The 452,684-nt window shown below is 49.8% G+C and overlaps 13 protein-coding genes and 3 long non-coding RNA genes across 38 annotated transcripts; 9 read left to right on the top strand and 7 right to left on the bottom strand.

Annotated features, from left to right (window-relative positions):
* Positions 1-2,897: 2,897 nt before the first annotated feature.
* Positions 2,898-40,085, bottom strand: MGRN1 (mahogunin ring finger 1). Of its 3 annotated transcripts, none has more exons than XM_079121386.1 (17): positions 39,872-40,085; positions 26,020-26,138; positions 24,899-24,987; positions 24,501-24,647; positions 22,226-22,343; positions 18,390-18,456; positions 17,977-18,026; positions 16,341-16,388; positions 14,832-14,900; positions 13,331-13,490; positions 11,415-11,524; positions 9,775-9,840; positions 8,229-8,452; positions 7,458-7,578; positions 7,073-7,115; positions 5,838-5,936; positions 2,898-4,265 (listed from the first exon to the last, which is right to left on the bottom strand). In XM_079121386.1, exons 1-17 carry the CDS (start codon positions 39,957-39,959, stop codon positions 4,144-4,146), a joined length of 1,740 nt encoding a protein of 579 aa, XP_078977512.1. In that variant the 5' UTR covers positions 39,960-40,085; the 3' UTR covers positions 2,898-4,143. The 3 variants fall into 3 exon arrangements, with proteins under 3 accessions (XP_078977512.1, XP_078977514.1, XP_078977513.1); XM_079121388.1 differs by lacking the exon at positions 39,872-40,085 and adding an exon at positions 39,098-39,731; XM_079121387.1 differs by lacking the exon at positions 9,775-9,840.
* Positions 40,086-44,646: 4,561 nt separating this feature from the next.
* On the top strand, positions 44,647-50,533 carry UBALD1 (UBA like domain containing 1). The gene is made up of 3 exons (XM_079121389.1): positions 44,647-45,567; positions 48,925-48,987; positions 49,428-50,533. The coding sequence occupies exons 1-3, from the start codon at positions 45,448-45,450 to the stop codon at positions 49,776-49,778; spliced, it is 534 nt and encodes a 177-aa protein (XP_078977515.1). The 5' UTR covers positions 44,647-45,447; the 3' UTR covers positions 49,779-50,533.
* A 142-nt stretch (positions 50,534-50,675) lies between these two features.
* LOC306649911 (uncharacterized protein C16orf96) lies at positions 50,676-97,727 on the bottom strand. Of its 3 annotated transcripts, XM_079121373.1 has the most exons (17): positions 97,113-97,726; positions 84,887-84,991; positions 83,443-83,523; positions 83,203-83,289; positions 83,050-83,127; positions 81,204-81,363; positions 79,693-79,778; positions 79,258-79,368; positions 70,659-70,733; positions 70,105-70,269; positions 66,096-66,214; positions 65,731-65,793; positions 62,878-62,970; positions 61,958-62,120; positions 61,706-61,808; positions 57,693-57,773; positions 50,676-55,475 (listed from the first exon to the last, which is right to left on the bottom strand). In XM_079121373.1, the coding sequence occupies exons 1-17, from the start codon at positions 97,530-97,532 to the stop codon at positions 55,363-55,365; spliced, it is 2,103 nt and encodes a 700-aa protein (XP_078977499.1). In that variant the 5' UTR covers positions 97,533-97,726; the 3' UTR covers positions 50,676-55,362. The 3 variants fall into 3 exon arrangements, with proteins under 3 accessions (XP_078977499.1, XP_078977498.1, XP_078977500.1); XM_079121372.1 differs by lacking the exon at positions 61,706-61,808 and having other exon boundaries at positions 97,113-97,727; XM_079121374.1 differs by lacking the exons at positions 61,706-61,808; positions 83,050-83,127 and having other exon boundaries at positions 97,113-97,727.
* Positions 97,728-111,342: 13,615 nt separating this feature from the next.
* CDIP1 (cell death inducing p53 target 1) lies at positions 111,343-128,175 on the top strand. Of its 2 annotated transcripts, XM_079121364.1 has the most exons (6): positions 111,352-111,468; positions 125,866-125,944; positions 126,570-126,674; positions 126,816-126,971; positions 127,664-127,937; positions 128,036-128,175. In XM_079121364.1, the coding sequence occupies exons 3-6, from the start codon at positions 126,590-126,592 to the stop codon at positions 128,145-128,147; spliced, it is 627 nt and encodes a 208-aa protein (XP_078977490.1). In that variant the 5' UTR covers positions 111,352-111,468; positions 125,866-125,944; positions 126,570-126,589; the 3' UTR covers positions 128,148-128,175. The 2 variants fall into 2 exon arrangements, with proteins under 2 accessions (XP_078977491.1, XP_078977490.1); XM_079121365.1 differs by lacking the exon at positions 125,866-125,944 and having other exon boundaries at positions 111,343-111,468.
* On the bottom strand, positions 121,584-265,973 carry LOC306649910. The gene is made up of 2 exons (XR_013760738.1): positions 265,793-265,973; positions 121,584-125,522 (listed from the first exon to the last, which is right to left on the bottom strand). It is a non-coding gene; the product is annotated as an uncharacterized lncRNA (long non-coding RNA).
* On the bottom strand, positions 130,407-158,990 carry HMOX2 (heme oxygenase 2). Of its 2 annotated transcripts, XM_079121363.1 has the most exons (7): positions 158,836-158,948; positions 136,650-136,767; positions 135,294-135,415; positions 133,111-133,228; positions 132,257-132,748; positions 131,201-131,327; positions 130,407-131,113 (listed from the first exon to the last, which is right to left on the bottom strand). In XM_079121363.1, exons 3-7 carry the CDS (start codon positions 135,377-135,379, stop codon positions 130,986-130,988), a joined length of 951 nt encoding a protein of 316 aa, XP_078977489.1. In that variant the 5' UTR covers positions 135,380-135,415; positions 136,650-136,767; positions 158,836-158,948; the 3' UTR covers positions 130,407-130,985. The 2 variants fall into 2 exon arrangements, with proteins under 2 accessions (XP_078977489.1, XP_078977488.1); XM_079121362.1 differs by lacking the exon at positions 136,650-136,767 and having other exon boundaries at positions 158,836-158,990.
* Positions 166,516-174,041, top strand: NMRAL1 (NmrA like redox sensor 1). Its single transcript, XM_079122004.1, has 5 exons — positions 166,516-166,704; positions 169,523-169,761; positions 170,971-171,220; positions 172,172-172,362; positions 173,761-174,041. The coding sequence occupies exons 1-5, from the start codon at positions 166,665-166,667 to the stop codon at positions 173,938-173,940; spliced, it is 900 nt and encodes a 299-aa protein (XP_078978130.1). The 5' UTR covers positions 166,516-166,664; the 3' UTR covers positions 173,941-174,041.
* DNAJA3 (DnaJ heat shock protein family (Hsp40) member A3) lies at positions 176,639-204,833 on the bottom strand. 3 transcript variants are annotated; one of them, XM_079121352.1, is made up of 12 exons: positions 204,594-204,832; positions 200,103-200,236; positions 198,580-198,663; positions 196,992-197,192; positions 195,271-195,423; positions 192,630-192,777; positions 192,210-192,274; positions 188,377-188,505; positions 187,382-187,497; positions 186,631-186,728; positions 178,674-178,787; positions 177,925-178,062 (listed from the first exon to the last, which is right to left on the bottom strand). In XM_079121352.1, exons 1-11 carry the CDS (start codon positions 204,802-204,804, stop codon positions 178,687-178,689), a joined length of 1,440 nt encoding a protein of 479 aa, XP_078977478.1. In that variant the 5' UTR covers positions 204,805-204,832; the 3' UTR covers positions 177,925-178,062; positions 178,674-178,686. The 3 variants fall into 3 exon arrangements, with proteins under 3 accessions (XP_078977480.1, XP_078977479.1, XP_078977478.1); XM_079121353.1 differs by lacking the exon at positions 178,674-178,787 and having other exon boundaries at positions 177,897-178,062; XM_079121354.1 differs by lacking the exons at positions 186,631-186,728; positions 187,382-187,497; positions 188,377-188,505 and having other exon boundaries at positions 176,639-178,062; positions 204,594-204,833.
* Positions 213,853-267,417, top strand: CORO7 (coronin 7). Of its 4 annotated transcripts, none has more exons than XM_079121346.1 (28): positions 213,856-214,376; positions 216,765-216,861; positions 218,184-218,258; positions 222,274-222,344; positions 222,777-222,960; positions 226,133-226,209; positions 231,385-231,435; positions 238,168-238,254; positions 238,733-238,815; positions 258,609-258,663; positions 259,082-259,139; positions 259,217-259,362; positions 259,439-259,531; positions 259,643-259,774; positions 260,319-260,445; positions 260,848-261,023; positions 261,522-261,630; positions 261,745-261,831; positions 261,909-262,051; positions 262,125-262,229; positions 262,304-262,389; positions 263,124-263,265; positions 263,353-263,442; positions 264,333-264,449; positions 264,697-264,832; positions 265,206-265,297; positions 265,981-266,067; positions 266,185-267,024. In XM_079121346.1, the coding sequence occupies exons 1-28, from the start codon at positions 214,317-214,319 to the stop codon at positions 266,188-266,190; spliced, it is 2,772 nt and encodes a 923-aa protein (XP_078977472.1). In that variant the 5' UTR covers positions 213,856-214,316; the 3' UTR covers positions 266,191-267,024. The 4 variants fall into 4 exon arrangements, with proteins under 4 accessions (XP_078977474.1, XP_078977472.1, XP_078977473.1 ...); XM_079121347.1 differs by having other exon boundaries at positions 213,857-214,376; positions 260,322-260,445; positions 266,185-267,020; XM_079121348.1 differs by lacking the exon at positions 265,206-265,297 and having other exon boundaries at positions 213,853-214,376; positions 266,185-267,417.
* VASN (vasorin) lies at positions 242,983-254,483 on the bottom strand. 2 transcript variants are annotated; one of them, XM_079121350.1, is made up of 2 exons: positions 253,746-254,483; positions 242,983-245,620 (listed from the first exon to the last, which is right to left on the bottom strand). In XM_079121350.1, the coding sequence occupies exon 2, from the start codon at positions 245,609-245,611 to the stop codon at positions 243,587-243,589; it is 2,025 nt and encodes a 674-aa protein (XP_078977476.1). In that variant the 5' UTR covers positions 245,612-245,620; positions 253,746-254,483; the 3' UTR covers positions 242,983-243,586. The 2 variants fall into 2 exon arrangements, with proteins under 2 accessions (XP_078977476.1, XP_078977477.1); XM_079121351.1 differs by lacking the exon at positions 253,746-254,483 and adding an exon at positions 249,435-252,263.
* Positions 267,418-268,684: 1,267 nt separating the features above from the next.
* On the top strand, positions 268,685-275,557 carry PAM16 (presequence translocase associated motor 16). 4 transcript variants are annotated; one of them, XM_079121367.1, is made up of 6 exons: positions 268,803-268,820; positions 273,281-273,313; positions 273,491-273,575; positions 274,408-274,544; positions 274,903-274,968; positions 275,405-275,557. In XM_079121367.1, exons 1-6 carry the CDS (start codon positions 268,818-268,820, stop codon positions 275,489-275,491), a joined length of 411 nt encoding a protein of 136 aa, XP_078977493.1. In that variant the 5' UTR covers positions 268,803-268,817; the 3' UTR covers positions 275,492-275,557. The 4 variants fall into 4 exon arrangements, with proteins under 4 accessions (XP_078977494.1, XP_078977495.1, XP_078977493.1 ...); XM_079121368.1 differs by lacking the exon at positions 273,281-273,313 and having other exon boundaries at positions 268,685-268,820; XM_079121369.1 differs by lacking the exon at positions 273,281-273,313 and having other exon boundaries at positions 268,707-268,825.
* A 620-nt stretch (positions 275,558-276,177) lies between these two features.
* GLIS2 (GLIS family zinc finger 2) lies at positions 276,178-295,750 on the bottom strand. Of its 2 annotated transcripts, none has more exons than XM_079121355.1 (7): positions 295,613-295,750; positions 282,135-282,377; positions 281,111-281,283; positions 280,458-280,634; positions 280,245-280,378; positions 280,044-280,165; positions 276,178-279,098 (listed from the first exon to the last, which is right to left on the bottom strand). In XM_079121355.1, the coding sequence occupies exons 2-7, from the start codon at positions 282,304-282,306 to the stop codon at positions 278,299-278,301; spliced, it is 1,578 nt and encodes a 525-aa protein (XP_078977481.1). In that variant the 5' UTR covers positions 282,307-282,377; positions 295,613-295,750; the 3' UTR covers positions 276,178-278,298. The 2 variants fall into 2 exon arrangements, with proteins under 2 accessions (XP_078977481.1, XP_078977482.1); XM_079121356.1 differs by having other exon boundaries at positions 280,044-280,162.
* Positions 295,751-296,569: 819 nt separating this feature from the next.
* On the top strand, positions 296,570-335,251 carry TFAP4 (transcription factor AP-4). Of its 5 annotated transcripts, XM_079121358.1 has the most exons (8): positions 296,570-296,707; positions 298,168-298,276; positions 331,334-331,499; positions 331,604-331,702; positions 332,074-332,244; positions 332,903-333,043; positions 333,284-333,439; positions 334,250-335,251. In XM_079121358.1, exons 3-8 carry the CDS (start codon positions 331,425-331,427, stop codon positions 334,442-334,444), a joined length of 837 nt encoding a protein of 278 aa, XP_078977484.1. In that variant the 5' UTR covers positions 296,570-296,707; positions 298,168-298,276; positions 331,334-331,424; the 3' UTR covers positions 334,445-335,251. The 5 variants fall into 5 exon arrangements, with proteins under 5 accessions (XP_078977484.1, XP_078977486.1, XP_078977487.1 ...); XM_079121360.1 differs by lacking the exon at positions 298,168-298,276 and having other exon boundaries at positions 296,582-296,707; XM_079121361.1 differs by lacking the exons at positions 296,570-296,707; positions 298,168-298,276 and adding an exon at positions 319,590-319,614.
* Positions 335,252-337,047: 1,796 nt separating this feature from the next.
* Positions 337,048-343,805, top strand: LOC306649906. Its single transcript, XR_013760735.1, has 2 exons — positions 337,048-341,383; positions 343,001-343,805. It is a non-coding gene; the product is annotated as an uncharacterized lncRNA (long non-coding RNA).
* Positions 343,806-348,331: 4,526 nt separating this feature from the next.
* Positions 348,332-388,700, top strand: SRL (sarcalumenin; the record flags this gene model as incomplete). 3 transcript variants are annotated; one of them, XM_079120024.1, is made up of 7 exons in its annotated part: positions 348,358-348,418; positions 373,085-374,425; positions 376,170-376,271; positions 377,283-377,378; positions 382,960-383,076; positions 383,833-384,066; positions 385,509-388,700. In XM_079120024.1, 7 exons carry the CDS (start codon positions 348,358-348,360, stop codon positions 386,318-386,320), a joined length of 2,763 nt encoding a protein of 920 aa, XP_078976150.1. In that variant the 3' UTR covers positions 386,321-388,700. The 3 variants fall into 3 exon arrangements, with proteins under 3 accessions (XP_078976152.1, XP_078976150.1, XP_078976151.1); XM_079120025.1 differs by lacking the exon at positions 373,085-374,425 and adding an exon at positions 354,322-354,624 and having other exon boundaries at positions 348,374-348,418; XM_079120026.1 differs by lacking the exon at positions 373,085-374,425 and having other exon boundaries at positions 348,332-348,418.
* A 5,345-nt stretch (positions 388,701-394,045) lies between these two features.
* Positions 394,046-435,091, top strand: LOC306650132. Its single transcript, XR_013760811.1, has 3 exons — positions 394,046-394,496; positions 401,530-401,646; positions 432,290-435,091. It is a non-coding gene; the product is annotated as an uncharacterized lncRNA (long non-coding RNA).
* The last annotated feature ends 17,593 nt before the right edge of the window (positions 435,092-452,684 follow it).

Genomic DNA, 452,684 nt, shown 5'->3' with positions numbered 1-452,684 from the left:
AAGCCCGGCTCCGACGTCTTCCTCCCTCAACAGTTCCACACAAGGCAGGGCCCCCAAGCCCCTGCCGCCCTCTGGAACCTCGCCAGGAGATGTAAGACGCTCGGAAGCCTCCCCACAGTGCACGTAACGTGCCAGAGAACACGGTGAATCCAGCCACCACCAGAGTGCACAGGACATCATCCCATCCTGAGCCGGCTCTTCTCCATGCCACGGGGCTGGCTCTGGGAAGGGATACAGGAATGAGTCCCCTAGGTAAGGGCTGTCCCTGCCACAAGGGTCCCGCAACAACTGCACTAACCTCCTTGGAAAGCCAGGTGCTGGTTAGGCCTCCACGGCATATGGTGCAGCTCCCACAGGGGTCTGAGCCTTGGGGTGGGCAGGAACATCCTGAGCTGGAAGGCCAGGCACAGTTTCTTGTAAGCTGGATTCCATGGAACCATGCAGGCTCTTGCCAGAAGGGATGCGGTCAGACAGGGACATTCACCCCAGGCACCTGAGAGGGTGGCTGCCTGCTGGTCCCAGAGAACCAGGAGGAGGGTGCAGCCTCCCTAGGAGACAACTTCCATGGAAGTTCTCGGGCCCATGGACAGATGGGGCGACAGACAGGTGGCACAGGGACCACCTCAGGAGGCAGCTGAGAGCAGGTTCTCCAGGGCGGCCACCTACCCTTCGTGGCTGCAGCCACGGCGTCTGCCTGCTTCTCCGCAGGCGAGGTCAGACAGGAGCTGGTGCCTTGGCAGTGCTCATGAGGGCCTTCTGCCTCGTGGCGAACCGAGGCTGCCCCACCTCAGAGACCTCTCCCCAGAGCGCAAGGACCGAGGGCCCAGCAGAGTGCCCATGCAGCCCTGGGTTCAGTCTCTGGGGCAGAAAATGGCTTAAATTCCTGGGGGTGGGCGGCGGGTTTTGCAGCCCAGTGCCCCACGTTTCCTGCAGGCCAGGACTTTCTAAGGGCACCCTGAAGTTGGTGACAGTTGGAATCCCCCATCTGCCATCCAGTATCCCGCAGGGGCGGAGCTTTAGAACTTACCCTGCGTAGGTGCTGAAGGGAGTCTTGGGGCCTCACGCATCGGGAAAAGTCTCCAAGGGAGTGTCGGTGCCTCCAGAACCCACATGCTGCCCCGCAGTCACCACCAGCAGGGCACTTGGGCCCATGTGCCCTGCCCCAGTGAACATGGGTTTGCGGAGAAGGAACCCCGACTGACACTCTCAGGACGAGTACCCAGGGGACCGGGGCACAGCCAGAAGAGCTGCAGAGTCCAGCCATTACTCGGTGGCCCTGGAAAGGCTACCCTTAGGAGAAGGGGGCAGTTGGCAGGAGCTGATGGGCGACTATTCCCGGTAGTCTTATGGTGGCATCATAAGGGGGAATAAGGGCCCAGGAAGGGAATATCCCCTGCTGTGGATGTCACCTGGTCAGGGATCACACAGGGCAGACAAGTTACAGGGAAGCCCAGATCCAAGTGATGATTAAGAGCACAGGGCAACAAGTGAAGGGTGACCCCTCTATCCCAGGAGGCCCCCTGCAGGCAGCCACCCCACCTGAACTGACAGGACCCTCTACCCACAGGACTATGTGGGCCATGGGCAGGCGTCCCCAGGGCAGTAGTGCGCCGGGAACACCAGGGCTTCTGTACTAGCCAAGGAGCTGTGGGCTGGATGTGGTGAGGTCCCTGAATACCAGATGCCCCTTGTGGAAGGCCACTCCTGGGCAGGGGAGCACAGGCCTCCAGCTCCAAACCCACCTTCTGGGCGGCCACCTGCTGCTCCAATCCGTCAAGTTCACGTAACAGCCACAGGGTTAAAAACCTAATTATTCTCAAAACTGACTACTCCCAGCAGGGTGCAGTGGTGCCCACCTGTGATCCCAGCAACTCAGAAGGCTGAGGCAGGAGCTTGCAGCCTTGGCAATGTAGCAAGGCATGCAACATTCTTACAGAGGGCTGGGGTCAGGGCTGGGGCTGTGGCTCAGTGGTAGAGCGCTCACCTAGCACGCGTGAGGCCTTGGGTTCCATCCTCAGCACCATATAAAAATAAAGGTACTGTGTCCACCCACGACTAAAACAAAAATAACAAAAAGGGGGGGCTGGGGTGTAGGTCAGTGGTAGAGCACCCCTGGATTCAGTTCCCATACCAAACACAACACAGACATAAAAACCCAACCAACAGCAACAAAAAAACACCAAGATGACCCTCTCTGACTGTTCCTTATTTAAAAAAAAAAAAAAAAAAAAAACTCCAACCAGTTGGGCACAGTGGTACACACCTGTAATCCCAGCCACTCGGGAGGCTGAGGCAGGAGGATCACAACCTTGAGGCCAGCTTGGGCAACTTAGTGAGATCCTGTCTCAAAATTTTAAAAGGGGCTGGGGGTGTAGATAGTAGTGCAGCGCCCCTGTGTTCAAACCCCACTACCAAAAAACAAACTCCAGCCACTTTGCAGCGCCTTTGGTGTGTCCCCAGGGGCTGCACCAGGCCTTTACACCTGCTGTGCTGTGGCCTGGAGTACTGTTCCAGGACCAGTTCCTCCTTGTCCTTCAGGACTCAGTTTAAATGTGTCCCGAGAGAAGCCCTCCCTGACTGCCAGGTTAAATTAAGGCCCCATGTGACATCATCCCATCACCCCACCCACTGGCACACAGCAGTGCCCAGTGAGCGTCTGGGGCGTGAATCAGGCAAGGGGACAGGGACTGGAGCAACAGCTCACACAGCTGGGCTGGGGTTCCTTCCCCGTGCAGTTTGCCTTTGCTCCAGCCAGGGCCAGCAATGGCAGGTCAGTGCCCGGGAGCCTGTCACCGCTGCCTCCCATGGAGAAGCAAGGCAGGGCCACAGGCATCAGCAGCCACCAGTGTCCTGTCACGGGCCCACGGTGCTGTGCCCAGAGGAAGGCGAGGACAGGGTATTGCTGCATGATTTTATTACTATAAATAAACAGTAAAAACAAAAAACTATGCCAATCGGTACATCAAATAATAGCACGTTGAGGTCAAGACAGGCCAGTGTGCACCCCATCCTTCAAAGAACTGGCACCAATATCAATGGGCAGAGACCAGGACACCGGCAGGGTCAGGAGTGGGCTGGTGTGCATGCACTCACGTGTGTGCACATGTGCGCAGACAGCAGGCAGGACGAAGCTGGGTGGCAGGAGAGCTCTGCTCACAGGCTCGCTGGAAAGAATGACCAACCACTGCTGGGTCTCCCCCAGGTGTTGGCTGGGCAGAGCCCTGGCTCAAGCACCCGAGCCTCGGTCCCTCCCTTGGGTCAGCGGCAGGGCAGCTCCCTGGGCCAGGAGAGCAGCAAGAGCACTGGCCCCAGGCCCACTGGGCAGCTCTGCTCTGGGCACTGGCACCAGGTGCCCCGTCTGCTGCAAGCTGCTTGCAAGCACAGCGTCACAGCTGGGCCCTTGACGCCCTCCTTCCCCCGGCAGGTCCTGCTACGGAAGTCTTGCAGATGCAAAGGGATATTTAAATTCCTACGGGCAGCCGAGGAAGCAGCTCAGGTCCCTCCCTGGTGGCTGGGTGGGCAGTGCCACTGGCTGAGCAGGAAGGCCCCCATGTGGGGACATCTGAGGGGAGCAAGCCAGGACATGAGAAGGCACAGGGCACAGTGACCAGGGCACCACCCCACGGTGGGGACAGCCCCTGCCTTGCCCATAGCCTCCCAGGCTGCACGCTGGGCAAGGCCCCCAGTGCCAGGGGACCCAGAGTGGGCCCTGCCACAGCAGCAGCAAGAGCCAGGCTGCCACCCGGACACGCGGGTGGGCCGACAGGCGCTGTTCCCTTTGTCAGCCGTGACCGTGCCCCAGAACGTCTGTGAAGACGGCACTTCACCCGCAGACCCGTTCTCTTCTGCTGGTCTGCCAAGTGCTCAGGGACCCTGACTCTGGCATTTGGGGAACTCCCAGGGCCAGTGCCCAGATAGAAAGTCACTGTCCTTCATTTTGTACCATTTACAAACATATTGACCATAGAAAAAGAGGGTTTGAAGAGTGGACAGGTCACTGTGCTCTTTGATCGAGGGTTACCATGGCCCCTCAGAGCCTGGTGGCCATGAGTCATGCCGACAGCAGAGACTGGAATCACGCTGGGGCCAGAGCAGCCCCTAGGCAGAGTCTGAGGGTTCCGTGCTGTCAGTCTGGCCTAACTCTCAGAGTGGGGTCAGGTCAGTGGTCCCAGGGTCAGGACTGGAGCCACCAAGTGGAGGCCACGGGGGACCAGTGGTGCCAAGGCTGCCGAGGCTGCAGGATGTCTCCATGGACGTGGACCATCCTGTGGGCAGGAGCACAGGAAGGTGTGGTCACACTTGGTTGATGCCCCATGTTACCTGCTACCATCAAGTCACCAAAGGACAGGGCCCTCCGTTGTCCCCACTGTAGTCTGGTGGGAACAGTAGAGGCACGCCAAGTGGCCATGTCAGGGACCTGGGGGAACCTTCAGACCCAGCTAGTGGGTGAGGCCTGGCCCCCTTGGGTATCACCTTGAGTGTCTGGCAGTGGAGCTGCTAGCCCCGGGGGGTCTCCCGGCTTTGCCCTGGCCAGCACGTCCCAGATCTGAGTGGACGCTGTCCTGCTGAGCTTTACAACTGGGCTAGGCTAGAATTCAGCCAACCTCAGGGCCAGCAGCAGGGAGCAGCTGTGTCCTGGGCAGTTCGTGAGCAGCTTCCCCAAGGCAAAGCGAGTCCTTGGGAGTCCACCTGCCTTCTGCAGAGGATGCTGTTCATTTCTGGGATGTCACCTCCTCTATGCTACAAGGCACTCTGTCCCTAGACTGGGGTGCCCCAGAGGTGCCTATGACAGGCACAGCCCCCTCATGTGAGAGGGGTGCCTGGACAGGTTGCCTCAGAGCCACTGTCTCCAGGACTTGCAGCTTCCTGCAGGACACAGCCCTGCCATGCAGCCCCAAGCAGTGAACTGCTGTCCCAGGCAGGTCGCCTGAACCAGGGCACCCTACTTCTGCAGGCTGACCTCAGCTGCAACACCCAACCAGCATCTCCCAGTGTTGATGCTGGGATGTGCCTCAGTGGCTAAGCACCCCTGGGTTCAACCCGTGGTACCAAAAAGTAAGAGTAAACAGAAGCAGGGTGGAGATCAGAGGCCCTCTCCAGCCAGAGTGTCACACCCTGGAAGACAGCTGTACAGGTGCTGGGCCAGGAGCGGGCAGACGGGCTTCCCTGCACGTGAGAGGAGCCACATCTTTGAAGGCAACATGACTGTTTATCTTGGCTCCAGAAGCCCAGAAGCTTCAGCGCCCCACTTCCACCCCTGACTCTGGAGGTCTGGTTTGAAGTGGATCCCAGCAGAGCAGGGGCGCTGAGCTGAGGGCCTGGGCCTTGGGAAAGGAGAGGGAGGATCAAGACTCCGCCAGCTCTTTGCCCTGGCTGGGGACATGCTGCGTTGTCTGGGCAGGTAGCCCAGGCAGCCCTGAGGCGGGGGTGGCCTGGCCCTCTGCTTGGACCCCTGCACCCAGCATGGCCTTAGGCCCCTGCATTCTTGCATTCTACTCGCAGCTTGCAGGGCAGAGGTTCTGCCAATGGCTCCCTGGCACCAGGTCCAGGGCCTGTTGTGCCCTTGGGAAGGACTGGTGATGACCACCTGGTCCTCAGCAGAAGGCAAACAGGGAAAGGACTGTGTGCACCCACTTGAGTGCTCTGGAAGGGGCCTCAGGCAGAGGCCTGCTCTAGAGCGCCAAGCTTGCAGGACACCAAGCAGACCTGGGCCTGGCCAGACTCTTGCTTTGGGGACTGCAGGAGGTACCAAAGCAGGGGGTACCAAAGCAGGCTCCGGCCCCCTGGGGACAGAGCCAGGACCCACCCCAGGCCGGGCAGGACCCCAGGGCCAGTACCTGGCAGGTAGATGTCAGCAGGAGGGCCTGGCTGGCTGCAGCCTTGGTGCTCAGGGCTGCTGTCTTGCAGGACGTCCTCAATGGAAGGCACCCGGCTCCCTGCAGAGTGGAGGGCAAGGTCAGGACCACCGCACGGTGGGTCCTGGCACCCCAGGCCTGTGCGACGGCTGACCATCCTGGTCCCCTCACTTTCCCCAGACCCTGAAGGTGGACACTGCCTTTCCTTTTCTGTCCTCCCTCTCCTGCTACATGGGCGCTTGTGTTTGTGTGACACACATCACACACCCATGTTTCAAAAACAAGGTCAGCTGGAAATGAGTGTCAGCTGTCCCTGCTCAACCCTGCTGAAGAGCAGGCGGCCGTAGGGCCATGGCTCCTGCTGCCCAGTGCAGTGAGCTCACAGCCTGGCCCTCACAGGGGAATCTTGAGGCCTGTGGCCACAACAGCCCTCGGTTCCTCAGTCTGGGATCTGCACTTCTCAGGTGGTCAAGTATCCTCTGGCGCAAGAAGGGCTTGCCCCCATGCTGTCTGTCCCAGGACACTCGGTGTCCCACAGCTGAGGTCACACCAGGTGGGATGTGGATGCTAATTATCCACTCAGACCAGCAGCTTCCAAACCAAACACAGAGAGGCAAGGCCCGGAGGGCTGGAGGGGCTGCCAGAACCACAGTGAGCCTCACACGGCGGGCGGGGCTTCCCGGGAGGCGCACGGGTCAGCCCAAGGGTGACTGATTTATTCTGGGGCCTTCACCCTACAATTGGCCACGTCCATGTCCAAGTTCAGTGGCTTCATGCCTCCCTCTTGCCAGCTGAGCCTCACTTTCCTCATCTGTCCAGCAGCAAGGCTGGTGAGGAACAGCCGTACATGGTGGCCTCGGAGCCTCAGCGTGTGTGCAGCCTCCCTGCTCCCCAAGGGGCCGGGGTCTCAGTAGCCCCCCGTGTGCTTAAGACCTCTGCTGAAGGAGGTGAGGATACACTCTGAAGGGCAGAGGGGTGGCAGGCAGCTGATGTGCCCCCAGGACTGCCCGGGTCTTGCCCAGGAGCCCTGCCACATGCTGGCGGCTGGCTGGCCAGAAGACCTAGGCTGGAAACAGTGGCTGTTCCTGGTCTTGTGGGGGGAGGCGGGAAACTGCGCGGCAGGGGCTGGCCGACACCGCAAGGCACAGCTCCGGCACAGCTCCGAGACCTGCCTTCCGGGAGGGCGGGAGCTGGGCTGCGGAGGGAGGCGGGCTCACCTTGCTTCAGCGAGGATGCATCCACCTCCTCTGCTGCGAAGCTCTAGGAGATAAAGGAAAGGCTGCCTGGAACTCGGTGGCAAGGCTGGTGCCAAGAGATGCGGCACGGGATGCCAGGGAGAGTGGGGCAGTGGGGACACTGCAGCTGCTCAGGACCCGAGACGCGGTGGGTGCCGGGGCTCTCGTGTGCCTCTTACCAGCCCTGGTCAAGTCCCCATGCAGCACCCATCCCACAGGCTGGGTCACGGCCTGGCCAGAGCCTGGCAGTGTGGCAATGCCCAGGAGGGCAGGGGCAGTGGCTCAGGCTTGGTGCTGTGACTGGAGGAGGCCAGGCAGGGTCCCGGCTACAGCCTCCTCTCCAGGCTTCCCTGGGAAGGCGCCTCACCTCGGGGGAGCTCTCCCGCAGTGCCAGCTCCGCACCACTGGGTGGGAGAGGAGCATCTGAGTCCTCCGAGAGCTTCTCCTCATCCTCCTCGTGGATCGGGGATGATGGGGACCGCAGGGTGCTAGGGACAGAGGGGAGGGAAGGTGGGTGGATGGGAGGACAGCCGGATGAGGTATGCCCACCAACAAAGCCACACTGGGCCTGCAGATGCCCCAACCTGACACCGACTGGGTGAGGCCAGGAAGTGGGAAAGATGCCCGGGACACACCTACACCAGCAGAGCCCCGTGGCCAGTGTGGAAAGGTCACCAGGGACTCTTGGAGGGATGCAGGCACAGACGGGAGATGAGAACTGACACAGGTAGGAAGCCACAGGAGGGTGTGGGCCTGGCTCTCCACCAGCGCAGCAGGCCTGTAAATCTCCCTGGCCCTCTAAGGAATATGGCTGCCTGGAGGCCCTTTGTGCCTGTGACTGCCAATGCTGTCACAGCCTGGGAAAGGACCATGGCCGCTGGCTCAGCAGCGCTGTGCACCAGTTGCCACCGCTGGCCACTGTGCTGGGATATGCCCAAGTGACCAGCCACAAAGCCCTGGATCCCGGGCAGAACAGGGCACACGCCCTGCAGGCTGCTGAAGGAGAGGGCAGTGCGTGGCGAGGACGACAGACACCGTTCTGCTGGGTCACTAGCCAGATGATACATAGACAAACCTGGTGCTCCTCCTGTGCTACCCACGCACCCTCCTGGAGGGGCAGGCCAGCTGCCTGGCTCACCTGTCTGGAGACTTGCTCCTGGGCTTGGCCTGGTGGCCGCTCTCCAGAATTCGATCCATCCCAGCAAGCGGACAGCTGGCCTGGGAGAGGCCGTCTGAGACACCCGAGTAGGTGATTTCTTCATAAAGTGGGGCTGAAGGGATGGCCGGGGACACAGCACGAAGGCCATTGAGTGCCTCGAGCAGGGAGATGGGCTCGTAGCCAGGTGGGATGCTGTCCGAGCTCTGCAGGGACAAGGACAGGTGAGGAGGGGCCGGCCAGGCACCCCGCCCGCGGCCATGAAGCCCCAGACACCGGGCTTCTCCCAGGGACACTCTACTCCATGCCCTCCTTGCTGACCCTCTCCTGGCTGCTCCACCTTCAGGGACTCGAGGTCCCCTCCCTCACAGCCTTGAAGCTGCCTAGGGCTCCCTCGGCCATCAGCCAGAGCTGGCTCACACCCTGGACACACAGATGCCCATGTCAGCGGCCAGGATGAAGGTGCAGGGCACCCACAAGGGCTCCCCACCCTTGGCTAGCTCGGCCTGGCTTCCTGTTCCCGCCTTGCGGGAGAGTGAAGGGTTAGTGAGGGGAAGGCTGGAGAGCGGGAGGGCGAGCCAGGCCAGGGGCAGAGACCGCTGCACACGCCCCGCCCGGGAGGTCTGGCTCCAGGAGCCCCACCCTGGGCAGTGGGGGCCTGTAGCAAGAGCCACTATCGCCCCCTGTTGGCCGCGGGTGGAACCCACAAGGCCAGGGGCCAGGGAGCAGGTCGGACCACCAGGTTGCTCAGAGGGGAGCAACTCTCCCCCGCTCTCCCAGGACCAGGCGACCCTCCCTCGGGCTTGCCACGCCAGCGGCAGAGAGGAGAGGGCGGCAGGAGGGCTGGGCCTGTGCTGTCCCGGACCTCTGTCCTCCCTGCTCCCACGTGCCTGCGACTTAGAGTAAGGACTGCCCTGCGCTCCTTGCCACTCCAGAAAGGAAGACTCCCTCTGGGCTGCTCCACCCCTCTAAGCCACCCCAGGGTCCATGGGCTTCGACTGGGTCTGCCCAGGTATGGGAAGGCTCTGGGTAGAGGCCTGGTCCAGCTGCCACCCACTACCCAGTCCCCTTGCCTGTTCCCTGGGGTGCAGGGAAAACGCCAGAAAACCAGAGTCCTAGGCCCAAAAAGCCAAAATCCAAGGGGCAGAGAGCAAGGGAATGCAAGACCAAGAAGCATGCGCAGGGAAAACTGTCTGCAAAAAACAGCAGCGACGTTAGTTCCACCTCTGACATCCATTCCACTGCCAGCAAGAAAAAAAGGAAAACGGGGCCTTGGGGAGCCAGAGGCGGGCGAAGCTGGAGGAAGGGCGCGGGCTGGCCGCGTCACCGGGCGGGCAGGCTGGCTTTCTGCCAACAGACCTGGAGCTTCTGCTTGTTCCACAAAACTCCCTTCCTGGCCAGGGTCACGGGACTGGGGAGAGCGACCAGACAGACTGCGTTCATCACACCTGAGCCTGGGTGGGCGACTCCCCACACTGCCGGCTAAAGCGAGGTGCGGGCGGGCGGTCCCAGGACCAAGCACACTTACTGTTTCCCTTTTAGGGTTCTTGCTGACCAGGGAGGCAGGGTGCGACTTTGATTTTTTAAAGGGACACTGTCAAGATAAAAATCATACGTTTTACAACCACCACCCCCTGAACGGCGCTGGGCTGGTGGGCAGGGCCTCTGGTTTGCTGTCCTCCAGGCACCAGGCAACCCTGCGCTTCACAGGACCCTCAGGACCACACGCAGCGCGAGCTCGGATGTGGGCTCTGGGCAGTCTGCCGACTCACTTAGCCACGCAGCTGGCCCTCTCAGAGCAGCAAGGGGTGGGGCCTGCCCGTCCCCAGCACCACCCACCCACAGCCTAGATCGCCCAGGCAGCAGGTCTTGGCCGAGGGGCGTGAGAATGGCTGGGCACTCCACCCCTCAACGATCTCAACTACTCCCTGGAGAAAATGTCAGGCCTGGGCTTCTCAGCATGATATGAAGGGCAGGGGTGAGGAGGTTCTCGTGGGCCCTCACCCCGCACAGGAAGGGCTCCTGGGAGACACGGGGGTGAGAGCTGTCGCCCCAGCAGCCCTGCACTGGGAAGCACCTTGACTCATGAAGGGTAAGAGGGAACAGGAAGGGACCTGCCTGAGCCTAAGCCACCAGGGCAGAATGTTGGGGGCGGGGTGCAAAACCAAGCATCAAGCTGCCACCACTGGGTGTGAGTCAACCCTCTGACACACGAGGCGCCCTCTTCAAAGGGCAGAGGCCTCATCCCCCCACAACCAACCAGGGGTTGGTTGAAGACACCAGCCCTGTGAAGCCCATGCTGGACAAGCTGGAGGCAGAACTGCCAGGCTAGCCCATGGGGGCTGGGTGGCCTTTGGTGACACAGGACTCTCTGGGGCAGCACACTTCTGCAGCAGCTGCCAGAACACATCAGATTTTCAAAAAGAAGCCAAAAATCTGGGGTTTAAGGGAAGTTTCCAAGCTTTTAAATATTAGCCCAATTTTCAGAAATGTGGACAAACACACCTTGCCTCCCGCAGAGAGGTCAGCTAGGCCCAGGCCAAGAGCCTGATGCAAACTAAGGAAGCCTGCAAGGAACTTCCTGGAGCAGAGACTTCATCCTGCGGGTGTGCAGGGCCACTGGGCTTACTGCCCTTTTTTTAAACAAGAGGCAGGGCCTTCAAAGCCACTGGACCCAACAGCCTCAGTAGATAGTCAGGAAAGGGGCTCAAACCAGCAGGGAGCCCAGGGGCGGCTCTGCCTGGCGGCCCTCTCTCCCAGGCTGCCTGTGTTCTCTCCTAAGCCCACCCAGGCCTCTGCATCTCTCCCGTCTGCCGAGGAGTCGCTCTGAATCCACTGCTCTCTCCCCGTCCCTGGCCTCTTTCCTCATGTCCCTCTCCATCTTCTCCTCAGGTCTGAGGCAAGCCCCCTGCGCAGCCCTGTGCAGGGAGCCTGGTGGCCATCTGCCAAGGCCCCTCGGGAGCTGTGCTGCACTGCCTTGTGGAGTCTTGTGAGGCAATGGCACCGTCTGCTCACTGAGAAGCAGACAGAGTGTCGACCTGGGACAGTGTCAGGCACTGGGTGAACCCAGACGAGGTGGTGGCTGCTCACACAGCCTGCCCTGGCCCCCATCAACACTCAGCCTTCTGCAGGGGCCACACAGACAGGAGGGCAGGAAGAGGCACATACCGAGTGCTCGTCGTGGTCCATGCTCTGGGCCAGGACAGGACTGAAGGAGATAGGGGACAGGGCCCCCGGCTTCTTGCGCACCGCCCGGATCTGCAGGAGGGCCCGGAACGCTGTGGCAGAGGGACTCGGGTAAGCAGGTAGCACACCAGCAGCACAGAGACACGGGCACCCCACCCGGTATGCCCCACAGCAGTCCCCATCAGGGCTAAACAGACCCTTAGCAAATGGCCACAGGCAGGGAGATAAAACAAGGCCACAACAGCACTGCCAAGGGGCAAGGGCCAGTGGAGTCTCTGAGTGGTGGGGGCCAAGAGCCATGAAGCGCTGCAGGTCCTACAGCCAGTTGCTGGGACTGCAACTCAGGCTTCCAGGCTGCGGGGAAGGTTCACCAGGTCCCAAGGGGAATCCAGAGGCAAGACTAGCCCCCTGGAGCTGGGAGAGCACACGGGTTCATCCCACGAAATGGCCCAGAGGCCAGAAGAGTGTAGGCCACGAGACCAGGACAGGCAGGTTGCAAAGCAAAAGCAAAGGACGGGACGGAAGGCTTCCTCCTCGGAGACGCAGCCTGGCAACTCGACCACCGGACAAGGTGCATCCAGCAATCCCTTCTCCTCTCCCCCATCTCCTGACCACCCCCAATGGACACAGGCCTCGTGTAGAGAGGAGACCTTCCTTCCATTCACTTTGTGACCCCGTGGCATCCAGGTCTCCTACCTCCCACCTCACCCAAGATTCAGTAGCCCAGGGAATGGGCTCTGAACTGGAAAGGGGTTCACTGAGCTCCATGTGAGGCAGAACTGGCCCCTCAAACCAGGGCCCTGCCCAGCTCACCCAGTGCAGGCTGGCCTGCTCTTGCTTCCTGACCCCAAGCCTCTGGACAATGCTCCGACCCCTAGAAAGCCCCAGGAAGCCCGGACAAGCGAGGGACACCAGCACACAGCTCCAGCTTGAGTCCCACCAGCCACTGGGACTCCTCTCTCTGGCTGAGCCCTGTGGGAACCCTGGGGAAGCCTTGAGCTGCTGGGTGTCCTGGGAAGCCAGATTCTCAGAGGACACAGGGAAGGTGAGCTGACAGGGCTGCTCCAGAAGGGGAAGCCCTCATGGAAGCCTCCTCGGGTGCTGCAGACTACACAGCCACTCACAGGGCAGACTCGGACCCCAACACGTCTGCTTCTGGGCCACAAGGGGCTTGCAGGCAGGCTAGGCTGGCCCCTCATGCTGCCTGCCCAGTCTTAACCAGACCGGACAGAGCTGTGTGCGATCCACCTACAGGCTCCTGGTCTGGGGCGCACCCTGTGCTCTGGAACCCCAAGGCCATGCAGCCTCGCCCCCATAACTATGTGCCCAGACTGTCCCGCAGTCCCAAGGAACCGCTGCCGCACACGCCTGCAGGGGCACCGTCCACGCAGCCTGGCTCCCACGAGGACCCTCACTACAACCAGCACCAGGACACGCTGCTGCTTTCTGGCAGCAGGACCCCCACCACCTGTGTCTCCTCCCCGCTGTGCCCACGGGCAGCTCTCAGAGCCCAAAAGGGCGGCGGGCACCCAGCACACTTTTCCATTTGTAACTCCTTCTAACTCTCTCCAAAATAATTTCTACTTAAGGTTTTTGTTCACTGATCAATTCTGCCCAGGCATGCTTGGCCCTTGGCCCCCACTCTGTCCTGGAGACAGACTGCAGATCTGGGTGGCCCCATGCCAGAAGCTGCAGCATGTCCCAGTGGGCATGAACATCACCTGCTGACAGCCACGACCACGCCCTGCCTGAAGGTCGAGTGCTGCTCTCCTGTCTTAGCAAGGGACAGGCAGCCCACTGACCACCCTGGCCCTGGACTGCTGCAGCGGGGCAGCCTGCTGCGGCGGGGCAGCCTGCATCTCCATGGCCCTCTGGTGTAGATCCTGGGTGGCACTCACGCAGTCGGCAGATGGGACAGTTGTTGGCCTGGTACCGCAGCGTGTCGGCACAGGAGGTGCAGAGGCACAGGTGGCGGCAGGGCAGGATCAGGGTGTCCCGCAGGTCTGACAGGCACACCACACACTCGTTGCTGTTGTCACTGTTCTCATCGTCTGCGGGCTGCAGGGACAAGGGCCTGCAGGTCAGTGACCTCTACAGGCCCTCCTGGGCCACCAGCCATCCTTCACTGCCCTGGGGGCCACCGTGGCCAAGAAAGGCCCAGAGGCAGGAGGCAGCCATGGAGGCCACAGCAGGCACCATGCTCACCATGGGAACGCTGGGGACTCTAGAACTGGTTCTTCCTGCTCTCAGACCCAAAGAGAAAACCCTGAAGAGCTGTGCTGTACAGCATCTGGAAAATGCAACAACCCACTTGGTAAGGACGATCCAACAGTTCGAACTTTTTGGCAATGTTTCAATTAGATCCATAACGGCAGGTTTCAGCAAGAAAAGCGGCACGTGGGCTGAGTCTTCATTAGAGTCCAGCCACGCCCGCCGTCCCGAGTCCACAATGCTGGCGGCTGCCACAGAACCAAGGGCCCATGGGAAGTCATCCAGCCCTGGCGTAAAGGCTGAGCGGTGTGCGCTCAGTGGAGCCGGCCTGGCCAGGCGGCCTGTCCTCCCAGCATGGAGGCCCTGCTGTCCCGGGCCTAGCCGATGCGCCCGTCAGCGAGAATCTGATACCAGGCAGCCACTTCACTCAAGCCACTGTGCCTTTGAGACAATAAAGGGGCCAGGCACAGGGGCCACGCCTGCGACCCCAGCCACTTGGGAGGCTGAGGCAGGAGGATCGTGAGTTCAAAGCCACCCTCAGCAACTTGGCAAGACTCCAAGAAACTTAGTGAGAACCTATCTCAAAATTAAAAATTAAAAAGGGCTGGGGAGGGCTTGGTAGTTAAGTGCCCCTGGGTTCAATCCTCAGTACCCAAAAAAATAATAATAATAAAAGATAAAAACAATAAAAAGGCAACCAGGTCCCAAGTTCACGCTCCTCAGTCCTCCGCTGACCCTCTGGACCTTGCTCAGCAGCCACCAGAGCTGCCTCTACCTCTGGAGGGCATCCACTGGTGTGCAGGATGCACTGTGAGGCATGGGGCTGGCAGCAGAGGACAGCAGGGGGCAGCACTGCTCACCACTGGTGGTGAGGAAAGAGCCCAGAGGCAGCATCTCCATACCCAGGCCGCAGGAGGGGCAGGCCCCTGGATCCCAGGCTGACCCGGAGGACAGGACAGTGACTTACACAAGCCAGCAAACTCGCTGGAAAAAGGACACTACATTCCATAAACCTTAGGAGTGGATGGTCAAAGGGGCTCAGGTCTACCAGGGGAAGGCAGGAAGGACTGGCCCTTTTCTATCAGCCCTCGGCCAGGCCTGGGAGACCCCACAAGTCGTCCCCAGTGAGTGGACTTCTGGCATGGTAGCCAGCATGGAGTCCATGAGCACCCGCCCCTGAGGACACACCTTGGTCTCCTGGTTGTTCTTGTTCTCAATGCCGTAGATCTCCTGCAGCAGGTAGCTGACACGGTCCACCTGGGGGCAGAGAAGGTATGCTGGGCCTCACCAGGCCCCATCCAGAGCCCCCTGTACCCTCTGGGCCCACACTGCCTCCAAGGCTCAGATCCCAGAGGCAGGTGCAGCTGTGGAGCCTGTCCAGCACCTGCCCCTGGGAAGTGGGCCAATGCCAGGAGATGGACAGGAAACTTGCTACATGCCCAGTCCAGCTAGCAGCACAGGGAGGAGGGCTGAGGGCCTGGGGCCACGCTGCCTCCCAACTAACCCACCACCAGAGAAAAGCCACTCTGGATTCACTCATCCATCCACAGCCCGCAAGAGCAACCAGCCTATGTGGCTACTGCTTTCTGAATCTCCTTCCAGAGACATGAAAATGTCTCTGGTCTCTAAGACACCAAACCAACTTCTGTAAGTGGTGCCCTGTCCTGCTGCTCACCAGTGCCAGGGCCCTGCCAGCCAGCTCACCCAAGACAAGGACCCTGACCCCCACTGGGTGTCAGGTTCATGCAACATCTTCAGGGTTGGGATTTGACAAGGGTCACTCTACCTTCTGGAAGCTAATAAACCCCATTTCCACACTGCAACTTAAACAGGCCTTGGTGCCCACACATAGGACAACTGCTAACCACAGCCTCGGCAAGCAGACTCCAGCCACAGTGGCACATGCCTATAATCCCAGCACCTTGGGAGGCTAAGGTAGGATTGGGAATTCAAAGCCAGCCTCAGCAACTTATGTGAGGCCCTAAGCAACTCAGTGAGACCATCTCTTAAATAAAATACAAAAAGGGCTGGGGATGTGGCTCAGTGGCTAAGCACCCCCAGGTTCAATCCCCGGTACCAAAAAAAGTCTGAGTCTCTCCTGCAGCTCCAGTTAGGGAACTCCCCAGCTCCACTAAACCTCACAGTGCTTAAGGATAATTTGACCAGAGAAGGACCATGAAATTAATGACGCTAAAGAGAAGCTGCACTGGTCTACAGCAGTTGTCTGGGATTTTCCATCTTCCTGTCAGAAGCTGAAGGAGTCAATCCAAGTCTTTGCCCAATATGGCCACATTTCTTGCAGTTTGTAAAGCAAGGAGGCTGCAGTCTGTCTGTCTCTGCTTCCCCTCCATCCTTCCATTCAGAACATGCTTACTGAGCACTAACTGCTTTACGGGCACCACCGCTCAAACTCAACGAGACTCAGGGCTCATCAGAGTGGCTATGGGGGTTGGGGTGTGGCTAGAGGCTGAGCCCTTGCCAGGCATACCTGAGGGACTGGGTTTGATCCCCAGCACCACCAAACAAACAAAAGAGTGGCTATGGTAGGCAGTGGGTGTGCACCCCCACCCCCTGGAGACATGCATGAACCTGACGTCCTGAAGCAGAGCCCAGCAGTCCAGGAGGAACAGCCCACAACCCTGGATGGCAGTGTGCATGCCTCTCAAGTCAAAGGGGCGGTGACAGCCTAACACTTACGATTTGCTTCTGCTTCAACGGCTTCACAGAGAAGCTGCCGTCCATGTGCTGCAGGGGAAAGACACAGGTTACCTGGCCAAGCCACCACCATGCTGCCCAGCCAGTTGCAGGCCTCCCTGGCAACCCACACCCACAGCCAAGGACAAGGCAGACATGATGGCCAAGGAGCCAGGCCAAGACCTCTCAACTGCGGCCTTCAGGCCTGGCTTCAAAAGTACCTGGAGAACCTTCTGAAAGACCCCAACTCTCCCCAGGTTGACCTCTCAGCCATGGCCAACATCCAGAAAGCACTCAAGAGAACAAAATCAAGACAGGCTCTTGCTCTCAAAGGGCCTGGTTTAGTCTGGAAGGCAGCGCAGGCACACACACAGAACAGCTGGGAGCCACTAAAAGAACAAAATGGAACAAATGCAACCTGCGGTGTCCAGGGAGACATGCTGTTTAGCTTGGACAAGGTTAATCGAGGCATCAGATCTGAGATCCTGAAACCACAATAATTACACCTGACCTTCCAAGTCAACCAAGACAGCACTCAGTATTGTCTGGTAAGGCTGGTGGTTCTGATGGAAATGTCTACTGTGCAGGACTACAAAATAAGCAGTTTTTACCAGGTTCTAAACCAGTAGCTCAAAATGGAGCACTTGCCCGAGATGGTTCTCTCCTCAGAGAACGCACATGCGTACCACCTCTTCTAAGCAGGCCGAGTTGGGGAGCACAGTTGCCCAGTCCAGTGCAGGAGACAGAGGGGGCCAACCTCTGTCTGGGCATGCACGTGGGCATCCTGCACCCCTGGGCCCAGGACGGCAGACCCAACCTCTCTGCTCGAGGAACAAGTCTAAGGGGTCCCCGGCCCAGCTGTGCAGAGCACTGGGGAACCTCAGAAAGATTCAGGTCACAGGAGCTGGGCTGTGCACTGAAAGCAGCAGGGGCTACAGGTCCACCCAGGGGAAAGGACCCAGCAAGCCACCAGGGCCCTAGGCCAGTGCTGGAACACTCCACAGTTAAGAGTGCTGAGGTTGAAGGGCGGGAGGAGAGCGGGGTCCACTGGGTCATTATCAAACAGGGACATGCCTTCTACCTGCAAGCAAGCCACGCAGGGCTTCATAGGAGGCAGCAGGCCTGGTCCACCCGCATCCTCCAGAGCATCACCACGTGCTGTGCATGGAGCCCAGCCCTGGGCTACACCACGAACCACAGCTCTGACTCAGACACCAATCAGGTAAGGACGGAAGGGCTGCCCGGCCCTGTGGGATCAGGCTAAATGCAAGCCAGGTAGGAAGGGTCAGTGCATCAGGTGGGATGTGACAGGTACCAGGTGACACCTGAGGACGCTGGGCCTGGTGGGAAAGGGTCAGGGCAACAATCTCTCCACATCCTAGTGGGAAGTGAGGGTTGGCCTCAATCTAGAACATTCTCCCTTGCCACTCCAAATCCCTTTGAAAAGTCGGCCAATGGGGATGCTCAGCCTCAGAACAGGTCTCCTGGCAGTTGAGGGAGAGCTGGGCCATCTTCCACCTGCCCCAGCTCTGACCCTTGGCTCCCTGCACCTGACTCCCCAGTCAGGCTTCTGGTTTCAGAAGACCACCCCAGCCCCAGCTCCCAGGTCACTGGGGTCAGCGACTGGGATGGCACTTACCTTTTCAAAGGCAGCCAGAAGTACATGGGCGTGGCCAGTCACTTCCACAACTGAAGCCAGGAGAAGGAAGAGAGAGGAGAGGACAAAGCCGTCAGGGCAAATGCGCCCCACCCGCCCATTATGGTGCCTTCCAACCAGCCCCTCCCCAGGTGTGCCACCTGGAGGCCTGTGCCCACCTCACCCTCCTCTGCCAGGGACTTTGTGCCTCCCCTGGCAGCTCCCGAATCCCAGCCCATCCTATCCTTGGAGCTCCCCCAAGGTCCCGAGCCTTCAGGTAGGGACGTGGACACACTGTCACCTCTGGAAGGGACACCTCTCACTGACTGGGGTAGAAGGGCCTCAGGAAGCAGCTTCCTCCCTGCAGGGCCCACATGCTAGGAGAGGAAGAAGAAAAGCCACCCAACCCCACTCACCATCTCCTTCGTCCACCACAGCCTGGATGACCACTGGAAACACGCCCCGGTCCAGGTCAAAGTTCAGCTGAGGAGGAAAGAAAGCAAGAATGGTCAGGACCATGGCCAGGGAGTCAGAGAAGTCCGGTGAGCAGGGTGATGCGAGACAAAGTTCAGAGGACGTGGGATGGAATGGCATCCAGGACACAGCAGCATCACCCAACCATCACCACTGTCCACTTCCAGAACTTTCTCTTCTCCCCAAACTTCATTTGTAATAGGCAGTGACCCCCCTGCCCCACCCCAGGCACCCACTCATCCACTTGTCTGTGTGGATTGCTTCTGCTAGTTCTGGACGCTTCCTGCACATGGACTTATGGCTTCTGTCCCTGAGCACATGCTTCTAAAGAGCCACATTGTAGTACAAGTCAGTTTCACTTCTTTTTGCGGCTGCACAGTGTTCCCAGGTGTGGAGGGACTGTATTCTGCGTATCCATCCACTGCTGGCAACATGGGCTGCTTCTGCATTGTGGCCATGGTGGGCTCTGCGGCTGTGAGCCCTGCTTCCCGTCCTCTTGGTGTATTTCGTGGACAGAGGTGCTGGGTCATGGTTCACTGTTTAGGTGCTGGAGGAAAGGTGCCTGGCTTGGCCCCCACCCATGATGGGAGGGGAGGGAAGGAGATGTGTGGCCATCTGAGGTCAGGAAACCTCCTCACTGCTCTCAAGGTAAAGCTGTCGCCCCTTAGCCAGCAAGCCCCAGGGACTCAGCTCAGGCCCAGCTCCAAGCTTACACACCACAGCAGCCTCAACCAGAGCAGGCCCCGTTCTTCATGGGCACCTGTGCCCTCTAGCTCTGGGCCCTCACCCTGTACCCTGCTGTCCACCCCAGTCTGGGTCTCAGGAAAGGCTTGCTTGGGCCCCCACAAGTGGGCAGCCCCCCCAGAACACATTCTCAGCTCTTGTCTTCTCTAGTCACTGGAGACCTGTGTATGAGGTCACGGGGTCATCCTCAGTGTCCTCAGGGTACCCAGTGTCCTGCTAGATGGAAGATGCAAAGGATGGGGCTCTGCCTACCAAGTCTCCATGCTGCCCCTCGGTGTCTGGCACAGAGAAGCAGCAGACATGAGCATTTTAATATTTGTCCTCAAAAAAGTTTGACTAAAGGATGGATATTGACTGTACAGTGCTAAATATGCCAAAACCCACTGACCTGAATGTTAGAACAAGCAAACTATGTGGCACGTGAATTACATCACAGTGAAGCTGCGAGAAACGGAAGAAAAAAGGATGGAAACCAGAGCCAACCTCCCTGAGCCAGGACCACCGGGGAGAAGGCACAGGCCTAGAGTCAGCTGCAGCAACCCTGCCCTGCAGGACGTCCCAGGAGAGCTGCTCCTGGCCTGGCACTGTAATCCTGAGACCATGGGAGTCCATGGCTGTGTGAACCCTAAGGTCACTCCCTGTAAACCAGAGACATTCCAGAACAAGCCCTGGCCAAGGAGCACCTGCAGATCCCGGCGCAGGACACGCAGGCCCACATCCCTTGCTGGAGTGCCCTGGTGAAGCGGGCGGTAGGAAATGAAGTGGGGAGCGCTCCCATCCAGTGTCACGGCCACTTTCAGCCCTTCTACCTCTCTGAGCCTCAGTTTCCTGCTCTGTGAAATGGGTCACTGTTTTCCAAACATGCGGTTCAACACCGTGCAAGTGAAGTCCTCCCACGGGACCCACGCTGCAGAGTGGATGTTGATGCTACTCACGAAACAGAGGGAAACGGTTTTTCCTCAAATTCGTTAACACAAAGAGCTTCCTACTGAACATATAGATGAGGAGAAAGAAGGCAGGGAAAGAAAAGCAGTTGGGGTGGGGGACCCAAAGACATCCAGGTAACCAGAATGCCCACCTGCCGTCTGCAGAGGAGGCTGGCTGCCAAGGCTGCCCGGCACGCCGCCCAGTGATGACACCATGTCACCAGGTGGTTTGGCTGCCCCTGCCCAAGGCCAGCAGCCTCCCTCAGCACATGGATAACACTGGGTTCCCAGCATCAGAGGCCGAGCTTCCCCCTGAACTGCCCTGCCCACGTGAGAAGCCTTCGGAAGGCGGCCCTCAGCTGGATAAGCCTGTAACCTGCCAAAGCCCACACAGGCCCAGTCTCCACACTGCTCCCGAGGACAGCCATGGCTCTGGCCAGGTGGGGTTGATGGGACATGGACCAAGGCACTCACAGACAGAGGCGGCCAGTCAGAGACACAGGTGCTGGGGGCAGCAGGGAGGTGGTGAGGCAGCAGGCCCAGGAGCAGCAGGTGCTGGCCCAGGGCCACACTCAGGAGGCTGGGTCCTCACTGCTCACCGTGAGCAAGCCTCAACCCCAGCCTAAGCTCCCCTTCTACAAGGGGACAGAGACCAGGCCTAATGCAGAGGTTGTGACCTCTGGGACCCAGGACAGGAGGCTCACCCGGTGACGGGAGCTGAGTGCCGCCTCTGGTCAGGGCAGCAGGATGGCTTACAGTGGAAAGGAAAAGGAGTGGTGGGTGGCCAAGAGGACGGCACAGGACGAGGCTGGGCAGGGCTCTGCGGAAGCAGCTGCAGGCCAGGAGTGGACGTGATCACACACCCCAGCCCAGCCGGCGGGCAGTTCCTGGGAGTCTAGGCTCAGAGTCGGAGGGAGCTTCCTTCCCAGGCTCCTGCCTTGCTCCAGAGTGACCAGCCATGACACGAGGCTCCTCGGGGAGCCTGCTTCATGCATAGGAGCCACGGTCCCAGAGCTGCCCTGGTGGGAGGCCCTGACAAGGACTTGCCCACGAAAGAGGAGTTCAAGCATGGGCAGCTGTTCCTGTAGGTGGTGGAGCCAGAAAGCAGAGCTTGGTGGACACGGCCCTGCACCTGCCTCTGGGCTGGAATCCAATTGTGTGCTCAGCACCCTGGGGCTAAGGGGCCCTAGGCTCCGTGAAGCCTCCTCACGACCTGCATCATTCTGCAGCCCAAGTGTGGACAGCCGTGCAGGCTGGTGTCAGCTAAAATCCAACCACCGGGGAGGTGTAAGCAGTCGCCTTGGCCCTTCTCCTGCCTCCTGCTGGCCAACTAGAGCTTACAGGCACTGTGCATGCCCTCACAGACCCCTCATGGCCAGACTGGCCACACTGACCCCCCAGACACGCCCACTGCCCAGAGCTTGGCATACAGCTGGGGGTCACCTGCAAGACACTCGAAGCCTAGGACCAGGCACGATGGTGGGAGGACAGCCTGCTGCCATCTCCAAGGGTCTAAGGGAGACATTTAATTTTAACGCAAGAACAAGGGATCTTTCTCAGGGAACGCGGCCACCCAGGGAGGAAAAAGCCCAGGCGGTCGTCCCAGCAGGAATCAGGCTGGAGTTCTCAGGCTCAGCAGCCCTGGAGGGCGCCTCCGGATCCTATCCCACAGAAGCCCCCAGACGAGGGGGTCAGCAGGTCCCAGGCCAGATGGACACCGGGAAATAAGGCAAAGGGTTAGGAGGAAGCCCAAGAGGGGTGAGACAGGGAAACCGGCAGAGAAGCCGCTAGTCACAGCCCACAAAGGCCCTGAAGGAGACAGGAAATGCTGACGGGGAAAGATGTTCACAACATGACTTAGACACAAACACGGCGGAAGGGATACAGCGGTGCCACAGGCGCACTGTTCCAGGGCTGTGCAGGAGGCGCCCCGTCAGGCCTCCAGCCCCTCAGTCCCTGGGTCCCAGGGCGTGTTCCACAGAGAACAGGGCCCCAGCAGCCATTCCCAGTGCTCGCCATGGAGGGGAGGCATCTGAACAGGCCCAGGGCCCTGGCTGCCCAGCGTGGGCGGAGCCAGGAGAAGGGGTGGGGCTCTGCGCGAGGATTACCTCATCGTCCTTCCACTCGGAGAAGTCGATCTTGAAGGAAGGCAGGGAGAAGTGCTGGCTCACCCCTCTCTTGTAGTGGACGGTCTCAGACTGCAGAGGAGGGCTCTTGGGGCTGTACCTGAGCAGCAGAGGGCAGACTGCCAAGGAGCAGGGGCCACACCGCCCCCTCCTCCCACTGCACCCGGGGCCACCCGCTGGACTTCTAGGGCTCCCCCAAAGGCTGCCTGCCTCACTCTGCTCAATTTGCAGCTCTGCCCAGTCACACCTGGTGATAACTTCCAGAGCCCACACCTGCTTGACACCTTTGCCACCTTCCCAGACGCGGGACACCTGCCCACCGGGTTTTGGTTTCCTCACTGTTTTCTGAATGGACAAAGTTCAGAGCGCTCCTCCCCGCCCACCATGCCAACTCCTCCACCCAAAGTGGCCAGCATGTGGCTCTGGAGTCAACACACACTGGGCACACATGGGCACAGGACTCCCCTCAACATCCACCCACACACTGCCACTGTCAGGCACAAGGGGCCGAGTTCCCTGAGCCAGGCCACAGCTCCCCTTGGAGAGGCCGGGACACCAGGTGGTCCCCCGTCTTGCCACTCCCAGCACTGCTTCAAGCACCACCCTCCTGCATGAGGCTCAGCGCCACGTTGGAGGACACGCCAGGCAGACCCCCAGGAGAGCGCTCTGGGCCCCAGGGCACAGGCACTTCCAATCCTGGCACACTGCGGTCTCCCTCCCCTGGGCTCCTCTCTCATGCTCGCTGTCCGGGGTTCTGTGGGTCTCTGAGAAAAAGGACACTCCCGAGGGCTTGGAGGCTGGGGCCAGTGAGGGAGGGCGCTCCGCTGGGAGGTCTACCTGGGATGCAGTAGAGGGACTGCTCAGGTGGACCTGGGCCTTCTCTTTGGACTGTGGGACCCTGATCCCAATCCTTTATCTGAGTCTCGATTTCTTTGTCAGAAGGAGGGCCAGGGGTCAGGGAAGGTGCAGGACGGCCACCTGCCCTGCAACTCAGGACACAGCCGTCTGGCTGGCAGGTCTGTGCCCCCAGGCTTTGTCCTGGGATCTGGCTCTGCCCCCTGGAGCCAGTGTTCCAGGAGGGAAGCATGCCTTGTGCCAGGTCTCAGCAAGGAGGAGGGGGCGTTTCCACTGCCACCTGGCCCCCAGGGACACAGCTCAGGGAAGCTATGCGGTCACACCAGCCAGGCCTGGCTGGTCATCCTCTGCTTCCCCAGCTCTTGTAACAGAAGGACCCTCTCAAGCACGTTCACAGGATGTGACAGCACAGAGCCGGGAGGGTTGGGGAGCGTGGGGAGCTGGCCACTGCCCATACCAGGCCCATCTGACCTCCCCAGGCTCTGGGCTCCTCCACTGTGGTGGCTAAGCCCAGCGACAACTCAGGAGCCACACTTTCCAGGCCATCACAGTGCAGCCCCACACAGGGCACCAGGGCCCCGAGCGCCACGCTGGCTCAGGTTGCAGCAGGTCACCAAGAATGCCCCAGGGCTCATGGGGTGTGAGGAAGGGACAGGGAGCTGGCACTGCCATCCAGATACTCCTGCACCTCCAAATTCCCTGCCTACGCTAAGTATGTCCTCAGACATTTCTGTCACTAAAAAAGTAACCAAGTGTTGGGGTCAAAGTGGAGCCTCAAGGTAAAAGGTCTAGAAAAAGGCACCTCTTCCCCCTGGAGGGTTGCCCAGGGAGGCTACTGGCTGCCCCGGAGCCCAGGCCCCGAGTCCCTGGGGAAGGACGGGCATCCAGGGCCTCAGATGATAGAGTGCTCCCTGCCACCAGCTCACCACAGGCTACTATGGCACCCGTGAGCTACGTGAGCCCCAGCACTTAGTGAGGCCCTAAGCAACCCTGTCTCCAAATAAACCACAGAGAGCTGGGGCTGGGGCTCGGGGGTGTTCAACCCCAGAACGCTCCCCCCTTGGAACCTCCTGTGACACAGGGCCTTGGTTCTAAGGAGGGACTCTGGTGGGCTCCTGGAGGTGGCTGACTAGAAAGAACAAGCCTGACCAGGGCCTGGACCTTCAGTCCCCACTCAAGAACGGAGAGAGACGGACTCCTGTGCTCATTAGTAACCAGTGAGGCCTCTACGCGCCAGACCCAAGGCAGGGCTGGGGCCAAGTGCAGGGGTGCAGCGTGCCTAGCCTGCCAAAGGAAGAGAGAAAGCAAAACAAAACCAAGTGCCGAGAGCACAGGGGCTGCCCGCGGGTTTCCCTGTGGTGGTGACAGAGACGAGGCTCACGGGTGGGAGCCCGGGACTCACAGCGCCGTGCCGTTCAGGAACTCCTCCGCCGCCTGGCAGTAGATGGTGATGGCCACGCGGGCGTCGGCATCGAAGGTGAACTCCAGGCCGTACAGCAGGCGGGGTGTCCCGCCACCCTCGGTGGGGCTGTCGGCGTCCTCTTTGTACCTACCCAAGGGGCAGAGGGAGGGACCGCAGGGTCAGCTGCTTGGACACGTCTGCTCTTGCTGCACATGCGGAGGCTGCCCCCGTTGGGACACCAAGACCCAACAACCAGGCTCTGCTTCCCTTTCTTCCTGCCCCAGAGACAGGGGTGCACCCTCTTGGCTTAGAGATAGCCCAGACACCTGGGGTCCCTGGACCTCGAGCAGTGTCCGGGCCACAGGCCCCAGGTGCCAGCAGGCAGGACAATGGCTTACCTCACCAGCCGGAGGGAGTCTTTGCGTATGTTCACCAGGCTCCTCAGAGTCTTCACTGGCTCATGGGGGGCAGGAGTGACATAGGGAAACTAGGAGGGAAAACCCACAGTAATCCCAGGTGACTCCCTGGGAAAGGCACAGGACAGGAGCGGGGGTCCCAGTGCAGACAGGCAGTCCTGGGCGTGCTACTCATGTCACTCCCGTTTACACTGAAGGAAACCACAGCCACACAGGCAGCACATGGGCTAAGTCGGTAACTCGACCTGGTCAGAGGGATCCCCAGGGGAAGCCGCCACACCTGGGCTCTCAGGCTTCACTCCTGCAGGACACGAAGGCAGCAGACCCACCCACCACCCCTGAGCACGGGTGAGGGCACACAGCCACACAGGAGCACAGGCGAAGCCGGCACACACATGGCTCTGTGCCACCTCTCATAGCTGCAGGAGAATCCACAGTGGTTTCAACCTACAGGAGGCCTGCATGAGCCAGGCCTGGGCAGAGGCCAAGGCTACAGACACACAGAGACAAGGTCCTGTTGTGCCTGCTGGTCCCATAGGTAGGAGGGGCAGCACCCAGCCCAAGTCTTCACCCAAAGGCATCCATGGGTCAAGGTTTCACGTCACCCAGATGCTGTGTCTAAAACAGCCTGGAGAGCCCTGATTGGGAGGAGGCACGCAGGCCCAAGGGATGCCCAGGATGCGGCGGCCTTAGGGTTCAGCATCTTGCCTGGCCTCTCTCCATCATTTAAAAACTAAGACTCAGCTGGGTCCAGTGGTGCACCTGTAATCCCAGCAGCTGGGCAGGCTGGGGAGGCTGAGGTAGGAGGATTGCAAGCTAAAGGTCAGCCTCAGCAATTTTGTAAGGCCCTAAGCAACTTAGCAAGACCCTGTCTCAAAATTAAAAAATAAAATAATAATGTCTGCTGGTCCCTCAGGGACCCACCCGGCTGGCTGTCTGGCCTCCTGGGGCAGTGCAGGGATGCAGCCCATCATCTCTGCCCCACTTCACTCAGATGCAGCCTCACCAGGAACTCTGCCCACTTAGGGTGACTGAGTGCTTTCTCATCCTCACAGCGGGGCTCCCACCCCATGGCCACCCGAGCCAGTCCCAGTGGGACCTACCTGCACTGGGCGGCTGCCCAGGAAGTTCAAATCCATGTTCTCTCCAAAGAGGTAACCCTCAGGATGGGGGGTGTCGAATTTCTCACCTCCCATGAAGAAGTGTGAGGCAAAGTAGTTTCCTGTTTAAAAAAGGAACTAGAGTTGCAGGTTCTGAGGCTCAAGAAACCTGGCCCTCAAGGACAGTCCATCCTAGAGAAGCCGGCCTGTGCCTGGCCCAGAGCTGTCCCTCTGGCCCCACCCCTTCCAAGGTGCCCACCAGCCTCTGACGTGGCCAGTTTCAACACACTGGGGATGTGGGTAAGTGGTAAAGTACCCCTGGGTTCAAGCCCCACTACCAAAAATAAATAAATAACTAAATAAATAGGCTTGCAGTCTCCACCCTGAATCCACTTGGTGAGCACTCTCCCTCCACTCACACCCCAGCTCTGCCCCAGGTTCTGAGGGCCAAGACCCCCAGGGGCTCCAAAGTTAGGGTAGTTTTAGGCTTTCTGCTCTTCAGCAGAACAAATGCTACAAACTCTCATCTCTGGATCAAGAGGCAACAGGCAATTGCTACTTCTTGTTTGCTTTACTCTATTTTGTGAATTTTCTACCTGTAACATACACTACTTGCAACCAACAAATTATTTTTAAAAGATGTAAGACTGGCACAGGAGGTTTGTTGGCAGTAGTTACAATATCACAGAAGCCACAGTCCAGGAGAGAAGGATGAAGATCATCTGAAGGTCAAAGCACAAGACACTGAACTCTACAAAGGTGGACCCAATGCTGCCAGCGCACATGCCATCCTTTCGCCTGGTGCACTGCAGCTGTGGGTACTGATGGGATCTGCTGCTACACATGCCTATGTGCCACAATATAATATAGCCACCATCCCACCCCAGGGGCAGGGTGTAGCTCCATGGTAGAGCACTTGCCTAGCGTGCATGAGGCCCTGGGTTCAATCCTCAACGCCACATAAATAAATAAAATAAATAAAAAAAATAAAATAAAATAGTTGTAGATTGTGTCCATCTACAACTAAAAATTTTTTAAAAAATGACGCCCCAGCACATCCCCCTCCTTGCCACCTCCCCCCGTCCCTTTCCTCTTCTGATTCCCGGTTGATTCTCCTGAGATCCCCACCCCAACCCCTCGTTTCCTTTCTCCTCTCTAGCTTCCACATGAGAGAAAACAGATGAGCCTTGACCTTCTAAGTTCAACTTATTTTTTGAAATACTTTTTAATTGGCAACGGACCTTTATTTATTTATAGGCAGTGCTGAGAATCGAACCCCCCCAGTGACTCCCACGAACTAGGCAAGCGCTCTGCCACAGCCACAGCCACAACCCCAGCCCCCGAGACCCAAGTTCAACTTATACCGCTTAACATGATGGTCTCTAATTCCATCCATTTTCCTGCAAATGACATATTTCATTTTTTCTCTATGGCTGAATAAAACTTCATTGTTTCTGTGCCTGTGTGGATATACAGTTTTTTTGTTTTTTTGTGTACCAGGATTGAAACCAAGGGCACTTAGCCACTGAGCCACATCCCTGGCCCTTTTTATTTTTTGAGACAGGGTCTCATTAGGTTGATTACAGCCTCACTAAATTGTTGAGGCTGGCTTTGAACCTGCGATCCTCCTGCCTCAGCCTCCAGAGCCACTGGGATTACAAGCATGCACCACCACGCCTGGCTATACCACATTCTCTTTATCCATTCACCTACTAATGGACACCTAGGTTGCTTCCGTAGTTTGGCTACTGTGAATTGTGCTGTGATAAACATGGGTGTACCTGTATTACTGTAGTAAGAAGACTTTAATTCTGAGGAGTGTACAGCTGGGTCTTATGGTGGTTCCATGCTTTTTTTTTTTTCTTTTTTGCAGTGCTGGGGATTGAATGGAGGACTTTGAGCAAGTTAGGCAAGTGTCCTACCACTGAGCCATATCCCCAGCCCCTCTCCATGCCAAGTCTCTTTTGAGGTGCCTCCTTATTTCCAAAGTGGTTGTTATGACTTGGATGTGAGGTGTCCCCCAAAAGCTCACGTGTGAGACAGTGCAAGAAGGTTCAGAGAAATTGGGTTCTGAGAGTCTTAAACTAATCAGTGAATTAATCCCTGATGGGATTAACTGAGTGGTAACTGGAGGCAGGTGGGGTGTGGCTGGAGGAGGTTGGAATTGGGGCATGGATTTGGGGTGTACATATTTATATCTGGAGAGTGGAGTCTCTCAGCTTCCTGATCACCTGATGAAAGCTGCTTCCCTCAACACCCTCTCCCACCATGAGGTTCTGCCTCACCTTGAGCCCCGAGGACTGGAGTCGCCTTCTATGGACTAAAATCTCTGAAACCGTGAGCCCTCAAATAAACTTTTCCTCCTTTAAAATTGTTCTGGTCAGATCACTTAGTCACAGCTGCAAAATAGCTGACTAGAACAGCAGTTATACTAGTGAACAGTCCCACCAACAGTGTGAAAGTGTTCCTTTTTCTCCACATCTTCTCCAGCATTTGTTATTTATATTCTTGATGACTGCCATTCTGACTGGTGAGATGAAATCTCAGTAGTTTTGATTTGCGACTGATTATCAAAACCTTGTTCATTCTCATTACTTGTTTATTTATTTATTTATTTATTTATTTTTGCGGTGCTGGGGATCGAACCCAGGGCCTTGTGCATGCAAGGCAAACACTCTACCAACTGATATCTCCCCAGCCCTCATTACTTGTTTATTGGATCAAGGTTTCTTTACATAAAGAATAGTGCTAGCTGGGAACAGTGGCCCATGCCTTTAATCCCAGTTACCTAGGAGGCTGAGGTAGGAAGAAGTCAGCCTGGGCAATTTGGAGAGATTCCTTCTCACCGTGAGAAACAAAAAAGGCTGGGTGCGTAGCTGGGTGGCAGAGCTCCTGCTTTGGCAGTGCGAGGACCTGGCTCAATCCTGGTACAGCAGCAAGAAGAAAAGGAGCTAGAATTGACGCTGAAATGGGTGCTGTCTCAGCATCAGGTCGTGTTTAATTGTCAGAACATGAACGAACTGAATCAACAGGGCGGGGGTGGGTAGCCCAACCACTTCAGAAACATTTTCAACGTATTTTGGTATTTCTGCCTATTATTGGTAAAAACGGTAGCATTTATGTTGATCAGTTGGGAATCTGTCACAGCCATTTAAACTATGTGAAAAATTCTCTCAAAGCATTATAGATATGAATTTTTTCAGGTTCTAATTACAACTTAAGTACATATTTGGGTTGCAGACATGCACAGCATAATCAACGAGACTTTCAAGCATTTAAAAAAAAAAAAAAAAAAAAAAAAGAGCCAAGTCCCGTCCCATCCTCATCAAAAGGGAAGTGCACGGTGGCAGTGGCCGAGCCAGGACTCCGCGTGTCCAGGGCTGGGATGGGACAGCACAGGCCTGCAGCTGCTGACACAGACGGGGAAGGGAACACGCACCACGGGGGTCCTGGAGCTCACATGGGGACACCCGCACGGGGCCCCCAAGGCCAGGAAGGCATGATGGGCGTCAGGGAGATGCCAGCCCTGTTTTTCCTCAAGAGAGGATGAAACAAATGAGCAGTGCTGACCGTGAGTCCCAAGCGAAGGAGTCTGCACTGTTGTGTGTGTGTGTCCTCACTTGCCAGGGCTGGGGGCCACCCAGGACCTCACACTCACTCGGCAGTGCGCCACCACCAGGCGCATCCCAAGCCCTTTCTGAACAGGATCTTGCTATGCTGCTGAGGCTGCCCTCAAGCTTACGATCCTCCCGCCTCAGCCCCTGCGGTCACTGGGGTTACAGGCGTGCACCCGTGCCCAGCTTATATTTCATATACTATTTTTAAATTTCTTTTTAGTTACACATGGCTGTAGAGTATATTTTGACATATCACACACACATGGAGTATAACTTCTCATTCTTGAGATTGTTCACAATGTGGAGTTACACGGGTCGTGTAGCCATATATGAACACAGGAAAGATGTCTGGTTCCTTCTACTGTCTTTCCCACTCCCATCTCCCCTCCTTTCCCCCGTTCCTCCCTGTCTAATTCAGTGAACTTCCCCTTCTGCCCCCTCCATTGTGAGTCAGCATCCGCTTTGATGTTTTGGGATTGGCTTATTTCACTTAGCAAGACAGTCTCCAGTTCCATTCATTTACCAGCAAATGCCATAATTTCATTCTTCTTTATGGCTGAGTAGTATTCCACTGTGTATATGTACCACTGCCCACAGTTTTTTAAAAGAGAATTTCTGAGGAAGGAATGTGTGCACTGGGGAAACTGGTAGCAGTTCCTGGAAGGATCAGTATGTATGTACAAGTATAAACAGGTGCACATGATTGTTGCACCTGCATGTATGGTGTACATGTCTGCATGTGCATTGTGCTTGCATGTGTGTGTGTGTGTCCATGTGCACGCTCATGTTTCAGGGCCAAGAGAAGGAGGCAGAGCTGTCAGGGGGGAGGGAGAAAAAAGAAAAGGAGGTGAGAAACAAGAAGACATGACAGATGCCTAAGGCCACGTGCACTGGCTCCCCAAGCCTGCTGGGGTGGGCGTAAGCCCAGTCTCCCCTGCAGCCACTTCCCACTCAGGAAATTGAGTGCAGAAGTCTGAGCTGGGGCCCAAGCCTGTGCCCTCTGGTAGTGCCACTGCCACTCACAACGGCAGCTGTTCACACACAAAGAGCCACATGAAGGCCTTTCCTATGAGAAGGGCTGAAAACCCTTCCCTGGCCACGTAAGGGGTCCTAGAAAGCCCGCTCCAGGGCAAGCACTCCAGGAGCCTCAGAGCCTGGGACGGTCCTCAAACACCACGCCGGGACAACTCATTCGCTCCGGTCTCCCTCTTCACTGTCACCGGTCAAGCAAGACTCCAGCTCAGATGGTTCATCTCTCTGCCTGAAGATGCAGACTCTGCTCCTATCCACAGGTGACCAGGTGACCTGGACAATGGGGGTAAAGACCAAGCACTCCTTCACACGCGTACCTCAGAAGGGACAATAAAAGTGCCAATCATCTTTACAGATGGCTGTGGGGGCGCAGGCATGGCCAGTGGAGGGGAAGGCACGGTCCCACACAGGCCCAAGGGAGCCAAGCACACCCTGGGGTTCCTGCTGCCCCGCCACTCAGGCATGTCTGCCAGGTACCTGTGTGCACTGATCAGCTTCACAACAGGAAGAGACACTACGGCACTCAGGAACAACCTGCCGAGGGAGGGCCAGGGCAGGAACAGCACAGGGGGTGTGGTGGCCTCCGCCTGCAGTCCCAGCCCCTCAGGCTGACACAGGAGGATAGCTTGAGCCCAAGAGTTTGAGACCAGCTGGGTGACATGATGGACCCATCCCAATTTAAAAAAAAAAAAAAAAAAAAAAAAAAAAGGCCACACTGGACAGCTGAACAGAAGGGTCCACACAAACCTCTGCCAGGGCATCCCGGAGGAGGGCGGGGAGGGGTGGGGAGCATAAAACAGGGCCCACACCTCCCGAGCCCTCCGCACCAACCCTCCACTACCCAGTTTTCATTATATCCACTTCACCAGAGACCAGAGTGTGGGACCCACCAAGTCAGAGGTTCCTGGTCTGGACCCTTGAGGACCATTTGTACCCAAGCCCAGCTGGGACACCCCAACAGCCACAGGGCAGCAGACCCCAAAGGTCCACTACTTCAGAAAGGCCTTCCCTGGCTATGCCCACTACAGACCCAACTGCTCATCTTCCTGAGAGCAAGGCGGCCACTGTGCATCTTGGTGCCAGGATTCACTGGTCCTGAGGCCCAAGAACCACCTACCCAGAATGCAGTTTCCAAGTGTCTGACTCAACTTGGGGCCACATGCTGGCTGTGCCTGCCCCTAAAGGCCAGGTACCCTCTGCCCCCAGTGCTGGTCCCTGCCTCGGGCACTAGCCAGAGCGGCACTCGGCCTCCCCTGCTACTGCTGCCTTAGGACTCCAGGGGAAGCAACCTGACCAGCTGCAGGCCATCTGCACAGTCCCTGTCAAATCCTCCCGCCCTGACCAGCACCTCGCACGGCCTCTCCTTTCCCCGAGTAGTTGTTGGCTACAGTCTGTCCTCCCTCTGTCCGAGACCAGGCACCACTTACAAGTGGCCACAGTCCTGCACCCTGTGACTACCAGGCCCCACCCAGGAAGAGCAGGACACATGTGAGGGAAGGTGGATGACACCATGAATCCTGGGCACAGCAGGGGCAAGTGACCCACTCAGGCCACAGACGAGAGGTGGCATCTTTGCTGGAACTCCCTGTGTTTTCAACCACGCCAGGCAAACCATGTCATTATCAGAGATGCCCAGGGCACCTCCCAAAGAAACACCCTGGGTCAGATGATGCGGCTGGGCTGCCGAGTCAGGCTCCCACATGCGGAAAGAGCAGGACAGGCCAGCAGCTCAGCAGCCCGGGGTTCACTGGCTCCACCTGCTGGAAATTCTTCTCGCTTTCTACTAGGATGGTGTTCCCAGTCACCAGGCGCAGCATCGCCAAGTCGCAGACTCAGCCAGAGCCACCAAACCTAGCTGGGCCTGGACTGTGTGGTCAGAACATCACAGGTCCTGGAAGCGCTGCTCTCAGGAATGTCCCCGCCCACACCAGGCCCACAGCAACCCACAGCCCCAGGCCAGGATGGCAGTCTCCACAGCCTCAGGCCTGGTCAGTAGCCCCACAGCCTCAGGCCAGGACGGCAGCCCCACAGGCTGTGGTGTACCAGGGGTTCTGACCTGGCTTTAGTCACCCCACTTAAGGAACCCCAGGCTGAGTCCACCTGTGTGCACAAGAGCACTCTTCTGCTTGCCACCCTGCCCTCGCCCCACCGCAATCCAGCTGGGTGACTCTGGGCCTGCCATGTAACCTCTCTAGCCTCACTGTCCCTGTCTGCAACAGGGAAGAGAGTCACTGGCAGGAATCAGGGAAGTCAACACTGGCTGGAGCCTTGAACCCCACCTGCAGAGGAGACCCCTGTAGGCCACGGTGCTACCGTGCGAGGAGGAGCACTGCCCTGCCTGAGCTGGGGACAACGTGACCAAGTAAGACTCATTCACACATCTGCATGAGCTGTGGCACCTATTCTGGGGAGCAGAGAGCTGTCCTCCCCAGTCCAGGCAGTGCCTTTCAGCAAACAACTTCCGTCACTCCCACAGGGAGCCCCAAGTGCCAGGGCCAGGAGGCGGCAGAGAGCGGAAGAGCTGGGCAGCCGCAGGGGCAGCTGGCAAGGGGAACAATCCTACAGTCATAGACCCTGCGCTGAGCCAGGCAAGGCAGGGCAGGAGGAGGTGACCAAACACCACCCTCCATTTCACAAAACCACCCAGACAAAAGAAGCTGGAAGGCTGCAATGAACACAGCACAGGAAGCAAGCTGAATGTGACCCTGACAGGGCCAGGCAGGCGGCCACACTTGGTTTGGAGGTTGTACAGGCAGAAGTCACCACCCAGGGTCAACCAGGAAATGCAGGACATTTCCCAGAAAACTTTTGGGCCCCATGAAAAACAAAAGCCAGCTGGGCCAGGGCCAAGCCACACCCTGCTGACTGCCATGGACAGGCACAATCAAACCCAGAAGGGGTCCGGGGAAACAGGTTACCCTGGGCTTTCGTTGGGAAGCTGGGTCTATGGCAAGCAAGTGACTGGCCAAGGTCACAGACAAAGCTTCTGGCTCAGCTGGGACCAAAGTCCAGCCTCAGACCAAAGCCAGGGCTCTCCTCACCACACTGACCAGCTGCTCCAAGGTGTGACATGCAAGTCCCTGAAAGGATTCCAGGCTGATCTCCAGCTCACAGCATCCTGGTGGCAGGGTGTGTTGAAAACAAGGTGGCCCCCAAGCCAGGAAGACAACAAGCTCACTCCCGCACACATCCCGAAACAAAGCCTGCCTCCCTGGCAGGAGGGCCCTCACTGCCAGTTTCCAAGCACAGGACCACTGGCCCATCCGTGTCTGGCTAGCCTCCTCCTGAGGGTTCCAGAGCTCTCACCGCCTGGACTTGGATTCTCCAGAGGGCAGGACGGTGCAGCAAAACTCAGGTACTAGATGGCAGTGGCCACTACTGAGGCCTCCAGCTCAGCTGTGACCAGGCCCAGGAATGCCACTGCAGACCCAGTGCCGGGTCAAGCAGAGCACCTGTGGATAAACTGGGTTTGATAAATGAGGGACACTCACATCTTACTGCAAGCCCAGCACCCTACCTCAAAACAAAAACAAAAGGGGCTAGGGCTGTAGCTCAGAGGTAGAACACTTGCCTCCCACATGTGAGGCACCGGGTTTGATCCCCAGCACCAAATAAAAATAAATAAATAAAAAACAAAGATTTCATTCTCCCCTCCAAAATACATTAAGGCGGGGGGGGGGGGGGATACAGCTTAGTGGTAGAGCATTATGTGCATGAGGCCCTGGGTGGAAACCACAGTACCCTCTCCCCCTCCACCAAAAAAATGACCTCTGAACACAGCTTCGTAGTCTTGACCAGTCCAGCAAGAAAACAGGAGGGGAGAGGAGCCCTCCTGGGAGACAAAAACTGGCTTCCTGGGGCGGGTCTTGCCTTGTTGTGCTTGTCTGGCTCAGGAGACCCCCCGCCTCAGCATCTGGAGAAGCTGGAATTACACGCACGCACCACCACACCTTTACATTTAAACTTTTGTGTGTGTGTGCAGCACTGGGGAGGGAAGCTAGGGCCTTGAGCATGCTACGCAAGCGCTCTGCCACTGAGCTGCAAGCAGCCCACGGGCAAGGATTCCTGCTTTCTGCCTCTGACAGAGGTCCCAGGAGCACAAGGCTGCAGAGAGCCCCAGCCCAGACAAGGACACTGGGAACTGGACACCTAGGCAGAGGGACGCTGGGAACTGGCCTCTCACAAAACAGGGAAAAGAGAAGCCACAGCAAGCTCTCTGGGTGCAGGCAGAAAGTGTGTCCTGGAAACTCCCCGTGTCCACTGACTGATGACAAAGTGCAGGCGACCCTGGTAGCCGAGTATTACTCAACCGTAAAAGGAATGAGCACTGACACACTCCACCCAGGACGGGGGCCGCAGTCTGCACCCCTCTGCCACCACTTCTTTGGGTGAACTGGTTCCAGAGTGGCCTCAAGCAGCAGGCATCGCTCTGCATGCTGGAAGCCCTCATTTCTTTAAGGACTTGGCTGTGTGCCCTCACACCTGCTCTGGACCTTGCTGGGGGACCAGCCCGCTGTGTGATGGAATAGAGGCAGTACCTGCCTATACCTCAGACTCCACGCACCCAACGTGATCCTGGGTCAGCCCTGCAGGGACAACACAGGCCTCCGGGCATAGCCCCCACATGGCAGCTGCTGTTACTGCCATGTCCACCGACTACAGCGCCAGGGCCACGGCCAGAGGGGAATCTGTGTTGAGCCAGGGCCCAGCTCACAAAGACCCACACTTCCCACTCCAACAAGCACAAAAGCCCCAGACTGACGGGCCCCAGGCACGTGCCTGCTCCGCCTCTCTCCCAGGAGGCAGGGCAGTGTGGGCATCTCCAGGGACAAACAAGGACACGCCCCTGCAGGAGGTGCTGGTCCCCTCACCCTGCTCTCTCTGCCCCACAGCAAGAAAGGCAGGAAGGCCCTTCAGCAAGCTGATAAGTCTGCACAAAGTGCCACATCAGACCAAGCCTGCAGAGAGCTGCAGTGACAAGGGTGGTCCCTTGTGGCCACCAGGCCCCTATCAGGCAGGCCAGGGAGGCAAGTGGGCAGAATCAGGCTGGGATCAGGGGCCTACCCTTAAATCTGGTCTTACCATTAACCCACTGTGAGTCACTGTCACCTGAGCCTCGGGGTCCTCACCAACAATCAGAGGCATGTGACACGAACAATGTTCCCCAAGCTGCAAGGACTGTGCATTACTTAAACACATAATTGTACTTAATATTCTAATCAAAATCAATTATTAATTAAAGAAGCGTATGAAAGGGACTTTACATCACCAGAAGACTGGGGAAATGAGTGCTGCTGGCCCTTAAAAAGTTGCCTCAGCGCATCAGTATCTGGAGAGCCCACCTTCTCCCTTGGAGTCACATGACCCTTGCCTTCCTAAATAAATCTCTACTTGTGCCTAAAAAAATAATAAAATAAAATAAAATAATTAAAAAAAAAAAAGTAAAAAACTACCATCGGGAAGTTAGAGATCCAGATAAACACTGATACATCATAAATACAGACACAGGTCATGTTCATGGACGCAGAGTCAGCATGGTAAAGATGGCAATTCTCCTAAGTCAAGCTATACTTTCCATGTGATTGATCCCTATTAAAATTCAGCAGACTGTCTTTGTAGAAATTGACAAGCTACTTGCAAAACATATCCAAGAACGTGAGGGTTTGCGCACACCCTGGACACCACAGAGGAGGTGGCTAGAGGACATGGGCTTCATGTCAACCCACCAGCAAGCTGGGTGGCAGCAGGTGCTGCTGGTGAGGCCAGACCAGGGCTTCCCAGTCACAGCACCGTGCACACCAGGGGCTGTCCTGTGGCCTTTGCCCACCATGCCAACAGCACAGATACCTGTCCCCAGCTGTGATGAAATGTGTGTCTCCAGACATGGTGCAATGCCGAGAGGCAGAGCTGTCCCAGATGAGACACGCTGGGATGGACATGGGCGTCAAAGGGACAGAGTGAAGAGCCAGACACAAGACCTCTCACATTTGTGAGTTTTGACAAAGGTGTGAAGGCGTTCGATGGGAAGATCCTCTTCACAACACATGATACTGAAGAAATTGAGTCCCACACGTGAAAGACGCCCTTGATCATCCCTCAAACCATGGCTTTTTTTTTTTTTTTTTTTGGCAGTACTGGGAACTGAATCCAGGGTCTGGTAAAAGCTAGGTTATGACCTTGGGCAAGGCAAGTATTTCTTAAATAGAACTCTAAAAGCATTATTCATTTAAATGATAAACTGAAGTTCGTCAAAACTTTAGAACATTTGCTCTTCAAACAAAAAACCAAACTGGAGTGAAATACTTGCAAATCATATGGTTGGCAAAGGAACTGTATCCAGAATACCTACAGAATTCTCACAACTCAATAAGAAGAGAATCCAATTTTTAAAAACCAGACAAAAGATTTAAACAGACCTCTTGCTCTCTCTCTCTCTCACACACACACACTATACAAATGGCCTATGACCACATGAAAAGATGTTCTACATCACCAGTTACTAGAGAAATATGAATCACCAGCACAGTGGGGTCTTGCTTCCCATTGACTAGGTTGGCTGAAATCAAAATGGTGGACAAGCAATGGCCAGGAAGGACGAGGACAAACCAGCCGCCTCACACGCTGCTGGTAGGAAAAAAATACACAACAGTACAGCTGCTTTGGAAGTTCCTCAAAAGGTTAAACATATAGCTCCACATTACCCGGCAACTCCACACTTAGGCGTACAGCTAGAAGAAATAAACACACAGGTCCACACAACAATTATACTTGAATGTTCACAACAGCATTGATCCTAACAGCCAAACTAAGGAAACAACCCAAATGTTCACAAATCAGTGAACTGATAAACACGCCATAACCACACAGAGGTATAGATGCATGCTACAAGACAGCTGACCCTCGAAAACATTACGCTAAGTAAAAGAAGCCAGACACACAGAAAGAACCCGTGCATTGCACGATTCCATTCATGTGAAATGTCCAGGAAAGGCAAATTTTAAAGACAGAAAGCAGAGCAGTGATGGGCTGGGGTGGGAGCAAAGGACAGAAACTGGCCACAAGCAAGCACAAACGCCTGGGAGGGAAGGAGCTGTCTGGTGGTGGGTGCAGAACTCCACACACCTACAGCACCGAGTCTACACATCAGTCACAAGCTTGCAGTGGATGAGTTGTAAGGTGCACAAATTATACCCCAAAGCCATTAAGAGTAAAACACAATAAAAACAAACCAAGTGTCATTTGATTCAAGCTAAGAACTATCGCAGAGCACGCTGCAAGTTCCATGACAGAAGAAAATTGGATGGGGTTAGCAAGGATTGAAAAACACACCAGCACCCAATGATTCTCTTGACTCATCCAAACTGACAGACCTGAAAAGACAATTTTCCCAGAACAGGAGTGCCCCCTCTCTAAACCCTCTACAGTCCCCAGTCCACCTTCGGGAAACACTGAAGTATTGGTAAGGCCCCTTCTGTTTTCCAATGACCCTCCCTGACCTTGTAGAGTTCTCAAGAACCTGGGAAGCCAGTGTATCCCCAGACACAGGGCCAGGATCCTAATATCCCCAGGACAGATGAACAATGAAAGAAAATGTGTATAAGGCACCTAGAAGGAGGAGGAACAGAAAGGAAAAACATGTCAGCTGGACAGGACAGCCTTTGGACTGGGCAGGCCCAGAACTCTGCTATTGCTGGCTGCAAGGCCCAGGTGGCCCATGGGTTTCACCTGCAGTGCCAGCACCAATCAATTAGCAGCAGCTGGTGGGGTGTTCTGTGATGGATTCTGAAACGAGCCCAGGCTCAGTGGAAAGGAATGTCACGAATGATTGGCAACATCTGCCACACTGGAATCAGAAAGCAGTGCTGTAAGTGCCACATATTTGTTGTCTTGTCCAATCCCCAAGTGAAGGGACACTAACAGAGGTCAGGTCCCGGGTGACGGGAGGTGCCACAGTAAACGTTCTGACATCTGTCATGCCACCGCTAAGTGACATTAGACTCTAGATCAGTCACCTAGTTTTCTTTTCAGTCAATTATACTACCATTTGCTCAAGATTTCTTATATGCCAGACAAGTCTGAGCACTCTACAAGTTACCAGCCCATTTTACAAGTGAGAAAACAGACATCCAGGGGGTTAAGCAACTTGACCAAGGTCACTCAGCCAAAGAGACAGGAAGAACACAGACAGAGCCTCACAAGGGAAATCACGGGACTGGCAACCCCACATCAGTTGAGGCTGCCCTGCTGCTGTGCTTGGGATACAAGCAGGCAGGGAGTTCTCCCTGCACAGCAGGCAGCTGACTCCATCCCATTGGGTTACCTGGAGGCCAGGTCGGTTCCTGCCCTTGCATTCCCATAGCCCCTGACCCTCACCTTCTTTCAACCAAGGTAGGGAGGGCACTTTCTCAAACTTGAGACACTATCTGACTCACCTAGGGAATGGGCTTAAAAGGCGTGTTCCCTGGTCTCAGTAAGTCTCAAGTACAGCCTCAGATATTGAACAAGCTTCCCTACTTCAGGGAGCAGGTGGTCTCTGACCACACTCGAAGGAAATCTGGCCTGTTGGGGGTCCCAAGACACGCAGAGCCCACATCAGATCGGATGCTCAGAAACCAGCATCTGAGGGCCCCTTTGGATGTCCCATGTGGTCGGGGGTCTCTCCTTTCCACCGCAAACGACCCCACAAGGAGATGGAGAGCCAGGAACTGGAGCTCAAAGTTCTGGGGGCCACGCTCTGGAAACGGGGTTCCTCTGGGAGTGCGACAACTGGTCCTGGTGCCAGCGGTGCCTCCATGCGCTCGAGTCCTTGGGAAAGTCACTTCCACCTGGTGGCTCAGGTCCCTAAGCCGCAAGTCAGGGTGTCCCTGTGTCCTCCACCCACTGCCATCCTGTTGCTCTCCAGCTCGGCCGACGGCCCTGCCCCTCAGCCGCTTCGCCCTCCCGGCCGCGCCGACCCTCGTGGGCCGGCCGGGAGCGAGGCGCCGGTGCCGGGAGGGGCGGAGGGCGGCCGCACCAGGCTCCGCACCAGGCTCCGCACCACGCCTCCAGGACGAGGCCGGGCCGCGGCGGCGCAATCCCACCCAGGCCGCCGGGGAGCGGCGCGCGAGGGCCCGGCCCAAGGTCAGCGGCCGGGAAGCCCGGGGCCGGCGCCCCTCGCGCTCGGCCCGAGCGACGCGAGGCGCGGTCCCCCCGCCGGCGGCGCTCACCGGACTTCGGGGGGTAGCGGTAGGCCGAGTTGGCCTGGATGTCGATGTCCTCCACCCCCGCGATGCGGCGGCTCAGGATGGAGCCCATGGTGCGCGGGCGAGGCGCGCGGCGAGGCGCGCGGGGGGCGGCGGCGTCCTCTCCGGCCGACACGGCGCGGACCAGGCCGCACGGACGCGCGTCCCCGCCGCCGCCTCGCGCCCGCCCCGCCCGGGACGTGCGGCCCCGCGCCTGCGCGCTCGCCACCGGGCCCCGCCCGCCGCGGCCCGGCGCACCGCCCCCGGCCGGCCGGGTGGAGGGTCGCGACCCCGCGGCCTCCCCACGGGAGGCTCCTCTCTCTGCCCCCAATCTCAGCGTCGCCCTGGGCACCCCCTTGCTTGTCTGCACTGCCCAGGTTTCGTGTCTCGCCTACGCCCAGGAAGCGCTGCGGGGCCACCAGGCTTACCTGGGTGGTGCTCACTGGGGAAGCGCCCACCTGCTTGGGCCTTGGCCAGAACTCAAGGCATAACTTCAGAATAATATATATATATATATATATATATATATATATATATATATATATATATATTTTTTTTTTTTTTTTTTTTTTTTTTTTTTGTAAATAGGTCTCCCTATGTTGTCAAGCTTGGACTTGACTCCTGGCCTCCACTGATCCTCCTGCCTCAGCCTCCCAAGTAGCTGGGACTTAAGGGGTGTACCACCCTCCCGGTTTAAAACGACTGCATTGGAGACATAATTTTACAGCCCCCACTGAAGGCAGTGGACCTCTCCATTTTACACTAATGCACCAAGAGCTGCATATATGTTCTGAAAGAAAGTTTCCAAGAATCAGGGTTAAGACTGAAGCCTGGCAGTTTGCAAGATTTTTCCTGGCTTTTGACTCACTCTCACCTCTGAAGGAGGCCAAAGGGAGTTTTGTTTTTACCTATTTTTCACTTGAGGAATTGGGTTCCAAGATAGGTTTCCCAAATCAAGCCTGCTGTGCCAAGAGAACAGCTAGGAAGGCCAGGGGCTGGAAAGGTCCCACACGGTAAACTCACCTCGGTGAATTAAACACGTATATTAAAATACCCTATACCTACATGACCAGTGTAACTCCCCATCATGTACAACCACAAAAATAGTAAGTTATACTCCATGTATATATAATATGTCAAAAGACATTCTACTGGGCTGGGCCTGTAGCTCAGTGGTAGAGCACTTGCCTGCACATGCAAGGCACTAGGTTTGATCCTCAGCACCACATAAAAATAAATACATTGTGTCCATCTACAACTAAAAAATATTTTAAAAGTACATTCTACTGTCATGTATAACTAAAAACGTTAAATTTCTCTTTAAAAATATTCTATACCTTCCCAGGGACCAGAATCCACCACCCAATGATCCTTACTGTCAGTCAATCTTGCAAAATCAAATTAATAAGATGGTTATGAGGAGACTTCGGGTTTTGGGGACTGCCTGATTAAAGCTTCCTACTTACGAACAAAATGCACATTTACTGAGCATTTAATATGTGCCAGGCATTATACTGAGGGCTGTGGGCATATTAGCTCATTTAATTCTCTGATGCAAGTTCTATTTTCTTCCCCTTTTTTTTTTTTTTTTTTTTTTTTTTTTTTTTGGTGGCAGTACTGGAAATTAAACCCACTGAGCTACAAAGTCAGGCCTTTCAAAAAAAATTTTTTAATCTTTTTTTTTTTTTTCTGTACCAGGTATTGAACCCAGGAGTGCTTAACCACTGAGATGCATCCCCAGCCCTTTTTATTTTTTATTTTGAGACAAGGTCTCACTAAATTTCTGAGGTTGGCTTTGAACTTGTGACCCTCCTGCCTCAGCCTCCCAAGCCACTGGATTACAGGCATGTGCCAGCATGACCAGCATAAATTCTATTTTTATTCCAAATTTACAGAACAGGAATGTGAAGCTTGGAGAAGTACCCTTCTCTGGTTGTACAAGTGGAAAGCTGAAATTTGCTCTTACCTTGGCACTCTCCTCTCCCAGAGACAGTAATTCTTCAATGTGCAGATGTCAAACCTCTTGTCCCTGAAGGATGAGCGTGAAGACATTCCCACCCAGGGTGGTCTTTCTTCCCTTATTTTATTTCCATTGAATCACATAACACACTTACATATGCATACATACATATATCAGCTATGCATTCAATTTATTGCCCTACCTGGTCACAGAGAGGGAGGGAGGGAGAATTCGGAAGACCATACTGTTCCCACTGAAAAACAGCTCTAAGAGCACATCCTCCCCACAAAGCCAGCCAGGGTAGATCTTTTGCCAGCTGGATGGCTTTTTTTTTTTTTTTTTTGTACTTGGAATTGAACCCAGGGACACTACACCGAACTACATCCCAGCACTTTTTATTTTTTATTTTGAGACAGGGTTGCACCAAGTTACCCAGGCTGGCCTCAAATTTGCAGTCATCTAGCAAGTTCAAGGACAGCTTCAGCAACTTAGTAAGGCCCTCAGCAAATAAAAAATAAAAAGTGCTGGGGACTTAGCTCAGTGGTAAAGAGTCCCTGGTTCAATTCCCAGTACCAAAAAAAAAAAAAAAAAAAAAAATTGTGATCCTCCTGCCTCAGCCTCTCAAATCACTGGAATTACAGGCATGTGCACCAAGCCCAGCCAGCTGGATTTTCTTAAACATTCTTAGAGCTTTGGACTCAAGATGCCTCAAAACCCCTTCAGCAATTTTTCTGTGCTTACTCACACACAGCAGGCAAACAGGTCCTTCCTGATTTGGTCCAAGCTCCACTATCAACATCTTGGGTGATTCGCTTATTTATTCAACAAATATTTATCATTGCAGCTACTATATGTCAGGCGATCAGCCAGGTGACAGGGATCAAATGGTAGATCATGCTAGACATGGAGCCTGCAGGCTACTGAGGAAACAAACACCTCCATTAACTGGCCATGTGTACTTGTGAATGTTGGCAAGGTCTTCAACCTCCCTGGCTCGCAGGTAAGATAAGGGTGGTGCTGGAATGGCTTCCCTCCTCCTCCCCCCATCTCCTGGCCCCAACTGTCAGGTCCCATCCCAGCCTACTAAGAAATCCAAAGTCCACCCTCCAGCAGGCTAATCCTGGCCGAAAAAAAGGTTGTTTTTTCCTTCTTTGCTACCCCTGGGAAAACAAGCTGACTGAGATGGAGCACAAGTGGCCAACAGGGTGACCTTCACCCTAACTGGCCCCATCAAATCCACCCCTGCAAGAAGGCTGCCCTCGGAGAGCTCCTTCTGGGCAGGGCAAGCCTGACCAGGTACCTAAGTGGTACCTAGATGCCGATGGGGAAGGGGGGGTGTTACTTCCTGCCTCCCTGAGTAAGAGCACCCAGTGGGCCCTGCCAGGATGGTGCCCGTTCTCCTTTGGCAAAAACACACCCTACTGGTCCACTGGGTGCTCACTCTTCTCCCCTGGTTCTGAATACCACAATGTGAGAGGCTAGATTCCAGTTGCAGCTTCCCAATCTACAAAATGGGGCTTGAGCTCCCCACAGTGATCCAGATAGAGATAAAGGAGTGCCAGAACTGGCATACCAGTCAAGTCTTGTGCTGAGCACGCCAGAGGCACAAATCCCCTATAGCAGCAGTGGGAGAGCTCAGAGCTTTACAAAAGAGGAATGAGAAGCCAGAGTAAGCAGGATGCCAGGACTGACATCCAGCTGTCTGGCTCCCTAACCTGCCCACCTTCCATAATGCTCTGTTGCGGTCTCCATGGCAACAAAGGTAGTGGGAATCATACTCAGAACTGCCTCTTACTGTGTGCCTACGCTGTGCTGAGCGCTTTGCCCACATTAATCCATGCATATGTTTCAGAGCTAAAGGGCAACTCTGCAAGAGCAAAAATATCTTGGCACCATTAGGGTTTGCAAAAAACTATGGTCCCCAAGTGATCTCTTCGTGGCAGAAAATATGCCAAACCCCTATTTCCTGTGGACCGATGGTTCTGCCAGGGCTAAGGTGTTTGCACAGGGAAGGGGACACTGAGTGTCCTCTCCCTTCCAATGGGCCAAGCTCCTAGCTCCAGCCCTCAGAAGTTGGACTCACTGCCCTCCCCAGCCCTCTGAGCTATCTTGGTGCACCACCCTCGCCCACTCCCCATTAATCCCTGTCACCTTTCAGGCCCTGTCCACCAGTTCTCCAAGTAGGGCTCCCCAAGAATACTGCAGGCTGCTCCTCCATTTCCTAGAAACCGTCTAAGTGGGACTGAACCTCTCAATCATCTTTGGTCCCCACATTTTCCCGACCACAGTGATCCTAATTCTGAACGAGGGATCAGATCTATTGAAGCCTTTCAGTGGCCTTTAGCCCATACCCAGGGCTTGCCTCCTGAGGGACCCTACATACTAGCAGTGATGCTTTTGTCCTTGGGACCTGGAACACACACTCCCCTCCCGCTAGCCGTCCGCCCGGTTTTGCTTCCTGTACCTCAGGACTCTCAAGGGCCCGGTAAACAGTGGCTCAAAGAAATAAAGTGGGGCCTGGGAGCCCAAGGAACCTGGCCAAGGTCACTTGGAGCGAGATGACGGAGCCAGCCCAGGGCCGCAGCCTCTGACCACCCTCGGCCCTGACAGCCACGAGCCATAGCGGCAGGTTCTCCCACCCCGACGACAACCGGAAGCGCCATGTGCGGGGCTGTAAACACAGCCCGCGACGCCCCACCCCCGCTCCTAGCCCCGCCCCCACGTGACGTACACCGCCCGCCCCCGCCGCCGCCTCATTGGGTGGCCAGCTTTGTTTACCTTATATGGCCAGGTCCTAACACCCCACGGCGGCCTATTGGTGGAGGCGCGGCCTCACTCAGCTGACGTCACCCAGGACGGAAAGATGCAAATAAACCGAGGCATTCTGGGAATAGAAGTCCCAGGCCACCCCGGAACAGGCTCCGCGCGGTCCTGGCGCCTGCCGGTGTGGCACTGAGGATGAGGTTTTGCCCGGGAAAATGTGTGCTGCAGGGATGGGGATCCCGAAGCGCCAGGGGATGGCGCCCTCGTCGGCCTGTGCGGGGCGCCGTCTCTTCCCCAGATGCTCCTCCCTTGTGGCGGGCCGAAAGCCAGGCTGGGGAGGCGGTGAGGGAGTGTGCAGTGAACCCCGGAGGCTTCCTGGAGGCGGTGACTTCGAGCACAGTCTGGGAGGGAAGACCCGCTCCCCGAATATTTGCTGTGTACCAGTTTTCGGGGCCTTGCAGCCTAATGCTGTGAATTTCGGCCAAATTTCTGCCCCTTCCAAGGGCGCGCCCCCCTAACGCGGGCACAGGAGCCACAGCAGGGTGCCCGAGCCCGTGGCCCAGCCCCCCGGCCCCGCACCCCTGCCCCGGGGGGGCTCGGGCGTGCATACCGCAGGCGCTCGGCGTCCGCGCGCCCTCCCCGGCCCGGCGGCCCGATCGGCGGCGGGGGCGGCGCGGACTACAGGTCCCAGCATGCCCCGCCGGCCGCGGGCCGCGAGGCGGTGAGTCAGAGCGCACGGTAAATATTTGTATTAGCCGAGCCGGCTCGCTAATGGTGGACGCGTGAGGCGGAGGCGCGAGCGGCGCAGGGAGGCCGGAGCGGGCAGCGCGGCGGCGCCATGTCCGTGAACATGGACGAGCTCAAGCACCAGGTCATGATCAACCAGTTCGTGCTGACGGCGGGCTGCGCGGCCGACCAGGCGAAGCAGCTGCTGCAGGCGGCCCACTGGCAGTTCGAGGTGCGCGGGGCCGCGGGGCGGCGCGGGCGGCGGACACGTGCCGGAGTGCGCCCGCCGGGCTGCGCCGCGGCTCCCCGATGGTCCGGCCCCGGCCGGGCCTCGCCGCCCGCGCCCGCGACCCGCCCAGGCGGCCGGGGCGGGGACCCCCCCTTTGTCCGGGTAACGGCCGAGGGCGGGGCGCGGGCGGGTGACCGGAAGGAGGACGCCCCGGGCCTGGCGGAGCGGGCCGTAGGGCGGAGCCGTCCGGAGCGAGCGGGCGGCCAGCCGAGGGTCGGTGTGCCCGGTGGGCGGCTTGGCGGCGTGTGCGTACACGTACATGTGCATTTGTGTTTACGCACGCACCGCGCTTGGCGTCAGCGGGATTGTCAGCCGGGCACTTCGAAGGTTGTGGGCATGTGGGCGCCTGTGCCGACGCTCAGCCTGCCGGGGTGCATCTGGTGCCCGATGCGCGTACGTCGTGTTTGTTGTGTGTTCGCTGTGTACGCTTGTGGCTGTTTGCAGACCGTACCCAGTATGGTGTGGCCTGTGTGGCCCAACGCGGTGTGTATCGCCGTGTGCTGGAGTCCCCCACTACTGCATGGGCATGTGTACCTGTGTCCCCCGTTGCAGAGGTGTGCGGGTGGGGGTCCAGATGCCCTCGGTGCTGGCCGGGCAACTCTACCTGTACAGCGGTTCCGGGAGTGGTGTGTATGGTTCCCTGGCTCTCAGGCCAGCTAGGCAGGAGCACCAGTCTGGCTCCCAATCTCCCATTTCCCCAGTGACCTGCAGGGTAGTGGTGCCCCACCCCCACAGCTGTTCGTACTGCCAAGAGGCCTCCTGATCTCCAACCACCCCATGGTGGCATCTAGGATGAGGCCAGAATGCCTGGAGCTGTGTCCTTCAGCCTTCCTAGTAGTCTGCCCAGCTATGGCCCAAGAACCTGTTTTTCTATGGGAGCCATTTGGGGGAAGGTGCTTGAGCTTCCAGGAAGAACCAGGACCCCTAGTCTGAGGCTCAGCTTCTTGCGGTGCAGTAGGAATCAGAATGTCCCCACCTTGGGGCTGTCTAGCAAGGCAGTGGCCCTTCCACCCAGATAAATCCATTCTGTCCTTGCTTACTTCCTTTCTATAAGAGACTTCTGGGCCACTGTCCCTGTGCTAGCCTCAGGGGAGGGGAGGCTGCTCTGGGGGAGCAGTGTGAGTCAGGCTCTAATGCCTGCATGGCCAGATCTGCCCCCTCCTCCTTCTGCCCCTTGGGGACACTCCCTACCTCTCCAGCAACCCTAATCAGCCCTGATGTCTCTAGGGCTGGATGTTGCAAAACTTGCAAAACCACATTCATGGCCGTTTGCTGGAGTCCCATGTCTGCATGCAGGGCTACCTCCTTGTCGGAGCTGGGCAGGCAGGTATCCTGTGTGTACAACACTCAGCATGTGCCTCTGTGCCTGGTACCCAGGCTGCATCCCTCAGGTGGCACAGGGTGGACTGAAAATATAGTTTAGAAGATTGCAGTGTCTGGGGAAGAGGGTCAGGAGCATCCTGCAGAGCAGAGGGGCTGAGGGATAGGAATCCTGTGCCCTGGGCTCCTTGAGACTGTTCCACCATCTGTAAGATGGGGGACACTGGATAAGGTGACTGTGGACCTCGAACCTCAAGCCACTGGCTCCTCATAGTGAGCCCCTCCCCCTCCGTGCCCGCCTCTCACCTGGCTGGCTGCACACAACAGGACCAGGCAGTGTTTCTGGGTCACATTCTCGATTCAGGTGCTAATGGGGGCAGAGGCTGCAGGGGGAGGGGGACTCTGTCTGGGCAGATGTTTCTCAATGGAGGACTCACTGTGGCCTTTGGAGGACAGGGTTGGATATGTCCCCTGAGGGGGGAAGCAGCCTCTACTGCCAGAGGGTCTTGGCACCAGGGGAGGTGCTTAGAGACCCGCTCCCATGCCTGAGTTCCTACACCTGTTTGGGAACCTAGGGTAGAGTGTCTCCAGCAGGAAATTCTTAGAATAATTTAAATTTTCTTTTTTTTTTTTTTTTTTTTTTAAAGCCCCTGAGGCAAGGCCTGGGAGCCAGGTTGGGTTTCTGGATCTCTTGTGCAGAGGGAGGACCAGGAAGTCAAACTGTCATTGGGCAGCTTAGGCTGGGTGGCAGGGGCTTCAGGTCTAGCCTGGGACTTGGCAGGGCTCCTAGGACCCCTCACATGCTTGACAGACCTCCACACCCAGCACTGCAAGAGCAGAAGAGTCCTTGGTTTCCTGCAGGAGCCCAAGGCAGATCACAGTGAACACCAGGACCTCCAGAGTTGCTGAGCTGGTCCATGGAGGGGCTTGCTTCCAGCCGCTTGGCTACCATCCTCCTTGGCCAGTCCCAAGATCTCCACCTGGAGTCTCAGCCCAGGGCCCAAACCCCACCTCTGCTTTTTGCCAGGCACATGACCCTGAACAGGTCACTTAACCTTCAGTTTCCTTGTCTGTAAAATTATTGATTCCAGTCTCAGCCTCAGGAGTTAATCATGATAAGCGCCCCATTTTGATGGACCCCTACTCTGAGGGGCTGTGTTTGGTGTGGTAATGGTGCAAAGGGAGATAGTGAGTCATGTGCCTCCCTATCCCAGGCACCAATAGGTGACTAGGGAGTGGATTTGTCACGGGAGCTGTCTCAGCCCCTTGGTGGATTTAGTGCTAGGGCCATCCTACTGGCCACCTTGAGGACATTTCTTAGGAGGCACAGTGAGTGAGTGTAAAACACATGTTCCTATTTAGTTCCATTGATCTTAGGTAGTCACTGCTGCAGGAGAGGAGTCTAGGTACTAGCTAGTCCAGTCTCCTTGTGATGCAGACGGAGCAACTGAGGCCCAGGTAGGGACAGGGCCATGTGGTCAACCAGAGGTGGAGCTGAGATCGCCACCCTCTGGGCTTCGACTCCTTCCTCAAGATTTCCTTAGTTCTGTGAGAAAATGGGCTCAGAAAAGAATAGGGACTTGCCACCCATAAAGATGGTGACAGAGCCAGGCTAGGATCTTCTGAATCAGATACCGGGGACTGCATGGGCTAGTTAGGGGCATGCAGCCTTTCCCCTGAGACACGGCAAGCCCAGCGACAGTGTCAGGAATGGGTGAGGGGGCTGTGCAAGCCAAAGGCCCTTGGCCGGTGGCAGAGTGTTGTTAGAGGGCACTGACCTGCCCTGGGTTCCATGGCACCTTGGACAATGGAAGGGTTGGTGGTGACAGGCGAACTTCTGGTCCCTAGCCATCTCAACTCACCCTGTCCTAATTGGAGGTCAGGCCAGGGTCACACAAAAGCCCAGAGGACCCTGGGAACAAGGGCAGCCATAGGGCTGGGCAGGGTCCCAGAGGCTAAGCACAGCCTTTCTTTCTGCAGACGGCCCTCAGCGCCTTTTTCCAGGAGACCAACATCCCCTACAGCCACCACCACCACCAGATGGTAAGTGTCCCCTAGAGACCCAAAGGAGGCTGGGCTGGGGACTCAGTTCTGCACAGGGAAGGAGGAGACTGAGCTGGCTGAGTATATGAGTAGCCCCCTTCCGGGGAGCATCCAGTAGAGGAGGGCCGTGCGCATGGCTGGCTCTAGGCAGCCTGGGTTCATTAGGACCTGGGGAGCGGCAGCCCTTGGGAGGTTGGTGCTACTCACCCTGCAACCTCCCAGGGATGGCAGGCCAACCAAGGGGGCTGGGAAGCCATCATGTCCCCTGAGCCAGCAGGCAGGCTCCATGCCTGGAAGTGTGGATCTACCACACAGGCCGGTCAGTGGGTTGGGTCAGGCAGCACCTGGGAGGGGACACAGGAGCTTCTCAACAGGAGCTGGACTGGGCCATGTCTCCTCTCGGGCCCTCACTCCTGCCTCTCTCCTTTCTTCCCCCACAGATGTGCACTCCCGCCAACACCCCTGCCACACCCCCCAACTTCCCTGACGCCCTCACCATGTTCTCCCGCCTCAAGGCTTCTGAGAGCTTCCACGGTGGCAGCAGCGGTAGCCCAATGGCCACGACAGCCACTTCACCCCCGCCACACTTCCCCCATGCCACCACTGGCAGCTTTGCAGCACCCAGCTGGCCAACTACAGCCTCGCCCCCGGGAGGCCCACAGCACCACCAGCCGCAGCCGCCCCTGTGGACTCCGGCACCCCCTTCCCCGCCTTCAGACTGGCCACCCCTGGCCCCCCAACAGGCTGCCTCAGAACCCAGGGCCCATCCTGCCATGGAGGCGGAGAGATAAGGGAGGCCCCTCCCCCCTCCCGGAGGCCAGGACCCCGTGGGGCGGGGGAGAGGACGTCTCCGTGGGCCCCCTTCACTCCTTCTCTGTCTGCACCCCCGTGCCCCAGAGCCCTGGAGGGGAGAGACTGGACTCTAGCCAGGCGGGAACGTGTCTCGTGCCAGCATGCACAGCTGCTCTCACGCCAGTTCACAGCACAGGCACGCAGCCCCCAGCTCGCATGGATTTGGCTCAGTGGCTTGGTGCCTGATGGACAGCACCTTGGAGACCAAACAGCCTTCCCACGAGGACTCACCCACCCTCCCCTGACCCGGCCTGGGGGTGCTCCAGACAGTCACCCAGCAGAGACACAGCTGGTTCCTGACTTGGCACTCTCCAGGGCTGGCAGGCCTAGGTCCCCACACTTGGGAATGCAGAGCCTTCTCCGCATGTGCGTGTGTAGCTGTGTCTGTGTATTTATACGTATGTCGCTCTTTAAAAAGCAACCTAGATTACGGGGCAGCTGGACTTTGCATGTTAGAGTGAGCCCCGAGCCCCTTGCCCACTGTCCCTCCCCCCAGGGCCCTGCCTCTCACCCCACACCCTTGTCAGCCAGCACTGCTGTTCCCTGCAGAGAAAAGGATTATGGGAAACTCCAGGACTCTTCCCACCATCCCCAGCGCCTGCCTGCTGGGCTGCCTGCATGCCTGCCCCAGAGCCCGGGGTACCTGATTCCCATCTCCTTTCCCCATTTTAACAGAAGAAAGAATTCCAAACCACCCCAGGCTTTGTGGTCTTGCCTCATGCCCTAGGCTTTGCTGCCAGCTTACTCTGGAGAAGAATGCCAAGCAGTGTCCAGGCCACTCGTCTCACCCAGCTCCATACTACTGCCTGTCACTGTCTCAATCCACAGCATTTTCTGGAATCTTCCTACCCATCCAAGACTTTACCTGTGAAGTTGGTTTTCAGGCTTGATTCCAGAATCCCCCCCCACTGCTCAGACATGATAGATCTCGACCCCAGTTTTGAGTAAGCAAGGCTAACGACTGCTTCCTTCTTCCTGGGCTTCACATGCACCTTTTCTTGGATCCTCTGAGCCCAGCCTCTAGCAGGTGCCCTCTAGCCAGGTGGGGCAGCCTACTGGCCCATGTCCACCTGGGATGTCTGGGTATGGAGGAGGGAAGGGGAGAGGATCTTTGGCTTCCTGAGTCCACTCCAGTTTTTTCTGCTCTGGGATGGAAGCAAATTCTCAGAACTGCCACAGTACCCCGCAAGTGGTAGGAAAAGACTTTGCAGAGTTAGTTTGTGTCTTGGATCCTCTGCCGTGTGGGTGAGGGCACAGGCCCTCCCCAGGGGCAGACTGCCAAGGTGGTCCTAAGTGTCAGCTGTACGCAAGATGGCACATGGTCTAGATTCTGCACAGTGGGAAGCTGGGTAGCATTTTTTTTTTTAAATGACCAGCAGCCCCTGGGGGACCAAAGTGGGCCCCAGGTTAGTGGCATCACCCAATCCTCAGCCCAGAGCCCCTGGTACCAAATGCAACACTAAAATGTAAGATGTCCTATATCTTTACTAAATGCTGGAACTTGGGGTGTCCCTCCTAGTCCATTTCTGCCCCCAGGGCCACCGTGGGCTGGACCTGGAGGTCTCAGGTGGTTGGGGTACTTGAAGGTAGAAGGGACTTGGAAGTTTCCTGTAGATCTGGCCTTTCCAACTTTGGCACCATTGACATCTGGAATTGGATTATTGTCCCTGCAGTAGGCACTGTCGAGTACATTGTGAGATGTCAGGTAGCATCCCAAAAGCCTAACCTAGAAACAGTAGCACCCCAGTTGTGACAATCAGAAATGTCTACTGACACCTGGGGGAAGTCACCCCAGTGGAGGGCCCCTCTCCAGTCCTGGGGTTTGCAATCCTGGCTGTCTTCCTACATCTGAATTCAGGGAGAGGGCCCCCAGGTGGATAGCTGCAGTCCATCTGCCTACTCTAAATGCCATGTACTTTACACTAGAAAAAGGTGAGCTTTGTGGTGTGCCAATTATGCCAGCAAAGCTGTTACTAAAAATGAAGCCACTCCTGGAGGAATCTGATGCAGCTGCCCCACACATGGTAACAGCCACCAGGCTCCTGCCTTCCAAACCTGCAGACCAGGAAGGCCCCTGAGTGCTTATTAAACATGCTCGAGGCAGCTGCCCTGTAAAGGGTCCCAGACTGAGTTGTAGTAAGTGTCCCAGGCACGTGGAAGCAGTCTGGGGGCTCTGGGCACAGCAGACTGCAGCAGGGGCCTAGGAACCTGGGTGTTTCCAGTGCATGCCAAGGCTGTGCCCGGTGTGCTTTCAAACCCTGGCCTGAGTTTCCTGTAGACAAGGGAGGGGCTGCAAGAGTGGGCCAGGACTTGCAGGGTGGCCCAGACACCACATGTCCCAGAACTCAAGTGTGACAACATGGAACCTCAAGCCTGGAAGCTGAGAAGCAAAACAGACCAGTGACAACTCATGTGTCCAAGAGGAAGATGGCTAAAAAGCAGAGGAGCTCAAGTTTTAGGTCAGACCCAATACTAGACCTCTCTGGGCTGTGCTTCATTAAGCACCAGGAGCTACCTAAGCAACAAGTAAACCATCCTGTTACTTTGAAGACCAGTGCATCTAAGCTGATCATGCACTGTTCACCGTGGACTGGAGCTCCAGATGACTCAAGACCGTCTCCAAACTCCCACTCTAAAAAACACCATGGGGCTGGGTGTGGGGGCACACACTTGTGATCCCAGTACCTCTAGAGGCTGCGGTAAGAGGATCGAAAGTTCCAGGGCAGCCTTAGCAACTTAGCAAGACCCTATCTCAAAAAATAAAAAGGGCTGGGGATGTAGCTCAGTGGGAAAGAGCCTCTGGGTTCAGTCCCTGGCACCAAAAAATTAAAAAAAAAAAAAAAATTAAAACCACCGTTGGCATCCATGAGTTTGCTCCAAAGAACATATTTCAGGCTCTTCTTAATTCCCAGCGGGGACAGAGCAGCACCAGAAGCAAAGCCTGCACGTGGGTGGCGAGTGGTGGCTGCAGCCTTGTGGTCCACTTTGGGTGAGGGCACACATCTTGGGGCTTGCACACCCTCATCCCTCCATGCTGCACACATTTTAAGGACATTTGCCAACTTTAAATCAGGAGGATTTATGTGAAAAACCTTCCTTCTGACTTGTCCTAGAAAACTGGAATATATGACCCAAATTCCCAGGCCACAAGTGGCTGGCATTGACCAGCATGCTGGGGACACAACCTGGCCCACCCCTGCTGGCCAACCCCCTGGCAACATAGAGGTCATTTCCAATTACTGCCTCAGAACCTGCCCAGACTGACAGGGACCTTGCTTTTCACCACAAGCAGCAGCAGAAGTGATGTCCCTGCTCCAAGGGGAAGGGCCTCTGGCGGATGAGCAGGTCACTAAGTTGTTTTCTGCTGTGGGCAGGCTCCTCCTGACAGCCTTAAAGAGAAAAGGGCTTGTGCTGTGAGAGTCATGGACACCGGGCCACACCCAGGTCTTGAGTGTGCCCAGGGTCTCTTCAGTGGCCCAGCCAGGGTTGTCTGAGAACACACAGTAGCCAGCCCAGAGAACCACACTGTCCCACTGACTGCAGCCCTGGAGGGCTCCCAGGGACTCTTTCTGGCACCACTGCCCAGCCAAGGACAGATGAGTCCTTTGAGTTGGATCTACCTTCCCGTGTGGGAGGCCTCCTGGCTTGGCCAAGATGGAGTCTAGATACAAGGCTGTTTATAACTCTTCCAACTGGAAAGGTCTCTGGGTTTGTAGCCACAGCTTATGTTTGGGTAATATATGTATTTCAAATGAGCCTTAAAAGAACTCAGTTCTTTTGGGGTGGGTGAGGCCGAGCCCTTCTGGGGAGGGCAGTGTGGCACTGCTTTTGGACTGCCAAGGCCTGTTGGTGGCACACCACATGGCGCTGGGAGCCTGAGGGTAAAATCCTGCTCCCCCTCAGGAACCATTTCTCACCACTGGGGAATAAGAACACTGCAAACATAGGTGGGGCCATTCCTAGAGACCCCGATCAAGCCACGAGCAAGGGGAGGGAGGGCGAGGAGAAGCGCTCTGGCGTCACACGTCTGGAGTCTGCATAGAGCCCCACATCCATGGGACGTCAAAGGTCAGGCCAGATAGGATGGTGCCACAGGGCCCGCTCAGGATTCCAGTGTCCCGGAAAGGCCCTCGGGCTGGTGCCGGCACCGCTGTCTGCCTGGGCATTGGTGGTGCATTTTTCCAGGGCAGATCTCCTTGCTCAGAACACACATTTGCTGCTGCGGATAGTTTGAACCTCAGGGTCAGTAAGTTTGTGGTCTCTGAAAGGGAGAAATGTCCAGTGGCCTTTCACCGGCTGCGGTGGCTGTGGGGTGGTCACCATGTGGCATCTGCTCCATTCCAGCAGCACTTCCAGGTGGGACCCCTGCTCTGCAAAAAGCTTCTTCCCCACCTCCTGCCTGGCCATCCATGCAACCCCACCAGCGTTCCGCTGCACAAGACCAATTCACCTCAACCTTAAAACTCAAAGTCCTGCAACCCAGAAACTTCTTCACTCCTGAGCAAACCCGGGTGGTTTGTCACCTTATCCCCCGTTCAGCCTGGTCATGCAGCTATGTCCGGGCTGGGCGTTATGGTCTGCCTTGTGGAGGAAGAAACTGGGCCAGGGCCTTCCAAAGTGGAGCTACGCTGCTCCCAAGTGCCTTCTGCTGTTTGTAATGGGGTCAGCTGTGCTCCCACAGCAGCCGCCCGGGGGCCCTTGGGTTGGTACAGCTCCTGGCTCCCAGCCTCCAAATCTGCAGGACCCCCTCCCTGGAGACAGACTATCTTCTTGGATTGCTCTCGGCTAGAGTCCCCACCTCCCAAGGTACCCAGGAGGTCTGTAAGAATGCAGATGGGTCACATGCTGACCTACTGGGCCCCGCTCCTCAGTCTCTGGATGCAGAGACCAGCTCAAGCGCTGACTCCCCAGGATATGCACCTGCAAGATGGGCCCAGAAGGCAGCTTTGAAGGGGCACCATGGGGAGACTATGGTGTGAGAGTGGCTGGTGCCCAGCCCAGGGGACCAGGGAGAGCCCCTGGGTGGCCACATGAGATGTAGCATGGGCACAGCCAGCAGGTCTGCCCCACTGAAGCCGGTACCTCCCCAGCTGACCTGAGTGGGGCAGGCCTCCCCTCGCTGCTGTGGAGAAGGATGAAAGCTGGCCCCACTGCTTCCGACAGTTCCCACCAGGTGTGGCCTCCTGGGCAAGGGCCAGAGAGCTAGGGCCTCACCCTGTGTCCCTGGGCCTGTGGAGATCCCTGGTCCGCCCAACACACAGCTGGGGCAGCTCAGAGCATGTGGTCACTGTAGGAATGTGGCAAAGGATAAAGGTTTGTTGCAAGTCTCTGCTGACACTCAGCCTAGGTGGCTGTGGGCAGGGGCGCTGGGAGGCTGAGCCAGGGTGGCAAGAGGAGGGACCAGTGAGTCCCACTCAGGTAGAGAAGGCAAGGCCACCCTCTGCAGACAGCACCCAGCCAGGCCCCTCATCTATGGTCAGAAAGATGGAAGATTTTATTCTGGGAAGAAGTTGCCAAAAATACTCATCTGTGACAAGGAGGTGGGGCTGGGGCTGTGCGAACCAGTGGACCCCGAAGCAGCCGCGAGGGGTGAACCGCTTGGGTTCGGTGGAGCTTGGCCTCATTTGAACACCGTCCTTGGGGGAAAAAAAGACCAATCAGATCAGGGTGGTCTCAGGTGAGGAGCTGATGAGGGGATGTGGGGACCACTAGGAATGGACAGGCACACTGAGTCCCCAGACACCAGTGGCCTCCCTGGCCAGGGGCTCCCCGTCCACACCACTTTCGGGCAGAGCCTGGAGCCCAGCCCTTGGGCCTCCCAGGGCCCTCCCCTCTCCAGCTCCCTGCTAGATAGGTCTCCCCACCAGCCCCCAAGTCCAGGGATCTAGTGAATGCTGGGGTGGGGTTGAGGTCATGCCCCAAACCTGTGCAGAGAGTTGTTTTCGTCTCTGAAATGGAACAGAGCAGTCAGCAGTGGCAACAGGAAGGACGGCAAAACAGAGGAGTGAGAAAGGCAAGAGGGAGCGAGATGGGAGAGGGGACAGGAGGGTGGGGACCTCCAGAAGGGGGAGGAGCAGGCCAGTGGAGGCAGGGCAGGGGGTATGGGTGAGCCCTGGCTCCGTGTTCTGAGGCTGGTCTCTGAATTGCCAGAGAGAGCTTATGACCTCCTGGTTTGCTTTTCCCTCCAAATGCATGGTCTGTGAGCAAGGGAACCTGCTAGACTCAAAACAGCCGGTAGTGTCCCAGCCCAGAGGGGACAGTGCAGCCCTGGATACCCTAGGAGCATTTCACCCATTTCCTCGGGGACTAGCTAAGAAGTAAAAAGAAACAACCCAATTCATGACAGTAATTACCACCATGAAAGAAAAGGATGCACGCAGTTGAATTTTGTTCCCATGGAAAACTGGTCTCAGTAAAAATAACGGCCCCCAAGCAAGATGTCAAAAGGCAGGAGCTGAAGTGGGAACTGATTCTGATGGCATCATTTCAGCAAAATAAAAAGGAAAGGGATTATTTTAAAACCACTTTAACTGTTGTCTTGAAAATTGGGAGGGCTGAGGTTGTGGCTCAGTGGTAGAATGTTTGTCTCACACGTGTGAGACACTGGGTTTGCTCCTCAGCACTGCGCATCGATAAAAGAATAAAATAGAGGTCCATCAGCAACTCAAATTAAAATCAGTCAAGGAATCCAAGTTTCACTTGCAAGCCATGTTTTTCATGAAGAGATAAGAAAACCGTTGGATTAGAAGATTGGGTTGTTCGTATTTATATGCAGAGTTAAAACAATTAATCAACACGGGGGTCCCCTGTGCAGACCTCTCTGGTATGCCCAGGGGACACGTCCTGGACCGGCTTCAGGGCCCCAGGTCTCATCCAGGGCAGTGGTTGGGGTTGATGACGGTGGGGACACAGGGGAGGGCTCACGGGTTGACGGGCTCCTCCGCAGGCTGCTTGCTGACCCGGGACTCCGGGTGCAGAGACCTCACGTGTTGGGTGGGCTCTGGGGCCTGCCGGGGGTTCCGCAGGGGAGGGAACAGTGGTGGCAGCAGTGGCAGAGGCGGCAGGGATGGTGGCTGAGCCAGCATCACAGAGGGAGGGCCAGAAGCAGCTGAGCGGGCTCCAGTGCAGGGACCCAAGGCTGCAGGGAGTAGGATAGAACCCAAGAAATTCCCGGAAGCCACTGGCCTGATGGGGTCCACCCCACTGGAGGGAAAAGCAGCCCAAGTCGGGAGGTGCTCTGTGAGCCGTGTCAGGGCTGGTGACCGTGGCCTCCCCTGGCCCTGAGCAGCTAACCTTCCTGGGGCAGTGACACAGGTATGGGACTCTGGAACTCTAGTACCACCCCCACCCCCAGCAGAGATAAGGAAGGGAGAAAGTGCTTTATAAGCTGTCAATGTCCCTAGGCTCCTGACGTGTGGTGACACCAGTCAGGGGAGTACAGAGCTCAGCTCCTCCCAGCCTGGTTCCTGGGCTGCAGGCCAAGAGGCCCAGGGCAGTAAGTGGGCTCCTTGTCCCACCCCTGCAGTCAAGTGGACACCTGGGGACAGACACCTGGCCTAGGCTTCTGTGATTCTGCCCAGGCCCAGCAAGCTCCCCTGAGGGTGGGGCAGGAGCCCAGGACAGCTGCAGGCAGCACTTCCCTGGCCAGGGAGCAGAGTGCTGGGTGGGGGCTGCTACAAGGGTCTTTCCAGGCCCACTGAGGTGAGCAGGCTGCCAGGATCCGGACAGAGCAGGTGGGAGATGGACGAGGTGGGACAGAGCAAGCCCTGGGGCTGGGGATGAGGGCAACAGGGTGTGCGTGGGGGGACCAGAGACCTGCCAGAACCCCAGGGGGTACAGGGGGAGGTACTCACGGGGGCAGATGGTACCAAACAAGTCACTGGAGCGCCCGGGAGCATATGGGTTTCGAGGTGGGGGACAAGGAGCCTTGACAGCTGAGGAGAAAGGACCAGAGCAGGCAGGACGTCATCCAGAGTTCCAGCCACGCCTCAGGCCAACCTTCCAGCTCTGCCTCCCAGGCTACCCCTCTGCCCCACCAACCCTCCTGTCCCTGGGGGTGAATGTCCCTCCCTGCCTGCCTGAGTCCAGATCCTCCCGAGGCTAGGACCTAGGACCGGGACAGTAGGCATCCCGAGGCATCTCCAAGCCAGGGCACCTGACAGTTAGCAAAAGCAACGGGCTCAGTGCAGACAAGGACCATATGGTGTAGACCCCTGGCTGTTCTGTTTTACATACAAGTCTATGAGAAATGTGTGCAGGGTCTTTAAAATTTTTTTTTTTTTTTTTTTTTTTTTTTTTTTTTTTTTTTTTTTTTTTTTTAGTTATAGGTGGACCAATACCTTTATTTTATCTATATGTGGTGCTGAGGAGCGAACCCAGGTCCTCCCCCGTACTAAGGGAGCACTCTACCACTGAGCCACAATCCCAGACACACAAGGCAGGGTCTTACTACGTCACCCAGGCTGGTCTCCAATCCCTGGGCTCAAGTGATCCTCTGGCCTCAGACTCTCAGGTAGCTGGGACTACAGGTGTGCACCACTGTCTGTTCTTCAGATATTCCTGATGGGCAGTCAGACACTGTGGCGCACAATTGTAATTCCAGCAACTTAGGAGGCTAAGGTAGGAAGATCCCAAGTTCAAGGACAGCCTCAGAAACTTAGCAAAACCCTGTCTCAAAATAAAAAATCAAAAGGGCTGGGTGTAGCTCCATGGTAGAGAATTTACCTAGCATACCCTGGGCCCTGGGTTCAACCCCCAGAACAGTAACAACGAAAAAATTCCTGCTGGGGTCCAGATCCATAAAGTCCCCACCCCACCTCCCACCTTTTTTTTTAAAGGTAATTTCACACAACATGAAATCATCCCTTTAAAGTGCCCTGTGCACAAATGGTATGCCTTTACGCCATGTACAGAGAAACAACATGTATCCCATTTGTTTACAATAAAAAAAAAAATCTGCAAAAAAAAAAGAGCAATCCATAACACGCCATACAAAATACCAAAAATTTATTGGAAAAATTAAAATTATCCTAAGTCTTTACAAAAAAAATAAAAAATAAAAAATAAAAATAAAGTGCCCTGTGCAGTGGCACGGAGTACGTTCACAGAGCTGCACAGCATCACCTCTACCTCTTTCCAAGACACCTTTGTCACCCAAAAGCAGCCTGCAGCCCATTAAGCAGTCACTACCCACTGCCAAACCAGCTCCTGGCAACCACTGGTTTTCATTCTCTTTACAGATTTGCTTCTTCCAGATGTTTCATGGAAATGGAACCGTGGTGCTCTGTCCTCCACTTCTGAACCCAGAGCCTCCTTTTCCTGTCCAGCTAAGAATCACCATGACTGTGACTGGCTACCATCCTAATCCCTGGAACCCTGAATACAGTACCTTCTGTGGAAACTGGGACTATACTGAGTTGACATTGAGTTGGGACAATTAACCCAGGTTATCCAGGTGGGACCTAAGTGTAATCATGGGGTTCTCGGGGGTCAGAATTAGAGGTGATAACAGAAGCAGAGGCTGGTATGGTGCCCTCTGTGGACGGAGAAGGGGGGTCTCCACCTGGAATAGACAAGGGGTGGTCTTGCCCCTAGAGCTTCCAGAAAGGACCAGCCCTGTTGGTATCTTGATTTTAGCCCAGTGCAACTGATCTCGGACTTCCAGCCTCCAGAACTAAGATGCTGAATCTGCGACACAGGAGAAGCCCAAGCCTGCATGCCTTGGGAGAGGCAACCAGCCATGAGGAGGCCCAGCTGGTGGGGCTCTCCACACAATGCCCTCCCACCTGCCTCTGCAGCCCTGCTCCTTCCACCTGGAGCATCCCTCTGGCCACCTCCTCCTGCACTCCTGTACACAGCCGACCTTCTGTGGACACTCTCTGGAGGCCCCACCAGAGGCACACCTGTCTGCCAGCTGTGGGGAGCACCCTGAGGATCGGGTGCTTCTTTGTGCAGGCCTAGACTGGGGACTGGAGCATCAGCATCAGGAAGGCCATGGGCTGGCCTCTGGAGGCCTTGGGGGACAGACAAAGTCTGGCTGCATAGCAGGTCCAAATAGACAGGGTGATGGATGGGTGAATGCATCTGGGGCCTGGCTGGAGCTGGGAGTACTCAGCCTGGCTAGTTTTAGGTTGAAATATGGAGTCTGTTTGGGATTAGAATGTTCTTTTGTGTGAGCATATGAGTGGATCCTAAGTTCTGGCCATAGACAGGCTTCTAGTGAATTCTCACACTAACTGGGCCTCACCACCCTAAGTGAGGTGAAACACTGGAGGCCATCCAAGTTCAAATTCTGGTGTGCTACATGGGTCTTGAGAATGAACCACCCACTGGGGAGAAGCCCTCAGCCCCCTCTTCAGGGGTAACAGCCTTGAGGAAGGTAGACAGCGTTGGGGACAGGACCAGGCATATCCCACAGTGGATTCCCTCTGTTCGGCCCCTCCACTGAGGCTGCCCTCCTACTAAGTGGATCTCCTCTGCATGCGGATGAGACTCCTCACCAGGTTGCAGTGGGCAAGGGCAGGTGGGGAGAACCTGGCTTATTCAATACTTAAGTCACCCTGCTTGGTGACCCCTGAAGCCCAGCCCAGCCCCCTCCATCAGAGCAGGTGTCTGGAGCAGCTACCCTGCCAAGGAGAGGACAGGGGAAGTGGTGCCAGCCCTCCTGGAAGCAGGGTGGGGTCTGTAGTGGGTTGCATGGGGGTCCCCCAAAAGATGTGTTCCCTGGAACCCAGGTATGTGAGCGTATTTGGAGCCAGGATCTGTGCAGGTGCAATGAAGGAGCCCTAAATCCAAAGACAAGTGTCCTATGGGAGAAGAGGAGGAGACACAGAGGACATGAAGATCAGTCACACGCTGAGTAAGGTGGCCACTCTCAGGAACTTTGGCAGACCTGCACCAGCGCCGCTGGAGGAGCAGAGCCCTGCTCGCACCTGGATTTAGACTTGTGGCCTTCAGGACTGTGAGAATGAGCGTCCGCCCCTTTGCGGCACCTAGCACTGGGAGCTGCTCCTCTGGCAGCCGCCACCTCCTTTCCTGAGTCTGGGGTGGAGGGCACAGGGCAGTCTGGAAGGAAGAATCTCCACGGGCAGCATGGATTCAACCCCCGCCACGCCCACAGGGCAGCGTGTGGCTTCCTCCAAGGGGCGAACTCAGAGCTCTTCTCCCAAAGGGACAATGCCCCAGAGGGATGTGCAGGGAAGGCTCCCCTTTGGGTATCAGAGCCCAGGGATGGACTCCAGTCCTGGTGTTCCAGGTGGAGCTGGCCAGAGCTCAGGCTGTCATGCTGCAAGAGCCACAGTGACCAGTGCCAAATGCCCGTGGGTCTGGGGCTCCTCCTGGCCTGACCCTGCCTTTGAGAGTAGGACAGGCCTCCAGGGGCTGGAACTGATCACTGCCCCACCCCACCTTTGTCTCTGCACTGCGCTTTGGACCGCCCTCCCACTTCCTGCTTGTGCCTGGCTTCTACCCACAGGGCCATCGCACTGCCCTCCACCTGGACTTCTGTCCTCCCTCTCCAGCCCTCACCGAGTGATGCCGCTCAGGGGTGTCAGGCAGCTGTCCAGACCTTCCCGTCCACCAGAGGCCCTTGGTACAAATCCCCCATCTCAGTGCCCCTGAGGTCCGTTTTTATGGTTGTAACCATGGATTCTTGCCGTCCAGATATTCACTTGGGGTCTGTCCCCTGCATAAGTCAACCGCAGGCAATAGCCCACCTTGCTCCCACTGTGGGGACCCCATTTTTGCAAGTGACTGTTAGGCTCCTCAGCCAGGGAAGGTGCTGGCCCTGAGCCCAGCTGTCTCCCCTCAGCTGCCTGGCACAGGGAAACCCGAGGCAGGAGTACCCTGCAGGCCCAGCACCTCTCACCTGCCAGCTCCTTCTCTGCAGTGGCCAAGGGCTGGGTCCCAAACTGGCTGCTCATTCGGCCTTTGTACAGAATCCCATCCACTCCCAGGATGTCCACTTCGGCCTGCCGGATGTTCTGCGTCACTGCCCCAGGCCTCTGCCTGGCTACCCCCCAACGCACGTAAAGGCTCTGAAGTCAGCGCACAGGCTCCCAGAGATGCCTGGGGTCTAGTCCCATGCCTGGGCCTGGGACGCCCTGACGGCCAGACTCACGGTGTCATAGTCCAGCACTTGGGGGTCCCCATAGGGGTAGAGTGTTGCCAGGTCCCCCGGTTTGGACTTGAGGGTGGTGTCATGCCGGGGGCCATCGCCCCAGTCCTGCTGGGAACGCAGAGCCTGCAGGCCGTCCTCCTGGATCTGCAGCCGCTGATGTTCCCTGCACAGGACAGTGGTTATCAGCCATTTGGAGACCCTTCTGCCCACGGGCCTTGGCAGTGTCGAGGGTGCTGGGGGCACAGCGGGCAGGCCTGGGGCCTGGTGGGTGGCACAGATGCACACGGCGGGGGGGAGGGGTGCCCTAGAGCCCTGGCCATCTCAACAAGATCTGCAGCTTGAGGAGTCAGGACAGGAGGCCGGGGAGCCCCAAGTCCCTCCCCTCAAGCAACATTCCCCCAGGGCTGGGTGTCCCTAGGACCCCCAGAGCCTCGGAGGTCGGGGCACAGGTGTGGCGTTGGGACCCAGGGAGCCTGCCGGTCTGTGGCTGCTCTGCCAGTCACTAGCCACAGCCGTCACTAAGTCACTAAGTCACTAAGCTCTCTGTGCCTGTTTCCTCTATTGTGAAACGGATGATCAGGGAATATACTTCAACAAGGCCAGGTGTGCCCGAGCGCCTGCTGGGCCACATCGAGGGCTCCCTGAGGGTCCACCATCACTACTCACCAGAAACAGGTGTGTCCATCCCGGCTCACAAAGGGTTGTGAGATTTAAGGAGACCCCACCCCCCACCATTTGGAAGCACCTCTCAGTCCTTGACCCATGACTGAAGAGCGCTGGCTCCTATCCTCTGCCCAGGCCACCACCACCTCACAGAGGGTCAGCCACACCAGGGGGCAGTCCTTGGTTCTGGCACTGGCAGATACGTCTCTGCAGGTGCAGGGGTCCCAGCCCTGCCCAGGGTGGCGCTGCAGCCTCACCTCATCATTTGCCGCTGCAGGTATTCGTAGCTGTTGGCGCTGGCTGGCCGCAGCTTGGACAGCAGGCGGGCTTTGCGTATGGTGATCAGCTGCCTGTGGAGGACAAAAGCATCGGAGGCGAACTCGGCCAGCAGAGGGCTGCAGGCTCCCCCCTCCACCAGGAGCCTTCCCAGCAGAAGGAAGGAGGTACAGACCCCCACACACCCGCCCCGGGCCACCAAGCAGGGCTCTGAGGAACCCCGACTATCAGGGACACAAACACACAAACAACAATCATCTGGGGCTGGGGGCACAGCTCTGGTCCTAGCATTTGTGAGGGCCGGGCTCCACCCCTGGCATCGCCTAAGCAGGGGAAAAAAAGTTCTGGTCATAAGGGTAAAAGCCAGGCCAGGTAAACCCTGGAACAGCCAAGGATGGGAAGGGGTCGCTGCTCACTGGTGGGCTGGCTGCACGACCTTGCGACAGACCACAAGCCACTCCACCCTTCCCTTCGCAGTGCTGAAGTTATGCCGTGGGTTTGGCCTCAACAAGGAAATAAAAATAAAAAGGCCAGGACAGCCTTCTTGGGGAGCTCTGCAGGCAGAGGTGTTGCAGGGCAGACCTGCTGCCAGGCAGCACCAGGCTCCTACCGTGGTGGCAGGTCACCCCACATTTTCAGGAACACACTGAGCGTTAACATTTCATCAAGCACAGAGATACCGAAGGAAACACAGCTCTGTAGCCGTGTGACACAGACACCAACATGTCCTCCCTGCATTTTCCACGTCTACGTGATTTTAAAATTAAAACGGATAACAATGCATACGGCTTGATATTCTGTCATTTGCCGCAAACATTTTTCAGGTTTACTAAATAATATTCCACAGCTGTGTTATCCAATACAAGAGCCACTGGCCACATGTGGTTATTTTAATATGCATTTAAATTAAGTTTCAATAAAATTTAAAATTCATCTTCTCCATCGCATTAGCCACGCTGCGAGTGTTCCACAGCTACACGTGTCCCGTGGCCTCCGGCTGGACGGCACAGCTACCAGCCATTTCCACAGCACAGAGCGTGGCCCCAGATGGCGTCCTTGCCCCACGTGGTGTATGCCAGCTGATGTCAGTGACCCGTTTACCACGGAGATTGTTTCCGACTCTTTTACTACTATAAATAAGACTGTGATGAGATGTCTGTGATTTGTGATTTGAAAGGGAAATCCTGGTCATGGCTCCACAGCCCCTCCGTGGAGGTGAACTGGCCTGAGGTGGCGGCCAACTCCAGGGGCCCCAGGGCTGGGCTAGCACCACAGGGACCCTGCCAGGTCCTGGTGTCAGGACCAACTGTTGCCTGGAAGCTCCTCAAAAGTTAACTAGAGTTACCATACGAGCCGGCCCTTCCACTTCTAGGCTTGCACCCCAAAGGACTGGAAGATGGTGCTCAAATGAATACACACGCACAGATGTTCACAGCAGTGCTAGTCACAGTAGCTGAAAGGTGGAAACAACCCAGATGTCCATCAAGAGACGAAGGGGTAAGCGAAGGTGCCCATCCACATGACAGAATGTCATTCAGTGATAAAAAGGAGCGAAGCACTGATTCCTGCTGACACCTGTAGGGACCTCATAAACAGTATGCTAAGCGAAGGCGGCCAGCCTCTGAAGGGCCTGTACAGTCTGATTCCATCAATAGGAAGTCCACAGGCAACCCGATAGAGGTACAAAGTGGATTAGTGGCTGCCAGGGGCTCGGGGGAGGTGGCAACGGGAAGTGACTGCTAAATGTGCCAATGGGTCTGGGGGACTAAACAGGGCTCGGAATTGAGGCAAGAGTTGCACTACACTGTGATTGCACCAAATGCCACTGTACGCTTTGCTTTTTTTATTTTTAGAGACAGGGTCTCACTAAGTTGCTGAGGCTGGCCTCAAACTTGCAATCTTCCTGTCTCAGCCTCCCAAAGCAGGCATGTGCCACCACGCCCAGCCACTTGACTTATTTTTAGTTCATTTTTGCAATGCTGGAATTGAACCCAGGACCTCCTTGCAGTGCTGGGCAAATGCTCTGCCACTAAACTACATCCCCAAAACTTTTATTTATTTTATTGGGAGGCAAGGTCTTGCTAAGTTGTCCAGGCTGGCAGTTCCTGCTGCCTCAGCCTTCCAAATAGCTGGGATTAACAGGTGTGTGCCACCAGGTGACCACTGTTCATTTAAAAATGGTTCCTTTTAGGACTGGAGTGGTGCTCAGTGGGAAGGTGCTTGACTAGTACACGTAAAGTCCTGAGTTTGATTCCCAGCATTGCAAAAAATAAAATAAAATAATAAAATAGTTCACATTATGCAAGTATTGGACTTGTATCAAAGTAAGTGACCAGAGAGTAGAACAAAGTTCTGCTCTTTCTGACAACGATTACTTCCATTTTAAAAAATATATATTTTTAGTTGTGGATGGACACAATGCCTTTATTTAGTTATGTGGTGCTGAGGTTCGAACCCAGTGCCGGACCCGCGCTAGGCAAGCGCTCTACCACTGAGCCACGACTCAGCCCCGCCTTCCATTTTTTTTTTTTTTTTTTTTCTTTTTGGGGGGAGATGGGTGGGCCATTGACTCCGACCCTAGGGAGAGAGGCAGCGCCCCTGTCACTCAGAAGTGGGGAGCAAGGTGTCTAGAGAATGTGGGTGACCGGGAGCTCTGCAGGGCGGTGTGAAGGCGGTGCGCGTGGACGCGAACGCACGGGCGGCCCTCGGGCGCACGTGGGTGCGAATGTACTTGACCCGGGCAGAGTGGTGCGCGGGGCTGGTGCGCGGGGCTGGTGCGCGGGGCAGCTCGGCGGCCTCCACCGCCCCGAGGCGCCCCCTGGCGCCGTACTCACGGGCCGGTCATCATCTCCACTGGCCGGTCGCAGGAAATGCACTTCACTCGCTCAAACAGTTTCCTGAAAGACAGGCGGCGCGCTGTCAGGGCCGCCCGGTGCCCCTGCCCTGGCGTCGCAGCCCAGGCTGAGCTGCTGCACCTCCCGCCTAACCCGCCTCCGGTGGCCTGCGTGGTCCCGTCCCTCTCGGAGCCTCAGTGTCCTCGTTTGCAGCAAATGGCATGGAGCTCTCCAGCCAGAGGTGGCAGAGCTGCCCACTCCAGTCCCGCCGTGTCCATGCCCACGATCTGGAATCCGCACCCCCAGAATCCAGGGGTGCCCTAGCCTGGCGGCTGCAGCCTCACCCACAGCACCTCCTCGCTCACCTCCTAAAGCCGGCGGCGCTGTCGGGGTCGTACAACAGGCCCTCCAGCAGCAGCTTCTTGACTACTTCCCAGACCTCTTCCAGGCCGTTCTTCAGCGCGTCCAGATCACTGTGCACTAGCTGTCAGCCCAGGGGGAGAAAAGACACCCTGGTCAATCAGCTCACACCCTGCTCCTCTGACAAGGATCTGCGGTAACCTTCCAACTTACACAGAGAATGAGAAGAAAGGAGGCGATTTCAGCCTCATAAGGCTCATAGCCCTCTTTCGTGCTATTGGTAGAGGGGAACTGCAAAGTGAGCTTCCCAGCGGCCCAGGCAAAAACACCATCAGCTACCACCTCCAAACCTACTGCCCACACTGCTTGTCTGGAGACCCCAGAAACTTTCTCCCTATGGTCCACATGCACCTGAGCTTCACACAGTCCATACACGTTCGTGGAGGGTCTGACTGTGAAATGGATGGTCCAATCACTTTTAGTATTCTCACAAATGACCATCACAATCAATTTTAGAATATTTGCATCATTCCTCAAAGAAGCCCCCTATTTCCCCCAAAACTCCAACCCCTGGCAATCGCTGACCTACTTTCTGTCTTTATTGGATTTGCCTATTCTGGACATTTCACAAAAATATCATACAATATTTGGCCTTTGGTGTCCCGCCTCTTTCATTTAGCAAACTATTTTCAAGATTTGTCCAGGTTGCATCATGTATCAGAATTTCATTCCTTTTTATGGGTGAATAATATTCCACTGTACTGCATTCATGCTACATATTATAAAGCATGGAATAGCATGACCAAATATCATTCCATCATATGGATATACTTCAAAAATTTTTTTAGTTTTAGATGTACACAATACCTTTATTCTTATTTATTTTTATGTGGTACTGAGGATTGAACTCAGTGCAAGTGCTCTACCACTGAGCTACAACCCCAGTCCCTGGATATATTTTTTGTGGGGGGGCAGGTATGAGGGATTGAACCCACAGATGCTTAACCACTGAGCCACATTCCAAGCCCTTTTTATTTTTATCTTTTGAAATAGGGTCTCACCCACTTGCTGAGGCTGGCCTGGAAGTTGCGATCCTCCTGCCTCAGCCTCCCAAGTCACTGGGATTACAGACGTGTACCACCATGTCCAGCATTGGATAGCCTACATTTCATTGATTAATTCCTCTGTTGATAGACACTTGGGTGGGTAGTGTCCACCTCTTGGCTATTATAGCTAATGCTCCTGTGAATATTCACGTGCAAGCTTTGGTGTGGACATATCTCGTTTTTCTTGGGTATAGGAATGAAGTTCTGACCCAGGCTATGACATGAATGCACTTGGTGACGCTAAACCAGAAACGTCAGACACAAGAGTGTGCGTGCCCTGTGGCTCCCTTTATGTGAAACACCCCGGACAGACATGTACACAAGGAGACAGCGTTGCCAGGGGTGTACAGGGAAGGGCGTGGCTGCTAAAGACACCGGGCTTCCTGGTGGGAAGACGCAAACGTCCTAGAACTAGGTCGAGGTGACGTCAGTGCACACTGCGCCTGTGACTGCCGCTGACCCCTTCACTTGCAGATGGTTCATTTTATGTTCTGTGACTTTTACCACAATTCGAAATACAGACAGGAGCTGGGCACGGTGGCACAGGCCTGTCGTCCCTGCTACTCGGCAGGAGGATTCCAGGCTTGAGGCCAGCCTGGGTAACTCAGCAAGATCTTGCCTCAGATTTAAAATAAGTAAATAAAAAAGGGTTGGGCCCAGTGACTCAGGAGGCTAAGGCCAGAAGATTGATGGCAAGTTCAAAGTCAGCCTCAGCAACTTAGCAAGGCCCTAAGTGAAACTTAGTGAAACCCTGTCTCCAAAAATAAAAAGGGCTGGGGATGTGGCTCAGTCACTAAGCACCTGTGGGTTCAATCCCCAGTATCAAATAAAGGGGGGTTTTGGGGTGCAGCTCCGTGGTAGCGCACTCCTGGGTTCAGTCCCTAGAACCCCCTGGAAATAACACAGAAAGGAAGCAATGAGCAAGTAGTGACTTAGAACAGCAGCCACAGAAGCTCCTCATCTGGAAAATCTCAAATACAGAGAAAAGCAGAAAGACTAGAATAGTTGACCATAACTTCTAAATTTATTAACATGTTGCTATATTTGCCTTATTCTTTTTCAGTCCTGGGGATTGAACCCAGGGACACTCTCACACTGAGCTCTATCCCAGCCCTTTTATTTTATTTTATTTATTTATTTATTTGTTTATTTTTTGCGGTGCTGGGGATCGAACCCAGGGCCTTGTGCTTGCAAGGCAAGCACTCTACCGACTGAGCTATCTCCCCAGCCCTAGTTTGTATTTTTTTATAACTAGTTTTTTTGTTTGTTCGTTTCTTGTAGTTGTAGATGGACAGCACGCCTTTATTTTATTTTTATGCAGTGCTAAGGATTGAACCCAGTGCCTCACACATGCTAGGCAAATACTTGGCCATTGAGCTATAGCCTCAGCCCCATTATTTTGTATTTTGAAACAGGATTGCTAAGTGGTTGAGGCTGGTCTCCACCTTGCATTCCTCCTGCCTCAGCCTCCTGAGTCCCTAGGATTACAGACATATGCCACTCTGCCCAGCTTGCCTTATTTTGTGATGCATTATTATTATTTTTTTAGTTACAGAAATCATGACATTTCTCTCATGACTATCTGAGTGTTTCTAAAAGATGGGGGTGCTTTCATTTGTAACCACAATTCCATGATCACCTCTAATACAGTTAGTGATAATTCCTGACGGGTCACATTCTTAGCCTGGTTTCAGAACTGGCTCAGTTGAACCAGGAAACAAGTAACACCTTTTCCTGTGCTGCATTTGGTCATCTGGGCCATTGTAATTTTTAATCTAGAACGATCCCTGTTCTGTACCCACGTCCTACCCCCTGGCATTGAATCACCAGAGAAAGGCAGATGAGCTGTTCTGGAGAGTGCAGTCGCAGTGAGGTGGACTAATCTGGGTCCTTTCTCTGACAAGTATGTGCAATGTGCTTACTGCTTAGCCCCAGTGACAGGCACACGGGGACCCAAGGCACAGAGGAGAAGGCTGAGCCTCAGGGACTCAAATGCAGTGCCTGACCTTCGGGCCACACCCACCCTGCTGTCAGAGCCACGCAGCACTGTCACTGTGGGTCTGCCTGTCCCGGGGCTCTCTCCGTGCACAAGGGGCAGCAGGGGCTGCGGCTCCTCGGGGACGTTCTCCAGGTCTGGCACCTCGGAGGAATCAATCAAGGACCAGCGCGCTTCTCAGCGGGCCCCGCTCGGACCCCACCACATCCCTTGGCTGGCCCTGCCAGGAGAACAGTGGTAGCCAGCCTCTAAGAGGCTTCCCAGCTATACTACGTGGGGTTCACACCACCAAGTAGGCCCCTCTCACTGACTGGTAACCAACTGGGTATTACAGAAACGATGGTGGCTAAGTCACACCAGACTCTGCAGATCCTTGCTTGTTTTGTGGGGTCACTTGTTCTGGGCGAGATCAGGTGCCATGTTACAAGACCACTCAAGAGGCTCTGAGGAGGCCTTGTGATGGGAAACCGAAGATTCTTTTTTTAATTAATTAACTAATTTGTGGAACTGGAGATTGAACCCGGGGGCGCTCTACCCAGCCATACCCCTAGCTCTTTTTATTTTTTGAGACAGGGTCTCAATAAGTTACTCAAGCTGGCCTCAAACTTGTGATCCTCCTGCCTTAGCCTCCTGAGTAGCTGGAATTACAGGCCTGTACCGCTTTGCCTGGCAGGAATGGAAGATTCTTGCCAACTGCCATGTGAGGGCACCATCTTTGAAATGGCTCCTCTAGCCCCAGTCAAGCTTCAGATATAGCCCTGGACGACACCCTACCTACGACATTGTGGGAGACCCTGGGCCACCCAGGTAAACTGCTCCTAAATCCCTGCTCCTCACAACTGTGAGCCTTTGCTGTTGGAGCTGTAAGGTAATCCGCCGGGCAGCAGGTGGCAGCTCGGCCAGGGTGCTCACCTTGGTGCTCAGATCCTTCTTGAGCTGCTCCACAACCTTATTCCAGTGGTCCTGGTGGGTGGTGAGCTTGAAGAGTAGGCTCTGAAATGTCTCGTGCAACTCCACCACGACGGTCTCCAGGTCCCCCCGGCTGGCCTTGTTCACCAGAGCAGTCTTGTCGGCTTTCTAGGGAAAGAGGGGGTGCAGGGAGGAGTGGGGGGGCGGGAGGCCTCCGTCCTCTGGTTGGATTTTTCTAACTTGGGAGCTGATGTCTAGCCCTTGGGATCTATGCTGGGACCCAACTGTGGGGTCTGTGCTGCTCACACACAGCAGAGGGATTTAAGCCAAGGTTTTCCTGGAACAGGGAAGTCGATGCATGATTTTTAAGCTCACATAAGAGTCACTCATCACTAAACACAGGAGCGGTCAGGACCGCGTGCGAGAGGCCTCCCACCTGCCCGTGGGAAGGAAGGCAGGGGGTTCTGGAAGGCTCTGCCTGGGTGACTCCTTTTCCCTGGTGGGGAGCCGGGGCTCGGGGGGGGCAGCGGGAGGCGGAGGTCCCTCTGGCCACTCACTTCTCGAAGCTCCTGCTCCACCATGTTTTTATTCGCCTTGGTCAGGTCCAGGGATTTGATCTGAGCCTGAAGAGTCTAAGCACAGAAGCAAAGGCCTGTCAGCCCCTCCCACAGCCGTGAGGACGCTGTCCACCCTGCGCCTCCGCCCCTGCCACGTGCTCGGAGGGGGACGACAGGCAGGTGGACAGCAGGCCGGTGGGCACATCAGAAGGCGTGACCCAGGGTTCCAGTTGCCTGGAGCTGAAGGGACAGAATGGGCGACAGAACAGCCGTCCCTGGAAGGAGGAGGACACGCCAGGGAGCACAAGCCAGTGTGGCGCCTGGGCCCCAGATGTGCGGGCAGGTTCCCTCAAAGGGTCTGTGGTTGGGGTCTCAGTGGGGAACCCCATCTCTTTATGGCACAAGCTGTGCTCGAGCACCAGGGGGACCCCTACTTCTCACCCCGTGATTCCATGAAGCAGCAACGCCCCCAGGACAGGAGCAAAGGGAACCTGCTCGGGAGTAGCCTCCCCTCTCCCAGAGGCCGGGGACTCTTATTCTACTTCGCCCCCCGTGTCTTGTCTGGCTTTCACCCTCAGGGACTGAGCTCCCAGCTCTTGAGTGTCACGCGGCTGCTCAGAATCAAGACTGCCCTTCTCAAGCCTCCCCACCGAGGGGCCTGCCAGCGGGTGGAAGTGGAGTAGGCGGGTGTCTCTACTCTCTGAATTCCCTGTCCTCTCTGTTGCTGGCTCCAGTGTTGATGACTGGAGTGTCGGCAGCCATCTTGGACCATAGGTGACTTCAAGACTGGAAGTCGCAGAGGAGGAGAAAAACGGAACTGGAGCACCTACCCTCCGTGGGTCCTCCGCCTGGATTTCTCGAATGTAAAAGAGAAATACACTTAGGCCTCATTTGCTAAAGTCAGACCCAATGCTAACAGCTCCGTCACGTCCACCGAGGGCCCAAGGAGGGCTTCCGAGGTGACGCAGAGGAGGAGGGGCGTGGAGCTCCTGCCTCGCCCTCCAGCCCAGCTGCTTCCTCGCAGCCAGCGCTCAGGCCCAGGGCCAGCGCTCGCTGGGCGACTCTCGGTTCTGGATGCTTACTCTCGACTACTGTCACTAAGATTAAACATAAAGAGGCGCGAGTAGGTGGGACTCTCTCTGCCAGGGACACCTGAGTCCTGGGTCGAAGAGTAGCTCCCCAAAAATTCATCACCCAGAACCTGTGAACATGGCCTTATACGGAAACAGGGTCTCTGCAGATGCATTAGTTAGTATAAGTTCACAGTGGAGTAGAATGAGCCCCGAATCCAATAACTGACGTCCTGGAAGAAGGAAGGCCTCAGGAAGCCACCCAGAAGCACAGGGAGAGGCCATGTGTCAGAGAGGCAGATCAGGGCCATGCCCTGACCGGCCGAGGTATACGCAGCCACCAGAAGCCAGAAGGAGCAAGGAGGGGTCTTCCTAGAGCCTCGGAAGGACCAAGGTGAGGCCTGGATTTCAGATTTCCAGCTCCGGAACTGAAAGGGAATAAATATTTATTGTTTTCAGACACTAAGTCTGTGGTACAGCAGCCACAGGAAACTGATGAACCCAGTAAGTGACAGATTTCGGACCCAACCTGGCATATCATCCCAGTATCTATCCAAAGCCGTCCTGTGAACCGCAGCAGCAGGCCGCGCCCCAGGTGCGTGGGCTCTGTTCCCTCCTCTCTTTCTCTTGCGCTCTTCCTTTTTCCTGCAGATTGAACCCAGGCTTGTTCTAGCCACATCCTCAGCCCTTTCTAGTTTTTATTTTGAGACAGGATCTCACTAAGTTGCCCACACTGACCTCGAACCTGCGACCTCCGTCCCAGCCTCCAGAGTAACTGGACTGACTAAGGCTGGGCCACCAGGTCGGCTGCCCTCAACTTCTACATAGCTGTTCTTCTCTAATGATGCAGGAGTACAGCACAGAGTTCCGTCTGCTCCTTCAGGACAGACCAAGTTCTTGCTGGGGCTGGTGGGCTTCTCCCAGCAGGCAGCTTCCTTGTCAGCAGCAGAGCCCAGTGGCAGGGGCAGACGCAAGACTGAACACTGTGGTCCAGTCGGCAGCGTGGTTGGGAGGACTCGAGCCAGTTTTCCAGCTGATGACTTTACCTATTTATTTTTGGTGCTGGGGACTGAACTCAGAGCTGCATTCCCAGCTCCGTGGGAAATCGCTGAGACAGGGTCTTGAGAAGTTGCCCAGGCTGACCTTGAACGTGGGCCTCTCCTGGCCTCCCCACCCCTGGGGTCACAGGGTGCTCCACTGCGCCCGGCTCAGCCTTTCATCGCCGGTGTTGCTCACCAGGCTGTGCTGGTGACTGCCTACTGGCTGTTCAGCTCCAGGGACAGACACAGTCAGCTCGAGCTCCCGAGGGTTCACACGGATGAGCCAGAGCAGGTGGCAGCAGACGGGGTCCACGGCGGCCAGTGAGAGCGCCCAGGGACAAGTCTCTGGCCTGGATTCTTACCCAGGAAAATGCACCCACTGGGGCAGATGGGCTCAAAACGGAGCCAGCTCACCACCATTCAGTGCCCAGAGGACGTCCAAAGCCCTCCTCAAGGACTTGGGGAATCCTGGGGCTCCAGGGTCACCCAGTCCTGTTTTCCATCTCTGCATGTGGATGTTCCTCTCTGTCCTGACATTGGCATCAGCCCACCCAGGGACCGACGCCTTCTCCAGCGCCCCTCACCCACACCAAACACGAATTCAGGAGGCCGTCAGCAGCAGACCTGGACCGGGGAGGACAAGCCTCAAGTCACTCCTAAGCCTGCTGAGTCCGAGGTGCTTGCCGAGGTCGCCCCACCATGCTGCAGCTCCCGGCTCCTGTCCTGAGAAGAGTGCTCTCCTCCTCTCTGTAGGTCGGCAGAGCACTCACAGAAGACGCCCGACGCAGTCCCCTCCGACCAAAGGTGCAGACTCGGTGGAGCCTGGACTTCTGACAAGGTGTACACCAGGCAGCCGCTGTCTGGTCTCGAGCTCCGGAAGTCAGCGTGGCCAGTTCTTGGACTCCACGTGGAATCACATGCCACGTGCTCCCTCATGCCTGGCTCCCCTCACTCAGCAGAACGTCCCTGAGATTCATCCACACGGCTCGTGTGTGTGTAGAGTTTCCAGTGTTCTGATTATTAGGAATGCTGTGGCAATGGTCTGTGTAAAAGTCCCTGAAGTAACTGAAACTTTCACTTATTTAGGGTAAATACCTAGGGAAGGAATTGGTGGGTCAAAGGACAAGTGTACGGTTTACTTCACTTTATAAAAACCACCAAACAGCCAGGCACAGTGGTGCAGGACCGTACACAGCAACTTGGGAGGCAGAGGCAGGCAGGTTGCAGGGTTGAGACCAGCCCATGCAACTGGGCGAGACCCTGTCTCAAAACAGAAAGGGCTGGGGATGCAGCTCACCAGTAAAGTATCCCTGGGTTCAGTCCCCAGTATTATAAAAACAGAAAAAAAGGAAGGAAAGGAAAGTGCAGTCCACAGACTGAGGGAGAATAGTTCCAGCATATCTGACAAAGGACTGGTTCTGTTCACGCACTCATTCATTCATTCATTCATTCATTCATTCATTCAGTGGTAGTGGGAATCAAACCAGTGGGGGTGCTCTACCTCTGAGCTACAATCCCAAACCCTTTCTTTATCTTGAGATAGGGCCTAAGTTACCCAGGCCGGCCTCAAACTTGCTATCCTCCTGCTTCAGCCTCCTGAGTAGCTGGGCCTACAGGGGTGCACACCACGCCCAGCCAAAGGACTGGTTTTAAGACCATTATGAGGCTGGACACAGTGGCACACACCCATGATTTCCTGACTCAGGAGACTGAGGCAGGAGGATCAGAGGTTCAAAGCCAGGTTCAGCAACTTGGTGAGAGACCTCATCCCAAAATAATGAATAATAATGAAATACTGTTCCCAAAAACTGTCCAAAATAAAAGACCAACAATATCAAATGTTGAGGAGGGTGTGGAGTCATTATTGCCTTGGAAACAGTTTGATACTTCTTTTTCTTTTTATGTTTATGGCACTGGGGATTGGACCTATGGGTGCTTACCACTGGCCTACACCCAGTCCTTTTTATTTTGAGATAGAGTCTCACTAAGTTACCTAGGCTGGCCTTGAACTTGTGATCCTCCTGCCTCAGCCTCCCAAATCACTGGGATCCCAGTGGTTTGCAAAGGTCTTTCCTCTGCAAAGATAACCTCTCCAGATACTCCAGTGGAACACAGTCACACATAAGCACACACTGTATAATCCCATTTATGTGAAGTTCAAAAACAGGCAAAACTAAGCTAGGGCAACAAAAAACAGAACAGTTCTACCTCTGGACAATGCATATTGCCCTGGGAAAGAGAACTTTCTAAAACTATGGAGATGCCTCCTTTTTTTCTTTTCTTTTTTTTTTTTTTTAGTACTGGAGATTGAACTCAGGGGCACGCGACCACTGAGCCACATCCCCAGCCCTATTTTGTATTTTATTTAGAGACAGGGTCTCACTGAGTTGTTTAGCACCTCACTTTTGCTGAGGCTGGCTTTGAACTCACGATCCTCCTGCCTCAGCCTCCCAAGCAGCTGGAATGATAGGCCTGTGCCACAGCACCTGGAGAGATGTCTCCATTTTGACCAGACTGTAGATCACGGGTGTATAAATAGGTAAGAATCACCTCAGCTCTTCTATGTAAGGTTTAGGCGTATAAATGGCACTGCAGTTGAAAAGGAATCTTGTCACTGCCCCAGGCACGAACAGAAGGGCCGACTTTGTGGCGTGGACAGCTGTGTCCCCAGCCCCTAGAGCATTCCGGTGCAGAGCGAACACTCAGTAATGTTTGCTGAGCAAACTGACGAATGCCGAGCATGTCAGGAGGTGGTCAGTTAGGAGTCTAAGACACCAGCTTGGAGCATGTCATTTATGAACAGTTCTGCCTCAGTGGAGCCTCAGGGTCTGACCGGACCCCTGCCTGATCTCAGCTGGATGGTCGGTCCTCTTACAACAGGAAGAAGGTGAGACATTCAGGAGAGGACAAAGGCGCGTTTGCCTGGAACAGCCTAACTGCCAAGACATCTTAGGGAAGACATGCAAGAACACAGACCAGGGATCCAAGATGGTGGTCTAGAGGGAGGCTGCGTTCCTTGTCGCTCCCCAACGCCAGATTCAAGCAGAGGATATCTGTTTCTCGGTGAGGCAGTTTTTGCTGCTTCTCAGTCACCTGCTCTTTACCCCATTTGTCTGCTGTGATCACCTGCAATCTGCCAACATATCGACGCCTTTTTTGAGAGCAGATTGCTCACTGTCAGGCGTTTGTCATCCGCCATTTGCCTGCCTCTCGCCTGTCCATTGCCTGCCTTGCCCCTATCCATCACCTCCCGATCGTCAGACAGCTGCCAGCAGATTGACCGCAGACCGCCAGTGGAGAACCAGCTGCCTGCTGCTGCCTGGAAGTTCACTGTGACAGTACCTGCAGGTTTGATTACACGTGGCTGCCGCCATTTTGAGACAACAGCCAGGCCCTGTAGGACCCCTGGCCAGACAGACTGAGTCCCATCTCCAGGATCCCTCAGCCCGACTCATCACTCCCTGCCTTGGGGCCCTTACATCAACTGACTGCTCCCTGCCGCCAGGACCCCCAGACCAACTGACTGTGCCCTATCACCGGGAACCCAGACTGACTGGTTGCACCCAGCCTTCTGGATCCCACAACCACACCAAACACACCCGACCTCCAGGACCCTTGCCGGACCAACTGCATCCTGTCTGCAGTTCCTCCAGCTGACCACGTCCACCCCTGAGCTGCAGCTCCCCATTTCCCAACACATTTGGAAGCCAGAGCAGCCATCTTGGATAATCCTGGAAGCTGTAGCTCGGATCTTCAGGTGGGGAAAATCCCATCTTGCGACACCTGCTGGAGGCTTGAAGCTCATTGTCAGGTACCTCTCATACATTGGGAGGTTTCATTAGTATATGACTATTATACAGTAGATTTTCTTTTTTCTCCTTTTTAAAAAAAATATTTAAGTTTTTATTTCTTTACGTTTCTTGCTTTCTTTTCCTTCTGTTTACCTGTTCCCTCAGAGTCGCTTTCTCCCTTATTTACATGACGTTATTGTCCCCATAGGGGCTATGGGGCTATTTGGTCTAGGATTGCATAGTGTTTGATTTGGGCACTGCTAATATTGATCTCCCCTTAAAGAAAGGGTTTTGGAAACCTATAGGGCCACTATAAGCCTATAGGGGGAAATCTGCAATACCCCAGTCTGCACTGCTAGAGGGGAAGATACATGAACAACATGAAAAAACAAGGGAAGAAAATGATCCAAACAAATCTAGATTCTATAGTAATAGAATCCAATGACAGTATGTCAGAAGAAATGTCAGAAAACGACTTCAGATTATACATGATTAAGATGATTCGCGAAGCAAAGGATGAGATAAGAGAGCAAATGCAGGCAATGAATGATAATACCAATAAGCTGAAAGAGCACCTGCAGGAAGCAAAAGATCATTTCAAAAAAGAGATAGAGATTCTCAAAAACACAGACCAGAGATTCCCAGGCCTAGGAGAGCAGAAGGATCAAGACCAGAGCCCTCCAACCATAAGTTCTACAAAGCCAGTTTCATTTAGGATCTGCCCGCCAGGCCAAGATGGCCAAGAGCTGCCCTCCAGTCGTTAGCTAGGGTAGCCTGTCAATCCCGAGCCAAGGTGACACTTGGGCGGGACTTTCCAACAATCTCCCTCCTTCCCCAATTGTTTTTGTCAGCTTTTCCAGCTGCTGTGACCAAAAGACCTGATAGGAACAATCAGAGGAGGAAAAGTTTATTTGGAGCCCATGGTGTCAGAGGCATCAGTCTGTAGATGGCCACCTCCATTCCCTGGGGCTCCAGCTGAGGCCAAACGTCATGCGGCAGAGTGTGGCAGAGGAACGTGGCCCAGGACATCACATCAGGAAGCAGAGAGAGCTCCCCTCGGACAGAATATAAACCCGAGGGCAGCCCCAGCGACCCGCTCCTGCAGCCATGCCTGCCGCCTCCAGTCAGCACCCAGTTGATCCCTGACAGGAGATCAGGGCACGCTCTGCCCACTGCCCAGCGGTTCATCTCTGAACCCTCTTGCCTTGTCTCACAGGAGAGCTTCTGGGGCACGCCTCCCACCCAAACCATGACCAATGAAAGCTGGGACACCAAGAAATGAGCTGGCGCTCCTCCGAGAGGAGCCGCCCTCTCGCTCGAGGGTGCCGCTCTTCTACTAAAGCTGCTGCACACGAAGCCGGGCATCTTGCCTGAAAGCGTCTCAGGTGAAGACCCAAGAGCCCAGCAAGCAACCAGTGTCCACTAAGACCTTATCTCAGGTAGGACACGTCTCCGCAGTGGAGTCTCTCTAGACACCACGTTTCTGCAGACTCACAGGGGGACAGCAGGGCAGGGGTTCTTCTTCGGGGACACAGGAGCGACCACCCTGGGGCTCTGCTGGGAGGCAGGCCAGCCTGCTATCTCCTGCAGTGAGCTTTCATTCCCGGGCGTTGAGTGCAGGACTGAGGAACTACGAGCTGGACAAGAGCCCTGTTTCAGAGTCCTTCTGGGTGACTTCGTGGGCAATCATACTTGGTGGCGTGAGAGCAGGACAAGGCCTGACGTGTGTGCTCCCCCTGCTCCATGCATGTTTGGCTGGGCCTCCTCTGGCTGCTTCTTGACTGACAGCTGCTTGGAGGCCCCCACTACAACCCCTCCTTCCCCCTGTGCAGGGCCTGGCCTGCTGCAGAAGTGTCCACAGAGGAGGGGCCCCAAGATGTCCCCATGACGTGGCGACCAGGCCCCTCTGAAGATCGGGGACTAAGAGAGCCCAGAGTTGGCAGAGACAACGTGGCTCCTGATCGGTGCTGCTCACAAAGGCCTGAGCACACAGCCCCTCGAAGAGAGAAAACTCTCCCTTCTGCCCCCAGCCTTAGGCAACGCATCGGCGCCTCTGCAAGGACTTCTCCCTTCAGAGTCCCCTGCACGCACCGCAGGTCACGGTCATGCTGTGAGGACCTCGATAGCAATGCCAGGGGTTCGCGTTGCCCTGCCCTTTTGTCTTTATGTCCTGTAAGTTCCACCACCAGCCCTCTGACCCATGCTTAGAAGTCCCCCTGGGCCCAGCCACGGTGGTGCACACCTGTAATCCCAGTGACTCAGGAGGCTGAGGCAGGAGAATCGCAAGTTGAGGCCAGCCTGGCAACTTGGCCATCCTGCTGTTCCAGAAAGACCCTGTGGTCTGAGAGCTCAGGGAAGGGCCTTGTTCCCCTGAAATGGGCTGATTTAGGGCAAATGTCATGAGTGTAATTGTGGGGGCAAGAAATCCTCATCCTGTGGACTCATTCGGCGAATGTCCCAGAGCCCTCACTCTGTCCCAGGGTTGGGTGACACAGAGGCCACAGATGGGCACTGTTCAGGTCCTTTTGTGTATGTGTGTGGGATTTGTTTTTAATTAAAGTGTAGTTACACACAGTAAAACGTCCTCGGCTCCCCAGCCTCCCGGGCACCCCCTTCTGTACAACCTCGTGGAGGGTGTGGAGGCCCCAGGAAGAGCTCTCCCCTGGCCTGCCCTTCCCCGGCCCCCAGGCCTCCAAACCTTGAATTCATCCATGCGAGTCTGGAGCTTTCCCACCAAGCGGTCCAGCACGACATAGTGATTCTTCATTGACTCTATTTGGGTGCCCCAAATTCGCTCAAGTTCTTCTTCCTGAACAAGAAGATACAGACATCAGAGGCCTCTGCTTTAGAGGCTGCCGAGCCTGGAAGAGGCCTGAGGCCTTGAAGAGTGTGCCTGACCTGTGCACTCCAGACAGCACGCCAACAGCCACCTGGGACACGGCCACCCACCGTGGGACCCGCCCTGGCCAAATCGTCCACACTGCACACTGCCTGGTCAACCCCGCTCACTCCACGGCCCTGCAACAGCTCCAGGGCAGATGCTCTACCCAGGAGGGGTGCCGGTGAGGGAGTCAGCCTCCTGCTCACCTCCAACCATCGTCAGCTCAAGAGCTCCTCTCAGAGGGACACTGACCTTCAGCCTGGATTTCTGGAGGTTATTCATCTTTTCCTGCAGTACGTCCACAGCCGTTACAAGCTTGGAGAAGACTTCCGGGTTCACTGAAAGCAAAGGAAGGAAAGGCTGCTGGGTAGGGAGGGAGCTCCAACCACCTGCTCCTTGCAGGCAGCTAAGGCCCAGCTGCCCACAGAAGTGAGCTCAGGCGGGGCCTCAGGGTTTCCCGGCAGTCGCGCTGCTGTGCCTAGTGCACGCCCAAGCGTGTGGTGCTGGGCCTCCACCCAGGGCGCTCTGCTCCAGCATCTACTTTTCATTTTATTTTGAGGCAGGGTTTCACAAAGTTGCTGAAGCAAACTCGCGATCCCTCCCATCTCGCCTCCTCCTGAATCACTGGGGTCAGAGGCATGTAACATGGTACCTGGCTAGCAGCCACATGCTGGGATTAATTTTAATAAAGTGCTTTATTTAACCTAATATATCCCAATAATATCTCTTAAATATGTAATAAATATTTTTTTGGTACTGGGGATTGAAAAAAGTCCTTGCACTCACTGAACATATGCCACCACTGAGCGATACCCCCAGCCCCACTCCCCTAAGTCAATCTTCCCATTTTTGTTTTTGTACCAAGCCTTCAGTACCATGAAGTCCTTCGAAACTACAAAGCACTTTATGTTTTTGCGTGACTGGAGACGGAACCCTGTGCCTCATGCGTGCTAAGCAAGTGCTCTACCACTGAGTCCCACTTCCAGCCCTGCCTGATATGCCATATTCATGAGAGCCCATGAAATGTGTTATCCCAAGATTAAAAGGAGGAATTTAGCAAAAGAAGGGGAGACGGTGAAATTTTTTAAAAGTGGCCTAGATGGAGTATGGACAAGCAGCCGGAGAGGTCATAATGCATGCAAATAACAGGAGTGGGAAATGGCAGCTGGTCAGGAGAGCTTGGGCTGTTACTGCTCATTACCACCATCCTACTCTTAGCCACCCCAGTAGTCACAGACATCAGTGTGGTTCCTCTTAGCTACGTGAAGTTCCACGTTCCCCCTAAGGTCTGTGGAATAGTAGTACCCATCAGCGGTGACAGACAGGGACGTGACTTTGGTGAACTCAGTTCCTGCACGTCTCAGCATGCAGCGCTGGGGATCTAAGTGGGTCAGCGGCAGCATCCGCTGGGAAGGCAGCAGAAGTGCACCCTCGGGCTGGGATGTAGCTCAGCATTGGAGCACTTACCTAGCAGGTGTGAGGCCCTGGGCCCCACGGCTAGTACCACCCACCCACCCACCCACCCAAAAAAAAGAAGAAAGAAATTTCAGGAGCAATTTTCCTCTTTACTTGCCAATTTTAGATCCTAACAGTCCCCCTCTCCCCAGAGAATACCTCACTGTACATTCATGATAAAAGAATCACAAGAAAGAGACTAATGCCTATGCAAAGCGATGAGTGGTTAACAGCTGATCTAGATCTTACTGGGGAGCCCACAGGAAAGAGGCCAGCTGCGGGAAGGCCCAGCCCCGCTGCCCTCCTACCTAGACAGTCCAAGCGCTGCTGCAGGTTGGCTGACAGCTGGGCAAACTCCTCCCTTAGGGAGTCATGTCTGACAGGAACTTGGGCTATGTGGCTCATGGAGTACTTGACAGCCGCCTTCTTGTCCTCAGGGCTCATGGCCTGCTTGGCAACCAGCATGGCCTGTGACAGGATTGTAGTGGGAGGGATGTTGACGGTGGGCAAGTCTTCAGAATCTATCACCGAGTCTTCCAGCTCTTTCTCGGCATCAAAGGTCAATGGTTCAGTGGCCCCGCGGGAAGACCCTGCACCCAGAACATCTGAAAAGATCCCAAAGGGTCCAGAGGCAGCCAGGGTGGTGGCTACAGTAGCCAATTTGGTGGCAGGGGCATCCATGGCCTTGGCAACAGCCTTGGCTGTCTGGGCAGCTGAGTTGGCAGCCGCTGCATAGGATGCAGCAGCTGCGGCAGCAAGGGCAACGGTGTTTTTCATTTCCTGAAGGGGATCCTGGGGACCCTTCAGGTGCGCTGCTGGGGCCCCACCCCTGGGAGCCTGATCCTTGGGGGCTTCACCTCGGGGGCGGCCATCCTGAGGGCCTATCCTGTAATAGGGGTAATATTCATCCCCCTTTTCTTCCACAGTTGGGAGCTCTTGGGCCTCTGGGGTCTTGAAAAGCTGGCGTGGCCACAGTAGATGAGGCCACGATGATCCCCACTCTGTGGCTGGGGGTGGGGCCCTGGAGGGCTGCCGGGGGTCTGATGGACCTGGGCCAGGCTGGAGAAAGTCGAAGAGAGGCCAAGTGCCAGCTCCAGGCCAGCCTCTGGGTCCAGGCCCCACTCCTGGTGGTGAGGGCCACGCTCCTGGGGCAGGTCCAAGTCGAGGTTCAAACACAGGCAAAGGTGTTGGCATGAACCCAGGTGTCACACCAGGCCCCACTGCAGGCATGATTTCAGGCTCCAGCCCTGGCCTCGGCCCAGGAACAGGCCCAGGCCCGGCAACAGAGCCAGGCCCAGGAGCAGGCCCAGGCCCAGGAACAGGCCCTGGCCCAGACCAAGGCCCAGGAGCAGGGCCAGGCCCAGGAGCAGACCCAGGCCCAGACCAAGGTCCAGGAACAGGCCCAGGCCCAGACCAAGGTCCAGGAACAGGCCCAGGAGCAGTCCCAGGCCCAGACCAAGGCCCTGGAGCAGGGCCAGGCCCAGAAGCAGGTCCAGGCCAAGGTCCAGTTCCAGGCCAAAGTCCAGAAGCAGGCCTAGCAGCAGACCCAGGCCAAGGTCCAGTCCCAGGCCAAGGTCCAGTCCCAGGCCAAGGTCCAGTCCCAGGCCAAGGTCCAGTCTCAGGCCAAAGTCCAGTTCCAGGCCAAGGTCCAGGAGCAGGCCAAGGCCCAGGAGCAGAAACAGGAGTAGGCCCAGGAGTAGGCCCAGGAGCAGGAGCAGAAACAGGAGTAGGCTCAGGAACAGGAGCAGGCCCAGGCCCAGGAGTAGGCCCAGGAGCAGGAACAGGCCCAGGCCCAGGAGCAGGCCCAGGCCCAGGAGCAGGAACAGGAGCAGGCCCAGGAGCAGGAACAGGAGCCAGCCCAGGCCTAGGAGCAGGAGCAGGAGCAGGCCCAGGCCCAGGTCTAGGAGCAGGAGCAGGAGCCAGTCCAGGCCTAGGAGCAGGAGCAGGTCCAGGCCTAGGAGCAGGAAAAGGCCCAGGGCCAGACCCAGGTGTGCGAGCCTGAGGTTGGCCTGGCCCCTGGACACTGCTGCGTAGAACTGCCTGGGCAGGCTCTTGGCCTGAGAGGAGCTGGGGGACTGGAGAGTGCCAGGCGGTCTGCTGGAGGCTGGGGTCTTGCATGGGCCCTGAGACAGGGGCGTGAGACAAGGGCTCCACCTGGGCCAGGGCAGCCTCTGGAAGCTGGTCTGTGGTCTGCCCCTGGTTGGACGTCTCCAGTTCCGGGGAAGCGGCTTCCTGTGAAAGAGGGGCTGAAGAGGCTGAGCCGACTTCCCATACCCCCTCCCCTTCTCCTCCTGTCCCTCCACTCACCGGTGTGAACATGGCCTCGTGGAGGCCGCTCCAGAGCACCACTTCCTCAGCTTTGGGGAGAGTGTGAATCTTGTTCTGGAGAGAAGCCTGTGGAGTAGGGTGGGCAGTTCAGGTGTGAGCTGGGGGTCCCAGCCCTCCAGGGGCTCACCAGCCACAGCGCCCTCCTCATTTACAGAGAAACCCTCCCACCTGCTCTGCCCCCGGCCCCCAGGCAGGGAGGACGGGAGCCCCAGCCCTCACCATTTCATGCTGCAGCGTACTCATCTTCCGGCACTGCACTTTCAAGTCCTCAGAGAAGAGGTCCATTTTTTCTGGGCATATCTGTGAAATGAGTTGAGTCTGTGGGCTGGGGGCCAGGTTCTGAGCCCAGTCCCGTTGCTTCCTGCAACGCTAGATGACTAAGAGCTTAAGAAGGATGAAGAGTTCCCAGGGAAGGAAAAGGGGTGCCAGAGGGTCTACTGACAAGTTTAGGAAATGATGGATGAAAAAGCATTCAATAGATTTCTGTACTGTCGGACTTAGCAGAGCCTTGAATGGGCAAAAAAAAGCAAATTAAGAATCTCCAAGAGGCTGGGCATGGTGGCACACACCTATAATCCCAGTGGCTCTGAGGCTGAGGTTGGAGGATTGTGAGTTTAAAGCTAGTCTCAGCAACTTACTGAGGTCCTATGCAACTTAGCAAGACCCTGTCTCAAAATTAAAAAAAAAAAAAAAAAAATCAAAAACATGGGCTGGGGTTAAGCGTCCCTGGGTTCAATCCCCAACACAAAAAAAAAAAAAAAAAAAAAGAAAAGAAAAGAAAAGAAAAAGAAAAAGAAATTCCGAGGAGTGGGCCTCAGCATTGTTTCTCAAACAGTTGGTCCAAGGAGTACTTTTCAGCATCCCATAGCATTGCTTCCTGGCACTGCCCTTCTACTCAGGTAGAATCTACCCCATCCGAGATTGAAGTTCACATGCATACAGCAGCCTATGAATCAGGCGATACACTGAGTCATGTTATCTGGAGCAGGTGGCCTAACCTCAGCCACAGCACTGGCCCGGAGGTGTGGAGACCTGGCTTCTGACTCCACCTAGACCAGGGGAAGCTGCCTCAGGCTTTAGGGATTCCATGTCCTTCCTTGTCATGGTAGGGACTAGAACAGACTTGGACTGATGACTCGGACCTACAGAAGGAGCTAGTATGTGTGCCTGTAGTAGGTTCATTCTGCTTTTCAGTGCAGACAGAGCTTTCAACAGAAGGAAAAGGTGTCCTCTTTCTGCTAGGTTGAGGGAGTGCAGCCTGGAGTTTCTAGGAGTGGGGAGTCCTTGCCTGAAAATGAAGCCAACCCAGAAGCAGGCATCCCTGAGAGATGTCAGCGTTGTTGAGTGCCTACACTGGCCATAGCTGAAGGTATCCCTGGACTTTTTAGTAAATGAGAATAAATTCTATGATTTTTCCCAAGTCAGGATGAATTAGGTGTCTGCCACTTACAACTGATGTCCTAACACAGTGGGGAGAGGAGCACCAAGGGGTCACAGAGAGCTCGGAAGGACAGGCCAAGGGCTGGGCCAGGCAGATTCCCTTCTTCTTCCCTTTTGGCTGCCTTCTTTGACCAAGAACAGGCTTTCTAGGCTTTCCTTCTTGCCTGGACCACCAGACATGTGACCAGCATGGCCAGTGTAGAGGATGCAGGGGAGAAATTACCTTTTCAAACAAATCCTTCATCATGTCCACATCCTTCCTGAGGGTTTCGATGGTGACCTTGAGTGTGTAAAGGTCAGTGAGCAAATCCTGCAGGGTCCCCATGGACTGAAAAGGAAAAGGAGGAGAAACCGTGAAGTTGGGTGGCTGCAGCAGAAGGCAAGTGAAGTATGAAGATTTCTGGTGGCAGCAGGGTCCTGGGGGTCACCCTGGCTCTTCCACAGCCGAGGCTGAAGGTACCCAGAGACCAGCAAGTGATACTCAAGACTACAGTGCTCCAGCCCCAGGCAGCCTGGGCGGGAAAGAGCTGTCTCTGTGTTACCAGAAGCATCTCCTGCCCTTCCCTGTTCAATATTTGTCAGCAGGAAAGCTATCAAAGGAGGAAGCAGGCTGGTTCCTGGGGGAGAGCCCATGGTGAATCAGAGTCAAGGGAGAAATGACTAGATTTACTTTTTAATTTTTTTCTTTAGAAGTGGGGAATAAACCCAGGGGTATTATACCACATAGTCACATCCCCAGCCCTTTTTACTTTTAATTTTGAATCAGGTTCTCACTAATTTGCTTAGGGTCTCGCTAAATTGCTGAGGCTGACTTTGAATTTGAGATCCTCTTGCCTCAGCCTCCCGAGTTTCTGGGATTCCTGGTGTGCACCACCACACCTGGCCTGGATTTACATTTTGAAAAGATCTCTCTGGATGCATGTGGAGATGCTCTGGAGGGCAAGAGGGGACACCAGGGGCTCAGTGTGATGAGACTTCCAGGCTAAACTGACAGTTGCAAGGCAGGGCTCGAAGCTCAGCTGCACAGTTGACTTGGGCTGTCACCATGTCTGTAGGTTTTAGATTCCTCAAGCATAGAATGGATATGGGAGAAAAAGTGATAGGGTGAGGGCTGGGGATAGAGCTCAGTGGGTAGAGTGCTTTGTTTGCAAGCACAGGGCCCTGGGTTCAATCCCCAGCACCACACACACAAAAAAAAAAAGTGTATAAAGAGCCTTGTGCTAGGCATTCAGATAACAAATAGCAAAGTGGCAGAAGTCAGTCCTAATCGATAATTACATTAAGTATAAATGTTTTAAATGTTCAGTTAAAAGGTAGAGACTGGAAGAATGGATGAGAAAACATAGTCCTAGCTGGGTGCAGTGGCACACACCTGTAATCTAAGCAGCTTGGGAGGCTGAGGCAGGAAGATCAAAGTTCAAAGCCAGCCTCAGTAACTTGGTGGGACCCTATCTCAAAATAAAATAAAATAATGGCCGGGGTGTATCTGAGTGGTGGAGTGCCCTGTGTTCAACTGCCAGAACCACCAAAAAAGCAGGAGGAGGAGGAGGAGGAAGAAAAAGGATGAAAGAGAAATAGACAATTTTAAAAAGCACAGTTGGAGGCTACAATACCCCATATCTAATGCAGGACAAAACAACTAGACAGAAGATCAACAAAGAAACAGAAAACTGAACAACACTATAAACCAACCAGACACCAACAGATATCTACAGAACACTCTGACAATGGCAGATACGCATTCTTCCCAGGCACACAAAGAGCACTATCCAGGGCAGATCACGGCAGGAATTTTTAAAGGACTAGAACCAGTGTATGTGTTGACCATAGTGGAATTAAATTAGAAATCAACAAAAGAAACTTGGAAATTCATAGGTGTGTGAAAATGAACACTCTTCTAAATTACAGTGGGCTCTAGAAGAAGCCACTGAAGAAATCAGGAAATACTCTGAGGTGAACTGAAAGCAGGGCACATCACACCAAAACTTACAGGCTGAAGCTAATGCGATGCTCAGAGAGAAATCCATAGTGGTAAGTAGCCACACCATGAAGGAAAACCTCAAATCAACAGGCTCACATTGCAAGACACCAGAACAGAGAAGGCAAATTAAACTCAAATAAACAGAAGAAAGGGAATAATGAAAATACAGTGGGAATTAATGAAATACAAAAGAGAAAAATCAGTAAAACTGACAGACTTTTTAGCTAGATGGACCAAGAAAAAGACAGACTCAAATTATTAGAATCAGAAGTGAAAGAGAAGACATTTCTATTGGCTCGACAGAAATAAAAATGAACACGTTCCTAGGAAGACACAAACTACCAAAATAAACTCAAAAAGAAATATAAAACGTGAACGGACCTATAACAAGTGACAAGACTGAAGTAATATTAAAAAGTAAATACTCGTCAAGGTTCAGACCCAGATGGCCTTACCACTGACTTCCAAAAAACATGTACAGAATTAATACCAATTCTTCACAAATTTTTCCAAAAATCAGAAGGAACACTTCCAAAGTGATTCAATGAGGCCAGCATTACACTGATACCAAATGCAAAGACACAAGAAGAAAAGAAAACTGGAATACAGACACAAAAATTCTCAAGAAAACACTAGCATACTGGGTCCGACAACATATAAAAAGAAATACATACCATGGCCATGGTGGATTAATCCCAGAGATTCCATTAATTCAACATCCAAAAATGAATTAATGTAATATATCACATCAATAAGAAACATGCTACCAATTAAAAAATGCACAATTATCTCAAGTGACACAGAGAAGGCATTTGATAAAATCCAACATACTGACGTGAGAAAAACACAGTAAACTGGGCGTGGTGGTGCAATTCCAGCAACTCAGGAGGCTGAGGCAGAAGGATCGAAAACTGGAGGCTAGCCTTGGCAACTTAGCAAGACCCTGTCTCAAATAATTAAAAGGGATGGGATGTAGCTCAGTGGTGAAGTGCTCCTGGGTTCAGTCTCCAGTAACAAAAAGAAAACAAAACAATAACAACAAAAAAAACAATACTCAGTAAACCAGGACAGAACAGAACTTCCTCCACTGGATAAGGAACATTTACCAAAGACCCAGAGTCCAAGGTCCAAGCGTAGCCCAGCAGCAGAGCCCTTGCCTAACATGTACAAGGCCCTGGGTTCAATCCCCAGTATCTTAGAAAAGAAGAAGAATTCTGTGTGGTACTGGCACAAGGATGGACAAACAGATCAATGGATCAATGGAGTAAAACTGAGCCCAGAAATAAACCCACACATCTATAGTCAACTGATTTTCAACACATGCATCAAGATGATCCAGTGAGGGAGGAAAGAATCATCTGCTGGTCAGAGTGTGGCTCAGTGGCAGAGCATTTGCCTAGAGTGTGTGAGGCACTGGATTCAATCCTTAGCACTGCATAAAAATATACAAATACAATAAAGGCATGCTGTCCAGAGAGAACTACAAAATAAAATTTATGAAAAAGAAAAGAATCATCTGTTGCATAAACAGCACTGGGACAAAGTAGCCGTCACCGTGGCATCTGGTTGTGGTCCCAGGTACCTGGGAGGCTAGGCTAGGAGGACCACTTGAGAGCAGGTGTTCATGGTCAGCCCAGGGACACTAATGTTCACAGCAGGGCTACGCATAATAAACTAATAAGCCCAAATGTCCATTAATCAGTACGCTAAATGTGGCATACCCAGACAGCAGAATATCATTTGATAATAAAATAATAAAGTTTTAAAGTGCCGCGATAGGTGAACCTTAAAAATCTCATGGTAAAATGAAAGATTGGGAGCTCAAAGTGGGCGTGAGCAGGGAGTCACTGCTAGGGTTGAGGGGTTTCCTTTTTTCTGGGTTATTGAAAAATGTCCTAAAATTAGACCATGGTGCAAGCCGCTCGGCTCTGCAATACCCTAGAAATGCGTGAATTTTCTGGTAAGTGAAATATCTCAATAAAGGGGTAAAAACAGCATTTGTGTTTCAGAAACAATGGGGGGAATTTCAACACTGTCTGTGTACAGTTAGGAGTTACTGCTAATTTTGTTGGGAGTGGCAGTGGTATTATGGGATGGGTTTTACAAGTCCTCGTTTGCTTAAGACAGAAAATGTTCCTCAGAAAGACCTACAATGTGGAGACCGCCACAGATCTGCTGGTGCTTCCTCTCTCCTCCAATCTCCCAGGGGTAGCCGCGGGCCAAATATCCTGAGGAGTTACCCCCAACCCACAGATAAGGGCCTGGCAAGGCCCAGAAAATTTAAGAACCCTTCGGGTTGCCCCATGGGAAGAGGGCCCACGAAAAGAGAAAGGCTCTTTTCTTTCTCGGGGCTCTGTTCTCCCGCGTATGCACACCCAGCCCAGACCCTAGCATGCCCACATGCCCTCGGCTCCTGTTCTAGGGAAAAGGACAGCAGGAGAACCCTGGGGGGAAGGGTCAAGGTCTTTTCTCAACCAGAGCCTCTGCCCAGGGACCTCAGGGCTTCAGTGGAGCTGAGAAAGCTGTCCTTCCCGAAGGCGAACTGTGGCATGTGCATGTGGTGCCTGGTGCAGCACTGCAGCCTCGCCTACCTAAACACATTCTCCTTCTTTTTCATCCTCTCTGGCTTTTAGAACGCTGGGCCTGCTGGGCATGCCTGTAATCCCAACAGCTCAGGTGGCTGAGTCAGGAGGATCCCGAGTTCAAAGCCAGCCTCAGCAATTTATCAAGGCATTAAGCAACTCAGCGAGACACTGTCTCTAATAATACCTGTACGCGCGTGCGTACACACACACACACACACACACACACACACACACACACACATAAAGGGCTAGGGGTGTGGCTCAGTGGTTAGGCATCCCTGGGTTCAATCCCCAGTACCAAAATCAAACAAACAAAAATGCTGGTCTTGTTGGGCCCAGTGGAGCACCCCTGTAATCCCAGCAACTCAGGAGGCTGAGGCGGGAAGATAGCAAGTTCAAAGCCAGCCTCAGCAACGTAGCAAGGTCCTAAGCAACTTAGTAAGTCTCTAAGTTGTCTCAAAATAAAATATAAAAAGGGCTGGGGATGTGACTCAGTGGTAACGTGCTTGCCTGGCATGCATGAGGCCCTTGGTTCAAATTCCCCAGTCCAAAAAAAAAAAAGAAGAGAAGCAGGAGAGAACGCTTTTGAAAAAGAGGATTAATATCCAGAATATATAAAGAATTCAAAAAATTTAACACTAAAAACCCAATGGGCAAATGAACAGACATTTCTCAAAAGAAAAAATACAAATGGCCAACAAATACATGAAAAAATGTTCAACATTGTCAGCAATTAGGGAAATGCACACCAGTCAGAATGGCGATCATCAAGAATACAAATAATGATAAGTGCTCGCGAGGATGTGGACAAAAAGGAACACTTTTACACTGTTGGTGGGACTATTAATTAGTATAACCACTATAGAAATCAATATGGAAGCTCCTCAAAAGACTAAGCATGGAACCACTTTGTGACCCAGCTATCCCACTCCTCAGTTTTATCCTAAAGAATTAAAGTCATCATATTACAGTGATGCATGCATACCTATGTTTATAGCAGCACGATGCACAAGAGCCAAACTATGGAACCAAACTTGGTCTCTACTACTAGATGAATGGATAAAGGAAATGTCACACACACACACACACACACACACACACACACACAATGGAGTCTTATTCAGCCATAAAGAAAAAGAAAAATGAAATTATGTCATTTGCAGAAAAATGGAAGGAACTAGAGAACGTCACATTAAGTGAAATAAGCCAAACTCAGCAGACCCAGGTAGGGGAAGCTGGGGAGAAAAAAGAAAAGGAAAGGTGCTGGTGTGTGGGAATGCCATGGAAACCAAAGGGAGGTCAGTAGAGAAAAGGGACCAGGCGGAGGGCAGAGGGAGGGGAAGGAAAAACCAGGAACGACATTGGCCAAATTCTATCACTATATTGTGTGCACGTACAAATAGGTGGGTGTGGGAAGCCATCCTTACCTAGCAGGTTCAGACGGGGTCGAGCCTCGAGACGCAGAGGCCCGACTGCCCGGAACTGACAGACCGGAGAGTCTGTCCCAGATTGCCGGGGGCCTGTGGCGCTGTGGCAGTGGTTCCCTGCCTGCTTCTGAGATATTCCCCCTAAGAAAATGGCTCCCCTAACTCCATCCCACCCTGTCCGTCACAGAAGAAGCCCCTCCTGGTCTTGGTCCCCTTTACTGTGTGACTATAAGATAAAGGAGAGCTGGGCCACTTCATGTTGTTAGAGGCCAGAGCTGGTGTGGCCCGACCTGTCATGCCCCTCTCATTTAAAAAGAGTATTGGCTCTTGTGTGTTTATTGAGTAGATAAGTTTATGGGTAAATGATTGATTTATAGCCACCACCGTCCTCCAGCAGTTAACCCTTTTCTTATCCACGCAGGACGTGCCTGAGACACCTCTACGGGTAACAACAAATCCTACCAATGTATACAACCACAATGCACCAGAAAATATATGTGTGTGTGTGTGTGTGTGTGTGTGTGTGTGTATGCAGAAAGTGGGGCTTGGGATTTAGCTTAGTGGTAAAGTGTCCCTGGGCCCAATCTCCAGTATCCCCCCGCCACAAAAAAATAATAATGCTATCTCAGGCTAGAGCCCAGTACAAAAGCCTTAAGGGGCCCAATAAGGGGGTCCAAAGCAAATACCACCCCAGACAGTCAGCTAGCTAGCCACATCCAGAGCTGTGGGAAATTGGGATGCTAACATCACCTCCCAGGGAGACTTTTTTTCATCACCAGGGATTGAACCCAGGCCACGGCACATGCAGAGTATGTGTTCCGCCACCGAGCCGCATCCCAGTGCCTTCACAGCACCTTGGGAACTTTGGGAAGGTCAACACTATTGCCGAGTGTTCATTTTGTTATGGTTTGGGTGTGAGGTTTCCCCACTTGGAACCACAGAAAGCTCCTGTGTTCCTGCAAGAAGTCAGAGGTGAAAAGAGAGCCGTAACCTCATCCATCCATCCTAGTTTGAATGAACTGACTAGGCAGGTGAGGTGTGGCTGGAGGCACTGGTCACTGGGGACTTGCCCTGGAAGGGTGCATCTTCCCTGTGGCTCCTTCCCCTCTATTTCCTTGCTGCCATTAGGGGAGCAGCTTCCCTCCGCCATGCCCTCCCCCTGTGTTGGGCTGCCTCACCTTGGGCCCAGAGCAATGGAGTTGACCATCTATGGATTGAGCCCTCTGAAATCATGAACCAAAATAAACATTTCCTCCTCTATAGTGTCCTTGGTTATTTTTGGTCACAGGGACGCAAAACTGACTAAAACAATGATTATTAGGCCCTGATTCTCTAAAACTCCAATGTATCTTCAACACATTTAAGCAAGGATATGAAATACTTGACAACCAGTTGAAACGTAAATGCATTTTAATCTGTGTGACACGCAGCAGGTGCCCTGATCGTTGGAGAACAGAACAGGAATGGAGTTCTGAAATAACAGGTGGGACCCACAACTTTACAGAAGCAGGGTTAGACAGAACAGTCTTAATAATAGCGTGCAGCATCCTTCATTTTTCCTGTGATGCTGGCCACCAGGGATTATCATTACAGATGAAAAACCAAGGCCTCAATCAGGCAGGCAGGGGCCTCTCAAGCTGCTTCACCTCCAACGGGTAGGAACCCAGTCAGGGAGGAACCTGGGTATATGCAGTTCTGGAAAGGCTCACTAGGGGGAGCTGGTGCACAGCCACCAAAGGACAAACGGTTTCCTCTGCAACTAGCTGGAGCTTAGAGACCAGACACCAGGCTGAGATGGGAGCCTCCCTTTTTGTTTTTGATCTATTTTTTCCTTGGTCCTTTTTCTTGGATTGAACCCAGGGTGTTCTACCACTAAGTCATGTCCCCAATCTTTGTTATTCTTTCCTTTGAGACAGGGTCTCACTAAATAGCCTGGGCTGGCCTGAACTCATGATCCTCCTACCTCAGGCTCCTGAGTTACTGGGATTACAGACGTGCACCACTTATAATACGGAAGTCTCATCTGGCATTGTCTGGAGGAAACACGGGATGCTGCTGGTGCTGCCCGACATTTTGCAATACACGGGACACAAGCCACAGGGAATTACTCAGCCCAGATGTCAACAATGCTGAGAAGCCTTGCAATCTAATTCTTAATAACGACTTGCACCAAATCTGGTGGTGTCGACCAATGGTGCCCATCCTTGGGCCATGCCTGTGGATCTCCCAGTTCTCTAGCTGCCAAGAGGCCCCTGCCCCTGTGGAGTCTGCCCTTGTTTCTCAGACACTATGTGCTCTGTTTGGGGTGGGTGCTGAGACCAGCAGGCTTCTGATTCCCCATTCTTGGCCTGTGCCTTTTGGGAGTGCCCAGTAAGGGCAGCAGAGGACATTGGCACAATCAGCCCAGAGCAAGGGGGTGCCGAGGTGCAGTCCAGGCAGCCCATGGTACTGACACAGTGTTTGGTTTGCCAACCTCACTGGCTGGTGGGCACAGATACTTAGCTAAGCAGCTTGCTCCATTCTAGAACCAGCTACCATGGCAACCCCCTTCAGTGGGTCACTGTGGTAACCCCAGGCAACACTTTCTCAGGGCAGGGACATTCCTTATCTGTACAAACAGACTCTAAGGGCTACACGGCCAGGTCCAAACACGTTCAGGAGCCCTTCCATGAGCTCAGCAGGTGACCCTGCTCAGTGCTCAGGACATTCAAGGGCTCCAGAAGCTTCATCCATCAAGGCAGGTCAAGGGGCGGGCGGCTTTGCGGGCCTGGCACCTCAGACACTGTGTCCGCCTGCCTGAGAGCCCCTCGGCCGCACTCTGCAGACTTGTCTCTAGGAGCACGTTTTTCTTTTTGAGACGAGTCTCACTATGTTGCCCAGGCTGGTCTTGAATTCACTGGCTCAAGTGCTCCTCCTGCATCGACAGCTGAGTGCAGGGACTCTGGGCCTGAGGACCACACCAGCCAGCGCTGGGCTAGAGCCTGAGTGCCTGATGTTGGTTCAGCCTCACCAGCTCTGCCCCACTCCTGTTTGCGTGGGATATCTGCTTCCATAAAACGTCAACCTCTTAGTGTCTTGGAATCGAGAGCACGTCTCTTATAGACAGCATGTGATTAGATCATGGGGCTTTTAAAGTGAATCCTGCCAATTCGCTTTTCATGTGTGAAAAAAAACACATAACGATATTAAAGTGTGCGACCCAGTGGCACTTGGTACATACAGGAGGTATGTGATCATCACCTCTGCTGCCTAGTTCCAGGACATTTCGTTCCCCTGAAAGGAAATCCTGTCTCCATTAGCAAGCCACTCCCTCTTCCCTTTCCTACAGGACTCACTTCCTGCCTGCGGACTTGCCTCTCCTGGTCATTTCGTGTAACTGGAATCACACAGCTCAGGGCCTCTGTGCTGGCCCCCTCTGCTCAGTGCATGGCCTGTGGTTCCTCCCTGCGCTGTCCTGCCTCTCTTGCCCCATGGCCTGGCCTTGGCCAGACTGGGCTCCTCCTCCCCCCACAAACCCATAGCTCAGGTCCTCATATCCTGCAGGGCTCTGGGGCTGGCTGACTTGCTGAGACTTCAGTCCACTTCTTTCAATCAAATCTCAATAAACAGGCTGGGTCCCCAGAATATGTCGAAATCCCTGCTAACCACTTCCTGGTACTCTCATTTAGTGTGACTTCTTGCTACAACCTGGGAGGAGGAAACCGTTATTGACTATTACCGACCACTACCAGCCCCACCCTCTCTGTCTGGCAAGAGGCTGTGCTGCCCGCTGCTCTCATACTTGCACTGCCTGGGTTTCCACTGGCTTCTCTGTTTTGTAGCACTAACCTCAAGTAGGTTATATAGCCACCCCGTGCCAACATCTTCACATCTGAAAACTAGACTACCTGCCTCCTGGAGTTCCTACAAAACTCAAAGGAGCTATCCCATGCACAGCATTTCGTCCCCTGGCACATGGTGACTGCTCAGCCCTGGGGAGGAAGCAAAGAGAAGGGACGGTGAGGAAGAAAATGAGGGGTATAAAGCCCAAGAATATCAGACTGGGCAGAGATGATGCTGAGGCTCTGGCCAGCTTTTCCCACTTACAAGAAGGGAGCGGTCTCTGTTTTCTCAAACACCTCTACAAACACCTGCACCAGAGTGTCTGCTTTCTGTGAACCCAGGTCAGGCCTGGTGGCCTCTGTGTGGTCTAGGCCTTCAGGGTGCACGTCCAGTCCGGACCCCTCTCCTTCCTTTTCCCCACTGAACTGCAGATATCAAATTCACCCCTGCTGGGCAAGCACTCCACCACTTAACTATACCCCCAGCCCTTTTTAAATTTCATCTTGAGATAGGGCCTTGCTAAGTTGCTGAGACTGGCCTCAAACTTGAGATCCTCCTGCCTCTGTCTCCAGAGCCACTGGGATTACAGGTGTGTGCCACCAGGACTGATTCAGACCCCTTTTCTAAGACTCAGGTGTCCTCCTGTCATTCTGAGACACCACCCTGACTCCACATGTGGATGAGAAGGTCCTTCTCTGAATTTGCTGGGTGAGATGCTCACCTTCCTCTGGACCCAGCTAGGGTTGGGGACAGTTCCCTTCTTGTTGGCCTGGGTCTTTCTAACCAGCGAGGGACCCAGACTATGTGCAAGCGTGGAGGTAGGGGCGCGTTGCTCTGGGAACTGGCTCACGTGGACCCCACGCCATGTTCGGCAGCTCCACAGCGGCAGGAACAGTGGGCGACATCTCCCCATGTGCGAGTCCCCAGCCTGGCGGTGCTCAGTCGGGGCTGGCTGCCCTGGAGAGCCTCCCCTCCCTCTCGGCCCATGAGACACTCCATCCCTGCTGCGAGTGTCCCAGGAATGAGGCGACGTTCCAGGTGCCTCTACCTCATCCACCCACTCGACGGCTCAGGAAGGCAGCCTGACGAGGGTCGCCACTTACAGACAGGAACCCTGGGGTAAAGAGGCCCCAAAAAGGGCAGTGCCGGGAGCTTCCAGAAATGCCCTCCTTCAGGCTGTTTCCACCTTCGACTCTAGCGGAGGCTGCTGCTCTGAAGACCGTGTCCAGCTCAGGTTTGAACAGCTCTTTCAGTCCCAGAGTGGGACTGCTGGGTCACAACGTCCAGCGGCAGCATGTGAGGGCTCATCCCTCTGCCACCCCAGCGATCCTTGGCACCGTCCTACCCCTGTTTGGACCACTGAACGCTAACTGCCTGCCAGGCAGGGTGGCAGGGTACGCAGCAGCCTGAGGTCGGACCTGCAGTCAGAGGACGCACTGAACCCCAGCTCCACCTGCACCGGCTGCCAGACCTTCAGCAAGATGAGGAGCATTTCTGAGCATGAGCTTCTGCACCTGTGCAGTAGGGGTACTGCACCTTCACCAGGAAAGCTCACATAGACTTGTTTTGGGGGGTACCGGGCATTGAACTCAGGGACACTCAACCACTGAGCCACATCCCCAGCTGTTTTGTATTTTATGTAGAGATAGGATCTGGCTGAGTTACTTAGTGCCTCACCATTGCTGAGGCTGGCTTTGAACTCATGATCCTCCTGTCTCAACCTCCAGAGCCACTAGGATTATAAGCATGCACTACCACCCCTGGCCACATAGACTTTTAAAAATTTTTTAAAAAATATTTTGTTTTAGTTGTAGGTAGACACAACACCTTTATTTTGCTTTTATGTGGTGCTGAGGATGGAGCCCAGGGCCTCACAAGTGCTAGCCAAGCGTACTACCGCTGAGCCATGCCCCCGGCCCCCACAGACTTTGTTCACTTGGCTTTGTCTCCCTGACTGGGCCAAGTGCTCCTGCTTGAAGTGACTACCATGGTACCTCCCTCAGGGTAGCGATTTTTTTTTTCTTTTTTTTTTTTTTTGGCAGGGGGCTAAGGTTTGAGAGGAACATAACATTCAATTAGCTATTTTTAAAAAAATTTTTTTAGTTGTTGGTGGACCTTTATTTCATTCATCATTTTTATGTGGTGCTGAGAGTCAAACCCAGTGCCTCACATGTGCTAGGCAAGTGCTCTACCCCTGAGCCACAACCCCAGTCCACAATCAGCTATTTTAAAGTGAGTGATTCGATGGCATTCAGAACTCTGACAATGCTGTACATCCATCTTCTCTATCCAGTTCCAGAATGTTCTCATCCTCCTAAAGGAAACCCACCCACAAAGCAGTCACGCCCCCTCCCCCCTCCCCTAGCCTTGGAAACCACCACTCTGCTTTCTGTGCTGTGTGTTGGCCTATTCTGGATATTTTGTATCAGTGGAATAATGCAACATGTGGCCCTTGCGTCTGGCTCCTTTCCTCAGTACTTGACAGGCTGCCATCCCCGGAGTTTTGATTCTGCTGAACTCCAAGATCTGGCTCTACCCTCTCTCTGTAAAGAGGTGCCCACCATGATGGAACACAGGCCAGATGCCTGGGCGGAGCACACAGGGGCTGGGAGGCCTCTGCATCTGGGGGATTACCTTTTCCATGGCTTCTTCATTGCCCTCCACCATCTTTCGGAGCTTGATGAGATGCCACAGGTCCTGGGCAGGCCGGTTGGTCCCCTGGCTGCCCTCCAGCAGCTGGGCCGTGGAGGGCAGGTCCTGCAGCACGGCCAGCTGACTCTCTAGCTTGTCGATGCGGTTCACCACATGGTCAAAGACGTTGCTGAGCCGCTTCATGGGGTTGATCACGGGCTGGGCATCTCCTTCCCTGGGCGTAAGCACAACCTGCGAGGTCTGGAGGAAGTCCTCATCCCCCGAGAGGACCTTCTTGAGCTCGGCCATTTGAATGTGCTCCAGAATGCCCTGGAGCAGGAGATGCAGGGCCTTGAAGTTCACCACCCCGCACTGTGGTATGGCAATGTCGGTCAGTTCCATGAATGTGAGTGAGAAGCTCATCCTGCTGGGTCAGTGGGGCTGGGGTACTTGGAATCCTGGCGGACGAGTGGTGGCTTTCTGTGGCTCAAAGAGCTGCACAAACAGGTCTTCAGAGATTCAGGGAGGAATGGCCTCCGTCCTGGCCAGAAATCGGGTCAGAGTTTCTGGTTGCTAGGACACCAGAGAACGTGGTGGAGTGGGCATGCTTCCGAGAGCAGGAGCAGGTAGTGCCACTAGAGGAGCCACACCCAAGTAGGTACTCGATTAATATTTAATGACTGCCTGAATAGTGAACAGCAGCCTTTTATCCAGCCCTCTGTGTGTGTAAGGCTGGCGACCCTTTCCAGGAGGCATGCAGGGACGTGATGGAGAGGCAGCATGCATCTCAGAAGTCTGTAGGATCAGAAGACGGATTTCTTGGAGTCAGGAAGGCACGGGTTTTAAGAAAAGAGGACCTAGAGAAAAGAGTCTGAAGAACTCAGCTGGTTTCTGGACAGGACCAAAAGCATGCCCAGGTGCTTCAGTTTCTGGAAGGGGAGAGCAGGGAGGTGAGAGGACGTCATCTGTTCTGTCCTGTCTTGCTGGGTGAAGACATCCTTGCTGAACACTGGTCTGCTCCCCACATGAGCTGGGTCTCACTGAGACCCCAGTTCTGAGATGGGTCTCAGCGCTGCTCTGAGTCTGAAGGCATGGCCAGAAGGCTGCGTAGGGCCCTGCTACTGTCAGGGCCTGCTGGGTCAGCTCTGGGTCACAACAGCAGCCTGCTTTTTCCAGTCTCCTAGGGAAGCCTGCAGGAAGTTCCTCCATTTAATGCCCCACTGCAAATTCACATTCCCCGTGCACAGCACACAAGATGGCCTGCTCAGGATTCCCACTGGCTCAGGGCCAACCTGGCCAGTTTCTGGGCAGAACACTCTGGAAAGCAAAGTTTGACTTCCTGAAACTCTCCCCCAAACCACCTAACGTGGACCGGATCCTGGTAGGTCCTCCTAACACGGTGGACTAGTCGGCGTTCTCCAGAGACAGCAGCAACAGGACACACTCAACAGGACACACAGACGCACGAGAAGCAATGTGTCAGGGGAATGGTGAAGTTGGAGACTGAGAAGTCCCACTGCAGGCGGTGTGCACACTAGAGACCCCGGAACGCTGGTAGCATGGCTCAGGCCAGGTCCACGGGCCTCAGAACCAGGGAAACCAATGGTGTAACTCTCAGGCCAAGGCCAACAGCCTGGGATGGGGCTCACACAGTCTGAAGTCCTCTCTCCTGCCTTTGGGCTCTGGGATGTGCTGGTGTCCAAGGTCAGGAGGGGAAGAGTATGACCAGCTTCTAAGACACAGATGGGCACTTTTGCCTTTTCCTGTTTTTGTTCTCTGTAGGCCCCTGGCTCTTTGGATGGTGCTCACCCACAGTAAGGGCAGGTTTTCCCCACCTAGTTGGCTCAGGCTCACCCATTAGTCTCTGGAAGCACCCTCACAGGCACACCTGGAAGTAATGCCTTTTTGTAGCTACTCTTGTTTCATGTGTTTGTTATTTCCACAATCCCAGAGTGCTGGGACTCGAACCCAGGCCTCCAGCATGAGAGTCAGGAACTCTACGAGATGAGCTAAATGGCCTGCACTGTAGCTACTCTTTAATCCAGGCAAGTTGACCCCTAAAACTGATCATCCATTAACACTTCTAGGATCCCCATTGTGTTATAGGATTTAAAACTTCAAGTGCCACCTTGACATGTTTGGGCCACACAGGGCCCTTGAGTTCCCTTGCTCTTGACAGATATACCTCACCTGGTGGGAAAGGCTCCCACCTGGCTGGCTCCTCCAGCATCCAGACCAGACCCCCTGCTGGCCCTTACCTTGTAGGTGTCGCCTCCCTGCCAGGCCTCAGAAGCATTCAAACCAACCAATCACACCTCCTGCAGGATCCATGGGCACCTAACTCCTTCGTCACTGCAAAGCCCACTTCCCACGGGCCCTGCTGGCTCCCTCTGCTCCCCAGTGGATCCCCACTGGGGCCCTGAAGTGTCCTTCACATGGCTGTAAGTATATGTGACTAATAAACCATGTCAGTCACACCTGTCCAGGGTCCGTGTTGGGTGTCTGGCTATCTTGCACTGTTGAGGGCAGGTGTCCCTCCATCCACAACAGGTAGGTGGAGGTGAACAAAACACTCAGGGTGTTCTTCCTTGATGCAATGAGTCAATAGATGCGAATTTGTCCAACTACAGGTGGGCACCTGGTGGTTGTAGCTGAAGGGGACTGAGATGTGATTAAATTAAGGATCTCGAGATAGGAAAGACCCTGGACTGTCCAGCTGGGCCCAGTGTCACCATAGTGTGTGAGACAGAAAGGAAATGTGAGGGTTCCAGCCCTCCCGCCCACGACCCTGCTACCCCACATCCTCTCAGTAGACTTCTCTTCAGCAGAATTGGCACCTGCTGCATATGATGACAAATTCCAGCTGGTCCCGTGGGAAGGACACACCCGCCTCCGCCTGAGCACAAATGGTGCTGCCCGGAGTCTCCAAGTATCAAGGAGGAGACTGCAGGGGCTCTCCTGAACTTCTGGAGTAGACACAGGGCTCGTTCACAGCCGCCGAGGGCTGGAGGCTTCCCACATTTCCACACATTGTCCTACTTTGCAGTTTTCAGAGATTCTTGGATGTGCAGATTAATGCGTTTTTTTTTTGTTGTTGTTTTGTTTTGTTTTAATAACTTCAGTGGGGCTGGGGCTGTAGCTCAGTTGGTAGAGTGCCTGCCTGAAAGCATAAGGCCTTGGGTTCAGTCCCTGCACTGCAAAGAAAATAACTAAATAAAAAGTAACTTCGGGATGTTTTCAGTCATTATTTCTTTGGATTTTTTTTCTGCACTTGTTTCTCCTTTCTTTTTGGCACTCTCATTATGCATATGTTGGTGCACACAAGGTGTCCTGCTTTTCTCTAAGGATCCGTTCATTTAAATTCATTCTATTTTCTCTCTGTTCTTTGGGTTGCAAAATCCCTATCAGTCTAACTTCAGGCTTGCCAATTTTTTCTTCTACCACTTCACCCTTGCTTTATAGATGAGGAGCTAAAATTTTAAAAATTTAAGCAATTTACTGGGGCTCATATAGTGGAGAAGTGGCAGGGCTAGGACTTGGACCCAAAGTCTCAGCTCTTAGCCCACCAATCATTATCTCAATCATCCTTCATTGCCTAAACATGTACTGGGGGTTGACTATGTGCCAGAAGTTGTTCTGGGGGCTAGAGGAAGTTAGAATCCCTGCTCTCACCAAGGAGAGACACAGCAAATAGGTGAGAAGAGAAATAAGGCCCGCAGATGATTCTCGAGTTTCGCCCACGTCCTGCATGGGTGAGGAAAAGGGTTTCTGTCGACAGATGGGCTGACTGTAAATTAATCACTAAGAAACTTATTTAATAGAAAGAACCACAGGAGACAGTTATCTCTTTTCAATCAGGGGCATGCCGGATTGAGCCATGCTAATCTGGCTCTAATAATGGAAGAGCCCCCCCCACCCCCATCCTTTATTTATAGTTATACAGGTAAAAGGGGGACCAGGAGGACCTCCTTTTGTGAGGAACAGTATGGGGTGGAGTTAAGGAAGCCCTTTGCTCTAGTGGGTTATCCCAGTAGGACCTGCAAATTCCAGGCAAGAGCCCCTGCATGGATACCACAGACTCCAGGAGGTCTGGAACAATCTCTTCATGAGTGCCAGTTCCTGGGAGCCAGATTTCCACGACTGACAGTTCACCACGCCTGATCTTGCTAGTCACAGACGGCTCCCCACAGGTGATGGTAAGTGCTGTGAAGATCACCAAGTGAGCAAGGAGACTGGCTGTGCGGCAATGCTCAGGGAGGCCACTCTGTGGAGGGGACGCCTGGGTTGAGACCCGAAGGGAGAGTGTTCCTGGAGCTCCTTCAGCGCAGAGACCATTCTCTGCTTTCTAGTACTAGAACACAGCCCAGCACACAGTAGGTGCTCAGGAAATATTTACTAACTGGATGATAGCTCCAAAGGAGCTGTCAGTTCTCATGGGCCATATTAATGATAGAACTGTTACTAAATAGATTTCATCATTCATGTTTCTGTCAGAAAATTTTAGCATTTATTTATATTTGAAGATCTGGAAATGCCAAGGATTGGCAAGTATATAAAAAGCAGACTGCTCATATGTTCTGGTGAAGTGTAAACTGGCAGAACTTCTCTGGAAAACTTTTGGGTAGGGCCTACAAAATGGAATAAACACACCCCCTATGGACCCAGCCACTGCACCCCTAGGGGGTTACCCACAGAAATATCCACATATCATGTGCTAGAGTGTTTGCAGCAGACTGCTCCTAACAGCCTCAGATCCTCCCCCAGGAGCACCCAGATGCCTGGGAACAGACAACTGGGGCATTCACATAACGGATTACTAGGCAGCAATGAAAACGCTCATTGACGTGACACGCCACAACAGGGGTGGCCTCCACAGCTATGAAACTGGGCAGAAGCAGCCATATTTGAATGAGTTCTCACGCATGAATCCATTACTGTAAGAAGTACAAAGATGGAGAAAGCTAAGCTTCGGTGTGAGAAGTCAGGAGAGTGGTTGTCCCCAGAAGACCTCGGGCTTGAGAGGGAGAATGAAGCAGAGTTGCTGGGGTATGGTCAGTCTGGAAATTCACCAAGCCACCACCCACACTTCCACTGCTCTTGTGGAGTCTCAGAATCTGCTGCAACTCAGTTGCTGACCCCACGGTGCAGCTTCCCCTGGGGGTTGGTGGTTGCTGATTCGACTCTGGGGGGCTCCTTCCCTGTCCTGCCCTGGGTATGAAAGGAACTGGCCTGAGAGTGACAGGGCCTATGTGCTGCCTCACGCCTGTGCCTGGAGAGCAGCAGGGTGGTGAGGGGCAGGCAAGCCCAGGCGATGGTAGTAATGCTCTGACGTTCTTAACCGGCCCTCTCCAGAGGGTTAGGAGCCAGAGGTACACACTTACACAGGGTCTCTGTTGGCATGAAGAGAGGTGTACGGACCAAGTGCTCGGCTCAGTACTTGGCACAAAGTGCTCAAAATGAGCATTTGATTTGGTTTGAGGCTTTCAAGCTAATGATGCGTCAGCTTGATGGGGGTGGGTAAGGAGGAAGCAGAGAATTCGGGAGGGGAGAGATACCTGCCCAACTGCTCCATCTCTGCTGCAAGGGGCAGAAATGCATTCAAAATGCCTTCAGTCGCCTAGGTTTTTCTATGTCAAAAATTTCACACTGCATGTGGCAATGGACTCCAACTCACAATAGCAGAGGAAGAAAAGAAAAAAAAAAAAAAAAAAAAAAAAAACAGGCAAAACGAAATTTATTCTCAGGAGCTGGGCTAGTGACTCCTGGTGAGTGGAAGAGGAATTAAGGTTCAGCTCTGAGGCATCCCCCAAAAGCTCATGTGTGGGGCAACCCGAGAATGTTTAGAGGTGGCAAGGCTGGGTTAGAAGAGCCTTAACTTAGTGTGCATTCATCCACTGAGAGGGGTTAACTGGTGGTGATGTAGGCAGCTGGGGTGTGGCTGGAGGAGGTGGTCACTGGGGCTGCCTCGATGTTTAGATCTCACATGTGGTGAGTGGAGTCTCTGCTTCCTGATCACCAGGTCCTAAGCTCCTTTCCTCTGTCACCCTTCCACCACAATGTTCTGCCTCACTTGGGCACAGAGCAACGGAATTGGCCATCTATAGACTGAGACCTCTGAAACCGTGAACCCCAAATAAACTTTTCCTCCTCTATGCTGTTCTTGTCACGTCTCTTGGTCACTGTGCTGAGAAAGCTGACCACAACAAGGGGCCACAGAGGAAGGGTGTGGGGTCGGGTGTCAACAGGTTCTGCGTCCTGACCTGGTGCTGCCGCACCAGTGTGCGGGCTTTGTGAGGCTCACCAAACCGACACTGCGCGCACTTTGCCCTGTAGAGTCTCAGTGTAAGACTCAGGCCTGATTTTAACTCTGGACTGAAGGAGTAAACTAAGAAGGTACACATCACCTCTGGGCTGTCATGCGAGGAAAGGCAAGGGAGGGGCCTGTGCAGCCAGCAGATGGCCCTTGTGTGGGAGGACAGGACCCTGCTTCTCCACTGCTAGGCTGCTTCTGCACAACCTAGCAGTAAACAGGCTACAGTGCCTGGGATGGGGGAGGCCCTGCTGAGGTCAAGGGGTGTTTGTCCAATGGCACCAGGATGAGCTTCTGGGGGCAGGGCCACCGAGTGCCAAGGCACCTGTCACTGAAGGTGTACTGGACCCTGGCATCCTGCTGCCCCAGTTTCAGTAACAATCTGGACTAAAAATAAAAGGCAGCTGGCTTTGCAGCACATGTGTGAGGACCGGGGGCAAGCCAGGGTGTTGGGGAGGAGGGCAATGACGTGAGAAGAGCTGGGTTCCAGTGTTTTCCAGGAAAAGGTGAGACAAGGAGATACATTTTGAGGCTGAAACAATCCCTCTGGGACAGTTGTGGACTCCTGACCTCAGGGAGGATTCCAGAGCAAGTGACACAAATAACATGGCCCTGTCTTTGTCAGGAGATGCTGGCCCTTCCTTGGTTATCGCACTGTGACCAGATTCTTCATGAATCGCTTTTGGTGTGGCCCTATTCCCCGCTTTCTGGTACCAGCTGAACTATAACCTAACTCTCATTCCTGTTCACCTGTTTAGAATGTCGAATGGGACATCTTTCAGTGTGTGGAGATATGTGCATCACCATGACCATCAGTTTAAAAAGATTTTATCACCCTAAAATGAAAGCCCGCGCCCCTTAGTCTTACCCATTTCCCCTGAATTCCCTGGCCCTAGGTAACCACTGACCTTTCTGTCTCTATTCTGGACATCTAATACAAATGGAATCAGATAACATATGGGCCTTTCTGACCGGCTTCTTTCACTTGGCATGATGATGTTCTTGAAGGTCATCTGCAGTGTAGCCTGTATTGGCGCTTCGTTCCTTCTTATGGCTGGACAATATTCCATTGTATGGATGGGATACATTTTGTTTAACCATTCATTAGGTGGTGATGGACATTTGGGTTGGTCAAAGAAAAGTAGGACTGCACAATAGTTCAAAAGTAAAAACACTTTACCCAGGAACTATTACAACAGGGAAAAAGTGAAACAGGGTGAACTCTAAATACAAGAACAAGTGATGATTTATAGCCAAGCAATGGGAAGGGGTGTCATTGGCAGACTTGGCCGAGGGAACACTGTTTAGAGGGTAGGCGACTCTAGCTAAACTAACCTCACAGGAATCTGCTGGGGACAGGCCAGGGCACTCAGATATCAGCTGGGGAGGGCAGGGTAAGGAATTTGGCTAGATAGTGAGAGCGGGGTATGGGATTTACTTAGCAGGACTTTATATATATATATATATATATATATATATATATATTTTAGTTGTTGATGGACCTTTATTTTATTCATCTATTTATATGCAGTGCTGAGAATCAAACCTCACACATGCTTGGCAAGCGCTCTACCACTGAGCCACAACCCCAGCCCTTAGCAGAATTCTTACTAAATCTGGTAACACACAGACAGTTGCAGAAGTCCAAAGATTGAGGTCTAGCTGGGAAGAGGATTCAGAGGAGACTGACCAAAGTTTGCTCAAGGAGAGAATCTGTCATTTGCTTCCGCCTTTTGGCTATTATGAATATGATCACTTGTGCTGTGGCCTCTGTCCCCAGGTTTCATTGGATGCATGCTCTTGTTCCTAGGAGTGCAACTGCTGGACAATGTGGTGGCCGATAGCCTATGGAGGAACGCTGGCCTTGACCTGCACACACACTTCAATCACCTCAGGTGCTCCTGGAGTTCCACTAATGGCAGGTTGGAGGCTACAGGTCTGCCTTACAGGTGAGGGAACTGGGGCCCTGAGTACTCACAGGATCACAAATACCAACTACCATTTGTGCTGAGTACTGGCTATGTGCCAGGCTACATGGAAAGTGACTTCCCTGCCTCTGTACTCATAGTAGCCTTATGAAACTGGAGTTGTTTGTGTTCAACATACAGTTAGAAATACAACTTACCAAGACCCCAAGTCAAAGGAAAAAAGGGCTGGGTTGTAGCTCAGGGGTGAGCACCCCAGTACCCTCCACCACACACATTAAACATTTTGAACAGTGCCATAAAGTGGTGGCCCAGTTCCATCTGACTAAATTTTGGGCTCTCACTGGTTCTTCTTCTTTTTATATATAACACTCATTGATCTGCAATGACAAAATCTGCATTATGAAAAGATAGGTAATAAAATTTGAGCTTATATCAAATTTGACAAATTAAGTTCAGTGGTATCTAGAATATTATGATCCCCACCACTGAAAAAAAAATAGAATATTATGTGAGAAATATCAACTGAGAGGGAAACAAAATTATCACATGCTCTTGGCAAAGGGGGAATGATCTGCAGAGGAGGTCCACAGCACACAGCACTCAGGGAAAAAACCCTAGAGAAAATGCTGTTGACTTAATTGGATGAAATGTCGTTCCTTTCAGGGGAGGAAGAGGTGGCCAAAAACAGGAACTTAAAGGAATGTACAGAATGGCTTGTCCATTTCAAGATGGCGATAAAAATACCTAAATCACGCACCAGTGCACCTTTGAAGAAAAGGACACCTTAACCAGAGTAGGCTCGTTGCCTCATCTTTTAGTAATATGTAGAGTTTTTTAAGCAATAAAGCAAACTTACCAAATAATTTAGTTTAAACAGCAGCTGTTTTTCTTCTCGCTCTCTGGGGCTGGCTGTTCCGGCATCACAGGGATCCTTTCCCACACCATCCTCTTATTCTTGAAACACTTCTACAAAGGGATCATCCAGAATTGTCTCCATCCAATCCGTACTGGAACCCTCTTGCAGCTAAATGAAATCTGCTCTTTATAGCTCTTCAGTGCCAGGGCTTGTGAGGGTCTCAATTCCTTTATTTGACGGACAGCAGGCACCAGTATAATCTTCTATGACTTTATAACCAACACTTCTGACTCTCCCATGCTTTCCGTTTCAACTGCTCTGTTGTTAAGCTGTACTGGCGATGACATTCTCTTATTGACCACCCCAATCCATCTTCTTCAGGGACCCCTGACCATGTAAATACCTATTTAAAGTTCTTCCATCTACTTCCATATCATAAGGAAAAACAAAAATTTCATTTAGTGGGTAATACTGAATTCGATCTTTAGCCTTTAGAAATTTTGTTTCTGAGAATTATTTTCGTCTGATAGAAAGCAACACCCCAACCCTTATGGTTGTTCTTGAACCCCCAATACTCAGTGAACTCTGAATGGTCAGTAGATTTTCACAGCATTGTAATGAGACAAGGAAATAATAGGAATTGCTATATTGTGTGTTATGTAGTAATAATAAGTTGTATTTGGTATTTGCCTGGATTTGTAAAACTAAAATCATAAAAGGCGCCTGGTGACAAAATTGCTGTGTGGCAGGATGACACCCCTGAACAATATGGACCTTTATCTACGATTTGAGTGGTGGCTCCTGGTCTAGTCATGTTCTGGTCTTTATCTATGAAGACCACAGCAGGACTGGGCTGAAAATCACTACTTAAACCCTGGACTTTTGAAGCAAACTGTCAGCAGCACCATGACCAGAGGACTCCACGTCGCTCTGTCTCTTGACTGCCCCAGCTACCGTCCACACTATCACTGATTGCTGATCAACCGTTATCACCGTGGCCAGACGACTGACCATCTCTCTCACGACAACGACTGCCACCCAACCTCCAGCTTATCGGACACCCACGGATATCCGAAGACATCCGAGGAGCTGAGAGAGGCTACAGCTAATTCCCTCGGTATCTTGCTGACTGACTTCCTGGTTAAGAGGCGTTTCATTGAGTAAGTCAATGGGGATTGGACTGTAGGTGAATAAGGGAGTGAATCTTCAATGTACCTATGACTTGCTGTTATTAGGAATGTTAGGTTGAGTGTGTATTGCATGAATAAAATCCACTTGTTGGAACCAAACTTGATTCTTCTCTTACATCTTACTGGATGCAACAAGCATCCAGTACAGTAAGTTATGCATGTCCCATTCCACTTGACCTCTACTGCATGGGATGCTCTTGTTACCTGATGGTCCACATGCTTCCTCTGACCCACTTCTTAGTCTCCATGGATCTTTTCTCTGGCTCTGTTTTAAGCGCTTTTCCCTCCCAAGAAGTCTTCCTGCCTCAAATTTTTATCCCCTCCACATTGCCTGAATGGTCTGTCAAAAACTCAAATCTAGTCACATCACTCAGCTCAAAATTCTCAACATTCTCCACTATCTAATATATATGTGTGTGTGTGTGTGTCTGTGTGTGTGTTGTTGTAGATGAACATGATACCTTTATATTATTTATTTACTTATTATTTTTATTTGGTGCTGAGGATCGAACCCAGTGGCTCACACATACTAGGCAAATGCTCTACCACTGAGTCACAACCCCAGCCCCTCATTACTTACTGAATAGGATGAATTCTAAATTCCAGACTGGTTTACAAGATCCTCACCTTTCCTCACCCTCTGCCCTTCCATTTCACACCTTCCCTTCCAGCCACCCAGAGCAGCTTGCACTCTCCTGGATAACCTGTACAATAGCTGTCACTGCCCCCGAGTGCCCTTCACCTCTTCTTAGACCTGGAGAACTTCTACCTGCCCTTTCCCAGCTTAAATGTCCACTGCATCTCTGAAGCCTTCCTTGTCTGAGTACTTCCTCCCCTGAGTTGCCAAGTACTTTGACGTCTTCAACGTAAGCTATTCTATCAGTTTTCCTAGTTGCACTGTGTGCACTTTGGGAAGAAACTATGCTTCTTTCCATTTTGTATATTTCCAGGCCTAAAACAAGACCTCGTTTGGTCAAATAGGTAAATGACCAAACACTCTATATTTGTGTTGTCCAGCATAGTAGCAAACACCATATATTGCCATTGAGCTCTTCAATGTGGCTGGCCTACATTAGGAAATGTTGTAAATATAAAATACACAAAGGATGTCAAAGACAGTGTGGGGAAAAAGTAAAATATATCATTGATAGGTTTATAATGACTTAATATTGAAACATTATTTTGCATATATTGGATTACATTAAACAATAGCGCTCAAATTAATTTCACTTCTCTTTTTATGCTAACATGGTTAGTGGAAAAATTTTAAATTACATACATGCTGGCCTCTCAGCTTCCTAATTGCCACTCATAATCACAGTAGTCAGAAAGATCATTTAAAATGCCACTCGATTCATACTTGGAGTCTCACTGAGGTAGTCATATTCTCTAAAGCTGCCACAGAACTGAAATCAGTGAATATTGAACCACAGCTTCTAGGGTAAACACAGGCTCCTGTGAGCCCCCATTCACAACACTTTTATCAACCAATCAATACATAACCTTGTTTTATGAGTGTCTTTGTTTAAAGACACCTATTAAATATATTTTGTTGAGTCAGTGCAGTCAAAAAATGTGTTAGATGAGCTTTGCAGCACTGTGACCAGAGGACTCCACGTTGCTCTTTCCCCCTCCTCTCTGCTTCTTTGCTGCTAGGAAGGGAGCAGCTTCCCACTGTCAAGCCCTTCCCCCAAGACGTGTTGGGCAATGGAGTGGGCCGACCATGAACTGAAACCTCTGATACCATGAGCTAAAACAAACTTCCTTGTCTATGCTGTTCTTGGGTATTTTGATCACAGCAATACAAGGTTGACTAAAACAACTGCTCTCTTGTGCTTAGGGATACTAGGCAGCATTTCAGCCCTACACTTGGGGGCATTTTAAACAGCAAAATCCGCCATGCTTGGTGTGCACACCTGTAATCCCAGTGGCTGGAGAGGATGAGGCAGGAGGATGGATTCCGAGTTCAAAGCCAGCCTCAGCAAAAGCAAGGCGCTAAGCAACTCAGTGAGACCCTGCCTCTAAATAAAATACAAAACAGGGCTGGGGATGTGGCTCAGTGGTTGAGTGCCCCTGAGTCCAATCCCCGGTACACCCCCCTGCCCAAAAACACAGCAAAATCCCCAAAAAATGGCACAAAAATAAGAAAAACATGGCATTAAATGTACCCCAAAAAGGACACTTGTAGACAGCATACCCTTATTTTTAAAAAATTTTTATTTGTTCTTTTTCAGTACACATGACAGAATGTATTTTGACATATTATACATACCTGGAGAATAACTTCTCATTCTTGTGATTGTACATGATGCGGAGTTACACTGGTTGTGTATTCATATGTGCACATGGGAAAGTTACATCTGATTCATTCTACTGTCTTTTCTATTTCCATTTCCCCCTCTGGAGTGGGTACCCTTATTTGACTTTAGCTGAGAATGAATGAGAAAGCACTACAAAGTATTGCTTTTTAGGGTGAGCAGGGGTATTTGCAAACATCTGTGAATAATGAGGAGTGACTAATTCTACTGCTTACTGCTCTTCAAGTTCTTTAGCTTCTATTTATAAAATCCAAACTCCTTACAATGGCCTATAAAACTATCTTGTCCACAAGCCTGGCTGTGCCAAGTGGTGGGGCACATTCTGGAAAGGGTAAAGAAAGGGCCCAGACACGGCATGGGAGACAGGTGACTGAGGAAAGCTCGTAAGAGAGCTTCGTGACTGTCCCAGGAGAGCTCAGTGGCCAGGCTGACAGCAACCCAGTCCTCACAGTACTTCCTCTCCCTCACAGTTTCGTCCAGGGGCATCTGGCTGGACAAGGGACACGTCCTTTATGTAGTGCCCTCAGTTCTGCCCGCCCATTCAGAAACGGGTTTTATGAGACCGCAGAAGCAGCGACACCTTTGCATTAGCCCAAGGAGCAGGAAAGTGGCTTTCCACTAGTAACACTAACTTGCCCTAGTTCCCTGTGTGCGTACGGGAAAGCGCGTCCTCCAAGGTAAGGCGGATCTGGACACCGTGGCCCAGTCTTGCTCTCGTGCTTCCCTTAAGGTGGCGAGGCCCGGAGCGGAAGGAGACATTCAGGGACACCGTGTTTCGCTGTCCCCTTCGCGTCAGGGACAACTGGACGGCCCAACGCGCCGTGGCTCCTCCGCTCCCTGCGTCCTCACGCGCGGAGCGCAGGGCTCCAGCTTTCTCCTGCAAGCGTGCTCCTCCGCAACGCCCCTGCCCTTCACCTCGTGCCTCCCCTCGCCGCCACCTCCCTGTCTAACCTTCCCGTCCAGGGGCACCACCCGCCAGTCTACTGGCCTCGCACTGTGCGCCCCTCCGCGGTCTCGGCGTTTCGTGACTGACTCGGCTTCGGTCAGAATCGAAGTGCCCTGAGCGCAGGGAGAGCGGCTGTGCACTGGACAAGTGTGCGCGGCACGAGGGCGCCACGCCGGCGGGGCCGGGGACGCGGTCCGCGCCGCTCTCCCGTGCGGGCGGGGCGGCGGTGAGTGCGAGCGGCCAGGAGCCCGGGCTCTCCCGCCTCCTGCTGGGCAAACAAACAGGCCCGGGCGCCCCCACGTGCCCAGTCCCGCGCCACGCCGCGCTCCGCCCTCTGACGTCACCAACGCGCGTCAAGCGCTGCGCGAGGCCCCCCGCCGCGACCCCCCGGGCCCTGAACCCGTCTCCTCCGACGGGGCGCGACAGCCCGCTCTTGAAGCGGCCGTTCCTGCTGCTGCGCTCGCCGCCGCTGAGGGGCCGCGGGGACGGTGAGTCGCCTCTGCGCATCCGGGGATGGCTTCCCGCGAGATCCCCTCCCCGCCGGCGCAGGGGCTGGGCCTGGGGCCTGGTGTGGGGACGGCCTGGGCCGCGGCGCCCCGCCCCCGCCCGCGGCGCCGCGGTGCCTGCCGGGTGCTGTAGGCCCTGCCTCGGGGCGCGTCGCGGGCGCGCGGGCGGACTACAGGTCCCACAGGTCCTCGGCGCGCGTGGGCGGTGTGCGCGCAGAGCCCGCGGGCTGAGGGGCTCCTCTGAGCTCCAGGCCGGACCCCGGCTGTCTCCGCGTCCCGCCCGCCTCAGGCGCCAGGTTTGGGAGGTAAGGCGGCGGGGTGGCGGAGGCGGCGGACGGGAGCTTTTCTCCCTGCGCCGCTGCCGAGACTTGGGCGGCCCGGGCATTTCGGTGTCGTTGCGACCGCGAAGCTGCGGCGACAGCTTCCCGGGGCCGAGAGCCGGGTGTTCCCGGCCCTGCGACTGCTCGCGGGAGCCCTCGTCCCGCCTCCCCACGTTTTCTGTAAGGGAGGGCTGTGCCATTTTCCTGCGGGAGACCGGGAGAGGAGGGCCGGGCGGGCTCGCTGTGTGGCCTCCAGGAACGGGGTCAGGGGAGGGTCCCCGCGCGTGACCTTGGCGGCCCGCGGGAGCCCGCTGCGCTTTTGCTCCCCGCCGGGCAGGTGCGTGCGGGTCGGGTCCTGGCCGTGCGCCTCACTCGCGCAGGCCAGCTGGGGAGGCGGCGGGTTGGCCGGGCCCCGGGCCCTTCAGGACCTCGGTGCAGGTGGGTTCCCAGGGGCCTCTCCACAGGTGTCAAGCAAGAGAGCGGTTGAGAATCCTGTGCTTCAGCACGATCTGCGGCCCTTGTTAAAAGGGCAGGGTCCTGGGGCTCGCCCCATTCCCAGGCTCTGATTCTGTAATTAGGGGGTGCAGTCCAGGAATCTATGTAATGAACTTCCAGATAATTCTCAGGCACGTAGGGCAGAGAATCCAGTCCCAGAGTGGGGACCAAGGACCCCGGGCGGGGTGGGGGTGAATCATAGCGTTTATATCATTTTTATATGAATTCTGGGGGATGTGGTCCAAGGAGTGCCTAGGCATTAGGACCACCGTCTTGATACTTTGCTTCTTACCTTGGGGCTGACAAGAGTTGAGTGGGGAGAGGCCTGCCAGCTCTGATTGCTCTCTGCTCTTAACAGGAAAAAGCAGTCATTTTCATTTCAGAAGACCTGCTAAAACTCCCCTGCATTAGGAAAAATTTAAAACACAGAAAAGTCGAAGGAATTTTACAGTGTATGCCAGTGACCTCCACGTAGAATGTGCAGTTCACATGTTCTACTTTTTCATGAGTCTATCCATCCAACAGTTCCAACTTATGTTTATGCATATTGAAGTTGTAGATCACCAGTGTGATTTCTTTTCAAGTAGTTGAGCATGCATATCATTAACTAGAATCTTAGGTTTCTTGCTTACTGATTTTTAACCAACAGAACCTCCCAACCCTGAGGACCTGAAGAGGTGGTGTAGATTTTTCCTTCAGATGAGGCTGTGGAACCAGGAAAGACCTTCACATATGCTCTTACAGAATTTAAGAACAGCTAACCGTGGTTCTAGACTCATCCTAAGAGCAGAAACATGGAATGTGTGAAGAATACTTCAGGGAAAAAAATTGCTTTGAGAGAAAGAGAATGGAATCTGTTCCAAAGACCAGGTTGCCCCAGCAGATCAATTTGGCAATAACTGAAGTGAGTTGTCAGCCCGTGTGTTCTCTTGGCTCTTCCATACACTGTAAGCTTGCTGTTTAAAGCTGCAGGCTGATGTGTGTTTTCTAAGCTCTAGGGGAACAGAGCTGGGTAACACAGTTGGCAAGCACATGGTGCTGATGAATTAGAGGTCATAGCTTTGAGTTCCTTAGGCCCAGGTACTTGGTTCCATAGCCACAACTACCAGCCCCTCACTCTCTTCAGTTAAGAGGGAGAGAAAAGACAGGCCCCATGAAAATCCCTTTCTGCTTTCAGAAATAAGTATGATGACATATTTTTACTCAGAGAGGACACAGTTCAGGATACGTAGCAGTTGAAGTCATGTTGGTGCCTCTGTTCTGTATGTGGAGGATATGCTGGTGAGAAGGCAGCATGCAGGGAGAGTTCTGCAGAGAACTTTGGCCCTTAGTGGGGAGGACAGCCACACTGCCATGATGATGAGGGGGCTTCTTATCCCACCAGGGGACTTGGAAATAGACTTGCATAAAATGGAAGCATTTCTATTTCTAGGACCCCAGAAAAGGCTTCTGAGTTCACCTCCACCCTGTCAGGTTTTGGAAGCTACATTGTAACAGAGTGCTGCAGAGGAGGGTTGAAGCCAGGCCAGGAGCCTGCTGGAGAGCCCCTGCAGAGGGCCAGGGAGGCATTGGTCTGACTGGCTCCTGGGCCTGTGGGCCCACTAGGTCTGCTTACCACCTCTTCTGCACTCTGAGTCATCAGGCAGTGCTCTGATGACAATGATGGTTCCTGGGACCAGTACTGCCTAGACTCAGTCAGCAAACCACATTGCCAGCCCCCTCCTTGTGACTTTGAAACTTTGTGACAAGCTAGTTGCCTTCCAGAAGCTTTGGGCTCACTACATCTGTGCTAGGTGAAGAGCAACACCCCTCCAGATCTTAATAGTAAGCACTGAAAAGATTAGGATTTCCTGATGTTGACAAAGTAAAAGCAATTCAAAGTCATGCAGTACAGGGTAAAGAGGGCCAACAACACTGGGTGCGGTGGTGCAGGCCTATAATTCCAGTGGTTCAAGAGGCTGAGGCAGGAAGATCACAAGTTCAAAGCCAGTCTCAGCAACTTACATCCTAAGCAACTTAATGAGACCCTGTCTCAAAATTTAAAAAATGAGCTGGGGATGTGGGTCAGTGATTAAGCACCTCTGGGTTAATCCCTAGACCCCCCCCCCCCAAAAAAAAAAAAAGTGGGTCCAACAACATTCTGGTACGTTCCATGAAAGCAGCTGTGATGCATTTTTGCTGATATTAGATCATTTTTCCAGAAAACATTTCTTGCCAACTTTCCAGTGCTTCTGATTTGTGGGTGCTGTGAGCCCCTGCTTGCTCTGTCCATTGGGTGATCCAGCACCATCAGTTCTTACTGCAAGGAAATGTCACAAGGTTTAGTAAAACCTGTGTGTGTGATATATAACGAGTTCAATAAATGTTAATTCATCCTGAATTCAGATCTAGTTACAGTGTCTGGGTTTTTCCTTCAAGAAGAAAAGGAGACCAGAGACTGGGGCTGGGGCTCAGTGGTAGAGCACTTGCCTAGCATGTGTGAGGCACTGGGTTCGATCCTCAGCACCACATAAAAATAAATAAATAAAACAAAGTTATTGTGTCCATCTACAACTTTAAAAATATTAATTAAAAAAAAAGAAAAGGAGGCAAGTGGGCGTAGGTAGAGAAGGGTGCAGGTGGGTGTAGGTAGAGAAGGGTGCAGGGATTGCTTTGGGTGGCATTTAAGAAGAATTTTAACCCTATTCAGGAAAACATGAATAGTTGCAGTTTCAACTGACATTAAGTTCAACAGCCTTATGAGGTAGGGAAACACGGAATGAGATTTCTGTGCAGTGTGGAGCCCTTTGTATGTGTGTTGTTTCTACTTGGCAGGTTCTCACATGTCATCCAGGGAAATAGTCACATAGGCACACCTCTCTCAGCTAAGGAAGCAACCAGAGTTTCTAAGTGACTTGCACTTTGGTTGCCAAATAATTGCAGAGCAGATCTGCACACACAGCTCTCCTGAAACAATAGGCCGAAGGGGAGGGAGGGAGGGAAACATGGACTTTCCCAGCCTTGCTGTGATTACTCCATGGAGTTGATTGTGATTCAAAAAGTGGTATTTTTTCCTGTTTTGATTTTTGACCATAAACAAAGGCATTTTTAGGAGGTAGCCTGTGGGATCCATCTGAGCTCTGGTCCTAGGGCATGGGTACTGGGCATTTAGATTAGGAAAAATCTAGCAAGTCCACTGTGGTCAACCTCACACCTCATGATCTCATTTATTCAGTAAACATACCAATGGTTTAGAGAAGTCCAAAGTACAGTGGAGTGGGGCTGGAGTGGATTGCTGTAGGTCTGGGACATGGGGCTGAGTCCAGACTTTACCGTTTAAATCTTGACCATCTGATGAGATAGTTTAGGTCTGAGTGCTTTTTGAACTATGGACTTAGTAGGACTTGCCAGCTGGTCAGGGTTTAAGGGGAAAATTTTAGAACCCCTTAAGCCAGTTTTGTGGTGAACTGAAATAGGCCTTGAGGCTGAGGAGCCCCTGCTCAACAGTGTTAGCCGGGTGTGCTCCTCCACCTGCTTAACCCATATTTCACGTGCTTCTGGTGCTCTGATACTGTAGAGAAACGGCCCCAAGTGTCGTCCCTGCCCTCTAGGAGCTATGGTCTCGCTGACAAACTGGACCCTTGAGCACAAGTTTCAAGTTCCCCTGATGTGAGCGACTAATGCCTTGGGTCAGGAATTGCCTGAGTGCCTTTCCACAAGGCCCTGAAGCCTCCCCATCCCAGCCCACAGACCTCACAGCTAGACCATCTGCTGGTTTCGTTGAGTATCTTTTGTAAATTTGTAAAAGGGTGGCTGCTTCCTGGGTGGATCTGCAGCTCCCTGAGGGCAGAAACCCCAGAGGTGAATAATCTCACTCTCTAGTGAGGGTCCAGTGACTTGTAGACTGAATTAAGGAGTCAAAAGTCTTAACTCTTTGAATAAGTAGTCACTTAGAAAAAGAGAAAAACAGGGCTAGGATGTAGCTCAGTGGTAGAGTACTCGCTTACATATGGAAAGCCCTGGCATTGACCCTCAGTTCAACAACAAAAAAAAAAGACAAAGAGAGAAAACTTGGGTGGTACTTTCTCTGCTGAATAAAACTGCTTTTGCTCAAAACTGCCCTACTCAGGGGAGAAGGCCTCAAGTGACTACTTCTCAGCCCTTGGAGTCCCCAGGCATTCTCTGTCCCTGAAGGCTCAGGCCTTAGTTTTTAATTCCTCAGTGTGTTCAAGCTCAGGTTCCACAGATAACGGTGTTTACCAGCTTTGCTGGAAAGCAGCCACATTGTGACCCATTACTCTGTGGCCCCAAACAGTCCAGAAAGGAACTGTACCTGCTGGAGGTGATGGCCAAGTACTCTAGGCTTCTCTACCTCTAGCAGGGCTTTGGAGGACCCATGTTAGTATACCAGGCAGTGTGTAGGAAGTGGAGTCTCATGGGATAGCCTGATTTTCAAGCCCTCCAAATCCTCCCAGCTTACTTAAAAAGTGGGGTCCTGCAGTAGCCAGAGGACCTAGCCCAGCCCCTCCCTGACCACCTTCCTGCCTTCAGCTCCCCTGCTCTCAGCACCCACTTTGCTCAGCTGCTACTCCTGGGTCTTTCACTTCTTTTTGCATGTATCTTCTCCCCACACTGCGTACATGGCTCACCTCACCTCCTTCAACCTGGGCTGGAATATTCCCTGCACAGTGAAGCCTTCCCTGTTTAGGATGCAATTCCAAAGCATTCCATTCCCAATTTTTTATTCCTCTATGGCACAACTCGCTGTATGATGTGCTTTATATTCTGTGTTACACAGCCCCTAGCCCCGACCTTGGAACTTAAAGTTTCATTAAGACAGGTGTTCCTCTGTTTTCATTGCCTAAGAAAATGTTGACACCTGGTGAATGGTCATAGTTTATTGGTTGGATAAAGTCATATACTGTGCTTGCCTTTCAGTTGTGTTCCTAATAGCTGTTCAGCTTGGAAGGTCCATGTGCTCTGCCCTTCCCTGGAGTACTGGGCATTCCACTTTGTTGTTGTTTGGTACCAGGGATTGAATCCCTGGTACTAGTGAGCCACTTCCCCAGCCCTTTATACACACACACACACACACACACACACACACACACACACACACAGTTGTTGATGGACCTTTATTTTATTAAAGTTTATTTATATGAGGTGCTAAGACTCAAACCCAGTGCCTCACACATGCCAACAAGTGCTCTACCATTGAGATACAACTTCAGCTTTCCCCAACCCTTTTTTATATTTTATTTAGAGATAGGGTCTTGCTGAGTTGCTTTAGGGCCTTGCTAAGTTGTAAGGCTGGCTTTGAACTTGCAATCCTCCCGCCTCAGTCTCCTGAGCTTCTGGAATTACAGGTGTGTGAGATGCCCTCCAAGGGCATCTCACTTTAAATGCAGAGTTGAGTTCTCATGTGATGGTCATTGGGTTAGGTCCTGAAGTTGCTGGTAGAGCAAAGACCTCATTTGGGCACACTGCCCTTTAAAGTCCTTGAATGGTCTCTGAGCTGTTAAGTGGATGAAAGACTGTGGCCCTGAGGAGACAGCATGATCCATGTTCCATTTCCTTCCTGACCCTGTTCTCACCAGTGGGAAAGGCTGGGGGCCCAGCAGCATTACTTCAGCTTTTTGTTTGAGTGCCATGAAGTCCACATAAACTAAATGCATGGAATGGAATTCCACCGCATGAAGAGAAGTACTTTGTTCCCTAAGACACACATTGGAGAATGTGTGATGAGACAGGGCTGATGGTGTTGGCGTGATCAGGACAGTGGAGGTCCTGTCTCAGATCATTGTCCCTGAACAGCTGGGATAGCCTCGGTCACCCTTAGAGCCTGCTCCCCATTCATTGACACTGCTCACTGCTCATTTTACCTGTTGCCATTCCCAGCACTTCTCATGTGCCTGCCTTAGGTGGGGACTTGATTAATGTGTAACACCTAAACAAATGTCAGCTGAGACATCTGATGTAGTCATCTCTGGTGACTTTTCCAGCCCTGAAAGGTGGTCCCTAGATGTCTGAGTCATAGAGAAATACACATGGCCAAATACAGCACCCCCAACATGCCACTCTCTCACTTCTCCAAGGAGAAAATCCCAGTTTTGTCTGAGCCTGTGTCAGCTTTAAGTTACAGGAATTTAGTGAAACTTGCATGTATTCCATACAACACGAAGCTCTGAGTACATTTGCTTCCCACTCACAGTTCCCCAAGCACTCCCATTCCTACTCCTATGCAACTCCCCTGACATCTGTGTCCCTGGATTCATGACCCCACAGAGCAGGAGGAAGAGGTCTGAGTGTAACAAAAGCAGGATGGCTCTGCTGTACCCCAGGACTGATCACATTCCCAGGTATTCTTATTGGCCCTGCAGCATAGCTGTTTCCTGGTTCTTTAAAGGCACTCTTGAGAAAGCTGTTTACAGCAACATTGAAGAAGTGTCATTTTGAGGTCTGGCCCAGGAGCAATTATACATCTCCATGTCTGCTGTGTTTTGTGTTTTTTTCATTTACCAATTCCACTTGCAGCTTGGGTACTGGTCTCACTAGTGCTGAAAGGTTACTACAGCTCATGTTCTTCACCCAGCAGTTTTCTTCAAAATGATTGAAGGAATGCTGTGACATGAGTGATCTGAGTGTTGTAAAGACAAGGCTTCTGCCTCTGTTCTGAGGAAGAGCTGGGGGCTGGGGGGAGACTATATTCATCTGTATTCAGATGTGGAGGAAGAAAGGAGAGCCCAGCAGTTGCTTTCTCCTACAGCAGGGGGAGATTTGGGCAAGGCCTGACTAGAGGCACAGAATCCCTCCCCCTGTGCTCACAGGGCCAGCAGGCATTTTTGTCCCAGTTAAGACTCTAGGAGCTGGGGCTGTAGCTCAGTGGCAGAGCACTTGCCTAGCATGTATGGCTTACTGGGTTCGATCCTTAGCACCACTAAAAAAAAAAAAAAAAAAAAAGGCATTCTGTCTATCTACAACTACAAAAACAAAACAAAACAAACAAAAAAAAAAACAATTAAAGACTCTTCTACCTGGTGGTTTTAACTGTTGTGACCACTTGGCTTGATGGCATGGACAGACCTGTGCTTTCTGGTAGGTCAGAATGCTATGTTGATGCCACCCAACTGACAACTGGTTCAAATAGTCAACCCAAAAATCATTTTGTGTCAGCTAAGTACAGGCAGAGGTAAGGAACTTCTTCAGGGCCGCACTCTGATTGCTTAAGTGATGGCTCTTTTAGGCTCATGTTTCTAAAATTACTTGACTCTTAGTTACCACCTCCTGCATGTGGGCAGGTGCCAGTGACTTGTTTATTTGCTAGTTGTGGTTTCACTTGTAGCAGTTTTTCCGTCCTTTGTTCATTTCCCTCCTGTCTGTGCTTCCTTCATTTTCTGTACAAGGAGTAGGACACAAACAAGCTTTCCAGCACAGGAGGCAGTGTGAGGCTGTGCTGTGTTCAGCCCATCTCCAGCCTGACCTTTGACAGGCCAGGAACCTCACTGTACTCACTTTTATCAGAGGCCTTTCGGGGATTTGCTCACTGTCCTCTTACCAGGTGGCCTGCAGGCTCTCCAGGCCAGCATTGAGACTAGTGACTTAACAGGTCCAGTAGGACCCTCAGTTTGTCTAGAGCACTGGGAAGTGACCTGGTGGAGAATGCACTCACTACCAAACTGAAGCAAGACCTCCATGCACACCTAGGTACTGACTTCTGAGAGAGGGACCTGTTCAACAGCCAGCCTTGGGCTCACTCCATGAGTATTTTCTCCTCTAGGTGAAACTAGACTGTAATCTGAGGCACCTTTCTGGATTGCAGGGAAATAACATAAATTTAGCATAATTATGAGAATTTTGACGAAGGAAGCATTTGGAGAAGCTGCTCATCACACGTAAGGAAAAGCTTCTGTATTTGTTCTTCTGTATAAACAAATTGCCCAGAATCTCACTACCCAGAGGAAACAGCTAACAAAGAATCACAGATTACCTTTACGTCCCTCCCTCCCTCCCTCTCTCCCTCCCTGCCTCAGCACTATCAGGACTATCTTTCCTTGTTACTACAAGTAGCTCAGAGGGTCATTCAGTAACATTGTAAGATAGACTAGGTGGATCTGATAGTCCCATTGGTGGGGTGTCACACAGTGATGCACTGAACACCTTTGCAGGGGGATCACTGCTCCAGGTCCATCTAACCTCTAGGGTAGCACTCCTGTGGAAGCCATCAAGAAGAATGCAGGCACACAGCTGATGTCCAGGAACGCAGAGCTGCTAGGGGCTGGAGTGCAAAAGTGGCTTGCCAGAGCTTTGCCAGTTGCAAAGTGTAGTAATTGTGTTGTCATGGTTCCTGGAAGTCTTACTACTTTTAAGTTTAGAACCATGAGTCCTGTTGGGTGTGGTGGCTCATGCTGGTAATTCCAGCAACCTGGGAAACTGAGACAGGAGGATCACAAGTTTGAGGCCAGCCTCAGTGAGACCCTGTCTCAAAAAATAAAGACTGGGGATGTAACTTAGTGATAGTGTCCCTGGGTTCAAACCCAGTACCAAAAAAGAGTCTTTCATAATAAAGAAGAGCAGGTTCACTTTATTCAGCGCCCTGTTGCCAGGCCTTGTGCTCCTGCCGTAGGTGTTTTGCGCTATTGTAAGCCTTGCTCCCACCCCAGCAGCTAGGCAGATGAGGGAAACAGGTCACAGCTAGGAGGCAATGGGGTTGGACTTGTGGTTGGTGCAGAGCCACATCTTGACTGCTTGCCTCTTCTACACCTCCCTGCTGCAGCAGCACCTCCCTGGGGTGCAGCCCAGTAGAACAACAGGTGCAGCCTCCTCAGGAGGCATCGCTCTGGGCCCCTCTGGCAGTGAAACCCTAGCCCTGTGTCCAGGCACTTGGTTGCACTCACATTATGGGGTTCTTTCAGCACTGCAGCTCTCAGTGTGAGCTAAATCTCAAGAGCTGTCTGAGACTTCTCAGGGTGGAGGTCAAAACTGTTTTAATGATAATGCAAAAACAGTTACACTGCTTTTTTGTAATGTGCTGGCTGACCCTTCCCATAATCAGTGGGAAAGAAACTGCCAAAGCCTGTGCTGGCCATTGTCATTGTGTTACATTACCTACACACACAAACCAGTGCTAATAAGAAAAGGCAGTAAATGTTAGTTTTATTAGTCAGGTGGGTGGCACATGTCTGTAATCTCAGCAGCCTGGGAGGCTGAGGCAGGAGGATTGCAAGTTCAAGGCCAGCCTAGCAATTTAGGGAGACCCTGTATCAAAATTTTAAAGAGGATTGAGGATGTAGTTCAGTGGTAGTGTAGCCCTGAGTTCAATCTCTAGTATCTACCCTCCCCTACCAAAAAAAAAAAAAAAGCATGGCTACAGGTGTAGCTCCATGATAGAGCACTTGCCTAGCAGGTGAGAGGCCCTAGGTTCCATCCCCAGCACCACCAAAAAAAAAAAAAAAAGAACTGGTTATTCAGCGGACACTTTTTAGACATGAACAAAAGTAAGTCTACTCCTTAAAAAAAAGACAGTGGACTTGTTTTTATGTGTTGACAGCAATAAGTTTATTATTGTTGCCAGTAACAAAATTTGAGATGAAAATCAGATTTTGGAAACTTGTGAGCTTGATAGTTTCATATATCTATTTTATTGCCTTTTTTTTTTTTTTTTTTTTTTGTGCTGGGAATCACTTAGGTCCTTGCACGTGCAGGTCAAACACTGTACCACTGAACTATGTCCCAGCCTACTTCATGATATTTAAAGACGTTTCTGATGATCTTGGTGGTGATACCAACAGTATGATTGATTGGTTGATACTTTATAATTCCTCATTTTTTATTTCCAATGTGGTATTCATAGATAATAGCTCACAAAACAAAAAATCTATTTGAGGTCCTCAGTAATCATTGTAAAGAAGTCCTGAGACCAGAAAATTTGCGAAACACTGCTTGGGCAGGCTGGAATGTCAGAACATCCCTCTGGGCCCTGTTCTTTCCTTCACCTCTGCCTCAGCCCATCCTCAGTCTTCAGGAGAGTACATTTATATGCAGAGCCAGCCAGGCTGACCATTGCAGTGGGGCAGGAGCTTCAAAGTACCTGCCTCTCTCCTGGACTTTGCCTCCAGATGGCTTGGCAGTAAGTCTTCTGATGGTATTCTGTAGGGGACAGATCACAAGTGCATGGCTGGTACCCTCGGTTGCAATGTATAGTACATTTTCAAGTGGAGAACAGAGTTTTCCCTTTAGGTTCTGTATAGTAGCTGTAGCTAGCAGGCCTGTATCCTGCTGCCACCCTCTCAGGGCCCTGCCATGGCCAGCACATTGGCCTGGCTTTGGCCTTGGATCCATTGCAGGGCTCTCTGCAGTGGATAATGAGTTGCTGGGAGTGGAGCAGGATGCCAGAGGCAGTGCCCAGTGCCCTGAGGTCTTGTGCTTGGCTCCTCTGTGGGAGACCCAAAGGAAAGCAGCTAAGCTCAGCACATCAGGAGGGGTTCCCTCCCTTCTCTGACTGTCTCCCAGAGTCAGAGCTGCCCTTTACTGACTTGTCTGGAACCACACTCTATTCAAAATACAGTTACGTGCTACGTAACAATGTGTGTCGACATGGACTGCATACATGCAGATGGTCTCGCTTGGTGGCGTCATAGTCATCTGAGCTTGTGTAAGCATTGTTTCTCAGAATGTAGCGTCATCATTAAGTACAGTTCGGTGCTTTTAATACATTCACATTTGTGTAGCCATCCCCACGATCTAATTCCATGTTTTCTTCCCCTCAACAGGCAGTCCCACTTCCTGTATAGAGTGGTCCACTAGGACCAGGAGACAGGTATCCTAGTTTCAGTTCACAGGAAGGTGGAGGCTCTGACCTGCCCCAGGCCTTGGATTTGAGGTCAGGTGTATCTGGCTCCAGAATGCCATTTCAGTTGCTTCTCACCATTTTCCCATTAACAGGGCCTGACATAGGGTCCATCCTTTCTCCTGTAGGAGTGGGAGAGGGAGATAGGGTCTCAGGTTTTGGTACCATGCTCACTCTATTTTATAAGACTATGTATTTTCTTTTTTAAATATTCTTGGAAGATGAACACAATACCTTTATTTTTTTTTATGTGGTGCTGAGGATCGATTGAACCCAGTGCTTCCCATGTGCTAGGCACCCTCTACCACTGAGCCACAACCCTACCCTCAAGACTCTACTTTCCTTGAAGCTGAGTCACATTCCACATGGCCTGGGATCGGAGTGCAGTGCAGCATTTTTTATTGGTTTCATGGCCTCATAGTGTACCCTATAATCTGCAGGTATCTCAAAATGTCTTTTCCATCCTCACTCCTGGGAAAATCCCCAGCTGGCTGCTCTCTGGAGAAGCAGCAGGAGCCTCTGTGAGTCTGTAAGACCAGGTGCCAGACTGAGTGAAGGTCAAGTGTGCATTCCCTGGCAGACCTGCAAGAGAAGTAAGGCCTGGGCTCCAGGGCTGCAGTACAGAACAGAGGTTTCCATTATGGGATGGACCCTGCACTGAGCAGGCCCAAGGTCCCCTGAGCTGCTCAACCAGCCTCACAGGCAGATGGCATTTAGAATCCAGATGTCCTCAGTACACTGGGGATGTGGGATGTGAGGGTGGCTTTACAAAATCGTGCCTGACCCAGTGTCTGGGAGCAGTGGGAAGGTGGGATGCGGCTGCAGTGGGATAAAGGCACAGGTGGAGGTGGCACTCCCTTTACGCAGATGGCTTTAATAACTTCCTATTGAAAGGAATGGTGGGTGCTAGGCTGTTGGTCATCAGCACAGAGGCCAGTGGGTCCTGGTGGCTGGTTCCATCCCCCACTGGGCCAGGGGCATGTGCAGACCCAACCTCCCTCTCCTGGACACATCACTCCCTTTTCCCCCTGGGACTCCCTTAAGTCTGTTTGCCTCCCCCATACCTCGCCAAATCCCCATTCTAAGGGACTTATTAATGCCCATGTTAAGGATTCTAATGAAGAGCTCAGGGAAGACAGGCTCGTACACCTCTGGGAGTTCCCGCAGTGCCTGCGCTTGTGCCTAGGACTCTCTCCCTTCTTGAGTCTGGAGCCTTCAAACTCAACAGCTGTTTGTGGGCTGGGCTTCTTCCTGAAAATGCCATCTAGGAAACAATGAACTCCTTGGTCAGTTTGATCTGTGAGGTCCCCATGATGGGGACATCCAGTAACCCAGGCCTCCCCCTACACATTTATGAATACTGCTCAGCTTCCACTCATACTTCTTTAGCTTCTGGAAAGCACTTCTGTCCCCTTGAGCCACCTCTCAGGACTTAGCAGTGGGCACATTGCTGAGTGTGGTACTCCCAGCATCCTCAACACTGTGTCTGAAACTGGGTAAAATGGGAATTTAAGGCTCAGAAGAAATCCTTGAGAACACCTGACACTGATTGTGAGGCTGTGTGACCCTGGAGACTTAACTGAGCTTTGTTTGCTTTCTCGATGAAGTGCAGATACTACAGGGCTGTCCTGCAGGCTGCACTGAGGGCAGAGTTAATGCTTGTGTGGGGAATGTCACCAGAATGAGGACATCAGCACTGTTCCTTCTCCAGGGACTTCCTTAAGACTTCTCTTGGGCTTCTGTGGCCTGAGAGCGTGGGAGAGAGAAATGCTCCTGGAGCATGTGCCCTTGCAGGGCTGGCTGTCTCAGGAAGCCTGTCTCATCCTGCACCGGGTATGTGTGGCTACACCTTGCTGGACCCCTTAACAAATGAGCCAGCACCGCTACTCGAGTTCAGTAAGGCATGTTCCTTCTTGTTTCCTGTGCTTTAGCTGAGACCACGTCTGCCCGAGGTCTGTGGGTAGTCCAGTTGTGTGATGAGCTCATGAGCCCTGGGGTCTGAGTTTTAATATGGTTTTATATTGGAAGGCACTTGGGGCATTGGTGTTTGAGTTCAGGAGATCTTCACGCCACTGTCCTGATACTTCTCTCCCTTGTACAAGGGATCTTCTGCTTTATGGTCTCTGCTGCAGTTTGGGAAAGTAGCTGGACAGATATCAACTTCTCTACTTACCATCTTTCTAAATTTTAGCCAACCTTGTGAATATAAAATCATACCTCATTGTAGTTTTGGGGTGTGTGTGTGTGTGTGTGTGTGTGATGCTGGCAGTGGAAGCCAGGACCTTGCATGTCCTAGGCAAGTGTTCTACCACTAAGATACAACCATAGCCTGAAGGAGCTTTTTCATTCTTTGATGTTTGTTTTTGGTCTCAGTGTTGCCAAGGCTGGCCTCCCAATGTCGAGGTCCTCCTTGCTCAGCCTCCCTAGAAGCTGGAACTTCAGGTGCACACCACCCTGCCCATGCCGGGGTTTAGATTTTTATTTCCATTGTAAAAAAATACTCAGCCTGCTGAGAGAGCCATTTGCACTGTTTATGCTGTTGTAGCATACGTTGAGTTTTTTCTAGTTTGTACTGTTACTCATCTACAAAAAGAAAGTCCCATTTCAGAATGCTATTAATGGCTTGTTTGTGATGCTAAGAGTGAAGGTGGGCCTGGGTTGTGGCTCAGTGGTAGAGCACTTGCCTGGCATATGTGAGGCCCAGGATTTGATCTCAGCACTGCATGTAAATAAATAAATAAACGTCTATTGACAACTAAAAATTTAAAAAAAAAAAAAAAAAAAAAAAAAGGCAAAGACCACCTCTGGCTTCCCTGCTTTTCTCCTAATACCTAGCAGTATGTGCTTAGGGAAGCTGATGAAATAAATGAGGCAAAATACTTCTTTTCCTTCTTGGCTCCAAACCAGTCAGGAGACTGGGCAGACCCTATCCTATCAGCCTGACTCCTTTCACACTCCTTGCATGGGAAGTGCATTTGTCAAGGCTGGTGAGAGGGGATAGTATGCAGAGGACCTAGCAGCCCTCCCAGGCTTGAGTGTGCTGCTGCTTCTTCCCTGAACAGCTCCCCAGAGCCCTGTCCGTCTCGCCAGCCACTGAAGGACTTTTATCCACCTCCTTTCTCTGTATATCAGAGGTTTGAGGTAAGAAATCTCCTGGAAACCCTTCCTCTTGTATTTGGCAGCCTCTGGTGGAGGTCAGCCCTTCTGTGGATGCTTCTAGGGAAAGGGAGGACTAAGGGTGAGACTGCTCTCCTGTGGAGCCCTGGGTCACCTTCCCAGGACTGCTCTCCTTGCCCACTGGCTTCTGAAAAAGCACAAATGACTGTAGAGAGGTGCAGAGGATGGCAGCTCTAGGCTGCTGGTCCCCAGGGTAAGGTGGTACATCCCCTGCAATGAGGAGCCCAGTGATTGAGCTCCCCAAAGCACCAATCCCAGCCTACCAACTCTACTGTCAGAGCTCGGAGATGCACATGAAGGGAAAGTGGCAGCTTGGGCACCTGAGCCAAAGGCAGTGGACCCTGTGGAAAGAGGCCCTGTGTAGTGGGCTCAGCTGGATGCTTATTTTTTTTGGGGGGGTGCTGGGGATTGAACCCAGGGCCTTGTGCTTGTGAGGCAGGCACTCTACCAACTGAGCTATACCCCCAGCCCCTCAGCTGGATGCCTCTAAGGACAGTGACACACCTTGTGCACTGGCCCTCACCAGTCCTGAACCTGAGTGGAAAGGAGGTTGACTGGGAGCTGAGTTTGTGTCTGGTTTCTTCTCCAGGTTCAGAAGCAGCAGCAAAGATGTCTAATGAGCCACCCCCTCCTTATCCTGGAGGCCCCACAGCCCCACTTCTGGAGGAGAAGAGTGGAGCCCCACCCACCCCAGGTAGGAATCTCTCCTCCCCCTCCCCAGCTGCAGTTGAGACCTCTGCACCATTTGTGTTCCGGGATCACTGTGTCTCAAAGCAGTGATCTTGGGCCGGGCCTGTTGGCTGAGACCAGCTGAGCCTCCACTTTTTCTATCTAGGCCGAACCTCCCCAGCTGTGATGCAGCCCCCACCAGGCATGCCACTTCCCCCTGCAGACATTGGTCCCCCACCCTACGAGCCACCAGGTCATCCGATACCTCAACCTGGCTTTGTCCCCCCCCACATGAGTGCAGATGGCACCTACATGCCTCCAGGTGAGTTTGGAAGGAGTCTTAAGGACCATTAGACCAGCTGTTGTTTATTCTTTGCTGTATGCAGTTGGGCATGGATCAGACTGTGGGTGTGGGAGTGGGTAGCAGAATACAGCCTCATGTTGGGCTTGTCATGTTGGAAGACAGGTGCTCAGGGAAGGCCCCTCAGTCACAGTGGCTCCTGACAATTGTGTGCTGTAGGACTTTTTCCTGCCAGGGACTTAAGCTTCTAGTAGAGTCTGGATCTCTGCCCACCTGCAGCTCTCCACAGGCCCAAGAAAGGGACTGTGGCTCTTGTGAAGGCTGCCAGGTCAGATGGGATAGTCACCAGCCAGGCCCCGACAGCAGGGAAAGCCCTGTATGCAGGAGAATGGAGAGGCAAGGCGTTAACTCCTGTGGTCAAGGCCCTCATCCCTGCATGCTAGAGGCAGGAGGGCAAAGGGGAGAAAGGGCCATGTTCCTGGCTCTCTTGTCACATTAATCCTGGTCCCATGGGGTGGGGACCAGAAAGGACTAGAATATGATTGCCTTGAGCCAGAGCCCCAGCCACAAGTCTTTTCACTGGTGCTCTGTGGCCCCAGGGTGCAAGAAGCTTTAGACTGCACCCTGTTTGTTGGGGTCCCAGGTTTTGTGCTCATGCCACTGGAGCAGGTGGCCAGCTGGTGACCTCATTGTTGTCTTCTGTGCTACTCCAGGTTTCTACCCTCCTCCAGGCCCTCACCCACCCATGGGCTACTACCCATCTGGACCCTACCCACCAGGGCCCTACCCTGGCCCTGGAGGCCACACAGCCACCGTCCTGGTCCCTTCAGGGGCTGCCACCACAGTGACAGTGCTGCAGGGAGAGATCTTTGAAGGCGCACCAGTGCAGACTGTGTGTCCCCACTGCCAGCAGGCCATCACCACCAAGATCTCCTATGAGATTGGCCTGATGAACTTCGTGCTGGGTTTCTTCTGCTGCTTCATGGGGTAGGTGTAGGGTGCTCGCAGGGTTGGACCTCCAGGGCTCTGCAGACTGCCTCTGCTCTCTTCAGGCATCAGCCTTTTTCTCCCTATCTCTGATTCAGGTGTGATCTGGGCTGCTGCTTGATCCCCTGCCTCATCAATGACTTCAAGGATGTGACACACACGTGCCCCAGCTGCAAAGCCTACATCTACACGTACAAGCGCTTGTGCTAACAGAGCTGAACTCGGACTCCCCAGCCTGTCAGTGGCCCCCTCCCCATGCTTTGCTCCCTGTGCTCAGTGGTTACTTGTCCTCCACTTGGGGTTGGAAGCTGTGCCTTCCTTCCCTGAAGTTCCTGTCCTCTTCTCCTTGCCCTATTCTGAGCATATGACTCTTATAGCAAAAATTCTGTTGGCTTTAAGGCCAAGGGCCAGTGGATGGCAGGGGAGTAGCACTGAGCTTGTGTGTTGCTGGTTTGCTTGTATTTTTGATTCAGGAGATAAGCTGGAAAGGATCTACTACTGGGGTCCTCACTTTTCCAATAAGCTGGAAAGGATCTCCTACTGGGGTCCTCACTTTTCCATTTCCGTCCAAGGTCCAGGCTGTCCTGACTCTCCTGGGGCCATAATCAGCTAAAGCAGGTCCCAGCTTGGGGGGCCTGCAGTGGAGTCTGTGTCTGGAGCCACAGTTGTTTCTGACCTGCTGGGCTAAAAGTAGGGCATCATCTGGACCCAAGCAGAGCAGGGTCATGAGGCCTGGGTTTGTTTCGGGGTATACTGTGCCTCTCGGGTGCCAGAGGTGGGGCATGTCAGAATTAGCGATTGCCAACTCTGGCCCTCAGCACTCAGGTATGGAAACCCAGGACATCTCTCTGTCCAAGTGCCCAAGAGCCCCTGGTGCAAGGTAGGGAGGATGTTGTGTAAGTCATGGCCCTGTTAACCAAGAGGGACTCATCCCCTCCCCACCCTCTTTGAGTTAGTGTGCAGACCCCCTTTCTGGCCACACCTCTGTGAACTCCTACATTTTCTGGGGCCAGTAAGGAATGCCCATGAACCTAGCCTGATCTGTCTCCTCTGTGTCCTCACTGTGTGTGGGTACAACCTCTATCCAATGGCTGCTGTGTCCCAGCTGAAACAGATGGCAGATAAGAGGGGGCCCCTGTATAGAGGCCCTGAGATTTACAGCACCTTCACCCTTGGTTCTCTTCCTGGAAAGCACTAGGCCCTTTGCCTTACCTGACTTGCTGTTGCTGTACCTACTCCCTCGTTGGGACACTTCAACAGAAATAGCTGTGGTACTGGGCTGGGATGAGGAAGGAGGAGTCACAAGTGGTGGAAGTGTCCTAGTGGAAAACTGCCTTGCCCAGGGCCTAGGCCCAAACCTGTCTTTATTACCTAAGTGGTTTGTCTGTAAACTTGTCCACATGGACGCTGTATCCTGCTGCTGTCCCGCTCCTGGTCGCACACTGTCACTGCATGGCCTCCTGTCACTGTGAATCGTGGCCTGGTCTCAGTTTGTAGTTTCTCATTAAATTGGCCCTTTCACTCCCCTGCCCTGGGCCTCTGCTCTCTTGCCTGGCTTCCTTCTTTTCTGAGGGAGAGGGTGGGGCTACAGGTAGTGAGGGAGGGGATTGTGTAGGGGGTTGAACCCAACTGCTTTGGGGATAACCTTGGTATTTAAGGACCTAATAATTATGCCAAACTTGACTCAGATGTAGACCTGCCCTGGGAATCCAGCTGTGACTAGGCCAGGACAGAAACTGCCTTTGACAGTTTGTAAGGTCACCTTTCTTCCTGATACTGGTTCCACACATCTATGCCTTGCCATCCACCCTTGGGACATGCAAATTGGAGGCTCCCCACCCCAAGCTTGGGTTTGATGTCCCCTAACCTGTAGCTCCTTTTCACCTAAGAGCCACTGGGTTGAGACTAATGGTCTGCAGGTTAGTAGAGTACAGTCTAGTCTGAGCACCCAAATTCTGGACCTGCTCTGGCCTTGGCCCACTAACTTAACTGTAAAGGTGGTAAGATTCAGTCTACAGTTTAAAAAGACTCATCACCATATAACCCTTTTTGAATAAAACTTTTACAAGTGATAGATTCCTACTAATAAAAATATTTAACTTCATGTTTCTATTTTAGACAATGAATTGTTTATATGGTTTTTTTTGTTTGTTTTTTTAAGTAGGAAACCTCCAAAGTGAGTTGGAAAAATCACAGGTACAGGTAAACATTAGGATCTCTCTGACAAAAGTGTGATCAAGAGTGACTGTCTTGGAGAAGGAGTACTAGATGATGACCAACAGTGTCAGAGAAGTACATGAGGTCAGGAGAATGCAGGGGGCTTTTAGGACAGGAGTGTCCCGTAACCCACGTGGATAAAATACCCTTGTTTCTAAACACCCTAAATACCCTTGTTTCTAAATACCCTCTTTCCCAGTGGGTTATTAGGGTCTAGGAAGTGGCTTTATTGACCCCATGCCAAAAACAAAGAAGCATACAGAGTCCATTTTATTGAATGCTATAGCATTTACACAGACCAGGGGAGGGGACAGCCCAGGCTTGCACACCTTTGGGAGCTCTTGATTGAGAAAGAGCTCCTAGGGCCTCTCAGGCAGAGAGGGATTCTGGCTTTGGCCCAACCTCACCCCAGGTCCCCAAAGGCGGCCCAGAAGTTGAGCAATATTGTTTGCCCCTCTCATCCCACAGAACTGAGGCATACTGGCTACTAGGGCTTACTCCCAACAGGGCAAGGACATATTTCCTCAGGTACTGTGAACATAGAGAATGAAGGGAATGCACCTAGGGCTCAAGGTGCAGAAGCCATGGAGCAGAGCTTGTTCCAGGCTTGCCCTACCGTGCCAGCTGCTGTGAGGGTGATAGCCCATATGCCTGGTGCCCATCTGGCCTACAGAGAAGATGCTATCAGGCAGAGCTAGCGTCTAGCTTTTATTGGTTGCTTGTTTTCTCAAACCCAGCATTTAAAAAGTCACCTGAGGTGGTAGATTAGTGGGGTAGAGATGGGAGTACAGAGGTCACTTGGGAGGACTCCAGCATGGCATGGCAGGTCCTTCACATGTAGTACCAGGCCAAGAGTCCAGCAGCCAGGGCCACACCAGCAGCCAAAATGAACTGGAGACTGGGCTTCCTCAGCACAGCCATAGCTGTCCGGAAGGGGCAGCTGCTGCCCTCCAGGGCACCTGCATGTAGTGCAACAGGAAACAGGGCATCAATGGGGGCCAGTGACATGCCTGTCCCAGGAGGGGAGTTTGAAATTCACAACCTACCTTTGTCTTCTTGAGCAGCATAGAAGGGGCATTTACGTACATCTCCCTTCCCGTCGTGCACAGGGAGCCCATCCTCCAGGGTCTCTCTGGCCAAGGCAGAGCCAGCCTGGTCCAGTTCATTGAATATCTGAGAAGCACAGATAAACTGAGCCATCCTGGACTGCACAGACTTTGCTTTTGGAGCAGATTCCTCCCCACCCACCCCATGCCATACAGAGGGAGGTGGAACAGGTGCACTTGGCTCAGCAATGCCAACTAGACAGTCAGCAGCCCCAGTGGGTGGCAATGCTATTGCACTTCTCCCTAATGGGAGCTCTGGGAGATGTGGTCACATCTGCTGGTGGCACCCCAAGGCTGCCAATCATGGTGGGTCTTCCCTGGGCACTGACCAGACACATACCCCATGCCAACTGGCCCTGAGGGGACTTGAGCAGTGAGACTACCAGGGCACAGACATGAGGCCGGCCACCAGTACTTTCCCATTTCTAGCTGCTGGTCATATTTTAGCAAGGAACAGAAAAATGGAAATGAGAACAGCCCACAGCAGGGCAGACCCATCCTGGGAATCCACACTGGAGGGCTTCTGGGGACTGTTCAGTCTGGCTGGCAGTGAGGAATGACCTGTGGCAGGGGGCAGAGTTAGTCCCCAAGACCTCAGCCCTAACTGAAAGCTACTTGGAAACAGTTACTCTCCTCCTTGATTCTTCCTTCTTGGTGAATCTGTCTCTAGCTAAATTACCAAGCAAGACTCTTCATGGCAATCCTTGCTAAAAAGGAGGAAATTCTCTATTCCTCAGTTCCAGTACCTTGTGACGAGAAGGAGAAGACAGCCCCATTGTCCCAGTACCCTCTATGTGCTGGGGCCTTGCCCTTCCCAAAACTATCCACAAGAATCTAGCAAGACAGGTCTCGATGCCCACTGGTGACCAATTTGGTTCCCTTGCCTTTCTCTGGGGAAGATACTATAGTCCATCTATCCTCTTTCCACTTATGTCCTCCCAGGAAGCTGTGAATCTGTTTCCACTATCAAAGCATAGCCTAGGCACCCAGCAGTACCTGCATGTTGTACTCAAAGGCCTTGTTGGCCTCCTCCACGATCCTCTCTTTGGTCTTCAGATTCAGATCCAGGGCATTCATCCTGGCCCGGTAAAACTGCTTGAACTGCTGGGCATTGTCCACATGCTCAAACAGGTAGAACTGGGTCCCTTCCCCTGTGCTGGGGAGTTTCAGTGCCCGCTGGGCCACCTTCTTCAGCACCTGGCCTCCTGATAGGTCCCCCATGTAGCGAGTGTATGCATGGGCCACCAGCAGCTCTGGCTCATTCTGCCCTATATAGTGGATCCGTTCCACGTACTTCTGGGCAGCCTCGGAGCACTTCACCAGCTCCTCCCAGTTCTCACCAAAGAAGTACTCCATGTCCTTGGTCAGTGCCTCCTTCCGGTGCAGCTCCATGGGGAAGTATAAAGGGGCAAAGGCTGGGTGGTCCTTGTTGCGGTCCATTTCCTCCTCAAGGGCTGAGTATGTGAAGTAAAGTGCAGTTGTAGCCCGCTGTGGAGGTAACAGGAGACCACAGGAGAAGACTGCAGGCCAGACTGGCACTCCCAAAGCAAGACCCCTTTCAGTCCAAGCCCCAAATGTGAACCATTTTTATATAGTGAATTATTTAACACATCTAGGAAGCTTCAGTGTTTCTTAGAGGAAAAATACAGCAAATTCTTTGAAACACATAATTTTTGCTTCCTTTACATTATTGTTATTCCATTTAAGCCAGGAGAGCCACAGCTTAACATCAACAAAGACTGAATATGGAAAAAGACCTAGGTATTCCCTTAGAGTGGCTCCAAGGGGCACTCCAACCCATCCCCATATGGAAGTTTGGAACACAACTTTATCTGACTGATGGCACAAACCTTAAATATTTCCTTCTTAATGTTGCCTTTCAAGAAGTCCTTGACAAACTGGGTGTTTTCTGCCCGGTCATGTGCTTCCTTGGTCCCTTCTTTGAGGAGTTCAGAGAGGTCAGCCATTCTGCAGAGATGGGATGTGTGTGTGAGAGAGCCCTTCCTAGTTCCCGGGAAAAGACCACAGAACAAAGTCCAGATCCCAGGGCAACCACTCGCTGTACTGGAGGCGGAGGCTGTTCCAACACTTCTGCATGAACAGCAGGGGAGGGGACACAGTGCAAGCAGCTAGTCTTCTCAGGAAACATACAGATGGATAGTGGCCTCCACAAGACTCTAGGTCTAAGTGTCTGGGCTAGGAACCACTGAAAGGAATGGCATTTTGATTCTGTGGCCACATAGTGGCTGAAGAAATATACACCTCTAATCCCACCAGTTATTTGGTGGCTTCTCTAGGAATACCCGGCCCTTGGAAATGTGGATCTCCTGAGGCAGCCCTGCTGCCTTCCTCCCACCATATGTCCAGTCTCTTCAGGACTACATGTGGCTGCACCCAGGCATGGAGGATGAGAAAGAAACAACTGAGAGGCTGAGGCCAAGTACTTGGATTTGTACTGCTTGACAAAATCATACAGGAAAACCAGGCACAGTGGCACATGCCTATAATCCCAGCTGCTTGGGAGGCTGAAGCAAGAGAATCACAAGTCTGAGGCAGCCTGGGCAACTTTGCAAGACCCAGTCAGTCTCAAAATAAAAAAGGGACTGGGGTTATAGCTCAGTTGGTAGAGTGCCTGCCTAGCATGTACAAGACCCTGGGTTTCATCCCCAGTGCCACATATATACATAAATAACAACAAAGGGCTGGGGATATAGTTCAGTGTTACATACTTACCTAGCATGTGATGAGCACCACACACATACAAATTATACATAAGTTGTGCTGATAGATGACAAGGTAGAAAGCATGACCCTAAAGATGATGTCATCTGGTGCTGGGCATGGTGTCACACACCTGTAATCCCAGCTGCTCGGGAGTTTAAAGCCAGCCTCAGCAAAAATGAGGCACTAAGCAACTAAAATACAAAATAGGGCTGGGGATGTGGCTCAGTGGTTGAGTGCCCCTGAGTTCAATCCCCCGTATTAAAAAAAAAAAAAAAAAAAAAAGATGATGGCATCTGGGCAGGGTTCATATATCCATCTATGAAAACCAACTTGGCCTCACAAGTTTAAAGCCAGTCTCAGCAACTTAGCAAGACTTTTTCTCTAAACAAAATATAAAAAGGGCTGGGAATATGGCTTGATGGTTACTGGGTTCAATCCCCAGTACCAAAAACAATGGGGGTAGTGGTATGCTGGGGATGTAGTTCAGTGGTAGGGTGCTTTCCTAGCATGTGTGAGGCCCTGGGTTCTATACCTAATACTGAGAGACGGGCGGAGCCAATGACAAGGCTCATCATGGCTCTAACAAAAGGCTAAGAACAGTACAGAGCAGAGCCCAGTAATTTAAGGCTTGGAGAGAAATTGTCCTAAAAATCCTGCCCTAAAGAGTAATTAAGAGTTCAAGTCCTGGGAGAGGACTAGTTCAGTAGAGTAGGCAAAGGGGACTAGGAAATGGGAAGGCAGAAGAATGAATCTGACATAACTTTCCTAAGTATATATATCAACATACACCACAGAAATCTCACCATTGTGTATATCCACAATTAATTCATTAAAAAAAAACCTGTGGGTACATGGCAGAAAAATTAATAGAGGAAGGGAGTAGGGGATGGGAAGAAGGAAGGGAAAGGAGATGGGCTGGGGAGATAGCTCAGCTGGTAGAGTGCTTGCCTCGCAAGTGCAAGGCCCTGAGTTTGATCCCCAGTACCGCAAAAAAAAAAAGAATTAGAACGAGATATATTCCATGCTTATAGAATTATGCCAAAGTGGATTTTACTGTCATGTATAACTAAAAAGGACCAATGGGGGGGGGGGGGGAGAAGGAAAAAAAGTTCAATCCCTAAATTTTAAGGGATGGAAGACACTGTAAAGGAGCCAGTTCTGCCTAATTACCCTTTCTGAGCCCACATGAAGTGGCTAGGGACTTGGGGCCCTTCAGTGCCAACCAGGCATCCCAAAGCAGAGAACACCAGATGTGAACATGGAAGGTGGTGGGACCACCTGATCTGATGCTGCCAACCTCCAATGCTCACCTGGTATGGTTTTCCTTTTCTGGGGCCACAGAGTTATTTTTCTCAGACTCATCTACTCCCTCAGAGGTCTCCACTTCTGCTGACATCGTTGCTGAGTGGTTCTTGACGCCCTCACTCTAGTCCTGTAGAGAAACAAGGAACCAGTGATTCAGCATCCTTGGCAATCACTTCCCCAAATGCCTGCCTGTTTTGCTTTCTGAGTGAATGTAACCAACCATACACCCCTGCACCCCAGGGTTGTTTTCTTTACAATAAAGCTGTGCCATTACTGAGCCCATATAAGAATATGGACAAATCTGAACACTGAAAGTGGATTAGGTAACAGCACTTTGTTGATGTTGAACTTGTTCTGAGGAAATACAATGAAGCAAGTAAAGGAGCACACTGTCTGCAACTTACTGTCAGAAGTTCCAGAAGAAGAGGGAGTAGCCACTGCATCTATGTTGGAGTTTGTGGGGGATAAGACACATTCCCATGTAAGACAGCAAATTAGGCAGAATGTTGACAGAGAATCTGAGTAAAAGATATACAAGAGTTCTTCGTGCTATTCTTATAATTTTTCTGTATGAAATCAGATCAGAATAAAAAGCTACCAAAAGCATCATAAAGATACATCATAGATTTAAAAAATAAATTAAAAAACTATAGCACTACAATTCTCAGCTGGGCAAGCAACACAAGGCTTCCATGTCACTACAAGTACACCCAAGGTCAGCACATCCTACCTGATGGTAGATGGGTGGCCTAGTGCAGAGAATAGCAGGGACAGGGTGTTAACTGGAATTTAATGAAGTCAGGCTGTGTCCAACAGTTACACTGTATAGAAGAGCAGATGACTAGGCACCCAACAATACTGTATCCGTTCCATTTGAGTCACCTAGAAAGCAGGCTGTCCCCAGCCTACTCAGAACTCTGCTGGGCTGAAGGAAATATTGGTCAATCAATTCCTATCACCTGCTACAGGGGCTGAACTTTCTTCAGCCAGGGAAATATAGTCCCACAACATGACAAGCTCATCCTCCATCCCTGGAGGCTTCAACTCTAAGCACTGTAAAGGGCAGCCCACTAGGGAAACTTTCCAGACTGAACAACAGTAGCGCCAACAACTAAGAAGTCGCTCAAAGACAAAATGATCAACATTGGGGCCATGTCAGGCTTCCTCAGGCCACAATGGGCCAAGCAAAGAAAAAAACCTTAGTTTTCTACCTCAACCAGTTATTTACTAAACATTTTCTACATGATCTACCCAGAATGAGTGTCAAGGGGGCAAAGAAGTATAAGAACTGGTCTTTCAAAAAGGCCAAGAGCATAAAGAAGAAAACTAAGAAGTCTTATCCATAAGTTACTGGTACATACCCTCCCTGAGTTTCCTCCAGACACCTAGTTACATTTTCTTTGTTATCTTTTGAGGTATTACAATACATAATTTGCTCAGCACAATCTTTCAGAATTTTCTCGACTTCAGATTCAGCATCTATACAATGGAATTAATTAAAGAAAATTAAATGAGAACAATAAAGCACAATGCCTGTTATGTGGTAAGCACTCATGAATGTTACTGCTTGTACTTGTCTTTAGTTCTATTTATTGATTCATTTATTTTTGTGGTGCTGGAGAATCAAACCCAGGGCCTCATATATGTGAGGCAAGTAAGCTACATCTTCAACCCTGTATTGAATTTGACTGAAGTTTAGTGATACACAAAAATGCTAAAAAAATTAAATAAATAAATAGCAGAAAACAAAATGAAAGCATCTCTTGAATCCAAAGTAGACATATTCTTCTGCGTAATACTGATGAACTACACAGTGCACAGAGTAGTCCAGAAAAAAGAAAAGGAAGGTTATCAAGTAGAAGGAATGGTATGCAGAAAGGCCTCCTGGAGAAGAACCCTCAACAGTCTGCAGATCGAGGGAATAATATAACACACGCAGAAATGGGAAGATTCACAGATGGAATGAGGTTATTCAGCTGTGTGTCTTTCTATGAAGGGGCTGAAGCAGACTTTGCTAGCTGCAGAATAAGCCCCCCACAAGCCTTCTAAGGACTTGTCCACAATTTATCTTCCTTTATAGACTTCTTTTTCCCCCTGGTGCCAGGGATGGTAGAGTACTAGGGATTGAAACCAGAAGCTCTCTATTGCTGTGTCACGCCCCCAAACCGTTTTGTTTTTAGACAGGGTCTCCTTAAGTTGCTGAGGGTCTCACTAAATTGCCCAGGCTGGCCTCAAACTTGTGATCCTCCTCCCTCCTCAACCTCACTCCCCCTCCTCAGTTGCAGGGATTGCAGGCATGTTTCACTGAGCTCAGCTTGCAATACTAGGGGTTGAACCCACTGAACTACATTCCCAGCCCTTTTATTTTTTATTTTATTTTGAGAGATGTTCTCACTAAGTTGCCCAGGCTGGCGCTGAACTTGGGATCCTCCTCCCTTAGCTTCCTGAGTAGCTGGGATTATAGGTGTGTGCCTGGTGATTTACAGACTTTTAAAAAAAGAACAGCTGTGTCCCACACCCCTGGGGACCCTGAGAGCCAATATGTGCCTCTAGCTGCTCATTACTCAGCAGAGAGGCAAAGTGGGTGGTAGGATGGGAATGGTGGGCTGCCTAGAAGAGGGAGGGACACAAAGGGTCACAGGGCCTCTAGACAGCACTACTATGCTAAGCAAACAGGCACCAAGTACTGCAGACCTCAGCTGCTTATAGTTGAAGCAAAGACAATAACAAGTACACAGATTACCAACTGTGGTAACTTAGGTAAGCTTCCTGCTATGTGCAACTATTATGTCACACAACAGTAACTGTGTACGTGATTAAATCTGATCATTAACTGTGTTTTATTCGATAATAACTGCTTGCGCTCTGGGAGAATGTAGTCTGCTTGAACAAGAAGGTCTTTACTTCTCTTAAAAATACATAGGGAGAGGGGGAGGCTGAGGCAGGAGGATCACAAGTTCAAAGCCAGCCTCAGCAATGGTGAGGCACTAAGAAACTCAGTGAGACCCTATCTTTAAATAAAATACAAAATAGGGCTGGAGATGTAGCTTAGTGGTCAAGTGCCCTGAGTGCAATCCCTGGAGTCCCCACACAAAAAAAAAAAAAAGGGGAGGGGGGGATGGTGGAGAATTCCTGTAGACTTAGCTACTCCGTCTAAAAGCAGGAGGATCGCCAAGTTCAAGGTTATCCTGGGAAACTCTGTCTCAAAAAAATACAAGAGGCTGAGATGTAACTCATTGGTAGAACATCTGCCCAGCATGTGAGAGGCTCTGGGTTCAATCCTCAGTACCCCCAAAAAAGGGAGAGGAATTGGCTTGCACTGGTGCCTATTTTGGCATTTTCTTTTTCTGAGATGCACTTTATTTGTGCCATGTCCCCTCAGGTATACCCCCTACCCTCTTCAATCTCATGTCTAGTTGCCAGCCCCAAATTCTGTCCACCCAGTGGAAAATCTGAAAAATGCTAGGTTCTGATAAATACTTGAGCAAAAAGAGAAAAATCCAAGTTAAAAGAAGAAAAAAAGGAAAAGGAAAGTGGGGAAAGGAGGAAGGAAAAAGTCTCATGCATATCATCAATACATAGGGTTAAAAACAACAGCAAAGGGCTAGGGGTATAGCTCAGTGGTAGAGAACTTGCCTAGCATGCAGGAGGCCCTGGTTTTGATCCTCAGCACTACCAAAAAAAAAAAAAAAAAAAAAAAAAACCCAAGAAGTAATCCGCTCTTCATTGCTGGTTAGCATGTTCAACCTGGGTGATACCAGGGCAGGCAGCCTGTGTCCATGGCCCTGTGGCTGGTCACTTTTTCTCAAAGGAGTTGGCCATGTAATGTGGCACAAAGAGGCTACCTTTCAACATTTATCTGAAAAGAAAAGATAAATGTTCAAACTTAAGTCTGGCTGACTTGAATCCTTTTTGGCCCTGTGGCTGGTCACTTTTTCTCAAAGGAGTTGGCCATGTAATGTGGCACAAAGAGGCTACCTTTCAACATTTATCTGAAAAGAAAAGATAAATGTTCAAACTTAAGTCTGGCTGACTTGAATCCTTTTTTCTTTGTAGAACCACTGAGGGGAAAAAAAAAAGAACCACCGGAATTCTTAGAAAATTATGAGCCAAATTATAAATGTAGGGCCTTTCTACACTTCAATCTCTCTTTTTTTTTTGGGGGGGGGGTAGAGGGTGCACCAGCCTTTTTTATTTTTTATTTTGAATCAGGGTCTTACTAAGTTGCTTAAGTCCCCACTAAGTTGCCGAAACTGGTCTTGAACTTGCAATTCTATTTTAGCCTCCAGAGCTGCTGGAATTACTGGTCTGTGCAGTGGCTTCAATCTCTCTTATCAACAAGAAGTTGCTCACAGGGTTGGGGATATAGCTTAGTTGGTAGAGTGCTTGCTTTGCAAGCACAAGTCCTGGGTTCAAATCCCCTGCACCACCACAACAACAAAAAAAAAGTTACTCACAAACATATTTCAAAAACAAAAGAAAAAATTCCACCCTGGAAAATACACCTCAAGAAATATTCATAGTAATCTGTACCAAAATAGTAACAGTCATATTCTTATGCTAGAAAACAAATCATATGGTCTAATGGCAAAGGCTTGGAATGGTCCAAGGGTAGTAAGCAAGCAATGGAATGCTGGTATACAGCCCTAACCAGTAGACAAGCCAGGAACCAGGTGCATTCACCCAGGGAAAAGTACATATAAACTTATTTTTTTAAAGATCCAAAATACTAATACTGTGTACAAATGTACAATATATAAACCAACAGAGTGGCACACATCTATAATCCTGGCAACTCAGGAGGCTGAGGCAGGAAGATCACAAGTTTGAGGCCAGCCTCAGCAACTTAGAGAGGCCCTAAGCAACTTAGTGAAACCCTATCTCAAATAAAAAATAAAAAGAGCTGGGGATGTAGCTCAGTGGTAGAGCACCTCTGAGTTCAATTTCCAGGGCCACAAGAAAAAAAAGTATATTATGTAAGTATACTGACAAGAACAGGAAGGTAGGGCTGGGGAGATAGCTCAGCTGGTAGAGTGCTTGCCTTGCAAGCACAAGGTCCTGAGTTTGATCCCCAGTACCGCCAAAAAAAAAAAAAAAAAAAAAAAAAAAAAAAAAAAAAAAAAAAAGAAAACAGGAAGGTAATTTGGAAAGCTATTAGGTCTTCTTTCTTTTTGTTGGGCTTCTTAGCCAACAGGCTGCTGCTTTTACATAAAGTAGTCCGATTCTCTTGTAAATAGGGGAAAGGAGGAGTAAGGGGACGTAACTATAGGGAATCAAAGGAAAGAGTCCAGAGAGAGGAATTGTCCAAGCAAACCAGCTAAGATTGGCTCTTTACTAACTAGTCAACAGGAAGTCAACCCTGAACCCTTTTTGCTATTACATATGGCAGAAAGGTCACTTTGCCCTCTTTCCCATTTGCAGAAAACCATGACCCTCTGTAAAATCTACCTCCACTACTTCATAATTCCCATAATCCAAGCCATTTGCTTGATCAGCTACTGATTTTCATTCCAACACCTGTTCTGACCGAAGCAGCAAGTTCCTATCATGGTGACTTCCAACAGAAGAGGTTCCTGTTAGACCAACAGATGCAGAATACTCATATCAAAACTTTTTACTCCTGGTAAGTTGCTATCTCAAGGTACTAAGGCTTTTGAAACCACGTACACTGTTCAAAGACATTCTCCTTCATGGAGACCCAAGTCCAGCAAATTTCACAAGGTCAGGTAGTGCAGGGCACAGCTGATAGGAAGAAATAATCTAAGGAGCACTGATGATTCATTTCCCACCTGGAGATCCAAGAAGAACAATAAAGACTTCTTTTTCTTTGCCCTGGAGAATCTGCAACTGAAGGAAGGGTGCAGGTTGCTGAACTCAGCCAGAACAGAGGGGAAGGGATGGCAGAGTGACTTGCTCTCTGGAGTTAGAACAATGCTGCAAGCCTCTGACTCACTGAATAGTGACACTCAACAGTGACCCGCTGATGCACATGACATGCGCTAGTGTTATCCCACATTCAAAGAGAGGCTAAGTGGCTACTCAGAGATTTCTGCTACTGTTTCCTCCTTGTGGAATGGCTTATAGCAAAGCATCAGGGTTCACATTATCGCCTTGGTGGGAGTTCCCTGTTGCTTCCTAGAAGGGTCCCCACAGCTCAGAGTTCCCTCCTACATAGAACTGGCACCATATCACCACATGACATGACTATCATCCTGTTTCCCCAATTAAACTATAAACTTCCTAAAACAGATCAAGATTTCCCTTAGACTCAAGTTTATCAGGGTCAAACATTATGTTCAGCACCCTAGGAAGCCTTCAACTTGAGTTATAACTGTTGCAATACACAAACAGAATATCCAAAGACCACTATCTAAATGAAGGTTTTATGTTGTAACAAGACAATAACTCTTTTTGGTGTTGTTTTTGGTGTTGTTTGTGCTAGGGATTGAACCCAAGGCCTCCAACATGCTAGCCAAGCACTCTGTCACTGAACTACACCTCCAGGTTTTTTTTTTTTTTTTTTAAGTTTTATTTAAGCACACACAAAAAAAATGCACATGAGGGCTGGGTTTGTGGCTCAGTGGTAAAGCACTTGCTTGCATGTGTGAGGCCCTGGGTTCGATCCTCAGTACCATATATAAATAAAAGTCCACTGACAACTAAAAAAATTAAAAAAAAAAATGCATATGAACTGTCTATTCATTTTCTTCACTGTGCAAAATATAGAAAGCTTCATGAAAGTGTGTCATCCTTGTGCAGGGGCCATGCTAATCTTCTCTGTATTGTTCCAATTTTTTAGTACATTTATGCTGCTGAAACAAGCACCTGCCAGTCTTTTTTATTTTATTTTGAGGTAGGGTCTCCTGAAGCTGTTTTTTTTTTTTGTTTTTTTGTTTTTTTTTTTTTAAGTTGCAGGTGGATACAAAACCTTTATTTGACTTAATTATTTTTATGTGGTGCTGAGGATCAAACCCAGTGCCTCACACATGCTAGGCAAGTGCTCAACCACTGAGCTACAACCCCAGTCCCAGGTTGCTAACTTTCTAATCCTCCTTCCTCTGACCCACTGCCCAGTGAGGCTGCTCCTTACCTGTGTGCTTGTGAGGGAATGCACTCCAGGTCCTGGCTCCTTTTCCCAGCCAGCTTTGGAGGAAATGAGGCCTCTAATCTTTTTGGTCTCTCTGGTCATTTGGGGCAGTGTCCTTCCCACAGCCCATAACTGATTGGTCTTTAAAATTCAGCACTATAAATAAACTCAAGACCATGGATAGTTCTGCATCCCGTCTAGCAAATGGATGTATAAAGGAGGTTGTGACCTGTTTTCTGTTTTAGGTAAATAATCGCCTGACTCGCCGTTCTCTACTCTCAGACCTCAAGCAGGCTGAACTGTCTGGAGTGGAAAGGAAAAGTTCAGTGGACCTATCACTTTACTGGGGTTACTTCTGGGTTCCCACTTACTGCTAATTATTACTAGAAACCCACTTGCCTTCAGAAATGGGAAGGTAGCTTGGCCCTGCAAAAAGGGCATGGTCTTTAGAGCTAAAAAAATTTGGATTTGAGCCAGGCACAGTGGTGCATGCCTGTAAACCCAGTAGCTCAGAGGCTGAGATAGAAGGATCTCAGTCCAGCCTCAGCAACTTAGCAAGGCCCTAAGCAACTCAGACCCTGTCTCAAAATAAAAAATAAAAAGGGTTGAGAATGTGGCTCAGTGGTAAATTGCCAGTGGGTTAAATCCCCAGTAATCCACACCCCACAGCAAAAAAGAAAAAAAAAAAAAGGGAGGGAAGGAGGGAAATTTGGGCTTGCCATGTAAAGTCTGAATATTCAGTAGCTCTTGGGAGTAAATAAATCATAACCTCCTGAAAGTTGAGTTTCTTTATCCATAAAACTGGTAACAACTTTTCACCTTCTCAAGGATGTTGGAGGATTAAGTGAACTAATGTGCATGAAAGTGTTTCATGAAATGTAATGCTGCCTCAAATGTAGCTCTCTTACTCAGAGTTACTGGTGAGAATAAGCAGCTGGGTGATTACGGAATGTTGAGGAAGAATGAGATATTTAGAGAATTCACAGACAATCCGAGGCAGGTCATACCACAGAACTCTGACCTCCTTCCCTGGCAGTGCCCAAGGTGAGCCTTGTGACCACCACAGGCTAGAATACCCACACTACAGGTGCTACTCAAGGCTAGCTGAACCCAATGTTGGGGGCAGTATTCAGGGCTGAATCAGCTCTAATCCAAAAAAGCTTGATAGATAACAGGGGCCTCTCGAAAACCACATCATCCAGGTCCACAGCTTCTGCGTTTCTAGACTAAATGGCCTGAAGACGCCTCTGAACTATGACACCACCACTCCTCAGGAAATCTTATACACAAGCCTCACCTCTTTCTTTTCAATCACTGTAAGAATTCTATCCCACAATTCATTCAAAACATGACTATTGTCTTAATAAAGAACAAGATCAAAAAAAAAAAAAAAGAACAAGATCAGACAGGAAATCCTGGGAAAGTGTGGACTGCAGGGACCAAAAATACTAGAGTCAGATTTGCTAAATACACACTTGCAAATGTGGGCAAAAAACAAGGATAAAGCAAAATAACTGCTCAGTCTGGGGATGTCACTAAGTGTAGAGCACTTTCCTCGCATGCTCAGGCCCTGGGTTGGATTTCTAGCACTGCAAAAAAACAAAACACAAAACTGCAAATTAGTCTAAAGGCAACAGCCTCAAAAAAACCGACATCAGTTCACAAAGTCCAAGACTCCTGCAGGCATTTTTTAAATTGGGGGTTGATAGGTATGTTCATCTCTAGCATATCAAAATGTAACTGAGCAAGCAGTCCAAGCAGACACCAAGGACAAGATGTGAAACAAGAGAGTTCAGAAAAGGAATGAACTGTCTGTGCAATTATGACTTCCTATTTTCTTAGCATGTGTAAGGCCCTGGATTCAAACCCCAGCACAACCAAGAGAGAGAGAGAGAGAAAGAGAAAGGGAGGGAGCGGGGAGACACAAATAAACACATGACTCACCCCTGTGTAAGAGGAATAGTCTTGGGGCTAAAAAGACAAAGACACACACGAGGTATAAGGCTGTTCCCAGCACATACCTGTGATTCCAGCTACCCAGGAGGGTAGGCGGGGGAGAATCACAACTTGAAGGCCAGCCTGGGCAACTTAGCAAGACCTCCTTTCAAAATATCAAAATTACAAAATACTCTAAATTAAAAAATAAAAAGGGCTGGGGATATAGCTCAGTGACAGAATGGCCCTACTTGTAATCCCCAGTACTATCCCCAGTACTGCAGGGGGCATAAACTGCTTCTGCTGAATTTTCATTGTGCAGAACATAGATGGGCAATTAGCTCCCAGGTACTTTTCTCTCTACAACCAACACTAAGCCTTAGAAGCTAATCCTGGGGTTGGGGTTGTGGCTCAGTGGTAGAGCACTCACCTAGAACACATGAGGAACTGGGTTCATTCCTCAGCACCACATTAGGAAAAAAAAAAAAGGTATTGGGTTCACCTACAACTAAAAAATACATATTAAAAAAAAAAAAAGAAAGAAAGAAAAGAAAGAAAAAGAAAGCTGGGCTGGGGATATAGCTCAGTTGGTAGAGTGCTTGAAAAGGCCCTGAGTTCAATCCCCAGCACTGCAAAAAAAAAAAAAAAAAAAAAAAAAAACTATTCCTGTAGGGCAGAAGGCAAGGGAGTTGGGGCAGAAGATAGCACTGGACTGCAAGTGTGACAGACCTGGGTACACCAATCTGAGTCACTTTTTGAACAGTGTCCCACTGACTAGTGAGGATTAAGATCAAGAGAATTAACAGGGTTAAGGTCTCTCAGAGAGTGAAGAGTAGAGATGGAACTAAACTAAGTCATTCTAAATGCACAGTGATTCCTCCTATGCCCCCAACAAATTCTCATAAGTTCATGCACTGAGATATTAGTGTGGTGTCACCACAGACTACTAGCAACATGGAAACTACAGGCTTTAGAAGCTCTCTCATCACATTGCATTTATTCTCAGTGTTGGAATTAAAACCAGGGCATGTGCTTTACTGTTTTAGTAAAAAGTACAATCCAATCATTTCTAAGAAATAAGTGCTTAGGCTCCCATTTAAAGAATCATAGTTGGTCTGGAGCTCAGTGGTAGGGTGCTTGCCTAGCACGCACAAGGGCCTGGGTTCAATGTGCAGTACGTGCATACACGCACAAGCGCGCGCGCACACACACAAATTAAAGATTCAGAGCTAATGCTTCCTGTCCCCAGAAGACTCACCTTGGCTCACACAGATTACACACCAATTCCCTGGTGAGATCTACTTTAATAACCAGCCCAAGGCTGGTCCCAAGGGGGAAGAGGGAACAACCCAGCACTCAGTGCTAGAAAGAGGCAGTCAGGCCTCCCCGACCTTGGTGGATAATGAAGCCAGGGGCTCTGGGACAGGGCACCAACAAGGAGTCACAATAGGGTCTGCACATCTCTATAGCACCCATCACCATAGTAACTGCAGATAAATAGAAGATCTGGCTTTAAGAATGTGGAATTGTGTCAACCCTTCTCTTTCTGCCTCTGGATATGCATGTTGCCTTAGAAATGGCTGTGACAGAAAATACAACAGAAACTTTCTGCAAGATTAGCAATACAGAACAAGGTTTTGGTCAACTGAATGAGGTGGCTCCAATTTCTTGCTTTGGCTCTGTGAGGGATTTTTACACATTTCCACAAGCCTACAAATTAGGTGTTATTCCCAGATTTCTTCATAGTAATTGTCCAGAATTTGGTGGTGGGAGTAGGGACAAGGAAACATTTCTAGACCAATAACTTCAAATGGCTGACATATCCCACATAGACTTGTGTCTGTGTTGGCAGGGGACCAAGACCAGCTACTGCACCTTCCCAGTGTAGGACACAGTAGTGCTTTCCCAGCACTACCAGCAGCTTGAGTCATTTTTAACCTTCTGATTCCCTATTTTAATGAACAAGGTATCCACGATCCCTAGGAATGGGAGATCCCTAACTGTTTTCCTCCCTCAGAAGACAAGGCCTGATTTATACATGATTGACAATGTCCCACAGGAACAGTCAGGCCCTGGAGCATAGAAAAAACATATTATAGGAGACATGGAATTACCAGCAGCCCTCTCTTCTACTCTAAAAAGTCTCTCAGAGTGAGAGTAGGCATACAAGTGTGATTGCTAAGCCAATTAAAGTTCTTTTTAAAGACAAAGCATTCATAAACTGCACTGCTGTTATCAAATTTCATGTGACACACCTCATAAGCACACTTAAAAGGCAGAAAATCAAAGTGATGCAGTGGTTACTTAGCAAAAAGACTTTCAACTAACTTTCTAAGAAAGCTTTCTAGACACTCCAACTCCTTGCTAAAGTTTCCCAGGACTGAGGAGAAGAGGTACCAATCACCCTGTGTTACTCTGCTTGGTTCATCTGAGAAACTTCCAGATTTATGTTCTTTACTTCCTCAGGAGGCAACCACACACACACAAAAATAAAATTCCCAGGACATGGCTTCCCCATCCCAACAGTCACTTAGCAGTACCTATATGAATGCCACATGTGACTTATTAATTTAGATACATGCTTTAGTATTTGTATTATACATCCGACAACATGAGACTGAATCCCTCCATCTGAAGTTTCTAGAAGATGGGTTCAACAAGTCTAACAGCAGGCATTTGTACAGAAATCCTTTCTGTGCAGCACAATACTAACGTTATTACAACACTCAAGAAACTGAATCATGTACTGAATTGTGATGATCTCTAGAGCTCGACAAGTGGTGGGCAGCAAACAAAAGTTAACTGAGCTGAACCAGTCAAGAGAAATCTTCCGTCCACACCATGATCAAGAGGCAGCACACAGACATGGTTAAGGCACAGGCTCCTGACATGTACAACTGAGAGCAAGTCATGGTTCTGCCATGTACCAGCTGGGTGGCCTTGGACCTGTAACTTAATTTCTCAGACTTCTTTTCTTTGTAATAACAATTCTGCCAGTAGTTATGAAAATTAAATAAATGGGTTATAAAACTGTGATATAACAAATGATACTGATCAAAAAAACTAAAGAAAATGTCACCTCCAATTTAAAATTAACAAAGTTTCCATACACTTTCAAACAAGAAACAGTGGAGGCCAGGGATGCTACTAAATATCCTACAGTGCAGAGAGCACAGGAACACATGCACACCTCATAACCACTAATAATCCAGTCCCAAATGTCAACAGTGCCAAGGCTGAGAAGCCACCTACTTGAACCTTAGAAGTGGTGCTAAGGTAGTTCAGAAAATACATCAATCTAGTACACCTTGTCATTTCTTTATCAGTTTACAGAAAAGACAAGATGAGATTCTGGTACTGTTTCAAACCACTCATAACACCTTTATCAACTTTCCTTTACAGAAGCCAGGCATGGTCTTTACAGAGATTTCTTTTTTTCGGTACTGGGGATTGAACCCCAGGAACATTCTATCATTCTATCACCAGTTTTTTATTTTGAGACAGGGTCTTGTTAAATTGCTGAGGCTAGACTTGAACTTGCCAGCTTCCTGCTTCAGCCCCCACAAGTTACTGGGATTACAGGCCTGCATATAGTTCCTGGCTTTACATATATTTCTTTCTTTTTTCATACTGTGGATTGAATCCAGGGGCACTTAACCACTGAGCCACATCTCAGCCTTTTTTATATTTTATTTAGAGACAGTGTCTCATTAAGTTACTTAGGACTTCACTAAGTTGCTGAGGCTGGCTTTGAACTCACGATTCTCCTACCTAAGCTCCCCCACCACTAGGATTACAAGTGTGTGCCACCACACAGGGCTTTTACATAATTTCTGAGGCTGTCAGTAGGTAGGGCAACTTGGCACTGTCCACAGGTGACAATGAAAAGGGTCACAGTGACTTTCTGGGAATAGGCCTCATTTGTATTTGGGTCACTAGACTTTAAACCTGTGATTACTGCTTTCTTTATGGGATGAACTTAAAATTGGGAGAATCTATCATTTATCAGTCTGGTGTCTGACTTAAAGTAGACTAAGAATTAGAAGAATTAGTTCTACTTTCCAGGTCTTAGTTCTTGCTGCTAGATAGCTGCAGGCCTTCCTTGGAAATCCAATGAGTTAATTCTCAGCCAGCAGGAGGGACAGCAGGAAAGCTGTGAGTCTCCCTGATCCTATCTCAGTTAGAGTAACTCCTGTATTCCTTGCTATATTTCTCAAAAGAAGGGGGGTGGGGGGGAGGAGATGTGTTCATTCTAGAAATAAATTCTAGAAAACAATATCAGTGATAATCTTGGAGACTTGCTATAATAGAGAGCTACTTAAGTAAGCCTTTCATGATCTATTGTAGCACTTATATCCTGTTATACCAATTATTTATTTCCAGATTACAGCTCATTTATCTGTCTCCTATCACCCAACACAGAGCACACAGCTAGTCAGGGATTCCTAAGTGAGTAAGTGAGTTATAGAATGTTAAGTATTATCAAAATTGAGGCACTCTCAAAGAACTGATGACAAAGGACAACTAAAGATGAATCCCAGGGCTGGGGAGACAGCTGTCAGTAGAGTGCTTGCCTTGCACACACAAGGCCCTGGGTTCGATCCCCAGCACTGCAAAGAAAAAAAAAAAAAAAAAAAAAAAAAAAAGATGAATCCCAGAAATAAAGAAAATAGCTGGCTAGTGAGCAAGCATTTCTGAGCAGCATTTATGGCAGAAACTTCTACAGCAGAAACATGAAAGGATGTGGGAAATAAGACTGGCCTTGTAACCAGGTGTGGGGCTGCATGCCTGTAATCCCAGGAGAATCGCAAATTTAAAGGTAGCAAAAGCAATTTAGTGAGGTTCTAAGTAATTTAGTGAGACTCTGCTTCTTCTTCTTCTTTTTTTTTTTTTTTTTTTTGGTGCTGGGGATCGAACCCAGGGCCTTGTGCTTACAAGGCAAGCACTCTACCAACTGAGCTATCTCCCCAGCCCCGAGACCCTGCTTCTAAATAAAATATTAAAAAGCATTGGGGTATGTATGGTGCAGTGGTTAAGTGCCCCTGGGTTTAATCCCCAGTACAAAAATAAAAACAAACAAAAAAAATTGTCTTGTACAGCCAGATGAAGTGAAACATGCCTGTAATCCCAGCTGCTCGGGAGGCTGAAGCAGAAGGATCACAAATTCAAGGTCAGCCTAGTCAATTTAGCAATATTTGAAAGGAAGAAGCTCAGTGGCAGAGTACTTGCCTAGTATGTACCAGGTCCTACATTTAATCCTCAGTTCTGCAATAAAAAATAATTTGGAAAGGGGCTGGGGCAATAGCTCAGTCAGTAGAGTACTTGCCTTGCAAGCACAACGCCCTGGATTCGATCCCCAGCACCACAAAAAATAATAATAATAATAATATTTTGGAAAAAATGAGAATAATAATAATTTTAAAGAAATATTGCATTAATTGGTTTTAAACTGGATTCCACAAGTAAGGCTACAGAGAGCACCTTTTAGATTTTGTTTTAAGGTCTCTGAAGGCCTGACTAGTAAAGGACACTACATTACTGTTTTTGTTTGTTAATAGTAGTAGGCAGTGAACCCAGGAGCACTCTATCACTAAGCTGTATTTCCAGTCCCCACCTTTTTTTGGGGGGGTGGGGGGTAGATATCAGAAATTGGATCCAGGGCAATTTACCACTGAGCTACATCCTCAGATTTTTTTACAATTTAATTTGTGTGTGTGTGTGTATGTATGTATGTATTTGTTTGTTTATTTATTTATTTATTTATTGGTACTAGGGATTGAACCTAGGGGCACTTAACCACTAAGCCACGTTCTCATCCTTTTTCAAAAATTTTTTGAGACAGGGTCTCCCTAAGGTGTTTAGGGTCTCACTAAATTGCTGAGGCTGGCTTTGAACTTTAGATTTTCCTGCCTTAGCTCCCAAGTTGCTGAGTGTACCACCACACTGCTTCTTTTTTATTTGAAACAGGACCTCATCAAGTTGCTCAGGGTCTAAGTTGTTGAGAATGGCCTTAACTTGAAATCCTTCTGCCTTAGTCACCTGAGCTATTGGATTCCAGGTGTGCCACAGAGCCTGGCTTTTTTTTTTTTTTTTTTTTAAAACATGTAGGTGCACAGTGGTGCATGCCTGTAATCCCAGCAGCTTGGGAGGCTGAGGCAGGAGGATAGTGAGTTCAAAGCCAGCCTCAGCAAAAGCCAAGGCGCTGAGCAACTCAGTGAGACCCTGTCTCTAAATAAAATACAATAAAGGGCTAGGGACGGTGGGGCTCAGTGGTCGAGTGTCCCCAAATTCAATTCCCGGTACAAAAAAAAAAAAAAATCTAACATTCAGGGTAACAAATGCTTATCAGCCTTCTCCACCTAAAGAGTGTGCAAATCAGGAGACTTCCTGACATGTACATCTTCTCTCTTCCCAGTTGACTCTGAGTCTAGCCTTCAAAGTAGCAGCAGGATCTTTTCATGTGTGTTCCTCTAGGGAAGGAATCAACCAGGAGAAGGCAATGGCAATGCAACTTTGTAATAAATCTTATTTCTACTCACATTTTGGAGGAAATACAACCAAGTTTTGGATTATCACTATGGAAAGGGGAAAAAAAATGCTACAGTGATCACATTTTATTGAAAAAGGGGAAAACAAAAAACAAAAAAAACCACCAGCAGTTTACCACCAGAGAACTGAGTAAATTCCTCTTCCATGTTCTCCAGCACCCCACAAACACACAGCATACTGTTACATTTAATTCCCAAGAGTGTAATTTTTATAATTCCTAAAAATTACCCAAAACAAGTCAAACAGCATTGCATCCATTAATCATTACCAAGAAGAAATTCAAATAGCCCAGAATATCAACTATCAACTGAAGAATTGATTAGGCAACAACAAATAACTAACTTTAGAAGAAAGGTAGGTAGACAAGATGGGAGTGCAACTATTCAATAGTTCATACACCAAGAGAGGTAGAGAAGCAGGCTCTCCAGGGCAAGAGGTATTACTCAAGTCTTTTTATCAGACAAAATCCTACACAGAAAGCTAATACATAAAGTAAATGAAATGGAGCTTATAGCACAGCCAAGGAAACAATTAGGAGTGTGACTCGAGAATCCACAGAATGGGAGAAAATCTTTGCTAGCTAGTCTTTTGAAGGAAGATTAATATCTACACTATATATGCCAGGTGCGGTGGTGCACACCTATAATCCCAGCAGCGTGGGAGGTTAAATCAGGAGGACATTGAGTTCAAAGACAGTTTCAGCAAAAATCGAGGCACTGGGGCTGGAGCTGTGTCAGAGCGCTTGTCTAGCATGTGTGAGGCATTGGGTTCGATCCTTAGCACCACATAAAAATAAACAAATAAAGGCATTCCGTCCATCTACAACCACAAAAATATTTTTTTAAAGAAAGCTTTAAAAAAAAAGTGAGGTGCTAAGCAACTCAGTGAGACCTGTCTTCTAAATACAATACAAAAATAGGGCTGGGAATATGACTTAGTGGTGGAGTGCCCCTGAGTTCAATCCCTGGTCCCCCACCCCCCACCAAAAAAAAAGCTAACTATAAAAAGAACTCAAAAAAATTTACGCCAAAAAAATATCAAATAAACCAATTAATAAATGGGCAAATGAACTAAACACACTTCTCAAAAGAAGAAATACAAATGAATGGTCAACAAATACATGAAAATATGTTCAACATCCTCAGCAAATAGGGATATGCAAATCAAAACTACTGAGATTTCATCTCTCACCAGTCAGAATGGCAGTCATCAAGAATATAAATAATAACAAGTGCTGGAAAAGATGTGGAGAAAAAGAAACACTTTTACACTGTTGGTGGGACTGTTAATTAGTATAACCACTTTGGAAATAAGGAGGCTCCTCAAAAGACTAGGCATGGAGGGGGGCTGGGGATATGGTTCAGTAGTAGGGCCTAACTTGCTCAAAGTCCTCCGTTCAATCAAAAAAAAAAAAAAAAAAAAAAACTAGGCATGGAACTACCCTAAGACCCAGCTATACACTCCTCAGAATTTATCCTGAAGAATTAAAGTCTTCTTACTACAGTAATACAGGCATTCCCATGTTTACAGCAAAACAATTCACAATAGCCAAACTAGGGAACCATACTGTGACTAAGTGTCCATTGATGGATGAATAAAGAAAATGTGATAAAGAAAACACACACACACACACACACACACACACACACACACACACACACAAAATGGAGTTTTATTCAGCCATAAAGAAAAAAATGAAAATGAAATTATGTCATTTGCAGGAAAATGGATGGAACTAGAAACCATCATGTTAACAGAAATAAGTCAAACTCAAAGGTCAAGACTTGTATGTTTTTTCTTATATGTGGAAGCTAGAGAGGAAAAAGAAAAACAAAAGTGGGGGTGACTCTCCTAAAAATCAAAGGGAGATCAGCAGAGGAAAGGGGACAAGCAGTAGAAGGCAAAGAAGACGGGGGAAAATGCTGGGAGGTGATATTGGCCAAATTATATTGGTATATTTTGTGTACAAACAACAAATCCCATCAATATGTACAACTATAATAATGCACCAATAAAAAACTGAGGACAAAAAAATGGAGGTTCCATAGTTAAAAAAGAAAAGGGAGGCTCAGGAGCTCAGCTCCTCTAGGACCATCAGGAACCCCGAGTTTGGCCTAGTTTGCTTACTTATGGTCTAGGGGAGACTGGACAATTACTAAACAGTAACCTTTCCCACTGCAAATGCCAAGTGACCAGCACCTCTAGGCAGGGTCTCTTAGCCCAGTATGTCCTAAGAAAAGCAGCAGTAGGAACCTGATCCTGGATTAGCCACTATTCCCAGGCCTGGGCTCAGGGTACCCCCATTCTTTCACATATCATTTCCTCCAACAGTTCCTTGGAATCTTTATGCCCTTCCAGAAAGCAGGTGGTCTATCTTCAACTCATTTGTACTTACTTCTAACCCTGAGTTTTGGATTCTAATCAGCTGCAATTGACTTAAGATCCCTGAGGGCAGACCATGAGCCTTAAACATCTGTCTCACTCACACTAGTCAGTGAGAGTGCTGTGGCCTTAGGCAATGCCTCATTTCCTGGGAACCAGATTAGACCAATGTGAACAAGCGGGAACATGCTGTCCCCTGGACAAGCACTCATGCAAGACCCATAATAGCTGATGTTCTGTGAGAGGCTATTTGTTTACAAAGGAATGTCCTTGAGTATGTCTCTAGTCTTCCACCCAAATAACTACTCATCTGAGAATACACAATTGTGTACTCCTGAAAAAAGAGGAACGTATCTGCTAGAATAATCCTTAGACATTTCTGGTTGCACAATCCTTTGAGAATCAGATAAAGGCACGAGATCGTCATTCCAGTACAGTCACATTTAAAAAACTGGTGGCTGTTCTATTCAAAAACAACTGTAGGCTCCCAAGGTTCACCTGTGGACCCAGAATTTCATGTTAAGAATCCCTATTCTAGCCAGGAACGATGGCACGTGCCTTAATTCCAGCAACTCAGGAGACTAAGGTAGGAGGATTTACAAAGTTGAGATCAGCCTCAGCAACTTAGCAAGACCCTGCCTCAAAATTTAAAAATTTAGAAAAAAAGCTGGGGATATAGCTCAGTGATAAAGCAATTCTGGATTCAATCCCCAGTATAATTATAATCATTATCATCATCATCATCATCTGTAAATAGATGTAATATTGCTAAACCAATACTGTTTTCCAGTAGCATGTGAAATTTATTAGAAATGTAAGAAAAAAAAATCAGAAAAACTCAAGCTACATTCACTAACTTACTTTAAAATGTACAAGTATCAACATCTTGGGGACTGGAGTTGTAGCTCAGTGGTAGAGCACTTGCCTAGGGTTCCATCCTCAGCACCACATAAAAATAAAGGTATTGTCATCTTTAGTAATAAGAGAAATGCAAATCAAAACTACACTAAGATTCCATCTCACCCCAATTAGAATGGCTATTATCAAGAATACAAGCAACAATAGGTGTTGGAGAGGATGTGGGAAAAAAGGTACACTCATACATTGCTGGTGGGGCTGCAAATTAGTGCAGCCACTCTGGAAAGCAGTGTGGAGATTCCTTAGAAAACTTGGAATGGACCCACCATTTGACCCCGCTATCCCACTCCTCGGCCTATACCCAAAGGACTTAAAATCAGCATACTACAGAGATACAGCCACATCAATGTTCATAGCTGCTCAATTCACAATAGCCAGACTATGGAACCAACCTAGATGTCCTTCAATTGACGAATGGATAAAGAAACTGTGATATATATATATATATATATATAAAAAAAAAATATATATAATATATATATACATACACAATGAAATATTACTCAGCTATAAAGAATAATAAAATTATGGCATCTGCAGGCAAATGGATGAAATTGGAGAATATCGTGCTAAGTGAGATAAGCCAATCTCAAAAATCCAAAAGACGAATGATCTCACTGATAAGCAGATGATGACACATAATGGAGGGTGGGAGGGGGGCAAGAATGTAGGAAGGAGGGACTGTACAGAGGAAAAAGAGGGGTAGGAGGGGTGGGGGGAAGGAAAAAACAATGAATCAAACATCATTACCCTATGTAAATGTATGATTATGCAAATGGTATGCTGTTACTCCATGTACAAACAGAAACATGTATCCCATTTGTTTACAATAAAAATAAATTCAAAAATAAATAAATAAATAAAGGTATTGTGTCCACCTACAACTAAAAAAAAATTTTTTTAAAGACTCAACATCTTATGTTAAATAAATGAAGGCAATATAGTGTAAAGATAATACTAGAGAAACAGAGTAGAGTAGCCATAAGAGTGAAATTTCTTTCCTTATGTAATACTGCTATATAAGCAATTATATTAACTGTTCTACAAAAATCTCTCCCTTTGTTGCTGCCAAGAGTTGGCACTGTTTCTAGAAGTTCAAAAATACATTGAGCCAGGTGTGGTGGCGCACATCTGTAACCTAGGTGACTCTCTGGAGGAATGTGAGCTCAAGGTCAGCCTCAGCAATTTAGCAAGGCCCTAAGTACTAAGACAGATCCTGTTTGAAAATAAAAAATAAAAAGACTGATGATGTGGCTCAGTGGTAAAGTGCTACTGGGTTCATCCCCAGTACTTTAAAGAAAAAAAAAAAAAGGGAGAAATTATTCAGATTACAACAAAAGAGGTTTCGTCCTATGTTTTTACAAATACTAGTCAACTAGAAATAATAATTAAAAAGCAGATAATTGGGCTGGGGAGATAGCTCAGTCGGTAGAGTGCTTGCCTTGCAAGCACAAGGCCCTGTGTTCGATCCCCAGCACCGCAAAAAAAAAACAAAAAACAAAAAAAACAGATAATTGGCAAGGTGTGGTAGCACTCATCTATAATTGCAGAGGCTCTGGAGGCTGAGACAGGAGGATCACGAGTTCAAAGACAGCCTCAGCAATTTAGTGAGGCATTAAGCAACTCACTGAGACCCTTTTTGTAAATAAAATATTTTAAAAGGTCTAGGGATATGGGTCAGTGATTAAGTGCCCCTGGGTTCAAACCCCAGTTACAAAAAAAAAAAAGGAAATTAAAAAAAAATCAATGTAGACCCAGCCCAGCTGTACAGTATTGCAATTTTCAACAGACTTGTTGAGAAGTGAGCTAAAGGTAATTAACACTTTGCTTTCTGTAACTCATCATCATTTCTAGAGTAGCTCATATTCCTGACACTGGTGCCAACACACCTCAATTTACTGACCCAAACAAAGGAAAAAAAAGAAATCAAGTCAGACAATGGAGGAATCACAGGAGTTCCCTCTTCACATCCCCAGTTGGATTAGGTCATTCAAAGAACATGTAAGTTTCCAAAGACTACAAATCCCCACACACTCACCAGTGTGTTTTGGCATAGGAACTGTATTTGAAAATTCCCAATTTCACCAAATAAACCTATAAATGCCCTATTGCCCTATTGCCCTGTGAACTTCTGGTAAATGAAGATTATGTCTTGTGATGTTTCTGGAAAAAAAAACAAAAACAAAACCCTAGTAAGTAGACTTACCTCCCTTCCCAAAGAAAAGTAAATACTTTAATAAGAAAAACTAATCAAAACACACTGATTAGGGCTGGGGAGATAGCTCAACTGGTAGAGTGCTTGCCTCACAAGCACAAGGCCCTGAGTTTGATCCCCAGTACTGCCAAAAAAAAAAAAAAAAACCACACTGGTTAGGGCTGGGGTTGTAGCTCAGTGGTAGAGTGCCTGCCAAGCACATGTGAGGCACTGGCTCAGCACAACATAAATATAAATAAGTAAAATAAAGGTATTGTGTCCATCTACAACTAAAAATATATTAAAACAACAACACATTGGTTAGAGCTAGCACACACTTGTAATCGCAGCAACTTGGGAGGCTGAGGAAAGACAGCAAATTTGAGGTCAGTCTGGGCAATCTAGCAAAACCCTGTCTCAAAAAACCTGGATTATATCCTCAGTGCCGCAAAAACAAACAAAACACATGCACTGTTAAGGTTGAGGGGTTAACTCTGTGGAAGTGTGTGTGCTCAGCATGCCCAAAGCTCTGGGTTCAATCCCCATTACTAAATACACACACATACACACACACCGTGCATGAGCAAGCACACACATATAAATAATACATACTGATTAACTAACACCATACCAGAAATTCAAAAGCACAAAACCAGTAGACTACAACCTGGGAGACTGAACCAGGACAAGTTTGAGGCTAGCACCAGCAATTTAATGAGGCCCTAAGCAACAAGAGAGACCCTGTATCAAAATTAAAAATTTTAAAAAAAGGGCTGGGGATGTAGCTCAGTGATAAACCGTCCCTCTGTTCAATCCCTAATACCAAAAAGAAAAACATACCAATGAGAAAAACCCAATAGGCTCATTTCCTTCTACTTAACGGAACACTTTAAGGGAAGACCACTTAAACAACATATTCCATTCCCAGTCTGGGCAAATTCACTTAGTAAAGTACACAATATCTGGAGGCCAGCCACCAGGTTCAAGATCATCTGTGTCATCTTCGTAGTGGGATGTAGGTCAAAACTTCACCGTGAATCTCTCATTGAACCCATTTTGCAAGTGGAAAAATTACCATTTCATAAGGTTTTGGAAGGGGCTGACAGCAAGGAGAGCATCACACCATCTTTCTTTCCATCACACTCTGCATTGTGTGGTTCACAGCACCATCAGCAAAATACAGCAAGGATGAACAGTCAGGGGTCACAACAACCAGTCCATCAGAACTAATTCAAAGGCATGGCACAGGCAGGTCTTTGCAAAGAAGGTACTAGGTCTCACTCCAATTAAAATGGTTATTATCAACAATATAAGCAATAATAGGTGTTAGCAAGGATGTGGGGTGGCGGAAAGGCACATTCATACATTGCTGGTGGAGGTGCAAATTGGTGAAGCCACTGTGGAAAGCAGTATGTAGATTCTTTAGAAAACTTGGAATGGACCCACCGTTTGACCTAGTTATCCCACTCCTCGGTTTATATCCAAAGGACTTAAAATCAGAATACTACAGTAATGAGCCACATCAATGTTTATAGTAGCTCAATTCACAGTAGCTAGATTGTGGAAGCAGCCTAGATGCCCTTCAATAGGAGAATGGATAAAGAAACTGTGGTATATATATACACAATGGAATATTATTCAGCCATAAAGAATAAAATTACGACATTTTCAGGTAAATGGATGGAGTTGGAGAATATCATGCTTAGTGAAATAAGCCAATCCCAAAAAACCAAAGGCCGAATGCCTTCTCTGATAAGCGGATGATGATAAATAACAGCGGGGAGGGGTTAGGGAACGTTGGATTGTGCAGAGGGAACGGAGGGGGGAGGGGGAGGGAAGGAAAGATGGTGGAACGAGACAGGCATCATTACCCTACGTATGCGTACCATCACACAAACGGTGACTCTACACTGTGTACAACCAGAGAAATGAAAAGTTGTACCCCATTTGTGTACAATGAATAGAAAATAAATAAAAGTAGAAGTTAGAAAAAAGAAGAAGAAGAAGAAGAAGGTGCCAGGCACTCCTGGCAGTTTTTACTGGGCAATTAAGCCGCCCGGAGTGCTGCGCCCAGGAGGTGGCAGGTGAACTGCCCGTCCAGGCTAACCCGAGGCTCCTCCCAGTCCCGGCTCCGCAGCGAGGCCGCCGGGGTCGCCGCGAAGCCCCGACAGCGGTCCACAGGGCGCCTCCCGCCCAGGCGAGGCGCGAGAAGGCAGGACACGCCGGGGTCACCTCGCCAAGCGCGCCCGTGACGCCGCGGGGGCAGGGCTCCGCCGACACGTCCTCCAGAGACACCGCCCGCGGCCCCCTCGGCCGCCTGCGCGCAGCTCCCCGCCGCCCCCCGCGCGGCGTCGCCTCAGGCCGGCGCCTGGACGGAGCTCCCGTCCGCGCTCCCGAGGGCCCGCGCCGGCTGCGGGCCCGCCGAGGAGGCGGCGCGGCCCTAGGGGCCGGAGGAAGACCGGGGACGGCGCGGACCACTCACCCGCCGCGGGTCCGTTCGGCCAGTGCGTCCACCCGTCCGCTCGTCAGCGCTCCAGCCAGCTACTACCTCAGGCGAAGCGGCCGCCGCAGCCGAGCGGGCGGGCGCGAGAACGGCGCGACGTGCTCACGCCGCGCGGGGCGGGGCCTACGGGGACACGCCCCCTGCGCGAAGCGAACGGCTCGTGGCTGCGCCTCCGCGCTCGGCCGGCGGAGCCCGGCTGTCCCTAAACTGATGCTAGTGTAAACTGGGGCGACTGCGTTAACAAGGGCACGCGTTTGTCTTGCGCGGTGTCATTTAATCCTCATATCCACTCACTGACAAAAGGACTCCACTCAGTGACGCAAGGAACCGACTTGTCAACCTTGACGCCTTCCTCTGAGTCACTGGCTCGTTCCGTGCATTAGCTATTCCTGTGCAGACTCCATTGCAAACCTTGTGTGTGGACTCTGCCCGCCTCTGCTGCCAGTCTTGTATCTGGTTTCCCTGCATTGGTCTTGTCCTGTTCTTCAAACAGCAGTCCAAATGGGATCCTCTCCTGAAAATTTTCGTGTCTCCGGGTACCCCCACCCCATCCTTGCCTTACTCTGCAAGTCCACCCACAGCTGTCAGTCTAGATGCTGTCACCACCTCTTAAGGTTTATCCCGACCTGGACTCTGCCTGCCTTCCCTGCTCCAGCCTACTAGTTTCCAGTACTGAACTGACTACAAATTAGATGACTGGTGATAGCCAGTGTTCGTGGGTGGGAATTTACTGAAGAAGGGGGAAAATTTAACAAAAATCTGTTAAAATTTAATATCCAGTATTTCCATTTGGGGGGTAGCTATTCTAGAGGAACACTTTGCAAGCCCCCAAAGAAGCACAAACAAGAAGGTCACTGCAATACATAAAATGATAGTCCTATTAAATAAAAATTGAAGGAGATCATTGTTTTGGACTAAGCGGTTTGGGAAGCTGAGGCAGGAGGATTGTGAGTTCAAAGCCAGTCTCAGCAACTTAGTGAGGCCCTAAGCAACTAAGTGAGACCCTGTCTCTAAATGAAATATTAAAAAGAACTGGGGATGCGGCTCAGCGGTTTAAGGCCTCCCATGCCCCCTACCCCGACGCCACCTCGCCCCAGCTTCAATCTCTGGTACAAACAAAACAAAACATTGACTTAGGGAGATCGCCAAATTTTCCCAACAGGCCAGTTTCAATTGGCAGGATAAGGAAGTTCCCTCTGCCTTAATCCTTACCCAAAATGTAGCCTGAGGTAACCTAATGTTAACCAATCAGTTATTTTTCTATTGTTCCTTCTCCTTGTCACCACCTTAAAAGGAAAGTAACTTTAAAATGACCAATCTTTTTTTTTTTTTTTTCTCTTTCCCTGCTTTCTTCAGTCCTTTACCACTTAGCTCTTTGGAACACTTATTCTATTTTATGAGATCAAGTTGCACAAAACTCTAGAATTGAGGGACTGGAGATACAGCTCAGTTGGCAGAGTGTGTGCCTTGCACGCACAAAGCCCTGGGTTTGATCCCCAGCACAGCAAAAACAAAACAAAACATCAAATTCTAGAATTGAAAAGCAAGAAAGCCAATTAAGGTCTTTAAATTATTGTAATTTGGTCTGCAACCGTGGTCTACGTTATACTTTGAATATAGCCCTGGCTGCTCTGCCACTGCAACTTCTTTTTTTTTTTTTAACTTTATAGTCATTTTTTTTTTAGTTGTAAATGAACACAATACTTTTATTTTATTTATTCTTATGTGGTGCTGAGGATTGAACCCAGTGCCTCACACTTGCCAGGCAAGTGCTCTACCTCTGAGCTGCAATCCCAGCCCTGTGCAACTTATTTTTAAAATAAACAGGTTTCTTTCTCTTCCTCTTTCCCGCTCTTCTCTAATCTCTCTTGCTCCCTAATCTCAAGGGAAACAGGATTACCTTTCTTCCCCATCCTAGGCAGAGTTATCTGTCCTGGAGCACCCACCACAGGAAAGAAGTAATTGGGGATGGCACCAGTGTGATGGATTGATGTAATTAACTCCATGGAAATGTTATAGGCCAGGCTATAGGGGCAATGACTAAACAGACTCCATTTTACCCTGAGACTCCATGTTACGTAGGAAATGCTTCTCCCATGGGAACACCCCGCCTCTGTACCCATCAATTGTTGCTTAGCATGACTTATTTGGCAATACAAAATGACAAAATTGAAATTCTTGTATAATAATTTTTTTTTCTCTTTTTGATTCCTAGTTTCCTAAACAATGTACCTTGTTAATGGTGATGTCAACCGTGATTGTTTAGATGTTAGTAACCATTCTTTAGTTTGTACCTAAGTAAGGTCATTTTGACCCACTTCCCCCTCTGCTAATGATTTCAGATCTCATGATGTTAGTTTGTAATTTTAAATCATAGCAACAGACACTTATGATTGGTGTACTGATTTATCATATAAAAACCCCTGCAACCCTGTGGTTGGGGCTGTTCTCCCAATATCCATTTTTGGGGCATTGTGTGAGATAGTCAGCTGGCTGGCCTTAATAAAGACTCTCAAATTTGGACTTCTTAGTGGTGATGGGTCTGTTCTTAAGTTTTGCCCTACAACAACCAGAAGATCTCAGAATTGACTGCCCAATTAATAAGTAAATTGCAACTTTGTCAGAAAACCGTGGAATATAGCCTTTGAACCTCCTCTTTAAAAGCCCCTCCCTCCCCTTGATGGACAGAATCAAAGCCTCTGGGACAAGAGTTCCCTGTGCTTCTTCTTTGCTAGCAAAGCAATGCAACTTTTTCCTTTTTCCCAAAATTGTGTCCTCATTTTTGGATTGACATTAGGGATGAGGACTGAGCTTTTGGTAGTAGGTCCTTTTGTCACCAGAAGAGGTCTGAGAGTTCCTGGACCTGGGGACCTCAATTCAGGACCAGTGGGGTTCTTGACAAATGTTAAAGAAATTAATTTGAAGACACATCAGTTAGAGACACAGACAAAAATTTGTTTAGGAAAGCAGAGACATTCAAGGAAGAATGCTGGCCATCTTGAGAGAAAGGCACTCTGGGGGCTCTTCCTTAAAAGGGAGTTGGTAGGGTGCTCGTGTTGTGTTGGGGTTTGACACTGGTCAGGGCCTATAAGGCTTTCTGTTCCCGGAGGTGAGATAAAAAAGGACTTCAAAGGGCTGGGGATGGGGTTCAATGGTTGAGTGCTCCTGAGTAATCCCCAGTGCCAAAACAAACAAACAAACAAGCCATGAATGCCCTCACCTTCACCCCCAGGGCTGTTCTCCACTGATAGTAAGAACTTGACACAAGCAAGGCCATTTTGAAATGTATCCTCCATCTTAGAACAAGAATCACCACAAAGTCACTCTGACCCAGCCTACCCTAAACACCACCAACACTCTATCATCATGCAAAGAAACCCCAACTGCTCCATTGTAACCGAAAGCTTGGTCCTTGCCTTTGATGCCAATTCAATAAGGAGGACACGGTTTTGAGCAAAAGGAAAAGGAAGTTTTACTACTTTACTAGCAAAGGAGAAGCACAGGGGACTCCCGTCCCAGAGAATGTGATTCCCCATCAGGCGGAACAGGTGGCTTTTAAAGGAGCTCTTCAAAGGATACATTCCAGGTGTGCCCTGGTAGGTCCCAGGGCGCTCTGATGGTGTGTTAACATTCACTTGTTAATTTGGGAGATATTCACTTCCTAGATCCTCTGGCTCATATCTTGTTCCTATGGAGCACCGATAACTCTAGGTAATCTTGTTCCCCAGGTTAGGGAGGGAAGAGGGAGAAGAGGAAAAGGAAATCCTGTCCCTTTTAAAAATAAGCATCAGAGCTATGTTCAAAAGGTGAGGTGGACCACTGTTACACCATCATCATGGGAAAGAAAACTGTTACCTGAAACTGCAAAGCCTGAAGACACCCGAAGGTCACCTGAGGACCCTTCCCAAATAACGCCCCTAGCAAATGGCCTAACCACAAAAATCCCCCTCCTCCTTCGCTCTCCTCCATCTGTCCCAGGCTGTAAGTGGAAGACAGAACTCGGTCTCCCTTCCTCCCCCACCATTTGTCCCAAATAAACCTGTAATTGTGTTGCTGAGGAGCAGCTCCTGTTTTCTTTGTTCAGTTTTTTCTTCCAGGCCTGAATTCTTAAAAGGTTCAATAAGTCTTAGAATACTATGAATCCAGTTCATTGGTGCCTATATACTTTTGTTAGTTTACAGCATGTATTTTTAGGTTAATTAAAAGGAGCCTGAGAAGAAGTATGGGTAAAGCCCAGTGATACTGGTACCGCCAGTTACCTTGAGTCCTGCTTCCTCAGCTGGTGAAGTACAACACCAGAGAAGCATTTGGAGGCAAGTGTAGAGTAGAAAGTAAGAACTTTTATTTTAAAAAAAGCAGAACAAACCTCTCCCCAGTGGAAGAAGAGGACCCAAAGGCGGAATTTGGGGGATGAGCAAATCTTGCCCTTTTTTAAGGTTTTGTTCTCCTGTTCCTTCCCCCTTCTCTCTTATCTCTTTACTGCCTATGTAACTAGGCCCAGGAGATGCAGGTGAGATGGCAAAAAGTTGAGAAGCAGATGTGCAGGGGGAAGGGCCAAATGCAGTGATCCAGGCAGGTAGGGGCCCAGGGGGGCGTTAATTAGCAACTCCTGGCCTGCAACCTTTTGAAAAGGATGCTAAGGGCAGGTAAATTTGGTGATCAATGGGTTCATTAAATCTTTGACATTGCATTTGCCCAGGGGCAGTCTCCAACTTTCCAGAAGCAGATGGCCTCCCTTTTCTAGATTTGACCCGATTCCCTATTCTACAATAACTGCTTGTTCTCAATTCTGGCTTCAATATGGGCAAGTGCTATACTAGTAACAGGCAACTGAGGATTTGGAGAACCACATCACCATGAGCTACTCTGTGCTCCACAGTCAAAGAATTCGAGCCCTTAGCCTGACACCACACCTTGTGTTGGTCAGATTCACCATTTACAAAGGTTCATTTAAAAGCAGCCTGAGGCCCCCAAAGATGTCTCCCTCTCAAGTGCCTGCCCTCCCTCTCGCTGTGAGTGTGTATCTATCCTGCTTTACCATTAGCTTTTCCAAATAAATCTCACTTTTCTAAATAAGTCTCTACTTGTGCCTCTTTGGACACACCCTGAAATTCATTTCTGTGGTGTAAGTCAATAACCTGCCAGGGCTGAGTTGAACTCCCCTTTTCCCTTCTGGGATTTTCTCAGACCTCATCTGGTGACAGGATGACAAAGTTTCCATTATTTGATCTATAGGTAATGTTGGAAAGTCCCCCAAATTTTGTTTCTATTCTTTTCCTTTTTTTTTTTTTTTTTTTTGTATTGGGGATTGAACTCAGGGGCCCTCTAGCACTGAATTACATCCCCAGTTCTTTTTATTTTTTATTTGGAGGCAGGGTCTCACTATGTTGCTTAATAACCTCACTAAATTGCTGAGGCTGGCTTCAAACTTGCCATCCTCCTGCCTCAAGTCTCCTGAGTTGCTGGGATTACAGGCACAAACCAACTGAATCTGGCTTCAAAATGTTTTCTTTCTACTTGTTCATGTTGAGTTGTTAATGCATCCAAAAGCAGGAACGGCTACACACTAGAATGATGGCTTCTTAGCTGTAATGTACCACTAAAGTTTCATATGAGAAAGTGTAAATGCATTATGTATTGCTTGGCTTTGAAAACCAAATTTTTAAAAATGACTTTGAAGAAAGGGGTGGCAGGAAGTACACAAGGCTACCCTCTCCCCCACCCAGACACACACAGGAAGAGGAAATGAACTGCCTGATATAGGGGTTGCTGAGGGATAACTTGGGCCTGTGCCTCAGTCTTGGCGTGGATCAGCAGGCTGGGTAAACTGTCCAGTGCCACAGCAAGTCCTTGTCAGACATCAACTCCCAAAGTGCTGAGTCACTGCTGAGTATAAGTAGCTAAATCTCTACTCTCAAGAGATAAGACTTTAGAGCCCAGCCTGTATTCTGGAAGCTGAAGCAGGAGAATTGCAAATTTGAGGCTAGTTTGGGCAACTTAGTAGGACCCTGCCCCAAAATAAAAAATATAACTGGGGATATAGCTCAGCAGCTGGAGATACAGCTCAGTTGGTAGAGTGCTTGCCTCGCATGCACAAGGCCCTGGGTTCAATCCCCAGCACCAAAAAAAATATGGCCTGGGTCAGGGATTCAGGGGTAGAGCACTGGCCTAGCATGCATTAGACCTTGGGTTTGATTACCAGTGCCAAATAAATAAATAAGTAAATAAATAAAAATAAAGCTGGCATAGTGGCACATGCCTGAAATCCGAGTCTCTTGAGGCTGAGGTGGGAAGATCATAAATTCAAAGCGAGTCTCAGCAACTTAGCAGACCCTAGGCAACTTAGTGAGATCATATTTCAAAAATATAAAGGGCTGAGGATGTAGCTAAGTGGTTAACCACCCCTGGGTTAAATCCTTGATGCAATCAATCAGTCATATCAATTAATAAATCATTTTAAAAAATTGGTACCTGCTAGCATAGGCTTGTAATCCCAGTAACTTGGGGGGCTGAAGCATAGGCTTGTAATCCCAGCAATTTGGGGGCTGAAGCAGAAGAATCACAAGTTCAAGGCCAGCCTCAGCAATTTAGCAAGGCCCTAAGCAACTTAAGTGAGACCCTGTCTCAAAATAAAAAAATAGTTCAATTCCCAGTAGCAAAATAAAAAAAATTAAAAATTAAAATAGCTGGGAACATAGCTCAGTGGTAGAGCACCCCCACGTTTGATCCCCAGTAACATACTCCCCCCAAAATTATCATCACAAGGAAAAAAGCCTCAATTTTAATTTCTTTTATTTCCACTGTAACTGCTATGTCCAGTAGGCTACAGTGAACAGTAGGCGTTTAGAAGTCACTCAGCAAATGTTTGAGCATCTACCTTGTCCCACAGATTATTTCTGGTACTAGGAATCAATGGTGAGGGACAGACCTGCGGGATCTGGAGGTTCAGCCCACTCTTTGAGGTGAATGAATGAACGGGAAAATGAATGCTCTCAGCCACTCAGCAATAACTTCACAGATGCAGGAGGGCATGGGGGATTTCTGGTTTTTAGTAGAACACAAAGAAATCTCACTTTTCTGTTAAAAATTCAATCTGTGCAAGTGGTGACATCTTCAAAAGTGAAAGAGACATGAGACAATGGTTTTAAACGTTTCTATGACAATTTTTAAATCACATTCAAATACTGTTAAGATATATTGCTGTTCTGGAAATGTTTGAGGTGGGGGGAACTTAGGTATTTGACAATCCAGGTACTAAATCCTTAAAGTAACTGACATTAAGATGAAATTTAAAAAAAAAAGTGAATCTGGGGAATCGCGCAGACAAGGCACATCAGAGCCTCAGGGTCCTGAGTCTTAAACAGAGATTTAAATTATCTTTAGGTGGCAGCCAGGATCTGAACATGCACAAGGTCACGCAAGACATATTTTTTCTTTCTTTTCTTGCTTTACCGGGCTGGAATCCAGCGCGGCGCCCTCCCGCCACGTGCGCCCGGGCCAGTTCGGTGCGCACGCCCGGCGCGGGCCCGTAGGAAGCTCCGGGGCGCAGCCTGCTCGGCCCCGCTGGAGCGGCGGGGCTGCGCAGCCCCTCGGCTTGCGCTCGGCCCCGCGGGTGAGGCAGCCCCGCCGGCCGCTGCTGGTGGGCGGGCCGGGCAGGGTTGGCGCGCGGGAAAGCGCCGGGCGCTCGGGGGCGGGCCTGTACCCGAACCTGGCCGGCCTTCGGGCTGCTCCGCGCAGCGGTCGGAGCCGAGACCCTGCCCACCCCAACGCGGCGCCACCACCATCCCCGGCCCTCCGGCTCGAGCCTCATGGCCGCCAAGAAATTGGTGGTGGTTTTTGGAGCCACAGGTGAGCGGGGTCCCGAGCGCACAGGGCGCCAAGGCCTAAGCGCGGCGCCGGCGCGGGAGCCGGCGCTGGGGCAGGAGGGCGGGCGAGGATTCCGCGCGGATTGCCTTGGAGTTACATTTTAAAATATTAGCACGGTAATCCCGGCAACGCGGGAGGCCGAGGCAGGAGGGCTGCAAGGTGGAGGCCAGCTCGGTCATTTTAGCAAGACCCTGCCTCAAAATAAAAAGGTCTGGGGGTGTAGTTCCGTGGGACAGCGCCGTAGAACAAAATAATAATAATGGTGTTAATGACTCTGTACCAGGAGGGCATGCTGGCACATCCCTGTGATCCCAGTGACTCAGGAGGCAGGGGCAGAAAGGCCGCCAAGGAGGATCGCGTGGTCAACTGAGTGAGATCCGTTTCAAAATAAAATTAAAAAGGTAGTTCAGCGGCAAAGCGCCCCTGGGTTCAGTCCCCAGTACTTGGAGGAAAAAAAAAAAAAAAAAAAAAGTTCTGGATACCAAAATTTTCCCTTCCCCCCTTCTCCATCCATTAACCAAGTTTCTTGAGCCTCCTCCCGGAATGGACTCATGCAAATAGGTATACTTTTTCAGATGGTAGCATTGTATTTTGTCATATCTGTTTGTTTGTTTTTAAAGTTCATATATATTTATATTTCGGTGCTTGGGATGGATGCCAGAACCTGGTGCATGGTAAACTAACTCAGATCACTGAGCAACCCCCCCAACCTGAAGGACGTTTTTTATTTTCTTACTTTTGATTATTTTAATTTAATTTATTTTTTAACCGAGAATTGAATCCAGGGGCACCCCCATTCTTTTTATTTTTATTTTAATTTATAGGTACCAGGGATTGAACCCAGGGGTGCCTTTACCCCTGAGCCACATCCCCAGCCTTTTTGTGTGTTTTATTTAGAAACAGGGTCTCACTGAGTTGCTTAGCATCTCACCCTTGTTGAGATTGGCTTTGAACTCATGATCCTCCTGTCAGCCTCCCAAGCCACTGAGATTACAAGCATGTGCTACCATACCTGGCCCATAATTAAATTTTTTTTAACTTCAGTATTTATTTATTTTATTTCTGTATTGGTGCTGGGGATTAAACTCCAGGCTTTGAGCTTGCTAGGTAAGTGCTCTACCACTGAGCTATAACCTCCTCCCACCCTTTAAATTTTTTTTTTTTATTTTGAGACAGTGTCTAAATTCCTGAGGCTGGCCTCAAATTTGTAATCCTCCTGCCTCAGCCTCCAGAGTAACTGGAATCAGAGAGGCATGGGCCAGGAACCAGCTATTGCTTTTCTTCTTCTTTTTCTCACATAAACAATGATTTTATTGCCTTAGTACATAGAAAAATTCATGCCAGCAGGGAAGAGGCTGTGGATGAGTCATATTTCCAATTCAGGGGAAGGATGCACTTGGTCTTATAATTTCCAGCTAGTTAGTGAATCAGCTATCAGAATCAGAGGAAATTTAGCATCTTTATCCTTTCTGTTTCTCTCAAGATTCTTTTGAACACAACTGCTTTCTTAATTAATGGTAGAGATCCTCAGGAAGATCAACAGCAAGTGCTTTGGACTTTGGATTCTCAAGATTTTATTGCTGGTCACATACTTGTGCAACCATGTGAGTCCTCCAGGATCACACTGATTTGTGAGGGAGTCAGACCCTTCTGCTCCTTCACATCCTAAGGTGTTAAGTTCAGCCCAGTGGGGATGCTGCCTTATCACTGCAGATAATAAGATAGGCCCTTCCTGGTAGCATGCATGAGACAGGCGGGCAAAAAGTCTGCTATAGTTTTTTAACTTTGTGATATTTGTTTTGTTGTGCGTTGGTTTTTTGGTGCTGGGAATCAAACTCAGGGCCTCACGCATGCCAGACATGCTTTACCATTGAGCTATACCTCCAACCCTCCCCCTTTTATTCATAGCGCAATATTTAAAAATTTTTTTTCCTTGCAGCAGGTTCTCACTATGCGGCCTAGGCTGGTCTCCACTTCCCAGGCTCAAGTAATCCTCCTGCCTCAGCCTCCCAAGTAGCAGGGACTACAGGCATGCTGACCGCTGCACCCAGATTCAAAAATTTTATAAAAAGTGTGATGCTAGCTAAAAATGTAGATGGATCTTAAAGACATGCCAAGTGACAAGCCAAACATATGATTCCATTTAGATAAAAGTCTAGAACAGGCAAACCCACAGAGACCAAGTAAATTAGTAGCTGTCCAAGGCTGGGGGCGGGGGAATGGGGAATGATTGCTAATGAGCATGGGCTGCTTGCTTCTTTTTAAATATTTTTAGTTGTAGATGGACACAATACCTTTATTTAATTTATTTATACATGGTGCTGAGGATTGAACCCAGTGCCTTACACACGCCAGGCAAGTGCTCTGCCACTGAGCCACAACCCCATCCCCTCTTCTTTCTAAATATTTTTAGTTGTAGATGGACGCAATACCTTTATTTATTTATATGTGGTGCCGAGGATGGAACCCAGGCTGGGCAAGTGCTCCACCACTGAGCTACAACCCCAGCCCCAGCATGGGCTTCTTTTTGGAGTTAAAAAAAAAAAAAAAAGTTCTCGAATTAGGTGGTGATGGCTGCATAATTCAGGGAATGTACTGAACACCATTGACCTGGACACTTGAAGGAGGTGACTGTTATCGGATTCCACCTCTGTAAAGCTGAGACTTCTGAATGTCTTACTGAGCACGCAGGGTGAAGAGATTTCCTGGGTGTTTCTGGCTGCGGTGACACTCCCTTATGGGCTCCACAGCAGCAGGACTGGCAGGTGTGACACTGGAGGTCTTTGTGAACTCTTCACAGGTGCCCAGGGGGGCTCAGTGGCCCGCACGCTTCTGGAAGATGGGACATTCAGGGTTCGAGTGGTGACCCGGGACCCTGGGCAGAGGGCAGCAGGGGAGCTGAGGCTGCAAGGTGCTGAAGTAATGAAGGGAGATCAGGATGATGAGGCCAGTATGGAGCTGGCCCTGACCGGGGCTCACGCCGCCTTCATTGTGACCAACTACTGGGAGAACTGCAGCCAAGCGCAGGAGGTCAAGCAGGTGAGGGCAAGTGAGGGGGGCCAGGCCAGGAGCAGCCCCTCTTGGGAGCGCTCCATGCTAGCTGGTCCTGGGAGGCAGCTCTGACATGCCGGGGGGCTGAGCGCTGCGGGACTCTCCCCTCTTCTTATGCCACTGTTCCAACTTTGATGGGGACCAACCAGCCTTCTAGCACATGAGCCCTTGGGGATAAACCCCGTCCAGCCATAGCATACAGTAGACAAAAACAAATTTCCTGGTTGGAGCAGGTCTCAGTCACTAATCCTGAGAAACCTGTGTGAGCCACTGTAATAAGGGACTATAATCCAGGTGGTCTAAAACAACAGAAATCTATCTCACGGTTCTGGAAGCTAGAAGTCCAAAATCAAGGTGTCAGCCAGGTCACACTCCCTCCAAGGGCTGCCTGGGAGAATGCTTCCTTACCTCTTCAGCTGCTGATGACTCCATGCGGTCCTGGGCTTATGTGTGCAGCACTCCAGGCTCTGGCTCCATCTTTACGTGGCCTCCTCCTCCTATCTTTTCTTCCTATAAGGATGCTTGTCACTGGATTTAGGGACCACCTGCTTAATCAAGGATGATCTCATCTCAAGATGCCAACTGCAAAGATCTTTTCTCTAAATAAGGTCACATTCACTGGTTTCCAGGGGTAAAGCTGTGGGCATTTCTCTTTGGAGGCCACCATCTAATCCCCCTGCAACCTCACGCGGCGGGTGTCATGTTTGTCCAGTGGTTGGAATGCCTGCACCCCTGGTCCTGGGGGTACAGCCTGTGTGTCGCCAGACTCGAATTAGAACCGCCGCCGCCGTGCACTTAGCCACAGAGCTGCAGCACCTCTGAGGTCAACCTCAGGGCTCTCCAAGGAAATGGGTGAGCTCCGTGGCAGCAGAGATTTGATGCGGGAGTGGGCCTCCTGGTAGCCCTGCCCACACTCATTCCCTGTGCCTGGTGGGCTGCTGTTGAGAACAGCCTGAATGATATGAGAAGGTGACTCCAGAGCCTGGCGGTGTAGGCCTTACAGTTCTGTGTTCATTGGCGTGTGCGGTGGGTAAGCATCGTTCTGGAACAGGGCTTCCTCTGGGATTCCTCTGGGATAGGTGAGCCTAGCTCTTAGCCTCAGAGATATGGCAACTCTGGGATTAGAGCTAGGACAGAGGGTTGTGGTCAGGGACGTGTGTCCTTTCTCTTAGCCTTGTGATCTCTCCTGTTCACCAGGGAAAGCTACTGGCTGACCTGGCCAAGCACCTGGGCCTCCGCTATGTAGTCTACAGTGGCCTGGAGAACATCAGGAAACTGACAGCTGGGAGGCTGGCAGCAGGCCACTTTGACGGCAAAGGGGAGGTGGAGGAATATTTCCGAGACATCGGCGTTCCCATGACCAGTGTGCGGCTGCCCTGCTATTTTGAGAACCTCCTCTCCTACTTTCTGCCCCAGAAAGCCCCCGATGGGAAGAGCTATCTTCTAAGTGAGTGTCCTTCCCCAAGCACAGTGAGACAGAGTTCTGACTGTGTGAAGCAGCAGGTGTAATGGAAAGCAGGCTTGTTGTCCAGTTGTTCTGGGTCTAAGTCCTGGCTCCCTCACATCAGGCCTGAGGTAGGACCAGTTGTACAACCTCTTGGGACCTTGGTTTCCCATTCTGTGAAATGGGCATAACAGTGACATCCATAGGGACAGTGAGGAAACCAACTAGGTGGTACTGATGGGTGATTTCTCCGTTGGACAACAGTACAGAGAGCAGCACTGTTATTGTTACTTCTTCAAAGACAGGAAAGGGGCTGAGAGGATCACTTACTGGTAGAGCCAGGCAAGGCCCTGGTCCTGATCCCCAGCATGGGGGGGGACTTGAAAAGGAAGATTTGGATGACAGGGTTCTGTCATAGATTTCAGTGGGAATCCTTGCTCTTTTCTGTGCCTGTTGGCCAGTCTGTAAATAGGGATCCTGGCTCAGAAGGAACCTCAGGCAATCTGTGTTCTACCAGTTGGTCGGCAGATTGTAGCAAGACGTACTGGAGGCCAGTGTGGGAGGCCAGTTTCTGCTAGCCCCTCTTTACCCTGAGTGTGAATGCCACTACCCTCATGTGAGGGCACAGGTACTGCCAAGGAGCCCAGCTCACCTGGACAGCAGAGTCTGGTGCCCATAGCGGCCTGCTGTATCAGCCTTTAGAATTTGCAGAACTGTCATGAGAAGTTTACTCTACCTGGGATTCTGAGTTGGACTTTATCCCCTTGGGCCCCTGGGTTATCTGAAAAGGCATCCCTTTTTCTGGGTGAGACAGGACACACGGGTTCCTGCACCACACCTGGACACTGACCAGTGCTGATATGCAGGTGCCCAGTAGACTAACTCTGGGAAAACCAGTCCAGTCTCCCAGAGAGGGCTCTGCCCATGCTGGCATGTCTCTTTACCTACCCCCAGACTTGCCCATGGGTGACATCCCCATGGACGGTATGGCTGTGAGTGACCTGGGTCCTGTGGTGCTCAGCCTGCTTAAGATGCCAGAAGCATACGTCGGGCAGAACATTGGACTCAGCACCTGCCGGCACACCGCAGAGGAGTATGCTGCCCTGCTCACCAAGCACACGGGCAAGACTGTGCACCATGCTAAGGTGGGCTCCTGGTGGGCTCTTGGTGGGCTCGTCCCTTCTGGGGTAGGCGAGGTCCCAGCTCCTGCCAGGCAATTTACAGCCTCAGCGGGTCCTTCTAACTCTCAAAAGGGCCTTTTAGGGTCCTAGGGAAGTAGTAGTTAGGTAGGGCTCCCCACCCTCTGAGTGAGGCAAATCTAAATCCATTGTCCTGGTTAACATGTGCTGTTCCTGGGAACTAAGTGTGACCAGAATAAAATTTCTCGCTTATGTGTTTTGACCAAGGATAGAAGTTTCCATAAAGAAGAGACAGTAGACCTAGGCAAGGCAGGCTGAAGACATGGGGCCCACTGGGCTTCTCTGTAGGTCACGTGTTGGGAGGGGAGCAAGAGGGGAAGATAGAAAGACAGGCCTGACCCCTGCTCCTCTTGGCCTGGCTGGGTGGGCAGGAGGCATTCCTGTTTCCCACTCTCCCCACTGACCCTCAGGCTTCCTGTCCAGACCCTTGGGTGCCTTCTTTCTAATGTTTGTTGTTTGCATTACAAAAGAAACAATTTCTAAGACAAGTCACCCACAAAACAGCAGTGGGGAAGGGTGGGGGCCAGGTTCCCAGACTCAGATCCTGGTTCCAGCCTCAAGGCTACCAACATATGAGCTTGGAACCTGCCCTGAGCCTTCTGCTTCCTTATCTGTCAAATGGATATGTTACAGTACCCACCTTGGGCTGTTGTGAGGACTAAATGAAATAATTGAGTTAGGGCTTTCTTAGCAGAATGCCTAGTGCCTAGAAAATGTGCACTAAGTGGCCACATGTTATTTGTTTATTAGACACTGGGACTGAACCCAGGGGTATCCTATCCCTGAGCTATAGCCCCAGACCTTTTTATTTTGAGACAAGGTCTCACTAAGTTGCTGGGGCTGGCCTTGAACTTGTGATTCTCCTGCCTTAGCTTCCTGCATTGCTGGGATTACAGGTGTGTGCTACTGCACCCAGCACCATGTATTATTTAAAAAAAAAAAAAAAAAAAAAAAGGAGAGAGAGAGAGAGAGAGACAGAGGCCTGGGTGGGGCTGTGAAGAGCTGAGAAGGTGAGGTTCAATTCAGGAGGGAAAGGAGAGTAGCTCTGGCTTTTGAGCATGAAAGTGATGTTGTAGACTTCTGATTTGGAAGGAGCCAGAAAGTTTTCAAGAGTCAAGATACTGTGATCTTGAACAGTCTTTAAACTGACTACTCAGGTAGCTTTGAGGAACCATGGTTTCCAAACTTCATGTTTGTAGTAGAATGTTTTCAAGTGACCATGTATTGAAGGCCAATAGCGGCTCTTGGTGAATAGGTGGGAAGACCCTAGCCCACCTGGCTGTCCCCATCGCCTTCCTGGTGTGCTGAAGGAGTGCAGATATAATAGCCTCCCTCTGCTTCCAGACAACTCCTGAGGACTACGAGAAGCTTGGCTTTCCTGGGGCCCGTGACCTGGCCAACATGTTCCGTTTCTATGCTCTGAAACCTGAACGAAATATCGAACTGACCCTGCAGCTCAACCCCAAGGCCCAGACGCTGGATCAGTGGCTGGAACAGCACAAAGGGGACTTCACCCAGCTGTGACCTGCCCACCTCACAGCCCCGAGTCATGGGATGGGAGGCCCAGAGGCACAATCATTTCTTGAGCACAAAGTATTTTTTTCAATAAAACCATTGTTTTCACAGATGGCTTCCAAAAGAAGAGGGCTTTGTTTCTGGGACATGGGTTTGGGTAATAGACGCTCGGACACCAACAGCATGAAATTTCTAGCAGGATGCATCAAATGGCTAAGGTTGAGGCCCAGTCTCCCTACCCCTGAAATAAAGGTAACCACTTGGGGTCTGGCTAAAGGGGTCATTTGGTAATTGTGAAGATGAAGATGTTAAAGTTAAGGCAAGGGCTAGGGATGTAGTTCAGGGGTCCTGTGCTCAATCCCCAGTACCATAATAAAAAAGAGTCTAGTCCAAGAGGTGTGAGGTGGACTGTGGTAGTGCACGCCTATAATCCAGGTGGCTCAGGAGGCTGAGGCGGGTGGTTTGCAAGTTCAAAACCAGCCTTAGCAGTTTAGCGAGGCCATAGTACCTTATTGAGACCCTGGTCTTAAAAAAAAAAAAAAAAAATTTTTTTAAAGTCTGAGGATGTGCCTGGAAAAAAAAAAAGCCCCAGTCAGCGGGAATAGCTGTGGATTCCCCAGGTTCCCCTGTGCTGCAGCTAAGGAACCACTGTCCCTTCCACTCTTCACTTTCTCTAGGCTTTATGGCTGCAGGCTATGCCCTTGACCCCATGGAACTGTTAACCTTTTTTGGTGCTAGGGATTGAATCCAGGAGTGCTTTACCACCAAACTATATCCCAGGCCATTTTATTTTAGAGATAGGGTCTCCCTCAATTGCTTAGGGCATGGCTAAGTTGCAGAGGCTGGTCTTGAAGTTGTGATGATTCTGCCTCAGCCTCCAGAGTTGCTGGAATTATAGGTGTGTGCCATTAGCCTGGCCAGGACTGTGGACTTTTTAAATGTAAAGTTCCTACTCCTTTCCCCCTGCCCCCGCAATACTGGGGATGGAACCCAGGGTCTCCCGCATGCTGGGTAAGTGCTCTACCACTGAGCTACATCCCCCAGTCTTGTGTAAAGTGTGTGAATGGCCCCCTTGTGACCCTTAGAGAGGGTCATACCAAATAAGCAGAACTTCTAGTTAGAAGATAAATATAGACTTAACAGTTTTATTACCAAGCAGGAGTGCTTGAATATGCCTTTGCAATCTGTCCAGCTGCCATGGTCCGTTTTCAGCATGGTCCACACTGCTACTAGACAGAAAGGATAGTCAGCCTTAGCACAGGTGGCTGGAGGATTCTTGTGCACTTTCACTGAGTGGTTTTGATGACAGGGAAGGATGCAAAGGCCAGTGTATAGAACTCATAGGGCTGACTGAGGAGGACAGCTCAGGCTGGAGACTGAATCAGCAGAGGCATAAGTGGCTGGGGCTGGGACCAATTAGTCTTGTCTACTCCAACTGCACCTGCCTTGGCCCACCCTCCCAACATTTCAGTAAACACTAACCATCTACCTCATTCCCTATTCTCAACCCCCCAAAGGTTCAGGGGCCTAGAGATAACTTTTGTTTTTTGTGTGTGTACCAGGGATGGAACTTGGGATGTTTTACCACTGAGCCACATCCCCAGCCCTTTTTATTTTTTGAGACTGAGTCTTGCTAAATTTCAGAAGCAGGCTTTGAGCTTGGTATTCTTCTCTGCTTCAGCCTCCCAAGCAGCTGGGACTGCAGGTACCTAGCTCTTTTTTGTATTTTAAAAGACACTTTCTTGCACCCCTGCCCCAATACAGAGGCTGCAAAGAAATCTGGAAACAAACCTCAGGAGCTGTGTAGAAATAAACCAACCCCAATCCTGGAAGCAGCACTTAATTTTGCAGTTGTTACAGGGCCACCTTTCAACACCCAGAGGGAAGGAGGCTTCAGCACAGCAACAATGGTGTCTCTAGCCAGAAATTCCACCTTCCTCTTCCAAAGTCTCCTGACTTATGCTTTCCAAGGACAAGATGTGAATTAGGCCCAGCTGACTTCTCCAGGAATAGACCTATGCTTTCTTGAGACTGTTCAGCCCACCTCTGCATCCCCAGGGCTAGTGCAGTGTCTGGCCCACTGCAGTTCACAGCAGGAAGGCAATAAACAGTTGATTTAAATATTGGCAATTATCCAAGTTCACCAAATGTCACTTTTTTTTTTTTTTTTTTTTGGTACTGGGATTAAACCCAGGAGTGCTTAACAACTGAACCATATCCTTAGCCCTTTTTTGTATTTTATTTAGAGACAGTCTCACTGAATTGCTTAGGTCCTAGCTAAGTTGCTGAGACTGGTTCAGCCTACTGAGCTACTAGGATTACTGGCATGTGCCACCATGTCAGCACCAAACTTCTGAGCCTGCCTATCTATTAGCTCTTTCCCAATCTCTACCCAGCCCAGGAAATACCCTTTAACACCTCTTCCTGCTCAGCCTAGACCACTGAGGTGGGTGTGAGCCATGTGTCAGGACCTCCAGCTGTGCCAGGCATCAGATCTCTGGGGATGCACAGAATAGTTAAATTATAATAAGCATTTTTTTTTTTTCCTAGTGTTGGGGATTGAACCCAGAGGCACTCCACCACTGAGCTACATCCCAAGCCCTTTTATTTTAAGACAGGGTCTTGCTCAGTTGCTGAGCTGGCCCTGATCTTGTCATTCTCCTGCCTCGGCCTCCTGAGTGGTAGAATCACAGATGTGTGCCACAACTGACCTTCTTTGAGATAGGGTGTTGCTCTGTTGCCAAGGCTAGCCTTGCAATTCAAATGCTCTTGCCTTGGCCACCTGAGTAGCTGGGGTGAGAAGTGTGTACCACAGCACCCGGCCTGAGCAAAAACGTTAAATGTTAAAAGAAAATGCAGACTCTAGAATCAACCCTGTCAGTGCCCTTGCTTCCTTATGTTCTGGGGGCTGTGACCACACTGATGAGGCCAACTGGCTCCCATCACCCCTGCTGAGCCACCTGCAGAAGGTCGTCCAAACTCTCAAAAGACCACAACCACAATTTAGGTTTTAAATATCTTTTGCAGTAGATAATCTTATTTACATTAATACAGAATCATTTTACATTCTTAAATCAGACCCTAATAAGTATCTTACTTTTGTAAATTATAAAGGAAAACAAAAAGGAAACTACTGAGAAGTGTTCTTCATTAACCTGCATTACACTAACTCTAGCTCTCGGTCCTTGAAATGCAGAAACCACCACATGCGATGAGCAGTGTCCAGGGACAAGGTGTTTGCTCTGGCTGTACAGTGCGACCTTCTCAGCTTAGCCTGTGCTTTCCTCTTCAACAAACACTCAGGAAAGGACAATGGTTCTCAGCACTGAGTAATCTGAACGTGTGTAAGTGGGGAGGGCCAGGCCCTGGGCTAACACAGCTTTCTGAGTTACCTCAGTGAGCCAGGTCTGCCCAGCAGGGCCACAGCGGCCGTGGCTCAGAATGGCAAGAGCCCCTCCACTCCTACTGCCCAGACAGTGGGATGAATGACAAATAAAACTGCCAGGGATCCTCTGGTCTTTCAGTGTGCCTACCTAGGCCCCCAGCACCCACTTTCCAGCTGCTTGGTACCTTAGGGAATTGAAAATCAACTCCAAGGATGCCTCAGCAGAGACTGTTGGTGGAGGATGGTGCTGGTGGGACATATAGCCCCCGGTTCCTGGTGAAGCCAACCTTCAAGAAGGACTCATTCTGGAACCTCTGGAAGGTTTGCTGTGAGAGAAATTAATCACTTCACAACTTGGTACAGCTTAAGGCTTCATATTTAAGCTGTGAGCATGGCCTTTAATTCTTTAACTAAGATTTCCACCATATTTGATTCCAAATTGGAGTTTTAGTACTGCAAGTAGAGTTCAACTGTCTCATCCTGCCTGAGCCAGAAGAGGTGAGTCACCTACCCATGGACAGGAAACTTCCACCAGCCCCTGGATGCTACATTTTACTGTCCAGGGGCTGTCCACCATGACCTATCCGTGCAGAGGTGTTGTCACATGGTTTTGTTGTTGCCAGGCAGTCGGAGGGCTCCGTAGGCCAGGTCTCAGGACTGCTGCTTGGGAATGCTCCCATCTCTGGGGTGCCTTGGCCAGGAGAAGAGGCTGCTGCTCCTGGCCTAGTTTCCAGTGGACCGTTTTCCTAAGCCAAGGAGACAAACAGTCACATTTCAGATGCCAGAACACATCCCTGTGGGAGAGCTTTCATTAATCCCTGGAGAAGGGCTGTGCAGAGAGGGTCAAGGGCCCCAGCACCAGGGATGAGCACCAAGTCCTTGTGTCCAGAGACACAGCAGCCCCCAGGTATGCACAGTGCTATACTATATTGCCCAGGCAGGATGGGCAGCTGTGAAGCAGGTGGGAAGTGGAAGAAATCTGAGTTCTAGGCCTGGCTCCACCACAATTTGTCCTGTGACCGTGGACAAGATGGTCCTGCACCTGTGGGACAGATAGTCCCTGAGATCGGTGTAGGAGCATCATGAGGCAGCCCCCCAAAACACAAGCTCTCCTGTAGAGTCTGAACTGAGTTCAAACCCAAGGGGCTGGCTGCTGCAGCCTGGTTCAGCCCCGTGCTGGCTGACTGCCACACTGTGCTCCCATGGGCGGAGAGGCTGCTAGGTATACCATGCCTCCTTGGTACCTCTTTCAACTCCTTAGATGGGGTGTGTGGGATATGATGTTGGTTAAAGTGAGAGAAAACAGTGATTAGTCATAGAGGGAAATGAAGGGAAGAAACCTCGCAGGTTCTCCTACCTCAGCTGGGATATCAGGAGGTAAACATTTTCTTAAGTTTGGAAAGGAATCCCTCGTCCTCCCCAGCCTCACTCCTAGCCTTGCTTCCTTCGGAGCTATCCATGGTCCTGCCACCTGGGCACAAACAGCAGAAAGAACCAGGGTCAAGGGCACACACCTCCAGGCATCACATCCCAGGTTCCCACCTACCCACACCTGGCTGCCCAGGGGCCTGACATTCAAGAAGTTTCCAAGCACCACCCCTAGAAGAGTGGGGATCACTCCCAAGCTGGCAAAGGCTGTCTCAACTGGTCAGAAGTAAATGGGCCACTCAGAATCTTAAGGTATCCTGACTGCTCTTGAAGTTATGGATCCAAGTGGAGAAACAAGGAACAGAAATGGATAATGACCAGCTGTCTCTAATATGAACAAAAGTAACAAAAACAGACCTAAGTGCCAGATGCCTTCCAGGTCAAGCCATAGTTTACACACATTGGCTGATCCAATCTTTAGGATAACCTTACATGTAACTTTAGATGGGCAAAAAAACAACAGGGACACAGAGAGGGTAGGTGGTCTACTCAAGGATACAGCCAACTAACAGGAAGCAGAACTGAGTTCAAATCCAAGCTATCTGACTCTGAAGCTTAGGCTCTTAACCACCATCCAACTGGTCAGAAGACAAGTAATACACACCAAGAAAAGATCCTACTTCTAAGCCTACTGACCAGATTCCATACTGTGTATGTATGCCAAAACACACCCAGGATACCCAGTGAGGGACCCACTGCCACAGAGACCTCTGATGTATGCACTTCATCTCATCTATCACAACACTAGTGAGGAGTCTGTGCTTACCTCCGAGCAACCTCCCCACACCTAACACCTATAACCCCAGCTGCACTGGAGAAAAGGCAGTTGGGCTGATGTATCTTTAGGCCAAGACTCCCAAGGAAGTGCTGCACAGATGTGTTAGTTACAGATCTATAAGGCCTCTTAATAGCAAACTTCCATAGACCTGCAGCAATGTTCTGAACTGCAGGGCATGTTCTCATTGTGCTGACAGAGTGAAAATGGCCACAGTCCCCCGAGAGCTTAGTCTGAGTCAGACAAGGCCTCAGAATGAGAAGCCCAGAGCTCAGAGTGACGTCACAAGCAGGGGTGCAGTGCTTGGGGTATAGCAAAAACAGTGGGGCCAAGGATCGCTTCTCTGACCTGGCATGTTCTCAGAGCTCCTGTGTCCTCAGAGAGGAATGGGGACCTAAGCAACACACTGAATGAGATGTAGGCAAGCATCGAAACCACTGGGGCCATGTCCACAGTTAAGAACTGGATAGATGAGAACTTGCTCTGCACAGCACACGGCAGGACCCGCGGACTCTTGAGGTCAAGAGGCCAGGTGGGCCCTCCCTCAGTTCTTCCTATCCCCTTCTTACAAAATGGATTCTCCTTACACAATGTATCCACAAACCACAAGTTTTACTCCTAGGCCTCCCAAGACAAGGGCAAGCAAGAGTTTTAAATTTTGTTAATGTCCTTGGTAAGTGGACAGCAAAAACTTGTGGTAAGAGTGTGGCAGGCTATGACCTGCTGCTGATGGAGGGTCTCCTATGTGCCAGGTACTATGACAGAGGCTTTACCCACATGATCTCATTCAAACACAGAACCCTGAAGTAGCTCCTAACCACCATTATCTCCAGTTTACAGAATTCAGAGAGGTAATGATTTATCTAAGTCTTCACAGTTAAACAGAGCTGGGACATGAATCATCTGATATCAGAACTCAAGCTCTTAACTAGTCAAAGTGCGGCATGAAAACACTCAGCAACTGCTGTCCCCCTCTTTCCTTGTCCGTTGGGTGACAGGGACAGCATTTAGAGAACCGTTTTCCTAAGCCAAGGAAACAGTTATATTTCAGATGCCAGAACACAACCCTGTGGGACAGCTTTCGTTAATCCTGGAAAATGGCTGTGCAGAGAGGGCAAGAGTCCCAGCATCAGGGATGAGCACAAGCATCCCCATGTCCAGACACTGCAGTGTTCAGGTGCTATGCCCACAGCAGCCCCCGTGTTTGCCGTGGGACAAGAAGAAGCTTGTGCTCCATGGTCACAGCTGTACTTGAGCTACAGTGGTCAAGGTCTGGGAAAGCTAGAACAAGCACCTGGTTAGCTGGCTAGTGGCACAAAGAGCACACACACACACACAAAAACAAGCCAGGTGTGGTGCATATGTACAATCCCAGTGACTTAGGCTGAGCAGGAGGATTCCAAGTTCAAGGCCAGCCTTGGCAACTTAATGAGAAGAAAAAGGACTGGGGATGTAGCTCAGTGGTAGAGTGCTTGCCTGGGACTCATGAGGCTCCAGGTTCAATTCCAAGTACCAAAACAAAACAAAGACATGCACTCAAAGATTCTTCTCACCTTCTACCCCTGAAGAAGCAGCAGTCTTAGCTCTATTTTAATTTAATTTTATTTTTTGCAGTGCTGGGGAGTGAACCCAGGGCATTACACGTAGCACTGGCCTGGCCTACACCCGAGCCCCAGTTCTACTTTAAATAGGGCTCAGGGGAATGAGCTCCTACAGGAATAGGATTTACTAGTAGAGAGATCAAAAGGCTTTAAGAACTTTAGCATACAGATAATGTACCACTTCTTCTCTCTCTCTCTCTCAGCCTGATTTCTGAGGACTAGCTGGGGTTAGGAGGAGGGAGTCCCTGCAGGATATCCTGGTCTCTGAGGACACAAATGTAGAGTTTTACTTCCAAAGCTTCTGTAAATAAGGCTGGTACATGCTGCACTTAAAAAAAAAAAAAAAAAAAAAAAAAAAAAAAAAAAAAAAAAAAACCACAGGAACTGTCCCCCTTGGAAGTTGATTCTCGCTAAAAGGGATGCACAGTGCTTCTGGTATGCATTAGGGGTCAAGTGAAGGTCCAAGAGTTCTTCCAACAAACCATACACGCCTCCTGGAGTAGGGATTCTATGCTCTTCTCTCCCTCAGATACTTCCGAGTCCATGGTTAGGAAAAGGGATCCAGATAAACCCATTCGGTGTTACTGTGAGTCAGGCTTGTGCCAAGCACTGGGTAAGGTGCCAGGGATATGAAGAAGAACTGAGCTGGGTGCACACCTGTAATTCTAGCAGCTTGGGAGGCTGAGGCAGGAGGATCATAAGTTCAAAGCCAGCCTCAGCAACTTAGCAAGGACCTAAAGCAACTTAGGGAGACCCTGTTCAAAATAAAAATTAAAAGGTGAGGGATGTGGTTAGTTGTTAAGTGCCTTGGGGTTCAATCCCTGGTACAAGAAGAAAATAAAAATAGAGAACACCAGAGAGAGAGAGAGAGAGAGAGGTGTCTAACACTTATTGGTTGCAGGCAAAGTTTTTTCAATGCTTGTTCTGCATTCCCCAGCTACACAGTACAATGAGGGTAGTGGCCTCATCTCTCTATGTACAGCTTCTCAGTCTGTATCTAATGCTAAATGGGCATTTGTGTGCAGGAACTAAGGCTAAAAGGACTCCAGGATCTGATTTCTGAGAAAGGGGCCACCCACAGTGGAAAGAGGCAATAGCCTAACTCAGCTTAGGACTGCCTCCTACTTTCTGTGTCTTCTCTCTCTCTCTCTCTCTCTCTCTCTCTCTCTCTCTCTCTCTCTCTCTCTCTCTCTCTCTCTCTTTTTTTAATAATTTTAGTTGTAGATGGACACAATACCTTTATTTTGTTTTAGTTTTGTTTTTTGTTTTTTATGTGGTGCTGGGGATTAAACCCAGTGCCTACATGTGCTAGGCGAGTGCTCTACACTGAGCCACAACCCCAGCTGCCTCATCTTCCTCTTACTTTCACCTTACAGAAACAGGACATCCAGGTAACACTTTTGGCCAAGGTGGAGAAGAAAAATGGAATGTAAAAGTCCCAAAATCACCTTGAATTGAGCTCCAGAACATGTTTTTAACTTACAACTAAATGTGTGTATCCACAAGAATTAATGATACTGAAAAAAAAAAAGCAATGAGCCACACTGTATCTCTAACTCAAAAAAATCACATAGGAACTGCAAACTGCCCCATTGCCTGTTGTCTTTTTTGCCAGATATACCCACTCACAGTGCTGAATTCCCAAACGCTCTATAGTCTTCCTGCTTCAGAGGCTAAAATAGAGACTAGGGTCTGCTATTGAGGTTTTCAGCACCTGAATCAGGACACAGAAATGACCAAGGGATATTACTATCCCTATCGAAACCTTTAGGCTGGAAGCATGGCTCGGTGGCATTAGCATGCACAAGACCCTGGTTCCAATCCCAGCACCAAAACAAAAACAACAAAACAACTTCACGTTGTTTTATTTAGGCCTAAAGCCTAAAAACTTATAATGTCCTTCCACATACCCTTTTCCTGTGATGAAAGCAAGTATTTAAAGACACTCAGGGATTGATCTGTTCCTGTGACAACTCTCACTAGGCTCTCTAGTGATGCTCCAACTCAGGAGTACACAGAAGTTGTGTATGTGTGTGTGGGGAATTCATGGTCTGTCACATGTTAGGCTATATCCCCAGAGGGCTATTAAAAAGTGCCATGAAGACTGGGGATGTGGCTCAGTGGTAGAGTGTTTATCTAGCACATAGGAGCACTGGGTTCCACAGTAGCCCTCCAGCACCTCTATCCAGTGAACCACTGCTAAGGGAATGCAAACTGCTTATAGTACAATTTTAGTTTTGTTGAAATGCTTGAAATAAAAGAGACTTAGTCTAGTTAAATAAAGTCTGTTAGTGCAGTTGCTCAGAAATGGGAAATATGCACTATAATGTTTTCATAAACAGACTACAGAGGTAACTTTCTTCACGACTTAATGAGAGGCCTACCCACACACTGGCAGCAGACGTCATTTTGTTGTTGTAGATGGACAGCATGCTTTATTTTGCTTATTTTTTATGTGGTACTAAGGATCAAAACCAGCGTACGTTTTACATGCTAGGTAAGTCCTCTGCCACTGGGCTACAGCCCCAGCCCCAGCCAGCATAGTCTTTAAAGACAGCTCTAAGATTCCTTTTTTTTTTTTTTTTCTTTTTGGCACCAGGGATTGAACCCAGGGGTGCTCTACCACTGGGCTACATCTACTCGGTCCCTTTTCATCTTCTTTTTATTTTGAAACAGGGTCGCTAAGTCCCCTAGGCTGGCTTCGAACTTGTCTTTTTTATTTATTATTATTTTTTTAAACTTTATTCATTTATTTATTATGTGGTACTGAGGATCAAACCCAGTGCCTCACATGTGCCAGGCAAGTGCTCTACTACTGAGCCACAACCCCAGCCCCAACTCTAAATTCTTAAATGTCTTTTGCAAAATTATGGCTGGGAGCCAAAGTTCCCATTGGAATGCAACTCTGAAAATGACAACAGAAGTCAGCAGAAAGAAATATAATTTGGTATATCATTTCACTTTATAAGCAACTTTTCAGAGATGTACTCAATATACATATTAAGGTTAAACAATAGCAAAATGAATGTCATTAAGAATCTTAAGGGGGGCTGGGGAGATAGCTCAGTCGGTAGAGTGCTTGCCTTGCAATCACAAGGCCCTGGGTTCGATCCCCAGCACCCAAAAAAAAAAAAAAAAAAAAAAAAAAAAGAATCTTAAGGGCTGGGTTTGTAGCTCAGTGGTAGAGCACTTGCCTCACACAGGTGAGGCACTAAGTTTGATCCTCAGCACCACATAAAAATAAGTAAAGGTATTGTATTCATCTACAAATAGGAAAAAAAAAAAAAAAAAACACTCAGAAAGAGCTGTCACAGAGGAGGCTCCAAATAAGTCCTGGTGGAATGAGGGAACTGGCCATCAGGGTTAGGAACCACAAAAATAACAAAGGTTCCAAGGATACTGACAAACCATATAATCAACTCTCAAGCGATCAGGGGAGATTTAAAACAAGTGGGAGTCCCTAAATTCCCAACATTTTTTTTCTTTCTTTTTGGTCCTAGAGATTGAACCCAGTGGTGCTTTACCTCTGAGCTACATTCCCAGCCCTTGTTTTTTTATTTTGAGACAGGGTCTTGCTAAGTTGCTGAGACTGGCCTTGAATTCTCAATCCTCCTGCTTCAGCCTCCTGAGTAGCTGGGATTACAAGCGTGCGTCACCGCTCCTAACCGAATACCCAACATTATAACATGGTGAAGCACCAGCACCACTCAGGCAACACCTGGCTGACTATCAGGTCCCTGGTTGGCAGAGGGAAGGGGGACAACTGGGTGCAGAACAAATGTCACAAACCACACAAGTACAGGAACATGTTGGTTTAAGGAAGAAGCCAGAAGTGCACACCAGAGTTATGTAGAATAACCAGTCCCACCTTCTTTTATTAGTTCAGGAAATATAACCAACCAGGCACAGTAGTACATGTTTATAATACTCGCTACTTGGGAGGCTGAGGCAATTTAGTGAGACCCTGTTTAAAAAAAAAATGCTGGGGATGTATTTCAGTGCTACACTCAAGGCTCTGAGTTCAATTCCCAGTATAAGAAAGGAAGGGGGGACAGGCAAAAAAGTCATAAGCACCCGATGTTTAAAATAAGTGCCATTTGATCAGGCTACAGGCAGGATTTGTGGTGACTGCTTTTTCTTTCTTTCTTTTTTTTTTTTAATACCTTTATTCTTCATTTATTTATTTTTATGTGGTGCTGAGCATCAAACCAGTGCCTCACACATGGTAGGCCAGTCCTACCACTGAGCAACAACCCCAGCCCCTGGTGGGGGCTTTTTTATGGAGAGCTTCTAGTACACAGCCTCAACAGGAACTCAACAAAATTCCATGAAAGACTGCTGCTGGTGGGACTCCCACTCCTGCCTCTGCCTCCAGGAACTCCGAGCCCAAGCCCTCCACTTCACTGGAAAGCCTGCTCCCAGCTCTGAACACGTGCTGTGAATTACCACATGCCATTCTAAGACCATTTGAGTTCTGAGAACTCCATCCAGGATCCAGACAAAAAATGATGCAATAAGGAAGAAACATACAGTCTGAGCCACTGACCTCGTGGGCAGAGCCTGTCCTGGCCTGACCAGGGTCCCTATCAACTGAGGTCCCGAACCCCCATGGGAAGAGGGACAGCAACTGTGGGTGCCACCGTCAAAGCTCTGACTGGCAAATATGCTCTATTAAACCATTAATGTTCAACTATACTGCCAATGGAAGGACCTCTGAGCTCAATATGACATAATTATTCCCTGCCTGATGAATTCAAAGTTACCCTGCTCTAAGAGACAGACTGAACTCTCTGGACTTCGGTTTTTCCTGCTGTGGTTACTGTTGTTTACAAGACACTCTGGAATCCTGGTGAAGCATTCTAGGCCAGAAAAGCACAAATATGTTCCATTTGCCTTTTTATTTTACATTTTGGGCGCTGGGGTTTAAACCCAGGGGCACTTTACCACTAAGCTGCATTCCCAACCCCTTAAAAAAAAATTGTTGTTGGTTTTTGCTTTGTTTTTGGTACTGATGTTTTAACCTAACAGCACTATACCACTGAACTACATCTCTGACCCTTTTTATTTTTTATTTTCAGACAGGGTCTAAGTTGCCCAGGCTGGCCTGGAATTTGTGATCCTCCTGCCTTAGCCTCCCTAGTGGCTGGGATTATAGGTGTGCACCACCTGCCTGATTCATCTCCTCCTTAAAGGTGCTGTGCCCAAGGTCACAAGGCAAGTGGTAGAACCAATCCTAGAACTCAGAACACCAGCTCTGAGGCACACAGAGCTGCCTGGGGCAGGAAATGCTCCAGTGCCATCCTCAGCACACAAATAGAGAAAAAGGGAGAGGAGCTTCCCAAGGGCCACAGACCTGCTCCAGCTGTCCCCACCCACAGCTCCCGTCTTCGAACAGAGCTTGTTAGTGGCTTCATGAGGACCCAAGTGCAAACCCCAACATGTTGCACCACGTCATCCACCCTCTAAGGGACTCAGAGACTCTCTCGTGTCTCCACCTCCAGAACCCTCACCAGTGCTTGTGTGGGTGACACCATTCACTGTCCCCTCCACATCTGTCTCGTCCTCCGCGTAGCTCAAGATAAGGCTCTGCTGCCGGCTGGTCAGCCTCCTGTGAACCAAACACAGTGAGCATCTCTTGGGACACACATGCAGCCAAAAGCCTCACAGCATGTAGGAAACATGTGAGATCCAGACCCGAGCTGGACACCTGTGCCAGTGATAATAACCTGCCTCTTACAAAGAAGAGCTCCTAAAATACCCTAGGTTCTTTAAGTAATTGTCACTGCAGTTATGATAGACAATAGTTTACTGGGGGCAAAGAGGGGCTTATAAGTATGTGTATGAAACAGGTAAGAAATTATTTAATTCATCTCAGGAAAAGTGGCAGAAGAGCAGCCAGGCACACCCTGCCCTGAGTGCCCGCAGCAGTATAGCAAGAGTTAAGCATCTTCTATGTGTATGTGTCATTCAACAAGGTGGACTTTTTTTTTTTTTTTTTGGCGGTGCTGGGGATTGAACCGACTGAGCTATCTCCCCAGCCCAACAAGGTGGACTTCTTACATCCAATTTGCAGATGGGGAAAGTGGGTCAGACACACCTGATTTCGTGGGGACATGACCAATAAGCCAAGAGCACATGGGGCATGAGCTGCTGGGGCAGGGCCTGGCAGGGGAAAGGCTCAGCAAGCACCTGCTTGGTAGATGAGTGGACAAGTGTTTGTAGGGCTGGCAGGCCTGGCCACAGCCTACTCAGGGTGCTTACTTTGGAACTCGGATCTTGACGTGAATGTAGTGGTCACCATAGCCATAACTATTAATCCGAGGGATTCCTTTCCCAGTCATGCGAATCTTCTGGTCTGTCTGAATCCCAGGGGGAATCTACAGAGAAAAGAAATCAATGGTGCTCCTCGGTTCCTGCTGCCCAAAGGTAAACCTTTGCAATACACAAAGGTCATCTTGAAAGGACTCCTCAAAAAGTTCTTGCACTTGGGCTTCTGGAGCAAGCCTGTGATCACCTGGAAAGTGGCTGAGCTTAGTCCATGAGGCACAGCCTACAAGCAGGACTTGGGGACAGAAGTTCTGGGGGGTGAGCCCAGGAAGCAGGAGTGAGTGTAAGACCTGGGAAGAGAAAATGCCATCACAGGAGGCAAGGTTGGGGTCATACACCCAAAAGCTGGGTGCCACTAGACACTGAGGAAGCACTGATGGCTCCCAGACATGGCTGGAATGTCGGCCCACAGTGCCTGCCCATCTCCACGGGCAACAGTCACCCCAAAGTCCCTCACACCCAGAGACTAAAGAAGGTCCTCGGTAAATACAGACGATGGTGGGACCTGGAGGTGGGGTGAGGAGTGTGGGTGGGCACAGGAGGGTACCACTGTAGGTGTGATGAAATCAGAAGTGGCCAAGGAGTCGAGATGTAACCCCAGAGGCATTTACTCGTCACCAGACACTGAGGAACAGAGCAAAGAGCACCTACTCCAATGATACACCTCTGCATCACAGGTGCACTCAGTTCCTGAGACCTACTGACCAGCAGAGAAGGGGAAGTCAACCAGGACCTGCTCTCCAGGGTGATCCAGTCACAGGCCTGGCTTTTGACTCTCACTCAAGGAACAGCCCAAAGCTCCTAGTGCTCATCTCCAAACCCAATATGCCAGAGGATCACAGGTATCAGGATGCATATTGGCCATTTCCCTTTTCCAAATAAAGAGCAAAAAAATACCACGTGGCAAAGACATCCCTGTATTATCTTACCGTTACATTGATTGTCTCATATAGGCCCTGGGCTCTGGCTGTCCCCCCAAGAATAGCTTGAGCTATAGAAATAAAGAGGTCAGAGTGGATGTCTGCGCCGTCCCTCCGGAACACGGGGCTCTTCTGCACCTAAGACCAAACACAAGATGGGGTGACCACTGAAGATGACCTGCCTGAGGCTGGACATCAGCACATGTCTCGCAGAGCCTGAGCTTGGACCAGACATACTTTAACTCCATCTGCACTTAAAGCACAGTATCAAGAGAAAGACCCGCACTCAACAGCACTGCAGACCCCGGCCTCTAGTTACACACTGCAGGGGAGCATCTGAACTTCCTTAGTCCACTGTTTCGTTGTGAAGGGAAAGAAGAACATGGGGTCGGCTTTTTGAACATTTTTAAAAATCTTACTTTATCAGAAAGTATGGAGAAACAGAGACTAATGTATCTGCAAAGGTGAAAACAACTTCTCTTCCAGGTGGTCACCTGATAAGTGCTGCCAGTCAAGACAGACTGGCAGCAACAGTTTACTCCATTTTATAAATACCATTTCATGTCTCAAAGACATTCTCTGTCATCAATAGTTATCTTTTCCTTTTTGTTTTTTGTTTGTAGCACTGGAGTGCTGGAATGCTGGGACACTCTACCACTGAGCTACATCCCCAACACTTTTTACTTTTTATTTTGAGACAGGTTTCACTTAGTTGCCAGGGCTGGCCTCAAACCTGTGATCCTCCTGCCTCCGGAGTACTTGAGATAACCAGTATGTGCCACCACACCTGGCAATGATTCCTTATTCTCTTCTTTCCCTCTATCATTAGATGGGAACACAAGATGAATTCTACACCAAACTTTTCTTGTACATTGGTTTCCAGCTTTCTGCCTTCATCTTTGATTTCATAGTCTAAAAGATTTACCCTTCACATTATTTTTTGTTTGTTTTTGTTTTCTGTGGTGCTGGAGATTGAACCCAGGGCCTTGCACATGCTAGTGTGCTTTTGTTTTTGTTTTTGAGACAGAGTCTCACTGTGCTGCCAAGCTGGCCCCACTCAGCCTTAAGCAATTCTCCTGCCCTGTCCTACTTAAATAGCTGGGAGTACAGGCGTGTGGCACCATGCCAGACTTTGCCTTTGTTTTAAATTATGAAATACTCACAACTAGAAAAAGGAAAAACAAATAATATAGCAAACACAGTGCACCCACGACCTGACTCAGGGAACAAAACATGACAAAAAAAAGACCCAAACTTGGAACTGTCATTTCTGCCAGCATACTTTTACTTTTGCTGTGCGTTTCCATGTCCTAAATAAATAGAATCGGTCTTGTCTTGAAATCTGTCTCCTGTGTTCCCCAGGCTCTTGGGACCTGCTTCCCTGTACTGGTAACCTGGCATCTTGTGCTTGCTTATGACTGGTTCTCTGCTTTGGAGGACTCTGCAATATCTCTGTGACACAGCAGTGTGCAGTGTCCATTCTCTGATTCAACCACAGCAAGTGTCTTGCTAGGCCAACAAGACTGTGATCTGCTACATTTGCCTGTGTTTTTGTTTTTCTCAGGTACACATCTAGGAATGTGACTGGTGATAAAGGCATTACTTTCTCTAATGTTTCCTTACCTGACAAAACCACAGCTTGCCCACATATGTAACAGTGTATAAAACTGTACCTTGGGGTTGGGGATATAGCTTGGTGGAAGAGTGCTTGCCTAGCATGTGTGAAACCATGGGTTCAATCTCTTATGCCATACCATGATTAACTAATTAAAACCATACTAAATGGTCAAATGAATAAAACAGACACTTCTCAAAAGACGAAATACAAATGGTCAACAAATATAAGAAAAAATGTTCAACATCATTAGCAATTAGGGAAATGTAAATCAAAACTACACTGAGATTTCATCTCATACCAGTCAGCATTGCAGTCATCAAGAATACAAACAATAATAAATGCTGGAGAGGATATGGAGAAAAAGGAACAATTTTACACTGGTGGTGGGATTCTAAATTAGTACAACCACTATGGAAATCAGTATGGAGGTTCTCCAAAAGACTAGGCATCCCGTATGACCCAGCTATACCACTCCTCAGTATTTATCCCAAAGAATTAAAGTCATCATACCATAGTGATACATGCATACTGATGTTTAAAGTACCACTATTCACAATAGTCCAACTATGGAACCAGACTAGGTGTCCATCGATGGATAAATGGATAAAGAAAATGCAGTATATATACACAATGAAGTTTTACTCAGCCATAATGAAAAATGAAATTATGTCATTTGCAGAAAAATGGATAAGACTTTAACATTATGTTAAGCGACATAAACCAAACTGGGAAGGTCAAGGGTCATATGTTTTTTATCATATGTGGAAGCTAGAAAGGAAAAAAGAAAAGAAAGGTGGCGGGATCTCATGAAAATCAAAGGGAGATCAGTAGAAACGGGAAAGGAGGGGGAAAGTGCTGGGGAGAGACATTGGCCAAATTATATTGTTATATCGTATGCATGCACAAATATGTAACATCAAATTCCACCATTATGCACAATTATGATGCACCAATAAAAAATGTGAAAAAATTAAAAATTAAGAAATAAGGGTTGGGGTTGTAGCTCAGTGGTAGAGCACTTGCCTACCATGTGTGAGGCACTGGGTTTGATTCTCAGCACTGCATACAAACAAAGGCCCATTAACACCTAAAAAAAAATTAAAAAAAAAAAAAAAAAAAAAAAATTGCCAGGCACAGTGGCACATGCCTGTAATACCAACAGCTTGGGAGGCTGAGGCAGGAAGATTGTGAGTTCAAAGTCAGCCTCAGCAAAAGCAAGGTGTTAATAAGCAACTCAGTGAGACCCTGTCTCAAAACGACATACAAAATAGGGCTGGGGATGTGACTCAGTGGTCAAGTGCCCCTGAATTCAATCTCTGGTACCCGCCTCACAAAAAAATTTAAAAAATAAAACCATACCATGCTAAGTGCAGTGGCACACGCCTGTAATCCTAGCAACTCAGGAGGCTGAGGCATGACCAAGTTTAAGGACAGACTCAGCAACTTAGCAAGACCCTATACAACTTAGAGAGACCCTGTCTCAAAATAAAAATGAAAAAGGGCTGGGGGACTGGGGTTGTGGCTCAGAGGTAGAGCACTTGCCTTGTACAAGTGAGGCACTGGGTTCCATCCTCAACACCACATAAAAAAATAAATAAACAAAATAAAGTTATTTAAAAAAAAAAGAGCTGGGAATATACCTCAGTAGTGGAGTGTCCCTGAGTTCAATACCCAGTACCAATAAATAAATAAATGAATAAATAAATCTATACCATTGGCTTTTGCTGTTCCTATCAACAATGATACGTAATAAAAACACGTGGAGGTGGTCCTGTATTTTTTTGTTTGTTTCTAAATTTTAATCATCATGAGGAAGCTTTATTCTCTTCACACCAAGCACAAAAGTTGAGCAAGACAGTTAACCATGCTGATGTGGCCCTTCTTCCCTTTACAAACTCAACAGCAAGTCAAACACAGTGGCACACACCTATAATTCCAGGCACTCAGGAGGCTGAGACAGGAGGAGCACAAGTTTAAGGTCAACCTGGGCAACTTAGCAACACTGTCTCAAAATAAAATAAAAGGAATGGGGTTGCAGCTTAGTGGTTGAGTACTTGTACACCATGCACAAGACTACGGGACTGACCCCCAGCCCTATAAAAAAGAAAAAAGAGATGCAACAAGGTGTGCCATAAAGCTCCTACCTCATGCCAACAAGTAGCCCTGACTGCACCTGCTCCTGCAGAGCAGAGGCCTAGCAGAAGCTGTGCAGCCTAGCACCTACCCTGAATGTGACAAAAATCTCTCGTTTTCCCACAGGCATCCTCACAGTCTGGCCGTCCTCGACTCCTGGAAGAACAAATTCCCAAAGAGAACAGTTATGATAGAATGTCCTATAGCATTTCCCAACCAAGATCCAATGACTAGCCATAGGCTTCCTTGCTCATTCCTGTTTCTTGTTAATGCTGGACTCAACTGAAGACGGGACAACAGAGAGAAAATGGGAGGATGGGAGTTGCTCCTGTAACAGGCAGGAGCAAATGAGAACATTTCAAGGATAACTGATGCAAAGGGAAATATTCCAGGAGGATTCCACTTCCTCCTCCAGTTTGGGGCTCCAGGGCCTCCAGCTTCTGACAACAGTCAAACACACAGGGCAAAGTGGGCCCCACCCTCTCCTAGGCATGGGGGCCTGGGCACCTACCTGCAGGTACAGGGATCACCACCCGCTTCTTCTGCTTGGCTTGTCCTGCTCCTCTGCAGATCACACAGGGAGTTGTGATGATGGTGCCCCTACCACCACATCTCCGACAAGTGGAACGCATCACAAAAGGGCCAGTGTTGATGGTTTCCTGATGAAAAGGAAAGGGAAAGTGGTACTCTTAAATATGCAAGTAAATTGATGCATGAGAAAACGTTCGGCTAAGGCTTCTTCTGTGTATACATGTGCCCTAAAACATACTCCTAAGAAAACAGGCATGGGAGCTCACTGCCAGCCTTGACTTTCTATTACACTGACTTCTGAACTCTTGATGATCTAAAAAATGAGACACTAGCTTCTTCCTACCTGAAAACCCTTGGAGCTCGGCAACACATTTAAAAAGATTTTCCCCCTCTAGTTACACTACCACTGAGCTATAGTCCCAGCTCCAGGAACTCTAGATATTGAATGCCTATTAATAAGAATGCTTTTCACATGGTATGGGGTAACATACTTTAGTGTGTTAGACTGAAGAATATTTTTAAAAGCATATTTATGAAAATAAAATAAATATGGGCTAGTGTTGTAGCTCCATAGTAGAGTGTTTGCCTAGCATGCATGAGGCACTGGGTTCGATTCTCAGCACCACATATAAATAAATAAAATAAAGGCCCACCAACAACTAAAAAAATTTTTAAAAAAATAAAAATAAAAATGTATATATTTATATATTTTATAGTCATAGGGAATGAAGCCAGGAGCACCTGATCTCAAACTTGTAATCCTCCTCCATCAGCCTCCTGAGTTACTGGCCTGTACTAACTTGACCAGTGAGAAAATATATTGAGGATAATAGGAGCTGGATCTGTTACAGAAAACTTACAAAGATGGAACTATCAGTTGAACTCATATGTGTACATGTACCTATACATGTGAACAGATGTATGTACATATCTACAGGTGAAACACACACATTGGTTTCCTGGCTCAGTTGGCTGAGAAAGCTTAGAAGCAGTGGCACCTGGGGGGCCATGAGCACAAGTGGGTGCAGACCCTGGTTTTCACTAGACACTATCAGGTACCAGTCAGTTAACAGCTGACTGTATGGCTGCAGCAGGGAGAGGACAAGTTCAGCCTGGAACATTCTGCCAAGTGGAAGGTAAGACAGTGCTGGAAGTATGGCTGGAACACGTCAAAAGGACCCAGCAGCCAGATGGAAGGGACTTGCATAGACCAAGAAAGGGACAACGTGAGCAGCAAAGAAACTACTGATTATAACAGTGAATAAAATAAGCATCCCTGAGTTCATACTGACATAAATGAACACAAATGGAAAAGAGGAAGTTCTTCCATCCAGTAGAATGCAACAGGATGACAGAATTAGAAGCTGTCATTTAGCAACCACATGACAGTCATAAGTGACTGAGAATGATCAATGGATGCAAAAACAAATAGGTAAATTTGAGGAGGAATATGATAGTTATATAATCTCAAAGTATTTCATCATAACTTATTTATTAATTTCAAAGGGAAGAATAAACTTTAAAGAAACCTGATAGACAATTTTAACAAAATAATCATGAACGTGTGTAATGTCATCAGTAATGAGACAAGCCAATACCTATAACTAATCACATGATCCACTGAAAAGGATACATTGCCTCTGTGGAGTTTCTGCCCAAAGTAATCTCAATCTTATCAGGATTTCAAATCAAAGGACAGTCTATTAAACAACTGGTCTGTAATCTTCAAAAAAGTAAAGGTCGTAAGAGAAAAAGAATAGACCAAGAAATTGTTCCAGATTAGAGACTAAATATGTGATAGTCAAATGCTACAGACATAAGAGCAACTGCAAAAACTTGAAAAACATACAGATAATGATATGGTATCAACATTAAGTTACCTGATTCAGAAAACTACTGTGGTTATTTAAGAGAATGTTTCTGTTGTTAGGACACACAATATGTGCTGAAATACTACACTCAAATATTTAGGAATCAAGAGATACAATGTCTCTCAGCCCAGTGAGGTGGCACAGGTCAGTAACCCCAGCATCTCTGGAGGCTGAGGTAGAAAGATCACAAACTGAAAACGAGCCTCAACAACTTAGTGAGACTCTGTCTCAAAATAAAAAATTAAAAAAGGGCTGGGGATGTGGCTCAGCGGTTAGGTGCCTCTAGGTTCAAACCCCAGTCACCTCCTCAAAAAAGAGAGAGATACAATTTCTGCAGCTTACTTTCAAATGGTCTGTGGGTAGGATTGTGACAGAGACACACCCAAAGAAAGAAAAGGAACACACCAGAAATGAAAAAGCAAATGAAACAAAATGTTTAAAACAGGTGAACCAGGCTTGGTGGTACATGCCTGTAATCCCAGTGACTCTGGAAGCTGAGGCAGGAGGATCACAAGTTCAGGCCAGCCTCAGTAACTTAGCAAGGCCCTAAGTAACTTAGCAAGACCCTGTCTCAAAATAAAAATAAGAAAGGGCAGGGTGGAGTACCGTCAGTGGTAGAGTGGTAGAATGCCCCTGAGTTCAATCCCCGTCATGCCCCCAATAATTGGAGGTGTAGGAGCAGTGTGGGTGCATGGGCAAAAGGTGGGAGACCACAGGGTGGGGTGGGGTGGGGGCTCTCAGGCACCTTACCATGCCAGAGCCGCCGCAGTAGTGACAATGCTGCACCTTGGTGCCGGGCTCATTCCCTTTGCCATCGCAGCGCTCACAGGTGTCCATGATGTTCACAGTGAACTCCTTGTTGACACCCTTAGCAGCTTGATTGAAGGTCAACTCCATGATATACTGAAGAAACCAAGGCAGGACCTGTTAACGCTCTGCTTCACAATGACCAAAGTGAAGCTCTACTGTAGAAGGACACAAAGGTACTGGCTAGCACTTGTGGTTACTCTTTAACTACTATACTTATACTTGTATTCTGCCAGGTAAGAATGGGTAGAACTCATAGTCAGATCCTGCCCTACTCCTTGGAATTTTTAAGTATGTCTTAATTTAAGTGAAAATAAACTTTTCAACAAACTGAAAATGTTCACAGAAAATAATTACTATAGGTTATATCTTGGCTATTCCCCAAAGGCCTTATGCTGAAGCTGTGGTCTCTAATCTGGCACCATTGAGAACTTTTAAGAGGTTAGGTCAGTGGGGGCATGCCCTCAAAGGAGAGGTGGGCCACAGGTCTCTTCCTCTCTTTTTGCTTCCCAGCAACCATGAGGTGAACAATTTTGCTCTACCATGCACTCCCTACCATGATATGCTGCTTCACCACAGGCCCAAAACAACAGGGCCAACTGTCCATAGGCAGAAACCTCTGAAAAGATGAACCAAAATGAACTTTTCTTTTTTTAAAAAAGTTTATTGTCTCAGGTGCTGTTTCAGTAATGGCAAACTGACTAACAGCATTTACAAAAAAGCTGGAATGATACACAATCATAACTTAGATCATGAAACACTTCTCCTCCTCTTCAACTCCAACAATTAAGACATAAATATGGAAAGGAGACTCAATTGTGTCTCCTATGTGAACTGAGCTCCCTTAGAACAATATGGCAGGCTCCACAAAAAACACTCTCCAATGATGGCCCCTGATGGTCTTAGGTGATACCTGATTAAGCACTTGTTAAGAATACAGTAAAAATGGTCAGGCAGAGTGGTACATGACTATAATTCCAGTCACTCAGGAGGGTGAGGCAGGAGGATTACAAGTTCAAGGCCAGTCCCAGGAATTTAGCATGATCCTACGTCAAGACAGGGGCAGTGGCACATGCCTGTAATCCCAACTACTCGAGAGGCAGACAGGATGATCACAAATTCAAGGCCAGCCTCAGCAACTAGTAAGACCCTGAGCAACTTAGCCCTGTCTTGAAATAAAAAGTTAAAAGGGCTGGAGATAAAATTCAGTGGAAGAGAGTTCCTGTGTTCAGTCCCTGGTACCAAAAAAAAAAAAAAAAAATTAACTGATTAAATAAAATTATATATAAATTTTAAAAAAAAGTAAAAAGGAGATGCAGCTCTGTGGTAGAACACCCCTGTGGTTCCATCCCCAGTACCAAAAAATAAGTAAATATACAAATAAAAAATATATTTAAAAAGTCTGGAGATGGTTAGTGGTAAAGTACCACCACAAAGTTCCATCCCCAGCACCAGGGAAAAAACAGAACTTGGTCAAAACCTGTTGGGTGCTATTGATTGCTATCTATAGGGTTTTTCAAATGCTGGAATTATTTTCTGCCAAATGGCTGCCTCCAGATCATTTCACTTAAGCTGTTTTGCCTTTCTGAGAAACAAAGTGATAAAAATTTGTGTCACACTTAACAACCTAAAGTTGGAATGATCCTTCAAAGCAAGGAACTTACTTCCTGAGGCTGATCAAACACACTCTGGAAATCTCCAAAGGAAGATGAAGAGAATTCCCCAAAGATCTTCCTGAACAGCTCCTCTGGGTCAACGGAGGGGCCTCCCCTCCAGTAGCTCTGCCCAGAGCTACTGGCCCCAGCATCAAAGCCAGCAGAGCCATAGGCATCATACTGCTTCCGCTTCACCTCGTCACTCAGCACCTACAAGGAGATGCAGAGCAAGCAGCATTTCAGGGTCTGCAGATGCATGGGAACACAGACAAGAGCTTGCAGCAAGTAAGGCAGTCACAAGGCTAAATGACTCCATGTGCAAAAACGTTCTATGAGGTTCTCTGGATGGAGGAACTGACTTCAGCAACCAGAACAGGAGAGAGATGACTGCACAGAACTCTATGCATGAAGCCTGAAGTACTTTTAAGTGTCTTATGAAAAATCCCCAGGGTGACCACACTGGAGAAATGCCTGTATTCATCTTCACAGGGACCCTGAAGCTTCAGATTAATACTGTACCACTCTTCTTGGGAGACACTGCCTGGTGGAGATCTTAGGCTTCCTACCTTTTATCCTACAGGACAAGAACAGGAGGAAGAGTAGTCACAAGAAGCAGGAGAGGACTGGGGTTGCAGCTCAGTGGAATAGTGCTTGCCTAGCACATGTGAGGCCCTGAGTTCAATCCTCAGTACCACATAAAAATAAATTAATAATATAAAGGTATTGTGTCCACCTGCAACAACAACAAAGCAGCAGCAGGAGTGCATCATCTAAGCATGCATTCTGAGGACTATTCTGATCGCCGAGTCAGCACACAGCTGTTTCTAGAGACTGAATACCTTGGGAAGCCCAAGGAGCAGGGGAAAAATAGGAGTATTCACTTTGTCTCTCTCTCTCTTCTGGCTTCTGGACTGAGCAGCTACCAGTTTTCTTGGATCTCCAGGCTGAAGACAGTCACTGTGGGGTTATTCAGCCCCTGAACATGTGAGTCAATCTAATAAATTCCCTCCTAACTTGACATACACTATTGTTTCTGTTTCTCTGGAAAACCCTAACACACATTAGATGTAGTTGCCAGGAATTAAGACACTGGCTCAGTAAGTACTCACTGAGCTGAGAATGCTTTTACACATGGTTCTCTACTCCTGTGGACATATGAAACCAAGTATTCAGAACCCCTTCAGGATGGTCAAAGTGTGGGGAGAAGAGACACTTTCAGGCAACTCTGCCTGGGTGATGTCTACCTCACAGGCATATGCTGTGTCCTCTGATTACATTTCTAGTTCTTCCATGGTAATAATGATCCTCCACCATCCCTAAGAAGATGCCCTAAGCAGAAGAGTCATCAAACAAGAGCTGAATTAATACAACTGGGAGGTCCCAAATTCAGCTACAAATATGAATTGCCTAGGAAGCTTTGCTAATTCAGATTATTGAATCCCGTTCTTTGTTTCCTCATTAATATACCTAGCAATGACAAGGTGATTTAGTGCCTTCACACTGGATCATATGACACTACAGGCTGCCCTGTGTACCAAAGCAAACTCTGATTCACACAGCTGAACAACAGGGACCATATACACATTAGTCATATTACCTCATAGGCTTCTGCCAGTTGGGAGAATTTCTCCTTGGCTTTTGGATCATCCTTATTTGTGTCTGGGTGGTACTTTTTTGCAAGCTAAGGGGAAAAAAATATAAATTACTATGGACATGAGATGGTTATTAAAACAGAACCCAAATATGAGACATGATTATGTCTTCTCTATAACAGTTAACTCTCTCTCAAGACTTATCAACTGCTGTGCATGGTAGCTCATGCCTGTAATCCCAGCAGCTCGGAAGACAGAAGCAGGAGAATCTCAAATTCAAAGTCAGACTCAGCAACTTAGCGAGACCCTGTCTCTAAATAAAATATAAAAAAGGGTTGGGGATGTAGCTCAGAGGTTAAGTGCCTCTGGGTTTGATCCCTGTTACCAAAAAAACTAACAGCAATTCTTAAACAAAATTTAATTAAAACTTTAAATAATTTTTTTCAAATGCAATAAAAGTATACATTTTCAACCACAACAAATCCCTACCAAAATAACAACTAATTCTTTAAACCTTGGGCACCATTGTGAAAGCAAGATGCCAAACTGTATCTGGGACAGGCATGGTAGTCCATGCCTGCAATTCCAGCTACTTGGAAAGCTTAGGCAGGAGAATCACAAGTTTGAGGCCGTCCTAGACAATTTAGTGAGATCCTGACTCAAAACAAAAGAAAAAAAGAGTTGGGGGTGTAGCTCAGTGGTAGAGTGCTTGCCTAACATGCATGAGTCCCTGGGTTTGATTCCTAGCACCACCAAAAAAAAGAGAAAAAAGCTGTTAATCTTACACTGATTTTCCAGCTTTTATTTTATTTTATTTTATTTTATTTTATTTTATTTTATTTTATTGGTAAGACCAAACCAAGAGTCTGGGACTCAATAATAGAATTTCATATTTTCTGTGTTAAGAAAGGAAATAATTCTTAAACCCATAAATTTTCATCTGAATGTGAAGAATGATTACCTAAAAGAGACCAGTATACCTGCTAATTCAGAAAGTTCAGAATAGGGGCTGGGGTTGTGGCTCAGTGGGAGAGTGCTTGCCTAGCACATGTGAGGCAATGGGTTCGATCCTCAGCACCACACAAATAAATAAAATAAAGGTATTGTGTCCATCTACAACTAAAACAAATTTTTTAAAAAAAAGTTCAGAATAAATTTAATTACAGATTAGTCCTGAAAAACTTTTTATTTTTAAAATTTATTGGTGCATTATAATCACACATAATAGTGACATTCATTGTTGCATGTTCATACATGCGCAAAAGAAGTTTTATTTCTTAGTGCTAGGAATTGAACCCAGAGCCTTAAGCATGCTAAGCATATACTCCAAGCTACACTCCCAGCCCCTGGAAAAGAACCTTTAAATATCCCTACTATGGACTCTTTTTTCCAAAGCACCAACTGCTACGGCACCATACACTGAAGAATGCATCCAGTAAAGTCCACCACATCACACCAACAGTTTCATACAACCCATCCACATGGGCTGAACAGTATACCAACTGGGACCACAGACTGACATACAGACCTGGTAATAGGCTTTCTTGATCTCTTTCTGGCTGGCATTGCGGGGCACTCCTAGTATCTGGTAATAATCTTCTTTGGCTAATGCGGTGTTTGTGTGGAAGTAGGCACTACAAACAAAAGGATAACTTTTTGCGCCTGAAAAGGAAAAGAAAGAAAATCACTCTTGGAATGCGAGTCAGATAGCACATACTTTTTTTTTTGGTGGTGCTGGGGATTTGAACCCAGTGCTTGCAAGGCAAACACTCAACCAACTGAGCTATATCCCCAGCACACAGATAGCACATACTTGTGAAGGAACAAGATTAGAGCTACCAGGTCTGTTCCCCTTCAAGCCCCCTGGAGACCAAAGGCAGTACACTTCAAAAATGCCCAAAGCCACTGTGTTAAAATTAATTTAAACAATATCAGAGTACTGGATGTGGCTGATTCTGCGGGATTATACTACTGGTGTAATTTCATAACACCACTAGAGCAATACTAAATATCCCAGATGGGGGCTGCCTCTGGGCGATGATTGAAAAGGGATTTAGAGGCTGGGGACGTAGTTCAGTGGTAGAGCACTTGCCTAACATGAGGCCCTACCTCCAATTCCCAGTACCACAGGGGTGAGGAGTAAATGGTAAGGATCTCGTGCATGTAGAACTATAGAACCATGATGTAACGAAACCAGAGACTCTCTGTATGGTGGTGTGTGGTGATAGAGAGGGGTGGTTAGAGGATATGATTAATGAGGTCCAGGAATAAGTACAAAGGCCTTAGAGATACTCTAACTCTGGATTTTATCCTGAGGGCAACAGGGAGTCACTGCAAGTATTAACAAGAAATTAATGGGTTAGCTTTTGAAGATTTGGGAGACTACTTAAAATTAATAGGAGCTTAGAGAGGTGGCACATGCCTGTAATCCTAGTGACATAGACTGAGGCAGGAAGATCACACATTCAAGGCCATCCTGGCAATTTAGGAAGACCCTGTCTCAAAAATTTTAAAAAAAGGAAAAGAAAGAATAAAGGCTGATGATGTAGCTCAGTAGTATAGTACTAGAGTACCCCTGGTTCAATCCCTAGTACTGAAAAAATAAATAAGAATTTAAAAAATAAAATTAATAGGGGTATGGGGATGTAGTTCAGTGGCAGAGCACTTGCCTAGCATGGGCAAGGCCTTGGGTTCAATTCCTAGGACTATTAAGAAAAAATAATAAAGGAATATAAAATGCAACCAGAAAAGTTGAGAATATCCAGTAAAGTGGCAAGAGAAAGGATGATCAGACACAAGAAAGAGCAGGAAGGGTCAGAATAAGATCAGAAACAGGAAGTAAAGCTATTTTGGGTGTACCCCATATTCCTAGAAAGGGAAAAGTAGACTATGAAAGTAGTAGGGGTTAGGATGCTGTTACTATTTCTTTAGTCAGTCTTGAGGAGATAGAACGGGTTTCTCAGTGATCCTATAACCTCTTCCTATTTCCTCAAGAGTGAGGAATTACCCTAATCAGGTTCAGCCTCTCCTTCCATTGCCAAAAGGCTGGGGCCAGGAGTGGCAAAGATTCTAGCAGCTATGGCTTCATCAGCAGAGCTAGAATAGGAGATAGTAACATGCAAAACTGCATGTGGATAGACAAATCACATTTCTCTATTATGAATTGATGACATTGTTCAAAATGCATAAATGATCAGCAATTAATTAAAGAGTTGAACAGGTTTTTTTCCCCAAATTATGACCAGCAAATGTCTTGCCCTTTTTAGAACAACGCAGAATAGGATTACTCTCCAAGGGTTCCAAGAATGGCTAACTGGAATCAAATAATTGCCTTCATTCTGTTTGGGAGGAAAGTCAGATTTAGAGTGTTGTTTTATGTCATCTAATTTTACTACTAGATTTGAGACAAGATATTCAGGAGCTGAGTTGATGACTTTAGATGTGATAAAAGAGTGTACCTTGAAGGGTATTACCTCTCACAAGTGCATATTACCTGACACAAGATGTGCCCATCACAGGCTACGGGCTTATTTGGGGGAAAAGGTAGCTGAATGCAGTTCCTTAGCAATGGCCACACAGAGGCTGAAGACTTCATGTTTTTCTCTGTATCTCTCACATACACACACATAATTGTAAAAAATGCTCTGGTAGCTTGGTAGTAGAGAGCTTACTGAGCATGTACAGGCTCTGGGTTTGGTCCCCAGCACCACAAAAATAAATAAATAAATAAATAAAAGCTCTGCAAACTGGTACAGATTTAATATGAATAAATTTTGCTTAATAAAACATACCACCTTAGGAATCAACAATTGGACAAAAAGATGCAGCCAAATCCGATCCCTATGAGCGGGTGTGGTGGCACACACCCATAATCTGAGTAACTCAGAAGGCTGAGGCAGGAGGATCACAAGTTTGTGGTCAGCCTCAGCAATTTAGTGAGACCCATTTTCAAATAAAAAATAAAAAGGGGGCTAGGGCTGTAGCTCAGTGGCAGAGCGCTTGCCTAGCATGTGTGAGGCACTGGGTTTGATCCTTAGCACCATATAAAAATAAACAAATAAAATAAAGGCATGCTAACCATCTATAACTACAAAAAATTTTTAAAAAAATAAAAAAAAAAGGGGATGGGGATGTGGTTCAAAAGTAAAGCACCCCTGGGTTCAATCCCTGGTACCAAGAAAGAAAGAAAACAAGAAAAACACCTGACATTATAAAATGTTAGAAAGCCCTAAAAAGGACCACTGTTGTTCATACTGAGAAACACAGCATGACATTTTTTCCAAATAATCCTGTGGAAACCTGAACCAACTACTGCTCCATCCATGAGTATTACAGAAATTAGGAAGAGAATTTTAAAATGTCTTCACTGTACTAAACTCACACCCAATCTCTTGTTCTAGTGCCTGGAATGGTGGCTGGTATCAGGTAGACTTCAATAAATATCAGCCAATGAATTAATTTTTATAGTTAAGAGAGGATCAAAGGGATTAAATAATATACCCAGGTCACATACTTTGCTGGAAGCAGTTCTGTTCAAAGCCCATGCTTTTTTTTTTTTTTAATGCTGCACAATGAAATCACAATTACGATGTTTTAATAACTGCCTATTATGTAACTGTTACAAAATTGGACCCCAATAGGAAATTTTCTTGTTAAATTTTCCAGTAAGGGCTTTCTTCTTCTTCTTCTGCAGTACTGGGAATTGAACATCAAATGCAGGGGCATTTTAGCACTGAGCTACATGGCCAGCCCCTGACCCTTTTTTCTAACTTTTTAACTTTGAGACAGAGGCTTGCTAAGTTGCTCAGGCTAGCCTCAAACTTGCAATTCTCCTGCCTCAGGTCCAGAGTTGTTGGGATCACAGGCATGCATCAAGTCTAGCCAGCCAAGGCTCCTTAATCTTACTTATAAATTTATAGATAACTTAAAATTTCATTTCCCAAATTCTAGAGGATACAAAACAACTAGCACAATTCAAAAACATAATAGGTTGTTCAATGCTTCCCTCCTTCCCTTTCACTAACACTGGAGACATCCAATACATAGCATAAAACATCATGGTTAAGAACTGTAAGTCTTAATATACATTAATTTGATGTAACCTCTGGCAATTAAGAAGGCAGTAGGTTTCAAATCAGAGTTATAATACTTTTTAGCTTTGTGACTTTCTACAAGTTGTTCAGCATCTAAGCCTCAATTTTTCTGTAAAATGGAATGGTAACAGTGCTTATCAACATGAAAATGTGATGTAAGATAAATCATACCCGGTAGTGTTTCATAAATGTCAGAATGTGTTATTACAATCACTGTCTAAAAAATTTCTAAAAAAAAAAAAAAAAAAAAGACTGTTAACTGTGTCCTCAATTTATACCATATTGGTGGAAGGGGCACTTGCCCAGTGAGTGAGGGAACCAACACCCAAGGCCAGGTCTTCTAACAGTAAAACCATGACTCTTTCCTGAAAACCATGTGGCCTGTCAAATCATTGTGATCAATATCTCTTAGTTGCATAGCCCTTGATAATTTACAAAATATTTTCTTGTGTTTCATTTCATCTGATTCTCACAACAAGCTACGACGTGAGCTCTGGATTTGAGACAACTCATCTAACTCACGACCTTGGCCAGGGTCAATTCCTGATAAGGCCTCAGTGTCCATTTTTTAAATAGGGATGAAGATTTGCATCTTGCAGGGCTGTTGAGTGACTAGCACTCACCGAGTAGCAGTTACCTCACGCCTTCTCCTACAGGTAAAAGGTGCAGAGATGCAGAAAGAATAGGGCAAGTGAACCGCGGATTCGAGAAATGTTGACAGTGAGGTGAAGGTTCATGGCCCTTGGGGCAGTTCTTCCCCCTTGACGGCTTCTAGGGAGCCACCTGGGCCTTTCTACCTCCCACTCTCCTGTGTCCCCAGTAATTCCGCACCCAAGTCGGAAGACACCTCGGCCCTGCTCCCCTCCAGGCCGGAGCTAGGCGAGTCATTCGTTGCTAGCTCCTGGAGCGCAGGAGCCTGCCCTCACCTGTAAGGCTGACACCGGGTCTCAAAGTCAGCAGCGCTCGGGGGCCGCGAGCGCCCAAGGAAGGCGCGAAGGCGGCGACGCTCAGCTTGCGACCCAGCGACGCCCCTACCACGCCCCCCCGGGGCGGTCGTGGCCCTCTCCCCACTGCAGCCGGCAGCCGCGGAGTCCCCACTGCTACCAGCAACCAGCGTGCGGAACACCGCGCCGCCATCTTGGCCCGGGGACACTGCGCCTGCGCCGGCCGGCTCAAGGAGGCCTCACGGGACGGTGCTTCCGGGGGCGGGGCCTCAGCGCACACGCAGGGACGCAAACACTGCGCGCGCGCAGCCTCCTGGCCCGCCTTGCGGGTAACCCGCGCGGACGGGAGCTTTGATCTGAAGGTGCTGTCAGGTACACTTGCCCAGGAGAACCCAGTCATTTTATGCCGACTATCAAAGGCTGCACCTTGCCCGTGAACGACGCAGTTGACTGTAGCGATCCTAATTGGCCCGAGGATCCTGGCCAGAAGCAGCACTACAAGTCCCGGCAGGCAACGCGGCCTCAGGTCGCACGGATCCCGGCATGCAGCGCGCGGCTGCCTTCGTGTTGACCCTGAAGCTTGCATCTCCTTGCGTGTGTACCTCGGCCAGCCTCCCCGTCCCAGATCCTGGGAGCAGTTTTTCCTGCTGATTCCTGGCGAGAGTTCCGTTCTTCCTAAGCATATTAGCCGTCTCCAAACCTGTAGCGAACTTGCTGGTTCAGAATGACAGCCGAGCTCCCCCAAAATGAGCTTAATAAACTTTGTGAATACCCACTGTTCCCTGCATCTACGGTTTTATGCACATGGTAGAATAGTGGGGATACGGTGATGAATGTCATACCATCCCTGCCCTGGAGGAGCAAACCTCACAAGAGAGAGACAGACTCCGCCGGGCACGGTGGCACCCGCCTGTAATCTCAATGGCACCGGAGGCTGAATCAGGAGGAGCGCAAATTCAAGACCAGCCTTAGCAATTTAGCGAGGCCCTGAATAAAAAAATAAAAAAGACTGGGATGTGAATCGGTGGTTAAGTGCTCCTGGATTTGATTCTCATTACCCAAAAACAAACAAACAAACAAACAACGGCGGGAGCCCTGGATTAAATTCCCAAAGTGGGGAGGCGGGGGTCCTTGACAAGTAACACAAGTAACAGTGTACTAAATGCTATCTAGGTGTGCAGGTTTTAGGTGAGGAGAAGTCATTCTTTTTCTCTAACGGATGGGGAGTTGGATTGAACCGTTGAGGCTTCTGAGACATTACCTTCTGAGAGGTAATGTTCCAATTGAACTTTGATGAAAAGTGCATCTGGTAGGGATAAAGTCATCCAAGTGGCAAGAATTTAGAACTCTAATGCCTGGAGATGTGAAAGTGATTAAACCCTAAATTTAGGGTCTAGCAACTGGAGGAGGCTAGAAAGGCAGACCTGCCTGGTAGGTTGCAAAGGAGTTTCAACTTGCATTCTTCAAAGACCACCACCTCACCAAGCAATAGGAAGGGAACCTAAGGGTTCATCGATGGGTTTAGGAAGATCACTGCTCCTTCTCCTGCTCTCTACCCGCCAGTATTTTACAGGATATTTTCGTGTATGTCAATCTTTTTTTCTTTCTTTTTTCTTGTCCCAGGGATTGAACCCAGGGGATCGCTACCACTGAGCCAAATCCCCAGCCCAATTTTTATTTTAAGACAGGGTTCACTAAGTTGCATAGGGTCTCACTAAGTTGCTGAGGCTGGCTTTGAACTTGTGATCCTCCTGCCTCAGTTTCCAGAGTCACTAGAATTACAGGTGTGCGTCATCACACCTGGCTTGGCTTGATTCTTAAGGAGGATCTGAGAAGAGTCTTACAGGACTCTAAATACTCTGGACAGCCAAATAGTCCCCCCTCCCACTGTGTGTGTGCGCGTGGGGGGCGGGTGCAGTTGGGGAAAGAAGCAGAGATAGATACTGGGGCTTGAAACCAGGGCCTCATACATGCTAGGCAAGCACTCTCCCACTGAGCTACATCCTCAGTCCTGGACAACCAAATGGAAGGCATTCTGACTTTTTCTCTGCCTCTAGAGGAGTCTGGCCTATGGTTCTTGACTGTTGTTGGGGAACAGAACAGACACTTTTTATTTTTATTGTTTATTTATTTTATTAATTAGACACTGAGAATTGAACTTGGGGGCACTTTACCACTGGACTACATCACCAGCCCTTTTTATTTTTGATTTTGAGACAGGGTCTAACTAAGTTGCTCAGCATCACTAAAGATGCTGAGGCTGACCTGGAACTTGCTTGGTTTCCAGAATTACTGGGATTACAGGTGTGAGCCACCACCCCTGATGGAACATATACTTTTCTTAAATACCTTTATTTTATTTATTTATTTTTATTTGGTGCTGAGGATCAAACCCAGTGCCTCACACATGCTAGGCAAGCACTTCACCACTGAGCCACAACACCAGCCCAGAGCAGATACTTTTTAAATGGTCCCACAAGCAAGTTAATGAACCCGGTTAAGGAGCAGATTTTGAGAGAATGACAAGTTATTATTTGGGCTTATAGCATTTGAGATATTCGAGGCTCCAATTTCAGGCAGTATGTACTCCAATTATGGAGAAATCTGAAAGCTGTAACTGTGCTAAGAATAGCTTCTTTACAGTTCTCAAAGCATTTACTATGTTTTTTGTACTGGGGATTGAACCCAGGGGTGCTTAACCCCTGAGTCACATCCCCAGCAACCCCCCCCCCTTTTTTTATAGTTGTACATAAACACAATACCTTCATTTTATTTATGTGGTGGTGAGGGTTGAACCCATGGCCTTGCACATGCCAGGCAAGCACTGTACCATTAAGCCAGCCCCCCCCCATCCCTTTCTATATTTTATTTAGAGACAGAGTCTCGCTAAGTTGCTGAGGCTGGCTTTGAACTTGTGTTCCTCCTGCCTCAGCCTCCTGATCCACTGGATTACAGGTGTATGCTACCATACCCAGTTCTTCTTATGTTTTATATTTCAGTATGATCACAACTCTGTGAGGCAGGTAGGAAAAGACTATATTTTCCCTAGTGGACACCCCACCCAAATACAATAAACTCTGAAAGATGAAAAGATTTGTTCAAGGTCACATGGCCAGTGACTGAGGGAATCAACACCTAAGGCCAGGTCTAACAGTGAAACAATGACTCTTTCCTGTAAACCATGTGGCCTGTCATGTCATTGTGATCAGTAACTCTTAGTTGCATAGCCCTTGATAATTTACAAAATATTTTCTTGTGTTTCACTTTATTTGATTCTCACAAGAGGGAGGCAGGACAAGTTTATTGCCACCCTCATGTAGGAACTGTTGCCCTACCTTCTAAAGGACACAAATTATCTATCCCAGACCTGTTGCCAAAGACTGGGATGAGCACACAAGCACTTAACCACTGAGCAACATCCCCAGACTTTTTAAAAATTTTTTTGTTTTGGGACAGGGCCCCACTAAGCTGCCGAGGCTGGTCTCAAACCTTGTGATCCTACTGCCTCAGCCTCCTGAGTTGATGGGATTACAGGTGTATGCCATCATGTCCGGCTTACCCAAATTTAAAAATATATGTAGTTGTAAGATTTTTAATTTCTGAGATAACTACATGTATCTTTCTGCATCAGATCCTGAAGTGAATAAGGTGTGGTTTAAGTATGAAAATGTTTTCAATGTGCATTTTGTTGTGGGGCACAACTTAAGAACAGACCAATCACCACCGAGATGTCCTGATTTGAGAGTCTTTATTAGCCGGCCAGCTGACTTTCTCACACAATGCCTCAAAAAAAGCTATTGGGAGAACAGCCCTGACCATATTGTAGGGGTTTTTATATCATGTCAGTACATCAATCATAAATGTCTGTTGCTATGATTTAAAATTACAAACAATTTTAACATCATGAGATCTAAAATCACTAGCAGAAGGGGGAAGTGGGTCAAAATGACCTTACTTAGGTACAAACTAAAGAATGGTTACTAATATCTAGACAATCGCTGTTGACATCACTGTTGATATGGTACATTGTTTAGGAAAATAGGAATCAAAAAGAGAACAGTTTTTCATTATACAAGAATTGCCATTTTGTGTTGCCAAACAAGTCATACTAAACAACTGTTGATGGGTACAGGGGTGGGGTGTTCCCATGAGAGAAGCATTTCCTACATGACATGGAGTCTCAGGGTAAAATGGAGTCTGTTTAGTCATTGCCCATATAGCCTGGCCTATAACATTTCCATGGAGTCAAATATGTCAAACCGTCACACATTTAAGTAAACAATAAGTTCAGAGGCAGATAATTAGACCTAAGGAATTTGTGATTGGCACTGAGGCTGACTTCATCCATTCCTCTCTTGCAAAAACTCTGATTTATGGAAACCACTAGTTTTTCCTTTCCATTTTTTTAAACCACTGATTTTAAGGGGACACTGTTTTGGAAATACCTTTGACATCACAGCTTAAAATTAGGATATAAAGCCTGGGGACATAGCTCAGCATTAGAGAATGTGCCTAGCACGTGCAAGGCCTTGGATTCAATCCCTGCAACTGCAAAATAATAAAAATTAGGATGTGTCCTAAGACTTCAGCTTCTGTGTAGGTTGTTTGCTCTTGTCTTCCTTGCTAGTCCCTCTTCTGTTAATGTTCCTTCATTGGATGAAGTATATTAGAGTTTTCCAGACGGAAGACTTCCCCACAATGGACTTCCAAATTCTGGTTCATTATTAATTATTCTCTTTTAAACCTTTTTTTAACCATTCAGATTTTATTGGATATTAATACTCAGGATATGAAAGGATGAAGCCATGACCATGACTTCGGGTCTTCATGGGGCGGGGGAAGTCCCAGTCAGGAGCACACAGTATGCTCTCCACACCGGCCCTCTTCAATGGTACTTGCACTGCCACTCATGCTTGAGTTCCTTGTAAGAAAGGCAGTGGCTGAAAGGGACGCATGCTGCCAGCGCCATGTTGACCCTTGCAATGCCCCCCTTCTTCACGCTGATGTACTTGTTTTAGTATCGGCAGGAACCTCTCTGAAGTGCTCCCACAATGCCTTTAGGGGTGAAATCCCTTGGAAGCTCCCCTAGTTTGACATGCACAAGTTTCTTCTTTTTCATTACACAACTGACACCATCTTGGAATCCTAGTGTCCACTGAGCCAGGCCATGGCGAGGGCTCTCTTTTAAACTTTTTTGCTTAGTTGCTGAAGTTGGACTTCCAAGTCAGTGGGATTACAGGCATGTGCCACCATGCCCAGGGAGAACACCTGCTTTATTTTTTTCCCAACATCCCCACTCCCCAAGAACACCTGCTTTAAAGGGAACAGGTAGTATTCAGCTCTGGCCCTGTAGCTATGTGAGGATATGGATGCAATATTACCAAATCTTTCCATTTTTCAAAAATCTGAAATCCAACGGGAATGGTGAATTCCTATATGTCAATTAGCAGATTTGGGAAGCTAAGGTAGAAGAATTGCAAGTTCAAGGCCAACCTTGACAACTTAGTGAGACCCTGTCTCAAAAAAAAAATACTAAAAAATTAAAAGGACTATGGTCTGGCAAGGTGGCACATGCCTGTGATCCCAGTGGCTTGGGAGGCTGAGGCAGGAGGATTGTGAATTCAAAGACTCAGCAACCTAGCAAGGCCCCAAGCAACTCAAAATATAAAAAAGGGCTGGGGATGTGGCTCAGTGATTAAGTGCCCCTGAGTTCAATGCTTGGTACCAAAAAAAAAAAAAAAAAAAGGACTATGGATGTAGCTCAGTGGTAGAACATCCCTAGGTTCAATCCCCAGTACTGCAAAAGAAAAAAGAAAGAAACTGAAATATGAAATTTTATGTAATTTCCAAATTTTTAAAAATGCTATATAAATCAGCTGAAGCACTTGTGTCACGTTGGTTCTAGCTGTCAGATTCTTGGTGAGGGTCTTCCTTGATGTTTGCACAAAAAAAATCAAGTGAGCTCTTGTCCTTTCTCATCTCATAAGAATCCGAATGTGGGCTGAGGACATACCTCAGCAGTACAGAGCCTGCTCCCATGGGGCTTCCCCTCATGGCACCGTCTGGTGGGATCCTCTACACCTAATTACATCCTAATACCATCTCACTGGGGTTGGAGGGGACATATGGCACATAAATTCTGAGTTGACACAAACATGTAGTCTGTAGCATTTCCTGTGGACCAGATTTATGCCATGCAATGTTCATTTGTTACCTCTGGTGTTAACGGTTTTCTCTAAGTCATCTCCCCTACTCCAATATCATCTGCCTTCTCAAGAAACTTGATGTATTGATCAATCCTTCCCTTTTCTATACTTCCACCCCTCTGGTTCCTTCTCATCCACATTGATTTTGTTTATTTATTTATTTATTTATGGTGTTGGGGATCAAACCCAGGTTCTCATGCATTCCAGTCAAGCACTCTACCACGGATCTACACCCCCAGCCCTGTGAATGGCTTTCTGGCTTTCTGTATATTCTTTCCTAGGCCCATCTGACCCAATGGTAGATTTATAAATACATAAAAATAAACACTTCAGGGATAACAATGATAACAATGAGGCTTATGTGAACCTTTGCATAGGTGTACAGTTAATTTGCATCTGAAGCATATTGAGTATTATATGAATGTCAGCTTAGGAGAAAGTTAGATCAAATAGTACTGATGCAAAAAAAATTTAAAAAGCATCTACACATAAAAAATACTACTGATGCAAACAGTAACTAAGGGATGGTACTAACCTATTAGGAATTGTGACTTAAGAAGTGCAATATTTTGGGTTGTAAGTGTAGGTAAGTGGTAGAGTACTTCCCTAGCATACTCAGGGTTTAGGGTTCTATTCCCAGCACCAACCAACCAATAAACAAACCCCAAAACCCATATCCATTATGTGCTCATCAAAAACACAACTACCATATTTCTGAGTGTGGTGGTATAGCCTGTGATCCCTACTATAGGAAGGTTGAGACAGGAGGATCACAAGTTCAAGGCCAGCCTGGGCAATCAGTGGAACCCTGTCTCAAAATTAAAAGACAAATGACGACAACAAACTGTCCCCTCAAAAAAAAAAAAAAAAAAAAAAAAAAAAAAAAAAAGAGAGAGAGAGAGAGAGAGAAGAGAGAGAGAGAGAGAAAGAAAAAAACCCACAAAACAACTTATCATATGATCCAGCAATCTCATTCCTGGGTATATATCCAAAGAATTGCAAGCATGGCCTGAAGATATTTATACAGCCATGAGGTACCTCGAGTTGTAAAATTCATAGAGACTGGGGCTGGTGGGAAAGAGGAATGGGGAGTTATTGTGTAATGGGTAAAGAGTTCCTCTCTCTCTCTCTCTCTCTCTCTCTCCCCCCTGGTACTGGGGATTGAACCCAGAGGTGGTTAACCACTGAGTCACATACACAGCCCTTTGTAAAATATTTGAGACAGTATTGCTAAGTTGCTGAGGCTGTCCTTGAATTTGTGATCCTCCTGCCTCGGCCTCCCAAGTTGCTGGGTTACAGGTGTGCGCCACCACATCTAGTCTGTTAATGTACTTAATGCCATCATATTGTACGTTTAAAAATGATTACAGGCAGGTCCGGTGGCTCACGCCTGTAATTCCAGTGACTTGGAAGGCTGAGGCAGGAGAATTAAGAGTTTAAAGCCAGCCTCAGCAAAAGTGAGGCACTAAGCAGCTCAGTGAGACCCTGTCTGTAAATAGGATATGAAAGAGGGCTGGGGATGTCGCTCAGTGGTTGAGTGCCCCTGAGTTAAATCTCTGATAACTACCCAACCCCGCAAAAAAGGTTAAGGACTGGGGATATAGTCAGTGGTGGAACACTTGCCTAGCATAAGCATACCTCCTCCCCCAGTTAAGATGGCAAGTTGTATATTTTATCCCCTAGTACCAAGGATTGAACTCAGGGGCACTTAACCACTGAGGCAAGTCCCTAGCCCTTTTTTATATTTTAGAGATAGGGTCTCACTGAGTTTCCTGGGGCCTTGATAAATTGCTGAGGCTGGCTTTGTACTCATCCTGCCTCAGCCTCCTGAGTCGCTGGGATTATAGAGGTAAATTGTATACTTTAAAAACAATTTCTTTTTAGTTGTAGATGGACACAATGCTTTCAGTTTATTTATTTATTTTTATGTGGTGCTGAGGATCAAACTGGGTGCCTCACACATGCTAGGCAAACCCATTACCACTAAGCCACAACCCCAGCCCCAAATTGTACACTTTTTCACCATGCTATTTTAAAAGCAATATCTGCAGTAATGAAACACCACAACCAACTCATGACTGAGCTGGTGGTGTCTTTTCCAAAGCTGCTGGAAATCCAGATCTGGTAAGTGTGGGCATATGGCACACTTGTGGATGCCAGATGCTTAAAGTTCTGTATCCTACACCTTGGTCAACTCTACTGACATTCCATTTTCTACTTATCAAAGATGCATTTAAATCACTTAGTAGGATACAGGTAAGCAGTCTATCAGTTTTCACAATTTACCTCTGACTGGAGAAAGAACCCCCATTTCCAATTCCCTCAGGGCCTGTCAGAATCACTTGGTCTGTGCAGCCTATCACCTGCGGCAGAAAGGGAATTTTCAAAGCAGCTGACCATTTCAGACCAATCAGTCATATTCCTCAGATCAAAGTCCATTTTACAGGCAAGCTTGGGCAGGTGTTCTGCCAGTTCTAAAGCACAAAGCATGCAGATTTCATGAAGTCAGTGTTCAAATTGATGAGAGATGGCTTGGAATGAGTAGTCACTGGCGGAACAAAACTACACTCTATCCTCCCGAGTTGCTGGGGAACTAAGCCAGGCAGTGCCTTTGGGCACATACCTTTTTAACGGATTCTTATCTTTTGCTCTCTTTCCTGTTTACCTATAAATGACTTAAGTAATTTCTTGCGGGGGAGCATGCCCCACCACACCCACGGGCTGGAGAGGACCAGCCAAAACACCCTCCAAGGAGTTATGCTGAATCCCCTCACCCTCCCACCGAGCCACCTGGCCCGAGCTGGATGAAGATGCAAACGCTTTAGAGTAGGCCCTGAGGACAGGGATATGTGTCAAGCTTGGGCTCCTGTTCCCCCACTGTCACATCGGTGTGACCCAGGACCAGCGGCTTATCCTTTTTTTTTTGATGTTGTTGTTTTCCCTCGCTGCGGCTCAAACCTAGGGTTCAGAGCACCGCAGACAAGCACTCTACCACTGAACAATATCCTCAGCCCTTATCGTCCCCTTGAGAACGGTTTCCTGTCTGGGAATGGAGCTAATTTCTGCCCTCCCTACTTGAGGAGGTAGGTAGTGCAGGGGGGCGCGCCTACCCCGCTGAAAAGCCTCCTAGGACAAATCCTGCAGGCGGAATCTCGACTGTTGAGCTCGGTCCCCACGCGCGCGGTGGGCAGACAGCCGCAAGCACGTGACCGCCCACTCGCGCCGGCGCTCATTTGGCATCTGGGCGTGGCCTCGCGGGAGGCCTCGCGGCAATTGGCTGAGAGGCGGGGCCGACGGCGAGCGCGCTCAAGGGAGAGGGGTTGGGGGCGTGGTCATGCGGCCCGCAGACGACTGCGATTGGCCGGGGGCGTTTTGGGGCGTGGCCGTGGACCCAGGGCTGCGGGTGGGGCAGAAGGCAGCGTGAGTCGCGGCTGCTCAGCGTGCACCTGAGAGCCGACGCCCGGGTCATCCAACCTGTGTCCGCACGGTACCTGCCGCCATGAACCGCTTCAAGGTGTCCAAGTTCCGGCACATGGAGCCCCGTCCGCCCCGCCGAGAGGTGAGCCTGCGCCTCTGGCCCCGAGCCCAGACACTGGCCCCCTCGGGCCGCCCTCCCCCTGCGTCGGCCCCGCAGTGGACTCCCGGGGTCTCCAAGTTTCCCAACCCTACTTCCCCCGGACTCTCCCTTCAGGCTCAGGCGTCCGGGCCGCCCCGTCGCTGCGGGGAGGGCAGAGTGCGGCTCCCCGGTGACGCGTCCCGCTGCTCGGTGATCCCAGCGGCCTGCCTGGCCCGCTCGCCTGTCTTCGGGACCTCTGAGGCGGAGTAGCCCTCCCGGCTGGGGCCAGGCTTGAGGCTTGCGAGGCTGCCTCCCTTCCCTGCTTCCGGTCGGCCTTGTTGGGGAGCCGGGATCGGGGAGCTTCTGGCGCCTGCCGGCTCCTCCCCGCCGCCGCAGACCGCTGTGCCCGAAGCTGGTCTCCCTGGCCTGGGCGAGTCCGAGTGCGGCAGCTGCAGAGGGGAGCCGCTGGCCAGGCGCGCGGGCCCTCCCTCGGGTTTCCGCTAGCGCTTCCTCCTCTCTGTGCTGCAAGCTCTTTACTCGTGCGTGGTGTTGCTGCCAGCGCCTGGGTGGGGCCTGGGGAAGCCAGAGCAGGTGGAGCTCAGAGGAAGAGCTGAACCGGGTGCTGGTGCTGTCGGCCGGGGCATACCTACGATCTCCGGAAGGGCAACAGGTCTCATGAGGGATGTGCTTCAGAGATGATGCCAGCCCTCGTCTGCCACTCCTTGTGTTATTTGGAAGACCTGGGAGTGTCCTCGAATAATTGGACTTAAGAACTGACCTTAAGTGGCCCAATCAGCAGCCCCAAGCAAGTCAGGGCTGCTGAGATGCGACCGCATTTCCCTTTCCCGGTGGCACTTAATGAGGGAGATAGCCAGCAAGCAGAGAGACAAACAAGAGCATTGCAATTTTTTTTTTTTTTCTGGGGAGGGGGGAACCGGGTTTGAACTCAGGGGCACTCGACCACTGAGCCACATCCCCAGCCCTATTTTGTATTTTATTTAGGGATAGGTTCTCACTGACTTGCTTAGTGCCTCGCTTTTGCTGAGGCTGGCTTTGAACTCTTGATTCTCTTGCCTCAGCCTCCCGAGCCACTGGAATTACAGGTGTGGACCACTGCACCAGACTACATTGCACGTGTTAATAAGTGCATTGAAGGACACAAACACGAGGAGGAGGGGCCGCGGGGAGGGGCAAGATGAAGGGTGGCAATGTGGGGGTTAATTTCAGTAGGGTGATGGGGAAGGCTGCTTGAATTTCAACGGAAGCTCAAAGGGTGAGAAGTGGGAAAGTCTGGTGGAGGGATGAAAAGAGGGCACATGGAGTTGAGAGCAGTGACCAGGGAAGCATAGTGACAAGTGCAGAGAAGTTCTGCTGAGCCTGAGGGCCTTGGGGAAGAAGTTGGGTTTTGTTCTGAGTGCAGTGGGGAACCTTCTGAAGACTGAAGGGAGGTGTTTAGGTTTTAAATTTGCATTAAGACCGTTGCTGGCAGTGCAGTAAGTACTCCTTGGGAGTCTGGAGAGTACTTGGACGGCCCTCCTGCTTACTCCTGGGTGGGCCTCAGTTCAGCAAGGTAAACAGACAGGAATGGAACCATGGATTGCAGTCAAAACTTAAAAGAGTTTATGTTAGGGAGATGAGAGAACAGGCATTCTGCTTTTCTTTTCAAAGAGACTCTCACTGTGTTTGTACAGTAAACATAAAACGCAAGGGGAAAATAAAGTCTGTACTGGTATGTTACTGGTGGCAAGTGAACTTTGAAGTAGGAGATTTAGGTGTGATGCTGCAGGCAGGTGGACTGGGAAGTGCAGGTGCTCTGTCATTGGGGCAGGAAGGAGCAAAGAGATTTGCTTTGAAACCAGCAGAGGAAATATGAGGTCCTTGTTGATCTCCGTTTCAAAAAAAGTACCCCGTACCCATGGGGGTAAGGTGTTCACTCATCTAGGAGACTTAGTGGAAAGGGCATGTTTTGATAAAGCCAAGCTTTGATTTTCCCTTCTGAGAGTGTGTTATTTTCTCCTGGTGTTTGGAGGGGCCTCTGGACCCTGGCAGAACCCTCAGCAGTACCATTGGGGAAGCTGAGCCATCTTCTCACTCCTCCTCCTTCTGCCTCCCTCCTTCCCTTTTTACAGAAACAGGCTTCCTTCTGACAGCTTCTTCATCCTTATTAGGGAACTGACTTACTAAGCAAAATCACCCCCTTGGTGACTTAGGTTATTTCAAGAACGTTTTGCATTTCCTAAAGGACTGTGTGAATGGGAATGAGGTTTGTTTTAAATAATGCATCCCTATTGCTGTGGCTTTAGAGTTCCCTGAGCTGTGGCCTCTGCCTGCTGTTTTAGTCTTGAATAGAAATCTGGCCCTCACCACACATTTCTTAATCCTTATTTTCAGGCCTGGATCAATGACATTCGTGCAGGTACTGCCCCTTCATGTGGGAACCAGATAAAATCGAGCTGTACCTTGACTGCCTTCAACGCTGACTGTCCAGGTATGGGATGGACTTGGTTAAGGGGAGGACATGGGATTCTCTTGGCAGGCCAGAGGTTTGAAAGAGCTCATGTGCGTACCACACAGGGCCTTAGACACCTGCCTACTTGTTAGTATGCAGGAATCTGATTGATTTTGGTTAGGATGTTCTTCTTGTTGTTTTCAGGGACTAGGAATTAATCCAGGGGCACTTTACCACTGAACTGTATCCCCAGTGTGTTTTATTTTGGTGCCAGGTTTTGAACTCAGTACCTTGTTGTGGCTAAGCAAGCACTCTTGACTGCTGAGCTACCTCCCCAACCCCTCCTTTTTATGTTTTATTTTGAGACATGGTCTCACTAAGTTGCTGAGACTAGCTTTGAACTTGTGATCCTCCTGCCTTAGCCTCCCAAGCCACTGGGATTACGGGTGTGCACCACCACACCCAGCATCCCCAGTCTTTTTTAGTACTTATTTTTAAAAATTTTGATACAGGGCCTTGTTAAGTTGCTGAGACTGGCCTTGAACTTGAGATCCTTCCAAGTCCCTGGGATTACAGGTATACAGCACTGAGCTTGACAATCCAGTGTGCTTGCATATAAACCACAGTGGTTGTGGTCAACAAGAGTATGCCCAGGAGGGTAGAGAGGGGACTGATGCTTCTGTTTCCAAGCCCTCTCCACAGGCTACCCTTTCTTTGTCTGTTAGCCTAAGGGCCTTGGGTAGCTGGGTTAATAAGAGTACCATGATTTAAAAAGCCCTTGTGTTAGTTTGGACTCCTTTGTCTGCTCATGATAACTTTTTTTTCTTGTCTGAGAAGTTGTGGGCTTCAGGCAGACCTGTATCCAAAGGTTTATATATGCTTTTAGCCCCAATCTCTCTCTTGGTCCCTCAACACTTCTATCTTGGGGTTTTGATTTCTTTCTCAGGTGAAGGTGAGAGAGATGGCAGCCAGTAGCCTCACACTGACCTTTTTTTTTTTTTTTTTCTTTTTCCTTTTTGTGGTACTAGGGATTAAACTACTCAGGGTCTCTTGAATGCTAGGCAAGTGCTCTACCTCTGAGCCACATCCCCAGACTCAAGTGGACCTTTTATATGGTCCACAATGTGAGAAAAAGAAAACCTCTTTTTTCAGTGCTTTCTGTATATCTAATGCACAGATGGTTCTTGTGTAGGGAATAACCTACCCTGGGCCACTACATTCAGAGGGATGTGATCTTACAGAGGCTGTGGAGAGGTCCTAGGCTGAGTTTTTGGTTCTTATCTCCTATGGGACCCCTGAGGAGGGAGGTAGATAGTCCCCATTAGGTCCAGAGTCAAAGGGCCCCTGTGTTTACTTAACAGGTGTGTTGGGCATTGTGGCCCTGGAAGGCCAAGGAGAAGACAAGAGACACGTGGCCTACCTGGGCTGTCATTCAGGTGAGTGGGTGCTTGACCCAGGAAGCCTAGAATTGGCCCTTCCCCGGGTCAGGGATTGTGATACATGTGGTCCCATGGCCCCACAGCCTGTGGCTCATAGTCCTCACTGTGTTCTGCAAAGTGGCTGGGCTCAGAAGGCTAGTTTAGAATTCTGGGGAAGCTGGACGTTCCAGGTTATTTAACTGGAAGCGGGGAGACATGCAGTGCAGAGTCCAGGGTTAGGTTGGTTCTCTGTCACTTAGACAGAGACATGCTATGGAGGATTCACTCCTGCGTCTCTTAGCCCTGTATCTTCTCCTGGATCCCAGTGGGATACCTCTCACTGACCAGGCATCCTCTGCAACCAAGCCATTCAGGGCCCTCCAAGAAGGTGGCCATGCTGGGCTGCTGGACCATAGATAGGCCCTTACACAGAACTGTTGTCTACTGTAGTTGCTTCTGGGGCACCTGGCAACCTGCCACTTTGAGGAAACAGTTTGCTCTCCCTAGACTGAGGCAACACTGACCAGATTGGCTTTGTCTCCTCTGTCCAGCTGCAGTGGCTGTGGGCCCAGGCACTCTGGCTGTGTTCCTGGCAGCCTATTGGGAGGCCTTGGGATGATGGAAGGGGGAAGATCCTTGATCCTTTAACTGGTAGGCTGCTCACTGCAGGACTCCTATTGGTGACGATGAGGGCGGTTAATAGCAATAGTCAGTATTTATCTGGAGTGCTATGTGCTAAGTTGTTTTCTGGTTGTTTTTTTTTTTTTTGTACCAAAGATTGAACCCAGGGACACTTAGCCACTGAGCCACATCCCCAACGCCCCCCTTTGTTTTTTAATAGATGGGCAGCATGTCTTTATTTTATTTGTTTATTTTTATGAAATGCTAAGGATTGAACTCAGTGCCTCACACACACACACACACACACACACACACACACACACACACACACACACACACACACAGTTAGGCAAATGCTCTGCCACTGAGCTAAAGCCCCAGCCCCAGCCCTTTTTATATTTTACTTAGAGTCTCACTAAGTTGCTTAGGACCAGGCTGGCTTTGGCCTTGTGATCCTCCTGCCTTCAGCCTCCAAGCTGCTGGGATAACAGGCATATGCCACCGTGCCCAGTTTTATCTGTGTTTTCTGATACAAACTTTAAAAAAGAACTATTGAAGCATCATTTATATACTATATAAACATTGCCTGCTTTAGGTGAATAATTGATGCTTTTTATCAAAGTTATAGAGATGCGTGTACCACCATCCAGTTTCAGAACATTTTCATCATCCCCCAGATGATTCCTTTGGGGTTAATCTGCTTCTACCTTGGGCACCACAGCCTCAGGCCACCATTGATCTACTTTCTGCTTCTGCAGCAGAGCTTTGCACATTGATATCATATCCGGCCAGCTTCTTATTTTCATAAGTAGTTTTTTCGGAACATAGCCCCACCCATTCACTGACTTGTAGTTTGGGCTGCTTTCTTGCACCTGCTGTGAAGTTGAGTGGTTTTGCCTTGTTTTGTGCTGGAGATTGAACCCAGGGCCTTGTGCATGCCAAGTACCTGCTGTATCACTAAGTTACACCTCTTGCCCAGAGTGAAGTAGTTGACCGAGACTGTATGATCCTGAAATGCCAAAGTATGTACTACCCCACCCCCACCCAAGGACACTTTACCACTGAGCTACATCCCCAGCCCTTTTTATTTTTTATCTTGAGACAGGGTCTTACTAAGTTGCCCAAGCTGCAATTACAGGCGCGTGCCACTATATCCAGTGTAAGGTCTTTTTTGCATCTTGCAATAATTGCTAATAATAAATCACTTCTCAGTATTAGGGTGATAAAAGCTAATCTAAAGATACCAGCAAAGGCCGAACACAAGGGCCAAGTTTTTTATTTTTTTTGTTTTTGTCCATGTTGTAGTTTTTTTTTTTTTGGCACTGGGGATTGAACCAGGGGTGCTTAACCACTGGACCATATCCCTAGACCTTTTTTGTATTTTATTTAGAGACGGGGCTCTCTGAGTTGCTAAGTGCCTCACTAAGTTGCCAAGGCTGGTTTTGAACTTGCCATCCTTCTGCCTCAGCCTCCTGAGTTGCTGGGATTACAGGCGTGCCATCATGCCCGGCTCATGTTGTAGCTTTCAATTGAGAGTATTACAGTTGGTGATTTTTTTCTCTACATTTCAGGAATTAACTAGCTCAACTACGATGAGTGATTATATGGATTATGATGCCCAGTTTTTCCCACTTTAGTAGATGGATTGTGTGGATAGTGAGCCCTGCCCAGGTGCTGTCCTTTTTAGGATCACAAATGTTTTCTACCTTGTCCATCTTTTAGCATAGCTTATCCTGTGTGTGTGTGTGTGTGTGTGTGTGTGTGTGTGTGTGTGTGTGTGTGTGTTTGGTGTACATGGGTTTGAACCGAGAGTCTCTCTCATGCTAGATAGTTGCTCTGTGCTGAGCTGCATCCTTGGCCCTTCTTAAATTTTATTTTCAGACAAATCTTGCTAAGTTACTATGGCTCTCCTTTAATTTGTGACCTTCCTGCTTCATCCTCCTGAGTAGCTGAGGTTATAGGTGTGTGCTGCTGAGCCTGGCTCCATGTTTGCCTCATGGTGCTTTTTACCCATGGTGGAGCCACTGCAGTTGGTGGGTGAGGTCATTGAAAGGTGGTGAGCCCCCCATCACTAGCACTCTCTAAACAGATGCTGGACTAGTTGTCTAGGAGTGGGTGGTAGCCTCATTGTGATGGCCTGTCTTCAGAGCCTTTCCTTGCAGGAGCACCCCCAGGAAGCTACTCTTGAGGGTAGCAGAGCTCCAACTCCCTCAGAACCTATCCTAGAAGTAACAGGTGCTATTCACATAGGTGCCAGTGATGGGAGAGACTGGGTTCTGGCAGCTGCTCTGCCTCTGGGGGCTCCCGCCTACAGAGGCCCTTCCATGCTCTCATCTCAGGACCACGCCTGCCCTAGGCCCAGAAGCCAGTGAGGTGGGGCCACTGGGACACGTGTAGTAGTCCTGGGGTGTGGGTAGTGTTGTGGAGGCTGAGCTTATACCTGCTGCAGCTGGGGAATGGTACTGGGACCCTCAGCCATACCTACCCCCTTGTTAGTTATGTGATTCTGGGTGGTGGTGTCCTTATCCCCTAGTTGGGGTGATGTTCCCTACTGCCTATGAGGATTTGTTGGCATCTGTGCAGGTAAGGACTCAGTGCAGATGCATTCAGACTACTTAGGTATGTTACCACGTCTTTTCAAGTGGGAGATGTCAGGCTGCCCATACCACCTACTATCCCTGGCCTAGGACCTGCCTTGCCCAGCAGGGAGTCCCAGGATCAGGGTGGGCAGTGGTTCCTTGGCTCTGGGCCCAGAGCTATTGTGGGCCTGCTGACTGGCAGTCCAGGCAGGCCTATACCAGGGGTGCCTTTCCACAGCCACCCTCTCTTCTGTCTCCTCTGGCTGTGAGGAAAACTGTCCTGCTCAGCCCTGTGGCAGGTAACAGGAGATGCTGGCCCACAGTCCTGTCCACCCTCCACCCTCCCCACCCTCCAGCTCCACCCCACACCACCAGCCTTGTTTCCCCTCTGGACTCTGGCTCACTCTGAGTGTCCCCATGTCCCACTTCCGCAACCTAAGACCAACTCCTGCTTGCTTCATCCAAGAAAGAATTTGTTGGGTGACTTGGGACACTTCACAACTGAAGGTGCAACAGTATGTCTAGGGCTGGGCGGGGCTACTACATCCACACACATGCCTGGTAACCCGAGGAGCTTCTTGCTCATTTTCCTGTTAAGCTCCTAATACCAGGACCTTTCATCTCTCTGGGGCAACAGGGCTGTGGTGGACATGTCATGCAGGAGGGGGCCTAGGGCATTTGCTCCCATGGTATCCAGAAGGACTCTGGCTTTTATCTCTGTCTGGGAAGAAGGTGTTACCTCCACAGGCCTGAGCCTTGGCTCTGGCCTGTGGTTGATCCCGCTGAGTTGGAAACAGGACATTCCAATGAGTTTATCCACTCCTCTCCCACAGACCTGGTCACTGATTTGGACTTCTCTCCTTTTGATGATTTCCTCCTGGTCACGGGCTCTGCTGACAGGATGGTGAGTGGAGCCAGTTGGGAGCTGCTCATGTCCTGCCCACCCTAGCTTTCTGAACCCCCCCAGGGTCTTCACTTGCTCCCCTTCCCTCCAGGCCCGTGGGAGCAGGAGTACCTGCCCACAACTGTAGTGATGACCACCCCTTATACTACATTATTGCCCAAGGGAAGCAGCCTGGGTGATGTGAGACTGGAGGGGATAGCAGAGCCCCTGTCCCCACTCTGACCAGTCTTTGGCCACACCCTGTGAACCCTGAGCTGGGCTCCCTCCCTCCCCAGAACACAGGATATGCAGCCCCCAACCCCAGCAGCTAAGGGTGGGTGAGGTGCCCTTGACCAGCCAAAGAGTGTTTTCCTTGTGGACTGGCCTTGTTCCAGGACAGGACCTCACTGGGGCCAGGGATAGTCCTGGTTTACAAACTCATTGCTTCTACAGGTGAAGCTATGGCGGTTACCAGGTCCTGGCCAGGCCCTCCCCTCAGTGCCTGGGGTGGTACTGGGCCCTGAAGTGCTGCCAGTGGAAATAGTGCAGTTCCACCCCACTGCAGATGGTGTTCTGGCAAGTGCAGCAGGCAGAGCTGTGAAGGTCTGGGATGTGACCAAAAAGCAGTCTCTGACAGGTATGGCCACCCTGGTGCCCTTCCTGGGACAGCCTCCATCTGGACAGCCCTTTCCTTGTCATGTTATTTTATTTTATTTTATTTTATTTTATTTTTCTTTTCTTTTTTATTTTATTCCATTTCATTCCATTCTGTTCCACCCCTCCCATTCTACCCCTCCCCATTCCACCCCTCCCCACCTCGAGACACTTTGCCACTGAGCCACATCCCTACATTTTTTGAGATAGGGTCTTCCTAAGTTGCTTAGGGCCTTGCCAAATTGCTGAGGTTGTCCTGGAACTTGTAATCCTTCTGTCTCAGCCTCTTGAGTTGCTGGGATTACATGCATGCACTACCAGACTTGGCTTGTTGTTTCAATAATGTGACTTTTTAAAATATATATTAGGGCCATGCATGGTGGTACACTCCTAAAATCCCAACAACTGGGGAGGCTGAGGCAGCAGGATGATAAGTTCAAGGCCAATCTCAGCAACTTAGCAAGACCCTTCCTCAAAATAAAATGTTTTAAAAGGGCTAGGCATGTAGCTCAGTGTGGAGTGCCCCTGGGGTTCAATCCCCAATACATAAAAAATAAAAAAAAAATAAAAAAGGAAAAAGTAGCAGGATTGGGGGTTTAGCTCAGTGGCAGAGCAGAGCACTTGCCTAGCACATATGAGGACCTGGGTTCCATCCCTAGCAACACACACACACAGTTCCAAAGTTTGCTGGATGTGGTGGTGCATGCCTATAATCCCAGTAGCTTGGGAGGCTGAGGTAGGAGGATCGAAAGTTCAAAGCCAGCCTCAGCAACTTAGAGAAGTCCTAAGCAACTTAGGGAGACCCTTTCTCAAAAAATAATAAGGGCTGGAGATGTGGCTCAATGATTAAGTTCCCCAGAGTTCAATCTCTTTTACTAAAAAATAACAATAAAAAAGCACCAAAGGGCTGGGGAGATAGCTCAGTCGGTAGAGTGCTTGCCTTGCATGCACAAGGCCCTGGGTTCCATCCCTAGCACCGCAAAAAAAAAAAAAAAAAAAAAAAAAAAAAAAAAAAAAAAAAGCACCAAAGTTTGACATGCACATAGTTCAACTTCTATAAGCCTTATGATAAGCATCCGTCCCTCTCCACATAGGCCTCTGTTTTCATCTCTGTTATTTTATTTTCTATTGCTTTCTTCCCTTTTTCTACATAACTTTCTTATACTGTTATTGCTTGAAAGCAATTTTTTAAAAATATCTTTGTGTATGTCAGGGGTAGGGGGTTGAATCCAGGGCCTCTTGCATGCCAGGCAAGCACTCTACCACTGAGCCACATTCCAGCCCCGAAAACTGTTTTCAGTGTTGAAAACGACCCCTGTCTTCCCACCCAGGAGATGCGGTTTGTTCTCTAAAGCACCCCTCCCATGGGTGCTGCATCACCCTCTTCCATCCCGTGGAGTGGTCACGGCACCGTGTCAGTTCTTCAGTGTTTGAGTCATGGTGACGGTGGTGACCTGCAGCTGAGCTGTGATGTGCCACTGTTGGGAGTGGACTGAGCTCACCACAGAGGACTGTCAGCATAGCCTGTGTCCTCGGAGCCCCTCTGATGCATCAGTTCCTGGAAATTCAGCCAGTGCCCATTTTGTGTCGGGACAGGAGACATGAAATGTAAAGTGCAGATCTTGCTTGAGAGAGCCCCTGGGGTGGCCCAGAAGACCAGTGTGACCCTGGAAGTGGCAGTAAGGGTGATTAGGCCTGCCTCTCGTTAGGCAGTAACCCCGCCATAACTGCCCTTCTCAGGCTCTCTTCATGTGCCTGGCCTTGTGCTGAGGGTCTGCCCACCCGTCTGCACAGCATTTCCATTGGAGTATGGCAGTTCTTGCTCATGAGGTCAAATAACTTGGCTATGGCTGTGACACAAGTAGGTAGTAGAACCGGAATCAGTCCCCAGAGGGAACCTTCACAGTTATCTATTTTTTTTCAGAACAAATTACCCAAAACTAGAGGCTTGAAACAACTAACAAGCATTTGTTACCTCGTGGTATTTGAGGGGCAGGGATGTGGGAGTGGCTTAGCCTGGTGGTGGTTCTGACTTGGTTCTCCTGAGGCTGCACTTGTCTGAAGACTTGACTCCGGCCGGGGAGCTGCTTCCAAGATATCTCACTCACAGGCGCTGGCTGTAGGCAGGAAGGCTCGGTTGCTCCTGGTGGCTACTCGAGTGCCCTGAGTGAACAGAGGAAGCACAGTGCGTTTTCTGACCTGGCTGGGGAGGCCACACGCCATCACGCTCACCAGCTTTCTATGTTGGAAAAGAGTCACTAAGTGCTCCTAATTCTTACAAGTGGAGGGTCTTAGTGTCTACAACTGCCAATGTGAAGAACCACAAACGGGGTGGTAGGAAACATCAGGAGTTATTATTTCACAGTTCTGGGGTTCAGAAGACAGGTCGAGGTGTGGGCAGGATCAGCACCCCCCAAGGCTGTGGGAGGGTCTCTTGCAGGCATCTTCTGTCTCTGTAGCTCCTTAATTTGGGGGTGTCCATCTTCCTTCTGTGTCCTATCTTGCTTTCCCTCCATTCATGTTTGTCTTGTTTAAGTGCCCATTTTCAAGAGGATACCAGTTATATTGCATTACAGAGAAACAATTTTTTCTTTTTTCGGTGCTGGAACTCTAACCCTGGGCCTCACACATGTTCAGCACAAGCTCTACCACTGAGCTACATCCCCAGCCCAAAAGAACCTAGTTTCAAGTAAGGTCACATTCACAGGTACTGGCAGTTAGGACTTTAACATCTCATTGGGGGATACAATTCAAACCCATAACAGGAAGAGTTTCAAAGAACATGTGGATGGGATGGATTTGAAAACCCTTGCTAGGGAAGGAGAGTGGAGATGGCAGGAGCAGAGGTCCAGGGTGGGGTGTTGTGGCGGAGTGAGCAGAAGTGAGCCTGGGTGGGAAACAAGAGCCAGGCCAGGGAACAAGGCTTGGAAGGTCGTGGAGTGCAGCTGGGACCCGACAAGGCAGAGTGACAGGAAGAAACCCTGAGTGCACGTGCCTCTTGTCTGGAGGGAGCTGCTGCCCATCTCTTCCGAGCTGAGAGGGACTCTTTGCTGCTGCTGCCTTCGCCCTCGGGGTTACCCTGCACCAGACCTGCCCCAACCTGCTTCCCTGGTGCCCTTATGAACTGGGGCCTGACCTTGGCTGCTTCTCTGCAGAGCTGGAGGCCCATGGGGACCTGGTACAGAGTGTTGTCTGGAGCCGGGATGGAGCCCTTGTGGGCACGGCATGCAAGGTAAGCAGGCAGTGAACCTCTGGGCCTCTGCACAGGGCCAGCCTTGCCTTGAGGTGTGGCAAGATTTATGGAGCCAAAGAGCACTGAAGTCAGGAGGGACGTTTGTGAGCTCCCACCCCACTTGGGCCCTCTTGGAAGGGGCCTCAGGAGAGCCTCACACTGCCCCCTGCTGGTCCCTGACCTTTGCCATTCAGCTCCATCCTGGCCTTGAACCAGCCTTACCCTACCGCCTGTCTGATTTATCCAAACCTGAGGCTCATGTTCAGCAGTATCCATATGCAGGGTGCTATGGCAGCCCCATGCTGTTGGGTGTGGCCACCTTCCGTGAAGGGTAATACAGTTGAAAGGCAAGTTGTGACATGTGACCTGCCTCCAAAAGGGACATGGTGCTTCGAGTTGGTCAGAGAGGCTGGGGAGGCTGGGCCTTGAGCAGGGGCTCTGGAGCAGAGGTCTGGAGGTGGGGGAGTAATTCCAGGGACAGGGAGGGTAGAGTGAGTTGCTGGGGCAGGTACCTGACTAGACACCTGGAGAGACAGGTATCCAGGCCCCAGGGGCAACTGGAAGGCATCAGATCATTAAAAGCCAGAAGGCAGGTGGTGGCATGAGGTGAGCGGTTTTGTATTTAGAGTGCTTTCCTGGCTGCTGTGTGGACAGAACATGGCAGGTGGGCAGTCCAACATTGGACGTGAGACAGAGAGGACTTCCTCAGCCAGGGATGGTAGAAACCAAGTCTGTGGGGAGGAGCGCTGAGTGCTAAGTGGTAGATGGGTAGGGAGTGGGCATCATGAGACTGGGTCCTGGGTTCCAGGAAGAGCCCCCTGCACCGAGACTGGCACATGCCGTAAGTCCTCGAAGGCAGAGGGGCACCTTGTGTGGATGTTCTGGGCTGGGTGTCTCCCAGAGGGGTTGTGGGTTGTTGAGCTGGAGTACCTGGAGACATGGGAGCAAAGTGTTACCCTTAGTCTGTGGCCCTGGTGGTGCCCTGAGTGGAGTCTGAGCTGAAGGTGGAAAGGTGAGCATGGTTTGTGCTCAGGAGCTAGGAGTGCCTCCAGCAGGTATGCCAACTCATCGGAGGGAGGATCCTAAACCTGCAAGAGAAGGTGGTAGGTAGAGAGGCAAGGCAGGGTGGTGCCTGGACCTAGGACAGAGGGTCCCCAGCATGGCTGTGCACCAGTCTAGGAAGACCGTGGGATTGGGGAACGTGGGCGACTTTGGTGCTGTGCTGGACCTGAAGACACTAGCAGAGAATGGGTAGGAACGAAGGCTTTAGCACCAGGGCTGGGAGGAAGGAGTGGAGGAGGTGGCAGGGATCGGGGTGATGGGGGTTGATGGGCACCCTGAAGAAGGAGCCAGCAGTAGATGCCTTTAGGCCTTTGGGTCAGCACGCACTCGAGAGACCCTATTCTCTTCTCTCCTCTGCCTTTTTTGGAAGGTGAAATATCCTAGATTGTTTTTTCTGCCTTGTTCATTAAGCAGTAGGTTTCAAACACTGAGCCCTGGGGGTTGAGAAGCAGGTGGGGCTGCTGCCCCAAAGGTGTCCTCTTCACTCCTAACTCCGATTTGCCTGTGGGAGGGCCTCCTGGGGCCAGGGAAAAGGGGCAGGCTGCCGCTAGGGGGCGTGCCAGCCCCTCAGATGGCTGGCCTCTGCCACCTGTGCCTGCCCGTAAGCCCAGCAAGGACAGGACCGCTGCAGGGTGGCTGCATCCCCTGCTGGGCCAGAACCCTCAGGCCTGAACACTCTGGACTCCTATTGGGACCCAGCCTTAAAGTTCCAGAGGGCTCAGCTGTCTCCCTGAGGTTCTGTGCCCTGAGCCCCAGTAACCCACCTGTGAGTTTCACCGGCATTGTCCCATTGTCCTCGTCATCCTTCAGTGGGCCTAGGGCTTGCCTGAGTCACAGAGCTTGTCAGTGGTTTGAAACCAGGCCTCTGTCTGTACTCTGTCCTGCCCTATCTCCTGCTGCTCTCTTCATGTCTTTAGTCTGTAGTCCTTGTCCCTGGCTGCCTTCCTTGACCCTCCCTGGCATCGTTTCTGTCTCAGGCCCTCACTGTCCTCTCTGCCTGTCTCTGGTTACACCTTCTCTGCCCTGTGCTGTCTCTCCCCTCTGTCTTTGGTTCTCTTCACATATGTGACCTTCCTATGTCACCACATGTCCCTGGAGTCTAGGCTGTGGAGCAGAGTACTGCTGCAGAGGAGCTACTCCCTGCACTCTGCCCACTGCCTGCCCAGCATGTGGCACAGAACCCTGGAGCCCTTCCAAGTCTGCCCGTGAGACCTGACTTTGGAGGGCCTCTCAGGGCTGGCCCCTGCCTCAGCTCAGCCTCTGCTCACCTGCTGCCCTATCTACTACCCCATCCGCGCCCCCTCACACCAGCACACTCCCGTCTCCACATCATGCTCATGCTCTTCCACCTTCCCCAAATGCCTTTCCCTTGCCAGAGCAAGTTCTGCTTTTCCTTTAGGGTTCAGCTCAAGTCTCAGTTCCTCCCCAAAGGTTCCCATGACCACTTTGCAGAGTCCAGCCCTTGGCTTAGAGTTTAGTGATGGCTGGGCTGTTTGCTCATCTCTGTCTCAAGCACCCAGGTGGGGAACTGCTCACAACCGGCAGTCACTTGATTTTTCCTCCTTTTTTTCCCCCAGTGTGGGGGATTGAACCCAAGGCCTTGTATGTTAGGCAGAGCTCTGAGTTGTTGGGGTACCAGGTGTGCACCCCTGCCCAATTTATGGTTGAGCCTTCAGTGCTCTCCTGATGTTATAGGTATAAATTCTTTGAAACAGGTGTTTTGCAATTATTTTCTCAAGTCTGTGGCTTTGATTTTTGACCTTTCATTCTCTTGACAACATCACAAAGCAGAAAAACACATTTTCATTATTTCCCCCAGTGCTGGTTATCAAACCCAGAGCTTTGCACATGCCAGGCAGTCACTCCACACTGAGTGACACCCCAGCCTGGAAATTTTCAATTTTAATGAAGTCCCACTTGTGAGATTTTTCTTCCATGATTGTACTTTTGGTGTTGCCATATCCAGGGCCAACTAGATTTTCTCCTGTGTTATCTTCCAAAGGTTTTATGGTTCCTGTTCTGTGCTTAGTTTTGTGATCCCTTTTGAGTTAAACTTTTGTGAAAAGGGTAAGGTCTGTGTAGAGATTCTTTTTTCTTTTTTCATTTGGTTGTCCAGTTGTTCCAGCACCATTTGTTGAAAAAACTATCTTTTCTCCATGGTATTGACTGTTTTTCTTGTTTGTTTTAGTTGTCAATGGACCTTTATTTATTTATATGCAGTGCTGAGAATTGAACCCAGTGCCTCGCATATGCTAGGCAAGTGCTCTGCCACCGAGCCACAACTCCAACCCTTACCTGGTTTTGTCAAAGATTAGTGGACTATTTTGGGGAATCTTTTCTTGGCTCCCTTTTCTGTTCCATCGATCTGTTTCTCTCTTTTTAGTAAAATTGGGTGGTATCAGTCCTCTGATTTTGTTCTCCTTTATTATTGTGTTGATTATTCTGGGTCTTTTGCTTCTTCATAGGAACTATAAAATCAGTTTGTCAGTATTCACACAGCAACTTCTGGAACTTTGATTAGGATTGTTGTGTGGACTCTAGATCAAGGTGGAAAGAACAGATGTCTCTATAATACTAAACCTTCATATCTATGAATATGTATTTCTATCCATTTCTTTGTCCTTTCTCCCCGCCCCCCCCCATGCGCCCTGCTCTCCCCCCTCCTCTTTCTCTCTCTCTCTCTCTCTCTATCTCTGTCTGTCTGTCTGTCTCTCTCTCTCTCTCCCTTTCCATCTTTCTTTCTCTAATACTGGAGCTAGAACCCAGGGGCACCTTACCACTGAGCTATATCCCCAGACCTGTTATTTATTTATTTATTTATTTATTTTAGATTTTGAGATAGATCTTGCTGCACTGCCCAGGCTGGCCTTGATTTGCGATCCTCCTGTCTCAGTCTCCTGAGTTGCTGGGATTACAGTTATGTGCCACTTTGCCCAGACTTATTCAGTTTCTTCCATCAGAGTTTTGTAGTTTTCCTCATATTTTGTTGACAAATATTTTGTTAGATTTAAAACTGAGAGTTTCAACTTTTTGGTTCTGATGCAAATGGTATTATTTTTAATCTCAAATTCCAGTTGTTCATTTTTCATAATATGAACATAGGGATCTGTGCTCATTGAAACAGAAGTAGAGCTGCATTCAGACATAAAAAGGACCCATTGACAAGCCCCCACGGCCCCATCCCTGGCACCCAGCATTGACACCCTGGCCTGTGCTGGTTAGGACCTTTATCCTTGCCCAGAGAATATCCCAAACATATGGGAACATGGTCACCCAAATAGAGAATTTTGTGTATTTCGACCACAATAGAATCACACTGTGCCATGTTATCCTGCAACTTCTTTTTTGCACTTAACAATTTATTACAGCAAGTTATGGCCAAGCCTATAAATAGTGGACACAGAGTCTGCCATATCTCTGTACAGTTCTTTTTCCTTTTCTTTTTTGTGGTGCTAGAAGTTTAGCCCAGGGCCTTGTGCATGCTAGACAAGCACCCTACTACTGAACAGTATCCCCAGCCCTCTGCCCCAGTTTTCTATGCATGTACACTTGTGTACATGTACAAATACACAAATTATTCCACAAAAATAAGGACTTGAACAAGGTCTGGGTGTTTTATTTCAGTAGAGTTCTTTCCTCCTTTTTGTCCATCTCTGCCCTTAAGTAGCATGGATCAGTAACTAAGCTGGGCCGACCCTTAGGAGGTGTTAGCTCGGTTCTCTGGTTGGAAATGCAGAAATGCTGTCGCCCCAGGAGCTTGGACATTTAGCACAGGGCTGGACGGGCTTGCAGCGGCCTCGTGCTGGTTCTGGGTCTGCATTCTTCTTTGCAGAGGCCCTAGTGATAGCACCACTCCATAAAGTCATTGGGGAGAGAGGAGAGGGCATGCCTGTGACGTGCCTGCCTCATAGTAGGTGCTCAGGAAGGTGAACTGTTGCCACTGCTGAGTGTGCTCTTCTGGGGAAGTGGGCAGGAAGGGGACCTGCCCATGCATGAGGAGGACTGGGCTTGGGCATCTGATGCCAGTCCTGCAGGGGCTGATCATAATCTGGGGTGAAGAAACAGGCAGGCTCTATTTTCACGTTTTCTGTTTCCTCTTCTCTGCTTTTCCAGGACAAGCAGCTGAGGATCTTTGACCCCAGAGCAAAGCCTGAGGCCTCTCAGGTGAGTTGTAGGGTGGTGGTGTAGGTGGAAGCCTCCATGCAGGATGAGGACCCAGAGGTTGCAGCAGGTAGAGGAGGGCAGGCAGGATCCTGGTGCAGAGACCCCTGGGCCATGGGCTGCTGCTGCTAGAAACTCTTCTTGGGAAGCCAGTTCTGGGTCCTTGGAGGGCCTGGCTTTGATCACAGGGTGGGAGCAGCCAGGCTGCCACAGACAGGCAGAGGAGGCGTCCTGTGGCTTCAGGAAGGTAATTTGAGATTCCAGCTTCCTCCCTTCCTTTGTGATCCTCACCACCACCCGCCCTCCTGCCACTCTCCTTCCCTGGATGGTCAGGAGAAACCAGCTGCAGAGTATCCCCCCAATCCCTGACCCTTTGTGCCCCTCAGGCCTCACGGAGACCCTGGGGCAGGGCAGGCCTGTCAGATCCGCAGGACTCAGGGTCCGTGCATGTTTTGGTTGTGTCTGCACAGGAGCTCATGTGGCCATTTGCATTCCATGCAAGGAGACTGGGACCTGGGTGTATGCAGCAGGCATGGAGTCACTGGGAAATTGTTAATTTATCCAACAGACCCTATAGGCATCAGCCAGTAAGCCAGACACAGGGGCCCTGCCCCAGGTAGTACTGAGAGCTTTCTCTTTTAGTGCTTCTCTGAGCAACTGACGTTGGAGCTGCAGCTAAGGTTCACTAGGGGGACATGCACAGATGGCCTGAGGTAGGATGATTTTGTCCCACTAGTCTGCTGAGGGACACAGATGGGAGGCAGGCCATGGGAAGGGCCTGTCCCCTGGGCTTTGGAAAGCCCCTAGAGTATTTTAGGCAGGAAGTGAGATGAGTGGATTTACAATTTTTTTCCATAGTTTTGTATGGTGCATTATAAATTATGTATAATGGTGGGATTTATTGTTACATATTCACACATGCATATACTATAACGATATAATTTGGCCAGTATCATTCCCCAGTATTTCCCTTTCCTTCCCCTCCTCCCCGGTCCCTGTTCTCCACTCTACTCCTCTCTCTTTAATTTTCATGAGATCCCCCATCTTTCTTTTCCTTTTTCCTTTCTAGCTTCAGTGTTGAGAAAAAACATATGACCCTTGACCCTTGACTTTCTCCATTTAGCTTATTTTGTTTAATATAATGTTCTCAAGGTCCATCTATTTCCTACAAATTACCTAATTTCATTGGATTTAAATTTCTGAAGAACTTTCTAGAAGCTGAGGTCTTCTCCCTCAGAGAGATGAAGTATGGGGTCTACTGCGAGCTCTGGGGAAGAGCTACCCAGCAAAGACCCAGGCCCATCACAGATGGTCCCTCTCCCCATTTCAGGGACTTAGTGCTCACCTAGGGCCAAGGATAAACCATCAACCCAAACCTGGTAGCCTGGGGGCCAAGATGGTACTCAGTTCCACTCTGGCTGAAGATAGGAAGGAGGCCCCATTTGACAGGTGAATTGAGATGAAGAGCAGTTTTGGTTATACCATGCCTGTGCATCCTGGGAAGCTAGATGGCCTCCTCCACCCAAGGGGCCATTTGAGCCTCAGAATGGTGTGGGTGTGGACAGTAGGCCTCACCTGGTAGTTTTCCTTGACTGACCTCCAAGCCTTTATCCAGAAAGGGGTTCCAGGCTCTACTTGAAGGATAGACTGACTCTCCCTTGCTCAGGTTGCTCTCTCTGCTCAGGGCCCCAGATACCCTGTCTGGAGTACCTGCATTCCTACCCCGCTGGGCACCCCGCTGGGTCAGCTCCCAAGTGTTTTCTTCCTTCTCTCCTCCCCTCCACCACCTCCTTCCAGCCTCCACCCTACTTCCAGCAGGGCTGAGTGGGGGCTGAGGTGGAGCTGGAGTGGCTGCTGGCCAAGGGGCTTCAATTCCTAGCAGGCAAAAATCCACGCCTGGAGGAGCCTCTGAAGGGGCTGCAGCCAGGAGATCTGGGAGGAGCGGGGGCGGCTCCCTGACTGCAGGGACTGTGCCTGGCGCCTTGGCCCTGCTGGTGCCTTGCGGGGGCAGTAGGCCTGGAATGCTGTCCTCTGCCTGGCCCTGCCCCCCACTTCCGCCCAGGGCATCTGGCCCACACCTGGCTTCTATTAGGAAAACCACTGCTGGCGGCCAGGGTTGGCGTGAGCCAAGGGGCCGGCTTGGGGAAAGTTCTAGGAGCACCTTCTCCAAGGGGGCATCGCCGGGGCTCCTGGAGGATGTGGCGCCCTCCATCCCAGACTCTCTGAGTCTCACCTCTCTGAACCCCTCACTGTCCTCAGCCTGAAGGCTGTGCTGTGCAGGGGAAGTCCTCCCTCCACTCTCTGGTCCCTGCTTTGGGCCACCTGAGTTTGAAGCAGAAACGGAGCTTTGGGTGACTCCTTCCTATTTACATACCTGTTTTGTTTTTATTTTTTATTTTCATGTATGTATGTGTGTATTTTTTATTTGTTCATATTATACATGAAAGTAGAATGTATTTTGATATATTGTACACATATGAAGTATGACTCCTCATGCTTCTGGTTGTGCACAATGTAGAATTACATTGGTCATGAAATCATGTGCACATAGGGTAATAATGTCTGATTCATTCTACTATCTTTGCTGTTCCCATTCTCCCTCCCTTTCCTTCATTCCCCTTTGTCTAATCCAAAGTACTTCTATTCCTCTCTACCCTCAAATTGTGAGTTGGCATCTGCATATCAGAGAAAACATTTGGCCTTTGGTTTTATTAGGATTGATTTATTTCACTTAGCATGATATTCTCCAGTTCCATCCATGTATTGGCAAATGCCATAATTTCATTCTTCTTTATGTCAGAGTAATATTCCACTGTGTATGTATATCACATTTTCTTTATCCAGTATGCATGTATTTTATTTTGTATTTCACATACCAGGGATCGAGCCCATGGCTTTCCTCTTGCTTGGCAAGTGCTCTACCACTGGACTCCATCCCCAGTCTTTTTTATTTTTTATTTTGAGATAGGGTCTTGCTAAATTGCTCAGGCTGATTTCCAACTTGTAATCCTCCTGCCTTAGTTTCTTGAATAGATGGGATTATAGGTGTAATAATAGCACACTCGGCTCTTTATTTCTTTTTGAGATGTGATCTCCTTTTGCTGTCCAGGCTGGCTTTGAATGCCTAAGCTCAAGTGATCTTTCTGCCTCATCCTGGGACTACAGATGCATACCACTGTGTCTGGCTTCCTCCTTTGTGTTTTGATCATGTTTATGACCATGTAGGACTTCCACTCTGATGGTCCTCCTAGGAAGTTGGCTCTTTGTTTTTTTTGAGGTCCAGGCCAGGACACCAAGGGTCAGGATGTTTCTTTCACTGCTCGAGGGCCACACAGCCCAGTAGAAGAGCCAGGCCTGTACTTTCTGACTCCCAGGCCCCTTCTGCTGCTCCTTCACTGAATCAAAGCCCTGGACGGGGCCTAGTGAAGCCCTAAAGCCTTGACTGTCCCAGGGAAGCAGCAACTGAAGGCTAGAAGATGGTCAGAGAGCAGTGAGGCCTCCTTAGGGACAAAAAGGGGCCCGGGATGAGCCCTCTGACCTCTTTATCAGAGGAACATGTGCCTCCTGACCACCCCAGGTGACCAGGCCTGGAGGACTGAGTGTCTGGAACCCAGCACTGAGCCTGGCCCAGGTGAGGGTTTTACCACTGGAAAAAGTCTCCTTGCCCTAGAAAGGAGCCCAGGGCCTCCTGCTGAGCAGCTGTGCCCCACACAGGAAGCGTTGTCATGGCAATGTAGAGGGACTTTGATTGCACTGCGGTTGGAATGCTGGGTATGCACGCTGCCCCCTGACTCTCTGGATGGACTGGTGCTCCTGCCCTGGCTGAACCTTCTCCTTTCCTCTTCCAGGTATGGGGGGACTTTGGTCCAGAGAATGAGCGGCAGTAAAGCCCCACTGGGGCCTCTCCATGAGCAGATGCCCTGTTGCCTGTGGGGACAAAGGCCTCCCCCAGGAGGATCTGCAACCTCTTTGCTTCTGGGAGGGAACCTCCAGCCTGTCCTCTTGTGCCCAGGAGATTGAGAAGCTGAGGGCTCAAACGTAGGGCTTCTTTTTGTGATCTCCCTGAGGGTCAGCAAAGAACTTTCTATTTTTGAGATTGGAAATAACTCCAGTGATCTTGGGTTAGAGGGACAGGAGGTGACTGCTGACCTCCTCCATAATCTGTGTGGCTTCCTGTGGCACCTGGGTCAACAGATGGGTGTGCCCATGATGTGGGGGTGGCTTTCCAGGTACCTTCCCAGGCTTGGTTCTGTGGGCTTTGAGGCCTGGTGCCTTCCCCAGGGTGAGCTGATCTGGGGATGCTTGCGAGAAGCCAGAGGCACCTGGGGGCAGTGGTTGTCTTGGGCTGCCCCTAGTCCTATCTCTGCTGCATTCTAGCTGTGACTTTGCAAATCTCTTTACCTCCAGCCTCACATCCTTATGCAGACTGAGATATTGCGCCCAGCTCACAGGACTAGAGGCTCAGATAGTCTCCAGATTCATTGCGAAGTGACTGGGCAGAGGACTTACTTTCTCTGGGTCCCTGGTTTCTCCACCTGTGAACAGGAAGGTAGAAGATGCATGCCAAGGTGCATTTCACCTCAGCTGAACCTCTGCCTTACTTGTCCCCACCTGTCGCCTGCACTGACCTCTGTTTCCAGTCTCCTGCTCTGTAGGTGTTAGTTCTGCTGTCTACCTCACACCTGCAGATCCTCCCATCCTTGCTCAAATTTCACTTTATGGTGACTTCAGTTACACTCCGATTATACCCTGTTATTGTCCTTTAAAAGTAGCACATTTGAGGCTGGTGTAGTGGTGCATACCTGTAAGCCCATCTATTCAGGAGGCTGAGGCAGGAGGATCACAAGATTGAGGCCAGCCTCTGTAACTCTGTCTCAAAATAAAATAATGGCTGGGGGTGTAGCTCTGTGGTAGAACACTTGCTGAATGTACATGAAGCCCTTGATTCAACCCCTGGTACCCCACTCTCAAAATAGCATGTTGCTGGGTACCAGATCCTCCTCTGCACTCCTCGGGCCAGCCCTCCAGAGGAGCCCCTGTGAGGGTCCTCTTTATGGACAGGGACTGGGCACAGCGGTGTGGTGGGACTCATCCCGGGGCGGCCTCAGGCAGGGCTGGGGTTCATTCAGGCAGTCTCTCTCAGACATTGTTCCCTTGGCCTCCACTTGGCTCCGCTTTGGTGCTTACAGGGATGTTTGATGACACAGTTGTTTCTGTTTGGTGTGGTCTGCTTCCCAGGGTGGCTGCTCCATGGGCTTGGGGACCTTTTCCATTTTGTTCACTGTGTCTCCAGCTCCTGGCATATTGTATGTCTTGGATATTTGTCTTGTGAAAGAACAAATGAAGGAGCGGCTCGATTTTACTCACATTCTTGATCCTCTGAGGACTGCCCAGCCCCACTGCTGGCTTCCAGCATGATCTTTGGCCTGAGGAAGACCTCATGCATTTGTGAATGAATGAATGATGTGCAGCCCAGTTGGAACCACCTGGTTTGCTTCTTACACAGGGATATTTGTACACTGATGAGAAGACAGGGGCCCAAATGACACTTCTTACCTGTTCTGGGGTGTCGGGCAGGGCTCCCCAATGGCCTGACCCTCGTCCTGACCTGAGCCCCTCTTGGGTTGGGAGAGGGGTCGGGGGCCCTGGTTCTCGGGCTTCAGCCCTGGCTTCCTGTGCTGCTGTGGCCGGGTGGGAAGGCAGCAGTGAGAAAAACCCCTGGACAACTGGGCTGGGGAGTGTTTCCAGGTCTCCCACGCTGGGGTCGCCTCTGTAGGCTGGGGAGGGGCCCTGGGCCAGCTCCTCGCTGGCTACCTCCCTCCCTCATTCATTCCCAAGGAGATCGTGGGAAGCTTGGAGGAGACCGGCCATGGTTGGGGTGAGCTATTTTTGGTAACAGGGTCCTTGTCTCAGGCTCCAGGGGCCAGGGTGACTGGGAGAGAGCTGTTTGCATTTCCTCTGGCCCCCTCAGTCTCCCCCCTACCAGGGCCCAGAGGGACAGGGCTGCCTGCCCGGGATGTGAACTTCTCTCTGCTTCCTGGGGGCCTCGAGCTTTCCTGCTGGCAGCTCCAGCACTGTGGGAGGGCCACGAGGGGCACTGCCCTGCCCTCTCCAGGACTTTCCCCAGAGCTCGGCCCCAGGCCTTCCCTATGGCCGATGGCAGCCTGAGGAGGTAGTGGTAATTCTGCTGATCCTGCTATTTGCACAGCACTTTGCTGAAGGCTCCATGTATTCTCACTTGTTCTTGAGTCAGCTCCAAGGAGTGGGTAGCATGGGTACCATGAGCCCTGTTCAAAAGAGAAAAACAAAATTTCAAGAGGGCATGGGGTCCCCAGGGTCATACGGCTCAGGGGTGTGGGCCAGGGTCAGGGTAAGGGTTGGGGCCTCTCAGCCTCCTCCAGGCACCTGCCTTTAGTCCAGCCCTCCCAGGAGGTGGGACACCCACCAGGGTCTATTGACAGAGCTGCCTTGGCAGGAATGGAAGTAGGCTTCATCCTGTATGTATGAGGCTTCCTTTGGCTCAGATGAGCCGTAGGAAATTCCAAGGGAAAGACCAACCTGGCCTTCTGTGGGTGCTCAGAGGGTGTGTAGCAGAACTACCCTAGCTCAGACTCCACTCCACACACACCCCTTGTCTTGGGCCCCAGGGGCAGGATGACTAGGAGAAAGCTGTTTGCATGTCCTCTGGCCCCCAGGGGGCCCTGATGGCTCAGCCCTGTTTTTTGCCTCCTGTAGAGCACACAGGCCCATGAGAACAGCAGGGACAGCCGGCTGGCATGGACCAGTATGCAAGAGCACCTCGTGTCCACGGGACTCAACCAGGTAGGGACTTCTCCAGCATGAGCAGGGCACTGCCAGGTGGGGCATGTCTAGTCCTTTAGACTCCTTACCCAGGAAGGTAGAGCGAGGCCTGTGGGAGGTAGGGAGCTGATGTCCAGTTCAAGGCCTGTCCATATACGGCCTGCCTCTGCAGCTGGGTCTCAGAGCCCCAGGGGACTGACGGCTGTGGAAAACTGGTAAATTCCATTTGTAATAGCTAAGCCTGACCCTGGAAACTTTGGTGGCCCCTCCGGGACCAGAGTCCATGGAGGGAACCGCCCCCCGTCCCTTGTCACCTAGGGGTTGTTAAAGGGGCAGGACATGGAAACCCAAATTCTTCCTCCTGGCATAACTACCCCCTGCTCTGGGACAGGTGCCTTGTACCAGGCATACCCTGGTACATACCCTGGAGTTGGGTTTCAGGAGGCCCTGAGGTGGGCAGGACAAGACCCTCTGAGTCTCTCTCTGGCCCTCCCCACAGATGCGTGAGCAAGAAGTGAAACTGTGGGACACCCGTTTCTTCTCCAGTGCCCTGGCCTCCCTCACCCTGGACACCTCACCTGGGTAGGAGCTGCAGCAAGCTGGGGGGCTGGGACCAGAGGGCCACATGAGTACTGAGTCCAGGTCTGGTGCATTGGTCACTGGTGAGGGTCCTTGGTCCAGCTTCTCAGTGAGGCAGGCTGGTCACCTGTTACCTGGCTGCAGGTGCCTGACCTGGGATGCAAGGTCTATGCAAAAGAAAACTGGCCCTGCCCTCCAGGAGCCCCAGACTTGAGCAGCAGGGTGCGGAGGCAACCTCCAGTCAGCTGAAGAGCCTGACTGTCCTGGTGGACCACTGGCGGCAGGGTGGCTCCTGGGTCACGGGACACAACTTGGGGCTCACGTAGCTGTGTTTTGGCATTTGGGGAGGGGACTGTGACCTGGCAGACATGCTTGATTTTGTTGAGGATGTCTTTGTGGAATTGAAAACTCAGGCTACCTACAGGAAGGTGGATGTTGGATAGGCAAGTAGAGACGTTGGGACAGATGAGCAGATCTGAAGGGGCTTGTGGCAGATGGAGGTGGGCTTGGACTCCACTGAGGTTTATGAAGTTCAGTGAGCACCTGCTGTGTGGCTGTCCCTGTCTGTCCCCAAGTGGGGCTGGTGCCCAGGAAGCATGGGGGAGGTCCGTGTACACCTATCCTTTCATCCCCACCACTGGAAGTATGTGGAGGAGGGTTTGTGGCACTACTGGTGGGGTCCCCAGCCAGGCCAGCAGCATTGTGCAGCTTTGTGGTCCACAGTGGCGCACAGCCAGCCATGAGGAGGCCTGTGATGAGCACTTACAAAGGAGCAGTCGTGCAGTCTGCATGACCACCCACATTATAGCTGAGGAAACCGAGGCCTGGGAAGGTTCAGACTTAGCCAGGCAAGCTGTCGGGGGAGGGGGCAAGGACTTGGTCCCTGCCTGGAAGCCCCAGCCGTGACTCATGGAGAGGCTGGCTTGTTCTCTCCCAGGCCGGGGATTGTGGAATGCCAGAGCCAGCAAAGACCCCTGGGTCTCGGCTTGCTGGTTCAGCTCCGTCCTTGTATTTCACAACTGAGGAAACCGAGTCATAGAGGGCAGGGACCTGCCCAAGCTCCAGAAGCAGCAAGCACAGTGCGTCTCCCTTGGACCTTCTAGAAGAACCCCTGCCCACATGTTCCCCAGCTGAGAGCACTCCCAGAAGAGGGGGGTGGTCAGGAGGACAGTGACCTTCCATCCCATCCTCTTACGTCCAGGGAGAAGGAGGCTGGGATGCTAGAAAGGCCCATTTTACAGATGAGGAAGGCAAGGCTGAGTGAGATTCAGGGCTTTCTTGAAACCACACAGGCCTGGCCAGATGTCAGCCTCCTGCTGCTCTAGGCCTAGGCCAGGGGAGTGGGTTCAAGAAAGGAGTCAGCAGAGCCCAGCCTGCCCTGGAGGAATTGGAAGAGCTGGGCCATGGGGTCCTACATCCAGCATCTATCCCACGCACCCGCCCTGGCCCTAATGCTGCCCTGGTGCTGCCCTGGCATCTTGTCCTCCAGACTTTCCCAGACCAGATGGCCCCTTCCCTACAGGCCCCCCAGCAGAGGCATTGTGGGTGTGAAGGACCCAGCACCAGCAATCAAGTGCTCTTCCACCCACTGCTTCCTGCCTTCAGACCCCGCCCTCAGTGGTAGGTCCTCCGTCCCCCGCAGAGCAACTCCTACTCAGCCCCAGCATGGCCCCTGGAAGTTAACATGCTCAGACCCCATGGTGCCACTGGCTAAGGCTGACCCTGTAATTACAGCAGTTAAGAATAGCGTGGAAGGACCAGCAAGGACTGGAGCTTCCAAATCACTCCCAGATGAGTGTCCAGGCCAGTGTCTTGCCCCTCCATCCCCAGCCCTAGCCATTCCAGAACCACTGCCAAAAGAGCGAGCACCCTTCAGCTTCCACAAAGCTGGTGTATGCCAAGGACTCATGCCAGCCTCCAAACTGAGAGGTGTGGGTCCCCTGCCCCCCAGGCATTGTGGAAGCCAGAGCCCCGGCTGACTGGAGATGGAAAGTGTGCAGGGTGTCAGCTGTGGGCACAGCTGCAGGGAGGCTGGCAGTGTGGCCACTCAGCCGCCCTCAGTGTCTTCCGTTTTACAGCTTTTCCATCTTGGTTTCAACAGGACAGTGTGTGCTCTTAAGAGTAGCAGGAGCCAGGGGTCAGGCATTCGCCCCACCTCCTTCTCCTCTCCTGGGGAGCTCTGTTGCAGTTCCCATCTCGGTCGTTGGTTGGTGGTGCGTCTTCACTGGAGCAGAGCGCAGTGGGAATAGTTGGTCCTGGGATCAGGCCAGCCTCAGGCCATGTGAAAAACTTGGGCTACCTGGCACTTTCTGTGTGTCAGGCAGGTCCCATGCTTGGTGAAGGGTGGAGATGGGGGGATAATGAGAGGGACCAATAGGAGGAACAGCTTTGCTCTGGTCCAGGAGACATGCTTCTTGGTGTGAAATGGGAGGGGGTCTGAGTGTGAGAGTTCTGGGTGAACTTTATGCTCTGTCCCCTATTGTAGCAGGGGTCTTGACCTCTTGAATCCTCCCCCATGGCTGGCAGCCCCACCTGGGCCAGGGAGCTCCATCTGTTTGGCCATGAGCAGGCTGTGCTTCACCTGCCTCGGGAGCCTCTCCTCTTGGAGAAGAGGTACTGGGGATGGAAACTGAGCTCATGCAGCCCGAATGGCCCTGCACTTGTGGCTGGAAGGGCCCAGGATAGGGGACTGGCATGTCCTTGTCTGCCCTTGGTTCCTGGCTCAAAACCAGTGGACTCAGACTGGGTGGGGTTGTACCTTTCCTGGGCCCTGCCACCCCACCCCAGCCAATCCCCTAGGCCAGGTTTGGTTTGCAGAGAAAATATTTCCTTAGCTGCCGTATTCAGCAATGGCCCACAGGCCCACAAAGGCGCCTTTGATGGGGTTGCTGAGGGGGGCAGGCTTCACCGTGGCTGCTGCTTAATGGGTCCCAGGCCTACAGGAAATCCACCTGGGCTGCCGCTACCGCCACCACTGCTTTAGGAGGAAGGGCCCCACCCAGGCCCATAGCCACCACCCACTGCCCACATGACCCTCCACCCGCCGCCTTCTCCTTGTGCCAGAGACCTCAGCGGCCACTAATTGAATCCAGAGCCTTGTGTGGCCAGGCCTGACTATGCTGACATCAACACCCCAAGCTCTGGGCCTGGCTACGCTTCCTCCTTACTGCCAGGGGCCAGGCTAGGGACCAAGGCTATGACCTATGGGAGGACATTGGTGTGGGGTCTCTGGGAGGCTTGCTTCAGCTTTTGCTGGGCTTCTCATTGCCCTGGGGCCTACCACCCCTCACCCCCTGAGGGTAACAGGAAGAGATGGTGTATATCCGTCACTGTCCCCAAGCTGCCTATACCCACTCCAGGCTATAGCTCTTCTACACATCCCTGGTGCTGTCCCCACCTCATCCTGAAGCTTCTGGGGGTTCTAGAATAGCTGGGCACACCCCCAGTGCAGGGGGTACAGGGGTACCATGGGGCCACCAAGCCTGGTACCATCTGTGAGTCAGACTGTGAGCCCCTTGGCCCTGTCCCTGCTCTGCTGCTAACAGCTCTGGCTGGGCCCCTCCCTCTGCACCCATCAGGACTCTGGCCTTGGCTATCCACCATCCCTCTACCCCCACCTAAATCCTCTTCACAGCTGGAGCAGAAGGCAGAATGGGACTTCCCAGCAGAGCTGCAGAGGCAGTGGGACTGTGGGGAGGAACCGGGGCCACACCACCACCTGTTCTCAGGACTAGAGAGCCATCAGACCCTGGAATGAGACAGCTTAAGGCACCCCTCCCGTAGATAGCTAGCTGATAACTGCCCAAGAGACCTGCCCCTGAGGGGGGACGACCTCCCCTGGGAATTCTCTGTGCCCATATCTGCCACAAGTTTCTCCCAGACTCAGGCACTGTAGCTCCTGCTGGCAGAAAGCTGGATCTGGCTTGGGTGAGGCTGCTCTAACTGGTCCCCTTTCCCAACAGAGGTGGCCCTGCCTCTGCCTGGGTCTCGCTTCACTGCTGGCCAAGCTGCCTGGGAGGGCTGCCCTTCTGGTGAGACTCTCTGTGCAGCTCTTTTAAGCCCAGGCCTGGTGCCCCATGGGGAGATGTCTGCAGCCTCCCACAGAGAGGCTAGTCTTTCCATCCTCCCTGCACCCAACCTTGTGAGTCCCAGGCCAAGCCGGAAAAGCACTCACTTCATTTTCTCTTTTATTTTTTTACAAAAGGCCTTCATATATCGTTTGTCTTACAAAAACCAAAGTCCTTGTCTTTGAGTTTGAAAAACATTTTCCCAGCATAAATGGGAAAGGATCTCTTATAAATATACTTTAAAAAATGAAACAACAGATGCAAGTCCACATATTCCCAGAGCACCTTCCTTTCCAGTTTCCTGTGTTCCTGTGCTTCTGGGGCTGAGACTGGAGCCACAGGGCCCATCCCCACCCGTGTTCTTTCTGGGGGCTTCCTTCACTGGCCCCCAGTCTCCTTGGGCTGGGTGAGCCCAGCAGGGTCCCAGCCGCATTACCAGCACACGGCAGGGCCTGCGGGCCCGAGGATTGCACGTTGAGAAGATGGGACAGGTGCCAACCTTGTAGGCACTCAGGCTTACTGTCAGAGCTCATCACCTGGGCCACAGCAGCTCACAGAAGAGACCAAGGACCAGAGAGGGGCAGGGACTGGGAGTGATCATATAACCCTGCCCAGCACATACGTGTCCCTGGGATATGCACTGAGAACTTCCTTGTGTGGCAGCAGAGGGTGCTGGCTGAGCTCAGCCCCCTGGATCTCCCCTAGGCTTAGACATAAGGCTTTGCAGGGAGGGCACCTTGGAGGCTGGGCCCCGGGTAGCCCATGAGCAGCACCTCGCACTCAGTCCCACCTGGCAGGGCCTCCCCACCACCCTCAGTTGCCTTGGGGCCTGGCTCCAAAGGGGCCTTGACACCCTCTAGCTCCAGGGGCCCTGCCCCTGGTCCCACCTGCCCCTTGCCCTGAGCCACAGCTGCTGCCCTTCCCTTCCGCACACAGTAGGCTGCCCCTGCAGCGGCCAGCGCAGCCAGGAGCACAGCAGCCAGGGCAGGTGCAATGAGGAGTGGCAGGTTGCCCTCACGGGCCTGGGTGACTGGGGCGTGGTTGGAGCGCACAGCAGGGGGTGTGCGGGCCTCCCCACAGGCCTCCCTGCCTTCAGGTATCCGCCCAGCCCCCAATGGTGTGACGCAGATGGCGTAGGTGGCGTTGGGCCTCAGCTGGGTGACTGTGTACTCTGTGAGTGAGGCGGGAAGCCGCAGAGTCACCAGCCGCTTGTCAGGGCCTGACAGGTTGCGGTAGGTGAGGCGGAGGCTCCTGAGCTGCACTGTGCTGCCCTGCAGGTAGCGCTGCAGTCCCACACGCAGGGAGGTGGGGCTCACCGGCTCAATGCCGAGGGGCAGGGCCTGGGGAGGCCCTGGTGTGTGGGGCGTGGGGCTGGGTTGCGGCCCCTGCCCCACTCTGCTCTCACAGTACACGCCTGCGAAGCCCTCAGGGCATAGGCACTCCAGGTGCTGCCTTTGCCCCAGGTGGCAGGTGCCCCCGTTGAGGCATGTAGATGCAGGGCAGTCCTGGGCCCTGGAGGCAGGCCCTTTGGTTGGCAGAGCAGTGGATGGTGGGCTGGGGGCCTTGGTGGCTGGCTCAGTCAGGCTGAGCCAGGTAGAAGCCAAGCTGGAAGGTAAGAGCGTGGGCTCTCCCACCACTGGCCGTGTGGTGGGGGCCGTGGCAGTGGTGGTGGTGGCCGGGCAGCCAAAGTCAGCATAGTCAAGCTCTAGGAGCAGTCGGCCAGCATTCTTTGGTGGAAAGTGGCAGCGTGTCTCCTCAGGGCTGGCCAGTGTGACATGGCTGTCACGCACCCAGGGGCCAAACCAGCTCAAGGGGCACACACAGTTGAAGGGATTGCGGGCAGCCGCCAGGAGTCTAAGGCGGGGGAAGAGGCCTGCGAGTTCACTTGGCAGGGCCTGCAGGCTCAGGTTGCTCAGGTCCAGCTCCTGCAGGGTGGTCAGGCCAGCCAGGTCCTCAGGCCGCAGCTGGGCAATGCGGGTGTTGCCAGCCAGCCGCAGTCGTGTCAGGCCCCGCAGGACTCTGATAACGGGTGGAACGCCTTCCAGCTGGTTGTCAGACACGTCCAGGTCATGCAGGTTGCGCAGTTGGCCAAAGAGCCCCTCGTCCAGCTGCTGCAGCCCCAAGCCCGCCAGCCGCAGCGCCTCCACGTTGGCAGTGTCCAGGACCCCGGGCTCTAGGGCTGGGAGGTGGTTGTGGCTGAGGTCAAGCAGCAGCAGGCGGGGCAGGTGCAGTGGGGGCAGTGCCCGCAGCTCATTGTCCTGCAGCTTGAGCTCCAGGAGGCGATCAAGTGCATCGAAGGCTCCAGGCTGGATGTGGCGGATGCGATTCTTGCCTAGGTAGAGGCGCTCGAGGCGCCGCAGGCCACGGAAGGTCTCGTTGGTGATCTCGCGCAGTTTGTTGGAGGTCAGATCCAGGTTGCTGAGGTTGGTGAGTGGTTGGAAGATGCCGCCAGGCAGGCTGGTGATCTGGTTCTGTGACAAATCCAGGAGCTGCAGGCCTGGCAGGCTGGCAAAGCTGCCTGCATCAAGCGTGGTAATGCCGTTCTCAAAGATGTACAGGCCTGCTGTGTCGGGTGGCACGTCCCTGGGCACTGTGGTCCCTTGGCGGGCAGTACAGAAGACCGTCTGTGGCTGGTTGCACTGGCAACCAGATGGGCAGCCCTGCACCCTGGGCCCTGGAACCAGCAGCAGGAGCAGCAGCAGGGGCAGTGGCAGAGGACCCCTGGAGCGCATCTTCTGTCCCTGGGAGCAAAGAAGCCATGAGTCAGGGCGGAGAGGGCAGCCACATCAGGAAGGCCAGGAGGGGTTTGTCACTCCCCTCCCCCAATGCAGCAGAGCCCAGTGGTTGTGAGTCAGGTTCCCCAGCCTGGTTCCTGGCCCATCCCTATCACTCCCTTGCCATGCGACCTTACCTGTTTTTTGTACTAGGGAATGAATTCAGGGGCACTTGACCACTGAGCAACATCCCCATCCCTTTTTAGTTTTTATTTTGAGACGGCCTTGCTACATTGCCAAGATTGGCCTTGAGCTTGTGATCCTCCTGCCTCAGTCTCCCAAGTCACTGGGATTACAGGTGTGTGCCACTGTGCTCATCTGACCTTACTGTTAATGATGGTGGCTGTCATGAGTACTTAGTAAGCTGATGTGTGCAGACTAACTAGCACAGGGACTGATGGCCACTGAGTGCCCAGCGATGATGTACTGTTTCTCCTCCTGAACCCAGGTCTCCTGCCTCTGCCTAGATGTGATGGAAAGGGGTAAGATCAGGGAAGGAGAGAATCATGTGTCCTGGAGCGGCAGCCCCCCCAGCAGCATCTGGGAGAGACTGGGCAGGCAGTCAGCCCAGGCGCGTAAGCAGAGAAGCTGGCTGCCCCAGGCTGCTGGCCCCTGGGCCACGTTCTTCATCCCTCCCTCCTCCAAGTGAGGAGAGACCGCAGCAGGAAGACTTCACATGGAAACTATGGGATTGGTGTTTTTCCATTTGTGCAGTCAGACCTGCCCAGGACAGGGGCTGTGGACTGCCAGGATGTGGCCAGCAGGAAGGTTCCTGGAGGAGGGGCAGGCTGGCTACAACCCTTGGCAGGTGTCTGCCTGTCTCCAGGAAAGGGGGGCGGAAGCAGGGATCCTTCTTCTTCAGACCTATTTCCAGAGCATGGCAGAACTAGAGGTAAGGGGTCCCTGAGGTCATGTGGGAGACACTGGTTGTCTGGTGGCCGCAGAGGCAGTGCCAGGCTGAACTGAAGCCACAGGTTCCCTCCTCTCAGGGTCTTCCAGGTCAGCTGTGGGCATGACACTGAGAATAATGAGTAGCAGCACTCCACAGCAGTGGCAGTGTGCAGCCACTTCAGGGGAAGCTGCTCTGTTCACTCCCAAGGGACAGGAGGAAAGTGGGCCCTCAGAAGTGCCAGGGAATCTGAGCAACAGCCCAGGGCCTTAAGGGTCTGCCCCCAGGACAGGGTCCGCACCTTCTAGATGAAGGATCCCATGTTTGGACCTCCTGCTAAGGGAAGGGACTCTTACTCTTAGCGGGAATTGCTGAGACAAGAAGGGTCCACAGCTTGCCTCCTCCCCCCATAACCTAGGCTCCTGGAAGAACCTGGGGGCCATGTACAGGCATGGGCCTACAATGGGTGCCCCAGAGACTGCTGAGTCTTATCTGGAGTGCCAGCCTCTCCCACGGAGGCAGTCCTGCCAGCGGCCAGTACCTGCCTCATGCTCACTCACACAAGGGCCTTTTGTGCTTGAGCTGGGCCTCCCCTTCTCTCACGTGGCCACAGCAGGTAACAGGACCCCCACCCAGCCTGCCTGCCCTAGGCTGGGGGGAGGGATACATCCACAAGCTCCCCCTCATCCAGGCCCATGCCCCCTGGACTGTGAGAAGGAAAAGTAGGAGGAGTCACAGGCCAGATAAGTCAGGTCCCTGGGGTCTTAGGCCAGCTGTAGGTGAAGGGGTAGCACTCATCACCCAGGTTGATCCTGGAGGCCCTGCCCATCTGCAGTGTCCCTCTGCTAGGGAAATCATCTCCCAGAGGAGCCTCCAGCTGGAGCCTCTCACTAGTCCGCAGTGACAAGCCCCTTCAGGGCCCCGCTGGGAAGGCCTTCCCCACCCCCTAGAGTGCCCCCTGGTGTGCGGTAGGAGCCCAGCTGTGCCGACAGTTCCCTGAGGCTGAGGCCCTGCCTTTGCTCCAGGGTCTCCAGAACCCACACAGCTCACCTCTGCCGAGTGCACTGCCTAAGCAGGCCCTGCACCAAGTACTGGGTGAAGCAGATACCAGAATCCGAGGCCTCAGGTGTCTCTGGCTCTTGCAGTGCCTGTGCCGTTGAGGCTCTGCATATGATGACCTAAGGCTCTGTGGGCGGCACCCCCAGTCCCATCCCCTCACAAGACCTGCTCCACCCTCACTGAATCAGGATGGTGGGTGGGGCCTAGCCTCCAGATGTGGGCTGAGTGGCCTCCCTGACTACGTGTACATGTGGTGGGTGAGGTGCCTCCCCCTGAATCAGCCCTCCCAGAGGGGCCAGACCGGGTCAGGCGGGGAGGGGACCCTACACGTGGCCAGCCTGGCCACACTGTTGCTTTAGCTCCCTGAGGGCCTCCGATAAGGTCACAGTTGAGAGTTCTCACTCCTGGAAGGCAGCTAGCTCTATGCTGAGGTGTCCAAGCTGTGAGGCCACAGACAACAGCTAGACTCTCGCACCCAGATTTTTCATCTGTCTTCCCTGGACATCTCAGGGCTGCAGAGGATGGGTGCAAGTGGAGCACTCAGCACTGAGTATCCAGGCTGGCTTTCAAGGGCTTGGAGCACGTGCGAGGGAGGAACTCCTACTCTGCATGGAGGAGGGGGAACAGCTCTGGTCTCTGTGCTTCCTAATCTGTTGGGCTTTTAACCAGCAGTCACTGGGTCTGGCCACAAGATGGCCACCTGGCTTGGCAGGTGATAAAACTATAGAAGGTACATTTGAATTGATGGAGAGAGGGGCCAGGCTGGAACAGGACGAACCAAGGAGACCCAACAAGCAGGAGTTAACCTGCTTCCCATTCCCCCAAGACGCAGGGCTAAGCTCCTTTGCCAGAGTCCCTGCAATGGGGAAATTGAGATAGGAGCTCGCACTGGGGCCTCGGAAAACTTCAAGTTTCCAAGCTGTAGTCTGGTGGTCAGGGGGGTCCACCATGGGTTTCCTGGCACCAAAAGCAGATGGGGGAGCCCTGGGAAGGAACCTGGAGAGGGCACAGGCTGACCGTGAAGGGGACATGAGACAAGGGCCTGAGTTCAGGCCCACGTTCTGCCCTAGCAGATTCCCAAGTCCTTTCATGACTGAGTTTCAGTCACTCACCTACAGAGCTGGCATAAGTATCTCTAGCCCCTTGACCCTCGCAGCATTGTTCTGTTTGTTTTGTTTCGTTGTACTGGGGTTTAACCCAGAGGTGCTTTATCAGTCCTTTTTATTTTTTGAGACTGGGTCTATCAATGTGCTCAGACTTGCAATTTTTCTGCTTCAAATTAATTGCTGAGATTATAGGCTTGAGTTGCTGGGATTAGTCTTGTGCCACCTTGCCCAAGGCTACTATTTATAAACAGGGACCCAGATGTATGCCTGATGTGTGTCCACTGGGCGGGGTGGGGATATCTCCTGGGGTCTCTACCGCCCTGTGATGACAGCCTGGGTCTGGGCTCTGAAATCTAATCTGCCCAGCTGAGGCAGGGTAGGGGAACCTTTCCCTCTGCTAAGGGTGAGGGAGGGTTCTGGAATAGCCCTGAGCCCTAGGGTGCTGTGAGGAAGGGAGGGCAACAGTGAGGGCCCAGTCTCCCTCCTCTGGACTCTGGGTCTCAGCTTCACCCAACCCCACCATGGTGTGGTGGACAGAGGCAGGATGCAGAGTCCTGGGCTCTCCAGGAACCATGACAGGGAGTCAAGGTTCCACCACTTTCCTTTGTCTTCGGCACTCATCGGGTGGCTGGTGAACGTTAGTGACCAAGGGTGTCACCTGTACACGTGGAGTCCTGCCTGCCCTCCCACTGCAGGGCCAAGAGTTCCCACAGGAGCTGCTCTGTACCTTTATGTCAACAGGAGGTTGCTGGACCCAGGTTCAAGGCTTCCACAGCAAGGCTGCCTCCACCATCAGGGGTGGGGTGGGGTGGGGTGACCCGAGTTTTGGAAACTGGTATGGGGGTGAGCTGTCCTTTGGCCAGCCCTCGGCAGCACATGACCTCTGGGAGGGGCTCCGTGAGTAAGGAAGACTCAAGGCATTCGTCATCTCAGCACCCTGAGGGAGCCAAAATGCTCCCCACAAATGAGTGTGTGACACACTTGTGGGCACCCACTTACATGTAGGGATGGGCACATGGGTGGGGTAGAGTCTAGGCATTTGGATGACCCATCAGTCCTGAAGCTGGTGCACCACACTGCTCCTGGGGAAGGCCATGGACCCAACTGGGTAGAAGATAGCTTGGACAGACTGACAGATGACAGAGTCCACACACCCCCTCTTGGGCCAGATGCTTCAGAGAAGGTGTGGGGGATGGGCGCTTCTGGTCTGACCCCATGGCTCTGGGTTCTTGGCTCCCATGCAGGCCCGCCTGGCCTGGGCTCTGCACCACAGGCCAGGCCTGGCAGCAGCCCAGCCCCAGGAGCCTGCCACCCCCGCCCCTCCTCCTCAGGCAGGCGGGACTATTCTGGCGGCGGCCAAAACGGCTGGCTCCAGTTTCGCTGACGTGTCTGTGTCCAAGGAGGCTTACAGCCCCAGGCCTGAGTTGGGTCCATCCCATCTCCCCTTCTCAGGGACACAGAAGCCCTTGGCCCACAAAGCAGGGCAGTGAGGTTAAGGGTCTCTGACATGGGTCCTCACACAAAGGGCAGAGGGGACTGAGCCTTGTTTTCCTCAGAGGCTGCTCCTCAGAGGTGGGACCCCTCTGCAGGTGTGTGTGGCAGGGGGCAGACTGTGGCCCCTGCTGGTGATTAAGCCAGGGATTCCCAAGCTCTGTTCATTCTGCCTGCTCTGTGACCTCACTTCAGCTCCCTGCCCTCTCTGTGCTTCTATCTCCACCTGTAACCTTGGGGCTCTTCCACCCCAACTGCAGGTCAGGAAGCTTTTTAAAAAAAATTCTGATGTCCTGGGCTCACCCAATAATAAGACCATTAAGTAAAAGCTTCTGGAGGTGAGGCCCAGGCAGAGCTATGCTTTAGAAAAGCTCCTGAGGTGAATCCTCTGCACAGCCATAGGTTTGCAAAGGGGACAGCCAGGATGTCAGCTTGTCTGCCTGTCCAGGGAGGAGGTTCTGGATTCCCTAGCAGGTGTGGACTGGCTGGCAGCTGGGTCCTCCTCCTCCCCCTCCTTATGTACCCAGGAGGCTGGCCTAGCTCCAAGTGGGTGTCTTTAGTGGCACCATGGGTGACCTGGCAGCTGCCAGACCTGTCAGCCCAGGGCAGGGAGACCAGTGACTAAGACCAGTCCCTGGCTCAAGTGAGCCCTCAGGGTGGCAGGACGTGCCATTTCAGTCGAGAGAGGTGCCACCTGTTGGGCAAGGACACCTGTGGCCCCTGGAGCTATGTGGTGGCCGTGGCCCAACCAGAAATGGGCCAGTCCGGATGCCACTGTTGGCACGTGGCAGATATGATGCTGCTTGGCCCAGGCACTGGGCCTCCTCACCACCTTGTCCCCACCCAGGGCCATGCACCCATGGAGTAAGGCTCTAACCCAGCAATTAACCCTGAACTTGCCAGAACACCTTAGTCACGGAGGGAGGCTGCCAGCCCCAAGCTGCCTGGGACCAGAAGGGGTCTTGCCATTTGTATGCTCACTGTGTCCCAGGGTTCTTGGCCACCCTGGCACAAGCAGCCCTTCCTGGGATCTGTGGTCTGCAAATAGACAGGTGGACCTTGGTCACCAAGCCATAACCCTGCTCCACATGGCTGTCACTGTTGCTGAGTGACTGGGGGCCCAGGGCTAGCAGGGGCTCCCGCCAGTTCTCAGTGCAAGCCAGCTCCCTCCTCCTCCTTAATGAAATCTCTCAGGCAGCCTCCAGGAATGTCTGAGCCTTATTGCATTCCCCAGGAGGAGCCCAGTGGGGGGGGCGTCCCCAGTCTTGAAGAATTGGCCCCTTGCCTGCCCCCACCCTGCAAAACTGAGGTGGCCTGAGGGAGCCTCCCCCAGCCTCCTCACACCCAGGGAGGCTGGAATGAGGAAAAGCGGGGGAGGCCTGTGGGCCTGGACAGCCCTGAGGGCTTGGGGAAAGCAACCGGCTGCCTCTGGAATGTGGAAACCGATAAAAGGAAGGAGGCTAAGCCCCCACCTCACCCTCCCTAGTACACACGACTCCCTGAAGCACTCCTGCCCGCCCTAAACCCAGCACTGCTGCAGTCACGCGCACAGGCACACACCCACGCCAGATACACACCCACTGGGCCAAGCTCCTACACACACACACACACGCAAGCGCCCTCCCCCTTCTCCAGGAACTTGCGCAAATTCCACAGCAGTGAGGGGAGCTGGTTTTGGCAACACAGTCTTGGGCTCCCCAGCTCAGGGAGGGGCTCTGGGGGCAGGCACTAAGCCCCTTCCCATGCACTCGGGGCTTGTCAGTGGTCAGGAGCACCTCTGTGGTCTCCCAGGCCCAATGCGACCCACTTTCCAGTTCCAGGGCTGTGCATCCTAGGGGTAGGGTCTACTTATAAATGCCCCCACGAGGATTTAACTCCCTTTACCTGGGTCCTGTCCCAGTTCCCCCAGGGCTGTGAGTGGGGGTGTCAGTAACAAGATGCTGGAACTGTGAACCCATCTCCTGTCTGCGCATTGCCCTGGCCCAGGGCTGCCTGCCAGAGGGGCCTTCAGAGGAGAGCACAGGCCTGTGGCAAGCCTGGGGCGCTCCTTGTGCTGAATCTGTCTTCCCCCATTTCCAGAGTCTGAAGCAAGTGATGGTATCTGGACAAATGTCCTGGAACACCAGCCCCGAGTCACCCCCATCTGACCCACAGGTCTCAGGTGACTGTCCCAATGTGCAGCTCCTCGAGGTTGGGGGAGATAGGGGACAGGCAGTGTGCCCAGGCCTCCAGGCTGGCATGTGTGCTACTGGGTCCTTCCTCCCTGGACTGGGAGAGCCTAGATAATGGTCTGGAGGAGATCCAGCTGGGCTGCTCATTACCAGAGCCCTCTTCCTGCCTCTGACACTCTGTTTACAGAAGCTCCAGGGGCTGATTCCCCTGGGAGAAGACAGTAAACTCAGGGGACTGCTTTCCCATCCCCCCACCAGCCTGTCCCAGCTCTGTTGGGCTTTGCCAACAGCTGGGTCCCTACTGGACTTCGCTGCCCACTGGGCCACCTCTAACGAGTGCCAGTCTAGCCACCCCTCTCTGCACCCGACACTCAAGGTCCAGCCAAGCAGAAAGGGAGCTTGGAGATTAAGACCATTTCCCAGCTCTAGAGGCTCCTCGCCTGGGAAAGGCGCTCTACATTCTGGTGCCTTTCTCTGGCATCTCACCTGCCCTTGGTGCAGAAAGCAAGCAGGGGGTCACCTGGACTCTGAGGGCCTCTTTCAGGATGCAGATCCCACCCCTGTTCCCAAGCAGGAGATACTGTCAGCAACCCTGGTATAATATTTAACGAGGGGGTGGGGGATGAGACAGAGACTGGCACCAATCAGCTGGCCTGCCAGTGACCACAGGGGACCTCAGCAGTCTTCAAGCCCCAGTGCTGCCAGCCCAGGGACACAAAGGACTAGGCTGGCTCTAGGCCACTGGGTTCATAGCACAAGCAAAGCCCCGTCCCTGGCAGAGGCAGATGGGGCGCCCTGATACCTGAAGCACAAAGGGCCCTGGCCAGCAGAAGTCCATCCCCCACCTGGATCTATCCGCCGCCGCATCCTTCAGAGCTGCATGTCTGTGGCCCAAGTTCTGGCATAAGTGACAAGGCCCTGAAGACCCCAGGCAGCCTGCATGCACTAGGGCACCGTACTGTGTCTGACCCTAGGAGGGAAAAGTAACCAAAGAATAAGGCTGGGCCATCCCCTGAAAGGGGTTTGATTCATAAAACTGGTCATGCCGGAGGGCCCAGCCGTGGGAGGAGGAAGCGAGGGAGGGGGTGTTTATTTTGTCTGCTCGCCGCCTCGCCGGCCGGTGAACCACACACACTCGCGCACCCTGGCCAGCCGTGGGGCTTGTGGGGCTTGTGGAGCCCTGGGACGGCCGGGGGGAGGGGCCTAGGGACCCCTCCCCCCGCCGCACTCCCGGGTCGGCCCAGGTGACCCTGCGGTGCTGGAAGCACCGTCCTGCTAAGGAGTGCGTGTGCTTGCGGCGGTGGTCAGCGCGCGTGCACGGCGAATGTGCGCAGCCAGTCCGGCGCCCCACGCCCCCCAGCTCCGCAGACACTCACCGGAGGCGGCGGCGCCCGAGGGAGCCGGCCGGACCGGGCCGCGGCCTCAGTCCTTCACGGCCGGCCGGGCCCGAGGGGGTCCTGGGTCCGTGCTCCCTGGATCTCGAGGCAGCGGCGTCCGCGTCTCCCCGCCCCGGGCTCGGGCTCCGGAGTCGAATCCAGTGGGGCGGATCGCACTTTAAGGGGCGGGGGGCGGAGCCACTTTCTATTGGTCCGGGCGGGGCCCGCTGGAAACGCCCCTTTTTGGCTGGGGGGCTCATTGGTCTGGCCTGGCCCTTTCCTGCCACCTCCCGACCTGGTCCAGGAGAGACCCTAGACCGGTGTCAGGTGGCCTCTGCTAGAGTCTACTTGTAGTTTGCTATATGGCACTAGACAGGTTCCTTCTTTCTGTGTAAAAAGCAAGCAAATGCTGATTGTTACCAAGAATCACAGCCCAGATGCCTGTGCCACCAGGCAGGTGACATATATACAAGAAGCAAACACCGGGGCCTATGGAGACATGGCGTGGCAATGGGAGATGGTGAAGGACTCGGCCCAGCCTGCCAGAGCTAAGGATCCCCCTCCCTTTGGTTTCAACCCATGTGCACTTAACCACTGAGCCACATCACAGCCCTTTTTGCGTTTTACTTTGAGACAGGGTCTTGCTAAGTTGCTCAGTGCCTTGCTGAGGCTGGTGTTGAACTTGTAATCCTCCTACCTCAGCCTCCTGAGCCACTGGGATCACAGGTGTGTCCCACTGCCTCTCCCCTCTGCTCCCCATCCCCCCCACCCCACCCCCACCCTGAGTTAAGAATTTTTTTCTTAATCTTTTTATTGTTGTTTCTTTTTAAATGTGATGATAGGGATTGAACCCAGGGCCTCATGTATGCTAGGCAAGTGCTTTACCACTGAACTATCTGCCCAGCCCAGCTAAGGATTTTTTAAGAGACTGAAGTCCAGTCCTCTCAAAGGGTTGCTGTTAGTAGCTAATTCCAATTTCAAAAATCTCCTGAGAAGGCGGTACAAAGCCCTTCCAAGAGCATCCTAAGTACAGCTTCTGGTGCTGAATTTGGAGTCCTTATGGCCATTACAGCTTCAGGGCTTTGAGCATCCCTGGACCCTTTCCCCACAATTTAGATGAAGGACTGAGTGGTCATCTGCCCAAGGCCCCACAGTTACTGGCAGCTTCAGGTTCAGAATGTACTGGAGATGGGGGCTGGGATACAGGGTTTGGGATCTCACCAACTGTGGGTGGGGCCTGAGCTTCAGTTGACAGTGGCCTTTGATTGGGCAGGAATGGGTGGGTGCCAGGGCCTGGACTAGTATAGAAAAATCCCCTGCTATGGAGGATTCCAGGAAAATGCTCTGCTTTCCTCCCCCTCCATGTTTGTGGTCAGCGTCATGCCTCAATGCCTTTGGGGACCCTGCTAAGCTTCCAGCTTCCAGAGGGCCCCTTGAACATCACCACCCCACCCCCACTTAGCCTGCAGCCACGGCCTTTGCTGGACCAGTTTGAGTCTTTGGGGGACCCGAGGCTTATCCTGGAGGCTGGACCATACCAGCTGGGGACTTGTGTGGTCTTTGGAGGACTCTTAACTCCAAAAGTCAAGATGTTCCATGTCTAGTTGTTGTCAGGGTCTGGCTGGGACAATCACCGTCTAGGTGTCCGCTATAAGTTTCTTGGTTTCCATAGAAACTAGGTGTCCCCAGGACAGGTGGGTTCCTCACCCCATGTTATCTTGTATCGTGGATGTGGGACATGGCTACAGACCTCTGCTCCTGGGCAAGGCTGACCCTTGGGTGTGATTTGTTTGGGCTGTGCAGCATGCTTAAACTTTGAAACCATTGCCAACAATGAGAACTTACATGGTTTTGCATTAAAATGGGACTTCCCAGCTTGCCTTGAACAGGAAGTCTCAGCTGCCCTCTTTGGCCAGGGCTCAGGTTCACGGTCACCCCAGTCCCCACCACTCCCTGTTGTCTCATGCAAGGCTCTTCACTCACTCGTTTCCTGCCTGGCCCAGAATCATCTGAGTTTGCAATCAGTGCTGTGTGGCTTCTGGTTAGACTGTCCCTATGCTGCTTTCCTTGGGTTGTGTGTTCTCTGAGACGCTCAGGAATAGCCACAGATGCTGCTTTCACCCCCACCCCAGGAGGATTTGACAAACTGCAGCCTGATTTCTCCCAAGGAACAGGACTTCCTGATGGCCCTTTGCCTCAGTGGCTAGTTTTGGCTGGTGAGGAGACCTCTCCCCCCACCTAAAGTGTCTTCCCATCCCCTGGGCTCACACAGGGCCCTGTCTACTCAAAGGCTCAAGGCAGCTTCTGGGAGACCATGCCAGTTTACCCAACTTTTCCTCATTGCTTTGAAGGTACCACCCCACTCAGAGACTCTGAAAGGAAGAATTTATGAGTGTGGGGCTGGCTTGGCCCAAGGGACAGGAACTGCTTTGGACTAGGGACAATGCCAAGTTATTTAGGGTTAGGAGGAGGCCTGAAGGGGAAGGTAAGTGGAGGGGAAAACTGGATGTGTATTCCAGGAGCTGCTTCTAAGTGCACCCTGGTCCTTCCACCATGAACTTGTCACAGGAATGCTGTGGCATTATTAGGGCACAACCCCAGTTGGTGCCACTATTGTCTTGTCTTTTAGGACTGGGGTGGAGACAGATGTGGGCCCTTGACCTTTTATGACCTGGGTCAGGGTCAGAGCCCTTTGAGGTGGCAGACCTTGGGGCCATGACACTACAGCTCACCACCTTTGGCTCTCTGCCAAGCCAGGGATTACCTTCTGCACTCCAGACCCAGACCCAAGTTAGCTCTGTTTATGGGGCCTGGGATCAGACTTGTGCCAGCTGTTGGCTAACCCATGGCTCTGGGTGCCATGACCCCAGATCCTTGCCTGTGCTGTGCTGTAGATAGCAGGGTGCTCCTGCCTGGCTGAGCTGCCCAGCTGGCTCTGCCTGAGGCGAGGAGGACTGGCCTGACCTGTTGGGAGACCAGCCCTGCCTGCTGTGACTTCCTGCCCCCGCATCCTGAGTGCCTGAGTCAGTAGGCAGGGGCTGATGGGGTAGGGGTGAGAGGCGGGCCAGCCCTCTTCTGAGGGTGGTTGAGAGCACAGGGGACTATCAGGGCCATGGTGGTACCCGCAGGCCTCCTACCGTGGCTCACCCAGGCAGCTCGTTTGCCCTCAGCCTGTGCATCTGTCTCACTTGTTCCCACTTCTCCTGGCCTGTCTCTGCAGTAGGCAGCATGACCCATACAGCACCAACTGGGTCCTGTTTCCCACTGCTTAAAAACACACCATCAGCTTTTTGTCACCATTGCACCCTCAAGGCAGAACTTCCCTCCTGCCACCAGGCCTGCTCCATCTAGCTCTGCCCACATTAGCCCAAGCCTCAGTCCCTTACCCCCACTGCCTAGGCTACCAGGCATGTCACCTTTCTCATTCTTTGAAAGGCTACACACCCACCTACCATGGGACCTTCCTACGAGCTGCGTTCGTACAACTCTCTCTGTAACGTGTTTGACGTTTCCCTCACGCTGGAATTGTAGGGAACACCTCTCCCAATGACCTGCCCACTGCCATATGTCCTCAGAGGACCTTTCCTTCATCACACGTAGCTGTGGAATTGTGTCTGCCTCTGGCACCAGGCTGTGGAGCTCTTCGAGGACTGGGTGAGATCTCTGGTCTCACATGCTGGCTGGGTGAGGACTGGGTAGATCAGCTGGTCAAGGGAATGAATGATCATGAATGAACAAGTGAATGAAGTCCTGTGGCACCCACTGAAGGGGACTGATGCCAGCATTACTACTTTGGTGCCAGCCTCAGCATCGGGTGCCCCAGATCACACCACTTCTGTCCCCACTCATCCCTACCATCATAGCAGGCAGTGGTCAGACCAGGTCTCGAAGGGCAGTGCTGACCTGGCTCACCCTGTTGGCCTGAGGTAATTAGGAGTCTGTGTTACTCACGGGTGGCCAGCTCAGGACACTCCAGGAAGCTGTGGAGACACCCAAGGCCCCACCCAGCTTCCCAGCCCACTGTGGCTCCTGGCAGGGTAGGGAGGGGAGGTAGACAGGAAGACAGGTGGACAGGGGACAGGGAGGTTGGGCCCCTTGTCATCTGGGTGAGGGACAGTGGCAACTGCCACTGGGGTGTCTGTCCCCAGAGACAGGAAACAGGCCAAGAGCAAGAAACAGAAGGTGACACCTTTCAGGGTTCTCCTGGGCTCCTTCCCTGAATGCTGTGGTCTAGAAGGCAGCCCTCACCCTGGTGGCTGTAGAAGGCTTCCTCAGGGCCCAGGGAAGGGAGGTGTAGACCCCGGAGCAATGACAAGCCCTTGGCTGAGGCTGAGCCTGGCATACAGTGGTGGGGGTTCTGGGACTTCCTGCCCACCTTCTGCATCCCCAGCTGCTGCCCTGTCCTGCCATGACCTCCACCTCAGGAGCAGAGGGCATAGGAGCATCCTGTCCACATGGCCTGGGCACAGTACTTGAGGATGCCATGGAGGAGGATGTACCACCCACCCCCTCCCTGGTAGTGCTGGCCTGATGCCTAGACTGACTGAGGGGAGAGGGGACAGAGTAGATGTGGGGTCTTTTTTGGAAGAGTCTAGAGTAGAGGTTGGACTTGAGGTGCCCAGGCCTAACACGAGTCTGGCAGGGAAGCAGGTGGATAGGATAGGGTGGGTTGTGCTTGGCGTGTGGGCAGCACAGGGAAAGGAAGTGGAGGGTCCTGTGGGACCAGGCTGGACATAGCCAGAGCAGCTGAGAGGCTCCTGGTTACCATGGCACCCTTCCAGGTACCCAGTCTGGGGTTATGAGGTACACAGCCCTCCTCCCTCCCCTTACCCATCTGTCTGCCCATTGGCCCTCTCTCCCCAGGTCTCTCATGCCCCTGCTGGACTCAGACTCTGGGCTCCTGGTCCTGGCAGGAAAGGTGAGTGAGAAGGACACATCTGGGTCTACCATGAAGTCTGGTCCCTAGGCTTATGCCCTCCTTGTGGTCCCCTGATAGAGGAGGAACTAGAATACTAGCTCAGCCCTGAGGGACCCCCTGCCAGGTGCGTGTTCACCTGGGTTGCCAAGATGATGTGACTGCCTTAGGAAGAAGAGGGCTGAGTACAGGGCACTCAGCATGCAGCCCATGTCCCATAGTGCTGATGTACACCCCCAGTGTCACCACTGAAGGTGACAAAGAACAAATGAGGGACAGTCTGTCAAGGACTTAGCTTGGTACAAGCATACATCAGTTTCCTGGATGGACACCAGGGGTCTGTGACTCAGGTCCCTGGGGAGCAACAAGGGTGAGGCCCAGGTATGGTCAGTGAGGGGAACTCAGGCTGGGCTTCTTTCAGGGTGAGCGTCAACTGTACTGCTACGAGGTCACCCTCCAGCAGCCAGCACTGAGTCCAGGTGAGCTCATCTCTTCCCATCCTGCCACCCCCCGCCCCCCTCCCTCCCTGACTGTCTTCCCTTGTTGTCCATGACAGTGACCCAGTGTGTCCTGGAGAGTGTGCTGCGGGGTGCCGCTCTTGTTCCCCGTCGGGCGCTGGCTGTCATGGGCTGTGAGGTGCTCCGCATCCTGCAGCTGAGCGATACAGCCATCATACCCATCAGCTACCATGTGCCCCGAAAGGTGAGGAGGGCCCTGGGCAAGGGCCTGGGGCCTGGGACACTTGGGCCTCACTGACTGCCTGCCTGTTCACCACCAGGCTGTGGAATTCCACGAGGACCTGTTCCCAGATACTGCTGGCTGCGTGCCTGCCTCTGACCCCAACACCTGGTGGGCTGGGAGCAACCAGCAGGTAGGGCCATGCCTGACTCCACGAGCCCCTGGAAGGCCCCCCCAGTTTGGCTGTGCCCTGACTTGCTGGGCACTGTACATGTCACTAACTCAAATGCCAACCTCTCCACAGGTGCAGAAGATCAGCCTCAACCCAGCCCATCGGCCTCACCCCAGCTTCACTTCCCTCTTGGTGGCCCCTAAGGAAGCGCCCCCTGACACAGCCCAGTTTGCAGAGACGCCCAGGGCTGATGCAGACCCAAGTGTAAGTACCAGGCTGCTCCCAGCCCACAGCCAACAGGGAGCTGCAGTGGGTGCCCAGGTGAAATCAGCACTAGGTCTGTAATGTCTACCTTTAATCTGGTGATCTTTATGGTCCTTTCTGATTATCAAGGATAACAGAAAAAAATAAAAATGGAGAAGGATGATGGAAGAATGCTTGCTGCATAAATGTAAAACTTGAGCAGACACTGAAGAAGTGAGACTTCTCACACAAACTGGATTTCTGGTTTTCCTTGAAGTACCGGCAACTCTAACTCACTGGCACTCTCCCTCCACCCCACAAATCTGGGAGCCAATAGCTGCCACCCATGTCCTCATAGCCTAAAGCTTGGCCTGCCTCCCTCATCCATGTTACCCCAACCTGTCCTCCCCCCGCCACAGGTCCATGCCCACAGCAGTGCTTAGACCCAACCCAGTGTTCCATAGCCCAGAGGGGCCCAGAGCCATGGCTCTGGAATTGGGTGTCCCTGCTATCTCTGGCTATCGTGCCCAGGGACCTGCTAGCTGATCTGGGTCCTTCTCCCCAGGAGGGCTTCTCCTCTCCTCCCAGCTCGCTGACTTCGCCCTCCACGCCCTCCAGCCTGGGGCCCTCACTCTCTAGCACCAGTGGCATTGGGACCAGCCCCAGTCAGAGATCACTGCAGAGCCTGCTGGGTAAGCGCATCAGGGCACTGACCCTGTCTACTCTATCCCCACCCGTTCTCCTCTATCCTCCAACTCTGAAGTGAGGCCTTATGTATGGCACCCAGACTTGCAGCTCCTAGTAGAATCAGTTGTCATGTGGGCCAGAGTAAGGCTGCTGAGTGTCATCTGTAAAACTAGAGGGTGGCCTGGAGCCCTGCGGTTCTGCTGAGATCCCTTTGACTGCAGAGGAGCAAGGGCCAGCTTCTCAGCCAAGCTGTGTATGCTGCCTCCGTAGAGGCCTGACCTGGGCACATGCCAGGCACCTTCCCATGATGAAGGCGGCAAGTGGCCAAGACCCAAGGTGCAGGGTTCACAGACAGGGTGGATGGGTGGCATCCTTACACATGGCTCTGTGTCCCTGCCACCTGCCAGGACCCAGTTCCAAGTTCCGCCACACTCAGGGTAGCGTCTTGCACCGAGACAGCCACATCACCAACCTCAAGGGACTCAGCCTCACCACGCCTGGTGAGAGCGATGGCTTCTGCGCCAACCAGCTGCATGTGGCTGTGCCCCTGCTCAGCAGCGGTGGACAGGTGGCCGTGCTCGAGGTGAGGGATTCCGCCCCACCAGGGCTGCTCCTCAGGTCCCTGCAGATGGCAAGTATGCTAAGGGCATTAGCCACTCAACTCACTGAGTGCAGACCATGTATCAGACTCCTGCCAGCATGTCCCTTAGTCTTCCCAACTGCCCCAAGCAGTATGTGCCATTCTTGTTCCCATTTTACAGATGGGGGTGAAGAGGTACAGAGAGGTTTAGTGATCTGTCCAGGTCACACAACAGCGTAAGTGGAGCTGGGTTTGAACCCAGGCCACCTAAGCCCCAGGCCTGAACTCTTTCTACCACCCTGCACTGCTGCTCTTCACTTTTGGGGGCCTCACACTTGGCACCTGGGGCTCAGAGCATGGGGTGGTTAAGGCAGAGAGCTTGGGTCACCAAGAAGTGGGAGTGTCTGCTGCAGAGGGTGGGAACCCAGGCATGCTGTTGCCCTGCAGCACCTGGGACTGGCTCTCCTGCCTGGTTCTGATGGGGTGGGGCACCTCCCATAGCTGCGGAAGCCTGGCCGCCTACCTGACACAGCACTGCCCACGCTGCAGAATGGGGCAGCTGTAACCGATCTGGCTTGGGACCCTTTCGATCCCCACCGCCTCGCTGTGGGTAAGGAGGCTGGGTGCCTGGACTTGAGGGAGGGTACTGGGTCCTGGGTCCTGAGTGTTCTGGGAAGCCAGGGATCTTAGGCCCAGCAGTGAGGAGCTGCTTCTTTCTCTATAGCCGGGGAGGATGCCCGAATCAGACTGTGGAGAGTGCCCCCAGGGGGCCTGAAGGACATGCTCACTACACCTGAGGCTGTGCTCACAGGTCAGGCGGGCCTGGGTGGGACTGGGCAGGGCACTGGCTTCCAAGGAACTCATCCTCACCTGGAACCCCTTCCCCAGGTCACACAGAAAAGATCTACTCTTTGCGCTTCCACCCATTGGCGGCAGATGTTCTGGCCTCCTCTTCCTATGACCTCACCATTCGCATCTGGGACCTTCAGGCGAGGGCTGAGCGGCTGAGGCTGCAAGGCCATCAGGACCAGGTAGGACAACTGCAGGAAGTGGGGCCTAGCCATGAGTCATGAGGCTGCCTCTCATGATGCTGCCTGTCCCCAGATTTTTGGCTTGGCCTGGAGTCCTGATGGTCAGCAGCTGGCCACTGTCTGCAAGGATGGGCATGTGCGGGTTTATGAGCCCCGGAGTGGCCCTGAGCCCCTGCAGGTAAGCAAGCATGCATGGCCTTTAGACCTGGTGTGGGGGACGCTGGTTGTACTTCATATGCTATATCTCAACAGGAAGGTCCAGGACCTGAGGGTGGCCGCGGAGCTCGCGTTGTTTGGGTGTGTGATGGTTGCTGTCTGTTGGTATCTGGCTTTAACAGGTAAGGACTTAGGGACCACCATCCCTAGGCTTCAGGCACCTGAGTCTCCTTTCCCCAAAGTAACAGACACCCATCAGGCCTGCAAAAATTGTTCCTGGCCCTCACTTACTGGATGGTTGGGTGGGTGGGAGTAGACGTTTGGGTGGACAGGTGGGTGGATAGATGAACAGACAAGTAGATGGATGGATGGGTGGGTGGGTGGGTGAAAGGGAAGGCTGGTGAGGGAAAATGAGTCACCAGGGGAACCAGGAGGTGAGAGCTAGGCCTAGGAGCCCACCTGATGAGGTGCGGTCAGTTACAGGCACAAGGCATCTGTGCCTTGGAGGAAGGATCAGGAAGGGTCTCCCAAAGGAGGTATCATTTGAGCTGGTGCTGCTGACCAAGATCTGGAAGAGAACATTTGTGCTCTGGGGAAAGGCCAGGAAGCTGCCTAGAATAGGGAGAAGCAGAATATCGGGAGAAGTCTGGACCTCAGAAGCTGCAGTGGCCTGCGACAGGTGCTGGTGTCAGCACTGTGCTGAAGAGGGTCAGTGGCATAGCTGGGGATGAGGGTGGAGGCAGAGTGGCCAGTTGGGATACTGCTGCTCTGGCCAGGCAAGTTCTGGACTGGACTCAGCTCTCACATTGCCTACTGGTGCCTGGACTCCCCAGCCCAGAATCAGGGTCTCTGTGGAAGTCTTTGCCTTGCCTAAGCCTCTCCAGCCCTAAGGACCTGCTTCTGCCCCTTCTTGCAGCCAAAGTGAGCGCCAGCTTCTGTTGTATATGGCTGATGCCCTGGCAGGTGGCCCCTCAGCTGTGCTGGGTCTCGACGTAGCTCCCTCGACCCTCCTACCCATCTATGATCCTGACACCAGCCTGGTGCTCCTCACTGGCAAGGTGGGCTGGAATGGCCAGGCAGGGTGTGGGGAAGGGGTGGTGTACTTAGCCACTTGTCACCTGCCCCATCTACCCTCCGTCCCCCAGGGCGACACCCGTGTGTTCCTGTATGAGCTGCTCTCTGAGGCCCCTTTCTTCCTGGAGTGCAACAGCTTCACATCTCCTGACCCACACAAGGTAAGGCCACCCTAGTGCCTAATCCTCCTGTCCCCAGATGGGATCTTGGGGCTTCCCCGCCCCCTGGTGGCCATGTGGGGAATTTAAGGAGCCTGTGAGGTCAGAGCTGGTTGTGAAATATCTAGGAATTTTGACAGCTGGTTGTTATATATACTAAGGCATTATTAAAAGTTAAACTATTTTAAGGCTAAATTATATGAACCTGCAATATGAATCTACAAATAAATATATTAAAAACCAAAAGAATAGCCAGATGCTGTGGCACATGCCTGTAATCCCAGTGACTCAGGGGGCTGAATCAGGAGGATTCCAAGTTAGAGCCAACCTGAAGAACTTAGTAAGACCCCATCTCAAAATGAACAAAGGGCTGGGGGTGTAGTTTTTTTTGTTGTTATTGTTTTTTTTGTGGTACTGGGGATCAAACTCAGGGCCTTGTGCTTGCAAGGCAAGCACTCTACCAGCTGAGCTATCTCCCCAACCCAAGGGAGGTTTAGTTTTAATAGAACTTTTGCCTAGCATGCTTGAAGCCTTGGGTGGAATCCCCAGTACCACCAAGGAGAGGGGAATAAATATCCTAATCACTTCCTAATTATGATACTAGATCTATTATTTGTGCCATTGATTGTATCCGGGAGAGTGGAAGTGTGCCATGATGATGTGCCACTGTTTGTCTCTTCTCAACCCTGCACTTAGCAAGTCAAGTTGGCAGCTTGAGAGGGGCCATGGTAGGAGTTTGCACTCTAGAAACAGGCCAGCCTCCAGAGGGTCACTTGTTCACATTACTAGCACACCACTGTCCAGGGGGAGGCTGTCGTCCTACACAAGGAATGTTGCCATCCTGGGTGCCCAGCCAGGAGCTCTTGGCTCTAGCTTCTACTTCTTTCCCCCAGGGTTTCATCCTCCTACCCAAGACTGAGTGTGATGTGCGGGAAGTGGAGTTTGCCCGATGCCTACGGCTGCGCCAAAACTCCCTGGAGCCTGTTGCTTTCCGGCTACCCCGAGTCAGGGTGAGGTTGGATCCAAGGATTCCAGCACCCAACCCCCTCTTCCCAGGGCTGGCCAGGCACTTCAGTTCCTATCTGGCTCTGCTTCCAAACCTTCCTGCTCTCTGCTCTTTGGGGATACTTGCCTTATTTTGCTGCAATTTTAGAACTTATGGATGCCCCAGCATGGCGGGTGAGGGTCGCAGATCTTGATACTGATGTACCCTAGATCTTGGTCAATGTCTCAAGACCGTCCCTTCCTCCCCTGTAGAAAGAGTTCTTCCAGGATGATGTGTTTCCAGACACTGCTGTGAGCTGGGAGCCAGTGCTCAGTGCTGAGGCCTGGCTAGGAGGTGTTAATGGACAGCACCGACTACTCAGCCTGCAGCCCCCTGGCATGACCCCAGGTGGAGTAACTAGGGTTTGGGGGAGGAAGGACGGGAGTCTGGGCAGGGCCTAGAGAAGGGGGCAGAGGTCCAAGTGCAATCTTTCATCACTGAGGGCACACAAAGACCTCCAGCTCTCTCAGGGATGGAGTGACCATGTCTTAAGATCATCTCCAAGCTCTTGGAGGGTAGGACCTATGTTTTCATCTCAGATCCTACCCCCAACACACACACACACACAACCTGGTCCCTGGTACATAAGCAGGCCTCCTGAATAGAAACCTCACTGGCTGTTTATGCCACCTCTTGGGTGTCTGTCAAGTTATCCTCTAGGGGCTGGCATCAAGCAGCCCCCACACAGGGGACTCTCATACCTGTCCTTACCCCATCCCAGTAAGCCAAGCCCCGCGTGAAGCCTCTGCCCGGCGGGCCCCAGCCTCAGCACAGTACCTGGAAGAGAAGTCAGATCAACAAAAGAAGGAAGAGGTAGGCAGGGGAGAGGGCTGGCTATGCAGAGTGGACAGGGGTCCTAGCTGTGCTTGTCCTTCATTTAGTTGTTCTTCAGATCTCTGGTCCTGACCCAGATGGGAGTTGCATCACACCCGTCTCTGTGTCAGGTGGGGAGACCTTCCTGCTGCTGACCTCCTGCTGCTCCCAGGCACAGGAAGCCAGGGAAGGAAGGGAGAGCCCCCACTAACCCCCACCAGGCCTAGTCCAGCTAAAGCTGGAGGTTGGAGAGCCAAGTCCATTTGGGACCTGGTGTATGTTGAGCCTTTTAGCCTATTTGCCGAGACAGCTGCACTTGTATCAAGTGCCACATGCCATTGTCTCTGTCTCTGACTCCCCACCTCTTGTCTTTGTATCTTCTTCAGTGAAAACCCATCAATTGGGCTGGGGTTGTGGCTCAACCTGGAGTTGTGGGGTTGTGGTGGAGCACTTGCCTAGCATGTGTGAGGCACTGGGTTTGATTCTCAGCACCACATACAAATAAATAAATAAAGGTCCATTGACAACTAAAAAAATACTTTAAAAATATCCATCAACTTTGCCAGGACTCTAATTAAAATGGCTCTTTTCACAACACTGTCAGGGTTAAAACCACGGGGTCTGATGTTCTTGAGGTCTGGAAGGCCTATTCCTTTCAACGCTTCTCTGATCCATTCTTGCAGCTGCTGAGTGCCATGGTGGCAAAGCTAGGGAACCGGGAGGACCCGCTACCCCAGGACTCTTTCGAAGGGGTGGATGAGGACGAGTGGGTGAGTGAGTGGCAAGTGGGACCAGCCATACCACCCCTCCCACGCACACAGCAGCACGCATACCTTCCCTTCCCAGGCCTTCTTAACTTCCTCCTACTTCTTGGTTCATCATCCCAGGACTAGCCTGTTCACCTCTGGTCTCAGCTGCTGCTGCTGCCACCTCCTAGAACCACATGGTGCCCCTGCACACCTCACATCTCTTCAACCTGGAAGATCTCTCTGGCCCTGGCACCATCCATCCCAGAAGCCTTGGCTTACTGCAGGCCTTGAGCACTTCCATGGTTGCTGGGCTCACTGCAACTTCCAGGGATTGTGTGCACCTCAGCTTTCTTTGGGACCAGCTGCTTGTCCTCAACTGCCTGCTAGCATGTGGAACCAAAGAGCATGGGGTTGGGGTCAGTACCATGTCCCTAGGCAGGCCCTGGGCTCCCTGTATCCCCTATTCTTTCTGCTAAAGTGGGCTGGTCCCAGCCTGGGCTGGTCTTATCCAGCACCTTCAAATACTATATGCCAACCCATCTTGCCTGCTGTCCTAGTTCCTGTTAAGGGTACGGGGGCTGGCCCCCCACCAAGATGTTTGGAGCAGCTCCAGCCTCAGGGGCCTGGGACCAGTTGCCCTGCTTCCCAGGCTTGCAACCAGGAGAAGGGGCCTCACCAGACTGATGGCCCAATTAGGGTAGTGGGAACCCTGCAAGGACGGGCCTGCACATGCTTAGATGTCTTCAGCAATTAAACTTTTTAAGCTGTCCACTTCTTGTGCTACTCTGGTCTCTGGGCTAGCTGGAAAGGGGAAGGGGACTGGAATATGAGTGACAGTGCTAGATCCTGGGCTCACCCTCGTCCCAGCTCACTCTGTTCTTAAGGCCTTTTAGCTGAAGGCTGCTGGGAGTTCATTCATGGAGTTCACTCAGGTGCCAAGCAGTACTCTGGATGGTAGGTATTGAACTGGAGAACCAAGCTGAGTTGGGGGCTTTCAACTTAAGCTTACTATAGCTTTGTTGTACAAGGGAAGCAGACCGTGCAGGAGAGCAGTGCAGAGAGAGCCATAGAGAAGATAAACTATGAAAAAGGAAGTGATTTGAATGCAGGGGCAGATAGGGTATTCAGAGGTCTGGGAAGGTGACTCCCATTTAAGTTGACACCTGAAGGAGCATGCCACAGAGAAAGCTACAAGAACAACTCTAACAAAAGGAAGGACAGCAGGGCTGTTGAGGGAAGAAGAAATTCTGAGAGTCTGAGGAAAGGAAGGGCAGTGCCAGAGCACAGTGTGGGCAGCCTGACTTTCGTCTATTCAACAAACGCTTGTGAGCACCTGCCACATGCCAGACAGCTTTCCAAGTGGAGAGAAGAGATACACAGCTTGACCATTGGGAATTTTCCCTCTAGTGGGAGGGACCAGACTATAAGCAATAAGCATAAAAGTACAGGAGTTATATGATAAGGTACAGGATGATAAGAGCCTCAGAGAAAAAACAGAGGTGATCAAAAATGGAGGAATAAGCATGGTAATGTAATGTCAGTGACTCGAGGCTGAGGCAGGAGGATCACCAAGTTCAAGACCAGCCTCAGCAATTTAGCTGTCCTTAGTTGTCCTAAGCAACTTAGCCAGACCTTGTATCAAAAATAAAAAGATAGGGCTGGGGTTGTGGCTCAGTGGTACAGTGCTTGCCTGACGCACTGGGTTCAATTCTCAGCACCACATATAAATAAATAAAATTCTAAAAATAAAAGATAAAAAGGGCTGGGGATATGGCTCAGTGGTAAAGTGCCTTTGAGTTCAATCCCCAGTACAAAGAAAACAAAACAAAAGAATAACCAGTAAGCCAGTCACAAAGGCCACGTGTAGTATTGATTCCATTTCTATGGAATGTCCAGAAGGAACAAATCCATAGGGACAAGGCAGATGAATGGTTATCAAGGCTTGCGGAGAACAACTGCTGGTGGGCTTGAAACTAGATGGTGGTGGTTGTTGCACAGCTCTGTGAATATCCTAAGAGACTGAACTGTGCACTTTAAAAGTGTAAGGTGGGCTGGGGTTGTGGTTCAGTGGTGCTTTCCTGGTATGCGTGAGGCGCTGGGCTCAGCACCACATAAAAATGAATATAAAGAAAATAAAGGTATTGTGTCCATCTACAACTAAAATATCTATTTTTTTTCTTTTTTAAGTGTAAGGTGTATGGTGTGTGAATTACATCTCAATAGAGAGAATGTAAGGCATGATATAGTGGAGGCTCAGGATGGGCTTCATTGAGAAGGTGGCATTTGAACACAGATTTGGAGGAGGAAATCAGTCTTGCAGATTACCAAACAGAAGGAATCTGGATTGAAATCTATTTTGAAGTTCCCAGTTTTCTTAAATATTCCCGAGAATTTGGCATCCTACGTCATGTTATGTTCGTTTATTTCACATGATGTTTTCGTTGTAAACATTTCTGGCAAAATTAAGGGAAGAAAGTCCCGAATTTGGCGCATGCGCAGCATTTGATTGCTCTTGACGCTCCAGGTGGAGGGTCGCTGAGGCGCTGGGACCATCCATCGCCCTCCTGGTTGCCCCCAGAGCCCGAGGAAGGCGCCGCCCCCTGTACGTCAACGGGCGCTCCGCCCCCTGAGCCAAGGCAACGCGCATGCCCAGCGCGGCCTCGCGCACGCGCTCTGCTGGCTCCCTTAACCTCTGACCCGCCGGCCGCCCTTGAGCCGGCGCGGCGGGGCCAGGAAGCGGGAGTTCGCGCCCCCGAGGCAGAGTGGCCGCCATGGTGAGGTCCGGGACGCGTCGCCCGGACAGGGAGGGCGGGCTCCGGCCGTGCAGAGGGGCGCGCGCGCGGCGGGAAGCAGGGGCGGGGGCGGCAGCTGGGAGACGCCGCCAGGCAGAGGGCAGCGCGCACCTGGCCGACGCACGCGCCGTCCGTGCGGTCGCCGCCAGCTCAGCCCGGTGCGAGCGAGCCCCCGCGGGCCACCGGAGGGAGCATGCGCACACCTGTCCCGAGGAGGCCTCCCGGGGAACTTTGAAAAGGCAGGTTCCTGAGCTCGGTGCCTGGAAGTCGCGAAGTTGGTATCCGCCAGCCGGTGACTTGAGGGACCATGACAGTGTATATGTAGGAAAGGAAAATGCTGTGGATGGGAATGATGGGAGCAGCCTGGGGAAGTTTCACCGGGGAGGTGGGCTGTAAGATGTCGAGCGAATCCCGAAGGTTTTGGGGTTTTGACAGTGTCAGGAGGGAATTTATTCAAAGTGGAGGAATTCGGAGCACGTGTGGAGGAGAAAAGTGTGGGAACTGATCCAGGAGTAGAGGGTGCATCTGCATTATGGGGAGATGTGGAGGGAGAATAAAGCGGAGAAGTAAGTTGAGGCCAGATGGAGAGATGTGGGTGCCAAGTGAAGACGCAGACTGAATCTGAAGGCAGCAGTGGAGAACCGAGTGTATGCTGGGGGATGGCCAGAGATCTTCCCCAGCTCAGGGGTTAGGAGGCATTTGGAAACCTCTGGGGGCTTAGAATGCGAGACTCCAGCTTTGTCCGAAGCAGAGCTGAGGTGGCATGGTTAAGTATCATTTCTGGGTAGCCACAGTCATTCAGATACAAATTGGGCACTGCCATGCTGGCCTCTTCCTGGGCTCCTGTGGTCCTGGCCTTTCTCCTGTCTAGCTGTGATGCCAGCAGCTGTTTGTAGGGGTGCTGGGTGACCAGAGCCCCCTTGCTAGCTCAGCATGTCTTTGAGAAGGGGGTGAGTCTCAGTGGCAGTCTGCTTACCAACATGAGGGCCTGCAGCTGTGCCTTAAAGGAATGTAGCACATTTGTTAGAAAGCTGAGATCCTTTCTTGATGTACTTTTCGTGAGATAATCTTCATTTCTGAGTGCCTCCTTAATATTTCCTGTGGTACTTTGTCCTAACTTTAGGGTCGTGGTCCTGTATTGTGCTGTGTTGCTTTACAGAAGAAAAAGCCTATGTGCTGCCCACTGTGGGTCCCAGGATGGAGTCCAGTGGGTCTGACCTCTGCTCTCTGCCTACTGCTTGACCTGAAGTTGATTGCTACATGGGGTGTTTGGTCTTCGCAGGGACTTTGAGGCCCAAGTGACAGTCAGTGTATTATGGGTTGTTTTAAGTTTTTCCAGGAGGGGCCTCATCCAGTGGTTCTTTGCCTCACCTACAGTGACTGTAGCTTCCAGAGCTCTGCCCACCAACCACCTCCCCTGCCACCCCATGAATCCTCAGCTGTATGACCTGACCCATAGCTAGTGCTCAGGGAACGTTTGGTTTGGAATAGATGGATTAGAGTCTTGGCAGCACTACCTGATTGCCAGACCCCTAACACCAACCTGGGTCTGGTCCAGAAGCAAAGCCAGCTGTTGAGCTCCTGCTCCAGCCTGCCACTGTGGTTTTACATGCATTCCAGTATGGCTTTATGGCTCTCCTCTCCTTTATGATTCTTCATTTTACAGACAAGAAACTACAGGTCCAAAGAAGTTCAATAACTTGCCCAGGGACACCAAGCTAGTGAGAAGCAAAGTTAGGTTTCCAGCCTGGGTTAGTATCTCCCTAACTGCTTCCTGGCTCCCTGGGGAGTCAAATGAACTGCTTTATTATAAGCTTTGTTATTCCATATTGCCTAGCTATTGCCAAGTTTTGTGAAACAGCAGTAGTAAATAAAAAGCAACACTAATCACCTACTGTGTCATTAAGCTCCGTGCCATACCCATTATAGGCATTATATAATGTCTGTGACAGCCCTATCATAGTCCTCATTTTACAGGTGAGGAAATAGGTTCAGAAGGTTGAGATCTTTTCCAGGGCCACACAGCTAAGATTTGTCCACAGGCAATCCCAAAGCCTTGTGTAACCACTACACCACATTCCTTCCACCGTGGAGTGTAGGAGGTAACCCCACAGGAACTTTGGTGGCTTCCATCTGCCCTCCAACCAGCTCCTCCACCAGCCAGGGTAGCTGCTGAAGTTTTGCAGGCCAGTCCTGCCTTTCCTGCAGCAGTAGAGCGTTCTGAACAGTGGAACGACAGACCACCATGTCACTTTGGTTTATTTTTTTATTTTTTATTTTTGGTACTGTGGATTTAACCAAGGAGCACTTGGTTAAAACCACTCAGCTGCATCCCCAGCCCCTTTTCATTTTATATTTTGAGACAGTCTCAATAAATTGCTTCGGGCCTTGCTAAGTTGCTGGGGTTGACCTGGAACTTGCAATCCCTTTGCCTTAGCCTCCTGAGTCTCTGGGATTATAGGCATGTGCCACCATGCCCGCCCAGCACCACTTTGATTTAAAAAATGAAGGGCATGGTTAGGGAAGTTTCCCAGTTACAGCCTCAATGTTTTTATTTGTTTTGATTTTGTTTTGGGGTACTGGAGCTTGAACCCAGAGTCTGTACATACTAGCCAAGGACTCTATCACTGAGCTGTAGCCATCTGTCAGCCTCTATTCTTGAGTATGTCAAGTGAGCGCTGTCCAAGAGGAGCCATCTCATCAGCTTCTGTCAGCCTCTATTCTTAATGTGCATTATTTAGCAATGGTCATTGGTCTCAGCAGAAAAGTAAACTCTGGCAGCAGAGGGTCGGAGGCTTTTGGTGGGAGCTGAGGTCACCTGAGGGGTTTTCCAGGCTCAGGGAATCCTCTGGAGTTAGTGATTGTTCTGTCAAGCGAGGCCAGCATTCCACCTCAGGGCCTGTGGCTTTTAGGAGAGAAGACAGCTGAGATTATGCAGTCAGCAAGCACACTGCTGTTCCTCCTACACCTATAGTACAGCTGGCTGCAGCCCTACCTTTGATCACATGAGGATATTCTTTGGGCTTTACTTTCTAGTATGAAATCCGGAGCTTATGAAGTTTCCACCTACTTGTGAAATACAAACCAAATTCTGTTTGTTCGTTCCCCTAATGACCCATAATCACATCCCTTCTGTTAGGGAAGGGCAAGGCCTTGAAAGCCAAACTAGGTCACTTCTGGAGTCTGAATTCCACCGGAATCTGACAGCCCCTGCCCCTCTTTGGCTTCTGGGTCGGTTTGCTTAGTCACCCTGGCTCATCTTGGGATCTTGTGTGAGGCAGCAGCCTCTACCTTGTTGTATAGTTCCTTCTCCCTTCACCAAGTACTAACTGCATGTCCTTGGTCACTAACCCCTTGAGTTCTTGGTATTATATGACACAAACAATAGAACATATTTGGCACAGTGCCTGGCACACAAGCTTAATTAATACTTGCTGACCAAGGGGAAATCTAAGTCTAGGAAACTATAAAGAAGAAAGGACAACTCACTTGATTCTACCATGTGGACACTGTTAACCCTGGTGAGCAGTCTCTTGTGACCTCTGTGCAACCCTGTTTGTACCATTTCATGGACACGGGACCAGTTTTTATACATTTTGCCTATGTAATCTCTGTTTCACAGTACAGTCTGTACATTTTCCCATGTCATATGCCTTCCTGTTCTTATCTCTGGCTGCTCCCAGGATGTCCCTTACCCCCCTACCCTGTCCCTCTGCCTCAAAGCCCTAAGATTCCCATCATGATTTTACCTACTCTTCAGAACCTAGCCCAGAAGAAGCACCATCTTCTCCCAGATCTTCTCTCATTCCTCAGTGTTCCTGCTACTGACTGAGCTTCTGGTCATGTCTTAATGAGGTCTGTCTGTGGCACACTGAATCATAGTTTGGGGTCTTTAAACCTTGTTGTGCTGCAGTTGATTTCCCTGCCAGACCACATAAGTGGGTGACCAGTTCAAGACAGGGACCAGGCTCAGTGTGCTGAGCAGAGAGCAGTATAGACTCTAGCTAACATTTGAAGGAGTAGGTGAACGAGTGGCTAAACAAAGGAACTAGCCTTACTCTTGCTAATCACAGGGTCCTTCCTGTGACTGTCTAACTATCTTCCTAGTGGGCGTTTAGCTCCTGAAGGTGAAGAGTGTCTATTCTAAGTAGACCCTTGGTAACTTTGTTGTATTGAATGGAATGAGCCAAGTCATAGGACTTGATGATCTTGGGAAAGTTAGAGTGGGCCTGAATTTCCACACTGGTAAAAAGAAGGTTGAGCCAGATAATCTGAGAAGCACAGGAAGAGTCATTGTCAGTCCTGGGGTAGAGGGTGAATTGGTAGCAGGCCTGGGACTGTCCCTGTGTTCTGGATCCCAGGCCGCAGTATTTCTTCCTAATGTCAGTGCCCTCCATCCCATGTAGCCATGTTGCTTTGGTTTCTTTCTGCCTTTCCTGAAGGTCAAGGGGACCAGTCTGTCTCTGGAGACTCCAGTAAGTATCTGAAGCCACCCCAAGCAGAGGCTGTTTATCAGGGCACTTTGGAGAAGGTGCCTGTGGCTGCTGCTCTGTACATCATGCTCTCAGCTCCTCAGCAGCCATCTCCAGGGTCCCCCCCTTTGTAGGTCCCGAGAACGCAGCCTGCTGACCAGGTGCCTGCTCTGCCCACAGGCCAAGTACCTGGCCCAGATCATCGTGATGGGTGTGCAGGTGGTAGGCAGAGCCTTTGCTCGGGCCCTGCGGCAGGAGTTTGCCGGTAAGCATGGGCCCCTCTCCCGTCCTGGGCTGAGAGCTCCTGCCCAGGTCACATCTTCCCTGGTAGCTCAGCCTGGTTATGAATGCAGGGATCCCTCCATGAGGTAGGGTTCTGTAGCTTGGGTGGCTTGGGACTCTTTCCTGTGCTAGTGGGTAACACCAGACTTTAGGACCCTCCCCTTTGAGAGAGAGATTTATGTCCAGTGAGCATGAGTACTCAGGTCAGGAGTTGGCAAACTGACCCACTTGGCCATCTGTTTTTGTAAATATGTTTTCCTGGAACACAACCACATCCTCTGGCTGCTCTCAGGGAGAACTGAGTAATTCCACTGCAAATGAATTATCCAAATTTAAAATATTTACTATCTCACCCTGTAAGGAAAAAGTTTACTGGCTCCTGATTTTGGGGTCACCAGAGGCAGCCTGCTTTGGTGGTCTGGGTACTGGTTGTGCAGCCAGGTCCCGGCAGAACTATTGCTCCTCCTTTGCCCACAGCTTCACTCTGCCTGATCCCCTTATCCCAAAGCTCCCCAATTTGCTGTGCCCCTGGGACAAGGGGTAGGAGGAGAAGAGGACTAGGTCCCCTAGGTAGGGAACCATAACCCAGGCTCAATGGTTAGACCCTGCCCTCGTCCTCTTGTGAGGTATGTCAGCCCTCACTTTCCTGCCCCCTCCTCCAAAAGAAACCAGTCCTGGAGAAAAGCTATTCCTGGCCACTTCTGTTCCTGTGTGTCTCCTCTGTGCCACCTGGCAGGGGTGAGTCACCCAACTGGAAGGCCCAGGGGGAGCTCTGGGCCATGGAGGGCTGAGCGATCACCCACGTGTCCACACAGCCAGCCGGGCAGCAGCTGATGCCCGAGGACGAGCTGGGCACCAGTCTGCAGCTGCATCCAACCTCTCTGGCCTCAGCCTTCAGGAGGCCCAGCAGATTCTCAACGTCTCCAAGCTGAGCCCCGAGGAGGTCCAGAAGGTAAGGCCATCAGACTGACTTCTAGAAGTTGAGGGTTGGGGAGGCTTAGAAGAAGTGGGTAAGTGCAGTGGCTCTGACTGCAGCCACCTGGGACTCCCACTGAGGAAGCCACTGTTGCTTATTAAGTTTTAGGCCCCAGGGCAGTTGCAGAGGCAGAGCTGTTGGTGGTAGCAGCCAAGCTGTCACTCTGTGGGCATCTGTCCTGTCTCTGCACCTTTATGGTCATAGCAGCCTCCTGGGTTGCACAGGGTAGCATATAGGGTTTAAAGGTCAAACCCTTCAGCTTCCCTTATCATCAGCTTCCCCTGGTGTCTCATTCAGAGATTGCAACCTACTCTCTGTCTTCTCTCCCCTGCAGAACTACGAACACCTGTTTAAGGTGAATGATAAATCCGTGGGTGGCTCCTTCTACCTACAGTCTAAGGTAAGTGCTCTTTGATTCTTCAAGGAGGGTAAGCCACAGACCTCTCCTCACTTGGGGCCCCTCATTTTCAGGCAGGGCAGCTGGCAGTTAGGGGCTTGGCAGGCAGAGAAGTATGCCAAGCCTTTTCCTGGTGCCCCAGTCTCAGAGAGGACCCCCCAAACTGCCACTCCTCTGGCTTCCCCATTCTGTGGGGCCCAGCTGAAGAGACGGTGGCCCTCCTAGCAGCTCAGACCTTGAAGGCACAGGAACAGCCACTGGTGGTATGTGCAGACCAGTACTGGACTGCAGCAGTGCAGAAGCTCAGCTTCCAGGGATCCTTTGGAGAAGGGCTGCCCTCCAGAAAGGTGTCCTGTGCCAGGAAGTGAAGAGTCCTGTCTGTAGGTAAAGGGCAAAAGGCAGAGGCTCTGCCAAGCCCTGATCTTTCACCTCCCACCAGGTTGTCCGTGCAAAGGAGCGCCTGGATGAGGAACTCAGAATCCAGGCCCAGGAGGAGAGAGAGAAAGGACAGATGCCCAAAACGTGACTGCTTGGCTCCCCTCTCCCTGCCATCTTTTAACTTATAGCTTGGTAATAAATCTCTTCCACATTTCTCCTGTGCACGTATCCCAATTCTGGAAGGCAGGCTGCTCTTCCTGCCTGTTGGGCTCTGCTGGGGACCAGGAGGCAGCAGCCAACAGCCTGAGGGGCTGGGTTCAGGTGGTGAGATTGGTGAGCAGTCCCACCATGTCAGAGCCCACCTTAGGTGTCACGTGGCTGCTCCTGCTCCTACAGCACCTAGTTCCCCTCCCTCACTTGCATCCTGCCAGATGGAAACCCCTCAGGGTGAAAGCCCCTGGCCCAGGTTTGGATATGATGTCTTGGTGAACTGGGCAGAATGCTCCCATATACCTTGGCTAACCTCACCCTGGACCAAAGAATTGGTCACCAGTCACAGCAGGTCAAGGACCTGAATCTTGTGATGCATCTCTGCTTCTCAAGATTCCATCTCTGCTCTTGACACCTGTCCTCAGAACCTGCCCCTTCCCATTCTTCCCTTCCAGTTCCCAGCTGGGCTGACCTGCTCTTAGCCTCACTTTGAAGCTGGCACTTGCAGGCTGAAGAGAAACCCCAGATTAGGGACTTTAGGTGCTTTAGTTGGGAGATCCCACAGCTGAATAGTTAGATGGTCTAGGGTCAACCCAGTTCCTAGTATGTCCATGACACAGAAACCATCTTTGCAACTCACTTTTATTGTTTCTTTATAAACTTCCTCTCACATGGAGGAATATATTGTTATAGTCATTAGCTTATCTCTTTTTTAAACTCTATGCTAACAGCAATGGAGCCAAGAGGAGGAAAAACATAAGCTACAATAGAAAGGCACTTAGAACCTGTTAAAATACTGATATCCTGGAATGTGCAACAATAAACCAACAACAACAAAAAGTATACCGGCCCTTCTAAGCCTGGTCTATCACCGAATCACATGCTGAGCTAATGTCACCTTCCAGTGCCCTGTTCCTCTGCTCCTGGGCTTGAGTCAAACCCATACCCCTCCCCACAAGCTAGGGACTTAAGGCCTGGGGCCCTAACAGGGGTGAGGGGGGTGCTTGGGTCCTTGGTGGGGCCCAAAGAAAGGAGACCAGCTCCTTTCCACCTTGCTTACAGCCCCTTCAAGGGGCAGAGCCAGCATGGCCAGGCCCTGTCAGGGCTGGGGTTCTAAGCCCAGCAGCAGGGCAGGCCAGGTCAGGGTGACCCCTCTGGAACAGAAGGGCAGTCTGGGAAAGAGTAGGATCAGCAGAACTGCTCAGAGGAACCACAGGGCTATGGAGGACCCCACTGCCATCTGGTAGCTCTTTTGTTCTATGGATGGGGAATTGGAGGGCGTTAGCCACTTTGAAGCCTAGTGACAGGGCTGGTCTGGAAGCCAGAGCTCCCAGCTGCTGGCAGGGGAGGGAACAGCAAGAGGCCCAGGGTTGAGTGGAACATACTGGGTAGCCTAGTTTCTGGGGTTCAGGCAGTGGGGCCAGTGTCCTGTATCCTTGACTTATTCTGGCCCCTGCAGAACAGCTAGACCCTGGGGAGCTGACTGGGGTGGGAGTATAAGAGATGCCTCTTAGGATGGGGTTCAACTGAGAAAAAGAGGAAACGACATCCCAAGTCCAGGCTCCTTCCTCCAGCCAGCTCTTCTCAGGCTGGAGGGGCTGGGCATTCCCATGACCATCCTTGGTTGACCATTTTTCCACACACCCAGGCCTTCAGTCAATGGCCAGAAAGCCCTCTCCATTTCCTCCCTGGCATGCTGTCTTGATGCCCCAAGACCGGAAGCTACCTCTTGCCTCTTGGTTAGGACCAGTGCACTGCAGGCCTCCAAGACAGTACTACCCAGGCCAGGCCCAGCTGTGGTGACCAAGGTGGAGCTTGGACTGGCCCTACTTGTTCCCTGAGCCCTGGTTGCTGGACCAGAAGCCTGGATTGAGTCCTGGCTCCAGGCTGTCGATCTGGTACCTTCCCTCCCTGGCTCCATGTTTCCCATACTCTCAGGATGCCTGAGTGAGAACATCTAGGGTGCAGGGGCAGGCGAGTGGTCAGCTGGCCCTTTACCTGGGAATGTTGCTGGCCCTTTGGCAATGTAGTCTGATTTAGGCTGGGTGAGGGATGAGAGCAGCTGACCAAGCAGGCCTCCCTCCTCAAGTGAGCAGGGAGGCACCTTGTCATAAGGGTGGGCAGGGACAGCATGGCTTCTTCCTGTGGCTTAGCCAGGGTCTGCATCTTATCTTCTCTCCCTCCAGAGGATAGGTCAGAGGGAAAGGGGTCTAGGAAATCCCCATACGGACTAGGTGAGCCTACAGGTGTTCTGACCCCAGGGGGCTCCTCACAGCTCATCAGTGAAGGGGGCTGGCAGCCTGGCACCAGCAGGACAGATGCTACCTTGCCTGCTCCCCGTGTTGGGACATGGGCAGCAGTCCCTGTTGGCCTCTGGCTGACAGGTGGGCAAATGAGGGAAGAAAACCTGTTCAAGTTGGCTCTAGGATGGAGGCACCAGGGTGGGAAACCAAAGAGGACTAAGGGTCTGGTGGAGGATGGGCAGAGGGCTGAGGGTGAGCAAGGCCTCGGCACCCAAGAGCATGGTCAGGGCCAGGTCCTCACTCAGGAGCTGGGAAGGCAACAATGACCTTCTAGCACCATCCTTGCTGCCCAGCTCATCTGGGACTGCAGCTGCCCAGGGAGCACAGACCACCAGGCCCTGGGGCAGTAGGACATTATTGCTATTTCGCAGAAGAGTTTCTGTTCGTCAGGGTGGGGCCCAGAGCTGCCGGCTGAGCTGCCATAGCTGGTGGGTGAGCAGGCTCAGTTCACTACAGCTGGCTTGAGTAGCACAGAGCCTGGTGGGATGACCACCCAGCCAGGAGTTAGTGCCTCTGGGCTGCTGGCTGCCGAGTTGACGCCTGTGGACAGGTCCAGCACAGTACCTGGCAGCAGGGGGAGTCCATCAGGGCTTGGCCGGGAGCGGCTGCTCTCCGTCCTTTCGAGGGGAGTCTTGCAGCCCTCTGTGCCCAGGGCCCTACTGGGCATTGACCCACACCCTTTCTCCCCCTCTGCCTTGCCGCCAGCGGAGCCGGTAAGGAGGGAGACCACAGGCAGGCCCAGTCCACCAGCCCCAAAGGGAGAGGGCAGCAGTGGGTTCTTGGCCAGATTGAGGGGCAGGACAGGGCCTGGCAGCCCGGGGCCAATACCTCCACCACCCCCTCCACTCCCACCATTGCCACAGGCCAGGGTACTGAGGTCAAGGGGGCCAGGGGCCAGGGGCAGGGGCAGGCCAGGCAGGCTGGGGCCTCCAAAGAGGGCAGCAGGGTTGGGGATGATGATCTGGGCCCCACTGACATAGGGGCTGCTGTCAGGGGTCGGCAGTGGTGGTTTAGGGGGTGGGCGCAGCTGCAAGAGCTCCTGCTGCTCATGAGACACGAAGTGGCCATGGGCCTTGATGTGCTTGCGCAGAGAGCTGGGGTCTGTGTAGCGCTTGTGGCAGCCAGGCATCTTGCAGTAGTAAGGTTTGTCCACGTAGTGGGTGCGAGTGTGCTTGAAGCGGTCACTTGAGTTGGAGTAGCGCTTGTTGCAACCCTCATAGGGACAGACATAGGGCTTCTCACCTGTGGGGTAGGCCACATAAGGGGTCTTGCCCTCTTCCCACGTCTCCCCACCCACACTCTCAGCATCCCCCAGGCCCAGATCTCCCAGAGCAGGAACTCTGGTTTTGGGGGCATCCCCAGCAACAGCACGAGATCTTACCCAGTTGGGTGCTGCAGGCAGAACCCAGCCTGGTTAAGCCCTAGCTCTGCCCTCAGGTTGCTACACTGCAGCTGGTGAACTTCAGCGAGCAAACTCCACCTTGGAGGTCATGTAGTTATATAAAGCACATCCCCAGGTAGGCTCACCAGAATGCCCTTTGATTTGGCCTTGTTCAAAATGGCTCCAGATTTACTAAGCCTCTGCCACTGCACTGGCCAGGACAGGAGCCACCTGTGACTGCTGTGCCTTTTGAAATGCAGCTGGTTCAAGCAGAGAAGGCTGTAAGAGTAACTTACATATCAGGAAAAGAAACACCACACTAGATTTCAAAGACTGTCTGAAGTAAGGATTTTCAGTGTCTTACGGATGTTTTTTAAATATTGAAATGATAACAGTTTGAATATATATACATATATTTAGGAATCAATTAAATATATATTATAATTAATGTCATCTATTTCTTTTGGTTCTTTTTAATGGTGATTAGGCAATGTAAAATTAGGTTTATGGCTCCATGAGTCAGTTGGCTCTACTGTGGGCTCAGGGAATGGGGAGCAAAGCAGATGTAGTCTCTGCTGTCCCCCAGGTAGCATTAGTCAGATCACACAGATAGGACACAGGAAATCATGTCCATGCTCAGCATATATTAGGGCCTGACCCTGGGAAGGGATCCCCCGACAAGTGGCCTTCTGAAAGGGTCATGAATAATGGGATTTGTCCCCATCGCTAAAGCCCAGTTCTTCCTTAAGAGTCCCCTGCCTGCCCAGCTCTCCACTGTAGGAGAGACCCCCAAACAGGCCTCTCACCTGTGTGGGACCGGTTGTGGATCTTCAGGTTCTCCAGGCGGGAAAAGCTCTTATTGCAGGTGGGGCAGCGGTGCGGCTTCTCGTTGGTGTGCGTGCGGATGTGGATGAGCATCTTGTACCTGCTCCAGAGAGGGCACAGGGGCACACTCAGCTTGCTGAAGACCCTGCCCCTCCCTCCTGCCCTCATTCCTGCTCCCTCACCTGGCGTTGAAGCCACGGCCGTGACGGGCACAGCCCTCCCAGTGGCAGCAGTACCCTGCGTCCTTCTCAGGCTTGACATGATAGTCATTGACATGGTCCACCAGGTCTTGCAGGAGCTCGAAGAGCTGGTTACACTGTGGAGCCAGGCAGGGTTCTGAGCCTGTGTGGGGCCCCTGCCTGGGCCCCATACCACTCTTCCTGGCCCCCACTCACCTTGGCCCAGCGACACACCAGCTGCTTGGGCAGGGGCAGCTCTGGCGAGAGGCACTTGTCCTTAGAGGGTGTGAGGAAGGAGGAAGCAGGCAGATGCAGGGCACCCCCAGACCCCAGGGGCAGGAAGAACTGGAAGGAGCTGGGAACACTGTCCAAATATCGCAGCGGCTGGAAGTCCTTGGGTGTGAGGGCAACGGGAGAGCTGGTCAGTGCCCTTCTGAGACCCCCCTGCAGGCCCAGACCTCTTCTGTCCCCTTTTGGAATGGGTTAAATGGTATCCCACCAAAAGATACACTCAAGTCCTAATCCCTGTGCATGTGACCTTATTTGGAAATAGGGTCTTCACAAATGTTAAAATGAGGTCCTGCTGGATTAGGGTAGCCTAAATTCAGTGCCTAGTGTCTTTATAAGAGAAAGGAGAGGGAGATGACACAGAAGGACAGAGGGAAGAGGGCCATGTGAAGATGGAGGTAAACTGAGGGGATAAGGGTATGAGACTAGGACTGCCAAGGAGGCAAGGAAGGATTGTTCCCTAGAGCTTTCAAGGGCTCCCCCATCACCTTGCAGACTTGAGCTTCCAGAACCGTGGGAGAATAATGTTATGGAGCCTCAGGAAACCAGTGCAGCTCTCTCAAATCCTTACCCCTCCTTACCGGGGCAGTCGGCACTGGAGGCAGGTCCCCATTGCCCTGGCGCTCAGGGGAAAGTGAGCTGCTGCCATTGGGGGAATCCAGTCCAGATGGTGGTGACAAGCTGAGGTCTACCAGAGGGGCTGCAGAAAAGCGTCCATCCACCTTCTCAGGAAACTTGGGGTTTAGCAGGAAGCCTAAGGGAGAGGCATGATTCAGGGTGCTGGGTCAGGAGTCTTGGTGGGCCAGGTCCTACCACCTCAGGATTCCCACTGTGACACTGGGAGCAGATGTCAGCCAGATACCCCCAGATGACTGTGGGACCCAGTATCTAAGGAGCAGCCTGTACAGCTGACAAGATGTGATGACACTGCCCATCGCTTGACCTTTACCACCCTGAGAGTTCAGCAACTGCTCAAACAAAGTGGGATGAAACAGGAAGTACCCATTTCATAGAGGAGGCTGGTCTGGCACACAGGATGAATAATAGAAAAGGAACTTGAACACACTCCCTGTCATACTGGCAGGAGGGGACCTTTCTGACTTTTCTCAGGCCCCTTCCTGCCACCATGCTCCCGTCCACAATATAGAAGATTTGGATCTTCTAGCTCAGATGTGGAAAATCTGGTTTTCAGGGTGCTCTTGGAGGCAGAGCAGATGGGGTGAATGCCACGCTGTGCCTGAGCACCAAGCATCCCTTGAGATGCACTTGCTCCCTCAGGCCCTAATTTCTACCACCCTGATTGACCAGCCGCAACACCTCAAAGCCCAGGTGAGGTCTTGGAACCTACACTACTACTTTTAGACCCCCAAAGTCCCTTAGCAAATTCTCCCAGGGCCCTCAGTTTGAACCCTGGCTCTGTGTCTCAGCTCCCTCCTCCTTCCAAAGCTAAACTGCAGGGAGGATGAATGGACAAACTTGTAGGTAGCACTCTAAATTGGAAGATGCCACGGGCTGTGGCTATGCCCTGGTGGACACACCTTGGCCCTTCTTCCTGTTGCCAATGCTCGATCATGTGTAAGTCCCCCACCCTGCCTGGTGCAGTACCTGAGGGTGGGGAGCCTGGGGAGCCAGGGGTGGGGCTGTCATCCACCAGGCCCAGCTCCCTGTGCAGAGTGCGGTGCCGGACCACACCCAGCACCCTCTCCCGCTTCTCTCTTGCCGCTCGGAGCTTGGTGATGCTCAGCTTCAGGTCAAGCGGCTCGTCCAAGGAGTGCATGGTGATGAGGTGCTGGAGTTGGAGGGGACAGCAGGCAGAAGGGGGCACCCAGCTGGTCTTTAGGCAGGAACCTGAGGAAGGACAGGCACTGTGCTGTGACTCTGACCCCAGGCTCCTCCTCAAGCTGTACCCATAAAAGCTCACATAAGCAGAAAGGGAGCTATCTGGCCCCTAGGTATTATAGAGAGAGCCAACCACACAGTCAGAGGTTCCACATCCACTTCCTCCAAGTTGTGGGGAGACTCATGGCTTCCATTCAGCCATGAAGTTGAGTTTTAGAGATACTGCCTCAGGTCAAAGAGAAGTGGCAGAACTAGTAGCCTCAAGGCCAGATCTCTGGCCAGCCAAGTCCCAGCAGTCATTTCTTTCAAGTGGGGAGCCTGCCTGGTCTGGGTCTGAAGACCTAGAAGCAGTCCATGAGCAACAAGTGTCCTCGAGGTGGCAGTTAGTATTCCTCAGCAACCGAATGCTAGTGCCCTCTGTGCCCAGCCCTTGTCTCTTCTCAGCAAGGAGCCTTGTCACCTCCAAGAGAGCTCTGCTGAGAGGGAAGTCTCAGGCTAAGTCGTGCAGAGCTTGGCCACAAGGGACTGGAGGCACTTCCCAGGTGAAGCCAGGAGAGGCATCCACAAGCCAATGGGAGCCATGGGGCTCTGGGCTGCCACCAGGGGGCAGATGGGGACTGTGGCCAGCCTGGCCAGAGAGGACTGGCAAAGCAGCCAGCTCAGTACATAAAAAACACATATAGTACATTTTACTGGTGATGATGCTCTTCTGTTACATGTCTCATGCTATAATTTTCATCTAATTTTCACTGGTGTAATTTTCATATAAATGGACTCAGGATCCACTGACCAAGCTGTCAGCTCATCCCTCCAAGCTCAACACTTCATTTTCCTAGCAGCAGTCTTTTACACACAGGGAAAACACTCCCACTGTTTCCTGGCCTTTGTTCAAGGCCGGTACACCTTGTAAATCTCTGTTAACCAAGCCACACGAGATCCTGACACTGTATTTAATACAAAAGGGTGGACATGGTGGGTGGACCACCAACTGGAAAGTACTTGGGACACTGAACCCAAGTTTGTGTCCTTGGTGGGGGTTAGTGCAGCCCACATGAATTCAGAGCTGCAGAAGCACTCTCAGGAACAGGACAGGGAGGACAGCCCCACGTCCCCTCTTGTCCCCTCTCCAGGCCAAGGCCCCTTGGTGACTTTACCCAGTCTTCACCTGGTTCCCAGCCCAGCACATCCTTCCTCTCCACCCCCCAAAGATTCAAAGCTTCTGCAGAGACTCCCCAAGCACAAAGGAAACAAGACAGTCCCCTCCCTTACTGAGACCCTCTGCTTGCTGGGACAAATCCCCAGATTCTACTATAAATACATGAGCAACATGGAGACTCTCAGAACAGAGGTTGCCCACCCTCCCAGTCTGCATCATCAGAGCATTGGGGGGTGAGCCACTCTTGGTGGTGAGACTCAAGACTGTGACTTGTCCCTATTGGAGCTGTCAGATCTGTATGTGTGCCACACACCCCGCTACCATGCATAAACCAGGGTTCCCAGCAATATAAAGGGGGTGGAGCCAGAGCATCACCCCTCTCCTCAGGAAGCCTAGATCCCAGCTTGCAGGTGGGTTAGTGACAATAATGGGTGGCCTTGGGCTCCTCCTCCATTTCTCTGCGCAGGAGCTGCCCTCTGCCTGACCCCCGCCTCCCTAGTTGTGTCTCTCTGTCTGTGTGTCTGCCTGTCCTTCCACCTGTTTATTTTTAGACACAGGCCCCGTCCAACCTCCCTGAAGCTCCTCTGTGCTGGGAGCCTGGAAGGAGAGGAAGGAAGTAAATATTTATGCTGATTAAGAATTCAGGAGCCAGGAAGGGCTGGTGGCCTGGTCCCTCTGCTGGCCCAGGGCCACAGGCCTCCCCATACCCCCTGTCCTTATCCCCACCCTGACCCATCCAGATAAGGGGACCACAGGCAGGATGGTTTGGGAGCTGGGAATCCAAGTGGATGCCGACTCACAAGCAATACTGCCCAAGCAACATCTTTTGGCACCTGTCCCACTGTGCCCTCTACCAGTACCAGGGAGCTGAGGAGGAGCCATGGCCCTGGGTCACCTTGTCTTAGAACCTGCAGGGGACACTGCCTCCCTTAGAACTGGAGAGGTCCCAGGAAGAGCCATCTCCATGGGTGGGGCTGGGCACTGTCCCACCATCAGCAGGTCCAATCCCCAGGGACCCCCTTGCACGTGGGCGGACACACACACACACACACACACACACTTCCTGCTGCTGGGTTCTACCCAGGGAGGCAGGGGTTCATTCCTATAAAAGCCAGAGCTCAGCCCAGGCACTACCTCCCCCTCCTGGGAAAGGAAGGAGCCATCCCAAAGCTCTCAGCTCCCAGCAACCCCACCCCAGACTAGCCTGCCTAGAATCTTCCTCCGCAGGGACCTACGCCCCAGGGAGATGGCCTGTGACCCCACTCCCACTCTGATCTTGGCCAACCTCAAAGTGTTTCCCCCACCCCCATCCACAGCCCTCGGCAGCCGGCGGGCTCGGCTCTGCCCTTTGTTCTGGGGCTGGATGAAGAGGGCAGGAAGGAGAGCCCGGTTCCTGCTCTCCTTAATACCTGGAGGCCGGTCACCTCTAGCGCTAGCCACGCCATCACCTGATTTAATGCTCGTGGGAGGCGGGTGGCCCTCGGAAGGGCGGAGCGCCGCCTGCCTTGCTCAGAGAAGTCGAGCTCGGCCAGCAGTGGACCAGGGCCTCTTTGTCCGCGAGGTCTCTCCCTCGCGGTGGGGCGTCCCCGCGGCAGGCGCCCATCCCTCTCGGACAGGTGCCGAGGTGCAGGCCCGGGCAGCGGGGTGGGGCGTGCAGACCCGCGGGTAACACTTCCTCCGCGGAACCTCCCGCGCGCTGGATGGCGGCGCGGAGCTGCGATCGGTGACCCGAGGCCGCGTCTCAGGGCGCTCGCACAGGGCGGCGGGGTACGCTCGCGGCACCCCTGCCGAGGTCCGCGGGGTAGACCGCGCAGCCGGGCCCTGCGCAGCTCCTCCAGCTGCAAAAGGAACTAATTAGAGCGGAGGGAGCGGGAGGAAGCAGCGGCGGTGGCGAGGGAGGAAGCGCGCGGGGGCGGCGCAGGGACCACCGGGGCGGCGGGGGCTGTGGGGCTGTCCAGCCCTCCCCCACCCCGGGGCGGGGGTCACCCGGAGGGTGGGCTGTGCGGCCCCCCGCCGGCCGGGCCAAGACAATGGCTGCTATTGTGCGCCAGCGGCAGTACTGAGCAGACGGCCCCCAGCTGCAGCGACCCCGCCGGTAGACCCATCAGCCACCCCTGGAGGGCGGGCCTGGGCGCTTCCATCTCCGCCCTTCCAAAAGCAGGACCTGACCCCAATGAGGAAACTGAGGCTCAGGTCGCCAGGCTAACAGAAGACTGCTAGAATCCTGCTCTGGATAAAGTTCCTCCTTCCCTGTTTTGGGCCCTGAGCCTGGAGGGGCAGAGGTGCAGGGTGGGTTAGGGTTATTTGTGGACAGAGTGGGGCGTGACAGATGGGGAACTACGGGACTGACGAACAGCCTGACTTGACTAATTCCCTTGGCAGAAGCAGTGAGGACAGGGCCCTCTGTAAAACTAGGGCAGCATCCCTACACACCCCATAGCAGTGTATCAGTGTTCTCAAGGAAAACTTGAGGGATACCCCTTATTCCTGGGGTAGTCCTGATACTGCCCCTTTGGTCAGCTGTGGCAAGTCCTGCTTGGGCACTCTGGTCTTACAGATGGAGAAATTGAAGGCCAGAGGGGAGGCATCTGCCTCAGGTTGCAAGTCGGTGGCAAGCCCTGGACTTCAAGCCATGGGTGCATATAACAGTGAAAGTACCAGTAACATGCCAGCACCTGTTAAGGTTGTTTCATCCCCATTTTACAGATGCAAAAACTGAGGCTCAGGGAAACTAAGTGGCCTGTACAGAGTCACATGGCTTGTCAGTGACAACACTGGGTTATAGCCTCTCCTATGCCTATGGAAGTGGGGAGAAGCAAACCAAGAGCTTATCAAAGGGCTTGTGAGGTCTCAGTGCAGAGCCTGGGAGAAGGGGCAGCAGGGCAGGCAGTGGGTGGGCACTGGAGGAACCGACCTGGGTCGGGGGGCCCACTGGAGACTTGGAGAACTGAGGGCAGAGATGCTGCCAAAGCAAACGGCCCCACAGCTCCACATTCCTGGGAACTGGCTGTGGCTCCCTGCTCTGGCCAAGAGCTCCACCCTCCTTAGCCGCCCAGCAACCAGGGCTGGAGGGCAGGGGCAGGGCCTCTAAAGGCCCCTCCTTTTGACAGGCAGAAGGTGATGGCTCCAAATATGGGGCAGACCACCTGGAGTCCTGCTACTTCCTGCCCATGTCACCTGAGCCTCTTCATCCTTATGGGTAAAGTGAATGATAAAAGTAACAGAATCACACCTGGGGTTTGGGGAGAAAGCAAGGCAATGCTACATATCCAATCCCTACTTGGTGCTTCCCATTCGCATGAAATATTCAGCACCTGCAACAGGGCAGAGCACACAGTAGGTATTTAGTAAAACCTGTCACATGAATTGTCACCACTGCTGAGTCCTCAGCCTTTGGCAGTCTAGAGCTGTAAGGAGCTCAAAGCAGGACTGGCTTTCCGCTCTGTACCCATGGACAGTTGCGGTAAGACCCCAAACTAGGAGAATCTTGGCTTTGCCAAGGCTACTGGTTGACCTTTACCCCTCAGAAAGCCTTGGGCCTCTGCTGTCCCACAGCAGGCCCTAATCACCTTCCAGAGCCTGACTTAGCACTGAGAGCTGAGGCAGCCAGAGACGGACCTCCTCCCAGGCCTAGGGGAGGGGCTTGTCCTGAGGCCTGGACCCAGCAAGTCCCAGGAGAGGGGCCAGGGCAGCACCACTTCCTGGAAGGCCCTGGGGTTCCTTCCCCGGGAAACCTCTGCAAGCAGCTCCTCCCTATCCCTGAGGGGCACCCAGCCAGCCACCTGCCCCAGCGGGGACACAAGAGGTCCCCAGATGGCCCAGCCAAGTCTGAACTCAGTCCTCTGTCATGGACGCTCCAGGAAAGCACCCAGCTGAGCAGCACCTGAAGACAGCATGTGCCAGGAACCCTGAATGCTGCGTGTTCCTGTTCCTAGAGCAAAACCAGAGTTAGGCTATCTGGTTGCAGCCTCCTGCGCCATCCCTGGCTGTGAGGCCTGAGGCAGGTCCCTGTCACTCTGTCTGAGTCTTAGTTTCCTGGTTGGTAACTCAAGCATCACCACCACAATAATGGTCAAGCCATGGCCCCCTGCCTGCCACCAACTGGTGGTCCTGATGATTCTCATTTCCGGCTCTGGGCAGGGGGTGCCTCATGTAGTAACTGGGGAGCTGAAGCTCGAAGGCATGCTGGCTGGCTCCCTGTGCCCCTCACCATCCCCACACCAGACGTACTTCCTTGTCCATTGCCAGCAGGGAGGGTGATGCCAGGCCAAGGGGAGTCCCAGCACACAAGTGCACCCTCATACAGACACGCTGCAGCGCGGCCTGGCACAGTGGCCTCACCATGTCCTGGTAGCTCCCATCTGTGGCCCCCACCCCCTGCTGCCTGCCCGCCTGCAGCCACCTTTGCACAACTATGTCTGGTATTTTCCTGTCTGCCCAGCTTGTGGGGGGTGCGTGGGGCCATGAGCACTGAGAGCACCGCCTGCACCTGGGCCTCAGCCAGAGGCAAGCACGCCAAGCAGCCCCCACACCCGCTTGCCTGGCTGGGACGGAAGGAGGGAGGGACAGCAGGGCTGGGCCAGGCTGCCCAAATCCCTGGGAGGGGCCAACACTGGGGGAACCAGACAGGGACACACACCCAACAAGGCCAGGCATGGGCAGCATTACCGCTCAGTAGGCGGGCTGAGTTGGGCCACTCACCAGCGCTCTTTGGGGCCAGCACAAGCATTAGCCAAAATCCCATAGGATATGAATGGGAACCCCCCAACACCGGAGCCTTCAATGTCACACCTGTGCACAAACAACACACATAGGACATGAAGGTAACCTGCTCTAGTCTCAGAAACCAAGACTTAGGAGCCTCTGCTTGAGGATGGGCCGTTATGAGGTCTGGTCCCCAGAGGAAAGGAAACTGAGCTTCCCAAGCCAAACCTGGCTGCAGGCAGACCCACCCCCTGGCACCTCCTAAGTTCCAGGCCACCCCCCACCCCACCACACTCCCACTACAGCAGTGTCTGTGGCCCACCTCCCCCATTGCCCTGGAGGCAGGCACCAGGCCACTTTGAACAACTGCACCTGCCAACTTGGAGAGCAGAAAGCGGGTAAGGCAGGCGGGCGCTGGACTCTGGCCCTTCCCTCCCACTTCATTTATGCATTCCAAACCAGGCCTCTGCTAGGTTCCAGGTGCCCCAGGAGAAGTCAGATGGAACCAGCCCTTAAGGGCACCTGGACACGTGGGCAGTGAAGAAACAGTGTTAGGGGTATGCTGCTCTGTTAAGGACTGGGGGTCAAGTCTGAGTCAGTCATATGGATGTGGGGTGAAGAGTCTTGGGGCAGGAGTATGGGGTCCCTCCCCCTGGTTGGGGACCATCCTGGTTCATCCCTGAGGCCCCATGAATGAGGTAGTATTCTCCCCAATTGCCTGATGAACTGCCAAGGTCACAGAGACCATAGCAGTGCAGCTGGGAGTCACCTCCTCACTCCAAAGTCCAGTTTTCCCAAGGCTGCACAGGCCCAAAAGTGGCCCCAAGGAAAGGCAGCAGGGGAAGATGCCCATAGGAGAGCGCTTGGAATGGGGAGCCATGAAGTGCTCTACATGGGAGAAATTCACCTGCCCTCACCCCAGTCTCCTGTCCACCAGCTGCCCCTTTAGCTCCTCCCTTTCTTAGCATCCTAGCCTCCTGAGAGCCTATGGTTCACCTCTCAGGCACCAGCTCCTGCTTCACAACTTCCATGTCTCCAGCTGTCATTTCCCTCCTGCCTGTCTCCTCCAGGATGTCTTCCTGATTCACCTTCTCTGGCTTCTGCCTCTTCCAGTTGCCCAAGAGCCCCCTGAGTGAGGATCTGCCCATGTCCCCACTGCCGAAGGCAGGGTGCCTCGCCCAACAGTGGTCCTTTGCTACTTGCTGCACCCACCTTGGGTCCAAGTCCTTTGCTAATGCATCTCTAATGCCACAATGTCACCAGCTCTGGTGACAGCATGCTGAGTGTGCCTGGCCCTTGAAATATCCTGTGCCCTGTCCCCTAACTTCATCCCCAGGACTGCTCCCCCTGCAACTGACATTCAGAACCTCCTTTTAAGAGGGAGACTTGGAGTAGGCAGGGATACCTCTGGGGACCTGGGCAGCTCCAAGTCCACTGGGGATGAAAAAGGGAAGACCTTAACTCATGGACTGCTGCCCCATTTCCCATGTCCCCTGGTCCCGAGCCTAATCCTCCCCCAGACAGAACTGGGCAGCAGTGTGAAGTCCTTGGGATCCATGGTCAGATAAACAGGCTTGATCCGATGATGCAAGCCTGTTTTGAAAGGATGGGCTGGCTTGGAGTGGGACTGGCACTAGAATATCCCAGTCCCCCCGCCTCACATGACATCCTTTGTACCTGCTCTTCACTCTCCCAAGCCCTTGGTCCTCAGTGGATGTTGGAGCAAATGAGTGAATTTATTTCTTGTCTCCCTCATCACATGAAGCAGATAGGTATGTGAGGGCTTGAGGCTCAAAGAGGGAAGTGACTTCCTGAGGTCAAAGTTAGAAGTAGGGCCATGTCCCCTAACACAGATGTCTCTTCATTCTGTCTGGGGCAAGGGACCCAGGTACAGACCTGACAAGGGGCGGGGAAGACAATATGGATCACCCTGGTCAGCTGGGATGACTGGAAGGGCCTTGCTCCCCAGCTTCATCTCCTGCCACTCTCAGCAGACCCTGGCCCAGAGCCCCAGACACCCAGGTAAGACCAGGTACCACAGGGGCACCCCACAATCTCTGGTTCCACCCCACGCCTTCCCCAACTCCCCCTCTTGGGGCAGCAAAGCAAACCCAGCAGCCAAGGCAGCTTCCAAACCTATCCCCACCCTTTTCCTTCCAAAGGGAAAAATACTTTAGGCAGGTCCCAGGGTCCACAGGACCAAGCAGGTGACCATGTATGTCCTTGGGGCATAGCTTGCAACAGGGTGGGGCTGCCAGGCAGCCAGTAAGCAGTGATGGGGTGGGATGGACTTCTGAACAGGGAAGATGATGAAGGACCCTACAGCCTTGGGTAGGGGACATCACAGCTGGGGTCAGTGTGCATGGAGGTGTGGCAGTGGACAGTGGGGGCTCTGGATGAAGGAGGGCAAGGCAGGAGGAGAACTAGCGCAGGCAGTCTGGAATTTGCCATCAAACCCAGTCGAGACAATGGGAGCAAGGGAGAGACACTTCCTGTGGACACATCTGCCCCACATCAGGCCCTTGCAGTGAATCGGGGGCAGGAGTAGAGTTGGGAAGAACTGTCGGCTGAAGTGATTTTTCAGGGGTCAAGGTCAAACAGCCCTAGACCCTGGTTCCCCTCTGATCTTCCCTGACCCCATGTAACTTCAGGCCAGCCCCCAAATTTCTTAGGGCCTCAGTTTCCCCCACACTCCCAGCACACTCCCTTTAGTGCCAGTGGGACACACTGTCATGCTGGAGACCCTAACTGTAGGGCAGGACTATTCTAGGCGCTCCCAGCCATGGTCTGATTCAGTTGGCTCAGGGGGCCTCGGTGGGACTCCACTGGCTTCCTACCATCCTTAGCCACAGGAGGAGGAAAACAGGGGCTGTGTGTGAGTCCCCATCTGCCATGGCCAGAGTATAGGTGCATACACGTCCCACCAATAAGCTGGGCCCCTGCCCACAATGGGCACTACCTGGGTTCTTAGGCAGCAAAGACAAGGGACATAGAAGGCCCACAGGCCGACCCCACCGTTAGGGTCCTGGAAGATGCCCCACCCCCTCCAGGGCATCTGGAGCAGATGGGAAGCCCCTCACTCCTTAACTGGAATCATGTTCTATCTCCATACCTCTCAGGCTCCTCCCAACCTGCCTCGAGCTAACCAGAACCTCCATCCCATCTGGGGATGGGAGAATGGAAGACCAGAGCTACAGCCTCAAGAGTCTGCCCAGCCTGGAACCCTTAGTGGGAGGAATCACAGGACTACAGAAGGTCCCCCAGGTCGGACTTTTGAACCCCTGGAGACCAGCTGTAAAGGAGGTTCCTGGAGGCCCTCGTCCTGGGAGGGTTCCTGAGTCCCAGAGCAGGAAATGAGAGGAGGTCCAAACCTCCCACCTCCCATCTCCTGTGAAGTGGCCTGGAGCTGAGTTGTGGGGTTGGGGATGACAGACACCTCCAGGGGAAGGGTAGGCAGGGGAACCAGGGCACACAGACACCTCCCTCCAGAGCAAGGGCCCTGCTCCTCTCAGGCTGGGACGCTACCTGCCAGGATCCCTAGCCACAGCAGGCCCACATGCCCACTGCAGTTTTCCATCCCCAACCTCAGTTTCCTCATCTGTTAACTGGGGATAAGTGTGTCTCTGTCACAAGGTTAACACAGCAGCTTCAGTGAGGGATGCAGGCCCCTGCAGAGTTCACCAGGCCAGTGGAAGGCTTTTGTGGTGCTTGAATTTTTTCCAGGGATCCTAAGGGGGTGTTCTCCCCAGCAGGATGCCACCTCCTGACCTACTTGGGAACCTAATGATGGCACTTTATTAATTGGAGAGATAGCTGAGGCTTACAGGACCAAGCTGGAGGCAGGAGAGAAACTTGGGTCTGCCTAGGCTGTGACCCTGTGAAAGACCCCCCACCCCCACCAGCATCAGCAAGTCCTTTTTTCCCCCCAGGATGGAAACAGTGGCCAGACTCTGGCCTATCAGCATTAGAGGTGCTTGTTGAAAACATCCAGTCCCCACCCTTGGCACATCTGAATTAGGATTTACCAGGTGGGGCCCTAGGTAGACACCTCAGAAACCAAGGGGTCAGCAGCCATGTCCCCTAGCCTTGCTGTGGCCATGGTCCCTACAGGGCTGGCAGCAGGCTGGCACAGAGATGGGTGTTCCACCCCGACCTGGTCCTGGTGTCCTCTAGAAGATGAACCCCAGTATAAGTTGGGACCTCAGCCAATCTCTGGGACCCTTCGCAGACTTTGAAGGAGGCGGTGAGGAGAGGGAGGAATGCCATCTCTTCCAGCTTCTTCACCACCTCCCTCACCGTCTGGGAGAGGTTCCTTTGTTGCTTAGCACATAGCCCTGCCAACCAGGGACCCCCCCAACCCCTGAGAAGGGCACTTCTGAGTGAAGGAAGGATCCCTGCGTACCTTCCAAGTGTCCCCTCTGGCCTCAGTCATCTGTGAAAGATAAAGTAACCATAACCTGAGTAGAAGAGGGATCCGGGGGAGCTTTACACAGCCTCAGAAAAGACAGCATCCCCAACTCACCCCACCCAGCTCAGGACCTCTCCTCTAAAATCCAAATTTCCCACTTGGGTAAGGGACCTCCTTAGCCTCCCCTAGAAGGCAGAACCTATGGAGGCCTATGGGGCTGGAGGGACGAGCCAGGAGCAGCACACCTCCCAAAGAGCAGAAGTACAGCCCCCAGCCACAGCTCTCTCATGCTGGGATTGCCCCAAACTGCTCAGCACTGGTTCCGCCCTTTCATCCAGTGGGAAATTCAGCCTAGTAGATAGAAATACACTTGGAAAAATGTTGTGGGGCAAACATTCTTTCTTCCACACCACAGAGCGGACTCTGGAAGGAATAAATGGCCAGAAGACCACCTAACCTGGAGTCAAGGCCAAGTCAGGAAAGGAGATGGAAGGAGCTTGGGGAGGCGGAGGGAGGGTCTAGCCCCACTCTAAGGCCCAAGGAGGGAGCCTAGCAGAACTTCCTGCTAGGCCAGTTCACCCTCTGGCCCCAAATTGTACTCCCTGAAAGTGGAGCCCAGGCAGAAGAAATGGCCGCGGCTACCCGTTCACAGCTGGGCTTTTCAGAAACAAAAGATTTGGGGGGACGCGGTTCACACGATTGTTTAAAATGAGGTTTTGGGATGTCTGTGGCATCGTTATTCATACTGGCTCCACCCACGGATAATTGAGAGTTGGCTTTCGTTGGACTTATCCTTTCCTCTCTCCCTACACCCGCCTGCCTAGTTTTCTCTTGGACTTTGGGGCTCATGAAGCTCACCTTGTCTGACCCCTTGGTTCTACAGATGAGGAAACTGAGGCCCAGACTTGGTGGGGAACCTGGCCCAAGGCCCCTGCAAATTGGTGACAGAGACAAGACTTGAACCCAGAACATCAGACTCCCAAGCTAGGGGCTTTTCCCATTCACCCTACAGGCTGTGACTTGGCTCCAGCAAATCCCCAAAAGCCACTGACCCCGAAAGCAGTGATGCCTGGAAGTGAGGTGACTCACTGTCTGGCTTCCCAGGGCACCCCCTCCCTATTGGTGAAGGAGGGACTGGCAGGTGTCCCTGTGCAATGAGCCAGGAGCAGGGAGAGGCCCCCCAGGGGGCCTGGGCCAGGGTCACTCAGGGGCCGAAGAGCCCCAGCTGGAGGGATTTAACACCAAAGGTCAAAGGTCACAGACAGGGAAGGGCGGGCAGGCAAAGGGGGTCAGGGGGTCAGCACTAATGGCAGCTCCGGAAAGGAGGGGGAGGGGAAAAGGCTAAGGAAAACAGGGCTGCTTCCAAGGGGTCCCCAATGCACAAAACCAATGTTCTAACCCGTCACTGCCTCCTGTTTGGCTGGCTGCAGAAAAGGCTGAGTGGAGCTGGGGTGGGTTGAGATATGGGCTGAGTAGGGCTGGAGTGCCACAAGGGGTGTGTACTGGGAAGGGCCCCCCCAGGTGCAGCCCCTCCCCCAGTGTGGGTCAGGGCCAGCTGGGAGGCCCAGCCTGGGCCCCTAGGGGAGAAGGAGGAGCAGAGAGAGGGGGAGGGCTCCGAGGTCACCAGGGAGGGATGTGTGGGCTGGGCTGGGACAGCTGTGGTACTGTGGCACCAGAATGGGGCCTGGGGAGGGGTGGATGGGTTGGGAGACTGAAGGGGCCACTTTCCCATTCTCTGAGCTGGGGAGATTTCAGAAAGCCCTCAAGGGGCATAGTGTCTCTAGGCTGTCTTCCCAAGCACCAGCTGGGCCCCACCTTCACTCCAGGATGCCAGGACAGCAGGATGGCTGCCTACTACTCAGGTTGCCAGCTTCCAAGGACCATGGCTCAGACAGTATCCGTAGACCAGACAAAACCCACAGGAGCCCAGTCTTTGGCCAAGTCCCCTGCTGGCCTGGCTGCCCCCTTGGTGTCAAGCTTTCCCTCCAGAGCCAAGATCCCAGTCTGTGATGGCTGGGGGCCCAGGGCTCCTCCCAGTATCCCTTCCAGCTTCCCAGGCTCCAGGGCAGGGCCAGGCAGCTCCCTGTAACCATTGCTCCAGGGCCACCCTCTGGCTGGGCTGGGCGGGCCCTCCTGGACAGGCAGACAGCCTGCATGCTGCACTGCTGTGGCCTGAGTACCCTGCTGAGCAGGGCAGTATGCCAAGGCCTCCAGGTGCCAACCAGGATTCCAGCCCCATCCAAGGGGGGCAGCGGGAAGCAGGCGCAGGCATCTCCCTCCCTGGGGATGCACCTGCCTCACCCCCCTTCCACCCCCTCCAGTGCTTCTGGATACCCCTGCCCTCCCCACCCTGTCAGGCCCCTCACCTGCTTCCACCCAGAGGGCAGAAGTGAACCAAGCACTGGATAGGATTTCAGTTCTCTGTGCTGACCCTCGGGGACGCCCCCATCCTGGCCCTGCCTGGGCGTGCTAGAGGCAGCAGAAGGGAGGCTTTCGGGACAAGGGAGGCACCTTCCAACCCCTTACTAGTAACAGCCCGGGCGCAGCCACGGGGAGGGGCAGCTGCCCTGCTGCCCCAGACAACTTCGTGCCCGGGGTCCGGGTGCCCACCTCTCACCTCGCAGCGCGCCCCCACCGCGGCCACCCAACTTCCCCGCGGAAGTTTGCGCCGGCCCCGGGCCCGGCCGCGGCTCGGCTCGGCCTCCGGACCCAGGAGAAAGGGAACCAGGGAGGAGAAAGACCGAAAGACCGAAGGACGGGGCCGGGAAGCCGGTGAGGGAGGGAGCGCGCGAGCCTGCGAGCGAGCGAACGCAGGGGCCTCGGCGAGGGCTCACAATGGCCCGGGGCGAGGCGCGGACGCGCGAGGGGGAGGCGACCCTCGGGGCCCTCGGGCCCGGCAGGCCCCGCAGCCCCCGCGCGGCGGGCGAGCTCCCTACCCGTCCCGTCCCCTCCGCGCGGCGCCCGGGGGCTTCCTACCTCGGCGGCGGGGGCGGTCGTCTCCCGGCTGCGGGCTCCGGCGGTCGGGGCGGCGGGGGGCGAGCGGGGGAGGGCCGGGCGGGCGGGGGCCGGGGCGGGAGGCTCACGGGGCGCGGGCTCCCCTGGCACGGCCGCCCGGCGCCCGGCCGCTCCGCCACATCTGCAGCTCGGGCAGGGAAGGTGGCCGCGGCGGCCCGGCCGTGCGGGGATGTCTTGGAGAGGGAGGGAGGAGGGAGGAGGGAGCGGCGGGAGGAGGGACCGGCGGCCGCGGAGGAGCGCGAGGAGGAGGGGCGCGGGGGGCGGCCTCCCTCCCTCGCGCGCCGGCTCGCCCGCTCCCGCCCTCGCTGCAAACCCCTCTCGCCGCCGCGGCCCCAGGCCCGGGGCGCCAGCTGCCAGGCGGGGCGTGCGCGTCGGGGGGAGGGGGCGGCCGGCTGGGCCGGGGGAGGGGAGGAAGCGCGGGCGGCCGCGGAGGGGGCACCGCGAGGAGGGAGGGAGCCCGGTCGCCGCCGAGACGAGCGTCCCGCTCGGCCCCCCCGCGGCCCCGCCCCCGGCCCGAGGGCAGCGCTAGGACACGGCCCGGAGGTGGCCGGGGGGGGGCGGGGGAGACCGAGATATCCCGCCCTCGGGGAAGCCCGGGAGTGGGGCGGGCGCGTGGGCCCAGAGGAAAAGCCCCGAAGACCGGGAAGATGGAGGAGATCTCAGCGGCCGAGGGGGCGGGGACCCTCGCCGCCTCCTGAGGGGTCACCTTGGTCAGACCCCCCGCGGCCCCGGGCAGCGGGGGAAGGCTGCAAGAATGCCTCTCCGCAGGCCCTGATTTCTCCGCCCAGCCCAGTTCCAGGAACGCACAAGCAAAGGCCTCTCCCGATTCCGAGCGGCGCAAACGGGGTTCGAGGCTCGGCTCGGCCTGTGGCGCCCATGCGACGCCGAGCTGGTCCCTGCCTTCCCCTTGGCCTCGGTTTGCGCTACGGTGGAATAAGAACGAGGCCCGGATCAGAACAATCTGGGCTTCTACTATACTGGCGTCAGCAATGGGACAACGTAGGTCCCCAGCCTGAGCGCTGCGGGGTCCGCGATCCGGCCTGGACCTCGCTGTTAGTAAGTACCATGAGTGGACACACGCGAGAGAGAAGGCCTGCACCTGGCCACGAAGCTGCTTTCTGACCCTTCACGTAGAACCTCAGACTTGTGTCCTTGAGGGTTTTGTTTGGGCTAATCCAGAGCCCCCGCCCAGTGTCTTCTTGCCACTGTCTTGTCTGGTGACAAATTGTGGTTCAAAAACAGTCCTCCTGCTGCTGCCCAACCCTGCTTCTCAATTGGCCCTGAATAGACCAGAAGACGAAAAGACACTTTAGATTCAGCATTCTGGTTGTAATTCTGTCTTCATTGGTGCATTTGATGCCGCTGTAGCCTACCAGAGCCTGAAGCACTTGAGCATAGCAACAGGCATAGCGCTTGACACATGCTCCTGTCCTGGTGTGCCGGTGGGCACACAGTAGGTTCTCATGTCATGGTGAACAAATGGACAGGTAGTAGGTGCTCATAACTGGTTGTGTGCATACGTAATAGATGCTCATATTTGGTGCTAATGAACACATACTAGGTAGGTGCTTATTACCTATTGTGTGATTGGACGCGTAGTAGGTGCTCATGACCTGTTGGTGATAATGAAAGGGAGCAATGGCTGTAAGGCAGCTATTTGGAGGTGACCTCCCCCTGCTTTCCCAAGTGCGGATTATGTGGAGTGTGACCGGGTTAAACATTACCCGGCAGATGGGCCCAGGGGAAGGCCAGCTTCGGGAACTAAAGCGTCTACCCGGGGGACTGTTAAGGGCCGATTCGCTGTCGGCGGACTAGTCGGGAGGGGCCTAAGCGGAGGGCCTCAGAGCGCCCCCTCCCGGCGTCGGGAATCGCCGCGATTCAGCCAGGAATATCGCCCTAAGCAGACGCAGTCATACAACGAATCTCAGCCAGGCAGGGCAGCAGCCCCAGGGAATCCAGGTGTATTGAAAAAGGTACGCAGTAACTGACTGACTTAAATCTGTTGGCAAAAATGTTCATCTCGGGGCCGGGGGTGTAACTCAGTGGTAGAACGCATGCTTAGCATGCAGGAGCCCTGAGTTAAATAGCTGCAAGAGCCCTAAGTTCAATTGCCTAGGGTGGTGGTGTGAGGATGTTTATCAGTGCTTGTAGGATGCTAGGTACTATGAGAGGGTGTGGATAAACTGCCCAACAACCCCAGCTGAAGGAGACTTGGCTACAAGAAACTTAATCCAGGGCTGGGTGTAATCCCAGTTATTTGGAGGCTCAGGCTAGAGTACTGCAAGTTTGAGGCCAGCAATTCCCTGGGCAATTTAGTAAGAACCTGTCTCAAAATAAAAAATTAAAAAGACTGGGGATGCTTCTCAGTGGCAAAACACACCTGGGTTCAATTTCCAGTACTGCAATGAAAAAAAGAAAGAAAGAAGGAAGGAAGGGAGGGAGAGGAAAGAAAGAAAGAAGGGACTTTACTCTGGAGGGACTATCTGCAAATCTGTTTTTTCTGTACTTGTTCCCAGGAAGAACTCTGACCTGGGATCCCCACTCTCTCTGGATACAGCTTTTGGATGGCAAATAATATACCTCCTTTCTGAGGCAGTTGTGAAAATTAAGGTACACTCAACACAGGTTAGTAACCACTACTAGATGTTAGGCCTGGCCCATGGCTTGGCCAATTCCAGGACCCATCTGCTGCCTCCAGAAAAACCCCTAAATTTGTCTGTTTGGTTCCTATAAAACCAACAAGCATAAAGAAAGAACTCTGTAATCTCAGTGGGGCTGACCCAACCAGAAACCCCTAATTCTCAGCCAGAACAGTTCTTTCTCTCTATTGGACATTTTCATTAAGTTCCCAACAGCCTTGAGGATGGGACCAGTTATTATTCTCATTTCACAGATGTGGAAACTGAGGCAGAAAGAAATTAGCCACAGTTTTATACATTATTAGGAGACATGGTCCAGATTATAATCTCGGTGGGTCTAATGTTTTATTCCAAAGTGCATACTCAGACCTACCAACTCCCTAGGCAAGATAACTTGGCAAGGTGGGGGCCACCCAAGAGACCTAGCCTGTGAACTGTTTTCTCAGGGTTCTCTGCCTGCTTAGTGAAAGGTGGGCAAGGAGGAATGCCTACCCTCCCTACTCTCTGCCAGTGCCGCTGTCTCCAGCGGTTCTTGCTCTAAGCATTCATCCTTCCTGTGTGCTCAGAACAAGGCTGCTTGGCAGGAGGGTGGTTTGCCCTTTAGACTGAGAGTTCCCCAAGGAGAAGAACTCAGAGACATTGCCCTGTCACTCCCCCTGCAGAGTCTTGCAGAGGCCTGTCATATAGCAAAGCTTCCTAAATATCACTGAATGATATATTTGGTGGCTAAATCTGGTGCTCTAACCCTTCACCAAGAAATATTTATTGGATACATCCTAGGTTCCCATTCGTCCAACGGGTCCTTATGCTCTTATTATGTGTTTATTCAACATTTACTGAAGGCATACTGTGCCCTGGGCTAGGCAACCCCACACCCACCTTTAAGGAGGTCTAGTGGGGACCTCTTACCTGTCAGTATCCAGAGGAAATGCCACTCACTAATCACACACATGCACCTGCCCACTGCAAGGAGAGTGTCCTGCCCAATGTAGGACCTTCGTAAGCCCTACTAAGATGTCTCTTCGATTGACACAGTGCTAGGTCCAACAGGAAATCAGAGGTGTAGGGACAGTCCTTATCTTTTCAGAGCCTGAGCTGAGCATGAAAGACACAGGCAACACAGTGAAAGGAGCCCTAAGATCTATGATGCAGACACAAGAGAGACCATAGGAACTAGGATGGATAAATGGTAGCAGGTCTCACGTTTCAACCCTTGATCTTGCCCAAGCCCTCTGACCTTTCTGAGCCTCAGTTTCCCTAACTTTGGAATATCAGTTTTCAGGAAGCCTATCACAGGGCTGTGTGAGGCTCGGTGCAGAATGCATAGAAAAGGCTCCACCAGGGCCTGGCAGGGAGATAGAGGGAAACAAATGATAGCTATTATTATTATTAATGAAGCTGCAACCCAGGCACAAGGAGGAGTGAGGGAGGGAGTGCGATCAGGATGACTTATTAACCTTGAGCTGGCAGCCTCCTGAGCTCTTTCTGTTGGTTGGTGCTGGCTTGCTGAGCCTGCAGGGCTGGGACTGTCTCTGGGTGGGGTGTTTATTCTGGGAATCAGCCCTGGCTGCTTCTCACACCCTGCTACAGGGAGAAAGGAGGGCTTCAAGTCAGAAGCAAGGTCCACTATGGGCCTGGCATATATAATATAGCACCACCTGCCCACAGAGCTAAGGCTGAAAGTGCCTAGAAGGCACAGCCCTGAGGTCTTCTGGGTTTGAGACACACCCTCCTTAAGGGTTTCACCTGACCCTTAAGAAACCTGTCCTAAAAAGCTTGAAATACTCAGATTTTGGGAAGACTAGAGACCAGGCCCTGGGTGCCAAGGCAGGATGAGTCTTCTGGTCTTGGGGGAGAATGACATCACAGAGGGGGGAACATCCATGCAGGCTGCACTGCTCTTAGCGTCCCTGGGTCCCTTCATCAGGACTGGCTTCACAGACATGTGCAGGTGCAGAGGGCTGGGTAAAATGTTCTGCTGTCACTGAGCCCCATTGTTTTCATTTTGCATTAAGCAGCCTGCCTTGCCTCCCTGCTGGTTTCCTATATGTAGCTTCTTTGGGGCACTGGGGCATTGAGACCCACACCCAGTAAGACCAGATGACCTTAGGGAAGCCCCATTTCCGGAAGGGTGGTAGACAAGCACCAACCCCCTCCAAAAAGTCTGAGGCCAGCTGTGTGATTGTGGTCAAGTCACTCAGTCATTCTGAGCTTCTATGTATGACATTATACATGCTTCATTCAAATAGTTGAGAGGCTTAAAAGAGGTAGTTCCTATAAAAGGCACAGCTCCTGGGGATATAGCTCAGTTGGTAGAGTGCTTGCCTTGCAAGCACAAGGCCCTGGGTTCAATCCCCAGCACCTCCCCCGCCAAAAAAAAAAAAATGAGAATGAGAGCCAATTATGGTGGTGCTGTCCTGTAATCCCAGTGACTGGGGAGACTGAGGTAGGAGGATGGCAAGTTCAAAGCCAGCCTCAACAATTTAGCAAGGCTCTAAGCAACTTAGCAAGACCCTATCTCAAAAATAAAAAAGGGTTGGGGATGTGGCTCAGTGGTAAAGTGCCCCTGTGTTTAATCCCTGGTCCAAAAAAAAAAGGATGTGGCATGTGCCTGTAATCCCAAAGACTCGGGAGGCTGAAGCAGGACGACCACAAGTTCAAGGCCAGCCTGAGCAATTTAGTAAGACCCTCAGCAGTTTAGCAAGACCCTGTCTCAAAATGGGGCGGGGTGTGATTGAGCAGGCCTGCAATTCCAGTGATTCCAGGAGGCTGAGGAAGGAGGAGCTCAAGTTTGAGGCCAGCCTGCAGAGTTTAGGGATACTGTCTCAAAATAAAAATAATAAGGGCTGGGGATGTAGCTCAGTACTAGAGCGTCTCTTGATTTAATCCCCATTTCCAAAAAATAATGATAATGATGATGACAAATAAAAATGAGGATGGGGCTGGGCACGGTGGTGCGCGCCTGTAGTCGCAGGGACTCGGTAAGCGGAGGATTGCAAATTCAAGCCCAGCCTCAGCAATTTAGCGAGATCTGTTTCAAAATTAAAAATTAGAAGGGCTGGAGATGTAGCGCAATGGTAAAGCCTTTGCCTTACGTGCGCGAGGCCCTGGGTTTGATCTCCAACACCAAAATTTAAAAAGGAAAAGAAAATTGAGATTTTAAGGACGGGCACCAACTCGGGGCAAGAGGAGGGGTCTGCTTCGCATCCTCACAGACCTACCCGAGAAGCGGTCCCTCACATGACCCCTCCCCTCCTGCCTTCTGAGGGAGGAGACCCCCCCACCCTCCCGGAGCAAGGACCAGAGGGTGGAGGAACGGGCGCGACACATTTTTGAGTCCTGACCAAGTGGAAACTCCCTCCCCAGGGCGGAAGCCGGGGGCGCCCCACTGGGGCCCGAGTCTCCGCCGGGGCGGGATCCCAGGCTCAGGGGCGGGGCGCCGCGAACTAGCATGGCTCCGCCCCCCAAACCACTTTATGAATATGAATGAGCCGACTGGGGAGCGGAAGTGCAAGAAGGCCTCGGCCAGGGTAGCTCCGCCCTCTCTGGGGGCGCGGTCTCGTCCTGACGCCCCGCCCCTCCCACCCCGCGCGGGGCCTCCTTCCGGCCGGCGCGCCCCGGACGTGACCTCGCGGGCGCGCGCTGGAGGCGCCTGGCGGGAGACGCCCGCAGCCCCGCGCAGGTGTGGTCCCGCTTTGTCCCTGAGCTACCCGGGTTTCTCGGCTTCCAGCCCCGCTGGGCCAGGCACGTCCGCGCCGTCATTCATTCATCCCGGTGCTGGTGAATTCACGAGTGAAAAGTGGAACAGACCTGTCCTTAGGGAGCGTGCGTTCCAGGCACTAGGGGCCAACCTGCGAGACTAATAAGTAAAACGTGTAGGCTGTCAGACAAGGGCCAAAGCAAGGATGTAAGCAGTGGAGCGGGGTCACTGAGAAAGAGTCAAGACGAACGGAGCAACGGAGCAAGCCTTACGGGGAACTAAGTAAGAGAACTTTCCAGAAAGAGCATTCCAGGTCTAGGGAGTCAGAACAGCAGTGCTTTGAAACCTGCTGGTATGGCGGAAGTGGAGAATGAGAATAAGAGGATGGAGTTATGATGACGATGGCCAACGGTTTTGAGCAGGTGCCAGGCAACATGCTGGGTGCATTGTATATCTTTTTCACTTCATCCTGGAGATGGTGGGAGGTAGGCACTACCATTATCTTGGAGGAAATCAGACTCGGAGGTTAAATAACATGCCCAAGGTCACACAGCTTGGAAGTGGCCAGACCTGCTTTGGAACCCAAGACTGACGTCATTGCCAGAAACGCCTAGGAGACCAGGGTGGGGCGACCTTGATCAGGACGGGTCCTCCACACAGGCCTCCCTTTCCTCCCGAAGTGCTGGGGAAGGGGTCAAGACTGACCTCCAGAGGTGAAGAATGGACTGGCAGGGCCTTTTTTGCTTCTGCTAGCCTCAGAACTGGCCTGCTATAATGCACACTCTGAAAATCAGTGCATAGAACAAGGGCATGCAGAGCCTTTGCCAAGTCTGTTCTCCCTTGAGATGCTTTTGTTGCCTGAGAAAGCGCTTGTCACCTCTCCAGAGTCTGGATCAGGTACAAGTGACTGAGGAGAGAGTGGAAGGGTGGGAGCCAGGAAGAGGGTATGGGTCAGGGAACCTGGTACAGCTAATATCCTGATATCTGAAGTAGAACAAAGGCAGTGTCATCTTGGCAGGCTGCATCTGCCACCTGCAGCTACATATCAGGCAGAATCACCCAGTCATCCTCCAGATCTGGAGAGATGAAAACACACAAAACCCACTGACTTCTCTCCTGCTGTCCTGAGTGTGGAAGGGCCTCAGAGTGGCCAATCTGAGCTCTGCCACTGTGCTGATGGCTCTTCTGGCTTCTCTACAGCAGGAGGGGAGGAAGAAGTGCTTTCTTTCCTTGAAGGCTGGTCTGTACCTCTGAGGTCACTAAAGGGGATAGGAATGGTGAGTCTTCTAGAATTCACCCCTTCCCTAGCCTGGTGCAGCTCCCCATCCTGGTCTTTAGGCTCTGATGTAAAACATGGCTGAGTCAGGAGCAGGATCCTGTCCTCTTTGGGGGGAACTGGGCTGTTACATGAGCCCTTACCTCAGATCACCAGTAAGTCTGAGGTACTGATGGGACAGAACCAAAATGGAACCCATTATCAGGCTCATTTGAGAGGGAGGCTCAGAGAAGTTATACGGTTCTCTGAAGAGCACACAGCTGTGAAATAGGAGGGATGGAATTCAAGCCCAAACTGTTTGACACTGGAACACAAACTTTGTGGGTCCCTTACTTAGAGACCTCTTCACACACACACATGATGGGAGGTTGTAGGGATGGCAGATGGGGAGCAGTGACCAAAGGGGACAGATACTTTCTGCTCTTCTTGTCCACAATAGCTGGGCTTTGTTCCCAGGTCTGAGATGGGTCAGCCACCCCCTTCTCAGGGGGCACAGGTGTAGCTGGAACCAGTAGATGGGATTATAGACGTGTGACACCATGCCCAACTGGGGTTTGGTCTTAAAGCTGGGCGTGTTGAGCACCTGACTCCACATGGGTACCTGAGACCTCTCTGTACGCCCTGACCTTGAGCTGAAGGGGCAACTAGAGCTGTAGCACTCTCCAGGTGTGTGGTGAGTTGTGGCATGCTGGGGGAGAGGTAGAGGAATCCCCAAGAGAACACAGAGAGACCCAAGGCCATGCATGTGAGTCATGGGACCAGGAGGAAGGAGGATGGAATGAAATGAGGAGGGGAACAGTAGCTCTGGGCACTGTTGAGCACTGAGCTGTCTGTCCCCTTCTAGGGAGCCCCGACCTCTCTGGCAACATTCTGAGACTTGGAGCCCCCGTGGGTCCTTGGACAGGGCGTGGTGAAAGTCCAGAGCAGGACCCAAGGATCTGTGTCTTTAACAAGTTCCCCAAGTGATTACAGTGCATGTGGTCCTCTGAATAAACCTTCAAAACCATTGTCTTGGACCTCCCAGCCAGGCAGCCAAGAGAAACCCCTTCCCGGAGCCTTCTAGCAGCTGGGAGCCTGGTGTGTGTAATTGTTTTCCATGACCGAATTTAAACGCATTCCAATCTCTGCAGAGCACTGTCATCAGCCAGAGCTTCTCCTCTGTTTAAAATAAATGTCTCAAGCCATGGCCCTGTCTCCAGCCCTCCCCTGCCAAGTTTCTCAAAAGAGTAGGCCACCCCAGGTCACCCACTCACAGCTGAACTGCATGCTGGCTTTCTTCCTCTTGTGCTCTGTCCTAAACTGTCCCTTACTATCCCTTTCACACCGTGACCTCCTCTCAGCTGAGGCCCCAGAGCAACTGACTTTTCCTTTAGGTTTCAGCACCTCCTCTGCAGGTGGCCCTTGAAATCAGGTATCCCAGAGACCTCCTTGACTTGAAACTTTTCCTCCATCACTGGGCCTGCATTTTTAGGGGCTGGATTGACTTCTCCCCTGGGCTAGTCCTCTGGAGCACTTCCAGATAGACTCAGATTCAACAGAAATCTGGATCACCTGTCACCCTTCAAAGGCCCAGGGATCTGGGTTCTTCCCTGTCCTTGCTGAGACTGTATAGGTGGGAAAGGAAAAAGTACCCCGATCAAGGAGCCCAGCTGAGGAGCCAGGCTTCACTGCCAGAAACTTCTGACTTATGTGTTTTTTTTTTTCCCTGATAAAGTTACATGTATTTTGTCATCTTTGTCCCAGCACCTGAGTCCTGCCGTCCACTGGGTTCTGTCCTGGAGCCCTCTAGTCTCAGGGTCTCTATGCCATCCACCCCCACCCTCCAGGCAGGCTCAGCTCCCACCTCAGAACACCTCAAACCATTCTTTCTCTAGGGGTCTCAGAAAGCTGCTGTGACCTTCTCACTTTGATGGGGCCCCACAGTGGGCCAGACACTGCATCTAGGGGCGTGGGCTGAAGAGTGTGTCCCCCTCTGGATCATCCTGGCTGTCACCTACCTGCCTGGTTTTCCTACACCTGTTAGTGTCCTCACAGCACTGGACCAAAGCTCCTGTCCAGTGTCAGGGGTTTGGTTCAGTTCCAGGTTTTACCCCTACCAGCCTTAGGACAGATTCCTTGAGCCCTGATGTGTTTGTTTCTTTTGGAAGCCAAGGCCCTGAGCACCATAGGCAAGTGCTCTACCCCAGGCCTGAGTTTAGGTTCCTGGTCTCTGACACCATGGTTGGTCCTATTTCAGAAGGGTATTATGAGGACCAACACGACGACTTTACATGACCTGGTCTCTGAAAGTTGGCACGAAATATTGTTTGATGTGCATTATTGCATTTAATCCTCAAAATCTCTCTTTGGGTAGATCATCACTATCAGAACTCTTTGACAGATGGCAAGAGGGAGGCTCAGGGACACCAAGTGCTTCATCAAGAGCACACGGCTTTAACGTCACAGAGGTGGGTTTCAGGTCCAAAGTGTTTCACTCCACCACCTGAGCGTCTAACCCCCATCTTACATCCTTCTTGGTTGTCCCTCCCCACCCTCTTTTTCCTCTGTAGTGCTGGGCTTCATGCATGCTAAGCGAGTGCTTTACCACTGAGCTACATTCCCAGTCCTGGTTCTCTTACATTCTGTTCATGCATTTGTTCAGCTGATATCTATGGCCTGCTTGTTCCCTGGTGATGTGGCAGTGAGAACAGATGAAGCCCTGCCCTCATGTCGCTGACATTTAATGGGGGTCAGAGAGGAAGAGTTGTGCAGAAACTTGTCAAAGGTCCCTCTTCCTCCTTCTGCTCCTGGGGACACAGCAGGGAGCCCTCTGGTTTCCCACTGCTCCTTTTACATGAAGGCCTTCAGGCAGCAGACATTGGCAGCGTCCCACCAGATTTGGGCTTGACCCTTGCAAAGGAGGAGCTGGATCACAGCAGAACCCAACTGGAGGCACTGTGGTCCTCAGCAAAGGGGACAGTGTGGGCACCCTGACACACAGGCCAGTTTGAGAGCAGATGGGTCACCTGGAAGAAGCCACCATGTTTTCCTGGGCCTTGGTCACCCTCTGAGGCCATGTCAGGCTCTCTGGCAGCACTCACCCTCTTGTCTGACTCAAGTTCCCCTCTATTATCCACAGTTTACCCAGTTTGGGTTTGGAATGAAGAGAACCTCAGAGGAAAAGGGTTGAATAGTGTTGCTGAGGCCAAAAGATTGGAGTTTCCTCCATGGACACTGGCTTCAGCACTGCGGTCACAGATGCAAATTGCAAACCAAAACCTCAGCGAATGCTCCTGCACACCCATGAGAATGGCTACAATCAAAACTAAACAAAAAACAGGTGTTGCCAGGCGTTGTGGCACATGCCTGAAATCCCAGCAATTCAGGAGGCCGAGGCAGGAGGACTGCAAATTTGAGGCCATCCTCAGCACTTAGTGAGTGAGACCCTATCTTAAAATTAAAAAAATAAAAAGGGTGGGAGGATGGGTATGCACTCAATAGTAAAGTGTCCCTGAGTTCAATCCCTAGTACCAAACAAAAACAAGTAAGTATTTCTGGGTATAGTGATAAATGCCTGTTAGCCCAGCTATCAAGAGGCTGAGGCAGGAGGATGGCAAGTTCAAGGCCAACCTAGCAACTTGGCAATCTTACTCAAAATAAAATAATTTTTAAAAAAGACTGGGGATGTAGCATAGTTGTAGAGCGTTTGCATGTGCAAAATCCCAGGGCTCAATCCCCAGTACTGCAAAAACAAACTAACAAGTTGTAAAGGACGTGGAGGGATCGCAACCCTCACACACTGCAGGGAGGACTTGGTGAGCCTCTTTGAAACCCTCTGACAGGCCCTCAAAAGGTAAGCATAGGGGCTAGGGGTGTCACTCGGTGGTAGAAGACTTGCTTAGTATGCATAAAGCCCTGGGTTCAATTCCCAGTCTGGGGGGAAAAAAGTTTATGCCTAGTTACCATATGACCCAGCAATTCTACTCCTAAGTGGGAATGAAAATATATGTCCACACCAAAATGTGTATGGAAATGCCTATTGCAGCTTTATTCCTAATAGTCAAAAAACGACACAACTCAAATGTCTGTCAACTGATGGATAAACAAATCGTGGTCTATGCACACAATGGAATATTATTCAGCCATAAAAAGAAATGAAGCATTGATTCATGTTACATGCTGAAGGAAAGAAGCCAGGCACAAGGAACCAGGTATTGTGTGATTTTTTTTTTTAATATACGTATATATATAGTTGTTGATGAACCTTTACTTTTATTCGTTTATTTGTATGTGGTGCTGAGACTCAAACCCAGTGCCTCACACATGCTAGGCAAGTACTCAACCATGGAGCCACAACCCCAGCCCTGTATGATTCTTTTTATATGTAATGTCTGGAATAGGAAAATCCATAGAGACAGAAAATAAATTAGGGGCTGCCTGGGGCTGGTGGGGCAGGGATTAGGGAGTGACTCTAAGCAGGGTTTCTTTTTTGCATGATGAAATGTTCCAAAATTGATTGTGGTGATAGATGCATGACATTGTGAATATGCTGAAAACCATGGAACTGTAATCTGTGGCATAATCAAAGTCTGAATTATTCCAGTGACCTGGGAGGCTGAGGCAGGAGGATCACAAGTTTGAGACCAGCCTCAGCAACTTAGGCCCTAAGCAACTCAGTGAGACCCTGTCTCAAAATAAAAAAATAAAAAAGAATTGGGGATGTAACTAGTGGTTAAGCACCCCTGGGTTCAAGTTCAAGCTCTGGTACAAAAAAAAAAAAAAAAAAAAAAAAAAAAAAAAAAAACACAAACTAACCAAAAGAACTTGTGAGTGCCAGAGGCAGTACCTTGGGGTTATATTGCAGTAGTGCTCCTGAAAGGATCACCCTGAAGTGACAGAAGGAGGAAGTTTCTTTTTATTTTCAGGCCTCAACTCACATGGTGTGTCCCCAAGACATGTCTCACCACCCATAACCCTCTCTTTGTCACTTTGTCATCTGTCAGCCCTGTTTCTTCCCTTTCCCACCCTTGGAATTCTTTTCTGTCTGTGACCTTGGTTTTGCATGACTCCCTTGCTCCACTAAGCTCCATGAGGTTGGGCTTCTTTGTATCGTGTTCCCCACGTGGTAGGTGCTCAATAAATACCTGCTGAATGAATGAACCCATATATATGGACAACAGCTGTGAGCACATTGGTCCAGGCCAGGGCCAGTGGTTGGTGTTGGAGAAGCAGCCTATAGGCCCAGTGTCTCTGGCCCCAGCAGCGTTCTCTCTGTGTGTTCCAGTGCCAGTAGAATGTCTCTGGAAAGGAAGCCCAAAGCCTGGTCTGGCTGGGAAGTGGCAAGAGGGGAGGGGTTGCTGGGCTGCCAGGCCTGGGGAGGAAGTCTGCAGCCCCAGGCTGCCTCGGGCGGGCGTGGCGTCTGTGTTTGCACCTTTGGAATGTGGCTGATTCACTCTGGGGGGAGCCATGTGCCGCTGCTGCCTCTGCCTTGGATCTGACATCTGGAGGCTGAATTCCAGGAGAAGAGAGACGGATTCCTGCAAGCAGATGCCAACTTTGAAGGTCAAATGGAAAGATGGAATGGCTTTAAGAGGGGCCTGAGAGCATCTATTACTCCCTCCAGGGCCTGGGAGAGAGGCACGGCCCCAGTTCTAGCCTTGACCCAGCTCTTGAGCTACCTTAGCCTCTACTGGGATGACCCGGGGCAGGGAAAGGAGTGGGGGAGCTCAGGAGTCAGACCTGGGTTCAAAGAGTTACTTAGCAGATCCTGTAAGTGCAAGGGCCAACAGCTAGCTGGGTCTGGGACTTAGCAATGTCCTGGGATACTGATACTGGCTTGCTTGCATCTTTCAGCCAAATTTCCTCTATATTCCCTTTACCAGCACCTCCTGAGAGGAGACCCTGACATCATAGGCCTGTGACTTTACAGCCTGCTTCTCCCATGAGTTCCAGCAAGATCCTAAGTTTGTGTCTCCTTGACCAGAGTTTGGTACCAGCTTATTCCTGAAGGGATCACCACACAGCTGATTGGATGGGTGTGGGTCAGGAACTCATCCCTTAGAGTTGTATGGAGAATGTGGGAGTAGGGAACCTCAGAGGAACAACACTGTAGCTCTGCCAGCAGCCTGCATGGGACTGGTTCCTGGGACTTGTACCAGGCACTTCACTGCACCTGGCTTTATGGGATTGTACCTATCAGGGTGTTCCTTTGGTTAAGTCTCTGCCTTAAGCTCTCTGAAGCTCATATTCTTCATCTATGAAATCTCGGATTCCTTTAAGGATTGAAAAGGACAATGCATGAAAATCCCTTGGCACATGGCTGGCCCAGAGGAGGTACAGACAGTGATAACTATCATGCAGTTCCTTTGTCAGCTGATGTGTAGGTTCTGCATGATCTGCAAGGAGGGTGTGCGTGGCCTATGCCAGTGTGGCTACAGCCTCCTTTCTGATCCCTGAGGTGTTCCGCATTGTTTGATGTCCCCCACAGGGGGTTGGGGGCAATGCAGGGGAGATGATGGAACCTGGGGGCAAAGAGAGGGAGTAAGGAGAGGAACAAAGTCCAGTCCTAGCGTGTGTGCATCAGCTGTGGGGCCTGCTTCTGGAGCCACCTCCCGCACCTTCAGCCTGCTAGTGGCTGGAGGAGGGGTCCTGGAGACCTCAGCTTAGGAGCTGCTGTCCCTGAGCCTCCCCTGCTACATCAGGAAGATGTCTGGCCATTTGACATTTGAGGGTTGCTGGATCAGTCTTACAGGACATCTCTGTTCTCCATCCTGGAACCCTGGAAGCTGTGGCTGTGCCAGGGCTTCAGGAGTTCCTGGGAGGTGGAGGGCAGGCCTCCTCTGAGCTTTTGCTGCTGTTGGTGAGCCATTGGAGCAAACGCCTATTGGAACTTGGGGCAGAGTGCTAGAACCAGCGTGCCATCCGTGGCTCAGGGACCTCTACTGCTGCCAGCTCTGCTCGCTGTCACACCTCTAAGCTGCCCCAGACTTGTGGTGCTGACCTATTCCCAGCTCCACCAAGTCCTCCCAATCTTAGTTCCAACCCACCTCCTCCAAGAAGTTTCTCTGGACTGGCTTTTCAAACCCCTGGTAATCTTCGTCTTCATGACTGGTCTTGGGTCTAGCGTGTCAACATGATGGTCAGTGGCTCCTGTGTGATTGTACAGCCATCTGGTCACTGACTATGTCCTGCAGGCACAGAACACTCTTGCAACACTCCTTGGCTTTGCCAGGTTCTCGATACTCATACCTTTTTTGGGTGTCCCTTTCCTCCCTCCCTCCCTCCCTCTCTCCCTCTCTCCCTCCCTTCCTTCCTTCCTCCCTCCCTCCCTCCCTCTCTTCCTTCCTCCCTCCCTCTCTTCCTTCCTCCCTCCCTCACTTCCTTCCTTCCTTCCTCCCTCCCTCTCTTCCTCCCTTTCTTCCTCCCTTCCTCCCTCTCTTTCTTCCTCCCTCCTCCCTCCCTCCTCCCTCCTCCCTTCTTTCTTCCTTCCTTTCTTGTGTGTATGGGACTGGGAATTGAATACAGAGGCATTGTACCTGTGAGCTATATCCCCAGCCCTTTTTGTTCTTTGAGACAGGGTCTCATTAAATTGCCCAGGCTGGCCTCAATCCTGTCTCAGCCTCCTGAATCAATTGGATTACAGACATGAGCTACCATACCTGGCTTCTTAAAAAATAAAAATAAAAAACAGATAAACAAATAAATTTTGTTTTTCTTTTTTGTGGTCAGGAATCAAACCTCAAGCCACTTAACAACCACTGAGTCACATCCCCACCCACCCATCCCCTTTTTTAAAAAAGATATTTTTAGTTGTAGATGGACACAATACCTTTATTTTATTTATTTATTTTTATGTGATGCTGAGGATTGAACCCAGTGACTCACACATGCTAAGCAAGTGCTCTACCACTGAGTTACAACCCTAGCCCTCCCCAGCCCTTATTATTTTCTATTTTGCTCAGGGCCTTGCTAAGTTGCTGAGGCTGGTTTTGAATTTGTGATCCTTCTGTCTCAGCCTCCAGAGTCACTGGGATTACAGTGCTATTACACTGTGCTCAAATGTTTTTTAAATGTGTTCACCTGGTCTTTTCTGTTATGTGACTTATTCCCTGAAGCTAAGGATAGCTACATTTTTTAAAAAAGATACTGGGGATGGAACCCAGGAGTACTCTACCACAGAGCTATATCCCTAGCCCTTTTTGTTTCTTATTTTGAGATAGGGGCTTTCTAAGTTTCCCAGGCTGGCCTCGAACCTGTGATCATCCTGCCTCAGCCTTCTGAGTAGCTGGAATTACAGGTGCTTGCTGCAGACTCCTCCTTATTTCTTTTAACTCTGAATAATATCCCATTGTATCTCCTTTGTCAGCCATCGATGGACGTTAGGGTTGCTTCCACCTTTGGCTGTTAGGAATAACCTGGCTATGAATGTGTATGTATGAGTTTTTGTATGAATGTAGGTTTTTAATGTTAAGACTTCTGGTGTTTTTTGTTTGTTTGTTTGTTGTTGTTGTTGTTGTTTTGTTTTTTTCCCTGTCCTGCGGGGATGGAACTGAGGGCTTAACACCTGCTGGGCATGCGCTCCCACCTGCCCGCACCCCCTCCCCCGCCCCCGCCACCTTCTTTGCCCTTTAAGGGCTCTCTGACAAAGACCTCACTTCCTCTTCACAGAAACTGTGCAGGGTGGGTACTGGCATCATCTCCTCTCCTCAGTCATGGAAACTGAGGCTCTGAGAGCTGAGACAAGGCCAGGCTCAGGTTGGCTTGGCATGGCTGTCATGGTTATTGTTTGCACTGCCTTGCAAGGTGCTCTTCTACCTAAATGTCGCTGACTCTTCGAACAGGGCTGTGCAAACGTCAAACTTCAGAAATCCCCATGACCTGTCCAGGTGAGCACCCTGCAGTGGTCTGTGGCCCCAGAGGATGCACTGCAGGGGATTAAGGCTGTCTCTGCTGCTGCTGGGGAATCCCCATCCCCAGACCTGGGACCCAGGCTTTTCCTTTGCTTCCTTGGGATGCTGTTCTTAGCCTTAGCCTGACCCCCTCAAGGGATAGCAGTCCCAGAAGCTGCTGGACCTTTTGTTTGTTGTGGACCTCGTCCTTTGGGTCCCAGGGCTGTTTCATTTCTTGCTTTCTTTGGGTTTGGCTCACGGACCTGTGCTAACCTGGTAATGAGCTTCTTCCACCTTTCCTCCTGGCATGGTGGGTGTGAGTCTAGCTAGAGACAAGCCCGGGTTCAAATCAGCTGTCTCATTTTCTGGCAGTGCAGCCTTCTGAGCCTCTGCTTGCTCATCTATGTACTGGGGGTCACAATAATAATATCTCCTAACATGATGGCTGGGGATTGACTAAGAGGATGGCTCATGGCCCAGCACCTCACATCTCTAGTTGGCCCTTGCTGTATGTCTATGGTCCTTGCATTTCTTGCTGACTCTGAGTCCCAGAAGGCTGGGTTGCCTGGGAGGCTTCCCATGGTCAGTTCTGGGTGAGGTGGGGGAAGCTGAGGTTGGGACCTTGCTGCCTGGTGGCCGAAGGGTTTGGATGATGACCACGCACCACCCTGAGTGGTTTCCACAGCTCCCAGCCCAAGGCAGGAGGGGCAGTCACACGGCAGGGAGCCGAGCCAAGGAGAGGAGGTCCAGGCAGCCTGCTCTGGCTCCTGCCAGGGAAACCCTCTCTCCTCATGCTGCTCGCTCAGCCTTTCCCAGCCCTGCCCCTGGTGTTCTGCTTCTCACATTTCAGCTTCTGAGTTACTGGCAGCACCGTGCTGCTGCTACTGCCCAGGCTGCTGCACCAGACAGATGTTAACCTCCCAAGTGCCGGTAGCAGCAGCAGCAGCAGCAGCACAGTCGAGAATGGGCTGCAGGGCACAAGGCCTGGAAGGCTTGGGGGCACAGACCCATCCTAAGACCAGTTCCTTTGCCCCCCCCCCCCCCGACTATGGTGCTTAACTTTCCTCCTTCCTGCCTGTCTGCCAGAACTTGAAGCCAAAGTGTTCCCTGATCCCTACAAATTGTTCTTCTTTTGAGGCGCTGTTTCTGGCAGCTGGGCAGCAGAGCTTAGATTGCATATCACCTTGTACTTGACCTTGTCATTTTATGCATGGCCATCATTCTCCCTCCCTATCCCTCACTGCCCCCAGCAGGACTCACATCTGGCACCTGGCTTACTTGGCCAGGATTAGGTCACGGGCCAGGTGAGCTCATTTGAGTTCAAAAGTCAGTGTGGAAGCCTCTCTCCAGGGTAGCTCACAGGAGTATCTGGAAGGAACCTGAAAGACCTGGGTCCTGGCATTGATCAGCCATGATGATGGTAGGCAAGTCCCTGGAGTTCAAAGACAGCACTTGAAGTGTGTAGTGAGGATGAAGTGAGGCCTCTGGAGCAGCCGTTGCAGCAGCAGGCGTGTGGATGCTGCTGTCCATATGCACCTGCGTCTCCCAGCGCACACGCTGAGGCTACCCCTTCCCAGGGAGAGCATCCCCCCTTTCCCTGGCTGCTGCTTTCACCTTGCAGCCCTCCGGGTCTGTTTTGCTACTAGAGCAGTCCAACTGTATATTTTTCTATATTTTGTTTTATTTATTTTTTGGTGGTGCTAGTGATTGAACCAAGGGTGCTCTGCGGCCCCCTGGAAGGGAGCTACATTCCCAGGTCCTTTTAGTTTATTTTGAGACAGTTTCTCACTAAATTGTTGAGGCTGGCCTTGAACTTGCAGTCCTCCTGCCTCAGCTTCTGAAGTCACTGGGATTACAGGAATGCACCACTGCTTCCAGTTCCAGCCCTTTCTTTTCCAATCTAAAAAGGGAATTGGCGGGGTTGGGGATATAGCTCAGTTGGTAGAGCGTTTGCCTCGTGAGCACAAGGTCCTGGGTTCAATCCCCAGCAAAAAAGTAAATAAATAAAAAGGGACTTGGTTCCAGTAGAAAATATATATATATTATAATAAAAAGGACTTGGGCTGGGGAGCAACTCAGTGGTAGAGCACCTGCCTAGCATGTCCAAAGCTCTGCATTCAATTCCGAGCACCAGGAAAAAAATATTATAAAGGGGAAAAAAAGGGACTTAGCACTGCTGTCTCTCACACACCTTTGTCCACTCAGTGGAGATCAGCTAGCTGACCCCCAGCACGACACCCCGACACTGGAGAGGGCACTTCCTAGTCCTCTCCAGTCTCCCTCTGCTCCCTACCTTTCTCTTGAACCTCAAACCCTCCCTCCTAGTTCCTCCTGAGCCTCCTCTGACCCCTGACCCTCTCCAGCCACACTCCCTCAGTCCCTTGGCTGGTTATTCCTTTAGAAGAACAACTAGATACTTGAGGCTCTGTCCTCCCAGCTTCCTTTGCTCCTGGTGGTAGGGGCCCCTGGGCAGCAGGTGCCTCTGTTCTGGCTCAATTTTCACTGGTAATTCTTGGAGGGTCTTCCATGCCCACATGCCTCTGGCAGCTGGTCTACCCTGATTGAATCATTATAACTGCCCTTACTACCTTACAGAGAATCAATTTAGGAAGCAGTTAGACAGTCATTTCTGTCTGAAAAAGAAATAGTTGATGTGCTCAGCTACCAATTGAGTGTTTATAAAAGGGGACTGTGCAATCGACACAGTCCAGGCACTGGGTTCCTCCTGCAACACGTTGAGAAGCAGAGAGATGCTTCTTCCCTCTGGGGAAAATCCTTAACCACGCTGAGGTGGGAGGAAGAGGAGGAGCTAAATGTTGAAAAGGATCAGCAGGGTTTGCTGATGGAGGGAAAAGGGAGCCCACCACGGTGGAGGCAGGGGGTAGGGGACAAGGATGGACTCCCCCCATTTGAATAACCCATTTTCAGTGGCCTGCTTATGACCAAAGTGAATTAGTTGGGGCAGGTGAAGGAGATGGGCATCCAGAGGTCAGGCTCTTCAAGGCCCCTAGACAAGCTAGGCACCCCCTAGATCTGCAGGGCTTTCGGGGCATGGAGAGGGGTCCAGCCAGACCCTCCACCTCAATACTGCCTTGATTTCCCCAACTCTGTTTAGCTACTGCTTGCTCACAGAGCAGCGTATGTGTGCTGAGTGCCCCCTAGTGTTTGGGGATTCCAGGCTGGTTGGTCCAGAGCTCACCCTGAGCACAAGGCAGGAGAGGGGACCAGCGCATCAGAGATATTGGACCTAGCTCCAAACATCAGCGAGTTCTGTAACCCCCCGCCCTCATTCTGCCTTACTGGGAACACTCAAGCTCCTTCCCCAGGCAGGGACTTTTTGCTTCTGTGAGTCTCATCCTGTTGGTAGCCTCTAGTATCTGTCCACCCCTCACCCCTGCCTGGCTCCCAGCAGGCTCTCGTTCCACACATGCACCACAGCATGCCAGGAGAAAAGCCAGCTGGTCCATCTCACTGCTCCTGGAACACGTGTGTACCAGAAAAAGTCCCAAATTAAGTTTGGGGATATAGATTCCTGTTAGATTTCATTTCTAGTTCTCTGTATGTGCTCAGAAAGTCTTAACTTGCTCTAATCCTCCTCATGTCCCACCCCCCAATCTTTGGTAGTACAGTTCTCTGTGATCTCCAGTGATCCTCATTCTGGTATAATCCTTTCCAGTCAAATATATATGTGTGCGTGTGTGTGTGTGTGTGTGTGTGTGTGTATAATCCTTTCCTGTGAATATACATCATTATTGTCACTTAGCTCTTTTACCTGGCAGAGGTGATCTTGGGACAGAAAGATTACCCAGTGGACTTGACCCAATCACATCAACCTTTCTCCAGCTGCTTGCAGAAGAGGAAACCAGAGAGCTGAAGCTATTAAGGCTTGAGCCAGGCCCGATGGCATGCACCTGTAGTACCAGGTAATTTTGAGGTTGAAGTGGAAAGACTGCTTGAGCCCAGGAGTTCAAGACCAGCTTAGGCAACATAGCAAAATGCCATCTCAAAAAAAAAAAAAAAAAAAAAAAAAGAGAGAGAGAGAAAGAGAGAAGGCTTGCAGTGAGGGATGCCACTCAGATGGAGGGGACCACAGGGCAGGGACCTGGAATAGGAGCTAACAATTGATACCTCGGTCCTACGACCAGAATGAACCAAGTTCTACAGACAACTAGTGAACTTGGAGGAGCTCAAGCCCTGGATGTGATAGTAGCCCTAGTGGATACCTCAATTTCAGCCTGCAAAATCTGTGCCTGGTCTTCTGAACTGTGAGAGACTAAAAAAAGCAAATGAATAAGCTGGGTATGGTGGGTCATGGCTGTAATCCCAGCAACTTGGGAGACTGAGGCAGGAGGATCCAGGTTTAAGGCCAGCCTTGGCAACTTAGACCTTGTCTCAAAAAGGGTTGGGGATATAACTCAGTGGTAAAGAATCCATGGGTTCAGTCCTCACTATCACAAAATAACAACCACCACCAAACCCCAAAATCAAGCAAATAATATTTTGTGACATATGAAAATATGGAGTTTCTTTTGTGCCCATAAACAAAGTGTTAGTGGCAACCAGAAATGCCCATTCATGGAAGCGTGGACATTGTTCTAAGGCGCTAAGTTTGTAAAATCTATTATATAGCAATAGGAACCTAACACATCATCTGTCCAAAGAGAAGAACAGTATTCTAGACATAGGACAAAAGTTTAGAAATGAGAAAAATCTATCCCCTCGTGGGTGCTGTTTGTAGGTCAAATCTGCAGCCAGGCTGGGGGTGTGGCACAGTGGAGGAGTGCTTGCCTAGCATGTGCAAAGTCCTGGATGGATCCTCAAAGCTACAAAAATACAGTCGGCAGCAGCCCCCTTGCTGACAGCGCTCCCTGTGGCTACAATTCTTGATTCCACATTTCTCAATCAGCAGCTCCCAACAAGCCTAGGAGAAGGGTGGTGTCTGGCTGAGAAGGGCTGCTGGAACAAAGCCAGGACCCCAGGCCAGGTGGAAGGTCCAACTGTGGCCAAGGAAAGAAGCCCTGAACCTACTTCTCTTGGAGATGCCCGTGCTTTCTGGGGCCCCCTGGCCTTCTGTTTTTAAATAGCAGCTCTGAGCCTGGGGGTATAGCTTAGTGGTAGAGCACGTGCTTAGCATGTGCAAGGCCAAGGGCTTGATCCACACTAGTGGGGGAAAAAAAAAAAAAAAACTCACCCAAAATAGTTTTATTAGGTATAATTCACATGCTACATAATTCACCCACTTAAGTTATACAATTCAGTGGTTTCTAGTATATTCACAGAGTCGTGCAATTGTCACCAATTTTAGAACACTTTCATCACCCAAACATAAACCCTATGCCCACTGGCATTCACTCCTTATCCTCCAGTCCCTCACCCCCGGGCACCACTAGTCTACTTTCCACCTCCATGGGTGTTCCTGTTCTAGACAGTTCTTAGAAACAGAATCATAGGACATATGACCTTTTCTGTCTCCTGCCCCTACTTAACATAATGTTTTCAAGGTTCATCCACATTGTAGCTTTTTTTAAAATATTTTTTTTAGTTGGCAGTGGACCTTTATATTTATTTTATTTATATGCAGTGCTGAGAATCAAACCCAGTGCCTCACACATGCTAAGCAAGTGCTCTACCACTGAGCCACCACCCCAGCCCCATGTTTTACCTTTTGGCTACTGGTCAATGATGCTGCTGTGAACATGGGCATACAATGATCTGTTTCAGTTCATTTTCCTTCTTTTGAATATTTACATCAGAGTGAAATTGCTAGGGCATATGCTAACCATGGTCTACAATCTAAAAAGTAGTTCCAAAAAAAGAAAGACAGAAAACAGAAACCCTCCCAAAAAGAAACAAAAAGAAGAAAAAGAATGGTGTAGGCGGACAGAATAAGGCCCCCCTCAGATGTTCACCCTAATCTTCAAGATATGTGGGTAAGTTATCTCTCACGGCAAAGGGGACTTTGAAGATGCAACGAAAGACTTTGAGTTTGGGAGGTTATCCTGGGTATCTTGGTGGGCTCAAGGACATCACAAGAAGGCAAGAGGTGAGGCTCAGAGACACGAGGACAGAAGCAGAGGTGGAAAGGTTGTACCTTAAAGATGGAGGATGGTGGGAAAAGGCAGGAAAACACCTTCTAGAACCTTCTGGGGAAATGCAGCCCTGCTAACACCTTGATTTAGCTAGATAATAAATTTGGAAGATTTTAGTTTGGGTTCTGGTGCTCAAACACAGGATCTCAAACACAGGTGCTATGCCAGCACTCAACCAAGAGTTACACCCTCAGCCCTCCGCCACCTTTTGTTGAGACAAGGTCTTGCTGTTTCCCAGGCTGGCCTTGAACAATCCTCTGACTTCAGCCTCCTGAGTAGCTTTGACTACTCAGAGTGGACCAGACAATGATTTTAGGAGTTGGGAAGGGGCTTTGATTGAGGGATGTACAGAGTCTCACAGGAGTAGAATTTGGGGACTCATGTTACTGCTGGAGAAAGGGACAAGTGATGGGATCGAGTTAGGGAGTTAGGGTGGAGGAATGGTGTCCAGTGATTGGGCTGTACAAGATGAGGAGTGTTTGGATTTTTACCTCTGAGGCATGGGAGGGCACTGGGCTGGGCACACCAATGAAAGAGAGGGTCTTAGTAGAAATAGTGAAACCATTGTGAGTGATAGTGTGCCCACTGGGAACTAAGCTCAGTCAAAGCATTTCTTTTTTTTTGGTGCTGAGGATCGAACCCAGGGCCTTGTGCTTACAAAGCAAGCACTCTACCAACTGAGCTATCTCCCCAGCCCCAGTCAAAGCATTTCTATAGAAGAAATAACAAGGGACAGATGTGCTTATTCCAGCTGTCATTCATTCCAGGCACTGGAGAAATTGCTCAGTATATAGTCATGTGGTCCTGTATTGTATGTGTCCCCCCGAATGTGGTCATTTCCTCAGCACATTCCCTGTCACAAGAAGGCTGTGAGCCCTTTGAGGGCAGTTTGTCTGCTTTGACCTCTGCCTTGATAACAACCGGATTTGTCACTTGTTAAGGCAGGGAGAAGCAGCAAGGGCAGGAATTCTCTAAGATTGGGCAAAGGTTTCCCACCTTGCTCTGCAGGGTTTGCAAATGATATCCATGTTCAGACCCAGAGGGAATTTGGAGAAGTTGGTGGGTAGCCCTGACCCTGTTGCTCTGGTCATTGTGAACCACTTCACAGAAGAAGTAGAAGAGGGGCCTGCCATACAGCAAGACTCTCGGGAGACCAGTGGGCACTCAGTTGGGGTACAAAATACAAGCAGGTAGCCAAAACTTAGTAATCAAGATAAACTTTTTTTTTTTTTGGCACCAGGGATTGAACCCAAGGGAATTTAACAACTGCTCTTTTTTTTTTAAATTTTGAGATAGGGTTTCATTAAGTCCTTAGGGCCTTGCTAAGTTGCTGAGGTTGGCTTTGAACTTGGGATCTTCCTGCCTTAGGCTCCTAAGCTGCTGGGATTACAGGTATGTGCCACTGTGCCTGGCAAGAGAAACAACTTTTAATGCAATACTTTAAAGAATCAAAATTATTTTTTCATTATTTATTTATTTTTGGTACCAGGGATTGAACCCAGGGGCGCTTAACCACTGAGCCACATCCCCAGCCCTTTTATGTATTTTATTTATAGAGAGGGTCTCACTGAATTGCTTAGGGCCTTGCTAAGTTACTCAGGTTGACTTTGAAGTCAAAATCCTCTTGCTTCAGCTTCCCGAGCTGCTGTGATTACAGGCGTGCACCACTGTGCCCAGCAAGAATCACAATGAAAGCAAAAAAATTTCAATGAACAATTTTTTTTTTTTTTTTTTTGGTGGTAGTGTGGGGATCAAATCCAGGACTTTGTGCATGTTAGGCAAGTGCTCTCCCACTGAGCTATATCCCCAACCCAAACTATCATAATTTTAAGAAAGGCTATACTCCAGTGCTACGCCAGACTGTATTGAAGCCTGAAGGAAAAGGGAAAATCATAATACTGAGCATGCCATTAAAATGTGGACCTTTTGTCCATCATAAATTTTGGGCAGTGATTTAAAAAAATTTTTTTAAATATATTTTTTATGTGGTGCTGAGGATTGAACCCAGGGCCTCATGCATGCTAGGTGAGTGCTCTACCACTGAACCACAATCCCAGCCCTGGACAGTGATTTTTAAATTTCAGTTAATTTTTTTGGTACTGGGATTGAACCGAGGGCACTTTACCACTGAGCCATATCCCATCCCCAGTCATTTTTATTTTCTGAGACACGGTCTCACCTAAGTTGCTGAGGTTCTTACTAAGTTACCTCAAAATCGATATCATTCTATTTCAGGCTCATGAGTCTCTAGGACTACAAGCATTCACCACCATGCTGGGCCCAATTTTTCAATTTTATTTTTAAGTATTATTTGTGGTGCTGGGGATCAAACCTAGGACCTTGTGTTAGGTTACTTTTTTTTTTTTTTTTTTTTTTTCAGTACTGGGTATCGAACCCAGGGCCTTGTGCTTGCAAGGTACCAACTGAACTCTCTCCCCAGCCCTTAGGTTACTATTGAGCCATACCCTTACCCTTGATTTTTATTTTATTTACTTATTTATACTGAAGATTGAAACCAGGGGTGTCCTACCACTGAGCTGCATCCCTAATTCTTTTTATTTTTTTGTACTGGAGATTGAACCCAGGGGGCACTTAACTACTGAGCAACATCTCCAGCCCTCTTTTTTTGTTTAGTTTTGTTTTGAAAAGTGGTTTAGGGCTTCACTAAATTGCTGAGGCTGGCTTTGAACTTGCAATCCTCCTGATTCAGCCTCCCAAACTGCTGGGATTACAGGTATGCACCACCATGCCCAGCTTTATTTTATATTTTGAGACAGGATCTCATTAAGTTGATGAGACTGACCTCAAACTTGCAGTCCTCCTGCCTTAGCCTCCTGTCTCTGGGATTACAGATGTGCACCACCCCACCTGGTGATTTTGAATTAAAAAAAAAGGGGGGGGGGAGGTGCTGGGCCCCGTGGCACAGGCCTGTAATCCCATTGGCTTGGAAGGCTGAGGCAAGAGAATTGAGAGTTCAAAGCCAGCCTCAGCAAAAGCCAGGTGCTAAGCAACTTGGTGAGACCCTGTGTCTAAATAAAATGCAAAATATAACTGAGGATGTGGCTCAGTGGTCAAGTGCCCTTGAGTTCAATCCGTGGCACCCCCACTTCCCCTCCCATGATTGTTTTTTTGAATGTCAGATTTTTTTTTTTTTGGTGATTCCTAAATTTTGCTATTTCAACACACTCCAAGGTGTCTGTGTGGTCTTGGAAATGACTCCCAAGCAGAACAAAAAAGCAGCCCTATGTCCCCTCTGCGAGATTCTGGAATTCTCTTTGGGGTAGAAAGGGCCAAAGTACAGTCCCTGTTCTCTGAGAGATAAAACTGGAGCAGGTAAACATCTAGAGATGACTTTAAGGCTACATTTAACATGAAAGGAGGGAGCACCCTTGCACATCTAAGTACAAAACAAGATCCCAGTCACAGTCTTGGAGGTCTGGTGGGTTATACAAGGCATGAGTGTTAGTCTTCTTATCTGCAAAATGGTGTGGTAAAAAGAGAGTGATACATCAGAAAATCCTGCTCCACGGGGAGTTTTCCAAGCAGGACCCAGCCCATTCAGTAGCCATGGGGTAGAGCTCAAGGATGCTACATTTGCAGCAGGCCAGTAATCTCAGATGTTTGGGAGGCTGAGGTAGGATGATCTTGAGTTCAGAGCCAGCCTCAGCATCTTAGAGAGGCCCTGTCTCTAAATTCAGGGGGGGCGGGAAATTAAGGGGCTGGGGAATGTGGCTCAGTGGTTAATTCTCGATAAGGGGCATAGGGAGGGGAAGGATTGCTACATTTTCAATTAAGCTTCCTAGGAATTCTGGGTTCTGTACCCAGAGGAACTGCCTTAACAGGTTGTTTTGAGGATTGAAGAATATGTATGCAAAAGTGCCTGGCATCTACACAGTGTTGGCAATATGTAATAATAATAACGCTAATAATAACAACTGTAACAATTGTTACTAGTAGGAGCATTTCAATTAGGAAGCGCGATTTGGGCGGAACCTGGAAGGCGGATGGGATTGGGAAAGGCAGTGGGCAGGAGTGAGGACATTCCAAGGCAGGCGTGGGCTTCCTGAACCAGGGAAGGGCCTGAGGCCGGAAGGTGGGGGAGGAGGACGCAAACTCACCGCCACTGTGTCCCCTTGATGGCACTATGCCATTACCCCCTGTAGAGAGCGCACCCTCGCGGAGGAGCAAGTTCTTCGCTATGACTGTGAAGCTGCAGTGTTCAGCCCACAAAGCGGGGAAGTAGGGGGAGAGGAGATAGAAGGGGCCCGGCAGCAACGATCAGATTTCTGGGCTGCGCTGGCAGCCTGTCCCAAGGTGCCGCCGCTGTTCTGCCCTCGCTTCCCGCCTCTCGGGCTTCCCAGGGCAGCCGCAGCATCCCAGGTGCCCAACTCGCTCGCCTTCGCGGTCCCCTCCCTGACTCCAGGATTCCTAGGCTCCGGAGCCCTGGCCGGGCAGCCAGCAGGGCAGGGACGGAAGGAGGAGGCTGGCCGATCTCTGGAGTCAGCCCCAAGTTACAAGTGGGAAGAGGTGGCTGTGACGCAAGTTTCCAGGGGGCCCTGGGTCGGCTCGGAGGGAGCGCGCCAGAGCGGCTCCGCTCCGTGTAGTTGCAATCTTGAAAAAGCGAAAGCCCAAGCACGCATCCCCGGCAGCCTTCCCGTTGCCGCTACAAACGGAACCCAGCCGCGTCCCCACCCGCGACCCACGGCCGTGAGGAGCGTTCACCCTGCATTGGGCAGCCCCCGTCGGACCCCGCGCGGCAGAGACTGGGCTCCTTCGCAGAGGCTGGCCTTTTTTTTTTTTTTTTTCGCAATGCTTGCCAACCTGTCAGCTGATGGACCTCATCACCCATAGTGGCGCATGTAGCTGGGCCGCAGCTCGCTCTATTCACGCCGAGGTTCCCCAGTCGGCCCGCAGCCCCGGGCCCCCTACACGGTGGGGGAGGCCTGCAGACTCTGGCTGCAGGCGGCCCCCCGGGGCCCGAGCCCCTCTCGCCTGGGTCTTGCGCCGCCCAGGGGGCTCTGCAAATAGTCCTTTGTTTACATGCAATTCCTTACTCCGCGGAAGGAGGCCGGGGGAGTGCTGAGTTTTCACCAGCTGTTTCCCGCCTTGAAACAGACATCTGATCAGCTGCAAACACACACACACACATACACACGCCCGGGGAGGCAGGCCGGAGAGACCTCCCTCCCGCCCCTCCCGCCCGCCTCCCTCCCCTCGCTGCCGCCGCCGCCGCCGCCGCCGCCAGCATCTGGGACCGGCCGATTCTGCACCTCCGTCCGGCGCTGCCCTTTGATTCGGATTTCCATTTTGCATTCTCCGGCGGACCGCGAGACCCAGCTCGTGCAGAGGAGGGGGGCCGATCGCTATGGAGTATTTCATGGTGCCCACTCAGAAGGTGCCCTCTTTGCAACATTTCAGGAAAACAGAGAAAGAAGTGATAGGAGGACTCTGTAGGTGTGTACTCCTCCTACCCCCACCCCTTCCTACCATTGCAGCCCCTGGCCAGCCCGCCCGGGCGGGCGCGCGTGTGCGCACGCATGGCCCGCGCCGCCGACCCTGCTCTCCTTTCTTAGCCGCCGGGGCGGCTGCAGTCCCGCGCCGTAGGCTCGAGCTGCCTGGGGACCTTCCTCTCTAGAAACATGGGGACCCCGAGCGGCCCCAGCCACTTTTGTCCGCTGCAGGCGGGCGAGTCGCGACGTTTGTAAATTGCAAACAGACCCACGTGGTTCTGCAGCAGTCCCGGCCATGCTTGGTGCTGGTGTCTCCCCCCCCCCCCCCCGCGCTTCCTCCCCGCTTCCCTAGGCTGCTTCCTTCCTTTCCCTGCTTCCTCGTGCTCTCAGGGCCCCCCTCCAAGGGCACTGGGGGGTCCCGGGCGCGCGTGGAGCCTCGGCGAGGGCGGCTACAATGCAGCCATGCCGCGGATCCGGACGAGGGGGGGAGCCGGGTGGTGTGCGTGTTTGCAGAGAGCGGAGTTGCATCGGGGTGGGGGCGTGCTTGTGTGGGGCCGCGGGGATGGGCGGGCCCAGAGGGGCTGTGCGGCGGGCAGTGGCGCCGCGGCCCAGGACATATCGGCAGCCGCTGGGTCGCTGGCTTGCCCGCCCGCGCCCGGGCGCTGTTTACTAGCGAGGCCTGGACGTGACTCTGCAGCCCTCTTGGAGTAGGCGGGCCTCTGCGCGCGTGGCCTCGCGGGAGCTGTAGTCCTCCGCGCGCGGCTGTGGCGGCATTGTGGGACTTGTAGGCACTCTCGCGCCACGCTTTCCCAGCACAAAGCTCGGTCCCTTCGTACACCAGGGGCAAGGCAGGCGAGGTGGGAAGACCTTTTAGGTCCGCGGCACAGGAGGGTGTCCTTGGCCTAGCAAGGCCGCTCCCCTCCGCACGTGCGTCTCCTATGCGAACTTTCCCATCCCACGCTCCTTCCTTCAGCCGGAAACCGAAAGCCTCAGGTCACAGCCAGGTAGATGGCCCAGGGTCCTCAGCCTTCCACAGAAGCCGCTTTGCAAGCTTGGCCCAGGGTTGCCCCAGATCTATCCTTTACCAACGGTGATAGATTTGCGGGCTACCAGTAGTGGAATCATCCTGGATACGTTAAAGTGCGCAAGCCTGAAACTCTGATGGCAGGGCCCGGACATCTGCTTATTATCGACCCCGAGTGGCCAGCCAAGGTGCACACACAGATGTGGAGTTTCTCCAGTGTGCACAAGTTTGGGACCTGCAGCCTTTTTGCTGCTTCAGGAGCGAAATGGCTCCCCAAAGCTGGAGCCACGTGCTCCGCAGCCCCAGGCAGGCGGGGCGGGGATTGAGGGAGGAGGAGCCCGCGTGGTGTATCCCAGGCTGTGGACACCACTGCACAGACACACACCCCGCCCCAGGCCTGCTGCCTTTCTCAAGTTCACAGTCAGTAGCTATATGGACCAGTTGATGGGTCTGGCAGCTGGCAGGGCCACCTTGAGGGACAGCCCTTGGAAAAGATCCAGCAGTAACAAGTCACTTTGCTAGGGTTTTCTCATTGAGTTGTCATAGTCTTTCTCTGAGTCTTGTCTTGGGATTCCTTGGTAAAGTTGAGAACACCGAGGCTGGCTAGAACAAGTGGTGGAGGTGGGTCTGGAACACTGATCCCAGAGGCCTTCTACTGTCTGCTGGTAGCTGGGCTGGGCAGTGGAGGTGGCATTGAGAGTACTCCCTGGGGCTCTGACTTGTGCAGTGTTGGGCAATGAGGCCCTCTGACTGCCATACTTGGGTTTTGGTTGAGACTTCTGGGGCCTCCTAAGACTCTGGCTTTACTCCATCTCTGTCCCAAGTCCTCCTTTGGAAGAGGCCAGCAGACCACCAGGGGTTTTGAGTCTTGGTGACCCAGTGCTTGAGGTAGCAGGGCCTGCCTGTAGGTGCACAAGTCCTCAGCCTGACCCTCTTTAAGACAGTTACCAGTTGTGCACTGGGCACCAAGTCAAGGCCTCTAAGTTTGCTTACTTTTGTCTGGGGCCACAGGGTGAGGTGGAACGTCTGTCTGATGCAGTGTGTGGATTGGCTAGGACCTTCTGGCTGAGTGAATTTTCTTCTTTGGGTTGTCACAGGCTGGAGGACTTCACTTCATCATCTCTGTCTAGCTGAACCACCCCCGCCCCCCCTCTGTCTCCCCAGCCAGACAGATGGAGGGGGTTGTAGGGCACAGTGCTGCCTGGAGTTTTGGACATGTAGCCTAATGGTTCTCAGCCTTGGTAAAAATGGAACACCTCTAAGAAAGTGTCCGCAAGCTGTTACAGTGACATTCAGACTCTGAAAAGCAGGTGTATGGTGGCCTTATCTTTGTAAGCTCTTTTAAAAAAGTGCCAGGAAAAAGGGAGTTAGAGAAAAGTAAGGGTTTTGGATTCTTGGGTCCCTGATCCTATATTTAGAAACACTGACCTGACCTCTGGTGCTAAGGGTCTTGTCAGCCCCTGAGAGATCCATGAGTTGTTCTGGACACCTGGGTTCAAACCCTGGGAAACAGGGCATCCTGTTATCCTCCTAGTGTTTGTTTGTTTGTTTGTTCTGGGGATTGAACCCAGAGGTGCTCTACCACTGACCTGCACCCCATCTCTTGGGAAAGGTCTTGTTAAGTTGCCTGTGATTCTTTGGCTCAGGCCTCCTGAGTCACCAGGGTTACAGGCATCTGCCATTGTACTTGTTTCCCTCTATTTCCTCCTCCTCCTTCTTCTTCTTCTTCTTCTTCTTCTTCTTGCTTCTTTCTTCTTTCTTCTTCTTTCTTCTTCATTGGACTCAGAGGCGCTTAACCACTGAGTCACATCCCCAGCCCTTCTTATTTTTTCTTTTGAGATTCTCTCAGTTGCCAAGGGCCTCGCTAAGTTGCTGAGGCTGGCTTTGATCTTGGAATTCTCCTGCCTCAGCCTCTAGTTGCCACCATGCCCAGCTCTCTCTTTTTTAGGTTTTACCATGACCCTGTGAAACGAGGCAGTATTTCCACATTTTACAGTTGGGGGAGACAGAGGCTGTGAGAGACACAGTGACTTAGCTTGCGGTTCCACGGCTAGCAGGTGGCAAGGCTGAAGTTGACCCTTGAACCCATGTAGGGTTTCCTCTGATGGGCTGGAGGAGCTGGAGGGAGGTGAGGTGGGGGCAGAATGTCTCTGATGGAACAGCCTGGGCATCTTGTGTTTGAAGATCCAGGGGAGGGTGGCAGACTGGCTCTGGTGGGTTGGAGAGGGGTGTATGGGTAGAGGCAGTGGGACCTGCTGCAGAGAGAGAAGTGAGTGCCTCGGGCAGCCTTGGTGGGAAGGTTGTCCCTCTCTCCCTTTTTCTGGGTATGGGAGAAATCTTGTGTGGACTTCCTCAACTTTGTGTGGATGCTAAGTAACTCTGGGGTGTAGGAGTTGAGGAGATTGTGAAATGAGAGTTCTCAGTGACCAGCTGGAGGTAGGAGCTGGGCAGTCAGTTCGAGGGGATAGGGGATACTTGTCCTTGGGTTGGGTAGGAGGAACAGGTACTCGTCAGGGGTCTAGGTGTGCAGCGTACACCATGTCCCTGAACATCTGGTTGGGTTACTGTCCCAGATTTCTTGGAGTACTCTTGTAGGACGGATGGCAGTCCAGCCCTTGACACCCAAACCTGCTGCCCAAATTTCACAACTTGACCATTTAGCTGCCCAGTGTCCTGCCTTATTCCTTAGGCTAAGCAGGCCCTGGTAAGCCCTAGCAGACTGGCTGTCAGAGGGCAGTGAGGTGAGGGAGAAGAAGAAGCCGGAGCTACCTGCTGCCAGTGGTGTCTAGTCCCCTTCACTACCCACCTGGGGGAGTGTGAAGTCAGGGAATGGGTAGTGGGGCTTTTACCATATGGTTAGTTACTGTGAATTGAGTTTACTTTTGCAACACCCAGAAAAAGCTATAAGGAACTTTCAGGCATTTGCAGAAAGATCCACTTCATCCAGTGCAATATCACCTGGAAATGACAGTTAACCATCCTTCATCAATAGGAACCTTGGATTGGTCAGCATTTAGAAGAACTGATTGGTCAGCATTCTACCAGTCAGTATTCCTGGTTAAGTAACACTCCACTAATCAGAACCCCCGGTTATCATGTAGTCTGTTAAAAAGAGTTCGAAGCTGGGACTTCTGAGGCTGTTCAGATGAGTTATAATTGAGACTCAGGTCCACATGAAGAGCTGAGCTAGGGGAAGTCTCTTCTTGGAGTTAAGTTAAGCAGCTGGTTCCCGAGTCAGGGGGCTGAGCTGATGGGCTTGGAGGGAGGGGCGGGATGGAACATTTGGAGGAGCCTGGCTGGCAGCTTCTCCTGCAGAGGAGGAGCTGACATAGGTTCTGGCTCTCAGGGCTCTTTCTTCTGGAATTTTGGGGCTGGGGCTTTCAGGACAAGGACCCTATGGGTTTCTTTGACTCCCCAGTTATTAGGCATCCTGGGGGGCACAGAAAGGCTGAGTGAGAGTCAGCTCCCCAGGCTGAGTTTTATGGTGGGACTTGGGCAGGGAGTTGCAGGAACATACTTTCGACTGCACCCTGCTTTGTCCTTTGCCAGGTGTGACCTTGGGCAAGTCACTTCTTGTGGGCCTGGCCCCTCATTGGGGGAGAGTAGGGACACAAGCACTCTTTCTGCAGCTACACCCACCATGCTGAGCTCCCTGGGCTGGGTGTGAACTGTCAGTAGAGGGCACCAGCAGCTGGTGGGGTGTCTGCAGGAGCCTGCTGTGCCTTGGTCTGGCTGCCTGATCATGGGCACAGCCCAGGGCTCTGCACTGCTTATTACTGCAGCAAATCAGGGGAAAGTGTAAGTCTGTGAATACTGAGGAGCTACCAGAGTAAGAGCATGTACACAGCGCGTGGCCTTCTGAATGGATGACTGCTCCCTGTCAGTCAGAGGGGATGGTGTGGAGCCCTTTCTGCCCCACGGCTCCCCACCTGCTTGGGGTCCCAGCTTCACCACTTGCTGTAGCTGTTCCTTTCTGAGACTGTGTCTTTCTCTTTATATGGGAATCATCAAGCCACCTGACTCAGGAAGACTGTGACAATTCAATGTTAAGAATGCTAGCCAAGTGCATCTAGCACATTACATGAAGAATACAGGACGTATTTTACTTATTCCTCTACTGCTAAGCCCTCCAGGGGGCTAGCTCTGAGGGTGGATGAAGGTCTTTTCTTTGAGTCCCAGCCCCTGGTCAGCTCTGGCCTTTGGGTATCACCGGGAGGACAGAGACTGGGTCAGTGGTGGTGGTGGGGTATCCCCACATCTCTCCTAAGGGGATAGGAGTGCTCTCAGATTATAGTAGCCAGGTGGCTTGGCTTCCTGTGTTATTGCTCTCCAACTTTTTTGTTTTTTTTTTTTTTGGCCATGCTAGGGATTGAATCCAGGCCCTTGTACTTGCTTATATTCCACCATTGAGCTGCATCCCCGGTACTTTAAAAAAAAATTTATTTTGAGACAGTCATTGAGACTGGCCTTGAACTTGTGATCCTCCTGCCTCAGCCTCCCAAGTAGCTGAGATTATATGGGTGCACTACTACAGTGGCTTCTGTTCTCTTCTTGCCCACAAGGACCCCCCAGTGTTAACCCACCCACTGCAGAGCAGTCCCTATTCCCCTTGGCCTGTTGTTCCTCTGAGAAGGTGTGGTCTGAGGGCAGGGCCAGGCTCCGAAGGCAGATGAAGCCCAGCCTCTGCCCTGCTCTGTCTTTTTATTTTTGCAGACACTGTGTCACTCCCATTATGGGGCAGAACATTGGCAAAAAGGGAGGCACCGTGGCCTGAAGATGGGGAGATGGATATTCAGCTGTCTAACCTAAAACCCTGTCTATCCCCACTGTGGACCCTGAGTGAAGGGGAACTTCATCTGTAAAGGGAGGCCCTCTTCCTAGTGTGGACATTCCCAGGCCCTGTGAAGCCTGCACCCTGGGGCTCTGGGTGGGTCCCAGCCCTACCTTTGGGCCCTGATGGAGGAGGAGGCCTTGGCTTGGTGAAGCGGGAAGGGGCCGATTTGCCTCCAGACCCAGCAGTGGCTGAAGGGGAGCTAACTCCCAGCTGGCCACCCTCTCTGTTGGGAGAGAAAGCTGAGGCCTAGGAAGGGGAAGGGATGTGTCCAGAGTCCCAGAGGGAGCTGAGGTGGGAGAAAGGGGCAGGTTGGGTGGGGCAGAACAGGCCTTGACTGTTTCCAGCTGTTTGCTGTGTGTTCCCCTCCTGGGCTGCTGTGTAGCTCCTTTTCCCTGGGGATAAGGACAGAGGCCAAGTCACAGCAAGGGAGCTAGACCAGGCACCTCCTTGACCTTGAGTGCTGTGCAGAGACCTTTCCCTATTCCCCCAGTCCCAGGAGCACAAGCTTCCTTGGCTAAGGCCTGAAACAGGTCACCCTGGGAGGGCCCCTCAGGAAGAGGCCAGGGCTGTGGCTTTGGGTGGGGCTGGCGGCCTCTGCTAGGAGCCCAGCATCTGGAAGCCATCAGGCCAGGGGCGGGGTGGGGGAGCTGCAGGGGAGGGCTGGGAGGGGGGCATGCCTCCTCCAGGCCACACACAGGCCCACCCCTCGGGAGCAGTGGTGCAGGCCCACAGGCTCCCCTGCTGTCTTGCCTGCTGCCAGTGCCTCTGGGCCCGCAGCCTGGCCCCCTTTCCTGGCTGTCTTCTCACTCACACCACTGGCCACTGCTCCTGCAACATGCAGTAATGCCGCCCACAGCATGCTGGGAGTCCCACTTCTCTGGCATAGAGTGGGCCTGCCTTTTGGAGTAGGTGGGCTCCAGGGAAAACTGTCCCAGGGGTTGTTGGCTTGTCATCCCCTCTGTGGAGTGAGTGGAACCCACCCATCTTTTGTGAAGTCTTGGTCTGGGGGGCTGGAGTGGGGGCTAGGGGAGTGTGACTGGAGACCTGACTGTAGGGGTGGGAAGGGAGGAGTGGCAAAGGTGGGTCTGAAGGAGGTGGTCCAGATGCACAGCCTAGAGCTCAGAAGCGTCCCAGGAGTGTCTCCAGTTGTGGTCTGGGGTCCACCTGCATCAGGAGGCTACAGGATCTCACCTAGATCTAGCCAGATACTGGAGCCAGCACCGAGGGGTCTGTAGTACATAGATTCCTGAGTAGTAGTAGTAGTAGTAGTAGTAGTAGTAGTAGTAGTGTGTGTGTGGGTGCACTGCAGCTCCAGCGCCAGCATAGGGCCTTGCATGTGCTAGGCAAGGCCCTACATCCCTATCTATCCCTTTGTTAAATTTGATTTTGAGACAGCATCTTGCTAAGTTGCTAGGCTGGTCTCAAGCTTGTGATCTTGCCTCAAGCTTGTGATCTTGCCTCAACCTCCTGGACTAGCTAGGATTACAGGTGTGTGCCACCTCACCCAGATTCCTGGGTGTTTCTGATACCCAAACATGGCTGGTAGCCTCTGTTCTGGAGGACAGATCTCTTTCCAGGAAGCGTTCTGAGCAGGATGCCCTTGGCTAAAGCCAGCTGTCCAGGGAGCACCTCTCTGTCATCTTTGCCTGGGTGTAGACATAAATGTGATCTGGCATCTTTTTGCAGCAGGGTGGGGATGCAGGTTACAACCAGCGCCCTCTGGAGATGAATTTGAAGGCAAGTCCACTGGGGGTGGGGTCCACAGTACACCTGGCCTGAGCCTGTCCCCATCCTTCTTGGCAGCCTTGCCAACATTCCACTGACCCCAGAGACCCAGCGGGACCAGGAGCGACGAATTCGGCGAGAGATTGCCAACAGCAACGAGCGGAGGCGCATGCAGAGCATCAACGCGGGCTTCCAGTCCCTCAAGACCCTCATCCCCCACACAGATGGAGAGAAGCTCAGCAAGGTGAGCAGGGAGGGCTTCCTGGAGGAGTTGGCAGGCTGTGGTAGGGAGAGGACGTGAACTTGGTCAAATACGACTGGCCTGACTTTGGTCCCTTTTGCCCTTAGGCAGCCATTCTCCAGCAGACAGCCGAGTACATCTTCTCCCTGGAGCAGGAGAAGACCAGGCTCCTGCAGCAGAACACGCAGCTCAAGCGCTTCATTCAGGTACCTGGAGGGGGCCTCCTTATGTCAGCACCCTCCTCCTGGCTCTCTCACCCCAGCATAGGCAGGCCTGGACCCAACCAGGATGCAGACGGGGCTGCAGGTCCCATCTTGTCCATGGGACCTGCCTGCTTCATGCCCTTGCCTTCCTGCCAGGGCCTCAGTTTTCCCATTTGGTGCAATGGAGTGGACTCTGGAAGGACCATGTGACTTTCCCTTCCTGGCATTTGACCAGTTTGTTGGATTTGCAGAATGGGCTCCCTAGGTGGGACCACCTGTGTTGGGCAGCTCAATGGGGTCTGCCGTGGAGCCCACCTCCATGGTGGTGTTAGTGGTGTGGGATGTCACACTCACCGACCCGTTGGGGTCCCTAGGAGCTGAGTGGCTCATCTCCGAAGCGGCGGCGAGCGGAGGACAAGGACGAGGGCATTGGCTCCCCCGACATCTGGGAAGATGAGAAGGCGGAAGACCTGCGGCGGGAGATGATTGAGCTGCGGCAGCAGCTGGACAAGGAGCGCTCAGTGCGCATGATGCTGGAGGAGCAGGTGAGGCGGTGCCCTCTGCCGGCCGGGCGCGGTGCCGCGGGCGTGGAGGATGGATTCTGTGGTCTCTTCTGCCCTGGCGCCTTCCGTTTAGCAGGTATTTACGGGCGCACCTGCTCTGTGCCGGTCCTAGGAATGGAGAACAGCCAGATAGGGTCCTACCTATAGGGCCGCCTTTTATGTGGGAGTGAGGGGAAACAGTCAAAGGCTCTTGCAAGTGTGTACGGAGGGCTGGGTATAGATCAGTGATGCGTAGCATGTAAAGCCCTGGGTTCAATCCCAGCACCAAAAACAAACAAAACAAACCCCAAAGCCTGATAAAACCAAAGAACCTGAGATGAAAGCCATGAAGAGCTGGGCCATCAGGAGGCGGGTGACCTGCTTCTCCAGGGGTCCCTGCAGTGCTACATGGAAACCAGCTAACCAGGCAAAGAAGGGAGAAGGGTGTTCCAGGTGGAAAGAATGGAACAAAGAGCTGGAGGGAGGCCTGGTGGGCTCGGGGAGGACTTTGGTTTCCACCCTGAGGAGGGTGCTGAGTGCCAGGGTTTAGGTTTGGAGCATGCTTTGTGCTTGGGTTTGATTTTAGTGAATGGCTTGCTTTGCTGTGGTGCAGCAGGCGTGGTTTGGCCTGCTCTTGAACGCTGTGGGGCTCCACCTGCAGGTGCGCTCGCTTGAGGCCCACATGTACCCGGAAAAGCTCAAGGTGATCGCCCAGCAGGTGCAGCTGCAGCAGCAGCAGGAGCAGGTGCGGCTGCTGCACCAGGAGAAACTGGAGCGGGAACAGCAGCACCTGCGGACCCAGGTGAGCAGGAGGGGCCCCTGCAGACTGCCCTGGGGTCCCTCTATCCCCTCCAAGGGCATGCCCCCCAATAACCTGAAGATCTCCCACTAGACCCTGGACCACCTTCCAGTAGTGCCACACCAGAGACCACATGGGTCTTTGCGGGGGCAAATAAGATCCAAACTACAGGACTGCCCATGAGTGAGGGAGGGTGATGGGCTGGAAGAGCCTTTGGAGAGACTGAGGGCTTCTGTCTTGCAGCTCCTGCCCCCTCCAGCCCCTACGCACCACCCCACAGTGATTGTGCCAGCACCAGCTCCCCCCCACTCCCACCACATCAATGTTGTCACCATGGGCCCCTCCTCAGTCATCAACTCTGTTTCCACATCCCGGCAAAATCTGGACACCATTGTGCAGGTACCTGAGCTTGGGGAAGGGGCAGCTTATGGTGAGGACCTCTGGGAAGAGACTTTTTAGGGGAGATTAGAAAAAAGGGAAGGAAGAGGAGCCAGAAGGGGCTTGAGTTGGGAGGAGTCTGGATGCCCCTGGGGAGGTCTCCCTGTGTCTCTGGGGACAAAGAACTGGGCATTGGCCTGGCACATGAACTGAGTTCTTTTCCTTGTGGTAGATTTTGCTGAGAGGCTCCTTTGGGCGTAGAGCCTCCTGGTTACTAAGCTCCTGCAGTTTTTGAGTTGGTCCAGAACTTTCTCTTACCTCCATTTCCCAGAACCTGGGATGGGGTGGAGGTGGCAGTGGCTGGGTGGGTTGTCCTTACACCTTCTATCAAGTTCCGTGGGCAACATAAGGAAATTAGCTAATTACTAATGAAATAATCCCAAAACGCCAAAACAGGAAAAAACCCTTCTAACCCCCCAGACCTTTAGTTGCCCATAAACCCAGCACACTGAATGATGAAATTTATAACAAAGGCCTTTAATAAGTTAGCAGGCAGACTTTAAAATATATAAATATGTGAGAGATGCTCATTTCCGGGCAGCACTGGGACTGTGGGTTCCGGAAAGGGGTTCTTCAACTTAATGGAGGGAGGGGTTTCTAAAGTTTGTTTCCCCTGGACTCTAGCAGCACTCCCCTTTGCCAGGTTTATTTCTGGACAGTTCTGGGGTATGTGTTTTGGGGGGAGGTGATGGCTGGCCCAGGTTCCCCCTTGTCTCCTGGCTGGCTGGGCATCTCCAAACAGAGCCTCCTCAGTGGCCTGTTTCTACGCAGGCAATCCAGCACATCGAGGGCACCCAGGACAAGCAGGAGCTGGAGGAGGAGCAGCGACGAGCGGTCATTGTGAAGCCTGTCCGCAGCTGCCCGGAGGCCCACACCTCTGACACAGCCTCTGATTCAGAGGCCTCAGACAGTGATGCCATGGACCAGAGCCGGGAGGAGCCATTGGGGGATGGGGAGCTTCCCTGACCACCCCCAGCCCTCCTCTCCCTTGTGGGGGCTGGAGGGGGTCGGGGCAGCAACAGAGAGAAATGTGGGTGAATGAGTGAGAAATTTTTACAAAATTATGATGACATTTGGGTCTCTTTTATGACCTCTTTTTTCAATACTGTAAATCAACCTTTGAACGAAGCCACTCAAGCCAGGGTCCCGGGGCTGGGGTGGTGCAGAGTGTGTGGGAGCATCGGGACCCCAGGGCTGGCCCTCAGCCCTGGGGGCTGGGGGACGCTGACACTGAGGTGCCTGGCCTCTCTCCGCCAAAAAACATTTTTTTCATTTGAATATGTTTTTAAGAACAGGGAAAATCAAACGAAATCCCAAGATATTTCCTCCCTCCCCAGAGCCAGCCCTACACCTGTCAGTCTTCAATCCTTCCCTCCTCTGTTTGGTTTTCTTCTTTCTTCCTTAAGCACTTACATGGGTTGGGGGTCAGGCTGGGTCGGGCTTTCTGGGGGGCCCGGGGGTCTGTGTTGCTTCTTGGTTGGGGTTTGCTGCTGCCCTTCTCCCTTCCCCCTCCCCATCTCAGCACCAGGACTCTCCATCCCCCAGCCCACCTCTCCCTCCAGGTCCCATTCTCAACCCCAGAATGTCTTTGTCTCTCTCTTTTTGTTTTGTTTGTTGTTGGTTTTATTTTGGTTTAGATTTTTTTTTAAAAACAATTTTGAGGTCTTTGTGTCCAAGGAGAAGCTATTATATTTTGTTAAAAAGTGCGGGAAAAACCAAGAGGCCACTGTGCCTTTGTAAAGAAACAAAATAAAATTTGTACTTTGTTTTTTAGATTTTGTGTCTCTTGGGGTGCACTGTCCTGAGAACCTGGACAAGGCTACCTGACCTAGAGTAGGGGGTGCTCTTTGGACCCCCAGCTCCAGAGGGGCCTATGTGAACATGACACCCACAACTTGTGTGTGGGTTGTGATGAGAAATTGGGATCCCCATATTCCCTGGAATTACTCCGGGTATTCTGCAAAGATGGAGGGTGGTGTTGAGGGTCAAGAGAAAGAGCAAACAAGCAAGAACATGGTTGTTCAGGGGTCCTACTTCCTAGGCTTGTGTAATTCCCTTGAACCTCAGTCTCCTCATTTGTAGAAGGGAAGGAAACATGCTCTCATGGTGTGGTGAATATGTGCCCAGATCCTAGCCTTGGTCTGCCAGTGCTCAACCTTCCAACTAAGACAAGCCACTTCCTCTGAGTTTGTTTCCTTTTTTGAAAATTAGAGGTAATGCTATCCCAGGCTCTTCATATATTGACAAAGTTACACCACCTACCTAGTTCCAAAGCTCCTATCATTCCAAAAGTAATGCCTTACCTGTTAAGCAGTCACTCTCCGTTCCTTCTCCCAGTCCCTGCAGCAACGATCTCATTTTTTTAGTTTATTATTTTTGTGGTACTGGGAATTGAACCCAGGGGCACTCCACCATAAAATACATAAAGATACATCTTTAGCTGGGCATGGTGTTGCACGCCCATCCCAGCAGCTCGGGAAACTGACGCAGGAGGATCACAAGTTCAAAGCCAGCCTCAGCAAAAGCGAGGCACTAGGCAACTCTGAGACCCTGTCTCTAAGTAAAGCACAAAATAGGTCTGGGGAAGTGACTCAGTGGTCGAGTGCCCCTGGGTTCAATCCCCGGTAACCCCCCCCCCCCCAAAAAAAAAAGGATACAGTTTTAGCCTTATTTTTTGAGGCAGGGTCTCCTAAATTGCTCAGGCAGGCCTGGAACTTAGGGTCCTGCCTCAGCCTCCCAAGGAGCTGGGATCATAGGCGTGTGTCACTGCGCCTGGTTTCGTTTTAGCTTTAAAAAAATTTAATTGTATTTATAATTATATTTAGTAAAATTAACATTCTAGGTTTGGGTTTTGTGAGTTTTGACAAATGGCCATCAGTTGGGTGACCACCATCACAATCGAAATGGGAATTCGTCTCCTCATCCCCAGTGTTCCCCCACGCTCCTCTGTGATCCGCACAGCGGGGCAACCCTTCTGATCGATTCTCTACTGTTCTGCCTTTTCCAAAAATGCCATATAAGGAGAATTATACGGTATTTAGGCGCTTGAACCTGGCTTCCTTCACTCCAACTCCTTTTGACTGCATTCAGCGTGGTTTGCGCCCCTGAGGGGTGGGCCTCAGCTGGCACCTGGGCCGGCACACCCCTCCCTAAGGCCAGTGGAGCGACATTTTCCCGCCGGGTGGGAGGCAGCAGACCCAAGAGTGACGGAACTTCCAAGAGGATCAACAGAGAGCGCTGTGGGCCCAGAACGTCGGGCCCGGGCCAGAACGGAGGCTCCGCCTTCTTCCGGTCCCTGTGGGCCGCTCCATTACCACAGGCCAGAGGCGGGGCTTGGAGGCGGGGTCAAGGAAATCACCCCTCGCCCGACCAGCAGCCGCGAGTCCCAGCAAGCAACGGAAATCGAGGGCGCGGCTGAGGCCCCGCCCCTTCCCGGACTAGCTCCGCCCCCGCCCCGTCAGCGCGCATGCTCTTTGACGCCGGGAGGGGGGCTTGTTGAGCGCGCTCCCGCCAGCACGCTCTTTTGGCCCCGCCCCCGCGCCAGGCGTCGGTACTCTTACGCACGCCCGGCTCGCAGACGCCTGGGACGCCACTGGCGCTTTGTATCCTATCCTCCTGCGCTCACAGGTGACTCCGGGTTTCCGTGCGCTTTCTCGCGTGTGACGGAAGCCACCGTAAAACAGTCAAGGAACAGGTGACACGGATTTTTATAAGGCGGCCAGTTCTTCTGGAGCGTCCGGAGCAGTCACCTCGGCGTGCCTGGCGAATGTCCGAACGTAGGCTGTCTGGGCGCCCTCCCTTTTCCTGGAGCGCGGGCGTGGCGGCGGCCGGCGCGCAGAGGATGCGGGAAGCGTGGTTTTAGTCTTGGGAAGGGGAAGTGGGGTGGGAGCGACGTGACTCCTGCAACTTTCAGCATCACCCCATTTTTCCTGTTTGTGTGCTGGGGATTGAGCCCAGGGCCTGGCGCATGCTCGGAACGTCCTACCCCCCGAGCCCCAGCCCCTGTTAAAGCTTTCTTTCGTGTGAACTGTGTAACTTGTTAAGATTTGGATGCTTATCAGTTTTCACAAACCGAACACACACGCACCTGTGTAGCTAGAGCCCCATCAAAGCCCCGGAAGCCCTCTCGTGCCTTCTACCTGTCACTGTCCCGCAAATGCTTTTTCTTTTAAGCATTTTATACTTTGAAGTGATTAGCAACGTACCGGGAGGTCCTGCGCAACTTCACCCAGCCTCCTTCAGGGCTAACATTCTTCCAGCCCCGAATAGGAGCCACGTGACTGGCTTTAGTGCCATGCGCCGGGATTATTAAGTTTTTGCAAGTTTTACACATACACCTGCAATGTAGGACGGTTCTTGTGGGTGGGAATTCTCACCAGAACTTACCATTGCCAGATCGTTAGGATGACTTAAGTCATTTTGGTAGATGTATAGTGGGGAAGTCTAGGTGATTATGATTTCTGTCAACATGGATTAATTTTGTCTACTTTAAAACTTTATGTAAACCATGCTTTTTGTCTGTCTTCTTTTAGTCAACATAATGTCTCTGAGATTCATTTGTGTTTTTGTGTATATCAGGGTTTTTTTGTACAGTACCTGTTATTGAACCCAGGGGTACTCCACTACGGAGCTCCATCCCTGGCACATTCCCTTCTCCCCTTAACTACTACGTCCCAGCCCTTCCTATTTTTTATCTTGAGACAGTCCTGAGTTGCTGGGTTTACAGGAGCCTGGCAACAATTTTTTTTTTTTTTTTTTTTGGTACTGGGGATTGAACTCCTCCCTTTTACTTTTGTTTTTGAGGCTAACCTTGAACTTCCCGTTTTCCTGTCTCAGCCTCTAGAGTTGCTGTGATTCTAGGTATGCACACACCTAGCATCATTTTGTTCATTTTTATTGCTAAGTACTATTCCATTGTTTGAATATTCCACAGTTTGCTTATCCATTGACCTAGTGATGGGCATTTGAATTGTTTCTAACTTATGACTATTATGACTACATTTTTGTAGATACTGTCCCTCAAATGGCTTATGAATTGGTTTAAGTGACAATTCAAATTTCCCCTAAGCATGCCCTTGACTCTCTTTGGTGAGTTCCTTTGGGAGAGAGGCTGGGCATTCTTGTTCTTAGTGTCCTATTGTCCTATCCAGCCTATTTTAGGGTCTCTGTCAGGGATATGCTTCAAGGGAAATGAGTTCTGTCTGTGCTGAGAATGTCGTCAAGGAGTGTTACATGTCCTCTTTACAACAATTCTCAGAAGTTTTTTGTTTGTTTGTTTTTTTTTTTTTTTGTTCCTCATACTGGCATTGAACCCAGGGCTTCCATGCATGTTGGGTAAATGCTGTACCACTGAGCTACTTCCCTAACATTTTTAATTTTATTTTGAGACAGAGTCTTGCTAAATTACCTAAGCTGGCCTCAAACTTGCAATCCTCCGGCTTATCCTCCCAAGCAGGTGGAATTACAAGAACGTGCCACCACACCCAATCATCTCAGGAAATCTTTGTTCTTATTTTAAGAACATTGTGCATTGGGCAAGTGGTCAAATTACACACATGTGAGGGACTTAAATATATAGTGTCCTTTGTTTTTCCGCTAGCCTTACTAATGTTTCCATTTCATGCCGCTCCTGTTTCTTTTCTGTTTCTTCCAGTTTATGCTTGCACACTATATTTTGTGAATTCTTGGGAGCCATCTTTATACTTTTTTGGTATAGCATAACGACCCTTGTGCTATGATTTGGGGTTGTCTTTGGGCATGCAGTACAGTGATGCCCAAGCTCTGTTAGATGTTTGAAGGAAGAGGAGGTCTATTGGAAGAGGGGGCCCTTCCTATGACCTTGGCCCTCCTCAGTGCTGACTACCGGGCCCAAGACCAGTATGTAGAGCACATGCAAATCCTCAAGCAGCCTCTTGGAGCTGACTGACTTCACCGTCCTTAGCCCATCCTACTGTCCCTCCTGTATTCAGCTGCTTCTCTGTGCTTTCCTTGATGCTGTTGGTAATGTAGCATTCGCCTTTTTCACACTCTGGAGTTCAGCTTGCCCTGACCAAGTCCTGGAGTGGGGGGTGAGGCTCGTCCCTCCCCTCTTCTCTTGCCCTGTTTAAGAAACTTCTCTTACAAGTTTCTTCTGTTGATTGACAAGAACGTGTGCTGAGAGGAGGGGTAGGACTGGGGGCTGCAAGCAGGACAAACCCTAAATCTGGAAGCCGCACAAAGGAATGAGCTCCTCAGGCTGGCGCTCCCCACCACACCCCTAGTGTTGAAAAGGAGATAGGAGTGACAGCTGCAATGTTTTCTGAATTAGAGGGTCCAAGTCAAGGGTTCCTTCAGGGTGCCACCTGTCTCAGTGGACATTCTTAAGATTAAATAGGCAACAGGCAAATGATTGGAGAAGGTTGTAGGTGCTCTAAGCACCTCAGAGATTGACTGTTTCCACGTTTCTCCTATTATCTCCTGCCCTGTGAGAGGCAAAGACTCCTGAAAATTCTGAATGCAAAGAGAATTAACAAATAGCTGCTATTCTTTATTTGGTACCAGGGATTGAACTTGGCGCACTTTACCACTGAGCTACATCCCTAACCCTTTTTTTTTTGGGTGCTGGGGATCGAACCCAGGGCCTCGTGCTTACAAAGCAAGCACTCTACCGACTGAGCTATCTCCCCAGCCCCCCCCAACCCTTTTTATATTTATTTATTTTGGTACTGAGGATTGAACCCAGGGGTACTTAACCGCTGAGCCACATCCCCTTTTTATTTTTTATTTTAAAACAGGGTCTTGCCTTGTTGCTTAGAGGCTCACTAAATTGCTTAGGCTGGCCTCCAACTTGGAATCCTTCTGCCTCAGTCTCCTGAGTCATTGGGATTATAGGCATGTGCCACAATGCCTGGTGTGTTTATTATTTTGAGATTAGGTCTTGCTAAATTGCTGAGACTGGCCTTGAACTTTGAATCCTCTTGCCTCAGCCCCCAGTTGCAGGGATTATAGGTGAGTGCCACTATGCCTGACTACTGTTTCTTTGTAGGAGAAAGAAATGCCACTGAGGCTGGAAGAGTACTGAGGGTTGAGGGATGACTTGTTTGCCATCAGGGGAGGAGCTGTATCTCTGGTGGGAAGTTGAGATGGCAGGTGGGGAAGAAAGCTACAGCCCATCGTGTATTCAACAACAGTGGCTGCTCTCTAGTGGTGAGCTCCCTGTCACTGGGGGCATTTAAATAGGCTAAATAAGTATCTGTCAGAGTTATTGAAGAAGGGATTACTGCATTGGTGAAATTTGGGTCCTTCTAAGATAGATAACTGATAGTTTCCAAGGCAAATGGGATATTTGTCATTCCTTTCAATGAGATTTACTTGTTGGGCCTGCTTAGTATGGAGTGCAACACATCTGAACACAAATGCTGCCTGAGTTATCAGGGTCCAGCCCAGTTTTCACAGACCATTGAGGAATGTTTGAGATGTGGATTGATCTAGCAAGTCAGCAGCCAAAGAGAGCAGGCTTTAGGAACTGTGTGTCAGGATTTTTAACATTCTAGGTCCAGCTGAAGGGTCCTATGTACTTTTACTCTGCCTACCCACCTGACGCCCACTGTCACCCCACCATCTGCTCTTTACACTTTGTGCTGATTCATGGAGCTGCACAGTTGGCCCTTGTTCTTGCCAGTGTGCTGATTGGAATTCAATGGAAAGTTAAAACATCTGCCCTGCTAGCATCTTGCTTTTTCCTCACAGTGGTTCTGTGAACTTGACCGCCCAAGGTCCCAAGAGACCACCCGTCTTCCTAATTCTCTTCAGTTGTGTGTCGCCGAGCTCTGGCCTAAGTATTTTCTCCACCAGAGAAGATATGGTGGTTCCTTGATAGGAACACTTAAAGAGGAGCAGCCCTCCGAGAGTGAAATGGAAAAAGAGGTAATGGGTTTGTAGACCCCCACAGAATTGGCGGAGACGGGGGTCGCAGAACCCCTCCTTTCCTTCACAACTCAACTACCCTAGAGTCTCTCCCACCTGTAACTTTTCTGAAGATAAATCCCTCACCACACCAACCTAGCATGTGCAGGGATACTGGAAACTGCACATAATTCTGATACAAGGATGTGGGCTGGACTAGAAGTAGACAGACCCAGGAATGTGCTTCCTGCAGAAACCAGTCAGGCCTGAGCCCAGGAAATGAAAATGTGGGGTAGATTTGGGGAGGGTTTCTGTCAGCTTTGTAGCATTATAACAAAATAGGTTACTTAAGAAGTAAACAAAGGTTTATTTTATTTTTTTAATCATATGTTGTTTATTATATTTTATTTATTTATTTGTTTGTTTTCCTGGTGCTAGGGATCAAACCCAGGGCCTTGTACACACTAGGCAAGAGCACTATCACTGAGTCATAGGTTCAGGCGAAGGATTTTATTTTGGCTCATGGTTCTGGAGGTTTAAAGTGGGAGGTTTGGCATTCTGGTTAAGGGCCGCACATCATGGTGGGAATGTTCTTGGGTTGAGCTAGGAAGCAGAGGACATTAGTGTTCCACAATCCTTTTTGAGAGCACATCCCCAGTGACCCACCTCCCATTAGCCCATACTTTCTAAAGGTTTATAGCACCTCCATACTGCTACCTTTTAATAGAGACCTTTGAGGGGCACTATTTAAACGCACACCATAGCACTCCCCTAGAAGACATTTGCCCCAGAAGCCTCTCCAGAATCAGCCAGCCTCTCAGGTAAGGAGGGAAGGAAGCCACTGCTTCAGTGCCCCTCCCTGAACACCTGGTCTGTGCTGTGGACAGAGTACTCGCTCCTTTGTTAGTCTGTTCCTGTGCTGGCAGTTAATATACTCTTTATATTGATTTGAAACATCTGGTGTAACTTTTGCCAAGCAAACCTGGCTCTGCCCTCAGGAACCACACAGAAGGAGCATTTAGCAATTAAGATGACCTGTCCGTTCCTCCAAATAAATGGTAGTGATCATGGTGTTGACTTTCCAGTTCTGAGACTTATTTCATAGGACAAAGTTTTCCAGGAATATATGGTACTTTTTCCCTTTCTAGAAACTCCTCCCATGTTCTGTCCTGGAGCATGGTCTCAGACCCAGATCTATAGTAGCCCGTCACAAACCTTCTGTCCCTTTGTCCCAAGACACTACCTTCTACCCATCCAGGTCCCTAACCCCCACTCAATTCAACCAGACATAGGAAAACCCTGATGTATAAAGCATTTATGTGGGTGATTCTTTACCAAAAGACTTTATAAAATAATTCATCAAATGATTTCTTGCAAACCACTGCCCAAACAAACCCACTGCTTGTTTCATAGATCAGGTTTAATTGGGACACATAAATGTCAATTTGTTTCTATTGTCTGTGGCTGCTCTTGCAAAGAGCAGAGGTAAGGAATTGCAGTTGCCTGCAAAACCTAAACCTCTTACTGCCTGGCCCCTGTTGCAGGGCATTGGAAGTGGATTCTGAATGGCCACGGTACAGGGTTATTCTCTGGCAACGCACCTATTCTCAAGACATGCTGCTTCTCTGTTCATCCAAGGACTGTCTCAAGGAACAGCAGCCCAAGGTGGTCAGGAGCAGGCATGTGTGGAGATTGGTGACTTCAGAAAATGGACTGGAACCCTCAGACCAAGGCTGAGCTAGGAGAGGGGAGCTTCTGGAATTAGGAGGTGATGGCAGCAGTGGATGATTTGGGGTGACATTTCTCAGGGCCGTGTGAGTTCTGTTTCAGAATTTGTGATTCAAGAGGCCTTTTTTTTTTTTTTTTTTTTTTTCTGTGGTACTGGGATTGAACCCAGAGGCACTTTACCACTGAGCTACATCCCCAGCCCTTTTCAGTTTTTCTTCCTTTTTTTTTTTTTTTTTTTTTTAAATTTTTACAGACTGCATTTTGATTCATTATACACAAATGGGGTACATCATTTCGTTTCTATGGTTGTGCACTTCAGTTTTTATTTTGAGGAAAGGTCTTGCCAAGTTGCCCAGGCTTGTCTTGAACTTGCAATTCTCCTGTCTCAGTCTCCCTAATTGCTAGGATTTCAAGAATTCACTTTCAGTTGAACCTGTCTTCCTTTTTAATCTCTTGTTTTCCAAACAGTACTTTTTTTCCTATTTTATGCTATTTTATGTTTGTTTTGTTGTCTGGAATGGAACCCAGGGCTTCATGCATATTAGGCAAATGCTCTGCCCCTGGTGGGTTCAATCTGCAGTACACAGAAAAAAAAAAAATCACAAAATAAAATTTATAAAGGTGAGGATGAGATGGTTGCAGTGGTGCATACCTGTAAGTCTAGCACCTGAGGAGTATAGGATTGTGAGTTTGAGGCCAGCCTCAGCAATTTAGTGAGGCCTTAAGCAACTTAGGAAGGTCCTGTCTCAAAAATAAAATAAAAAGGACTGGGGATATAGCTCAGTGGTAAGGTATCCCAGGGTTCAATTCCCAAAACCAAAGTGGATGGGGAGACAGAGGATATAGCTTAGTGGTAGAGCACTTGCTTAGCATTTGTGAGATCCTGGGTTCATCCCCCAGTACCACACATAAAAATTTCATATAAATATTTGTGTATACATACATTTTTGTTTTCATACAAATGTGTGTATATATACTTACGTACTCATATAATAGAATTTATCATTTAAGTAATTAAAATGTACTTTCATAATGTACAGTTGGCATCACTATCCATCTTTGACTCTGACTATTCTAGGTACTTCATATAAATGGAACCATAACAATCATATGGAAGGACTGAATCGTGTCCCACCCACCCCCAACTCGTATTCATGTATTGAACCTTGATCCCAGTACTTCAGAATGTGACTGTATTTGGAGATAGGGCCTGTAAGGAGGTAATTACGGTAAAATGAGGTCTTTGGGGTGGGCCCTAATCCAATCTGACTGGCTTCCTTATGAGTGGAGATTAGAACGGACACACAGGGAAGACCACGTGAGGACACAGGGAGAAAGCCCAGTCTGCAAGCCACGGATAGAGGTCTCAAGGAACCAGTCCTGCTGACTCCTTGATCTTGGCCTTCTGGCCTCTGGAATTGTGAAGACAATCTCTGTTCTGTGTTTCCTGGTACTTTGTTATAGTGGTCCTCGCAAATGAATACATTGCCCTTTTGTGTCAAATGTACTGTTGTGTCTCACTTATTTTCGTTAGCATGATCGATCCATGTTATGACTTGTTAGAGTCTGATTTCTTTCTGTAGCTAAATCTGCCTGGATTGACTACATTTGCTTATCCATTCATCTGTCAATGACACTTCTGGCTATTGTTCGTGGTGCTGTTATGAACATGGGAATCCAGGGATCTGTTTGATACCCCAACAGGTGTCACTGCATCTGAGCAGTGCTGGGCTCACCCTTTTATGCTGCTTGGGTTTGGTGTCTTGGGGCTTGCTTTTACACTTTGACCCTTTAGCTTAAGCCTATCCTACTTCTCCACATCTGCCCAAAGTCCTGAATCTCCTTCCTTGACATGGTAATTCCTCTCTTCTCCAGTGGTGTTCACGTGGGTTGATAGGAGCCACAGGTGTATGAGTTAGAGTTGGGTTCAAATCCAGACAATTCTGTTACTCATTGGTGATATTGAACCAGTTTTGCCTCCCTGACCCTTGATCTCTTGTGAAATGAAGGAGGTGTCCCCCTTTCATTACATAAAGCACCTAGCAGAGAGGAGGTGCTTCATTTACTTTTTTTTTTTTTTCCACCAGGAATTGAATCCAGGGGTGTTTAACCACTGAGCCACATCCCCAACCCTTTTTTGTATTTTGAGACAGGGTCTCACAGAGTTGTTGAGGCTGGCTTTGAACTTACCATCCTCCTGCCTCAGCCTCCTGAGCAGCTGGGATTACAGGAGTGTACCACCATGCCCAGCTACTTTTTTTTTTTAAAGACACAATTATTTGTTAATTTGCTTTTCATTAATGTCAGCTCTCCTGACAGGCACTAACTGAAAATTACATCCTAGTGACACTACTGAGTTCATTTACTGTTTCAGTTCCTTTTCTTTCCCATGATTCACTCTTCCTCCTCTCCTATTGTGAGATCTCCCCCTAACCATATCCATGGTTGGAAGATTTCATATTACTATATTAGAATTTCCCAGAGAAGTAGAACCAATAGGCTATGTACTTAGAGGGAGAGATTGTGGAAGCTGGCAAGTCTGAAATTTGCAGGGGATGCTGACAGGCTGGGAATTTCAGCAGGAGTTGGTGTTTCGGTCTTGAATCTAAAATTGGCTTCAAGGCAAAATTTCTTTATCCTTGGGGACCCTCGACTTATCTCTTAAGGCCTCTGACTAACTGTATGAAGTTGCTCATGTTGTAGAGGACCTTTTTTCAGGATCTTTACATGTTCAAAATATCTTCACAGTAACATCTAGATTGGCATGTGAGCAAACAACTGGCACCATGGCCTAACCAAGTGGAAGCAGTCCACCATCACAACTGGTCACTTAAACTGACTGGATTCATTGTAATCCTGGTTAAAATCCAAGAATACTGTTTAAAAAGATTGACAGGGTGATCATAAAATTCATATTGAAGTGCAGAGGAACTAGAATTTTGTCTGGCTCAAACTGAGAAAGAGCAAAGTTGGGGGATTCACACTACTTGATTTCTAGACTTACAGGGAAGCCATGGTCACTAAGACAACATTTTAGTGAAAGAATAGACACATAGATAATGCAACAGGATATGATCCAGAAGTAGACTTGCATGTTATGATCAGTTTTTGTTTTGCTTTGTTGTAATACTGTGGATTGGAACCCAGGGATTCTCTACTATTGAGTTATATCCCCCACTCTTTTGAAATTTTTATTTTGAAACAGGGTCTTAATTGCCCAGACTGGTTTTTCAAACTTGGATCCTCCTCCTTCAGACTCCCATCACTTTGATTATAGGCATGCACCACCATGTTCAGTGAACTTCTCTTTGAATGACTTTTAAGGCCTGGGGGTATAGCTAGTGGTAGAGCTGCCTAGCAAGTGTGAGGACCTGAATTTGATTCATACCACAACATATAAATAAATAAATATAACACTTAAGTGAATGGAAAGACAAGCAAGACTAGGAGAAAATATTGTAAATCATATATCTGATAAAGGTCTTGTATCCAGCATGTATAAATGACTCAGAACTGAATAAAACAAAACAATCTGTAATAAATGGATACAAAGTTACTTCATCAAAAGCACATTGAAGAAGTAGATTGTAAATACACATGTGAAAACTATCATTAGTTATAGGAGAATGCAAATTAAAATTACAGTGAGATATTACTGTCACATCTATTAGAATGACTGAGGGGCAGGAGGTATAGCTTAGTGGTAGAGATCTGGGTTCGATTCCCTGAAGACCTCTCCCCTGCCCCCCCCCCCCCCCCCCCCGCATACAGACAAACACGAATCGAATGTGTGCACCTTCACTGACCATGTTAATGGAGCATAAAATGATACACTTATCTTAGAAAAAGTTAAATATTCACCATTATGACTCAAATTTTGATAAATTCCAAGGCATTTATCCAAGAGAGAAAAGCATGTCTGTAAATTGACAGTATACAAACGTTCATAGCTATATTTTATTTTTCTACTTATTTGTAGTACTGACGGTCGAACCCAGATCCTGACACATTCTAGGCAAGTCCTCTACCATTGAGCTACAACCCGATCCTTTGGCAACTTTATTTGTAATATTCCAACTCTGGAAACAACCCACATGCTTGTCAGAAGGTGAATGAATAACAGTGTTGTGACCATACAGTGGTCACATTTTATTACATTCAGTAATAAAAACAAATGATAAGCGTGAATGAACCTCAGAATAATTACGACAAGTGAAAGGAGCAGGCAAAGAACATGGTATGATTCCATTTATAGCAATATCTAGGAAATGCAAACCAACCTATATAGAAAATGAACAGATCAGTGGTTGCCTGGGAAGGGTTCAGGAGGGACTGTGAAGGAACACTTGAAAGTGAGGGATCTGTTCCTTGTCTTGATTGTGTTGATCACAATTAAAGACATGTCAGAATTTATCAAGGTGAATTGTGTGTTGTGTATTGATTATATCTAAATAAAGTTCTAGTGCCTAATGTGCCTAGGTTACTTTTAGTTCCTTTCCTCTGGGCCGACTACTGCCTCCCCTCATGGTGACACTGTCCCCCCAGCCAGACGGTCCAGTGTCTGCTGTCCCTGGGCTTCATACAGCTGGCCCTCCAGGCCATCACGTGCCCTTAGGAAGATGGCATCAAATAACACTTTGCAGAGGTGACGTAACATTCTGGAGCCCCTGTCCATTGGAAATGGATCTCTGTCGCTTCACCCCTGACTTACATCATAGCCTCAGCCACATCTCTCAGCGTCCCCTTTTTCCCTCTGCTCAGCACTCTCTCTCCTCAGAGGCCCAGGAAGGTTAAGCTCCCAGCTGTGGACCTCAAAGGTCAGGTGTCACAGGCTTTCCTTAATTCCCTTGAATGCTTATATCAGTGGCTATCACATAGAATCTCTTAGTTTGCCCTACAGCTTCTTCAGTTGGAGGCATGATCAGATCCTTGGCTTGCCCCTGACTTTAGGTCAAGTTAGAGCAAGTCCTGGGACCTTCCAACTCCTGAGCCTAAGCCCAAAGGACACCCCACTTTTTCTCCTTCATTCCATCTCATATGATCCCAGGGCTGGTGGGGGGAAAAATGCAGTCCCTGACCCTGCCTTCCAGGGCCAGTAACTGCAGCAGCCTGTTGGGGTCTGGGCTTCTTCCTTATCACGTCTGCCCAGTTGTCCTAGTGACTGTGTGACCCGCCCCCCACCCCCGCCCCGCCCTCGCATGCTGCTGCTGCCCATACCCACCATATAAATAGAGGCGAGGAGCAGCTGGGCTCTCTTGGCAGTCACCATGAGGGCGCTGCTCCTGCTCTGCTGCTTCCTGGCCTCACTCCTGCTCTCAGGACAAGCAGGTACGCCCCCCTGCATGAGTGGACCCCATTCTACCCCAGATGCTTCCCTGAGGTTTTCTGTTCCCTGGAGTGGGGGCTTAGAGCTGATGGCAAAGCTTTGCTCCTTCCTGTGTCACTTTTGTTACCCTTCTTGGGGTCTGGGCTGTGGAGGAAGTGAGGTGCTGGAGAGGACTGGGGGCTAGTGAGGGTGCTTTGGGGAAGGTCAGAGGAAGTGACAAGAGGCAGATGAACCTGAGACTCAGGCTAGGGTCAGAGAGGAGTCTGAATGGCCGATGCTGGAAAAGAGGACCCCCCCCCCCACACACACACACACAAATCAAGCCTGGAGGGAACTCCAAGATGGACAAAATAACAGACGAGCTGGAGGTCATTTGGGTGACCCACTGGGTGGGAGATAGGGCAAATTTCTTGGTTCTGGCTGGAGCCCTGGGTTTGCATGACTGAGGACAGAGGTGGACACTGTGGGCAAAGTTGGGGATCATTTTGCAAACTGGAGTAGAGTTGAAGTCAATTTTATAATAGTGTTTGATATAGAGTTGGGGGTTGGGCTGGAAACGGAATTAGACACATAGTCCAGAGAGGAGTGGGACCCATTTTGGATGAGATACTCTCTGAGGGGCAGGGGCTTTCTTCAGAAAGGAGCTCAGCTCAGTATGCTGGGCTTTCCTTTGACTTCTCAGCACTTCGTGTGGCAGAGGCGGTGGCTTGGGTTGCAGCATGGAGGTTATTTATAGGCTATAGAGGGGACACCAGATCATTTTGTTACCTCTTATTCCTAAGACTCCAATGGCTAGCTTCCCCTTGGGGATGCTTTTGGGAGAGTCTGTGAGATTCCCCCTAGGAATCTAGGACTCCCACTTTGTGTCTAGGCTCAACTTTTAACCTGTGTCTGTACATGGGAATGTGGAGACCCAGGGTTCCAGTCTCTCCAGTCTTCGAGGTTCTGTCTCCTGACAACAGGGGGCTGTGGGGGCACCATCCCAGCAAAGAACAGGAGTTAGGAGCAACAAAAACCATTCTGGGGAATAGGGGTAAGGCAGGGGGCTCCGGCCCTAGCACATGCTACTGGGCTTTGCCCTTGTCTGCCCTTGAGTTAATTTGGGCTCCGTGGGGCTGCAGTGGCTAGAGGGGTGAGTATTCCAAGCGCCTGTCAGGTGGCTAAGTATGGAAACAGCCCTGTAATTGGATCCTGAGCCTCAAGCCACTGCCACCCCCTCCCCTTTGCAGCCCCTCCTCTACGAGGCTCAGCCCCAGCTGCCACCTCGAGGCCTCCACACAGCAGGGCCATAGGAATTACTAGCCTTTTAGGGACATCCTTCATCTTTCCTCCCACTGAAGGAACTGGGAAGTACCCTGGAAGTACCCCTTCCTCCTTGCTCTTGCTCACCTTATCACCACTCTGCCTTGGCTGTGGATTGCTTAGTCAAAAGATGGCTTTCTCCTGGGTCTACTGGGAGCTTCCAAGCTACCAAGTGGCTTCCCCATGCTCCATAATGACAGTCCTTCCTTGTGGTAGATTTCCCCTAGAAGTGCACCATCCTGGTCAGAGGTCCTGTCATTGTCCCTGAACTCCTTTCACGCCACCACTGTGTATTTGCCTCCCATTTCTCTCAGCCCTCAGCTGGGTGGCCATAGAAGTCCCTCCTTGCCCATTTCAAAGGGTAGGGACTGTGCAGTGCTGCCATTCCTTTGTACTCACATTGCCCCATGTCCCTCTGGACTGGGGTTGTTGGCTCTGCAGCCCCTATCACCTACGAAGAGACCAAGCATCCCTCTTTCTTCCACCTGTGCCAGGACTCAGATGAAGTAAAAGGGTCCCTGTCACCAGACACCAGCTTGGTTTCCACCCTCAACCTGCTGCCCCCAGTCCTTGTAACTATCTGGGTTCTCCCCATGGTCTGGGGCATGGGGACAGGTCTGCCCAAGCAAAGAAAGGGAAAAAGACCCTAGAGATAGTTTGATGGTCTCCTTATTGTTCAGGGAAGGCAAGGAGGGTCAGAGGAATGAATGGAAGCTGGGCACACTGGTGCATGCCTGTAATCCCGGTGGCTTGGGAGCCTGAGACAGGAGAATTGTGAGTTCAAAGTCAGCCTCAGCAAAAGTGAGGCACTAAGCAACTCAGTGAGACCCTGTCTCTAAATAAAATACAAAATAGGGCTGGGGATGTGGCTCGGAGGTCAAGTTCAATTCCTAGAAACACCCCACCACAAAAAAAAAAAAAAAAAAAAAAAAAAAAAAAAACGAACGGATTTGTTTGAGTCAGTGACAGGCGTATCCAGTAGTGTTGATCTCACCCACCAGGATTTGTTTCTGTCCCCTTCCTGCCTCTTTGACAAACCTTTCCTGTGGGTGGGTATGAAAGTGGGGTGGATAAGGTCACCTGGGAAAGGTTTCCCAAGAGAGCAAGAGAGATGCTTTTTGTCCTCTGAATCCCTGGAAGATGGGGTGGGGAGGTGGTGCCCAGAAAGCATTTCTTTGGATTTAAGTCATTGGTTGATGTTTATTGGTGAAGGCTCATTGAGTACACTTGTGCTTCCTGTTGTCCCTCCTGTTGCTCGATGCAGAGATCCGTGACCTGGGGGTTCTATGTCCATTTATCCTTCATCCTCCATACCCAGCCCTGGTTTGTAGACCCTCATACTGCTCTGGTCCCACCCTGCATCCCAATAGCAAGGGATTGGTACATGCTGGGGGTATCCATTTTTAGGCTTAGGGCTACAGTGTCCCTCCTGAAAAGACAAGGATACACTGTGACTGTTAGGAGCCTTCCCCGCACTGTGGTATTTCCAGAAGGAGGTTTCATTTCTGTCACCTCAACAGGGCACTCCACCATCCACTGGGGAGGCTGCTGAGAGAAGGGAGCAAGCTCAGGGTTTTGAGGAGAAAGCAGACCTCAGACGCCCTTCAAGCTCCCTAAAACCATACCCTCCACCCCTACCTTGTCACAGCTGGGTGACCCTGTAGGGAAAATCTATTCCCCCATTTCCCACACAGAGTCTGCAATGCTAGACCAGGATATGCTTATGGATGCATCCCCCCAAAACAGTGACACCGTGTTTGGTAGCCTGTGGAACCAAAGTTTGAGAAATGATTTTGTTCCATATCCCTGTGGCTTGTGGTGAAGGTCAAACAGCAAGTTCATGGCAGGCTAGAGTTGGGGTTCAGGTCTCTTCATGCCTTGGCCAGTGCTTTTGTACCCTTACTCCTTTCTGAAGTCCAGATTAGGGCAGTCACATCCCACTGGCCATTCTGTACTCACTTGGGTATGTGGGCTGGGAAGAAACCTAACCTGTATGGACAGAGAAGGAAGATGGCTGCCTCTGCTTCTGGCCTGAGGAACAAGGACAAGGCTAGATGTTGTGCATCCTGTACAGAGCATCCACCATGGGTGGAGGAGTGGGATGGGTGGAATCCACTGCTGTGGAACACTGGGGTGGAGCACCCAGGCTTACTTCTCTCTTCTGGATGTATTCCCCCTCCAAAAACAAATCCAGGTCTCCTATGGCACAGCCCTTGCATGTAAATGTTGCTTGGGTATGCAAATCTTTTCCTTCAAACGCTTCGTCGCAGTTCATCGTTTTATGAACTGATCCCATGTTTATTGTGTTGCTATTGTTTTTTAGGTATGGTACTAGAGGAATGCAGACAGACATTTTGTTTTTGTACGGACTCCTACTGGAAAAGTGAGGTGGGCTGAAGGAAGGGGACAGGTTATCTTGAGCTGAGCAGGTCAGAAAGTAAAGGTGAAATTGGGCCCTGAAGAAAGTAGGATGCAGACATGGGGAGATGTTAGGAAGGAAATTCCATGTAAAGGGAACTGGATGAGTCAACTCATGGAATCAAAAGAATGGGGCCCCGAAGAGATCCAGGAAAAGGTACATTGTTCTCTCTTGGATAAGGGTGGGCAGATGGGAGTGAGGGCAGCAGGAAATCTATTTGGAAGGCGAGGTTGGGGCAGAAGTGCAAGGTCTTGACTGGTAGGCTGAGGAGGGCAGCTTTATTCTGGACAATGGGTAACCATGGAGGGCTCTGGTGAAATACACAGTTGTTGGTGGAAGGAGCAGAGCAAGGATGAGAGGAAACTGATTAGTCAAACATGCCAGGAATTTAAGTGGGAGGGTGTGGACTTGGGCAAGGCTGGGAGTGGGGAGAAGGGGCAACCTCCACAGAGAGGTGGGGTGGAATCAAATGAGCTTCTCAACCTGGTGAGCCAGGGCGGGGAAGGGAGTTCTGGCAGGCTTCATGCCAGGTACTGGAGAACAGTCTTACCAGAAGAAGACTCCAGGAGTGTAAGAGAGAACTGATTCTAAAAGGTTATTTTGGGTCATCTTGAATGCCAGGTGCTGGTGGGATGCCTGGATGGGGATATATCACAGTGGTTAGAAAGATGGGACTGGATCCTAGGAGGAAAGTCAGACCTGGGAATCTGGACATGAGATTCATTTGTGTAAAGATGAGAGTGAGGCAGAAATTGAGGAAGCTATTGCAGAGAGATAATGAGATTTGAAGCCTAGTCCTGGAAGAAACTGGACTTAAGGAGTAGGAGAGGGAAGAGGATAATAAATGAATTTCAGAAAGATGGGAGGGGATCCAAGAGACAGTGGCTTGGCAGTCAGTGGAAGGATGTATCCTAGAGGAAGGGGTATTCCACAGGATTAAATGTCACAGAGATGTTGAGGAAGAGGTGTTGATTTCAACAACCTGAGGTCACTGACATATAATGAGGGGTTTAAGAGCAATTAGTGAGGACATGAGACAACATATTTAGACATAAAGGGCTGGGAATGGTGGTGCATAACTCTAATCCCAGTGGCTTCTGAGGCTGAAGTAGGAGGATTGCAAGTTCAAAACAAGTCTTAGCAACTTAGGGAGACCCTGTCTCAAAAATAAATAAAAATAGGGGGCTGGCGTTGTGGCTCAGTGGTAGAACACTTGCCTGGCATGTGTGAGACACTGGGTTCGAGTCACAGCACCGCATATAAATAAATGAATAAAATAAAGGTCCATCAACAACTAAAAATATATATTAAAAATTAAAAAATAAATAAATAAAAAGGGTGCTGGGGATGTAGCTCAGTTGGTAGAATGCTTACCTCGCAAACACAAGGCCCTGGGTTCAATCCCCAGCACCGCAAAAACAAAAACAAAAACAAAAAAGTAAATAAAAAGGGCTGGGAATGTGACTCAGTAGTTAAGTGCCCCTGGGTTCAATCCTTGATACAAAAAAAAAAAAAAAAAGACTTAAAAACTTCAGTTGAATGGGATAAAGACCAGTAATACTCTGCAGGGACAGATGGGTTTGTAGAGGTAGAGAAATTTTTCAACACTAGAGAAGACTAAGAGTGTTTGTGGGTCTATGGGCAAGGATCCTGTGGGGTAGAAAGGGAGGCCTCTTGCCCCAAGTTTATGATATTAAAGCCAAGCCCAGATCCTGTTCTCCACTGCTAGGGAGGAACTAGGTGGTGCCTAAAAGAGGAGGCTGTAGGCGATGCCCTGAGTCAGTGTTTCAGTCCCTGTGAGTGCTTGAGAGTCTGCCCACTTCAGCTGAAATGCCTTAGAGTGGAGGGCAAAATTAGCTTCCGGACTCTGTGGCCTGGTCTACTATGGGTGAAGCACTGTATTTTGACTCCATGAGGATTAGTTTTTTAAGTGGAAATTGGCATGGGAGGCACATGCTGAGTTACACAAAAGATGACCTCGTCCTTATTCTTTCCTGTGGTATGGAGACAGGCGTTCAGGTTCAGCTCTCCTTGGTGTCTTCCTGGTTGTAAGGCCTGTACCCTTCTCATGACCCAGCAGTGGGACCCCCTCAGGATGAGGTGGGTAAGTGATGGGTGGTCTGTGTTCTTCAGGAAGCCCTGGCTCCTCAGAGCCCCTGGCCCTCTCCTCATCTATCTTTTCAGGCAAGCATTGGAACTTGAGCAGCCAACCTTCAGACTTTGTATCCACTGTGTGACATCCCTTTGGATGGCTCCCTTACCTCCCCAACACTGGCACCTGCCTATCTTCCCTTCTCGCAAGATGTGCATATGAGAACAGTTGAGAGCCAGTGGCTCAACAGCTTGCACTGTTGCTCTCCCAGATATTGTTTTAGAGGATGCAGAAGACCTTAGCTCCAGGAGCGCATCTCGAAGGTGGACTTGCCCATTGCTTTGGTGAGCAAGGCCTTACCCAGTCCCTGCATCACAGCACAGAGGCAATAATAGGTAAGCCACTGGTTCTGAGTGCAAAGGGGCCAAGCTGTGGAGTGGGGCTTCCTCCACCTGTTCCTGAGTGAGTGTGAGTGCCCAGAGAACTGGAGCCAAGGCTGGTTCAGCTGTGTAGGCTGCCCAGCAACTGGGTTTGACTAGTGCTTCCTGTCTCTTCATCCCAGCCTGGTGTGCTAAGCAGGAGGTGAAGATGGCCTGCACAGTTCAGCAAATGGAACAAATGGGATTTAGCTCAGTTTCTGGAGAATGATTTCTTTCTGGTCTGTGTTTTTTTTTTTTTTTTTTTTTTTTTTTTTGATACCAGGGATTGAACTCAGGCACTCAACCACTGAGTCATATCCCCAGTCCTTTTTTTTTTTTTTTTTTTGTATTTTATAGAAACAGGGTCTCACTGAGTTGATTAGTGCCTCACTTTTGCTGATGCTGGCCTTGAGCTTGAGATCATCTTGCCTCAGCCTCCTGAACTGTTGGGATTACAGGCCTGCATCACCAAACCAGACTTGTGCAGTCTTGTCCCATCTGGTTTCAGCCTCTTTCTTCTCCAACCTGCAGGTGGTTTTACTCACAGCCAAGGTCCCAGGCACACCTCCATCCTGGGACATGTTTGCCACTTGTCACTTCCTTATTCTCACTCACAGAGGCCTCCTGGAGCAGCCATTCCTGAGTTGCCCAGTTACAAAGTTGGGTGGCAGTATCAGAATTGAAGTGCCAGAGTTAAATCAGAAGTGGATGTAATCATATAATTAATAACCAGAATGTGATTAATTATTTAAGTAATAAAACTAAGTCAGAATTTCATTTAATCAGAATTAGAGTGCCTGAGCTACTAGGAACCAACCATTCACTTCTCTCAGCCCAGGGCCTTATAGTACCTCCTCCCCCTAGTCCTCCAGTTCTTTCCAAGCTGGTATGGCCACCTTGGGCTGCCCTGGGGGTGGTGTGCCTGATGACCTAATTATGACAACATCATGAGAACTTCATTCCTGGTGAACCCCTTCCAGGAACCTGTCTTTTCTTAGAGTGCTATGGGGAACTCAGGAAAGCAGGGTGACTATTGCTGCATCTAGTTCCAGATCTGGGCCCAGGAGGATTCTGGTGGAACGTTGCCCAGCCAGGGTAAGCTCCCCTGGTTCATTGCAAGGGTGCTAAGAAATAGGAAGGATGGAACTTTTCTCCCCGTCAACTCCTTCCCCAGTTTCCTTGCCCTACACAGCTTTGAGAATCCTTCCCTTTTCCTTCAATTAAGAATAAATGTGGGTTGTGTGCCAGGACTTAGGTGCCAAGGGGCTCAGCACAGAGTTCTGAAGAATGGGAAATGCAGCTGTCCTTGGGGAACCCACCCTTTGGTCAGGGGAAGCAGAATGGACTTGGGTATGAGGTAAGGGGCAGGATGTGATCAGAAAGAAGTATGAGGGTATGAGGACAGACTTGGATGCTCCAGGAACTTGGGGGAGGCAGAGGAGTGGGGTGTTTGACATGAGAGGGGAGAGGAAAGGCAGATATGGAGTTCCCATAAGGCCCAGCTCTCAGCCTGGTTAGCCCTGCAAGGTCCTGGCTAGGCTATGTGTTGCAGGAAGGAACGGGCTGTGTCTCTGCCCCAGGAGCTGACCTTCTATTTGGGGAGATGACTCGCACTGAAAAAAAATCTAACTAACACCCCCAGCAGCCTACACTTTGATTGGAGTGTAGAGGATGGCAGGGAAGTTTGGACTGTCAGCTCCGAGGGGACAGGGCTGTGTTTCTGTTTAATTCACTCATAAGTGGCTCCCCTTGTTTGCAGTTTTGCTTTCCACAGTTTCAGTTACCTGTGATCAACCATATTCCAAAAATATTAAATGGAAAATTCCAGAAATAAATAATTCATAAGTTTTAAGTAACTTTTATTATGGTCTATTTTTATAGTTGGTTTCGTGTGTTTGTTATTTCCACAATCTCTGAGTGCTGGGGATTCGAACCCGGGCCTCCTGCATGAGAGGCAGGGACTCTACGAGATGGGCTATTTGGTCTGCACTTGGTCTATTGTTATAATTGTTCTATTAAAAATTTTTTTAGTTGTAGGTGGACACAATACCTTTATTTTACTTATTTATTTTTTATGTGGTGCTGAGGATCGAATCCAGGGCCTCACATGTGCCAGGCAAGTACTCCGCCACTGAGCCCCAGCCCCTAATTGTCCTATTTTTATTAATTGGGTTATTAATCTTTTATGTGACTTATTTATAAATTAAATGTTATTGTAGGCATGTACACATAGGAAGAAACAGCATGTGCAGGGTTCTGTGTTCCCTGTGGTTTCAGGTGTCTTTTGGGGGCCTTGGAATGTATCCCCTGCAGATAATGGGGAGTATTGTACTGTATCGCTAACACTTAGCACAGCACTTGGCTCAGCGAGGGCCTTTAACAATGTCTAATGAATGAGCAGATGATTTGCGCAGGCAGAGCCATCTGAAGACAGTGATGGAAGCCAGGAGGTGGGGAAGCTCAGAGGACTGCACTGGCAGGAATGGGTCGCAACTAGCTCTGGCTAGAATGTGAGGCTCCTGTTCAGGGGAGCTGAGGCCGCCCTGATGGGTTGGGGCCAGTTGGGAAGGGCCTTGAATGCCTCGCCAAGTGGCTGTCTCCCTAGGTCCTCCACAGACTCCAGCAGGTTTCCCTTGGCTTGTCCCCCCCACCCCCTTCCTCACAGATATTTTTGGATCCTACTAGATCAGGGACTACAAAGCTGAGCTCAAGCAGGTGCAGGCAAAATCTGGCCTGGAGTTCTGTACTCACAGGAAGTGGGTTGTGCTGGGAGGTTGACCCAGCACCAAGCCAGGGGAGAACCCTGGGGTTTGGAAGCCCCTTTACTCTTTCCACCAATGGGTTGCTGCCAAAACTGCTATCCCTGGTCCTCCTCCAAGTGGCTACTGGGTTAGGACCTAGGCCAGCCGAGTCATCTTGCATAAATTTCCCCTAGATGGCAACAGGTAAACAGGAAAATGTGTCTCTGATGCATATCTCATTTACACTGCATTGAGGTCCCAGCACCACCTGCCTTATACACCTGCATCCACATGCCTTTCCTCTCCCTCCTCTCATGTCAAACACCCCACTCTAATTTGTTGGTTACTCAATTGTTGGCATTTTCCCCCACCTTTATTCCAAGAATCAGGTGGAAGATGACTTGTTTTCCTACCACTTATCCAAGGAGATTGAGAGACCAGAGTGTTTTCTGGGACCTGGAAGGGGGTTCTGGAAAAAACTGGGAAAGGGCCAAGCACTCACCTTGGACAGGCAAAGATCAGTAGAATGAGCTTGGGGACAGCAGTGACTGCATCAGAAGTCTGGTGGCAATCTCATCTCTTTCTTCTGTCTTCTTGCCTGGGTTTCCTTTCTGAACTGGTGGGGCCCCAGTACTTGAGGGCAGAGGGAGCACTGGTTTTGTCACAAAATAACTGCTAAGCCCCTTACCATCTCTGCACCTGTTTCTTCACTAGTAAAATGGGGATAATAATACTTGCCCTGTTTATAGCATGGATCTGTTAGGTGACTATAAGACGAAAATCTTCTTTGATATCAGATATTTTTTGGGGTTAAAAGGGCTTTGACCATAGTGACAGGTTCTTACTGTTGAATGTATGCTGCAAATTGACTGTTGCTGCTAGTTTTATCAAATATCACAGGTCATGAACAGCCAGGGGAATCCATCAGCATTTCTGCTCCTCTTCAGGACCATTAATATCTTTGGGATTCTCTGTCCTCAAAGAGCTTACAACCAAGGAGAAGGGATAGTCCATGCTCATGAGATGAATAGAAAACCATATAAGGCAGGTGGACTCAAGGGCTAAAAATAAGCAGCTTGCAAGTACAGAGAAGGGAGAGCAGTTGTTGGAGAGGCTTTGTGGTTGGGGACAGCTCAAGCTGAGTTTCAGAGCATGTGGATACCAGGTGGTAGGGGAAGAGCCAATAAACACCACCTTAATGTAAGAGCATGTGGGGAAGATCCCATAGGGACAGGCTTAGATGTTGGTTCCTATATTACTTTCTAGCTGGATACAGTGGTACACACTTGTAAGCCCAGCTACTTGGGAGACTGAGGCAGGAGGATTGCAAGTTTGAGGACAGCCTTGGCAACTTAGTGAGACCCTGTCTCAAAAAATACAAAGCGTTGGAGATATACCTCAGTGGTAATGTGTCTGTTGGTTCAGTCCCAAGCACCAAATCCAAAACTAAAACTGAACTAACCAACCAACAGAAATCTATTATCTCACAATTCTAGAGGCCTGAAGCACAGAATCAAGTTGTTGGCAGGGCTGCCCTCACTCTGAAGGCTTTAGGGAGGATCTTTCTTACCTCCTCCAGCTTCTGGTTGCTACCAGCAACCTTTGGTGTTCCTGGGCTTCTAGACTCTTCGCTCCAGTCTCTGCCTGTGTCTTCACATGGGCTTCTCCCTGTCTGTGCATCTCTCTGTGTTCTCTCCTTATCATGTAAGAACATTGAGGACTTTGGATTTAGGATCCACCCTAATCCAGTATGATCTCATCTTAATTAGTTACATCTGCAAAGACCCTATCTCCAAATAAGGTCAAATTCCCAGGTTTTTGGTGGACATGGATATTGGGAAGACACCATTCGGTATGCTACAGTTTCTTAACCTTGGACCACAGTTGTCTAACAGTTGCTGGCTTTGAATGATTACTTCTTATTTCTCTCCAGGTGATAGTCTTCTGATGGGCAGAGTTGGCACCTGTGCCCTTGTGCCCTCTGGTCCTACAGCCCCCACAGTGGCTCCATTGGCTAATTTGAAACTAACTCTTCTGACACACCCACAGCAAGAGTGTTGAATGAATGTATGGACAGCAGGCTAGGGCAGAGGATTCCTGAAGTGGCCACTCTGGCTGCAGTAGTGCTGGGGAGGAGGGTGCCTGCTGTGTGTGCTTCAGCTGCAGAGCAGGTTAGAGGGGGCAGATACTCAGGGCAGAGGCCTGATTCCTGGATGGGAGTGTGATGCAGAGAACAAGGACCAAGAAGACCCAGCTTTCTCCCCTGCCCGTTGTGTTCCTGATCTCTTTTCAGTACTGGGGATTAAACCCAGGGGCACTCTATCACTAAGCCACAAATCTTTTAATTTTATTTTTGAGACAGGCTTTTGCTAGGTTGCCCAGGCTGGCCTCCAACTTGTGATCGTCCTACCTCAGACTTCCAAGTTGCTGGGATTATAGGGATGTGCCACTGTCCCCAGCTGAGGTTCCCATTCTTACAGCACCTTCCTATTAGCAGCAGAGGTCCCTCACTGGAAGGGAAGAGTAACAGAATCTTATTGTGGACAACAGAGTTCCTAAACTGGAGTCTGAGGTCTGAGCAGCTCTGGAAGCTGGTAGCTGTGGCTCATCTGGTTCTAGAGGAAAATGGGATGAGAGGACTGGCCTCCACCTCTTCCCAGCTTAGGGTCTTCAAGCCTTTTCAGAAACATTCACCAATGATCATGGGGAGCAGTGTAAAGGGGCCCTCCTAAGTCTGTTGTTCTGGGTTCTCCTCTGCCTGGCTTTCTCCCACTCTCCTAAACATAGCCCCTAGTTCCTTCACAGGCCTGGCTCCTGCAGTGTACCACCCAGAATGTGCCTTCGTGAGCAGCTACTCAGAGCCTGGGGGTCTTCACCCCTACTCAGGCACTCTTAAAGAGACTCTGCCCTTGTGGTTGGTTCTCTCTTCCTGCCTGCCTATCTTCTCCATTCAGATCCTAAAATCTGTAAGGGGAGGAGCATAGTTTAGCAGGTCCGTCTGGGTTATGACGTGACAGGTGGGGACAGCAGCTCTCTCTGAGGTTCTTTTGTTCTTCTTTGTCTTCTTTTTTTTTTGACTCTTTTTCTTCCTCCCTCTCTCTCTCTTCCTTGTATTTTTCTTGTACCAGGGATTAAGCCCAGGGCTTCACAGATGCTAGGCAGTGCTTGACCACTGAGCTACATCCCAGCCCTTTCTAGGCTCACATGAGAACTGGGCTTGGAGGGGTTCAGTGACTTGGCCCAAGGATGTAGTTTTGAATACTGGTCCTCTCCTGTCTTCTGGAACTCTTTGCCACTGAGTTGAGGAAAGGTTTTCCATTTTACTACCATTCATCTATTTATCATTCATCCACCCTTTTTCCATCCATTCATTCAAATGACTGTTCTAGGTGAAGGAGATACAAAATCCTGGACCGATAAGAAACCAAATAAGTAAGTTACATAGTTTATTAGAAGGTGGTAAATGTGACAGAGAAAAATAAACTAGGGAATGGAGGTGGGGAAGGCTGATGGGGAAACAATCTTAATGGAGTGGCTAGGGAGGCCTTACAGAGAAGACAGAATCAGAGCAAAGGCTTAGAAGGGGAGGGAGTTGCCAGATGGTTGTCTGGGAAGAGTGTGGTTAGCAGAAGGCACATCAGACACAGTGAGGCAGGAGGATCCTGCACTGGTCAAGAAAGAGTCTGGGTGCTGGACAGAGTGAACAATATTGCTCATGACAGGAGATGAGGTCACAGGGGAAGCAGGGCCAGAGGTAGGGGCCTCTAGGCTTCTCATTCTCATGAGATAGGAGTCAGTAGAGGACATGCATGGAGGAGGGCTGCCCCCAGTCACTCTTCTATTATGTGGAGCACACACAGAGGGCATGTGGAGGGGTGGCCAAGGTGGAAATAGCACAAGAAGCTTGGGAGGTTGGCAGGGTAGGTTTTTTTTTTTTTTTTTTTTTTTTTTTTTTTTTGTTTTGTAACTGATGAAACAGGCTCAAGTTAGAGAAAACTGCTGATTAGGGGAGAAAACTTGGGTTCCTACTCCTAATTTCCACTGGCTCTTTCCTTTCTTCTTTTTTCTTCTTCCTCCAAAGTCCTCAGAGCTGCTCACTGGGCATCTCTGCCTGACCACCCTGGTTCTACCAGCAGGTTCTGTGAAGGTCTCTTTGCTGCCTAGCAGGGTAGCAAGGCAAGCTATTCCTGAAGTGGGAGCCAGAATTATCCCAGGCCTAGGTGGGAGCAGGGGGTGCCAGTGGAGTTCACACTCGGGTGTCTGGGTGGAAATTGCCCTGAGGGAGGTAGGTTCTTTAAAGGATATTGGTGCAGGCATGCTCACTACTTTCTCAGGACCTACAGGGACTTAAAGAGGTACTGGGCATAGCCCTTGTCCTGGAGATGTGAACCTGGAAGGGAAGTTAGGAGACACATGTACTGCCTCCCCACCCCAAGGTCACCACCACAGAAGTCAGGGTCTGTGCCTTGTCACTTTGCTCAGTGTGCAAAGTCATGGACATGAGTGGGTTGAGGCGAGAGAGGGCCATCTTGGTGCCCTCAAGTGATAAGAACCAGAGGGCATTGTGAAGAGTGGCAAGGTGGGGGCTGGGAGCATAAGGCTAGGCATGTGGGAACAGGTAAGACTGGGACCTGTAGGGAGGCAGGAGGCCTTTCCAGGCAGGTAAGCTATCAGGGTAGGATTTCATGAGTTGGATTTTGTCTTCCAAAAAGACATGTTGAAGTTCTAATCCCAGTACTTTAAAAAGTGACCTTATTTGGAAGTAGGATCATTAAGATATTATTAGTTAAGAATGAGGCTCTGTCAGACTTGGTGGCACAGGCTTGTAATCTTAGCAGCTTGGAAGACTGAGGCAGGAGGATTGAGGCAGGAGGATCACAAGTTCAAGGCCAGCCTCAACAATTTAGTAAGGCCCTAAGCAACTTAGCAAGACTGTCTCAAAATTAAAAATAAAAGGGCCGAAGGTGTGACTCAGTGGTAAAGCACTCGTGGGTTCAAACCCCAGTAACCCCCACTGAAAAAAAAAAGAGGGGGGGAGGGGAAAGGATGAGGTCCTGCTGGAGAAGGGTGGGCCCTACATCCAATATAGTGGTTTTCCTGTGGGGAAAGGAGAGACACAGCAGAGAAGGCCATGAGGAGGAGGAGGCAGAGACAGAAGGAAGGCAGGATTCAGAGGGAGCATGGCCCTGCTGACTCCTTGATTCAGACTTCTGGTCCCCAGAACTGTGAGAGAATGAATTTCTATTTTTTAAAACTTGTAAGTTTGTGGTACTTTGTTATGGCAGCCGTAGGAAACTGACATGAGATTAGGTTCAGGCATCAGTGCAGGAATCTCACCCTTGCCCAGCTGGGGACAGTAGGGAGGCTGGTCTGCTGAGCTCAGATGTAGCCTTGGGGTGGCTATGTGTGACTGTTGGCACTCATAGGGTGGGGAAGGGGGAGGGGCACAGTCGGGTAGGATCAGCCTGGGTCATGAGTGTGGAATGTGCATTTGCTTTATCCCTGTCCTTGGCTCTGACCTTCCTGTCTCCAGGGGGACCCCATGGGAACTAGGGAGTAGATGACCTGTCCTGGCCTTCTGCATGGCCATGAGGCTGCCAAAGGAAAACTATGTAATAGCCCAGGGCTCCCCAGTGGCAAGAACCTCATGTGGCTTTGGTATTTGAATAAATGAGAGAGGATGTGGAGAGCCCAGGCTCTTCATGATACTACCCTAGAGAAGTGGGCTGCTCTCAGGCTTGCCTGTCTACAGTGACATCTCCTGAGAAGTAGCATGTCCACAGAAGACCTCAGAGGCCTGGCCTGAAGGGTCTGGATGAGCCATGGCTCACCCAGGAAAGTGTGTCTTCACGTGTCTGAGGTTCAGGTGACCAGGCTGTTTGGGGATATAAACTGGAGGCTCTAGCCAGGCTGCTCCCAGGGCAGGCATGAGATTTCTGGAATGGTTCCCCCTTAAGGTGACCTGAGCATGCTGGATATCTTTGCCAGTGGTATTTCAGGTTTTAGGAGCAAGAAAGAAGGGAAATGGGCAGAGTTCTGTGAGGCTTTGAGAATCTGTACTGTTTGCAGAGCACCATTGGAGGGGTCCTTCCCCTTCTCCGGTGACCAGACTCTGGAAGGGTCTTCTGGTCCCAAATTCTGTGGCCTCTGCCTTCGTGAATTCAGGTAAGAACTGATGCCACATGGCTTTCACTGGACCAGTATCCTTTGTCTTCTGGTGATGACCCTAGTGAGACCCTTCCTACATTCTTCTGGTGACACAGGAGCACCACAGACCTTAAGGCAAGGGCCAACGGCTTAAATCTCACTCCAGTTCTTTCTAAAACTTCCATATGGAGCGGGACTTAGGGATCCCCGAACTTCAAACCCACTCTGGTCACCTCTGGCATGGCCCTCCTCAAGTGACCATCCTTTGGAGGAACAAATGGGAGTGAATGAACAAGTCCAGGAATACCAGGTCCCCTGGAAGGGGTGAAATGTGACCATCATAAGATTAAAAATACTACGGACGGGGTTGGGATATGGCTCAATGGCAGAGCGCGTGCCTGGCAAGTGTGAGGCACTGGGTTCAATTCTCAGCACCGCATATAAATAAATAAAATAAAGCTCCATTGACAACTAAAAAAAATATTTAAAAAGAGAAATACCAGGGAGGAAAGGAAGTGGTGCTTGTCTTGGAGGCTGAGTGGAAGGCTATGACGAGGAGTCTAGAGACCTTGGGTTTAGGCCTGGCTCTGCCTCAGCTCACTGGGTGACTTCTGACATATTTTTCTTCCCTGGACCTCGTTTTCTCACCTGTGAAACAGAAGTGTTGGGCTAGTTAATTTCTAAGTTCCTTTCCAGTTTTAGAAGTCTCCAATGTAGAAGTAATCACAAGGATAAAGAATGACATGAGATTTGGAGCCGTGCATGTAAGGACCCAGGGGTGGAACTCATCTATTGTGGTTTTGGTGACACCCTGTGGGGAAAAAGGTGGAAAATCTGACTTCTTGGGGTCTGAACATTAACACTTCCAGAAGGGTCTATGGGCCAGGGAGCCCAAGGCAGAACATCTGTATCATTGCTGACCTTGCCTCTGCCCTTGACTTGACCTTCCTCCTTCACCCACTCTGAGCAGGCATGAGAATGGGCAGGTTCTCTGTTCTTTATGGAAGTTGGGGGCAAGAACTACTATGGACACCTCACTGACAGAATGTGCAGTGGCAGTGCTGGGCACTGTTTGCCCAGCATCCTGGATGTGGTGCTTACTCTCACCTGGTCGGCCAACCAGTAAGAGCTGCAGGTGGTGGCTGAGGAGCCGGGGGTTACGTACAGCCTTGCAGGCCTGTGTTTGTGACTTCAAAGCCATGAAAACATGAGCTATGATTTCACTTGAGCAGTCTGAGCAAAGCATCCTTCAGGCAGAGCTGGAGCTGCTGGCCCTGTCTCTGAGCCTCACTGTGTTCTCAAGGCCCAAGGCAATTCTGAAGGGATTATTATTTTGTTCTTTACTATGAAGATTATGAGATGTGGGCACTTCCAGTGGCCTCTCTCCAATTGTGTTGCCATTTTAGAGCATCATGAAGGGCCCTTACTTGTTCTTGGCTTTTGGAAGGGTTTTCACCCGTTCTCAGGCAAAAGTCTTGCCATGGGTCTAAATGTTCCCTTGAGTGTGCATTTGTGTTGGGGATAAAGTGCAGGAGTACCTCACTTCAGTGGCTGCATGTGAGAATCTGGAATGTAAGAGGGAAGTAGGAAGCTGCCTCTGGTCTTGATTTCTGGGTGATTTAGGACTGATAGAGGCAGTGACCATAGGACTTACCTTTGGGCTCAGCAGGATGAGCTCTTGGCACTGGGAATGTGGCAACTCAGTCCCTTTCCTATCCTCAGACCAATGGAAGTCTCAGAAGAGAGTAGCCCTGTTCCTGAGTCGCCTGCAGCCCCCACCTGAGCTGCTGTAGTTGGTGACAGAGGAGAAGGAACTCTAGAAAGAAAGACCTCCTCTGGTCCCCTGACCATACCCTCAGGCCCAGAGGGTCAGAAGGAGTGGAGCGAGGGTGATCTAGCTTGGCTGCTGTCCAACAGTGATTCTGTTTTGGCCATTCAGTGAACTTGGGATATGGCCAGGCATCTTTCCCCTTCTAGGAAATAATGGTTACACATGACATATGTCGAATGCTTGTGAACATCACTAGATGTTTAAAAAGCTCCAAGGGGGTTGGTTGCCAACACAGGTATTATTATCTGCATTTTATGGGTGAATGAAGTTGGGTACAGGATTAATGAGCAGCCAAGGTCACATAGCAGGCTGGTAAAACAGCTGTTTGAGGGAGCTATATTCTTCTGGCTTTCAGCAGGTCTCTCTTTGCCTGGCACCTCAGAATTAAACCATCAGCCCTCTCACATCTCTCCCCACATGTCCCAGGCAGGTTCAGTTTCTTTGAACTGGACACTGGGGAGGCAGCAGAAGGCCAGCCACCTGCCTCAGTCTATCTCAGATCCACCCCATATAGCTTCTTCTTTCCTTGCTCTTTCCTACCAAGCTCATTCCACCACAGGGAGGAAGTTATTGCCCAGTGATTCCTACAAGGATTTCTGAGCTGATGTTGGAAAAATTGGGTGCTCAACTGAGTATCCCTTTTAACGATCAGTTTACACTAATCAGCTAGGACTTAATGTTTTGCTTCTTCCAAAGGTATTTGCTCTTCAAAAATGAATGAGGGGGGCTGGGGAGATAGCTCAGTTGGTAGAGTGCTTGCCTCATAAGCACAAGGCCCTGGGTTCAATCCCCAGCACCAAAAAAAAAAAAAAAAAAAAAAAAAAAAAAAAATTAATGAGGCTAGGTTGGGACTGGGGCTAAGTGGTAGAGTGCTTGCCTAACACGTGCGAGGCCCTGGGTTCGATATGTGGTGCTACCACATATAAATATAAATAAATAAAATAACAGATCCATTGACAACTAAAAAAGTATTTTAAAAAAATGAATGAGGCTGGGTGTGTTGGCACATGCCTGTAATCCCAGTGACCCCCCAAGACTGAGGCCAGAGGATCACAAGTTCAAAGTCAGCCTCAGCAATTTAAGGAGGCCCTAAGCAACTTAGCAAGATCCTATCTCAAAATTAAAAATTAAAAAAAAAAATGTCTAAGGATATGACTCAGTGGTTAAGCACTCCTGGGTTTAATCCCCAGTACCAAAAAATAAAAGAATGAATATTTACACTCATGAATGCCTCTGGGCATCAAAGACAATCATGGACACACACACACACACACACACACACACACCATGGGATTTCTAGCAATTTCTCAAACCAAGAATTCCCAGGAATAGGGGATAGGGTGGAGAGTAGTTATTCTGTCAATTCTCTGTACTTAAAGTTTGAAGGTAATTGCGTCGAAGTCTTTAACAATCCTTTTTATTTTTTATTTATTATTTATTTTTATTTTTTGGTGCTGGGGATTGAACACAGGGGCACTTTACCACTGAGCTACATTCCCAGCCCTTTTTGTTTTTTATTTTGAGACAGGGTCTCACTAAGTTGCTGAAACTGACTTTGAACTCATGTTTCTCTGCCTCAGCCACGAGTCACCGGGGTTGCAGGGGTGCGCCACCATGCCCAGCTAATCATTTTTTTAAAAAGAGAGAGAAGTGGGAAGTGGAAGGCTAACACGTCACTGCCCTAGGGCAAACGTGACCCCTCCCGTTGGCTGCGTGGAGGTGTGACTGGAATGTGGCCCAACGCTGGGGCAGCTCATGAGACCTGGAGATGGGAGGGAGCTGGGTTCTAGAAATAGCTGTTGCTAGTGAGAAAGACCAACCCTGCAACCCTGGGACAATCAGTTTCTAGAGCTCAAGGCTTTCATGAAATCCAACCAGTTGATCTGTAAGATGGTCCTTTTTGACCCCAAATCCCAAGTTTCTCTTCGATTGCTGCCTTTGTCCTATCCCCTGTGTGAATCATTTTGGGGCTAGAGTCTAGCCAGGGACAAGTTGTCCCAGTGAGATTAGCCTTGACTTTAGGAGTTTGGCCAGGAAGCCAAATAAACCTTCCAAGAATGGCTGTCTCTTTCACTGCACCCCAGTCACCCTTGTCTGAAGAAGAGGTAAAAGCCAAAAGAATGACCAGAGAGGATCTCGGTCTTTCCTCTGCTAAGGTTTTTATAGGTGTTGGCTTTCGGCTGAGTTATCTGATGACGCCTTCCTCTAAGAAGTGGAAGAACAAGGGGCCCTGAGTGGGGAACACTGTAAGATAGATCAAGAAAGAACAGAGAGCAGAAGAGGCTGCTGATGCATACCTGCCCTGCCCAGCCCAGGAGTGTTCAGAGACAAGACAGAGAAGAAGGAAGGGTCAGGCTGCCACCTCAGCTGTGTGACTGTGTTCTGACGTGTTCCCAGCCACTCTGGAGACACAGCCTATGAGAAGCCAATGCATGGGCTGAAGACAGCGGAGAATGACTTGGGACTCCTCTATGCTCCGAGTCAGGGATCCTGACCACCTGGGACAGCCAGACCCAGGCATAGAATGAATTAATTTTTCCTTGGGATTTGATTATTGAAGACTCATTTGCATAATTGTGTATGAGTGATGGTCAAAGAATGTATTTATGTGTGACTTTGGACTCCATAGTTTCTGTTTGAGTAGCTAAGAAGTCACATGGAAGAATAACCTCTGCAGATCTTTGTTAGAAATGTCTGCTAAGGGGCTGGGGATATAGCTCGGTTGGTAGAGTGCTTGCCTCGCAAGCACAAGGCCCTGGGTTCAAATCCCCAGCACCACAAAAAAAAAAAAAAAAAAAAAAAAAAAAAAAAAAATGTCTGCTAAGGAGACTGGGGCAGGCTGGAATGGAATTTGCAGTGAAGTGAGCTCAAAACAGGCCAAGAAAACAAATGATCTTGGGTGCTTAGCTATATTCTTCTGATCTCCACTTTCAACTTCAAAACAGCCCCTGGCACTTGATGCTGAGGGAAGTCTTAGTGAGTCTCAGAGGTTGGTGTTCTTTGGAATTTGTAGCTTGCAGAACCTACAGCTGCACGCTGACTCAACCACAGAGACCAGGGTCTGTGCTTGAAAACTCTGCAGGTGTTTTAGCTACCTGTGTGGAGTTTGGTTCCCAGGCAGAGCTCTGCTGGAATGGCTTGCTGAGCAATCATCTTAGCTATCCTGTGTCTGCTCCTTCATTTCAAGAGAGGTTGCTACTCCTTCCTTTTTCTGCCTTAGAAAGCTGCAAGGAGGATTAAAGAATAAGAAGAGGAGACTACCTTGGAAACATGAAGTTTTATGGGGGTGATAATTGGATTTAGCTCAGAGTCTCCCATCTATGGATAGACAAAGTGAAAAGATACTGCGAGGCGGAGCTTCTTGGGATGCTGGAGAAGTTGATAAAGAGGAAATAAGAGGAAGGTTTTTATAAGGAGAGGAAAGGAGCTGTGATTGCCAATCTCCCCCTTCCTTCCCCTTCTTAACAGTGGGACAAACAGATCCAAGGAAGTACTGAGGGGGCCATAACCCTGACCTGTTTTGGCTCCCTTCACCCCTTAGGCAATTCTGCTGCACTTCAAAGGACATGGTTTATAAACCACCTGGGGAGCAGAAAGAACTCTGGACTTTGTAAGGAAGCTATATCCCAGCTCCTGTCCTCCAACAAGCCTTTAAAGCTCTCTGGCCAGGACCTCCTTTTTCCCAGTTGGACTTATCAGGCCCTTGGCAACTCCACAGCACTCTGAGTCCATGGAAGGTGCTTTGGAATGAGGAACTGAAGAAGCAAAATCAAGGTGTTTGTTTAGTGGTGGAGAGAAGAGAGGAACTGAGTCCAGGGCTACTACTGAGTCTCTGGAGCTGGTGGGAGAAGCTGAAAGCCTGGCTCCCAAAGAAGGGCTGATGACAGAGGGGGCATCCAGAGAGAAACAGGACTGGCTTGTCCCATGCTCAGCCTAGGTGAGTGGGACTGGCCCAGCCTGTCAGGCTCTTGGGCCGTCTGTGGTTTCTGAGGCTGAGCTGGGGGCCTGCTATTCATATGCTGTGACATCAGTGTCCAGGCTTCGCTGGGGCTGGGGCTGTTGTGTCAGCAGCAGCACATACAGTATGGTACCTCATATCCTGGAGTGGGCCCAAACTCATTTTCCCAGGACTCAACTCGCACTCCTCTGTGCCCTCCCACACCTCCTGCTCCAGGTGCCAACAGGGGCTATAGCAAGAAACTAGGGAGGCCAGGGAGGGAGGGAAAGACCCAGGACTGGCCTTGGATCGCCAGGAATTGAGTTGAATGTAATGGGAGGCTCCTGGGCCTCTGATGTGCCTCCCAGGGAAGACTTGGGCCCAATGGCACAGCTGCTTCCTGGGTAGTAATCTAAAGACTCAATGAGATAGCTTGTTTCATTGAGGGACTGTGTTAAAGAAGTTTTTTTTTTTTTTTTTTTTTCCCCCCCTTTTTTAGCTCAGGAAAGAAAGTCAGAGGGCATGAAGCTGTCTTTTTCACTTCAAATTGTGTAGCAGGTCAGGGGCAGCATAGCACTAAGCTGGGAAGGGTGTGGATATAAATGAGTGTGCAAACACTCAACTTCCTGTCCAGGGCCCAGAAGTGGAAATGCACAGTGTGAAGGTCATGGCAAGCCAGCATCCATAGTTCCTCATACCCCTTGGGACTAGGCAGGTCTCTTACTCTGACCGGGTCAGAGGGTCTTTTGAGAATATCAGAAACGTTACAGGAAGTCAGAACTAAAGTCCACGTGTCTTGGTGTCATTGCCAACACTGCCATCGTCATCACCATCACTGTCACCATCATCATCCTCCTCACCACCACCACCACCACCACCATCATTATCAGGCAACAGGAATCTGTGGAAAAGGCTAGATTCCCTAGAGGAGAGGCCTCAACCACTGCTATTACAAAAGCAAATGCCAGGCCATAGGAGACCCCCAGCTGAGGAGCCCCCAGGGGGTACCCTCCCCATGGGGAGGGGCTGTGAGCACAAGCCTTGGGATGAGGGTTATTTGGTTTAGCAGCTGCAGTGGTTTGTGATCTTAGTGCATTAGAATTGCTGAAGATTTTTTTAAAAGTCTGGATGCTGGGTTATAGCCAGGGACTATTTAAATCAGAACCATCAAGGAAGGCGAGGGAATATGGGACCAAGAACTAGGTGGTTCCATCATGCAGCCAGTACTGAGAGCCATAGGTAGAGAGGAAGTTTCATGGGTGTCGTAGACCAGCACCTCTCAAACCATAACTGAGCATTTTGTCCAATGCCAATTTCGATCAGTGGGTTCTGACTGGGGATGGAGAACTGTCTCCAACAAGCTCCCAGGTGTTGCTGAGGCAACTGGTCCTGGACCATGCTTTGAAAAGTGAGAACCCTGCTCAGAAGCTGGGCCATCTCCTTCACAGCTCTGCAGTCAAATGGCCTCCGCCAGTTATTGGCTATGAGACATTGGTAAGGCCCTCAATATCTGGTTCTGATCTCATCTCTAAAATGGGACTTCAAGTAATACTTATTTTCCAGAAGCAAGTAAGTAAAGTCAGAGAGATTAAGTTCATGCTTTATGTTGACTGCATCCTGAATAATTATAAAAGCTTATCTCACCTAGTATATATTATATGTCTTGCTGCTTGGAGGACTACCAGTCTCTCCTTGGGTCAAACCAAATTCCTGCCACGGATTCTTCTCCAGGCTAGGGGTTAGGGAGCTATAGGTGCAGGGGCAGAATCAGTACTTAAGTGGTAATGAAAGAATTTTTTTTTCTGGTGCTAGGAATTGAACCTGCATGCTAGTTAAGCATTGTACCACTGGATTATATCCCCAGCCTCCCAACCCCCATTAAAAAATTTTTTTTAGTTGTAGATGGATAAAATACCTTTATTTTATTTATTTTTTATGCAGTGCTGAGGATCAAAACCAGTGTCTCTCACATGCTAGGCAAGTGCTTTGTCACTGAGCCACAACCCCAGCTCCCCCACCCTATTTTAAAGTATTTTATTTTGAGACAGGGTCTTGTGAAATTGACCATGACCTTGAACTTGCAATCCTCCTGCCTCAGTCTCCTGAGTAACTGGGATTATAGGCATGGGCTACCACACCTGGCTATGAAAGAAAATTTAATTGAGTAACTTCTAGCTTCCCATCCTGCCCCCCAACTAAGGGATCAGGAGTTCTTACTTATACCCATATGTAATCACAGACCTCTTTTAGCACTTTCTGTGAGTCAGCCTGGGACCTGGGAACACAGAATTAAGACATGGTTCCTGCCACCCGGGAGCAGTCTGGAGCATGAGTCAGGAGGGAAGGCACTTTTAGGCAGGGACTGAAGTCACTGCGGGAAGGGGTCCCCTGTGCCCGAGCATATCACAGACCAAGAGTTGGCAGTTTTGGGTTCATCACCCCTCAGCCATGTGGTGGCCACATTTCTGGGCAGGTCAAAGACCATCCACTAATTTGTCTCTAAAACTTTTCTGCCAGTAATGAAGGAAGTTGAATATGATCATGTTTGTGAAAATGCTTGCAGAATAGCTTTATATACTAGTATAGCTTTCCTTTGTAGTAAAAGGCCCTGAAGCTTTCCATCCTTCCTAATTTGAAATAGGTTGGCTATCCACAGGGAGTAATGAGAGAATATCCTTTAATGATCCCTGGAGGCTCTCCTAGCTTTCTGAGAACCAGAGAGAGGGTACCTCATGGCAGAAAGATTTTTCTTCATGGAAGACAGAGAAGAGAGCACTAGGCTTGGCCTGAGAGAAGGGTGTACCCAACAGGGTGTAGGGGGAAAGAGGCCTTGAGAGTCAAGGGAGATGGGACTGTCTCAGCTACCTCAAGGTGAGGTGTACATGGTCCCCTCATCCACATGAGCCTGCACTATCCTACGGTGGGTCCTCTTCCTTAACAGATCCCAACCTGGGCAGGAGGGGCAAAAGGGATAGGCCTAACCTTTGATTCCTGCCCCATTTTCCAAAATAATTAAACTTGACCTTTGGCAGCAGTCTCTGGCACAGGCTGGGCCCCTGTTTGCTCTCTCCTGCTCTTCCCTCTTATGCCCTCCCTCTCTGGGTAAAGCTGCAGGCCCTTAGAAGGGGATCCCCTTAGAAGGGGTTGGCTGAGGCCACCGGGAAGCCTAGGCCTGCCCGTTTTGGATATCTCCTCCTTAGTCCCTGTCCCCTTTAATCTAAGGTAGTGTGGCCAACAAATGCCTGCCCATAAGGGGACAGAGTTAGATGTGTGACTTAATAAGGTTGAGAGCCACAAGTAATCCCCTAAGTACTTTGCCATGTAACCTAAGATTATCTGGCCTGCAAACACCTGTTTTCACCCCTTTGCTGATAGCAGTATAAAAAGCATGCTGGTTAATGACTCTAGGAACTGACCAGGGGTGGAATGTACAGACATTTGTCCTATCGTGGAAGTATCTCCTCGTGAGCCAGGCAGCACGTGCCCGTCAGCAAGGTTGAAGGACTGCAAGGGCTCACCCGAGTTTCCATCCGCATGTAGTCATCGGGACCTAGTGGGGTGGCATATCCTCTAGCTCCCTTAGTGATGGGCAATGGGTCAGTCCTTTAACATCTTGGGATGGAGGCAGGTGGTCATGACAACCTGGGGAGGGAGGCATAATGCTGCACACCAGGCACATGCCATACTCTCGTGAGTGGGACCTAGATTGATGTAGACTCTTTTGAGAAGCAGAGCAAGTGCCAACCCCGTGAACTGACCAATCATGTTCTAATCATTTAGAACTGCAAGTCCCTGCTTCGGGTGGCACAGAAGATGTTGGCAATTTGTTGGAGAATCATTTCTCTGCTGGAGACGCAAGTCTAGAGGAGAAAGAAAGGGCGCTTAATGCAGATGCGGCCCCTGGAGACAAGAATCTGCTCCTTCACTACCCAGACGGCAGGGAGGCTGAGAGCTCGGAGCAGACCACCACCGGGGCCCCTCCTGCTGCCACTGGCCTGGGTTCCGAGCCAGAAGCCAGCCTCTCCAATGTCTCAGCCTCAGAGTCAGCTCCACCTGGGGATGCTATGGGGACTGGGGAGGAAGAGGAGGGTCCCCCAGTGGCAGGCACCCTTCCTCCAGGAGGGGATGAGGGTCCTATGGAAGAGGAGAGGCCAGAACCCAGTTTGGGAGTGGGACCAGGAGAGGAAGAGGCTGGGCTGGGGCACCTCGCTTCAGGATCGTCCTATGGGGAAGCAGAAGGACAGGAGGAAAGTGACAAGGAAGCTAGGGGAGTTCTAGGAGACAGCTCCATGCAGGAAGCAGGAGCAGGGGTGACAGAACCTGAAGCCTCGGGGGCCTCTCCTAGCGTAGAGGATGAAGAGGTCCACACCCCAGAGGCAGAAGCTGAGGGTAGCCCAGGGCCTGATCACCAGCTGGTAGAGCCAAATGGAGCCCCCATTACCACATCTGTTGGAGAAGAGTCAGAGAATGACAAGGACACAGAAGCTGGGGAGGTGGCTGAGGACCAGCCACAGACCCAGGCCCATGCCCCGGAGGCAGAAGGAGAGGACAGCCCAGGGCCTGATCACCCACCAGCAGAGCTAGATGGAACCCCTGTTGCCACATCTGTGGGGGTAGAGTTGGAGACTGAAAAGGACACAGAAGCTGGGGAGGGGTCCAAGAACCTGGGGAAACCCAGCCTCAGCCAGGAGGCTGGCCCAGCCACAGAGGCCAGTGAAGAATCTGGGGGTGCCCAGAGCTCCAGCACCAGAGAGACCCAGGAGGACCATCCCACTGAGGGCCAGGCACCAGGGATGCCTGAGGAGGACCCAGATGAGGCCTCCTCTGAAGAAGAGGGTGGTGAAGAAGGTGGAAGTGAGGAGGAAGGAGGACTTCCATCCACAGAAGAGTCTGGAGAAGACAGTGGCGATGGGGCTAGCTCAGAAGAGGAGGGGGGCGCCTCCAAGGAGCCTGGGGAGCTCCAGGAAGCAGCGGGAGACACAAGCTCTGGGCAAGAAGGGGCCCAGCTTGGCACCAAGGAATTAAATACAGGGTCCGAGGGTGGCGAGGCCCAGGACACTGAGACAGATGAGCCTGAAGAGGGACACCAGGGGAGGGGGAATCCTGTAATTGCTCCTCAGGGTAGGAATTGATTCCTTAAGGCAACCCCAGAACCTTGGGCATCCCCACTCTTCATGGAAGTCTTACATAGAGCAGAGCAATCAGGGACGGGATGTGCAGGAGAGCCCCTGGGTAGCTGTGGGCTTGCCAGGGGGGCCTGTTTGAGGTACTGGCTTGGGGAGGCATCCTCTGGCTTCCCCAGTGTGGGGGGTACTGAGTGAGAGAGTCCAGAGGGATCTGGCCATTTCTGAACTGGCTCTCTGAACTTCTCCTTTAGGATTGCTAGAGGCACTTTAACATGGACCAGTGCCTTAAGGACAAGGGACAAGAGGACTGATGGCAGGGAATTAGGCCCCAAGTCTGGCTGGTGAAGCAATGTGCAGGGAGTTAGAGGGCGGTTGGGAATTACAAGGTGATCACCTCGTGAACGAGTTCCTGGGTCTCCCCTCGAAGACCTCCTGTAGGAGGAATGGGAACTGCAACTGAGGGGTCAGAACCCAGGCTGACTGCAGCCACTGATGTCCCTCAAACGTCCACCTAGAGCAGAGTAGCCCTCAAAGGGCGAGGGAACAGGAGGGGAGGGCAGAGGGCAAGGGCAAGGCTATTGGGCGGTGATGCTGGGACACTCAGGCCCCTCCATCTTCATTCACTATGAGCACAAGAAGAACAGAAGTCAGGCTTTTGGGGTGGGGGTTGGGGTCAGGTCTTCACTTTTCCAGACAGCTTCCACGCAGGTTTCCTTGCAGAACTTAATGTATATACTCTGTCAGGTGCTTATACTCTCCATAAGTGGTGGGCCTGCAAGCAGTCAGCACCTCCCTGTTCCCTGTCTTCCTTTCTGGAGCCACATGGGTTTGAACTCCTGAGACACTGCTTGAGGCATATGGATACTGGCCTCCCTCTGTCCCACTGGTCCAAGTCCACCTGCTCCTAATCTGAGATCCTCAGCAGGTAGCCTGACTAGAAAAGGTTATGACCTTAGAGGCCTAGGGAAGTGAGCAGCCTATGCTCTGGAGCTAACTGGTGGTGGCTAACACACACACACTCATGCACTCACCAAATTCTGCAGTGACTCCTTCTACCCATTCTCCTGACAGTGTGATCCTGATAACTCATTTGCTTGCTCAGTTGTCTGCTTAGAGTCCCTGACTGGCTCCCATTGCCTCAAATGAAATTCAAACCTCTATGGTGGCCTTTAAGGCCTCTGTGGACCTCTTTAGCTCCCCAGCACTCAGCCCTCCTTCCCTGTAACCGGCTACAGACTGCTTCTCTGCTTGTTGCTAAACAATTCCTATCTGGTCCTCCATAGAAACTCCTCTCTCTTCACTGATTAACCCCTTCTCTGCTGCAGACCTCAAGGGAGACTCCTCCAAATCTCTCTGCTAAGGCTATAGGCTAGGCCTCATAGCTGCTTGAATTCTTCATCTCATAGCTTCCTCACTGTTCTTAATGATTACATATTCTAAAGACCCTTCACCATCTTTTCCCCACTAGACCATGGGAAAGCTCCCTGTGGGCACCATTGTATTCCCAGTAGGATGCTAGGTGCTGGACATGTAATAGGTGCTCAGTAAATAAACTGGATCTTGACACTTTGAAGTTAAGTTTGGATTTTCTAATTTTATCCTAAAGGCAGAACTTAATTCAGTTCAACCTGGCAACTTGTTCAACACCTGTTTGAGGCCCAACCCTGGTCCCTCTCTCTGGGGCTTACAGCTCAGCTGGCCTACTTTGCCCTGACCCTGTTGTCTGCTTCTCCCCTCAGAAGAAACGGAGGATGTAAGCGAAGAAGCCCCAATGAGGGACCGCTCCCACATCGAGGACACCCTGATGCTGAATGAGGACAAGCCAGCTGACGATTACTCAGGTAACCAGAGGAAGGAGACAGACAGGCAGCCCTGTGACCAGCAGCCAGGCAGAGTCTGGGAGGGAGAGAGTATCAGGATCGTTGCTCTGAAACCAGAAGGGACCACAAAGAAGGGGAGAGCTCTGGAGGAAGGGGGTGCTGTGTGAGGTGACTCCATGAGCAGGGCCACCACCAGCATCTCCAGGTTGATAGGGAGGCAATCCAAGCTGGGGGACCACTGCAAGGGCCGAGGGCAAATCCCAGGGCATCCCCATAGACTCTGCCCACCTCTGTGCTCTAGCAGAGATGATAGTTAATGAGACTCAGCCCATTTGCTTTGATGTTTAGTTTACAAAGCTCTTTCCAATCCCGTGTTTCATTTCATCGTCATAATGACCTGAGGATTTCAGTAGGGCTTGTCCCCTTTAACTGATGAGCTAGCCACACTCAGGGCAAGGCAGCAGTTTGCTCTTGGTGACAGCAGAGAGGAGCAGAGTGAAGGCAGTTCCTGAGCTCAGTCCTTGTGTCCTCACACCTGGCAGGCTCTCCCAGGAGGCACTCAGGATGTCTGGGTTCTCCCAGGAGCATGGGGGTGCGGTGTTGGGCAATGGCGTGGGTAGCTGTGCCGCGGACCTGCTGAGCACCTGGCCTCTTTGACCTATGGGTCTAGGGCAGCACAAGCAGAGGCAGGCAGCAGAGATACAAAATAAATGGAATTCTCATCTTTCAAGGAAAGGGCCTTCAATTGGGCTGTAGGTTGAGCTAGTGTTTCCAGATTCACTGTTGAGGTGGGAGGGAGAAAAAAGTTAGGTTTAAAAGATGATGATTCAGGAGACTCTTGGGTAAGTAGGAGAATGTTTTTGGCTTCAGACATTGGGATGTGGACCACCTCCCTCCACAAAAGTGAGCATATCACACACTCTGGGTTGCCAAGGACCCTGCTCCCTGCAGGGGTAGAACTACCCCGCAGTGGAGGAGCTGCCTAGAGTCTGCCTAGCCTGATGCTCTCCTCTTACCCCTCTCTGCCCACAGCGGTGCTGCAGCGGCTTCGAAAGATCTACCATTCGTCCATCAAGCCCCTGGAGCAGTCTTACAAATACAACGAGCTTCGGCAGCATGAGATCACAGGTATGGCATGGCTCAGAGTAGGGGCCGCACCTCTGAACCACCCTGACTGCCTGGGTGCCTACACATTTCATGAGCTCAGTACGTGATATGCTCAAGGACACCAGGGGCTGAGCTCTCCCGAGGACTGGGCAGGATGGGGACCTCAGTCCTATGAAGCACCCATGTCTAGGAGGAGTGATAGTACTGTACAAGGGTTTGACAGATAGCATTTCATTGTTAAGCATTTATGTCTCAGTAGCAGATTTTGATTTCTAGGGCAGCGATACTAGTCAGGGAGCTTCAATCACTTCTGTGTTCCCGGGGCCTCCAGGGCTTCCTGTTCACTTATGGATCATGTCTGAGTCCTCTTGACTGGTCTGCATTCCTCCCCTCCTATTTATCATTCTTACCAGGTGGCTTTCCTTGTACCGGGATTCTTTGAAAATAATAAAAATGAGACCTACTTCTTTTTTTTTATTTATTTTAATTAAAAATCATAAATTTACATAGGGCAATGTTGTTTGATTCATTCTGTTATTTTTCCCCTTCCCCCCACCCCTCACACCCCTCTTTTCCCTCTATACAGTCCTTCCTTCCTCCATTCTTACCACCCTCCTTATCCCTAACCCTAAACCTAACCCTAACCCTAATGCTAACCCCTCCTACCCCCCTTATATGTCCTCATCCACTTATCAGCGAGATCATTCGTCCTTTAGTTTTTTGAGATTGGCTTATCTCACTTAGCATGATATCCTCCAATTTCATTCATTTGCCTGCAAATGCCATAATTTTATCATTCTTCATGGCGGAGTAATATTCCATTGTATATATATGCCACAGTTTCTTTATCCAATCATCAACTGAAGGGCATCTAGGTTGGTTCCACAATCTGGCTATAGTGAATTGAGCAGCTATGAACATTGATGTGGCTGTATCTCTGTAGTATGCTGATTTTAAGTCCTTTGGGTATAGGCCAAGGAGTGGGATAGCTGGGTCAAATGGTGGTTCCATTCCAAGCTTTCTGAGGAATCTCCATACTGCTTTCCAGAGTGGCTGCACTAATTTGCAACCCCACCAGCAATGTATGAGTGTACCTTTTTCCCCACATCCTCGCCAACACCTATTGTTGCTTGTGTTTTTGATAATCGCCATTCTAATTGGGGTCAGATGAAATCTTAGGGTAGTTTTGATTTGCATTTCTCTTATTACTAGAGATGTTGAACATTTTTTCATATATCTGTTGATTGCTTGTACATCTTCTTCTGTGAAGTGTCTGTTCATTTCCTTAGCCCATTTGTTGATTGGGTTATTTGTATTCTTGGTGTAGAGTTTTTTGAGTTCTTTATAGATTCTGGAAATTAGCGCTCTATCTGAAGTATGAGTGGCAAAGATATTCTCCCACTCTGTAGGCTCTCTCTTCACATAACTGATAGTTTCCTTTGCTGAGAGAAAGCTTTTTAGTTTGAATCTATCCCAGTGGCCATTACGCTAAGCCCATGGCCAATATCATTCTAAATGGTGAAAAACTGAAAGCATTCCCCCTAAAAACTGGAACAAGACAGGGATGCCCTCTTTCACCATTTCTATTCAATATCATTCTTGAGACTCTAGCCAGAGCAATTAGACAAACCAAAGAAATTAAAGGGATATGAATTGGAAAAGAGGAACTCAAACTATCCCTGTTCACTGATGACATGATTATATATTTAGAGGAACCTGGAAATTCCACCAGAAAACTCTTAGAACTCATAAGCGAATTCAGTAAAGTAGCAGGTTACAAGATCAATTGCTCATAAATCCAAAGCATTTTTACACATAAGTGATGAATCTTCAGAAAGAGATTGGGAAAACTACCCCATTCACAATAGCATAAAAAAATAAAATACTTGGGAATCAGTCTCACAGAAGAGGTGAAAGACCTCTACAATGAGAACTACAGAACACTAAAGAAAGAAATTAAAGAAAACCTTAGAAGATGGAAAGATCTCCCATGTTCTTGGATAGGCAGAATCAATAGTCAAAATGGCCATACTACCAAAAGTGCTATACAGATTCAATGCAATTCCAATTAAAATCCCAATGGTGTACCTTACAGAAATAGAGCAAACAATTATGAAATTCATCTGGAAGAATAAGAAACCCAGAATAGCTAAAGCAATCCTTAGTAGAAAGAGCGAAGCAGGGGGTATTGCGATACCAGATCTTCAACTCTATTACAAACCAATAGTAACAAAAACGGCATGGTATTGGTACCAAAATAGACAGATCAATGGTACAGAATAGAGGACATGGACACAAACCCAAATAAATACAATTTTCTCATACTAGACAAAGGTTCCAAAAATATGCAATGGAGAAAAGATAGCCTCTTCAACAAATGGTGCTGGGAAAAGTGGAAATCCATATGCAACAGAACGAAACTAAATCCCTATCTCTCACCCTGCACAAAACTCAACTCAAAATGGATCAAGGACCTCGGAATCAGATCAGAGACCCTGCATCTTATAGAAGAAAAAGTAGGTCCAAATCTTCAACTTGATGGCTTAGGATCAGACTTCCTTAACAGGACTCCCATAGCACAAGAAATAAAAGCTAAGACGTACTTCTTATATAAAATTGTTTTTAAATAGTGCAGAATAGTATAAATTGAAAAAAAGAAAAAAAAAAAAAAAACTTCCCTTCTTGATCTCCCACTTCTCCAGTTCATTACCAGAAACAACCTGAGGTAATCTCTTGTGAATGCTTCCAGACATTTCCTCTGCATACGTGAGCATAGAGAATGTCTTTCTTTTACACAAATGGGGTTGTATTTTGCCACGTGTGTGTGTGTGTGTGTGCGAGCATGTGCACACATAGGTTCCTCTTTTGGTGGCTGCTTGGTCCTCTCTTGCCAAGTGTACCATGCTTTGTAAAACCAGTACCCTCCTGAAGGACTTGGGGTGCTTTTCATTTTAAAAAAAAATATTCCAAGTATTACCATAATCATATTTTATGCAAGTGTATTTGTAGGATATGGTTTTAAAAGTGGAACACTGAAATTAAACATTTTGATAATTGTTGTCAAATTGCCTTTGAATATACCAGTTGGTACCCAGAGAACAGTAGACTAGCGTCCTTATTCCTCCACAGCAATGCCATTTTTAGTGTTACTTTGTGGTGCTGGTGATGGAATCCAGGGCCCTGAGCAGGGTAGGCAAGTGCTCTACCATTGAGCTATACCCCAGCCCTATTGCTGTTTTAATTGTGAGCGATATTGCTGTGTTAATTGGCTGTTTCCATATTATCTCACTTGATTCTCTCCATGGTTATATAACAGATAGGGTATTATCGGATCTATATTATCCTGTTTTACAGAAGAGGAACCTGAGACCTAGAAAGTACTATATTACCTGGGTCACACACCTGGGATTAGGATGGAGACTTTCTGTTTCTTCTCCCAGGAAAAAACCCTGTTCTACAGCTTCCCCTACTGCTTCTCACAAGCCTAAGAGTCCTCTTCTCTTTCATAGGGAACATACAGACCCTGTTGTGATTTACGGTCTCCTAGTGGCTCTCTTCTGTCTTCCACACTCACCTTCTCTTCCAGCCTTGACACCAAGAGTGGTGTGGCTCTCCCAGGAAAGCCCAGTCTTGAAGCAGCAGAGGCCAGGAGGCTGTGGGCGTTCCCAGGAATGGCACTCTGGAGGAAGGGCATAGGTTGCTGGCTCCTGGCCTTACTTTCTGAACTTGGCTCTTCTCCCCAAGTCCCTTGCCAGTTTCCTGCATGACCTCCTATCCCTGGCACTCTTTGCTGGTCTCTCCCACACATGCCTGCGATGCCCCCCTGCTGTCAAGGGTAGGAACAGCAGTGAGTCTGTGGTCTGTCTCAGAACCTGCAGGCCTGCAGGGCCAGTCTTGGCCTCCCCCAGCCCCACCCTCACCTCCACCCCAGAGCCAGGTAAAAAGACTTTTTGTGAAGTCTCTGTGGCTATAACTGGGGACACCTGCCACCTCCTTGCCTGCCCCAGCCAGATGGGGACCACTCATGTGTATTTACAGGCAAGGAGGGAATGGGTATGGCCATGGTATCCTTCCCAGGCAATGTATGTGTGCCTGCCATTCATAAGACTTCATCTTCTAGAACTTAGCTTCACTCCAGAGAAAGAAAACCAGTGCATAAAACATCTAGATTCAGAAGAGGGAAGTATCTTGTACTACAAAAAGATGGAGGAGAATATGATATCTACAAATACTGCTATACATGCATTGAGCTATCTGAAACAATATGTAAGAAATTAGCACCGGCACCAGGCCCAGTGGCACATGTCTGTAGTCCCAGCTACTAAGAGTTTGAGACCAGCCTGAGCAATATAGTGAGACCCCTGCCTCAAAAGGGGGGAAAAAAAAAGACATGAGCAGTGGTTACCTATTAGAGATGGCATTATGGCTCAGGCAGATGGGGATAGGGATGGAGGTTTTTTCATCATATACCTTTTTTATACTTCTGATTTTTGAGACAAGAAATTAAATAAAAATATAAGAATAAATGAAAGAAATAAAAAAGGAGGGTCTAGCAATTTAGGATTATGTGTAAGCTCAGGGAGACAGAGAAGTCTGGAGAACTTATGTAGGACTGATTATTCAGAGAAGAGCTGAGAAGGCATTGAGGAGGTCTGCAAATCTGCAGTGAGACTGGCTGCATCCGTCAAAAGCCTCTCACCCTCCCCTCCTGGCCCCTGCTTGTGTGTGTGTGTGTGTGTGTGGTACTGGGGATGGAACTCAGGTCCTCACACACAGTAAGCAAGTGCTTTACACTGAGCTACACCCCAACCCTCCCACCAGTTCTGCTTTTTATGCTCCCTAGCATGGACCTTGCACACAGGGCCCAAGAACCGAAGTATACCCTGTTTGGTCTTGTACACTGGCAAATGTGTCATGACTTTTGAACACTAACATTAGAGACTGGTCCTAGCACCCAGGGTTGAGTTGAGCCTGAGGTGAGGATTTTGAGAGCCAATGAAGAAAACTGTGGAGCTGGGGACAGGGCAGGGCCAAAGTTCAGATGGTCCCGGATTGTATAAGTTTCTTCCATGTCCTTTTTTCCTCTGTTATCAATTTGGGTCACAGTTTTAACTTCTTTCCTTGTGGAAATTCTGTCTTTCCTTTTTATGAACTGTTCTCCAGATTTAACCAAGAGACCTTGTTTGAACACAGAGTAAGCACTGATTCAGAGCTTGTGGAATTCACTTGGCAGATATACCAAGGATCTGGGCAAGGTCAACACAATAACTTCTTTTTCTAAAAAAAAATTTTTAGATGTAGATGAACATAATACCTTTATTTAATTTATTTATTTACATGTGGTGCTGAGGATCAAACCCAGTGCCTCACACATGCAAGGCAAATACTCTACCACTTAGTCACAACTCTAGCTCCCAATAACTTCTTTTAAATAAGTGATTGCACTTATAAAGCAAGAAAAGTGCCACTGATGGCTGCCCAGAACCAATGCACACAGAATTCCACGACTCAGCAGACAGTAGGGTGCAGAGTGCTTTGGAGAGCACTGTTACTCCTACAGTAAGAGTTTTTCACTTCCATTTCTCATCCTTGTTGCCCACAGATGGGGAGATCACATCCAAGCCAATGGTGCTGTTCCTGGGACCATGGAGCGTTGGTAAATCCACCATGATAAACTACCTCCTTGGGTTAGAAAACACTCGCTACCAGCTCTATACAGGTAAGAGATTTTTTGGTGTGATCATTAGTATTTGAATGTCATATGTAAATGGTACTATGAAAAATTAAAGCATTTACATATGTCTTCAATATAATGAAAAATACATACAAGAAACTTGTAGCTATACCAGTGTTCACAGCATCATTATCCAAAATAGCCAGAAAGTGGAAATAATCCACAAGGTCATTGATGGATAAATGGACAATCCAAATGTGGTCTGTCTGTATATTGGAATTCACTTGGCCTTGGAAAGGGATGATCGTGCTATGAGAATGTATCAGACACATCTGAGAGATGTTCCAACCTGGATGAAGCTTGAAGGTAATATGCTAAGTGAAAGCAGCCAGACACCCAAGGTTGAATATTGTATGATCCCACTCATGTGAGGTACCAGTGGTAGGAACATTCATAGATAAAGTAGAATAGAGGTAGCTAGGGGGTGTGGCGGGGGGAGGGGGGAGTGTTTAATGGACACAGAGTTTTTTTGGGGAATATTGAAAAAGTTCTGGAAATGTATATGGTGATGGTTGCTCTACGATGTAAATGTGCTAATGCCACTGGGAGGAAGGAAAGAAGGAAGGAAGGAAGGAAGGAAGGAAAGAAGGAAGGAAGGAAGGAAGGAAGGAAGGAAGGAAGGAAGGAAAGAAAGAAACCAGGAGCTTAGCAAACATGTCCTGCCCTGTGGCAAACCCTCCCTGAGAAACCTTGCTCACCCACCTTCTTCACAGTCATCTGTTTTCCTCGCCCTGCGTGTAGGTGCTGAGCCCACCACATCTGAGTTCACGGTACTGATGCACGGGCCCAAGCTGAAAACCATCGAGGGCATCGTCATGGCCGCTGACAGTTCCCGGTCCTTCTCACCCCTTGAAAAATTTGGCCAGAATTTTCTGGAGAAGCTGATTGGTATTGAGGTTCCTCACAAACTTCTGGAGCGGGTCACTTTTGTGGATACACCAGGCATCATTGAGAACCGCAAGCAGCAAGAAAGAGGTAATTTAGCACCCACTTTTGAACAGCAGGGGCTCTGTCTTAGAAAACTACGTTGGACAATGAATGGTGGGCAGGCAGTGGGAAGGAAGTTTAGCCAGGGTTGTCCAAGACCAGGAGATGCATTATTTACCTCCACTCCCTTCTCCTTGTCACTGTGGTGCCATCTGGGTTTTGGAGTGCTCTGTCCTCCTACCTCCCCAAGGACTGATTTGGTTTAGAGATGACCAATATTTCCCCAGAGGGAGAACTAGTTTTCTCTGTAAGAGCTCCAAGAGATCTGTGCTGTGACTGAATTGTCTTTGGGAGGCCCAGTCTGTTCTGGGTAGTCAAGGGGATGGATTAATTAGATCCCAATCATATTTGAGTTCTGGCTGAACTGGGCCTGTACTCCTGAGTTTGTTCTGGGACACACCTGATGTCCCAGTCTTCCTAACTCCCAGTTTCTGCGTTGTCAGTCCTGCTTCTGTCTAGGCTTTTGTCAGACTCTCCAGGATCCTGCTTGCCTTCAGGTTTCAGGGGAACACCACTTGGGGTCTGGCAAGCCTGAGGCCATGGCATAGGCCACTGCATGCTATTGTGACACAAGGCTATCTGCACTGATGAGTCCTAAACAGTGCAGTCATAGAAACATGTGACCAGATGCCTGATCTAAGTTTATGGTTATGACCCTCATTTGGGGTATAACTAGATCCTGTTTTACTAGTAATAATATCATCACTCACAATTGTAAGAGTAAATTAATCTCATTGTACCCCCATTATGCATTGGATAATTTTATGCATTATTGGTTGGTCATTGTAAAAAAAATGCAGCGTTTTCAGGATAGGTATTCCTCATCTCATTTTGTAAGTAAGAAAATTGAGGAAATAAGAAGCAAAAGGAATTAAAATATATTGAGCATCATTGTATGACTGGCAGCTTTGGTTCTGTGCTTTCGTGTTCATCACAACACAGTAATCTTCTCATCAGCTTTGATGTTACTGCTTTTCTTGTTTTATAGCTAAGGAGCTCAGGAGCATTTGCTATCCAGCTGTCCAGTGGCAAAGCCCAAATTCTGTCTGGGTCTTAACACTGGGTCCACAATTCTTTCTCCTAAATCTTGCATCCTCCATCACGTTCTTCCAATTCCCTGACTTCCTTAACAGTTTTTCCACTGCCCTAGACTTTTTTTAGACAGTTGGAAAATCTCCACCTTGAACAAGTATTTCACTTCCCTAGAGACTTGGATTCCACTGTAGATGAAAGGAAGGATCAGGCTGTTCTTGATTACAGGTTGACAAAGGGCAGGAGATATGCAATTCATTCTTCAATAGTCTTTAGAAACCGAGAAAGTCCCTAGAACATGAACTCTTTCAGCCCACAGAATGGTTTGGTTCTGAAGGGAGGCACGTGTGGCTTTGCATGAGCTCCACCAGCCTGACTTCTCACTCTGTGTCCTCAAGGCTACCCCTTCAACGACGTGTGCCAGTGGTTCATCGACAGAGCCGACCTCATCTTTGTTGTTTTTGACCCGACGAAGTTGGATGTGGGTCTGGAGCTGGAGATGCTCTTTCGCCAGCTGAAGGGACGGGAGTCCCAGATAAGGATCATCCTGAACAAGGCTGACAACCTGGCCACACAGATGCTTATGCGAGTGTATGGGGCCCTCTTCTGGAGCTTGGCCCCTCTCATCAATGTCACAGAGCCTCCCAGGGTTTATGTCAGTTCCTTCTGGCCACAAGACTATAAGCCTGACACCCACCGGGAACTGTTCCTCAAAGAAGAGATCTCCCTTCTGGAAGACCTGAACCAGGTGATTGAGAACAGGTTGGAGAACAAGATTGCTTTCATCCGCCAACATGCCATTCGGGTTCGCATTCACGCCCTCTTGGTTGACCGCTATCTGCAGACTTACAAGGACAAAATGACCTTCTTCAGTGATGGAGAACTGGTCTTTAAGGACATTGTGGAAGATCCTGATAAATTCTACATCTTCAAGACCATCCTGGCAAAGACCAATGTCAGCAAGTTTGACCTTCCCAACCGTGAGGCCTACAAGGACTTCTTTGGCATCAACCCCATTTCCAATTTCAAACTCCTCTCTCAGCAGTGCTCCTACATGGGAGGTTGCTTTCTGGAGAAGATAGAGCGGGCCATCACCCAGGAGCTTCCCAGCCTACTGGGTAGCCTTGGGCTGGGGAAGAATCCAGGTGCTCTCAATTGTGACAAAACAGGGTGTGGTGAAACCCCAAAGAATCGCTACAAGAAGCACTAGGTAGTGTGTAGCTGTTCTCGGGTCCCTGCTGGTGAATGAGCTTGTGTCCTGTCTGAGAAATCCTGGTTTATTAACCCTTTGAGCCACATTTGTGAGAATCAGTACACATTGGAGATTTGGGAGTTTTGTTGAGGCCTGTGGTGGGTGAAGGTGTATGGGTGTAGGGAGGAGAGTGGAAACTGTGAATTATAGTGTGCTTGTCTCGTTGCTTCGGTTAGGAGGCCTGATTGAGGCAAGTCAGGCTCTACTTGCTTTTCCTGGGTTCTGTCTTGGAGGGACAGAGAGCAGCTAAATTCTAGTGTATATTAAATGAGGGTCAAATAAGCTAAATGCAGCTGGAACTCCTTTTCCCCCTGTAAGTTGGCAGATAGTGAAGCCTGAGGGCTCTCAGGTCCATGTTGGCTCCTTCCACACAGTCTTCTGTTTGTTCCCCAACACTCCTCGACTCCCTCCCAAGCTTGGGCTTTCAATGGCAGATAGCCTCTTGGATCTAAATTTACCTGGGTTTTGAGCCTGTCCCTGGGAACTTCACTGTTTCTCCAGAGCACTAAGAGAGCAAGAGTGCCCAGGTCAGGATGAGGATCTGCCTCCCAAATGCCATTTCTGTGATGTCCCAGCTGGGGAGCTCAGACCCTTCACTGGCCCCAAGAGGTGGTGAGTGGGTGGTAAACTCAGGCTGTTCCCTCTTGGAAGTGACTCAGAGGGTTAATTGGTTTGCAGTGTGTCTTTGTCTATTGCATGTCTTGGAAAACTCAGATCCCAAAGGTGTTGGGTTTCAGAGTGGACAATGGAGACTTTGTTCCTTGTCCTTAGGGACTTTGCTGGGCAGTCAGCCTCTCCTAAATTTAGGAGGAGGCTGTTTCCACATTTTCACGGTGGGAGCACTTGGCAGAGAAGTTGTTCCTTCCAGTTCCCATTACCATGGCTTTTCCTGTCTTTTCTTCTCCATTCCCTGATGCACCAACACTTAAACCAGAGAAATTTCCTAGGAAATTTCCAGCACCAGCCATTTAGCATCAGTGCAACCAAAACTTAGGGTTTAGCGTCCACCTGTCCTTGGTGTGGTTAGCTGTGGAATGATGTACCACAGGACATCCAGGGCTTTCAAACACCAGTGAGTATGAATTTGTGGGTACATCATCCAAGAGAGATCGGGAGATGACAAACCTGAGGCCATAGAGAAAGAATGCAATTGTGAGAGTCCTGCATGGCCGGCAAGTACGTCCTTCAGAGGGGCACAGGAGTGGGGAGACCCGGTGGGTGAGTGCCCTTTGGTGGGAGTATGTACTATGGGACATGTGCATCTAGGGGACAGCCCAGGCCTGCCTTGAAGGGCTCCTTTTGAGGATTACAGCTGGCCAGTCCCCTTGGGAGCAAGCTGTCCTAGGGTCCTTAATCAAGAGACTTGGGTCAGGATCCACCAACACTAGGTAGTCATCTGGATCAGAAGGAAAGTTTGAGAAAAAGTCAATCAGGCAGTGTAAGCAGATTGGTGATCAGATGAGTTCCAGACAGTACCCCAATTTGAGTTGGCTTTGCTCAGAGTTCTTCAGTCCCATGCCTGCTAAGAGAGGCTGCTTCTATGGACTTTGTGGAGGACCGAGGTCCTCCCATGGAGAGCCAGAGGCTCCAAAGCCACCAGGACACTGTTGCAAGAAGCAAGCCAACTGGAAAAGAAAAGTGAGTTCTGTAAGGGGTGTCCATGGAGCCTGGTAGCTGGGCAGGTGAACAGCAATCTGTCCTGGGCTTTTCTTTCCCCGAAACGAACAACTCCAACCCCTCGGCCTCACTTCTGTATCACTTGCCTTCTTGGGAGACTATCCCTCCTGCCTGTCTATTTCACGCTGCTCATCCCTGTGGGTTGCTTTTGGTGTATCTGTTTTTTCTCAATGCAGTCAGGGAAATAAAGAATGTAGGACTATATGGGTCTTGTTATAGCTGTAATGTCACCATTGTTTTGGGGGAGGTGGGGGGATGAGGCTAATCAGTTCATGCAATATTAGTTTTGGGGAGATACTATACTATCAGTGTGCCCTCCCATTTTTGGATTTTTCTTTTCTCCATCTACTTTCCTTTTCTTCTTTCTTCTTTCTCTCCATTCTGTTCCTCTCCTCACTGTCTGCCTTACCTTTCCTTGACTGCCCACAGGCCTGTTGATCAATCAACATGGGTTCTAAGTACCTGTTTTTGCCCAGCTCTGTGGAGGATTCTGACTTTTAAGGACGATGGGGCTGGGAGCTGGGGAAACTGAGGACCCAGAGATTCCCCAAGAGGGGTCCCTGTGAGAATTTGTGCTGGAACAGGGGCTGACCCTTTCCAGTGACCTTTAGATTCTGATTTCACCAGGGAAAATGTCTCAATAAAGTTCTGATATCTTTAACATCTTGTCTTTCCTGATTGCCTCCAGCCAGGTGAATCTCTGATCTTCCTTTTATGTGGGAGAGTGTACTCATGTTCAGGTTTCTTGGGAAGAGGTTGATGAAATGCTTATTCTTGGTTTGGATGCTTCTGGCACCTTCCTTTGGTAGCTCCCTCCTGGTTCCAGCCTCTCAGGTGTTGAAGATGGCTTATTCTCTTGGTGGCTATGAGACTAAGGCCTATTATTGTATAATAAGATGCCTGCTCTCTTGTTAGTGCCTCAGTTCATCCTCCCTGGCAACCAAGGCAGCAGCCCATTTGAAATAGGGGTCATTGAAATTTCTATCCCCAGATCCCTCACAGAGGTGGCTCAGATACCTATACCAGTTGGTCCATGCCCTCGGCCATGCAGCTGCCTCCTGATTCCCATACCTCTGGTGGAGGAAGCCTGAGGTCAGCAGGAATGGTAAGGATGGCCGCCTCCCCTGGCTACTCCAGAAAGTGACTGCCCTCTTTCCCTATTGTGGGTGTGGGCCTCCTGTTCAGTTATCCGTCTGAACACCCCCTGGATTCGTGAGTGGTTGCCCTTCCAAGACCAATTTGCTATTTCTAGTGTCCTGGAAGTGCTCTTGAATTTTGAAGTTTTCCCTCTGTATCCTCCAAGAAGTTTCACATCTTTGCTTGAGGGCTGGCTTTGAAAGAGAAAGAGTGGGGCTCTGGAGAGGAGGTGGGAGGTTGCAATGAACCAAAAGGGGAGAGCTGGACCTAAAAATCTAGGCCATTGTCATACAGTTATGTCCAAGAGGATACAAGATTCAGTGGCTGTGACTGACATCCCAAGGTACACCTGGGTGCTCTGGAACAGGAGTGGCTGGTCTTAGGGCTGCGTGAGTGGAGTCATGCTATCCTATGTTTGCTTCCTGATAGGGAAAGTCTGTATGCAGTCCACAGACTCTGAGCAACTGAGCAAGCTGATCTACTAAGGTCACTTCTGCTCACCTGCCCCACCTCACCTTCTCCTACCCATTCTGGGAGAAAGGGAAAACTTTCCCTAGAAAAGTCTGGCAAGGTTTGTTTTGAACAGAAATATAATAATATGCTGGTTCCGGCTTCAAAATTGTGCTGTTTCACAAGCCTCATAACCCTACCACTTTTAGGTTAAGTCTGCCTTTAGGGTGCTAGAGCAACCAAACAGAAAATGGAGAAAACAAAACAAAGACTATTCTAAACAGCCAGGTAATGTGAGGGGTTCAAATGTAAAGAATGTTTTTAAGGGTCATATGTCAATGGAACATTGCAAGCAGTTATTACAAATAAGGGGCATACAAAAACATACATGTGATATCCACGTGTATTGGAAAACAGACGTGGGGTGCAATTTTGTGGCCAAATGATGCCTTTGTACCTAGCCCAGTGTGTGACACCTAGGAACTCTTTACCTGTGTGTGTTAGAATGAATACATGGGCTCTGGGGGAGTAAAGGTAATTATGTGTTTTGTGTTGTGTGTAGATGGTCCTGGGGGCAGAGGTGTGTCTGGTTTGGGCATGTGGCTGTGGCTGTGTAGGAGTAACTGTATGCATGTGTGAGAGTGGAATTCAGATTATGGGAACACGTGTGTCCACACAGATGTGTGCATGGGATGAACCTGGATAGTCAAACAGGGTGGAGACCCAAGAAGAGGCAGCCATGGAAGAACATCCTCCTAGTCCCTGGCTTTGCAAGTATGCCTTACCACAGTGAACTAAGGTGAAAGGGCTTGCGAGAACTTAACAAGTACTGGCAACATTTCATGCCAGTTCTATCTCCTGAGACATTAGGCTCCAGCTTCTCCCAACCCAAGGAAACCTTACTTTTTCTCTAGAAGACCATAAAGACAATAAAAATGAAACATTAAAAAGAAAACAGAAACTGAGAGTAGTAATATGAGGTTGTCTGCAGGAAAGGTATATTCAACATTCAATAGGTTGTGTCAACTTCTCATCCTCAGGATAAACTAACATTCATAAAGGAGTGTTTCCACATCTGCTTCCACCACGGAACATGTTCGTTTCTCACAAAGTCTGTGGGGAAGGAAACCAACTCTAGAATATCTCCTTGGTACCAGGAACTGGGCTTTAGACCCGTCGGCATCACCACCCTTACACCTTACAGTGAAGTGCTAATCATAGTGCTGTGCCCTCGGGACTCCTCTGAGTACTTTATGCACATCATTTCTTTTAATCTTCACAATAACCCCATAGGGAGTTAGATGGCTAGCACATTTAAGAGCACAGAGAATGATTGTTTGGAATTGGTCCTGGGCTTCCCCACTCGCTACGGGGTGGTCTTAGGTAAGTAACAGAATTTCTCTCTGTTTCAGTTTTCTTACTCACAAAATGGAGACACTGATAGTCCCTCCCTCATGGGATCTTGGTGGGGATTAAGTGGCTTGATATATGTAATGTGCTTGAAATAGTATACAGCCCACAGAGAGCACCCAGTAACTGTCAGTTGTTATTACTGTTGTTATTCATATTTTATCAATGAGACTGATGGTTGAGATAATGGCTTGTGTGCACAATTCTGTTCGACACCTGTCTCCCCTTATGGGTTATGTAGGTTACTTGCTTGGGACTTTCTTTTTTTTTTCTTTTTTGGGTATGAGTATTGAACTCAGGGGCACTCGACCACTGAGCCACATCCCCAGCCCTATTTTGTATTTTATTTAGAGACAGGATCTCACTGAGTTGCTTAATGCCTCACTTTTGCTGGGGCTGGCTTTGAACTTGAGATCCTCCTGCCTCAGATTTCCAAGCTCCTTGCTTGGAACTTTCTGTTCCCAAGCCTTTCTGTCCCCTTTCTTCACAAACTGGCAAAGATTCAGAGTTGTTTGATTTTCATTTTTTTAGTTGTAGATGGACAACTAAATACCTTTATTTTATTTATTTTTTTATTTTTAATGAGGTGCTGAGGATTGAACTCAGTGCCTCACACATACTAGGTAAATGCTCTACCACAGAGCCACAACCCAGCCCCTGGTTGATTTTTTTAAAATACTTTTATTTATTTATTTTTATGTGGTTCTGAGGATTGAACCCAGTGCTTCACACATGTGAGGTAAGTGATCTACTACTGAGCTACAACCACAGCCCCTGCTTAATTTTTTAAAAATGATCAATTGGCACCTTGAAGCTTGTTAGTAATAAATTTAAAACATTTTAAAGTAATTTTCATTAGGAAATTTATTGAGGGTTGTTTTTTAAACACATACTTAAAAGTAATTTTAATTCCATTTCACATTTGATCTTCTCCATGATCTTGTAAAGTAGATGGGAGGTATATTTATTATTCCTACTTCCAAATCAAACATGAGAAAACTGCATCTCCAGAGAAGTCCAAAGAGTTCTGCCTGAGTTTACTCAACTAATATACAACAAACACAAAAAAGTTGATTTTCTTTTTACCATCTTCTATCACATCATTTTGTACTAATCTGAGCCTAAACCAAGTTGTGCATAGTATATTTTTATTGTACACTAAAAAACTGATTTTGAATGTGTGAAGAGTGCAAAAATATTTGTTATATTTCCATTTTCCAAACGTTTGGATTTTTCTCTAGTACAATTTCAAAAGATCTAGAAGTTTTGCATATTTATTAAGGCATAGTTTCTGTACTGGGGGAAGTAGCCATCTAGTAAGAAATACAAGGCCCAGGGAGGGGAGTTATCAGGGAAGAGATATTTTTCAAATCATAAATTGGGATACATTGCCTGGCAAAGGATTTGCTTCCTCTTTGTTTCCACTTTTGTTTTGAGATACAGTCTCCCTGTGTTGTCCAGGCTAGTCTTAAACTCCTACACTCAAGTGAGTGCTGAGATTATAGACCCTGCCCTTTCTCATTTGAAAAAGGACCAATATATATATAAATTGTTAAATTTATTTAAACTAATTTATTTAAACTTCTGTTGAGAAGACTCCATTCAGATAACATCAAACCCTTTGAGAGTACTAGAACATTTGGGAGGTAGTAGAATTTTAGCTACACTTTGAGGGGTGGGCAGGTTTGGCAGGTTAGAGATCAAAAAGATGATCCTGGGGAAGATCAGGATTTTACACTCAGATAAACTGTGTGGTGGTGATGAGGGGAAACAAGGTGAGAGGAGGTTAGGTAAAACTGGGACTTAAATGAAAGCCCAGGGAGTCTGGGCTTGAGGCCATTTGCAAGTTTCTGGGCAAAACAAGGTCGTGCAGAACCAAGCAGGATGATCCAGCTGGCAGCTGCACTGGGGTAGGGAGGGGAAGGTGGGAATACAGAGGCCAAAACTTAGCACCAAGATGCCTGTTGCCTGCCTCTGGGCCCGTTGCGTTGGGGCAGTGGGATCTTGGTCTGCCCAGGACTTTGCCCCACTGCAAAGAGCTGGGAACCAGCTGATGGAGTCCCATAGATAGACCAGAGCAGCAGACCACCCCATCAGCCTAGCCCTGCCTGGGAGCCCCTGTTGGGATCTGAACCCCCACTGGCCCAAAGGATATCTCTGTCCCTTCTCTGGATCCCTGTGACATTTTAGGTCATTCCATTCCTATGAAGACAGTTAACATAACAGGTGATAGGGCCTGCGAAGAGGAGGCCATGTTGTCCTGCGTGCCTCTGAGGCCCTCCTAGGACACTGGCCCTCCATCTCCTGGCACTCCATCTCCCAGTCCAGCGTAGATGAGCTCCCAGGGAGGGCCTAGGCAGAGATGGAAGCTGCATCCTGTGCCGGTACAGGCATGGAGGAAGAAGCATTCGTGGACGGATCTTCCGGGCTGTGTCCTCCACGTGCGATGACCGTGGGTGCTGCATCCTGCATCCTTCCTGGGGCCAAGTCTGGGCACTGTTCCTTCGTCCAAGAGAAAACGGTGCGGCAGGAGGAGCCTCAGCCTTCCCCAACGCACCTCGGTGGGGAAACTAAGGTCTGCAGCAGGGAAGCTCTGAAGAGGGGTCCTGAAGATGAGGGAAGCCTGGCTGAATGTTGCCTCGTCTCTCAAGTCCAGTTCCCTACGCGCAAATGACCGGGACCGACCCTGTGGCTGCCCAGTAGTACTAGGTCCCGGGATCTAGCGCAGCAGTGCGCTCTGCCACAAGGCAGCCTTGTTCTGAAGATCCCAACACTTCCGGCGCGGGCTCTGTGCAGTGACAGACCGGGCTCGCCCCGCCCCGGTTCGCCCCGCCCCCGGACACGCCCCACCCGTCTTGCCCCGCCCACCTCGCCACGCCCCCGGGCTCGCTCCGCCCCAGCTGCCCCGCCCGGGCTCGCCCGCCCCTGCTCGCCCGGGGCCTCGCTCTCGGGCCAAGTCACGTGCCACGTCTGGCGCAGGCGCAGGCGCAGGGGCAAGTGCGCGGTGGGTGTGCTGACCGGATGCGGCGTTCCGTGGCGCCTCAGGCGAGCGGTGGCTCGGCACTGGCGCGGGCTGCGGCGCTCCTGGTTGCCGGTCGGAAAGGGCCAGGGTCCTTCCGCCGTTCCTCGGGGCCACCGGGGCGCGAGCTCGCGCGTGCAGCGCCGCCCTGGCGCCGGCGGCTCGCTACTCCTCACGCTGCCGAGGCCGAGGCCGGCGGCCCTCGGGGGTCGCCCGGCGACAGCGCGGCTGTCCCGGGGCCGGTGTTCTGTGCGTCGCTGCCCAGCCAGGCGCTGCTGCTTTGTGGGCAGTGGGGCAGACGACCTGGGATCCCCAAGAGGATCTCATAGGCCCAGTTGTGGCCCGCAGAGGCCTCGGACTGGCTAGTCACGTGTGCAGAGAACACCAGAGAAAGTTGGTGCTGCAGTTCTTAATGACTCTACCCCTTCAGGCCAGCCCCGGGTAAAATGAGATGAGATTCAGAGATGGTGCGGGCCGCAGTCCCCACTGCCCTCTCCTCCTGCACGCTTGCCCGCTCCTGGAGAGCCAGTACTCATTGGAATGGCTCTTGTGGCCACTGGGTTTCTCTGAATCACGGATATTAGGAGCTGGAAAGGTCTTAAGGGATTCTTGTAATAGTCCCATCAAGAAGAAGGCATTGGTCTCGCCAGGCCGGTGGCCACACCTGTGATCCCAGCTACTCAGGCTGAGGCAGGAGGATCGCAAGTTCTAAATCAGCCTGGGCGACTTAGGGAGACCCTACTCTCAAAATAAGAAATAAGAAGGTCTTGGCTTGTTGCTCAGTGTTAGAGCGCCCCAAGGTTCAATCCCCAGTCATATATATATCCATCTCCCTTAGCCACTATTTGAAACAGGTCCAGCGACAGGGATCCCAGTCCAGGGCACTTTGTGCCTTCTGACAGCTCACTCTATTCTAGAAGCCAACTGTCTCCCTCCATTTCCCAGTGCAGAGACAAACCTCACTTCCCTGTGCAGCTTATGGAGAACACTCTGGTATCAGTGTGTAACTGCTTCCCTGGTACGACCTCTGGGTATGTTAGAACCTGAAAAAGGGTCTCTGTGGCTAAATGGGTTGGTCAGTTGGTTGCTGAAAGGAAAGAGAATTTACTTTTAACTTCATGGGCTTTCTTGGCATTTGCTTTGGAGTGGACATCATTTAGGCATGAGCAGAAAGGAAACTCCTTGGGAAGGAGATAGGTATAATTTCTCTTCAAGAGGGCATTAGCCTTGCTGGCTTCCAGGTCCTTTCCTGGGCTTAACTTCACAGAATATCTAGTAGGGACAGGAAATTGTAGCACAAAAAAGCATTGCAGTCAAAACCCTCTTTATTTTACAGGCCAGGAAGCTGAGGCTTAAAAAAGGAAAGGCTGTGACCCAAGGTCAAAGAGCAAGCTAGTGGCAGAGATGAAAAAAGTTCTGGTCACCCTATTCCCAGGCAGTTCTCATCCTACCCTGTATATTCAGGTGCAGCAGAAAACAGATGGCACATTTAATTTGGGTAATTTGAGGTAGGATGTAGGGAAACAGCTAGGAATAGTGGAATATTCTAGGCTAGTAACAGTGGAATCTTGCCACTTCTACTTCTGGAGATACAGAAGCTATGTGGAGGATCATCTTATTAGAGCTGGGACTTTGGGTCAAGAAATTCAGGAAAGGAGTTGGAATAAAAACACCTGCCCTCACTTCCTCCCAATGGTCTGTTAAAGCTTCCCCCAGACCAAACGGAATTGGAAATCAGGGCAAAGATATAATTCAAATAGGACTGTTCTAAGGCATAACATGGTGGAAAAGAATTAAGAATATACCTGGAGGGACAAATGAAAGCTATTCAGCATAACATGCAATCTGGCTTCCAATATAGTTTACATTAATATTTAAACTAGATGTAGTTTACATTTCTTGAGCATTTGCTCTGTGCCAGTCATGTCTTTGATCTCATTGCATCTTCCCATAAATTCAGTTTTCTCCATTTGACAGATAAACTGACCAATGAAACAACTTGAGGGATGGAGGTTGGAATAACTAAGCTGACATCTGTGTCTCCAGAATCCTGAATTGTATATAGTTGTTCCTCTGGAATGAAAGAAAGTGAATAAAGAGCAAATGTACAAAGGGTTATGTGGTAAATCTCCCTGAAGAGCCTCCCCTGGGCCCATTCTCATGGGACTTGGCGGAAGCTCAGCTGCAGGAACTGGAGGCCTTCCGCAGAGCTGAGTCACATGCCTGTCAGGGTCTTGCCTGCTGGTTTGTAATAGACCAGCATCTTTAGGTTAAAAGAGCAAGAATGGAAGTCTGAAAACATATCTTGGACTTCTGCTTGTCTTTTCTAGTGGAGAATAGCTTTTGGAATTAAAACTTTCTCTCTCAAGTCATCTACCCACCCCCTGATTCCTAATACCCCACACTGGGCAGGGGCCCAGGGTGCTGCCTCTTTTCCCTGCTGAACTCCTACCCACTGTTCCACCTACGAGCTCTGTTCTGCTAATTGCATTGCTGGTGCTGCTGCTGGAACACAGTGTTCTTCAGGGATGAACCAACAACCAATTTGGTAGGGAGAGTTTTACCAGCACCCCTGAAATGGCCTGCTGCAGAGCAGAAAGCCCAGCTTAACAGTACTGGGCTCTGTTCTCCATACTTCTCTCTCTTGCTGCCTCTTCTCTTCAGAATCCCTTTTCATTGACCTTTTCTTTCTAGAGGGTCCAATAAGTCTTTCCTTTGTTGTTTGGTAGGAAGTAGGGATCTTGCAGAAGCCAGAATTGAGACTTTGGCTAGGGATTTGTCTAAGATCACACAGATGTTAAGGGTAGAGCTGGCATTTGAACTCCCAAGGTTCATCCTGATAAACTCATTCAGAATAAACCCTGCTGCTTGTAGCATTTGAGTTCATTTTGTCCTTATACTCTTCAGAGCCTTTTCCTCATGCCATTGCCTGTGTCCCTGGGGCTTGGTCATGTCAAACTACTGTTTCAGCTCACCCTTGGGGGTTTCCACACTGATTTGCCTAACATTTGGTTCTGTATCCTTTACAGTCCTTTCCCTGTGGTGTTTTTTCCTTCTGGAGGTCGTTTCATTTATTGCTATCGGCAACATCAAACCCACTCACCAAAGCCTAGGTCATGCCACCTTGCCCACAATATCCTTCCAATCTCATTTGCCTCCAGATTAACAAGCTCCCATTTGTAGGCCTTCCCTAAAGGATTTCTCACATTATATTTATCATGTTACAGTGTGTTAGTTAGTTTTCCATTGTTATGACAAAATACGTGAGAAAAACAAAAGGAATGGTTTATTTTGGCTCACAGTTTCAGTGTTTTCAGGCTGTGGTTGCTTGACCTCATTGCCATGGGATCTTGTCAAGGCAGAACATCGTGGCAGAACAAAGCTGCTCACCTGAAGGCAGCCAGGAAGCAGACAGAGAGGGAGAGAGGAGACAGAGGAAGGGAAAGGGGCTGTGGACAAAATATACCTTTCAAGGGCATGCCCCAGTGATATGCTCAGTCCAACTAGGCCCTACTTACTAAAGTTCCCCACCTCACAATAGCCCATTAAGTTGTGAATCCATTAGTAGATTAATCCATTGATGAGGTTAGAGTCAATCACCTCCCAAAGATCCCACCTATGAACACCGCTGCATTAGGGACTGAGCCTTCTACACATGAGGTTTTTTTTTTTTTTTCTCCCGTAGTGGGGTTTGAACTCAGGGGCACTTGGCCACTGAGCCACATCCTCAGCCCTGTTTTGTATTTTATTTAGAGACAGGGTCTCACTGAGTTGCTTAGTGCCTCACTTTTGCTGAGGCTGGCTTTGAACTAGTGATCCTCCTGCTTCAGCCTCCCAAGCTGCTGGGATTAGAGGCGTGTGCCCCTGTACCTGGCTTCAACACCTGAGCTTTTGGGGGACATTTCACATCCAAACTAAAATATACAGTAATTTTAGGTATGTAACATTTTCTTTGTTTGCAAGGTGAGGGGATTTACTGTGTTAATATTTGGATCTCTCTAATTCCTAACAGAGGACCTCACACATTATAAGCCACAGTGAACAGATGTTTCAGGGGAGCCCTTCTGGTGAAAAGAGTTTGCAAAGATAAGATTTTCCCCTCAATATCATGTGTTGACTTTGCTTAACATAAGATTCAGCTGTTAGAGAAATGTGTTGGTTGAGCACCAACCTGGTGTTGGGCACTTGTAAGAACTTATGTTTTCTTGAGAGCTTCAGATTTGGAAATGAAGAGACCCAGGAAGGACATGCAGTGGAGGACAGGCTGCTTGCCCAAGGACAAGGGCCCAGGCCCCACATGTCTTTCTGTCCAGATGGGGCCCAACAGAGTGGTGAGCCCTGTCCTTGACCTTATCATGTGCTGCAGCTTTTCTGAGGCTCTCCCCTTTGTCCAGAGAGCAAAGGCCTTCATACCTCTTGCTCTCATCACCAAGAGTGAGGGAGATCTTGGCCATAATGGCAACCCTCTCTCTTTGGGACCTGAGTGGCTCAGAATATCCATTTCCCATATCTCCCAAGACAGACGGATGCTGGGGGCCCTTCACCAGAGAACGGGTGTGGGCTGGGATGACTCACCTGCTCTGTCACTGCCTACAGCTTGGCTCAAAGCCCTTGGGAATCAAAACACTTCCCTGGGAAAGACACAGAAGGCTCTCCTTAGAGATAGCAGCTTGGGTTCCTGCAAGTATGCAAATGTTGGTCACTGTCTTGATGTTCAAAGTCCAGGGCAGCTGAATGGTCATGAAAACACTAGAAAACACTGAGAAATTAGTGCCCTGATCTGGGCATCACATGACCTAGATTTTTAGTTGGGCTCTGTAGTAGATCTCTCCACTTTTATAAAAGAAGGGCATTCACTCTTTTTCTTTTTCTTTTTTGCTGGGCAAGCAAGCTCTACCACTGAGTTACTGAGCTATATCTACAGCTCCAGCATTCACTAAGTAAGCTTTTTTTTTTTTTTTTTAACTATCATCTTCTACTATGCTAATTAAGGGCAGGGAGGAGGGTTATGCAAAGTCAAAACCTATCCTCCTACCCATTGATGGTCCCTCAGTCTCAATAAATAAATATGTCAGGGTAATAAATGCTATACTGAGATGTTTTGTGAGAATGAAAGAGAAACTAACATCCTTCCTAGGGCAAGTGGGCAAGCGAGATTAGATTTAACTGAAGAGACACAGGCCTTGAAGTTGCAATACTCCTAACAGGTTTAAGTCTGTTGCATCTTTGAGGAATATTATACACTGTATTGACAATGGAATGTGGAGGTGTTGAGGGTGAAGAGAGGAGATTGCATTTGCAAATCTATCTGGGTCTAGCAGTCAGGGGCTTTGCAAGTCTCGCTAACTTGGGCCTTATTATTATTTTTTTAAATTAGTTGTTGATGAACCTTTATTTATTTATTTATTTATTTGTATGTGGTGCTGAGAATCAAACCCAGTGCCTCACACTTGCTAGGTAAGTGCTCTACCACTGAGCCACAATCCCAGCCCACTTTGGGTCTTATATTGAGTGTGAAGGGGAGACCTTGAACTATTTCAGTGTTAAGCACAAAGCATGATCAGATCTGTGTTGTACACAGACCAACTGGCAGTAATGTGGAGGATGAACTGGAAGGATGAAAGGTGAAGAGAGACACTAGTTAGAAGAGGGTTAAAATATTAGAATATCACAGGAAAACAAGTTTAGGGCCTTGGGGGTTAGAGAAGATAGATAAACCTTAAGAACAAAGTTCTGTACCCACAAGCCTACCTGTACTTTGGTGCATTTTGTACCTGCCTCCTTCCTATTCCATTCTTCAATGATTACTGTGATCGCTTGCTCATGATCCGTCACAGTACTATGACCTGTTTGGTTTTGATTCTGTGCCATTTCTCTGTTTGTTTTGTTCACCCAACACTTGAGAAATGCAGCTCTCTGGAGACCAACTACTAGGAAGGTATTCCCTTGCCTCAGAGTCCTATTTGCTTCCATCTCCAGTCCCAGTTCTGCTGCCTCTTGCATTGGACCTAAGGTCTCCAGATAGGCAATGGCATCCATGCTGTCCTTCCTGTTACTCTTTCCAAGAGGAAGGATGAGACACCCTGTCTCATTGTAAGTTGTTGACAAGCAGGAACTAGAAAAATGGATTAAAGACTAAGTTTGAGACCTTGGGCTAAGAGACAGAAGGTGAAATACAGGGCAGTAAATACAGGGCTGTACTACATGGGGACCTAGCAAGTCTGAGCACCTTGATTTAAATTTAGATCAGTTCTATAAAATGTCATCCCAAAACCAGAAGGACATGCCTTCTAATTCTTTCACTATTCCCAGGTCAAGGTTATAGTGCTGTCCCTTCTTGCTCTACTTGTTTGTAATTTGTCACGTCATGATTCTTGGGCCTTATAGATGTTAACAATCAATCAACAAATATGGTCTTGGTACTCATTGTGTGTCCAGCCTAATATATTCTGGGGCAGGATATAGATGCCCCTGGGCTATGTCCTTTTAAAAAAGAATTTTTAGTTGTAGATGGACACAGTACCTTTATTTCATTTTATTTATTTTATGTGGTTCTGAGGATCGAACCCAGTGCCTCATATGTGCTAGGCAAGTGCTCTACCACTGAGCCACAACCCCAATCCTGGGCTATGTTCTTGAAGAATCAGGAGATTGTTATTTTAGTCTAATTGGGACAGCAAAACCATGAGAGCCAACTAAAGAACAGAAAAGATGAGTATTTAGGAAGGCACATAGGATTTTGTTGAATACGTAGTACCTAAGGAAAGAGGGAACAAGTGGATCTTTGGTTGCCTCAGGTTGGGAGTTGGATCTATCTAGATCTAGCTCAAGGGTCCACAATGGATATGGCTAGTCTTAGTGTGAGATTTTGGGCCAAGCAGTATTTTATATGGCCTCTGGGCGGGGAGCTGTGTCCCTGAAATGCAAATGTTCATGCTGTTTCCTTAGTCTGCATCTCCCTGGTTGGGATTCTCCATTAGTCCTTTTAAGTCCAACTCAAATGCCTCACATCAGCCAGAATTGTTGCTGTCTTGGCTGTTCCTCTGCAGCCCTTTGCTTATAGCTCTGCTGTGACATTTATTTCATCTTCTCAGGTTTTTGTGGGGTTTTTTTTTTTTTTTTTTTTTTTTTTTTTTTTTTTTTATCAGTTCCACTCAATTGTAAGCTGCTTATTAGTAGGAACCATATCTGATTAGTTTCTCAAATTCCCAGTTACTAGCCTAGAGTTGAACTCTGCTTCGTAACATTTGCTAAATGGATAAAAAGCAGTTTAACAGATTCTATTCTCCCTGGTATCTCAGTTATATAAATTTAGTTCTATAAAAGCAATCCTAAAACTAGAAGGAAGAGGGAAGGGCCTGTTTTCTGGGTCCAATTTTTGGCGAGGGAAGACATAGATTAAAAGTCATTTTAAGTAGGACTTGTGTGGACACGCAGAAGAAGAGTATCTGATCTCTTCATCTTGATTTTTCAGAACCAAATGGACAAAAGTGGGTATGCTGGCAAGAGGATCTTCCAAGTTTTTGAAATCTGAAGAGCCGGGGACTAGTTTTCATCAGTCTCTGGTGACATAATACTTGCTTTGTCAACAGTAAGAATAAGTGAATTCTTCTGGGCATTGTGGTGCACATCTGTAATCCCAGTGACTGGGGAGACTGAGGCAGAAGGATTGCAAGTTGGAAGAAAAGCTCAGCAATTAGTAAGATCCTGTCTCACAAATAAAAATGGATTGAGGGTGCAGTTCAGTGGGAGAGCATCCCTGGGTTAACCCCTAGTACTCCCTGCTCCACACAAAACAAATTATTTGGAATCTACAATGTTACTTGCTAATAAGGCATCCTTAAAATTAATTTTCCTTTTGTTTTCTGATCCCTATTTCCCCCTACATTTTTTTTTTTCAGTGCTAGACCCAGGACCTGGCACATGCTAGGGAAGTACTGTACTACTGAGCTATACCTTCAGTCCTTTATTCTTTCTCAAATTATCAGTCACTGATGTCAGTTAGAAAGAGTTTAGCCAGTCTCCCATTTGAGTTCCCACTTAGGCCTAAAGACTAGATGAAAAATGGTAGAGAGAGAATGTGGTCTTTTTGCTTCTGAGACTGTGGCTTTGGGTAAATCACTTCAACTGTGAATCTCAGTTTTGTCATCTATAAGATGGAGATAGCAATCTCTACCCGCCTTACGCCTGAGACCCGTGGAAGGTTCAGACAAGCAGAGTGTGACAGTGCCTTATAAATTGGTCAAGGCCTGTGTGAATTCTGTGGACCTATTTTTTAATCTGCTTGAGGCTCTGGGTGAAACTTTCCAAGGCTAGACACCTAGACAGTGACATCATATGTGTGTTATTAGAGTCCAGGGTGGGGCACAGAAGACAGACCCAGAGTCATGGAGGCAGGGAAGAATACAGAAGGAGCCCCACCCACTGCCTGCCTGTGGAAGACCTGTTTTCTGACTTGAAGAAATTCACTCTCTTCGTTCCTATACAGTCATAGACTCTGCCTGATCTGTGTGCCCAGGGGACGTGCCAATTACCCCCTTAAGTGTAAGGACTGGGGCTGGGGATGTTACTCAGTGGCAGAGTGCTTGCCTAGCATATGCGAGGTCTGAGAAGTCGATTCGATCCCCAACCCCCGCAAAAATGTAAGAGACACTCTGATTTGTCTTTGTGTTCAGGGCCGACCTTGGGGCATGGATATAGCAGGCATTCAGGGTAAGTTTGTTCGACATACAGGTAGTACATTTTGTGAAATCTCCTCATCACTCTCATTCTCACTTCCTTTGTGTTAGCAAATTCTGGTTGTAGATAAGCGTAAGAAACCAGGACATGATGTAGGGAAATATAGGCTCTACTCATGCATGAAAATGTCACTGGCCAGTATTAATGAAAGGTCAAGCTTCATTGGAGTGTTACTATCCAGGTACTTTGTTAATCCCAGGAGGCTGTGAGTCCAGGGTCTGATAGGAAAGGCTCTCTGCCTGCCAGTGGCCAGGTTGATTTTAAACCCCTTCATTGGTCCTGCTGGTCACTGGAGCAGAAAGAAAATTACTTAATTAACAAATGTTTGTGAGAATTTATTGTGTGCCTGACCCTGTTTTTGGTGCTTTGGGTAACACAAAGGTCAAGTTGTGACTTCAGAATTGAAAGTATTTACAATATAGTTGAGAAACTGACTGTAGAGGCTCAGGGAATTCCTGCTGACAGGCAGTGTTTGCACAGGGCAGAGAGAGTGGTAGTCATTGACATAGAAGGCAGAGGCCCTAAGGGTGGGAAGGCTTTCTAGAGGAGGTGGGAATATGTGAGGGAGAGAAAGGCAATCATCGAGACTTGCCTCCTCCACTTCCCACGTCTTTTCCTTTCTGGTTCCAATTAGGAGATTGTGTTAGTTAGTTGCTGCAAAATAAAATACAACAAACTTAGCAACTTAAAAAAACATTCATTTATTACTTCACAGTTCTGCAAGTCAGAAGTCCAGGTATGGCATTCTTAGGTTCCTTGCTCAGGGCCTCACAAGATTGAAATCAAGGTATGAGCTGGTTGAGTGCTGGAGGTGCTGAGAAGTGACCTCCTTGGCACTCTCACGCTCATTGAGGGTCGCAGAATTTAGTTACTTGCAGTTGAGGAACGGAGGTTCCTGTTTTCCTGAAGTTTGTAAACTGGGGTTGCTCTCAGCTCCTAGAGGCCACACTCTCAAGTCCTTTCCTCATGGTTCCCTCCATCTTCAACCTAGCATTAGTCTGTCAAACCTCCCTTATATTTTGAACCTCTGACCTCCTCTCTGGAACCAACTGAAGAAATGTTCTGCATTTAAAGGTCTCTTGTAATTTGCTCCAGTGTCTCTGGATGGTCAACTGAGAAGTCATTTTTTTTTCTTTTTTTGCGATGCTGGGGATTGAACCCAGGGCCTTAGTGCTTAGAGGCAAGCACTCTACCAACTGAGCTATATCCTCAGCCCAAAAGTAATCTTAATTCACTTGCAAAATCTCCTTTGTCAGGTAAACTAACATAATCAAAGTCCTGGGTGGGGGGAGAATAGAAAATCTTGGTGGGATTTATTTTGAGATTTTTGTCTGTTACAGATTTATTAATAGAAAATTATGAGGGGCTAAACTCAGGTGTGGGCAGAGGGATGGCAGAGAGGGGAGAAGCTGAAGGACAGCAAGCACTCTACCAGGCAATTTCACAAGTGACATCTCCATCCTCACAGCAAAACTAGAAAGCAGCATCATTCTCATTTCCTCATTTTATCCATGAAATGGCTGAGACTCAAAGAAAAGAGGAGGCATAGCCACTAAATGGCAGTTCTGCCTAATTCCAGAGCTTTCCTATTCCATTTAGCTATCTGGGAAGGGAGGAGGGGGCACTGTAAAAGACACTAGGGAGAACAGGAGCACAGACCTTGGCAACTGATTTGCTATGGTGCAAAGGATGAAGAGGAATCCAAGATGAACTAAAGCACTGAGCCTAGAGGATGGGAAGATGGTGGGATCATTAAAAGAAATATCCCAAGGGCTACTTCAGCCAGATATAGGACATTTCTGTGTGGATTTCAAATACTCAGCACACCAGGCTCTGTAAACTCATGCCTTTACCATCGTAGAAGCCAATTCTCCCAGCAAGGAAAGGTTAGGACCACCCAGCTGTGTGTCTTGACTCCTGGTAACTGTTTCAAGGCCTAGGAATAGCTAGAACCCTGAAGTACTAGATCCCAGCAAGGTGAGGAGAAAGGGGTTGACCAGCTATTGGCAGCATCCGGAGCTGAATGCAGAAACCCTTCTTTGCCAAGTGTTCTGGGCAATACTCAGTGTTCAGGCCAGTTTGACTTTTTGGACTGTGATACAGAGATCACATGGGTAGTCACACTGAGATGTCCACACCTGACTCGTAAGGGGTTGTAGAGCCTTCCCTGCAGCAACTCTAGGACAGTCATTCCTGGGCTTACCTGCTGATGCATTAAATCACTGGTAACTCCTGTTTCCCCCTCCTGTCTTTCTCTACCCATTCTGTCTACATCAGGTGCCTTCAAAGTACGAAGGCACTTTGAAGTAAAATATGGAATTTCTGAATAGTAAGATCCCTTTCTGAGGATGGTGGCTTTCTGGCTTAGGTAGTTCATTGGTTGCTGTGCTCTGAATTCCTTCTTCACCTTGGTTTCTCCAGAGCACTGGGATGTGATCACTCATAGAAAGAAGGCCCTTCTCTGTGGCCTCTTCTTGCCCATTTTGAAAGCTTACCATCTCAACAAAACACCCTCCAATAGTAGCCAACATCAGCTCTGTTGTAATGAAGAGTTTTGATGGGATTCATGACTAAATTTCTCTAAGGGCCATTTCATTTGGGGTTCTTTGTGCTTGGGGAGTTTAGTTGAGAGGAGGAGCATTTGGAAGGACTGGCATCAAAAGGCAGATGGAGGGGAAGTTAGGGCTACTTAAACTTAGCACTAAAGAGTGACTGGCATTGGTTTAAGTAGACAGGAGAAGTCCTTTCAGGCAGGGTGAGGGCTGAGCAAGGACATGCAGGTTCCAGGGAGCATGGTGTATGGGATGTGAATGAGACCTGGGGTGAGTCCAGGGAGGTGGAGGAGGTGGGGCCACCTTAATCTGAGAAAACACTCTCTGATCTCTTTCTTCTCTCTTTTATTAAGGTTTAGGATTTCTTAGCCTCCTCCCCTGTAGGTGGATTCCTAGGGAACCATTTTCTCTCACCTAGCCTCAAGGGCAAATTGTGGGATACCATTTCCCTTTTTTGACTTATTTTCTGCCTTCCAGTGAATATCCTTTCCTTTCCCCTGCCCCACCCCCGTTTCTTTAAAAAGTACAGTTTTTTACCAAGGAATTTTACTTGTTTTGTTTTTATTTCTGCAGACAAATGAAGTATTTGAATGCATTTAACTGAGGCACTATCATGGCAGGAAACCATGATAACTGCCCCAGATGAATGATTTATGGAGTGGGAAGATCCCCAAAAGTCCATGAAACCCCACAACGAGAGGTACCTCCTCTCTTTGGGAGGATCTGCTTCATGTTCTCCTTGGAGCTTACTTTAATTTCATTAAATAAACCCTTTACCCAGGGGTTGTGGCAAATGCCTGTAATCCTAGCTACTTGGAAGGTTGAGGCAGGAGGATCACAAGTTCAAGGCCAGCCTGGGGTACTTAGTCAGATACTGTCTCAACATTAAAATAAATAAATAAATAAATAAATAACAAAAGGACTTGGGATCTAGCTCACTGGTAGAGCACACTAGGGTTTAATCCTCAGTATTGGGGAAATAAACAAAACACATTTATGCTATTCTGTGCAAAAAAAGTTGAATGCATTTAAATGTCATATAGTTTATCATTTTACCTCTCTTTGGGAACTAGACCATATTCTGCATGTTTTTATAGTTGCATATTTTCTAGAGAAGTATAAGATAATGGGGCCTAGTTTTTGTATTGAGGCAGGTGTGTGACCCTTGTCTGGAAATTCCTCTTTCTTCTTTGAATCTGACTACAAAAGGGACATAACTTCAGTGATCATGTAAGTCATGAAGAAATGAGGTTATATTATATTTGTTAGGTTCTGTTATTACAGTTACAAAAATCATTGGAATTAGTTTGAGTCAAGAGAATTTGTTTAAAAGATTCAAGGATATCTCATGAGCTCTAGGAAGGAGTACCACTGGGGTTCAGTAAGGTACTTGAAGTAGGAATTGCAAAGAAGTGAGGCAGGTTCCCAGAGTGCTTCCTTCATCGAGTGCTCTGTGTTGGCTGGCTGTCCCTGCTCCCAGTCCATGTGCAAGGCAGCAAAGGCCACTCCCACCATTGTCAGTGAATACCTGTTAGTTGCATTTCCAAATATGTTGTGGAGATTGAACCTTAGTACAATCAACAGTGGCCAGTGTGGGATCACAAAAGAGGGTCTACTTCATCAAAAGGGCCTAATTTAACATTCATCCTGTCCAACCAGACAGTTTGTCAACAACTTATTTCTATCGGTATGACTTTCATCTTTCACAATGAACTGGAGACATTTTGTAGCAATGGTGGTGGCAGAATCTATGACTAGAGGAGCCACATGAAAGTCTCGGATCTGGCTTGCTTCTGATCTGTAACACTTAACAAGTTGTTCTAATACTGTTCAGGCCTTGAAGATACAAGATTCAGCTAAGAGCTCATTATTGGCCTCTGGTCCAAAACCACATTCTATTTTTCTTCTTTTCCTTTTTAAAAATAATTTGTTCTATTTAGTTATACATGAAAGTGGAATGCATTTCAATTCATGGTACACAAATGGAGTACACCTTTTCATTTTTTGGTTGTACCCAAAGTAGAGTCACACCATTCATGCAAAATACAAGGATATAGGGCAATGATGTCTGTTTCATTCCACCATCTTTTCCACCCGCTGCCCCCACATTCTATTTTTTTAAAAAGTGCTTAACTGCTGGGTGCCGTGATGAACACCTATAATCCCAACAACTCTCTGATTTCAAGTTCAAGGTTAGCCTCAGCAATTTAGCAAGACCCTGTCTCAAAATACAAAATAAAAAGGGCTGGGGATGTGGCTTAGTGGTAAAGTGCCTCTGGGTTCAATTTGTAGTACTGCCAAAAAAAAAAAAAAAGTCTTGAATTGTTTGAAAGTTTTTTGTTTGTTTTTCGATGCTAAGGATGCAGGCTTTAAAAAAATTATTCTTGGAAGACAATTGGTAAGTTTTTGATAGGGAATGTTTTTGGGTAAGAAAAAGTTTTTGGGTAGATTCCTTTGAAGAGGCCCCTAACCAATGGGAGAATGGACGTTTCTGTGTTTCTTAAGAACCAATGTCCTTTGGAATCAGAAGTTGGACTGAGCCTCAACTCCGATGCCAGCTTTATGGCTTTGGGCAGGTTCTTCAATATCATTGAGCCTTAGTCCTGCTTCTGTGAAATAGGATAAGTGTTAAGGTTAACCTCTTAGAGTCAAAAAGTGTGAACAAACTAGTGTGGCTCATGTGCTTGGCATTCTTATTTGCATATTTAAGCATTTCGTAAATGTGATCTTACAAAAATCCTTCATTAAGCTTGTTTGCTAAGTCTAGAGTTAATGAGAAAAGAACAAATTGTGCTTGACTGTTAATTTTTTATATCACGCTCTGAGTGTAATGCTTAAAGAAAAGGCATTTGCTAATGTTGCCTATATTTAGCTGTTTAATCAAGAGTTATATTTCTATTGTTAAAAGGAAGAAAAACAGGCTTTTTATTTATTTACTTGGTGGTACTAAGGATTGAACCCTCGGGTGCTCTATCACTGAACTACAAACATCTGCAGCCCTTTTTATTTTGAGACAGGCTATTGCTAACTTGCTGAGGCTGGCCTTGAAATTGTGATCCTTTTGCTTCAACCTCCTGAGTGATAGCAGTTATAGGCATGTGCTACTGTGCCCAGCAAATTATTTTTTTATGTGTCATAAGAAAGGTACAGCTGGTCTGAGTCTTTTGAGATGGGTCATGAGATTTTTCAAAAAATTGTGATAAAATGAAGTTTGCTATCTTAACCATTTGTAAGTGTATAGTTCAGTGTTATTAAGTACATTTACATGCTGGAACCATCACCATCAAGCCCTAGATCTATTTTCATCTTGCAAAACTGAAATTCTGTACCCCCTAAACACTAACTCTATTTCTTTTCCTCTGAGCTCCTAGCAGTTGCCATTCTACTTTCTATGTCTGTGAATTTGGCTACTCTAGATACCTTGTATAAGTGGAATCATGATGTATTTGCCATTTTGGGTCTTGATTATCTTACTTAACATAATGTCCTCAAGTTTCATTCATGTTGTGGCATATGTCAGAATTTCTTTCTTTCTTATGGTTGAATAATATTCCTCTATGTTTGTGTCCAATTTTGTTTGTCCGTTTATTCTTGGATGTGAACACTTGGCTGCTTCCATTTTTTGACTGTTGAGAATAATGCTGCTGTGAACATGGGTGGGTATATGAAAACCTCTTAGAGACCCTGCTTTCAATTATTTTGGGTAAATAGCAGAAAGTGAACTTGTTGGATCTTATAACAGTTCTATTTTTAAGTTTTTGAGGAATTGCATAACTGTTTTTTTCACAGCAACTTCATCATTTTACATTCCCACCAACAGGGTGGGAATTTTTTTCAATTTTTTTCCCTGTGTCTTTGCTAATACTTGTTATCATCTGTTTATTTTTATTTATTTATTTTTTGGTGGTGTTGGGGATAGAACCCAGGGCCTCATACATACTAGGCAAGTGTTCTACCACTGAGGCACATTTGCATTTCCCTAGTGGTATGTGATGTCCAGCATCTTTTCTTATGCTTGTTGACCGTTCATTCATATGTGGTCAGGAGATCTTGATGAAAACATCACTGCTGTATGCTGATGGTGTACTCAAAGTGTAAGAAAAGTACGACCAGGACGAAATGCTGTACTGTACATCTACAAAGATGGAAAGACTAGAGGGTGCTTAGAGCTTGCAGGTGGGCAGGGGTGGGCTGGGTAGGGGTTCCTTTAGAGGGTAATGAAATGTTATAAAATTACATGGTGGTAATGGTTACACAACTCTGTGAACATACTGGAAACCACTGAATTATACACTTTATGTTATGTGAAGTGTATCTTCATAAAATTGTCTTAAAATGCTGCCTTTGAAAGAACTAAAATAGTAACAGTGATAATAGCAAATGTTGCCACTTCATTAGCCAACTTCGCTCAGCAGGAGTGAATGTTACACACTTTTGAGTAAGAATTTGCATTCTTACTCAGAATTTTAGTCATCCTCTCTTTCCCTCTACTTTTTCAAATTCATCCTTATATTCAATGTGAGTCTGTTCTATGTGAGTTTTCTTGTTTCTTCTAATCTAGGAGACCTCTCTACTTCATCTGATGGCACAGGTAAACCTCCTTTGGCATTTAGAAACAGAAAGATAGGAAGAGTATGACAGCTTTTGGTGTGTCTGGGCCTCACACCTGAGTCTGAGGCTGATCAGAGAGAGAACACCACCATGGTGGGTCTGATCAGGAATTAATGAGTCACTGCCTGAATTGTGTCATACAGGGCCTTAAAAATGCCCTTCCACTGATTGTGCCTAAATCACTCCCATCCATCTTTGGTGGTGATTGAAGGCCTGCCCTATGGGTTAGTCACTGATTACTAATCCCTTAGCCTATGGTAAGTTTGTGATATCAGTCTAACCAAAACAAGGTTTTAAAGGACAAGAGTCAAGTAAGGTTTTGGTGAACTAAGGAAGAAGAATCCTCACTTGGTGGGACAGCTCTAGATGTGTCACCATGGAGGAAGATGGAATTCTAGTGGGTCTCTAGGCAGCCAGGAAAAGCACCAAGTCCCTGGGCTTTCTCCGATGTACAGATGTTGTACTTTTAGTAGTTGGCTTGTACATGTACAAGGGACTTTCCTGGGACTTTATTCTGCATGTGTCCTACTTAGCAGGTCTCTTCTTGGAAAAACCGGAAGGGTGCCCCCTTGCAGTCTCATTTCCTGGCACAGTAAAAAAGATATGTGACTAAGAAAGCTAGAGAAAAGGTGGCAGATAGTTTAAGACTGGAGGTGCTAGGAACATTATTTTGATAGAGCTTGAGGAAGAGGGTTGTCAAAGTCCTCTTCCAACAATGATATCTCTGTAGATCTTAAGATATTTACCAAGGAGAATATGACCTCTCCATCCCCATCCTTTTCAAGATGAAAAAGTGGTACCAGAGACAGGAAATGACTGGCCCAAGGTTGCATGAATGCTTGTCTCTTACCTGTGTGTTTTTTTTCCAAGTTCCACTCACCCAATTGAGCCTATCAGCAGCTGTTTCTGGAACATCTATTGCTGGGAAGGAGCAAGGCTGCAGGATGCAGGTAGAATGCAGCCCTCTCTGAAGGGCCTTTGTCCCTCCTAACATAACTCTGCCCACATGTTGCTCCTGCAGCTTTCTTTGGAACCATCTCTCCTTGTTGGTGTTCTGCCCTCTCTACTACAGTGCCCCATCCTTCCCATGTCTGCACCATCTGGAGCTTGGGGAAGGCTCTCCATCACTCTGCATGTTCTGCTGAGTGTGGGCCTACACCAACGCAGACTTACTAGGCACAGAGAGTTCTCCTTTTATTTATTTTTGATTGCTTAGGGGAAAAAAGTTGCTTCTCAGGCTTTAGAGTCATAGAACTTAAGTGGTATCAATAAAAAAAAAATTATTTACAGCTGAACTGGGTGGCACACACTTGTAACCCCAATATCTCAGGAGGCTGAGGCAGGAGGATCACAGGTTCAAGGCCAGCCTCAGCGACTTAGTGAGGATCTAAGCACCTTAGAAAGACTCTGTCTCAAAAAAAAAAAAAAAAGAAAAGAAAAAGAAAAAAAAAAAAAGCTGGAGTTGTGACTTAGTAGTTAAGCATCCCTGTGTTTAATCCCTGATACCAAATAAAAAAAAATATTTGCAAAAGCTTCTCCATGGTATTTACTATAGTTCTGTATGTACTGCTTCTCTGCTGACATTTAGTCCCTGGCCTGGATTTGCATTAGATGCTCAAGCCACATAGGACTGTTTGTCCCCAGGTCACATTGCCTGCTTCTCTGCCATCCACCACCCTGATCTGTTCTTAGAGTTCAAGAGTCCTAGAAAGCCCTCCACAGTCTTGGAGGGTCTGGCCTGCACTCACTCCTTGTGCAAAGGGAAGATGCCCCATTCTCCTCTCGTCAACTACATCTTTCTTTTCTTGTTTTCTTTCCTCCTTCATCTCATTCCGTTTCCTTTCCTTTCCATCTTTTCACCTCCATATTTTTTCACCCTTGGGACCAAATGTTATCCAATTACTGTCTATGTGTAATGTTCTATCAAAGATATGGCTGTTTTCTGCATGCAGATATGATAACATTCACTGTCATTTGGACTATCAACTATCTGGTAATGTCTCAGACCAGAAAGCAGCTCCAGAAGTTGGGCCTTTCCCAGGATGGGACTCTATCTTTTTATTTTACTCATGAAACAATGGGAAGGTAAATTTGTTGCCTCTCATCAGGGTGTAACAGGGGCAAGCAGTGCACATTGAATAAAGCAAGAGAAATCCAGGCAAAGGTGTCACTCAGGAGAAATAGGATCAGAGTTCCTCAACCCAGTGCCTTTTCCCTGGGCTTCTCTCTGTGGTGATGAATGTAGGTTTGGTTATGTTTCCACCAGGGACAATGCCCTAACTTTGCTCCTCACCCATCTTTGCCATGAGGCTTCCTGCAGCCAGCCAGGAAAAGCCATCTTTCTTGGTGGCTATTATTTGACTAAGAAAGGACCCAGAGAGAAGATGTGAAAGGAAGCTGTGAAGCAATTGCTGACACACTGCAATCAGGAACTACCTGTCCCAGCCTGTACTCTGTATTCTGGCCATACCCAATTAGCCTATGGCTCCCCAGATCTGCTCCTGCCTCCATTTTGGTAAGTGAAGTTCTCTTTGTTTGGAGTCTACCTCCTGCCACCTCTTTGCCTGGCTAATACCTCCTGTGCTGGGACATGTTTTCGTGTGAGAAGCTGAGTTAGTTGGCTCTCCTCTGTGCTCCTACATTTCCCTCTGCCAGCCTTCATTAAAGCATTTATGTCTTTGTGTTGTGATGGCCTTTGACACTTAAGTATCCCTCACCAGATTCTGGGCTCTCTGAGGGGGGTTGTTGTAGGAATCATTCTCCTAACTTCATTCCAGTCACTCACTGGCTGACTGATTGAATGAATCAATCAGCAGCTAATATGACCACATTCACCAAACAGGCATATGCATTCCATTCCTTAAAATTTCACAGGAAAGTACACTTGCCTGAGGTATGGAGAAGGGGATTATATGGGGCTCAGTGTGAGTTGGTAGTTTCTGATTGCTGCTATAACAAATTGCCACACCCATTTAGTGGTTCAACAAACCCTTTTATTATCTTGCAACTCTGAGGGTCAGAAGTATGAAATGAGTCTCATGGGGCTAAAGGCACAGTGTCTGCAGGCCTGTGTACCTTCTGGAGGTCCCAGGAGAGAAGCCCCTTTCCTTTTCAGGGTCTGGAGGCTGACTGCATTGCTTGTCTTAAGGTCCTTCCTTATATCATTCCAACTTATCAATTTTGCTGTTGTCACGTCTAGCACTTATTCTGATCTCCTGCCTCCCTCTCCCAAGGACTTTTATGACTTTGTTTTGCCTGGATAACGTAATATAATCTCTCATCTCATCATCCCTAGCTTAATTAATTCTGCAAAGTTCCTTTTACCATCTAAGGTGTCACATTCACAGATTCTGGGACTTAGTACCCTGACATTTTGAGAAGACCATTATCTGGCCTGCCACATTTGCAAAATGCTTCCTCTGCGCCTTCTTATCTGTTCTAAATTCTTCCCATCATTCAAGACCCATACTGTCTCCTCCAGGAAATCTTTGAGTGCCCTTTTCCTCATGTGGGGTACTCCTTAGCCTTGGTTCCTGCTGTGGCTCTTGACTGGGAGCACTTCTCTGGTCAAACTGCGCTCTCCTTAGACTGTGCACATTTCCACTTCTATGCTACTCCAAGAGCCTTCCTTCTCTTTGAATGTCCCAGCTTGACCCCTTCCTGTCCTCTCTTCCACAAAGCTCCCTTGACCCCTTGCTCTATAGGCAGAGGCCCTAGAACTTGGTTATCCTTCCACTTTAGCAACTACCACAGTGTATTTCAGTTCTTTGCAGCTTAATCTACAGCCTAGACTGCAAGTGAGCCTTTGAGCATAAGGCCACCTCTGATGAAGTGTTGCATACCACACATTGGCACAGAGCTTGGCACATAACCTGTGTGCACAGAGCATGTGTGCAAGTCTCTCTGCTATTCAAATTTCCATAGTGTTTGTGATCTGTAGGCTCGCGTGGCTCCGTACTCAGTGCCTGCTGACTCAAATGGTCAACAGTTGTTTTCTGCATGTGTCCTGTTGCTCAATCCTATCCTCAAATACATTGGGACAGAGGTCTCCAGTGTGGCACATGGATCTTGCAAACACTAGGAGGTCTACTGGGTTGAAGCAAATGAGCATGCCACCATTGACTTTTTGAACTACATAGTAAGAGGTGTGTTTGACAAAGAGCAAAGTGTTCATTGCTCCAGGATGTCCTGACCCAACTGGTAGCTGTGCCTTCCCTCCCAGCGTTTGAGGCTCTCCACTCCACCGTCCTTCACCTCACCACTCCCTGAAATGGCCTCCCTCTGGTGTGAAACAAATGGTTTTTAAGATGTGAAGTCAGATGTCAATTTATTGATTTACACAGAACTGCCAGGCTACCAGAAAATTTTCTTTCTCTTACAGCAGAAAAATCTACCCTGGAGAACAACTTGGCATTACAAAGTTGCTCAGTTGACAAAGGCTCAGATCATCTCTGATCCTCTGAGAGAGGATGCTCAGCCCAGGGGCCTGTGCAAGAATGGCCAGGCCCAGATAGAATGGGCAAAGCCTGGCAGAGCCCCTTCTTCAGACACTAGGGCTGCAGAATACCTGAGCCGGCTCTGTAGGATGAAGTGTTTCCTGGCTCAGGTGAGGTGAATTGATTGGGACCTTGCTCAGGGAATCAGGGGGTCAAGGGTTGATACCAAGCATAGTTTGGTCTCCACTGAGAGCAGTTGGCAAGAGTCCACTGGGGACACAGTTGGCATTTGTCTTGGGTAATTTTCTAGCCCCCAAATAACCAATGATAAACTTGGTTATTTATACACTTTAACAGGGTAAACTTTATGGTATGTGAAATACATCTCTATAAAACTGTTATTTAAAAAATATAGAACATTATCCTCTCTCTAGAAAGGGCCTTCACACTGTGTCAATCCCCATCCCCTGCAGGTCCTGTGTTTTTCTACATTGATTAGTTGTGTCTGTTCTTCAACTTGAAATACAGTCATATATCACTGAATGACAGGGATGTTCTGAGAAATGCACTTTTAGGCAATTTTATTGTTGTGTGACATCATAAAGTACATGCACAAAAATTAAGCAGCTCTGACCTCCTGGGTGTTATATTATGGGATTACTATTGTGTATGTGGTCTGTGGTTGACTAAAACATCCTTATGTGGTACATCACTGTAATTGGAATTATACATTAAGTACTCATTTGTATAAGGTTTATTCACTCAGCACAACATTTTTGAGATTTGTCCAGGTTGTACTTTCCCCCCAAGTACACAATTTACCAAAGTTTATTTATTTATTTTCTTGTAACTGGACACCTGGCCCATTTCCAGTTTTTTTACTATTATAAATAAAATTTATATGAATATTCTTGTACATTTGAATATTTTGGATATTTGGAATGGAATTGCCAATTCATAGTTCTTTTTATAATTTAATAAAAAAAATAGACTTTTTTCCAAAGCAATTCTTTTTGAGGTTTATACATTTTATTACAAAAATACAGAATACAAAGTTGATTGTGATGGGAGTTGGGAGCCCCAGAGCCAGCTCCAGTCTTGGCAATGCCACTGCCCTCACCCTTCCAACCCTTATAAAAGCCCCTGCCCTCCTTAGGGCCTCTGAATTGGCTTCTGGCAGTTGTACACAATATATAATGTATATATAAAACACAGTCAGGAAAGGCAGGTAGAAATATGAAAGCTGTATAAATGCCTTGTTTCCTTCACTAAATTGTCTTTGGGGAAGGCAAAGTTATTTTACCATATGACTGCCCATCAGCAATCTGAGAGTCCTGATGCCCACATCTCAATAACATTGGGTGTTGTCAATCTGTTTAACTGTAACCATTCTGGCAGATATATAAAAGTTTTAAATTTTGACTAATTCCTGTTTGTTAATTGTTCTTATCATTAATGCTTTCTGTGTTTACCTACATCAAGCTCATAACAACATTCTGTTTTCTCTTAGGTGCTATATAATTTGTCTTTTCCTTTAGGTCTAGGATTTATTTCAGTTAATTTTTTGGTATGATGTAAGGGGTCGAATTCATTTTTTCCTCTTTAGAGACAGGCACTATTTCAATCTTGTTGAAGATTTTCCTTTCTTCATTGGTACCTTTGTTGGAAATCAATGGCCATATATATGTACGTCTATTTCTATTCTCTGTTTTTGGCTCTGTTGTTTCTATTGGTGTATCCTAATGCAACACTAAGCTGTTATAATTTCTGTTGTTTATAGTATGACTTAAAATCCACAAGTATAAGTCATCTAGCTTTGTTCTCTCTCCCCTTCTCTTTCTCTCTCTCTCTCACTCTCTCTCTCTCTCTCTCTCTCTCTCTCTCTCTCTCTTTCTAGGACTGGAGAATGAATCCAGGGATCCTTTACCACTGAGCTATATTCCCACTGTTTTTTATTTTTCATTGTGAAGTAGGGTCTTACTAAGTTGCTGAGGCTGTCCTTTAACTTGGACTCCTTCTGCCTTAGCTTTCCAAGTAGCTGGGATTATATGTGTGTGCCACAGCATCTGGTTAACTTTATTTGGAATATTTTGGCTTTTCTAGGTATTTTTCATTTCCACTTGAATTTTAGTCTACTTGCCAATTTCTCAAAAAAAATTTGATTGGAATTACATTGATTCTACAGATAAGTTTGAGCAAATTGATATCGTAGCAATACTGAGTTTTTCAATCCATGAACATGGTACCTATCGTCATTTATTTCTACTCTTCTTTAATTTCTGTCAATAGTATTTTACATAATTCAGTAAAAATTTGTGTGTCTTTCAGTAAATTTATTCCAGGGTAACATTTTTATCTTAATAGAGAAAACTTGAAGCTCTAGAGGGGTGAGAGTGAAGTTGTAGATAGAAAGACAATGGGGCTGATGTTTGGGGTTAGGGCCCAATCCAGCACCCCTGCATCTAGATATCAGAATCAATCTGACTTTCTCTCTGGAGACATAAGAGCTGAGAAGTCTGTGTTTTCTTACTCTGACCACTGAAGTGTACCACTTCTTAATCCTTTTTGGACCTTGGGTGTTCTACACGTCAGTTACAGGCTGGTTGTGCTCATGGTTCCCTCCCAAGAGAAACTGTGATGCTTCCAGCTCCTGGTGATACTCCTTAGTCTGTTTCCTGAACAGCATCAGCTAGTGGCCTTTGTGAGAGCTTATTATAGACAGCCCTGCCCAGTGGATGGGGAAATGTTCCAGAATCAACCTATACTTGGTAGGGAGAGGAGGGAAGAGGTGGATAGGAAGAGGTAGAGCATGAAAAGAAGCTCAATGAGTTTAATGGCAGAACACTAGAGCAGGGGCCCATGAATGCTTGGTGGCCTACCAGAATGGCCTGCTCTGAGAGATGCCTTGGGTTTCCAATGGGATTCTAGTTACAGCACCTGAGTGGCCTACTCTTCTGGGATTCCTGTTCTTCCCATAAGGCCCAGGTGTTTGACATTTCCAAGACTCTCAGCCATGATTAAAATTTCTTTGTTCCCCCCCCCCCACAAGTATCCTAAAAGTATTGCCCACCCCCTTGCATGCAGTAACTTGAAGGAATGGCTGTTTCTTGCATCCTGGGGTGCAAAGTTAGTATATATGTGACTATCTTTGGGTAGGAGATCCTCAGTTTGAAGTCTTTTGTTTTTTTCCTTGGGTTACTAGGTTATGTTAATGTGTATGTGTGTATACACAAATAACCAGGACTCTATACTTTGTCTTTGTAGTCTTGTCACATGTGCGCAGAGGTCTTCTTGATAATTTGCAGTAGTTCTACCCAAGGCATCCCAAACTAGGGAGAGTCTAAAAGACCTGCCACCAGGAGGACCTGGGAGAACTGGTGCTCTCAGGAGAGATGCTGGTGGGGAGGGGCTGACAAGATTGCCTTAAACAGGCACATTTCTTCAATACCACATAGGGAAAGGAATAAGTTATAAGAAAAATATTTTGGCTTAGTATAAAGAAATTTATCGGGAGCTGTACAAATTCGGAACAGGCTTCCTTGCCTGATTGAGATTTCTGTATCCTGGAATATACAAGTAGATGCTGTCAGGGATTCCTGCATTGGGTAAGGGAATAGGAGGTCTGTCTGGTCCTGCTTCTGACACTTTACTTTAAGCAAGGTAATGCTTTCCTCCCTAGAAAGCCTCTCTTGAGGAGAGGACCCCAAAGAAAGAAAATTTTGAAGGTGAAATTTCAGGAGCAAAGATATTAATGTAGAGATACTGTTTGTGACCAAGGAACTTGCAATTGCCCTAAAATTGTACTGTAACTGGTATAAAGATCAGCCATAAGCATCTCTACCACATGTAAATGCCTTCCCTATTCCTCACCAATCATTTCTTTGGCCAAACTGAGCTCCCTCAAATCAGTTGAGCTAGGCCTCCTGCCTCTGTGCAGCTCTACCCATGAGAAAGTGCCAGAAGGGGTGGCATCAGGACTGGAGGAGAGAGAGGAGGATGTAGGCTGAAAAAGACGCCTGCTCAGGCACTTCAAGAAGAGTGCCCTTCTCTCAGCATCAGCTTGGAGCCAACTTTCCTTCCTTATGACTCATCCATCATTAATTAGGAAAACTGCCTAAGCATTCTTCCTTTTAGTCCAAAGCTTTGCCCATGCTCAAGCTGTTGATGCTGTAGGCATTTTCTCCTTCTTCATTAAGGTTTTAGAGGATGTGTCTTTCCAAGGGCCCTCTTCATGGTTTTTGCAGGTGGAGAAAAGTACCCCTTTCTTGTGCTTTCTGCTGTTCCCACCATGGATGATTCTTCCCAAGATGTAGGCTGGGGGTCCCAAAAAGGAAGCAGTGCATGAGACTAGGGATAAAGAGTGCAGCTCTCCCATCATAACTAAGAGGCCTGGTGGGTAAAGAAGGGATTCTTCAGGCTGGAAGGTCTGAATTTGCTTGCTAGTTCCAATGTGAGTTAGCTCTGTGAGCCTGGCATTGGTTAACTCATTGGAGCCTCGATTTCTGTACCCATGTACATGAGCTGATGGTACTTCTCATACTTGATGGTTGAGATCATTCCATCAGATACTGTAGGTGGAGATGCCTACTTGGTATCAAATAGGAGTTCAACAAATGTTGCCTCCCTTGCTTTGCTTCCCATCCCTTCCTGGGAACTCTGCTTTTCATTACATTCAAAATCTCTTTGGCAGCCATGTAGCAGGCAGTGATGGGTACCAAAGGAGCAGTTTTGTTGGATGGAAAGTCTTGATGCCTTTTAGAACTTCCAGAGAGCTCCAGAGACAGAATGAGTGGCCATGTTCTGCTATTCCAGAGGGTGACTTGAGTGGATATGGACTCCATCTGTTACTTGTCTGCTCACTAGTACCTTGAGTGGTTTAAAGTTCCTCCTGTTATCATTTCCTTTTTTTTTTTTTTTTCCTGTAATCACCTGGAGAAATAGTCTATTATTTTGTAGACCAAGGTGTAGAAAGCTATTTTTAAGGGTGGAGAGAAAGGGTAGGCAGTCCAGGTACTTTGATTACCTCTCATTGAGCGGCACATTGGACTCTAGAAAAAGCAGTTGGCTGGCATTTGGATCAGAGACTTGGTCACTTACCTCTTTTTCATTGGATCAGTGAATACGAGCCCGCCTACAGCAGGAGCTCATCAACGCCTTTTGATGAATCAGTGAATGTCTTTTAGAGATTATATGATTAGACATATGATACTACATGAGTGAACCTTGAGGACATTATCCTATGTAAAATAAGCCAGATGTAGAAGAACAACATCATGTGAGTCTCCCGATGTGGGTGCATAGAGACGGAAAGTGCAGTGTTGGTTGCTGGGGCTGGGGGCAGGGAAGGATGTGAGTTAATGTTTAGTGGGGACAGACTTTCAGTTTGGGTGATGAAGAAGTGCTGGTAATGACTGGTGCTGACGGTTGCACAACAGTGTGCATGTTCTCAATGCTACTGAATTATACACTTAAAAATAGCAAATTTTTAATGTACTTCAACAATGAAAATATTATGTATATAACGTAATGAGTGTCCTAAATGTTTGAAATGATGATGTAATCAATCACTTCTGAAAGGTAATACTGTCAATCAGTATTTGAGAGATGTGGAAGTGTTGCTGGGCTTGTTTGTTTATTCAGCCAGCACTACTGGGTTGCAGACTCCATCGGGCTGCTGAGCTAAGCTTGAGGATATAGAGTCAGTTCCACACTTGCTCTTCCAGAGCCGGGTTCTGAGGGCAAGGTTGAAGAACTGGCCCACGAACCCCTGACACAGGGAGCAAAGCTTGTGCTCGTAGAACAGGGAAAGAGCCAGAGAAGAAACTGATGAATTCTGCCTGGCATTTGGGGCAGGCTTTAGCAGGGTGACAGTGTTAAGGAGGATCTCTAAAGAAGGCAAGGGCACTACTGAGGAAGGCGGGGCCGACCCCCGGACACATATGCAGCCTTGGGGTAGTGTCTGGCCTGCCTGAGCCCTGGCAAGAAACCTGGTGCAGCTCAGGGTGGAGTCTGAGGTGCTGGGTGAGAATGAGACAGAAGGAGGATGTTGGGCGACTTCAGATCCTCCAACCTGGTCCATACCTCAGCCTCCTGGCAGCTGATGATCTTGACTTAGGTTAAACAAAAAGTCACCATAGATCTGTTTTCTCACCAATAAATAGAGATAATGTTTCTTCTCAGGCCAAAAGTTTGTATAAAGTGTTTTACTGAGGTATATCCATATCTGCATCCATCTCTATATTGATAGGTTTCTGTCTGTGTCTATGTTTACACACACACACACACACACACAGAGAGAGAGAGAGAGAGAGAGAGAGAGAGAGAGAGAGAGAGAGAGAGAGAGAGAGAGAGAGAGAGAGAGAGAGAGGGGACAGAGCAGGAGGACTCTGAAGGTTTAGAAATAAATCTTGATTATTTATGGTTTTCATGTCTGTTTTTCGATGAAGGTGTTTTGGCTCTGGGAAGTGGTGACAGCATCTTGGCTGTGTCTGGTGACTCGCATCTCCCCAGCCTAGCCTCTTTGTCAGAGTATTGCTGGGAGTGTGGGGCCCAGGGCAGAGGATCTGGGTGGGTCCTGGGGGTGTCAGTGAGGGTGGGTGTCAGGTTGTGGAAGCCTGAGGTTGGTTTTTTATTGATCACTGTTGTTGGGCCGTAGGCAGAGTTCCAGTCTTTTGGGTGGCCCAGTTTGCTGTGTTGCTACAGAGACGGCACTGTCTAAGCACACACCCATCCTCCTACTTCCTGGACAAACAGTTTGGGAGGCAATAGGGTCATTTTAATGAATGATGTTGCATTCACACACACAAGTGTGGGTGGTTTATATGTGGTAGAACCCAAAGTATGATTTGCTCAAGAACAGCCAGCGGTAGGGCCTGTGAAGGTACTGCCATACATTTCTGTGAGCCATTGAGATTTCAGCTTGAGTCACTTTGTCCAATTCCGTGGTCACCATCAGCGCAGCAGGAAGGCTGAATGGGGGTGGGGGTGTAGCAATTTATTGGAGTCTTAGAAGGAGAGAGGAAGTCAACCCAGAAAGAGTAATGGAGTGCCTTTGAATTCTGCTAGTAATTATTGTAGCTAACACTTATTGAGCACTTACTGTATGCCAGGGACTATACAAAGCATTTTATATCTATCCATTTATATATATATATATATATATATATACATATATATGCATATATATGTATATTTTGATATATATATATTTAGTTGTTGATGGATCTTTATTTCTTTTATTTATATGTGGTGCTGAGACTTGAACCCAGTGCCTCACACATGCTAGGCAAGTGCTCTGCCACTGAGCCACAGCCCCAGCCCGATATATATATTTTTTGATGAAAAAATTCTATCTTTACTTTTATTAACTCCTAGCAGATCTGTAGCCCATCCTTCAATTTCAAGCATGGCAACAGGCCATGATATTATCTGAGGGTTGTGACTTTGTCACCCTCGATATCACAGTTACTGAATCAAAGAGGACAGATGTTGGAATCAAATGATAAGATCTACTTTGGTTATCACAAGATATGGGAACAGAAATGGCTTTTTTTTTTTTTCATTGCTTTATGAGCTGTGTCAGCATAACTAGTGAGGGAAGATGCCTGGCGTGCTGCCAAAGAGCCCATATGAATGACATTTTCAGGTTCTCATTGGTGGAAATTTCCACAGCTGAGTCTTCAGGCTGAAAGGTCAATTTATTGGACTCAGATGAGACCTGAAAGGGGCTCTGATTAATAGTCAGTCTTATTTACTTTTCTGTTTGCTTTTTTTTCCTTCTCCATTCATTCCCTCCTTTCTCATAGAGCTGTAGTTCACTTGCCATGTATGTGATTCTGTGGGCTTCAGCACATATTCAGAGGTGTTATGGTTATCTAATGATAACCATATCATTAGACAACCATATCATTAGATATCATGGTTATCTAATTCCAGAACATTTTCATCACTCCAAGGAGACCCCTTAGCATTGACACCACACTCCCACCTGGCAATCACAAATCTACTTTCTGGTTCATGATGCTTGTGGTTTTCAGTGTCTTGCACTGCTTTCCTCTGCATATTCTCTTTAAAGGAAAGCATTGTCAAAGCACCTTTTCTAGAGAGGAATATTTTGACTGACAACCTTCTTTGTCATTGTCATCACCTATGACTTATGAGAATTCTCGAGTCAGAGTTCGCATGAACAATGATTTTCATCCAGCTGCTACACCTTAATTTCACTTTAGCACCTTGCCTAGCCCAGGAAAAGTCACATGCTGGGTCATACCCCTTAGCTGTGCTCTCTAGGGTTCAGAGTTGATGTAAATTAAACATGTATCAGTCTGGGATGCATATGAATTCAAGTTGCCAAAAGCTCTACTTTAGAGGCTGATGCCAGTAAAGAATTCTTTCTTAATGTGCAGCAAAAAGTTCACAGCTGGGCACTCTGGGGCGGGTTTTGAGGCCAACCATGACATCAGGAACCCAGGCTTTTTCCATTTTTCTGTTCCTCTTAGATGAACCACTATTCTCAAGCCTCTTGTCTCATGTTTGCAAGGTGATGTCTGCATCTCTAGATGTCACGTTTATGTTCCAGGCAGGGAGAAGGAGGAAGGCTGAGCAGATAAAGGACTTCCCCTTAGCAAGTCCTTATCTTCTTGGTCCAGGGGTGGAAGCTCTTCCCAGCGCCTGGATAAGCCACCAACAGTTATCTGGTTTACATAAACTATATTATTTAATCCTTATTTTAACCCTCTCATGTAGGTAAGGTCGTATTTCTCTGTCTTACAGATGAGGAAATTTAGATCAAAGAATTCATGGCATTTGCTCAAGGTCGCACAGTAAATGGCAGAGCTCAGACTGATAATGATAACATAGTGCATTTTCTAGCCTATGATCATCATTATGCACAAAGCATTTTCTCATTCACTTTTTATTTTGGGTCCAACAAAACTCTGTGAGATGAGCAAGGCAAGTATTAGAATACCCTCATTTTCCAGGACAGGAGTTAGGGAGCCAGACAGGTAAATTATGGCTTGCCTGAGGCACCCCACTGGCAACTCTCAGAGCAGTGTGCAATCTCAGGTCTAATGTCCAGTTGTCTGGCTGCTGGATGGGTGTGGTTGAGGAGGGTCAAGTCACTGAGGGAGACAGCTGCACAAGGAGCAAAGGCACGGATCGTTCATGCTTCAGTGGCTTTTTTAAAAAATATTTTTATTAGTTTTTGATGGACCTTTATTTTATTTACTTTTTTATATGTGGTGCTGAGAATCAAATCCAGTGCCTCACACATGCTAGGCAAGTGCTCTACCAACGGGGTAGCTTTTGGTGGCTCTTCTGTCCTGTCCCCTTCAGGGGTGGGAAGCGTGTTTGGGGTGGGTGAGTGCCAACACCCATGGTCACTCATCCTCACGCACAGTGGTGGTCTGCCTTGCCCTTCCCAGATGACTGGTCTCTTGCCTTTTCCATGTGTATTTTCTGGCCTTGCTTCCAGATAGGCATCTGCTGGCTGAAGGGAAACTTTCTAGACTGAAAGTCAGACTTTGTCTCTAGTGTTATCTTCCTCTCCTGGAACACAGGTGGTGCCAAGAAAGGGAACTCTTTTTTTTTTTTTTTTTTTTTTTTATTTTATTTTGTTTTTTAGTTGTAGGTGGACACAATACCTTTATTTATTTATTTTTTTATGTGGTGTTGAGGATTGAACCCAGTGCTCCATGTATGCCAGGCGAGCGCCCTACCACTGAACCACGACCCCAGCCCCGAAAGGGAACTCTTGATAGCCCAGCATGATCACAGGCAAAAGAAGAGATAGCAAGACAAGACCCACATTCAAGTACATTTTCTCTTGGTCTTGGTGAGATTAAATATGTTTAGAAAACAGAAAGAAAAAAAAAATCCCACTCATTCATTTTCCTAAAGCCCATGTTTATCATGATGAGCATGAATTAGAGCTTGGATCTTGGTATCTGGGTCTGGGAGTCTGGGCAAATTCTATGACTGATTTATAGCTGTGCAGACCCAGGAAGGCTCACATACAGCCCACTCATGAGCACAGTGGATACAAATATGTCCATTTAAAAATAAAACTCTCTTGGGGTCGGGGATTTAGCTCAGTGGCAGAGTGCTTGCCTTGCACACGCAAGGCCCTGAGTTCAGTCCTTGGCCCTGAAAAAAAAAAAAGTCTAAAAAAAAAAAAAACAAAAAAAACCAACTCTGATGTTTTGTTGTGTTACATAGAAAATATTGATAATAATAAATATTGATAATAAATATTGATAACCGATATATATGACATATTCTTAATTACCAGCCTTACCTCCATCTTCACTATGAGGCAAAGCAGGGGCCTATCTTGGCCCATTAGGGCTGCTATTACAAATACCACAGACTGGGTCCTTTATGTAATGGGGATTTCTTCCTCAGTCCTGAGGCTAAGAAGTCCAAGATCAAGGGGCTGCCAGATTCGGTGTCTGCTGAGGAGTCACTTCTAGGTTCCAGGTAGAGAGGCAGAACAGCTCTTTAGGGCCTCTTTTGTAAGGGCACTGATCCCAATCAGGAGGACTTTGCCCCAGTGACCTAATCACCCCCCTCCTCCCCCGAAGGCCTTACTTACTAACACTGTCACCTTGGGGTTTAGGATTTCAACATAAGGATTTTGGTGACACAAATATTCAGACCACAGCAGCACTCAATAAATGATTTATTGGATAATTCTGGGAGACAAACTGACTTAATGAATTGATCACTGGGATTCTGACACCACAATGAGAAACACAACTTAAAAATGTACTGTATATTCTGCAGTTATTCTGAGAGTCAAAATTATGTTTGAAAACAAACCATTGTCAAAGCAGTGTTGAAAATGAGGAGCTGAGGCCTGACTTTAAATCTGCTTTCATTAAGGAAACCCCATATGGTAGTCATTACTTTCTCACTTGTACCAGTGATCTCACAACGTGGACAGTACTGGCTGTTGACATCAGTGAGCTACTTGCTTGCTGGGTCCCAGTCTGTGTTTTTTGTTTGTTTGTTTGTTTTGTTTTGTTTTGGCAGTGCTGGGGTTTGAACCCAGGGCCTCATGCATAACAATCAGTTTTTGGCCAGTGCAAATCAAGGGACTGCCTGAGGGAGTAGCTACACAGACATGGTGTGATTAGCAGGTCTCTGCAGTATATGGCTCAAGGAGGCCAATATTCAGATGTTTGAAGCTGGCTCACTTTCATACCTATAATGGAAGCACCCAGGATAGAGTCACCTTTCTGTCTGTCAACCAATAATGAAAGTGTTTTGAAAACACCATGTGCCTGCTGTCAGGACAGACACTGCACAATAAGCTACATAATTCTCGAGCATTTTCTCTTGCATCCCTGAGCCATCTTCATTTCACTAAGTGGCAGACAGGGTCAGTGTTGTTATCCCCATCTTCAAGTGTGGTGATGTGACTCTCCCAAGATAATTCAGGGAGTAAGAATAGTGGAGCAGAGCAAGGATCCACCCCTTGGATTTCCATCGGCAATGTTGTCAGCATGCATTCAATTTCCAAGGCATATTACTGAAGCCCAGAGATGGTGGTGGTAAGGTTCAACCTGTCTCAAAACAAAAGTTAGGCTAGGGAGAGGGGGGCCTGGATAAGCCCAGTGCAAGCTGGAGGCTTAAGGGACCTCATCGCTCTAACACCAGGGTGGCAAACATCAGGCACTTTCCCCTTCCTCACTTCTTTTCCAAGCACAATGGATTGGTTGTCACTATGTTATCTTTCCAAATCAAGAAAAGATGGTGGGATCAAATGAATTGAGGACTTGGAATCAGGTGCTACTGGCTCTAGCTTCACCATGCTCTGGTGGGTGACCTCAAGTCTATTTTTTTCTTTGTAAAATTAGGGGACCAACTTGTGAGCACTAGCATTCACCTTTTCTTATTTTTCCAGTTTTCCAACATTTGAAATATTTAATATATTCAGAAGTGTATATACACACATATAGTTTGTAAGCTCATTCTACCTCTACATGTGTGTATATATTTATATATATACATACTTATGTGTATGTATATATATATATATATACACACCATTTATAAATTGTGTCCAACTTGTATAGATTTTACTTGCCTTTTTCTGTTAAGACTGTGTCAATGAATTTTATCTCTGAAGATGGGCATAAATGCATTTCATTCTTACAGCTAATATAGCATACAGTCTTAGGAATATGCCACATTTTATCTATCCATTCTCCTGCAATGGACTTTCGATGTGTTTACCTGTTTTTGCAATTGTCTACTCTTAGAATTATTCCTGTGCTTGTGTCCTGGTGCACATTGGTGAGAATATCTCTGGGATATAGTCTTAGGAATGGATCCACTCAGCTTTAGGATATATGCATCTCCAACTTCCCTAGATACAGCAAAATCATTTTCCAGAAAGTTTGTACAATTTATTCTCCCACCAGTGGAGTATAAGACATTGTGTTGTTCCTGGCTTCTTGCCTACACATGGGATTGTCAGATTGTGGTCTGTGCTATGTCAGGTTTTCAGATATCTGGGTTTGTTTCTAGATTCTCCGCCCTATTCTTTGTTTATCACTATTCTTATACCTTGTATCTTGATGACCTAATAGGCCTTGGCATTTGCTAGGGCAAGCTCCCCTTCTTGATCTTGGTGGGGAGGACCTCCCTCAGCTTTCCAGCCTTCCGGCTGCTCAGGTCAGTAACGGTGGGTGGAGTCATCTTGACTTCTCTCTTACACATTTCCCACCTGATCCATTAGCATACTCTATTGGCTCTATTTTTGCATAAGCTGACAACTTTACCCAGTGGGCACTAAACTTGACCAAGCTGCTACATTTCACACCTGGGCTATCAGGGCTATGGAAGGGCCTCTGTACTGGTTTCTGTGCATTTTGCCTCTGCCCTCTTAGAATCTATGCTTAGCTCAGGAGGTGGAACCACTCTTTAAAAGCTTAAGGCAAGCCGTGAGTTCTGTGCTTGGAGTGCTTCAGATTTCCATTCTGCTCAGAGGAAGATCTCAAGTCCTACAGGAGTGTATGCTGAGTTTGTCCCCTGTTCCTCCTCACCCTCTTACTCCATTTCAGCCACCTGGGTTCCTAACCATTAGTGGTACGTGAGGCAGGCTCCATTTAAAAAAATCCCCTCAGCCCTGACTCTTCCCTCTGCTTAGAGTGTCATCTCCCCACTTGGTTCACACTCTCTCCTCCTCCAAGTGTTTGCCCCAAAGCTTCCTTCTCCATGAGACCACCCTGATCACCCTGTTTAAAATGGAAACAACCCTCAGCCCGCACTCCTCATTTGCAAACTCAGAGTTGCCATTCTGTGAATCAGGACGGGTACTGCCTGAGCTCGCACAGCTATCCCGCTTCTGGCTTTATCCTTCTGCACAGCACTGGTCACCTCTGAACAGCCTGCACAGGTATTTTGTTTGTTTTTTTATCAGCTGTTCCTTTCCCATCTGCAACTTGAATGGAAGCTCCATCAGGATGGGGATCTTGTCGTTGTCATTGTTTCAGGTTTTTTTTCTTATGCAGTATCACCAATGTCAGAAAAGAGCCTTGCATGTCACAGGTGCTTGATTTGTGGATGAAAAACTGACAATTTTGTTTCTTTGTTTTCAGTCTTACACTTTTAATTTCCCTCATATTATTACACCTACTGGAACATCCCAAATATTGTTGAATTGAAGGAGTGAAAGTCATCATTTCTTTTCTGTTCCTAAGTTCTGAGGGCTGCTTTTCACATTTCACCATTATGTGCTAGGTTTGCTAGGTACTTTTCTTTTATTAGAGTAGGGAAGTTCCATTTTACTCCTAATTTGCTGAAAAAATTTTAAAAAGTATTGATAGTTGTCAAATTTTATTGAAATGTTCTGCATTTATGTTCTGATTATCATGTCTTCTCTGTTAGTGTGATAATGTGGTTAAATTGGTAGATTTTCTGACGTGAAGCCAACCTTGCATTTCTGGAATGCCCCAGTTGGTCATGAGGGAAAACGTAAGCTGAGCAGGGCAGCCTCACCTAGCTGAGGAGCTAGGGATCCAGGGAGGCCAAAGCAGGTGGGATTTGCAGAGCAGAGTCCTGGAGAGGAAGATCCCATGCAGAGGAAGAGCTCCAAAAAACTGGAGAACACTTAAACAGCTTACAGAGCACTAAGCCACCTATGCCCAGGGTGAATGAAATTCCATGAGGCTGGTCAAGGGATAGCAGGAGAACTGTCAACTGAACTATTCCTAGAGCCTAAGAGGGCAGGGGAACATTTGAGTCCTGACCAATTGGAGTGGAAGGTCCTTGTTGAGTATGTATGGCTTCCACAGAGACCGTAGATGGTCTCCTTCAGTGGTTAGATCACTTCTAGAGTAAAGACTATTGAAGACCTGTCCAAACAGAGCTTAAGACAAACTTTGAAAGAATCAGCATAATATTTAAGTAACCTAACTGCTTGTTAGAACAAAATCTAACACTCTCAAAAAAGTCCAATATGAAATAATTAACAGTATAGACTTCACCATGTTCAATAAAAAACATTTGACAGCAGAACAGGCAGTAAGATGCAACCATAATCAGGAGCAAATTAGTCATTACAAACAGACTTAAATGACAGGTGATGTCATAAAAAGACAAGGACTTTAAAAAAACCTATTTAAAGATGCTGAAAGACAGAAGGGAAATCACATGTGAAGAGAGAAGTGAAAAATGTTTAAAAATTAAGCAAATGGATCTTCTAGAGATAAAAATTTCAGTGGGTAAAATGAAAGTTTCACCAGATAGAATTAATAACCCATTAAACACAAAAGATCATATTGGTGAACTTGAAAACAGTGATGAACACTATCCACATTAAGGCACAAAAAGAAAAGAAGATCAGATCCTCTCTGACTTGTGTGGCAATATGAAGCAGAATTTGTAATTGTGAGTGATCAAAGTTTGAGAAAGAGGAAGGCCAGGACAGAAATATATTTGAAGAGGTTAATTGCCAAAATTTTTTCCAATTTGATGAAAACTTTAAACTCACAGATTCAAGACACTCAAAGAACCTCAAGTAGAATGAACATAAGGAAAATCTTACTGAGAAACATCATAAGCAAATTGCTAAAATCCAGTACAAAGAGAAGGCTTTACAAGTTTCAGAGGAAAAACTAGGCACCATGATACACGCCTATAATCCCAGCCACTCTGGAGGCTGAGGCAGGAGGAACACAAGTTCAAGGCCAGCCTCAGAACTTAGTGAGATTCTCAGCAACTTAGCAAGACTTGGTCTCAAAAAGTAAAAAGCTCTGTGAATGTAGCTCAGAGCTAAAGCACTTCTGGGTTCAATCTTTGGAATCTCCCAAAATTTTTCTTTAAAAGATAATCAACTGTTGCCAGGCACAGTGTTGCTCACCTGTAATCTCAACAATGTGGGAGGCTGAGGCAGGAGGATTGAAAGTTTGAGGCCAGTTTCTGAAACTTAGCGAGACACTATCTCAAAAAACAGAAAGGAGCTAGAGATGTAGCTCAGTGGTTTAGTGCCCCTGGGTTCAACCTTCAGTACTCGTCTCCTGACACACAAAAATAATTGACTGTTTAGAGCAAAATCAACATTATATTGTTGGGGTTATGACATATCTAGGAGTGAAATATATGACAACTATGGTGTGAAGAAGGGAAAATAAGAAGCCAGCATTTCCTCGACTCTTGCAAGTTGACTCGGCCTTTTACCTGTGTTCTAGCCAAGGGCTCAGGGGCTCTTAAGACAGGGCCTGCTTCTCCTTACCTCCTCTTTCCCACCTGGAATTCTGGCTGGAGCTTCAGCAGCTCAGTCTTGGGCAAAAGGGTGTCCTTTGCACCTTGGACCCTAATTTTTCTTTTCCTTGGGCAAAGAAAATGCAACAAGATCTAAGGAACCTGGTTCTCTGGCCTCATGGATCACCAGGCCAGCCCTGAACTGAGCCTTGTGGATATTCTGGCATTGAGAAAAAGAATGTATCTTGTTAAGCCACTTTTTTGTTTTGTTTGGGCATTGGGGATTGAACTCAGGGTCACTTGACTACTGAGTCACATCCGCAGCCCTGTTTTGTATTTTATTTAGAGACAGGGTCTCACTGAGTTGCTTATTGCCTCGAATTTGCTGAATCTGGCTTTGAACTCCTCCTGCCTGGGCCTCCTGTGCCACTGGGATTATGGGTGTGCACCACTACACCTTGCAAGCCTCTTTTTTTTTTTTTTTTTTTTTTAAGTTTTCTTTAACCTGGGGCTGAACCCATTTACTTTTTTAGATAAGTAAAATCATTTATTAATCATTTATAGTTGTGAATACTAGAAAAAAATTTCCAATAATCCTTAAGACTAAACAAATTACATCATAGCTGATTCCAGTTCTAATTAATATGGCTAGCTATTTGAAAGAGTTATTTAGTTGGTAAAACTCTGACAAGATAGTGTAAAGAAGAAGTCAGTAATGGTGGTGTACACCTATAATTCCAGCTACTTGGGAGGCTGAGGCAGGAGGAGATCACAAGTTAGAGATCAGCCTGGACAACTGAGTGAGACCCTGTCTGAAGTTTAAAAAGAAAAAAGGTCTGGGGATGTAACTCAGTAGTAGAGTGCTTGCCTAGCATGTGTAAGGTTCTGAGTTCACACCCTAGCACTACAAAAAGAAAAATAAATTTAAAAAAGAAGAGAATACTCAAATAAATACTATATATATTTAAATAGGGACTGTTAGGAAACACCCTGGCCTGCTGTATAAGAACCAGTATCAAGGTGTTGTGGGACTAAAGAAGGGATGAAAGCAGAACCAGGATTGCAGAGTGGAATTTATTTGGTCCGTACTGACAGAAGCATGGTCCTGGGTGGCAGCAAGACCAGTGGATCTCTGTGATGTGGGTCAGAAGGAGGGGGCTTATCAGTGGTTAGTACAAATGTGCCTTTGTCTAGGGTGGAATGTACCTGGTTTATCTCAAGCTAGTATCAAAGACTTCAGGCACATTCCTGGCATTGAAAGTGTCAGGGTCTGGTTGTAAAGCTTCGCAAACTAATCTAGTGCCTTTGTTTATCTATAGTATGTTAGGAAACTATGCAGGGGAAATCCACCAGGTTTTCTCAGGGGTAATCATGGCAGTTATGACTCAGGTGGATCTGTACAGGAATATAATCATAAATGCAACTGAGATTATAAAGATCATAAGAGAATATGAAAGACTTTCTTTCAGCAACCTTCCATATTCAGAAAAAATGATTATATTTCTAGAAAAACATCACTTAGCATTAAGTCAAGAAAAAGCACACATGAAACAGTGGTTTGTGCACCTATGCCTATAGTTGCTTGTAGCAGCATTATTGACAACCAAAAGGTAAGAATACTCCAAATGTTTCCTGATGCAGGACTGGATAAACAAAATATAGAAGGTATATACATATACTTGACTCTTGTTTAGCCTAAAAAAGGAATGAAATTCTGTGGACTTGGTGGTGTATACCTGTAATCCCAGCACTTGAGAGACTGAAGCAGGAGGATCAGTTGAGCTCAGGAATTCAGAACCAGGCTGGGCAACCTAGTGAGACCCCATCGTGTGCCACAAAAAAAAGGGAATGAAATTCTGACATGTGCTACAATGTGGATGTGCTGAGTGAACTAGACCAGACAGAGAAGTATAAATATGGAATCATTCACTGGTATGTTTCTAGAATGGTCAAATTCATTTAGAGAGAAAAAGTCCTGGTTACCAGGGACTGGTTGGGGAGGACATTAGGAGTTAGTGTTTAATGGGTACAGAGTTTCCATTTGGGAGAGTGAAAATGTTCTGGATATGGGATGGTGATTGTCCAACAATGTGAACATAATGCCACTTGAACTGCTTAGCAATAGTTAAAATGGTAAATTTTATATTATATATATTTTACCTCAATTTTTTTTTTTTCTTTTTAGGTGTTTGGAGCAGGAGGATTGTTCACCATAGTCAGACCTCCATTCTGCTAGAAATGGGACACTGGCCCTGACATTCTAAAACACTAGGCTGATGATTCCTGTCCTTGTCCTGTTTTGGCATTTGGAAGAAAGAATGGGTGAAAATATAGAACTGGAGAGCAGCCACCCTTTAGGAAGAACAGGCATAACCTGCTGCCTGCACAAAGCCTGTTTTTAAAGAGGAAAGATGCTCCTAGTTACTGACTTTGTGTCTAGGGAGGCCTGGCCATTTCCTCAAGGGAGCCAGCCAGGGACTTCTGTTAGGCTGCTCTGTGTGAGTCAGGCTTACTGAGCAAGATCAGCTCTTGGACTTCTGCAGGGGCAACATCTCATCCACTTGATCCCAGGTTTGTGAGCAGGGTTGCTGGACACAGCCAGTTCCCACTGCCCACCTCACAGGACCTTCTGTCTGCAGGATGCTGCTCTCTCATGACAGCTGTACCCTCAGATCACCAGAGACTCAAAAATGTACCAGGAATTCACTTTGCAGCACAGCACGTTTCAGGTCCCTGTGTAGGGTGGCCACACCCAGATTCCAAAGGAGAATCTCAGCAGCCCTGGCTCCTCCTGTGGGCCTTCCCCAGCTCCTCAGGTGTGTCTGCCTCGTGACTGAGCCATGGTGCTGTCAGGCAGGGATGTGGCCTACTTCTGCGGTTGTGCATGACATCCTTTGTCCCAGGTAAGAGGTAGCTTTCTTTTTCATCTGAAGCATGTTTCCGTGACTATCCTGGTTCTACGGAAGAACCAGGGAGTCTGCACAATTGGTGCTGTGCACCATCCCTCTTGTGAGCTCCAGGAACCCATACTCTGCCTCAAGAATCTTCTAAGGCTCCCCTTTGGCTTCTGAGCCTCCTCTCAACCTATCTGTCTTGTTTAATTTCCTGATATTGCCTCTTGTGACCCTGTGTATTGCAACTTCACTGGCCTGCTTGATCTCCACAGCACAGCCCACATGCTTGGACTTCTCCCTAGGACGTTTGTCCTTGTGGCCCCTGACCACAAATCTTGCTATGTTAGAATTATCCAGACAAACAGAACCAGTAGGATGTATAGATAGATAGATCTATATTGACCTGTCCACTCATCTATCCCTATCTATCGATCAATCGATCAATTTGTTTTAGGGAATTGGCTCACATGATTGTGGAGACTGGCAAGTCCTAACTCTATAGGACAGCACAGTGGGCTGGAGCCCCAGGAAAGAGTTGATGTTGCAGTCTTGAGTTTGAAGGCTGTCTGGAGGCAGAATCCCTCCTGCCTCTGGTAACCTGTCTTCTCTCTGAAGGCCTTTAACTGATTGGATGAGGCCCACCTACCTTATGGAGGTTGACCTGCTTTACTCAAAGTACACTGATTTAAGTGTTAATTACATCTAAAAAATACTCCCCCAGCAGCATCTGGACTGGTGTTTGACCAAAGAACCAGGTTGCACAGTCTGCACACATTGACATAGAATTAACCATCACACCCTCTTTCTCCAATGTGACTGGTTCCTATTAAATGGCATTAATTGAGTATTTACTCCATACCAGGTACTGTGTTAGGTGCTTTCTTCAGCTAATTTGATCCAATTCTCATTATAGTCCTATGATTTGGGTTCTATTTTGACCCTAAGTTTAGAGAGAAGAGAGCTAAGGTTGAGAGAAGTTCAATAATTAGCCCAAGGTTGCAGAGCAAGCTGAGGAACTGGGGTTTGAGGCCTGTCAGTTCCAATGCAGTGTCTATTGCTTTGGCTGCACAGAGTTCTGCTGCCTCTTTTGGAATCCCTGGAGGCTCTGCCCACTTCCTAACCCCTACCTCATGGCACTGTTGTCTTTTGCAGGTCTTGGAGGCATCTCCCCTCATTCACCCATGTCTTACCCCCTTTCCCTACTTGGTGGGAGCAGATAGTGTGTTTTTTGACTAAGAATGGAGTCCAGCATTGTGTAGGGCCAGGTCTCTCTGACTGCCCTCTGGCCATGTCCCTGCTCCAGCAGCTAGGTACCTCTATGTGGCCATTGTCCCTGACTTGGCACTGTGACCACAGGTTCCTCAGCCCTTCCATTCTCCCCTGATAACAAATGGGGAGGAAGCCTGGCTCTGGCCTGAGGAGTCAGACAAGGTTAGCACCAGCAGGCACAGTGGCCTGTCTACAGCAGAGGCCATTAACATAATCTCTGTCCTGTCAGGATACTTAAGCAGCTCAGGAATGCGATTTCAGCCCTGTCCTAGCAACTGCTGCCTGAGCTCTCCAGGCTTAGATTTCCTTCCCCATAAGCCTCGCCAACCACTGATTTTAGTCTTGTGTGGCCATGTGTTACACTCACTGGCTTCCCTGGGAGCCAGCATACTGGCCTTTTTCCCCAACCTTGGCCCCAGGAGATGGGGGCTGCTTTCCCACTGTCTGCCTGTCCCTGGCCTGGCCTGAGGAATGGGAGACACTGTGGGCTAAGCCTTTCTTGCAGTAGCTGGATAACCCATCCCTGATATCTGTGAATATGACCTTACTTGGAAAAGAGGTGTTTGTGGATGCACTTAGCCTGATGATCTGGAGATGGAATTTCCTGGGTGGGCCCTAAATCCAATGATAGCTGTCCTTTAAAAAGTGAGGCAGAGGGAGCTCAGAGACCCTGAATCAGAGTAGCGTGAGTACGCCCAAAGAGGCACAGATGAAGTTATGCAGCCCAGGTCAAAAAAAGCCAAGGGGCTGGGGAGATAGCTCAGTCAGTAGAGTGCTTACCTTGTAAGCACAAGGCCCTGGGTTCGATTCCCCAGCACGCCCCCCCCCAAAAAATAAAATAAAAATAAAAAATAAAAAAAGCCAAGAGTCTCCAGAAGCTCAAAGAACCAGGGAAGGATCCTTCACAGAGCCTGCAGAGGGGGTTCTCTCCTAGAACCTGTTAATACCTTGATCTTGGACTTCTGGCTCCAGAGCTGTGAGAGAATACACTTGTTATTGTAAGTCATCAAACTTGTGGCTATTTGTTACAGTAGCCTTAAGGAATTAACACATTCCCCAATCATGGGTCTGGGTTCTGGGTTCTGGGTTCTGGGTTCTGGAGGAGCAAGATCTGCTCAGTTCTGGGAAGCCTGGGTCTAGCCAGTCTGTTGTCAGGCTGTGTAGCACCTTGAATGTACCAGGTACCTAGTAAAAATGAGTAGAAAAATGAACTGGACAGAACAGAAGGCAGCCTTCAAGGACACACCAGATTTCAAATCCTTCCTCTAGTATTTATTGGCTAAACACTGAATCCCATAAAAAGTGATGGAAGGATCAAAGGAAATAATACATGGAAAATGCCCAGGACAGAATAAACAACTGTGAATGGGAGTTATTACTATCAGGATAAAGCAGAGAACCCTGGGCTAGGAAACCTGGAATTCTTACCTGCCTCTGTCATGAAAGGGCTGTGACCTTCAGGGAGGGGTGTCTGCTTCTGTCCATCTGTCCCAGGGGCCAGTTTGTCTTGCCCTCCCACTCACAGGACTGTGGTGATACTCAAGGGCAGGGGTATGAGTGTACACTGTTCTCATCTACCAAGGTTCTGACTGCATGGTGATTATCTCTGTCCTAGTGCCTTTTTTTTTTGATAGAAGTATACTTTCTTTTATATACAAAAATGAAGGCGCAAAATATGGTTTGTTGAAGTAGCTATCAACAAGATGTTAAATTATTTTTCCTTTGCTTTGGTTAAAACAGCCTTGGAACAGCAACAGTCAGTTCCCCTTCTACTAACAGCATATAAACACAGTGACAGGACTACTTTTAGTACAGGATAAACAACTTTCAAGAAAAGAAATTAAATTAATTTAATTTTAAACTAAATTAAACATTTTTACCAACAAATAATTTCATTTATAGTAGCATCATTTATCCTACAATCTTGGGCAGAACATATACACCAATTTAAAAAATAAAGTTTCTCCTACAATAGTCATTACAGGTGTTAATGTAACAAGCTATGACATGAAATTACTTTAATGTACTTAAAAATTCTAGCAACCAAATGTGAATTTTAAAAATTGGCATTTTCTACAATTGTATATATTCTAAAATAACTAATACTTTCTTACAGAACATAATTCAAACTATTGTTGGTATTTCAACATATTCCTAAGGAAATGACTAAAAGAACATTTAGTACACCAAATCTCAAACAGAGTTTATAATTCTGATTTACGGCTAAGAAAAGGCAATCAATTCCTATTTAAACTGTACCCAGTAATGAAATATACTTCAAAAACAAACATTTGGTCTGACAATCTTTAATATTGGTTAAAAACAGCCTGATGTTTGATGCTCATGGAGGTCACTTTAATCCACTGTGCAAAACAAGGTGCAGCCATCCGCTCTCACTTGAAGTACATAAGACCAACACTACTATGTACACACTTAGGAGATTTTTACATTTGTTAATTAAGGAAGCATATTGCACCTCCTTTATGGATAAATCATGCCACAGAGAGCCCAAAAGCTTGATGACATTCCGTTAAGCTACACAAATTATTTTTTTTGTCCTGATTTTGAACCTAAATACAAATCCAATTTCACGATTGATCGAGAATCATCTTGACCTTCTATGTCTTGGAATCGTTGCACCTGTGGAGGAGACCTTGTCTGAGGGCTTTCACTCTCGCCCTAGTGCTTTTGGCCCTTGTGTCTTTGTGTCTTTCTGTAACTCGGGGTGGAGATGGGGGCTGCCAAGCTTTTAATGTTGCCTGGATTTTAACTCTGCTTATTAAAGAAACTTGGCTCCCAAACAGGGCGAAATTAAACTGCGATACATGTTCCCTATTCAGCAGCTGGCAATTTTGCAGCTGGGTTCTTGCTCTCTCCTACTGTGATCGCCAACCGCCTTCTCATAGTAGGTGTGGGGAGAGGCCCCAGCCCAGGACCCAGACCTGCAATAGTACTATCCCTTCCCCACCCTTCGTGGGACCAGCATGAACTGCTGAACTGGATTAGGTCTGCCAACTGGGGATTATTCTCTCAGATGGGATAGATGTGACCTGATCACCACCTTCAAGCTGCTGAGAGCTTCCACCTAATTTTAAGTTGCTTTGTGATAAATACAGGAGCAGGTCCAAGCTGCCACGAGTCCACAGACCAGGAATGGACTTCCTACTCCTGAGGATGTGAATGAAAGCTTCACATGGCATCTTTACTTGGGGCCATTCCTGTGGTGACTCATGTCTCAAGAACTTGATATTCCTGTCCCTGAAGATTCTTGGCTACAGCAGTATAAAAGAGGCACTTGTATAGGACGAAGAGTGGGGTGGAGATAGGGAAATGACAGGGCAGAGGACTATTTTAAAATAGTTTTTCTCTCATGATGGAGCAGAATTTGTCCTGACCTTTGGGTCGGGCCCTACCTACCTCCTTTGCCCACTCACACTATAGCACCTAGCTTGGGCACTTATCTCCCCTGGCCATATCAGCGTGCTGTTTCCCACACCATGTCTTACTCTCTGGTGGCTTGCCTTTATTTTTGGACACCCTGTACCACCACCTGGAACATCTTCCCCCTCAGCCCAGGTCTGCCTGTCAGGGTCCCACCCAATCTGAACCGAGAGGCTTTTCCGGATCATGTGCACAAATGAACCCTCTTGGGCTTTCACCATCCTGCTGGGTCTCTTTCTTATAGAGCTTCCCATGGCCTACTCTATTCTGAGCTGTGGAGGAACCCGTGTCCTCTAGGAAGGCAGATGGTTGTTTCACTGGCTTACAGTTTTATTAGTATTACTATTAATTGTGAAAAAACTTACATAACAAAAAAAAATCTACCACCTATATTAATTTGTAAGGGCTGCCATAACAAAGCATCACAGACTGGGTGGCTTAACCACTGGAAACTCATTTTCTCACAATTCAGGGCATATAAGTCGGAGATTGGTTCGTGAATGTCCCCGTCTTCACGGCATCTTCCCTCTACCTGACTATGTCTAAATTTCCTCTTCTGATGACACCAGCAATGTTGGATTGGGGCCACTCTAATGACCTCCTTTTTACTTAATCACCTCTTCAGAGACTCTATCTCCAAATGCAATCATAATCTGAGATACTGAAGTTTAGAACTTCAATATATGAATGTGAGAGAGACAGCTCAGCCCATGACACTATCATAACTGTTTTCAAGAGTGTAGTTCAGTGATATCAAGCACTCGTGTTGTTATGCAACTATTACCACCACTCACTGCTGGAATTCATCTGCAGACTAGAACATAGCTCCCACTCCTCCTCCTCCAGCCCTTAGCAGCCACCATTCCGTGAATCTTACTATGCTAGTAATTGCATCTAAGAGATGTCTGTCTGTCTCCACACATCTGCAGTATTTGTTTTTTGTGTGCATCTATGACTTCTTTTGCTCAACATAATGTCACCAAGGTTCATCCATGTTGTACCCCCCCTCCCCTTTTTTTGTGGTACTGGGGATGGAACTCAGGGGCATCCTACCACAGCCTGTTTTTATTTTTTTATTTTGAGACAGGGTTTTGCTAAATTGCCCAGTCTGGTCTTGAACTTGCTATTTTCCTGCCTCAGTTTCCCAAGTCACAGGGATTACAGTCATGAACCATTGTGCCCAGCTCTTCCATCCTTTTCAAGGCTAAATAATAATTCTGTTGTATGCAGGAAAGCAGGTGAATTTAAATTTTATCTTTAGTGTTCACAAACTTAGCACATTAACATTACTTTGTACCTAGTAAGTACACTCATTACTTGTTTTACTAAATTGGGTTAATCAATTAGGCACTCAGGTGTCATTCCTAGCACTGAGATTTTCTTTTTCAGTATCAAAACTATTGATGTTCTCTACAGAATCTTAGATACAACCCGAAAGCAGAGATCCAGTTTTTTTTAAATTAATTAATTAATTAATTTTAATTTATTTTTATTGTAAACAAATGGGATACATGTTGTTTCTGTTTGTACATGGAGTAACAGCATACCATTTGCATATTCATACATTTACATAGAGTAATGAGGTTTGATTCATTCCGTTATTTTTTTCCTTCCCCCCAACCCTCCCACCTCTCTTTTCCCTCTATACAGTCCCTCCTTCCTCCATTCTTGCCCCCCCTCCCACGCCCCATTATATGTCATCATCCGCTTATCAGCGAGATCATTCGTCTTTTGGATTCTTGAGATTGGCTTATCTCAACATGATATTCTCCAATTTCATCCATTTGCCTGCAAATGCCATAATTTTATTATTCTTTATGGCTGAGTAATATTCCATTGTATATATATACCACAGTTTCTTTATCCATTCATCAATTGAAGGGCATCTAGGTTGGTTCCATAGTCTGGCTATTGTGAATTGAGCAGCTATGAACATTGATGTGGCTATATCTCTGTAGTATGCTGATTTTAAGTCCTTTGGGTATAGGCCAAGGAGTGGGATAGCTGGGTCAAATGGTAGGTCCATTCCAAGTTTTCTAAGGAATCTCCACACTGCTTTCCAGAGTGGCTGCACTAATTTGCAGTCCCACCAGCAATGTATGAGTGTACCTTTTCCCCCACATCCTCTCCAACACCTATTGTTGCTTGTATTCTTAATAATCGCCATTCTAATTGGGGTGTGATGGAATCTTAGTGTAGTTTTGATTTGCATTTTTCTTATTACTAAAGATGGTGAACATTTTTTCATATGTTTGTTGATTGCTTGTACATCTTCTGTGAAGTGTCTGTTCATATCCTTAGCCCATTTGCTGATTGGGTTATTTGTATTCTTGGTGTAGAGTTTTTTGAGTTCTTTATATATTCTGGAAATTAGTGTTCTATCTGAAGTATAAATGGCAAAGATATTCTCCCACACTGTAGGCTTTCTCTTCGCATCGCTGATAGTTTCCTTTGCTGAGAGAAAGCTGTTTAGTTTGACTCTATCCCAGTTATTGATTCTTGCTTTTATTTCTTGTGCTATGGGAGTCCTGTTAAGGAAGTCTGATCCTAAGCCAACAAGGTGAACATTTGGACCTACTTTTTCTTCTGTAAGATGCAAGGTCTCTGGTCTGATTTCAAGGTCCTTGATCCATTGTGAGTTGAATTTTGTGCAGGGTGAGAGATAGGGGTTTAGTTTCATTCTGTTGCATATGGATTTCCAGTTTTCCCAGCACCATTTGTTGAAGTGGCTCTTTTCTCCATTGCATATTCTTGGCACCTTTGTCTAGCATTAGAAAATTGTATTTATTTGGGTTTGTGTCTGTGTCCTCTATTCTGTACCATTGATCTACCTGTCTATTTTGGTGCCAAAAATAGACATGCTGTTTTTTTACTATTGCTTTGTAGTATAGTTGAAGTTGTGGTATTGCGATAGCCCCTGTTTCATTCTTCCTGCTAAGGATTGCTTTAGCTATTCTGGATTTCTTATTCTTCCAGATGAATTTCATGATTGCTTGCTCTATTTCTGTAAGGTGTGTCATTGGGATTTTAATTGGAATTGCATTGAATCTATAGCACTTTTGGTAGTATGGCCATTTTGACAGTATTAATTCTGCCTAGCCAAGAACATGGGAGATCTTTCCATCTTCTAAGGTCTTCCTCAATTTCTTTCTTCAGTGTTTTGTATTTTTCATTGTAGAGATCTTTTACCTCTTTGGTTAGATTGATTCCCAAGTATTTTATTTTTTTTGAGACTATTGCAGATGGAGTTGTTTTCCTCATTTCCCTTTCAGCTGTTTCGTCACTTGCGTATAAAAATGTTTTAGATTGGATTTAGATTGTGTTGATTTTATAGCCTGCTATTTTGCTGAATTCATTGATGAGGTTTAGAAGTTTTCTGGAGGAGATTTTTGGATCCTCTAAATATAGAATCATGTCATCCACAAATAGTGACAGCTTAAGTTCCTCTTTTCCTATTCATATCCCTTTAATTTCTGTAGCCTGCCTAATTGCTCTGGCTAGAGTTTCGAGGACAATGTTGAATAGAAGTGGTGAAAGAGGACATTCCTGTCTTGTTCCCGTTTTTAAAGGGAATGGTTTCAGTTTTTCTCCATTAAGAATGATGTTGGCCATTGGCTTAGCATAAATAGCCTTTACGATGTTCAGGTATGTTCCTATATCCCTATTTTTTCTAGTGTTTTGAGCATGAAGGGGTGTTGTATTTTGTCAAAAGCTTTTTCTGCGTCAGTTGAAATAACCATATGATTCTTATCCTTAAGTCTATTGACATGATGGATTATGTTTATTGATTTACAAATGTTGAACCATCCTTGCATTCCAGGGATTAACCCCACTTGATCGTGGTGCACAATTTTCTTAATATGTTTTTGGATACAGTTTGCCAATATTTTGTTAAGGATCTTTGCATCTATATTCATCAAGGATATTGGTCTAAAATTTTCTTTCCTTGATGTCTCTTTTCCTGGTTTGGGTATGAGGGTGATATTAGCTTCATAGAATGAGTTCGGTAGGGTACCCCCCTTTTCTATTTCCTGGGATACTTTGAGAAGTATTGGAATGAATTCTTCTTTGAAGGTCTTGTAGAACTTGGCTGAGAATCCGTCTGGTCCTGGGCTTTTCTTGGATGGTAGATTTTTAATGGCTTCTTCTATTTCATTGCTTGATATTGATCTTCTTAAATCGTGTATGTCCTCCTGGTTCAGTTTGGGAGGAGCATATGTCTCTAGAAATTTGTCAATGTCTTCGGTAGTTTCTATCTTGTTGGAATACAGATTTTCAAAGTAGCTTCTCATTATGTTCTGTATCTCAGTGGTGTCTGTCGTGATATTTCCTTTTGCATCATGTATTTTAGTATTGAGTTTTCTCTCTCCGTCTCTTTGTTAGTGTGGCTAAGGGTTTGTCTATTTTGTTTACTTTCTCAAAGAACCAACTTTTTGTTTTGTCAATTTTTTGAATTGTTTCTTTTGTTTCAATTTCATTGATTTCAGCTCTGATTTTACTTATTTCCTGTCTTCTACTTCTTTTGCTGTTATTCTGTTCTTCTTTTTCTAGGGCTTTGAGCTGTAATGTTAGGTCATTTAGTTGTACTTTTCATTCTTTTCTGGAATGTGCTCCATGCAATGAATTTTCCTCTTAGTACTGCTTTCATAGTGTCCTAGAGATTTTGATATGTTGTATCATCGTTCTCATTGACCTCTAAGAATTTTTTAATCTCCTCCCTGATGTTTTTTGTTATCCATGTTTCATTCAATAGCATATTATTTAGTCTCCAAGTGTTGGAGTAATTTTCCTTTTTTATTTTGTCATTGATTTCTACTCTCAGTCCATTATAATCTGATAGAACACAAGGCAGTATCTCTATTTTTTTGCATTTCCTAAGGGCTGCTTTGTGGCATAACACATGGTCTATTTTCGAGAAGGTTCCATGTGCTGCTGAGAAGAAAGTGAATCCACTCGTTGATGGATGGAATATTCTATATATGTCTATTAAGTCTAGGTATTGATTGTGTTATTGCGTTCTATGGTTTCTTTGTTTGGTTTTTGTTTGGAAGATCTATCTAGTGGTGACAGTGGTGCATTAAAGTCACCCAGAATTATTGTGTTGTGGTCTATGTGATTCCTGAAATTGAGAAGGATTTGTTTGATGTACAGGGATGCACCATTGTTTGGGGCATAAATATTTACTATCGTTATGTCTTCCTGATTTATGGTTCCCTTAAGCAGTATGAAATGTCCTTCTTTATCCCTTCTGACTAACTTTGGCTTGAAGTCCACTTTATCTGATATAAGGATGGAAACCCCCACTTTTTTACTGAGTCCATGTGCGTGGTAGGTTTTTTCCCATCCTTTCACCTTTAGTCCGTGGATGTCTTTTTCTATGAGATGAGTCTCTTGCAGGCAGCATATTGTTGGATCTTTCTTTTTAATCCATTCTGCCAGTCTATGTCTTTTGATTGATGAGTTTAGGCCATTAACGTTCAGGGTTATTATTGAGAAATGATTTGTATTCCCAGTCATTTGGCTTATTTTTCGTTTTTAAGTTGGCTTGGTTTCTCCTTTGAGTGGTTTTTCTCTAAGGTAATTCCTCCCTTTCGGACCTCCATTGTTGTTTTTCATTTCCTCGTCATGGAATATTTTGTTGAGAACATTCTGTAGCACAGGCTTTCTATTTGTAAATTCTTTTAACTTTTGTTTATCATGGAAGGATTTTATTTCATCTTCAAATCTTAAGGTTAGTTTTGCTGGGTATAGGATTCTTGGTTGGCAACCATGTTCTTTCAGAGCTTGAAATATGTTGTTCCAGGCCCTTCTAGCTTTTAGAGTCTGGGTTGAGAAGTCGGCTGCTATCCGTATTTGTCTCCCCCTATATGTAATCTGATGCTTTTCTCTGGCGGCCTTCAAAATCCTAATTTTATTTTGAATGTTAGGCATTTTCATTTTAATGTGCCTTGGTGTGGATCTGTTGTGATTCTGTGCATTTGGTGTTCTGTACGCCTCTTGTATTTGATTTTCCATTTCATTCTTCAGGTTTGGGAAATTTTCTGGTATTATTTCATTGAATAGGTTATTCATTCCTTTGGTTTGTATCTCTGTGCCTTCCTCAATCCTAATAATTCTTAAATTTGGTCTTTTCATGATGTCCCATAGTTCTTGGAGATTCTGTTCATGATTTCTTACCATCTTCTCTGTTTGGGCAACTTTATTTTCAAGATTAAATATTTTGTCTTCGTTGTCTGAGGTTCTATCTTCCAAGTGGTCTAGTCTGTTGGTGATGCTTTCCATTGAGTTTTTTTATTTGTTTTATTGTCTTCTTCATTTCAAGGATTTCCATTTGTTTTTTTTTTTTTTGAGAATCTCTCTTTGTTGAAATGATCTTTTGATTCTTGAAGGTGCTCTTTCAGCTTATTGGTATTATCATTCATTGCCTGCATTTGCTGTCTTATCTCATCCTTTGCTTTGCAAATCATCTTAATCATGTATAATCTGAAGTCCTTTTCTGACATTTCTTCTAACATACTGTCATTGGATTCTATTACTATAGAATCTAGATTTATTTGGATCATTTTCTTCCCTTGTTTTTTCATGTTGTTCATGTATCTTCCCCTCTATCAGTGCAGATCTGGGGTATTGCAGATTTCCCCCTATAGGCTTATAGTGGCCCTATAGGTTTTCAAAACCCTTTCTTTAAGGGGAGATCAATATTAGCAGTGCCCAAATCAGACACTATGCAATCCTAGACCAAACAGCCCCTATGGGGACAATAACAAAATTGTCATAATAAACAAAATGAGTTCAAATATTATCTTTGGTAAAACAAACAGGTTTGCAATAAGGTCTGCAGTTTCTAATGGAGGACAAAGAGGATGCAGAGGGATGTAGAATGTGGCTGTTAATGGGACAAGAAAAGAATATACAGAAGTTCTAGAAAATAGAAAGGGTGAGAGTGTATTCAAAAGAAATCAGATGTTAGCATGCAAAAAAGGGAGAAAGAGACTCTGAGGGAATAGGTAAACAAAAGGAAAAGAAAGCAAGAAAGTAAAGAAATAAAAACTTAAATTTTTTTAAAAAGGAGAAAAAAGAAAATCTACAGTATAACAGTCATATACTAATGAAACCTCCCAGTATTCAGTAGCCTGATGCATGAGAGGTACCTGACAATGAGCTTCATGCCTCCAGCAGGCGTCTCAGGATGGGATTTGCCCCACCCAAAGATCGGAGCTACGGCTTCCAAGATTATCCAAGATGGCCGTTCTGGCTTTGAAATGTGTTGGCAAATGGGGAGCTGCAGCTCAGAGGTGGACGTGGTCAGCTGGAGGTCCTGGAGATGGGATGCGGTTGGTCCGGCAGGGGTCCTGGACGTCTGGTGTGTTTGGTGTGGTTGTGGGATCCTGGAGGCCGAGTGCAATCAGTTGGTCTGGAGTCCCGGTGATAGGGCCCAGTGATAGTCCCAGTCAGTTTGTCTGGGAGTCCTGGCAGCAGGGAGCAGTCAGTCGATGTGAGGGTCCCAGAGGCAGGGAGTGATCGGTCGGGCTGATTGATCCTGGAGACGGGGCTCAGTCAGTCTGGCCAGGGGTCCTATGGGGCCTGGTTGTTGTCTCAAAATCGCGGCAGCCATGTGTAATCAAACCTGCAGGTACTGTAACAGTGAACTTCCAGGCAGCAGCAGGCAACTGGTGCTCCACTGGCGGTTGGCGATCAGTTTGCTGACTGTTGTCGGACGATCGGGAGGTGGAAGATCGGGAGGTGAACCTCGAGCACTGGGTGATGGATAGGTGTAAGGCAGGCGATGGACAGGCAAGAGGCAGGCAAATGGCGGATGATAGACGCCTGACAGTGAGCAATCTGCTCTTCAAAAAAGGCATCGATATGCTGGCAGACTGCAGGTCATCACAGCAGACAAATGGGTAAACACCAGGGGAGCGATAAGCAGCAAAAACTGCCTCACCGAGAAACATATCCTCTGCTTGAAACCGGCATTCCAAAGCGACAAGGAACGCAGCCTCCCTCTAGTCCGCCATCTTGGATCTCCCGAGATCCAGTTTTTATTGGGGAATTAAGGTCCAAAGAACATTAGGGTGACTAGAAAAATCTTAAAGACCTTCCAAGCCTTAGTCAACTATTTTGGTCTGAGCACTCACTTAGGAATAGCTCTTTGGAATAGGAAGGGATTGTCTCAACCCAACATCTCCACTTCCCAGTTTCCTGGGCTGAGCCAGAGCAGCTGTGGTGAAGGGCACAGTCCAGGAGAGAGTGATGCTGTCACATAGAAGGGATTGATTTTCTGGCCAAGGCCCAAAATCCCTATGCCTTTGGAAAAGCAGAATGGAGCTTGAATTTGAACTAATGAGAGACATTTGGCATTTAGTTCCATTTTCCATAGCAGCTGCCTTTAGGTTCCCTCCAAATGGGAAGAGGAATGCCCTGTGTAATGAAAGGCAGAGGGTTCAAATGGTGCCCTTGGAGAAAGATGGCAGGAAACCCTTCACATAAGCTACATCTGGCTTATGGATTTGATTGTGTACTCACAGCAAGCACTGGCATGTTGGGTGCTCTGGAAATACACTTCACACAAGACAGTGAAGAGCTGGCTCCATAGCTCCTCCTGAGCCAGTGCTTTATTTCACAGGAGAGTCTCTCTCTCAGGAACACTGAGTTGATGAAGAAGACCCACACTGAACCACTGCTGGGACAGGTAGGGACCCAGACTGAAAACAGAGCACACAGACCTGCCAGCTCCTCTTTCCAGGTTAGCTGCCTCTTGGCATGGCTGAGTGTGTGAACGTGGCCCCAAAGATACTGCTGTTCCTAGAAAACTCTAAGCTTGTGGCCACCAAAAGCAATAAGACTTAAAACTAAAGGCCTGCCTAAGTGGGTAACAGGAAGCTAGTCAAGAGTGTTGTTTGGAAATTTCTGAGTCTTATATAGGCTTCTGCTGTTCACATCTCATGAGAAAGTCTTGCTTCTCTCACACCCCCTTCCACATTATGTCAATGGTGGGTTTCTGTCATGACTTGTGTAAGGATCCCTTCAGGAAGCATAAGAACACATTGAAATAGCAAAGGCTCCAGAAGGAACTGTGCTGGTTGTGTGCAGCCTGGAGTCAGCAGCTTAAAGTTCTTAGATGTGCTTATTATGAATTAGATTAGCTTATTGTGAATGCTGCTACAAACTTTCTCCTGGATTTTTTCTATGTTTGTTTGAAAAAAATTATTGACATGATCATATTTGTCTGGCTCATGAACTTAAATTTGAGTAATTAAATACTCAAATAAGGATAATTAGATTCTACATGCTTAATGCAAATGCACATCTTCATAGCAAGCACACAAGATTCAGCCATGGTGGATACAGATGAATGATTCCAAGGATGTTCAGATCTGTCAGGGTAGATAATGGCAACATCTGCAAGTGACTGTAGGAGTACTCTGGGTCAAACCAGCAGCACTGCACCAGGACTGAACAAGAGGCATCTTCTCACCATGTCTTCACATCATCTTCCCACCATACCTGACCCCTAGAAATGGTTTGCTAAGGGAAGATTTAGATACTGAAAGTTAAGACTCCCAGCATCTTCCCTTCTCAGCTGAGTGGCAGCAGGCTGAAAGAATCTTTTCTGGAAAACTGGATTACTCCAAGAAAAGTACTTGCAGATACTGACAAAGGAAAGGGTCCCCTCAATGTGACTGGACTGGAACATTATAAAACAATAAATGACCATTAGACTTATGCGTGGAGGTTTAAATACTTGTTTTGTGCCCCTCCCTGAACCCCAAATGGTTATATCAGAACATCTGAGGGTGGAAGGGGGAAAGTGCTGGGGAGTGATGTTGGACAAATTATATTGTATTATGTGCCGTATGAATATGTAACAACAAATCTCACCATTGTGTACAACTATAATGCACCAATAAGAAATATGGAGGGGAAAAATAAAAAGAAAGAAAATCTGAGAATGAGTTCAGGTCATTAGAGTTAAAAAGCATCTCAAATGATTGCCATGCAGGGCCAGGGCTGTGAACCACTGCTGTGCAGTGAAGCTGTGGTTGACGACCCAATGCTGACTTCGAGGTTCCAGCCAGCTCTATAGTGATGTCCTCTTAACTGAACAGACAGTCAAAGCACACTGAGTATGTAAGAGGAGCTTCTAATCTTAAAAAGGCCAAAGCAGTCAGGAAAATGGAAACTTTGCAAAAAAAATTTTTCAAAATCTATCTTCAGTATCTTTTGAGAGATGAGAAGTTATTACATTAATGAAACAAGTGAAAGATGAAATTAAAAATTCAGAAGACAGAAAAATGTCTTGAATATTAAAACATGATGGCAGAATTAGTGTTGTCCAACATTCTTGGGGAGAATGGGGGGAAAAAAGAGAGAGAGAGAGAAGGATGGAAAGAGAAATCTCAATAAAAGGTAATGTTGAGGAAGTCTCCCAGAATGTTGACCACAAAGACAAAGAGAGAAATAACAAAGTCAGACAGATGGAGAACAGAGACAAGAAAATGAGAGGAACAGCCTAGGAAGCCCAGCATCCAAATTTAGGGAGTTTCAAAAAGAAAACAAAGTGGAGAATCATCAACAAAACAACTCAAGAAGAGTTCCCAGGGTGAAGAACATGACTGGAAGGGACAAGCAAGTGTCCAAAATAGAACCCTCCCAGATATAGAATGGTGACACTTCAGAACTACCCTGAGCCACAGAGACAACTTCCAGAGGGAAAAAACAGTTTCCAAGGGCCAAGAATTGGATGGCAACTGAGCTCCCAGTGCCAACCCAGGAAGTTGTAAGACTCTTGAGAACTCAGTGATGTGGGCAAAGCATTTTTTTCCCTTTACTCACACATCTGTAAAATGGGGACAGTGTTGTGTAACATGAGTTTCTTCTGGCTCTTCTGGAGTCCTTTTGAGCAAAAGTGAGCAGATTGCTCCCTCACTGGGCAGGACTGATCTCTCTTCCCTATGGTGTCCTGGGGAACCGCCAGCAGCTTTTGGGTTCTTATAATGCTAAGGGTTTGCCTGAGTATGCTGTGAAATGGGGGATAGCCCTTCTCCCCTTTGTCCATTCTGTTAGAGGGGTCACTCAGCAATGCTAATTGTACCCTGAGCTCTTGCACAGTTTGAAATGAAACCCCTCGTGTCAATTTCCTGAGGCCACCATAACAAACTGCCACAATCCTGGTGGCTTAGAACATGGAAGTTTATTCTCTCAGTTCTAGAGGCAGAAGTCTGAATCAGAATGCCATCAGGACCACACTCCTTCTGAAGAAAGATCCTTCCTGTCTCAGCCTCTGGTGGCTCCTGGCAATGTCTGCAGAAGTGCCCTGCTCCTATCTCTGTCTCTCTTCTCACATGGCCTTCTCCTCTATGCAACTTAGTATTATCCTCTTTTCTTATAGGGACACAGTCACTGGATTTAGGGCCACTCTAATCCAGTAAGAACTCATCTTTACTACTTATATATGCAAAGATTCTGTTTCCAAAGAAGGTCACATCCTGAGGTTCCTGGTGGATGTGAATTTTGAGAGAACACTGTCCAACCCACTATACAACTCTTGCACCCACTTCCTGGTTCCTTACCATTACCCACAGGATGAGAGGGGAGCATCAAACAGTTCAGCAGAACTGGGCCAGGTGACAGACACCTCACTTTACTCAGAACTCTCCCTCCTCTCAAACTTATTTTACCAGGACCTCCAACCAGCTTTCTTACTTCAAAGTATGATTGCCCCCAGGAAGCTTGTTCTTCCTGTTCCATGAGGCCATACACAGGCTTGTCCCCAATTTTGGGTTTAGGCTAAAACCAGAACCTCTAGTGTAAACGTAGGTACACTTGTCAAGTCATAAATATTATATAAAATGTTACTTATTCTACTTCTTAAAAGCAAGTGAGAGCGACTACTTCACATACCTTATTTCTTTCAATTCTCATATGTATTCATTCAATAAACACTGGGCTTGGCAACTTCATAGCAGGGTTTAGAATCTATATAAATGGCTAGATCAAATACTCCTGGATTATAGGGGGAACCTGCAAGGGATTTTGGTAATCTTCTCTAGTCAGTTTCCTTTTGCTTTGCTGGAATACCTGATCCTGTTACTGTGAAGGCAGCTGCCTGAGACTTGTGACCAGACACTTGGATCAAGGAAGTCAATGTGGGGAAAATGTGGTAGAGTCCTCCAAACTCACCCTCTTCAGTTGGAAGGAAAAAGAACCCCAGAGATTGTAGCTGTAGCTTTGGACACATGATATACCATGGTATCCCATGGGTGGTTCACCAAGATTGCTGCCCAGCTGACAACCAGAAATAACTTGGGCATGGCCAAGCCCCCAGGGACCAGTGTGATGAGACTGGCTAGAGCTCACTCAACATGCTACTTATCTTGCAGCCAGTCATGGCTATCACCCTTGGTGACTTCTGATGGCTTAGCAGGGAGTTCCTCACCAAGCAGGCAGACTCTCAGTGAGGGAAGGTGAGGATGAGAGACTGGGACAGGTGAGGCTTTCTGTGAGTTTTTGTGGAGTTTGTATGAACACACTCTGATTCACACTCTGATTCTGTGACTGAGAGTTCTGCATATATCACAGATGGAGAGAAAACCTTGGCAGATATGGTAGGAATGTGGATTGGATGGTGGGAGAACACCATGGCATCTGTCCCAGACCTCCTGGGTATCAGGCACCTTTATGCTTTCTGAGGGTGGAAAGATCCAGAACCCTCCCATGATGTCCCTCTGGGTTCTGGCATTGGAGAATGTGGTTAACCTCCTCCGTAGAACTCTCCCTCACATCCAGTCTGTCTCTCAGCCTAACTGATTCATTCCATCTTTGTATAGAAGCCCCTTCTCAGGTATCTTTCCTGGGCCTCTGAAAAAAAGGGTAGCATATTCTTGTGGCTCCAGGGCCTAATGCAAGGTGCTGGGCACATGTCCTCAATCCCTGAGGGCTTATGGAGTGACTCACACTCTAACTTGGAGGTCAAAAAGCCACCAACAGCTTGAATATTTCAACAGCAGTTTCAACATCAGAGCCAGCCGCACAATTGCTTCCAGGAGCACATACAAAAGAGAAGCAGGGGCATGTGTAAGGGCATTATCTGTGTCTCAAAATCTGTCAGGACTACTTAAATCACAAATTCAAAAGTCGTCAGAAGTGGTGGGTGGACTGAAATTATTTGCAGAGCAGGGGAAATGCAGACAAGCAAACTTTCCAGTTGTTTAAGGAAAACAAGATGAGGAGGGCAGTACTGCATTAATGGAGAAAAATCCAAGTTGTGAGAACCTCCCGTCCAGCTGGAAGAGACAGGTCGGGTCTGTGCTGGGCCACCGTGAGGCTTATTCAGTGTCAGGGCCTCAAGTCTGAGGTTTAGTTTCAGTTGTGGACTTGTGATTTGCTCTTTGTGGGACTTGTTACCCTTCGATCCCCAGTTTCACATCTCCAAATGAGGGACAATAATATCTACTTCGGAGGGTTGTGGTAAGCACCAAATCTGTCAAAAGTGAAAGCATCCAGTAGTTTCTGGCACTGAGGACATGTTTGGTCAATGTTAGTTTACCATTATTATCTCATTTACCAGCTTGCACAATGCACCCCACTTTCCTGAGCCTCAGATACATGAAAGTGCCTGGCACATGGTAGATGCTCAGTAAGGTTTTTTTTTTTTTTGTTTTGTTTTTTTAATGGTTTTATTTTGAACTAGTTTTAGACTTAAAGAAAAGTTGCAAAAATACTGGGGTGTTCCCCTTACCCTGCATCTAGTTTCCTCTATTGTTAACATGGTCTTACACAAACATGAAGATCCAAACCAGAGTCAGCCATGGCGCCGTGCTGAGCTGCAGATCTGGGGGAGTGCCACCCTCTCCCCTCACTACCCTTTTCTGTTCCCATGTTCCACCTGGTTGTTGTATCTCCTCAATGACAGTTTCAAATTTGTAATGGTTCCTCGGTTTCTGTGTCTTTTGACCTTGATGCTTTTGATGAGCACTGGTTGATTCCTTTGCAGAACAGTTCTTAATTTGGGATTGTCTGATGTTTTCTCATGGTTAGATTGAGACTAGGCACTTCTGGCAGAACTACCACAGCAATGATGTGTTGCTGATAGCGCCCCCCCTTTCATTGTGGTAAAATACACAACATAAGATTTACCACTTAAGTCATTTTAAAGTGTATAATTCAATGGCATTGAATATATTCATAATGTTGTGCAACCACTACATAATTCATAATGTTGTGTTACTTCTACTTGCAGAGTTTTCATCACCCCAAAGGAAACTGCAAACCCATAAGTAGTCACTCCCCAATTCCTTCTCCAATCCCTGGCATCCACCAATCTATGTTCTGTCTCTATGGATTTACCTGTTCTGGACATTTTTTTAGATGCCTTTTATCATGTTACATAACACAAAATACGCCACTTTAACCATTGCTAAGTGTGCAACTAAAGGCATTCACACTGTTCTACAGACAGCAACACTACCCCAGAACTTTTCCATGTTCCCAGCTGAAATTCTTTAACACTAATCTCTTCCCCCAAGTCCCTGGTGATTTCTGTCTCGATGAACTTGAGTACTTTATAAGTATTTCATGTGAGTGCAGTGATACATGTGTTGTGCTGATTTAACACAGAGTATCTTCAAGGCTCATTCATGTTGTAGCATGTGTCAGAATTTCCCTATTTCTGAGGCTGAAGATATTCCATAGCATGTATAAACCACATTTTGTTCACTGATTCTTCAGTTGATGGACACTTGTGTCACTTCCACCTTTTGGCTATTGTGAATAATGCTGCTATGGATGCGGCTGTGGTTCTGGACATTTCTTATGAACACAATCAACATGTGGCCTTTTGTTTCTGGCTTCTTTCGCTTAGCGTAATGTTACCAAAGTTCATCCATCTTGCAGCATGGGTCAGTGCTTCATTCCTTTTTAAGGCCAAATAATATTCCATTGTATGGATAGTCCACATTTTACTTACTTTTGTAT

Source organism: Sciurus vulgaris (assembly GCF_902686455.1).
Source record: "Sciurus vulgaris genome assembly, chromosome: 18".
Taxonomy (NCBI): domain Eukaryota; kingdom Metazoa; phylum Chordata; class Mammalia; order Rodentia; family Sciuridae; genus Sciurus; species Sciurus vulgaris.
The sequence above is the reverse complement of the archived record's forward strand: the minus strand, read 5'-3'. Positions and strand labels throughout refer to the sequence as shown.

Coding starts and splice junctions, on each gene's coding strand:
- CDIP1 (XM_079121365.1), top strand. CDS start 126,590: ATGTCTAATGAGCCACCCCCTCCTTATCCTGGAGGCCCCACAGCCCCA. Junction 126,675..126,815: donor TGGAGCCCCACCCACCCCAG/GTAGGAATCTCT, acceptor TTTTCTATCTAG/GCCGAACCTCCCCAGCTGTG. Junction 126,972..127,663: donor TGGCACCTACATGCCTCCAG/GTGAGTTTGGAA, acceptor GTGCTACTCCAG/GTTTCTACCCTCCTCCAGGC.
- TFAP4 (XM_079121357.1), top strand. CDS start 323,588: ATGGAGTATTTCATGGTGCCCACTCAGAAGGTGCCCTCTTTGCAACAT. Junction 331,703..332,073: donor AGCTCAAGCGCTTCATTCAG/GTACCTGGAGGG, acceptor TGGGGTCCCTAG/GAGCTGAGTGGCTCATCTCC. Junction 333,440..334,249: donor ATCTGGACACCATTGTGCAG/GTACCTGAGCTT, acceptor GTTTCTACGCAG/GCAATCCAGCACATCGAGGG.
- GLIS2 (XM_079121355.1), bottom strand. CDS start 282,306: ATGCACTCCTTGGACGAGCCGCTTGACCTGAAGCTGAGCATCACCAAG. Junction 281,284..282,134: donor CCCAGGCTCCCCACCCTCAG/GTACTGCACCAG, acceptor CCTCTCCCTTAG/GCTTCCTGCTAAACCCCAAG. Junction 280,635..281,110: donor CTCCAGTGCCGACTGCCCCG/GTAAGGAGGGGT, acceptor CTCACACCCAAG/GACTTCCAGCCGCTGCGATA.
- PAM16 (XM_079121366.1), top strand. Junction 274,545..274,902: donor GCCCCGAGGAGGTCCAGAAG/GTAAGGCCATCA, acceptor TCTCCCCTGCAG/AACTACGAACACCTGTTTAA. Junction 274,969..275,404: donor CCTTCTACCTACAGTCTAAG/GTAAGTGCTCTT, acceptor ACCTCCCACCAG/GTTGTCCGTGCAAAGGAGCG.
- UBALD1 (XM_079121389.1), top strand. CDS start 45,448: ATGTCCGTGAACATGGACGAGCTCAAGCACCAGGTCATGATCAACCAG. Junction 45,568..48,924: donor CGGCCCACTGGCAGTTCGAG/GTGCGCGGGGCC, acceptor TTCTTTCTGCAG/ACGGCCCTCAGCGCCTTTTT. Junction 48,988..49,427: donor GCCACCACCACCACCAGATG/GTAAGTGTCCCC, acceptor CTTCCCCCACAG/ATGTGCACTCCCGCCAACAC.
- VASN (XM_079121350.1), bottom strand. CDS start 245,611: ATGCGCTCCAGGGGTCCTCTGCCACTGCCCCTGCTGCTGCTCCTGCTG.
- DNAJA3 (XM_079121352.1), bottom strand. CDS start 204,804: ATGGCGGCGCGGTGTTCCGCACGCTGGTTGCTGGTAGCAGTGGGGACT. Junction 198,664..200,102: donor TCAAGAAAGCCTATTACCAG/GTCTGTATGTCA, acceptor TTTTCCCCTTAG/CTTGCAAAAAAGTACCACCC. Junction 192,778..195,270: donor ACTGCGGCGGCTCTGGCATG/GTAAGGTGCCTG, acceptor CCTTTTCATCAG/GAAACCATCAACACTGGCCC.
- CORO7 (XM_079121346.1), top strand. CDS start 214,317: ATGAACCGCTTCAAGGTGTCCAAGTTCCGGCACATGGAGCCCCGTCCG. Junction 216,862..218,183: donor CTTCAACGCTGACTGTCCAG/GTATGGGATGGA, acceptor TTTACTTAACAG/GTGTGTTGGGCATTGTGGCC. Junction 222,345..222,776: donor CGGGCTCTGCTGACAGGATG/GTGAGTGGAGCC, acceptor TTGCTTCTACAG/GTGAAGCTATGGCGGTTACC.
- LOC306649911 (XM_079121372.1), bottom strand. CDS start 97,532: ATGAGCTTCTCACTCACATTCATGGAACTGACCGACATTGCCATACCA. Junction 84,992..97,112: donor ATGAAGAAGCCATGGAAAAG/GTAATCCCCCAG, acceptor TTTCCTTTTCAG/TCCATGGGGACCCTGCAGGA. Junction 66,215..70,104: donor AGAAGGATCTGAGCACCAAG/GTGAGCACCCTG, acceptor CTGGGCTGACAG/CTAGTGCACAGTGATCTGGA.
- MGRN1 (XM_079121386.1), bottom strand. CDS start 39,959: ATGGGCTCCATCCTGAGCCGCCGCATCGCGGGGGTGGAGGACATCGAC. Junction 24,988..26,019: donor TGGGCAGCCGCCCAGTGCAG/GTAGGTCCCACT, acceptor TTTCCCTCCTAG/TTTCCCTATGTCACTCCTGC. Junction 5,937..7,072: donor TGCATCCTCGCTGAAGCAAG/GTGAGCCCGCCT, acceptor TCCACTCTGCAG/GGAGCCGGGTGCCTTCCATT.
- HMOX2 (XM_079121362.1), bottom strand. CDS start 135,379: ATGTCAGCAGAAGTGGAGACCTCTGAGGGAGTAGATGAGTCTGAGAAA. Junction 133,229..135,293: donor GAAAAGGAAAACCATACCAG/GTGAGCATTGGA, acceptor CCATCTCTGCAG/AATGGCTGACCTCTCTGAAC. Junction 131,328..132,256: donor CCTTTGAGTACAACATGCAG/GTACTGCTGGGT, acceptor TGTGCTTCTCAG/ATATTCAATGAACTGGACCA.
- NMRAL1 (XM_079122004.1), top strand. CDS start 166,665: ATGGCCGCCAAGAAATTGGTGGTGGTTTTTGGAGCCACAG. Junction 166,705..169,522: donor GGTGGTTTTTGGAGCCACAG/GTGAGCGGGGTC, acceptor AACTCTTCACAG/GTGCCCAGGGGGGCTCAGTG. Junction 172,363..173,760: donor AGACTGTGCACCATGCTAAG/GTGGGCTCCTGG, acceptor CTCTGCTTCCAG/ACAACTCCTGAGGACTACGA.